At 29.9% G+C, this 479,567-nt stretch overlaps 33 protein-coding genes and 7 long non-coding RNA genes across 88 annotated transcripts in view; 14 read left to right on the top strand and 26 right to left on the bottom strand.

Moving 5' to 3' along the window:
• The first annotated feature begins 4,873 nt into the window (after positions 1-4,873).
• Positions 4,874-36,822, top strand: LOC126836667 (ATP-binding cassette sub-family D member). The gene is made up of 11 exons (XM_050570265.1): positions 4,874-5,812; positions 18,798-19,036; positions 30,243-30,415; positions 32,593-32,767; positions 32,864-32,979; positions 33,053-33,218; positions 33,431-33,674; positions 34,142-34,372; positions 34,579-34,704; positions 36,547-36,616; positions 36,705-36,822. Exons 1-11 carry the CDS (start codon positions 5,223-5,225, stop codon positions 36,771-36,773), a joined length of 2,199 nt encoding a protein of 732 aa, XP_050426222.1. The 5' UTR covers positions 4,874-5,222; the 3' UTR covers positions 36,774-36,822.
• Positions 36,823-39,637: 2,815 nt separating this feature from the next.
• Positions 39,638-48,612, top strand: LOC126836671 (ninjurin-A-like). 2 transcript variants are annotated; one of them, XM_050570283.1, is made up of 4 exons: positions 39,638-39,766; positions 44,943-45,250; positions 46,969-47,163; positions 48,087-48,612. In XM_050570283.1, the coding sequence occupies exons 2-4, from the start codon at positions 44,945-44,947 to the stop codon at positions 48,336-48,338; spliced, it is 753 nt and encodes a 250-aa protein (XP_050426240.1). In that variant the 5' UTR covers positions 39,638-39,766; positions 44,943-44,944; the 3' UTR covers positions 48,339-48,612. The 2 variants fall into 2 exon arrangements, with proteins under 2 accessions (XP_050426240.1, XP_050426233.1); XM_050570276.1 differs by lacking the exon at positions 39,638-39,766 and adding an exon at positions 39,812-40,118.
• A 1,676-nt stretch (positions 48,613-50,288) lies between these two features.
• On the top strand, positions 50,289-53,874 carry LOC126847563 (uncharacterized). Of its 2 annotated transcripts, XM_050587891.1 has the most exons (5): positions 50,290-50,467; positions 50,531-51,624; positions 52,453-52,733; positions 53,158-53,352; positions 53,571-53,874. In XM_050587891.1, exons 2-5 carry the CDS (start codon positions 51,021-51,023, stop codon positions 53,823-53,825), a joined length of 1,335 nt encoding a protein of 444 aa, XP_050443848.1. In that variant the 5' UTR covers positions 50,290-50,467; positions 50,531-51,020; the 3' UTR covers positions 53,826-53,874. The 2 variants fall into 2 exon arrangements, with proteins under 2 accessions (XP_050443857.1, XP_050443848.1); XM_050587900.1 differs by having other exon boundaries at positions 50,289-51,624; positions 52,453-52,598.
• Positions 53,875-56,322: 2,448 nt separating this feature from the next.
• LOC126835640 (uncharacterized) lies at positions 56,323-59,221 on the bottom strand. Its single transcript, XM_050568357.1, has 9 exons — positions 59,160-59,221; positions 58,804-58,833; positions 58,655-58,711; positions 58,169-58,225; positions 57,687-57,716; positions 57,399-57,449; positions 57,143-57,172; positions 56,740-56,829; positions 56,323-56,549 (listed from the first exon to the last, which is right to left on the bottom strand). The coding sequence occupies exons 1-9, from the start codon at positions 59,218-59,220 to the stop codon at positions 56,323-56,325; spliced, it is 633 nt and encodes a 210-aa protein (XP_050424314.1). The 5' UTR covers position 59,221.
• A 9,558-nt stretch (positions 59,222-68,779) lies between these two features.
• Positions 68,780-78,030, bottom strand: LOC126832928 (uncharacterized). The gene is made up of 10 exons (XM_050563980.1): positions 78,015-78,030; positions 77,923-77,952; positions 71,414-71,470; positions 70,947-71,003; positions 70,537-70,566; positions 70,422-70,448; positions 70,242-70,292; positions 69,942-69,968; positions 69,416-69,505; positions 68,780-69,147 (listed from the first exon to the last, which is right to left on the bottom strand). Coding segments are annotated over exons 1-10 (585 nt in total). The 5' UTR covers positions 78,016-78,030; the 3' UTR covers positions 68,780-68,932.
• A 4,852-nt stretch (positions 78,031-82,882) lies between these two features.
• LOC126834153 (uncharacterized) lies at positions 82,883-86,195 on the bottom strand. The gene is made up of 11 exons (XM_050565888.1): positions 86,072-86,195; positions 85,695-85,761; positions 85,601-85,630; positions 85,461-85,517; positions 84,975-85,031; positions 84,825-84,854; positions 84,713-84,739; positions 84,515-84,565; positions 84,206-84,235; positions 83,623-83,712; positions 82,883-83,270 (listed from the first exon to the last, which is right to left on the bottom strand). Exons 2-11 carry the CDS (start codon positions 85,753-85,755, stop codon positions 83,047-83,049), a joined length of 657 nt encoding a protein of 218 aa, XP_050421845.1. The 5' UTR covers positions 85,756-85,761; positions 86,072-86,195; the 3' UTR covers positions 82,883-83,046.
• A 1,949-nt stretch (positions 86,196-88,144) lies between these two features.
• On the bottom strand, positions 88,145-190,833 carry LOC126847441 (uncharacterized). Of its 21 annotated transcripts, none has more exons than XM_050587794.1 (13): positions 142,432-142,628; positions 142,313-142,346; positions 142,149-142,218; positions 142,035-142,064; positions 141,914-141,943; positions 141,534-141,584; positions 141,089-141,118; positions 140,975-141,013; positions 140,797-140,859; positions 89,560-89,592; positions 89,080-89,109; positions 88,662-88,739; positions 88,145-88,493 (listed from the first exon to the last, which is right to left on the bottom strand). In XM_050587794.1, the coding sequence occupies exons 3-13, from the start codon at positions 142,210-142,212 to the stop codon at positions 88,264-88,266; spliced, it is 678 nt and encodes a 225-aa protein (XP_050443751.1). In that variant the 5' UTR covers positions 142,213-142,218; positions 142,313-142,346; positions 142,432-142,628; the 3' UTR covers positions 88,145-88,263. The 21 variants fall into 21 exon arrangements, with proteins under 21 accessions (XP_050443751.1, XP_050443742.1, XP_050443760.1 ...); XM_050587775.1 differs by lacking the exons at positions 88,662-88,739; positions 89,080-89,109; positions 89,560-89,592; positions 142,432-142,628 and adding exons at positions 139,324-139,401; positions 139,724-139,753; positions 140,034-140,066; positions 153,412-153,549 and having other exon boundaries at positions 88,186-88,493; positions 142,290-142,353; XM_050587739.1 differs by lacking the exons at positions 88,662-88,739; positions 89,080-89,109; positions 89,560-89,592; positions 142,432-142,628 and adding exons at positions 139,324-139,401; positions 139,724-139,753; positions 140,034-140,066; positions 153,412-153,548 and having other exon boundaries at positions 88,186-88,493; positions 142,313-142,353.
• On the bottom strand, positions 106,512-109,754 carry LOC126847431 (uncharacterized). Its single transcript, XM_050587650.1, has 8 exons — positions 109,212-109,754; positions 108,014-108,194; positions 107,887-107,945; positions 107,398-107,548; positions 107,248-107,318; positions 106,977-107,136; positions 106,789-106,916; positions 106,512-106,605 (listed from the first exon to the last, which is right to left on the bottom strand). The coding sequence occupies exons 1-7, from the start codon at positions 109,266-109,268 to the stop codon at positions 106,804-106,806; spliced, it is 792 nt and encodes a 263-aa protein (XP_050443607.1). The 5' UTR covers positions 109,269-109,754; the 3' UTR covers positions 106,512-106,605; positions 106,789-106,803.
• Positions 164,920-165,432, bottom strand: LOC126847532 (uncharacterized). Its single transcript, XR_007687083.1, has 3 exons — positions 165,315-165,432; positions 165,173-165,243; positions 164,920-165,068 (listed from the first exon to the last, which is right to left on the bottom strand). It is a non-coding gene; the product is annotated as an uncharacterized LOC126847532 (long non-coding RNA).
• On the bottom strand, positions 186,538-187,416 carry LOC126847536 (uncharacterized). Its single transcript, XR_007687084.1, has 3 exons — positions 187,407-187,416; positions 187,007-187,084; positions 186,538-186,862 (listed from the first exon to the last, which is right to left on the bottom strand). It is a non-coding gene; the product is annotated as an uncharacterized LOC126847536 (long non-coding RNA).
• Positions 188,936-189,746, bottom strand: LOC126847542 (uncharacterized). The gene is made up of 3 exons (XR_007687085.1): positions 189,588-189,746; positions 189,071-189,100; positions 188,936-188,974 (listed from the first exon to the last, which is right to left on the bottom strand). It is a non-coding gene; the product is annotated as an uncharacterized LOC126847542 (long non-coding RNA).
• A 1,098-nt stretch (positions 190,834-191,931) lies between the features above and the next one.
• LOC126833523 (uncharacterized) lies at positions 191,932-195,931 on the bottom strand. 2 transcript variants are annotated; one of them, XM_050564923.1, is made up of 11 exons: positions 195,830-195,931; positions 195,036-195,102; positions 194,944-194,973; positions 194,804-194,860; positions 194,388-194,444; positions 194,224-194,253; positions 194,109-194,135; positions 193,915-193,965; positions 193,624-193,653; positions 192,525-192,614; positions 191,932-192,180 (listed from the first exon to the last, which is right to left on the bottom strand). In XM_050564923.1, the coding sequence occupies exons 2-11, from the start codon at positions 195,094-195,096 to the stop codon at positions 191,954-191,956; spliced, it is 660 nt and encodes a 219-aa protein (XP_050420880.1). In that variant the 5' UTR covers positions 195,097-195,102; positions 195,830-195,931; the 3' UTR covers positions 191,932-191,953. The 2 variants fall into 2 exon arrangements, with proteins under 2 accessions (XP_050420880.1, XP_050420889.1); XM_050564932.1 differs by lacking the exon at positions 194,224-194,253.
• A 5,886-nt stretch (positions 195,932-201,817) lies between these two features.
• On the bottom strand, positions 201,818-204,463 carry LOC126834855 (uncharacterized). The gene is made up of 11 exons (XM_050567057.1): positions 204,347-204,463; positions 204,073-204,139; positions 203,981-204,010; positions 203,841-203,897; positions 203,482-203,538; positions 203,206-203,235; positions 203,090-203,116; positions 202,935-202,985; positions 202,636-202,674; positions 202,297-202,386; positions 201,818-202,159 (listed from the first exon to the last, which is right to left on the bottom strand). The coding sequence occupies exons 2-11, from the start codon at positions 204,131-204,133 to the stop codon at positions 201,933-201,935; spliced, it is 669 nt and encodes a 222-aa protein (XP_050423014.1). The 5' UTR covers positions 204,134-204,139; positions 204,347-204,463; the 3' UTR covers positions 201,818-201,932.
• A 1,877-nt stretch (positions 204,464-206,340) lies between these two features.
• Positions 206,341-218,996, top strand: LOC126833534 (uncharacterized). 4 transcript variants are annotated; one of them, XM_050564961.1, is made up of 7 exons: positions 206,341-206,550; positions 216,751-216,954; positions 217,070-217,250; positions 217,319-217,377; positions 217,659-217,815; positions 217,898-217,968; positions 218,708-218,992. In XM_050564961.1, exons 1-7 carry the CDS (start codon positions 206,494-206,496, stop codon positions 218,969-218,971), a joined length of 993 nt encoding a protein of 330 aa, XP_050420918.1. In that variant the 5' UTR covers positions 206,341-206,493; the 3' UTR covers positions 218,972-218,992. The 4 variants fall into 4 exon arrangements, with proteins under 4 accessions (XP_050420918.1, XP_050420909.1, XP_050420901.1 ...); XM_050564952.1 differs by lacking the exons at positions 216,751-216,954; positions 217,070-217,250; positions 217,319-217,377; positions 217,659-217,815; positions 217,898-217,968 and adding exons at positions 207,329-207,532; positions 207,648-207,828; positions 207,897-207,955; positions 208,291-208,447; positions 208,528-208,598 and having other exon boundaries at positions 206,343-206,550; positions 218,708-218,986; XM_050564944.1 differs by lacking the exons at positions 216,751-216,954; positions 217,070-217,250; positions 217,319-217,377; ... (1 more) ...; positions 217,898-217,968; positions 218,708-218,992 and adding exons at positions 207,329-207,532; positions 207,648-207,828; positions 207,897-207,955; ... (1 more) ...; positions 208,528-208,598; positions 209,291-209,698 and having other exon boundaries at positions 206,348-206,550.
• A 6,713-nt stretch (positions 218,997-225,709) lies between these two features.
• On the bottom strand, positions 225,710-241,647 carry LOC126833456 (uncharacterized). Its single transcript, XM_050564808.1, has 13 exons — positions 241,624-241,647; positions 241,459-241,512; positions 241,218-241,277; positions 240,845-240,874; positions 240,728-240,754; positions 240,523-240,573; positions 240,203-240,232; positions 239,929-239,949; positions 239,545-239,565; positions 238,689-238,802; positions 238,063-238,302; positions 226,027-226,083; positions 225,710-225,917 (listed from the first exon to the last, which is right to left on the bottom strand). The coding sequence occupies exons 2-13, from the start codon at positions 241,484-241,486 to the stop codon at positions 225,868-225,870; spliced, it is 729 nt and encodes a 242-aa protein (XP_050420765.1). The 5' UTR covers positions 241,487-241,512; positions 241,624-241,647; the 3' UTR covers positions 225,710-225,867.
• A 6,221-nt stretch (positions 241,648-247,868) lies between these two features.
• On the bottom strand, positions 247,869-251,835 carry LOC126833363 (uncharacterized). The gene is made up of 11 exons (XM_050564660.1): positions 251,694-251,835; positions 250,968-251,037; positions 250,876-250,905; positions 250,726-250,776; positions 250,441-250,494; positions 249,900-249,929; positions 249,793-249,819; positions 249,631-249,681; positions 249,307-249,333; positions 248,788-248,871; positions 247,869-248,258 (listed from the first exon to the last, which is right to left on the bottom strand). Exons 2-11 carry the CDS (start codon positions 251,029-251,031, stop codon positions 248,008-248,010), a joined length of 669 nt encoding a protein of 222 aa, XP_050420617.1. The 5' UTR covers positions 251,032-251,037; positions 251,694-251,835; the 3' UTR covers positions 247,869-248,007.
• A 178-nt stretch (positions 251,836-252,013) lies between these two features.
• On the top strand, positions 252,014-253,485 carry LOC126833371 (uncharacterized). Its single transcript, XR_007684942.1, has 4 exons — positions 252,014-252,097; positions 253,126-253,192; positions 253,273-253,305; positions 253,371-253,485. It is a non-coding gene; the product is annotated as an uncharacterized LOC126833371 (long non-coding RNA).
• An 846-nt stretch (positions 253,486-254,331) lies between these two features.
• LOC126833007 (uncharacterized) lies at positions 254,332-259,703 on the bottom strand. Of its 2 annotated transcripts, none has more exons than XM_050564107.1 (10): positions 259,571-259,703; positions 258,534-258,600; positions 258,429-258,458; positions 258,283-258,333; positions 257,970-258,023; positions 257,426-257,452; positions 257,113-257,163; positions 256,761-256,787; positions 255,836-255,943; positions 254,332-254,773 (listed from the first exon to the last, which is right to left on the bottom strand). In XM_050564107.1, exons 2-9 carry the CDS (start codon positions 258,592-258,594, stop codon positions 255,879-255,881), a joined length of 366 nt encoding a protein of 121 aa, XP_050420064.1. In that variant the 5' UTR covers positions 258,595-258,600; positions 259,571-259,703; the 3' UTR covers positions 254,332-254,773; positions 255,836-255,878. The 2 variants fall into 2 exon arrangements, with proteins under 2 accessions (XP_050420064.1, XP_050420072.1); XM_050564115.1 differs by having other exon boundaries at positions 255,836-255,937.
• A 2,969-nt stretch (positions 259,704-262,672) lies between these two features.
• LOC126833441 (uncharacterized) lies at positions 262,673-266,922 on the bottom strand. Its single transcript, XM_050564779.1, has 3 exons — positions 266,695-266,922; positions 263,579-263,741; positions 262,673-263,023 (listed from the first exon to the last, which is right to left on the bottom strand). Exons 1-3 carry the CDS (start codon positions 266,839-266,841, stop codon positions 262,875-262,877), a joined length of 459 nt encoding a protein of 152 aa, XP_050420736.1. The 5' UTR covers positions 266,842-266,922; the 3' UTR covers positions 262,673-262,874.
• Positions 266,923-269,336: 2,414 nt separating this feature from the next.
• LOC126845700 (phospholipase ABHD3-like) lies at positions 269,337-322,480 on the top strand. 6 transcript variants are annotated; one of them, XM_050584912.1, is made up of 10 exons: positions 269,337-269,368; positions 269,517-269,590; positions 283,729-283,808; positions 284,188-284,357; positions 284,419-284,635; positions 285,086-285,198; positions 285,254-285,433; positions 285,513-285,570; positions 285,633-285,798; positions 286,630-287,466. In XM_050584912.1, the coding sequence occupies exons 4-10, from the start codon at positions 284,194-284,196 to the stop codon at positions 286,815-286,817; spliced, it is 1,086 nt and encodes a 361-aa protein (XP_050440869.1). In that variant the 5' UTR covers positions 269,337-269,368; positions 269,517-269,590; positions 283,729-283,808; positions 284,188-284,193; the 3' UTR covers positions 286,818-287,466. The 6 variants fall into 6 exon arrangements, with proteins under 6 accessions (XP_050440869.1, XP_050440959.1, XP_050440614.1 ...); XM_050585002.1 differs by lacking the exons at positions 269,337-269,368; positions 269,517-269,590 and adding an exon at positions 283,569-283,587; XM_050584657.1 differs by lacking the exons at positions 269,337-269,368; positions 269,517-269,590 and adding an exon at positions 288,267-288,354 and having other exon boundaries at positions 283,624-283,808; positions 286,630-286,860.
• LOC126835634 (uncharacterized) lies at positions 271,413-275,046 on the bottom strand. Its single transcript, XM_050568343.1, has 12 exons — positions 274,942-275,046; positions 274,829-274,858; positions 274,673-274,732; positions 274,193-274,249; positions 273,806-273,835; positions 273,577-273,606; positions 273,462-273,488; positions 273,323-273,373; positions 273,069-273,101; positions 272,670-272,759; positions 272,203-272,277; positions 271,413-271,669 (listed from the first exon to the last, which is right to left on the bottom strand). Exons 1-12 carry the CDS (start codon positions 275,003-275,005, stop codon positions 271,413-271,415), a joined length of 804 nt encoding a protein of 267 aa, XP_050424300.1. The 5' UTR covers positions 275,006-275,046.
• LOC126845990 (uncharacterized) lies at positions 277,106-281,787 on the bottom strand. 4 transcript variants are annotated; one of them, XM_050585258.1, is made up of 14 exons: positions 281,689-281,775; positions 281,497-281,566; positions 281,387-281,416; positions 281,252-281,308; positions 279,871-279,927; positions 279,462-279,491; positions 279,287-279,316; positions 279,181-279,207; positions 278,999-279,049; positions 278,648-278,680; positions 278,394-278,483; positions 278,074-278,157; positions 277,617-277,807; positions 277,106-277,311 (listed from the first exon to the last, which is right to left on the bottom strand). In XM_050585258.1, the coding sequence occupies exons 1-14, from the start codon at positions 281,692-281,694 to the stop codon at positions 277,309-277,311; spliced, it is 759 nt and encodes a 252-aa protein (XP_050441215.1). In that variant the 5' UTR covers positions 281,695-281,775; the 3' UTR covers positions 277,106-277,308. The 4 variants fall into 4 exon arrangements, 3 of the variants coding, with proteins under 3 accessions (XP_050441215.1, XP_050441130.1, XP_050441059.1); XM_050585173.1 differs by lacking the exon at positions 277,106-277,311 and having other exon boundaries at positions 277,324-277,807; positions 281,693-281,787; XM_050585102.1 differs by lacking the exon at positions 277,106-277,311 and having other exon boundaries at positions 277,325-277,807.
• Positions 322,032-323,574, bottom strand: LOC126846573 (uncharacterized). The gene is made up of 3 exons (XR_007686906.1): positions 323,476-323,574; positions 322,754-322,837; positions 322,032-322,278 (listed from the first exon to the last, which is right to left on the bottom strand). It is a non-coding gene; the product is annotated as an uncharacterized LOC126846573 (long non-coding RNA).
• Positions 323,575-324,880: 1,306 nt separating this feature from the next.
• Positions 324,881-326,608, bottom strand: LOC126846498 (uncharacterized). 2 transcript variants are annotated; one of them, XM_050586071.1, is made up of 9 exons: positions 326,557-326,608; positions 326,412-326,477; positions 326,320-326,349; positions 326,166-326,228; positions 325,664-325,717; positions 325,347-325,376; positions 325,232-325,258; positions 325,052-325,111; positions 324,881-324,934 (listed from the first exon to the last, which is right to left on the bottom strand). In XM_050586071.1, the coding sequence occupies exons 2-9, from the start codon at positions 326,470-326,472 to the stop codon at positions 324,924-324,926; spliced, it is 336 nt and encodes a 111-aa protein (XP_050442028.1). In that variant the 5' UTR covers positions 326,473-326,477; positions 326,557-326,608; the 3' UTR covers positions 324,881-324,923. The 2 variants fall into 2 exon arrangements, with proteins under 2 accessions (XP_050442028.1, XP_050441938.1); XM_050585981.1 differs by lacking the exon at positions 324,881-324,934 and having other exon boundaries at positions 324,952-325,111.
• Positions 326,609-329,578: 2,970 nt separating this feature from the next.
• LOC126845629 (phospholipase ABHD3-like) lies at positions 329,579-334,365 on the top strand. Its single transcript, XM_050584447.1, has 8 exons — positions 329,579-329,754; positions 330,388-330,557; positions 330,619-330,835; positions 331,295-331,407; positions 331,482-331,661; positions 331,743-331,800; positions 331,863-332,028; positions 333,043-334,365. The coding sequence occupies exons 1-8, from the start codon at positions 329,641-329,643 to the stop codon at positions 333,228-333,230; spliced, it is 1,206 nt and encodes a 401-aa protein (XP_050440404.1). The 5' UTR covers positions 329,579-329,640; the 3' UTR covers positions 333,231-334,365.
• LOC126846171 (uncharacterized) lies at positions 333,709-338,269 on the bottom strand. 6 transcript variants are annotated; one of them, XM_050585598.1, is made up of 13 exons: positions 337,895-338,269; positions 337,797-337,841; positions 337,271-337,298; positions 337,074-337,139; positions 336,982-337,011; positions 336,826-336,888; positions 336,401-336,454; positions 336,046-336,075; positions 335,930-335,956; positions 335,748-335,807; positions 335,506-335,541; positions 334,796-334,894; positions 333,709-334,043 (listed from the first exon to the last, which is right to left on the bottom strand). In XM_050585598.1, the coding sequence occupies exons 4-13, from the start codon at positions 337,132-337,134 to the stop codon at positions 333,811-333,813; spliced, it is 693 nt and encodes a 230-aa protein (XP_050441555.1). In that variant the 5' UTR covers positions 337,135-337,139; positions 337,271-337,298; positions 337,797-337,841; positions 337,895-338,269; the 3' UTR covers positions 333,709-333,810. The 6 variants fall into 6 exon arrangements, with proteins under 6 accessions (XP_050441555.1, XP_050441394.1, XP_050441476.1 ...); XM_050585437.1 differs by lacking the exon at positions 337,271-337,298; XM_050585519.1 differs by lacking the exon at positions 337,271-337,298 and having other exon boundaries at positions 337,797-337,830.
• A 1,779-nt stretch (positions 338,270-340,048) lies between these two features.
• Positions 340,049-344,277, bottom strand: LOC126833900 (uncharacterized). The gene is made up of 12 exons (XM_050565482.1): positions 344,271-344,277; positions 343,720-343,748; positions 343,450-343,513; positions 343,330-343,359; positions 343,244-343,267; positions 342,455-342,508; positions 342,056-342,085; positions 341,944-341,967; positions 341,775-341,825; positions 341,477-341,503; positions 340,582-340,677; positions 340,049-340,412 (listed from the first exon to the last, which is right to left on the bottom strand). Exons 3-12 carry the CDS (start codon positions 343,505-343,507, stop codon positions 340,180-340,182), a joined length of 627 nt encoding a protein of 208 aa, XP_050421439.1. The 5' UTR covers positions 343,508-343,513; positions 343,720-343,748; positions 344,271-344,277; the 3' UTR covers positions 340,049-340,179.
• A 3,197-nt stretch (positions 344,278-347,474) lies between these two features.
• On the top strand, positions 347,475-351,570 carry LOC126834420 (uncharacterized). 3 transcript variants are annotated; one of them, XM_050566338.1, is made up of 11 exons: positions 347,475-347,582; positions 348,458-348,527; positions 348,610-348,639; positions 348,710-348,733; positions 349,373-349,426; positions 349,619-349,648; positions 349,742-349,765; positions 349,886-349,936; positions 350,251-350,277; positions 350,933-351,028; positions 351,269-351,570. In XM_050566338.1, the coding sequence occupies exons 2-10, from the start codon at positions 348,488-348,490 to the stop codon at positions 350,980-350,982; spliced, it is 330 nt and encodes a 109-aa protein (XP_050422295.1). In that variant the 5' UTR covers positions 347,475-347,582; positions 348,458-348,487; the 3' UTR covers positions 350,983-351,028; positions 351,269-351,570. The 3 variants fall into 3 exon arrangements, with proteins under 3 accessions (XP_050422295.1, XP_050422286.1, XP_050422302.1); XM_050566329.1 differs by lacking the exons at positions 350,933-351,028; positions 351,269-351,570 and having other exon boundaries at positions 350,251-350,351; XM_050566345.1 differs by lacking the exons at positions 349,373-349,426; positions 350,933-351,028; positions 351,269-351,570 and having other exon boundaries at positions 350,251-350,351.
• Positions 351,571-371,447: 19,877 nt separating this feature from the next.
• Positions 371,448-375,702, bottom strand: LOC126834952 (uncharacterized). Its single transcript, XR_007685117.1, has 4 exons — positions 372,494-375,702; positions 372,265-372,403; positions 371,759-371,949; positions 371,448-371,666 (listed from the first exon to the last, which is right to left on the bottom strand). It is a non-coding gene; the product is annotated as an uncharacterized LOC126834952 (long non-coding RNA).
• LOC126834943 (uncharacterized) lies at positions 374,028-383,459 on the top strand. 2 transcript variants are annotated; one of them, XM_050567198.1, is made up of 8 exons: positions 374,028-374,451; positions 374,558-374,627; positions 380,748-380,940; positions 382,317-382,394; positions 382,463-382,558; positions 382,625-382,714; positions 382,778-382,954; positions 383,070-383,184. In XM_050567198.1, coding segments are annotated over exons 1-8 (741 nt in total). In that variant the 5' UTR covers positions 374,028-374,450; the 3' UTR covers positions 383,106-383,184. The 2 variants fall into 2 exon arrangements, with proteins under 2 accessions (XP_050423155.1, XP_050423146.1); XM_050567189.1 differs by having other exon boundaries at positions 374,029-374,451; positions 383,042-383,459.
• A 4,751-nt stretch (positions 383,460-388,210) lies between these two features.
• LOC126835625 (uncharacterized) lies at positions 388,211-407,184 on the top strand. Its single transcript, XM_050568332.1, has 11 exons — positions 388,211-388,537; positions 404,291-404,353; positions 404,432-404,467; positions 404,549-404,596; positions 404,746-404,802; positions 405,154-405,183; positions 405,280-405,315; positions 405,564-405,614; positions 405,904-405,936; positions 406,516-406,548; positions 407,129-407,184. Exons 1-11 carry the CDS (start codon positions 388,435-388,437, stop codon positions 407,182-407,184), a joined length of 546 nt encoding a protein of 181 aa, XP_050424289.1. The 5' UTR covers positions 388,211-388,434.
• LOC126833181 (uncharacterized) lies at positions 394,122-396,854 on the bottom strand. 3 transcript variants are annotated; one of them, XR_007684909.1, is made up of 7 exons: positions 396,699-396,854; positions 396,481-396,643; positions 395,896-396,022; positions 395,708-395,836; positions 394,963-395,145; positions 394,750-394,890; positions 394,122-394,533 (listed from the first exon to the last, which is right to left on the bottom strand). It is a non-coding gene; the product is annotated as an uncharacterized LOC126833181 (long non-coding RNA). The 3 variants fall into 3 exon arrangements; XR_007684911.1 differs by having other exon boundaries at positions 395,708-395,830; positions 396,481-396,854; XR_007684907.1 differs by having other exon boundaries at positions 394,125-394,533; positions 396,481-396,854.
• Positions 407,185-417,139: 9,955 nt separating the features above from the next.
• On the bottom strand, positions 417,140-421,458 carry LOC126835619 (uncharacterized). The gene is made up of 7 exons (XM_050568318.1): positions 421,347-421,458; positions 421,013-421,169; positions 420,145-420,224; positions 419,721-420,023; positions 419,111-419,227; positions 417,332-417,523; positions 417,140-417,199 (listed from the first exon to the last, which is right to left on the bottom strand). Exons 1-7 carry the CDS (start codon positions 421,401-421,403, stop codon positions 417,140-417,142), a joined length of 966 nt encoding a protein of 321 aa, XP_050424275.1. The 5' UTR covers positions 421,404-421,458.
• Positions 421,459-425,220: 3,762 nt separating this feature from the next.
• Positions 425,221-428,525, top strand: LOC126833694 (uncharacterized). The gene is made up of 8 exons (XM_050565179.1): positions 425,221-425,295; positions 425,470-425,611; positions 427,124-427,206; positions 427,332-427,634; positions 427,767-427,932; positions 428,021-428,079; positions 428,200-428,380; positions 428,458-428,525. The coding sequence occupies exons 1-8, from the start codon at positions 425,239-425,241 to the stop codon at positions 428,511-428,513; spliced, it is 1,047 nt and encodes a 348-aa protein (XP_050421136.1). The 5' UTR covers positions 425,221-425,238; the 3' UTR covers positions 428,514-428,525.
• Positions 428,526-434,204: 5,679 nt separating this feature from the next.
• LOC126833704 (uncharacterized) lies at positions 434,205-437,503 on the top strand. Its single transcript, XM_050565191.1, has 9 exons — positions 434,205-434,314; positions 434,453-434,609; positions 435,633-435,712; positions 435,832-436,015; positions 436,089-436,147; positions 436,706-436,871; positions 436,960-437,027; positions 437,151-437,331; positions 437,416-437,503. Exons 1-9 carry the CDS (start codon positions 434,258-434,260, stop codon positions 437,493-437,495), a joined length of 1,032 nt encoding a protein of 343 aa, XP_050421148.1. The 5' UTR covers positions 434,205-434,257; the 3' UTR covers positions 437,496-437,503.
• Positions 437,504-439,519: 2,016 nt separating this feature from the next.
• Positions 439,520-440,274, bottom strand: LOC126833716 (uncharacterized). Its single transcript, XM_050565218.1, has 4 exons — positions 440,121-440,274; positions 439,974-440,032; positions 439,692-439,872; positions 439,520-439,608 (listed from the first exon to the last, which is right to left on the bottom strand). Exons 1-4 carry the CDS (start codon positions 440,164-440,166, stop codon positions 439,541-439,543), a joined length of 354 nt encoding a protein of 117 aa, XP_050421175.1. The 5' UTR covers positions 440,167-440,274; the 3' UTR covers positions 439,520-439,540.
• A 204-nt stretch (positions 440,275-440,478) lies between these two features.
• Positions 440,479-442,462, bottom strand: LOC126835611 (uncharacterized). Its single transcript, XM_050568306.1, has 5 exons — positions 442,397-442,462; positions 442,085-442,241; positions 441,004-441,083; positions 440,585-440,887; positions 440,479-440,496 (listed from the first exon to the last, which is right to left on the bottom strand). Exons 1-5 carry the CDS (start codon positions 442,451-442,453, stop codon positions 440,479-440,481), a joined length of 615 nt encoding a protein of 204 aa, XP_050424263.1. The 5' UTR covers positions 442,454-442,462.
• Positions 442,463-450,731: 8,269 nt separating this feature from the next.
• On the top strand, positions 450,732-453,438 carry LOC126833709 (uncharacterized). Its single transcript, XM_050565205.1, has 9 exons — positions 450,732-450,842; positions 451,022-451,178; positions 451,601-451,662; positions 451,786-451,969; positions 452,043-452,101; positions 452,621-452,786; positions 452,875-452,933; positions 453,066-453,249; positions 453,332-453,438. The coding sequence occupies exons 1-9, from the start codon at positions 450,786-450,788 to the stop codon at positions 453,412-453,414; spliced, it is 1,011 nt and encodes a 336-aa protein (XP_050421162.1). The 5' UTR covers positions 450,732-450,785; the 3' UTR covers positions 453,415-453,438.
• Positions 453,439-464,775: 11,337 nt separating this feature from the next.
• Positions 464,776-467,783, top strand: LOC126834388 (uncharacterized). Its single transcript, XM_050566270.1, has 8 exons — positions 464,776-464,908; positions 465,064-465,205; positions 466,186-466,265; positions 466,388-466,690; positions 466,885-467,050; positions 467,142-467,200; positions 467,333-467,513; positions 467,597-467,783. Exons 1-8 carry the CDS (start codon positions 464,852-464,854, stop codon positions 467,650-467,652), a joined length of 1,044 nt encoding a protein of 347 aa, XP_050422227.1. The 5' UTR covers positions 464,776-464,851; the 3' UTR covers positions 467,653-467,783.
• Positions 467,784-478,967: 11,184 nt separating this feature from the next.
• LOC126834196 (uncharacterized) overlaps positions 478,968-479,567 on the bottom strand; it is a 5,193-nt gene continuing 4,593 nt past the window's right edge. For all 3 annotated transcript variants that reach the window (XM_050565972.1, XM_050565954.1, XM_050565963.1), the window contains 3 exons: positions 479,471-479,529; positions 479,189-479,369; positions 478,968-479,104 (listed from right to left, as the gene is read on the bottom strand). In XM_050565972.1, coding sequence (XP_050421929.1) covers positions 479,049-479,104; positions 479,189-479,369; positions 479,471-479,529 — 296 coding nt within the window. In that variant the 3' untranslated portion in view covers positions 478,968-479,048. The remainder of the gene's footprint in view (positions 479,105-479,188; positions 479,370-479,470; positions 479,530-479,567) is intronic.

Here is a 479,567-nt window from a genome sequence, read left to right as displayed (position 1 = left end):
CTAATTAATTATTTCAGTTTAGAAAATGTTAAAAATTGCAGTTTATTTACATTGAAATACCAATTTAATTAATTTAAATTATTTTTTAAAATTGTGCCACGATCGATGCCTTGAAAACGTTATGAAGAATTCAAATGTTTTTTTCAAAACTTAAATCCAAGTATTCTTAAGAACGTTTGAAGTAGAAACATGTTATTATGTTTTTGTACAAAAATAGATTCTACGTGCGTCATAAAAATTGAAAAAAAAAATTACATCAAAATAGATCCTTCCTGCATACAGTAATATATATATATACTTAAACATTTTAGCTCTTTGTTAAGTTTTACAATCTTAGTTTAATATGTTAAGTTTTAATGAAAAATTGCCTATACAATGCGCCTTAAAAAAATGTTAGTGTCCTCTTAAGAAAAAGTCAAGCGTTTCTAATAAAACATCATTTTAATTTTAATTGGGCACTTGTTCAAATTCCTTATTGTACAATAGTATGTATTTATTTATATATAGTATATTATGGTTAAAAAAAATTTACTTGAATACAATAACTGCAAAACTGCAAAAGCAAATGAAAATAAAATAAACTAGGCCTAACATAGATTCAAAATTAGATAATATTTTCTTGAAAAATTGTTTTGTTTTTTTAATTAATTTAACCGAAATAATTGTTTTGATATGCATATACATAACATTTTACTGTGAATTTAAAGTTCTATTTATCTACCCAAAAAAAAAAAAGGGAGATGGGGGGAACTTTTTGCCCTAATAGAGTACCTTTCTGACATGATTTTCTGATGCATACATTTTGCTACACAAAGAAATCGGTTCAGCTGTTTAGAAGATACCCGTCGTGATTCCAGACACAAAAATTAAATTAAAAATTAAAAAACAAAAAAACACTTAAATGTAAAAATAATAAGTACCTTGTCAGCTAAAAAACTGACGTTGGCTGTAACCTTGTTTACATACTGTGACGTATGTAAGTATAGATGTTTTTTTGATTTTTTAATTATACGGATTATGCTTTATTTATACGGCTTGACCGGGTACCTAAGTGTACAAAAATAAGTTATAATTTTCAAAAACAATAATAATCATTAATCACTTTTACCTTCACAAGTATACACACAAAGTTATAGGTTGGTACGCGTGACGCACAATAATTCAAGAACGCCAATCGAAAAATTCCATGACATATAAAAAAATAATAATATATAGAATAATAAATTCAATAACATTCGACTTTATCCAAAACAAACATTGGAAAATAAACAAACCAATTTTACTTGTTGTCAATAATTAATTTTAGTATTGTTTTTGTTTTGAAGAAAAAAACCAGTATATATTGGGGCGGGGAGGTTACGAATTTTGAAGTTTTTCATATTATTTTGGCTTGTCAATATATAAATACAAAAATATTGTTCCATACAGATTTAAAACTGAAAAATATTAATACAAAAAAACAAAACGACATGGCAAACGAACCACACATATGCCGTTTGAATAATATTGTAAGCCGCTGTTCTGACTTGAAAACAAGTTGTGGTATAAACCACAAAAAATAGAGAAAAAAATTCAGCCCATAAATAACCGTTTATGTTTCGATAACGTCGTCGAAAAACAAACAAAAAATGTTCATATTTTCAAACATTTAATACGGTTTTTTTGTTTTTTTAAATTGAAGAAAAAAAAATGTACATTATAATTGTGAAAAAGATACTTATACTTACAAAAAGTTTCAATGGAAATACCGAATTAACCAACAAGTCATAGAAAACTTGTTTTGAGAGCTACTTTTGATAGTTAAATATATTGTCAATTGTGAACTTGACAAAATAAAAACATGGTAAGAGTCAAAAAACGGTTTTTGTTTACCACTTATAAGTCAATATTATACTTTTTTAATAATTTTATCGTTATATTCTTTTACAAAAATAATTATTGTTTGAAGATTAATATAATAGGTACTTACTTACTGTTATAATAGGTAATAATACAATATTATTACTTTGCTACGCTTTCCAATACCGACTAATATTGTGAACACTACTAAAAGTTAATGAATAATAACTATTGTGTTATTTTTAATAATTATGAGTACCTACTCACTATTAAGAAAATTCAATTTTTAGATTAGATTAATAATTACACACTTAAAATATAATTTTGTGTTATCATAATATTATTATAAATGTTGTAATGTGTCACTTTATAGGTATTCTACAATATTATTAAATATTAAGATGTAAAGTGAATAAATAATATGAGAATTTTATGAACAATTAACCAATACAAATAGCAAAGGTGTTTACAGAAAACGTATAAGTCTTAATAGAACTAAATATTTTACTTAATAATTATTCTAATGGGTTTTTATACAAAAGAAGAAATGTTAATTAATAAAAACTTGGTGATTTTGTCAGTTAATTGTATACTTAAATTATCATAAAATCTGTTAAAACTGTAACGCAAAATTGTAGCTTACATTTTTTTTTTTATGTTGACTAATTATTTAAATAATATTTCATTGAAAGAACTATTCAAATTCTGACCAAAATAACGTTTCACTTGCTATTTTGCTGACTGATTCATAATGAATTATTTATATTGTACATTTTTAATGGAACGTTATGAACAATAATTGTTTTAATAAATATATCAAGTAAAAAATATATTTTACTGCAGAGAACATAATTATTGTAACTGATAATATTTAAAAAAAACATAATTGATACAGGGAACATGTTTTTAAACGTTATTCATTTTTTTATTAAAATATTATATTTCTAGTAAAATGTTCTGTATTTAAATATTGCCAAATAATTGGGAATGTATCAATAGCTGTCAATTTAACAGTATTTAGTGTAAATACATATTATTATTTTAAACATTGATTTTTGCGTAAATACTTTTGGATAATATGTTTGAACCTGTTTTGACAATATATATGTACATATATTTTTTATAACAATTTGCATTGTACCTGAAATGGTTAAAAGTTAATTAATTATTTTAATCGACCATATAAAAATTATAAAACGACGTTTTTTTTATTGGTTTACAATAATTATTAGTAGAATTTTATTCAGTAATTATCCAACGACGATTGTTCGGTAAAATGTGCAATTTAATTGAATAATCGTTATGACACTAGAAGCATATATTACATAATAAAAATGGTAGGCACATAGTTATGGCACATTAAAAATGATTATACTATTAAAAAACAGCTATAATATTGTCCTTCGAGGCTTCAATGCGATGCTAAAAATGGTGGAAAAACGACCGGTAAAATTACAATAGTAAATAATAATATAATATTACAAAATGGCATTTCCGAACGATAACAATTATTGTACTCTTTGAAATTTCATTGTAAAGAAGAAGCGATTTTCAACAATTATTATTACTATAACAATGTGCGGTTTAAGCGAAATTAAAATCTCATAAAATTGCTTATTACTTTTTTTTTAGCACACTAAGTATTATTAACACTTAAGTATAATAACAATAAAAACTGACTGACATTGTGTCAGAAATTGTGCACATATTATTATATACCATTGCAATGGCCTAAGCGCACGTGTGCATTGTGTAAATGCATTTTATCAAAAATATGTTCATTCGATGTCAATGTACTGTAGTTGAAAATAATTTATTGGCACGTCTGTTGTAAATTTGTATAAGAATTTAAGATTTACTTATACTATACATTAGCGATATCATTATAATTATTATCACCGCGTTATATGACATTTAGCCATTTAGGAATTTGTATTTGGTTTTAGTAAACAAAACATTAAAACAGCAACACATTCGCTGAGAAATTGCTAAAAAAAAAAAAAATAACAATAATTTGACCGTTGAAGGTTTGAAATAGGTATACAATAAGAAATTAAAAAATTTTATCTCCCAATTTACATAAAATGCTATAAGTAGTCAGTTAATTTCCAAGTTGGCTATGTAAAGTGTGTGTAAAGTTTTTCAGCCTTATGTGTACAATGATAAAATGGATGACACTATTGCTATGCTATTGCTAGAACTTGGCTTAGCTATGCCAAAGACCGTTTTCCTAGTCTGTCTGATCTTGAAATAAACTTAAAAATTATTTACGACTGTTATTTATACGTTTTTATTTTGTGTGTTTAATGTATTCGTTGTATTAGTTTTAAACTTATTTGTTAACAATATTGCAGGATGGATGATAGGCATACGCCGTTTTATTCCAAGTTTAATGTTGTTTACTAGTAATCGACTGAATAGCAGTAACAGTTGGGACGAATATCGTTAAATGAATTTAAAAAATAAGGATAAATAGTAAGTAATAAGTAGGTAGGTAGTTCATAGCTCTTGTTGAAGTCCCTTACATTTAGAGTAGTTTTGGCGTTAGTTGAATGGAATAGTCAACTAAACACACACTTAGACCATTATTGCTACTGTTTATTATTTTGATTTCTAACTGGTATAGTTGTATCTTAAACATATTATATTTGTTTTAATCCAATGTTTTGTCTGATTTTATCATTTTTACGTTGCCCTTGAAAGAGTGTAATAAATTAAATGAATAAATGCTAGAAACCATCTAGAAGCTGTGCCTGGAGGCGTTCAACGAATTTGCGCCTATGAATGTAACGAGAACAAAAGACTAGATGCGTCACCGGTGCGGCGAGGATGTGCGCCTCACCCGGCTTCCCCGTCCGGACGCGCCTAGCCGTCGGTGCGGCGTACCTACGCACACCCGGCCGCCGCAGCCGGTAACGGTGGCACGCCGGACAGAGGGCCCGCGGTAAACACAAAACATCTGACGCGGGTCAGCTGTTACCGACGCCGCCGCCGCCGCCGCCAGCGCACGTTTGGCGTTCCTATCGCTACGGTGGCCGTCGTCAGTCAGTAACGTTGGTTCAGCATATCGGTACGCGCAGTTCAACCGCAGTGCGCGCGCGCGTCCGTTTATCATTCCGGCAGTAACGTCGCTACTACCTATTTGTGTAATAATAATAATAATAGTAATTATTATCATTCGGGAGTAAACTGCGTCTCGCCTCCGTGATAAGCGGTATTGTTTCTGTGTGCGGATAGCGTGCGGTTTCAAATGTCTTGACTGGACGTCGTTTCGCGTTAAGAGACCCCTTTTGGGTTATCGGTTTAGAATATCATAACACAGTAGGTAGGTAGGTGTTGTAATTTTGTACAGGTATATTGTCGGAAAACAAGCGCACCGCAAAATGCCCACCGTCATATCGAAATTCCTGGACGGCCGCATCAAACGCGAACACTACAGCAAGGGCGTGCTGGCCGTGGCCGTGCTGCTGTACGGCTGCAAACTCGGCTATCCAATCGTACTGAAGGTATGCAACGGCGGCGCCAGTGGCGGCGCTAAGCCGTCGGCGGATCCCTGCGACAACAACAACACCAAGGGACTGCCGCAACAACCGGCGGACGTCACCGCGGCCACGACGACCGCGCCGGCGGCGGCCGTGGCCACCGGCAAGCGTAAAAAGCTCAGGGTGGCCGCCGGGCCCAGCATCAACCGCGAGTTTCTGATGCAGCTCAGGAAGCTCATCCGGCTGATGGTGCCCGGCTTTTGGACGCCCGAGGTGGGCCTGTTGGCCATGCACACGCTGGCGCTCGTCTGCCGGACGTTCATGTCCATTTTCGTGGCCACCATGGAGGGCAAAATGGTCAAGTACATCGTGCGCCGGGACGTGCACAACTTCGGGCTGATGCTGCTCAAGTGGCTGCTGTGCGCGCTGCCGGCCACCTTCCTCAACTCCATGATTCGTTACTTGGAGTGCAAACTGGCTTTGGCTTTCCGGTAAGTCGGGATTTTCCCGAACAGATTTCACACCATACTTGACTCTATAAATGTTTGATTTAAATTAAATTCAACTAAATTTGTAAAATATACAATGAATAGCGATTATATTATATTTAGATGGGTTGGCTAGAATAGTTTTAAAAAAAAGCTTTTTATAGTGAAAAGCAATCTTTTTCATTCCATGTGAACCATTTATCATCTATCCAACACTGAATGAAAACCGGTCTTGAAATTACCCAATCAGGCCCATTGAAAGCCAACTCTAGTTTCTGACAAAAATAAGTTTGATTGAAAAAGCAAAAGGGATTCGTTGCCAGTTTTTGAATTGTCTCGGTTTTTGGCGGGAAATATTATCACAAACCAAACCGTTTTGGATATCTTTCATAGGTCTGTTTTGTTAGAATAAATGATTATCACCGTTTAACTTGTCATTGCAATTGTGTTTGTTTTCTTATAAAAAAAAAAGTATCAGCTGTTATTTCGATTGGCAAGTAAACAAAACACAATTACACACAAAACCATGCGATAAATATGCAATATTTGTTTTTTTATTATCTTGTCACGGTTAAAACCACTTGTTGCCAAGCGAAACATTTAGATTAAAAAAAAACAACAAATGGAAAACCTAAAATTTAAATACCTCCAAAAAAAAAAAAAATGATTATAATTTAATTACAAGGTTCAAAATGCTTCAGAGCTATCAAAGGCCATCGCCTGACTGACCGGAAACGATTGAATCATTATTCTACATATTATTCAATTCACTGGAACACCTCGAAAACTGGTTTTTACACCACAGTATGTAACACCGGTGTTACTCTGTACAACAAGTAGTATTATAGTTACCCTTCAGTCTTGTGAAAAAAAAAATTGTTTTTTGGTTGTCTTTAAAATACAATTATTGTTATTGAAATCATCTGAGTCCACAAGCTATGCAGATTATTCTGTATAATAAAAAAAACTATGAAACCCAAGTCTTTCCGGATCGAGCAAAACAGGAAAAATTGAATTGTTTTGAAGGCTAAGTGCTGTGTTCTAGGAAATATGTATCATTAAGATCTTAAAAGTCATAAAACAGCAGCTTCAGAGAAAGCTGTATAAACGGATATTAATTTACTCTATTCGGAGGAGTTATAGCTCAGGGTAAGTTGGGTGGAAGTGGGTGGTTTTCCCTAATAGAACTAATAGAATTTTCCATATTCCAGTTTATCGAAGGTTCTAATCAATCATCGGCATAGGGTTAGGTGGGGGAAACAAGCAAGTTGTAAACGAGCAAGTAGGTTATTGAGCGGTTAAAAATTTCACGGATCCACGCACCCCAAAAAAGAACCACATCATTATAAATCACTCTCTAAACTCGGCGTTGAAGATAAATAATTTGCACAACCGACAGATACTTTTATATGATTTGAGGTTTCCAAAAAAAAAAATACCTTCTGTCAATTCGTTAAACTGTTGGAAAAGAGTTTTGTATGATTTTTCAAGGCGCAAGTCATTTTGATTAAAAGTCCAGATAGTGTGAGTGACTCTGCCGGTCCAAAAGTAACCTATATTTTAGTTGAAAAGTAATTAAAGACAATGATTTGCAATTGTCATGTTTGATGGCATAACCATCGCTTTAGATCAACCAGAGTGATTCGACGGTTTTCGAAATCCTCTTCTTTGCAAACATAAGCAAACTGTTAATTATTAAGAATTGGCGAACCAGACCAGAATGGCTATTGCTTCGATCTCGACAGATTTCAGTCTTCAATTGTCGCATCATGTGAACTATTGGTGCGTTTGGCGATTGCATTTTGACCGGACTTGGCTCTCTCCAAAACTAGATCTGATAAAGATCTGCACATGATCTGTATATGAAAACGTCTGCCGATGATGTCACAGCCCCGACACGATCCATTGAATCGATCACTTGTCAGTCAGACGGCCGAGTACTTGCTAGTAGCTTATGTAATAACAAATGATCATTCTGATGATGACGAGACGCTACCGTGTGTAGTTCTTATGAAAAATCACTGTTCGTTTAGTCGCTTTAAATCTCAGTCAAATCCATTCCCTTGCAATAAACATCTACGATGCCATACTGCAAACGACTTCGCATATTGGCAAATTGGACTCGTCATTTTGTCTCTCAAACGTCTTGGCAGTAGCTCCCAGACAATAACAACGATTAGCCGTGGAAATCTTGTACTCGACGGTCATCTATTTGTTGGCATCTGATCCAGTGCAGTAAATATGAACCATCCGGGTTTGTATGCGGTCGTCACTGATTTTGCGAGGTTCGCATATAAGAAGACCAAGAGAATTTTAGGAAAATTCCATTCCGTTCGTATGGCACATTTGGAATGAAACTTTCTATTGTGGTCTGGGCGTTGCGCAACACCTCGACTTAAAGGAAAACGACATGTCTACCGACATCATCAATTATTGTGGTTGTATTACAACAATAATGAGAATTGGTGAATATTTATCAAACGAAATTCAGCAACGCTGACAAGTGGCACAATCCAACCGTCCGAGGTTCGGGGTTAAGGAAATATAATAATAATTGCGATTATTGCATTCGTGTGTGGAATAAAACATGTGTACACTCTGGGCGAGAGCTGTGTTATTGCTCCTGGCCGTTAACATATAAACACACACACGGTATTTTAGAACGTCACGATAACGTGATCGACGACCGACGATCATCGTCAATGTATTAATTTATCGTGTACAAATCAATATGGATCCCCATCGAGCGTTTGGATTTTGATCGACCGTCATTTGAAATCACTGATTTCTGTTATGTGTGTGTGTGTGTTAACGACTGGACAAATTAAAATTTGTTCGCCGGCACGTTTATAAACGTGTAAACAACAATAATAATTAATATTAACCATAAGGATAATAACATTATTAGCCGTGTTGTTATTAGTCACGTAACCGATTAGAATCCGCGTTTGGCCTCTTCCTATATCTTTTTCTAACTTAAAGTGGTTTTCCTCTATTTCTCACCGACCCTCGCGAGTTCCAGTTATACATGATGTCACAGCTCTACATCAATTGTATTCCATGGCGTGTGCACGCAACTTGTGTGAAAACCATAACCCAAGACCGTGGTGACGGATTTGTTTGGCGGGCAGGCATGTACAAAATTTTGTAATTGCGGTGTATGTAGTTCGAAACCATACTTGTGTTATATGTTTGTTTACATATTATTGTCACACCGCTTTGCGGGTCAAACTACCAGTTTGTCCTGAAATTATTATCTGGATTCTGGATGAGTTATAGTTCTGGTTATACGGGTTATTTCCGTTAATACGGTCGAGCCGAAGATGTGTTTTCCTGTAATTGATAGCCAAGTGAGTCTTCGTTAATTTTCCGGTCTTAACGGTTGTTCGGTTTGTACCGCGTTTACGTGCTACATTCTAGATCTATCGATCCAAATCCCTTTTGTACTCTCTGGTAACTGGGGCGCCATTATTACTATGCAGTATCCTTCCTTTGTTCCCACGGTTCACTACGATTGAAAGTCCATCCCTTCACCTCAACAGTGGCGTAGACAGGAATTTTTTATGGGGGGGGGGGGGTTCACGGTTGGAAAAAAGAACTCATTAAATTTGTTTCACTTATAACAAAATTTGTATTTTTGTTGGCTTACTTGCTAATTCATCCAATACTTTTTCAGGCATTGCAAAAAAAAAAAACACTGAGTTTATTTCACTTTTTAACACTTATAAGTTATAACAAAATGTCTATTTTTCTTGGCTTTTTGGCAAATTCATCTCGATAATAGCTCAGAAGAACTAAGCCATTTAGACCGATCCTGTTTAAAATAAGTTAGATGATTAAAATACAATTAAAAATTGTATATGATTACATAGTATTTCTAAGGTATGTTTTTACTCTTTTTGAATAATTGTAAATTTGATATTGTTAACTGACATGTGATAACAACTAACGGTATTATAAAATTTAAGTATTAAGCTAAATCAAGTGTAAGTTGAACCCCCTAACCCCCCCCCCCCCCGTGTCTACGCCACTGCACCTCAACAAGAGTCCAAAGTGTTCGAACAAGAATTTGCACAACTCTATGAACAGTAAGCTTATGCTTGGCCGGACAGAGCCATTTTTAATGACCGTCTATAATTACCAAATGGTCTTAATAATAACTTGTTCGCTTATATAATAGAAAATAGGTATTTTGCGGTATAATACAATATTATTATAAAGACCCACGGCGTGATATAAACGATTATTATTTATTATTCATCCTTGACTTAAATATTTAGCTGCTGCACGCGATAGACTAGCGTTGCCATACATACATACATACATGCTATATAAAATCCCATTTTAAATGCGGTTGTATTTTAATTTTTTTTTTTTTTTAAATTAGTCCAATTTGACGGGCGCGTGTACACGGTATAGTAATATAATTTGTACTGCGTTGTTGTTATAATAAATTACAGGAGCAGAGCACAAAATTATCTGCGACATCAGCTCAAACAGAATATCATAACGTTTTAAATTATACTTGAAAAAAAAAAATTATATACAAAATACAACAAGGCGGTTACTTCGCAGTCACGTTGGCAATAAAATTAATAACATCACGTCGACATCGTTTTCTGTGTCGTACAGGTTGAATCATATTTTTTTTTTTTTTTTACTTTGGGCTGAAAAGAATAATTATCCTTAACAGTTACAACTACTCGTGCTGACCAGTTATTAATATTAACCTTCAGTGTATGCTATGATAACCGTGGCTATCGATAGCTTTAATCGCATACAAATCCAAAGCAAAAGCTCAACACTACTTAAAGATTGATAATTGTGGTATAAAAAACCAACGCCTTAGCTACTCAAGTGTCGCTGACTGTGCACCTTTTTACCTTATTGTTGTTGTGCCCTTGAACTTGTGTCTGAGCACACAACGCTTTATTTGCGTCCCAACCGAATCAGGAAACGATTAGATGTCGTTGAAATGAAAAAAAAAAGCAAAACAAATGTAAATATATGCCTACACGATAATAACGGGAAGACAGTGTGTTATGTGTTGTCATAGAACACACGAGGAGGTTTTTTTTTCTTTAAAAATATCATCACAACCCGTCGAAACCGATAACCGGGTAACTATTACAAAATCAATAATAACAGCGTTTGCATGGTCTGTGTTACATAACGGTAATCGTTTTTAATAAAATTCGATTTTAAGAAACCCATATTATCATAGTAGAGCCATGATAATAGGAAGGTAATCGAAAAACAACGCAATGTCTGTAAAATATTCTAAAAATAGCCAAAATGTACCTAAAGCTGTTTAAAAATTGCTTAAATACTAAGTACAAGTACGTTGATATGTATCCGGATGAAAAAAGCTATAAATTTTACTAATATACCTTCTACTAGTATTCTCAAGAGTAAAAATAATATTAGGATCTGTCTCTTTTGGGCCATCCGGAAATGGGAATTCCTATTGCTACAAAACAAACCAACGTCAAACGATTAGAATTATTTACCATAATAATATTATAATTATCTCGACGACATTTTGTTTATTTATTCAAAAAACATTTCCACCCAAATTGCAAAGCATCAAATTATTGTTAAAAAAAAAAACAATGTTTTTTTTTTAACCATAAGCATATTTACTTTATTTTACAAATATTTGTTTTTCTGCTGTATGGGTATATATATATAAAACAAGTCGTTATTATTTGTCCTATTTGTTCAAACAATTACTTACTCGCTTGACCTTAATGCATTTGGGCTGTTAACAATATGCCTATTTTATCGATTCTTTTGTTAAGAAATAAAAAGTGTTGGATATATTATATAAGTTTTTTTTTTTTTTATGAATCGGGTCAAGCTCACAAGACAGTATAAAATTTAAATCTCACAAAAATATTCAGAAAACGTTTAAAAAATATTTAAGTGTTGTAAAATGTTAATGTAATTCATTTGTTTTTGATTGCGAAAACCGAAACACATATTTTACTATGTTTTTGTTCATCATTTAAGTTTATAAATGATAAATAGTCTTTTAGATTTTATGAATTTTTTGATAAAAGTAAAAACTGAAGAATAGTAAAAATATTTGTTATTCGATCATTGTTTAAAAAGTTAAGAATCATCAGATTTTTCTAGCTCTACTACCTAGTTTAGTTTTTAAATCGCCTCTAATGTTGCAAAAAAAAAAAACAAACAGTTTTGGGTTTTATATTTCATTATATTTCAAATAAGGTTTTTATTCAATTTTCTTTGCTGAATTGGCCAATATAGAGGATTATAGACTCGTTATTGTTTATTATTTTATGTGTTATACATTAGTTTAGTTTTGTTTAAATTAGTTAAAAAAATTTTACTTTACTCTTTCGTGTTAATTATGTGCCCCCCACCAAGTTTTTTCACCAATATAATATGCCATATGAAATAAATAAAAATGAAACTTTGGAGGCAATTGATGTAGGAAAGCAACCAGAAAAATGCTATAAAATATATTCACCATTTTGGGGTTTGTTCCTGATCGAAATCGTATTATGCACTGTACTATTTACATATTATATTTTCGAAAAAGAAGCGAACATAATATATTAATTTTTGTTCGCTGAATCCGAATGAGGTTGTTTCGTCCGGAGCGATTGCACTGTGTAAACGACTCTGAATTTTCTTTTGTGTCTAAAAGACAAATTGCAATATAATATAATACATTCAGCCACGTGGTAATTTTTTTAATTTAAATACCACTAAAGCCCCCGGCAAAGGGCGTGGCCCTTTGAGTGATTCAGACATCAATCAAATCAACGGCCATTATGTGTGTATTTAGATTATTATTTAGTATCATTGCATCTCGGTATTGTAACCGTTGCCTATGTCGTGTGCTCGTCCGGACACCGTCGGTTCGTTTGTTCGAACAGTATTATCATTTATTGTTATTGTGATGTGATGTGATGTGTTGTAAAGGTCCATCGACCCAGCAAACCGACCAATTATATGTACTAGCCCGGAGCGGTAACTCTGCGGTTATACAGCGGAGATAGCGGTTTTTTTTTCTCGTTCGTTATATATTATCATTATTATTAGTATATTATTTAACAAATAGTGAAAGGGAGAGCCCGCCGATATTATATGCGCAGTGCATGCGTGCACTTTCGAATTGGAAACTGCGACAAAGTTAAATCATCATAAAAATACGCCATTAAAAATGTTCGAAAAATCAATTTTTTTCTCTAGGATCTCATTAGCATATGATTACTAGTGTAAGTAAAAAAATTTCAACTTAATAACATTTTTTGAACCGGAGTTATAGCCAAGTGAACTAAACACATATTGTTTTTTCTGTTATTTTGAAAACAAAAAATGCCGGTAATTAATTAATTTGTTTTGGCTATTAAAATATGTAAAATAAAATAAAATAAAATGCTTGATTGTTAAGTAACATATAAAGATTATAAAATCAGTAAATATAAAGTTATATTGTGAAATCGAGTATTTCATTTAATCAGACATTTTATGAAATATTAGTTTTGGTTTAAATGCTTATATTGATATCAGAAAATTAATTCTTCAGTGTAACATATTCGCCGTTGTTAATTATAATTAATGCAAGAACGTCATTAAAAAATTCCTCGGTTTTTTTCTTTGCAAATTTCTCAGCGATGATATATATGGATCAGATGAAACTAGTAATATATTAAAGTGATCTTAATTGGTGTGTTTCTACAGACTTTCCGTGTATTGTGTTCTCGAATATTTGTATAGCCCTTATTCCTGGCCTCTTGTGCTTCTTCAGATCTTATCTGTTTAAATGAAATACTTGATTTCCCAATATAACTTTATATTTACTGATTACCCCCTCAAACAATTCATTACGTCTAGTACTTGTAAATAACAGTGTTACATATTTTGTTATTGTATATTTATTTAGTTGTATTTAATTGTATACAGATACAATTAAATTTGTATTTCTATACAAATTTAAAATTAAAATTTTTTTTTTAAAAAACACCATTTTTTATGACAATATGATTTTTGTGCGTCGGGACGCAATAAAAAATTATATATTCTTATAGCTGAGAACTTCCTCTATAAAATGCATATATTGGGTTTAGGGTAAAATTGAGTAAATTTTAACTGAAGTCTTTGAAAAAAAAAAAACGTTCGATTTGTTTTATGATTCATAACCGGTTAGGGACTTAAAAAAAAATTATTTTTATTGTATAATCTTTATATGTTACTTAACAATCAAGCATTTTATTTTTTTTATTTTACATATTTCAATAGCCAAAAAAAATTAATTAAATATCGGCATTTTTATTTTCAAAATAACAGAAAAAACAATATGTGCTTAGTTCACTTGGCTATAACTCCAGTTCAAAAAATTTCATTAAGTTGAAATTTTATATTTACTCTAGCAATCATATACTAATAAGATCCTAGAAAAAAAAAATTGATTTTTTGAACATTTTTAATGGCCTATTTTTGCCACCTAAATTTAATTGTCAGACCACTGTGCGGCGGTGGCGCATTACGATTACGACAAAGATGACCAGAAAGAATATATGATGATGATGATGATAATAACAAACCATCAGACTTTTATCCTGTGTCGGCCATTGCGTGAGATATCAACGCGACTGTTTCCAGTTAGCGTGTGTTGAATTTTTGTAAGCGTTCAAAAAAATATGTTATCTCTTATCACTTATATTTTGTCCCTTGTCTCGGTCTTCTGTGCAACAGGTAGGTTTGCCAACGGGTGGGGTGTTCATCAGCTCGAGTGCAATACACACAACTATGATTTGGCAATTCTCAGGCATTTCACTTGTCATACTTGCGAGTGTCTCTAGCTCGAGCCACTTTGATGGAATAGGCAGGTACTGTAATCTTACCATAAAAACGACAGCTGGCGCCAATTACTGGGATTCTACTACAACATACGAATAGCGCATACGTCACCTTGAGATGTTTGTTAACAACGAAAAAAAAACGACGAACACCGGTGGGAAAATAAAAATAGTCGACCGGGCGACGGTTTTTATTTTTTTTTTTTAATTTATGTACAAAGCGTGTCTTGTGCCGATATTGTATTATATTGTACTCTCCTTGACTGGCGTATGGATCGTAAGACAATAGTTATGTTATAATATCATAGTATTAGCCGTCGTGGTAGGATTTGGCAATGAGCACTGTCGTACCTATATTATTATTATTATTGTTTTTAACCGGTAGAGAGAAACTACGGAAATCCTCCGCGGGCTAATACTCGTACTTGCACTGCACTTGTACAATGTACACCTAACTGACTTATTTTGACACGGACGCGACACACAAACCGAGAACAAGCACCGTATCATATATTATATTACCTAACCGAGACAATGATAACAATCTATCTGTGCCGGTACAAAATTCACAAGTAGATTTTTTTTTTTGGAGTTTTTTTGAGTACAAATAAAATTTAAAAAACGTGCAGATTGAAATCTCCAGAAGAGCCCGTCCCGAGAGATTTTAAACTGGATAACGTTATTATAATTGGCCACTGAAATTAGCGTGTTCGACTTGAAGATAAAGCTGGAATTTTCATTTTGTTGCATCCTATTGAGGCCACCTTAGTCAACGGGCGTATCGACATTGTTACTGACTTGTAGTGCACAAATAATAATTGTAATGAGAACGTTACAGTCCTACAACACATGGAGATCAACACTGATGGATTCTTAGTTCTTGCCGCGTTATATTTACTCATATTAAACACAAACAGTAGTGCTGCAGGAAGGCAACCCAAACGTGTTTCCATCAAGTGCCAAAACAAATAAAGTCAGTGTGTTTGCTATAAGTAAACGTTGACGCCGACGTGTGACCGTAATGATATATTATATATTTGTGAAATCCTTTTTTGTACTTCGCAAATCGGTGTGGTTGTAAAATGATAATAATAATTTTTCACTCGTAGTTTCATTTAGGTCATTTTTTTCTATTTAGATTTTATACCATTTTTTTTAAGTTTCTTCTGGTCAGGAGTAGTACGTACTACTCTGTATGTTGTACGTGATGTGTTTATACCGCGTGTGCATTTGTATTCTCAACAGGTAAACAAAATAATTAATCCTTATTGAACATAATACATAGGTTTAATTTCTTCGTACTTAGTAGTTAAGAATTATTCGCCGTGACGCCGTTTGTTACGTAGGTACCTTATTGTTGTAATTCTATTTTGCGTTTTCAAAAATTATTTTTAATCCAAACACACATCCACAAGTATTGCGCAAGGACTTAACAGCGATTTCATAACCTAATCTGATCTAATCTTAACTAACCTAAATTTAAGTTTTAGATGAAACATCAAGTTGACGAAAAAAAATATGGAATCCATAAGGCTTACGTAAAACCACGAAAAAACCAACAAGTGGCGTTTTTCACCATTTCTGAGATGCTTAGAACATATAATACCAACTTAGGAATTAACTTCTTTTTTTTTTACCTAACATTCATTCAACAAACAGTTCTGTGACCACAGCAGTGATAGCACTCACTTAGAAAAGAAACACCTAATTTTTGGATTCATTACTATTTGACCGACGATACCATATAATTATCTCAATCCGATCAGGCCGATCCTGGTCAGGAGCACTATTGGAAAGTGTATAGGTCATTTTTTAGTCACGGGCTAAACGGTGTGTTAAAAAACTCCATAACGAATTCTGTACACGTTGCCAAGGCGTTCACGTCTCCCACAATATAACGTACGCTCTTCACCTTTTTGACGTCAATGACAATGATCATGAAAACTACAAGCGTCCTTAATCATCCATCAATATAGCCAATATTCGCATAGGTTTTTTTTTATATGTAAGCACGACCACTTCCGGTAGATTTTAAGTGGCTTGCAACGCTGTAGAGACTAAAAAACAAACGAGCGCTGTATAAAGTTAGTGTATTGAGGCCGTCTGGCTGTCATAAGTGGCGGTAATCAATTTTAAAGTAGTTATGCAAAATACAAAAAAAAAAAATCATTTCCTAAGCGAAATCTGTACTTTGAATTATAATTTATAAAAGTTATTCGAAGGACATGCGCAGAACAGTTTGAAACACGTTGAAAATACCACCAAAAGGTATTTTTATTTTTACAATTTTTAAGGCTATTTAAAATAGAAAACATGAAATTGACTTTTGATCCTTCGCACCAGATTTTTTCGATGATGACGTGATGGTAGCTTTTTAGATTTGTTTTGGTTCTTATTCCGAAAAAACTCATTGCGTACATAGTGGGCATTGCAGTGATGATGATGTCACAATGTTAAGTAATGGGGCAAAAGTTATTATGTATCTAAAATGAAAACTAAATTCAAGTCTTATGCTGATTATGGCGTCAAACGGTTTTGTCGGTAGTGAACACAAGATTATAGTTTCCAGAGAAAATTTTTTTTAAAGCGATTGGGAGTAAAACCTTGTAATTTCTTGTGCAGACTCGAGCTGCGAAAAAAACATCATTGCAAAATCAATAGCTTCTCAGCTTCGCATTAACCTATTACTATCGTGTCTTATTCACAATCGATTGGATGCAACCGACAACTTCATGGTTATGTGGTCTGATGATTCGTGTGCTTGCGCAATCAATGCCTGGCCTAATTAAAAAAGTGTCTACTAGTGTAGCATCGCAGACCGAACAATTCAGTTGCTTTGTGTGGTCGTGCATCAACGAGTCCGGACATCAAAATCGGTCGCCGTTCTTTTGTGTATAGCACCGCTTATCTGTACAGTTTAGATTATTAATGTCTCCATATAGTAATCATCATCATTTGCCTTTCAACGGTTACATTAAGGAGGCGAACACAAATGTCAAATAATATATTGTACATCCATCCGTGTCGTCGTTGGAGAGAGAGAGAGAGAGAGAGATGTTAGAGAGCTGAGCAGTGGAAACAATGGTATTGCTCAATCCGATTGTGATACAATATGTTTGCGTACATTCGGTATTTATTATTATTTCTTTTTTTTTGTAATATAAGCTAACCGCAATCGACGATTTTTTAGTGACGCAAATCCTTCTCCGGTGTATCGTACGAATGGCTAGAGGTTAGCGAATAACCTTTAGATTAGAACGGAGATAATGTCTTATGTGCAAACTACAAAAAAAAAACACAGAATTTACTTGCAATTTTCTCTGCTAAAGTCTTCTTCTTGACTATCAATAGATAATGGATCACTTACAATTTTACCATCGTAGAAATATTAGAACTATTTCAACGTACTGAATCATACTGAATCGACGAATTTAGACCTTTTAAAACTCATATTTTTCGGTTAACACTAAATTTTGGCTCGGCTTAAACGTTTGATAACCCTTTTTTGGGTTTGGGTTTTTTTCTGACAACTCTGAAATTTGATAGTAGTTTTTTATTAAGGTTTTAATAAAGTTGGGATCGTTTAGGAGTACCTTATGTATATATCTATGAAGTGTATCATATGTTTTAGCCGTGTTCCAGTGGACTTGGTATAAACAATGCCAGTGAGCACAAAATAGCTGTTATTCAATTCACTCGGTACGAAATCGGTATAATTTTGCTGTCACCATAAATGCATATCAAGCACCGCGTTAAAGTATTTTTTTCTCTCATAAAACGATAACAAACTGCCAGGATCTGAGCAGAGTTGGTAAAGGAAACTTAATGGGGGTTTTTTTTTAATTTAAGACCAGCAAACTTCTTGTATTCTCTTACAGTACTGTAAGGAATGTCATTGGATTTATGTGTTATGATCAGCTGATGTTCTATGCCTTACTGGCTACGATTGTCTTGACAATAATCCAGATTTGATCGATTTCCTCTCATCGCCACCCCGTGGGCACACTACCCCGTCTATTCCTCTCTTTCGAGAGTTCGATAAAGGTGGCCGAGGCTGTCCTACACTCGTGTCAGCGTTGAACGCCACCACTTCTTGTGTCTTGCCACAATTGACCAAAATTCTACTATAACCGTGTTGGCTTTTTTGTTCACAGGTCACGGCTGGTGGACCACGCGTACGGCCTATACTTCAAAGACCAGACTTACTACAGGGTGAGCAACATGGACGGTCGCATCGAGAACGCAGACCACCGGCTCACCGACGACATCACGGCTTTCACGTCGTCCGTAGCCCACCTTTATTCGCACCTGACCAAGCCGCTGTTCGATTGCGCCCTGATAGCCCTGACGTTGGCTAGGAGTAACCGAAAAATGGGCGCCGCCGTCATACCCGGTAAGAGCTAAATTAAGAACAAAATAAGATATGCCAATGAGCATATTTTGCGAGCAGTAGGTTAAATGATAATTGTCTGGAAGATTGGTGTGTCGGGATGAGTTTGGCGAGCAATGGGTTTATGATAACATGTTGACAATTGGTTGGCCAAAAAAAATAATAGAAACTACAAACATTCTCTAGGCTACGATTCCGCTGGGGGTATTTCTGTTTTTTTTTTCTGTCGAGTCTGCAAGACCGTCAAAGGTTCCCCGTTGCGATGCTGCGCTCAGCGGAAACGTCTCAATAGAAACAACAAACGATTTCCAAATAGGTAACGCGTTCGTCACATCGTTTCCATTCCTCCCCGTGTGCTGTTGTCTGTTAATGATTTAAAAAATCAGCATCGCCCATTGTTATGTTAACGCGACCTCCAAAATCAGAGTCTTAGCTCTGTGTGGTGTCTTATGTCACGTGGCTGCCCTGGCACATCTCCCCCAATCGGCTAAAAACATCTCGCGATCAGACTACTCTGCCGCGCGAAACTATTAACACATTGTGTTTTGTTCCATTCGGTTTTTTTTTTATTAACCGACCTGTTTTACAGACGTTGAATGTACAGTTATTAGTGTATCTTAATTACAACAATGGTAGATAATGTAATATTATACACCGGGAAGTGAGCAATTATGAAAATTAGATAATTATCATTTTCGAACGCTTCACGTTATAAATTTCATATATTTCTATTTAAAAATTTAAATCCGACTCAACTGTTCACCTAAATGGGAATAATTAGAACAAAAACAATGTCCGTCTACTGGATTGGTTTATTTTAATTTGCCACCAGTATTTTTGTTTGTTTTTTCGACTCACTCTTGTAGAATATCTAACCACACTCTGATCACTCTCACGGACTCAATTGATCGAAATACGGCTCAGTTTGGTAGAGGACCTTGAAAAACTTGTCACAATCATAAATTACCATTCCAACCAAGTCAGTCGACCAGAGGTTAGAAATAATTCTGAATAATCCGGACCACGTTACGTCCGTTATTGGAAATTAATCAAAATTAGCATATTTTTGCAACACAAAAAAAAATGAAAAAATCTTTTTTTAATATAAATATTTTGATTTTGTTTAATGTGAAAATTATGACATTCCAAACGATTCTCAATAATAATCGTGCGCTTGAATTCTTCGTCAATTTTTTTATTCTAAATTAGTATAGAAATAGTAATTAATGTAAACTGTAACGTTACAAAGGAGTCTAACGAATGTTTGCACAATATTGTTAATTGGCACGTCCCGTAAGCGGAATTAACACAAAGTGAAATATCAAGTAATTTATTCCCACTATAGAATAATTAAATACACAAAATAAAACGAACCGACCACACGAATAATATTACAAAATTAAACAAAAACATCTATAATTAGCATGATGTCAATGTAAGTGTCCAATTCGATTAAATCCACATTCGATTTTATATAAATAAAACAATCCAAGTTCATTTTGTACGGTGTTATGTTACTTTACACATTTGTATTGTGCGAACAACATAAATAATATGATATGGTGTTAGTGATAAACCCGACAATTGCAAAAAAAATTATATATAAATCCCAATGTCAGACCTTCGGCAAGATCTTGTTCGCTGAATTTCCAGAAATCAAGGACTATTGCGTTTCATATAAAAGAGTATTATATAAAATGGCAAAAATCTATTTAGGGCTGGGTTCGGAATATACTGTAATAATGTTTTTAGCATTAGAACTTAATTAATCATTTATATTATAATAACGCCTTTGGTGTGTAGACAAAAAAGGAAACAACACATAGTTGTTAATTTATTTCTAATAAGTGGTAATCATACTATAATTAGTCAACGATATGCAGTTAACGAGGTTCACAATTTGTACTTCTGTTTGTTCTCTTTTTTTTTTTTTGGTTCAATAGAATTTCTACAGCTAATACTAATTACATGCCAGTTGTCGTAATGGCATAACATCATGGGAATACTATAGCAAGTTTATAATACGGATCTGGACTCTATTTGAGTAATTCGATTTGAATAATAAAATTATTATTTTCTTTCAATTATAACGTTATTCGATTTTGTTTTAAAAAATTAAAAAATAATTATTATTATCAATGTTTACATTTAATGTAGCTTTGCTCTAAAATCGTTACCACCAAGCTGTGATGGTGTAATTGTTTTCTGCTGCTAAAAAATATAAAATTAAATACGTTTTTTTTTCTGTACACATTGAATTAGATAATAAAATATTTTTCGTTAGAAAGTTGCACCGGTGAAAGGACAGTAATAAATTTCAAGATAAACTCAAACAACATAATAACGACCTGTCGGCTGCGTTCAATGTTAAATAACCGTCGTGTATTTAACACTTATAATTATATGTACTTTTTTTTTTGTCCGTTAACATTCAATTATTGGGCACTCGGGTGTACTTAGCGGAATTGCGGAACCGATTTGGGAAATTATATTGAATTTTGATTTGTCCGTGCGTTTGAATTCAAAAACACCTTAAGCGCACCATGTAAGATGCCGTAAGATGACTCGAGAAACCTTCAACTATTGAACGGTCATCCTTCGATTTGGACTGCTTATCGTGTGGATTTTTAAGTATTAGTTAGTTAATATAATAAGCATGTACATTATCCAATACAAATTACAACGGTAATAAGTAATTATTATTATCTATCTATATATATTGCTTTGGTTAATTGATTTCACACGACGATGAACCTGTCTAATGTCTTAAGTTAGGCATTGACTTGCATATTATTGTGTCTAATGTCTTGAGGGTTAAGATTATTTCACAGATCATCGATTCTTAAAACAGACTTGCGCCGCTGTACAAGCTGATATTACTTATAAGTCTCTTCAAACTTCAATTGTGCTGAGTCAACAATAACAGCTACAATCAATCACTCAGGCCATTGGTGTCGGTAATAGTATGTATACTGTACGGGACCAAGGTCTAAAGTGTAATTAATCGAATGAATTGGTGATAAAATGATTGTGTACCTATCTAAAATATTACTCATAAACATATTTTATATATTATATATATATATTGTTATTTTTCCCGCCATAACCATAGCGATAGCACTAGAAATTTGCACATCATTCGACATAATATTTCATTACCATATCGACTGTACTCAATGGTATTAGTTAGAAGAATTTTAGTTAAAAAAAAAACAGTAAAAAGGACCAGCAAGACAGTAGACCAACACTTACTAAAGCTGTTACATAAAAAAAACTAAAACTATTAATCTACAGTTATAAAATAAAACAAAAAAAACTTTATATAATTGTGCAGTGTTACTTCATAGTTTTAATTGCAAGTGTAGTCATTAATTTATAACTAAGGCTGTCAAATAATTATATTAACTTAGTCGAGAGTCACTTTATTAATATTATTGCCGTTGTCTCATATTGTTTTTTGGCTTCTCAATGTACTTTTGCCACTCTCGAGTTTAGCTTGTGATAATATTGTTCCTAATCTAAAAGTATAAGATGGTCGAAAACAGGAAGCGTTTTTGGCTTTTACCGTCGACGTTCGAGTAATAATAATAATAATATTAGTAGTGCAAGTAATATTGCAAGTGACACAGGATATTCATATCCTATGTCTATCGATCTTCAATTTTGTTTATTCTATTAATATTAGCTTTAATAAGATATTGTTATTACTTGGATTATCGCCGAAGATTTGTTCTAATAATAACAATGTAACAATTTATAATAAAATATTGTCCCTAAAAGAATATTCGTAGAAGAATAATCATTATTTTAAAATAACACATGGAATGAATATTCTATTATTATAACTATTATATTATAAATAATTTTTTATTAAATTTTTTTTATAGTAATAATATATTCATATATTGTTTTTTTTAATCATTTTTCAATATGTATTGACTATTATTATTATTAAGATCTAGTTTAAACATATACTCAGTTGAGAATATTGTATAAATAATGTTAAGTATTATGCCTTTGTAATGGATCAGATAAGTAATAATAGGACATCCATATATATTTTTTTTATTATTCATTTTTGAATACTTATTGAATGATCTAATTTGAATATTCAATTGAGAATGTTCTATGAATAATATTAAGTATCATATTTAATGAAAATTTGTCATTGTCATGTTTACTTATTTATTGGAACTATTTTATTTTTCTATTTCCCATAAATTTCGACTTATTTGTCTTCGATGATACTAAACAAATTATTTGACAGCTCTAATCTGTAATAATAATAACTTAAATTATTTCCAAAGACTCACACTGTGTAAATATATGTATCTCGAGTAGTGGTCGATTAGAGGTAGGTTTTAGGTTTCCCGTGTGATGGAATTGAATAGTATTTTATGAACGTCCGTGTGTTACTCGGTTAGGTATGAATAATTTAATATTATACTCGACGCGTTGTTTGATAACACTCGAGCCGCATAATATTATGTACCTATAATGTAATAATATGTTAAAAGTCCAAAACGAAATTCGTCATCGGTTTGTGGAGAAATAAAAAAATACTTATTTTATTAGTAAACTTGACACCAAGACACACGCATGACTTTCCTTTTTCAACAAGAGCCGGTTTTCGGTTCAAACGGATCGACTACATTTCTTTCTCGGTCAGTTCTGTACTCGACTTTCGTCCTTAGTAAACAGTAATCGTTCACATTTTTTTTTTTTTTAAGTATCTTAGGTACCTTCGATTCAAGGTCTCGTCTCTGTGTGTATTTAACGTTAGAAACATTTCATAAGCCGCGACATCATAAATGGAAACCGGGTAGGTTTATTACGGAACATTTACCTATAGTGGAGAAATCGACTTTGCAAAAAAAAAAAAAACAAAACTAGTTGCTATTGGATGAACCGGATATTATTAAATACAGCCCAAAACTGGTTACCGGTTGTGGTAGAACCGTCTTGCAACGCACAGTCGCGGAAGTAAATAGATAGCTGTTATTGTAATAACACCGTCGGACTTAGTATGCGAGAAGAGTCAATGTCACAATTTTGTTTTATGACAAATGTCCTAAAAAAAAAAAAAAAAAAAAACGCTTAAATAGATAACCACCGCGAGGAAGCACCGACGACTTGTGTCGAGGAAATAATTCGTTATTATTTTTCTTTTTCTTATAATCGTCACCGATTACTCAACACTAGTTTTGGGCAAGCACTGCAAGTGTATTGTCAAGTAGCTATATGTAATTGCGGATTGTTTGAGTTAAGTCGGTTCATGCAAAAAAACCGACAATCTACATTAATTAGAATTAATGTTGCTCAATCGTATCGACTAGAGTAATCAGCTATATTTGGCAATAGAATAAAATCCAATAAAAAAAGCCAATTACAACGAATATTATTTTATACCTATTTAACTTCGTTCGATAAAGTCAATACAGATCGTTAACTCGTCCAGCCTTGCCGAAAGTGACATTAGTCCTTCGGATTGCAACAGAGATTTGTTACTTTCACTCAAGGTGAATATTAAATTTTTATCTTTTGGTAATTGGTCATTTATTTTATTTAAACGCATATTTTTCCCAAACAATTACCGCAAACATATTAAAATATATATCCAGGGTTGTTGCGGCGTTGCGATATTTGAGCAACTAGCATTAAAATATTAATAATAATAATTATCAAACATAAAATTGTAATTAAAATAAAATTAAAAAAAAGTTTAAGGCGTGTAAGTTCCCCGTGAATCTACTAACCGGAATTACAACTATATTGTGATATTAATATCAATAAAAAAAAATTTAAAAAAAAATATATTGCCACCGACGAAAATAATTCAAAGTCGTCGACTATTGTAAGACTATTAAAATTAACAAACAAAAAAAAAATCGCTTAGATTAAATTAAACCGCTTGAGAGAGCATTTAACGCGATGCTCATAATCCGTTATTAAATCCGTTTAACCGGCTATAAGTAAATAATTGCACCAAAGAAACCCTTTTGAGAGTACGTTAGCGAACGAAGCCTTTTAAACACTACTTTGTTCACAACTTGCAATGTCCTGTCCGATCCGTTTACATTTTTGTCAAGTCGAATAAAAATATTCATATTGATCGAAGGCGAAAAATTGTAGCCAAGGAATACTTGCCTTAAAGTAGAGTATATATAAATAAAAAAGGCTCTCAAATGACGGATTTGAGGGAAGACTGGAAGAGATTCACCAAAGTTTGGATTTTACCATGCAGTGTTCTTCTAAGCAACCGCAGTTCCAATATAAGTAAATTACCCAATTTGCATATTATGGGGAGGGTTAACTTTACCCCCCCCCCCCATAACTGTGCTTAAAAGATTTAGTCTGGTCTAATATTTTAAACCCTTAGCAACTCCTTCGGCTTAAAAATGACATCATTAAATTGAAATAGACCTTGAGCTGAGTTAGAGCATAATTCATTCGAATAACGTTGTGTGGGATAATAATTGCAAGGGAATGGGAAAAATGTAAATGCAATAAAAAAAGGCCAATATTTATTTTTTATTCTATTAAATTAGGTATAAAGTACATATTAACCTTTTTCAATTAAAAAATAACGAGGTAAATTGAACACTGCTAATTACTTATGGCAAATTTAGTTGGAATAACTAAATAAATTAGTTAGGCCGATTGAACATTTTTTTAGCTAAACCTACTCGACTATACATTTAGTCGGGTTAAGTATTTCAAATTAAAATATTTGCTACTATCTTGATGGTTCAAGTGAGTAAGTAATAATAATTATTGCCGCTATTGTAACCGTATGACGTGCAACTCATTTTGTTGCCGGCATATTTTGTATTATAATATTTTAATTACCACAATTTTTAAGCATAAAAATCAAGTACCGCGACATTGTACCCACTGACCATAATTATTATTATTGTTGGCTGATATTGTGCATAAACGACAACGTGGTGTCGGCCTCCGGTTTTATTAATATTAGTACTTTATCAACGGGGGCCAGCTTAATAAATATTATGGTATTTTCGGGCAACTTAAAGTGTGTGTGTATCTTAACCGTCGGTCCATCGGCAAAAGATGCTACCCAAGCCAACAGAAACTATAATATTACCTTTTAAGGTTATGATTTGTTTTTTTAAGGATTTCTTTCTAATCACGTACCATAACAAACCTTGGATATATAGTAATATACCTATGTCAACTGTAGGTAGTTGAAAATGGGGTAAAAACCAATTAGATACAGGATAACAAATGGAAATATGGAAATCTCATATTTTATACCTAATAATATAAACGTGGATAATAATTCAATATAGCACACGACAAAACAAAGCTTGTTTTTTACGAGTAGGTACCATTTACTGGTATAACCAGTAACTCACTCACATAATCTCCTTGACCTACTGTCTCAGGGATTAAATGTTTATATTAAGAAAAAAAAAACAGGATGAATTATTATTATTATAAGTAATAGACACACAACGGTGGTTATCGTTAATTTCTGTTTTGTACACACACTCTACATAGTGCTATGATAGATAATCGACTTTTTAATGTTTTCAAACGCACTGTAATATTAATTCAAACATCATAAGAGTGATATTATTAATCATATAAAATATGTATGTCTATATATATATACATATACCGTTGGTTTATTGAAGTACATTAAAGGAACGCGTCGATTGCGGAAATCTTAATGGGATTTGCATTGAAATCCTTGAAAAGTCCTTGTCGTCAATGTAATGACATCCTCTATATATTCTATAATAATCCTCTAAAATATGAACGGGAAACCTATTGGATAGAGCATTGGTTTTTTCTCTCCAAATAGTGTGATTATAAAAATACACCGTGTGTCGGCCTAATGATACTGCGCACATACGGTTCATTTTCATAAAGGTCATGAGATAAGAATAATATACATATATATATATATAAGTGTATTACAATTGCACATAAGCTTTAATTATACATGATCTTGTAAAGTAGTGCGCAATGAAATATTATACCTATTATTGTTTTCATAATAACATTACAAGTGTAATTAATTATTATTATTTCCTCCCATTCTAAATAAATAGGCAATATTATATAATAATATAATGGCATCATATTATTAAAAATCTGAACAGTTGGAAATGAGTGGATAAAATTCAGTGACTTTTGTTGAAAAAAAAACCTGATGGCGATTAGTATGCATTGTGTCGTTATTTACATAAACGTTGACATTGAATTCATGTTATAATAATGTACTGTATATTTTTTTTTTATTCTAAATCGCAATAAAACATAACACCAGAAACACGTATGAAATAAATATCTACCTAGTTTATTTTTCCCATAATTAGTTCATTAAAAAATGTGACAACAATGGCCGGAGGTACTGCGATAAAAAAACAATTCTACAATGGGAAATATTATGGAATTTTCATTGGCTATTTTCTTTTCTAATTTTTTACATACTATTTTATGAAATGTAAATATATATATATATTTTTTTTTTTTTGAAACTCATTTTGTTGGTTTTTTATTTTGCATGGTTTCGTTGTGTGTGAAAATTACTCAGTCATTTTTGAAATAATATAATTTTATTTATGAATTATGATATACGGTAATAATATGCTATTATTATATTATATAATAGGCGTTTGTGGGTTTTGTCGTAGACCAAGTAAACGTTTACATTGCACACTGAACAATAAATTGCGTTGAAATAATATGTATTGGATGTACTTTATTTGTTAAGTACGGTCAACAAATTGATGTAGGTTTATATAATTTCTTTTTTACCGCTATTTTCTCAAAGTCAAGTATTACATCAAACAGTTGGGTCGACTTTTCCTTCGTCCGCCGTTGCGGTTCGGTTAATATAGTTTTCATTTTGCATTTGAAAAAAAAAAATATTTATATAATATTATCTCATAAACGTTAGCGATTATTATAATAATTTTGCTGTTTCACTAATAGACCGTTATTGAAAAATAAATTAAAAAACGCACGCAACCTATGGAAAAAGAACTAATTATTTTCGCTTGTGCTCTGTTGCATAAAGAAATAATTAGTTCAATTTCATGTACATAATATTATGACAATACGTTGGACATTAAAGTAAGCACGTGGCAAGACAGACGGTTTTTTCTGGTCGAGTATAATAATAATATGTCTTAGAATTGAATTGAACAACACTTACATGAATTCTATAAATAAATAATTTGTTAATATGTCTGTTATCAGTTTGAATTAAACGCATCCATTGTTTTTGTACTGCTAATCACTTTATAACAATTTATAATATAATGTGTCAACATTAATGACTGGCGTTTGTCCACATTTTTTAGCTAAAGTCCATTTCACTTGATGATCAACTCACATCACATATTATCTAATTTTCTCAGCTTTACAGAAAAGCAAAAAAAATAAACAGTTTTAATTATTACCATTCAAAAACAAAATAGCCGTGTTATACATTTTATTTGATAATACGTGGTATTGCATCTTGAGCGACGATTTGCCCATCTCAATATCTAATATTATTGTCTACCTTCATATAAATAATACCAGAACTAATATTAGTTATTATTATTTACTAACTCTCCGGTTGAACTCGTCGATTTCGTCCTGAGAATCTCGTTTTAACGAATTGTACATCAACTGTTGGTGGTTTTCTTCGACACCAGAAATAGTGTGTTGTCCATCATCTCGGTCTATTATTGCTGCATCACCGGTGCAAGTACTAGTTTTCAAATGAACGTCTACTTGTTTCTGGGATAGCATTCCACAGCTGTACACCGACGTTCGTGTGGCAAGAAGCTATAAAGAAAGAAGAAGAAAAAGACGAAAAAATAAATCATAATTATCCCTCAAAAAGAGAAAGTCGCCTCTGGTCAGACTTACGTTGTTGTCGTTGGTTTAACTGCGCTGTAAATAATAAAAAAAAAATCATTATTATTATGTATTGTTTTGGCACGAAGACAATTTTAGCAATGTATAAAAAGAAAACCGTAAAATAATAATATTTTGGCAATTCAACTCCCGTTTTTCTAAACCGAAAGTGTACAATCGTCGAATTTGGCGTAACGTTTTCTAATGGTAAGGTTTATACTTCAAGACTAGCAGGTATCAACAAAATCCAAGGGCTTGGTTAGGCTATATTTCCTCATTTCTAAAAATATACTAACAATAGTACGTTCCTATGCTTGAGCTGTGCAAAAGCTGTCTTGAAAGAGAAAATAAATACTAAAATTTATATGTTTTTTAAAAACTTAAAAACCATAATATGTTTTCTTAGAGTGCGTTTTCAGAGAAAGCTTAGAATTCTGTGTTTAATTTTTTGGAAAGACTGTTCTTGTTTGAAAATAAACACGCTGTATGCAAATTATTGAAGCTACAAACAAATGACTCGACTGTTAACTAAACTACTACCTAGTTTAGTTAACAGTATTATAATTAAATTAGCACTCAAGATAATATATTTTTAACCATCAGACCGACACTATTATGTAGCAAGTTTATATGAGAAAAAGTCCAAATACTTCCAAGTTTGTATGGACTATTTTTTAGGTATAGAATACTTATTGATAACTGGAATTCTCCTCGACAAAACATCTTACTATAATATGTGCCATCTGGTTTTATCCAATCTGTGATTCTTGCGTGAATAATTATAATATTATGCATTAGTATAATATGTATCGTTCGTTGTAAAAGTGAATTGATGCGCTCAGAAGCCAAACTGATAAACTCCATAAAATTACATTTTTCAGGACAGGCAGTTCAAGTTATTTGAAACAATGTACGTAAGTAAAATTGTCAATTTTCTTAGCGCATTCTATCGGTGAAAAATTCAATTATGGAGTTATTTATCTTGGCCACTGAAAATTATACAATTTTCTAATACAACCATACTATTATTCGCAATTTGAAAAAAAAAGTGGAGTTAATCGGTTTGGCATCCGAGCGCCTTCAATTATCTCCTTGTAATTGAATTGAACGAGATTCATGTAAATATTAATGTGTATGAAAAACCATACAAGTATTCATTCGGGGTTTTCAGTTGATGTTTATTTTTCAAAACGAAAGACATCATGACTAAACGTGACAATGTGCAAAATATGTATGTTTGTTAAAAATGTCGAGTTACACCACTTTTGCGACGAACGACCCATATCTTCAAACGGTTGTTACAATAATTGTATTTTTTTTGTTTTTTCAGGACCTCTGTTGGCCATCGTCGTCATAAGCATCACCGGGCAAATTTTGCGGATGTTATCGCCGAAATTCGGTTCGTTGGTGGCCGTAGAGGCTGATAGGAAAGCGTACCTCCGGCATATCCATTCCAGGGTCATCACAAACGCCGAGGAGATCGCGTTTTACGGCGGCCACAAGGTAAGACACAAGTTATAGACAGTCGTATAACGCCAATTTAATTACGCTTATTCATATCTATATATACATACAAATAAATATATATATATATATATATATATATATATATTTACTACAACATGCCGGTGTAGTGCGTAACAAATCGAACGGCAGTAGCTAACCCTGGACGTGTGCGACACGGAGATAAAGCGCGGGTTGACGACCCGCTTACACACGAGGGGGGAATAGTATATTAGGTATACAAGGTGATCCGTCTTGATGCAAGACACTAGTTTTCCCAGGAAAATACCAATATTTCCAAAGTTATTCACTTGTAGGTACATATTTTACTGTGTTTTTCAATACACCGAACGTTTTTACGCCTACCTTCGTCCCTTGTCTTTTCCCCAAATGGAAACATACGAAGGGCACGGGAGAAGTCCATTTTTTTTTTCAATTGCTAGATAACGACACCAATCAATGGGCTGCTATTAAATGTCGAAATCCGTTTGGTGAAATAGAGGTTATACTGGCATCAAATGAGTGTCGTACATCAGATGGATCACCCTGTACAGCAGCAGCAGTCGTACACTGTATTATTTTACTTTGCGATGGCTTGTGCACGTTTCTATAATTATTTGAACTAATGGTTTTATTTCTGAAAAAACAAAAAAACCGGGTTAAGGTCTTCCGATTTGGATGTGTTTTTTATATTTATTATTATGATATAATAATATTCGAATAATCATAATAATATATACATAAATACACGCTGTAATCATCGTGCTTGGCGTTGGTATATTGTGTGTACTTTTAAATTATCATAATTACTATCAGCCGCCAACATTGTAACAATAATATTATCATAGTAAATGTTAATACGATCGGTGTTGGCCGAATTAGTAAAAAAAAACGGCCGTGAAAAAACCTGGTCGAAGAAAACAAAAAAAAAATAATGAAAATTTAACCCAACAGACAAAAAGGTCAAGTTTTGAGTGCTGGCTCGTTAAAATAAAAATTTCAAAACGATCTTTTTTTTTTACTACTGATTTCTATACTTGTTTGATCTAAATTGCTATGAAACATTATTATTTTATGTCGACATTTTTTAAATATTTTTCATTTTGTTTGAATGTCTAATAGTGTATTAATAGCAAATTTCTATACTCATTACTGAAGTCAGAAATTTTTTCATATTTTTTTGCACGTCAAAAAAAATGAAGTGACAAGTCTGTACTTAAAAATTGTCTTTTCTAAAGGCTAAAAATGGAAAAGTCATAATCCCTCATTATTAAAAATCGAGTAAAACGTCTTAAAAATGAATACATATTTTTAATTTTTTAAATATTCCACTCGATAACTTTGGAGAAAATATCAAAAGTAATAGTTTTAAATTCGAGGTATTCTTTGGATAATACACTCTTGATCTACAATAAGAGTTTGAAAAAATTGTAAAAAAACACTACCAAAATAGGTTTGATATTTTATTAGTGTGTATTTAAGAATGGAATTTTCACAGACTATTTTTGTCCTGGGAATTTTTTTTGATTTCCACGTTGCTAGTAAAACAATGACATTGATTTAAAAATAGTTACAGTCTACTTAAAGCCTAACGGTTAAAATTAAAAAACACGGAACACACGCTTTAGTCTGCTGGCTCTTGAATAATGATTATTACATATCTATAATCTCCTTGCGATATCAACAAAAACTAATTGGCCACGACATTTTATGTACAAATATAATATTTATATTATATATAAAAGCAACCGCTAGATCGCGCCACTTTCGCGCTACTTTCGTGACGCTATTTTGTGTCGTTTCGAGCTGGGGTGTCAAGGCTAAAGCATGTTCCATGCTAAAAAAAATAAAATTACATATTATCTACTTTATGAAGAAACCAAAAATCATGGACATGTTTTTGGACCATCCCTGGTGTTCATGTTCATTTTCTCTCCCTCGTTTCCTTCTATCTCCTTCCCCGCCCTCCATTTGTCACCGTTTTCTTATCGTCTGTCTCTTATCAGGAGCCATTATCACAGATGTCTCTCATCACCAATTCTCTTTGTCAGTTGTTTCTTATCGCTGTCTGGAAAATTGACGGCACTAATAATTCCACTTAGGCCTCAGCTCTAAAACATGGCCACGTTGAGTACAAAATAAATACCTAAATAACCATGCCGAAATTATTTTTTCAGGTGGAAAAGATCCACTTGCAAAACGCTTACCAGTCCCTAGTCCTCCATATGAACTCGGTGTTCAGCCAGAGACTGTGGTACGTGGTCCTAGAACAGTTCCTGATGAAGTACGTCTGGAGCGGCACCGGAATGGTCGTGGTCTCGCTGCCCATAATCACCAGCTCGAGAGTTGCGGGTAAATGATTTTTTGCTAACAAAAACCCAACAACAAATGAAGCGAAACATGACATGTGTGTGATGACCCGTGCAATTTCTGACTTTTGTTTTGCAGAACTTAACGACTCGCCCGACGGCGGAGTGAGCGAAAGGACACAATACCTGACCACAGCCAGAAATCTGTTGGCATCCGGAGCCGACGCCATCGAGAGATTAATGACTTCTTACAAAGTAATTATCATTTGACATTATCCGTCGGTCGATTATTAACGGCAATGTTGTTGTTCGGCATTTTTCATTGTAGGAAATTGTCGAATTGGCCGGTTACACTTACAGGGTGGGCGCCATGTTGGACGTGTTCAACGACGTCAGCAAGTGCAAGTACCGCAGGAACGGCCTTAGCAGCACAAAGATACACAAAATGTTACCAAAACTCCATTACAACAAAGACGGACAACTCGTGATAAGAGGTAATATTCGCGAACAAACTGGTCTGGATAGTGTTATAATCTGTTTCGGATTAAAAGTAACTTGTGAGTTTTGAACAGACGTTACTGGCGTTTGCCTAAGTTTGTCAATGGATTTACTTTATTTGTTCGTGCACACTAGCTGCCGTGTTCACGCTTAATTACATGCACACAAACCAAACAGCGTTTAAGCAAATATTGATTCCGTTGTACAGGTATAATAAAAAATAGTCCGGACGGAAGCATATCGCTGTACGAAGTGCCAATTGTCACACCTAACGGCGACGTGGTCGTCCCCAGCCTGACACTGACGATGAAACCCGGCGAACATCTACTCATCACAGGACCCAACGGATGCGGCAAATCGTCGCTGTTCAGAGTCTTAAGCGGTCTGTGGCCCGTGTACGCCGGCACGCTGATAAGGCCTCCCAACTGTTGTATGTTTTACATACCCCAGAGGTGAGTAAAACCGACCCGAGTTCGTTAAATCATAGTCCAGAGTCATGTGTGTTGGGCTAGCCCAGGAGACGCGGATTGGCTAGGATCAGCAGAACTAGAAACTAGTGTAAAAGACAAGTTTAGAAGTTGCATCCATAGCAAAGGAAACGAGAGAGAGAGAGAGAGAGATGATAGATGGTAGAACAGAGAGAAATTTTTTAGAGACCTCAGTTTAACTAGGGGATGACTTGAGAGGGTTAACCCTCCAAAATTGGCAAGACAGAATGATGTACAAACTGAACCTTGTGTCAGAATGAGTGTTGCAGTGTTCACAACTGCCCGGTAATGGTTTTATAAACAAAACTGCGAAGTAAGGGTGTGATTTCCAATTGTTCGAGATCTGCTAATTTTTTGAGAGATCCTGCCAAGAGTCTAACGAGGACTTTGCTTGCTGGTTGCTGGTTTAACAACTTGTGTACTGTTTCTAGGCCGTACATGACAATAGGTACGCTGAAAGAACAAGTGATTTATCCGGACACGCTGTTGGACATGCAGGCCAAAGGCATCACGGAACAGGACTTGGAGGCTTGTTTAGCCAGAGTTCATCTGTACCATTTAATACAGCGGGAAGGAGGCTGGGACGCGACGGCCGACTGGAAAGACGTGTTGTCCGGCGGTGAAAAACAAAGAATGGCTTTCGCCAGAATATTTTATCACAAGTAAGAGTCCCAGACAAATGAAGAGGAAACAAAAGGGAATAGGGGAAACCGCGGGATCGGCCAGAGAGGGGTGGGGAGGGATAACCATGGCTCTACGTTTTTGTGTGTAGCAAATAAATGTGTTTCTCATTTCATCAGCTGTTCTTAATATGTAACTGTGACAACGTGGTTGTAATGGAAATAATATTAAATTATTATGTTTTCAGACCGTCGTTCGCGTTGCTAGACGAATGCACCAGTGCAGTTAGTATAGACGTGGAGAGCGACATGTACCAGTCGGCCAAAGACTCTGGAATCACGTTGCTTACCATCACGCATAGGCCTTCTCTGTGGTAAATATATTTTTTTAATTAAAGAAAACAAAATGCATTGTTATATCTACTACCTTTAAACAGAGCTTGTGTTGGTAGTAGAGAGTTACATGTTACAAACTTAAATTATATATTATATTACAGTAGCATATTGATTTTGAAACTAAATTAAACGTTATACGAAGAGGAAATACAAATAAGAATGGATTTCTTAAAATATACTTAGAATACAGTTATAAACTAAATGTAATATTGTAATTATTAACTATACGTCTATACATACATTATATTTAGTTAGAAGTCATTAAATTTCTTGTAGAAGCCAATTGGAGATGGTTATTTTGTGTATTAAATTTGAGATTTGATCTTATAGCTTTTTAATAGAGAAAGGTAATGCATTGATAAAAGTAGGTCCTAAGTAGTCAACGAATCTTTGTCCAGTATTTTTTTTAGTATAATTATTTCAGATGTCATATTATGTTCTATTACGTTTTGAATATATATTATTATTTATAGGAATATTTTTAACAATAAACATGATTGCAAATTTGTTGTAAAGTAAATTGATAGGTAGAACGCCAAAATATTTATAATTTAATTTAGTTGATTTAGTTTAATAGCAACAGTAATAAGAACGATACTTATCTCGGCGACTTCCAAGCACAACAAGTGTATGTGTTTGTAGAACAATGGACATTGCATGTAATAATTAGCCTTTAGATTCGTGGGAACTGTTTATACAAGACTTTAAATTGACCGAACAGTTACTAATATTATGACGCATAAGCGCAATGACGTCTTGGAATTGTATTTTTAATTCTTATCGAAATTCGCATCACATTTTCCTGTGAAAAATTCTATTAAATTAATAAGCGAATTAACGCAATATTACTCGTTTAACTTAACTACATAGTATAATGTTCTCGGACTCACAATTTCCACGCATATTTTTTATCCGAATAAATTTAATTTAAAATAAAAAAGGGCGATTTGAACGAGGAGGTACAATTTAAGGTAGAATTATAAGAAAAAAAAATGTGTAATCAAATAAAAAAACTGCTTATTATTGAAAAAACTGATGTCCGTTGAAAGGAAAAACGCTGAATGTTTGATTTTAGCTAAGTCTTAAAAACGCATCAATGTTCAGTTGAGAATGGGTTTAAAAAAAAACTGAATTAATTGAAAGAGAAGTTGTCCTCAAGACGGTTGAAATAATTAATTTAATTGGCGAATTTGTATGTATTTTAAAAAACACATATTAATCTAAACCAATTTATTTTATATTGGTCAGGAAAAAATTCGACTGTATTTTGATACGTTACTGTTCAAATAAGTCTTAAAAGATCAAAGTTGAACAAAAAAATGTATACAATATAACTGATTGCGATTAAAAAAAATCATAAATCAATCACATGATAAATACATTTTAATTTTTATTAACATAATATGTTATTAAACTATTTTTCTTGGCCAATAGGTTTTTTTTAAATTTACTTTGAGAATTGTAACGTTGATTGACAATTGAATCGTGACCAATATAATTAAAATTCATAAATTACCTTTTTAGTATATTTAAATTATTGTGTTATTCTATTTTACCTTTTTTTAAATAATAGATAATAACATTTAACTATTTGTTTAATTAATACACTTTTTAAAAAAAAACAGTAAAACGAAAAATAATTTGACTTTGAAAAGATATTTGGTAATAAGTTCAATGTTTTCCCAAGACATTTTTAATAGATAAAAAATGTAGAATAAAAAAAAATAGTGTTTTCGGCAAACTTATCGTTGTGAACTACTGATCTATGTAATTTATGCTCACATAAATCATATTATTAATGTATTTGTGATTTTTTATAGGAAATTCCATTCTCACATATTGCACTTTGATGGCGAAGGTGGATGGAAATTGACGCCTCTCGGAGATAAGGTAAAACGTTTTTCAATATTTAATGCCATTTGTAATAATAAGTTAATTAATAACAATGTTTTTAAAGTATGCAAATTTTTTTTCTCAGGAAAAAGATACTGGCGTCTTAGCGATTGAATCATCAAAAGAAACATTAGTAAATGGTGTTGCTTTGTGAAACAAAAAAAAAAAAAAATCAAAAGCAATGAAACATATCTTGCCGACCTTATATTAATTTAAAAGAAACTTGTGATTATTTATAATGTTTAAGACAAAATTATAATATAATTAATTTTAAGAACTCTTAAGTGATCTGTATGAATAATTGTGATTCTTTTCTTCAATTTTTAGATTTTATAATAATAATTGGAGTTTAGAAATAATTAGGTATTGAATTTTGTACATAAAAATAAGTATAAAGTTTTTTTAAAACGATTATAATATATTATTAACGGTCAATGTGCTTTACATTGAGTTATTGATTATTGAGTATTTATAAGTATAAATATATATATATTTATGAAATCATTTCTATACCATTATTTTACAATGTTTTGTTTATATATTTTATTATTTAAAAAATAAATTAAAATTATTTATTCGTAATATTTTGTAAAGTTTTTTTTTTATATCAGGTACTTTTTACTAATAATGTACATATATCCCAAAACTTTCTTGTGAAGGAGATTATTAGGAACTATTTTTTTAACTCTGCTAAACGTGAAATTTTAATTAGAATTCAAATAATCATAAACTTAACTTCATTTAATCAGGATAACTTAATAATTTACTTAATTTTTTTAATTAAAAAGTATATATTTAATTATCCTAATGTTTTTAACAAATTTGAGAAGCGAATGATTTGATAAAACTTTTTTTTTAAATGTAATTCTAGTTTAACTCAATTCACGAACTTGTCTAGCCTTCAACTGAATTATAAATTTTATTTTAAAAGTTCTGTACTATTTTGTTAAGGGGCAAAATACAATATATAAAAAATACAATAAATGTAGGTATTTGACATTATACCTACATTTATTGATATCAATATCAATCATATCAAATAAGTCAATAAATTAACAACAAAGTTAACTAAAATTAACTAACCAATATTATTTTTTAGAATTTTAATTGATAATGGAAACTATATATAAATAATATAATATAAATATAAAATATCAAACGCCCTAACATATATACAATTATACTCTATTTTCAGTACTTATTTGGGTGAATGAGAAAAGGTTGTCTGTCTATAAAAATGTGTTGAATTAATAGAAATATTTTTCTGATACCTGTTTATTTTTGATTAATTTACACAGAGCGACCTGGAAATTGTATACAGTCAAGTTTGATATAATTTTATAAGTTATAGCAAAATTCTAGATTTACCTTTAGTCAAATACTCAGACCCTTTTTATATACGGTTAAGTATGAATTATAATTTTCAAGACACTAATGTCCAGTACACCTACTGGTTATCGAATAAATGTTATCAGCAGTAGCAGAGTTAATATTGTTATCATACAGGGTCTAATCAATGATAAACTGATAACGCACATTTCCATTATCAACACTTTAACGCAAAAACATCGATAAGAAAATTTAACTATTCATACATTTTTACACAGCGATAAACGACCATGTAATTTACCTCTTGATAAAAGTACATTTTTAACAACAGATAAAATTTAAAACACGGTTTGTGCAACAGAATTTGTTTTAACTCCAGTTAAACGAGTTTATCTGTGTGTGTGTGTAAGCATTTGGTGCAACCCGGCATAAAAGAAACTGCCAAAGGTTTGGCTTCAACCACAAGGCATAGTATGGCTACAGAAGATTGGTTGCATACAAATTTAAGGAAAAAGTATATGCTCTAAGATTATTGTGATGGTTATTGGTTTTATATTTTTGTTCAATTAACTAAGCTATGATATCTGTACTCTTATGCCCGTTCGGGTTTTAAGCATCAGTTTTATTTAAGCAGTACTTCATAAAAAAGGGATTTTAATCAATTTCGGCCATATCAATTTGTTTTCAGGTTCATTTGTAATCTGTATACGCTTCATTGATTAATTTTTTATGTATACAAATTTTCCTACGACTTAAAGTCATTTTGGTAGTACATGAAACCAATTTAGACCTAAAGACCTGACATATAATTACGCCTACTTCGGATGATCGGATTTAAATTTTGTAAATTTTTGAATAACTATTTCATTTACTTAAAACGACAAGGTAGTGAATAATAACAATTTGAGAGATTTGAGAAATTAAAATAGGTTTTAAACATAATTTTTTTCAGAATTTCAATCGGACCATCCTAAGACGTTTCTACGAGGTGGCTAAAAGACTGATTTTTAATTAAGCTATTAGAAAAAAACTGTAAAAATACAAATGATTATAGTAAAATTTTAAAAACAAAAATCGGCCTTTTAGCCCACCCAGAGAAAATATTAAATTTTAATATAATAGAAAAAAAATGAAATCTGTTCGGTTAGACACTTGAGAAAATAAACTCGCGTTTTAGCCTTAAATTGAATAAAATTTGGCACTTTCCTAAAGCTCGATAATATTAAACATTTTAACTCAACAAAAAAAAAATTGATGAATTTTTTTTTTGCATTTTTGTGTTACTAAAATACAGTAAAAGGGTAAAATGTTGTTGTATTTACTATTATTTTCGGATTATGGAAAAATAACACTAATTTACAATAAGAATAACAATCTGCACGTTTACTGCGAATACATATTTTACTAATGAGTCATGAGATAAATTCTAATAATAATTTTTCATTAAGTTATTATTTTGTTGTTATTAGACGTATTTGTAAGTTATAGTTAAAAAAAGTTAAAGTTTGCATTATTTATTTATTTTTAGTACGGTAAGTCGAAAGACTGAACCGAAATTATTATAAGTAAAATACAATTTAAGCGCCCATATATGGGCTGAAGCGCCAACACGGTAATTTCACGATTACCGTGCAGATGAGTTGGCAACACTGTTAATATGATAATACAATTGTACTCGGCCGATCACAACCGCAATAATATTATGCCCTTCGTTGGACGAGCCGCTGGCATTTTGATTTCTCCCTCCAGACAGCTGCTGTTGCTGCGGTATTGATGAGAACGAGGCACACGAAGCGCTAGCTGTCAACCGAATCCGGTGTGAGTACACGCTCTATACACGGTTTTATACCGCTTTTTGTATTATTATATTATGTAAATATTATAAAATAAAAATTATCAGCCCGCAGCAGCAGCCAGCCACTGGCCAGTAGGCCGTGCGCGGTACGACCATGCCGGTAGTTGTTGTGCGGACTGATGTTAATATAATATTGTAATTTTTTCCCTACTATTGTCGTTGTCGAATATCATCTCATATTATAAAATACCGTAAAAAAAAAATAATAAACGTGCACAACGTGGTCGATCCGAGTGGTGATCTTCGTAGGAAATCAAAATATAATATTATACAAAACCGAAATGAGTTATCTGCCGGAAAACCGCAACAAACCGGGTAAGAACTTGCTTATAAAAAAAAAAAAATAGTAAAAAATATTTAGTTTTAATATTATACCACTACGGTTCTAAGGGTAGATTCGTTAAAATGTAATCTATTAAACCTTTTCCTAAAGTCCAGGCACATTATTTAAAATAATTACATTTTTTTAAAGATATCTACTAGCTGTAATCAACTTTCGAGTAACTATGAAAACGTCTGCGGTGATAGATCTATAAGTATGGCAACATTATTAATGTAATAATGCTGCCATACTAATATAGAAAAACTCCAAAAAATAAGTAGGCATATCATATTCATATAATAGGTCAACAGAACCAGCATTTTATTTTCGTTTTAATAGCACTAGTATTCACAGTTAAACACATTAATATTATAGTCTCATAAAATAATAATTGAACTAAGATTTTAAATATTCACGAATGACTCGTTAAGTTAATGTAAAAAAGGTCACTAACGTTTCAACATATTTAAACTGACATGGATAGGTAAAAATATAATGTAGACGTCTATTTCAGGTACAAAATCTTGTTATTTAGTAAATGGATTTTTTTATTTTGTTTCCTGTAGTGTATATATTTTGTATTAATACTACTAAGTTTTCCAAATCTCGCAAGTAGATGAATAACATAATACTGGCTAAATTCAGTATTTAAATTTAAGCTTTTTTGTTTTACTTTAAAATTATAAGTATCCAAAATATATTATTAACAACGATGGGTTTTGCATGATTACTATTATAGTTGTTGTTATATTTGAGTTTTATAACAATAATGTGTACTTTTAGTATTATAATATGTCTCTTATGCTAGTGGTTGTATGTTTTTGTAACCTATTTATACATATTATTGGTTAAAATGTAATAATTATGTGTATTGATGTATAAGTTGTGATTGAATTCAATTTCAATTAAGGAACCTCAAAACACAACATTATATATTTTGAACTTTTGAAGCTTTTACAGGGCACTTCATTAGGGTTGCAACTATTAAATTGCAATTTATCATCTCATACATTTTTAAACGTAATAACTTAAAAAGTAATCATCCAAAACTGGTCATTGACCAAGTCAGCATTTCCAGCAAATTGTTCTTAATTTAAAAAGGTAATTAATTAATATATTGGTTACCATTAAAGGTTTGATAGAGCTCTAGAAAAAAATTGAATATTGTCTAAAATTAATTATATAAAATAAACTAGTCTCTCGGAAAAGAAAAACTAAAAAATTGCAATTATTTTAAGAAAAAAAAAACGATCGTCTTAATCTTATGACGAATCATCACATGTATATAATTATGTCGTCGGCAATTATCGTTTTAATTAAAAAGCGTAAATAGCCTTTTTCAGTGAAAACAAATGGGTAGCATAATATATTATTCTGATAACGGCATCTTACTTATTTTGGTAATAATAATACTATTATCATTATTAGTAGTTCCTAGGTATTATTATTAATTAACGGCGCGTTATTTTGAAGAAAAAAAAACATCTTTGTCTATCGAATGCACTCCGTCTCGTGTCTGTGATTATCATTCATTTATTCTATTGCAATAACTGATTTGATATGACCAAGACAAAAACACCAACAAACAAGATTATATCAACACGTCATGGGCCATGGCAATGAATCGTCGGCTTCAGATATTTTTCCCCGTGTTAATTTTGTTTTAAACACAACATATTATTATTATTACACACTATTATGTTATCAAGCACACGATTCTCTTCACCGTGCACTTACACAATACTTCTGTACAGTTAACTTCAGATGATGGCTCGTTAACAAAAAAAAAAAAAAAAAAATGTACATACATTAATGTACTGTACTTAACAGATGTTAGAAAATTGAAATAGTAACAGTTCTGCGTCGGTAGTTTTTGTAATTGAGTAAGTTTCAGCTCTACTCCAATTATTATTCTCATAGGCTACTATCAACAATAGGGTATGTCTGTTATACTCGTAGATCATTTTAATTTATATAACGTTTTAGTAGGTTATTTATAAAAAAAAAAAAGGGTTAGTAAGTTAAGAGTGACAAAAATAGTTATCCAACACTAGTTATCGACCAGTCAGCATAATATTTAGTACATTATTCTCAATTTAAAAAGTTAATGAAATGTATGCGATATAAAATTGTGAACACTAGCTTAAAACAGTCTGAAAATGAAATTTCTTATTAAACCATTTAAAACATTTCTCATAGCTCAAGTCTCATAATATATTATCTAACTCAAGTCCATATAAGTATCTAAACCATCAACTTGCCTGACCTTGAAATATATTATGCGTCTCATGAATAAGTATGGATTTTTTAAAGGATGTTTAACTCATATTTTTGTGATTCGACACGAGAAATATTAATTATAAAAATAATACTTGTGGGATGTTTTCGATAACACAAAATTATTTTGTGCTGGCCAGAAAACGATGTTAATTGGGTCAATGTTGTGTATTAGTATTTTCAGAACAAATATATTATATATGTGATTTATTATAATAATCAATATATTATTATACTTCCATATTAATATTAAAATAAGCTTCCTCTGTTATTCCTCGTGAGTGGGTTATACTATTATGATTAGTATACCTACCTATTTATGAAATGAATGCTGAATATTTATAGTTTGTAGTATAAAATACGGTGCAAAGTACATCGACCAAGAAAATGAAACGTTAATTAACTTTTTTTTAAATAAATTTGTTTTTTCCGTTTTGTTTACGATACATTTTTTCACTGGGTTACACGAGAAAACATACTAAATCTGGTCCTTTCGTTTTAACATGAAGCGGTAATTTTAAAGTGCACTTTTCAACCACAGACTACCATTGGCCAAACACAAAAAAGTAAACATTTAAATAAAATATTGGCAACGGATCAATTTGTATTTTTAATTTTTTCATTACAGCATTGTGTTTATTAACTATGACTCTGGTATAAACCACGCTGGTTCTAAGAACCACTACTGTTTAACATTCTCATCTGTTAGGCAGTGGACATTTGTACTTTGTTAACAAATTATTGTAAGTATTAAGATTTTATCAAGAGAGCGTAGCTTCAAGGGTTATCCAACTCTGACGGATTTGTACTATTCATTTTTTGACATTTTCATGTCTTAGCTCTGGCACATAACCGAAAAAAGCATAACGAAAAAAGCGTTACGCTGTTATCTGATAAGAGATAAGAGATGTTGTACGTTCAACGTTAAAATTAGAACTAAATAATAAATTCAAAATAGTTTAACAGGTCGAATTGTTTCAAGCTAGATTTTACGAAAACACTAAAATATTAGCCAGAAACTTGATTGTACATAATTTTTTAATCTCCTTGGCTTATGCTGTAACTGGAAGCTCCATGTAATTTTTTTACCGCTCGTTAATATACTATATCATTATCTATAATTCCACCACTACTCTAAATTTATTCGGTACTTCAACGAGACATGAAAATGCTCTTTCGTGGTTGCAGACTCGGCTGAAAAACTTTTTTTTTCATGTTTTAACAGGAAGGCAAGACAGGCCATTTCATAGACTTAATATTGTTAGAGCGATTCGTTTTTGGTTTAATTCAAAAACAATCTACGTAACTATAGTATTTTTCCTCGACCTTTGAACCATAACATTTTTTCTTATCGATAACTTTTGATGTGTAAACCTAACATGATAATTAAAACAATATACTATTACTGTAGCTAAGACTGCAATCTGTTTTGACGCATTTCATTGTATTAAGACTAAAATTGTTTTTGTTTTCAATTATTCTAATACTCTTATAGTAAAACAAACAGCCATATAATTGAAAAATTATAGTATTCTTACAATACTTCCAAATGGTGATGAGTAAATATTTCAGCCACAACGTTTTAAAAGCTTTAGTTTTTCATGAAAACAATATATAATACCTAAAATAAACAATAATGACTATTATGAAAACGTTTTACCAGCGGGCGATTTAATTATTAATTTGTTTTATCATTTTCTTTACTATTAAGAATTAGTTCTACTTTCAAATTAAATTACTATATAATCATTCGCAATTTATTTCACATTCTATACAAAGTAGGTAGCAAAACATAGATAGGACATTTTTGTGGTTACCCACAGTATGTTCTATTTAATATATGATAATAGTTCGTATGTTACTATCAGAAACCGATTACACCAAACTACAAACTGCACATTGGACTTTAAATTAGAGAAATCAATAGTTTTCGTTTGACATTAATTTACCCAAGAGTTGGGACCACAAAAAAACTATTTTATTGCTAATTTTGTAGATTAAATTTTAGTTTCGAAGTGAACTTCAGCAGGTATCGTTTTTACAAATAATTGTAATACAAAAATGTTTTCAAAAAAAAAAAAATATCTAAAAAAGATTTACTACTTTTGCACAGATTAGTTTGTTAACGTTAATAATTTGATCGCCTGACGGATTTTTACCTTTTTTGTTCATCTATACAACGTCTAAAATCGTCTGGGTCTTTGACCATGGCCACCTCATATTACATTAAAACGTCTACAGTAGTAGTTGTTGTCTTATAAATGACCTCACAGGACATTGTAGATAGACGGAAGGGAAGAACGACGATTGTAGATTGATGAAGGAGAGAGGGGGGGGGGAAATGAAAATTAACACATACCTAAACATATGTACATCGGTGGCAATGGCCGCCAACACGATGACGTCATTATAGGACGCTGTCGGGCTAAAAGTGGATATGCCGGTTCACTGTCTAAAAACAAATCCACGAGTCAATGTTTCTTAGGGAAGCCCAAGGTATGGAAACTACCGTAAAACGTTTGATTTCTTTTCATTTGCAGGAATGTCTCCCGGCAGAACACCTTATGGCTACCCAACGCCGGCTAGTCGAAGTCCTTACAACAATAAACTGACCGCCGAAAGAGATGAGCCGGCGCCCACGCGCAACCGAAGGGATGTCAATCCCAATGGCACACAAGAGCTGGAAATGAGAGATACCAACCCCGGGCCTAACCCTGTTCCAGCACAGAATCCTGAATCTCAGGTCACACAGCCGACAGAACCTACACCCGCCCCCGATGACCAACTCCTGGACAGACCCAGAGCACCGCGAAAAGGTCAAGGTTTCGCAGGCGTTATGGACGAAAGCGTAATACCCTAGCTATAATTATACACTAACACACAAACGTTTTAACCTAAAACCGCAGATGTACATAATATATAACAAACTGGACAACCAATAGAGATAATCGGAGTTACCGTTTTCCGCCATCTTTGCGGGAAATAGAACCTTATCACTGCTTTATTGCAATTAGTAAGTTGAACCGATAGCACAGAACTACAATATTTAATACACACAAAAATGGCCTTAATCCCTGGGGATACAGAGCAATCGGGTGATAAGAGGAAATCTATAATCCTAACCTAACTAAGGGATACAATAATTAGCTGATCTAGTCTAGCGTTGTGCTATAGCTGAAGGGATTAGTTAACAATACATCATAGCACCGAGAATGTACATAATATATAACAAACTGGATAGCCAATAGAGATAATCGGAGTTACCGTTTTCCGCCATTTTTGCGGGAAATAGAACCTTATCACTACTTTATTGCAATTAGTAAGTTGAGCTGATAGCACAGAACCACAATATCATATATATATGTATATTATTTTTTACACACATAAATGGCCAACGTCGACTTCTATTTTTATCACTAGTTAGCAGTCTTGTTAGTTGTACACTGGGTGATTGGTTATCTAAGGACCAGTCGATAACTTAGAAGATATTAGACTTTTTTTGATTATTTTTTTGTTTATAATTTTACAGTTATTAGCTGGGAAAAATTTAATATATTTTTTGAAATTGTAACTCCGTCCCTTATGTATGTTAAAATCTTATAAACTTGAGTTTTTTTTAAATAGTAACGTATTTGATTAACTTTTTGAAAAAGGAATAATTTGCTGAATATGTTGACTGGCCGATAAGCAGTTTTGGATAATTAGTTTCAAAGTTATTAAAGCTTAAAATTTAGGACGGGAGGAAGGGTGAAGAGTAGAGATGTTTTTGTCTGCGCGCATTAATCTCAATCGCCCTTTCCCTTCGGTTATATCTTTTAAAAATGAATAACTTGAAAACTAATTATCCAAAACTGGTTATCGACCAGTCAAAATGTTCAGCAAATTTTTCTTAATTTAATAAGATAATAAAGTATTTACGTTTCCATTTAAAATTCTTAAGTTCATACGGTTTTAAAATATAATGGATGGGGTTATGTTTTTCAAAAATATATTAAATTTATCCCAATTCGTAACTTTGAAATTATAAAAAAAAAAAGTAATTTAAAAAAGTCTAATATCTTCTAAGTTAATGACTGGTCCATAGTTAACCAATCACCTAGTATATTATATATATATATATATATCTGTGCCTTGAACAGGTCATTCGGGAGGAAGTTTACCGGTTAAAAGTCGTGACGATCATATAACCAGATCTGGTAACTCCTTATACGAAATGTCTTTTTGTTCCATTATGGGGCCACGAAATTGCATTGATCAACCGTAGATCTCATCGCCGTATTGGAACGCAACGGCTACGCTATGAAAAGTATAGGGAATTACTAGACCTGGTTATAAGACCGTGCCCTAGACAATAGAGTCAGTATTATAAGAGACGATTGAAAAGAGAATCGGATGAAAATAGATAGGTGTTAAGAGGAAATCTATAATCCACTGACAAGGGCAGGAAATCAGCTGCAATCCAGTCAAGCATTGTGCTACACTTGAAGGGATTTATTTTTACTTATTATTATTCAAAAATAATATGAGGACATTTTTACTTAGATTTTATTATTTTATTTTATTTAGTTTGTAGAAGATACCGACGAAGACACACCCAAGGCGTTCAACTTGTACCGAAATAAAAAACTTTTGTCGCAAGGCATGATGGACATAGCTCTGTTTTCGGCCAACGCAAATCAGTTGAGATACGTGATCGAATCCGGCGGTGGCGTATTGAACTATATCTGCATCGGTCTTCTATTAGCCAGTATTATCCTTCAGGTTTGTACTGCTATAACGGCGCTAACTTTTAAAGGGTTACCCTGTACGGAGATATTAATCATTCACCCGAATGAGTAAATGATCCAATTGCACAAAACTTAGGCGTCCACCAAGTTACAGTCTAATTAAAGAATAACAGCTTAAATTATAAAACATGGAACATGCTTTAGCCTGCTGGCTCCTGAATAGTGATTATCTCCTTTTATCTCCTTGCGATTTATGGCGATAGTATAGTCTTAATCATGTGTTATAATTATCATATCATAAGTAGGTGCGCTACTTTCGTGACGCTTATTTTGTGTCGTTTTCGAGCTGGGAGGCCAAGGCTAAAGCATGTTTCATGCTCAAACTTAGTGTTGTTAAAATTGCCTTTAAAAGAGAATTCGTTACCTTCCTCTTTTCTATAAAATAAAAACAACACTAATCCAACCCCTCCATCAAAATTAAAATTAAAACAATTTTTTCCTTGTTTCTAAATAAAATTTAATTGTTCTTTTGCCGAATCCCCCCCCCCCCAAAAAAAAATAGAATAAAAATGTTGACACTTTTTTTTTGGTCTGCTTTGAATCGGAATAACTTTTTTTCCAAAATTACATTTTTATATAGTTCATATTGGCTACACTAACTAAAATTGACAAACAAATTATAAAAAAAACAGTTAGTCAATATATTTGTTAGTACAAAATATAAATTGCTAATTACTAATTACAATGCAAAAAATTGAAGAAAAAAAATCTAAATCAAACATTTTTTTGCCGGTCCTGTCCCAAAATTAAACAAAGCATATTGGGATCTAATCTTGGTGTAATTCAACCTAATCTAACCTTACCTAACCGTCCCTTGTACCGTGCAGACGATGACTCGATGATGTTATTTATCATGATATCTATTTTTGGTAACATAATATACTTTTTTCTTTTTAGATTTTGGTCGGTATAGCACTTCTTTTGAGCGTCAGATACAACGTAACGAACTGCGAACAGCGGAAATTAGCATTCAGATTTGGCAATTATGTCATTGTGGGCATATTTCTAATAACAGCCCTTAACGTTTTCATAACAGCATTTGGAGGACCTTCGCCGGCGGCACCTGTTGTGCCAATTATGGGCAGAATGGGCGATTCGTCGGATTCCGTTGGTGCGTCAACCGTTCAACCGGGTGAACTACTAAATTAAACGTGTAAACCAGATAGCTCGTCTTCAAAACCGTGTTTAATACATACTTAATACATTATGAGTTTTTTTAAAAAAAATTTTAATAATAAAGCGAACGGATAAGAGAAAAACAAAAGCCAGCTCAAAAGTACAAAATCCCTCGAAAATACATTTGTAACGGTATTTAAGTATGACATAATTTAATCTAAATTTAAAACGACTAAACCGAGAAGACTGCGCATGGTACAATTTAAATTATAATAATATTATTACTTAACATTTAATTGTTAGTTTTGTATTTTTAAATAAAACGAAATGTATGTCTTTAATATTTTCTCAAAGTTTTTTTTATAATTGTGCCGTTTTTATTTATTTATTTTTTAAATTTTATTATAATGTCATATTTGCTATACTGTATACTAATTATAACTTTTGTACTTACTTTTGTTCTTAATTTGTTACAGTTTTGTTAATGAAGTGCGGGTTACGGGAATCCGGCAGATTTGCATACATGTGTGTGTATACAAATCTGCCAGATTCCAGTGAATCGCACTGTATATATATATTACTTAACCTACTTATTTTTTTTCAAAGTTAATTGACACTGGCAATGTTTAACCCTGCCAAAAGTTTGTTTGTGTATTTTTATTTTGCTACAAACAGTATTTCGATTATAAATGTACCTAATAACGTTTTTGTGACTAACAAACCGAAGTTACTTGCAAATTAGACACATCGCAGGGAAATTCAATAACTATTAGCCAGTTTACATACAGTCCGTAAGTAACCTTGCTCATAGTCAATGAATAACCCTCTGTGTATAGGGTGTACCACGGTGGTTAGACAGAATTTCATATAAAATGCATGTAAATCCGTTAGATCATCGTGATACGTCCTATATAGTGCACTAGGCAGTGTAACTTTGTATTTTTTTTCCATAGAAATAATTGATAAATGTTATTTTAATCTGTGCCTAACATAATATATAGTTTGTGTCATTTACATTAACTTGTCTTGTTAAGTAAATAAAATTAATATTATTAAAGTAATAATTATAATCAAAAACTTATCTACCTGAGCAACGTTAATCAAAACGAATGGACTTTAAATTGTATACAGGTTGTTTCAAGTAACGTTGACATTTTTACATGAAAACCGTATGTTAAGTTGTGAAAACATCATAATATTATATAATATGTATTCTATGTAATATTAATTAAGTCTGTGCACAAGTGTTTGTCGAATGTTTTATGATTAAATATATATTTTACAGTAATGAGGTATGGAATTTTACTTATTAATAAATTTACTTAAATCTAAGTACCGCAGAAGCGCAATGTTAAATTGATATAATTAATAAGGAAACATAATTTTCAGATGACAAAATTATATTTAATTTTTAATTAAAAGAGAGTACAAAAGTGTTGGGAATCTCAAATAGCAGGAAAACAAGAGAAAATCGATTGACTTGGTCAGTTTGAGTAAGCTATTTGTCTAACAGAAAGACATACAAATATAAGTCGGGTAAGCAGATATTCATTGTGTTATGTCTTAAAAATATTCTACACAATTTTGGAACTTGGAATTTGACTTGATAATAAATTTACTTAAATCTACAGTACCGTAGAAGCGCAACGTTAAATATTAGTATTACTAATAAAGAAACAGAATTTTCAGATGACAAAATTATTTTTAATTTTTAGTCAAAAGAGAATGGATGACGTTTAACGTTTTTCACGGTGGAACATATTTCTTCCAAAGCTGAATCGATATCAGCAACTGGGTGTAAGTTTCTGATAACAACTGTTAATGGTGATTTATAAGATTGTAGTTGATAAGTGTGGAATTGGACTTCGATGCAGTCAAGAACGCCTTAAATAAATATTGGTGGAGGTAGAATAGCCTTTGGAGTATTGTTGGCAGTATCCGGTTGCTCCTTATTTGAATCATCAAACAGGGCGTCGTTTGCGTTGATAGGCTCTTCTGTTGATAGAGCGGAAAAGCCAAGGAGTAGAGGAGGAAGATGAGCCTAGTTTATTATCATTAGTTGCCGTTTTACTATTGTCGTTGTTGACAATTTAGTCGAGTACGAATTTAATTGGCGATACGGTATTGTCAGAGGTCTTTCGATTAGACGACATGTTGCCGCTGTGTGTGATCTATGGTGCAAAGATCACAGCACTACCGTTATTAATATAATTATAACATTTTAGATAAAGAGTGCTCTCCGTTGTCTTTCTCATATGATTGGTACACAGACTGTTGATCAAACAAAACACATCATCATTGTAATAATACCAGTATCATCTCGGCTAGACAGTATACATTAGTGCACTTTAAGAAGAATTTTTACGCTATTATTATTTAGCACGTCTGTTTTGCACCATACATTGAGTAAATATTTTATCAAAATTTGTAAATTTTATAAACACTTGTACGTTTCATAACCAACGCGCTAAGGTATGGAATATTTTTATATTCACTCTTGTTGTCCGGTTTTCTGGGTTTGTCTCTGAAATGTCAACTTATATTTTTACATAATTTTACTTGTGATAATAATCATGATAATTTGCAATAGAAAAAAAATTGTAAAATCGCTATCAAGTATAATGACTAACCAGTTTCGGTTTCGCCGTCATCGCGATCGCACGTGCGTAGCTGGTCAAGGTTAAATTAACATAGTGATTTTTTGTTAAAAATACAATGGAAAAAAAACTGGATGATCTCATAAAAACTGTCACAGCTGTCAAAAGATCAAATGGAAAAATCATTTCTTCGATAAATTCTCGTATGGAAAAATTCAACCGACTAGACAAGAGATTCGATGATTTGTTCAAAAACTTCTCTGTTGTAATGGAAGAAAATAGAAATCTTAAATTGAAAATTGTAAATATCGAAGAACGACTATTATCTGTGGAAAACAATAAACGTTCTTCATCCGAACACGATGCTATGGAAGAGCTGATGGACAGACAAGTAAGATCGAATAATATTATTTTATTTAATCTACCCGAAAATGATAATGAAAGTGACTTGGAAAATATTGAACATATTCTTACCGATTTGAACGAGAATATTGAACACTTTACATTTGCACGTCTTGGAAGAATAAAATCAACTGATAGACCACGACCCGTGAAAATTCGTCTTGCACACCAGTCGGATGTGTTCACTATTCTTCGAGCACAAAAACGCTTAAAGAAATCAACGAAATGGTCGAATATTCATTTTTCTTCGGACAAACCGACCAAGCGGCGTGGTGAAACGGCCAATCTCAGAAAAACACTGCAAGATCGCAGAGAAAAAGGTGAACAAAATTTAATTACCGTTAAATATGTCAAAGGTATCCCGAAAATTATTAACACTACAAAAAAAGTTGAAAAATACACCACCGACCAGCTTAAATTGTCCTATTGATAAATCTCAAATCCCCCGGGCATTACGTGATATATTTATTCATATTCACTAAAACCTGGTTTACATAATATAATGTCATGTCATCGGAATTGGTTTTTCATAATATTATGATATATACCTACGCATATGATAGAACACAACGCATGTGTGTGTACTTATCGCTGTGTTGGTAGTAATTTTCATTCAGGGCTTATCTTGATAATTGAAAATTAATAGTATAGAACAATTATCTTTCTTACTCATAAACATTTCTAATCTCACTATTATTATTATTATTGGCTCTGTATTTATTCCGAATAAATTGTTATTATACTTAAATTACTGGTAATATATACGTATTAATGTGTAAAATTAAAAATTAAATTTTGTAATTGGAATTTATTTCCCTGATAAAGAAATATTACTATTATTATTGCCGACATAATGGCCTTTATAAACTATAAAATTATACTATAATTATTTTTATTAAAACCCAGGCAGGTACTCCCTGTATAAATTGACAAGACATCTAAAAAAAATATTTACAATTTTTGTACAGACTAACGTTAATAAATTGACCACCTGTCGGATTTTTAAGTTTTTTTATTCTTCTACAAATCTGTAACCGTAAACCGGAGACTCGGGGGTCACCTCATATTTTATGTTCCTATAAAATAGCAGGTAATGTCTTAAAACCACAAAAAGTCGTATTTACCATTTGATTTATTTTAATTTGCAGGAATATCCTCTGGCAGGACACCTTGTGGCTACACAACGTCAACGATCCGAAGTCCTTACAACAATAAACTAACTGTCCAACGAGATCAGCTGGTGCCCACAAGCAACCGAAGGGATGTCAATCTGAATGACACACAACAGCTGCAAGTGAGAGATACCAACCCCGGTCCTAACCCTGCCACACAGCCGAAGGAACCGACACCAACTGCCCAAGACCAACTCCTGGACATACCCAAAGCACCGCAAAAAGGTCAAGGTTTCGGAGGCTTTATGGACGAAAGCGTAATACCCTAGCTCTATAATAACCTAACCTAACCTACAGATATAACAAACTAGATAGCCAATAGAGATAATCGAAGTAACCGTTTTCCGCCATGTTTGTGGGAAATACAACCTTATACCACTGCTTTATTGAAATTAGTAAGTTGAACCGATAACACAGAATCACAATATTTAAAACATACATAAATGGCCATAATCCCTAGGGGATACAGAGAATCGGGTGATAAGAGGAAATCTATAATCCTAACCTAACTATAAGGGATACAATAATTAGCTGATCTGGTCTAGCGTTGTGCTATAGCCGAAGGGATTTTTTAACATTACACGTAACGCTGAGAATGTTATATGACAATTTATTCTAAAATTAAAACAGGGGTCTGGGGTCTTTTAGTCTTAGATGATTCTGTTTTCTTTTGTTTTTTAGTTTGTAAAAGATACCGAAGAAGACACATCCAAGGCGGTGAACTTGTACCAGAATAAAAAACTTTTGTCGCAAGGCATGATGGACGTAGCTCTGTTTTCGGCCAACGCAAACCAATTGAGATACGTGATCGAATCCGGCGGCGGCGTGTTGAGCTGTATTTGCATAGGTCTTCTATTAGCCAGTATTTCCCTTCAGGTTTGTACGAGTAAACTATCTAATTGCACACAATATATTTACGTCAAGTCCTAGTTAGTGTTCCTAAAAAAAAAAAATTATAGTGTTGTTAAAGTTGCCTTTAAAAGAGAATTCGTTACCTTCCTCAATAGTAATCAGTCATTAACTGAACCTAACCTGGAATTGTTTAACATGATATTTATTTTTGGTAACATAATAGGATTTTTTTCTTTTTTTAGATTCTGGTCGGTATAGCACTTCATTTGAGCGTCAGATACAACGTAACGAACTGCGAACAGCGGAAATTAGCATTCAGATTTGGCAATTATGTCATTGTGGGCATATTTCTAATAACAGCCCTTAACGTTTTCATAACAGCATTTGGAGGACCTTCGCCGGCGGCACCCGTTGTGCCAATTATGGGCAGAATGGGCGATTCATTGGAAACCGTTGTCGCATCAACAACCGTTCAACCGGGCGAATTACCAAAATAAACGTGTAAACCAGTTTAATTCGTCTTTAAAATAGATTTTTTAAAATTAATTTCTGTTTATTTTAATAATGAATCGAATGGACAGGAGAAAAAAAGACCTCATCATGGCAGCGCAAAAAAACCAAGGGCAAAATAGACACATATGTAATTAATAATATTAGTTTGTGCCAATTACATTAACTTGTCTTGTAAAGGATATAAAAGTTATTGTTATTAACAGCTAATCTACCTGAGCAACGTTTACCAAAAATCAAAATAAATCGACTTTATTATGTGTACAGACTGTTTCAAGTAACGTTGACAGTTTCACATAAAAACCGTATGTAAAGTATTTGTGTAAATGTTATGTTGTGAAAACGGCTTGAAACGTTCTGTATAAAAGACCAACATAATATTATATATTATGTATTCTATGTAATATTAAATAAGCCAGTTGACAAGTGTTTGTCGAATTGTAACAATGTTTTAAGTATCATATTACACGTAATGAAGTATGAAATTTTACTTATTATTAAATTTACTTAAATCGTAAGTACCCCAGAAGCGCAATGTAAAATTAATAATTAAGAAGAAAGTAGAACTTTAGGAACTATGACTATATGAACATTTTTTTTTCCATATAATCTATGATGACAAATTGTGTTAAGAGAGAATCAAAAGAGTGGCATGTAGTCAAAACGAATTTAGTGTTGCCTTTATTTGTTTGGTGTTTCTTAATAAAAAAAGTTCGACTTGAAAAAAGGCATTTTTGAGAAATTTAAGATCTACCTTCGGTTTAATTTTCACATCTTAATCCTTATAACTTCACCTGAAAAACGAAATAAAGAAAAAGGGAAAGGTTTTGTGATATTTTTTTTTGGTTTGTCAACGTTTGTCAACGTTTATCAATAACTTTTTAATTTTTTTTTCCCATTAAAGTACCTTTTCCAAGTACTTTTACGGCGATTTTTTAGATTTGCTAGATTTCTATAATTAGCGTTTATATTTTTACTTTGTTTTCTAATTAATTAATTTTAATTTTTAAGAGCATCCACGCTACAAGCGGATACACAGGCACAATATGTATATGTCTTATTACAGAGTAAATGTCAATTTAATAATTTTTTGAAAAACATAGTAAGATAACTTTTTCGACTGATAATATATTGTATTATTGTTAGTTTAGGAAACCCTATTATATAAATATTGCGCTTAATAACGATTGACAACTTACTTAGCAACCGAAAAATCAGAATCGCCTGGACGATAAATAAACTACAATTAGCGTCGACCCAAACGATTTTTTTTTGCTTAATAAAGTTTAGTGATTTCTTTAATCATTTCTATATTATTATTATTTTTTTAATGTGACTTTTCAAATGAATAAAAGCGACCGAAATAGGATTACGTTTACTTAGACGAGACAGCATTTTCGCAAACGGTATGTTTATTAGTATTATTATTATTATTATCTCTCATATTTTATCAGATACAACTAGATAAACTCAATATTTTTGAACCTTAAAATAAGTCAGCACGTTTAACAGGGCTGATAGATCATTTTATGTCAAATTTTGCCTATCCTTTGCCCCTTACTAAATATCGTTTCCCGTTCCTCTTAATGTTGCAGCCACAACATTATTTGTTTATTATCTTTCTAATTATAAATCTAAAATCAATAAACACTGTTGTACATTTTTAGTATATTTTTACAGACAGTTTCTAATAAAAATGTATTAAAGGCGTACTCACAATGCTTGTTGTTGGTAGTGTTTTTTAATTATATTAATACAATTTTGGCATTTTGAAGATCAAATCGACTAACTTGTCAGACTGTTTTAAAGTGGTTTTCATAACACTTGTCGGTGCGCTTATATTATGTTGACCGAAACAGTAAAATCTAAACGTATCATATGCAGAGTTGCTTATATGTACAATTTTTTAAGTTTGAGCAGGGTGTATTTTTTTTATTATGACTACTTTTTGCATTACTCTGATGTGGTGTGTAAACTTCTGTTGTTTACATATTTTTCTTAAGCTAGTGCAAAGAGTACCTATTGTCACGACATGTAATTTCACAAAGTTTTATACCAAATTAAACCTAAAATATCTTCCAAAGGTATATTGCGTTTTTTTTAAAAATAATTTAACTCATATTGAGTGTACCCGCTAGTTGATAATATTGTCGTTACATTGTTATGCAGACAAAAGATAAATTCATGTTTTAAAAAATGTTTCAGTTCGATCTGTAAAACAATATGGTAAAAAAATATAAGCATGTGTTTCCACAAACGCATAAGCAACAAAAGTGTGATCATAATCGTGAGTAATGTTTTTTTATTATAAATTACATTAAATTGGAAATAATCAACAAGTTGAATGTTAGTGCATAATGTAAAAATTATTTAAACGAAACAACAACGGTACTGTAACATATTGAGAAGAGTTACATAATTCAAATTCTCGATGTAAATTGTCTAAACCGTCTTAATATATCATTAATAATTATTCTAAATATATCAATAAACAAACACACCATCGAGGCTCATAAAATTAATATTGCCGACAAATTGACGCCATTCGCCCCTAACTTTGCTGTATGTGTCGGTTGTAACCCCATTAAACGTTATGCAAGTATTGGGACCAGCCTGGATGTTTCTTATATATAAAATTGGGAATTTCGCACTCACGAACAATGCTATCATACGACATATCCATAATTCAGAGAACAGCCCTTCAAATCCAACTAAAAAAAAAATGTTAAATGTTATTTTTTAATTTGACAAACTTAGTAGCACGGTGTCAAATGCACTGGTGTCCTTATTTAGCAGTTTAGGAAGTATGTATTAGTACTGGCTGGATATTATAAAAGTACATTTATGTACTCTAGGTATCACTTATATAGTTATATATGATAAATCTGTTTCAATATTTACCTACAGAGTGTTTGTATATATTTATTAAAGCTTGTCTAGTATGTGTTCTCCTTCGACTACCAAGGTCGTACAATCCTAACGGTCTATAATCTAAAAAAAAAATACAATGACTGTGTTAATAAAAAATAATTATTATAATATTAATAATAGTAGTTATTACCTATTATTTTTAGTATAAATAAAATTATTTTTATATAATAATACTAAAAGAATAATAGTTATTCGAATAAGTTTTCTTAATTTTTTTACATATAAAATAATAAATTATCGCACTATTTTAGCATAATTTAATTATTTTTTGTTTATATCACTCTTGTCTTAAACATTCACTCAAGATGATCTATTTCAACTCTAAACAGTAGCCTTAAACGCTATTTGCGAAAATAGAAAACTTTATAATTACCTGATTCCAGAACTTGAAGTTGTCCAATACCTATAACAATAATTATATCAAATATTATATAACAATAACACTAAAACTGAAATTAACTAGACCAACAAATTAATGTAAAATATTACAATAGCATTAAATTATTTTTAATATAAACTTTTAAATTAACGGTTCAAATTACATTTCGAATGGTTAAATTAAATACTGATGCAATAAACATAAGGCAAAAATATGATTTTCGCTTAAAAATGTTAAATTTTATATTTACCTAATTCACTTTGTATTTTTTCTCGGAAAACTCTTTGATTTGTTGCACTTTCTGTAAAATACATACATTTTACTTTGTCAATATCTTATACTTGAAACCAATGATTATTCTACACATGTATATACATTAATTAGTGTAAAGTATTGTACAAATGTAATATAAATATTTTGTACCCCGAAAGTCGTTAAGGTGCGGATTATCTGAAATTAAAACAAAAACATTATGTACTTAGTGAATATCAAACGTTTGTGTGGAAATATTTCCAATATATTCATTGACAATGATTACCCGGTATAGCGATCATATTCAAAATAGCTCCTGAAATTAACAATGCATATATCAATGCTGAGGATTGATGTCTATTCTTCCTAAGGAATTCTAGGATAAAAAAATGGGTGTTAGTAACTTAGAATTCGATTCAGAATAATAAACACTTTGAAAATAAATATTAGATTTAAGAAAATTCTTAGATAGACTGACAGAGTAGATCATTTTTTTCATAAAACTGTTGTTCGTAACAGTAAATTCAGTAATCGTTACGAAGAAATAAACAATTATGAAAATAAAATATTTGAAAAAAACAAAATTATTAGACGAGGCTGACAGAGATAGCATAATTTTTTTTCATAAAAATTCCATGAAGATTCTAAAGAAAATTGTATAATTTATATCACTTATATACACTTGAATAAAGATGAATTTTAGTGGCAAATTTTATATTATTTTTATTAATATCTTTATTTTTTTTATCGTTATATAATTATAGCTACCTAAACTATAAGTATTATCGTCCCCAATAATGGTTTTAATTACTTGCTCCAGTCCATCTGTAATAAACAAATAAAGATATAAGCTACACAAAAAAAGTTTTTGAACAAAATCAAAATAAATATATAAATCATGTTGCAAGAAGGCAACAAAGCAACAAGGCTGGCACCTTGCTTTAAGTAATGACATTTAATCCACCACTACCTCCTCTATCAGGATGAATAGTCAACGCCTAAAGCCAATTGTATTAAATTATAGAAACATTATTTTAAATATAAATATAAATTATTTAATGTCTATACATTTAGTAAAACACACAGTGTTTAGATGATTGGTTCTATATGGCGGATGACGTGGTTCTATATACCACGTGCACTTTTCTGAACTGTTTATTGAAACTATTTATTTATTTTATAAATAAATTGTCTGACTCGACAGTCAAACAAATATAACATAACAATAATATATTGATTTTAAATATATCTTACTTTCCACAAAATTAGGTCCTAACACATTAAATTCGGAGGCTTGCTTAACGTATGCGTCTGTAACACACAATTAAAAAAAAATACAATAGTAGAAAACAGTTATAAAAAATTTTAAATCACTATTTTTATAAAATAAAAATGTTACTGACTTGTAATGGCCATATTTGTTTGATAATCCACTGTAAAAAAAAGTGAAATTATTACCTACCTCAAATAATATGTGAAGGGCACAGGGGAAAAACGGTAGTAGTCACATTATGAAAATTTTTTTTTTCAAATAGTTTTTTCAGTTTATGCCATTAATATTGTTTTTTATGTTAATATAATTGTTTAAATAAATACATTTTTTATTAGAATAGCATTCAATGTGATTTGGTTTGTTCATAAATAAAAGGAACAGGAATTCACTGACTTTGTTTTTGCTATACTCTAAAATGTTCATAATGTGACTACTACCGTTTTTCCCCTGTGCCCTTCATGTAAGCTTGTGAAGTAAAATACTTACTTGGTTCATCTGACGAAACGTTTACAATGATTAATGATGTCATAAAACAGAAAAGTTTCATATTTATCTGTAAATAATAACAATAAACATATGAAGGGTACAGGGAAAAAACCAGCAAAATCACTTTTTAAAAATGGCAATGGATTATAAACAAAAATATATAATATTTTTTAAAGTTTTAAGTATTTCTTTAACATTACAAAACATATTTTTGCATTACTTAAACGTGCTTTTCTTAGATTAGAAAAAAGTGACTTTGCTGGTTTTTTCCCTGCACCATTCATGTTAGCCATTTATATTAGTATTACAGTTGCCTGGCTACAAAGTTAAAAGGTGTGAGATTAAAGGCTGTTGGTTGTTTGATAAATATTATTGTAGATAAAGAGAGGAAAGGGCAGAGGTGGGAAGGGACATGAGTATAAGACACCATATGTGCAAAATGTCGGTATGCTCATTAAATGCCCAAAAACATAGCCATGGTTCAATTATATTCCGTTCGGTTAGGTAAGATAAGGTTAAAACTTCAAAAAAAAATTGCTGTTTTTTTAAAGACACAAATCGTACTCCAAAGCTATTTTACAGGACCAAATATTATGTGATTAGTCAATTCTAATAGAGATGCACAAAAAAGGTAGTTGGATTTATTTCTAAAGGAAATCTAAAAGAGGTCTCTGTTAACTGTTTAAAAACAATATTGTGTAAAAAAGTCAGATTACACTATTTATATATAAAAAAAAGCGATTTAATTAACGTTTTTTCAATTATTTTCATTGGATTTCGCTATTCGATAACGAAATAATTGGTAAAATAGTTATTGAAAAAAGTTAGTTTTCTGTTTAAAAAAACAGTGTTTAAAAGTATAAAATAGCTTAGACATGTTATTATGAAACAAAAAATTAAATACAATTTTGTGTCTAAAATAAGCATTTAAAATACATTTATTATAATCTTTTGCCTATATTATATGGTTACAAGCGTACATACCAGTTTTAAGAAAGCTTGATAGTGTTACTTACTTAAATTATTCAATTTATTTAACTTTTAAGAAAATTATCAGCTTGTTCAACTTAATTGATGCGACTAAACAGTAAAATCGCCATACACTTTGCAGCGTGCCTTTATGTTAGTTAACACAGCTGATATATTTTTTGCACAATATGACTACTTGTTATTTACATTACACTGTCGCGGAGTTCTAAATTGTTTTCTTTTAAGTGTTTCACAAAAAATAATTTTCACTAAATTATTTACTATTCAATTTTATCGGTACAAAAATCATAAATATTTTGGGATTGCTCGATTACCAAAATTTGACAAAAGCTATTTGAATGTTGTATACATTTGAGAACCATCTAAAAACTTTAAAAATAAAATAACATATTAGTTCGTCTAGGAGTTGCATCAGTTGTGGGGAAAATGAGAGAGAATAGGATGAACATCAAATCATTTTGCCGTTCATTTTATTTTCATGCTTTGGTTTGAAAACTTTTTTTTCAATACTATTATTTTTTTGTCACCCGGGTATTGTAAAACGCGTTGCCTCATTTTTTTTTTTGTAATTTTCATAAATCCACATAGCTGATACGAATGATGTTAAATTTTACAAAAGACAACGCGTACCGAACGTGAAAAGTACACATACAGTGATTTCCTATGTATTTCTTTTAAGAATAATCAAATGGAATAACTAACACACCTGTGACAATAATTCCTAAGCGAGTATGTCTGATTCGTGAACATTGCCTACTCACCATATAAATTGCTAGTGTCTTGTCCTCCGGAATATTGTTCTCTTTTAATTTTTTAATGTGTGCTTTTACACTAAAACCAAAATTAAGCGATTTATTTTCAGTCTGCTTCAACATATTGTAGAGATGAAAAATAATTTTTAAATCGCTTTCAAGAATACTATGATAGTCCAAAAAATAAATCGAGTACCGAAATAGAGTTCTAGTTATTGAACTAATAATTATACATCACAGTTCAACACAGATTTTGTAAAAAATTGCCTATACTATACTCCTTAAAAATGGGCGGTGCGACGCTCTCTCAAATAAACTTACAAAAATGGTGTTCAAGAATTACAATAAACATCCTTATATCTCTATCGCTAGATCACAACAGTTTAATGCGCTATTAAAGAGAGAAAGAGAATCGCCAAAAATAAGTATTCGGTTAGCTTATTTTTACATAAGAAACATTCCCAGTTCAAAAAACAATACTTTGTTTTATTCATATCTTGGATTTTCTAAATAAATTTGTTCCCTAGGTGGAAAGTACCTACTACTGATTTACAATTTATTTTTTATTATGCTGCTATTGTACTATTAATTATCATAAAAAAACTATACTAAAGGGAGCTCCATACAGACCATTTTTAAGGAGTTTTGTATAGGCAATATTTAAGAAAAAATTGGCTTAAATAAATTTCGACCATGTCAATAAATTAACCGGTTAATTTGCATAAGCTTCAAGGTATTATTTTTAATTTAAATCATTTTGTCTATGAGTAAAAGCCATTTTAGTCAATAGGAATAACATACATTTTTTGTTCCATCGCACAGGCTCAACCAGTGATCCGATAAGTAGTATAAAAACTGATTTGAATTTATCATGAAATTTACTTGAGATCGGTCGCAGTACTTTTTTGATATCTTATTCCTACTATGTATAAAACACGTTTGCACATGTTATACAATTTCAACATTTTAAAATAAAATTTAGAAAGTGGTAAAATTGAAAATTGAAAAAAGTACTTCGACCGATCCTAAGTAAACTTCATGACAAATTCAAATCTGTTTTTAGATTGCTTATCGGATCACTGATTAGGCCTGTGCGATGGAATGAAAATGATGTGTTTTGACTGAAAAAATGGTCTGTATGGAGCCCCCTTTAGTGAACACTACATAATACATATTAGTATTTTGAACTATTCAAAAACAAAGTCGTGCATCATTCGATTAAAACGTTATCTAAATAGTCATCATAACAACATATTATTATTTTTTAAGTAAGAGCTATTCGAATAATTTACAAATATATTATTTAACTATTTTTAAATAATTGACGTTGTCGAAATTTATTAAAATCTCATTTTTCTTAAATGTTGCCTATATAAAACGCCTATAATTTTTATACTTACGTGTTATTAATGTCGTTAGAAAAAAAAAATCTAACAAAAAAAAAAAAAAAGTTTTATTTGTAACAATGTTTACAAATTTAATTAATCTCAATAACCTATAGACAATAATGTTGTCAAGCAAAATGGAAGTTGTTTGGAAATAATACTTTAAGATTATTAAGAATAATTCTCAATTAGAGAGGTTTTTTTCCAATTTAAATAAATAGCAATTATTATAAAAAAAGACCCAAAAAAAAAACCATTGACCATACAGCATATGAGTAGATTGCAGACATTAACTTGGGCACCGTGAGTGTATTAGGCAGCAACGATTAGACCTCGAGAGGTAGATCGCATATAGATGGTATGTAATATCTATTTGCGTTTTATTTCATATAATTGTGTTCATATTGAATGTGCCTCGGAGTTTATATTATCGTTGTTAAAATATTATGCAGATAATGGATACATTTATACATTTTCTAAAATGCTTCAATTCTGTCTGTAAAATAATATGGTAAAAATATAAGCAGATATGTGTGTAAATCAACACAACAGCAACAAATGTGTTTATAATCGTTAGTAAAGTTGTTTATTATAATTTACAATAATTAGTGACATGACAAATTGTATATTAGTGCATAATGCTAATAGTATTGAAATAAAACAACAGTGGTACTAGATAGTAGTTACATAATTAAATGCTGATGTAAATTATCTAAATTAAACAAACACATCCTTAATGCTGGACAAATTAATATCGCCGACGAAATGACGCCACTCGCCCCCAACTTTTCTGTATGCATCGACTGCAACCCCATCATAGGTGAAACACACATTTGGGCCAGTCCGAATATCTCTTATGTATGCCATTGGGAATTTTGTACTCACGAACAACGCTGTCAAACGGCATAACCATAATGGAGATAATTGCGCTTCTAAAAAAAATTTAAAAATTTGATTTTTCATTATTTGTGTGTGCGAGTGTTGTCTAATTTTAACACAGTAAAACAGTATTAAATTTGGGCGTAAAAATGATAATATAATTTAATCTTAATACAAGATGTGGATGTCTATAAAGTACACATATTTTTGGAATAATAGTTAACATTTTGTGTAACCGGATATTGTGTATCTACAATAATACTGGAGTATTTCCTTATGATATTAAACTGTAGACAGTAAGGAAAATATATGTATACTGATATTCACCTTCGACCTGGGAGAATATATTCCTTAAAGCTTGTATGGTATATTTTCTCCTTCGTATTCCAAGCTCTTTCAAAGGTAATGGTGCAAGACCTGAAAAAAATAATAAATGACTCAGTAGAAAAAAAAAATAATATTATAATATTAATAATAATAGTTATTATTATTGTTATTATACATACAATTATTTTTATACAACACTTTAACAATATTCAAATAAGTTTTCTCATTAATTTTTTCATAAAAAATTATAAATAATCATACTATTTTAGCATAATTAATTTATTTTTTTATAAATATATACACAATGACTTTTTCTTCTTATCCTTCGCATCGATCACAGCTATTTTGAATCAGTCACCCTTGTCCTAAACCTTCACTCGAGAAGACTTCAGCAACATTTTCGCATGCTCCACAAGTCCTCATAACATTCTCAATAGCATCCAACCACAAAATTAAGCATATTTCAAGCCTTAAACGCTTTATACAAATGAAGAAAAATTGGTAATTACCCGATGGAACTGTAAGAAGTTGAATATCTGTAACAAATATATTAAATAACTCTCTATCACTCTAAACTGATATTATAGACCAAATAATTAATGCTAAATATTGTAAGCACATTAAATTATTACTAATAGCAACTTTTGATGGGACGGTTTAAGTTCGATTTCGAATGGTCTACAAATGCTTATGCAATAAATAGAAAGCGAAAATATTATAACATTTAATTTTAATAGTTTTTCTTAAACATTGGGGAATTAAATATTTAAACTATTTTCGTTTAAAAATGTTAATCTTTATATGTACCTAATTCACTTTGTATTTTTTCTCGTAAAGCTGTTTGGTTTCTTGCACTTTCTACAAATTACACAAAATACATTTTTATTTGTCAACATCTTATACTTGAAACCAATGATTATTCTACACATGTGTACATAATTAATTAGTGTAAAGTATTGTTTATAAGGTATAAAAATATGCGGTTACCTTCAATGTCTTCTTTGTATGGAGTATCTGAAATTAACACAAAAACATTATGTACTTAGTGATTATCATACGATTGTGTGGACATATTTCCAATATAGTTATTGAAAATTATTACCCGGTATAGCGATCATATTCAAAATAGCTCCTGAAATTAACAATGCATACATTAATGATGTTGGATTTAATTTTCTATTCTTCTATAAACTGTAAGAAGAATTATAGGATAGAAAAAAACATGGGTGTTAAAGTAAATTGGAAGAAATGGGCTCGGCTCGAATTTACTGAATAAATGAACAATTTTGAAAATAAAATATTAGAATCAAATAAAATTATTAGATGAGACTGACAGAGCTAGGATCATTTTTTTCTCATAAAAATTCTTTGTCGTTTCTAATAAGAATTGTATAATTTATATCACTTCTACATTGGCATAAAATTTATTTAATTTGCAAATTTTATATAAATTTTAAATATTTTTTTTTATTATTGTTTTTATAATTATATAATACTATAACTACCTAAACCATAAGTAATATCGTCCCCAATGATGTTTTTAATTACTTGCTCCAATCCACCTAGAATAACCAAAAAAAAGTTTAAGCTAGGTATACAACCAGTTTTTAACAAAATACATAAATCCTCAGAATAAACAACTTTTTGCAATCAACAAGGCTTGCACCTTGTTTTAATTAGTGACTATTTAACCCACCGCTTCTCCTCATATTAAGTTGTATAGTCATTGCCTACAGCCAAGTGTATTAAACTATAGAAATATTACACTATATATAAACATAAACTATTTGATATTTATAAATTTAACAAAATATATAGTTTTTAGATCATTGCTTCTAGGTATACCTCGTGCACTTTTCTGGACTGTTTATTTAATTTAAAAAAAAAGTTATCTGACTTGACAGTCAAACACATATAACATAACAATAATACAATATTGGTAAATTAATTTCAAATACATCTTACTTTCCACAAAATCAGATTCTACAATATTTAATTCGGAGGCTTGATGAACGTATGCATCTGTATTACACAATTAAAAGATGTATGTGAAAAACAGTAATACATTTCAAAAGGTTATTTTTATAAAACAAAAATGTTACTGACTTGTAATGGCAGTACTTAATTGATAATCCACTGTAAAAAAAAATAGTGAAATTGTTACCTACCTCAAATATGTTAGTATGAAAATAAAATAGTTACTTGAATCATCCGTCGAAACGCTTACAAAGATTAATGATATTAAAAAAAAGTAAAGTTTCATACCTGTAAATAATAACAAACATAAATGCAATTTATATTAAGTTGTGGGTATGCTCTCTTACGGCCAAAATACATATCCATGATTTAAATATTTTCCATTAATTTTTGTAAGGTAATGTTAAAGATAATAGCTGTTTGTACTCGAAGGCTACTTTTCAGGACCAAAATTGTGATTAGTGAATCCTAATAAATATCTGTTAACTGTTTAAAATTCTGTATGTAAAATAGTTGGATAACACTATTTAAAAGTAAAAAAAAGCGGTTTAACTAAATAATTATCGTTTTTTTATTTAATTTTATCGGATTTCACTTTTAATATCTTTTAGTATACCTAAGCGTCTAAACTTGACAAGTCATACTGCTTATTACTTCACCCGTTATAGATTTAAATTAAAATAATATATACTGTTAAATAATTAACAAAAGGACATAACAACCGAAAAATGTGTCACGCTGTTATTTGATAAGAGATATGTGATTAGTGATGAGGGATGGGGTTAGGGATGGAGATGGGAATGGGAATTATTTTACTCAGTCCTGGCAAACTAAATCCCGGGCAACGCCGGATTCGGACAGCTTGTACAGAAAAAAATCGCAAAAAAACTTTAAACGATAATGTGTTAAGCTTTGTTTTATACGATAAAGAATAATTTCTATATTAGATATAACCATAGTTTGCTCAAGTTTTTTTCTGGTTTTTTGTTTTATACATTGATTCTCCGTTGTTAATATATTTTATTGCGTTCTATTTACACCTAAAATTTGTACTGACGTGAAATACAATTTTAAATAAAAAAAACACTTAACAATATGGTCTATGTACCCAGATTTTTCATACTACGATAATGCCAGTATATAAAAGACCTTGAAGTACCGTGTGTAAATTACACACAACCATTCATCATTGTTTTTAGCAATTTATTTTGCTCGGCTTCGTATCGAAGTCAAATAACAAAATACGATTAAAAGCCCACACAAAAACCGGTCTCTAAATCAACACACAAGCGCACAAACAATTTTACAAATTCAGAATTTAGCACACACTAACGGTCTGAAAAATACTTTGAAAACAACAATAACTTTTCAATTTAAACTATGTGGGATTAATATTCGTACCCTGAACTGTTCTTATATAAATCTCATTTAAGCCAATCCACTTCCAATGTGCGGTTGGTCAGTCAGGTTTTTTTCCCACAACTCTCGCTCTCTGACTGTATACACCTTCCAGCGCGTACATATTCAAAATCCTAGATTCTTTTTATCTTAAACAGATCTTTCCGAGTAACAGTTGTAACAGATGTATCTAAAATCTTACCCCGTGAAAGCTGGAGTTCCCCTAGGGTCATCAGTCTTGGGTCCTACAACATTTAACCTATACTGTCATGACATCCCAATACAGACAAATTCGCAACTAGCTATGTTTGTCGATGACACAAGACAAATCTCTCGACTCAGCTATTCACCGCAACTTCAAAGCTCACTAAACGAAATCACTACATGGTTTAAGAAGTGCAAACTAAACTTAAATCCCAGCAAAACTGAAGCCAAAATATTTACACTAAAAAGCTACAACAATATCCAATCTGTATTGAAATAGACAACGAAACAATTAACTGGAACAAGAAGGATGATACCGTTGTCAAGCAACTAGGGGTTTTTCAAGGTGAAAAGCTCACCTGGAAAGCAGATATAAACAAAAAAACTAAATCAAGGCTACGCTACAATGAGAGCTCTTTACCCGTTGGTGAACTATAAGTCCATTCTTAGGCGCTAAGAAATATGCAAGGAGGGGGGGGGGGTCAAAATGAAGATGCTGACTTTAAAATTTTAATTGCTGACTAAAATATTTGTGCACCTTATATTAAATGTGTAATCATTTAATCATTGAAATGTGTCTTTATTGTATGATTACAAGCCTACATACAACTGTTAAAGATTAATTGCGTTACTTACTTAAATTATTAACTTGAAAAAAACTTTTAGGAAAAATACCAGCTTGTTCAACTGTATTGATGCGACTTTCTTATTCTTGTCTCTTGTCTACGGACTTATAACCAACGAAACAATAAATTCGGATTATACTTTGCTGTGTGCCTTTATGTTCGGTTACATAGCTGGTGTATTTTTTGCACAATATGACTACATATTTACATATTAAACTGTCGCGGATATCTGAGTTGTTTTTTTTTCAATGTTTTACATAAAAATGACTTTCACTAAATTATTTTCTATTTCATTTTATCGGTACAGAAAACATAAATATTTTGGGATTGCTCAAATATTACAAATTTTCATAAATACACATAGTTGATACCAATGAATAGTATATGAAAAGTACACATATAGTGATGTTCTGTATATTTTGCACGGGATTTATGAAAAGTTTAATACATTTTCTATTAAGAATAATTAAATGGAATTTAGTTAACACATCTGTGATTACAAAATATTCATTCTGGTACAGTGTCCACAGATACACAGCGAAACGTTTGTTTGAAAGTTGGTTAATTCACCGATAAGCATGCCGATGGGTTTCTTTCATTAGACTAACAAATAGTACTTCACACTACCCTTCCTTTAGGGTGGTCGCATGTGTGCAGTGTATCTAAGTGATTTGTTGTAGTTCAAAGTGTAGTATAGTCTATTCTAATATGTATAAAGCATTATAGTATTTATCAAAATAACAAAAATGTATAAACAGAGGGGAAAATTAAAATTAAATAATTTGAACGATTGATGATGATGAAAAAAAACTATTAAATTATGTACTGTACATGAACAGCACATGACGGAGACATTTCACTCCGACCTTCATCTCGGTTATCTTGCAATTTAATTATTTTCTCTGGCGGCTGTACACTGTCTCGTTCTAATGTTTCTTTTTTTATTACACTTCAATTTATTTAAAACGATTAAGAAAAATATAAATTAAGGTACCGCCAGTTAGTAATGTACATATTTTATGTTATCTTTTAAAAATATAAGTAGGTATGTGTTTGAATCGACACATAAGCAACAAATGTGATTATAATCGTGGGTAAAGTTGTTTATTAAAAACTGCAATCATTTGTGAATTAACAACTCGGATATTAGTGCATAATGTAAATATTATTTAAATAAAACAACAGTGGTACTAGATAGTAGTTACATAATTGAATGCTGATGTAAATTATCTAAATTAAACAAACACATCCTTAATGCTGGACAAATTAATATCGCCGACGAAATGACGCCACTCGCCCCCAATTTTTCTGTATGCATCGGCTGCAACCCCATCATAGGTGAAACACACATTGGGGCCAGTCTGAATATCTCTTATGTATGCCATTGGGAATTTTGTGCTCACGAACAACGCTGTCAAACGGCATAACCATAATGGAGATAATTGCGCTTCTAAAAAAAATTTAAAAATTTGATTTTTCATTATTTGTGTGTGCGAGTGTTGTCTAATTTTAACACAGTAAAACAGTATTAAATTTGGGCGTAAAAATGATAATATAAATTAATCTTAATACAAGATGCCTATAAATTACACATATTTTGGGAACAATTGTAAATATTTTGTGTAACCGGATATTGTGTATCTACAATAATACTGGAGTATTTCCTTAAGGTATAAAACTGTAGTGAGTAAGCAAAAGAAGTCTATACTGTTATTCACCTACGACCTGAGAGAATATATTCCTTAAAGCTTGTATGGTATATTTTCTCCTTCGTATTCCAAGCTCTTTCAAAGGTAATGGTGTAAGACCTGAAAAAAATATTAAATGACTCAGTAGAAAAAAAAAATAATATTATAATATTAATAATAATAGTTATTATTATTGTTATTATACATACAATTATTTTTATACAACACTTTAACAATATTCAAATAAGTTTTCTCATTAATTTTTTCATAAAAAATTATAAATAATCATACTATTTAAGCAGAATTTATTTATTTTTCATTTATATTTAAATGTATACACAATGATTTTTTCTTCTTATCCTTCGCATTGATCACAGCTATTTTGGATCAGTCACCCTTGTCCTAAACCTTCACTCGAGAGGCCTTCAACAACATTTTCGCATGCTTCACAAGTCCTCATAACATTCTCAATAGCATCCAACGACAAAATTAAGTACATTTCAGCTCTAAACAAGCCTTAAACGCTATTTACAAATAAAGAAAAATTGGTAATTACCTGATGGAACTGGAGGAAGTTGAATATCTGTAACAAATATATTAAATAACTCTCTATCACTCTAAAACTGATATTTATTAGACCAAATAATTAACGCTAAATATTGTAAGCACATTAAATTATTACTAATGGCAACTTTTGATGGAACTGTCTAAGTTTGATTTCGAATGGTCTACAAATGCTTATGCAATAAATATAAAGCGAAACTATTATTCATTTAATTTTAATCGTTTTTCTTAAAAATTGGGGAATTAAATTTTTTAACAATTTTCGTTTAAAAATGTTAAATTTCATATTCACCTAATTCACTTTGTATTTTTTCTCGTAAAGCTGTTTGGTTTCTTGCACTTTCTACAAATTACACAAAATACATTTTTATTTGTCAACATCTTATACTTGAAACCAATGATTATACTACACATGCGTATGTAAATAATTAGTGTTAAGTATTGTTTATAAGGTATAAAAATATGTGGTTACCCTCAAAGTCTTCTTTGTATGGAGTATCTGAAATTAACACAAAAATATTATGTACTTAGTGATTATCATACGATTGTGTGGACATATTTCCAATATATTTATTGAAAATTATTACCCGGTATAGCGATCATATTCAAAATAGCTCCTGAAATTAACAATGCATACATTAATGATGTTGGATTTAATTTTCTATTCTTCTATAAACCGTAAGAAGAATTATAGGATAGAAAAAAACAAGGGTGTATAGTAACTTGGAAGAAATGGGCTCGGCTCGAATTTACTGAATAAATAAACAATTTTGAAAATAAAATATTAGAATCAAATAAAATTATTAGATGAGACTGACAGAGCTTGGATAATTTTTTTCTCATAAAAATTCTTTGTCGTTTCTAATAAGAATAGTATAATTTATATCACTTCTACATTGGCATAAAATTTATTTAATTTGCAAATTTTATATAAATTTTAAATATTTTTTTCTATTATTATTTGTATTGTTTTATAATTATATAATACTATAACTACCTAAACCATAAGTAATATCGTCCCCAATGATGTTTTTAATTACTTGCTCCAGTCCACCTAGAATAACCAAAAAAAGGTTTAAGCTATATAAAAAGTTTTAAACAAAATCAAAATAAATACATAATTCATTTTGCAACAAGGCAATAAGGATTGCACCTTGTTAATGTAATGACTATTTTAACCCACTGCTACTCCTCCTACTAGGTTCAATGGTCACTGCTTAAAGCCAAGTGCATTAAATTATAGAAACATTATATTAAATATAATTATAAACTATTTGATATGTATAATTTTAGTAATATATATAGTTTTTAGATCATTGCTTCTAGATATACCTCGTGCACTTTTCTGAACTGTTTATAGAAACAGTTTATTTCATTTTAAAGTAAGTTGTGTGACTCGACAGGCAAACAAATATAACATAAAAATAATACAATATTGGTAAATTAATTTTAATAACATCTTACTTTCTGCAAAATCAGGTCCTACAATTTTTTTTTCGAATGCTTGATGAACGTATGCGTCTATAGTACACAATTAAAAATATATGTATAAAAACAGTAAAGTTTTAAATCGTTATTTTTATAAAACAAAATTGTTACTGACTTGTAATGGCAGTATTTGCTTGATAATCCACTGTAAAAAAAAATAGTGATTTTGTTACCTACCTCAAATATGTTATTGCGAAAATAAAATAGTTACTTTGATCATCCGTCGAAACGTTTACAAAGATTAAAGATGTCAAAAAACAGAAAAGTTTCATATCTGTAACAAATATAAAAGCAATTTATGTTAGTTGCCAGATTAAAAAGTTTTAGTACACAATGCAGTTTTTTTTTTATTAAACCCACGATACTTTCCAGACCCTTAAATTGATTATAACATGTATATAATATTTTGGGCTTGGACCATTCACTAATAATATTAGCGTCACTACGGTTCCAAATAGAGGAAAGTTATTGTAGATAGATGGCTGGGAGGGTAAACGTGGAAAGGGACATCAGCATAGGACACCAGCTGTGTTGCACACCAAGATGTGGATATGCTCTCTTACGGCCAAAAAACATATTCATGATTTAAATATTTTCCATTAATTTTGGTAAGGATTAAAGGATAATAGCTGTTTTTTTAGAGGCACAAATCGTACTTAAAGGCTACTTTAATGGACCAAAATTGTGGTTAGTAAATCCTAATATAGATATGTTAACTGTTTAAAATTCTGTATGTATAATAGTTGAATTACACTAGTAAAAAATTAAAAAAAACGATTTAACTAAATAATTATCGTTTTCTTAATTAATTTTATCGGATTTAACTTTTAATATATTTTAGTATACCTAAGCGTCTAAACTTGACAAGTCATACTGCTTATTACTTGACCCGTTATAGATTTAAACTAAAATAATATATACTGTTATAATCAACATAGGATAAGTTTTCAGAAAGTTATTCATATCTGTTTAAAAACAAAATCTTTAAACTAGAGGTATAAACTTTAACTATCACGAAAGCTATAATGAACTGTATAAATTTTAAATTATAGCTATGATTTGATAAAAAAATTATAAGAAAAACGTTGTTATTTTTACACTCTGAAAAATAACAAGAAAATTAATCTAAATAGGTGGTAAAATGTCTCGTAATTAACATTTATTTTTTCTAAAATTTTATTAATTTAAAAAACAATTTTTTACAAACCTATTTATAGGTTTATTTTTACTTAATTTTAATAATCAAAATATAAAATAGCTTGGACGTTATATTATGCTTTTAAGAAACAAAAAATAAAATACATTTTTGTATTTAAAATAAGCATTAATATTAAATGCGTTATAGAAATGTGTCTATATTATGTGATTACAAGCCTACATACAACTGTTAAAGATTAATTGCGTTACTTACTTAAATTATTGAATTGAAAAAACTTTTAAGAAAAAGACCAGCTTGTTCAACTGTATCGATGCGTCTTTCTTGTCTCTTGTCTATGGACTTATAACGAACGAAACAGTTGAATAGGATTATACTTTGCTGTGTGCCTTTATGTTAGTTTACATAGCTGGTTGCTTTTTGCACAATATGACTACTTATTTACACTACACTGTTGCGGATTTTTAAATTGTTTTTTTTTCAATGTTTTACATAGAATTATTTGCACTATATTTTGTATACATTTTGAATTGAGAACCATCGACTGAATATTTAAACCAGACAAATGAGAATTTTCTAGTATAATATGTAATATAAATTAAAAAAACTGTAATAAAATAAAATAATATATTAATAGAAATTAAACCACAAAGGGGAGTCTAATAGTAGCATGCATTTTGGGGAAAATAACAGAGAATAAGTTGAATATCAAATTTTGTGTTGCATTTAATTTTCATGCGTTCGTTTAAAGAATTTTTTTCCAATACGATTTTCTAAGCTATTAAAACAAGAACTCACACACACACACACACACACACACACACACACACACACAAACTAAACTCGAGTTAAATAATATTATAAGTAGAAAATGATTTAAAAGTAGTAACATAAAAAAACTAACAGTTATACAGGGTGATCCACTTATCGTGAACCACTCAATATCTCACAAATTTCAAGTTTAGGGCAGGAGGAAAGGTAGAGTGTAGTAATATTTTTATCTGCGCTCATTTCCCAACCGCACTTCCCCTCTCATCATGACTTTAAAACTATTATAACTTTAAATATAGTTATCCGAAACTGGTTATCGACCAGTCAACATTTTTAGTACATTATTCTCAATTTAAAAAGTTTATTAAAATATGTACGTTACCATTAAAGTTTTAGAAGTTGCTATCAAAAAAAACTAAGTTGAGAGGTGGGTAAAAACAAAATTGTGAAAAATTGAGATCACATTGTAAAAAATCAATATGAAAAAAAATGATTTTATTTTTTTATTAAACCCTATGAGATATTGAGTGGTTCGCGATAAATGGATCAGCCTGTATCGAGTTTTCGATTTGAAAAGGTATTAAAATTTCTTTTAAATACGTTGAAATATAGAAATTGTTGACGCCTACTGTTTTTTTTATTCTTTGTGATTTTAGAAATTTCATATTATGTAGCGTGTAAAAATTACAAATTTACAATTATATAAATCTTTACCTGTACATTTTACACATAGTCATTGTCTGTATAACATTGTACATAGGATTTTATTAAAAATGCAATTTTTCTTTTGTTTTGCAATTGTTTTTCCATATTCGACCAAGTTATAGAACAAGAAAGGTAATGCAGATTAATGATGACGAAATGTGTGAGATAGTAGTTGCAAGTACTTAGGATAAAATTGAACGGTAAATATCATAGGACGATAGTGTGCAGTTTTGGGCAGTAGACAGAAAACTGAACAGAGAACGAATGTAGCGGAGATGACATTGCTAAGATGGACGAGTGGAGTGACTAGAGGGGTTAGAATAAGAAATTTATATATAATAGAGACTTTAAGAGTTCCATAAATTACGGGGAAAATTTAAGTGACTAGGTTGAATCTCAATTTTTTTTGTTAAAAAAGAATATTTTATTTCAAAACGAAGTTGTACGTAGAAGTTTAAAAAAAACCATTAACACACTTGGCGAGATTTAAACGCATCCAAGATATAATGTTGGAATATTAAAAGATTACTGGCTGTAGGTCTACCGGATATAAAGCCATGTTGTTCAGCAACAATAATGTTTTTAAATAATGGAATTTATTATTATAGATACAATACTTTCGATTGTTTTTGGAATTATTGAAATAATTATTGAGATTGGACGATTGTTTGTTATTTTGTCTAATATTATTGCCCTTGGAAAATGATGATACATAGCTAACCTTTCATTGGTCTGGAAAGATCCCTGATGATAAATATATATTAATTAATAGGAGTAGTAAGAAGATAGCTAGGATAAATTTACATTTATTAAAAAATACAGTTGATATTTTATCTGGGGTTTGTTAATAATTTGTGCCCCGAGTTTTATTTTTATTACACTTCAATAATTGTAAAATTATTAAGAAATATATAGGTTAGGGTACCGCAAGCTAGTAATGTACATTGTTTATGTTAGCTTATGAAAATATTAGTAGGTATGTGTTTAAATCAACACAACAGCAACAAATGTGATTTATAATCGTGGGTAAAGTTGTTTATTAAAAACTGCAATCGTTTGTGAACTAACAACTCGGATAACAGTGCATTATGTAAATATTATTTAAACAAAACAACAGTGGTACTAGATAGTAGTTACATAATTGAAGGCTGATGTAAATCAGCTAAATGAAACAAACATATCTTTAATGCTGGAAAAATTAATATCGCCGACGAAATGACGCCACTCGCCCCCCACTTTTCTGTATGTATCGACTGCAACCCCATCATAGGTGAAACACACATTGGGGCCAGTCTGAATATCTCTTATGTATGCCATTGGGAATTTAGTACTCATGAACATTGCTATAAAACGGCATAGCCACAATGAAGATACTTGCGCTTCGGATCCAACTAGAAAAAAAATAAAAAATTTTTTTATTCAATTTGCCAAACTTAGCTTACCATAATAAATATATATGTATAGTCAAATCCCATTACAACTCTATACTATTATTCACCTATAACCCGGGAGGCAATATTCAATAAAGCTTGTAAAGTATGTTTTCTCCTTTCATCACCAAGGTCGTTCAAAGGTAATGGTGTATAATCTGAAAAAATATTATAATATCAATAATAATAGTTATTATTATTTTTAGTATACATAATTTTTTTTTATATAATACTTTAACAATAATAATTATTCAAATAAGTTTTTCTCGTTTTTTTTTTTTTTTACATAAAAAATATTAAATAATCATCTTGTTTTATCATAATAATTTATTATTTAAATTTAAATATACACAAAAATGTTTTCTTCTTATCCTTCTCATTGATCCCAGCTGTTTTGGATCAGTCACTCTTGTCCTAAACTCTCACTCAAGAAGACTTCAACGACATACAACCATCCCCCTTATTTCATTTTTCTTCCTCCTTTTATTCCTGCCAAGTTTATTATCATTACCATTTTTACTGTTTTCGATTCCTATCTCAATCCCGAGTATTTTAACCAAACCATCTATTTAATACATTTTTATTTGAATAATACACAGCTCTATAGACAATTTTCAATTTTTGTTAGTAATATTTAATCTATTAAGAAATATATATCCAAAGAACCGATCGTGATCGTAGATTATTTTCAAATAGACATACCTTAAATGGAAGAAATTAATATAAATAATTTTATTTTAAAACAAATTTGTTTCATTTTATCATGTTTTTGAGAACATATTCACAGTTTAATTAAGCAAAATTAAGCATATTTCAATTTTAAACAAGCCTTAAACGCTATTTAAGAATAAATAAGAATTGGTAATTACTTGATGGAACTGGAGGAACTTGAATATCTGTAACAATTATATAAAATAATAAATAACTATCAGTCTAAAACTGAGAACAAATAAACCAGATAATTAATGCAAATTGTTGTAAAAACATTAAATTATTTCTAATAGCAACTTTTGAATTAACGGTTTAAATCAGATTTCTAATGGTTAACAAAGGCTTATGCAATAAACATAAAGCGAAAATATTATTACATTTAGTTTTTAACGTTTTTCTTAAAAATTGGGGAATTAAATATTTAAACAATTTTCGCTTAAAAATGTTAAATTTTATACTTACCGTAATCATTTTTTATTATTTCTCGCAAAGCTATTTGATGGACTGCACTCTCTGTAAATTACACAAAATACATTGTAATTTGTCAATATCTTATTCTTGAAACCAATGTATACAAATTATTATTATTATTATTCACATGAGTGTAAAATTAATTAGTGTAAAGTATTGTAGACACGGAATACAAATATGTGGTTACCCTCGAAGTTTCCACGGTATGGAGTATCTGAAATAAATACAAACACATTGTGTACTTAGTGAATATCAAACGAAAGTGTGGAAATATTTCCAATATATTCATTGAAAATAATTACCCGGTATAGCGATCAGATTCAAAATAGCTCCTGAAATTATGATCGCATACATTTATGATATTGGATTTAATTTTGCTATTCTACTATGAACTTTAAGACGAATTATAGATAAACAATTATAAAAATAAAATATTAGAATAATATAAAATTATTGGATGAGACTGACAGAGCTAGGATCAATTTTTCTCTCATAAAAATCCCTTGTCGATTTTAACAAGCATTGTATAAATTATGTCACTTCTACATTAGCATAAAATTAGTTTGATTTGCCAATTTTACATACATTTTAAATATTTTTTTAAATTATTATTTTCACTGTTTTTATAATTATTTAATATTATAACTACCTAAACTAAACGTTTTATCGTCCATAATAATGTTTTTAATTACTTGCTCCAATCCATCTGGAAAAATCAAATAAAGGTTTAAGCTATACAACCAGTTTTAAGCAAAATCAAAATAAATATATAAATCATGTTGCAACAAAGCGACAAGGCTTGAACTTTATGAAAGAAATCACTATTTAACCCGTTTCTCCTCCTATTAGGTTGAATAGTCACTGCCTAAAGCAAAGTGTATTCAATTTTAGAAACAATTTTATTAAATATAAATAAAAATTATTTAATATTTTTAAATTTCGTAAAATACATAGTTTTTAGGTCATTGCTTCTAGGTATACCTCGTGCACTATTTATAGAAATAGTTTATTTAATTTAAAAATAAGTTGTCTTACACGACAGTCAAACAAATTTAACATTACAAAAATATATAGGTATATTCATTTGAAATATATCTTACTTTCCACAAAATCAGGTTCTACAATATTTAATTCAGAGGCTCGCTGAACGTATGCGTCTGTAATACACGGTTTAAAAATATATGTAAAAAACAGTAATACATTTTAAAAGGTTATTTTTATAAAACAAAAATGTTACTGACTTGTAATGGCAGTATTTAATTGATAATCCACTGCAAAAAAAGTGAAATTGTTACCTACCTCAAATATGTTAGTGCGAAAATAAAATAGTTACTTGGATCATCCGTCGAAACGTTTACAAAGATTAATGATGTCAAAAAACAGAAAAGTTTCATATTTATCTGTAAATAATAATAAACATTAAAGCAATTTATATTAGTCACAGTTGCCTGGCTACGAAATTAAACGATGTTGGTATTACAAAGCTGCTTGTTATTTGATCAATATTAAATTTTTTTTTTTGTTAAACCCACTATGTTTTCCAGACCTTTATATTGATTTTAATATGGATATAATATTTTGGGCTTGGACCATTCACTATACCTAATTTTTAAGTGTCTAAATTGGACTGTCATACTGGTCATACTGTTTATTACTCGACCCGTTATTTATTTAAATGAAAATCGTATATCATGTTATAATGAACATAAGATGACTTTTTAGACAGTAATTCATATCTGTTAAAAATAAAAATATTAAAATTAAAGGTATAAACTATAAGTACTACGAAATGTACAAAAACATATTTTCTAACAGTACATATTAAGCTAAACGTTATTAAATTAAAAATGTAATAATGCACGCTGTCCAAATGACATTGTTATGCGATTTTATAGAACTAATGTGGCTTTGAAGCTATAATGAAATGTATAAAACTTAAACTAAAGCTATGTTTTGGTAAAAAACATTTATAAGAAAACCCTCGTTAGTTAACACTCTGAAAAATAACGAGAAAATGAGGATCTAAATAGGTGGTAAAATGTCCCGCAATTAATATTAATTTTTAAAAAATTGTATTAATTTATAAACAATTTTTTACAATCCTATCTCTAATTTTATCTTTACTTAATTTGTTACTAAAAATATAAAAAAGCTTCGACGTAATACGTATTTGAGAAACAAAAACTAAAAGACAATTTTTTATCTAAAAAAAGCATTTAAAATACATTTATTATAACCTTTTGCCTATATTATATTATTACAAGCTTACATACAACTTGCAGAGCTTGATAGTGTTACTTACTTAAATTATTCAATTTATTTAACTTTTAAGAAAATTATCAGCTTGTTCAACTTTATTGATGCGACTAAACAGTAAAATCGCCATACACTTTGCAGTGTGCCTTTATGTTAGTTTACACAGCTGGTATATTTTATGCACAATTTCGCTACATATTTACATTACACTGTCGCGGAGTTCTAAATCGTTTTCTTTTAAGAGTTTTACATAAAATTATTTTCACTAAATTATTTTCTACTCAATTTTATCGGTACAAAAAGCATAAATATTTCGGGATTTCTCGATAAAAAAATTTGACAAAAGCTATTTGAATTTTGGGTACATTTTCAATTGAGAACCATCGACCAAAAAAACTCTAATAAAATATAATAATATATTAGTTGTTTAGGAGTTGCATCAGTTGTGGGGAAAATGAGAGAGAATAGGTTGAACATCAAATCATTTCGCCGTTCATTTTATTTTCATGCTTTGGTTTAGAAACTTTTTTTTCAATACTATTATTTTTTTGTCATGCGAGTATTCATTGTATGCGTTGTCGCAGTTTTTTTCTAATTTTCATAAATACACCTAGTTGATACGAATGATATTAAATTTTACAAAAGACAAAGTGTACCAAACATGAAAAGTACACATACAGTGATTTCCTATGAATTTCTTTTAAGAATAATCAAATGAAATAGTTAACACATCTGTGACTACAAAATATGCTAAAAAAGTATATCTGATTCCAGAACACTGTTGACTTATCATATAAACTGCTAGTATGACCTTTTGTTTTCTAAACAAGAACTCACACACACAAAAAAAACTAAATTCGAGCTAAATAATATTATAAGTTGTAAATGATTTAAAAGCAGTAATTTAAAAAAAGTAACAGATATGTATAAATGTTTTCGATTTGAATAGATAATACAATTCCTTTTAAATACGTTGAAATATAGAAATTGATGACGTCTGCTGTTTTCTTTATTGTTTTGTGTTTTTAGGAATTCCATATGTAGCGTGTAAAAATTACAAATTTATAATTATATAAATCTTTACCTGTACATTTTACACATAGTCATTGTCTGTATAACATTGTACACAGGATTTTATTAAAAATTCAGTTTATTTTGTTTTGCAACCGTGTTTGATTTTTGACTAAGTGTATAGGACAAGAAAGGTAATGCATATGGATGACTGATGAAATGTGTGAGATTAGTAGTTGCAAGTACTTAGGGTAACATTGAACGGTAAATATCACAGGACAATAGTGAGCAGTATTGGGCAGTTGTCAAGAAAAATGAACAGAGAATGAATGTAGCGGAGATGACATTGCTAAGATGGACGAGTGGAGTGACTAGGGAAGATAGAATTAAAAATGTATATATAAAGGATAGTCTAGGAGTTGCATCAATTGTGGGGAAAATTAAAGGGACTAGGTTGAATCTTAATTTTTTTGTAACATTTTATTTCAATGCGATTGTTTAGTAAAATAATACAACAATGCGTAGTTAAACATATTTCATAGGTACATATAGTTGTAAATAGAAGTGGAAAAATAACTATTAACACACCTGTAACAACAAATCCTAAAATAGTATATCTGATTCGATAACACTGTACACTTATGATGTATTACTAGTGTAACCTTCGATTTTCTAAGCTATTATAACAAAAACTCATACATTTGAACATGGATTTGTTTCAGGCGATAATGATGACGATTAGTCCCTGATAGGCTATTCTGAAGGCGACGGGGGGTTGATAGGGGATTTAAGTACAATCTAAGTTGTAATACATGAGCAGAAATATATTGTGCACTTGTATTGTTCAAACAATGACGGGTTTTCGTATTAAACTAAAAACACATGAGCGTTACCTTTGTGCGAATATACAAAAATATCTTTTCATTAGATAATGCACAGGTGTTAAAGGCTTCTGAATAATTTCAAGGTGGATTTTGTTCGGTTACTTTAAGTACAAAATAACAACCAAGTACTGTCTTTCCCTCGAATGAAAAACACTGGAACATGAATGGGTATTGTGGCCTTTCCCATCTCTAAACTAGGTTTTTATTTTTGCAAAAAATTATGTATAATTAGTATTATAATAGCCATTTCGTAGAGTTTCTCTTTTTCATAAATGAGGAGAAAATAATTTTTAAATTGGTGTGATAACCACAATATTAGAGCCATTTAAATTATGAGAAAATAGATTATCTATATTAACATGGCTATGTTTTAGAGCTCTGGGTTTATCTGGAATTAAAGCCATGACATGACATTCTCATTTTTAAAGTCCAGTTCATGAAATGGACACATTTTTGCCCATTCTGTGAATTGGGTAACTAACTTGTCCATTTCATGAAATGCAAATTTCACTTCTGGGGTGTAACAATAACATATTATTATTTAAATAAGAGCAATTCGAATAATATTGAAATAGTTTATGAGTGTATTTTATTTAAGTAATTATTTTCAATAATATTAAAACAATACATACCTAAAATATTTTACAAAATTTATAAAACCAGTATATATAATACATTTTTTTTTTTGCTATTCGAATGAAATGTAAAAAAATATGCACAAAAATTAAAATGTCTGAAATTTTTTTTTAAATATTTCAATTCTTCAAAAGATTTTTAATAATGTACTAAAGATCTATGAGTTTTTGTGCTCCCTGGGTAATTGTGAGTAGATGTAAAGCTAAATTCTTAATAGGCAATTTACCGGCTAGTTTGAACTAATTATTATTAATTTATAATACTTTTTATGGTACGGTTTTGGCGGAGAACGGCCATGCCAATTTTTTTTTTTTTTTTTTTTTATTGATCATTATTTTACAACCGGCATCTATGGCCATTAGTTACAGATGTGGTGGAAAAAAGTTATTTACAATGGGTATACATTAAGTTTGCGTATTCTAATAGTTAAGAGCCAAGAAAGAGAATGTGTAATTTTTAAATTAAGTTATATAAGTCGGTTGATTTTAGGAAGTCGATCATCTTGGCATTGTTCTCGGGTTCTGGTCCTAGTGACCAATTTTTATACCTACATTTAATTTAAGTTATTAGATAATAATATCGAACAAAAAAAAATTGTTTATTTGTAATAGTGTTTGTAAATTTAGTAATGTCAAAAACCTTTAGACAATAATGTAGTCAAGTATAAGGAAAGGGAATGTTTTTTAGAAAAATACTGTACATTAGTTTAAGCTTATTTTAAGAGAACTTCTTTTGTTTATATTTTAAAAAATAAACGCTTCGAAGCGAATCTGTGTATAATGAAATAGAATTCTTCTCAAAAATTAATTTCGATGGCCATATGCAGTGTGGTCAATGTTTACATTATTTTCCCAATATTTCACTGTGGTTGTTAGATATAAAGTTCATTTAGTATAAGATATATTACTATAAGGTGTATTAATTATAGCATAATTGCAATATTGATAAACATTGATCACGCTGCTTATGGCTGCCAAACTTGTATAAAAAAATTGAAGTCGGCTATCTAGTAGAATGTATTATATCAGTTATGACTTGAAAAACGTGGGAAAAATACAATATGAAGTAAACAGGCTGTTTTTCTTAAATACAAAATTATTAAGATATAAACTTGGGCACCGTAAGTGTATAAGGCAGCAACGATTAAACCTAACGAGGTAGATCTCACATAAGTAATGATATGTAATATCTATTTGCTTTTTATTTTATATAATTGTATTCGTATTGAATTTGTTTCAGAGTTTATATTATCGTTGTTAACTTTATGCAGATAATAGATAAATGTATATATTTAAAAAAAAAAAATGCTTAAATTCGATCTGTGAAATAATAAAGTAAAAAACATAAGCATGTGACTATTTCAACACACAAGTAACAAATGTGATTATATGAGTAAAGCTGTTTATTATAAATTACAATAAATAGTGACATAACAACTTGTATATTAGCGCATAATGTAAATATTATTTAAATAAAACTAAAATAGTACTATATCAGTGTAGAAGAGTTACATAGTTGAATTCCGGTGTAAATTATCTAAATTATTTTAATATATTAATAATTAGTTTAAATGTATCATTAAACAAACAATGCTTCAAGACTCGATACGTCCTTATTGTCGACGAAATAGCGCCATTCGCCTCCAACTTTTCTGTATGTTTCAATTACAAAACCATCAGATGTCGTACACTCATCGGTGTCAGTGTCAATATGTCTTATATATTTCGTTGGGAAGTTTGTACTCACGAACAACGCTGTTAAACGGCATATCCATAATTCAGTGAATAGCTCTTCGGATCCAACTTAAAAAGTTAAAAAATGTTATTTTTTAAATTGTCAAATAAAATAATAATAGGAAATACATGCGGTGTCCTTATTGAGCAGCTATTTTTATTATAAGGAAGTAGGTATGTGTGAGTACTGGCCAAATACTATAAAAGTACAGCTTTTTATGTAACCGGATATTGTGTACTAACAATAATAATACTGTAGTATTTCCTTATGATATAAAACTGTAGAGAATAGGAGTGTTAGTAGTTGTTTCAGTGATTGGAGACGAAAATAAGAACATTATATAACTATTAATATTCATTTTTTTTTATACATAAATATATATATGGTCAAAACTCGTTACAACTCTATACTAATATTTACCTACATCCATGTGGAATATATTTATTAAAGCTTGTCTAGTATGCGCTCTCCTTCGATCGCCAAGTTTGTTTAAAGTTAATCTTCTAAAATCTGCAAAATTCATTAGATTAATGTGTCGATAGTAAACAATAATAATTATTATTATTTTTAGCATATTATATGAAATTATTTTTACATAACACTAGAAGAAAAATAATTATTCAAATGAGTTTTTTTTTAATATTTTACATAAAAAATAATAAATAATTAAACTGTGTTTTTTTATATATACTTAAATATACACAACGATTATTTCTTCTTATCCTTCACTTTGATCTTCACTTTGGGATCAGTCACCCTTGTCCTGAACCTTCACTCAATCCTCATAACATTTTCAATAGCATCCAACCCCCCTGATTTCCCTGAATGTATTTACAAACAGGACTTTTAATATAGCACTGTAAATGTCTACGAAGTCTCTATCTCTAACTAAAAGTTCATTTTATTTAAATAATTGTTTGACATTAAATAATACAACAAAGCATATTTCAACTCTAAACAAGCCATGAACACTATTTACGAATAAAGAAAAATAAATAATTACGTGATTCTGGAACTTGAGGAACTTTAATATCTGTAACAATTAAATAAAATATATTAAATAACAATCACTCTAAAACTGAGATTAATTGAATCAAATAATTGATGCAAGATATTGTAATAATATTAATTTTTTTCAAAAAGTATTTTTTTAATAAATTAACGGGATAAACTACATTTCGAATGGTTAACAATGGCTTAAACATAAAACGAAAATAAACGATAACACTTAAATTGTATTGTTTTTCTTCAAAATTAAGGAATTAGAGGTTTAAACGATTTTTCGCTTAAAAATGTTAAATTATATTTTTACTGTATTCATTTTCTATTATTTCTCGCAAAACTGTTTGATTGGTTGCACTCTCTGTAAAATACAGAAAATATATTTTAATTTGTCAATATCTTTTTCTTTTGAAACCAATGTATACATATTATGATTATTCTCTACAATATGTAAATATAATGAATTAGTGTAAAATATTGTAGATATGTTATATAATTATGTGGTTACCCTCGAAGTTTCCAAGGTATGGAGTATCTAAAATTAAAAAAACTTCATGTACTTAGTAAATATCAAATGGCTGTAGGGAAATATTTCCAATATATTCATTAAAAATAATTACCCGGTATAGCGACCATATTCAAAATAGCTTCTGAAATTAACAATGCGTATATTAATGATGTGGGATTTCATTTTCTATTCTGCTATAAACCGTATGAAAAATGTATAAGATTATCATTTTTTTTGTTATAATTATATACTTTATAACTACCTAAACTATAAGTATTAACGTCTCCAATAATGTTTTTAATTACTTTCTCCAATACACCTGGAATAACAAAATAAAAGTTTGCGCTATACAAAAGTTTTAAACAAAATCCATATATAAACCATCACAATAAACACTTGCTTACACCTTTTAGGTTGAATAGTCACTTCCTAAAGCCAAGTGTATTAAATTAAAGAAACAATTGTTCCAAAATAAATGAAAGGGCACAGGGAGAATATAGATCAATGTCAATTTTTGTGTGAAAATGAGATTCTGTTTTATTTTTTAGTAAATTATTTTATGACTAAAATTATAGTAAAGCACACAGTGTTTAAATAATTCGTTCTATAAACCTAGTACACTTTTCTGAACTGTTTATAGAAACCATAATTTTTAATTAAAAATGAATTGTCTCACTCGATAGCCAAATAAATATAACATTACAATAGTATTATAATATTGGTAAATTAGTTGATAAATATATCTTACTTTCCACAGAACCAGGTTCTACAATATTTCTTCCAAAGGCTTGCTTAACGTATGCGTCTGTAATGTACAATTAAAAAATATATGTTTAAAAACAGTGAAATTTTAAAACTTTATTTTTATAAAATCAAAATGTCACCGACTTGTATTGGCAATATTTCTTTTATAATCCGCTGTAAAGAAAACAGTGAATTTGTTACCTATCTCAACTATGTAAGTTTGAACATAAAATGTTACCTGGTGCATCTGATGAAACGTTTACAAAGATTAATGATGTTAAAAAACAGAAAAGTTTCATATTTATCTGTAAATAATAATAAAAGCTATTTATATTAGTTTCAGTTGCCTGGCTACGAGATTAAACTATGTTGGTATTACAAGGCTGTTTGTTATTTGATGAATTTATTTTTACCTAATTTATTAATAAAAAAAAAATAAAATAGCTTGGACGTGGTATTGTGTATTTTAGAAACGAAGAATAAAATACAATTTTGTATCTAAAATACGCATTTAAAATAATTTTTTATTTTTATTTCATATTATTATAAAAAATTGCCTATATTTTATGATTACAAGCGTACATACGACTTTCAAAGCTCGACGGTGTTACTTACTTAAATTATTAAACTTTTAAGAAAATGATCAGCTTATTCAACTGTATTGATGCTATGTTCTTGTTTCTTGCCTACGGACTTCTAACGACCGAAACAGTAAAAGACTATATTTCACAGTGTGCATGTACGTTAGTTTACATAGCTGGTTTATTTTTTTCAATATGACTACATGTTTACGTTAAACTGTGGTGGAGTTCTGATAATTGATTAATGTTTCACATAAAACAATTTTTTAATTAAATAAAAAAATTATTTCCTATAGCACTTTATCGATACAAAAATCATATATAGGACGATTATTTCATCAGGAGTCACTCAACATCATATTGGGTTTGATTTCTATATTGTTTTTACGTTGTGTAAAAATCTCAATTTTTTACAATTGTTTTCGTTTTTTACTCCCCTCTTAACTAAGTTTTTTGGATAGCAACTTTTGAAACTTATCAAAAATAATATATTAATAGAAATTAAAAAACACAAAGGGGAGTTGTATCAATTGTGGGGAAAATGGAGAGAGAATATGTTGAATCTCAAATTTTGTGTTACATTTTATTTTCATGCTTTTGTTAAAAAATATTTTTTTTCAATACGATTTATTTTTTTGTTACTAGGGTAATACACATGCGTTTTCCCAAGTAATTAAAATGTTCATAAATACACATGGTTGATACGAAATATATTACATTTTACAAACGGCAACTTGTACACAACATGATAAGTGATTTTCTGTTTATTTCGCATGGGACTTATGGAAAGTTTAATATAATTTCTTTTACGAATAATCAAATGGAATTATTGAACTAACAGACGTGCGAGTACAAAATATAATCTAAAAAATTATATCTGATTAGATAGCACTGTCAACTTACCATGTGAAATGCTAGTATAACCATCGATTTTCTAAGCTATTAGGACAAGCACTCACACACACACACACAAAAAAAACTAAATTCGAGCTAAATTATATTATATGTTGAAAAAGATTTAAAAAGATTAATTTAAAAAAAGTAACAGACATGTATAAATGGTTTCAATTTGAAAAGATATTAAAATTTCTTTGTAAATACTTTGAAATATAGAAATGTATGATATGTGTATAAATCTTTACCAGTACATTTTACACATAGTAATTGTCTATATAATATTGTACACAAGGGTTTAATAGAAATTTAACCATTTTTGTTTTGTAGCTCGCGGTCTATCTAGAAATAATGCCATCAATTTATTTCATGTTCAAACATTTACTTTTATATATAATTTACATTTTTTTTTTTTTGTCATTATACGCCGCGAAGGCGTAACAATAATAATAAACATAGTACAAATTAGATTACCAAAACGTAAATGTTTTTATGTTATTATAATTTATGAACATACGGTTAACAGGTCCATAATAATTGTTATAATTTTGTGTGTGGCGTGAATTATAAAACAAACAATGGTTCCTAGAACTATAAGATGGCACACTGATAATAATATATCCACGAGACAATTTACTAATTTATAAATGTATATTAATAATAACTAATAAGTAATAAACAAAATTAATTCCATGGAAAAATGAAATATATAGAATTCTCGACAAAGATAGATAAAAAATATGTAACAAATATAAGACAAAACGTATAAACTTCTTGTGGAATCATCGTAGTAATTGTATATTACTTTTGATTAAGTTATGAATGAATCAAATGTGGATTCAAATACCTAACATTTTTATTACGGATTTAACCGTTTTTAGTTCAAACCTAACACTGACCAACAATCTTGAATGTAGCTTTGGCACTGTTTGCCGCCTTGTCGTCCGGTTGTATATCGCAGAACATCTTGGTCAAGAACTATATGTAAGTGTACTATTTACAAGTACAAAATTATTGGTAAAAATAAAGAATATTTTTTCGAATTCTTCTTGATTTTGTGTTTACTTTTATTTCTAATCAAAAGCCTACAACTACACACACAGCTCCAGAAGAAATACCACTTAACCCACTCATTTTTTCCAACATAAATCAACATACGTGTTCAAACCTTGAGTAAAACTTATTATTATCAAATACATTATATTGACTGATAATTTGGATGTAAGTGCAGTATACAACAATTATTATTCAAAATAATAACAACAGTATAGTGTAATTTTTAATTGTTTAATGATTGAACTTTAACACGTGGTCTAAACTATGATGACAATGCTAGATAAATTTCTCTAGTCTTATAGAACCACCGCGGAATACGACTTCATAAATTCCGTTCTCAGATTGTACATAATTGCTGACAATGTTCTTTTTAGAAGTTAGTTCACAAACACCATTTTCCACCACAGCCTTGACTGTGTATGAGTCACTTTCGAAATTTACCAAACTTCTGAACAATCCGACTAGGCGACACGTGTCGAGTGATTCAACGTTAAGTCCACCTTCACCTTAAAATATAAAACATTTTTTTTTTTTTTTTAAACGAATTGCAAACTTGTGCTTACTAGATACTAGTTTTCTTTAATACAACAAAAAAATATTCTCATAAATTATTTAAATTAGTATATTATGCGGTTAAGAAAGCAAAACAGTTTTAACTATGTAAGAATATTTACTTGTAATTTTTGTAATAGCTTCCATAATAAATCTTCTTCGTTCGTCTCCAAGCGTTGCTATTTTAACGTTTTTAACAGCTGTAAAAGTTCATAAATAACCAAAGTGAATAACAGAACTGTAATGTTAATATTTTGTTGTACAACTTGCTATTAGCATGGAAAATCGAAGAAACTAAATTCTCTATACTTAAAATTCAAAGAACTTGTAACGTTGTAGTCATCATTGACTGATCAGAAGTGAAATACTTCAGAGTGTCGCAAATTTTTGACCACACAGCTTATATTGAAGAAAGTTTTGTTTCATTATGGTATTTTTTTAAGTATTTATTATATTTATACTATCGAATAAAATATGTTCCTACTTGGTTATAGCATACGAATAATTAAAATAAAAAACGAATAAATGAGTTTTGATTACTTCTGTTTCCAATGATAGGAGTTACAACACCTGTTAGATGAAAACAAAATTGTACAGTTAGTAAAAATTATTTAAGCTGAAAAGATTTTTAAGAAAAACGACATACTGCTCTTAGTTTATGTTTGTCTTAAAAAAAGAATTAAAAAAAAAATTCCAGATTTTCATGAAAAAATAAATGTATTAAAAGACAGTATTTGAACAATTCCAATACAATAAATTGTTATCTAATTTTAGATTTTAAGTGAAACTGAGACTGTAATGAGTTTAATTTTTTTTTTTTGTGTGTTTGGGACCCACGACATTTTTTTTTAATGAATGATTTTTTTATGTAGAGAGTCCATTTATCAGATATCATTCATTAAGGGACGCATTTCTCTTTCATGATCGAGAAAAAAAAAACTATTAACTTTTATACATTATGATTGAAAATCTAAGTTTTAAGGAATATTTAAGCTGTTTATCGAATAAATGATTGGTTACCTTTTACTTCACGTTGCAAATGTGGATGGGGTTCTAGAAAAAAAAATTATTTATTTATTTTCTCTGCTCTACAGAAAAACATTGTACCATGGATATGTTATCTCTTATCTGACATCACCTCTCTCTAATATCTTATCATTTATCACTTAACACTTGTCTATTGTCGTAGTAGAGTGAAAGTGTAACGCGACAATGGTGACATAAAATATCTTGTACACAGCCTCAATAACATATCCATGTTAAAAGGAAATAATTGTACAGTTAATGAAAATTATTTTGGGAGAGAAGATTTTGTTTTTACAAAGGAGTGTTTTTATATTTTGCGTCAGAGCCAACAATAGCAACTAAATCGTTAACCGATTTCTTCAAATAGCAATATTTATTATTAAAAGTCTAGAGAACAAAATCTTTTCAATACAAATAATAAAATTTCATCAACGTTTTGCCGTTCCAGTGCATTTATTGATATTTAATATTTCTTCTATCTACTGATTCACTTCGAAGTCGTTATTTATTCTTTTTGCCCACTATGCCCAGAACCCACTGTGCTGGTTTTTTTATATTTGATCAAAAACATTCACACTAAAACTCAACATTACTCAGACCGATATGTTCAATGTAAAATATATATTGTCAAACTCCTGTTAAAAAAAAACATATAGCTTGAAGACTTTAAACTCGATTTAAATTTCTATCATATGTATACATATAGGTCTAGTAATTATCAATTTTGAATAAGAATGATAAGTTGTATATTTACGTATGCAATCGCTCATTAATCGTTCTAATTCTCTTCCAAGTTCTTCCTCTCGAAATATGCACACTGCAATCCAAATTAAATTGTAATGTAAACTTTTTATTAAGATGGAGATCAATATTATGTAAGTGTATACAGGACAATTATTTTATCGTGAACCACTCAAAATCTCATAGGGTCAAATAAGAAATTACATTTTTTATACAATGTAATCTCAATTGAAAATTTTGACTGGTCGGTAACCAGTGTGTTGGGGAAGTGCACGCAGATATATATAATACTTCACTCCGCCTTTCCTCCTACCTTAAGCCTCGAACCCCGGTAAATTCAAAAATAATAACTTAAAAAATAGTTTTACTAAAATTGGTTATCGACCATTCAAAATTGTTAGTACATTATTCTTAATTAAAAAAGTTGATGAAATGTATGCGTTACCATTTAAGTTTCAAACGTGACTATAAAGAAAAAAAAAACTAAGTTGGAAGGGAGTAAAAACAAAACAAATTGTGAATAATTATGACCACATTGTATAAAAACATTATGGGAAAATAATGAGATATTGAGTTGTTCACGATAAAATGATCATCCTGCATAAACTAATATATATATATATATAGTTAAATAGATATACATAAAGGTGTTTACTCGGTAAGTTACAAGTTATTTCATTAGTCTCTGTAAAGTCTGAAATTAAAATAAACATATTATAATTAATGATTATCAAAACATATTATGTGAAAATGTAATGTCTATAAAATGTAGGTAAAATAATTTACCTGGTACAGCCAACATAAGAGAAACATCCGCTGAAATTAAAGTCGCTTAAATTTAACGGGGAATTTACGTTGACGGGTTTTGTTTTCCATTTTATTACAAAATAGAAGACGGACATCAAAGTCGAAAAAGTATAGTACCTATTATTATTTCAAAAGCAATGTGCATAGGTCTATTATTTTAAACAGAGTGCGGACTAGGCTAAAGTATTGAAATTGCATTGATGCAAATGTACAGAGTAAAATAAAACATAATTATTCGATGAGGTAAAAAGTGTTGCTTGTCAAAAGGTTCCATTGAGATTTTAAAATATAATTTAAGACCACTTTTACACTATTTATAAATAAAAATAAATCATTTTTGTTGTAATTGTTATACAATTTAAAAAAAAAAATCTCTACCAGCAACCTTATTCATTATTTGTTTTACTATACAAATTATGTGTACCCATCGGTTTTGATCCACGTAAAATATTTTTGACTGCAGTATGTAATTTTCCTAGAATAAACAAACAATAGTCTTAGCTGTTTGACAAAATTCATATAATATCCTTACACGTATAAAAATCTCCTAATAAGAGTACAACATGATTGAGGGTGTGTCAATGTGACCTAACGCTTTTTTCGGTAAGTGTGTAAGTACATTTTAGAATTTTAGCTTTGAGTATGAATATAAATGATTTTATTTTTGTAAGCTGTTAATAATTTACACAATGTATGGAACATTGCAACTATACATCGGCTCATTCACTCTCAACATGAACTAAAAGTAGAAAATATAACTTTTAATTAGTTGGCAATCAGCCGAGACATAACAAGTTACACATCGGTATATTGACTTTAAATATGTCTTACCTGCCCTAAGAGTCTGACGGATATAATCGTCTGTAATAAATTATTTAAGAAAATTGTACAACGACAACACAATTTCTAAAATCATAAAATTGAAGTATGTAACAAGTAAAAATGTCACTCACTGTTTATCATAACCTGCTTTTGAAATTTATCTGTAAAAACAAGTTAAAAATATTAAACTTTTTTTATTACTTTTAACTATCTCGAGGGCCAGACACGTGTCGAAATAGCATAATTACAATTTATAGAATTGACAAACACCAAAAAAATCGAAAATAGTATTGTTATAAAGTAGAGTTTCATTTTTATCTGCAAACAATAAGAAATACGAAGCAATACGAATGTGTTAAATTATAATGAACTACTTTTTGTATGCTTTTTGTGAAATGCAAGTGGCTTAAATATCACTTGTCGATTCGCTTATATCGTGTTAACCATAACAGTAAAATCTTGACGTAGTATACAGAAAGGCCTGTGCACATTTGTTCAGTTCAAGCGGCGTTTTTTTTTTCATTATAACAATTTATTTACATTACATGTCTGACGTTGTCAGACGCGCCGGAGTTTAAACTTCTGTTGTTGTGCAAAGAGTACCTAGCCACAATACAGGGCGATCCACTTACCGCGAAGCACTCAATGTGTCATAACGTTTAATAAGAAATTCAAATTTTTTTTTAACACAATGTGATCTCAATTTTTCACAATTTTGGTTTTTTGTTTTTACCCGCTTTGCTGGGCTCTACTCGGTACCTACTTGCTACAAACTACCCGTGGGCACGGTGTATAACGTTTACGGTTAACCGGCATTGTGTTTGAAACGCGACAACGAAATGCGTTATTCTTGACATTTGTCTGAACTTAAATATTTATTTTATAAAAGCTATTCCTTTGGGCTTTTACCGAATCGTTATCGTCAGATCGTCGGTTACTGTGGTCACTAGACCGTGTCCCTTGTCCAAATGATCCATACCGAGTAATTTGGCAATCACACCGTGTAACCCTTTTTTTTAAAATGATTCTATTTTTTCACACCTAAAATGTTAAAAAAAAAATGTATCAAATTTTTTTTTTTCACTACAAAAACACTGTGTACCAGATGTGAGAAACGACCAGACGCTAAAAACTGTCGGTTGGTAACGTCGACCCGTGTTAGGTTAGGTTAGCACCCAATGGTCGGTATCATAATATTGTGTTTATTACATGATATCGCAGACTACTAAATCGTGTAACTGATTATAGTAGATACACGATTTATTGGGGAAAAAAAACAGATCCGTGTACTTATTAAGCCACTTAATGGTTCTGACACGACAAAAATAGTTATCCGAAACTGGTTATCGACCAGTCAAAAGTCTTAGTACATTATTCTCACAAAAGTTAACAAAATATATACGTTACCATTTAAGTTTCAAAAGTTGATATCAAAAAAACTAAGCTGGGAGAGTGGTAAAAACAAAAAAAATTGTGAAAAATTGAGATCACATTGTATAAAAACAATATGAAAAAAATATTGTGTAATTTCTTATTAAATCCTATAAGATATTGAGTGGCTCATGGTAAAAAAATCACCCTGTATTTTAATAATAATTAAAAGTCATGAATGATAATTCTTTATTTTATGACTAGATCAAATCCCGTGAACATTTAACTTTACGATACTGCTCCTATACTATTATTAAAAAAAAAAACAATTTTTAAAATGTCCATAAAAGTTTATTGTTAAATAACAGGCAACAGCCGACAGCTAGTGGCCATAAACGTTAGTAATATTTAAGTAATATATGTAGGTAAAATGTATTGTTTTCTCCATCACAGTACCAGTATTTGATTTCATTTAAATGTTAGAAACTCAATTTTTCTTTAGAAAATAACAAGAAATTAATATACAGGATGGGGCTGTAAAACGGGCGATTTTCCAATGTATTTAAATGGGAAAATCTCCGTTTTACTGCCCCACCCTTTACATTTTAAGGATCTATGAAAAGGTTTTTTTAGTTGCATTTTGTTTTGAACATTGTCAATCTAGTAAAATAGAAGTATAATAGAGTTTTGAAATAATATAATCTATAAGGTAAAAATATTTTGTGTGAGATTGATCTAATGGAAGTATATAATACATAAATATTAATTTTATTGAGAATAAGCGATTATAATTTAAACCATGGAGTACAAACGATTGAAACATGAATCGTCCACCATTCCAACAAAATATAACAAGACATTGTATTTGTGTTTTTTGGTCTACTACGTTTCTGCAACAAAAAAAAAATTAGTACAGTGGGGTCGGGACATAGTGGGGACGGGGAGGTCACAGGTTTACAGGAATTTTTAAATATCAAAGTGATAAAATCACTTTCGAAAAAATGCTTCGATGCAAATCGGTAGTTAGTATTTTCAAGCCAGTACAGTCCAAACCCCCACTATGCCCCGACCCCACTGACTTATGTCAGTAGTTAGAACTCATATGTGTCCATAACATATTAAACAGAAACACTTATGAAAAAAAGTAAAATTGTATATTGATTTGTCGAAAAATGGTCAAAGGTATAAAGCTATGAATATTTTGAATAACTAATGATAAACGAAATTAATGCATTTAACTAAAAATAAATTGCATAAAAATAATAACAGAATAGGCACGTAAAAAATAAAAAAATTAACTATACCATTCTAAAGGGGAAAAAACAAATGCTTCAAATGCTAAATGTAAGTCAGTTAATTTGTAAGAATAGTATTTTAAATTGTAAAATTCGACATCAAACTGAAAAAAAACATATTCCTTCTCTTATTTATACACATACGGTTGATTTTTTTATTTATTTTAAAATCAATCCCCGCGTGTCGACGAAACAAACATGTTCAAATTTCCAATCTCACCGTAACTGTTTTTTCCATGAAATATATTTCATGAAAAAAATTATCTCTGTACATTTCCGTGTAAAACGCATATTTCTAACGAATTTCTAATTATCGGTCGCTAAGATACTTATTGAGTACTTATTTTAATTTACCCATTCGATTACGGTAAAACTGTTTTATTTCGTTTGCCCCGAAAAGTTTGTCGAAAACGATTTGTGTTCTTTTATTAATTTTGTTTACAATCGCATACAGAAATTTAGAAGATCAATAGCACTCTGAGGCATGAGCATATTACCTTGATACAAACACGTTTTAATTCGAGTCAGTTACAATATAAAATATAAATATACTGTGGTTTTACAAATATTTTTTAACTTTAAATTTATCTTTAACATTATTTAGGTCCAGTGTTCACATACCTGTCGACGTTGTGGAAAACAAGCGGTCAACCTGTAGTGCAGATACAATTTTGGCGGATTCACTTACAATAAGGTTAGACTTTCTATTTAAAATACATCACTCAATACAATATTATTAGTTGGTAGTACAAACTTAGTACAATCCAGTTAGTATAATCTAGTAGTGGCAAACATGAGTGATTTTTTTCGCAATTTTACGATTTAAGAGTTTAAGTTACATTTTTAAGTTTCAAGTTTAAAAACAAGTTCGAAGCATCGAAGTTAAAAATCGAAATTGATTTGAATTTTTTTTTAAAAATGCTATAGAGAATATTAAATTACACTGACAACATCAGCTGGACTATAGTTACTCCTTTTAACTTACATCATCGCACAATAACGCATAGTTTGTCCATTACAAGTTATGCATTCGCCCTTACTGCTATTTAAAAATAATTTATTATATTTAAAATAAAATTGAAACAATTTTCTGCGCTTATATTTGACGTGACCAAACAATAACTTTCAACAGAATGTTAACGTTAACTGCTGTTTCATATACAAAAATTGCATTGTAATCTTAACAAATTCCGGCCAAACCTTATTTATTATATCAGTTAACTGATATAATAAATAGTAAGTTTTCTTTTCGTACAATCAAAAATAAAAATAATGATAATCAATTGTGTTTGGATCATATTATGCAAAATACATTTAAAACTAATAGATTTTTATAAAACTCATAGATGATCTAATCAATTTTAGGGAAAAAAGCTTTATCGACTTTTACAGGATTTTTACTTTGATTAATAATTTCAGGCCACCAATTTATCATATATTGTTGTACTTGCTAGGCGCCACGATTATACATTTACTTTATAACTTATATTTACCGAATAACAGAAAATTATACTATACAGTATCAGTATACTGAACAGTATGTTAAATAAAAATGTTTAGATATATATTTCTGTATAAAATAATATGATGTGTATTGTGTCATATATTTTTCTTGTAAAAAAGATGTGTTAAGCCGTAGGAGTGATGATTAAACCCAAAATTATTTTAACTCAATTAGGTACTTATTTCACAAAAGTCTGAGGAAATGATAACTTTTTTTTATATGGACCGAAGTACGCCAGGTTAGGTTAAGTTCCTTCTAATTCCTGTTATAGTACTGTGTGTATTGAACATAGGTGTTCAACTACAAATATGCATAAGCACGCTGAAGAAAAACTTTATTTTTATTATTTGCCTATTTTTTTTTTTTTTATTCGCATAGCGTCTCAAGGGGTTCGTTTTATTAATTAATAATAATTCAAAGAGTATACTTACTGGTGATATGAGTTTAGGAAAAACTATTCAAACTATGGGACTAATTATTACCTATCTTGGAGAAAATGAAAGTTACGTGCCTCTGTTTAGAAAAAAATATCTGATATATGTTTTAAATTTGGTTTAACGAGCAGTCTATATTGGACCGAGTAAAGTTCATACGAAATTGCATAGCCAATTTCTAATAAACTTTGCGTGTCTTGATGAATTATTTTAATTTATATATTTGATAAATCAATAATAATTTAAGTTTATAATTAGCAAAACGTCTTCACCAAAACATATTGTTTGCCCAATTTAGATTACTCGTTGGATTCTAACTTCTAATATTTTTGATTGACTGCAGACGAAATTATGTTGTAAAATATACAACATGTTTTTTATTTAATTAATAACAATTACTTTTACTTACTAAATCTTTTAATCATTATATTACTTATTACAGATCCCGTGACAAAAAAAAAAATCAAATTATTTTAATTTCTATTAAAGTGTAACATTTAAAATATTAAAATTAAATAATTTTGTGAATAATACATATAAATTAGCCTTAGGGGTGAAATATTTCTGCCGACGAACCTTTAGGCTATTGACAAAACAAAATAAAATAAATTAATTAATTAAAACATTTCAATATTTCAAATATAATTTTTATTACACTATAGTAATCTAAATCCGTTTTCGAAACTATTGTCCGATTACGCGTTACAGAATACAATTATAATATTATTAAAAACCAGTTTTCATTTGAAACACATATAATTATAAATAAAAACCTACCACACGATTTTTCAATTATATTATTTTGCATATCTTCAATAATTGTTCTAACGAGCAACTATCGTTTGGTGTTTGGTGCTTTTGGATAAGTAAGAACAATAAGTATTGGGCAACGTTTATATCTATACCTGAAAATCAGAATACCATTTTTTTTAGATAAAAAATATCAATAGTATTTTCACCAAATTACCATCAATTAAATTCATTGCTACGAAAAATTCTTCCACGAAATCTTTCGCTTCATCACCAGAAAGTATATCGTTTTTGTCCTTGTCAAGTCTTTTGAAGAATGATATCAATTGTCTGATCTCTTCTGAACTGAATACCATCTCATTCTAAAGGTAAAATTATTTACAGCGTTACTAACAATTAAATAATAGGGAAGTAATGCATGACAGCAAAGAAATTTAAAATTGATAAAAAATAAATTATATTACATTTGTGTGGGCTGTCTTAGAATGTTCTGCCGTAACAATCATTAACTCCATCAACTCTTCAGCAGCGGGTCCTATGCAAGTTATATATTATACAAGAAATTAAAATGTATCTAACGTGCATATACATTTATATATTATTCTTACGGTTAGATCGAAATAACTCTTTTTGTGGTTCTTCATCCACTTCAAACTCTATGAGGACTTTTTTTATTTTCTCAGGATCAATGCAACCGGTATTAGTTTTATTACGTTCATATAGTTCAATTAACTTTTCTAATTGTTTTTGGCTAAGACCATTGCCCTATAATGTAAGCCGAAAGGAGAAATATTAGATAGCCGTACAAAAATGTCAAACGACATGTTACATTTGTAGCATTTGTAACATTTTTAACAATTTACTAACTACTATTGTGTAATGATTTTTGAACTTTTGATTTGTTAACGCGGTTTTAGCCTATATATTTTTATTCGGAAAAATGTATATGAGAAATTTTCAAATATTACTTACAGGGTGATTCTTTTATCACGGACCAGTCAACATCTCACCGGGTTTAATTAATAATTTAATTTTTTTTTTTTATAATGTTTTTATAAAACGTGAACTCAATGTTTCAACATTTTCTTTTGTTTTACCCCCCTCCCAACTTAGTTTTTTTGATAGCAGCTTTTGAAACTAAAATGGTAACGTATACACTTTACTAACTTTTAAATTGAGAATAATGTACTAAAAATTTTGACTGGTCGATAACCAGTTTCGGATAACTATTTTTGAAGTTTTAAGTTTAGGGCAGGAGGAAAGGTGGAGTGTATTTTAATTTTTATCTGCACGCATTTCTCAACTGCACTTCCCCTCCCATCCTAACTTTTAAACTCTTACATAAAATCATGTACATTTTTCATGGCTTTTAGAGTTTTATATATTTATTCCTGATAAACTCTGTGAGAAAATCTTTATATATATGTATATATATATACCTATATATATATATATATATATATATATATATATATATATATATATATATATATTTATTTATTTATAAAAACATGTGTGGGGTTATACTTCCAGTGAAGTAGCCACATTCTTAATCTAATAATTAGACTATGTCGATGGGCTTCAGTCGTTAGAGTCGTCTGATGTCTTGCGAGTTGTCGAGGAGTTGTATGGCAGCTGTATTTGAGTGAAGCTTCAGTCTTTTTGCGTGTTTGCGGGAAATCGGGTAATTTCATCCTGCACCAATATTATTTTCAGACCGCGGTGGATGATCTCGTTCTTATCATACCCATATGCTGCAACAAAAGAGATGTTCTGTCAATAATGGGTGTTTTCGATATTAGACTTACTGGTGCAATCCCACAGTTGATTACCATAGATCCAAATCGACTTAACGATCTATACATACAGGAGACGTTTGCTGGTTAAGTCTAGCTCGGAATGTCGCCAACTAACCAAAACAGTTTGCGTATTTTTTTTTTGATTTGCAACTTTTTATTGCGTACATGATGTTTCCAGTTAAGTCACGCGTTTAGGTGCATTCCCAGATATTTTTCTGATCATTTTGTAGGATTTTCTGTTGATTTAGAGTCTCTGGGAGTAGTCATCGTGCACCGAATTGTCACTATTGATTTTTATTTTCCAACAATTTGACCAACCATAAATGTTGTTGATTGTCACTTGTAGGATCTCAGTCGCAGCTTATTGGTCCGTATTAGTTAATAGTATTACCGTGTCATCGGAAAACATAGCTATCATTGTGTCGTCATATGGAATATCAGCTGTATAGAGTAGATACAAAATAGGTCCAAGAACACTACCTTGAGGTACTCCAGCTGATATACTCTTCCAGTTAGTGATCTCTTCTTGGTATCTAACGCGAAATTGTCTTTCAGTCAGATATGATTTGAGAAGTGCGCACCACGTATGTGGGTGCTGCTCTTGCAGTTTTAGTAATAGCCATTTGTGCCAAAAGCTTGGGCCACATCAAGGAATACTCCACAGCAGTAATTTTTCTCTTCCAACGCCTTACTGGTCACGGTCGTTACGCGATGAACTTGGTCGATGGTCAAATGTTTACGACGGAATCCAAACTGGTGATCTGGTATGAGTTGTTTTGCTTCAATAAAAAGCCCAAGACGCTTTTCGAATAGTTTTCACATGCATGGTAGAAGCGATATCGGCCGATAAGAGGTGGCTTGTTCGGGAGGTTTTCCAGGCTCAAACCTGGGAGACCATGTTGCTCAAACGAGATTATTAACTCCGCTCTTTTCGATTGCTCTGGAACAAATTCCGTTCGCAAGATGGCGTTGAAGATGTGAGTAAGATCAAGATGATTGTCTTCTTAGGTAGCTCTTTAAGGATGCGTGGGCTGATCTCGTCGTATCTAAGTTCCTTTTTCATGTTGATTTTGGTGGTGTCGATTTCATGGGCTACTTCAAGTGGCGTAAAGTGCCGTATGGTTTCGGATAATGTGGTCGGACGTTAGCTCTATTAGTCCTTCATCTTCAACATAATTAGAGGAGATGCCTTTAATTACGAAGAAGTCAAGCAGGTCGGGGATTTTCTTAGAATCGGTTGGCCAGTAGGTTGGCTCTCTGGTAGAAATTATTTCTGCGTTTATAGTGTTGGCTACTTTTAGTGGAGCACGTCCTTTCGAAGTGATCAGTATTGATACCCATTGAGAGTACTTAGCGTTTTATTCACCACCAGTCATAAACCTATCTCCTAGCGTTCGGAGAAGTGCAGTCAATACCACTCGGGTGTAAAGTTGTATAAGTACTATAGTTTTTTTATTTTTAGAACAGTCCATGATGTGAAGTGTATTTTAGATACAAGAGCAATGTCAATATTTTCAGTGTTTAAGAAGTTTTCAAGTTCTTGTTTACGCTGTACTAGCCTATTCAGTGGTGTAAATTCAATCTTGCTCTGGGGAGGGGAATTGTAAAAAAATAATACTTTCCCTAACCAGATGTTTCAAAATGATAAACAATTATTTTCCAATATTGATTTGTTGGAATATTTTTCCGAAACAAATCTCGATAGTTCGATTTTAAGAAAAAACGAAATTTCTGGACTTATTGTTCCGAAGATATTTTAACTTTTGCTTAGATGGCCGCCATTCCCCTACCTTCCTCTAATTTAAAAGTACAAAATTGCCTTTCATATTTTTATCTTTAATAAAATTGTGAATTTCAAATTAAATACTAAAAAAATTAAATATTAAAAATGTTTTGAAAAAAACCTTTCTTTACATGAATAAAATTTCGGAAATTTCTTTACACGTTTTTACTCCCTGTTATAAAATGCAATTTTGCATTTGAAATGTATTTTGTTAACTGTTTTGCCCATCTCTGATAATATATTAATTAATAAAAATTGATAATTACAATAGTTATTATTGTGTTATCAATTATGCGAACATCTTCTTAAATAGTTTACAGTAAACTTTTATTAACTATTAAATGCTCAAACGCATACCTATTCTGATATTAAACATTCGAATTTACAATCGTTTTATATTTATTTTATTTTTTCTAGCTAAATAGCTATTTAATAGTTAACAAAAGACAAAACTGTACAAAACACTTAATAATTAAAATATATTTATTAGATTATTATTTATTATATTTATTTACTTCAGAGAAGTAACATTGTAACAATTATTCAATAAAAACCTATAATATATCACTTTTTCACGATTGTTTTCTTGGCTCTAGAGGGGGGGGGGTGAACCTGAAACCCCTCCACCTCTCCCGTAAGTACGCCACTGAGCTATTAGCGTTCCACGTTATGATTCGCAATGTACGGTTCATTTTTTTTTCTTTTGTTTTCTCCCAATTTTACGGGTTTTTTCGGTGGGATAGAACTAACACCTGAGCTAGAACCTGTTTTGTCATATAGCTCTGTATGACTAGAGTTTTTATTTTTATAAGTATTATTTATTTTACTCACTTGGAGGTCTAACAATTGGCTCTGCAATTGTGCGATATTCGCTTGTAGATCTAATACCAATTTTTTTTTCAAATTTTCATTTTGTGTTCCATCCAAAATTGCTTGGTCAATAACAATTTGATTTGGGGCCGTTTAAGCATTGCCTGACTGATTAGTAGAATCAATTGTAAAACGACGTACAAGCCACCGCTTGCGCGTGACCTAGATAATTTGTATTAAAACACACTTACATTTTTAGTGAAAACATTTTTCATGATACAATATTTATAAAACACAGCGTAAATTCGGCACTACAAAAAGACTGAAATATGACCTTTCTGAATGAGGCGTAAAACAGACTTGACCGCAATGTAGGTACCACTACTTTGATTGGTTGGCTTTTTCGAGAGGGCATCTGAACCGTTTTCTTTTTTTCTGAGTTCTCTTCTTCCCATCACCCACATAACTCCTAAGTGAGTATATTTGATAACGATGTTTCATGCTTAATTCAGACACTGGCCAAGTGTTAAGCAATACAAATAAAAGAGCAGTGTTGCTCATGAAAGTAGGAGTGAAGTGTGGTTATGAACTAAAGAAATAGTAGACTTGGCCACAATGTAGATATCACTACTTTGATAGGCTGACATTTTTGGGAGAGGATCTGGAACTTGGCTTTTTTTTACTGTTAGGTTTTTATTAGGAATATCATTCCTTTTTGCGGGCTTCAGTATCGTGGGCGAGGTTTTTTTGACATTTACATGTCTTTGCTCTGGCACATAACCGAAAAAATTATAACGAAAAAAGCGTTACGCTGTTATCTGATAAGAGATAAGAGATAGGGTAGAAGATATGGTGGAAGATAGGGGTGAGAGATAGGGGTAGGAGATAGGGTGGAAGATAGGGGTGAGAGATAGAAGTGGGAAATAGGGGGGGGGGGTGATATGGGGTAGGGAATAGGGGATAGGGGGAGTGATAGGGGTAGGATATAGGGGATTGGAGATAGTGGCTAGGGGATAGGGAAAGATATAGGAGATAAGAGATATGTTGTACGTTCAACGTTCAAATTAGAACTAAATAATAAATTCAAAACTGTTTAAGGGCCCAAATTCTCTATAAATTCTTTTAAGCCAAATATTAAACACTACAATATTAGCCAGAAACTTGATGTTTAATATACTAGCGCTTGTTACTGCTTCTTAATATACTATATCATTATTCATAATTCCGCCACTACTGTAAATTTATCTCGGTACTTCAACGAGACATGTAAATGCTCTTTTGTCAGACTCGGCTGAAAAACTTTTTTTTAAGAGGCATTGCATGTATATTTTACGTCGTAGATTTTCTCTTGTGTTTACGTGTTGTTATATCAACTACGTAGATATGTACAAAATGTATATGTATATATGTACATAAAACTACACTTTGTAGTGAAGCTACAATTTATACAAGTAGTCACTATGCATAATGATAAATAATTTATTAACATTGGCGCAACTAGAGGGGCGCTGAGGAAGCTCAAACGTTTTTAAAACTCTGGAAGCTCCCTCAAAATGTCATTAAAAATTATAAACCTTACTTGGGGGACGAACGTTTAGGTGTACAATTACACTATATAATAAAACCACGTGACAAACGTAACAAGCTACACTGCCATACATGTGAACACGAATTAACAAAGACACAAGCTACGGCCAAATGATGGCTGACTAGAGACATGGGAATCAACAGCGCTCTGCACCGGCTGTAGCGCGGCGAAGGTCATTAATCCCCACCTAACGCATTAATTTTGAGAAAATTGCAATTTTCAGATTTTTCCCTTTATTTACACTATAAGACCCACCTTTGTGCCAAATTTCACGTTTTTACCCATACTGGAAGTGTCTTATAATTTTGATGATGAGTCAGTCAGTCAGTCAATCAGTAACAAAAATTCAAATTTTGAAATCCTCCCATTTTGAAAGGGCTGAATATTAAGGGTTCATATTTTTACAATATCTTAAACTACATGAGTTTAATCTATATTTCAAATTTCAAAAGCTTATCTTAAGAAGTAGCAGAGATATGAGAGTTAGAAATACCGGGTGAATTGGTTCGTGTAAAGATACACTGGCACTGCTAGAACTTGGCGCGGCGCACTGCCGTGCGCTCAGATTTTATTTGACTTCTATTTAGCCCAGTGCTCTAAAATAAAGTATATTAATTATAATTTAATACTTAGTATTGAGCGATCCATTTAAAGTTGTACACTCATTTTCTGAGAAATTGATTACCATTTTATAGTTTTCCTTTTAAAAAAAATTATTTATATTTTACAATATGATAAAACTATCAAATATTTTAAAACTGATAAGTAATTACTCAATACTGATTATCGACCATTTAACATTTTTAGCCAATTTAATTTTTGTTAAATTAAAAAGTTTAAAACATATTCGTTACATTTAATAGCATATGACCATAAGATTTTAACGCATAAGTGATAGAACTATGTTATATAACTCACCTTATACAATAATTATATAACTATATTTATTTTAGGAAATATTTTTTAAAGAAATAAGTATCTTACCCATACAGATGTAAAGAAATACACCGCGCAGAGAACAACAGCAGTCTTAAAATGCATAATGTTAAGTTTTTTAGACAATTGGAATACAGTGAAGTACTATACATAGAACTACTAGTGGTACTGAAGTCAAAATAACGAAATAAAAGAAAGACAAGTATACTTTGTGATGGCTTTTAGAATTTTTTCTATTGACTCATGATAAACTTTGTGAGTGACAACATTTCATAAATCTTTGTGTTTGTTAGTTGAAAAGTATTCAATAGACATACATAATGGTATATTATATTTTATTGTATATTGTATTTTTTCCTTCTGTTTTTTGGTCATTGTTATATTTTTATTTAATCACAACTCTTAGCTAGAGCAGTATCTTCGGACTAGATAGTGCAGCTTATGAAATTGACTGATTAGCTAAATCTGCATATTATTTTTTTAAATTACCTGTAGTTATAGAAACCAAACAGTTATCCCTGGATCAATTACAAAAAAAAAACGTATTATTTAATAAGATAAAACAATTGTCGACTTCCAAGCTAAAATAGTTAATAAATTAGCTCTAAAATGATCCATGAATTTTCCATAATAGTATTAAAAATTACTCTTTTCACACGTTGCCTTTATCCCAAATCTCGACAAGCCCCCGCCCCCGGAGACCTGATATTTTTTAGTAGTTATTAACTAAAATATACTAAAGTATACATGTACATATATTTACCATTATTATTAATACTATCCCGAATACTAATACAAAAAAAATAACACAAACTAATCCTACAATATTCTCTTCGTATCAACAACTTGAAATTAAAAAATGAAATGAAATCATTGAAAAAATATTCATACATCCCTTCCAACTGTACAAATAAAATACCAAAAAAAACCACTCAAGGTGTAGCTAAAAACATCTTTAAGATTTTTATGAACAACTTATATTACAACAGAAAATGGATCATCGGTAAAATAAATTTACATGACTTTTGTGTAAACTTTAAGTTTCAATGTGAAACTCTTCGTACTTTAGCACGTCATATTTAATACATTTTTCACGTATACAAATGTCCAACAACCTATAACATTTTTAAATATAACGAGTGAAATTAAATTTTGTAAAAAAACTTTCAAAGTACTATAAATTTAATATGATAACAGGTATGCACTTAACAAATATTAAATTCCGAACCATACACTCGAGTATTAAACGGCATTCCTAAAAAATTGTCTTATAAAATTGTAATTTTCGGTTCTATAATTTACAATAAAGTTATGCTAAGTGTTTTGTTTCCATCATGAAGCATCTACAGTTTTTCATCAAAACGTTATTTTGAAAGTCATTTTATCGAGCTCAGTAATAATAATACTCTTTTAAAGACCCTATCCGTACCCATTATTCTCATCATATATATCTTTAGTAATTAAATTATTGTAAAATTGAATTTAAGCGAATTTATTTTATATTGGCGTCGTTTACTCATTAGATGATTATTTTATCTGATATCACTCTTTTTTTGAAAAATAAGTATGTTTTTATTTTTTTAATAATATATAATTATTATAACGTATAATACATAATTATAAAATTTTTATCAGTAGAGAAGTCGAAGGTCACAATTTGAGCACTTAAGTATAATAGTAAATAGTGTGCGTCTTTTTTAACCTAAAAATTTCTAGTTGCAGTTTGTTTTTCTGGTAAATGTTTCATACTGTAGGGAATTTGAAACTATATACGTGAAATGAGTTTAAGTTAGCTATGATCAATACTAACTAGTAACTACTACAAACAAAAATTATTTTTATTACATTACAAAAACTGATATTGCCAGATTGTTCGATTTACAAAACATATTTAGTAACAGAAAAAAATTGTATATTATATTTTATGTAATGATACCTTATTGTTCTTAAGAGGCTCAATTTGCTCAATTCTAAGAATTGTAGTACCTATTGGCATTTTTTCGCAAAATCTTTATGTAGACTTTGAACTATAGGGTGTACTTATTAACTAAAAATAACATTCTAAAATATATGGCCAAAAAACACAGTTGAATCATTGCGGAAAGAAAGTAATCTAAGTGACCTAGGAACTAAGATAAAATGCGCCGCCTGATCACTTTGCATGGAAAAATCGAATTTTTAATCTTTTTGATTGGTTGCAAACGAAAGAGTGTTGTAAAATTTACAATATGTTATTTATTTAATTAAAAACAATTACAGATACCGTGACAAAAAAAAAATTAAATTATTTTAATTCCTATTAAAGTGTAACATTTAAAATATTAAAATAAATTAATTATACGAAATAATAAATATAAATTAGCTTGAGGTGTGGAAAATTGCTGCCAACCAAACATTAGGCTGTTGACAAAAAAAAAAATATAATTAATTACTAAAACATTTAAACAAAATTGTTTAATACATTATAATAACTTATAGCCGTATTTTAAACTATTGTCAGATTTTGCTTTACAGAATACAATTAAAATATTGAAAAGAGCGAGTTTCCATTTAAAGCACACACAATTATAAATAAAAACCTACCGCATGATTTTGTATTTAAATTAATTCATATTTCCTTAATAAATTTTCTAACAAGCAGAAATGGTCTCGAACTTGGCGCAATTTTATTAGGTGGAATAATACGTAATGGGCAACGTTTATTTTTATATCTAAAAATCAAAATACCAAATTTTTAGATACAATTATTAATAGTAATTTTACCACATTACCATAAAAATTAATCGTCGTCGAATATTCAGGATCTTTAGTGAGAAAATCTTTCACAAACTCTATCGCTTCTTCACCAGAGAGTATACCGTTGTTGTTGTAGTCATTTTTTTTGAAATTAGATACCAATGTTCTGACCTTTGGTGTACTTAACACAATCTCCTGAAGAATTGTCAAGGTAACATTATGTATAGCGTAACAAATAATTAAAAGATAGGATAATAATGCGTGACAGTAAAGAATTTTAAACAGATAAAAAATAAATTATATTACATTTCTGTGAGCTGTCTTAGAACGTTCTGCCGTAACGATCAATAACTCCATCAACTCTTTAGCAGCGGGTCCTGTGCAATTTGTAATTATATATTATAAAGGAAGTCAAAATGTATCTAACGTGCATTTTTTTTTTTATATTATTCTTACGGTTAGATCGAAATAACTCTTTATGGGGCGTTCTAGTCATTTCAAACTCTTTGAAGATTTTTTGAATTATCTTAGGATCGATGGATCTGGTAGTAGTTTTATTATACAATTCAACGAACTTTTCTAATTGTTTTTGGCTAAGACCATTGCCCTGTAATGTAAGCCAAAAATAGTAGAATAGCTGTACTCTAATTTCAAAATACATTTTACATTTTAAGCGTTTGTAAAATGTTTAACAACTTATTAACTACTATTGTTATGATTCTTTAACTTTTTGTTTTTATATCACATTTTAGCATACATATTTTTATTCAGAAAAATGTATACGGTAAATTTTCAAATATTACAAATACGAGTAGCAGGATGTTGTGTTTTTTTTTAAATCCCGATATTAAAAATCCTATGCGGGTATTTCTAGTTATTATACAATGATTTTCCCCGTATTAATCCCTAGAGATACTATTTTTCGTAGCACAAATATTGGCTTACTTCAGGTAAAACGTCTAACATGATCAACAAGAATTCCGCTTGGTTAGCTATAGCGTGACCTAAAATTAAATAAATGAAGATTGTTAACTTGAATTAAACCGCTTTCTCGATCTAAATTTAATATTACCTTCTTCATCCTTAGGAATTAAGTTTTCGGCCTTTTCCAATTCTTCATTTTTTATGTTTAATTCTTTAAATAAACCTAATAGTTGTTTATGATGAAGAAATCCATTATTTTGATTATCTTTTAAGAGTGTGACGAACTTTTCGAGGTACAACTCTACTTCGACGGGCATCAGCGTAGGTTCCTAAGTTCAATAGTTATTATTATTTCGCCAAAAGGTTTTTACAATATTTTGATATTTGTTAATAGTTAATATTTTTCAATGTTAAACTAGTTATTTTAGTTCAATTACCTCGAAGTTGACAAATGTTTGATCATACGCTAAGGCCACAAATAACTCCTTATAATTTACATAATATTTCTTTGCTATACAAATTAAATAGTATTCAATTAGTTTTTACTAACAAATATAAGAGTTTTTAACAAAGCTCGGCAGGTTTAAGATTTATGTATTACAATCAGTTAACTTGTATACGCCTAACATATTATGTAATTATTTAGACTGCTTAAGTAGTTACATAATCATTTTAAGTGCATATTTAAATTTTAACCCAGCTTAATTATATTTTTAAAAAGTTATTCTACCTTCTACGTTTTATTTCATAATTTATTTTCAACCAAATTGATAGTTTAAAAAACATTACAATTTATTAAAATGGTTCAGTATTAATAAATATTATTTATTGACTAAATAGAATGTAATTAACCACGTATAAACCTATATTAATGCAATAACGTAGTGTTAAATATCTATAGTTGTAATGAATAAAATAGCTATTTGAATAATGTCTTACTTGGATCGAAATTAAAAAATTTTTCTGGATTTTTAATACCAAAATCCTTCTTTAAAATGTTTGGGATAGGAATCTCAGTTTCGTGTAATGTAATACATAATTTTATTTGACTCCTATTTAGCCCAGTGCTCTAAAATAAAGTATAATTGGTTATAATTTAACACTTAGTATTAGGCGATCCATTTTAAGTTGTACACTCATTTTCTGAGAAATTTATTACCATTGTATAGTTTTCCTTTTAAAAAAAAAATAATTTATTTTACAATATTATAAAATTATCAAATATTTAGTTTTTTTAATATTTTCCAAATTGAATTAATTGTTTTAACTCTAGTAGGAAGGTATGTATTTAGAAATTAAGTATATTTGATTTAAAAAAATATTATTTGAAGATATAAGTATCTTACCCATACAGATGTACAGAAATACACCACGCAGAGAATAACAGCACTCTTCAAGTGCATAATATTATAGATTTTTAGACGATTTGAATTCAATGAAGTACGTGTAGTAAAAGACTATTAGTGGCACTGAAGTTAAAATAACTATGTGCAATAATATTAAGCCAGCACGGTGGGGCCGGGGCATAATGGTACTTATTTGTATTTTGTAAACAACTATTTTACAGGCTACGAATATTCTCAGACATAGGTATACCAACAAAACAGTATTGTACAAGGTGAAAAATTCAATAAAATCCAATATTAGTGACGTCATTTATGAGGCTATTTGCGACCTACTGGCTACTGTGTGCATTAATCTGTATCCGTATCGACAGTCTTTTTTCGTTCACAATGTATCTTTGTTTTGGCGAAACCCATTATAGCGATATACGCCTGTATATCTTGGTGGAAGTTAGTATTTTAGTAGAAAATAAAACACAACAATAATATGTTTGAACACAATACTATTAAACATAAAAACACACACAGTATAGAGAATAATATATATACAACGTACGTTACAGTTATAACAGCAGCCGTAATAGAATGGTAAATCCAACACCTTAATACTATGTCTTATAAATGATATAATCTAGGTTACAGATGTAATTGGTCCTTGTATAAAACAACTTTTAAATATTACTTAATGATTTCTACAGTGTTCACATATAATATTTAAACAATATAATATTTAACACATATAAATATTTTTCAAGCTTTTTAAATTAAGGATATTTCCCTAAAAATGTTGACGGGTTGATAACCAGTTTTGGATAATTATTTTTAAAGCTATAAGAGTTTAAAAGTTAGGACGGGAGGAGAAGTGCGGCTGGGAAATGCGCGCAGATAAAAATAATACTACATTGCACCTTTCCTCCTACCCTAAACTTGAAACTTCAATGACTTCAAAAATAATTATCCAAAACTGGTTATCGATCAGCCAATATTTTTAGTAGAATATTCTTAATTTAAAAAGTTTAAAAAATATATACGTTACCATTTAGGTTTTAAAAGTTGCTATTAAAAAAACTAGTTTCGGAGGGAGGTAGAAGCGAAATAGTTTGTGGAAAATTGAGATCACATTAAAAACACTATGAAAATAAATAATTATATAAACTCAGTGAAATATTGACTGGCTCATGATAAAAAAATCACCCTGTATTGAGAGAGTGAGAGTCTTAGTGAAAAGTATTCTGACTAGACAACCCTGATGGTACAGTATTGGCGCTTAAATTCGATTTAAGAACAATATAAGGTACACAAATTAACCCTACATATTTTATATTGAAAACTATGATGGTTTCAAATTATTTTCGTGTGCAATGCTCAAAATTTGTAAAATTGTTTTTGGTAGTAAGTTGTGGTTGTATATTGATTTAGATATGTGTTTTTGTGTGGGCTCGTATGTTATTGACATCGGTACAAAACCCAGAAAAATATCACGCTACTAGTTTGACTAGTAATAAGACTATACTAGCGCAATTTATGCAGCAAAAATTCAGAGTAAAAAATAAAACCTAATACAACATCGGTTGGAAACCCAAATATCGGCCTCTGGTTAAAAAGTTCTGTACACGTTAGAAAAAAATCGTTCTCTTCGTCAAAAATGTTCCAGATGTAAAAAAAAATAACAATAATACTAACAATAATTGACTAAAACTGTTTTTAGGGATATTTTCCTTATAAGTAGTTTAGGAAGATTAAAAAATGATGGGTTAAACACAAGAAATATGAAAAATAATTAAAATACTATGTGTCGTGTTAAATTCAATGGAATATTTTAGAGCGTAAACTGAAATTGAGAAAAATAGGCTAATGTAAATTTAGCATTGTCTTTTAAAATGTCGAATAAAATATTAATTTTAAAACTACTGCTGTATAACAAACATTCAAGTTTTTTCATTAAGAATCAATCAAAGTAGTTTGTTTCTTATAATTTATTTTTTATTGACTGCGGAAAAACAAAGTGTTACACAAATTATAATTTAGGTAAATGAATTAATAAAAAACAATTACGTTTAGGTACTGATTCGTTTGTCATGATTGTATCACTTATTATTACATATTTCCCTCTTGTTTTAAAAAATGTGTTGTTGTACCTTTATTCAAATCTGGTGACCCTTCTAATTGCATTAATTATCGCCCAATAGCACTATCACTATCTATTTCTAAAATATTTGAGGAGTACATAAAAAGTAGGATATTACAATTCCTGAACAAAAATAATTTCTTATCAAAAAAGCAGTTTGCATTTTCATGCCAACGAATATTTCTGTAAATTACATTATTTTCTTCACAAAATATTGAAAAGTGCAACCAAGTGCGACATTTTCTATACAACAAATACATACAAACATTCTCACACTATTACTCATCTAATCTAACATGTTAAACTTTAATATCAATTTTTCTTTTACAAAATATTAAAAGTGCGACTGAGTGCGAAAAAAATCTATACAACAAACATTTACACTCATCAATTCACATAATAAGCTATCAAGCAACTCCAGTTACAGCTTTTTTCCCTTTTCTTTTGTTTTAAGATATATACAGTAACTTAATCATTTAATTACCATTACTTAACCATTATCAAAGCCCTTTTATACAATAAAGTAGTCATAATGACATTTATAACTGGTCTACGTTTGGCAGTCCGTTTTTAATATTAAAGTATAATGGTCAAACTTTATCTCAATTAGAATTTTTTCTCTTTTTTACCTGCCATTTATGGGACAGGAGACATTTGTCAAACTTCACTAAAATATACAAATTAATTGAGACTTTCGCTATGTCATTAACGTATATAAATTATGCCAACTTATTACCTGTCAGTTTATAAGCTATAAAAATTTTACACAGAAAATATACAGAAACATCTACTAAAAAGGAAACCAGTGTAAAGAATATTTATATGTCGATTGGAACAGAAACTATCGCTGAATACTTATTTTTTTATTTAAAAAATAATTTACATCCTGTAATCATACGCGCTCGTGCACTTTCATTATACTTATTGTCTCAGCCACCCATCAATTCCAAGAGAAGCCATAATACAAAATGAAATATTTACCAGCTCCCTTATACTAACTTCCTATAAAACCGATGACTTCGAAAATACTTCTTCTGTTTCTAGTGAAATAGGAAACATTTATTTACTTTCATCTACAAATCCCCCATACACTGTAGTATTTAATATAATTAAAGAAATACAAGTTATTATAAGCCAAATGGATTGGGAAAACTATGAACTAGTAATATTATACCGACTCTTCTTAACAAAATTTGGCATAAACTCTTGACCGGTCGATTATCAGTTTTGGCTAAATACTTTTTAATTTTAAAATTTAGGACGGTAGGAAGGGTGGAGTGAAGTGTTAGTTTTATTCGTGTAATGAAGTGGACCCGGATAGGACTTTTCAAATCAAAATTTTAAAATAAACATAAAACATCCTATTGCTTGTAGTTTTTTTTAAAATTAACTTTATACTTTTTTCGAATAAACCGCCGCCGATCAAATTCTACACCGTTTTTCTACGCTAACACGAATGCAAAGGACGCTTGCCAATGTAATATCGTTTTAATTTCAAGTCTACACCGACCGGTCCTTTAACATTTTCTGAGCTGCACTATGCTTTGAAACAGGCCGTTCTGTTGACTCAACAAAGATATTTTAACGAACTAAAAAGGCAATTAATAAATCATAGTGACGTTACACCTGCTTCCTTAACCCAGTTAGCACCATTCATTGATTCGGACGGACTTGCACGCTTTGGCGGTCGCCTTCGCAGCGCGTCGCTTGATGCCGACGCAAATCGTCCCATCTTACTACCAAAAACACGTCATATCTATCTGAATTAATGATCAAACATTACCATCATGTTTGCATGCCGGTCCAAAAGTAGTTATGTCAATGATGCGACAAGGCGTTTTATTTATACGTGTGTCTCGCGTGTACGTCATAAGGCCAAACACCCTAATCCGTTGATGGGCAATTCGCCATTAGCGCGCGTTCAATCCAACCGAGCTTTTATGAATGTCGGGATGGACTATGGAGGTCCTTATATGGTCAAGGAAAGTCGCCACCGCAATGCCCGTGCACACAAATGTTATTTGGCCTTATTTATTTGTATGTCCGCGAAGGTCATCCATTTAGAGATCGTGTCTAATCTACCAACGGATGCGTTTCTAGCCGCCTTGGGCCGTTTCGTCGCACGCCGTTGTAAACCAGTTAATATTTATTCAGATTGTGGTAGTAATTATATTGGAGCCGCACGTCAATTAAAAGAACTTTTCAATAATGTTAATACGCAATCGGCCGTTATGAATCGTATACCGTGTCAGTGGCATTTTAACCCATAGGCCGCGCCGCATATGGGAAAGCGTTATAAATAGTACAAAACATCACTTAAAACATGTTATTGGTCAGCAAGTTTTGACGTTTGAAGAATTGCATTCTTTATCATCGAATCCACATGACATATGTGCTTTAACACTCGGTCACTTTTTAGTCGGTCAACCGATCATGGCCTTACCCGAGAAGGATTTTACTAATGTCAGAACCAATCGTCTTCACCGCTGGGAGCTCTTAAAACAGCTACGTCAATCGTTGTGGGTTCGCTGGACAAAAGAATACTTGAGTACACTGTACATTGTACATAGTACCTTGTGGTCGTCTTGAATTGTACGGTACAACGCCAAATGTATCAACTAATGACCTGGTAATTGTTGAAGCTCCAAACCGTTCGCCTACCGATTGACAGTTAGTCCGCGTAATTAAAGTACACTGATTCTATCGTCCGTACCGTAACCGTGAAAACGTAATAGCTTTAAAGTAATAATTTTAAGTCAAAACTACTTTTAATGTCAACCAATTGGTCACGTGAAGATCTTGAGATTTTAAAATAAAGTCAGTTTTAACGACAGCTACTCCCGCAAGTATTATACCTATAACGCCTCAGCCGCAATACAGTACTTTTTTACCGAATTTCGATTTGCCTAAATTGGATGGAAATCTTGTACAGATGAAGTGTTGTTTATCGAATTCTCGCCTAAGCGTTTACACGAAAACATATTTTTTAGCACAATTTTCATACCTGTTTGATATGCAAATAATTTTAAATGAGAAAAAAAAAACGTTATAAACATTACTACTACTGCGTACTAGATGGTATAGTAACAAAAACGAGCAAACGTTTTCAAAATTTTACCCAAAAACGTATAGCTGTAATTACAATTGTATGACCAAAGTGTGAGTCTGATTTTAATGGTATTCTTATATTTTTCGATAAATATTATTTTAACACCACACGACTGACAATATTCTTCATCATTAACACGATGACTATGATTGGACTCCTTTTACTTAGATGGATATGTGATTTAATAAAATATACAACCAAAATTTGAATCATTTGTTGTCTTACTTTAATCAACAAAAAAAAAAAATTTAATCGAATTACAGTATTAAATAACAAAAAAGTATACGTCCTATTCATAAATACACTACACTGATGTGTTATGTTGTTTGTTAGACCTTGATCTTCAGACTAATTATCAGTTCCTAAATCTTAAAAATGCGCCAAAAACATCTCAACCTTTCTCGCAGAGGGGTGGGGGGGTTTTCAACATTTCGTTTTTTCCATGTGCGATTTTGTTTATAGCACATTTTATATTGAAAATGCTAAGGTTATAATAAATCGAAAATATTTTCAAAAAAACATAAAATTTCGGCACTTGTGCACACACGAGAAGGTCTAAGTACATTTTTTTTCCCCGTCGATAAATATTCCTACATTTTAGGCGATCTAACGACAAAAACAATGTATAAAATTGTCAATGTTTGAATTTCCAATTTTTTTTTTTTTCTTTTGCACATCTTAGTGTTTTTTTTTTTACACGTAGAAAATCCAAAGGTTGGAGCAAATCGTTGAAACTTGAAAACGTTATTGAATCGGACGCACTATGAACATACATACCATCTGCGCACATAGATATTTTATTATTGTACGACTACTGCCTGTAATAGTCCGTAAGACGAATAGTAACCTAACCTTAAGTATGGCTATCGACAGATATTCACAAGGGAAAAAGCCATTAAAATTGGGGTCGGGACTTAAGTTGGACCGAATTGACAGAATGTGATAAAATCGTTTTTAAAAAATGTCATTAAAACCTAAAACTTATGCTTGGGCACTTAAAATGTACTCGCGAAATTTTTTTATTCGTCTAACATGTTATGGATACATAACATTATGAGATCTGACCCCTGAAAAACGTTTTCAACTAATAGGTCTTATAAGTAATTAGCCGCAAGGCTTAAAACAGAAAAAACTTTGCACCCCTAAAAAAGTAGCAGTCTATACAGACAAAAAAAAAAACCTAAACCATAACCACTTAATACATTTAATTATTTCACAATACCTTTTACCGGTAGACCTCTCTATTTTATTGTAATTTTTATTAATACTTAACAAAAAGTGGATACACGTTTGTACGAGTAATTCATAAGCTTATGGTTTATTAGAAAAAGAAATATTTCAATTTTAATTTGCTTTGAAAATAGTACAACGAGTAAATTTTTGAAACTTTTTAGGGTTTATTTTTTTACTCATTATTAGGTGATTGTCCATTTGCCAATCCGACGTCGAATACATAATGTATAATGTATCTGTTACTTTATTTTAATTATTGCCTTTAAATAAACATTACCCTTATAACATTATTTCACCCGGGTATGTTTGTGTAAGTTCTTGTTATAATAGTTTAGAAAATCTAAGGATTTACTAGTAAATATCGTAAGTTGACATTATTTTCGAATCAGATATATTTTTTTAGGATTTGTATTAACAGATGTGTTACTATGTTTTTTTTTTCAACTGCTATATCGTTGGATTATTTATAAAAGAAAATGTATTTAACTTTTCACAAACCCCTTGTAAAATATACAGAAAATGATTATGTGTGCCTATGACAATTTTTTAACATCTGGGACTACGCTTAGTTATATTATTTTAACCGTGTGACAAAAAAAAAAAATCGCATTGAACAAAAAAAATCTTATTACGAAAGCAAGAAAACAATATCTAATACATAATTTGAAATTCGGTAATTTTTTTTAAAAGATCAGATTTGTTAATTTTTTGAAACTTTTGAAAATGTAAATCGTAATTAAATGATTTTCGTCATATAAAAAAGTTTTTAAACGGGATAAAAATTCGTATTTTCTGTTTTTGACCGCACTACTAACCTGCATAGTACATTTTATAAATATATTTTATAATTTGATAACCTTTTTAACACTATTTTAACGCTATTCGACATAACTACATGCAAATCATAACTACTAATGACTATCAACATTTTTAGGCAAACCTACTTTTTGGGTAAATTGTGCATTTGCCAATCTGACGTCTGACGTCAAATAAATATAATACTAATGCAACAGCTTAGGCAGTCGTAGGGTATACTAGTATTAAATCATAAGCTGACAATATTCTGGGATCAGACATAGTATTATATAGGATTTGTATACATAGATGTCCTAACATATACATATTTTTTCACATAACCAATTTGCTCGTTTTCTGAATTTTTGCAAAGATATTTTATATTCGTAATTTTCCATAAAATTGTTATTTAATTTTTTTTTCTTTTGAGAACCAAAGAAATAGGGGGAAATGTAATATATTTTATATATACTTACAAAGTCAAAGCAAATGAACGAAAAATGAAATCACTAAAATACTTTTAAAATGTTGGTCAACATATTTATATATTTATAAACATATGTTCTCATTAGTATTAAAAAATATTATAGTGAAATATGTATAGCTACAAGTGTACGGAAAATTAATTTTCAAACTTTTCATATTTTCCAAGAAAATGAGTGTCTTACATCGGAAGATCACTCTGTATAACCCTTTGATATATATATATATATATATTATATTTAATTTGGTTTAGTGAGAAGTCTTTTGGACAGAGTAAGTTTTCGAAGGAACTCAGATAAAAATGCGTGGTCTTAGAACACTTTGCATGAGAAAAACTAATTTTAATTTTTTTTTTTGAATGACTGTAGAAAAATAGAGTTATACAAATTATAATAGGTTATTTAATTAACTAGAAACAATTACATTTAGGTACTAAATAGTTTAATCAGCATAGTAATACTTATTGTTACATGTTCAGTACACCATCAATAACTCTGCAACGTTTATTTTTTTTTTAATTTGCTTAATGCTGCTAAACATTTGGATTTTGCTGAGAAATAATCTCCATAACGAATCGTTTTTGAATCTACTTTGAGTAATTCTTTAACGATTGTTTTTTTATGGGGTACAGTTAATATACACTGAAAGTTTCAGTAATGTGCTCTTATTGCATTCTAAGTGTAAACAACAAGCTTAATCATAAACTTGCCACTGAATCTGCGCAAATGAGAACAAGTACATCGACAACAACAACAACAGAAAACACAATTTCGTATTAAAAAGCAAACGAATAGCTTTTCAATTCAAACCTACCTATAAAATATACGTTTGACACAATTCTTAGCGTGACATAATATACCAACGGTATGACACATAGTATAGCTTATAAAATACATTTTAAATCGAAAAAATTGTATGGTAGTTTTTTATAAACTTCAAAATAGATTTAAAAAAAAAAGGTTTAACTTTTCAGTGGTTTTCGTGTGTAAAAAAAAAATTTACAATAATACAAAAAAAAAAAAATGTACCATTTTGTATGTCAGGCAAATACTCTTTCGTTTCCACTTTACTAGTAAATATGCTTCGTGTTTGCGATCAAATAGCAAACACATAGGGTTTATGATATTTTGTCACTCACAAAGTTTATCGTGAGTCAACGTTTAAAACTGTAAAGGACACGAAAAATATACTTATTTTACTGTTACTACGTTATTTTGACCTCAGCACTAATAGTCGTTCTATGCTACACGTACCACATTGACTTCAATTATTTTAAAAACTATTATGCTTTTTAAGAGTGCTGTTATTCTCTGCGCGGTGTATTTCTTTACAACTGTATGGGTAAGATGCTTATTTCCTAAAATACATATAATTATAGGCTTGTACAATATGATATAACTTATATATTATTTCCTAATCTATTTTGCGTTAAAACATAATGACCTTAAACTTTTAAAAAATAACGTAAATATTTCATTAAATTTTTAATTTTAAAATTTAGGGCGGTAGGAAGGGTAGAGTGAAGTGTTAGTTTTATCAGCGAGAGTTGCTCAACCAGAGCTAAAAGTTTTTATTTAATACGTCAATTAAATATTTACGTTCCCACATAAGTTATAAAATTTTATCCATTTTGAAAAATTTGTTAAATATTTGATAATTTTACAGTATCGCAATAATCATTTTTTTTTTTAGTAAAACTATATAATTTAAATCATTTTCTTAGAAAATAAATTTCTTACGATAAATGGATCATCCGAATGTTAAACTACAAGTCATTATACTTCATTTTAGAGCACTGGACTACATGAGAGTCAAATAAAAAAATGTATTGAATTATACGAAAATCGAGATGACAAAAATATTGCAAGTGTTATTGCACGTACTATGAGGAACGTATTTGGAATAGAACATCCTAATGAAGTTTTTAAATATGACTCAAGTAAAAAATTATTTAAATAACTATTTTATTCATTACATCTGTAGACAATTAACGTTGCGTTATTGTTTTAATTGGTTTAAAAGAGGTTATTTGTATTATATTACTAGTTCTTGGCTTCATCTAGTGGGGGACTATGCAATATATCAGTATGTCAAACAGTCCATACGTCAGCTGTGATATTTGCGCCATCCATTAGAATAAACTTTCACTAAAATTTTTCATTTTTAAATTTTCCGGGCAACGTTTCCAATATTTCTTTTCGCTAAAACCGTATTTGGACTATTACAAACATTAAAAAAAAAGTGAGCCAAATCAGTGCAGCCGTTCTCAAGTGATTAACTACCAACAGCATTTCATTTTAATTTATACAAATATTATATTCTATTATGTCAATAGATATTATTTATTATTACATAACAGATCAAGTTCTTCTTAATAACGGTATAAAAAATTGTTATATTGTTAATTGAGTTATCAATTTGGTTGAAAATTAATGATAAATTAAAGTGTAAAAGGTCGGGTTAATTTTTAAAAATATAATAAAGCTAGATTAAAAAGTAGGCATGCCTAAGTAATTGGTTCGATTAAGTAACTATTTCATTGTCTTTATAGTTACATATGTTTAGCATACATAATTTATTTGAATGTATTATATACATATTAAACATGCAAGCTTTGCAGAAAACTATTATCTTTGTAATTATAATATAATACTTACTGTTAGGTGGTGATTATCCTCCATACCTGAGTGCTATGTAATTTTTGTAATTTAGGTTTCACAATAAAAGTCAGTGAATATTTTTACTTATATAAATCTAATTATGTTTTAATTTCATACTTAATTATAACACTTATAATCATGATTATATTTTATTTTTAAAAGCTAATTGTGTACAATTTATTTTTTATAGAAGAGCCTTTTTATACACATTTTACGGACTTATTTTTGGAGCTAGCGTATAATGGAACAATTGACAGATTTGAGGTATTTGATCTAAATATCTACAAAAATAACACAAAAATATATCAACTATCAATAATTATCAAAATATTTTGAGAATATTATTGCGAAATTATTGTAAAATTTAGGAAGCAACGTTGATGCCCTTCGAAGTAGAGTTATACCTGAAAACGTTCAATAGGCACGCCGCGGCCGCACGTTGTCCACAACATGGATATCTTGATGGTAATCAACTATCAGATGTATTTAAAGACTTAAATATAAATGGAAAAGAAAAGAAAGAGGCCGAAAAATTAGTTCCTTGGTCTCAAGTTAGCGATAAAGGTAATATTAAATGTAGGTCAAGGAAGCGGTTAACTTCAAGTGAATAATCTTCATTTATATAATTTTAGGTGTAGGTTTGTGTTACGCAGCGGAATTATTGTTGATAATGTTGAAAATTCTACCGATAGTAAGTAAATATTTGTGCAACGAAAAATAGTATCTCTATGGACATTAAATGGAAACCGTATAGAAGAACGAACGAGCGAAAGTCATTGTATAATAAGTAGTGGAATAGGACAAACCCGGATAGGACTTTTCAAATCAAGATTTAAAAAAAACATAAAAGATCCTATAATTTGTAGTTTTTTTAAATTAACTTTATACTTTTTTCGAACAATTTTATGTTATGTCTGTCTTATAATTATTCTTTTCACTTACATTATAGGGCAACGGTCTTAACCAATCGCAAATAGAAGATTTAAATGAATTGTACAAAACTGATACCGCTTGCATTGATCGTTTAAAAATTCAAGAAATCCTCATAGAGTTTGGTATGGCTTCTGAGTCGAATAAAGACCTACTGCTATTTAAATCTAACCGTAAGAATGCAATATAAATATATATTTACGTTTGATACATTCTGATTTATTTTATATTATATAATTGAAACTTGCACAGGACCCGCTGCTATAGAATTGATGGAATTGATGATCATCACGGCAGAACGTTCCAAGACAGTTCACAAAAATGTAATATAATTTATTGTTTATCGATTTAAAATTCCTCTGCTGTCGTGCATTACTTCCTCGTTATTTAATTATACTTTGTTAAGCAACACATCATTTTATTTAGATGATTTTTTGGAAGGAGGTGGTGTTAAGTACAGATGAGGTCAGATTATTGATAGCTGGATTTAAAATACTTGACACGGACCACGACGGTATACTCTCCGGTAACGAAGCGAGAGATATCGTGAATAAGTTTAACACTAACAACCCGCATGTTCCAACGGCATTTAATTTGGATGGTAATTTCACCAATTTTACATTAATCAGCTAACGGACAAAACTATCTTCTGAAATCTGTCACTTTGTTTTTTAGATATAAACGTTGCCGAATACTTACTTATGAATATCGAGAAAAAAAAGGTTGAATAATCATAAAAATTATAATTAAAATATTGAAATGTTTAAATAATTTGTTATTTTTTTTGTTAACAGCGCAGCAACGGATGGTTGGCAACACTTTTGCCCTCCTCAAGCTAATTTATATTTATTAATTTACATAATTTATTAATTGTAATATTTTAAATGTTATGCTCTAATGTCTTTTATTCAAAATTAAAATAATTTGTTTTTTTCGGAATCAAACAAATGTTTAAAAATCATAAAAATAATATTAATTAAAATATGTAATGCTTAAATTTATTTTTTATTTATAATATTATAAATATTGCGCCTTAATGTCTAACCTACCAAAATAAAAATATTTTTTTTTTGTCACGGAATATAAAGTAGGTAATACAATAATGATATACAATTTGACACCTAAATATAATTGTTTTTAATTAATTAGATAGCTTACTATAATTTTGATATTTAAACACTTTTTTTTCTATATCAGTTTTTTCATGCAATGTGATCTAAAACAGCGTACTTTTATACTTTTATAAACTTATCTATCTAACAAAAAAAAAAGTTGAAAGCGTATTTTAGTGGTTTAATTAGTTATTATCTGTATACACGGGAAAATATTAAATGACAATATAAACTCAATACATATTACATATACAGGATATATTTTCATAATCGTGGTTAAAACTATTAATTTTAAAAGATATTGTGTTAAATTACAATTTTAACATAATGTCTTTAACAATTAAAACATTATAATTTTAAGAGAAAATGTAGTATCTTAACAAAGTCATAGAAAATGAACAACTAAATGAAAATTCAAAATTCAAACGCTAAAATATTTTTTTATTTTTTGTCTACAAATGTATGTAATTAAAAAATTATGTTGTCGTTTAAAAAAACTAAAATCCCCCTTTTTGGCCTTCAAGGATTGGTGATGAAAATTTTTTAAAGTATTGAAAAATATAGTACAATGTGTACCAATAAATCTTGGAATAAAATATTGTTCGAAATATTAATAAATTCCGAGAAAATCAGTGTCTTATCCTTAATGAACCACCCTGTATATGAATAATTTATTTGTGTCAAAAATACAACTTTTCAAACCTTATAAAGTAACATTTGTAATCTATTCTTTTGATTTTTAATTTATAATAACGATATTGGTTTTATTTGCATTGATTATGAATTTTTTTGGTTGAGCAAATGTGTGATAATACTTTTAGGTTAGGTTCGGTTATTAAATATATAAATATAGGTTCGGTTATTAAATATATTTCTATATTATTTACATTGGCTAGAAATAATTATAATGCTCCCGTAGTAATAGTAATATTTGTTCGTCATACACCAGTAATAAGTTGCTTAGCAACAGAGAATTCAAAATCGTCTCGACGATAAATAAACAATAATCATTACTTTTACATACTAAAAACAATTTTTTTCTTAATAAAGTTCAGTGATTTCTTGAAAAATACATGTACATTATTGGTTTGCCGTGACTTTTCCAATGGATAACAGTGTTCCAAAGGATTATGATGGCAGAATTTTTGCAAACGGCGGTTGCCTAAAAAGTCAGTTGTCGACCAATTTGAATGTACGTTTATCTGATAATTTATACAGTATTTATTATTTACAAAGTAAGAACATATTCAAACGGAAATACATACAATTATCTAATATGCTTTGATAATAATTTATAGCTATAATACCTAATCTTATACAAATGTGTAGTTTATTTCTTATGATAAACAATTTGTGCCTGACATTTTTGACTAACAATAAAAAGTATTTTTTTTTTAGTAGTTCTTTGTTTGTAGTTTGTAACTTATTATTATTATTATTATGTTATTTTCCTCGTCATTCCTCAAATAATCATATATTCCTCCTAGTAAACGATAACAATTTAAAATCGATGCGGATCAGTCAATGTTGACTACAACGTTATAAGTTCGTTGAGTTTCAAGTAAAGGAAATTTACTTCCTTCGATTTTCTATGCTATTAGCAAGTTGCACAACATAATTGTTTACATTACAGCTCTGTTATTCAGTTCGGTTATTTATTAACTTTTACAGCTGATATCAACGCTTGGATATGAACGAAGAACATTTATTATGGAAGCTATTATAAAAATAATAAGTAAATATTCTTGTATAGTTAAAACGGTTTTGCTTTCTTGACCGTATAATTTACTAATTAAAATAATTTATGAGAATAATTTTGATTTTATTAATAATTCTTTCGTAACAAGGAAAACTAGTATATAGTAAGTTTAAGTTTAAAATTTGTTTAAAAAAAAAAAGGTTTTATATTTTAAGGTGGACTTAACGTTGAATCTCTCCAGTTGGAATGTTCAAAAGTGAAACAGTATACGGTCAAGGCTGGAAAATGGTATTTATGAACTAACTACTAAAATAGACATTGTTAACCATCACGTAAAATTTGTGGACGGAATTTATGAAGTCCTAATTGGCGATGATTCAATAAGACTAGAGAGATTTAACTAGCAGTTGGCATCATAGTTTAAGCCATATGTTAAAGTTGAATTATTAATTGTATTTTATTACTATCCGTGTTCCTACAATTGGTCTTAAAACACCTAAAAATGTCTACATCCGGTCATGAATAATGTTACTATAATATTTTTATATTCAAAATTTAAAACCTTTATCATTACTTTTCTAAATAATTGTATATTCACTTTCTTAAACGGGAAAACGTATTAAAAACTCGTTTTAAGTCGTATTATTTATTTAAAATAAGAAGACTACTTGTTTCAATTTTTTGTTTTGTATGCTTGTTCAAACAGTTACAGTCATACACCTATGTCCTAAATAAGAAAATATTTGAAAACAAAACAACATCTTTTATCATCGACCTAGTTATGTTATTTGAAGTCTCCAACGTTCAAACGGTTTTGATTGTTATTATATTTTGGGTCCATGCATTTTTTACTTGAGTAGTTAAAATTGTAGGGCAGTTGTCAGTATTCCGAATTTAGTTTTATAAATGTATAAAAAAAAAATCATATTTTAATACTTACAGAATACATTCCATCTCTTATGGATAATATGAAATATAAATTATGAAATATTAGAAACTCAATTTTTCTTTAGAAAACAACAAGAAATTAATATACAGGGTGGCGCAGTAAAACGGACGATTTTCCATTATATTTAAACGGAAAAACCCGTTTCACTATCCCTTTACAATTTAAAGATCTATGAAAAAGTTTTTTTAGTTGCATTTTGTTTTGTACATTGTCAATTTAGTAAAATAGAAGTATAATAGAGCTTTGAAAAATATAATCTATGAAGTATAAATAGTTAGTGTGAGATTGCTCTAATGGAAGTATATAATACATAAATATTAATTTTATTGAGAATAAGCGATTATAATTTAAACTATGGAATACAAATGGTTGAAACAAGAATCGCCGACTATTCCAACTAAATTTAACAAGACATTGTATATGTGTTATTTGGTCCACTATGTTTTTGCAAAAAAAAAAAACCAGTACAGTGGGGTGGGGGCATAGTGGGGACGGGGAGGTCACAGGTTAACAAGAAATTTTATATTATATTAAATATTCAATTTAATCACTTTTATTTATAATAATTCCTGTAGACCTGTCACCTCGTTGCTTTGATCTCATTATGCCTATACTCTACTGTACTAGTCCTCTGGGATAAAATGACTTTCAAATTAACGCTTTGTGCTTATTTGTAAATACAGCAGCTCAATTTAATACTTTCTAACTTTGCTGGTTATACCGTGCTTGGTTTGGACTGTACTGGCTTAAAAATACTAACTACCGATTTCCATCGAAGAGTTTTTTCGAATGGGATTTTATCACTTTCAGAGTTAAAAATTCCTGTAAACCTGTAACCTCCCCGTCCTCACTATGCCCCGACCCCACTGTACTGGGTTTTTTTAATTTTTATATCATCAGATAATATTTAATATAATTATTAAATCTGTATTTAAAAACTTCTTAGTACGGACCACAATGTTATTTATTAAGAAATAATAATAAGTTTTAAAAATATACCCGAATAATAACATAAAGTAACTATAAATTAGTAGTTACCTACATGATTATTGACAATCTACAAATTTTTTACCGATTTAGTATGTTTTAACACATCATTTTAAATACTATTATGGTATTTACATATTAAACCAAATAGCGATAAGTGACTACGGATAATTGGCCTAACCGACCGAAAATTATAGGTACGTCATTCCAGTATTGTTGTGTATTGGGTATTATCAATGATAACTTTATTACGTGGGAGCTTATGACCGAATGCCCAGTGGGTGAAAAATGACTTCTACAAATTGTCTAACCGTTAATATTGTATTTCATAATAGTACCTACATAAGAGTCGATCAGCAGCGCGCCGAACGGTTCCTCCGGACCCCGCTGACCCATAATATTCAAATGTGTGTAGTTAAGTAACTACTCATCCAAAACGAAAAATTCAAGTATACATGTTTTAATATACAATAGCTCTTAATAATTTTAATAAAAAAAACAGGTGTTGCCATTTGAATATCAATAGTCGACATAAAAATAACTAGTTTGGCAGGGGGTTAGTAACTTCAAAATTTGTGGAAAATTGAGATCACATTATATAAAAACATTTTGAATAAAAAAATTCAATTATTAATTAAACCCAGTGAGATATTGAGTGGTTCACGATAAGTGTACATGCCCACGTTGGTTATCATTTGTAATGGTATAAATTAAGGCGTTGGGGGTAAACGGGGAAAGATTATGGAAGCTGAAGAAGCTAACCTACACTCCCCTAACCTCTTCAAAATTAAACCATTACGCTAAATATTATTGTGCTGTGTGTGAAAATGTTAGTGTGTACGTACCTCGTTTGTAGTGAAGCAACAATGTTGAAGCAGCAGCTTGTAGATTAAATTAATTTATTACTTATATTTAATAATGAAATACACTTGCGTCTAATTTAAATTAGTCACCTATTTTAGGAACTGATATGTTTTTCTAACGCGCGTACTTATAAATGATATATCTATAGCTCACTTAGCGTATGATAATTTTTTGCTTAGATGAAATTGTTGCTTTGTTTATACTTTTTATAGCTTTTTAACTTGGTGATCCTCTACCAATGCTACCTAATAACTAGTCGAAGGACTACACAAGTTCGTTCAGAAGTTCTGTCTAATCAGACTGTGGTATTAAGAAGTGGACAATCCAAAGATCGACGTATAAACTCACTTAATAGCCAATACTCTGATTGACTTCCCTTAGCTAATCACTAATTAATTTACTGTTTAACTACTTAAATTTTCCAATTGCTGGCGAGAACATCCAAATTCCAAGTGGATATGGTAATTCAATGAAATTGCATCCCTCGAGCTGTATGCAGCTAGAGGGATATTTTTTATAAAAATATTACTAAAAATAATATATAAATAATTGATAATTGTGTGCGATATTAGGATTTGTGCATACAATTAATTATAGAATATATAACTTATATAATGTAAAATGTCATTATTTAATTGTGTGCAAGTACGAGATTTAGTGCATGTAATTTGATTATAAAATGTATTACGCTGTATATATTAATCTTGAGAGGGAGCGAGAGTTGTAGATAAAAGTATGCTGCCTAGCCAACCTCGTTGATATTGAATTGCTTTAAATTCAATTAAGAACAATTTAGAGTACAAAATTTAATCCTACATATTATTTTAAATTGAAAACCAAGAAGATTCCAAATTATTTTTCAGTATATTGTTGCGTGCATCTTCAAATTTTGTAAAATTGTTTTCAAAAACGAGTTGTGGTCGTGTATTGATTTATAGAAGTGTTTTGTGTGGACTCATATTGTGTATTTGACATCGGTACGAAACCATGAAAAAAGATGCTTAAATCGATGAAAAATATTTTATATACAAAATACATCCAAGTCTTTAATACACTAACGCATTTAATAGTACGAAAACTCTGGGTTCATAGACTAGTGTAAGGTATTTTTTTATATGTTCTATTACTCATATGTCATCGATACGAATTTAAGGTAAATAAGACGCAAAAAAAAATCACCAACTATGTGTTGTATACATACCATATCGTTGCTATTATATTATACTAACGCATTTTTTGCAACGAAAAATCACAGTGAAAAATAAAACCTGATACAATATCAATTGGAAACCCAAATTTGGCCTCTAGTTAAAAAGTTCAGTACGCGTTAGAAAAAATCGTTCTACTCGAAAAAATTGATCCAGATTATAAAAAAAAAAATTATAATACAAAAACTAACACCACTTGACTAAACCATTTTTGAGCGATATTCTCCTTATAAGTATTGTAAAAGATGATGGTTTGCCAATTAAAACACACAAATCATATTAAAATAATCGCCTGCAATACTATTATAGTAAACTATACTATTATATTCAGAGGGTGAACGGGAAAAAAAATCATTTTTCAGCCGAGTCTGCAACCAAAAGCATTTTCATGTCTCGTGAAGCTAGTATCTAAGGTGCCTAGTATATCAAAACATATCAATTATCTGGCTAATATGTTATAGTTTTCATAATATCTGGCCTAAAACAATTCATAGAGAATTTGGCCCCTTAAATTATTGGATTTATTATTCAGTTCTATTTTGAACGTTGTGAATACAACATATATGCCCCATCCATCCCCCCCAACCACAATCCTCATCTCTAATCTTTTAGCTCTAATCTCCTATCTCTTACCCACTATCTCTTACTTTTAATACCTCCAACCCCAACTCAATTCCCACCCCCAACCACAAAAATTGAAAAATGCTGATTTTAAATAATATTTAACTTAATAATAAAGTAAAAATAATAACTTATCAACAAAAAAACAAATAAATTCTTCTCATAAATCCCATGTAAAATGTACAGAAAATAACTATGTGTCACCATGATAATTTGAAACACCTGGTATTGCGCTTGGTTATATTATTTTACCCGCGTGACAAATAAAATTCGTACTAAAAAAAAAGGCTTTAAACAAAAGCATGTAAATAAAATTTAATACAAAATTTGAGATTAGGTAATTTTTTTAAAATATTACAGATAGATTGTTTTGAATTAGAACTATTACCATTATAACATAGTCAACTCATAATATCATTTCGCAGGAATTTGTTTTTTTTTTAGTTTATGCGAGTGTTCGTTATAACAGCTTCGAAAATCGAAGGTTATATCTACTAGTATGAAGCATACACTAGACAATATTCTCGAATCAGATATAGTATTATAGAATTTGTATACATAGATGTCATAAAATATATATTTTTTTTCAGACTAATCAATCTGTTCGTTTTCTATAACTTTGCAGATATTTATTATTTCCGTACTTTTTTAGTTGTCTAAATAACCATAAAATTCATAATTATGTTCACATAGTCAAAAAGGCGATAACGGCAGTAAATTGACACAAATAAATGTGGTATTATAAAGTTATAAAAAATATGTTAAAACAAACTCAGATATTAGTACGCCGTCTAAGACCACTTTGCAAGAAAAAACAAATTTCGAAAAAAAAATACCTAGTGTTATAAAAATTATAATAGGTATTTAATAAGTTAAACACAATTGCATTTTGGTATAGAATTATTTAATCATCATTGCAATACTTATTCTTACATATTGTGTGACAAAAAAAATCATATAATTTTATAATTATTGTATAGGTATAAGACATTAAAGCGCAATATCTAAAATATTTTAATTAATAAATAAATTTAAACATTTCAAAATTTCGAACAACATGCTTATGATTATTCCACAATATTTTTATTTGTTATGTAGACAAATAAAAATTCCGCAATGTTTATTTTTTTAAAAATACCAAAAAATGATAGACATTGGGAGAAAATTCCGCAAAAATGAATCGTACTTGAAGCTAGCGGATGGTTTGGGAGTAGTTCTTCCAGGAACTCTTTTGCTTCGTCTTCGTAGAGCAGACCGTCCTTGTCCATGTCACGATTTTTGAAACCCGATATCAATGTTCTGACCTCTTGTGTACTTAACACAATCTCCTAAAAAAACAAGACAAAGTAAAACTATGTATAGCTTGTAACGAACAATTAAATAATAGGCACAGAAAAAATACATAGCATTACCGATCCGTATAACCGTAACGATTTTTTTTCAAGATGTACAATTAATATGTATTGCATATTTAAGTAAGATGCTTTTATAATTTGACCACGAAAAATTGTTAAGCTTGTCAGTCCTTGTACACTCCTCGTTAACTACTCGTCAAAAAACTAAGTAAAATTCTCACTTAAACAACAAGGAATGAAAAAAATGAAAGAATGAAAAAGTCGTAAGACCTAACGGTCACCACAACCATTGTCCCTTTCTTTATAAATAATATATTCACACTCTAACATTCTAACTTTGGCTTTTTTATATTATATAATTCTAAAAAATTGTAGTTTTTAATACGTTAAGCTTTACTGGCAGTGTGCGTCTCATATAATTACATTATCCGCTACATCAACGAAACAACGTATAGCAAACTTTGCATAGCACACTGGTAAAAATAATTTATATTACATTTTTGTGAACTGCCCTAGAACGTTCTGCCGTAACGATCATTAACTCCATCAACTCTTTTGCAGCGGGTCCTGTGCAAGTTTAAATTATAATGTAATATACATGAACTCAGGGTATATCTAACGTGAATATATTTATACTATATTCTTACGGTAAGAATCAAATTGCTCTTCTCGCGGCATAAACATACCCAACCCATTGAACATTTTTTTAACTTCCAAAGGATCAATGCTACCGGTCGCTTCAGTTATGTGTGATGCATACAAGTCCATGAACTCTTTTATTTGATTTTGGTTTAGACCATTGCCCTAAAATGTTAGCAAAAAAGATAAATATAAGTAAGCTGTAAAAAAAAAATGTCAACGAATTTCGTATTTTATACAATTGTATCATTTTTAGCGATTTATTAATAACTATTTAGTAATGATACTCTAACTGTTAAAACAACATTTTCAAATTCAATTTATCCAGAAAAACTTGTATGGTCAATTTTCAAAAATTACAAATAGTAGGATCTTGTATTTTTATTTTTGAAAATTCTGATTTTAAAAATCCTATCCGAGTTTTCCTAATTGTTATACAACGATTTTTCGTTTGTTCTTCTTTTATACGGTTTCCATTTGATGTTCCTAAAAATACTATTAATCGTTGCATGAATATTTGCTTACTTCCGGTAGAATATCTATCATGAACGACAAGAATTCCACTGCGGAATCAAAAGCCAAACCTAAAATTTAATAAATGTAGTTTGTTAACTTGATGTAAACGACTACCTCGACCTTAATTTAGTATTACCACTTTCAGTCCAAGGGGTTGATGATACGGCCTGATATAATTGTTCTCCTTCAAATTTTAAGTATGTATAAAAATTTACTATATCTTTACGAGTAAGCCATCCAGGTCGTTTTAAATTTTCGGTATATTTATTAAACATTTTGACGTAATAATCTACTTCAAAAGACGTCAGCATTTGATCCTAAGTATAATATTAAACATAATCAAATATTTCGCAATAATGTATCTGTGATATTTTGATATTTGTTAAAAGTTGAAATGTTTTAATGTTAAACTAGTTGTATAAGTTCAAATACCTCAAAGTTTTCAATTGTTCCTTTATACGCTAACCCCAAAAGTAAATTCTTAACATTTAAATGACGTGGCTGGTCAAATCGCCATTCAAAAACAATATTCGGATTTACAATTCCAAAATCCTCTTTCATACTGTGTGGGATATTAATCGGATGTTGGTATAGTAAAATACATTTTTCTATTTGCTTCTTATTTAGTCCGGTGCTCTAAGTTAAGTAAAATGGTTTATAGTTAAATAATAGTACCGGGTGATATATCAAATGTAAGACACTCATTTTCTGGTAAAATGATTTCAATATAGTTTTACTATATAGTTTTACTAATGTTTCCTAAGAATTACAATATTATAAAATTATTAAAAATGTATCTTTTTTAAAGATCTATGAGTTTTTAGGCAACTTAACTAGTTAATATAGAAACCAGATTTTTAATTGTTAACCTTTTTAATCAGAAAAAATTGAGCTTTAATATTGAAAAAAATACAAATTTAGTATATTTAGTTACAAGAATCAGCCAAAAAATGTGAATCTGTTAACACAATTAAGACTGGACCATTTTATGTAGTCAAAATTTTGTATGGATTTTAGGTGTAAAATAAACCAAAATGGCTTTTACTCATATAAGAAATTATTTAAACTGAAATGTTTAAATAAAATTCATTAATTAAACTAATTAAAGTTAATAAAATATAATATGCGTTACCTTTTAAAAGCCTAAGGCCATAATAGTTTAACGTATAAGTGGTAGGACTAAATTACATAAGTCATCTTGTTTACGTGTACAATTATCTTTATTTTAGGAAATATTATTATAGATTAATAAGTATCTTACCCATACTGATGTAAAGAAATACACCGCGCAGAAAATAACAACACTCTTGAAATGCATAATAGCTTTTAAAATTATTGAAATCCAATGAAGTATGTGTAGAATAGAACAACTATTGCCGCGAAAGTCAAAATAATGGACTAACAGAAAAACTTTGTGAGTGACGAAATTCTATAAACATTATGTATTCGCTATTTGATTGTTTACTTACGGTGTACACTCACTGGTAAGGTGGAAGTCGAAGAGACATACAAAAAAGTGCATTCGATTTTTTGTATTATTGTATTTTTTTATTTTGGTTTTCGGTTATTGTAATATTTTATTGAATCACAATTATTACCCAAAGCGGTATGTTGGTAGTAGATTATACATTTTAGGAAATTGATCATATTGTTTTAAACTTTATATTAAATTGTGACACGATATCTAACTGATCAGCTAAATCTATATATATATATATATTTTGTATAAATATTTTTTTTAAATAACCGATGTAGAAACTAAATAGTTATCACGAGATTAAATATGAAAAAAAAAATTACACTGTAAGAGGCATCAACTTTTAACTTTCAAGCTCAAATAGTAAAATAAAATAGCTTTTAAATTAATTGAGTTTTTTTTTTTAAATTCCACACACTGTAAATTTTCACTCGTGATTTTTCGGGTAGGTGAATGATTAAATCCTACATTGGTAACCGTCGATCGGTTACCACTAACCAGCAGCCCTAATTTTCTTTGTGGTTATTGAAAATACGATACATTTTTATATGAAGCCTTTGGGTGTTATGAGAGCTATTCCGGGGACTAGGGGTCTTAGGCATGGAGCATGGGCCCCTCAATTACTTTTATAGATTTGTATAGAAAATATTTGATGATGCATCTAACCTATATTTTAGGCTTTCGAGTATTTAAACCCAGGTTTGAACGCAATTTGGACTTGAGTTTCAGTAATATTCAAAACTGATTTTGAGTAGATTATGTATTGAACAATTTACCTACACGACGTTAACCGTTTGTCAATTGTGTTCCATAAGCCAACGGTATATTATTCCACACTAAGAAATGTGTCAAACAGATATTTTATCGACGCGTTGGTTTGAATTGAAAATCTAACCGTTTGCTGGTAAAACTAAAATTGTTTTGCGTTTTCTGCTGTTGTTGTCGATGGTGTTGTTCTTATTTGTACACATGTTTTGAATGCGAAAATATTTCACTGAAACACAAGTGTTTCTTGGTCTAAATAAGTCGGTCCCTACTATATGCATATTGTTGTTTTCATGTATTCGCAGTATTTTTTGTCATTGAAAATTATTTTTCTATTAGAATAAATATAAAATCAATCTAACATGTAGTATATTTTAACCATACAGTATACCTAATATACTTCTACTTAGAGTCTTATTTTAATTCCATACACTAACTACGGTTAAAAACATATAAAGACAAATTTTCCGCCACTTTTAGGAGAAAAGATTTATTAATTCCATTATTTTCCCAAAAAAACATGCTTAATTTTAAAGTTGATTTAGTTCAATGTACACCAGCACTAAAAAAAATTTGTAAGTAAAGTTATTTAAAAGTAGCAATATTAAATTTAAAAAAATAGATATTGCTTAACAGTGAATAAGTTAATATCTAGTTTTGACAATTATTTTGTCAATTAAATTAATTTTTGAACATTTAAATTTTACGGAATTGTATGTATATTATATTACTATATTTAAATTTGAATACAAATAATTAAAGATCAATAATTTATTCTTACTTATAGTGCTGTGATAATGTTGTTAAAAAAAATAAGTCGTTTACATTTAATGATGAAAATTATACATTGATGGCTTAAAAGAATATTTGCTGTAAGGCGTATGCGACAATTAGTATAAAACATATAAGATAGTTTTGATAAACATTGCAATAAATGTAGATAAATACAAAAATATAATAAAAAGTATGGAATATAAAAAAATAAAAATAAAAATCACACAGAATATAGATGTCTATGGAATATGTTTAAAGTATCCATCATTATTTCTAGACATATTGTTCTAAAGTCTTCTCTTTAAGGCATATGTGTTTTAAAGAAGTCCAATATTAATTTGGAGGCGGTGCCCATAGCACCAAACCATAGACCTTTTGCATCCCAGTCATCGACACCGTATTCATGCTGCAGGTATGGTATGGTAGGTTAATACATACTTTTTTTAAAATTCTAGTACTTTGGCCCGTTTGAGAACTATAAGTTTTCCCTTAACTATAGTTATCGTATAAAAGTAATGAGAATTTAATTAGTGGAGAAAATCTATTACTGATTGTATATTATGTGGGTTCGGGGAAATGTATACAACAGTCATGAGTATTTTTTGACCATTGAGTATAGTTTACACATACTGATAGGCCTTTTGGCGCTTTTCATATTCCTATTTTTGTTACGCGTATGTGTTAGGCATAGCTTAAATGTTACAAAAGGTTTTTTTTTGGGTGAATCGTAAATCGAAATCAAACTCCAATTTATTTATTTTACGTTACGGCCTAAACACATAAATATATCTATTTTTGTCTATAATAATTTATTATTTTTTTGAAATTTAAATATCAATTATAAGTAGTTGTAAATTATTTAAACTTAATCACACAACGAAATAACATGATAGAAATCTGAGAAAAAAAAAAAAGTTTTTAGTTTAAATAGTTTATAACTCTTGTCAATGAGCATCCTACAGTGCTGCGTTACGAACTTGTCCGTGCTTTTAAATTACTATTTAATACTTAAGTACAATACATCAATTATTTTCAACAAAAACGATTTTTATTTGTTTTGTTACGGCCTAAATGTTTTTTTTCTAACTTTGTAGTCTACTTATATATTCACATTTTATAAAAAAATCATTTATATTTTTTTATTAAACAATTACCTATTCAATTTTAGTTACGATCCATATAATGTGTAATATATTATAATAACTATAGTTCTTATTTTTTATTCTATTTACTCATTTTATTTAACCTTACTTGTATAAAAAAAAACTGTCTTGTATAATATAACCGTTATATTATAATTTTTACATTGTACCAATAATAAAGTTATTAAACAAAAAAAACTTTACACTTGACCCTTGTCACGTTGGGTGATAACAACATTAAAAAATTGTATTGACATAGATTTTAGCCCGTCTAATGACAATTGTTCGTGCCTTTTTTAATACAGAAGTATCGCCAAAACTGGCGTAAGCGTATTTTCCTAGTATATTTTACATTGTCGTTTCTTCACAAGCTGTCACAAATCAATCACATCTGTCACATCAGTATCTGTGTTGTTTTCGTCAAGGTAATATACAGATTATGAATTGTAAGTACTAGAGTAAGATGCGCGGATAGAAAGTTGTCACGTATGGTGAGGCATTGTCCGATGTGGTCACTTAACATTCACCCCCAGTACCATTGGAGGTATATCCGAAATGTATACTTCCGTTTACCGGTCAAATTCACATCGGTTAGTCCTACTTCCGTTACCTACTTCCGGCATTTGGAACGACAAGGGGGCGAACGGTGTTAGAGCTACAATCAACATTGTTGATCAGTGTTAAGTTTGAATTAAAAACGGAAGGTATACAGGGTGATTCATTTCGGGTAAGACACTCGATTTCTCAGAAGATATTAATATTTTGAACAACATTTTTTTCCAAGATTTTTCGGTACACATTGTACTACATTTTTCAATACTTTGAACATTTTTTTCACCAATCCTTAAAAGCCAAAAAGGGGGATTTTTGTTATTTTTTAATGGCAACATATGTTTTTAATTGCATAAATTTGTAGACAAAAAATTTAAAAAATATGTTGAATATTTTATTTTCATTTATCTGTTCATTAATCATTAGCCATGACTTTGTTAAGATACTAAATTTTCTCTTAATAATTATCATGTTTCTTCGGTTTACCAAAACCGGTAGCACATAAAATTCATATTTATGTTCGTATTGTCCATTTGGCGATAACACTTTAACAAAAAAAAAGTCACTGGTTTAAAAGACTTTGAAATAACGAAAGACAACTGACAAACGGTTCTTATCTACAGATTACATATTCCAACACAGGTTGGTTTTACAAACCCATTTAATCAGCTTCGAATGGCCAATTAATCGAAAACATTAATGACCGTGGTACAAGACGTAACCAAAAAAATAACTGCTTTGGTGATAATACATACATTTGTGTGCACAACCGTCGTGACGCGTGGCTATTATTTGTTAGTTATGTTAAATATATTTAATATATTATCGAAAAATGTAAATCTGTACTCAAATAATTTACACAAAATATAGAATTCGTGATTTATTTTGTTTAACTTTTTTTTTTGTATATAAACAACTTTATTAATAAAATAACACAATTAAACGGACTGCTCAAACGACAGAGTTGTTGCCTAAAGACTTTGGATATTTGTAAACTGCGTTATAAAGAATCTCCAAAAAAATTTATCATAGTTAAGTTTGGTAATCTTGTTAGTTACTATAAATACCAAAACGTTTAGTTATTATAAATTTAATTTAAGTCGATAGTTCCGCTGGTGATTCGTATAACTTTACGTTGTTTTCTGTTTTCCGATAAATGATGTTTCTGTAACGGTAAATTTTTCAAAAACGTTGGCATTTTATTTTTTTAAATTGTTATTTCTTACCATTGAGAGTCGGTTTTACGTTAATTTTAAATATATTTGCGTTTAATTCCATTGGAAAATGGTATTCTAAAACTAAAAAATGCTTATCTTTAAAGTTGTTTAAAAAGACATATTATTTATAAGACGATTTCGGCATTCGTTTCGTGAATCACATTTAAACTTTTCAAATTATTTCAAACTGTTATAAATATAACAATTTTTTTTTCTTTGTATTGGGCGAAGGCACCGATAATAATTAATCTTTTTCATACTCTTTCCGATACATCAATAAAATTATCCTGGAACATGTTATAATTGGTGACCAGTTATTTTGAAAGCGTTTGTTTGATCTATGATGCAGAATGATATGAATCTATACATAAAACCTACTCTTCAATATGAAAACTAAGATACTAAAAGGTAAAATAAAATAATGTATTAAACTACTTAAATTACAATGTTATAACCTTAATGCTAATAAATATTTTGTTTTTTGAAGTGTCAGAGGCACCTATCTAGTCAGTGTTGTCCGAAAAAAGTTGGAACGCAATCATTTATATTACTGTCAGAACGCTGAACGGACAACTGCAAACAATAAAAAATTGTATTTTTCCTTTAGAATAGTAATTTTAGAATTAGTAGACATACTTAAAATTGACTGTGCTGATTATTAGGTATACTTAAATATAATTACTATTAAATAATACTTATAATATAATTTTTTAGTAGATACATAAATAAATACAAAACGTTAGTTAAACACCTGTTACAAATTATAAGAGAGGATAGGTCTCGAATAGCTAAATCACTATTTCAATGTTATAAAAACAATTAAATTTAGTAGAACATTTCAAAGTCTCATAATTGTATGACTTCAAAAAATCTTATTACATCTATGCAGTACATACTTATTTACTTATTACTTCAATATTGAATATTTCAAATTTGGTTGGTGTGTTTTAGTAAGTTTACGATTACAAGGAGTTAGGTTCTTGGTTTTTAACATTAGCTTTAATCTTAACCCATATAATGCATATTTTTTGCACTACGAATATTTCGGTTAAACGGTGTTAAACTACTAAGACCTATACTTCTTCTTAATTCTAGATAACACTAAAGACACATTTTCTAATACAGTATTTAACGGGTATAAAATGAATGTTTTATTTTGAAATTTCTGAAAAAAAAAATTGCGTAAACTAGCTTAACTTGTATTTTAAAAATCATATTAAAAATAAATAAATTGTTAAAAAATATGATTTCATAAATGTAGAATGTAATTTTTTTTATGTACATTAAGACAAAGTAAAAGTATTTTACTATGTTCAATATTTTTTTAATAAAAATAAAGTATGTAAAATTTAATGTAAACAACATAATATTTTATAACGTTGTACCTAATACATTTGTTTTTGAACTATATATATATATATATATATATATATATATAAGATCGTCTCCTTGCCCTTTTCTGTGGAGAAGGTAATCTTATACCAGCCTATAATGTTCAAAATCTGACTCAATGTTCCATCATCATCGACACCCCTTTTAATAGCAAGTTGCCTGGAACTTATCGGCCCCTTGGAAGTACCAGATACTGTAGTATCCATTTCCTCTTCAGCAGTCATGGCGGTGGCGGGTAAAGCACTTACACTACTATGTATAGTTATTTTAAACCAGTACAGTCCAAACCAAACACAGTATAAACCAGCAAAGTAAGAACATAGGTATTTCAGCCAGGTACAGTGTCCACAGAAATGAACGGAAGCGTTTGTTTGAAAGTAGTTTTATACCCTGAAAAGCACGCCGATGGGTTACTTTCATTAGACTAAAAATAGTACTTTACTCTACCCTTCCTCTAGGGTTGTCGCATGTGTGCTGTGTATCTAAGTGATACGTTCTTCTAATACAATGTGTAGTGTAGTCTATTCCAATAAAAAAAAATAGTAGTACTAATTAAATTAATAAATGAAAAATATAGAGAGGAAAATTAAAAATTTATTTATTTAATTGAAACAAAAAATATATAATTGGTGATGATGAAAATTTAATAAAAAGGCTATTGTTTGATAAAAGCTTTACAAAAATATTAAGACTAGTTAATGTTTTACTAATTTTTTCTTATTTTACTCAATATAATATCCATTAAACTATACGAGTAAGTAAACTATTTATAAGTACAAAATTAGTGGTAAAAATAAAGAATATTTTTTTCGAATACTACTTGAATTTTTGATTACTTTTTATATTAATATTTCTACTAAAAAGCCTAACGTCCTCCAGCTCCAGAAGAAATACCACTTGGACCACGCTTACTCCGGACACGTATTTTTCCAGTATAAATTAACAAATTTCAACGATATTATCTTGAGAAAAACTTATTGACATTTTTATTATGATTTATGAAATACATAAAATTAACTGATAATTTTGACATTAGTGCAGTGTACAAAAATTATTTTAAATAATAATCATAGTATAAAATCATTTTTATGTATTTAATGATTAAACTTTAACATGTGGTCTTAACTATGTTGACAATGCTAGATAAATTTCTTTAGTCCTATAGAACCATCGAGTACGACTTCATAAATTCCGTCCGGATATTGTACGTAATCGATAACAATGTCTAGTTTAGTAGTTAATTTACAAATACCATGTTCCACCTCAGCCTTGACTGTATATGAGTCATGTATAAAATGTATGATGCTTCTAATCAATCCAACTAGGCGACACGTCCCGAGTGATTCAACGTTAAGTCCACCTTCACCTTGAAATATAAAACATTTTTTTTTTAAACAAATTGCAAACTTTGGCTACTTAATAAAATAAAAAATGTTCGCGTAAATAATTTTAACTAGTATATTTAAGGTTAAGAAGCGAACCAGTAACAACTATGTAAGAATGTTTACTTGTTATTTTTGTAATAGCTTCCATAATTAGTAATCTTCGTTCATCTCCGAGCGCTACTATATTAGCGCTTTCAGCATCTGTAAAAATTAATAAATAACAAAACTGAACAAGAGAACTGCACTAGCATTGAAATCGAAGCATCTAAGAGAGTAACACACTTTCCTATACTTGAAACACAAAGAATTTATAGCGTTAAAGTGTGCATTGACTGATCAGAAGCAAAATCTTTCAGGGCGTGTGCTAGTTTTTGATCACACAGCAGTTATTGTAAAAAGTGTTGTTTGTTTGTGGTAGTTTTATAAATTTTATTTTATTTATAATATTTATCGAATAAATGTTCCTACTTGGTTCCACCATACGAAAAAATAAAATCAAAACGAATAAATGAGTGTTGATTACCTCTGTCTTCAATGACGGGAGTTACAAGACCTGTTAGATAAAAATAAAATAATAATTTTACAGTTGAAAAAAATTATTTTAGAAAAAAAAGATTTGTATAAAAAATGTTATTCTGCTATTAGACTATATTAGTAATACATTATTTTTTTTTAAATCTCTAGATTATCATGACAAAATAATAATGTTAAAACATTCCGTTTGTTTATCGAGAAAAAACCCATAAAAAAATAATCAAATAATTAATTTTTATGACTGACAATATAAGCTTTATTGGCTAATTAAGCTGTTTATCGAATAAATAATAGTTTACCTTTTACTTCACGTTGTGAATGTGGATGGGGTTCTAGAAAAAAAATTATTTTTTTATTTTCTCCGCTCCACGGAAAAACATTGTATTATGGATATGTTATCTCTTATCTGACATCACTTATCTCTAATATCTTATCATTTATCACTTAACTCTTATGTATTACCATAGTAGAGTGAAAGTGTAACGCGACAATGGTACAATAAAATATCTTGTACCCAGCCTAATAACATATCCATGTTAAAAGGATATAATTATACAGTTAGAAAAAATCATTTTGGAAGAGATGATTTTGTTTTTACAAAGAAGTGTTTTTATATTTTGCGTCAGAGCCAACAATAGCAACCAAAACGCTAATCAATTTCTTCAAATAGCAATATATATTAATAAAAGTCCAGAGAACAAAATCTTTTCAATACAAATAACAAATTTCATCAACGTTATGCCGTTACAGTGCATTTATTGATATTTAATAATTCTACTATCTACTGGTTCACTTCGAAGTCATTATTTATTCTTTTTACCCACTATGCCCAGAACCCACTGTGCTGGTTTTTTTATATATGATCAAAAACAGTCACACTAAAGCTCAAAGCTACTTAGACTAATTTGTTCAATGTAATATATATATATATATATTGTAAAACTCCTATTAAAAAAACTTATAGCTTGACGACTTTAAACTTGATTTAAACTTCTATCATATGTATACATACAGGTTTAGTAATTATCAATTTTGAATAACAATGATAAGTTGTATACTTACGTATGCAATCGCTCATTAATCGTTCTAATATTGTTCCAAGTTCTTCTTCCCGAGATTTGCATTCTAAAATCCAATACAAAAGGAATTGTAATGTAGGCATTTTCTTATGACCGAGATCAGTATTATGTAAGTGTATATATACATATAGAGCTGAACAGATACACATAAAGATATTTACTCGTTAGTTTATGAATGTATTCACTTGTCACTGCAAAGTCTGAAATTAAAATGAACATATTTTAATAAGGGATTGTCGAAATATATTATGTGAAAATGTAATGTCTATATTTACCTGGTACAGCCAACATAAGAGACACATCCTCTGAAATTAAAATAACTTTAATTAAATTGGGAATTAATGTTGTTCGGTTTTATTTTCTTTTCTATTATGAAATAGAAGACGGATATCAAAGTAGAAAAAACAGAGAACCTATCATTATTTCAAAAGCAATGTGCATAGGTCTATTATTTTAAACAGAGTGGAAACTAGGCTAAAGTATTGGAGTTAAATTGAAGCAAATGAACAGAGTAAAATAAAATATAATTATTGGATGACGTAAAAGTTGTTGCCTTTCAAAAAGTTCCATTAAGATTTTAAAATATAATTTAAGACCACTATTATACTAGTTATAAATATAATAAATAATTTTTGTTGTAATTGTTATACAATTAAAAAAAAAAAAAATTCTACCAGCAACCTTATTCAATATTTGTTTTATTATACAAATTATGTGTACCCATCGGTTGCGATCCACGTAAAATATATTTGACGGCAGTATGTAATCTTCCTAGAATAAGCAAATAATAGTTTTAGCTATATGACAAAATTCATAAAATATCCTTACACATATAAAAATCTCAAAATAAGAGTACGACATTTTTCAGGGTGTGTCAATGTAACCTAACACTTCTTTCGATAAGTAAGTAAGTACATTTTAGAATTTTAGCTTTGAGTATGAATATAAATAATTTTATTTTTGTAAGCTGTTAATAATTTACATAGGTAATGTATCGTACATTGAAACTATACATAGACTCATTCACTGTCAATCTGAACGAGAATCTGCCGAGACATAACAAGTTACGTATCGGTATATTGATATTAAATATATCTTACCTGCCCGAAGAGTCTGATGGATATAATGATCTGTAATAAATTATTTAAGAAATTTGTACAATGACAATACAATTAAAAAACATAAAAATGTAGTATGTAACAAGTAAAAAATGCAACTCACTATTTATGATAACCAGCTTCTGAAATTTAGCTGTAAAAATAAAACGTTAAATATTAAATATATATTTTTACTTTTAACTACCCCGAGTACGAGGCACGTGTTGAAAGAGCATACTTTTTCCAGAATTCACAAACACGATAACAAACGAAAATAGTATTGTTATAAAGTAGAGTTTCATTTTTATCTGAAAAAATATAAAAGCCTTATTAATACAGTTGTCAGTATTAAAATGAAATAGGTACTGCACAATATCACTTATTTGAAAATATTCGTATTACATCCAAACTTGTGTGGGATAATTTTTTGATATACCTTTAACCTAAAATTATAAGAATCTATTAAATTATAATGAACTACTTTTTGTATGATTTTATGAAATTATTTCTGAAATAAATACTTGTAAGTCTATGAAGTTGGCCTAGCGATTAAATATTACCACTAGTCTATACACAAATGATTTCAAAGGCGTAATGATGTTGGTAATATTAATGCTTGATGTCAGTAGTATTATTTTCTTAAATGACAAAAATTGTTAACTAAATTGCTTTGAAGTGGTTTAATATCAGTAAAATCTAAATGTATTATAAAGGTCTATGTACATTTTTTCATTTCATTAGGCGTTATTTTTTTCATTGTTTACATTATTCTGGCGTTGTCAAAAACGTCGGAGTTTAAACTTCTGTTGCACCAGATGATTGCAAAATGTATTAAAACAAATATTGTAAGAAATGAAACGCAACGAACTAAACCCCGACATTAATACAATCTGGTTTTAAGAATTGTCTTTGTTAAATGATTCATGTTCGTCCACGAATACAATTGCGAAATTGATCTTAAACGATATCCTCTAAAAATATAGTAAAAATGTACTATAGTGTTTATAGATTTTATAATTATAATTAGAAAGATAATAAACACAATGTTATGACTGCAACATTAGATATAGTTTAGCAGTATCTAACAGCGCGGGTTACTATACACTATTGGCTAGCTCATTCAGTGCATCTTTGTAGAAATAATGTGAGATAGTTACTCGGTATTAAACCTTTATTACCGATGTTAAGCAGAACTGGGCCCACCCCCGCCATGCCCCGAACCCACTGTAGTGGCTTTTTGAATAATTATAGGTGTTATGTTTGAGTTTAAGACAGCTTTCGACATAGTTGTAATCGTTGAATATGTTTAACAATGTATTTTTAACAAGTTAGCTTTTTCATATTAGTCAATGTTTTACGGAGTTACCTTAAATAAACTACTGGGGCAACTCTTGTTTGAATTCTCCAAAGCCCTAAAATGTGTAACTATCTCCCTGTGAGTATATAATTGTCATCGTTGTGTCTTACAGCACTCATTTACCGTTCTAGAACATTTAGACTTCTAAAATAAGGTAAACATGTTTAGTTTTTCTATGTTTTATGAGCAGAGTGCAGATATTAACTTGGGTACCGTGAGTATATTAGGCAGCAACGATAAGTTCTTGAGTGGTAGGTCTCACATAAGTGGTAGGTATGTAATATCGATTTGCATGTTATTTTATATAATTGTAATCATACTGAATGGGCCTCGGAGTTTATATTATTGTTGTTACCTTTATGCAGAAAATAGATAAGACTATATTTTATAAAATGCATCAATTCGATCTGTAAAATCCGAGTTAATCATTTTGACATCTTATTGATTAAAAATAATGAACAGCTCTACTTTTTACATAGAATTGATGTTGTTCGATGTTGCTCGTACCGCGCTCTCCTGCAGACTGACCGATTCGCTTCGGTGGGCGTAGGTTATATACCATACCCCCACCGCATTCTCCGCTTCATCTTGCCGCTGCCAGTTGTTTTCTACGGCCACGCCCCTTCGCCTTCGCCGGCTACAGCCGGTCCCCTACGACTCGTGTATTTTGCGAGCGTATACTCGGCGAGTGTACTTGCCAAGTTTGTACGATGTACGATGTTTGTAATTATGTTGCTCCTACACGACTCGTGTGCTCGCCGATTATTCGTCAATCGTATATACTTTACTCGTCATCGCCAATGCTCCTACACGACTCGTAATCGCCAAATATTTATTCGAAATAATGAAATACGAAATTTGCCTCAGTCCAAAATGGAAAGTGACGACGAAAAGACTGTTTGTGCCGCATTTGCGGTAGTGTGTGCTGCTGCTGCTGCTGCACATGATTTAAAAATTAAGACCAAAAAGAAAATCAAAAGAAGATGGTGGACTTTATCTTTAAATAGAAGTCGAGATAAGTAAGTATTTTTTCTAGTAGTCTTGAAATTATTTTTAAAAATATCAATAATAAGTGTATATATTATGTTTTAAGATATAATGCTTCCAATATGTTGGAAGATATGAATCGAGAGCCATCGGGAAAATTCCATAATTTCTGTCGGATGTCGGCAACGGATTTCGAACACCTTCTCAGTAAAATAGGACCAATTATTATGAAAGAAGATACAAACATGAGAAAAGCAATACCCGTTCAAGAGAGATTGGCAATTACACTTAGATTTTTGGCATCTGGTGATAGTTTCACTAGTTTATCTTACCTATTCAAGTGTTCAAATCAAGTGATATCAAACATTGTACACGAAGTTTGTAATGCTTTGGTCCATGAGTTAAGAAATTACGTAAAGGTAACATGAGTTTGTTTATTAATTATGTTAAATTTATACATTTAAAATTAAAGTTATACTTGTATGTTTTGCATTAGAAATTAAATAGTTATAAAAAAATGTATTTTCTGTGACAACTTTTAAATAATAATAATAATAATAATAATAATAATATAATAATAATAATACTTTATGAATAATGATCATCTTCAGTTTAGGTTTTAAGGAACATTGTCTTGAGATTCGATAAAAGCGTTTAATATTTGATAGTTGGAAGTTGAATTTTGATCTGAAGATAGTTGAGATGAATATGAATTTTCTGATGAATTAGAATTAGAAGGTTCTGGTGGAGAATCTATAAAATGTGTTGATGTTTGAGGAATATTTGGATGAAGAGAATATGGTGGCATGGTATAGTTATGAGGAACAGAGGCCACAGGCGGATTTTGGTGATACAAACCAGGTGAATATGATTGTGTTCTGTTAAGTAATCCCCTTTTCGTACGGAAAATCAAGTTATCAATATCGTGCATAAGAATTTCACGGGTTTGTTCATCAAATTTTCTGAGTTTCCTAGCTAGTAGGTCAGCATAAACAAAACAATCATCTTTAAGTGGTTTTTCCGTTACACTTTGCATTATTTTGCAAGCATTTACCATGCAATTTTCAATTGCAGTTGATGTGTTTTTTCTTTTCTTTGATACTTTGGCTGCAGGGGGTTCAAAAACGAATTCTGAATTGAGAGATGGTGAACCTGATTCGTCTATAACTTCTTCATCTAGTGTAGAATTGTCGTCAGCTAAACTCATTGTATCATCTGGATCTGGTTCCTAATTAAATCATAAAATTGTATACATTTTTATTATATGTATAATGCAAGAGCGATATAAATTATATATTATATTATATTATAGTATAAATAGTTAAATAGGACACTATGTTTTAATCTGTTAATCTATTTTTAGTTTTATTTTTTTTATTAATTTTTTTTACAGTTGCCCACGACTTCACAAGATTGGCAGAATATTTCAAATGAATTCAGTTCTAAATGGAATTTTCCTAATTGTGTGGGTGCAATAGATGGCAAACACATAATTATTCAATCACCCATGAACAGTGGTTCAGAATTTATAAATTATAAGGGAACATTTAGTGTTGTTTTGATGGCTTTAGTGGATGCCGATTATTGCTTCACTTTTGCTGACGTGGGATGTCAGGGGAGGATAAGCGACGGCGGAGTTTTTCGTAACACTACATTTTTTAAAAAAATGGAAAATCATCAACTGGAACTTCCCTCCGATCACCCACTACCTGGAAAGGAATTGCCAACACCATACGTATTTTTAGCTGATGATGCTTTTGCTTTAAGTCGTCATATTTTGAAACCATATAAAGGTGTTTATGATAAAGGTAGTTCGGAACGAATTTTTAATTATCGTCTTTCTCGTGCGCGCAGAATTGTGGAAAACGTATTTGGAATAATGGCTTCTGTGTTTCGTATACTGAGAAAACCAATGTTGCTACAGCTAGAAAAAGTTTCGGTAATAGTAATGACTTGTGTATTACTTCACAATTTTTTACGAAAAAGTAAAACGTCATCATCAAAATATGCTTCTCGAGAGTCATTCGATAATGAAGATGAGGGTAGACTAATACACGGGTCATGGCGTCAGGACAATAACATGACATCTATGTTACCTATCAGAAAAATACCAAGACGTTCATCAATTGAGGCCCAAGATATTAGAAAGACATTTATGGAGTATTTTATGACTAATGGAAAAGTTCCATGGCAAGAAAATTACTGTTAATTTATTATTTTAAAATATATTTATTTGAATATTATAAAAATTAAATAAATTAAAACAGCTTACATACCTCTGTATTTATTGTTGTTTTTGGTTGATAAACTCCATGTAAAAATTTTGCCATTGGTTCATAAAAGATCCAATTCGGTTTGTGTATATCATCTCTTCCGGACCCAGTTTTAGTGCTGTTTTTCACCTTTTGAGCTAATGGCCGAAAAGTCGCCATAAGCGAATCCTTCTTCTTTTTTAAATCCACAATTGCAATGTCTTTGCTGAAGTTGTCTTTAATCCTTTTCCAGGCATCACTAACAAGATTTCTATTTTTATGCAATGGGTCCTTTGGATTCCAAATTAATGACTCCTTTTCAAACAACGACAAAAATTCCAATGTGTTTTCATTGGACCACTCCATTTCGATGAAACTTTAGTAATACAATTCACAAGTAGGTATGTACATTTAAATAGTTAGAACAATTTTTTTTAAAAATTAAATAATAATAAAAGATTGTTTAAATATTGACGCCGATTGCCAAGTGCACGATTCGTGTGGGAATGACGTGCGACTACTAGTATAAAATAATGATATTAACAATAAATAATAGTCTATTTTGGGGGAAAATCCAAGATTAAATTTCTTATCAGCACGAGTCACTCGTGTTGTATCCGACACCGACGGGAAACCGCGAGTGACTCGGCGAGTAAAAATAATCGTCGTGCTTTACGATTAAATACCTCACACACGACTCGCAAAGTAGTACGATTGACGAATATTCGCCGATTACACGAGTCGTGTGGGACCGGCTTACGGCCACGCCCCTTCGCCTTCGCCGGCTACAGCCGGTCCCACACCATAACTGAACCACGCATAACTGATTTTCGTTTCCGTTATCAGTTTCTTGCTGTATTTCCGGCTTTCTTCGTCCCGTTTGGTCTCCGGTTTCCTTTGGTCCAGTTTTTAATTGATGTATCACCGGTTTCCACTTTTGTTCAATTTCCAAACGTTTTCTCGGTTGAAGTTTGTTGTGCATTTTTTGATTTCTATGGCTTCCCTCACCATGCGTTTCGAGTAATGGGATTCTCGGGACAGAACGTGTTCCGAATCGTCGGCGAACTAGTCAAGACATCCAAGTAGGAGTAACCTCAAGTCATGTAAATAGTGAAAATTAAATTTCTTATTAACCCTATGTATTATGAGATATTGAGTGGCTTTAGATAAATGGATGACCTTGTATATTTAGAATTTTTATGTGAGTATAACATAGATGTGTGTTAAAATGAATGAAATAATATTCGATCTATAATTATAATTTTGTAATAAGTACCTATAGTAATTTTACCACTAAAAGCGCTAGTATCACATAATTTTTTCCGGATCCTTACGTTCCGCATATTTATTTTCCGGGAGAATACGGTTCTGAGAATACGGATTCTGGAATTTTACATTCCGTACAATTACTGTCTGGTCGATTTTATTTTCTGGATTTTTACGGTCCGTGAGATTACGGGTTTTTTCCCGTATTATTACGTTCCGTAAAATTATTTTCCAGGGTTTTATGGCACCCCGATTTCGACCTATTAGATTTTCGAGAGACACAACGGTTTCTATATTTTTAAATTTATTTTTCCTACTTCTTCTTCTCTCCGGGCCTTTACGGACTGTACCGTGTCCATCGGCTGATCGTTGACTGGAGTGACAGTTTGAGTATATTCTAGGAGTGCCACTTTGAGTTTTAGTGTCTCAATCTCTATTTGTTTATCGCAAATAGCCTTTGAAAAATCGTTCACGAGTATCCTATAATTAAATTCCGGGCTGCCAGTAGATGCCTCGGCCGTTTTTTTGGACGAACATCTATGGCGTAGCTCGTTAGTTTTGGCTTCCAGGGCATTGTTCTCGGTGAGACCGACTTCTTGCTTTTTTCTGGGGAGAAGGTAATCCTATACCAGCCTATAATGTTCAAAATTTAATTCAATGTTCCATCATCATCGGCACCCCTTTTAATAGCAAGTTGTCTGGAACTTATTGCCCCCTTGGAAGTACCAGATCCTGTAGTACCCATTTCCTCTTCAGCAGCCATGGCGGTGGCGGGTAAAGCACTTACACTACTATGAATAGTTATTTCAAACCAGTACAGTCCAAACCAAACACAGTATAAACCAGCAAAGTAAGAACATAGGTATTTCAGCCAGGTACAGTGTCCACAGAAATGCATGGAAGCGTTCGATTGAAAGTTGTTTTATACCCTAAGAAGCACGCCGATGGGTTACTTTCATTAGACTAAAAATAGTACCTTACTCTACCCTTCCTCTAAGGTAGACGCATGTGTGCTGTGTATCTAAGTGATACGTTCTTCTAATACAAAGTGTAGTTTTGTCTATTCCATATAACAAAATAGTAGTACTAATTAAATAAATAAATGAAAAATATAGAGAGGAAAATTAAAAATTAATTAATTTGATTGAAACAAAAAATGTATGATTGGTGATGATGAAAATTTGATAAAAAGGCTATTGTATTGATTAAAGCTATACAAAAATATTTATTTAGACTATTTAGTGTTTTCCTAATTTTTTCTTATTTTAGTCAATTTAATATCCATTAAACTATACGAGTAAGTAAACTATTTATAAGTACAAAATTAGTGGTAAAAATAAAGAATATTTTTTTCGAATACTATTTGAATTTTTGATTACTTTTTATATTAAAATTTCTACTAAAAAGCCTAATGTCCTCCAGCTCCAGAAGAAATACTACTTGAACCACGCTTACTCGTGACACGTATTTTTCCAATATAAATTAACAAATTTCAACAATATAAATTTTATAACAATATAATCTTGAGAAAAACTTGGTGACATTTTTATTATGATTTTTGAAATACATATAATTAACTGATAATTTTGATATTAGTGCAGTGTACAAAAATGTTTTAAAATAATAATCGTAGTATTATATAATTTTTTATATTTAATGATTAAACTTTAACAAGTGGTCTTAACTATGATGATATTATACTAGTTAAATTTCTCTAATTTGATAGTACTACCGTCGCGTACCAATTCATAAATTCCGTCCGGATATTGTACGTATTTGAAACCAATGTCCAGTTTAGTAGTTAGTTTACAAACACCAAGTTCCACCTTAGCCTCGACCATATATGATTGACTTTCGAAATATATCATACTTCTGAACAACCCAACTAGGCGACACGTCCAGAGTGATTCAACGTTAAGTCCACCTTCACCTTGAAATATAAAACATTTTTTTTTTTTAACAAATTGCAAACTTTGGCTTATTTAATAATATAAAAAATGTTCCCGTAAATAATTTTAACTAGTATATTTAAGGTTAAGAAGCGAAACCGTAATAACTATGTAGGAATGTTTACTTGCTATTTTTGTAATAGCTTCCATAATTAGAACTCTTCGTTCATTTGCGAGCGCTACTATATTAGCCCTTTCAGCATCTGTAAAAATTGATAAATAACAAAACTGAATAACAGAACTACACTAGCATTGAAATCGATGCATCTAAGAAAGTAACACACTTTCCTATACTTGAAACTCTAAGAATTTATAATGTTGTAGTGTACATTGACTGATCAGAAGCAAACATTTTCAGGGCGTGTGCCATTTTTTGATCACACAGCAGTTATTGTAGAAAGTTTTATTTGTTTGTGGTAGTTTTATAAATTTTATTTTATTTATAATATTTATCGAATAAATGTTCCTACTTGGTTGCACCATTCGAATAAATAAAATAAAAACGAATAAATGAGTGTTGATTACCTCTGTCTCCAACAACAGGAGTTACAATACCTGTTAGATAAAAATAAAATGATAAGTTTACAGTTGAAAAAAATTATTTTAGAAAAAAAAGATTTTTATAAAAAATTTTATTCTGCTATTAGACTATATTAGTAATACATTATTTTTTTTTAAATCTCTAGATTATCATGACAAAATAATAATATTAAAACATTCCGTTTGTTTATCGAGAAAAAACCCATAAAAAAATAATCAAATAATTAATTTTTATGACTGACAATATAAGCTTTATTGGCTAATTAAGCTGTTTATCGAATAAATAATAGTTTACCTTTTACTTCACGTTGTGAATGTGGATGGGGTTCTAGAAAAAAAATTATTTTTTTATTTTCTCCGCTCCACGGAAAAACATTGTATTATGGATATGTTATCTCTTATCTGACATCACTTATCTCTAATATCTTATCATTTATCACTTAACACTTATCTATTTTCATAGTAGAGTGAACGTGTAACTCGACAATGGTGACATAAAATATCTTGTACCCAACCTAATTACATATCCATGTTAAAAGGAAATAATTATACAGTTAGTAAAAATAGGTTTGGAAGAGATGATTTTTTTTTTACAAAGAAGTGTTTTTATATTTTGCGTCAGAGCCAACAATAGCAACCAAAACGCTAACCAATTTCTTCAAATAGCAATATATATTAATAAAAGTCCAGAGAACAAAATCTTTTTAACACAAATAACAAATTTCATCAACGTTATGCCGTTACAGTGCATTTATTGATATTTAATAATTCTACTATCTACTGGTTCACTTCGAAGTCATTATTTATTATTTTTGCCCACTATGCCCAGAACCCACTGTGCTGGTTTTTTATATTTGATCAAAAACAGTCACACTAAAATTCAAAAATACTTAGACCAATTTGTTTAATGTAAAATATATACTGTAAAACACCTATTAAAAAAACTTATAGCTTGACGACTTTAAACTCGATTTAAATTTCTATTATATGTATACAGGGTGATTCATTTTGCGCAAGACACTAATTTTCTCGGAAACTATGAACATTAAAAAAAAAAAATTTCCTATACTTAAAGGTAAACATTGTGCTACATTTTACAATACTGCGAAAATCTGTATCTCCAACCCTTATACAAAAGAAAGGGTAGGACATCCCTTTTTCAAATGGTAACAGATGTTTTAAACTCCATAAGTATATAGACAAAAGTTAAAAAAAAAAATGTTAGTGTTTGAATTTTTAATTTTTATCCAATTGTTCGCTTGTTATGACTTTGTAAAGATTTGTATTTTTAACTATATTTCTTAATACTTTCATTCGGTTCAACAAAAACAAGTAGTTTTATTACACCAGTCATTACATAAAATAATAATTTAGTATATAAGATCAACCATTATTGGTCACCCTTTATAGGTCTAATAATTATTAATTCGGAATAGGAATGATAAGTTGTATATTTACGTATGCAATCGCTCATTAACTGTTTTAATATTTTTCCAAGATCTTCCTCACGAGACGTGCTTACTAAAATCCAATACAAAATTAATTGTAATGTAGACATTTTCTTATGATCGAGATCAATATTGTGTAAATGTATATATACATATAGAGCTGAATAGATACACATGAATATACTTACTCGTTAACTTACGAACGTTTGCACTTGTCACTGCAAAGTCTGAAATTAAAATGAACGTATTTTAATAAGGAATTATCAAAATAGGTATATTATGTGAAAATGTAATGTCTATAAAATGTAGGTATTATAATTTACCTGGTACAGCCAACATAAGAGAAACATCCGCTGAAATTTAAGTGAATTACATTTAATAGGGAATTTATGTTCACGGGTTTAATTTTCCATTCTATTATACAATAGAAGGCGGACATCAAGGTCGAAAAAACATGGTACCTATTGCTATATCAAAATAAATGTGCATTAAACAAAAAATATGCACATTTATTATTAGGTCTATTATTTTAAACAGAGTGGAGACTTAGGCTAACACATTGAATGTGAATTGATGCAAATGTACAGAGTAAAAAAAAATATAATTGTTCGATGACGAAAAAAGTGTTGCCAGTCAAAAGGTTTCAGACTAAAAGATTAAAATATTTTAAAATATAATTTAAGATCACTTTTATACTACTTATAAATATAATAAATCAGTTTTGTTGTAACTGTTATAACTTATACAGTTTAAAAAAATAGTCTACCAGCAACCTTAATCATTATTTGTTTTATTATACAATTATGATTACCCATCGGTTCTGATCCACTTAAAATATTTTTGACTGCAGTATGTAATTTTTCTAGAATAAGCAAATATAAGTTTTAACTATATGACAAAATTCATAATAATATAGTACAACATTTTTCAGGGTGTGTCAATGTAACCTAACACTTCTTTCGATATGCTTTTTCTAAGTAAATTTTAAAAACTTAGTATTGAGTATGAATATAAATAATTTTTAATTTTGTAAGCTGTTAATAATTTATACAATGTATAACTATAACTAAGCTCATTCATTGACAATCTGAACGGAATGTAGAAACTATAATTTTTTATTAGTTGGTGAACAGCCGAGACATAACAAGTTACATATCGGTATATTGACTTTAAATATATCTTACCTGCCCGAAGAGTCTGACGGATATAATCATCTGTAATAATTATTTAAGAACATTTTTATAATGACAATACAATTAAAAAACATAAAAATGTAATATGTTACAAGTAAAAAATGCAACTTACTATTTATGATAACCTGCTTCATAAATTTAACTGTAAAAATAAAACGTTAAATATTAAATACATTTTTTTACTTTTAACTACCCCGAGTACGAGGCACGTGATGAAAGAGCATACTTTTTTCAGAATTCACAAACACGATAACAAACGAAAATAGTATTGTTATAAAGTAGAGTTTCATTTTTATCTGAAAAAATATAAAAGCCTTATTAATACAGTTGTCAATATTAAAATGAAATAGGTACTGCACAATATCACTTATTGGAAAATATTAAAATTACATCCAAACTTGTGTGGGATCATTTTTTGATAAACCTTTAACCTTAAATTATAAGAATCTATTAAATTATAATGAACTACTTTTTGTATGATTTTATGAAATTATTTCTGAAATAAATACTTGTAAGTCTATGAAGTTGGCCTAGCGATTAAATATTACCACTAGTCTGTACACAAATGATTTCAAAGGCGTAATGATGTTGGTAATATTAATGCTTGATGTCAGTAGTTTTATTTTCTTAAATGACAAAAATGTTTAACTAAATTGCATTAAAGTGGTTTTAATATCAGTAAAATCTAAATGTATTATGCAGAAAGGTCTATGTACATTTTTTTCACTTCAAGCGGCGTTATTTTTTTTATTGTTTACTTTATTGTGGCGTTTTCAAAAACGTCGGATTTTAAACTTCTGTTGTCGTGCAAAGAGTACCTAACCACAAAATATAATTGCAAAATTTATCAAAACAAATATTGTAAGAAATGAAACGCAACGAACTAAACCTCGACGTTATACAATCTGGTTTAAAGTAATATCAAAAATATAGTAAAATGTACTATGGTGTTCATAGATTTTATATGCGCGAGTACAATATTATAATAGCAACAATATGGTGTGTAAACAACACATAGTTGGTGATTTTTTTTGCGTCTTATTTACCTTTAATAGTATTTAAAATTATGTGTTAAAACGTACTAAATCGGTAAAAATATGGTAGATTGTCAATAATTATGTAGGTCACTACTAATTTATAGTTACACATAGTACTTTATGTTATTATTCGGGTATTTTTTTTAACTTATTTACCTTTAATAGTATTTAAAATTATGTGTTAAAACGTACTAAATCGGTAAAAATATGGTAGATTGTCAATAATTATGTAGGTAACTACTAATTTATAGTTACACATAGTACTTTATGTTATTATTCGGGTATTTTTTTTAACTTATTATTATTTATTAATAAATAACTTTGTGGTCTGTAATAAGAAGTTTTGAAGTACAGATTTAATAATTATATTAAATATTATGTAATGATATAAAAATAATAAAACCAGTGTAATAGTACATTAGAGTATAGGCATAATGGAATCAAAGCAACGGGGGGACGGAGAGGTCACAGATCTACAGGAATTATTCTTAATAAAAGTGATAAAATTAAATAAAATCACTTTGATACAATGGATTTTTGCAAATATTATAATATTTATAAAAGTATTTTTTTGTTTTACCGTTGGTGTTAACACCTTTTGTCGTCTAAACTTGGCTTAACCAAATATACCTAAAACACATGTGATATGCTACGGTAGTTTGACTATTGCATCTCGATGAAACCAACAAAAAAAACAGCCGATAAATATATAAAAAAATGGAATAATGTTTTGGACAAATTAGTTTTCAAGAATAATATACCATACCCTGATCTTTTATTTATTGAATAAAAATAAAAATTAGAGCTAGTAAACGTTGAAACCTAATTTCAAATCGATCCGACTCAGTACCAAGTAGATACATTTTGTGATTTGTAGAGTTGCCATTCAAAAGAATTGGTCCAGTAGTGTTGTTTATGGAATTCTCGCTTAAGCGTTTACACGAAAACACAACTTTTTTAGCACTATTTTCATACCTGTTTGATATACAAGCAATTTTAAATGAGAAAAAAAACGTTACAAACATTACTACTACAAAACAGATGGTATTATAACAAAAACGAGTAAACGTTTTCAAAATTTTACCCAAAAACGTATAGCTGTAATTACAATTCTATGACCAAAGTGTGAGTCTGAGTTTACTGTTTTTCTTATATTTTTCGATAAATATTATTTTGACACCATACGACTGACAATATTCTTTATCATCAACACGATGACTATGATTGGACCCCTCTTACTTAAGATGGATGTGTGATTTAATAAAATATGTAACCGAAATTTGTATCATTCGTTGTCCTACCTTGATTTACAAAAAAAAAAAAACTTTAAATCGAATTACTGAATTAAAAAACAAAAAACTAAACGTCCTATTCATAAATACACTACACTGATGTTTTATGTTGTTTGTTTGACCTATCTTCAGACTAATTATCAATTCTTAAATCTTAAAAATATGTCAACCTTTCTCGCAGGGGGTGTTCAAAATTTCGGTTTTTCAATGTGCGATTTTGTTGAAAGCACATTTTATATTGAAAATGCTAAAATTACATTTTTTTCCTGACAATAAATATTCCTACATTTTAGGCAGAAAAAAACGTTGATCTAACGACAAAAACAAGGTATAAAATTGTCAAAGTTTGAATTTCCAATTTTTTTTTTGTTTTCTTTTGCACACCTTAGTGTTATTTTTTACACGTTGAAAATCCAAAGATCATAGCAAACCGTCGAAACTTGAAAATGTAATCGAATCGGATACACTATCAACATACTATTTAAGCACATAGATATTTTATTAGTGTACGACTACTGCCTGTAATAGTCCGTAAAACAAATAGTAACCTAACCTTAATCATACCTTCATAGAGTAAATTAAGAGTACCGCGGTGTTAAAAGTTGATACAGTTTTCAAATAAAATCACAAAATCTATTTTAGTAGTGTTGAATAACATTTTGATTACAGATTTAAAAATTAATTAAATCGACTTTCCGATAAAAACACGTTGTAAGTACTTGTAAATCGTAATTGTTGAAAGTTAAAACTATTACTAAATAGTAAATAGGTACAGATTACAGTATACACTAGTCGCTAAAGTAAGCAGACATTATTGAGTTTTTCAACTTTTAAGGTTAACAACCGTTAACGACAATGCATGTATTATCATAATATTATGTACAGTGAATAAAATAGTAGAACGTTTGCTAATCAGTAATCATTGTAATATGTGAGACAAGAGAGGTACAGCTACATAACGTACAATTCACCTAATCTCCTATTTTCAGAAGTCTAGCTGTATGTCGAGTGCCGACTACCTGTACGAAATATATGATAACTAAAAAAGTGAGCCTCGTCGTCGCTGGTAACGAGAATTAATGTACTGAGGCACAATAATAAAAACCTTTATGTACTAATAACTTACCAATGCGTTAAGCTAATTAAAATTATTTTAGACCGGATATTTTATTTTTTAGTTTTGCACCATAATTTTTTATAAAAAACCTATTATCCCATTTGAAAATCAAAAGTTTCTATCGAAAAACTAATTTGAGAGGGGGTAAAACCAAAAAAACTGAAAAATTGAGATCACATTATATGAAAATACTTTGAAAAAAAAAAATTAAATAATTACTTAAGCCCGGTGAGATATTGAGTGTTTCCCGATAATTGGATCACCCCGTATCACATTAAATAGGAAAACAATTTGATATTCGAATGGATTGTAAAACAGTTATGCACGAACATTCAAATGTCTTTAAAAATATTTATTGAATATTTTTCAATTCTTCAAAAATATTTTAATAATATATTCAACGATTCATTTTTGAATCGTTGTGCTCTCTGGGTAGTTATGAGTTAAATTCTCAGAAACAAACCAACATTTTAGAACCGTGGTTGTTTGCAGAACCGTAAAGCTAAAATCAATTTGTTCAAAATTATTAAACATGTGCGACGGTGGCGGAGCACGAAACTTTATCTATGTAAAGTTTGCTATACATTGTTCAGTAGCTGTAGCGGATGATAATTTTATATGAGCCGCATACTGTAAGAATAGCTATTACTTAACCTCACAAGAACTACATTTTTTTAGAATAATATAATATAAAAAGGCCAAACACACCGCACTAGAATAGTATTTTATTAAGAAAATGTACTAGGGTCCTATGCATAAAATGTGTAAATATATTATTTATTAAGAAAAAGAATCACTAAGGACGACCGCTGCTGGTGTTTCTATCCAACTGTCCTACGAGGGCAGCCTGATCAGTATTCCGCAGGCCGAGCCCGAAATCGAGGACTAACAATCACAACTGAAAACCGACCTTAGCCTGACAGGCCGCCAACAGACGTACTACCTGATCAACTCGTCGGCGGACTCAGGCAACGATTTCTAGGCGCTAGTCCGGCGGTACCAAATTGTGCCGGCCAAACACCTCGGCCACTTCGTCCAGGCGCGAGCTCTTGTTCCGCGCAAACGGTACAAGCACGAGTCCAACAACACCAGGCGGTTGCACGTGCTGTCGTCCACGGACGTCGTCGAGTCATATTCGCCCACGTTTTTATTGCGCAAGGGCACGCCGTTTTGGCACCGGATCGGCGTCATCATTTCGCGCCTGTCCTAGACGGGCATTTTACTGCACTGGGACCGGGACAACGACGCGACGTCCCGCGGAGTGATCGCGCCCGGCCAAGTGTTCTCCGAAACGACCGTGTTGACCACGTCGTAAGTGTACAGGCCGATTAGATAAGTGGATGATCCTATATAACTATTAGATGAGACTGACAGAGCTAGCATCATATTTTTGATGTGTAAACATCTTCACGCGCGGTACGATATTTTGGATAGGAGCAAATTTGTGCAAATACCGGAAGGAGGTAACGGAAGTAGAGCTGGTGGATGTGAATTTGACTGGTAAACGGAAGTAAACATTTCGGATATATGTCCAAAGGTACCAGGGGTATATGTTAAATGTCCACATCGGACAATGCCGCACCATACGCGTGGCTGTACAACGAACTCTTTACCGACAACATTTGATAGCTAGACTAGGCAAGACTAGGCTAAGCTAGCTTTTTTGACAACTACGAGCCACGCTGCGCCGCCCGTGGTTGATCGCTGTATATTATAAATATTCTATCCGCGCATCTTACCCTATTACCAACAATTTACAATCTGTATATTGCCCTGACGGAAACAACGCTGATATTGATGACAAATAATCAACGTGCCAGTAGAAGTAAATACAACGTTCAACCGGCTGCATCGTAAGCTGGATGACGATTATAGTATCACTTTTCACTTAAAAGTTAAGGTTTTAATTAATGATTTGCACAAAATACTTCGCTTTTAAATGGTCATTTCAATATTTTTGAAGTATATAAAAATCATATTTATGTTGTTAGTGTTTTTATTTATATTAAAATATTAATAATTTGAGGTCTATAAAAAGATAAGATATTAAGAAAAAACAAAATGGAATCATATAATTGTTAACTTAAAAGTATAAAATATATGAAATCGAGTATGGTATAGTTTTAAAAATAGTTGTCAGGAATTGAAATCTACTATAAAAATTCAAATTCGGCTTGTGGATGAAACTCGTTTGAAGTGAATTGAGATTGAAATTCCAAGGGACAGAGGCCTCTCAGTCAAAGCACAATTTGGTATAAGTTGTTATACATAAACAGACAAATATTGTCCACGTGTATTGTTCAAATAGTAACAAGCTTTCATATTGAACTAAAAAAATATGAAAGGGGCCTATATACGCCTTTAGAAAATTTTGTTTTCAATAGAAAATACACAGGTGTGGAGGCCTTTGAATGTTGTCAAGGTGGATTTTGTTCGGTTACTTTAAACACGGTTTATGTATTAACTCTGATTGCATAAAAACTCGAAGTAAATTTTAAATGGACTTTAAAAATACAACACGAAAAAAACAAGTGTCATCATTCCTTTGAAGAAAACACATTGGAACATGAATATTTCTTGTGGCCTTAGCCTTTCCAAAACTGAACAATCTGGACACAATCGCCCAAACTGTTTGTTTAGTTATTCGTACAGGTTATTATTATTCCCAAAACGTTCTTTATACACATAACAATTTATAGCCATTTCGTAGAGCTTCTTATTTTCATAAATGAAGAGAACATAATTTTTAAAAATGGCACAACATTCACAAAATTAGAGCCAATTAAATTATGAAAAAATATATTATCTGTATAAACATATATATATTTTGGAGCTTGGGGTTTATCTGAAATTAGCTAACTATTGAAACTTGCACAGGGCCCGCTGCCATAGAGTTGATGGAGTTGATGATCGTTACTGCAGAACGTTCTACGACAGTTCACGAAAATGTAATATAATTTATTTTTAACATGTATATAATTTTAGACTGGGTACATTTCTAAATTTAAAAATTCCTTCGCTGTCATGCATTACTTCCCTACAGGAAAATATAAATAGTTGACCCAACTAAAAAATACGTTGGCCCGACTTTTTTTTTAGTTATACCAGCTAGAAATGTATTGTGGGGTTATGTACAGTGGGGTCGTGGCATAGTGGAAACGGAGCAAGTTGGGTCGGGGCATAGTGGGGACGGGGAGGTCACAGGTTTACAGGAATTTTTATATCTGAAAGTGATAAAATCACTTTCGAATATACGCTTTGATGCAAATCGGTAGTTAGTATTTTCAAGCCAGTACAGTCTAAACCAAGCACAGTATAAACCAGCACAGTTAGAAAGTTTTAAATGAAGGTTCTGTATTTATAAATGAGCATCAAAGCGTTTATTTGAAAGCGATTTTATTCAATTTTGTCACTTTTATTTATAATAATTCTTGTAGACCTGTGACCTCTCCGTTTCCTCATTGCTTTGATTACATTATGCCAATACTCTACTGTACTAGTCCTCTCGGATAAAATCACTTTCAAATTAACGCTTTGATGCTCATTTGTAAATACAAAACCTTCATTTAAAACTTTCTAACTTTGCTGGTTTATACTGTGCTTGGTTTGGACTGTACTGGCTTGAAAATACTAACTACCGATTTGCATCAAAGCGTTTATTCGAAAGTGATTTTATCACTTTCAGATTTAAAAATTCCTGTAAACCTGTGACCTCCCCGTCCCCAATATGCCCCGACCCAACTATGCTCCGTCCCCATTATGCACCGACCCCACTGTACTGGTTTTTTTAGGGATGGGGTTGGTGAGGCGTCTCCTTCGATCCACGCCTGGTGTCTGGCTAGTACGTGCTTATAGGGTTTCGTTCATTACTTATACACACAAATAATAGCCATTTCATAGAAACGATATTAAACTATAAAACCTACAAACAATTATTCGGTTCGGTAGACACTTCAGAAAGTGACTCCGCGTTTTAGTATTTATTTGTAAGCAATTTACGATTTCCAAGAATGTAACTTAATAGTATTAATTTGTAATATTGCGAAAAATGTATTTTTTCAACAACAAAAAAAAATAATTGCTGGAAACATATTTTCGTTTCCAAATGTGTATTTAGGCACAACATATAAGGTCGCATGTTCGTTTTGATAGCCAAAAAAATAAAAATTTAGGTCACGACGGTGCTGTTTATGCGAATTTTTTGTTTTTTTACCAAAAATGATTTTTTTACCTACAGTAAACTGAATTTTGTGTATAAAAACATTATCAGTTAATGACACATTAACAGCATTACAACATTAGGAATCTATAAAATTCATTAATCATTGATCGTTTATTTTTTTCAAGTTCCTATCCGATAATTATCATAAAAGAGATTGCATGTCCACTTATTAAATTTAAAAATTGAAGCTGAAGCCCCCTCCATTGAATTATGTTGTCAGACTTATAAACTAAAATTAAAGTGGTTTCATAAAAATGACTTATAATTTTTTTTGTTTTTAATTAGTCATCACTAGAAATAGAAATAATGAAAAACAGTGGAAGTTAGGTTGTTATGCGAATTATGCTCTTAGTGGAATCTAAATGCGTGAACGCATTTTTAAAGAAATGTAAATTGGAATCAAAGATATCCAGTAATAAACAAAATACATTTATATTATAACTAGACACAGTCAATAGTTACTTATAGTTAGTAGTTTTATGTGTTTGTATTAACTACTGCAATCTTGTCAAATACTACAAGTTACAACAATAAAATATTTAAATATAATTATATCGCTATTTTGGGAAGTTGAATTAAAAGTCACTATACTAATTCATAAACATATACATGCAAAACCCTTATATGTCTAATCATTAATATTTTATTTTTTAAACTTGCATTTCAATTTTAGTTGAAATCATTGATTGCTAATATTATTTATAATCAGTAAATCTCTTTCTTACACATAACGAATCAATACGTTTTTTTTTTTAATTTTATAAAATTTTTTTCCACAATTTTTGTAAAGCTTTATTATTTTATTCTATGACCCAAAAATTGCAAATACCATACGATATTACATTATGGTTTGTCGTTTACCGAAAATAAGTTGTTTTACTTAAACAAATTTTGTCTAGTCGTTTGTTTATTCAAATGTGTGAACTATGTTACATTAACAATGACGAATAACTATTTTGTACTTTAAGATACATAATTATTGTTCAAATTGTTCCAATGTAAACATTTATAGTTAATACATTTTATTTGATTGTAAAGAACATGTACCTATAGTGATTCCATTTTTTTTAATTGAATCAAATTAAATAATGAAGATGAATTAAAATATTATATTCAGAGATCGGAAAATATGAACACAATAATAAAAAAAGGGAATTATCTAGAATATAAGACATACGTAGGTGAATGTTTTATAAGTATTGATATTGGTGGTTATACAAAATCATTTTTTGCTACAATATCTGTAACAATATGGTATATTGCCATGCAATAAAATTCAAATGTTCAAACAAGAAAATACGAAAAATGTAGAAATTAAATAAATGTAGTATGTTTCTTTTTAGACCTTTGTTTACAACAAAGTTACAACAATAAAATAATTAAATATAATTATATTACTATTTTGGGAAGTTGAATTAAAAGTCACTATACTAATTCATATACATATACATGCAAACCCCTTTTATGTCTAATCATTAGTATTTTATATTTAGCTTCGATGCACAGTGGCAAAGGTTTGGTTTTACTCTGATCTGTGTTTTTTTTTAATCTGTATACACTGTAACTTTTTTAAAACTGGACCAATTCCTTCGAGTAGCAACTCTATAAATCACAAATTTCATCTAGTTGGTGCTTTGGATAGGGTGGGTAAATGTTAAAAAAGTTTACTCCTTTACGGTCGAAATTTGACTTTTTAATTTAAATTTAAATGTTAGCAACTCAATTTTTCTTTAGAACACAACAAGAAATTAAAATACAGGGTGGGTCAGCAAAACGGGTGATTTTCCAATTAATTTAAATGGAAAAATCGCCCGTTTCACTGCCCTACCATTTACAATTTAAGGATCTATGAAAAGGTTTTTTTAGTTACATTTTGTTTTGTACATTGTCAATCTAGTAAAATAGAAGTATGATAGAGCTTTGAAAGAATGTAATCTATGAAGTATAAATAGTTAGTGTGAGATTGCTCCAATGGAAGTATATAATACATAAATGTTAATTTTATTGAAAATAAGCGATTATAATTTAAACTATGGAGTACAAACGATTGAAACATGAATTGCCGAACATTCCATCTAAATTTAACAAGACATAGTATATGTAGTAATTGGTCCACTATGTTTTTGCAAAAAAAAAAAAAAACCAGTACAGTGGGGTCGTGGCATAGTGGAAACTGAGCTAGTTGGGTCGGGGCATAGTGGGGACGGGGAGGTCACAGGTTTACAGGAATTTTTATATCTGAAAGTGATAAAATCACTTTCAACAAAACGCTTGTAAATACAGCACCTCAATTTAATACTTTCTAACTTTGCTGGTTTATACTGTGCTTGGTTTGGACTGTACTGGCTTGAAAATACTAACTACCGATTTGCATCGAAGCGTTTTTTCGAAAGTGATTTTATCACTTTCAGATTTGAAAATTCCCGTAAACCTGTGACATCCCCGCACCCACTGTGCCCCGATCCAACTTTGCTCCATCCCCACTTTGCCCCGACCCCACTTTACTGTTTTTTTTAACGTTAAATTTATCTTTAACATTATTTAGGTCCAGTGTTCACATACATATCGAAGATGTGGAAAACAAGCGGTCAACCTAGTGCAGATACAATTTTGGCGGATTCACTTACAAGTTACAATAAGGTAAGATTTTCTATTTGAAACACACCACTCAATACAATATTATTAGTTAGTAGTACTAACTTAGTACAATCCAGTTAGTATAATCTAGTAGTGGCAAACATGAGAGAATTCGTGCCAACAAATATTTCTCTGTATATTAAGATGGTTTTTTTATGGCGACTTTACTAAATTCCTTTAAAAGCCAACCATTTTTGTGAACGTAGTGATAGTGTTAATTTTTGGATGTAGTTTCTATTGGAATTCTCACACCCCTGAGCCTCACTCCTCTGTATTTGGTCTTATGGACTCGCCGGATAAATGACCAGCAGAACGTGTATGTGACAATCTTTTTTGGTCAAAAGTCAAACGTTTGATTAAAACTTAAATAATTTTTTTTTTATCACGGTATCGCCCAGACTGAGAGGGCGACGCTTTCGCTTTGCTTCCCTCCCAGCCTGACATCATTTATTTTTAAAATAAACTAATTAATTACAACTAAACGTCCCCACTATGCCCCGACCCCACTGTACTGGTTTTTGTTGTTTTGATTTTGGGTTGGTATGTGTAGGTTGGTACGCATGAAGTGGTGTTCTGGCAGGGGCCTCGTGGGGGGGGGGGATGGATTGGAAGATTTTTTCGCAATTTTACGACTTAAGAGCTAAAAATGTGTCTAACATACTATACCTAATGGCAAATGAAAATTCAGGACAATTTGGAAGTAAAATAATATTAATTTAAAAAAAATATTTTTAAGTATAAATAACAATTACAATAATGTAGAATACTTTCTGCACACTCTCTTATAAAACCACCGAAATCTGGCAGCTGTACTATATTTGAAGGTTTATTAAAATGATTAATTAATTTAATTAAATTTAGATCAATTTTATTATACATATGTTTAATTCGGTTTAACAGCAGTCCGACTAAGTTCATCCGAATTTGCATAGCCAATTTCTACTAAATTTGACGGTTGTCTTAATGAATTATTTTAATTTACATATTTCTTAAATTTCACTTTATACTCTTATACAATGGGACAAAGATAATTATAAGCCGAACATGGGGCTCGTATTTTTGGCGTTGGAAAAGAGATTCCATAGGTATTAAGTTTATAAATCGCAAAACGTCTTCAACAAATTATATTGTTTGCCCAAATTAGATTACTCGTCTGACTCTGCACATTTTTATAACTTAATTACAGTTAATTCGAAATATCGTTTTTGAACATTCCGGTTATTTATAGAAAATGAGAATAAAATAAAACCAAATTGATATGTTATAATATGTTATTTATTTAATTAAAAACAATTACATTTATTGACTGAACCGTTGAATCATTAAAAATCCATTATATTACTTATTATTAAATATCTCTCGACAAGAAAAATAAATTATTTTAATTTTGTATAATATTAGACATAAAAGCGTTGTATTTTAAATATTATAATTAATAAATTGAGCAATCTGAGGGTGGACACCAGCCTTCGGGCTATTAACAAAAAAAAAATAAATAAATAAATAAACATTTCAGTATTTCAAATATTATTTTTATGATTATCAAACCTCTTTTTGCTCGACTTTGAACAACAAGTATTCGGCAACGTTTATTCTTGTTTCTAAAAAACAAAATGACAATTTTTTAGGAGATATTTTAGGTCAGTAAACTTGCAGGTTAGCTAGTTAATGTATAAGTGGTGAACTTACCATAGAAATTAAATGTCATTGGAACTTCCGGATTTGAAGTGTTAAATTCATTAACGAAATTTTCCGCTTCGTTGCCGGAGAGTAAACCGTCACCGTCCCTGTCAAGTTTTTTGAATTTAGATATCATTGATCTGACCTCTGGTGTACTTAACACCTTTTCTTTGCAAATGATCTAAGTAAAATTATGTACAGCGTAAAAAAATGAATTAAATAATTGGGAAATAACGCATGACAGCAAAAAACAAATTTAAATTGATAAAAAATAAATTATATTACATTTCTTGGAGCTGTCTTAGAACGTTCTGCCGTGATGATCATTAACTCCATCAACTGTATAGCAGCGGGTCCTATGCAAGTTATATATTATACAAGAAATCACAATGTATCTAACGTGAATGTATTTATATTTTATTCTTACGGTTATATCTAAATAGTAGTATGTCATGATACGGCGCAGTAACCATTTTTAACTCTATGATGATTCTTTTGATCTCCAAAGGATCGATAGAACCGGATTCAACTTGATGATGTCTATGCAATCTAACGAACTCTTCTATTTGTGCTTTGTTTAGACCAACGCCCTATAATGTATGAAAGAAAAAGGATACATATTAGATAGCTGAACAAAAATGTCAACGCATTTTACATTTAATGCAAATGTATAATTTTCAGCGATTTATCAACTACTCTTTTGTCTCATGAATACTTCGAGGAACAACTCTACTTCAAAAGGCATCAGGGTTGCAACCTAAGTACATACACGAATATTTCGCAATAATGTTTTAACAATATTTTAATATTTTTTAATAGTTGATATGTTTTACTGTTAAACTAGTTTTTTTAGATCAAATACCTCGAAGTTGTCAATTGTTCCTTTATATGCTAGCACCAAATATAAGTTCATAAAATATATATAATAAGGCTCATCTATATAAGTTAAATAGTACATAATTAGTTTTTAGTAACAAACATAATATTTTTCAACAAAGCTTGGCAATTTTAAGATGTATATTGTATATATTACATTCAATTAAATTATGTGCACTTAACATATGTAATTATTTAGACTGATAAAGTACCTAGTTACTTAATATAGTCAAGTCACTACCTAATAATAGTATACACATAATACTAGGAGACCTAAATGCGAAAATTGAAAAAGAGAGTGTTCAAACCAACAATCGGTTCACAAAGTCTACATAAAATGACAAATGATAATGGCCTTAGACTTATTGACCTATCAACTGGGAAAGGTTTTTTAATACAAAGTACGATGTTCACCCATAAAAACATCCATAAAGGAACTTGGAGGTCACGCGATGGAAGATTTATGAATCAAATAGATCAATTGTTAATAAATTCGATATATACAACGTTGATACGCCCAGTGGTGTTATACGGTTCAGAAACTTGGCCTCTCAGGAAAACAGAAGAAATAGAATTGGAGGTTTTCGAAAGAAAAATTCTGAGAAGGAATTTTGGACCATGTAAGGATGATCAAACCGGGGCATGGAGGAAACGACATTATCAAAAACTCCAGGGCCTTTTTCAACGCTCCAACATTACAAAAAAATAATCTCAGACAGAATAAGCAGCGTAGGGCAGAGGTAGTTGATGGAATGTATACTTGGAGGGCTGGTCTTAAAGACCCATTAAAAAAAAAATAATAATAATGACAACATCTTACTTGAGGAGATATTAAAGACAGTTCTAGGATTTTCAATTCCAAATTCGTACTGGATAAGATGTCTGATAACTAAATTACTGTCTGGCTTATTGCGATCACCGTATAATTTAATACATTCTTCTATTTGACTCCTATTTAGCCCAGTGCTCTAAAATATAGTATAATTAATTATAATTTAACACTTAGTATCAGGCGATCCATTTAAAGTTGTACGCTCATTTTCTGGAAAAATTATACCATTTTATAGTTTTCCTTTTGAAAAAAATGTTTATATTTTATAATATTATAAAATTCTCAAATATTTTAAAACTGATAAGTAATTACTCAATACTGATTATCGACCATTTAACATTTTTAGCCAATTTAATTTTCGTTAAATTAAAAAGTTTAAAACATATACGTTACCTTTTAATAGCATTTGACCATAAGGTTTTAACGCATAAGTGATAGAACTATGTTATATAACTCACCTTATATAAGAAGTATATAACTATATTTATTTTAGGAAATATTATTTAAAGAAATAAGTATCTTACCCATACAAATGTAAAGAAATACACTGCGCAGAGAATAACAGCAGTCTTTAAATTCATATAGTATAGTTCTTTATATTTTAACACTGAAGTCAAAATAACGAAATAACAGAAAGACAAGTATACTTGTCATGGCTTTTAGAATTTTTTATATTGACTCATGATAAACTTTGTGAGTGACAAAATTTCATAAATATTCGTGTTTGTTAGTTGAAGAGTATTTACTAGGCACACATAATGGTGTACTTTATTTTTTTGTATTACTTTATTTGTTTTCTTCTCTGTTTTTCGGTCATTGTAATGTTTTATTTAACCACAATTCTTAGCTAGAGCAGTATCTCCGGACTAGATAGTACATCTTATGAAATTGACTGATTAGCTAAATCTACATATTATTTTTTTAAATTACCAGTAGTTATAGAAACCAAAGAGTTATCACTGGATTAATTACCAAACAAAAAACGTATTATTTAATAAGATAAAACAATTGTCGACTTCCAAGCTAATATAGTATAATAAATTAGCTCTAAAATGGTCTATGAATTTTCTATAATAATACTAAAAATTACTCTTTTCACACGTTGCCTTTATCCCAAAACTCGACAAGTCCCCGCCCCCCGGAGACCTGATATTGTTTAGTAGTTATTAACTAAAATATACTAAAGTATACATGTACATATATTTACCATTATTAATAATATTATCCCGAATACTAATACAAAAAAAATAACACAAACTAATCTTAAAATATTCTCTTCGTATCAACAACTTAGTCGTTATAAATTATAATCTGTATATTCAACATTTTTCGTTAAATTTAAAAGTTAATAAAGCATAAACGTTACCTTTTATAGCATAAGGCCATACGATTTTAAGTTTAAATGCATAATTGATAGAACTATGTTATATAAGTCACCTTCTATAATAAGCATATAACTATATTTATTTTAGAGAAACAAGTATCTTACCCACACAGGTGTAAAGAAATACACCGCGCAGAGAATAACAGCACTCTTAAAATACATAATGTTTAGTTTTTAAGATAATTGAAATTTAATGAAGTACGTGAGAATGGAAAGACTGTTGGCGCTGAAGTCAAAATATCGAATTAAATCAAAACAAGTATAATAAGAATTGTCGTGTCTTTTATAGTCTTATATATTGGCTTATGATAAACTTTGTGAGTGACAAAATTTAATAAATCTTATGTGTTTGCTAATTAATTTCGCACACGATGTACATTCGCTTCTAAGGTGGAAGGTGAAGAATATTTACACAATGGTGTGTATTATATTTTCTCGTATTACTGTAATTTTTTGAGCTTTTTAAAAAGAACAACATCTGGCCCTTTACTCGTTTCAATTTAAAATCTCAAAAAATACATCTTACAATACTTTTTTATGCACACGATGCCTACATGCGAAGTATGAAATATCGTGGTCAAGTTTTTGTTCTAAAATATGACATCTTCTATTTAACCGACCTGTATTACTAGCAGCCCTGTCAAATACAAACGCCTAGATTTTTTCTAATAAATACCATTTCTCTAGAGTTTCATATATAATATCAGAAGTCATTTCATATCCGTGTCCAAGTCAATCTTTGGAGTCCCATCAACTGTTGTGTATTAGAATAGGGCTGTAACCATAATCAAGAGTAGACTAACTTCTGATTTTCCCTTGTTAGCTGGCTATAATTTAGAATCCCAGTTATTTAAATTGCCAAATTTACACTTACAATATATTAGATTCCAAATAACTTACCCTATTCTTAATTAAATAAGTTAATTTTTGTTTTTTTCAAAAGGATCTTTTAAAAATATTACTTAAAGAACTCCCTGTTGGGATATAGGCTGCAATGTTGCATATATAGGTTCTTGGACGATCAGTTCTCAAGTATTCTTTTTAACTTTTTTTTGAAGGGGGGTGGGTGTTCGCTAACTTTCCTCTGCATTGTTTGGATTTTTGTCTTTCTCCTTATTTGTACTCACGCCTTTACATCTATAAGTGTTTATGCATAAACACATAAATTTGCATGACGACTTATTGTGTCAAATTGCTCAAACCATAAAACGTTAAATGTAATAATGCCGAGGTGTATTTTGTAATAAATTGATTACATTGCTATAGGCATCGTGTAATATGCTGTATTTGGTGTTAAAAAACCCACGATTGTGGAAATACTTAAATTTCTTTAAAATATGATAAAATGACAAATTTAGATATTCTAGTCGTCGGGTGTCTTCATTATTCCTTTGTCTATTAAGAAACTTAACAATCAATTTCGATATATTCTATCATATTTTAAAGGAATTTAAGTGATTTAAACAATTTGAAATTTTTTTCCATATGGTTTTTTTAAGTTAATTAAAATTTGTATTTTAAAAGTTGATATTTTTAACCTTTATTACCCATTATTCACAAAGAAACGTTTACTGTCTACGTCTTAATATGGCATATGGCATACTTGTGTCAGTAACTATTAATATCAATTTTGCATATTATTGTGCGCACGTGTATTAATCAGAGAATTTTATTAACATCGCAAATACTAGTAAAGCCTAAAACTATGTACCGATTGCTTCTTTCTGTACTCAAAATTGTATTGTAATAAAACAATTTCCAGGATTCAACTAATCCCAAAACCCTGGGTGATGAGGAGTTGCTAAAGCGCTGATGTAGCTGATGAAATCATTAACGTTATGGCACCTTTAAGTTACATTTTTAAGTTTCAAGTTTAAAAACAAGCATCGAAGCTAAAAATCGAAATTGATTTGAATTTTTTTAAAAAATGGCATAGAGAATATTAAATTACACTGACAATATCAGCTGGACTATGGTTTCTCTTTTTAAACTTACATCATCGCACAATGACATACAGTTTGTCCATTACAAGTTATGCATTCGTCCTTTATGCTATTTGAAAATAATTTATTATATTAAAAATAAAACTGAAACAATGTTTTGCGCTTATAATTGACATGACCAAACAAAAAATTCCAACAGAATGTTAACGTTAACTGCTGTTTCATATAAAACAATTTCAATGTAATCTTTACAAATTCCGGTTAAACCTTATTGATTTATTTGTACTATAGCATGACTAAAATGTACTATGTTAAAAGTTGTCAAATGTACCTAATATTATTTTAAACAGATTATAATTGAAATTGATAAAACGAGAACCAGTAGAAGATAATAGTTTTGCTTTGATCTTGAAAAATATTACGAACACATTTGTATGGCTTTAGTTAATTTCTGTTTAAATATATTCAATTGTATAAATGACATAGCTAGGCGTGGAGTGAGACATTGCTTACTCGACGGTAAGCAACACCGGACACTTGACTTTAAACCGTTTTGGACATTTTTTTTTAAGTATAAACAAATTGTATTCGAATCGTTAAGCAAGCAGTGCCGGACACTCGCTATTTTTGGTAGGTTGATCGTTTCCGATCTGACAGATAACTAGACTCCCACTACAGTTATGAGTACTTAGCTTAGAACATATTTTTTCTCAAGTACATTTGTTTTATGAATTCTGATCACTAGCTATATGTGTTATGTACTATAATGGCATTACACACCAAAAAGTTTGAAAATCGCACAATATACTCAGGCACAGTGTACTCAGGTGTTTCCCATGATGCCAAATGTTACTTGGCTAAAGTTACCTAGCAGTGTTTTGTTTCTTTAACCGAATACATTGCAATGAATTTCTAATATATTTTTTTTTATAATGTTCAATAGTTTATAGATGTGTCTACAATTATTATTTTTTGTATTATATTAAAATCAGGGTTGGGGAGGGTAAGGGATACTTAAAACCTTTAAACTTAAAGGTAGTGTGTTAAAAATACCTAAATTTCTACGGTTTTTTAGCGAGAGATTCGAATTTGAGCTTACAGTATACACTATATACCTATAGCTCCTATATCTCCTCCTCCGCTTTAGTTGGAATTTAAAAATTATAAGTTTCCTGTCGTCAAAATAAAATATTAATTGGTCCGTTTTTTGTGTTGTGCACCTTCGTTTATTTATTTAAATTCGTAATATATGCATTTAATGATATACACATTTTTTCTTTTACAATTTGCATCCTAAATAACAATTTCTTTTTTTTGTGTATATTGTACGGTGTAGATTTGGAACGACAACGTCCATTTTACCAAAAACACCTTATAACTCTACATCATTCCTTATAATATTATTTCTACCGTCACTCAATAATATGATAGTATATGGATCAATCTCTGATAGAAATATTTTTTCGAGGCATTTATACCGATAAAAATTACCAAATCTTAATCAGCGTTCTATATTATTTAAGTAGACTTTTTAGTTACAAACAACTAAAGTTATTACAAACCAAAACGTTCATGACAAACATTTGCAAATTTTATACTCAATGTATTTATAATGTTGTATTAAATATTATGTTATATTTTTCTAATTAAACGTTAGGATATGTTACGGATAATTTTGCATGTATAATGTGGATCGGTTTCGTTATTAATCTAGGCCTGTGTTCCACGCGCCAGGCAAACATATGTGCAGATGTGGCTTATAAATAATATGAATGTCGTGTACGATGGTAATAGTTTTGTTCTGGGGAATAAAATTAGAGTTTTTGTCAAGCAAACATTAAGCGATCAGACCATGATTGTTTTTTTAATTAATAACTATTAAATTAAATAATTTTTGTGTAACTAAACCTTTTATTAATACTTACTCAACATTGTTAACACTTATAAGGTTTACTATGTTGTAATAAGAGTGTTTATAAGGACTTTAAAATAAAATATGTTGAATTAAAAAAATTTAAATCAGTAAGTTGATTAAGAACAGCTGAATCCATTTATTTTTATTTCATAATCAGTATTATCTTACATTTAATATCTGGAAAATCAATAACGTAATAGATTCTAAAATAATAAGACTAATCTTATTGAAGAAAAACATTTTTGAATGTTACAAATTGAAGTATTGACCATACTACTAGACTATTTTAACGGGCACGTTTTACTAAGGTTATTTAAAAGTAGCAATACTAAATTTAAAAAAATAGATATTGCTTAACAGTGAATAAGTTAATATCTAACTTTGACAATTATTTTGTAATTAAACTCATTTTTGAACATTCAAATTTTACGGAATTTTCAAGCGTCAAGTTTGTATGATTTTATACACATACATATAATATATGTATATTATATTACTATATTTAAATTTAAATACAAATAATTAAAGATCAATAATTTATACTTACTTATAGTGCTGTGATAATGTTGTTAAAAAAAATAAGTTGTTTACATTTAATGATGAAAATTATACATTGATGGTTTAAAAGAATATTTGCTGTAAGGCGTATGCGACAATTAGTATAAAACATATAAGATAGTTTTGATAAACATTGCAATAAATGTAGATAAATACAAAAATATAATAAAAAGTATGGAATATAAAAAAATAAAAATAAAAATCACACAGATTATAGATGTCTATGGAATATGTTTAAAGTTTCCTTACATTATTTCTTGACATATTGTTCTTAAGTCTTCTCTTTAATGCATATGTGTTTTAAAGAAGTCCAATATTAATTTGGAGGCGGTGCCCATAGCACCAAACCATAGACCTTTTGCATCCCAGTCATCGACACCGTATTCATGCTGCAGGTATGGTATGGTAGGTAAATACATACTTCTTTTTAAATTCTAGTACTTTGGCCCGTTTGAGAACTATAAGTTTTCCCTTAACTATAATTTTCGTATAAAAGTAATGAGAATTTAATTAGTGGAGAAAATCTATTGCTGTTTGTATATTATGTGGGTTCGGGGAAATGTATACAACAGTCATGAGTATTTTTTGACCATTGAGTATAGTTTACACATACTGATAGGCCTTATGGCGCTCTTCATATTCCTATTGTTGTTACGCGTATGTGTTAGGCATAGCTTAAATGTTTTTTTTTTGGGTGAATCGGAAATCGGAATCAAACTCCAATTTATTTATTTTACGTTACGGCCTAAACACATAAATATATCTATTTTTGTCTATAATAATTTATTATTTTTTTGAAATTTAAATATCAATTATAAGTAGTTGTAAATTATTTAAACTTAATCACACAACGAAATAACATGATAGAAATGTGAGAAAAAAAAACAAAAAAGTTTTTAGATTAAATAGTTTATAACTTTGGTCAATGTGCATCCTACAGTGCTGCGTTACGAACTTGTCCATGCTTTTAATTTACAATTTAATACTTATGTACAATACATCAATTATATTCAACAAAAGCGATTTTTATTTGTTTTGTTACGGCCTAAATGTTTTTTTTCTAACTTTGTAGTCTATTTCAATATTCACATTTTATAAAAAAATCATTTATATTTTTTTATTAAACAATTACCTATTCAATTTTAGTTACGATCCATATAATGTGTAATATATTATAATAAGTATAGTTCTAATTTATTATTCTATTTACTCATTTTATTTAACCTTACTTGTATAAAAAAACTTGTCTTGTATAATATAACCGTTATATTATAATTTTTACATTGTACTAATCATAAATTATTAAATAAAAAAAACTTTACACTTGACCCTTGTCACGTTGGGTGATAACAACATTACAAAATTGTATTGACATAGATTTTAGCCCGTCTAATGACAATTGTTCGTGCCTTTTTTAATACAGAAGTATCGCCAAAACTGGCGTAAGCGTATTTTCCTAGTATATTTTACATTGTCGTTTCTTCACAAGCTGTCACAAATCAATCACATCTGTCACATCAGTATCTGTGTTGTTTTCGTCAAGGTAATATACAGATTATGAATTGTAAGTACTAGAGTAAGATGCGCGGATAGAAAGTTATCACGTATGGTGAGGCATTGTCCGATGTGGTCACTTAACATACACCCCCAGTACCGTTGGAGATATACCCGAAATGTATACTTCCGTTTACCGGTCAAATTCACATCGGTTAGTCCTACTTCCGTTACCTACTTCCGGCATTTGGAACGACAAGGGGGCGAACAGTGTCAGAGCTACAATCAACATTGTTGGTCAGTGTTAAGTTTGAATTAAAAACGGAAGGTATACAGGGTGATTCATTTTGGGTAAGACACTCATTTTCTCAGAAGATATAAATATTTTGAACAACATTTTTTTCCAAGATTTTTTGGTACACATTGTACTACATTTTTCAATACTTTGAACATTTTTTTCACCAATCCTTATAAGCCAAAAAGGGGGATTTTTGTTCTTTTTTAATGGCAACATATGTTTTTAATTGCATAAATTTGTAGACAAAAAATTTAAAAAATATGTTGAATATTTTATTTTCATTTATCAATTCATTAGCCATGACTTTGTTAAGATACTACATTTTCTCTTAATAATTATCATGTTTCTTCGGTTTACCAAAACCGGTAGCACATAAAATTCATATTTATGTTCGTATTGTCCATTTGGCGATAACACTTTAACAAAAAAAAAGTCACTGGCTTAAAAGACTTTGAAATAACGAAAGACAACTGACAAACGGTTCTGATCTACAGATTACATATTGCAACACATGTTGGTTTTACAAACCCATTTAATCAGCTTCGAATGGCCAATTAATCGAAAACATTAATGACCGTGGTACAAGACGTAACCAAAAAAATAACTGCTTTGGTGATAATACATACATTTGTGTGCACAACCGTCGTGACGCGTGGCTATTATTTTTTAGTTATGTTAAATATATTTAATATATTATCAAGAAATGTAAATCTGTACTCAAATAATTTACACAAAATATAGAATTTTTGATTTATTTTATTTAATATTTTTTTTTTTGTATATAAACAACTTTGTTAATAAAATAACACAATAAAACGGACTGCTCAAACGACAGAGTTGTTGCCTAAAGACTTTGGATATTTGTAAACTGCGTTATAAAGAATCTCCAAAAAAATGAATCATAGTTAAGTTTGGTAATCTTGTTAGTTACTATAAATACCAAAACGTTTAGTTATTATAAATTTAATTTAAGTCGATAGTTCCGATGGTGATTCGTATAACTTTACGTTGTTTTCTGTTTTCCGATAAATGATGTTTCTGTAACGGTAAATTTTTCAAAAACGTTGGCATTTTATTTTTTTAAATTGTTATTTCTTACCATTGAGAGTCGGTTTTACGTTAATTTTAAATATATTTGCGTTTAATTCCATTGGAAAATGGTATTCTAAAACTAAAAAATGCTTATCTTTAAAGTTGTTTAAAAAGACATATTATTTATAAGACAATTTCGGCATTCGTTTCGTGAATCACATTTAAACTTTTCAAATTATTTCAAACTGTTATAAATATAACAATTTTTTTTTCTTTGTATTGGGCGAAGGCACCGATAATAATTAATCTTTTTCATACTCTTTCCGATACATCAATAAAATTATCCTGGAACATGTTATAATTGGTGACCAGTTATTTTGAAAGCGTTTGTTTGATCTATGATGCAGAATGATATGAATCTATACATAAACCTACTTCAATATGAAAACTAAGAAACTAATAGGTAAAATAAAATAATGTATTAAACTACTTAAATTACAATGGTATAACCTTAATGCTAATAAATATTTTGTTTTTTGAAGTGTCAGAGGCACCTATTCTAGTCAGTGTTGTCCGAAAAAAGTTGGAACGCAATCCTTTATATTACTGTAAGAACGCTGAACGGACAACTTCAAACAATACAAATTTTTATTTTTCCTTTAGAATAGTAATTTTAGAATTAGTAGACATACTTAAAATTGACTGTGCTGATTATTAGGTATACTTAAATATAATTACTATTAAATAATACTTATAATATAATTTTTTAGTAGATACATAAATAAATACAAAACGTTAGTTAAACACCTGTTACAAATTATAAGAGAGGATAGGTCTCGGATAGCTAAATCACTATTTCAATGTTATAAAAAAAATTAAATTTAGTAGAACATTTCAAAGTCTCATAATTGTATGACTTAAAAAAATGTTATTACATCTATGCAGTACATACTTATTTACTTATTAGTTCAATATTGAATATTTTAAATTTGGTTGGTGTGTTTTAGTAAGATTAGGATTACAAGGAGTTAGGTTCTTGGTTTTAGCTTCGATGCAAAGCGAGAAGGTATTAATTTACTCTGATATGGGCTTTTTTTTTAGCTGTACACACTGTAACTTTTTTAATACTAGACCATTTCCTTCGAATAGCAACTCTATAAATCACAAATTTTATCTAGTTGGTACTTTGGGGAGGGGGGGGGAGGGGGGTAAAAGTTGAAAAAGTTTAAGTCTTCACAGACGAAAGTTGAAAAAACAAAAAAAAAACCGTACGAGTTTTTAAGTTAGAACTCTTACTGGCTATAATTTCGAGAAAAAGAGTCGGATCGAGTTGAAATGTATAAGAAATAATTATTTGGTATGCCCGCACACGTCAGTTGTGTCAAATTTAAACTATGCCCATTTCCCACCCCCCTAGGGGGGGTACAAGTTTTTTTGTTTTTCGGGGTTTTTAGCCGTAATTTTAAAACTTTTGGGTTGAAAATTTGCCAGTAGTTGGAACTCATATGTATCCATAACATATTAAACGGGAAAAAAATTCGGCACTACAGTTTTTTTTAATTGCCGGGAAACTGTTTTCGCAGATTTCGTATATTTTAACAAAAACATCTAAAATCTTTAAAAAAAATTGATCAAATCATTAAAACAATTTTATGTATATCTATGCAGAATGATACAATTAAGTTTTGTGCTCAAGTACCATTTTTGACTTTAAGTTTACACAAATTCAATTTTTTTTTTTTTTTTACTTAAAACCCGGTCTACCAGATGTGAAAAACGAACAGACACTAAAAATTATCAGTTGGTAACGTCTATCCGTGTTAGGTTAGGTTAGGGCTTTTTGGTCGTTATCATAATATTTTGTTTATTACATGATATCACAGACGACTAAATCGCGTATCTGATTATAGTAGACACACGATTTATTGGGAAAAGAACCTATCCGTGTACTTATTAAGACACTTAATGATTCTGATACAACAAAACCACTGTCGTTATCTCGTTATTTTATCGCCTGCGTTGTATTACCTTACCGAAGGTCAACTATGAGTGTATAAGGTCCAACTACCTGCAAATTATGAAGAGGACTGTTGTTTTTTGGATTAAGATTAACTGTTGGTTTTTATGCAGTATACCGCCTTAAAAATGTATTTTTTATTACACAATTTTTTTAAAGGAAACCTAATGTTTTGCATATTGTTATACTGTTATTCATTTAAAGAGATTCACGCTTGATTGTTTAAATTGTCTAATACTAGATAATCTACTTCGTGCTAATTTTAATTTTTTAGTTTATCAACTTGTAGCTCTAATTTTGTATAAAATATTTCATTATTTTATTACTATGTACAGATTAAGATAAATTTTAATAATAATTAAGTCATAAATGGAAATACTTTATTTTATGACTAGATCAAATCTCGTGAACATTTAACATCATGATACTGCTCCTATGCTATTATTAAAAAAACAAAATTTTTAAAATCTCCATAAAAGGTCATTGTTAAATAACAGGCAACAGCCGACCGCTAGTGGCTATACACGTTTGTAATATTTAACTAATTAGTAATATATGTAGGCTAAATTTATTGTTTTCTCCATCACAGTACCAGTATACGATTTATTTTAATTTAAATGTAAGAAAACCGATTTCTCTTTAGAAAATAACAAGAAATTATGATACAGGATGATGCAGTAAAATGGCGATTTTCTAATGTATTTAAATGGGACCCGTTTAGGGAACCTACCCATTTCACTATCCCACCATTTACATTTTAAGGATCTATGAAAAGGTTTTTTTAGTTGCATTTTATTTTGTACATTGTCAATCTAGTAGAATAGAAGTATAATATAGCTTCGAATTAATATAGTCTATGAAGTATAAATAGTTTGTGTGAGATTGCTCTAATGAAAGTATATAATACATAAATATTAATTTTATTGAGAATAAGCGATTATAATTTAAACTATGGAGTACAAACGATTGAAACATGAATCGTCGACCATTCCAACAAAATATAACAAGACATTGTATAAGTGTTAGTTGGTCCACTACGTTTTTGCAAAAAAAAAAAAAAACCAGTACAGTGGGGTCGGGGCATAGTGGGGACGGAGCAAGGGGCGGGGCAGTTGGGGACGGGGAGGTCACAGGCTTACAGGAATTTTTAAATCTGAAAGTGATAAAATCACTTTCGAAAAAACGCTTCGATGCAAATCGGTAGTTAGTATTTTCAAGCCAATACAGTCCAAACGAAGCACAGTATAAACCAGCAAAGTTAGAAAGTTTTAAATTAAGGTTCTGTATTTACAAATGAGCATCAAAACGTTAATTTGAAAGTGATTCTATCAATTTGATCACTTTTATTTATAATAATTTCTGTAGACCTGTGACCTCTCCGTTTCCTCATTGCTTTGATTACATTATGCCTATACTCTACTGTACTAGTCCTCTCGGATAAAATCACTTTCAAATTAACGCTTTGATGCTCATTTGTAAATACAGAACCTTAATTAAAAACTTTCTAACTTTGCTGGTTTATACTGTGCTTGGTTTGGACTGTACTGGCTTGAAAATACTAACTACCGATTTGCATCGAAGCGTTTTTTCGAAAGTGACTTTATCACTTTCAGATTTAAAAATTCCTGTAAACCTGTGACCTCCCTGTCACCACTATGCCCCGACCCAACTATGCTCCGTCCCCACTATGCCCCGACCCCACTGTACTGGTTTTTTAACATTAACTTTAATCTTAACCCATATAATGCATATTTTATGCACTACAGATATTTCGGTTAAATGGTATTAAACTACTAAGATCTATACTTCTTCTTAATTCTAGATAACACTTGTAACGCTTACGCCCCGCAATCTCGCGGCTACCAAAACATTAAAAAGACGGACGACGACTCGCCTGTAGGACGGATCAATTATAGGTGCCGATAGAGAGCGCGCAGCCCATCGCTGTACTCAAAGCGATACACTAATAAGGGGATAAATACCGAATAGGGTAGCGTAGAGCTAAATAAATTAATAAAATACGTAAGAAGTGTGTCGACCATATTGAAACGCCCATTGCACTAGCCACAAGTCGACACACAATTAACAGTCTTATGTAAAGTGGCTAACATTGACTATATGGGCGGGCTATGGGCATGATTAAATATATACGAGCGGACGACACAGTGGTAAGCATCCATCGGTTTAGCCAACCACATAGTGGTAATAGTTAGCCGATTACACCCCCCGGTCTTCCGAGCCATACGCCGCCAGGAGGAGGAGGAAGACGAGGGAGCCGCACCTAGCTGCCAACTCCCACCGCAACTACGCTAGTCGCCGTCGCCGTCGCCGTTGCCGTCAATCCCACCGTCGTGGTACTGCCTGCCGCCCACCTCCCCGTTAGCCGCATCGTCTACAAATTGAGTACAGCTGCCAACTCACACCGTTCCAACTCGTCGTCGTCGCCCCGTTCCGTCGTTGGAAAGTTTACCGCATGCCGTCCACCTCCCCACTAGCCACACCGTATAGCGTAGGTAAACCCTCTACCTCACACTGTGTCGCCCTCGCCAGCAATAGAGTATAGGTAATATTATTCCCCAACTCCTTAGCCTTAAGCTAATCTACTTTTTCAACCACGATCTAGACACCGGTCCGATCGTGATTGCATCCCCGCTCCATACCTTCATCCTACATTTCTACCTCATCATCATTATCATTATTATTATTATTATTATTATTATTATTATTATTATTATTATTATTATTATTCTATAGGAAGCAACTTACATTACCAATCAATAAAATCAATTATTACCTTACCAAGTTCTTTTGCATTTATAATTTATTTAATTAGCATTATAAACCCTTTCCCCTTCAGAGTGAAGGAAGGTAAACTCTTGAGCCCAACCGAGGGTCAAGCGTTACAATTGGCGCCCGGACAGTTTAAAAATAAAAAAAAATAAAAAAATAAAAACTATTCATTAACACAACATTTTATTTAAATTTATTTAAATTTAAACAAAACAATTTTTTTTTTTTTTTTTGATAGAAAAAACAAAACAAATTTTCCATAAAGCAATCTATAATTTAAAAGTACTCTAAATAAACCATAAGTAGTCTAGTTTATGGGAGAAAGACCAAAAAGGCAGCCCAAAGATAATAGAGACCCAAATTTTATATATACCCCACTAGCCAGAGAAGCAAGGACAATGGCTGTAACGAAAGAAGATCTAGAAAAGATATTTGAAAAATTTAATAAAAAAATAGATGATAGGTGTCAGACACTTGGGGAGACCATTAAAACAGTAGGGCAAGAACATACTAAGCTAGTCCAACGACAGGAGGCATTAGAAGATAAGTGGTCAGTCGAGTTGAGAAACTATAAAACATTCGTCGAGAAAGAATATGAGGAAATAAGAAAGAGTAATGAAAACAATATGCCGGTGATAGAGGAAAAAATCAAACAGGCAATAGATAAAGTAAAAAAAGAAATGAGTGAATTACCCTTATCTAATAACGGGAGTGGGAACAACCCCCGATAGAAAATATTGATATAACAATGCCCCGTTTTTATGGAAATAATCGGGATATACACCCTAGGGAATTTTTAGTTAACTTAGGGGATTATTTTAAAATTAAGAAGAGGGGATATTGTGATAGAATGTTATATGTAAAGGAGAGTCTACACGGCCAGGCTGCCAACTGGTTTAGTATGATGAGACATAGTATTAGGACATATGAGGAATTTGAACAAATGTTTTTAGAGGAGTATTGGTCTAGAGAACTTCAGTTTTCGATATGGGGACAATTTATGGCCGCCGATAGGGTACGCGATATTAAGTCTTATACCGAATATTTTTGTAATTGGTACCAAAAACTACAATACTTAGAGGTACCGAGTCTCACGTGTAATGAAATTATCACTAGTATAGCTAAACATTACCCAGGTCACGTACAGGCTATGCTCGTTAGCATGCCTCAGAAAACGTATAAAGACGCGGTAAACTTATTAAAAATGGAGGACAATAGGACAATATATAAACAATTTGCGAACGATCAACGTAATCCATTTTACCGCAACGATCGCGATAACATAAATAACGATAGGCGATCTGACAACCGTCGAGGTTTTGAAGGTAGATATGAAAGGAACGGTGGCCCTGAGAAGAAAGAAGGTTTTAATAATCGAAACCAGCCAAGGGGCGATCACCGCAACATACAAGTTCGCCAAATGGGGGTTAATCAGGACTCGGGGTATATCGTCGAAGACGAAGACGATAGGTCTAGGGAAGACTACTATGAGGGTCCAAAAAACGAGGGAGAGGGTTGTTAGGTGAAACGGGAGTCACACAACATCACATGCCCCAAGTTCCCCACAATGTAAATAAAAATCAATTAGCATATTTTCATAAGGTCCCCATCCCTGACGATTTTTTGAACGATAGTAACTACGAAAAACCAATAACTCATACCACAGGGGGATGCCCTTATATCACGATTACCATAGAAGGCGTACTGTTCAAAGCACTAGTAGATAGCGGGTCAGAAATATCGTGTTTTTCTCAGGAGGTTTGGGACAAATTGAAGTCAATGGGAAAAAAAATCGCTGTATTACCTGTGGTAGGTACATGTGTATACAATGCTGTAGGAAAAAAACTCACAAAAATCCAACAACAAGTTTTTACCACCGTATCCATAAATACCAACACTATGGAACAGGTCTTTTTAGTGGTACCTCATTTAAATGAAAAAGTCATTTTGGGGGCCGACTTCTTAGAAATGAATCAAATGTTGCTGGACTTCGAGTCCAACCAACTTACATGGAGGATACGAGGTTGCCTATGCTCTACGCCGTTTGTTGGAAAAACGATAAGCGTTGGCGCAACCGTGAAGATAACCGGCATAGGATGCGATGAGACGGAGGGGATCGGTTCAAATGATCCTAAAACATTAAAACATCAATTAACTGAAACAGAGGGGATGGAGTATAATAATATAATTAAATCTTATCCGTTAGTATTCAGGGATGAACCCGGACTAATCAAAGGTTTCACCGCCCATATTCCAATCCGCCGTGAGAACCCCGTGGTTCAAAGACCATATTTGGTACCGATATCCAAAGTACCAGCCGTAAATACCGAAATAAGGCGTATGTTGGAACACGATATCATCGAACCGTCGTCATCACCATGGAGCATACCGATTATACCTGTATTTAAGAAGGATGGTAGTGTTCGGTTATGTCTTGACGCGCGCAAATTAAACGAACACATCATACCCGACCGTGAATGTCCCATGCCCATAAATGACATCCTCGCCACTTTCAATGGTGTAAATTATATTAGCACAGTAGATTTGCGTAGTGGTTATTGGCAGGTATTATTAGATAAGGCGTCCCGCCAATATGTATCATTCTTATGGCAAGGCCGAAACTATTGCTTTAAACGGTTACCATTTGGGCTAAATATATCATCCTCAGGTTTTATAAAAGCCTTACATCACGTGCTTAAGGATTTAGTTAGTCAGGGGTTCCTAATAATATATGTCGATGACATTTTTATTTCATCACGTAACTTCCGGGACCATTGCCGACATTTAAAATTATTATTTCAACGCTTTACCGATTTTAATGTTACCGTTAATCTTGCAAAGTCAAAATTTTTTCTCAAAGAGGTGACATTTTTAGGGCATATAATAAGTTCCGAAGGGATTCGTATGGACCCTGAGAAGATAAGGGCAGTGCAGAATTTCTTTCCGCCGCGTAACAAACGTGAATGCCAACAATATCTGGGATTTTTAAACTTTTACAACCGGTTCATACCGAGTTATTCGGATACCCTCAAACCTATAACCGATTTAACCCGTAATGAAAACGTGTTTAAATGGGGTGCAAATGAACAACAGGCTTTGAAAAATCAAAAAAACAATTCTTGAGGGATATCACTCTGCGCTACCCCGATTTTTCACTGCCTTTCTACATATCCACCGACGCCTCGGGAAAAGCGATCGCGGCCGAGCTATATCAGAGCACTAGTGAACGACCACACGGAACGTTAGTTTTTGCCAGTCGAGTATTGAAACCTGCCGAAACAAGATATTGCACAACTGAATTAGAAGCACTCGCGTTAGTGTTTGCTTGTCAAAAATTTCGCAATTATATCTTGGGTCACCAGACAATTGCACTGACCGATCACCAGTCGTTGACGTTTTTGAGACGAAGTAAGCTGTTAAACGGTCGCTTAACCAGATGGTAACTGGTATTGCAGGAGTACGAATTAGACATACAGCATGTCGCTGAGAAAAATAACGTTGGGGTGGATGTGATAGGTGTACAATGAAAATACATTTAAATATTAATTTATATAGTTAAGTATTTGTTAAATTAACTTGTCGACATCCAAATCCATTTATTTATTTTTTATTTTTACCTCTCCAAATTTATTTCTTCTCCTTTGAAAACCAGATAATAATTTTCTTTTAGAATGTATTAAAGCGATATAAATATTGTCGAGGTAAAGAGGGGATGCTGTAACGCTTACGCCCCGCAATCTCGCGGCTACCAAAACATTAAAAAGACGGACGACGACTCGCCTGTAGGACGGATCAATTATAGGTGCCGATAGAGAGCGCGCAGCCCATCGCTGTACTCAAAGCGATACACTAATAAGGGCATAAATACCGAATAGGGTAGCGTAGAGCTAAATAAATTAATAAAATACGTAAGAAGTGTGTCGACCATATTGAAACGCCCATTGCACTAGCCACAAGTCGACACACAATTAACAGTCTTATGTAAAGTGGCTAACATTGACTATATGGGCGGGCTATGGGCATGATTAAATATATACGAGCGGACGACACAGTGGTAAGCATCCATCGGTTTAGCCAACCACATAGTGGTAATAGTTAGCCGATTACACCCCCCGGTCTTCCGAGCCATACGCCGCCAGGAGGAGGAGGAAGACGAGGGAGCCGCACCTAGCTGCCAACTCCCACCGCAACTACGCTAGTCGCCGTCGCCGTCGCCGTTGCCGTCAATCCCACCGTCGTGGTACTGCCTGCCGCCCACCTCCCCGTTAGCCGCATCGTCTACAAATTGAGTACAGCTGCCAACTCACACCGTTCCAACTCGTCGTCGTCGCCCCGTTCCGTCGTTGGAAAGTTCACCGCATGCCGTCCACCTCCCCACTAGCCACACCGTATAGCGTAGGTAAACCCTCTACCGCACACTGTGTCGCCCTCGCCAGCAATAGAGTATAGGTAATATTATTCCCCAACTCCTTAGCCTTAAGCTAATCTACTTTTTCAATCACGATCTAGACACCGGTCCGATCGTGATTGCATCCCCGCTCCATACCTTCATCCTACATTTCTACCTCATCATCATTATCATTATTATTATTATTATTATTATTATTATTATTATTATTATTATTATTATTATTATTATTATTATTATTATTATTATTATTATTATTATTATTATTATTATTATTATTATTATTATTATTATTATTATTATTATTATTATTATTATTATTATTATTATTATTATTATTATTATTATTATTATTATTATTATTATTATTATTATTATTATTATTATTATTATTATTATTATTATTATTATTATTATTATTATTATTATTATTATTATTATTATTATTATTATTATTATTATTATTATTATTATTATTATTATTATTATTATTATTATTATTATTATTATTATTATTATTATTATTATTATTATTATTATTATTATTATTATTATTATTATTATTATTATTATTATTATTATTATTATTATTATTATTATTATTATTATTATTATTATTATTATTATTATTATTATTATTATTATCATTATTATTATTCTATAGGAAGCAACCTACATTACCAATCAATAAAATCAATTATTACCTTACCAAGTTCTTTTGCATTTATAATTTATTTAATTAGCATTATAAACCCTTTCCCCTTCAGAGTGAAGGAAGGTAAACTCTTGAGCCCAACCGAGGGTCAAGCGTTACACACTAAAGACACATTTTCTAATACAGTATTTAACGGGTATAAAATGAATGTTTTATTTTGAAATTTCTGAAAAAAAAAATTGCGTAAACTAGCTTAACTTGTATTTTAAAAATCATATTAAAAATAAATAAATTGTTAAAAAATATGATTTCATAAATGTAGAATGTATTTTTTTTTTAAGTACATTAAGACAAAGTAATAGTATTTTACTATGTTCAATATTTTTTTAATAAAAATAAAGTATGTAAAATTTAATGTCAACAACATAATATTTTATAACGTTGTACCTAATACATTTGTTTTTGAACTATATATATATATATATATATATAAGATCGTCTTCTTGCCCTTTTCTGCGGAGAAGGTAATCTTATACCAGCCTATAATGTTCAAAATCTGACTCAATGATCCATCATCATCGACCCCCCTTATCGGCCCCTTGAAGGTACCAGATCCGGTAGTATCCATTTCCGCTTCAGCAGTCATGGCTGTAAACTACTATAATTAGTTCAAACCAGTACAGTCCAAACCAAACAAAAGAATATAGGTATTTCAATCAGGTACAGTGTCCACAGAAATGCACAAAAGCGTTTGTTTGAAAGTAGTTTTATACCCTGAAAAGCACGCCGATGGGTTACTTTCATTAGACTACAAATAGTACTTTACTCTACCCTTCCTCTAGGGTTGTCGCATGTGTGCTGTGTATCTAAGTGATACGTTCTTCTAATACAAAGTGTAGTGTAGTCTATTCCAATAAAAAAAAATAGTAGTATTAATTAAATTAATAAATGAAAATATAGATAGGAAAATTAAAAATTAATTTATTTGATTGAAACAAAAAATGTATGATTGGTGATGATGAAAATTTGATAAAAAGGCTATTGTATTGATAAAAGCTATACAAAAATATTTATTTAGACTATTTAGTGTTTTACTAATTTTTTCTTATTTTACACAATATAATATCCATTAAACTATACGAGTAAGTAAACTATTTATAAGTACAAAATTAGTGGTAAAAATAAAGAATATTTTTTTAGAATACTACTTGAATTTTTGATTACTTTTTCTATTAATATTTCTACTAAAAAGCCTAATGTCCTCCAGCTCCAGAAGAAATACCACTTGAACCACGCTTACTCGTGACACGTATTTTTCCAATATAAATTAACAAATTTCAACAATAAAAATTTTATAACAATATAATCTTGAGAAAAACTTGGTGACATTTTTATTATGATTTTTGAAATACATATAATTAACTGATAATTTTGATATTAGTGCAGTGTACAAAAATGTTGTAAAATAATAATCGTAGTATTATATAATTTTTTATATTTAATGATTAAACTTTAACATGTGGTCTTAACTATGATGATATTACTAGTTAAATTTCTCTAATTTGATAGTACCACCGCCGAGTACGACTTCATGAATTCCGTCCGGACATTGTATGTAATTGCTTACCATGTCCAGTTTAGTAGTTAGTTTACAAACACCTTTTTTCACCTTAGCCTTGACTATATATGAGTCACTTTCGAAATTTATCATACTTCTGAACAACCCAACTAGGCGACACGTGTCAAGTGATTCAACATTCAGTCCACCTTCACCTTAAAATATAAAACGTTTTTTTTTTTTAACAAATTGCAAACTTTGGCTTACTTAATAAAATAAAAAATGTTCCCGTAAATAATTTTAACTAGTATATTTAAGGTTAAGAAGCGAAACCGTAATAACTATGTAGGAATGTTTACTTGCTATTTTTGTAATAGCTTCCATAATTAGAAATCTTCGTTCATCTCCGAGCGCTACTATATTAGCGCTTTCAGCATCTGTAAAAATTTATAAATAACAAAACTGAATAACAGAACTACACTAGCATTGAAATCGATGCATCTAAGAAAGTAACACACTTTCCTATACTTGAAACCCTAAGAACTTATAATTTTGTAGTGTACATTGACTGATCAGAAGCAAACATTTTCAGGGCGTGTGCCATTTTTTGATCACACAGCAGTTATTGTAGAAAGTTTTATTTGTTTGTGGTAGTTTTATACATTTTATTTTATTTATACTATTTATCGAATAAATGTTCCTACTTGGTTCCACCATTCGAATAAATAAAATAAAAACGAATAAATGAGTGTTGATTACCTCTGTCTCCAACAACAGGAGTTACAATACCTGTTAGATAAAAATAAAATGATAATTATACAGTTAAAAAAAATTATTTAAAAAAAAAAGAGATTTGTATGAAAAATGATATTCTGCTATTATAAGCTGACTGATAATATAAGCTGTAATGGCTAATTAAGCTATTTATCGAATAAATGATTGGTTACCTTTTACTTCACGTTGTGAATGTGGATGTGGTTCTAGAAAAAAAAATTATTTATTTATTTTCTCCACTCTACAGAAAAACATTGTACCATGGATATGTTATCTCTTATCTCACATCACTTATCTCTAATATCTTATCATTTATCACTTAACACTTATCTGCTATCATACTAGAGTGTAACGCGACAATGGCAACACAAAATATCTTGTACCCAACCTAATCACATATCCATGTTAAAAGGAAATAATTATACAGCTAGTAAAAATAGGTTTGGATGAGATGATTTTGTTTTTACAATGAAGTATTTTTATATTTTGCGTCAGAGCCAACAATAGCAACCAAATCGCTATCCGATTTCTTCAAATAGCAATATATATTAATAAAAGTCTAGAGAACAAAATCTTTTCAATATAAATAACACAATTTCATTAAATTTTATCCGTTCCAGTGCATTCATTGATATTTAATATTTCTACTATCTACTGATTCACTTCGAAGTCATTATTTATTCTTTTTGCCCACTATGCCCAGAATCCACTATGCTGGCTTTTTAAATTTGATCAAAAACAGTCACACTAAAGCTCAAAATTACTTAGACCAATTTGTGCAATGTATTATATATATATTGTAAGACTCCTATTAAAAAAACTTATAGCTTGACGACTTTAAACTCGATTTAAATTTCTATTATATGTATACAGGGTGATTCATTTTGGGCAAGACACTAGTTTTCTCGGAAATTATAAACATTAAAAAAAAATAATTTTCTATACTTTAAGGTAAACATTGTACTACATTTTACAATACTGCGAAAATTTGTATCTCCAACCCTTATAAAAAAAAAAAGGGTAGGACATCCCTTTTTCAAATGGCAACATTTGTTTTAAACTCCATAAGTATATAGACAAAAGTTTAAAAAAAAAAATGTTAGTGTTTGAATTTTTAATTTTTATCCAATTGTTCACTTGTTATGACTTTGTAAAGATTTGTATTTTTAACTATATTTCTTAATACTTTCATTCGGTTCAACAAAAACAAGTAGTTTTATTACACCAGTCATCACATAAAATAATAATTTAGTATATAAGATCAACCATTATTGGTCACCCTGTATAGGTCTAGTAATTATCAATTTTGAATAGGAATGATAAGTTGTATATTTACGTATGCAATCGCTCATTAACAGTTTAAATATTGTTCCAAGTTCTTCCTCACGAGACGTACTTACTAAAATCCAATACAAAATTAATTGTAATGTAGACATTTTCTTATGATCGAGATCAATATTATGTAAGTGTATATATACATATAGAGCTGAATAGATACACATGAAGATATTTACTCGTTAAGTTACGAATGTTTTCACTTGTCACTGCTAAGTCTGAAATTAAAATGAACGTATTTTAATAAGGAATTATCGAAATAGGTATATTATGTGAAAATGTAATGTCTATAAAATGTAGGTATTATAATTTACCTGGTACAGCCAACATAAGAGAAACATCCGCTGAAATTTAAGTGAATTTTATTTAATAGGGAATTTATGTTCACGGGTTTAATTTTCCATTCTATTATACAATAGAAGGCGGACATCAAGGTCGAAAAAACATGGTACCTATTGCTATATCAAAATAAACGTGCATTAAACAAAAAATATGCACATTTAATATTAGGTCTATTGTTTAAAGAGAGTGGAGACTATGGCTAACACATTGAAATTGAATTGATGCAAATGTACAGAGTAAAATAATTTATAATTATTCGATGACGTAAAAAGTGTTGCCAGTCAAAAGGTTTCAGACTAAAAGATTAAAATATTTTAAATATTTATAATTAATATTTAAGATCACTTAATATAATTTAAGATCACTTTTATACTACTTATAAATATAATAAATCAGTTTTGTTGTAACTGTTATAACTTATACAGTTTAAAAAAAATAGTCTACCAGCAACCTTAATCATTATTTGTTTTATTATACAATTATGATTACCCATCGGTTTTGATCCACCTAAAATATTTTTGACTGCAGTATGTAATTTTTCTAGAATAAGCAAATATTAGTTTTAACTATATGACAAAATTCATAATAATATAGTACAACATTTTTCAGGGTGTGTCAATGTAACCTAACACTTCTTTCGATATACTTTTTCTAAGTAAATTTTAAAAACTTAGTATTGAGTATGAATATAAATAATTTTTAATTTTGTAAGCTGTTTATAATGTATACAATGTATAACTATAACTAAGCTCATTCATTGACAATCTGAACGGAATGTAGAAACTATAATTTTTTATTAGTTGGTGAACAGCCGAGACATAACAAGTTACACGTCGGTATATTGACTGATTATTTTACCTGCCCTAAGAGTCTGACGGATATAATCATCTGTAATAATTATTTAAGAACATTTTTATAATGACAATACAATTAAAAAACATAAAAATGTAGTATGTAACAAGTAAAAAATGCAACTTACTATTTATGATAACCTGTTTCATAAATTTAGCTGTAAAAATAAAACGTTAAATATTAAATAATTTTTTTTAATTTTAACTACCTCGAGTACGAGGCACGTGTTGAAAAAAGCATAATTACTTTTTCCTGAATTCACAAACACGATAACAAACGAAAATAGTATTGTTATAAAGTAGAGTTTCATTTTTATCTGAAAAAATATAAAAGCCTTATTAATACAGTTGTCAGTTTTAAAATGAAATAAGTACTGCACAATATCACTTATTTGAAAATATTCGAATTACATCCAAACTTGTGTGGGATAATTTTTTGATATACCTTTAACCTAAAATTATAAGAATCTATTAAATTATAATGAACTACTTTTTGTATGATTTTATGAAATTATTTCTGAAATAAATACTTGTAAGTCTATGAAGTTGGCCTAGCGATTAAATATTACCACTAGTCTATACACAAATGATTTCAAAGGCGTAATGATGTTGGTAATATTAATGCTTGATGTCAGTAGTATTATTTTCTTAAATGACAAAAATTGTTAACTAAATTGCATTAAAGTGGTTTTAATATCAGTAAAATCTAAATGTATTATGCAGAAAGGTCTATGTACATTTTTTTCACTTCAAGCGGCGTTATTTTTTTTATTGTTTACTTTATTGTGGCGTTTTCAAAAACGTCGGATTTTAAACTTCTGTTGTCGTGCAAAGAGTACCTAACCACAAAATATGATTGCAAAATGTATTAAAACAAATATTGTAAGAAATGAAACGCAACGAACTAAACCCCAACGTTATACAATCTGGTTTAAAGTTATATCAAAAATATAGTAAAATATACTATAGTGTTTATAGATTTTATATTTATAACTAGAAAGATAATAAACATAATGTTATGACTGCAACATTAGATATAGTTTAGTAGTATCTAACATCGCGGGTTACTATACACTATTGGCTAGCTCATTCAGTGCATCTCTGTACAAATAATGTGAGATAGTTACTCGGTATTAAACCTTATTACCGATGTCAAAGAGAACTGGGCCCACCCCCGCCATGCCCCAAACCCACTGTAGTGGATTTTTGAATAATTATAGGTGTTATGTTTGAGTTTAAGACAGTTTTCGACATAGTTGTAATCGTTGAATATGTTTTACAATGTATTTTTAACAAATTGAACAAACTATTGGGGCAACTCTTGTTTCGAACAAGTTGACACTGGCATTGTTGGGGATAGTCTGTAATTTCCGAAGTCCTAAATTGTGTAACTATTTCCCGGTGAGTATATCATCGTCTTCGTTGTGTCTTACAGCACTCATTTGCCGTTCTAGAAAATATAGACTTAAAATACAAGGCAAACATGATAACGTAAAAGAAAGAAAAAATGACATATTCATAAAAATTGCATAGTAAATAAGACGTATATCGGTTTTTAGTGAAACCTGATAAGATCATGAGTGGTAAATCTCACATAGCCCATATTTGTTATGTAGTATCTATTTGCGTTTTATTTTATATAATTGTAATCATATTGAATATGTCACGGAGTTTATATTATTGTTGTTAACTTTATGCAGAAAATAGATAAATTTATATTTAAAAAAATGCATCAATTGGATCTGTAAAATAATATGGTAAAAATGTAAGTATGTGCCTAAATCAACACACAAGTAACAAATGTGATTATGATGGTGAATAAATTTGTTTATTATAAATTACAATACATTTTGAATTAACAACTTGTATATTGGTGCATAATGTAAATATTATTTAAAAAAAAAAACGATATAAGTACTATAGCAATGTAGACGAGTTACATAATAGAATTCTGGTGCAAATTATCTATATTATATTAATATATTAATAATTAGTTTATGTATATCATAAAACAAACACTGATTCAAGACTCGAAAAATTCACATTGTCGAAGACATGACGCCATTCGCCCATAACTCTTTTGTATGTTTCAGTTGAAAAACCATCAAATGTCATACACTCATCAGTGTCAGTTTCAATATCTCTTATATATGACATTGGAAATTTTGCACTCACGAACAATGCTATCAAACGGCATACCCATAATTCAGAGAATTCCTCTTGAGATCCAACTAAAAAATTTGCTAAACTTAGTTTACTTTTTACTAATTTTCCGTAACAAGACACAAACTACGGCTCGTAACCGGATATTGTTTACCTACAATAATATTGTAGTATTTCTTTATGATACAAAAATGTAGAGAGTAAAAAAAGGAGGTGCAATAAAACCTCTGCTATGTTGTTCTCTAGAATATTACAATATATAAAACACAAAAAACGACTTGTAAATCGCTTGTAAATAGTTTTGGAGATTGGGGGATGAAAATAAGGGTATTTTATAACTACTAATATTTATTTGATTTTTATATATATATATGGTCAAACCCCATGGTTACAACTCTATACTAATATTTACCTACATCCATGTGGAATATATTTTTTAAAGCTCGTTTAGTATACGCTCTCCTCCGATCTCCAAGGTCTTTCAGAGTTAACCTTCGATAATCTGCAAAAAATGATTAAACGAATGTGTTTATAGAAAATTATGATTATTTTTAGCACATATGAAATGATTTACATATAATAGTATTATTTCATTGAGTTTTTTAAAAAAAAATGTAATAACCATACTGTTTAGCATAATTAAACTGTTTTTCGTTTATAATTAAATACAAACAAATTACTTTTTCTTTTTATCCTTCACCTTCATTCCAACTATTTGGGATTTGGGATCAGGCCCCATTTTCCTAAACCTACACTCAACACGGCCACCACAGCGTGTTCGCATGTTTCGGAAGTCCTCGTAACATTCTCAATTGCATCCCACCACTTTTTATCCGTTTGCCCCCCTCTCTTTTATCCTACGTTTATTTCCATTAACATTTTTACTGTTTTCGATTCCTATCTCCTACCTAAGCATTGTCATCTCTACTACACTGATTCTGTATTAAATTTTCCTGTCAACCGCCCAACACACCGAAGCACACAACGTAGCCATTTTCAACACACTCTTGTAAGACCTATCATTAAGTTTCATTGAAATTCTTTTGTTACATGAACAGCTCTACTTTCTACGTGGAATTAAAAATTTTTATTAAATGTTTTATTATTAAGATATACATTTTGATAAAACTGTTGGCATTCTCAATTTGTGTTAGTGACATTTAACTTATTGAAAAATATACATTGTATACAAAGTGCCTATTGTGTTAGTAGTTAGTTTGCTAATGCATTAATGCAAAATACCTTAATTCCTTAATAAAAAAAAACGTATACATTTTATTTTTATATAAAAAAAATAGTTTCCATCATCAGGCTCGGAGAACAAAATCGTAGTTTCAATAAATATTTTTAGAAAAATCAGGAATGGGTTAAGTCCCATTTTCTCCCTCTTACTAAAAGTTCATTTTCATAAAATTATTGCGTGACTGTAAATATTACAACAAATTTAATTATATTTAAACACTAAACAAGCCTTAAACGATTTTTACGAATAATGAAAAATTTGTAATTACCTGATTCTGGAACTTCAGGAACTTCAATTTCTGTAACAGTTATATCAGATATTAAATAACAATCACTTTAAAACTGAAATTAGTTAGATCAAATAAATAATGCAAATTATTGTAATAATATTAATTTAATTCTAATAGCAACCTTTGAATTAACGGTGTAAATTACATATCGAATGGTTTAAACATAAAGCGAGAATATTTTTAGATTTAATTTTTATCGTTTTATCTCTAAAACTAAGGAATTAAATATTTTAACAATTTTCGCTTAAAAATGTTAAATTTTATATTTACCATGTTCATTTTCTATTATTTCTCGCAAAACTGTTTGATGGATTGCACTCTCTGTAACTTACACAAAATACATTTTAATTTGTCAAAATCGTATACTTAAAACCAATGTACATATTATAATTATTCTCCACAATATATAAATATAATAAATTAGTGTAAAGTATTGTAAATATGGAATATAAGTATGAGGTTACCCTCAAAGTCATTCTCGAGTGGAGTATCTGAAATTAAAAGGAAAACATTATGTACTTAATGAAAATCAAACGATTGTGTGAAAATATTTCCAATATATTCATTGAAATATATTACCCGGTATAGCTATCATATTCAAAATAGCTCCTGAAATTAACATTGCATATATTAATGGTTTTGGATTTATTTTTCTATTCTGTTGAAAATTGTATAATTCATCACTTATACATTTGATTTGATTTTGTATTATTATATTTATATTTATAAAATATTATAACTACCTAAACTATAAGTAGTATTGTCTTCAATAATGCTTTTAATCACTTGTTCCAATACACCTGGAATAAACAAATAAAGGTTTCAGCCTTTCAAAAAACTAAAAAAAAAATCAAAATAAATATAAAAATCATCAGAATAAGCACTTGTTTACACCTTATCAGATTGAATAGTCGCTTCCTAAAGCCAAGTGTATTATATTATAGAAACAATTGTTCTAATATAAACACACATTTTTTTATGTCTATTTTAGTAAAGCACACAGTGTTTAGATCATTGGTTGTATACACCTCGTACACTTTTCTGAAAACTTTGTAGAGACCATATTTTTTAACTAAAAAATAAATTGTCTGATACGACAGTCAGACAAATATAACAAAACATTATTATATTGGTAAATTAATACAAAAAAATATCATACTTTCTATAAAATTAGGTCCTACAATATTTGTTCCAAAGGCTCTCCGAATATGTGCGTCTGTAATACACAATTAAAAAAAAATACATAAAAAACAGTAACATTTTAAAACGCTATTTTTATAAAACAAAAACGTTACTGACTTGTGATGGCAATATTTGTTTGATAATCCACTGTAAAAAATGTGAAATTGTTACCTACCTCAAATATGTTTATTTGAAAATAAAATAGTTACTTGGATCATCTGATGAAACGTTTACAAAGATTAACGATGTTAAAAAGCAAAAAAGTTTCATATTTATCTGTAAACAATAATAAACATAAAAGCAATTTATAATAGTCATTGTTGCCTGGCTACGAGTTGAAATTGTTGTATTTTTTTTAAATTTTGAAAATAAACAATACAAATAAAGTATATATATACAATGTGTAATTAGAAAAATATAATTATATAAACGTAAAATAACAAAGTTTGTTAGACAGACCGGTTAGGTCTGTCTAACAAAATTTAGAAATAGGAGGAACGAATTAGAGGGAAGAAGGTTGTTGCCTAATCTAAAATGTAATTAATGTATGCTCCCCAATTATCATGGTCATGCGATTTTATAGAGCAAATATTGGACTATGTAAAACTTAAACTAAAGGTGTTTTGGTAAAAAAAAAATATATATAAAAGAAAAACGTCGTTAATTGATACTCACAAATAACAAGAATATATATCTATTGAATAATGGCTTAGACTTATTACACAGTAACTTAGCTTTTGGGTAGGACTGAGTAATTGCTTATACCGCACTCTTAACTAAATAGATTAAGATAATAACTCAAAAATTTAACTTTATTTGAAAATCTGTTCTAAATACCTATCTATTTTATTTTATTTTTACCTAATATAGTACTAAAAATATAAAATAGCTTTGACAATTTTGTATCTAAAATACGCGTTTAAAATTAATTTATTTTTAAATTTGCCTGTCTTATATGATTACAAGTGTATTATAATTTATAAAGCTTGATAGTGTTACTTACTTAAGTTATTAAATTTAATAAACTTTTAAGAAATTAATCAGCTTGTTCAATTGTATTGATGCGACTGAACAGTAAAATATTTTGCAGTGTTTCTTATGTCAGTTTACACAGCTGTTTTATTTTTTTAATGTGACAACATATTATTTACATTACACTGTCGTGGAGTGTTCTGATTGGTTTCTTTTAATGTTTCTTATAAATGAACTTTCAGTAAATTAATTGATACAAAAATCAAATTATGTTTTTGGCAGTCCTCGAGGAATAAATTTGACCAAAGATAATTGAATTTTCTATACATTTAAGTTGAGAACCATCGACTGAATATATAGACTAGACAAATGAGAATTGTATAATATAATAATATAATAATATGTAATAAACTTAAAAAAACTCAAAATATAATTTAATACAATTTCTTTTAAATATGTTGAAATATACAATTTGATGTCGTCTGCTGCTATCTGTATTATTTGTGTTCTTAGAAATGTTATATGTAGTGTGTAAAAAAATACAGATTTATAATATATGTCCTGAGCCGACGTTGCCCGTGTATTAGAATAGAAACAAAATCAGCTGATCGGATCACTGTATCCCGGTGGTATGAAAAATCATAGAGATGTATTGATAACTATTGATGCTATTGATAATCATAATTAATCATTTTAATTAATTAAAAAATAAAACCATGTTCTATCGGATCAAATTGTGAATCTAAACCTTTCTTGAATCAACTTAATCGCGCACACAAAATTTCATAAATATCTGTCCAGCCGCTTAGGATGAGTTTGCATGCTTACAAACGGTCAGAAGAAATTTAAATATAAAGCTATATAAATCTTAACCTGGACATTATACACAAACTCGTTGTATGTATGTGAGTTTGTTTTATTTTACAACCTTGTTTGGTTTTCGACTAAGTCATAGGACAAGAAAGGTAATGCAGATAGTTGCTTATGAAATCAGTATTTGCAAGTACTTAGGTTAAAATTTAAAGGTAAATTTCATAGGACGATAGTGAGCCCAGCAATGTTATATGGGTCAGAATTTTGGGCAGTAGACAAGAAAACTGTTTTATTTTGCATATCATAATCCAATGATATAGCGCCGTTGAAAAAAAAAATATACATAGAGACATATAAAAAATTATTGAAACTTGAGTGGGGTATTATATTTACCATATATTATGTAGAGACATATATTTATACAAATCATACAATACTGTATACGTTAAACGTGTCAAACCCAATAATTGTGTAACCCTAATTGTGAAATCGCTCTACTAAGTATTATGTAACGTCATACGATAAACCAGTATCTGTTTCAAACATATTGTCAGTTTATGCTTTACTATTAGCAGGTATAACTTTCGATTATCTAAGCTGTTAAACAAGCACTCGCACAAACACAAAAAAACCCAAATTCGAGCGAGATGATGTTATAAGTTGAAAATATTATAGTGATAATAATTTCAAAAAAATATAAAACAATATGAGCATTACTTGTTTGACTTCAGAAAATCTTAAGTGTGGAAGTTTGCGAGAAGGTTATAGAAAAGATATTAAGGAGTGAGACTACAGTGTCACAGAATCGGTTTGGGTTGATGTCGAGAAATCAACTATAGAACTATTATTTTGTATATGAGCCAGATTGTGGGGAAACACAGGAAAAAGAAAAAAAACTGAATATGATGTTTATAGATTAAAAAAAGGCACATTACAGAGTTCCCAGAGAGTATTTGAGGTGCACGTCGAGGGGAAAAGGAGTGCTGGGGGTGTATGTGAAAGTTATAGAGGAAACGTATGAAGTAGTAAGTAAAAGAGTGAAGAGTGTGTGTATGTGAAGAAACTGAAGATGCAGATGGATGATGATTAAATGTGTGAGATTGGTAGTTTCAAGTACTTAGTATCGGTAATACAAAAAAATGGTGAATATTAGAGGACATGAAAAATATAATGAATTGTGGACGGATGAAGTGGAGGAGAGCCTCAGGTGTTTTGTATGACAGGAGTATGCTTATAAGATTCAAGGGTAAATTTCATAGGACGTTAGTGAGGCCAGCAATAGTGTACATGGGTTGTAATGTTTGGCAGTAGACAAGAAAACTGAACAGAGAATGAGTGTAGCGGAGATGATAATGCCAAGACGGACGAGTGGAGTGACTCGGAAGGAGATAATAAGAAATTAATATACATATGACACTCTAGGAGTTGCATCAATTTTGGGGAAAATGCAAAAGAATAGATTGAATCTCAAATTTTGTGTTACATTTTATTCTCATGCTTTCGTTAAAAAACTTTTTTTTCAATATGAATTTTTTTTTGTCACGCCGGTATTATAATATGCGAAGTCCCAAATGTTTCAAATTTTCATAGGTACACGTAGTTGATACGGCAAAGATAGTAAATTTTATAAAAGACCACTTGTATAAAACATGAAAAGTAGATGTAGTCGCGTTTTCTGTATATTTTGTACGGGATTTATGAAAAGTTTAATAAATTGTCTTTTAACAATCGAATGGTATAGCAGTAGAAAAAAAAATACATTAAAACATCTGTGCCTACAATTTCTAAAATAATTGTCTGTTTCGATAATGCTGTCAAGCTATAATATATTACTAGTATAACTTCCAATTTTCTAAGTTATTATAACAAGAGCTCACACGAAAAAAAAACCAAATTCAAACGAAATAATATTATAAGTAGAAAATTATTTAAAAAAAGTAACAGAATGTATACAGTATGTCGATTTGGCAAATATGCAATAATTTGATAATAAGTAAAAAAACCCTAAAAAGATGGGTTTTAATTATTTTAATAATTCGCACAGAACTGATTGGTTATGGACACACAATAAGTTCTGCCTACTGACAAAATGTCAACAAAAAAGTCCTAAAATTATCTCAGCTCCGCATCGAAGCTAAAGTATTAAGATTAACTCATGTACAAATTTATCGATTAAAAAAAAAAACAAAGAATATTTTATTGCTTTCACATATCAGAAAACCCATTCCAAAAGACAGATGCCCCTTAGTTTAAGTACAATCTAAGTTGTAATACACGAGCAGAAGGTTTTTGCTTTTCCCATAAAATTATCTATAAATATTATAATAGCCTTAAACGGCTAAAATTATAAAACATGAAACATGCTTTAGCCGGCTGGCTCCTGAATAGTAAATATTTCTGATCTATAATCTGCTTGCGATTTATGATGATAGTATAGTCTTAATTATATGTTCTGGCCATATGTTTTCATGACTCATTATTATTTCAATGGCATCTTATGTGTTATTATACGTTGAAAGTAGGCACGCTACTTTAGTATCAACATTTAATGTCGTTTTCGGGCTGTGGGGCCACTGCTAAAGCATGGTCCATGCTGTAATAATAACAATTAATCATAGTACAAATTAACTATGAATTAGATTATCGAAAAAAAAAATGTATTTAGATTATTACAATTCATTAGTATACGGTTAATAGGTCAATAATAGCTATAAATTTCGTGAATGGCGTAAAATGTAAAACAAAGAATGGTTCCTTGAATTATAAGATGGCATTCTGGTTGATATCTCTCTAAACAGTCGATGTTAGTAAATGGTATTTTTACTAATTTATCAATAAATATTAAACAAAACTAATTACATAATAACATGAAATATATATAGATATCTTAACAAATAAAGATAAACAAAATATAACGAATATAAGACAACATTTATAAAATTCTTGTTGAATCTCCTATTTACCTATAAAATAATAATAAAAATGGATCTACATACATATTTTTTTAATGACTATTTTTATTAGAATAGCATATATATTTTTTATTATTTATTCTAATAAATTGTAAATACATTATTCGAATACATTTTTTTTTAATTTCAAATTTTTAACGATGGATTTAACCTTTCATTTTTAATTCAAACCTAACTCTGACCAACAATCATGTGTGTAGCTCTGACACTGTTCGCCGCCTTGTCGTCCCGATGAATATCGCGGAACATCTTGTTCAAGAACACTTTTGCCTCAAGCGTAACTGTTCAATGTCGTTCGCTCGGTCCACCAACATCGACGTGTACGTGGGATCCCGGTCAGCGGTGCCGTTCGTCGACAAGATGGCACACAGCAAATTGGGCCAGTATCTCTTGGCCGGTCCGGCACACCCCAGGCTGTTGGTGTCGCACGACAACTTATCGCTGGCCAACGGCCTGTTGGTGTACCTGCAGGATGACGGGCGGCAAGTGCACTACGCGCCGGTGTTGAGCAAGCTGCCGCTCAGCGACCACTCCTCGACCCGGTGCAACGGCCGGTTGAACCTGCACCATGTCCAAGTGATATTCAAATGTTTCTGGTAGTATCAGCTCATGGACGTGGCCATCGTGGTGCCATCGCAGACAGGTATCGTGCAGGTGTACGCGTTTAATCCGTACTCGGAGTCCAGGTGTCACCAAGCCGATCGACCGATCATGATCAACTCGTGGCACGCCGGTCTCAACATGTTCATTAGGAAAACCCCGGTGTTCGGGATCCACAACCAACTCATAGACTTGCACGGGTACGCATCACTATGAGTAGGTGCCTAGACAATCTCAATAGTGTCCCGAAAGATGCCCATGCTTCTCGCAGCACAGTTGAGAATCTGTGTAATTCCAGAAGACACCCAGCTGTGTTGGATTAAGAGATTTGGCGCCTTAAGGCTCTGTATAATAGGCTTAATTTAAAATAAGAAAAAACTGCTCGCTTTTTTAAGAATAATAAATTGTTTTATCGATATTTTAGATGTTTTAAACAAATGTGTTCCCTTGGTGGAAAGCACCTACTTCTGATCTATAATTTATTTTTTATTATGCTGCTATTTGTCAACTTATAATTCATATTGAGAATTCTAATTACATTATTAATACTGTTATACAAAAACTATAGTTTAGTGAAAATTTCTAGTTTTAAACGGACCCAATCACTAGTATTATGAGCTAGTCAAAAACAGAATTGTGCATCATTCGAATGTAATATCATGCTCTAGAATGTTATTTTATTAAGAAAAAGTACTAGGGTCCTATGCGTAAAATGTGTAAATATTTTCCTTATAAAGAAAAGGATTACTAAAGACGACCACTGCAGGTGCTAGGGCAGCTTGATCACCATTGCGCAACACATCTCGAGAGATTCAACGTTAAGTACAAAAGAATTATTAGGAAAAAAAATTAAGTTAAGAAAGCAAACCACTACGCATCTATTTCCACTCCAAACTATTCTCCATTTAAATATTTTCTTATTCGCTTGCGCTTTTGTTGCCAACAGGAGTGCTCAAGTCCGAACAGGTACAAAGCTTTTATAGATATTTGCATTTCTACCATTACAGATTCACATCGAAGCGTTTATTTGAAAATGATTTCATCATTTTCAGTTGTAAAAATGCATACAGACCTGGGCCCTCTTCACAGTGCCCCCACCCCACTGTAACGGCTTTTTGAATAATTATAGGTGTTATGTTTGAGTGGTATTCAGTTTTGGACATGTTTGTAACTGTTGGAAATATTTATATTTTTAAGAAATTAGCTCTTTCATATTAGCCTATGTTTTACGGGGTTACCATAAATAAGCTACTAGAGAAGCTCTTGTTTGTCATTGTTAGGAACAGTCTCTAATTTCCGAAGTCCTAGAATGTGTAACTATCTCCCTATGATTATATCATCGTCATCGTTGTGTCTTACAACACTCATTTACTGTTCTAGAAAATTTTGACTTAAAAAATTAGGCAAACATGATTCGATATGTCACGGAGATAATATTATTGTTGTTAACTTTATGCAGAAAATAGATAAATTTATATTTTAAAAATTCCTCCAAGTCAATCTGTAAAATAATATGGTAAAAACATAAATATGTGCCTAAATCAACACACAAGTAACAAATGTGATTATAATCGTAAGTAAAAGTGTTTATTATAAATTACAATAAATTATGAATTAACAACTTGGATATTAGTGCATAATGTAAATATTATTTAAATAAAACAATATCTGTACCATAGCATTTTAGACGAGTTACACTATTAATTTTTGGTCAAAATAATCTCAATATGTTATCGTTAGTCTAAATTATTAATAAACAAACTCTTTCTCAAGTTTCAGCCAATTAACATTGCCGGTGAATATCCACCATTCGTCTTCAATTTTTTTGTATGTTTTGTATATAACCCCATCATATATGATACAAGTATCAGGGTCAAACTGAATATCTCTTACATATGACAGTGGGAACTTTGTACTCATGAACAGTGCTATCAAACGGCATATCCATAATGAAGAGAATTGCTCTTCTGATCCAACTAAAAAATTAAAATTAATTTTTTTTTCAATTTGCTAAACTTAGCACAACTACGCAGCTATTCTTATTATAAGGAAGTGTATGATAGTAGCGACTAGGTATTACTAACTTACAAATCAGTATTCTAGTAATATTTACCTACATCCTGGTTCCATATATTTATTATAGCTTCTTTAGTAAGATCTCTTCTTTTACTTCCAAGATTTATCAAAGTCAATCTTCTAAAATCTGCAAAAATCTTTGAATGAATGTGTTGATAGAAAATAATAATTATTATTACTTTTTGCGAATATGAAATTCTTTTTAAATAATATTATAATAAAAATAATTATTCAAATGAGATTTTTTCTAATTTTTTTTCATATAAAAAATAATAAATAATCATACTACATTTGAATATTAATGCAAAATATAGCTAATTTCAACTCTAAACAAGCTTTAAACGCTGTTGAGGATTGTAGAAAAATTCGTAATTACCTGATTCCAAAACCACAGAAACCTTAGGAACAGGAATATCTGGAACAAATATTAAATGACAACCAATCTAAAACTGAGATCAATTAGACTAAATAATTAATGCCAATTATTGTAAAAATATTCATTTGTTTCTTTTAGAAACTTTTTAATTGAGGGTTTAAATTACATTTCAAATGGTTATGCAATAAACAAAAAATCAAAATATGATTAAATTTAATTGTTATCGTTTTTCTTTGGAATTAAGGAACAGTTAATGAGTTTGAAAATTGTCTCTAAATAATGATACATTTTATATTTACCTAATTCTTTTTCTATTTTTTCTCTCAAAATTGATTGATGTCTTGCACTTTCTGTGAATTACACAAAATACATACTATGATTAGTCTCCATATGTATATATATATAATGAGTTAGTGTAAAGTATTGTAAATATGGAATATAAAAATGTGATTACCCTGGAAGTCATTAAGGTGTGGAGTTTCTGAAATTAAACCAAAAACAATTTTGTACTTAATGAATACAAAACGATCGAGTGGAAATTTTTCCATTATATTCATTGAAAATTATTACCCGGTACAGCGATTATATTATTCATAACTCCTGAAATATTAACATAGCACATATAATAATAATGTTATTATACTAAATATATAAAAAAATATAATTGCTGAATTAAACCAGATGTGGCGATAAGAATACAATTGAATAATTAGATGAGATTGACAGAAAATTCATATCACTTATACATTTGCATAAAATGAATTTGAGTTGCAAATTTTATATAATTTATAAATATTTTTTCCTAATATTATTTCTTTTTTTTTATCATTATATAATTATAACTACCTAAACTATAACTTGTATCGTCTTCAATAATGTTTTTAATTACTTGCTCCAATCCACCTGGAATAAACAAATAAAGGATTGAGCTATGCAAAAAATTGTAAACAAAATCAAAATAAATATATTAATCAACACAATAAGCAATTCCTTACACCTCATTAGGTTGAATAGTCACTTATTAAAGCCTATTAATTTAGTAAAACACACAGTGTTTAGATAATTGGTTCCATGTTATACCTCGTGTACTTTTTTAAACTGTTTATAGAAACCATAATTTTTAATTTAAAAATAAATTTTCTGAACAGTCAGACAAACATAAAAAACAGTAATATACTGGAAAATTAATTTTAAATAAATCTTACTTTCCACAAAACCATCACCTACAATAATCTTTTCAGAGGCAAGCTTAATGTGTGCGTCTGTAATACACAATTCAAATAAATATGTATTAAAACAGTAAAATTTTAAGACGTTGTTTTTATAAAACAAAAATTTTACTGACTTGTAATGGCAATATTTGTTTGATAATCCACTGTAAAAAAAATGAAATTGTTACCTACCTCAAATATGTTAGTTTGATAATAAAATAATTACTTAGATCATCCGTCGAAACGTTTACAAAGATTAATGATGTCAAAAAACAGAAAAGTTTCATATTTATCTGTAAACAATAATAAACATAAAAACAATTTATATTAGTCACAGTTGCCTGATATTTATTTTGATCTTTATATCCATCTTTCAAAAAAAAAAAATAGGGGTGGGGTGGTTCATTTTTTTTATTTTAGTATAAGTTCCTTAACACAATTCTAAATAATTGTCTCTTCCTTCGGTTGGAAAGAGCGATAAGAGTGATTATTTTACTTACAATGTAGATTTGGGGGTGGGTACCAAACTTAATGGAAATATTTACTTTGTGAAGTTTAGAAAAAGGCAGAGTGTGTGAAGCTTTTGTTTGAAAAAATTTTATTTCAATACGACTGCTTTTCGTTAGGTGGGTAAAATAATATAAATCAAGTTATATTATTCTCAAAGTCAAAAATATTTCAGAGGTGCACAGAGTTGTACATGTCAGTCGAAAAAAACATATTAACACACCTGTGACTACAAATCCTAAAATAGTATACCTGTTTCGAGAACGCTGTAAACTTATGATGTATTACTAGCACAACTTTCGATTTTCTAAGCTATTATAACAAGAACTCACGCAAAAAAACACCATATTCAAACGAAATAATATCACAAGTTAAAAATTATTTAAAACCGCTAATTTAAAAAAAGGAATAGAATTTAGGTATAGTAAACATTATGTCGATTTGATGTCGGATTGGCAATTGTACAATCACCTATAATAATAATAAGTAAATAAACCCTAATAAGTTGGGTTTTAATTAATGATTTGCACAAAAAAACTTCTCTTTTAAATGGTCATTTCAATATTTTTAAAGTTTATAAAAATCATATTTATTTTGTTTGTGTTTTTATTTATATTAAAATATTAATAATTTGAGGTCTATAACAAGATAAGATATTAAGAAAAAACCAAATGGAATAATATAATTGTTAACAAAAGTTATGTGCTATTGTTTCCAATTATATATTATTTCTTAAAAAATTAAAATTGGAATTTTAGCATGGATGTTTTGGGTGATAATGATCACGATTAGGCTTCGATAGGGTATTGATAGGGTCTGTCGATTTTTGTCACCATAGGCTGGCTGGGGAGGAAACAGGAAGGAGAAAGGGGAGTGAAGAGGAGATATAGAATAAATGGAAAAGACTTACTGAAAACGCATGTTCAAGGCAAAAACCCGTAGTCCTGAGCAATATCTATTTTTTTAAATTTAATATTGCTACTTTTAAATAACTTTAGTAAAACGTACCCGTTAAAATAGTCTAATAGTATGGTCAATACTTCAATTTGTATCGTTAAACAATGTTTTTCTTCTATAAGATCAGTCTTATTATTTTAGAATTTATTACGTTATTGATTTTCCAGATATTAAATGTAAGATAATACTGATTATGAAATAAAAATAAATGGATTCAGCTGTTCTTAACCAACTTTCTGATTTAAAATTTTTCAATTCAACATATTTTTTTTTAAAGTCCTTATAAACACTCTTATTATAACATAATATACCTTATAAGTTTTAAAATAGTGAGTGAGTACCAATAAAAGGTTTAGTTATGCAAAAATGATTTAATTTAATAGTTATTAATTAAAAAAACAACCATGGTCTGATCTTTGCGTGACACAAACTCTCATTTTATTCCCCAGAACAAAACGCAAGTGAGTTTTGTTATCAATTTAAGGTGTAATGTAATTGAGCCACAAATTATTGCTCCATATTTTTATGAACGGAATCTCAATGATAAGAAATAACTATTTTAAAAAAATAAAATGCCAACGTTTGTTTATAAAGTGCTGGCGTACATTGAACTAAATCAACTTTAAAATTAAGCATGTTTTTTGGAAAAATTATGGAATTAATAAATTGTTTTTCCTAAAAGTTGCAGAAAATTTGACTTTATATGTTTTTAACCATAGTGTTTGGAATTAAAATTAGACTCAAAGTAGAAGTATATTAAGTATACTGTATAGTTAAAATATACTAATTGTTAGATTGGTTTTATATTTATTATAATATAAAAATATTTTCAATGACAAAAAATACTGCGAATACATGAAAACAACATTATGCATATAGTTGGGACCGACAAAACATTTGTATAAATAAGAACAATCAGTAAAATATTACAATGACCGAAAACCAGAATAAAAAAATACAATAATTAAAAAAAAATATAATATACCATTTTGTATGTCTCTACGACATCCACCTTACCAGTGACTGTACACCGTGTGTAAATAATCAAGCAGCAAACACATAACGTTTATAGAATTTCGTCACTCACAAAGTATTTCTGTTAGTTCGTTATTTTGACATCAGCGGCAATAGTTGTTCTATTCTACACGTACTTCATTGGATTTCAATTATTTTAAAAACTATTATGCATTTTAAAAGTGTTGTTATTTTCTACGCGGTGTATTTCTTTACATCAGTATGGGTAAGATACTTATTAATCTAAAATAATATTTCCTTGAATAAAGATAATTATGTACTTGAACAAGGTGACTTATGTAATTTAGTCCTATAACTTATACGTTAAACTATTATGGCCTTAAGCTTTTAAAAGGTAACGCATAATATATTTTATTAACTTAAAAAAAAAAAAATGCTAAAAATGTTGACTGGTACGTGGTCTGATTTTAAGGAGTTTTGTAGAGGTAATATTTAAGAAAAAAGAGGTTTTATTAAATTTCGACCATGTCGATTAAATTATCAGTTAGTTTGTATATGACTCAAGGTATTATTTTTAGTTTAAACAATTTTTTCTATGAGTAAAAGCCATTTTGGTTTATTTTAGACCAAAATTCCATAAAAAAATTCGACTACATAGAACGGTCCAATCTTAATTGTGTTAAGAGATTTACATTTTTTGGCTGTTTTACTATGTTTTATAAGAAGTAGATTTTTATTTAAAAATTTCTGTTTCTTGTAATTAAATAAATAAATATGTACTTTTTTCAATATTAAAACCCAATTTTTTTACAAAAAAAAGGTTAACAATTAAAAATCGGGTTTCTATGTTAATTATTTAGGTTGCCTGAGAACTTCTTAGATCTTAAAAAAGATACATTTTTGATAAATTTATAATATTGTAATTCTTAGTAAACATTAGTAAAACTATAATATTGAAATCGTTTTACCATAAAATGAGTGTCTTACATTTGATATATCACCCGGTACTATTATTTAACTATAAACCATTTTACTTAACTTAGAGCACCGGACTAAATAAGGAGCAAATAGAAAAATGTATTTTACTATACAAATACCCGTTTAATATCCCACACAGTAAGAAGGAGGATTTTGGAATTAAATATCCGAATATTGATTTTGAATGGAAATTTAACCAGCCACGTCATTTCAATATTAAGAATTTAGTTTTGTCATTAGCGTATGAAGGAACAAAAGACAACTTTGAGGTATTTGATCTTATAGAACTAGTTTAACATTAAAACATTTCAACTATTAACAAATATCAAAATATCACAAATACATTATTGCGAAATATTCGTGTATGTTTATAATTTTACTTAGAATCCAATGCTGACGTCCTTTGAAGTAGATTATTACGTCAAAAAGTTTTATGAATATACCATAAACTTAAAACACCCTGGATGGCTTCCTTTTGCAAAAATAGAAGATTTTTTAAGATCCATAAACATAGAAGAAGAACAATTAGATAAGGCCATGGGAATTATCCCTTGGTCTGAAAGAGGTATTATTAAATTAAGGTCGAGGTAATGGTTTACATCAAACTAACGAACTACATTTATTAAATTTTAGGTTTGGGTTTTGAATCCGCAGTGGAATTCTTGTCGGTCATGATAGATATTCTACCGGAAGTAAGCAAATATTCATGCAACGAATAATAGTATTTTTAGGAACATCAAATGGAAACCGTATAAAATAAAAATCATTGTATAACAATTAGGAAAACTCGGGTAGGATTTAAAAAAAAAATAAAAAAACAAGGTCCTACTATTTGCAATTTTTGAAAATTGACCATATAAATTTTTATGGATAAATTGAATTTGAAAATGTTGTTTTAACAGTTAGAGAATCATTACTAAATTGCGATTATTAAATCGCTAAAAATTATACAGCCGCATACAATTTTACATGGGTAGACATTTTTTTTACAGCTTACTTATATTTATCCTTTTTGGTTACTTTTTAGGGCAATGGTCTAAGCCAAAGTCAAATAGAAGAGTTCATGGATTTGTATACATCACATATAATTGAAGAAACCGGTAGCATTGATCCTTTGGAAGTTAAAAAAATTTTCAATGGGTTTGGTATGTTTATGCCGCGAGAAGAGCAATTTGATTTTTACCGTAAGAATAAAGAATAAACATACTCACGTTAGATATACTTAGAGTTCTTATATAATATATTATAATTGAAACTTGCACAGGGCCCGCTGCAATAGAGTTGATGGAGTTGATGATCGTTACTGCAGAACGTTCTAGGACAGTTCACAAAAATGTAATATAAATTATTTTTACCAGGGTGCTATGCAAAGTTTGCTGTACATTGTTTAGTTGATATAGCGGATAATATAATTATATGGGACGCATTCTACCAGCAAAGCTTAACATATTAAAAACTAATTTTTTTGAGAATAATATAATATAAAAAAGCCAAAGTTATCCAAACACAGCGCGATAGACTGTTATTTTATTTAGGAAAAGTACTAGGATCCTATGCGTCAAAAGTGTAAGTATATTATTTATAAAGATAGGGTAGGCCGTTAAGGTCTTACGACTTTTTCGTTCTTTCATTTTTTTGTGTACACTTGTTGTTTTAGTGTGAATTTTACTTAGTTATTTAACGAGTAGTTAACGAGTAGTGTACAAGGAGACAAGCTTAACAATTTTTCGTGGTCAAATTATAAAAGCATCTTGCTTAAATATGCAATACTTATTAATTGTACGGTTATACGGATCGGTAATGCTAAAGCATATCCATTTAAAATTCCTTTGCTGTCAAGCATTACTCCTCACGGGAAAAATAAATAGTCGATCCAACTAATTTTTTAGTTACCTATACCAACTAGAAACTTATTGTGTCGCTTTTTAACCATCCTTTTTTATTGGACCAACTATGTATTTTTTCTGTGCCTATTATTTAATTGTTCGTTACACGCTATACATAGTTTTACTTTGTCTTTTTTTTAGGAGATTGTGTTGAGTACACAAGAGGTCAGATTATTGGTAGCTGGTTTTAAAAGATATGACACGGACCATGACGGTCTGCTCTATGAGAGCCAAGCAAAAAGGTTTCTGGAAGATTTACTCACTAACAATCCGCAATCTTCAAGAACAAACTATTGTGGAGAAATTTGCGAGAAACTTCGATCAATGGTTGATTTTTTTTCAAAAAAAATGAACATTGCGGAAATCTTATTTTTCTACATAACAAATAATACAACTGTTGAATAATCATTAACATATTATTCGAATTATTGAAATGTTTAAATGTATTTATTAATTATAATATTTGAAATATTTTAATGTCTTATACCTCTACAATAATAATATAATTATATGATTTTTTTTTTGTCACAATATGCAAGAATAAGTATTACGATGATGATTAAATAGTTCAGTACCAAAATACTTTTGTTTTTATTTTATTAAATACCTATTATAATTTTTATGAACAATTTTTTTTTTTCGAAATTAGTTTTTTTCACGCAAAGTGGTCTTAGACGGCGTACTATTATCAGAGTTCCTTAAGCACTTAGTTAACTTTCTTCCGGAACATTACAACTGTGTTTTTTTTAACATATTTTTTTATAAATTTATAATACCAAATTTATTGAAACCGCTTATGACGATTTTGAATTTTTTTGTATTTTTCCATAATTTTGAATTTTTTACTTATTTCCTTTACTTTTTTTTTATGTATTAAATTACAATAAAGAGAGCTTTTTAATGATTTACTGTTACAACTTTTAGTAAGTTATATAAAAAAAAATGTAGGTACTACATTTCACAATTTGCCTATAATATATATTTTGTCCCAAGAGGTATACATTTGTATTTGTGTATCGTCAGCCGTAGCAGCTGAATCACAAAAAAAAAATACTCGCATCATAATATACTTTAACAACTATCAACTAAGGCCACCGTTTGTTCGACTGTTTATGACAAATTTCAATATTTTACATATTTATCGTTACTTTCAGTAGTTAGCATAAAAAACAATCAAAATATCAATTGCTAAAGATTGCTCGTTATTTTCGGAAAAATATTCTTAATTTAAAAAGAAAATCAAGCGTATAAGTTTACATTTAAGTTTTACAAAAGTCCACCTTTTTTAGACCCCCAGAAAAAGTACTAAACGTTTTCAGCCGTTATTTGGCTGCATTCGTTTGCTTTGACAAACTTTTGCTCATCAATAATGAAAACAAAATAATATATCGTTGTAAAACACACACCTTACAATAATATACAAGTACCTTCAAACTTGCTACTAAAACCTGTAGTTTTTGTAGTTTTGTTAATTGGAGACACTTCAGTTTGTGTAAAAAAATGTTTTCAGAAAAAATAAGCGTATAATTATTAATGTATCACCCTGTATATATATATATATATATATTTATATATATAAAACAGGCTTTTGCGAGATTCCGTTGATCAGTGGACTTATTGGTTCGTCTTGACCTAAAATGAGACCCCTAATTTTTTTAACATGGATATGTCATTGAGCTGGGGGTCAATTGGAAAATCTGTGCGAACGCTGAACGTTACCGACTATATATATATATGTATAAGATTATGTATATAGATATCGCGTTTTCAATTGTGATTTTGTGTTAATTTAGTTCAGCTAACGTGTGGGAACAACTGACGGTGGATTTTTATTCAAATAATTGGTGATCAATTGCATTTCACTGAATTCTTGCCTAAGCGTTTACTCGAAAACATAACTATTTTACTTTAGAAAAACACTTGTGTGATTCGTTGTGCGTTTAAATTTTGCACTGTTTACATAAATGAAATACAGTGCTCGTTTGTGTTAAAAATATTATACAAAGCCAAAAGACAGTGTCTATTTTTTAGATACCCATGTTTAACTTGCATTTTGATAACGGTGTCCGACAAATACTCATGGTCTTTAGAATTTCAAGGCCAACATGACTTGTTGACGATTTTTTTAAAGTTATGAGAAAACCACCTATGTGAATCATTTTTTTTTTACCATACAATAATATTTCAAGGTCATTGTGATTTTTCCGACCTTGGGTAACAGGATTTAGGGAGGGGTGATTTTGGAATCTCTTATAGCAACCTGTATATTAATTTAGTTATGCTTGTTAAGCTATTTTTTTGGTAAAAGAGAATTTGACTGAACTTGAGTAGTAACAAAAAGGGGCTTTACCACCCATTTTATACAAATTTTAGTATAACCTTATATATTGTTTTAATATAGAAATTTCTTTAACAACATTGAGTGTTTTACTAATTAAGAAGTGGGAAAATAAATTATGTATTTATTTAAAAACATGTTTCAATTAAACTATAGTCGTTTTAATACAATAAATTGTAGGACAATTTAAACAGTATAATAATGGACGATTATAATAACAAATATTACAAAAATAGTGTCCTAGTTATTGAACTAATAATTACACATCACAGTTTAACCTTTAAATTAAGATTTCGTAAAAAATTGCCTATTCTTTACTCCTTAAAAATGGGCGGTGCGACGCCCTTTTAATATTAGCGGGCCGGGGCCATCTGGAGGTAATGCCAATTTGGTTGCAGATACAGGAACATCAAGGAGCACGAAACCAAAAGTGACATTCCTCGGTTGTGGAAAAACATGTATTTCTCTAAATGGAAATTTGGCTAAAGCCTCTGGAGCGTGTGCTCAAAGAAGAGTTCAAAGAATTATAGATGGCTTACCTATAGGCACTCAAGATAATACCCAACGTCAGACAATGAGTACAACCCTGGTAAATAATGTATTAAACTCTGTTGATAATGATATCTCCATTAATCAAATAATCCAAGAGGCGACAAATTTTGAGACGGAATTTATTAGATTCATTCAACTACCACCTCAGATCGAGACAGTAGAATTTGTCGACTCTTTAGTCTCAAAATTTGTTTGCTTTCTGTTTGAGGCCAATAGTCATCTCCCCGGCCCTGTACATCCGGCTGTAGCGTACTACAGGAAAAGGAAAAAAGGATTAGCTGCTAGCAACGACCGGGGATATAAAAATACGACAAATTCACAGAGATTGTCAAAACGGAGGAAAAAAGTGATCAGCAATCAACATAAATACGATTTGGCACAATGGCAATACGCAAATCAACGGCGTAAAGTAGCACAGCACGTGTTGAACTCCACTAAAACAGCTACGAAAACACCAAATCATAAAACTCTAGATGTATATCAACAGCAGTGAGTTAGAAGACTTTGACATCAAGCTATGCGATGTAGAGTTAGCAATCAAGAAGATATCCATCGATACATCTCCAGGGCCTGATGGAGTTGTACTCAAAACCATCCGAAAGGCTAAATGTGCACCTGCAAATTTGGCCATTGCTAAGATAATGTTAGCATGGGACTTTGTCCCATCAAAGTTGCGAACTGGCCGAACCATATTAATTTTTAAAGGTAAAGGCACAGAAACTGACTTAAAAAACTGAAGACCAATTAATATGTTCAGCGTCATTCGTCGCATAATTGAACGATGTCTTGACCAGGCAATAAGAGAAACGATCCACTTCAGCCAACTACAAAGAGGATTTATTAATGGAATATCCGGTGTTCACATAAACGCATCGATTGTGGACGGATGTTTTCGTTCAGCCATAGAAAAAAAGAGTGACATACGCATTGTAATGCTTGTTTTATCAAAAGCGTTTGATAGGGTTGGTCATGATCACATAAGAAATACATTTAACTCTCTGCCACTACCTACGAATTTAACCAAACTGGTGACATCATTGGCCACGACAAATTCAACAAAGTTGGAAATATATAAAATGAGGTCCAACCAAATTAAATCACATTGTTGTGTCGCACAAGGGTCCCAACTATCATCGACTATTTTCAACGCATGTCGAGACTATGCGGTCAAACAAATATCAGATACCGACATATCAAACACCTATGGCCAGTACAGTAACACCTACACCAGTATATTATACCGGACGAAAGCTAAGAGGCCTTGGTATCCTTACAGTGCAATGGCAAGCTTCACTTCAACATTAAAACATTTGACAAACGCTCAGTCGTATTAACGATGCTCACTTAAAGTCGGCGAGAGATATCGATGAAGAAATTAACAAACAATTGGGTCTCAAACAATGTAGGATTAACCAGTAGTGAACGGACTAACTCAAAAAAAAATGTCCATGAACATTAGCCAATAGGGCAACGGGTGGACGAAGTCCAGGGAATAGCCACTGCAGAAATCCAATCTGCGGTGAGAAGCAACTAATGGAAACACTCCCTCACATTCGTGGATCCTGTCCCAGGTCTGAACTGTTACGCAACTCGGCTCACCACAAAGTTCGAACAATGATCGCGGATCTGTTTAGAAAACGCCACCCGGAAGTGTACGAAGAGATTCATTGTGTAGCGGAATCAGAAGCAGGAAACCAAAACAGAGTAAGTACTAACAAAAGGTTTAGTAATATGAAAATTATTTAATTAAATAGTTATTAATTAAATACAACATTCATGGTCTGATCTTTTAATGTTTGCGTGACACAAACTCTCGTTTTATTTCCCAGAACAAAACGAAAGTGAGTTTTGTTATCAATTTAAGATGTAATGTAACTGAGTCACAAACTATTAGTCCATATGTTTATGAACGGAATCTCAATGATAAGAAATAACTATTTAAAACAAATAAAATGCCAACGTTGTTGAAAAATTTACCGTTACAGAAATATCATGAGTGGGAAACCAGAAAACAAAAATAAGTTCTACGAATCGCCTGTCGGAACTACCGGCTTAAATTAAGCTGATAATTACTAAACGTTTACTAAAAATAAATAATAAGATTACTAAACTTAACTGTGATGAATGTTTTTGGAGATTCTTTATAACGCAGCTTACAAATATCTAAAGTCTTTAGGAAACAACTCCGTCAATTGAGCAGTCAATTTTATTGTATTGTTTTATTAATAAAGTAGTTTATATAAAAAAAATATTAAACAAATTACATGTACAGATCAACATTTTTTTATGTATTGAATATATTGAACATAACAAAGTGACATACTAGCTCATTAAACAAATATATACATTTTTTCATAAATTTAATTTTGTTTATAAAGTGCTGGCGTACATTCAACTAAATCAACTTTAAAATTAAGCATGTTTTTTGGAAAAATTATGGAATTAATAAATCTTTTTTCCTAAAAGTTGCAGAAAATTTGACTTTATATGTTTTAACCGTAGTGATTGGAACTAAAATTAGACTCAAAGTAGAAGTATACAAAGTTCACTGTATAGTTAAAATATACTACATGTTAGATTGGTTTTATATTTATTCTAATATTAAAATAATTTTCAATGACAAAAAATACTGCGAATACAAGAAAACAACAATTTTCATATAATTATATGCATATAGTAGAAATCGACTTAATTAGACCAAAAAACACTCGTGTTTCAGTGAATCATTTTCGCATTCAAAACATATGAACAAATAAGAACAATCCCATCGACAACAACAGCAGGCAACGCAAACACAATTTAGTTTTACCAGTAAGCGAATAGGTTTTCAATTCAAACTTACGTGTCGATAAAATATCTGTTTGACACATTTTTGAGCGTGGAATAATATACCGTTGGTTTATAAATCACATTTTAAAAACGGTTAACGTCGTGTAGGTAAATTATTCAATATATAATCTGCTCAAAATAAGTTTTGAAAACTATTACTGAACCTCAAGTCTATATTGCGTACAAAAATGGGTTTAAGTACTCGAAAGCCTAAAATATAGGTTAGATGCATCATCAAATATTTTCTATACAAATCTATAAAAATAACTAGGGGGCCCATACTCCATGCTTAAGACCCCCAGTCTCTAGAATGGCTTTCATAAAACCCAAAGGCTTCATATAAAAATGTACCGTATTTTCAATAACCAGAAAGAAAATAGGGGTTGCTGGTTAGTGTTAACCGATCGACGGTTACCAATGTAGGATTTAATCATTCACCTAAACGGAAAATCATGAGTAAAAATTTACAGTGTGTGGAATTAAAATAAAAAAACTTATTTAATTTAAAAGCTATTTTATTATACTATTTTAGCTTGAGAGTTGATAGTTATTTTCTCTTACAATATAATACTTTTTTATTATATTTAATCCCGTGATAACTATTTAGTTTCTAAATCGCTTATTTAAAAAAAACATATTTATATACAATATATATATAGATTTAGCTGATCAATCAGATATCGTACCACAATTTAATATAAAGTTTAAAACGATATGATCAATTTCCTAAAATGTATTATCTACTCCCAACATACTGTTTTGGCTACCTACTAATTGTTATTCAGTAAAATATTACAATAACCGAAAACCAGAATAAAAAAATACAATAATACACAAACTATACAATATACAATTTTGTGTAAACAATCAAATAGCAAACACATAAGTTTATAGAATTTCGTCACTAACAAAGTTTTTCTGTTAGTTCGTTATTTTAACTTCAGCGGCAATAGTCGTTCTATTCTACACGTACTTCATTGGAATTCAATTATTTTAAAAACTGTTATGCATTTTAAAAGTGTTGTTATTTTCTACGCGGTGTATTTCTTTACATCAGTATGGGTAAGATACTAATTACTCTAAAATAATATTTCCTAAAATAAATATAATTATATACTTGAACAAGGTGACTTATGTAATTTAGTCCTAAAACTTATACGTTAAACTATTATGACCTTAAACATTTAAAAGGTAACGCATATTATATTTTATCCTTTTTTTTTTTTAAAAAAATTACTACAAATATTGACTGGTCGAAAACTAGTTTTGAAAAATTAGTTCTTAAAGGGATTCCATGCGGTCTGCTTTTAAGGAGTTTTGTAGGTAATATTTAAGAAAAAAGAGGTTTTATTAAATTTCGACCATGTCGATTAATATATCAGTTAGTTTGTATATGACTCAAGGTATTATTTTTAGTTTAAACAATTTTTTCTATGAGTAAAAGCCATTTTGGTTTATTTTAGACCAAAATTCCATAAAAAAATTCGACTACATAGAACGGTCCAATCTTAATTGTGTTAAGAGATTTACATTTTTTGGCTGTTTTACTATGTTATATAAGAAGTAGATTTTTATTTAAAAATTTCTGTTTCTTGTAATTAATAAAATTAAATATGTACTTTTTTCAATATTAAAACCCAATTTTTTTACATAAAAAAGGTTAACAATTAAAAATCGGGTTTCTATATTAATTATTTAGGTTGCCTGAGAACTTCTTAGATCTTAAAAAAGATACATTTTTGATAAATTTATAATATTGTAATTCTTCGTAAACATTAGTAAAACTATAATATTGAAATCGTTTTACCATAAAATGAGTGTCTTACATTTGATATATCACCCGGTACTAGTATTTAACTATAAACCATTTTACTTAACTTAGAGCACCGGACTAAATAAGGAGCAAATAGAAAAATGTATTTTACTATACCAATATCCGATTAATATCCCACACAGTATGAAGGAGGATTTTGGAATTAAATACCCGAATATTGATTTTGAATGGAAATTTAACCAGCCACGTCATTTCAATATTAAGAATTTAGTTTTGGCGTTAGCGTATGAAGGAACAAAAGACAACTTTGAGGTATTTGATCTTATAGAACTAGTTTAACATTAAAACATTTCAACTATTAACAAATATAAAAATATCACAGATACATGTTTGCGAAATATTCGTGTATGTTTAATATTTTACTTAGAATCGAATGCTGACGTCCTTTGAAGTAGATTATTACGTCAAAAAGTTCACTAAACGCTCCGAAGATTTAAAACAACTTGGATGGATTCTTTCTAAAGATATAAGAGATTTTTTTATATCCATAAACATCGAAGGAGAACAATATAAACAGGCCATGAGATTAATCCCTTGGACTGAAATTGGTAATATTAAATTAAGGTCGAGGTAGTGGTTTACATCAATAAAACAAACTACTTTTATTAAATTTTAGGTCCGGGTTTTGAATCCGCAGTGGAATTCTTGTCGGTCATGATAGATATTCTACCTGAAGTAAGCAAATATTCATGCAACGAATATTATCATTTTTAGGAACATCAAATGGAAACCGTATAAAAGAAGATTAAACGAAAAATCATTGTATAACGATTAGGAAAACTCGGATAGGATTTAAAAAAAAAATAAAAGAACAAGATCTTACTATTTGTAATTTTTGAAAATTGCTAAATAGTAATTATTAAAACGCTAAAAATTATACAATTGCATATAATAGAACACGCGTAGACATTTTTTTTACAGCTTACTTATATTTATCCTTTTTGCTTATTTTTTAGGGCAATGGTCTAAACGAAAATCAAATAAAAGAGTTCATGGACTTGTATACATCACATATAGCTGAAGCAACCGGTAGCATTGATCCTTTGGAAGTTAAAAAAATTTTTAATGGGTTTGGTATGTTTATGCCACAAAATGAGCAATTTGATTCTTACCGTAAGAATAAAGTATAAATATAATCACGTTAGATATACTCTGAGGTCATATATATATTATATTATAAATTAAACTTGCACAGGACCCGCTGCAAAAGAGTTGATGGAGTTAATGATCGTTACGGCAGAACGTTCTACTATAGTTCACGAAAATGTAATATAAATTATTTTTACCAGGGTGCTATGTAAAGTTTGGTGTACATTGTTTAGTTGATGTAGTGAATAATACAATTATATGAGACGCATATTGCCAGTAAAGCTTAACATATTAAAAGCTACATTTTTTTAGAATATTATAATATAAAAAAGCCAAAGTTGTTCAACCACACCGCGCTAGAATGTTATTTTATATAGGAAAGATACTAGGATCCTATACGTAAAAAGTGTAAATATATTATTTATAAAGAAAGAGACAATGGTCGCGGTGGCCGTTAAGGTCTTATTACTTTTTCATTCTTTCATTTCTTTCATTCCTTGTGTAAACTCGTTGTTTAAGTGTGAATTTTACTTAGTTGTTTTACGAGTAGTTAACGAGGGGTGTACAAGGATCGACAAGCTTAAGAATTTTTACAAGTTTTGTGGTCAAAATATAAAAGCATCTTACTTAAATATGCAATACATAATAATTGTACCTCTTAAAAAAATAATCGTAACGGTTATACGGATCAGTAATGCTAAAGCATATCCATTTAAAATCCATTTGCTGTCATGCATTACTCCCCTGGGGAAAAATAAAAAATTGGTCCAACTTTTTTTTTAGTTATACCAACTAGAAATTTATTGTGTCGCTATTTAACAATTTTTTTAGTTGAACTAATTATATATTTTTTCAATGCCTATTATTTAATTGTTCGTTACACGCTTTACATAGTTTTACTTTGTCTTTTTTTTAGGAGATTGTGTTGAGTACACAAGAGGTCAGATTATTGGTAGCTGGTTTTAAAAGATATGACACGGACCATGACGGTCTGCTTTATGAGAGCCAAGCAAAAAGGTTTCTGGAAGATTCACTCACTAACAATCCGCAATCTTCAAGAACGATTGATTGTGGAAAAATTTTGGAGACATTCCTATCATTATTTGATTTTTCTTCAAAAAAAATGAACATTGCAGAATTCTTATTTTTCTACATATCAAATAAAACAACTGTTGAATAAGCATTAACATATTATTCGAATTATTGAAATGTTTAAATTTATTTATTAATTATAATATTTGAAATATTGCGTTTTAATGTCTTATAACCCTACAATACAAATAAAATTATATGATTTTTTTTTTGTCTCAGAATATGTAAGAATAAGTATTACAATGATAATTAAACAATTCAGTACCTAAATGTAATTGTTTTAATTTATTAAATACCTAATATAAGTTTTATAACACTATTTTTTTTCGAAATTTCGTTTTTTTCACGCAAAGTGGTCTTAGACGGCGTACTAATATCTGAGTTTGTTTTAACATATTTTTTTTTAATTTATAATACCACATCTACTTGTGTCAATTTACTGCTGTTGACTACTAGCTTGACGAGACATGAAAATGCTTTTTCGTGGTTGCAGACTCGGCTGAAAAATGATTTTTTTTTCCGTTCACCCTCTGAATATAACATAATAACATAATAGTATAGTTTACTGTAATAGTGTTATAGGCCATTATTTTAATATGGTTTGTGTGTTTTAATTGGCAAACCATCATCTTTTACAATAATTATAAGGAGAATATCGCTCAAAACAGTTTTAGTCAAATGGTGTTTGTTTTTGTAATATTATTTTTTTTATATATCTGGAACAATCTAATCGAGTAGAACGATTTTTTCTAACGCGTACTGAAATTTTTTGTTAGAGGCCCAAATTTGGGTTTCCAACTGATATTGTATCATGCCTTATTTTTTACTTTTATTTTACGTTGGAAAAAATGCGTAAGTATAATATTATAATAGCAACAATATGGCGTGTAAACAACACATAGTTGGTGATATTTTTTGAGTTTTATTTACCTTAAATTCGTATCGATGACATATGAGTAATAGAACGCATGAAAAAAAACTTTACACTAGTCTATGTACCCAGAGTTTTCGTGCTATTAAATGCAATAATATATTAAAGTCTTAGATGTATTTTGTATAAAAATTTTTTTTCATCGATTTAAGCATCATTTTTCATGGTTTCGTACCGATGTCACATACACAATATGAGTCCACACATAACACTTCTATAAATCAATACACAATCACAACTCGTTATTAAAAACGATTTTACAAAATTTGAATATGCACGTAGTAACTGAAATATAATTTAGAATCATCTTGGTTTTTAATTAAAAATAATATAAAGGGTTAATTATTGTACTCTAAATTGTTTTAAATTGAATTTAAGATAATTCAATACCAACGGGGTTGTCTAGGCAGAATACTTTTATCCAAAACTCTCGCTTCCTCTCAAGATTCATATATATACAGGGTGGTCCACTTACCGTTAACCACTTAATATCTCACTAGGTTTAATTAATAATTTAATTTTTTTTTTCCAAAATGTTTTAATATAATGTGATTTTAATTTTCCACAAATTTTGAAGTTCCTACCCTCCTTTCAAATCAGTTATTTTTTTATCAACTTTTGATTTTCAGATGGCAACACCGTTATTTTTTTTATTAAAATTATTGAGGGCTATTGTATATTTAAACATGTATACTTGAATTTTTCGTTTTGGATGAGTAGTTAATTAACTACATACATTTTAATATTATGGGTCAGCGGTGTCCGTGGTAACCGTTTGGCGCGCAGCTGATCGACTCTTGTGTAGGTACTATTATGAGTTACAATGTTGACTGTTAGAAAATTTGTAGAAGTAATTTTTTATCCACTGGGCATTCCGTCATAAGTTCTCACGTAATAAAGTTATCATTGATAATAACCAATACCCAACAATACTGGAATGACGTACCTATAATTTTCGGTTGGTTAGGCCAATTATCCGTTGTCACTTATCGCTAATTGGTTTAATATGTAAGTATCATAAAAGTATTTAAAATTATGTGTTCAAATATACTGAATCGGTAAAAATATTGTAGATTGTCAATAATTATGTAGGTAACGACTAATTTATAGTTACACATAGTACTTTATGTTATTATTCGGGTATTTTTTTTAAACTTATTATTATTTCTTAATAAATAACTTTGTGGTCTGTAATAAGAAGTTTTGAAGTACAGATTTAATAATTATATTAAATATTATCTTATGATATAAAATAATAAAACCAGTATAGTAGGGTCGGAACATAATGGAGACGGAGAGGTCACAGGCTTATAAGAATTTTTAAATCTATCGAATTAACGCTTCGAAAGAAATCAGTAGTTATTTTTTTCAAGCCAGTCTAGTCCAAACCAAGCACAGTATAAATCAGCAAAGTTAGAAATTATTAAATTGAGGTGCAGTATTTATAAATAGGCATCAAAGCGATAATTTGAAAGTGAATTTATCCGAGAAGAATAGTACAGTAGAGTATAGGCATAATGGAATCAAAGCAACGAATTCACAGATCTACAGGAATTATTATTAATAAAAGTGATAAAATTAAATAAAATCACTTTGATACAATGGATTTTTGCAAATATTATAATATTTGAAGTATTTTTTTGTAAAACATTTTTTTACACAGGTTTACTATCCACTATATTTTTTTTTACCGTTGGTGTTAACACCTTTTGTCGTCTAACCTTGGCTTAATCAAATATACCTAAAACACATGCGATATGCTACCGTAGTTTGACTTTTGCATCTCGATGTAACCAAAAAAAAAAAAAACAGCCGATAAATATATAAAAAAATGCAATAATGTTTTGGACAAATTAGTTTTCAAGAATAATATACCATACCCTGATCTTTTATTTATTAAATAAAAATAAAAATTAGAGCCAGTAAACGTTGAAACTTTAATTTCAAATCGATCCGACTCAATACCAAGTAGATACATTTTGTGATTTGTAGAGTTGCCATTCAAAAGAATTGGTCCAGTATTAAAAAAGTTACCTCACATCATTGCATATACCAATAGCATCGCTGCTCTACAGCGAAGTTATAAAATATATCTATCAAATTTAAAAACGCTCATTGCTTTGTTTTCTACTCATTTTAAAAATATTTATTATTGTGGTGACACCAAAAGTTCGTGGTAAATTTTTAACAAATCAGTGGTTTCATTTTAGGCCAATGCGATTTATAAATTATTTCAATTTATTGTTAGAAAAGTTTTTGTATATTTTCGCAAATCATGCTCAAGTAGCCACCCAGCCAATTACAAAGGTTGCTCAGTATACAGAGAAATTCAAAAACGGAAAAAATCTACACATAAAAGTAACTTTTTATATGACAATCTTAATATTAAGAATTTTAATGTACAACAAGACAACCACTCATTAAAGGATTTCCCTAATATTAACCACACATCTCCAAAACAGACATATGCTCAAACGACTTCCAATAATACTAATAATCAAATTCCTTCACCTTCTTTAGATATAAATAAAGTCATGTCATCTTTCCTTGAAGACCTTAAGTCTCTAATTAATCCCCTTATAGCTCTCCTAACAAAAGTTATCGCCAGTTTGCTCGATAAGAAAAATGACTAGTCATTCTTTTACAAACAATTCATTACTAATCCTCAAGTTTAATGCTAATGGCTTAAAAAACCACATTAATGAACTACAAACTGTCCTTCATACTAAACGCATAGACATTGCACTTATAACAGAAACTCATTTTACGGAATACTCAAATTTTTTCATCCCTGGTTATACATTATTAAAATGCAACCATCCAGACAATACTGCTCATGGAGGAGTAGCTATTTTTATTAAATCTTCTATTCCATTCCTACCTCTTCCTAATTACTCCCAAGACTATATACAATCCTGTTCCATATCCTTAAAACTTAAAAATACATCATATACTTTTGCTGCATTATACTCTCCTCCCAAACATAAGGTCACGAACATGTTATTCAACGACTATTTTAACACTTTCAAAGATAATTTTACTGTCGGTGGCGACTTCAATGCCAAACACCAAATTTGGGGCTGTCGCTCAAATAACCCCCGTGGTCTTGTTCTACATGATTTTGTATCATTAAAAAAATTAAATATTCTTGCTCCTCCTGGTCCAACATATTGGCCTTCGTCCCTTCGTAAAAATCCAGACATACTTGACATTTTTGTAGCAAAACTACCGAACAAGTTAAATTACACTATAGACAATATCCTCGAGCTCAACTCTGATCATTCATCAGTCTTACTTACCATTAATTCAACTCCTCAAACTCATCAAAGTCATCCCAAGTTATTTCAAGTAAACACAGATCGATATATGTTTCATAATCTAGTTAATCAGAAAATTAAACTAAGCACAAAACTTAAAACTACTGAGGACATAGATAAGGCTGTAAATAATCTCACTAATATCATTCAAATAGCTGCCTGGACGGCTACTGATGATATAACACTATCCCAAAACAAAACAATCGTTTTACCAGAGCAAATAAGAATATTAATATCTGACAAACGTAGAGCTAGATCTTTATTCCAACGCACTAGACTTCCGTCACATAAACATTTATATAATAAGTTAGCAAATAATCTTAAAAAAATGCTTGCTCAACACAAAACCAATTCCTATAAAAATTACTTATCTAACTTAACGGCTAAGGATGGTAGCCTATGGAGAGCTACCAAACAAGCTCTTAGATATAAAACAGCTAATCTCCCAATTAAAAAAACTGACGGCAGTCTAGCTATCACTGACTTGGAAAAAGCAGAGTTATTCAAAGAACATCTAGCTGATACTTTTAAACCTCATCCGAATATACACTCACCTGAAACGACTAGTTCTGTAATGGCATACCTAGACGCACCATTACCACTATATCTTCCAGTCAAATGCTTCACACCAAATGATGTAAAATTCACAATTGCTAGATATCCTTTCAACAAATCCCCTGGTTTTGACCTAATAACGGCTGAGGTTGCAAAATGCCTTCCAAAAAAAGCTATTATCCACTTAACCCATATATTTAATGCAGTCATTAGACTTTCGTATTTCCCTCTATTATGGAAATTCTCGACTATTATATTAGTTCCTAAGCCCAACAAACCCCCTGATCTGCCAACATCCTTCAGACCAATCAGTCTTTTACCGTTCTTTGCAAAAATTTTTGAAAAATTATTAATTAAAAGAATACTTCCCTGTCTCTCTGTCAATGAAATACTGCCTAATTCCCAATTTGGTTTTAGAGCTTCTCACTCCACTATACATCAAGTCCATAGAGTAGTAGACGCAATATCGTACTCGCTCGAAAAAAAATTATACTGCACAAGTGTGTTTCTTGATATTTCGCAGGCCTTTGATAGGGTATGGTATGACGGCCTCCTTTATAAATTAAAAAAAAATTTGCATCCCACTTATTACTTGTTTTTCAAATCTTACTTAACAGATCGTTTTTTCCAAATCCGTCATGGTTCTTCAGTAACTGATATAGCCTCTATAAAAGCGGGAGTTTCACAAGGAGGTATTCTATCTCCAGTCCTATTCAATATCTATACCTCAGACCAACCCACAACTCCTAACACAGTTGTTGCAGATTATGCTGATGACAAAGCCATTTTGTCCTGTAACTCTGACCCACAGATTGCATCCGTCAATTTGCAAAATCATTTTCATTTAATGGAAGACTGGTATACAAAATGGCGTTTTAAAATTAATCAATCAAAATCAGTTCACACTACCTTTACTCTAAGACTTCTCCCTTGTCCTGGTGTCTCCCTATACGGAGTACAAATCCCCTCCTCTTCCTCTGTCAAGTATCTCGGTCTCACACTAGATAAACGACTCACATGGGCTCAGCACATTAAAATTAAACGTTTGTCTCTAAATAGCCGTCTGCGGTTACTCAAATCATTAATCGTAAACAATAAATTTACAGATATTAATACAAAAAACTTCTTATTTATAAAACTCTTTTAAAACCCATATGGACTTACGGCCTTCAGCTATGGGGCAATGCTAAAAAATCCAATACCAATAAAATTCAATGCTTTCAAAATATTGTCTTAAGAAAATTAATAAATGCACCTCCTTATATCTCTAATTACACACTCCATAACGACCTTAACTTAAAAACAGTCCATGAAGAAGCTATCTCCTACTATAAAAGATTCCACATTAAACTACTCTCCCACTCTAATCCCCTTATAAAAAACCTCTCAACCTTGTCCATACCTGGAGACCCACCCAGACGTTTAAAACGTAAGTGGTGCCGTGATCTTCTATCTAATAATATCAATTAATATTAATACATAATTAGATCAATGTAAATATAAGTTTAAAATAAAAAAATAAAAAAATCATTGGAAGTGTCACTAATGAGTGGTTTCTTCCATCAAAATGTATTCAATTTATCTCTACTTTTATCATATATACTTATTGTGCCCATTGTACAGATTGTATATTTCTTTTGTAAAATAAAAAAAAATAAAAAAAAATATTGATGACAAATAATCAACGAGCCAGTAGAAGTAAATACAATGGTCAACCGGCTGCATCGTGAGCTGGATGATGATTATAGTATCAACGTTCACATCAAGAAAAAGAAAATTCACCGTTCAAGTTACATAATAGGGTTTGTCCGGAAACGCGTAGTAAAAGATTGGCTCAGCCATCTAATTGACACTCCACTATATAAATATTATGGCATTAACGTTAATGAATCTTTCTTTTTTGCAGAGGCGCCACAAATTGTATTGAGTGACCGAGACGAGTTTAGCGAAGAGATAGATTATAGATATTCAGTTATAGTACATTGTTGTTCAGCGAAAATTGAACAACTTACAGTCTCGTGTTTATGTATCGTATTATAGTTATCATAAACCGATAATATCAAGTATATAAAATAATATTAATCGTATGTCAATAAAGTTCATGCACATGATAAGTTCTGCTCCTTTTAAATTTTATTTCAGTAGAACCCGTTATAAGATGTTTACAGATAACTATTGTGATTAATTTCTACGGCTCACTCGGTTTTTTTCCATAAAATTCCATTTTGATTCTAAAGAAAAATGTATAATTTATATCACTTACATATACATTTGCATAAAATAAATTTGAGTTGCAAATTTTATATAATTTATAAACATTATTTATACAATTCTAACTACCTAAACTATAAGTTTTATTTTTCACAATAATATTTTTCATTACTTTCTCCAATCCACCTGGAATAAACAAATAAAGGTTTGAGCTATGCAAAAAGTATTAAACAAAATCAAAATAAATATATAAATCAACACAATAAGCACTTCCTTAAACCTTATTATACCATAACGCATAGTATATTTGATAAACTATTAAGTTTAAAAAAAAATATACTAGTTTTAAATAATTACTTCTTAAGGGCATTACATGAGGTCTGCATTAGGGAGTTTTGTAAAGGCAATATTTAAGTATTAAGAGCTTTCAATAAATGTCGACCATGTCAATTATTTTATCAGTTAATTTGTATATGATTCAAGGTCTTATTTTTAGTTTAAATAATTTTTTCTATGAGTAAAAGCCATTTTGGTTTATTTTAGACCACAAATCCGGACAAAATTTCGACTACATAGAATGGTCCAATGTCAATTTTGTAAAGAGACTCAATTTTTTTGGCTGTTTTTCTATGTTATGTAAGAAGCCGATTTTTATTTTAAAATGTCTGTGTCTTGTAATTAAATAAATTAAAATTTACATAAAAAAAGCTATTAATAATAAAGCAATTAACAATTAAAAAGCTGTTTCCTATATAAACTAGTAAAGTTGCCTAAGAACTCTTAGATCATTAAAAAAATAAAAATTGTATAATTCAATAAATACGCTACTTACTAAAACAACGACACCGAACATCAAAAGTAAGAAAAAAATTCGTCCACAGCGCCATGTATTACTACCGACTGTTTATTTATTCATATCACGTACATAACAAATAAGATTATATTCAAGTGTTACCAACATGACTATACTGAACAATTGTTAATCTATAAATCATTTAACTTATTTTAGAGCACCGGACTATAAGGGAGCAAATAGAAAGATGTATTATATTATACAAAAATCCGATTCAAATCCCAAACGCTATGAAGAAAGAATTGAAAATTGAAAATCCGGAATATGTTTTTGAATACGATCATAGCATTAATTCTCATATAAATGTTAAGAAGTTACTTTTGGTGTTAGCGTATAAAGGAACATATGGCGACTTTGAGGTATTTGATCTTATATAACTACACTTATAACTACTAACACATCAACTATTAACAAATATCAAAATATTACAAAATCGTGATTGCGAAATATTCCTGTATGATTAATATTAAACTTAGGATCGAATGCTGACGTCTTTTGAAGTATATTATTAAGTCAAAAAGTTCACTTAACGCTCCGAAGATTTAAAACAACTTGGATGGCTTACTCGTAAAGATATAATAGGTTTTTATGAATACTTAAACATTAAAGGAGAACAATTGTCAATGGCCATGGAATTAATCCCTTGGTCTAAAGGAGGTAATATTAATTTTAGGTCGAAATAGCGGTTTACATCAAGTTAACAAACTTAATTTATTAAATTTTAGGTAGCGGTTTTGCTACCGCAGCGGAGTTCTTGTTGACCATGATAGATATTCTACCGGAAGTAAGCAAATACTCATACAACCAATAATATATTATACTTACGAACATCAAATGGAAACCATATTAAAGAACGAACGAATAATCCCAGTATAATAAATAGGAATACTCGGATAGAATTTTTAAAAACAGAATTTTCAAAAATAAAAAAACAAGATCCTACTATATGTAATTTTTGAAAATTGACCATATACATTAAAAACTGAATTTTTTTCCAAAAATACCCAACCAATATGGCTCTACTGTGGCTTAAAAGATTCACAAATGTTTCAGCTTGCCTTTTAACCTATACATATGTGTTGATTGTACATATATTTTTCTATAGGAAGAAAAACCTAGGTTTACCCAAGGTATGAACAACACAAAAACACACTAAAACCTACATAAATTCTACATTTCTGCACCAAATTCGCTCAAACCTAGACCAAACTCAAGAGAATTTTGTCAGCAATCAGAATATATGGTCAAATTGCCGATTTGTGTGATAACCTAACCTAACCTAACCTAGAATACAAAACTGAAAAATACAGAATGAACTAGAACACAATAAAGGCTATAATAAACAAAACAAATAAATAGAACGAAGGCATCTAGTGATTCTATATTACATATTATTTTGTATGACCGCAAACTTGTTTTACATGTGTTGATAAATCGACAGTTGACAGGTACATTTGACAAAATAAATTTTCATTAAACTGTTGTTTGTTGTATTGCCGTTGAAGAGGCAGGCGAACCACCCCTATATCGTATATCCCCAAAAAAGTCAAAAACATTTATTGATATGAACATTAAGTACTAGAAAGTAAGAGTAAATATTAGAAAAAACATCTGTCAGCGCTACAACAGAGTGCACAGCGTCTTTATTTTTTTGAATAGTAACAAATTGTATTGATACATTCCAATTTATACTATTAAGTTTGAAGTAAGCAGTATATAAGTATAAAAACAATAAATAAACAACATACGTGTCTTTAAATAGAGAGGAAAACTGTTTATTTATTATATACTTTCAAAATTATTTAACAATATGTGCGAGTTATGTAAAACATGAGTTAAATATATTTATAACAGTACCATACAATTTATGTATTAAATATTAAAAACAAACTGGTGTGAGAAATCTAATATGATATTTATTTAAATACTTTAATAAAGATATTAACTTAAAACATTAACCGTTAATTGTCGTAATATTTCTGTATCTAGTAACTGACTATAAAGGTGTCCGAATTTACCTTGTATTAATACATGAGGTTGACCACGGGTTACTTCTCGAAATTCGTAGTCTCGAACTATGTACTTTCTTTCGCCGCCCGTTATACCTATAACGGCGCAAATAGGACCAGTTTCATGCGCAGTGTCAGTACTTCGATCTTCATCAACACGCACAGCTCGTGCAAAATTGTAGTTTATACAACTCGATGCCAATCCTACTATAAGACATCTCTCATCATCAGTATAACGATGATCTTGGTCTAAAAAAATATGAAAAAAATTAATTGTCAAATGTAGCTGCAAGATACAAATAATACAAGTGTACAATAAAAAATATAGGAAAAAAATAAAACTCTAGACATTTTAAAAAAAAAACATTATCATTGAAATCATTTAAGTTATGATGATAACTGTTATGATGACTATAGTCATCATATTATGTACACGATAATATAATGCAGTACCAGTGTCGTTATCTGAATACCCTAATAAAGTTGACCCACACACACTCACGATCATCTGACTTTTTTCCGTAGTATTTTTATACAACGTGAACTCAATTTTTCATTCTGTATAGTATACTACACAGTAATATGGTATATACTATGGTTAAAAGAGCAATTAAATTATAACAATATAATACTTACGCTGCTCAGGTAAAAAAACATCCTCCATGAGGAGACTCCACAAAGCTTTTCTAGTTTTTTTCCTTAGGACATTTGCCACCTTTACTATTTCTCCAAGTTGTGGAATAGGATCTTCTGTAATACACAATACAATTGCCAGTACAGTGAGTTCTAAGCATAGCGGGAACGTACCAAATTGGAATAGGAGAGGTTACAGTTCTATTTTCAGATATGTAAAAAATTATTGTCAATAACTTATTTATTCATTCATTTTTTATAAACGGCCAAAAACTCTTGAAATGTAATATAAAATCAAACAGCCAGCAAAAAAGAATATGAAAACAGAACTATGACAAAGTACAACAACATATTATAGTACATAACATAAATTAAATTAATTCTGAGGTGGCACGAAGGAGAATCAAAATATTATTCTTGAACTTAGAGCGTAAAGTAAAAAGAAATAAACTTACAGAGTCAACTAAAGTTCACGTCACTTCTATTTAGAAAATTATGCATTTTAAACATTTTTTGATAATTATTTTTATAATAATAATTTTATGTAAATAAATCAGAAGAAAAATAAATACCTAAATCTCTAATAAAGACACAGATCATAATAAAATTCGGAGTAAAACACAATAAAGCACTTCAAGTTTTGGTAGCATTTTATAACGGTAAGAAGTTAAACAGTTAACCTACAAATAATGACACCACTTTTTTATATAATAGATTATATTAATGATTGTTTACTGCTAGCTTTCATTCCTGCCATTAACGAGGCGTGAACTGCTTCTTTTTAATTCAAGAAATTTCAACTGATAATTTAAGTCTAAAGAGCTATTTATGACTAACTAATAAAATAACTAATGCATGCTTACCTGGTGAAGGCAGATTAATAGCTGCAACAAAAATATAACATCTCAATATAATCGGAAAAAGTCTCAGATGAAGACACTATGTAACTGATAGTTAAAAATATAGTAAAGAAGACCGGTAAAGCGTTTAAATTTGTTTATTTAGTATTAAGGCGGCAACGACTAGGGTTGGTTGTTTGACAATATGACCCTTCATTGTCATAATTGCCATATTTTCTAAATCTTAACACTAACATCCAACTACGTTCAACTCAAAAAATAAATCTGGCTGGTAAAAAATAACTTAATTGAGTCAATGTAGTCATTAAATTTAATAGTTGTAATATCAGTTGCAATATTTCGGTATTGATTTTTAATGGTAAATACTAATAAAATATGCATGCATACCTGTCCGAGGCGGTTCCTTAGCTGTAACAACAATATATCACAATTAATATAATTGGAAGAAGTCGGAGAGAAAATCGAAAGAAAGATAAATATCCAAGTCTCTGACAAAAACACTCTATGTAACTGATAATTAATTATAAAGCGCTTAAACTTGTATTTTGTAAACTTTAGATTTCAATGCTGCCGAAATTGAGAAGTAGACTGCTTCTTTTAAATTCGAGTAATTTCTAGTAAATTAGATTGATAATCTAAGTGTAAAGAGTTATTTACTTACTTATCGAATTTAGCGGTACCGGTTCAAGACCTGTTACGAAAATATAAAATGTCAAAATAAAACAATACACGAATAAAAACCATTTTAAACATTTTTAATTAGAATTCACAATAAAAATGATTTTAGTAGGAAGTCCCGTTTGAATTAACGATGTACATAGATTTACGAACAATCATTTTACGTTAGGCAAGAAACATATCGCCTTATGAATTTGAAACAAATAATCTAATGTTTATCTTTTTTTATTTTTTTAACTTATCGATCATTTTTAATTTACCTGTAACACTGGTTAATTCCTGTTGCAAATCGTAATTGGAATTCCACGTATCCTAAAAGTGAAAAAAAGTTAAATTTTAATGTACACCTTAATTCAAAATTGAAATCCTCATAGAAGTACATAATTGTTCTCGATCTATATTAGTTATGTACGTATGGTAGTAGAAAGCCTTTTAAGTTTGGAAAGTTATAAAAGTAATTATTACTGTTTAGATTTTCACGTTCCGCACGGTCTGAAATTAAAACAAAAACACGTTTATACCTAATGAAAAATCAAATAACTGTATTGAAATATAACCACAAAAAGCTAAGCAAACTAATACCTGGTATTGCCACCATAAACTTCATTTTATCTGAAATTAAGGCAACACAAATTGATTACATGTTCAATTATATTGGAATTAATTTTATTATTAAGACAAAAATCAAGATACAAAATAAATGTTTTTAAATTATTCGGTAAAAATATGATTTTATTTTATTTTATTAAGTGCAGTGAAAATGTCATCATTATAAATTAGTAATATAAAGCAGACGTAGGGTAGAATAAAATATAAAGATTATCTAATGTTGAAAGAACTAACACTGTTGTTGTATATCAGGAAGATTATTTAGATTTAAGAGTGAAATTAAAATTTATATCACGATTCAAATCAGGTTCTTAAATCGTGTATAGAATCCAGCCAGAGCTGCAATTATGTGATGTATAAAAGATAATATAAAATATCGATTTCTTATTAAATTTCTGGCACGAGCACAAAAATCTAACTTAATACTTTCATCTGGTTATATTTATGTTTTTATTATAAAATAGTTTATAACTACCAAAGGCGAAATCAGTATGACCTGATATAACCATTCTTTTTATGGTATACTCGAATGCATCTAGAATAATCAAATAATAGTTAAAAATATAAAATCATAATTTAAGTATAAATTCTCAAAATAAAAGTATAAAATAATTAAGTGGTGACTATTTAACTTATTGCTAGTTACTCACTCTGTATGTTAAATAACCACACAGCCATTATATTATATCAGTGTATTATTTTAAGTTTTCCTTACTTAATTTTTCATGACGAAATGACTTCATGCGAACAGCACGGTCAATAAGTCCATCTAAATTTATTACATTTAAATTACTAAATTATTTAAATAATTTACTTTCAATTTTTTTTTCAAAAACAAAAAACTTAAAAGCAATTATGTATGAAAAAGAAGGTTACTGACTTGTACTGTAAACCGCTTTATAATAATCCCCTGTGAAAAAAATTAGGTTTAGTTTTTTTCTTTTTTAACCTACTCGAATACGTAAAATAAATAATTACTCATATTATAGGCCAAGACATTCAAAAAGGCACATGACATTAAAACATAATAAAGTTGCATTTTTACCTGCAAATAATAAAAAAACATTATATTAATCGCCATAAATACACCTAATCATTTTCATTAGAAAAGGTGCAAATATTTTTTTAATTGCACTCTTTTAGAATAGTCAACCCTTTATATATTTTTTTTAAGAAAAGCAAAAAATAAAATTAATTTAATGTCGTGGTCAAGTTATGGTTGTTACGGAACATTAATACTGGAACGGCTACTTCTAGGTGTTCAGTAAATTAATACAAATGAAAGTGATAAAATTATTTTCAGAAAAGAACCTTATGTGCAAAACTGTTGATAGTCATTAACAGTTAGTGTAACTTATTATATTCACAGTAAATGGGGAAAGAAATAGGTCTTTAAGTTTAACTTTACCATAAATACATTGGGAAATTCGAATACAAAAAAGACCATAATTAAAAAGTTGTTTACGATTTATTAAGTTTTAAATCGTTTTTCTTTTCTTTTATTTTTCCGACAGTAGAAAAATATAAAAAAAAAACTTTTAAATTAAAAACTGTAAAAATGCTTTAGAATATATTTATTGAAACTAGCAGGGCGGTTAAAAAATTATCGCAAGCCTAATACACAAAAAAAGGTAAAACTAAATAAACCTATGAAAAAATTCAATTATAAAACTAATGCTATTATTTCAAAAAAATATTTCATACGTTAATGTTACGAAAAAGTTTGAGGAAAAAATATGAAATATTAGAAAAAAATGATATAAAATGCGTACTTACCAACTTTGAAGACTAAGTCTGTTACTTGCTAATATTATAATTTTAACGATCAAGTATTTTAGTAAATTTAGGACAGTTTGTTAAAATGTCTTAAAGTGATTTTCTTGCGATATGTAGATGGGTTTATATAACGACGGAAAAAAGTAAAACCATAATATATTTTGCAGGGTTCCTTTGTTTAATTATTTACATAGCCGGGTTTTTTTTTACAATACGATTGCATATTTACATTATTCTGACGCAGTCTTAAAGCTGTTTTTCTTATTTATTGGTTTTCAAATCGATATTCAAACCAATGTTTGTATTGAAATTTGTATTCGTATATTGCTTTTTGTTCTATTCCATCGACTAAAAATTGCACATAGCTTTTTATTTTATAGTTCTTCGCTATATTTCTTCGTATGATGAAAAGAAATTAGAAGTAGATATTTAATAATATTTCATTTTCAATGCGACAGCTGCAAAGGTATCGGTTTTGTATTAATGTGTTTTTTTTTTTTGTCTGTACTCACAGTAACTTCGAGGATTATACCGAACCATCAAAAGTTGACAATTTCACAAAATGTACTATTTACATAAGATTTGCGCACATAGATATTTTATTATTTTACAGCTACTGCCTTTAACAATCCGTGAAACGAAAAGTAATTTGAATAAAAAAAAAAACCTTGCGCGAACGATTACAGACAACGACTACGTGTGTAAAGTATGGCTTTCGGCCGATATACATAAAGCATAAAGCCAGTACAATTGGGACGGGAATTGAGTTGGACCCAGCTGACTGAATGTGATAAAATCACATATAAATAAACGTTTCTAAGTGAATCTATAGAGAGATACAACTATCGTTACTAATAGTATTGTAACGACATGTATTTTAACTATTAGGTTGGTTACGATTAGGGTTGGTCGTTTTTCTGTTAAAATACGTTGCCGTTGTTACCCATATATGGTAACCAAAGATAAAATGCAAATATATTGCAGATGCCTATTGACTGTTAATCCAATCTCACTAATTGCAACTTACAAATGACAGTTATCGAAGTTTAATTTTTCCCTTTAGCTGGGTTGCAGATTTTTTAGAAAATTGTATATTCTAGAAAAATCATTGGAATGCTGAAAAAATGAATTTGTTTTAATACAAGTCAAAACGTAACTAGAACTATAATCAGTCCATAAGGTCTTTTCATAAGCTTTTAAACGCCAGTAGAATATAGACCCAGGTGTATTAAAAATGTACATAGTTAAGCATAGTTAAAAAAAAAAACATAGTATGCCTTGGTGTTGTTTAAATGGAAAATGGATAATACCTTTGCGACTAGCTTGATATTTTAATTGTAAGTTACTTAGTTAAATTTTAGCTAGACACCAGAATTTGGTGTTATGGCTATTTAGAAATGGAGTTTTAAAAAACCAAACTGCACACATTTGGTTTTTGTATGTCATTATGAGAAATGTGGCGCTTGTGTTTTTTTTTGTTAAATAAATTTATCGCTGTAACATAAAATGTGGCGGTTTATTATTTTTTCTTGTCTTGATTTATGATGCTTAACCATAAAAAAACATCCAACTACACAGTAACTAAAAATGTAGCAGTATTATATTTGTATAACCGCAAGACTAAAAAAAATCAATTTAATGTATTATTGTTGCGTTGGTTGGGTTACGACTTGTGGCGGTAGACCATTTTGTTGATAACAAATGTAGTAATTGACCTGTAACCTTAATTAAAACGAAAAACTCGTCGCCTTTAATAGAAGCTAAAAACCCTGCGAAGCTAAAAGCACATGCAATCTATTTGACGGCTGTTTATGTTGAGACTTATGAGTCTTAATTAACTTCTATTTCTAAGTTCAATCTCGGGTAAAAACATAAAATATTGAATAACACAACAAGGTATTGCCACTTATTTTTATTTACTTATTGTGATTATTGTAGATATTTATTATTCTTTTCGTGTATACAAATTGTCTCGCAAGCAATACAATTTTAAAATGAATAACTTAAATTTATATTTGTAAAAAACTTACATACTACATATTATACAATAAATTATATTAAACATGCATGTAGTTTGTAGCTATTAGTATAGAAATACGAAATCTAAACTCAATTCATACCGAATTGTCTTCCAACATGTTTTATTTAAAAATATATTGTAGATAGCTAGAGAAAGGAAGGAATGCAGAGAAAATCGGAGAAGGATGTAAGATAACATAATCAGGGAAGACTAGTATCGGCAATGGTGTAGGAGTGATAGTAGATGAGTAGATGAAAGCAAACGTGATAGAAGTTGTTAGTAAAAGCGATAGAGTAATAATAGTAAAACTAATTCTAAGGAATAAGGTAGTTGAATGTTAATGGTCTTAGATTTCTAGTGTGAAGGAAACAAAGTGAACAAGAGGAAAGGTACAGATAAATAAAGTGCCGAAAATTAGGCCGTGAAAGTAAACTGGTGAAAAAAGCTTGCATACGAATCCCCAACACCATGGGATACATTTTTATGTTGAAATATTTTTCGTTGCTAACCCAAAATAAATACTTGGTTTGTAACAATGGGAACCACGGTACTCGAAAGGTAGGTGATGATTCATTTTATGTTGTGGCCAAAAGTTTTTAAGTAGTTTTTTAATAATTGGCCTTAATTGATTTATTGGCAAAACATTCACTTGCCTAGTTATTTTGAATCAATTTAACCATTCATTAAAGTTTGTTAGTTGTGAAAACAACATATAATTTTAAAAATGTGAATATAACATATATGCCCCTCCCCCATTCCCACCCACAACCCCATTCCCAACCCCATCCCTCATCTCTGAATCTCCTATCTCTTACCCCTATCTCCTATATCCTATCACATTAATGTAATATTTTCATTTCCATTCCACACCCAGTCCAGCCTCATACCCGCCCCATCCCCATTTCCATCTCCATTCCCACCCTCATAAGAAGGACATATAAGGATATAGTTTCTATATACTTCTATATTATAGAAGGATATGTATAAGGATAAATTTTCGATGTCGGTGTCGATTTTTCCGGTTGTGTTCCAAAGTAAAAATCATATCTCTTATCTTTTATCTCTCTTATGTTATCAGATAAATCAGCTGATTTTTTTCGTTATGATAACCGGTGTCGTTAATTGGTGTAGATTTTTCGTGTGTTGTGTGTGCCAAAGGAAAGACATAAAAATGTCAACAAAAGTTATTTGTGAGGAAAATGAAGGAAGAAGATTTGTGGTTTTATGGAGCATGGAGAGAAAAGTAGATGACATTTGGAATAGGTTAGTAAATGGTATAAAGACGGTAGCAGTGGATGTTGTAGGTGAGAGTAAAGGTAGTATGACACAGAAAAAGAGAGGATGGAAAAAGACTCAGTTTTTTAAATAGCAAAAAGATAGAAGGAGAGAGGATTGGTTAGAGTACAAACGATTAAATAAAAAAGCAAAAAAGGTAGTGAAGGAAGCAAAAAGTATGATAGTTTGTACGAGAGATTAGGAACAAAGGAGAAGGAAAAACGTATGTATAAATTGCCCAAGATTTAAAAAAAAAGTCCAGATATTTTTAGAATGTGTGGTGTATGAAAGGGTAAAATAAATAAGTTCTGACGTGTCATGAGGATGTGAAAAAGAGATGGCAAGAGTACTATGAAAGGCTATTGAATGAGGATTGTTCAAGGAGGAAAGAGAGCAGGTATCATTTAATTTAAGTATGGTGAACTTAACTAGGAGGAAGCAGTGTGGAATGCGGTTAAAAAGATGAAAATGAAGAAAGCGATAAGACCGGTTGGAGTACCAGTGGAGGTATGGCAGGTGTTAGACAACTTCAGTAAAGGGTGGTTGACAGATTTCCTTATCACGGTGTTATAGACGAGAAAATACCGGAATTGTAGAGGAAAAGTATTCTGGTACCAATATTTAAGGGCAAGGGAGAAGTCTGAAGTTGTACTTGCGTACATGAGTGTGTATGGAAAAACGGAAGATTCTATTCTAAGAGTAGGTGTGCATGAAGGTCCAGCGTTGAGTACTTTCTTTTTCTCTTTAGTAATGGATGAGATTACGAAAGATATACAGGGGAGGTGCTATAGTGTATAGTGTTTGCGGATGACGTAAGGTTAGTGGGGAAAGTCCGAAGACATGGTTGAGAGACTTGAAGATAAATAAATCGACAGTTGACAGGTACATTTGACAAAATAAATTTTCATTAAACTGTTGTTTGTTGTATTGCCGTTGAAGAGGCAGGCGAACCACCCCTATATCGTATGTCCCCAAAAAAGTCAAAAACATTTATTGATATGAACATTAAGTACTAGAAAGTAAGAGTAAATATTAGAAAAAACATCTGTCAGCGCTACAACAGAGTGCACAGCGTCTTTATTTTTTTGAATAGTAACAAATTGTATTGATACATTCCAATTTATACTATTAAGTTTGAAGTAAGCAGTATATAAGTATAAAAACAATAAATAAACAACATACGTGTCTTTAAATAGAGAGGAAAACTGTTTATTTATTATATACTTTCAAAATTATTTAACAATATGTGCGAGTTATGTAAAACATGAGTTAAATATATTTATAACAGTACCATACAATTTATGTATTAAATATTAAAAACAAACTGGTGTGAGAAATCTAATATGATATTTATTTAAATACTTTAATATAGATATTAACTTAAAACATTAACCGTTAATTGTCGTAATATTTCTGTATCTAGTAACTGACTATAAAGGTGTCCGAATTTACCTTGTATTAATACATGAGGTTGACCACGGGTTACTTCTCGAAATTCGTAGTCTCGAACTATGTACTTTCTTTCGCCGCCCGTTATATCTATAATGGCGCAAATAGGACCAGTTGCAAGCGCAGTGTCAGTACTTCGATCTTCATCAACACGCACAGCTCGTGCAAAATTGTAGTTTATACAACTCGATGCCAATCCTACTATAAGACATCTCTCATCATCAGTATAACGATGATCTTGGTCTAAAAAAATATGAAAAAAATTAATTGTCAAATGTAGCTGCAAGATACAAATAATACAAGTGTACAATAAAAAATATAGGAAAAAAATAAAACTCTAAACATTTTAAAAAAAAAACATTATCATTGAAATCATTTAAGTTATGATGATAACTGTTATGATGACTATAGTCATCATATTATGTACACGATAATATAATGAAGTACCAGTGTCGTTATCTGAATACCCTAATAAAGTTGACCCACACACACTCACGATCATCTGATTTTTTCCGTAGTATTTTTATACAACGTGAACTAAATTTTTCATTCTGTATAGTATACTACACAGTAATATGGTATATACTATGGTTAAAAGACCAATTAAATTATAACATTATAATACTTACGCTGCTCAGGTATAAAAACATCCTCCATGAGGAGACCCCACAAAGCTTTTCTAGTTTTTTTCCTTAGGACATTTGCCACCTTTACTATTTCTTCAAGTTGTGGAATAGGATCTTCTGTAATACACAATACAATTGCCAGTACAGTGAGTTCTAAGCATAGCGGGAACGTACCAAATTGGAATAAGAGAGGTTACAGTTCTATTTTCAGATATGTAAAAAATTATTATCAATAACTTATTTATTCATTCATTTTTTATAAACGGCCAAAAACTCTTGAAATGTAATATAAAATCAAACAGCCAGCAAAAAATAATATGAAAAAGAACTATGACAGTCAACAACATGTTATAGTAAATAACATAAATTAAATTAATTATGAGGTTGCACAAAGGAGAAACAAAATATTATTCTTGAATTTAGAGCGTAAAGTAAAAAAAAATAAACTTACTGAGTCAACTAAAGTTCAGGTCACTTCTATTTATAAAATTTTGCATTTTAAACGTTTTTTGATAATTTTTTTTATAATAATAATTTTATGTAAATAAATCAGAAGAAAAATAAATACCTAAATCTCTAATAAAGACAAAGATCATAATAAAATTCGGAGTAAAACACAATAAAGCACTTCAAGTTTTGGTAGCATTTTATAACGGTAAGAAGTTATACAGTTAACCTACAAATAATGACACCTCTTTTTTATATAATACATTATATTAATGATTGTTTACTGCTAGGTTTCATTCCTGCCAAAAACGAGGCGTGAACTGCTTCTTTTTAATTCAAGAAATTTCAATTGATAATTTAAGTCTAAAGAGCTATTTATGAATAACTAATAAAATAACTAATGCATGCTTACCTGGTGAAGGCAGTTTAATAGCTGCAACAAAAATATAACATCTCAATATAATCGGAAAAAGTCTCAGATGAAGACACTATGTAACTGATAGTTAAAAATATAGTAAAGAAGACCGGTAAAGCGTTTAAATTTGTTTATTTAGTATTAAGGCGGCAACGACTAGGGTTGGTTGTTTGACAATATGACCCTTCATTGTCATAATTGCCATATTTTCTAAATCTTAACACTAACATCCAACTACGTTCAACTCAAAAAATAAATCTGGCTGGTAAAAAATAACTTAATGGAGTCAATGTAGTCATTAAGTTTAATAGTTGTAATATCAGTTGCAATATTTCGGTATTGATTTTTAATGGTAAATACTAATAAAATATGCATGCATACCTGTCCGAGGCGGTTCCTTAGCTGTAACAACAATATAACACAATTAATATAATTGGAAGAAGTCGGAGAGAAAATCGAAAGAAAGATATTTATCCAAGTCTCTGACAAAGACACTCTATGTAACTGATAATTAATTATAAAGCGCTTAAACTTGTATTTTGTAAACTTTAGATTTCAATGCTGCCGAAATTGAGAAGTAGACTGCTTCTTTTAAATTCGAGTAATTTCGAGTAAATTAGATTGATAATCTAAGTGTAAAGAGTTATTTACTTACTTATTGAATTTAGCGGTACCGGTTCAAGACCTGTTACGAAAATATAAAATGTCAAAATATAACAATACACGAATAAAAACCATTTTAAACATTTTTTATTTATAGAGTTCACAATAAAACTGATAAAACTAAATCTATATTAATGTAAAATATGTTGTATACATAAAAATGATTTTAGTAGGAAGTCCCGTTTAAATTAACGATTTACATAATTTTACGAACAATCATTATAACGTTAGGCGAGAAACATATCGCCTTATGAATTTGAAATAAATGATCTAATGGTTATTTTTTTAACTTATCGATCATTTTTAATTTACTTGTAACTCTGGTTAGTTCCTGTTGCAAACGTAACTGGAATCCCACGTATCCTATAATTGAAAAACAAATTCAACTTTAATGTACACCCTAACTCTAAATTGAAATCCCCATGGAAGTACATAATTGTTCTCGATCTATATTAGTTATGTACGTATGGTAGTATAAAGCATTTTAAGTTTGGAAAGTTATAAAAGTAATTATTACTGTCTAGATTTTCACGTTCTGCACGTTCTGAAATTAAAACAAAAACACGTTTATACCTAATGAAAAATCAAATAACTGTATTGAAATATAACCACAAAAAGCTAAGCAAACTAATACCTGGTATTGCCACCATAAACTTCATTTTATCTGAAATTAAGGCAACACAAATTGATTACATGTTCAACTGTATTGGAATTAATTATATTATATTATATTTGAAGACAGAAATCAAGGTACAAAACAAATGTTTATTAATTATTCGGTAAAAATATAATTTTTAAAATTTTATTAAATGCAGTGAAATGGGCTGCAATCATAATATGAAGTATAAAGGATAATTTGAAATATAGAGCTCTGATTGGATTTTTGGCTCGAGCACATAAATTCAACTTAATACTTTCTTGAAATTCCCATGAAACGGTTATGGATTAGTTTTGGGAGTTGCATCTAGTTATATTTATGTTTTTATTATAAAATAGTTTATAACTACCAAAGGCGAAATCAGTATCATCTGATAAAACCATTCCCCTTATGGTATACTCGAATGCATCTAGAATAATCAAATAATAGTTAAAACTATAAAATCATAATTTAAGTATAAATTCTCAAAATAAAAGTATAAAATAATTAAATGGTGACTATTTAACTTAACACTAGTTACTCACACTGTTATGTTAAATAACCCCACAGCCATTATATTATATCAGTGTATTATTTTAAGTTTTCCTTACTTAATTTTTCATGACGAAATGACTTCATGCGAACAGCACGGTCGATAAGTCCGTCTAAATTTATTACATTTAAATTACTAAATTATTTAAATAATTTACTTTCAATTTTTTTTTCAAAAACAAAAAACTTAAAAGCAATTATGTATGAAAAAGGAGGTTACTGACTTGTACTGTAAACCGCTTTAAAATAATCCCCTGTGAAAAAAATTAGGTTTAGTTTTTTCTTTTTTAACTTACTCGATTACGTAAAATAAATAATTACTCATATTATAGGCCAAGACATTCAAAAAGGCACATGACATTAAAACATAATAAAGTTGCATTTTTACCTGCAAATAATAAAAAAAACATTATATTAATCGCCATAAATACACCTAACCATTTTCATTAGAAAAGGTGCAAATATTTTTTTAATTGCACTAAATTAGAATAGTCAACCCTTTATATATTTTTTTTAAGAAAAGCAAAAAAAAGAATTAAATTAAATGTCGTGGTCAAGTTATGGTTGTTACGGAACATTAATACTGGGACGGCTACTTCTAGGTGTTCGGGAATTAATACAAATGAAAGTGATAAAATAATTTTCTGGAAAAAACCTTATGTGCAAAACTGCTGATAGTAATTAACAATTAGTGTAACTTATTATACTTACAGTAAATGGTGAGGCACCTATTCTTGTTAAGGTTTAATTTTACCATAAGAAAAAACATAAATACAAAAGAAAATTCGAATACAAAAAAAAAAATCACATTATTTCCAAATTTTTAAATATAAAAATAATAAGCCAATAACAGCAGATTACTATTAAATTGTATACAAATTATCAAGTTTTAAACCGTGTTTGATGTTTTTCTTTTGTATTTACCGACAGTAGAAAAATATAAAAAAAAAACTTTTAAATTCTACCCAAACACTGTGTTGTTGTTACGGTGTTTAATGTATTGAAATGTAATCATTCGATACAATAGGATGTTTATTACAATATTTGATCGCGTATTATGTATAGATCACGCCTGCAAAAAACACTTGCTTATATTCTGGTTGTATTACAGAGTAAAATCATTGATTAAACATATTATAGATTTACAATAAAACAGCCAGTATAGTGGGGTCGGGCATAGTAGGGACGAAGCATAGTTTGGTCGGGGCACAGTGGCGGTGGGGAGGTCACAGGTTTACAGGAATTAAAACAACTGAAAGTGATTTTACCTGAGCAAGTCAGTACAGTGGGGCCTATGCACAATGGGATCAAAGCATAGTGGGGACGGATAGTTCACTGGGTTACAGGAGTTGTCATAAATAAAAGTGATCACTTAATAATAAGCTCTTTGATGCTAATTTGAATGCCTGGTTTGTATTTAATGGTTTAAAACGATAGTATTACTTAATTATGGACTTGATGTAAAAGGACTGTCGGATAAAATGTTTTCGAAGGTCTAAATGAGGAAAAAAAATTTTAAATTAGAAAAAAAACGAATAAAAACATATTATTGAACGTGTATAGTTTTACCATTTATGAAGTTTGATAAAATTACTTACTTGAACAATTGTATTGAAAATGTATAGCAGTTTAATAGACTGATTCGATGGTTTTCTTATGAACTGGCGAATGGCTTGTGTTATGTCGATTGAAACAACAAAATTTAGATATGTTTTGCAGAATTGTTTGTGCGAATTTATTAACATAAGCAATATTAGTCATTTTTCGTTATGACTAACATATTTACATTATTCTGAAACAGAGTATAACACATTTACTAACCTGTTATTTACTCTACAAAAACCATAAGTTATTATCTTTAAAATGTTCAAATTTAAAACAAAAGCCAGCGCAGAGGCACTGGGACGTATTGGGCACGGGGAGTATTAGGTATTTATCATACAAATGAATACATTTTTTTAAAAATATGTTATTAAATTTTATAGGTTTCTCCGTAACAAAACAATACTACAGATTTGTATATGATACAAATTGTTCAACGGATAACTTATGGCAATAAAATTGAACTTTATTGTTTGTTGAATCACATTGATACAAATATTTTTTTTGATATTAGTTGATTGATTTTTAAAAGGATATACTATTTTTAAGACCACCTCACGTTGGCAACGGTTCTTTTCGGTCAAAATTTAAAAATAATAGATGTAAATTGCAACAACTTTTGCAGTGTTGTCATTAAGAACCAAAAATAATAGTAAACAACCAAAAAACGGCACAGCAGAGAGTAAGAAATTAGCGCCGTTAGGTCAAATCAATTATTGTTAAATCCCAAAGAAAATTTAATCAAATTCATATTGTGAATATGTGAATAGTAAAAAGTAGTAATAACCAGCATAGCGATTTTGTTTTCAACAAAATATACTGACAGTAATGTAAAACAGAATAACTGTTTTTGAACACGAAAGCTAACCTTGCATCAACATAGTTCTTTTTTGTGGATAGAAATTTCAAACCAGTATAGTCCAAAACCATGCACAGTATAAACCAGCAAACTATGAAAGTATTAAAGAGGTGTCTTATAAAGTAATTTTATCACGTTCACATATAATAATTCCTGTAGACCTGTCTACTGCCCGTTCCCACTATGCTCCAACCCCACTATACTGGATTACTCTGATAAAATCACTTTTAACAAAACCGTTTGTTGCTGCTTTGTAGATGCACCTCACATAAATACTTCCTTACTGTGTTGGTTCATACTGTGCTTGGATTGAATATACTATCCACAGAATAGCACCATTATTTAATAGTGATTTAACACTCAACTGTACTATAATCATTATTTGATATAATATTATTCTTTGCAACCGATTATGTAAGTATTATTTAAAAAAATATATTTCGGATAAATATCATCAATATATTTTATTATTTAACCATTTAATTAGTTTCTAATAAAATGCTAATACCTATAGCAGATATTTGGGTAAAAAACAAAGTTTAAGAACGCAAAATGAAACAACAAAAGAGGAAAAAGTTAATGAGTACCGACAATGAGTTTTATCCAATTAAAAACTGCTAAATGTAGAACTGGAGTAAATTCTACAGCAACAAAATTCTAAAAAGAGTAAAAAGTAATAGCTTTTTAATTAAAATAATATCATCCCAATTGTTCAACACAATAAACTTACCAAACAAATCATGAACCGGGGCTACACCTAAAACGATAACAATTGCCCGAATAAACTAATTTTAATCGTTTAATGAGTGACGTATTAATCGTAGATTAAAAAAATTTCGGTATGTCGCGTCGGCGACTGACCGCCAATACAGAAAACGTGTTTATTACTTTAGCTTTGTTAATTTACTTTAGCATTACGGTTCCGCGAAACTACCACAGCTCTAATGTATAATGTATTTAAGTCCCTAATACTTTTTTCTAATAAATTGACATTTTAGTGGGGTGTGTTCAAGGCAAGTTTTAGCATTGTTATATTATATTATTCTAAAAATGTCCCACGCAAATTTCGGAATGACTCCCAGCCCAAAAACATACTCATGTTAAAATACAACATTTTTATGTGTTCGATATCTAAACATATTTTAATTAAAACATAAATCTAAGACTACGCCTGGAAGAGAAGCTGAAAACAATATCATATATAACGTATGTATACAAATAAACAAGTGCTAAAAGTCGTGCACTAAATGTTATAAAACACTTCACGACGAAGCTAAATACGTTAAGAAATATCATAACGTTTTCACACACACCACTTGTATTAGGCGAGCAACAACAAGTATTTAAAAATAATTATAATATGTGGATGATTATTTACAATGTGTGCGGTATGGATGAAAACATTTAACATAAATAAAGCAGCAAGAAACTACGAACAATTTTTGTTTTGTAAATACCGACTACGTTCAGTTCAGAGGAAACGCAATAAGAAACTGAATAAATTAATAAAGCCTAAGTATTGCCACTTGTCCATATTTAATTATTATTGTGCAATGTGTATACTGATGATATTACATTTGTTTTATACATCAAAGTTGTCTCACCACCGATTGCTCTTTTAAATAAAAAAATCAACTACAATTCAAATTTAAACAACAACCGTTGTTATACTTAAAAATGATATTATAATATGTATCCCGTATGCATAGTACATACAGTATAATCACATAACAAAACGCTGGAGTTCTAAATGGTCTTTAAGCCGATGTAAATGGTTTGAAATATATATTTTTAGTGTTAAGTAAAAACATGTTTATTCGTTATGATCCTATCAAGAAGCGTTATTTTGTATAGTATATTAAATCAGATAATTTGGTATCGCTTATAATGTGCACTGGTAATACATAATATATTCTGTTGGTTTTTTGTTTTTCTAAACCCATAAATTCGTACATGGGTTACCTCCTTATATTTATTGCTATATTTTTAATTTCATGTTCCAATGTGTTTCCTTCGAGGGAAAGCTGGTACCCGTTTTTTTGTTTTATACTCTTAAAGATTATTTTTAATTAACTACGAGTGCTTAAGCTATCACAACTAATACATGGCCTTGTTTGAAGTAACCGAACAAAATCCACCTTGACATCATTAACAGGCCTCTACACCTGTATATTGAAAACCACATTTTGTAAATTCCTAGCAAGGCAGTTTTTTTTAGTTTAGTATAAAACATGACGTTATTATTTGCACAATACACGTGCACAAGTCGATACTGAAATTTGTTCAATAACATATGCAAACAGGGATGTTAGCAAGAACCGATACTTTGATGAAAAAATTGTTGAAACTCACGATAATGGTACCTACTCAATTTCAGTCACTTACATTTCAATTGACTCATAAGGAAAACTTATTTTACTGTTCTAGTTTTATTTTTATACGTTTATGAATAATTTTTGTAAACATTCAAATATCAAAATGATCAATACATTAAATGTATTTAAAAATAAACCGTTTTAACCGAGCTTATAAAAAACACTCGTTGCATACGGATAGTAAAAATGGCACGAACAATTCCCATAATTAGGGTAGAACCGTATTGAAACCGTAAAGAATGCAATAAGATGTCGGTATTCTGAGAAAAACCCACTTTACTACACTTTCGATACATTTTGAAAAATGTCTGGTATCGTGGCTAGTCCAAATAGTGCTCACTAAAATCTGTAACAGCCAAACGGACTACTGAATGTACAACAATTAGTAAATTCCTCATCCAACTTTATTTGATAAAAACCATCTTTTAAATCAAATACACGAAATAAAAATAGGTCTACTGACCGTCGGAATACCACGGGCTGTAAATATATATATCCAGGATGATTAACAAATGATAAGACCTTGTGAGGTTTTTGTATAGTTTTGCACATCGGTGCATGTTTTTCAAAAGTGACACCGAGTTCAAAAGTAAACCAAACAATTTAATAATATGGTTTTTTATTCAAATACGGTTTTGTCGAATTCTTGCCTAAGCGTTGGCTCGAAAACAACATTTTTTTCTTTAGTACTTTCCTTAGTCTTTTTCCACTTGTGTAGTTTGATGTGCGTTTCCATTTTCACTCTATACATACCTAAATAAACAAATGTAATCGCTTACATTAAATTTTTTTGCACTTTCATAAGACTGTAAACATTATTTGGATGTCCATATTGAGCTTGCGTTATACCTTATAACGTGCAAGTAACGTCGACCTAGTATGCAGGATTTTTAGAATTTCATGACCCACCTAACTAACTGACGATTTTCAAAAATTATAAAAACCGACCAGTGTGAATTATTTTTGGTTTTATAATTATTAGTGTATACCTTGGAAAACCCAAGTCCGATTATATTTTCTCTCCTCTAAAACATCTATTTTCTTTTTCATTTTATAACCGTAGTTTGGCAATAGGCAACAATATTTCAACCCTAGGTATCTTGAAAGTTGTACCACCCTCGTGTGTTTTCATTGTCTTGGAAGCATCTGCAGCCTTGCGCATAAATACCTTGGCAGCTATTACAGCCTTGAACATCATTGCTCAACCGTAATAAGGTACGTGAAAATATTATACCACAATACTCCTAGAGTAATAATATAGTCAGAAGACGTTAGGACATTTTAATAACGAACCCATATACACCTTATATCAGATACACAAACTTTACCCTCCATCCTAACTACCCCTTTATTTATTTTCTATTATTGCATTTTTTTTCATTAGAACAATATTATTTAGAAATTTAAATCAATTTCCAATGCCATTAATATAAAGATTATTGGCGTTGTTGATCTCAAAACTCAATCATTGTTGTCACCAGTTAGCTGACAAATGGATAGATCGGAAAATTATCAAAACACTTTTCCCCTATGTATCAAAACTAAAATTAGAAGAAAAAAAACATTTTTCCAAAAAATGTCAGATCCCTGAAGTGGTGTTAATAAGTAACAATACAATAACAAGAAATGTGGCTAAAATCGCAAGCAAAATTGTTTATTGTGAAATATATTAAATTGTTTGACAATGATGATGTTGACAATTCTTTAAACGTAATGTAGAACGTACTATGTAATTTATGAATTAATTATTAAAAGAAAACTATGCTTATGCTTCATGGTGCAATTATAAATTTTAACTGATCAAGAAGTGTTCCTATTCTTAAATTGGTTTGAGTCCAGTGTACTTGCCAAAATTGGTTCCCAATCTCTTTGTATTTTCTACCGCAGCCGTGTGTATCCATTATGACACAAAAACCATTTTTCATTTCAGCACTTACTGTATAACCGGATACATAATTTGATTGTATTGCTATTCCGATTAAATAACATTTCTGATCATCTGTATAATTTGAATCGTCTCCATCTATAAAATAATTTTAGTTTTAAGCAAATTGTCAAGTTTAGCTTCTAGTTACTAGTTTTCTTTATTGTGCAACACACTACTCTAATCTATGGGAGATCTTAAATGGGGAATAACTCTTAGACAAATCAACAATTCTAATCGTATCCACTTAAATACTGAAATTAAAGTTTTAAGCATATTTTTGCTATACCTATAAGTTATCTTGTAAAAGGATTGGCGTAAAAAAGGATCGCATAAGCGATAGAACGAATGCTTCCATCGTTATGTAAAGAACAAAATTCAATTTAAAAATATTAAGTACTATGTATATTACCAAGTAAGCGTAAGCGTGTGATAGATAAAGTGTCAAATATATATGTATGGATGACTTCTTTAATTTTATCAATTTACCAAAAAACAATTTGTAAGTTACTGTGTTATGAATAATTATTGAAAAAGTAATGATTTCATAGATACGATATTTTTATTAATATTTGTAAATATTAAGGCTAAAATAAAACTACTATAACCGTATAATATGAATACTTACGGAACAAATCAATGTCGAACAGACGTCTTATAGTTTCCTTAGTCCATGTTCTTCTGAAATTTCCAAGACTTGTAATATCTTGACCTTGGAAATATAATAAGTAACCGCATTTTTAACAAATAACAAATATTGTTCTTAGTTTCTTCGCATAGCTGAAAAAATACTGTTTACACAATCATGGGTTTTGTTTTTTTTTTTATTCTGAGACCACGATAACCTTAGCCCGCTAACCAGATTACTTTATGTAGCAAGTCCATAAATACAAAATCCTGAAAGATACCATATGGACCAAAAAAAGAAAGTTGAATCCTTCCCTTTTAATGTGGAAAAATTTACCATCCTATTCTTTAAACTATAGCTCGCTATAACTTTTTTTGAAATTTTTAAAACACTTAATTAATTTCCAGCTCTATGAATAAGTCTTGTTAGTAAAATCAATCAAAGCAATATTGGTTCACTTTGCGGTTGACTATTCGAGACTAAAGGACTGTTTAAGACATCAGATAAAGGCGTAGTTACCTCCATTTGCCGGAACATGCCTGAGACCTACAACAAAAATAAAAAATACCATATTATAACAATATTGTTAATAAAAACCAGTTTTTGTATCTTAATTATAACAGTCACGCTCTAATTGAGATTTCTTAAGCCAATTAATCGATAAAAAAATTATGTAAACTTAAAACTATTTCTAGAAGCCACGTTTGAATTAACGACATAAATAATAGGTGACTTTATAACTGACATTGAACTAGAATGGAATCGCTAACCGTTTCTTTTTACAACTAATTAATAATTTATTTTGAAAATTGTTTGCAAAAATACATTTACTTTTAAACTTACCTGTGGCATTGATTATTTCGGTCTGCATTCTTGTCTGGTATCCTTTGAAAGCTAACATTAAAAACAAATTAAATTTTGACGTACACAATTTCTCGTGATATAAATTATATGTATATATATATATAAAATAAATATAAAATACATAAAAGTGCATTCGGTTACCTTCAAGATTAGTATAATCTGCGTAATCTAAAGTTAAAACCAAAACTTAATGAATATCATACAACCGTGGGAAAATCTATGAACGTAAAATGCTAAAAAATAGTTACCTGGTATTGCCAACATATAGTTCATTTCATCTGAAATTAAGATTTCATAAATTGGTTATTGACATGGCGTGTAGGACAAATATAATTATTATTAGATGAGATTCAGAGAGCTAATATAAATGTTGCTCGTTAGCACCGGAGGATCCACAGAAGTTTCCTAGGAACTCATATCTGACTCCGTAAAATCTTCCCCTCCCCCTTTTTTTACATAATCTTCCAACTAAAAAATTCCAAATTTGTTTTGTTTTTAGGACCAAGTATAAGAAGCCGAAATGAACATTTATAGTTAGAAGTTCTGATTTGAGTTCTGAAAATGTAACTTAGTATTTCCTTGGGAGTCCCGTGGAACGATAGTTTGATCACTTTTAGCAGTTCAATTTGGAAGTTTAGTGAAAGGCACCTACTAAACTCTCCGAACTCGAATTGTTCTAGGGTAAAGATAAATAATTGTTGATCGGATTTTTTTGTCATTTTAAATTATAATTTTCTACTATCAAGCTTCTATTTTGTTTTATTATTATTATTGTATAGTAACGACTACCGAACGTATATTGATTTCCACGAACAATGGTCTTAATTGCAATGCCGAATCCACCTAGAACAAACATTAAACATACAACTGTTTGAGCTATAGAATTACAAAGTAAAACCAACACCGAAAGAAAAGACACTCAATTTTTCTTAAAATAATTGCAATTTTATAGTTTCCCTTTTCCGCGTAACCAAAAATATGTAAATACAATACCCTATTCAAGTTCCAATAATTTCCAATAATTTCATAATTTGACAATTATAAATCAGTGTGTTAATTTTATGTATATCTTACTATGAAATTTATTAGGAAAAAACGTGTAGCAAGCACATTCGATGAGTTCGTCTGTAATAAATTATGAACATTAATTAAATTCATTTTTTTTTAAAACAATAATAGTGGAAACTTAAAATTGATTTTTTAGGCAAAAAAAAATATACTGACTTGTCATGTCAACCAGATCAGTATACTCCACTGTAAAAAAATGTTAGGTTAGCTTTATATGAACTACACGTATATGTAAATGAAATAATTACACAAATTAACATGTGCCATAACGTCCACATAAGCATATGATATTAAAACCCAGTAGAATATCATTTTTATCTGCAAATAATAAAAAATATAAAGTTTCTTTTATAGAACACAGACGACAATTAATTATTTCAATTATTTTTTAAATCCAAAAAAATATCAAAAAAAGTTGTTATATTTGTTTGTACTGGTGTAAATTGATTTGTTCGGTTTACTCGATAGAAATAGTTTGACCAGTATTTTTCTAAATTTCCAAAATTAAACAGTCACGTACCTAATTTATTTCATTGGCTTAGAAAATAAGAACTAAATGAAGATTTGACTGGTCAATTGAAAACTTTTTATTTTTGAAACAAAAACTTTTTTAAGAAAAGATAAACTACAATTTTTATATCAGAAATAAGTACTATAACATCAAGTTGTATAAAATTTGAATGTTAAATCTAATCAAAAAATTTAAATTTTATAAAAAAAAAAATCAAATGTTAACAAAAAAAGGCGAGTCAACAACAATACCAACAAGTCAATAGCAACAGTACTTGTATTAAACTTTAAACAAATTATAATTATATTTTTAAAATAGTTATTTTTTGGCTATCCCTTACTAAAAAATAATGTTTAATAACAGACTTGCTTTTAAATAGAATTGGCTAAAAAAATTATCGCCAGATAAACACAAAAACAAATAACTATAAATAATAACACAAATATATTGAATGTGTACTTACAATCTCAAGAAGTTTTTTGGATCACTCGATTTAATTATTGAATTGGTAGATCTTATAAGCAGAAGACCAATTTGATCAGCTTGCTAAAAGTGGTTATCTTGCGACTTGTTGATGAGCTTATATGTTAAGCGAAAAAGTAAAATCTGAATATATTTTGCAGTGTTATAGTGTTAATTTATTTACTAAGCTGGCTTACTTTTTTTTTTTAACTATGATTTATAATATATTTACATTTTTTGAACACTAAGTTTAGACGCTATTATTTACATTAGTCATTCTAACCACATTTTATATTCTACAGTATCGGTCGAAATTAAAAACTTACTTATATCATAAATAATTCTCAATCAACATTTACTAAATTCTATCGTTTCACTAACTAATACTAATCAGTATCTAAGATTGTAAGTACATTATTTATATACTTTTTTTAAGTTTTAATAATTATTTAATTTTTAAATTTTCATATTTGCTTGCGATAACTTTTGAACCGCTAAGTCAATTTTAATTAAATCACAAAACTAGTTACAGAAATTGTACAAATAATACTCGCATAAACTACAATCGGTATTGCATAGGCCGAAAGTAAAAGCATGTTAAAAATCAAAATCAAGAAAACGTGTGTTTTATACATACTTAAATGTACATACATGCTTAAATGTTACAAAATGTTTTTTTTTTTTTGGTGAAACAGCTAAATATAATATTATACCTACATTTTTATTCTATTATTATTATTATTATTATTGACATATCAACTAAATGTAGTTGAAAATGATTTAAATTTAATCACAGTATGAAATACCATGAAATCAATGAACGGGTTACTTACTTGTCCATGCTTCTAATTTAATGAAATACGATAAAAATGTATTCATGCCGCCATTTTCGCGTTACACTTTCACTTTCACGTGATAAGTGACAAAATACAAGTGATGAGAGATAATAATAAGATATTAGAGACAAGAGATAAGGTAAGTGATGAGATATAAGTCAAATGAGATCAGTCTAGTGGTTGTTTTATGAATGAAACAGCTGAGATAAAAGATAAAAGAAAAGAGATAAGAGATAACAGAAAGATATAAGGGATAAGAGATTAGAGGTAAGTAATAGGAGATATAAATTCCATGATTTATTGTTTTTTTTCGTGGAGCGAAGAAAATAACTAGATTCTTTTTTTTTTTTTTTTGTACTATGGCTTAGTCTAGCCTAGCTATGAAAAGTTTTTGGGTAAATACTTGGTTGAAAGGTAACTTTTCGTTGGATCCTGGTATGGAATGTTTACTTTCGATTTCCTGTAAAATTCACTTCCATCAGTTCTACTTCCGTCACCGACATCCGGTATTTACAACGCATATACTTCTACCCAAAACATCGTAACGCAAGTTAATATGTTTACACATGAATAATTAATGATTATTATTGTTTGCAGATTAAAATGAAACTTATATGTATTTTTATATCATTTACTTTGGTAAATCAATTGGTAGCTGAAGTTGGTGATTATTTTATTTTTACACATTCCTATACCAGTTTAAATTTATAAAAAAAAAACCTTAATTTTGAACTTTTTATACAGATGAAGATTATCATGCGACGGTATTGAATATAAGTCAGTATACATGTTTTTTATGTAATAATATTATGTTTTATTAAAATTATACAAAATATTTACAGACGCAGGTATCGAGGATGCAAAAAGTAACATAAACTTAATATAAAAATACTTAAATAAAATTGTTTTCATATGTTTGTCTGAATATAAAATCCTATTTAAATTAAAAATTATATAGTCCCTGTAATAAGCTAATATTAAAAATTAATAAAGATTAAGGTACCAGTGTCTTAAATACAATAATTCAAATTGATTTATGTAAATCAAATAATTTATACTTATATTCAAAAAAAACAATTTCTATAATTTAATTACAATTCGTTTAGTCACAAGTATTGACTATTTATCGTAACTATTTATCTTGTTTTATACAATACAATCGAATTTAAGCTTAATTTAGAAACCTTTACAAAACATACTTTAATTGGTTGTAGTGTAGTTTTTTAGTAAATAGTACTACCGTTTTTTGAAATGTATTATTTCAAATGAAAATTGCCAAAATCGGAACAATGTATTAATATAACTGGGTCTACAGTTTTTGTTCTTTTATATTGAAATTCGACATCGAAATTTGATTACTATGTCATTATTTTTAGAAGTATAATAATAAATAAGTATCCTGCCACTCCACCCTTAAAAGTAATAACTAATTAAATCTAACAAATGATTTCTTTCGTCAGCTATCTAATATGAGAATCACTATAAATAGTAAAACATTTATAAGTGTGCAGTACCAATCCGTTTTTTTATTCTACTTGCAGGTACACATTATACTATATTTTTTATCTTTATTGCTTATGAGTATTAGAAGTATGGACCTCGTTTTTTTTTCAAATGAGAACATACTTTTTAAATTCAAAGGGGAAAGGATATATTTGGAATAATGAAAATCAGAAAAATAATTGAGACATAAGTGATAAAATAGTGTGGACGAGTAACACACCACATACATGCGCAAGACTAAGCTGGTTTATATGAAGTATAAAACAATAAATTAAAAAATAACTTGTTTAAAACTGTGAGGATACCTTTTTAATCATAAGATACATACAATTATTTGACAACAAAGATATGAGTGCATATGTAAAATATGATTTTATACAACCAAAATTGTAAAATATAGTTTGTGTATTAAATTGATTTATTTATTTATTTATAGTTTGCTTTTAAAAAATATTTAATTTTAAAGGGATTCGTTAATTTTCTGATTCAACTTCTACCTGATCAAAAAGTCTTCCTATATATTTTTTTTTGCCATCGTCGTATCTTACTTCCCAAAATTCATTCTGCGACTCTTCGTATTTTCTAGTGTTGTTTTTTATATCCTTTATGGTACAAGTGAGCACAGTAGTAGTAGTATGTGTAAACGACACTTTTACAGTACGCTTTAAAGGGCTTATACAACTCAGTACCAATCCTATAACTTGACATTTCTGTGTATCAGTATATTCTTTAGCTTGGTTTTCTGGAAAAATAAAAAGTTTTCATTTTTCAATATTTTAGTTGACATTTTATTGTGCCAGTCACAACTAATACAAGTGTACAAAAACATTTTTCATTGGAAATTTAAGTTCGACGTATTTAATATAACTTATAAATCTGCAGTGGCACAGCTATTGAACAAAATTTTCTTTGTCCCACTAAAAATTGTACGTGCGCTGTAAATACTATACACTCATTGTAACCATATTGAAATTAACCGATTGTCTGCTCAGTGATAAGTCTTATTGCTGCTAACCTCAAACAGATGTTTGCAGGTAATGATTGTTGGAGGTTTTGTCAGAGGAAGTCACGTTCTAAGTTTTGATTTTTACAATTACAAAGAAAAAGAAAATACACTATAACTAAAACGTCTACCAATGTAGTCTTGGCAGACATAGTAAAATCTTAGCGTCAATGCTGAACTGAGAAGATCATTTATTTTTTGCAAACTTAACCAACATAATTTGTGTGTTACCGAGGTAGAAATGAATCTGTGACAATATGATTCACGCGTGAATCACGGCATTCGAACCCTGGCCAAAATATTACTGGTCCCTTGTTTCGAAAACTGAGCATCTGGGCAGCCATACTTCAATAATAATTTTAATGCCATTTAAAATAATTGATAAAAACTGTGATCATTTTTACCGAGAGCCACGTCCAGCATGATATTTTTCTTATCATAAGCCGATAGTATTTCTTAAATCTCAACTATAATATTGTGCTGGCAATGTGGTGTACTATATTCTATCTACTATACCAGTTTGTAAAACGTATTTTATATTATTAATAAAGCTACCTGCCTACAAAATGTAATTATTAAATTAACAGGTAGCTTTGTTAATAATATAAAACTTCGGTAGTATCATAACTATTCAGGTAAAAAAAAAAACAAATATATATAAATTTCACTTCATTCGCTTGTTTCATGACACACAGTTTAATTAACCCGGGACAATATGTGTCTTACGTTAAATTGATCATCTTGTGTATAAATATTATTATGGTTAAATTAGTAAATATATTATAGCTTTATGATACTTACTAGAGTCATACTTGGGTAACATAATATCGTCAAACATAAGATTTCATAATGCTTGTCTAGTATTTTTTCTTATTTTATCTCCAAGATCCTCCAAAGTTAAACCTGTAACTAATAATAAAAAAGCCAATACAATGATGACCATTAAAAAAGACGCAATTTTCAGTTCTTGATTACATATAACGATAAGGGTTTAATTTGAAAATCCTAGAGCATCTGTTTCAGATTCTAATACCTATAAATAATGTTAGAATTTTAAATATTCTTTCATATTTTACCATTTAAAAAGTCTCAACTAGCCAGTGGTAGAAAACCACAATAATGCCATCATAAAAAGTGATACATCTTCTCCTTAACATTCATCCTCACTATTTGGTATCAAACGCCTTTGTCCTAAACCCCCACTGACTTATCGTCATTACTCGTCTTAGATCGTCAAACTCTTGTTCTATTCCTCCAACGCATAAATTCTATTTTAATTCTACAAACTAAAAATACACTAGTACGTAAAACACTTAATTACACTAACTCAAAAGAATAAAGCAACAAAAATATGTAATATTTCAATAAACCCTTAACTACAAAAATAATCATCTAAACTCCTCAGTCTGTTGTGTGCGCTAAATACGCTATGCGCTTTACAGTATTATTTTTGTGGTTGGGGGTTTATTTAAGTATTTTATAACTTTAAATTATTTAAATAGTAATTATTTCAGTGGAAATTTCGGTATCATTCTATTATGGTAAGAAGTGTGCACTACCCATCTACAAGAATTGGCGTGACATTCATTATAATAAAACAAATTAAAGATTTTTTTCAAAATCTTTGGAGAAATCCAACAAAATATTATCGATTAATCTAAAAAAATTCGTATGGTAATCCAAGTCTGAATGGCTATTTACAACAATTTAATAAAAGCTTGCTTACCTTCAGTTGGCGAAGGTTTAGCAAGACCTGCAACGGAAATATAAAATATCAAAGTGTAGTAATACATGAATACAATATAGTTTTTATATTTTATTAAAACGGTTATATTAAAACTAAAATAACTTGAGCCAATTATTCATAGTAAATTATTCAATTAAATTTAAACTATTTCTTGTAGTCCCATTCAAATTAAAGATATGAAAAATATCGTTTATCTAATCAGGGGATTATTTTGTTATGCATTTGAATTAAATCTAATGGTTTTCGGTTTCATTAAAAATTAACTGTGATAATTTAAATCAATTTTGATTATAACTATTGTTCGCATAAATAAATGCAGTTTTAAATTTACCTGTAACACTGGATATTTCGTCTTGCAGTTTTTTATAGAAGCTCATGTATCCTAAAATTAAAATAAATTAAAGTTAAACGTATATCAAATCCCATAGTTACAATCATCATTTAACTATATGATTGATCATGATACATATTAATTATGTTTAAATTAGACATTAGAAAGTCTATTTATTACGCTTCAGTTCTTTAGGCACTTGTTGATCTACAAGGTATGAAATTAAAAACAAAAATCATTTTTATACCTTATGAAAAATCTAACTATAGTATGGATATACTGTATGGCCGTCAAATATTAAGCAAATTATTACCTGGTTCTGCTAATAAAAGAACTTTCTCTGAAAATAAAATAACATAGACTGATTACATATTATTCAATTGTATTGGATTTTTTTATACATTACATCAGAAGACTGGAGATTTGTAAATTTGTTTTATACAACACAAACTTATAAAATGAATAATTCGATAAACATGTATTTAGTATAATTTTATTAAAGTGAGTATAAATTTTATATAAAATCTAGGAAAGATAGTAAAATATTTTTTAAGATTAGGTTGAAAGAGCTAAAATCATTGTTTTTTTGTCAGAATGATTCCATTTAGATTTAAGAGTAAAATTTCAAATTTAGATCACTGATCTAAATCAAGATCGAAGGACCAAGTATAAAATCCTGTTTGGAATGCAATTATACAACGCCGAAGATAAATTAAATTATCAGCTATGATTGGACTTCTGGAACGACCACAAAAATCTAATCTAATACTTTCTTGAGTCTCGCGTGGAACGGTGATGGGATCACGTTTGGGAGTTCAAGCATAATTTTTATGTTTTTATTATGATGTTATAACTACCGAACGAATATTTTTTTCCACGAACAATGCTCCTAAGGGTACATTCGAATCCATCTAGAATAAATAAATAACGGTAAGAACTATAAAAACAATTTCAAATAAAATCATAAGCGAAATAAAAGTTTCCAAAATAAAAGTACACAATGTTTAAGCACTGATCAATCGGTTAGGTTAAAATGCTCACTGACTATAGCCAAATGGGCTTTAGGTTAGTTATAGAATCTTCTACTTTAAAAATATATTTCTATAAATTATTTGATAAGCGAGTAAAAAAATTATAAATCAATGTATTATTATAGTAAGAATGGCTTACTCAAAGTTTCATTCTCAATTTTCTTGTTAATTGCAGCCTCGATATGTCCACCTGCATTAATTAAATTTAGTTACAAATTTTAAAATTTTAAATAAATACAATTTGAAAACATAAAAGTTATTATGTAGGAAAAAAAGATCACTGACTTGTAATGTCAACCATTGTAGTATATTCATCTATGAAAAAAGTTAAGTTCAGTTTTGTCTTAACTAACTGGAATAGGTAAGTGTAAATTAAATAATTATTTTTACCTATATTAACGGCCAAGACATTCACAAAAGCATACGGTATTAAAACACAGAAAAGTATCATTTTTATCTGCAAATAGTATCAAACATAAAGTTGTTATTAAAAAACACTGACGCAAATTAACTATTGCAATTATTGTTTATTTCAAATCAATTAAATCCCGTTTTATCTTTTTCTATTGGAAGAGGTGCAAACATTTGTATGTTGTACATGTTTTGGAACTGTCAAAACTTTTTTTTTTAATGAAAAGCCAAGAAAATTAAAAAATACCATGTTTGGGTTAAGATATGATTGTTACGCACCTTTAAAACTTGGACGGTCAAGTCTAGATTTTCAAGAATTAACGAAAATGAAGCTAATAAAGTAATTTTCAAATAAAATGTTCTATGCAGAACTGCAGATAGTAAGAAAAAAGTAGTAATACTTATTTTATTGACAGTAAATTTGATTTTTTTAGTTTTTTCAAGTAGAAATAGTTTGACTACAATTATTGCTTTTAGTTTTTAAAGTGAGATGGTAACCTATCTATTTTATTACCTTTGTTAAGTGGATAGAAATTAACAAAACATTAAGGTTGTATAAGTTTTAGTAAGACAACAAAAAATATATATATTGTAAAAATACTGTTATTTCCAAATAAAAAACGTTACATTGAGCACATTTAAAATTTAAAAAACTTGAATAAAAAAAAACATAAGTTAATAACAACAGGTATTAACAAATGTATACAAATTATCAATTATCGTTTTAAAATAAAGGAAATGATGGAAGAAATGGAAGAAATGACGGTAGGGAAACGAGAATAAATTAAGAAGAAGTTGGATATCCGGACAAATGTAACCCATGGAAGACAGAAGAGAAAAAAGTAATTTACGACTGGGAAGGAGAGAGGCACAGTTGAAAAGGATGTGTGAAATGTCACTATTCATCTGAGATGAAATACGAATTGTGAAAAATGGACAAAGAGGGTAAGAATTGAGCAAGAGACGATAGGATTGGGGACATACATGTTATACAATTTTATTAAATGCGTACTTACAAATTTTAATGGTGAAAAGAGCTGTTTACTTATATTATATTATTATTTAAAAGATTAAATTGTTAAGACAAAGTAAATTTCAAACCGTTTGATAAAATGTTTTACTATGGTTTTTTTACCAACTGTCGATGGGTTTATATGTCGACCGAAATAGTTAAATCTTAATATATTTTGTGGCTATGTTTAATTATTTACATAGCTGGTTATTTTTTTAATGATTGCATACTTACATTGTTATGACGAATACCTTGAAACTAATGTTTGCATATGAATTTCATAATCTATTCAATGTTAATACTTATGTTCTTCTTCTTCTTCGGGCAAACGGCCGCTAGGACCATCCCGTCAAACACCCCTCCCTAGTCCGAGGCTTGGTGTTTGAGTCCTGAACGTTAGTTTTTTTTACAAGGCAGGGTCGTTAGCTCTGCGCTTAACCCCCAATTTGGAGGGCCAGTCTACTCCAACCAATTAAGGTCAGAGTAGAGAGAAATGGACCAGCTAATTAAAGCAAGTCCAGTTCATAGCTCGGGGCCCCGGGTTCGCCATACCCGTCACGCTAGATTAGCGTTCCCCTGAGGGATAATACTTATGTTACTTGTTGTAAATATGTATAGAGTTTAATCTTGATAGAGTTCTTCAAGTATACGCGTCGCAACTTGTTATAGACCAGCACAAAACAAACCTGTCAAGACCTGTTAATGGCCATCTAGGTGTGGGGTGTAGTTTTTGAGCTTTCGGGTGTGGGTTGTGGAACTTTCGGGTGCGGGTGAGTCATTTACAAATTTGGATATATTACCCCTGACCAAGGCCCCCACGGATTCTGTACCCAAGAATGACGGAGTGCAAAAAGAGCCACCAAAAGATACCGAGTAACCGAGAGTAGCGGGAGCTCTGACGACCGGAAAGATGCGCCTGCATAGCCTCTGGAAGACCCGCAGAAGATCTCCGCCACCGACCGGGAAACAGACGACAAGGCCGAGAAGAACCCTAAGAAGAAGAGAAGGAAAAACTACTATGTAAAATACAAATTTTTATTAACCTAAGAAAACACTTGCTGAAAAAAACATTTTTAATCAGTTAAACTCTAAATATCGAAATTTTAATTTGCTGTTACTAAAAATAACAATAAATAATGTGATGGAATCGGACGACTAGAACATCTTATTTTATCATTCTATTAAATTTTAAAAGAGTTTTAGTATTTTAAAGTGTATTTTTTTAAGTATTTTTACAGTCGTAGTTTTTTTAAGTTAGCTAATTAAAAAAAGTGTTAACGTTCAACACATCAAGTTGGAACAAATATTTCTCGGCATGACTACATTAGGTACTATTTCTTGGACAATTGTTTCGGTCTAATGTGATAATCAAACGGGATATTTAATGATTTTTAAAATATAATACAAAATCGCATGAAGCGAATACGTACGTTACAGAGAAATTATTCAAGTTCTAATTTAGTATTAAAAACGTTTAATACCATGATTCGGTATAAATACCGTTAAGAACAAGTCGCTTTTATATTTGTTCAATACATCTGTGCATACGGGTGTCGGGTTTACATATTGATATGTTTTACCGTACTATTGCAGTATTTTGCAAATTTTTAATTTCAGTTGCTACATATTTTAATATCATAGGTTTGCGAGAAACGTATATACATGAAAAAATAAAATGTTAAAAATCAATTGATTTTCATCATATCATTTAGTTTTTGACTGTGTTGACCAAGTGTAAACATACAATTTCTTTTTATGCAATAAACCTGAGACTTGTTTCATTTTTGATATTCGAATGAAATACCACAACCCTTTAAAAATATCGTTATACTTGATACAAGAGGTCGTCATGCATGTATGATACAGTACACTACACGTATAATAGTTATATTATAATATTATATTGGAATGTAATACAACGAACAATATATTTTTCAGTTTAATATTTCGAAGGTCACACAAAAGTTAACTATAACAATTTTTTACCAAACCAAAATATTATGTTCCATTTTATTACATTTTAGTATAACAAAATAGCTGTTCATAACGCCTGTAGCAATGTAAACAACATAAAAACAGATATCAGCTGTTGGGTATGCTACAAACTATTAATATAATAAGAATTTATTATTTACACAAAAATGTTTTCCACGATCCTGCACTGCAATAGGTACTTCTTTATGACTTATGTGTCTACGCAGAAAACACAAAAATACCAAATTTTATTATTATACAAGGTGCTTCACAATGATACGACAAATGAAATAACTTTTTTCCAAGTATTATTCTTAAGATTTTTTTTTTTTATTCATGATAGCTATTTTATTAGAAATAATAATCTTCTGAGACTGGTCGATAACCAGATATACATATTGTCATTTTTAGCACCGATGTAAAATCATTGTATTTGTTCAGCTGTTAGGTTTTACAATTTTTTTTTTTACACATTAAAACTATTTTGTTTAATTCTTATAATCTATACTGCAATAATACTCTGCGAATAATTTTCGTGCACCAGTACAAGGCAAAATATATGTATTTGCCTCTAACTCAGTCACAATAACTGGAATTTAGGGCCACTCAATATTACTGGATCTAACTATGAACTATAGTTCATACAAATGAATATAACTAACTATGGATAAAACTATGTACGCATTGCATAAAAAAATATTTTAAAAAAAACACTTGTTACTTGATAGCATTTTTTACTTAATCGCACTAATATTAAAACTATAACAATCGAACAACAAATACTTTCTCGAATGAATTAATAAAATAGAAAATGTTTCAAACATCTTTATAAAATATGTATACAATTTTAAGAACAAGACTACATTTTTACCTGAAGATAATAACGAATGAGATAAAAATTCATATGTAATATTACCTACCAAATTTTCAGTGTATCTAGCAACAAAAAAAACTAACAAAAATGGTTTCAGTGAAATTGTGGACAGTTATGCTTTCACATACCTTCCTATCAATTTCAGACTGACCGACTGACCGTATAATATGTTATTATTGTTCATTTATACATATTACACAAGTAACACCATGTACTATACACATTATCCTCATTGGTCTTTATACTAAAATAAATGAGTTAATTTCAACAATTTTATATTAAACATATTTTCATTGTATATTGATAAAACTTAACATTTTACAATTTCGCACACTGTAGAATTGTTTGTATTATTTTGTAAAATTTTTGACAAAATTTAAATACTAGTAGTATATTTAATGTATGAACCATACTGAACTCAAAAGAACGGGTTGGTTTTAACATAAATAGGATATTATGATTAGATAACAATATTTTCTGTAGTATTCTCTTGTTCCCGAGAACCATCGATTTCTGCCCATCTGGTAGTAATGAATGTAATTACATCGGTGTGATTTGCACTGCAAACTTCTTTTACAAGGTTTTTAAAAAGAACATAGTTTATGGTATCTAAAAGAAAATAAATACAACATTATTAATATAATATTTTTATTAAAAATGTACAAAGAATATTAGGGCGGAAGAGGTCACAGGTCTATATGAATTATTACAAATGCATATGATACAATCTTTGTACTTAATGATAATAAAGTGCTTCAAAGTGTATTTTCAGTATTAGGGTACATACGATTAGGGTATGGATTTGGGATTGTCTATCTATATTCATTTATAGTAACCCATTTAGTGTAATTGGATGATATAAAGAAAATATTTTCTATTTCTGGTTGATTGTTGATTCAATCACACATAGCGACCTAGAAATTTAATGCAATCTAAGTGTGGTTCTCCATTTTTTTTTGGGGGGGGGAGGGTTCTTTTTGGTAAGAAAAAAAAAGTTGATGATAGATTTTCAAGAACTCTGTATATGTTATAACTCAATTTTAGATCAACCTTCGGTCTAGTTTTCAGATATTAAGCTCTAAAACTTTACATTAAAATTTGAAGTTTCATTGAAGCTAAAAAAAAACATTGCTTAATGACAAAAGAAGTTTAATAAATGGTTACTTTCTTCTTCACGATTAGCGTTTGATGTCCGAAAGAAAGCAGCAACAGCTTCTGTATTGACATCGTTGTCACCCACAAACGCAATAAATTGTTTTTTTGTCAAAGTGCGGTGTTCCTCTAATCCATACATGGTTTGACAATCTCCGTAAGCTAATTGAAGAATCTGTAATTTGTTTTTTTTTTATTATTATCATTCAGCGAACAAAATAAAAAAATCCTTATTCGAATGAGTTGTGATATTAAAGGGTTTGAGTGAGTCTGTAATTTGGAATGCAATTTTTTGTAGTATTTTGTGGCTAATTGCACAACCTCAAGTTTAGATAGCATAGGCCCAAATAGGTCTTAATAGGGATTTGTATACAATGATATTAGTATGAAAAGCAAGATTTTATTTAAGAATTGGGCGTAGTAACTAGTAAATAGAGTCTGCTGATAAGGACTTTCCTTTTTGATTTGATGTAAGGATCCCAAGTTAATCGTTTGTCGAAATTGACATTTAGATATTTGACTTCCGAAGATATCGGGATGGGATACCGGGGATAGGTATACCTTGGAATTGGGGAGTGGGTGGATTGGATTTTTTTAGTGTGAAAGGAACGTGTACTGATTTTTCAGGATTCATTTTAATTCTCCATTTTGATGACAAGTTATCAATTAGATTTAAGTGTGTTTGGAGAAAATTGAAACTTAATTTTTGGGGGAAAGTATTTCAGTGTCATCTACATAAATGGCCATTATAGTATTTGGTGTTTTTGGAATGTCAGCCGTTAAAACATTGAATACAACAGGGGAGAGGTCACTTAGGCCTTGGGGCACACTTGCTTTAATTTGGCGATACGATGATACGGAATTACCATATCTGATTCTATAAGTCCGATTTTCTAAATAAGAACGAATTATCAAGAGGTCAGCTATAATACCGAAGGAATATCTGACCCCTATCTAAGACGTTTATTTTAATAGCTATTTTGAGTTTATTAACTTGAAATTTACAGGATATGGTTTAAATGTGAGTGTAATATTAGTATACTAAATTTAAAAAAAATCTATACAGTCTATATGAATTATTACAACTGAAAGTTGTGAAATCACTCTGAAAAAAACGTTTCGACATGAAGTTCTAATGGTAGAAATACAAATATCGATAAAAGCTTTGAACCTAATGACAATTATGTGCTTGAAAATGTACAATCAGTATTAGTGTGGATACGGCTAATGTTAATCGTCCGTCTGTAAAAATTGATTGCCATAGTAACCCATGTATCGTAATTAACAATATAATGAGAATATTTTCATAATACTGGTTGACTGTTGATTCACTCGCACGTAGCAACCTAGAATTTGAATTTAGTCAAAGTGTAATTTTTCATTTTGTTTTTCTTTAAAAAAAAAAAAAGTTTTAAGAAAATTGTATGTTATGCTTTAGCCCCACTCTAGATCGGAAGGATCGGAAACGTTTTCTTTATTTAATTTTTTCCAGTGTAGTTTTTTAACCACACGAGGTCTGAAAATTAAGACTGGCGGTAAGTAAATCTAATGAACTAACTACTATGCCACGGTGCTGCGTTTTCAAACTCAATTTGTATTATTAGTACATTTTTATCTAAGAGCAAAATAAAAAAAGGTGATTTTTTCTTTGTTTATTAAAAAATTGTCGATATCAGATGAATTCTTGTCTACACGTTTCTACGTGTGTCGACAAAAAAAAAAAAAAGAAGTCATATGTAGACGGCAAAAACCATAGCATCGCTGTGTAAATTCTAATTGTATTAAATTTTCGTTAGAGAATTCGGTACAAATGCCGTTTGAAAATCTAGCGATTTTTTTTTTTTTTATTATTTGCGTTTCATACACTGTTCATACAATACTTGTGAGTACTAAGAGCGTTTTATTCCCCTCACTATTCTATTTAAGTTGTCTTATATTTTCAAAAAAGGTTATAGACCGTGGAACACTTGTCTACCTACACGAAAAAATATATGAAATATCAAAAACAACGATACCTTGAGTTTCCAATGAGTTATTGGAAATAATCTGTATGCGTTTTCGCAATACTGCTAATGAATAATATTTTGAAATATTCTTTAAGACCGTACTTAATGGACGGTACTGGTGAATAAGCGATGACCAAACAATAAACACTGAAATGCGCTAAATTCATAGTACGTTAATTCGATAAAATAAAATGTTCATTTAAAATATTTGGATTTATCGGTTTCGAATTGATATTAACTTATATTTAAACAAATAACACATCGTTGTAAAAACCAACACCTTTTCGGCCCCACATCTACGCTGAAATATTTTTAAAAATTTTTTTGATATAAAAGACTATTAAACTATGTATTTTCGGGGTCACTGATTTCGAGTTTTATATCAGTTTTTAATTTTACCATATACTTGAGGCGTGGGGAAAAGGGGTGTTGTCAATTTTATGCCTTTAAATAAAAAGGTTCGAATTTTTTTAAATGTTGTAAGCTTAAACAAAAATACACGCAAAATACAATGTACAATAAATTTCAAGTAAAGAAACCTAAAATAGCTTTCGAAATCCATACTTTTGAGATTTTGAATTTGTTTATAAATGTTATATAATATATATATATTTATATGTTAGACCTATCTTCATTCAAATTTTTCAATTTTTAAATCTTACAATTAGGCTTAAAATTAAAAAAAAAAATAAGTAAAAATTTGAGACCCTGGGAGGGGGGGTTGCAGGGTTATTGAAATTTCTATTTGAAGCCATTTGTGGATAGAGGCAGTTCTAATAAGTATTCAGCTCCGCTTCGAAACTTAAATACTTTAAAAATAGCTTGTCCCATTAATATCATATTTTATAAAAATCAAAATTTTACTTTAATATTTGATTTATAGATAATTTTACTAATGGGAAATATATAGTATTTAACTTTGAGTATTTATTTTTCTATATCACTTGGCCAATTGAGCTATACTACCGATATACCAGTAAAACTTATAAGACAACAATCTGCCAATCTATGAAACAAAAACGCATTAAAGCCGTGACTGAAGTAAATCTTTGACCAATACTTATTATAATAGAACTATACGCTTAAGTATTTATTGTCTATGATAATTACACAAAAAATTACCTCTTCCTCGGTGTATGCACCCATGCCCAGCACAGAGTTAGCAACAAATAAAAAATGCGAAATTAACAAAACGGTTATCTTCAAGTCCATTTTATTTATCACAGTTGAGGTTGTGCTCGGGAACAGAATGAACAAGTTGTTCTCCATACAATTCTCGGTTGGATCGTTAATAAATGGGAAAAAAATTAATATATATATTGTTGGAAAACGTTGCTAAAAAATTGTATACCGTGGTGTTTTTGTAAATTTTACTATTTATAAAAGAGTGGCAGTTTGATTAGGGTTTGATGTAGACGAACAGAGGTTGTTTTAACAGGTGTTTTTTTAGTATTCTGGTTTTTTTATTTTATTTTATTGCATTTTGTCGGAGACATTTAAGCACAATATTATACAGGGTATGAAAATAGTATTTACAGTTATTATTCATATGTATTCAAATAACAAAGCCAGCGTTTAAGAAGTAGTATTCTGTTTGTTCGACTAGAGTATGTAACACTCGACAACTCAAAGATTATTGGGGTATTATTCTTTCACTGTAAAACTACTGGTACAAAGTATTAGCATTGAGTATATACAATATATTATACTCAATGGTATTAGTTATTATTCTCACACTTTCCTTACATGGTAAACTGAAGGAAATGATTTCTTAATAAAAATCACAAGACAATCACAATGTCTAATGTGCCACAATAAGAATTTTTTTTTCCAATATTATACTATTAGTCAGTTAATATTCTGTCAGCTTATATCTTTTTTTTACTTAATGAGACTACATAGGCTCAAGATAGTTTTGTAAACGCTGAACCAATATATTTGTCAGTTTTTTTTCTCCAAAATTATATGTTATACTTGTAAGTTATATTAGATGTTCAAAAATGCATATAAAATGTCGATTTATATTTGCATTCAGTGATGGCAAACTTATTGAAAATGAACACGTTGTATATTAAGGTTTATTTGATTAAATCGTTGACAAAAATACAATTTCGAGTTGCCCTTGTTGTAAGCGCAAATATAACTCTCAACATTTTCCCATACTTAAAATAACCAATGGCAAAATATACTAGACAAAACAATTTTTTTACCAACTCTTGTCTAAATACGAGTTCGACGAAATATTGTGTATTGCATATTATACAGGGTAGGCATTTTAACGTGATCCACTCAATATCTCATCGGATTTAATTAATATAATACACTTATATAAACCACTTGTTATACTTTATAAATTCCTCTAAGATTTACGCAAGTTATTTAATTATAAAAAGGGTACTCCTTATGGTTTTGTTTTAGATAATTACTTGTCAAAGTTGTGATGTTTTTCAATTGCTTACCAAAAAACCTATTAATTTAATTAACTCTTGCTGTATGATTACCATTCCACAATTGTACTTTAATACATATAACAAAGACTGCAAAAATTACTAAAAAGTACAATACAATTGGTATAAAAATTAAAAAAAAAAAAAATGGTATTTACTTAAACGTAAGGTAATGAATTGTATGTATATCTACTGTGTATGTACAGATAATTGTTAGCTAGTAAATTGGAATTGTAAAAAATAAATTCACAAACTATAAAAAAAAGGTTTTACAAAATGTATATTTGTAATTTGCGTATATTAGTGCATATTTGTAAAAGTGTGTGCTTTTATTTGTAAGGGACCATTTACATTTTTTAAAAATTTAAACAATAAAAAAGCCAGTACAGTGGGGTCAGGGCATAGTGAGAACAGAGCATAGTGGGATTGGGCGCAGTATTTTCAAACCAAGCACAGTATAAACTCACACAGTGAAGTGCAGTGTTTGCAAATTAGGATCAAAGCATTTATTTTTAAATAATTTTATTCGAGTATGCCAGTACATTGGGTTCGAGGCATAATGGGATCAAAGCATAGTGGGACGGAGAAGTCACAAGGCTACAGAAATTATTATAAATAAAATCACTTTAAAACGAATGCCAAAAATCTTTGTTAATTCTAATTCCATTTCAATGATTTTTCTATCCATTCAATTTAGTTTAATTTTCAAGATTTTAATGTAATTTATAATTTTAATTTGTCATAAAATTAATATTAAATAATAAGAAAATCGATTTTAGTTAATTTATATAAAATTCATAAGTAAGGAAAATGATAAATAAACCTAATCCTAAAAAAATGTCTAGTTAAAAAAAATTGTCTCTACTACTGTTCCGTTTACTACATAAAACAATTTTGGCGAAACACAATATCTGTCAAAAGTTGAAATGTTCCAAAAGAAATCCTTGGAAAAGATTCAAAGAAACTGTAGGAAAAGTGTCAACACAAAAAAAAAAATCAAACAAGAAATCCTATTTTCCTTAAAGAATACACACATAAATATTTAAAAAAAACTTTTCGTTAAAAAGAAAAACACTAAAAAAATTGGCACACCTCTAAAGCGACTGAAAAATTGGGTGGTCGTAGAGAAACAAGTTGGGTGCCAATTGACGACCAAATCTGACTTCATCGGCGTAAAAAGCACACATTTTGATAAAAAAAAAATTAAAAAATACCCGTGAGCATTAAATTAGATTATTCCCATATCGCGTTATAACAACAAAAAAGTGTTAATACTGTTGTGTACATTTTAGAACAAACGCGGTGAGGTTGATAAACCCCAAATGGAATATGATGGAAATCCAAATGAGGTTAGTACAAAAGGCTAGCATTTAGCTGGTAGTTTAATACTAAACAAGTTAATACTAATTAAGTAATAGTACTTAAAATTCTTATCAATGAGTGACTAATTAATACGAACTAATTAGTGTAACATTAACATTATTGTGTGCATTTCAGATTTCAGATAACGTGTTAACAGACAGCACGAAATATCAACAGATAACCTCCAGTTGGATACATTTAAAGATTTGGTAAGTACAAAAGGCTAGCAATAGCTGGTAGTTTTATATTTTTCTACAGTATCATAATACTATACAAGTAATTCTAATTAAGTAATATCAATAATTAAGTAATGCTATTATAATACTGTTGTGTGCATTTCGGAATGATACATTCCGCTTAAGACAATAAGAAATGTGAAATAAAAAAAAAAAGTTGGAAGTTAGTAAAAATCTTTAAATAACTACATAATTAATATTATAAAGCAATCACCCGAACGCTATGTTGTCGCACTCTCTTATCTGCTCCAAAATGAAATCAATTCATACAATGGATGGTATATTGTTTCACATATTATTTTTAAATCTCATATGCAAAATCGGTTGTTTTTATTCCGGTTTTTACTTGTATTACAGAGTAGAACATTTATGACCTAGTTTGATGATTACATTATCAATTTGTATGAACCGATAAAAACTAATTTGTCAACATTACATAGTTAGCTGAATATAGAGTCTATTAAGTCACAGTTGATACAAAGTAAATGGTCCTCTACAAATAAAAGCAAAAAAAAAAAAATATAGTTAAAAAAAACTAAAAAACACGCTTAAATAGTAAAACAAACTAAAAAGTAGAAAATAATTTTCAATATAGAAATCAATTAATAAAAAATAAATAGTATTATTGTGAAAAAAGTGTGGGGCGCTTTTCAAGAACTGATATATGTAACACCCCACGCTTTTTTCACAATAATACTATTTATTTTTTATTTATTGATTTCTATATTGAAAATTATTTTCTACTTTTTAGTTTATTTTACTATTTAAACGTTTTTTTTAGTTTTTTTAAACTATATTTTTTTTATTTTCCACTTTTTAGTTCGATGTGCTTTAAAACCGTGTTTTTTTAATTCTAGTACATACGTGTCTCTATTACTTGAAAACTTCAGGTAAACAACAATGAATACACGCATGTACGTTCGGTTGCCTATCTCTTTTAGTTACATTGTTACATACAAACATACATACATACATACATACATACAAGTGAAGCTAATATAAGCGTGTTAAAAAAAAAAATCGCAGAAACCTAATAAAAAATTAAGAGTTTTACAACACTTATAAAATATGTATTAATAAATTTCATATTATTTACTTCTTAATATCTAAAACCATTCTCTACAACAATAACGTTAAAAAATTTACTTCAATTTGAGTTATAAGTATACAAAACATAAAATTATATTAATTTTATTATATTTAATATATAACAAAATAAGGTGAGGTCTGAGTCTTCTTGCCTCTTCTTATGAAACATCTACTTGTATTTTTATTGGTTAAGCATATTGAGTATTCTTAATACTATTATCAGGATTTATGTGTGGACAAACGGAATAAATTCCATATTTTTTATTTTAAACCACCGAATACCGTGTGCGGTGTGCACATGAAAAGGAGCGTTATCTATTGTTATCAATTAGTGTTTTAGGTTAGTTTATTTTTGAGTAAAAAATATTAACTAATAAATAAATCAGTAAATAGCCCTGACAGTGGATCAACGGTGACTGCTTCTCTGTAGATTGCTGCCTGCAATGGGTAAGACTCAGAAATGTTGAGCAACACTCTCAATAGTAATCAAACACAAAAAAAAAATAGTAAAGCTAGAATATCCAAGGTACCTCTTTAACCTAGGAAAGTACAGCAATGGCAACCGACAATCCACCTGAAACTCAGAAAGTCATCGGGAAACTCATTATTGTGAAATACATTAAATTAAATGACAACTCGTTTATTAGCGCAATATGAACATTTTATTTAAGCAAATTGTCAATAATATTATATAATTTTAGAACAATCATACAATTGATCTCTGATCTAAATCTAACACTTCCTTCAGTAATTTTACATTATTATTTATGTTATTGACGTTGACTTGCCACCATGTGCTCTCAATTTCTCTGTATATATATTTTGTAGTTCCATCCCATAGGGTACACGTACTTATAAAGTCAGTCTTATATTCTATAATACATGATCTTGGGAATTTTGTACTCATTAACAATGCTATCAAACGGCACATCCCCGATAAAGAGACACGATGTTTATATCTATCTAAAAAATGAAAACAACATTTTTTTTTTTTAGTATGCCAACATTATTTTACTAGCTACTACATTTCGTTATAGTTCTAGACACAATTACATTATTTGTAAAAAAAAAGTCTTAAAACAATAATAGAATATGCATGGTGTAACTAGATATCATAAAAATACAAATTTATGTTGTAAAAATTACTTACTTGGTTTTTTCTTAAAAATAAAAATTAGCTGTATACTCATTATATTTTAGTGTTTTTTTCCTATTAAATACCTTGTAAAAGAATATATAGATATGTGTGTTGTGTAAGTTTTGTAATTTTAAACTAGTAAAAAAACTAAATGTGCGTTTTACAGTAATAAAAAGTAGTCTGTATAAATTGGATATTTATGTCTACTATAGAACGTTTTAAGCATTATTATTATTGTTTTTGAAACAGAAATATTTTTTTTAAATCAATAATTTTCACCGGCTTGTATATATATATACAATATATTTATATGTATGTGTATACATAAATACCACGACGACTTTATATTAACACATACCTGCGATTTTAATTTTTAAAGTTTGTGTAGGATTAATCCTTCTTTCTTCAACAAAATTGGCCAAATTTTCAAAGTCTACAAATTTAATAAATAATTATGTAAATAAAAATAAAATAATAATTAGTTGCTCCTGATAGGTAAATGTTTGCATTGCATTTTGAAGAACTGTGATAATACTCATTTTGTGTACATCTTGCGATTAGTATTAAAGCATTATTAAATATAATAACTACGAATAGCTGTTATTAAGTCTCACTCTAAGTGTCCATAACAAAGTTAACTTTATTTTAATTATTGTGCTTATTACTATCAAATAAATACAATTGATCAGGAGCATTAAGCAGAGGAATAAATGACTGAGTGAAGTCTGTAACTTTGATACAGTAGAAATAAACTAAATCTGCGTGATATACGATGAGATATATATATATATATATATATATATATATATACATATCAATATTTACCTATAGCACGTCTGATTATATTTTTTAAGGCTATCCCAGTAAGACTTCTTCTCTCTTCTGCAAGTTGTTTCAAATCTAAGTCTTCAAACTCTACGAAAATCATTAAATGACCGTGTTGACAACGAAAAATACAAGTAAAAAATAAATTGCTCGTGATACATAGAATTGTGTTACACTTCTAATAGCTGTGATAAAAAAATGTTTAGTAGAATCAGCCAGTTTTTAGTACTTAAACTCAAAGAATATATTCATTATATAATTTACACTCAAAAAACTTGTTAGACATTATTACTGTAATAACTTTAATACGATGACGATCGAAATGAATAAAAAAAAGTTTTTACTCTAAACAAGATTAAAAGGCTTTAAGTTTAAGAATTTCAAACAATTTTTAATTACTTTGCTCTTCGTCAATTGTAGGACCATCGATATCTGTAATAAATTCATTACCGTTCAAATCATTATGCAGTTAAAAAACTAGGTTTCCATATATTTTTATTAATAAAAATCACTGTAAAACTGAGATTAATTAGACCAGACAACTGATGCATATAAGATACAGCTGTAATCCAATGATCCTAATCCAATTTGTATAGTTTATCTTTAGAACTACAATTAAACAATAATCATTTTTTTTTTAATTTTTTATTTACCTAATAACGTTTTTATTCTTTTTGTTAGTATGGCCTGGTAATATGTGAAATCTAAAATGTAGACAAAATATATTTTAAAGTATAAACGTTTTAAGATTGAAAGTGATATAAAATATATGAAAAATAGAATAGTCATTACTTTCCATGACTTCGCGGTTTTCATAATCTAAAATTAAAACGAAAACCTTGTGTGCATAAGAATAACAAATAACTTTGTGGAAATACTTCCATAATATGCAATGATTAAGTATTACCCGGTAAGCCGTACCCAATATTGATTTTTTCTGAAATTAACAATACATATTTTTATGATATTGCAATTAATTGTCTAGTCTATTATAAACAAGAAGCTTGACTCAATGTGCATTAGTAACTGTGGTGAAATAATATGCTCGAATATCCAACATAATTGGAATCTCATTGGAAACCTCAACGAGAAAGAGATATTGTAAATATTTTCATAAGACTCAATAAAAAAAATACCTGGTACAGCGATCATTAAGTTCATCGTGCCTGAAATGGACATTACATAAATTAATGATACTGTGTTTAATTTGCTATTATAAAGTTTTAATTATATTATTACAATGCCCAGACGACGGTCATGGTAGAAAAAACTTTATTAAGTAGATTAGAATTTCTTTGAAAATATTATGGCTGAATTGAAACAGATGTGGCATTTAGAATAAAATACAAAAGTTAAACCAGGTTGTCAGCGCAAGTATAAGTATTTTTCATAAAGATTCACTTTAGAATTTAATACTTATACAACGTTTTGTGAATTCCGTCAAGGTGAATTTGAGTTGTAATTTTCATACAATTATTTTCAAATACTTATTCTACTTTTATTTAATTTATAATTATAACTACCTAAATTATATCTATGTTCATTATCAACGATCATTTTAATTACTTGCTCCAATCCATCTAGAATAAAAAAAATAAAATAAAGATTTTATTTTAATAAAAGATAGAAATAAATTGAAATTTGGTATGAAAATCTTTAGAACAAGATTAAACAGTGCGTTGAGCAGTGGCGTTATAACTTAACACTTCTCCCACTATTAGGTTAAGTAGTCGTTGCCTAATACGAAATTTCCTCATGTAAATCATAGAAAACGCTACTTTAAAGTTAAAATATAACAATAAGAGTAAGTAAATGATTTAATTTTTACAACGTTAGTATTTCCACAGTGTTCAATACACTGGCTCTTCATATCGCGTCTACTTTACTTAAATATTCATAGAAAGTAGAAACTATAGATTTTAATTTACAAATGGCTGGACAATTATTGGGTGTACATAGCAAAACATTTATGTGTTAGCATATTATATGTAAATGTATCTTACTTGATTCAATATTATCTCCTATAGTAATCCGTTTATTATAAGCAAGGTTGATGGTTGCGTCTGTAACTCATTGTAAAATAAAATAAAAATAAATAAAATCAGTAAACTTAATAAACTTAAAAAAACTATTTTCTATTAAACAAAAATGTTACTGACTTGCAATTGCCACCAACTTCTTATAAAACGCTGTAAAAAAGTAGTATATTACATTTTATTATTTCAAATTTTTAACTTTCATGAGTAACTAATTATAAATATAAAATAATTACTTAGATCATGAAATGCCGAAACAGTTGCAAAGACAACTAGTAACGAAGAACACATAAGTTGCATTTTTATCTGCAAATAATAACAAACATAAAATTAAAATATGTTATTCAAAGTGGCCTCCTTTGCATAGTTGAGTAGGCCTTGGTTTCTTTATGATAGATATAACATATGTTTTTATTTTACCAGCCCACGACAATTTTAAGACCGCTAAGTTGATTTTTTTTTAAGTAGCAAAATCAATATCGAAATTGAAAGGTAATAAATTATGCCGAAATTTCAGTTGGCTCATCATAATGAGTAAAGCCAAAATCAATACTTGTAGTCTGTTAAATATTTGTATTGCTTTTTGTAAAATAATTCAAAAAACAAAATAAAAAAGGTAATTGACAAAAATATTTAACGTTTTATAAAATATTGTTATTAAAATTAGCTTTTAGGTATACTTTGTGCTCTTAATAATTTTCAAGCTTCAAGTTTTTTTAAACAACAGTTTTGATCTTTTTAGTAGGTTTGTATATTAGTTATTACAGGACATTAGTAATAAGTTATGATAGACCTAATAATAATTTTACTACTTTTGGAGATTGATAGTAATGCTTACTTAAAATTTTGTACTGAATTTCTCAAACAATCACCAACTTGATCAGCTTTTCAATGTTAATGTTTTAAAATAATCTTCTTGTGATTTAAAGACGTGCTCACATTTCGTTGAAAAAATAGAAACTAAATAAGTTTTTGCAGTGCACCTATGTTCAATTTTTTGCACACAGCTGGTTCATTAATTTGAATATGATTTATGGTGAAAATATTGTAGTTGGAGCGAGGAAAAATGGTATTATTATGAAACTAAGCAATACATCTAGGCCTAATGGCAAACGGTTAATGTTTATACAGCGAAAATTATATTTATTTCTATTATTTAAAGCCGCACTCATTGTTATGTCGGGGGCACTCTTTTGGGCTTAGCCCGAAGAATGATCACTCTCTCGTATATAAGCGCTTATACGTGGGGTGTTTGTTTCTGTTTGTGTACTTTTAACTTTGTTTGAATGCAAATTATATTTTGTTTGTGTGTAAATCATTTAAAGTTATTATTATTTTACATTTAAAAAGAGTTACCTTTTTCATTTTAATTTAATCATTACAAAGATGTAATTTAAAACAATAGTCACTGAGTTAATTTATGATAGGTTTCTTTATTATAAATTTGTCTCTAAACTCAATAAAGAACGTACGGATCAGTCATTGGCTCAACTAAGTTTTCATACTTAGCTCTAGGTCAAGGTGTGCCGATGGTATATTATATTTATACTTTGGAGTAAGTAAATAAATAATATTCAGGTTAGACCTAAAATACAAGCGTTATTCGAGTGTGTTTTTCGTGTATTGAACCAAGTTTGTATACGACACAATCACTCATATATCTAATATTTATATTAGAGAATTACAATTTAAATTTAATTTGTACGACCCAACTATTGGCAATGACAACATTTTGGAACAAACAGTACTTTAATAAATAAATAAAAACTAATTTTTTTATGAAAGTACCGAATATGGTTTTTTTTTTTTAATTTAATATGGTCTTACTAAAATGTTTCAACCGTTTTAAATATATTGATTTTTGAAACTACTTTAACGATAATTATTGAAATACTATGATTTGAACAACGTTCGTTATATGTATAGTTACAAGTGCAGTGTTTACAAATTAGCACCAAAGCATTTATTTCAAAATGATTTGATCACTTTTATTTTAAATAATTATTCTTGTAGACATCTCGTCCCCACTATGTTTTGTTCCCACTGTACTGGCTTACTCGGATAAAATCACTTTACCGGCCCCACTGTACGTTTATTTCTGGATTATGGTCTTTAATCTCTGATATTCAACAATCTGGTATAACCACTAGCCCATCTTTAATTATAATTAGATTAATCCGACTGACAATCGAATTAGGAGTAACTGGCTAATAATACTTTCTATATGTAATATAATAACGTGTATCATATGAGTTTTTATACACTTAATATAATCATCATTTCTCGGTGTTCAAGAATTACTCCAAAAATGTGCAACTTTTGTCCTAAATTGTACCATCGCCATCGTTGTAACAAAGTAGAAACATTTGTTCGTGCTTCTACATTTGTATTAGATCTTATATAAGTGGTATGCAATATGTTTCCAAGTGCGTTTTATTACATATCGTTTTATTTATATTGAATATGCTCACGTGGTCAATGTTAATTTTAATTCTGAAGAACGCTTTAACATATAATACTGTACTGTTTGGTTTGTTTAAGTCGTTCGGTTAAATGTAAGCCGGTATACAATTTAGCCTATATAGTGTGGAATGATCTGAAAATTACTAAAAATAGAAAATGAAAAAAAAATGGCGTCAGAAGGGGATAAACGCCGAAGATAATCAGTTTTTAATTTTTAAAAATGCTTCCAAACGAATCTGTCGGTAAAATATAGTAAAAAGCATAAATTATCTGTTTGAATCAATAAATGTTATAATAATGCTAAGTAAAGCCATTTATTATGTAATTTAAATGAAATATTAATAAAATTATACAATATTAGAAGAATTAAACCATTGATTTTTGGTCTAAACTATTCTAACTGTTCCTTAAGTAATTGTTCTTTATTGTTTATGTCATTGACGCTCACTTGCCACCATTTGCCATCAACTTTTCTGTATGTTTTGTGTGTATTTCCATCCCATATGGTACAAGTTCTATTTGAGCCAGTCTCAAGATTTTGTATGTATGATGTTGGGAATTTTGTACTCATGAACAATGCTATCAAACGACACATCCGTAATACAGTGCACTGGTAACAAACACCATGTGCATAGCTATCTAAAAAATTTAAGAAAAAAGTGTACTTTGAAAAGTTCTGCCCATATCCCTCTTAATCGTTTTTTCTAATATAAAAATAATTTTAAATATATATATATATATTTGGTCTATCCCTAGCAAATGTTTTTTTAAGATTTAAGATTTTAAGTTTTATCTTTATTATTATTATTATTGAATCAAAAATGTTTTTATAAATCAATTATTTTCATTGGTATGTTTGTATATGGTATATATATACTATATGTATACCATGACAACTCATTTACCTGATGCACTAGTGATTCGATTCCTTACAGTTCCTGTAGGATTAACCCTTCTCTCTTCAATAAGATTGATTAAATATTCAAAATCTGCAAAAAATCATAAATAACCGTGATGATGACCAATAATAAATAAAAAAAGGAAATGTGTTGCTTGTGACACATCATTGCATTATATTTCAAACAACTGTAGTTATAGTAATTTGATCAGAACTGTTTTTATAAATTACCTATTTCAGTAGGCCAACGATATAAAATGTTTTAAAAAATATAAATGTAATATTAATAGTTTAAATCCTTTATAACTCTACACGATTACTCCTTACCTAGAGCACGCCTGATTATATTTTTTAATGCTGTTCCAGTAAGACGTCTTCTCTCTTCCGCAAGTTCTGTCAAATCTAAGTCTCCAAAATCTGCGAAAATTTTTAACTAACCGTATTTATAAAAAATAATAAAAATTAAAAATGAATTGCTCGAATAAAAAGTTTATTTTAATTTCAATTACTGTTAAATATAAAACAGTAAAAAAAATTGAACTCTTAAACAAGCTTAAATCCATCGAAAAATTTGTAATTACTTTGGTTTTCAATAATTTGAGGAACTGGAATATCTGTAACAAATACATATATTATGAAATCACTGAACAGTTAATAAAACCCGGATTTTTTTATTTTAGCAATGACAACTACTCTAAAACTGATATTAAGTACATAAAAAAAATAATTAAAAATATTGTATAAGCATTAGACTCTATATTATCTAAAGGTTGGAATAAACGACTTAAACATTGTATTTTGAGTGATAATTATAAGCTTAAACTTGAAACGTATAGCTACTATACAACGTTCAGCTTAAATCAGTTGTCCATAGAAGTTTTTCTCTAGAACTACAAATAAGTAATTATCAGTTTTTTAAATTTTATATTTACTTAACACGTGTTCTATTTCTAGTGACATCCTACATTGGTAATATGTGGATTCTAAAATTATTTAAACAAATTTTATTTTAATTTTGTACATATTTTTTTTTTTTTAATATAGAAACTTATAATATAAATAATGCATAATATGGGTAAAGTATTGTAAATATAAAATATTAAAATGTGATTACTTTCTTTAATATTGAGGGGTTTTAATCCTATAAAATAAAAACGAACATTTTGAATGCATAAAGAATTTGTGAACAAATTTCCAAAATATGCAATGCAAATTTTTACCCGGTATAGTGCTCGCAATATGTATGTGCTCTGAAATAAACACTGCATTTATTTTCTATTCTATTATTAACTGGAAGGCATGTGAATTAGTAAACTGAGGAGAAACGTTCTCGAATGTATATTCAAGACAATGTGAATCCCGTTGGAAACTTCAATTTAAATGAAAAAAAATTACCCGGCACAGCGATCATTAAATTCATTTTGCCTAAAATAAACATTATACAAATTAATGATATTGGATTTAATTTGCTACTCCAAATTATATTATACAATTATAAATTAGAAGACTGAGGCCAAGGTAGAAACGATATTAATTAGAGTAGAATGTTTATGAAAATATAATGGCTGAATTGAAGCAGATGTGGCGATTAGAATAAATTATAATAATTAGACAAGGTCGACAGAGCTAACATCAGTATTTTTCAAAAAACATTCCATTAAGGTATTGAAACAATTTTTAACATTTATATCACATATGAACTGCATAAAGATGAATTTGAGTTGTAATTTTCGTATAAATTTGAAATACCTTTTCCACTTTTATATTTATTTATTTGTATTATTATTATGACGATTATGACTACCTAAACAATATTTATCTTCATTGTCAACGATCGTTTGAATTACTTGCTCCAATCCATCTAAAATAAACATAAGTATATAATAAAAAAATTAAATCAAATCAGTTATCAATAACTTTAGGATAAGATTAAACCGTGCCGCAAGAAGTTGCCATTTGACATAACGCTACTCTTTCTAATAGGTTGTATGCGACACATATTATAGTCCCTCTTCATTCAATAAAGGAATAAAGATGCTTAAAAGTCCCAGTTTTTGTACATTTATGATTTTCAATGGAATTAAATCAAATCAGACAATGCTTTTTTACCGAAATGTTATTAACGAAATAGAATAATATACAAAAATACTTAAGCTTTTTGGTCTAAATTCGTTTCTTATACCACCAAAATGGCTTTAACTTACAAACAAAATTGTATACTTTAAAAATAACCTGAAAAAAATTCAATTATGCAAACCGCTTTTTTCTTAAATATTGCCCATATGAAACATTTAAAAAACCACAAACCCTTTAACAGCAATTTAAAATGTTTAATTAAAATAAATAAGAATTAAAAAAAAACTATTTTGTTTATATTTAATTTCATAATTAGTTTGTATACTAGATGAATAAATAAATAATATACATGAATAGTTTATTTATGAAATAATATTTAACGTATTATGTTTAAACCTTCTTGAGTAACATATTTTGTTGCCTATTCGTTTGATTTTTATTTATAAAAGCGTTATTTATTTGATTTGAGTCATTATGTATTAAAATAAGATATGTGTTGTTGTTGGTTATTAAATAATACAGCTATTGCGCTTTATTATTTGTATTGGCTCAAAATAGTTATAATGTACCTACCCGAAGATATAACAATATATTTTTTTCGTCATACACGATTAATAAGTTAATTAGAAACTGTTTAATAATTACTATAATCATTACTATAAAACTTATTGGTTTAATCGTTTGCTACAAATGCGCCTAGCCATTGCTTTGTGCTGAACATAACATCTTCGAACAACCAAAATTAAAAATGAAATATCGCCATTTAAAATCACTTCTTTTTAGGCGGGTTTGGTAATTGAAAACAGTTTTTTTTTGTGTTTGAAATAAGAACTTCCTGTTATATGGCTTCTATTATAAAAATTCAAATCATATCGAAAATATAGTACATTATAAATGGGTCACTGCTTATTACCAAGTGTATTTTGTGTAAATTAAAGAAAACACTACTTTAAGTATAAATATAAAACTGAAAGATTTAATAATTACAACATTAGTATTTTCACAATGTTTAGTACATTGGTTTTACAAATGACTTGACAATTAAGCAGACGTAACACAACTTATATATATATATATATTAGCATATTGTTTTTAAATATTTTTCTTACTTGTTTCAACATCTCCTATAGTATTATTCATATTATAAGCAAGCTCGATGGTTTTGTCTGTAATACATAAGTGTAAAATAAAAAAAATTGTATAAAAGTAGTAAATTTTAAAAGCTTAAAAACGATATTACTGACTTGTAACTAAAACCTTCCTTTTATAACACGCTGTAAAAAAGTGAAAGATTGAATTTAATTTCAATTTCTTAACTTTCTTAAAAAGGTAATCGGGAAAATAAAATAATTACTGAGATCATAAAATGCCGAGATATTTGCAAAGACAAATGATATCAAAAAACAATAAAGTTTCATTTTTATCTGTAAATAATAATGTATGCTAATATATTTTACTGTAGTACACATTAAGTAAAATACTATTGAATACATTTAAATCTATTATAGAATTCTTTTGAAATTGCCAGTTTGATGGAAATACTTACATACATTTTTCAACTGATAGAATTTCCAAGGCAACAATCGACTTGAACAGCTTTTCAAATGAAATAACTATCATACAATGGTCTTTTGGCGACTCATAGTTCAAGGTCTTATATTTTTATAAGAATATTTAAATCCAAAAAAGTTTTCGCCGCATGTTAATTTATTTACACAGCTTGATGATTTTTTTTTTTAATATCAAGACAACATCACCGTCGGGGATTTTCGACATGTGAATTTGGCCCTTCCAAATTGAACTTGCAAATTGCAAAGCCACTACATGGGCGTTGCTAAAGTACTATAAAATCGAATTGTCATATTCTTATGATTACCGAGTGGGTTTCAGAATTTCCACATCCAGTAACTGCGTTTAAAATCATTATTTAATATACTGTACACAATTATTTAATTTGCAAGCCTACTTAGGTGATGTGTATGAAAATCATCAAAAAATGCATTCAAACAAAAAGGACTCGGAAATTAAATAATTATGTACAATATATTTTATGATAACGTTGAAGACATTTAGTGGACCTCCAAACTTAAAAACACAACTTGCAAAATAAACAGTGATGTATAGTATTTTAGTATATTGTATTTTAAGATAGATTTGAACACATTTAGTGGACTCAAAAATAAAATTATAGGAATGTGTTAACTACATTTTAAAGTGGTCCAGGAGTTATTTAGTAGACTTGCAAATTCTAAAACTAAACATGTAATTATTTTTTAAAAAATAAATAACACAACAAAATGCAAAACGAAAATAAGTCGTATAGAAAAATACATAATATGAACATTGTTAATGGTAGTTCTTAGTTAGATAATAAGCCCAGCATCAAGGATGAAGGAGTTAGGTGACCATAATTTGATAAATTATTTTTTGGGAAATGAGTCTAAAAAACACTTATTACAACATTTTAGAACATTATAAAAACAGTATAAATGTAATAAATTGCTTATCATTATTTAGTTTGTTTATTGATGGAATTGTTTAATAGAAAATGTTTTAAAAACGATACTGGAACTTGTCATTAAATGTATTAAATTATATTGTATTTAATTATTTTCATACAAAATTGAATAATTTCATATGCACGTTAAAAACAAATTCTATTGAAACTGTTATTTTGTTAGCCATGGTCTTACAGTATTTAAAAAAAATACTATAACACATATACAACTTCATAATGTATTGATATACCGTACGCTACCTTCTTAAACGAGTAAACTAAAATGGAAAAAAAACAAAATGTGTTTCAATGATTCATGCAATCAGCATACAATATGAAAAAAAAATTAGATGCCGACTTATATCATATACTAAGTAAGATACATCTTACGTAGTTTACAAACAGTGCAGTTCAATAATAATATTATAATATAAAGTAGATACTTTATACATTAAACTTAAGTCGTTTTTCTTTAATCTACGTTTTTGGTTCAACTGCAATTAATGGATTTACATATTATTATTTGATATCATTATTAAAGAATTAAAGCATTTTTTTTCTCATACTTAAATCATTTTTTCTACGAAAACTAATTATGCAAGCAACTTATATAAATTATTTATTGTTTCATTGTTTCACACAAGAAAAAATGCAATTGTAATAAAAAAATGAGTTATTCAAGTTAAATAAATAAAAACAAATGAAATGCAACTGACCTCTAAAACAAGTTAAAAATAATGCTAAAAATATTAAACTACATTTATTGTTATTCATCATGTACTTTTCCATTGAAATTTCTATTGTGTTTCACATGCCAAAATTTAATTATAATAGACCTAAATGTTAATTAATAGCAAAAAAAATGCATCGCATCTGACCTCCAAACTAGTATAAAACCGCAAAGTTTAAATTAACTAAATAAGACATATCTTGTGTAGTTTTCAAACAGTGCGTTTCAATAATAATTATATATATAGATAGATAACAATTCTGCATACTTTATTTCCTTTACTCTTGTTAAGATTTTAACCAATTGTAAAACTGTTATTCATACAATGGATTTTTTTGTTAATCAAATATTCAATTTAGGTGGTTTTTCTTTGCTCGGTGTTTTCGGATCAACTGCAGTTATTGGATTCACATATTATTATTTGACATCTGTAGTCCAAGTAAGTAGTTATAAATATATTTTAGAGTTAGGTATTCGACAATTTTTAAAAAACTAAAAGCTTAAACATAAAGATAAAACAACAAGAGTATAATATAGACTCTAGAATTCCGGAAAGACAATAGGGTAGAATAGGTTTTCTTAAGACAACAATTGTTTTAAGTATAAGACTAATGTAGGATACAACCTTTATCGTACGACTGGAAATCACTTTTGAGATATCATTTTAACTTTTTAGTCTCATTATAATATGTACTTAAGCAATAAACATTTTGTCTGGTCGATAACCAGTTTTAATAACGATTTATGAACATTAGTGTTATCGCTAACATTTTAAATAATGTGTACAATTATAATATACAAACAAATTGTTCACTTAGGAACCTATGTTACACTGCAAAGAAGGCAATTTCAAGAGATTTCTTTACCAAAATGTGCCCCTTACAAAAGCAAAAATGTGGCCGTTGGTATTGGGTTTTGAACCTCATGTGAATACTCTGATAGCAGCTTTTATGCGACATCTATTTGTGCCATCCGTAAAATATGACAGGTACACCTCAATAATGTCGATGTTATTGTATGGCGTAATTTATTAAGCTAATTTTTTCTAGAGAATTACTGGATCTCAAAGATGGCGGTCAAGTAGCATTAGATTTTTTAGAACCAAATGAAAATTCAAAAAATGGAGATGTCACGATTTTGATATTACCTGGGCTTGGCCATAGTTCTAGAACTGGGTATGTGAGAGCTGCATCATTAGCCCTACAAAAATCTGGATTTCGAGTAGTTGTTTTTAATTATAGAGGATTGGCTGGAATCAAATTAAAGGTTAGTGATAATATTATAAATATTTATATTAATTGAGAAAGCTCCTTTTAATAACCAATTTAGTCTAGAGTAGATTATTTACTGAGTGTAAATAAATTTGATGGATGAATAAATAAAATAAAAGATAAATACAATATATTTTTCGTTTTAACTTGTTTGTAATGGATATTGTTCTTTCATTATATGATAACATTATAGTGGTATCTTATAATTTTAGTTTTTTATCCAAAACCTCAATCAATATCTACTATGTCGTTTTTAAACAAATCTATTATAAACGCATCCGATTCTAAGCCAGTTTACTAAAATATAACGCCCATCGAGTAGGCGAAAAAACGGAAAAGTCCTTACTTAAATTATTGCACTATTAATTTTTTCGTTTAAGTCGTTTTAAGTTTTGTCAATGTTTTTATCCAATTTCAAATAAAAAAGATTATTTTTTATATTTAGACGCCAAGAAGTTATTCCGGAAGCAATATAGAAGATCTTACAGAGGTTATTCATCATGTAAAACAAAAGTACCCCAAAACTGTTTTAGGTGGTTTAGGAATATCGATGGGTAGGTAAGTAACCGTAACTGTTATAATTGTTTATATATTAAACATTTTTGTTTTATAGTTCGTTGTTAGGAATTTATATGTATTCTAACGATCAATATACTCATAAACATTTGAGTGCTGCAATGTTTGTATCAGTGGCTTGGAATATAAAGTCTTCCGCATCATCTATGTCAACAAGTACCATGAACCGTATGATTGATTCGTATTTTACACGTTGCCTTATACATTTTGTGAAGAAGTTTGTTATTTTATATTCCGCCACAAAAGTATGTTTTTTTATGTATAACTTATATATCACATTTAATATTTCCATTTAGGAATAGGAAAGTCCTTGACTGTCCAAACCAAAAGTGGAATTACAATGAAGTAATTAAGGTATGAAGACGTGTAACGGTTTTGTCTAAAATATAATTTACTCAATTTTTTTTTGATTTCAGAGTAAAACTGGAGACGAGTTTTGTAGAAATTTCACAATTAAAATGTTCGACTACGACACGATTGATGATTACTATGATTCTTTTTCAATACATGACAAAATAAACCGCTTTAATATACCATGTTTGTGTTTGAGTGCTGCTGATGATCCTATATCTTTAAAACCCGGTAAAATCATGTTAAAATATTGTTACCAAGATAGAACTACATCTTGCATACATTATTATTTTTTATTTTTATTATAAAACTTAAGTTAGGAAATGTTTTTCATTTACCTATGTTTCATTTACCTAGTTACAATGTGATCTTAATTTTTCCCATTTTTATTTGTTTTTACCCCCCTCCTAACTCAGTTTTTTGGATAGCAACTTTTGAAACTTAAATGTTAACGTATATATTTTTTAACTTTTTAGGTTGAGAATATTGTACTACAAATTTTGACTTGTCGATAACGAGTTTCGGTTATTTATTTTTAAAGTTATTGAAGTTTCATGTTTAGGGCAGGAGGAAAGGTGAGGTGTAGTATTATTTTTATCTGCGCGCATTTCCCAACCGCACTTCCTCTCCCATCATAACTTCAAAACACTTATAAATTGAAAAATGATCATCCGAAACTGGTTACCGACCAGTCAACATTTTTAGTAAATTATGATCAATTTAAAAAGATAATAAAATATATATATGTTACCATTTAAGCTTCAAAAGTTGCTATCAAAACAACTAAGTAGGAAGGGGGTAAAAATAAATACTGAAAAATTGAGATCACATTGTATAATAACAATATGAAAAAAAATTCTATTTTATTTCTTATTAAACCCTACGAGATATTGAGTGGTTAATGATAAAAAAAATCACCCTTTATATCTGTTTAGTTTATACATTAAATAAATACATATTTTTAAACACCGGGCCGATTTTTTAAATGTAGAATTTTCGGAGAACTTAAATTGTACACAATAAGTACTTTCAGACATTAATTATTGTCAATTTTAATTTTAGATGTACCTATAGAACTAGCTTCCACTACAGAAAATGTTGCTATTTTGTTAACTGCAAGAGGAGGACATATTGGATTTTTCGACAATTTTAGACCGTTTTCAGGAAAGGATGAATTCATGATACGACTTATATTGCAATATTTCGAAGCAATGTTTGAAAACGATAACTACAAAAAATTTACAAATTGACTGATCGAACTTGACTCATATTTTTGTTGGTCATACAGATTGAGTTAAGAACAAATATATGATAATATTTTATACATAATTATATTTTATGAAAATGATTAGATAAAAAGTTGAAGATCTGGGGTATAACTCATTTATTTGAAAAATGTATTTAAGTGCTGGTTTGAAGTGTACTGGTTTAGACTGTGAATTATGCATCGAATAAGTATTAGAAATGCACTTAAGTTTTCGTAAATATTACCAGATTACGCGTTACATAGTACGGTTAAATTTTAAGACAATTGTTTTCGATCGAATATACACATGTGTAGAGGTCCCAAAATTATATCGAGCTGGATTTTTTTGGGTTAATGTAGATATGGTTGAAGCGATCCTCCGGTTGTTGCCGTTGAACCTTACTTCTTTTGTTCTACGAATGACTCTACTCGGTCTTTTAGAACAACAATATATTTCCTTTTTTTCTCGATTACATAAAACACAATTTACAAATATTTACATATGGTGTTAGGGTTCGGGGATCGTGTTGGGTCTTACATTTGTGGGGTTGGTGGGTCACCTAATTCACCCGTGGTCAGCCCTACTATGCAACCCTCACTACTAGAGCGACTCAATTAAGCCCTCTAATCCAGCCTAACACCCTTAAGATCACTTTTTTGAACCTTAAACTGAAAATTTAAATTCCTATTTGGAAGTAGTGTTAATGGACGCTTCCTTCTTTCACGTCGTCTTGTCTAGTTTCTATTTCAGCTCATTTACCTATTGTTTTATTGTATAGATTGTAAATATTGTCTTTATTTTAATAAAAAAAATAAAAAAAACTTTTTAAATTTGGAATATTATAATAAACATTTGGATGATAACCAGTTTTGGATAATTATTTTTAAAGTTAAAAGTTAAAAGTAGGACAGGAGCGGATGTGCGGTCGGAAAGTGATAAAAATATTACTACACTCAACCTTTCCTCCTGCCCTAAACTAGAAACTTTAATAACTTCAAAATTATTATCCAAAACTAGTTACTGACCAGTAAAAAATGTTAGTGAAATATTCTTAATTTAAAAAGTTTAAAAAAAATATACATTACCATTTAAGAGTCAAAAAATTGTATCAAAAAAACTAAGTTTCGAGGGAGATAAAAGCACTATGAGAAAAAAATTAAACTATTAATTAAACACATTGTGATAATGAGTGGCCCATGATAAAATATGAATCACCTGGTTTTCTTTATTTATTTTATTGAATATTTACATCTATACAATTATGCACAACAGTAAATTATTAGTAAACAATAATAAGTGAATAACAAAACATGAAGTAGGGGGGCAACCAATGGAGCCACCTACTTTGATTTATGAGTGGAAAACAAAACATATGGCAGTTATTAATATCTTAACATCCAATAAATTGTCTGATAGGATTAAACTTTTACGGGAATTTTATGACGGTTATAGATATAAAGTGAAAATGGACTACGATCAAAAAATATCATTGGATAAAGGTGGACTTGAAAAAGATCTCAAGGACTCTGAAAACAATGTCAAAGATGGAACTGACGCTACTAAAACCATAATACATACTGAAATTGTCGAAAACAATATTCAGGATACTATTGAGTGTGCTGAATGTACTGAAGCTACTAAGACCACATCGAATAAGAAAGAAATAAAACCAAAGATTTTGAATACTATTAAATGTGTGAAAAGTTGGTCAATTATTTAAAACAAATTTTAGATGGTGTGGATTTTTCTGCTATTAAAAATTTTATTTATCAGACTTTTCCTTAAGATTTAATATAATTTTTCATAATTACATTAAATATCTAAACATATGATTTGTTAAATTTTTTTAAAAAAATTATTCTCCTTTAACTTCGTTAATTAACTTGTTTTAGTCCAAAAATAAAAACTATTTATTTCTTTAAACGTATAATATAATAGATTGTGTTATTTTATGTATCACTATTCATTATAAAAGAATAATATTTCTTACGTCTGTATTATATTAGATTTATTAATTTCAATACTTTAAGTTTTTCTCTGATTTTTAAAAAAATTGCAAAAAAATAAGTCCGCCCTTATTGTAGTTAAATCCTATTGAATTTATTATCTATTATATTATCGACTATATTCATATTATTTTGTGTTATCTTAATAATGATTATCTATAATGTATGTAAAAATTATGATTTTAGTACATTAAACATAAGAAGGAGATATTACAATCGTATCAAATAATACAATATAAAATTTGTTATGCATTATGTAACGTGAAATATTTTATAGTGTTAAAGCCAATACCCATTTTGTAGTGCTATCACAAATATCAACGTAACGAATATAGTTGAAATTATTCTGCAACTGTAGACATTTATAATGTTTATTACAAAAAAAAATATTAATAAGAGGAAATAAATACAATTAAAGTTTTAAAACCAATTAAGAAAAACAAAACATTCACACGATGCAGCATCCAAATTTATAATAGAAAAATAAAAATCTATGTTTTCTGATAGTTTTTTTTTATTATAATAATTTTATCACGGATTTAGGGCTGAGGAATATAAAAATTATGTTACTTCTAGCATCTCCATTCATATTCCAACCTGAATCGGTGATAAATATTATTATAATAAAAAAAAACTATGAGGAAACATAAACGTTTACCGAGAGGTCGGTAAACGTTTAAAGAAATAAATAGTTTTTATTTTTGGGCTAAAACAAGTTAATTAACGAAGTTAAAGGAGAATAATTTTTTTAAAAAAATTTAACAAATCATATGTTTAGATATTTAATGTAATTATGAAAAATTATATTAAATCTTAAGGAAAAGTCTGATAAATAAAATTTTTAATAGCAGAAAAATCCACACCATCTAAAATTTGTTTTAAATAATTGACCAACTTTTCACACATTTAATAGTATTCAAAATCTTTGGTTTTATTTCTTTCTTATTCGATGTGGTCTTAGTAGCTTCAGTACATTCAGCACACTCAATAGTATCCTGAATATTATTTTCGACAATTTCAGTATGTATTATGGTTTTAGTAGCGTCAGTTCCATCTTTGACATTGTTTTCAGAGTCCTTGAGATCTTTTTTAAGTCCACCTTTATCCAATGATATTTTTTGATCGTAGTCCATTTTCACTTTATATCTATAACCGTCATAAAATTCCCGTAAAAGTTTGATCCTATCAGACAATTTATTGGATGTTAAGATATTAATAACTGCCATATGTTTTGTTTTCCTTTCATCTAACTCGTAAATTACTATTTGAAAATCATCCTGGATGCCTTATTTCAAGATCATCGCGAATTCCTTCAATATATCGGTAAATGATCCTAAATATGTTTTTGGCTGAAACATTTTTAGCGATTCCAAGTGGTTCACAAATGCCTGAACAACGCGTAACATTATTGTTTTTAACAATACAATAAAATATTTGTGAACACATTGCAGCGAGTTAACAATTATATATAACGATGACATTGGATTTTTAACCGATTTCATCTTAGTAGACAGCACATCTATAATTTCGTCACTATTTTTTAAGCCTCCAAAACTTTTAGTAAGATTATCCATTATCTTTTTGTCCTCAATTACGTTGTTTAAATATAGCCGGTCAAAATCAACACCTTGAACATTACTCTTTAAACTTCGCTGCCGTTTACATTTATTTGTAAGCTTACGCGGCACAGACTTTAAGTTCACTATGCCAACAGCACTGATGTGTTCAGTAAAACGGAGCCTACTGTATTTTTAATAAAAAAAATATTTGGGATTATGCGTTCATGGAACGTTTTGCATGAATTGTTCAATTAAAAATACTTGCAAATGTAAAGCCCCTTAATTACTGTGTTCCGGATCTATAAGATCGCAATTCTAATTTATTCGGTGTGTTTCAGTCTTTTGTTGTATTAAGTTTGTACAAAAAAAATCGTGATGGTTATGCGAACCCGTATAACTGAGACAATAACATGGTTTTATTTAACGATGGTGAAGTGTTTTTTATTCTATATTGCTTTGCTGCTTCGCGTTGTCTTATTTTAAAACACAATATATGCGTTAATTTAGTATTGTTGAACCAGTTTTAAGAATCATTCTGTATTTTTTTGGAAGTTCAAAGTTAATGATGAAACACTGTGTGCGTTTGAGTAATGAGCAAATGTATACTTCTGTTAATAGTTACTTCTGTTCAAGGTTTTCAATTTTTATAAGCAAAGCCTGGAAGAAATAATAAGTCTACTTCGCGTTACCCAAAATGTACAAATAATATGACATAATATTACATGGTTTATTTTTGCTATCGAAAACAAGTTATTTTATCAAATGTATTCGGTTCGGTTGTTTGTGTTCTTTTAATGTATACTTAGTGTACACCTCTTAGGCAATCAGCTTTTAAGTCGTTTTCAAACTGTTCCATAAAAACCATTTACACCGAATACCCATATATTTATATTATTACTGTTTGGTTAATAAATGCCTACATGAGCATAATAATTTACTGTTGTGCATAATTGTATATATGTAAATATTCAATAAAATAAATAAAGAAAACCGGGTGATTCATATTTTATCATGGGCCACTCATTATCACAATGTGTTTAATTAATAGTTTAATTGTTTTTTCATAGTGTTTTTACCTCCCTTGAAACTTAGTTTCTTTGATAGATGAAGAAACTTAAATGGTAACGTATATTTTTTTTTAACTTTTTAAATTAAGAATATTTCACTAACATTTTTGACTGGTCGATAACTTGTTTTGGATAATCATTTTTGAAGTTATTAAAGTTTCTAGTTCAGGGCAGGAGGAAAGGTGGAGTGTAGTAATATTTTTATCACTTTCCGACCGCACATCCTCCCTTGTCCTAACTTTTAAACTATTTTAACTTTAAAAATAATTATCCAAAACTGTTTATCAACCAAATGTTTATTATAATATTCCTAATTTAAAAAGTTAAACAAATTTTTCCTTTCTTATTAAGTTTCAAAAGTTGCTATCAAAAAAACTAGTTTTCGAGGGGGTAAAAACATAATGATTTGTGAAAAAATGATATCACGTTATAATATATGATATATGATATTGGACACAATGGCAAGACATATTGTAAACCAACCATCAACCGTAAACATATCGAAGTACAAAAAATACTATTTATGCTTATTACTGTTTTCTAAGGAGTTTTTTTTAGGACGCTTTTGCCACTATTAGTTATTCAAACAATTATTTATAAAAACTGCGGACTTCCCGAACCAAAGGATATATATATACATTTATATATTATACATTTGTATAATATATATAAATTTACATATTGTATTATTATAGCATTATAAATTTATTTATTATATCAATATTTCAGGGCTACAAATTTACTACAACAAACTATCGTCATATTCAGACTATTTAATGTATTTATTTTATGGCTTTTTAAAATTCTGCTAGCTTATTTTTTTAATTTTGTGTAGTAATTCTTATAATTCTAAAAGGTGAGTGTGTGTGGGTTTATTTTGTTTTTGTCAAATACTGTAACATTTGTGCGATTTGTAAATGTAATATTTAAATATTAAAACCTTATACAAATGTTAAATAACTCGTTCTCTGCTTATTAAGAATATAAATTAACCTTAGCTGCCACGTCTTTGTTGCTGATAGTAAAAAAAATACAGTCAACAGGTATTCGAAAAATACTTTTAATACAACATACTTTTTTATTTATTTCTTTTACAAAAAATGGTACATTTGATGTTTTTGACAAAGCAAAACAAAATAGGAAATTGTGTTTTCCCTAATTGTATCCACCTTACACTAAAAATACAAGTTTAAGCAAATTATTGACAGTGATTTTATATGTATCTACAGATACGCTTCGAAGTGTTTATCTGAAAGTGATTTTATCTATACATATTACATATATAAGCATACTAATAGTTTTAATTTAGGTTTTGAATGTATTCAACTAACATTTTTAATTTTAAATAAAACTTGTGTTATATGCGTTTTGATAATATAGACAAAAGACAAATAGCTGTTAGTGTTCTACATTTTTTTTAATTTTTACGTAAAGGACAAGGATGGGTTTTACAAATACAATTTACTATTTTTTTTTTATGAAAAACAAGTGTTTTTTTTGTTCTACCTAGATTTATTATTTTGAATCGTGTGTGAGCAGCCGTCGTGTGTGTACGCGTTTCTGGCCGCTCCGCGATAAAGTGAGTGCATTAGAAAATTGCAGTGCCCGTTTTTTGTGCTTTACGGGTCAAAAATTTAGGCTCGGCCCAACGGTTCTAACGCGGGGTCTCGCTGGTCGCTGAGCCCAAAATCGAACTTCCTACGCGTGTTTAAAGTTTGTTCAAATTGTATAATAGCGTGTGTGTAATGATAGTGTTATAATATATTACCACGGGCGTTAATGCAAGAGTTGTCGACACGTACGGTGGACGGGCCCAAAGTCAAACTCTAATAACTCGGCCCTGGGTGGTCGCAGAACCGCGATTCGAAGAAGCACTGACAAAGTTCCTTCCAGGGAACACGAAAAGCCAAGTCGGTAAACCGTAAGTGCTATGGCTTTTGTTTAACTGGGCTTTTTAATTTAGTGCTGAGCCGGCACGCGCCGTCGCGGCGTCGAATTACATATTTGACTGTAGGCCGCGGAATTTCAACGGCGCGCGGAAAGTAGGCCGTGGAACTAGGCCGTGTTTACAACGCGTGTCATATGCGTTAGGAATTAATTTCCTTGCTATTTTTGTTTTTTTTTATTATTTAATTAAAAATTTCATTTTTGGAGAAAGAGTGAAATAAAATAAAACATAATAATAAAATACAAATAACAGTAAACGATGCCGTGGCCGTTTAGCTCAAAGCATATTAGCGCTTCGAGCACACCAAGGGGTTCGAGAAAGGGCCTTTTGGACTCGACGCTCAACATAACGACCTCTTCTTTTCCGTCGTTTTTGGACACGACGGAGGAGACATTTGTCAAAAATTCGTTGAGTACTAGCCGTGCCTCAACATCCAAGCTAGGCCGAAATCCTTCCCCCGCCGTTTCCCGTAAAAAAAGCAGCTACGGAGGGGAAAAGTGGGAGAAGAACACCAGGGGGGAAAGCGAGAAGGAGGGAAACAAGAAAGGTGCGGGATGGGCATCGACAGGAGCAGCCGCGGCCGCCGGAGGGATCGGACTGCTTGGGGGGTTTGCAAGTAAAAACTCCTCCTTCAATGCCTCGTTGTTTGGACCCAAAGTAAATGGGACGGTGATCAACAACGGCGGCCGGGACATCCCAAGCTGGAAGAGCCACCAGTGGGCGCTAGCAGAGAAAGCGGCGTCGTGGGTAGGCCTGCGGCGACAACGGCTGCTACCGCATCGACTGTAGTTGGCGGGAAAAAAGTGTTGGACCATGCACTGCAAGCCACTGGCGATAATAGGGACCGCATGAAGGAGGGGGAGATTAGCACGCTGGCACCCACTCAAATATGCGACAGGGCAAAAGGCGGATTTGCGGTACCACCCGTTCACAAGATTGAACGGGATGGTGACGCATCGCCGGAAATAGGGGGGATGGAGCAACCCCCCACTGCAGCAGCTGCCAAGGAAGAACAGGACAGGGCACCGGTCTCTCCCGTTCATCTAAATGAACGAGATAGTGATTCGGGGGCCCTGCAAGGAGAAAAAGGGCGCGAGAACAAGGTGGTACCCACGTCCCCAAGTGACTCAGGATTTGTAGACGACAAGGTGTCCGACTTTATATCGAGCATCATCCACGACCGTGGGACGATATACTCGCCTGGCTTGTACGAATATTGCTTGGAAAAGATGGCGAGCACCGGGGAACAGACTGGAAACGGAACAAGGAAAATTGGAGATGGATTCGAAATTGGAAAAAATACAGAAACCGCGGAATCAACGACCGGAAATAGGACCCCTGCGGTGAGGAGGTTGAACCCACCACAGCTGTATGGCCTTCAACAAAAAATCAATCGAGAAAATATGGAATTACAAGGCAAAGAGCAAACCGTTACTGCGACAGGGGCTTCGGACACCCAGTCGCCGGTGGTGGAGAGTCATATCGCGAGCTCTCCGGCACCGTCGTCAAGCGATCGTGACCTACCGGGAGGGGCGTCGAGTCAGGCCCCAGGCGGTGGCATCAATGCCATCGAAACTACTGATTGTGTGCGTGAAGAGCAGGCGTACACGGGTGGACAAACCTCAATGTCCATCGACACTACTGCAGCAACAGGAAACGGAGAACGACCCAAAAAGACCTTTGGGCGTAGGACTACAAAGAGAGCCAAGCCGGAGACTTCCTTTGGGGAGGAGGATCTCCTTAACGTGGATGGGTCGCCAAAGGAAAACCCCGAGCAAGTAGAGGGAATCTTGACGGCCGGAATGGAAAGAGCAGCAGCCCAAGCTGAAGCCCTTCATATGGCAATGGCAAACGTTGAGTTGCCTGAAACTGTGAAGGAGGCGGCTGACAAATTTATATTATTTGTGCGCGGCTTAGATTGTCTCCTGGCAATCAGAGAGAACCCACAACAGCAGCCGACAAATGCGTGCCTGGCAGAAAGCGACCAGGACATGAGAACGCTCAAAGAGAACGTCGAAGCTATCGAAGCCGCGGTCAGTGCAAGAAACGGAAGGGGTATTAGTCGCGGCTAAGAATCTGACCGGGCTGATCGAAGGGATCGGTAAAAGGAAAAGGCCACTGAGGGTCGACGGGGTGACACACACCAGCCCACCGAAAGCAGAGACGGCGAAAGGAGGCCCCTCATCCCCCAAAAACGGATGCAAAATGAAACCTAAAAAGGGCAACACCCAGGTTAGACAGGACTTCCCTCCGCTAGGAGAAAGCAGCGGGGTGAGTGAGTCGGAGCGAACCCAGGCCGAGCAGTCCACCAAGACGAGTATGTCCCCTGCCCAAAGCGCACAAGCCAAGCCGAAGTGAATAGAAGTTGTCAGCAAGGGCAAAAAGGCAGGTGTGAGCGGCCCCCCCCTAGGAAAGAGCCTTCAGCAGAAGACCTGAATAGGAGGGCATCAAGGACGGAGGCCATCAGAAGCATCGTTAAGGACGGCCCAGTGGCAGCCCACTGGAACGACGTGCGCCTTCCGGTGGTTTCGAGGGGCAAAGACGGGACCAAAGGAGTAGCCCGCTTATTGGCCCCGCTAAAGGTAGCCGCACAATTGGTCGAAGCCAAGAAACTAAGTGTCAAATGGACAACTTGTCACGTCAGGGTCATGGATGACAAGGGTCCACGATGCTTCAGATGTTTGGAGCGGGGCCACACGTCCACCCGCTGCAACGGACCAGACCGGTCGGGACGGTGCTTCCGGTGCCATAAAGAGGGGCACGCAGCGAAGGACTGCCAAGAAAAAACCGAAGTCAATGCTACCACTAACCCACCGCAAGAGAAGAGAAAGAGGAAGAGGAGGAACAGGACCATAACCAACACCTCCAGGCTGCCAGAAGGTGCAAGCAAGGAAAAACCATCGATCAAGGAGAAACCTGAAGGCGACCGAACAACGCGACGTTGTTTCAGGTGCCTGGGAGTTGGACATCTAATGAAAGGTTGCACTGGCCCAGATAGGAAGGGTGGTTGCTTTAGATGCGGGTCGAAAGACCACAAGATCATCGAATGCAAGGCGTCCAGGGAGGACCGCAAGTCGTTCGACGAGCTAACGAAACAACCACCCCAGCATAAAAAGAAGATCTTGGTGGTTATAGAGGATATCGACGCCGAGGATGAGGTGTCCTTTATGGAGATGGACCCAATGCAGGGTCCTTCTACCGGCCAGCCTGGTGTATGAGGCTCCTCCAAACGAACCTCAACCATTGTAGGCTGGCCCAGGACGCCCTGGCCCAGACGATCGCTGAGGAAGCGATCGACGTGGTCATAGCCTCGGACCCGTACAGGCAGGCACACGGAGTCGGTGGCTGGCTAACTAGCACCGACACTGGTCGAGCGGCCCTGGGAGTGTTCGGGACAGGAGTGACGGTGGGATCCGTCGAGAGGGATGTAGAGTACGTGGCAGCAAGGATAGGTGGCACACACGTCTATAGCTGTTACGTCTCGCCAAACATCCCGCCAGCCCGTTTTGTCTCCTTTTTGGAAAGGTTGGAGACCAGCGTGCGGTCCCTTGGGCCAGCCAGTAAGGTCATCATTGCGGGCGACTTCAACGCGCGTTCGGCTGCCTGGGGAAACTGGGTAACCGACGCGCGCGGAGATGGCTTGGTCTCAGTTGCTGACACACTGGGCATGATCATCGTTAACGAGGGGACGGAACCTACCTTTGTGGGTAGGGGTGCTGGCTCCATCGTAGACGTTACGATGGCCTCCGAACCCGCTGCACGCATGTTAAGGGGATGGAGGGTGCGGTCAGAGGTGGACAACCAATCTGACCATCACGCCATCGAGTTCGAGGTGACCGCGGGCACCACCCCAGCAAGCCCGCCAACCCACCTCCAGGTACGAGGATGGAATACTGCCAAGGGGATCGACCTAGAGGCTTTCCGAACCGGATAGAACCTTGCAAAATGGGGCCGGGTGGAGGAAGAGCCTCCCGAAGACTCGACTGAACGCTCGGAGTGGTGGGCAGCCGAGTTCGAGAGGAGAGTTACAATCGCCTGTGACTCTTCTCTCCCGGCTAGGAGAGGACATCCGCGGTCCAAACCGCCTGCCCACTGGTGGACAGAGGAGATAGCTGGCCTGCGTGCAGATTGCACAAGGGCTAGAAGAGCCGTCAATCGTGCTTCCACACGCGAAGCGGCCAGAAGAACTGGGGGCAAAACGGATGCCAGCGACATCTTCGCAGCAGCCCTTTCGGCCCTCAAGGACGCCAGGAAAAATTTAAAGAGAGCCGTTCAACGCAGCAAGAGAAACTGTTGGAGCGAGCTGGTACAGTCGGTGGACCGCGATCCTTGGGGCAATCCATACAGGCTCGTGATGAGAAAGCTTAAGGGGGCCCCAGATACGGACCGCATGGAAGCCGCCACGTTGGAGAAGGTGACGAGAGGCCTGTTCCCGGACAACAGGGCAGTGACACTCGACCCTGTCTTATCGCCACTAGCACCGGAGGCTCCGGAATTCTCACGGGGAGAAATAGGAGCAGCGGTGGCACGCGTAAAGGGCAAAAGGAAGGCCCCGGGACCAGACTGTATCAGCAATGCGATCCTGGCATCGGTCTACAAGGCAGACCCCGACTTTGTAGCCGACACGCTCAACGCCTGCCTCAAAGCAGGAAGCTTCCCCACCCGTTGGAAGCAGGCCCGAGTGGTACTGCTTCGTAAAGGCCAAAAGCCGGCCGGTGAGCCATCATCGTACCGCCCTTTGTGTCTCCTGAACGACGTGGGGAAGTTGATGGAGCTCTTACTAGTTCGTCGACTGGAGAAACACCTCGAGGAGAGAGGTGAACTCTCCGACCGGCAGTTCGGCTTTCGGAAGAGAAGATTGATGGATGACGCAGTGCGTTTGCTCCGGGATGAGGCCCAGACAGCGATAAACGCACGCAAAGTATGTGTGGCTGTCAGCTTGGACGTGAAGAACGCGTTTAATTCGATCGGCTGGCGCCACATCATGCGGGCCCTACAGGAATGGGAAGTGCCGCTGTACCTGCAGCGCATCTTCCGGTCCTATTTCTCGGAGCGAGCAGCCAGGGTCGCATGCCCAACAGCTGACGGTGGAGAAGTCACCATCGGGGTAACCTGCGGCGTTCCACAAGGTTCGGTGGTCGGTCCGACCTTGTGGAACCTTACGTATGACGCGGTGCTGCGAGCCGATCTACCGGACCAGGCGACGGTCATCGGTTTCGCGGACGACACGTTGATCATCGCCTCCCGCAAGACGGTCGAGGAGGTGGAAGATAGGACAAACCGAGCTCTGTGTGCGGTGGCAGCAAAGTTCCGGGAGCTGCATCTCCAACTCGCCGTCGAGAAGACGGAAGCGGTGATGATCAGGTACAAGGTTAGCGATCCGCGTATCTTCCTGAACGGGGTAGAAGTTAAACTGGGAGAGACGATCAACTATCTTGGAATGCTAGTCGACCGCAAGCTTAACTTCAAGCAGCACGCCAAAGCCGCGGCGGTCAAAGCGCAGGGTGCGCTCACGTCGTTGACTAGGCTTATGCCTAACATCGGCGGCCCCCGTGAGCCAAGGCGGAGGCTACTCGTCAGTGTCGTCCACTCCATTCTCCTCTACGGAGCACCGGTTTGGGCCAGCGGGCTAAACCAAGCCAGAGTAGGGGAATTGAGGAAGGTGCAGCGCAGAGCTGTACTCCGCAGTGTCTGCGCGTACCGCACCGTGTCGTACGATGCAGCCAACGTGCTGGCTGCGATACCGCCGATCGACCTGCTGGCGAGGGAGCGAGAAGAGGCGTTCCGCCTCCGCCGGCAAGCAGAAGAAGGATCCGGACAACGGGCCCCCTCAGGACTGCTACCCTCGGCAAGTGGGAGGACAGACTTCGGACAGCAACAGGAGGTGAGTGGACGAGAACGCTCGTCACTGACCTCCGGAAATGGGTTGGACGGAAGCACGGGATGATGGGCTACCGCCTAACCCAGTTGCTGTCTGGGCATGGGTGCTTCAACGAATTCATCCACAGGATCTGCAAAGCATCCAGTCCAGCATGCTCACACTGTGAAGGCATGGTGGACAGTGCCTATCACACGCTAGTGGAGTGTTCGGCCTGGGAGTCCCAAAGGCGGGACCTCCAGGACGTCGTCGGCGAAGTTGTCCCGGAGACACTGGTCGCCAACATGATTGCAAGTTCTGATGCGTGGAACGCGGTCGCCCGCTTTGCCGAGTCGGTCCTCAAAGAGAAGGAGGAAGCAGAGAGGGCTAGACAGCGGCCGGCCAATTGAGAGCCCCGGCGTGCAAGGGTGGCGTGTGCGCGAGTCACTGGTCCGGAAACATTCCACCGACTGTACATAAGCCTGTATAGACTAATAAACTTGTATAAAAATTTCGTTGTGGCCTAATGTGAATATTGTTATTAGGCTACCACCCGAAGTGGGTGTGTTAGTTTTTAAGTTTATGATTGTATTTATTGTTTAGTATACCCAATAAATGGCATCGGAGACTGGGGGGAAGTAATTTCTCACAGGGCTGTCAGTATTCTATGGGTGCATGTGAAAAAAAAAAAAAAAAAGATTTATTATTTGTATATTTGATCGTTTGAATTTGCGTGCATTATAATATCATATTGTTACAATTAATATTACAGCGAATACAATTTTTTTTATAAAAACCAATAATAATACTTAATAACAAAATATAATTCTGTATTTTAATAGACAAAATAGTTCTTCGCTATATTTATTGAAGCATCAGTGTTCTATGGTCGTGAAAGAACATAGTTCAAATATTTGAATAGGTAACCACACAAACAACTTAACAAAATACTCAAAATTAACACATGTTTATGCGATAAGCAACGAGTCGTAAAATTGTGTATGGTATTATTTGTAAATTTAACTATATGCTCAGACATATTATTATGTACGCAAAGTTTAATAAAACATAGACATTTGAAAATATTTTACAATACACGAGTGTTAAATCCCTTTTATGCTTCTGTGCAACTGTCAATTTTTGGTTTTTCTTTATAACAAACATTTTAACAGGTTTTTTTTTAATTTGCCATCATGTAATAGGTGTATGTTTGATCTATTTCAGGCTAGTTTTGAGCCATTAAATTGTAAAATTTCGCAAAAAAAACCTTGTATCCCCTTTATGCTTTTGTGCAACTGACAATATTGGTTTATTCGTTATAAAAAGTTTTTTTAATACGTTGTGTATTATATCGTTGTTTTCCAAAAACCCTCGAGCCATTGTTTTTCGAACAACGTTTATTCAACACGTTCTTTTTGTTGTGCGTTTTATTTTACAGTTGACTTAAGTTTTTTTTTTTTTTTCATTGTGGGCCATTAATAATATGAATCTTTGTGTAACGTACATTGTATACATAGTACATACTGTTAGCTTAGATGTAGAGGTGTAATAACATATGTGACTAACATCTTACTGCACCGAACTGTTTTGAAATGTCGCAAAATTACCCTGAAGGGTCTAAAAAACAATATTCCGAATTCTGTAATGATTTATATATTTTTGTAAGAATCAATAAGTGCATAATAATACCGACATTTTATAGTTAGTTAAGCGGATTGGTTTTAATTATTTCGAATAACTTCAAGATGAGGAGAATAAGGTTTTAGAATATATTTAGAATTAAACACTAGTAAGAAGTAAACGTTGCTTACATAAACAAAACAAATATACGATAGTTTATATCAGAGTATAGGTACTTAGACCGATAGATTAAACGATGCTAAATGACAGTTTAAATCAGAGTTTACTTACTTTTATCTGAAATATATCTAGAAAATCGCTAAAAGAGCGTAAATATCTTTATATAGTAATATTAATACTATGAAATGTATGTTATTTAAAATACGTCCATAACTAGAAAAAGAAATTATTTAAATGCTATAATAATTTATATATTTTCGTATGAACCTAATAGTGCAAGAAAATATCGACATTTGAAAGTCAAATAAGTGGATTGATTTTAATTATTTCGATTAACATAAGATGCGGTGAATTTATGGATAATAAAGTTTTAAAATAAAATTAAAAATTAATACAATACAATATCAAACATTGCTTACACAAAAAAAAAACAAACCACAGTTTTTGTAAGAATTCAATAACTTGTTCCTCCCAAAAAATCATCTGAAAAATTGTTAAACGACTGAATGACATCAAAATCTATTTCACCCTCCGTTTCAAAATATTGGTGGGCCGTCATGTAATAAAACATATAAATGCTCAAATTACTTTTATAAATACTGTATCTTTTTAGATTATCATTGGAAGGCATTAAGTTTATCATACGATAAATTTCGACTGTTTTGTAAATAATCGTAGGTAGATCTATTATGTATTGCGTGGTGATGAGTTCGGAGGACCTTGCAAGTTTTGTTTTACAACCGAATACTTGTGAATAAATGTCATCCATATATCCGAAGAGGCGTTCTTTTGCTACTTTATTAAACTGGTCATTAGTAAAGAAGTTTACTGGCATTGTAAACAGATACTTGAGGAATATCAATATTAAATCGTCTTTTAAGTTAAAAAACCTATAATTGCTTCAATATGAATTGCTATCGCCTTACGCTCTTGATTGTTCCACGGCAGCGATAGTTGGAGTGGTTTTTCTTTGTCTTCAGATAGAGGCACAGACAAATTAAACAATGTAAGGTAATTCCACACGTTCTTCAACAATATGAATTTTACTAAATTCATAAACAGACTTTGTAATTTTGCCATGGTTTTGATCAAATCCTGAAGCGAGTCATAATGTTCTTTATGAATAACATTTCGTATACGAGAGTACATGGTTTCCCATTCAGGTATCTCTGCAAAGTCTACAAGCAAACGTCTCGTCATTTCCTTAAAATACCAAACGGAACCCATATTCAAGTGATCGACACTAAAGTAAAAACGACATGAACCGTCTATATCTATATGTTCTTTAACCTGTCGGTATCTATTATCAAATGATTTTCCTAGGATTTTTATAAGGTCAAGTATATTATGTGGTCGATTCAAACTGAGCGATTCAAAAAGATGGTAAGACTGTGAATTGCCATATTGGGCATTATAAGCCTCATTCTGCGTTTTGCATTTTCCCTTGTTGAGTATGTGCGCAAGTCGCTGATGAACAGTATGGTGTTCATTTAGAATACTTTCCCGTCTACCTAGTATTTCATTCTTCTTGATCGATCTTAAATATTCCACAAACATATAAACCATCCATATCGGACCTATATCGTCCAACCTACCGAAATTATACAGAACATTCATCATATTTTTGATATTATCGCTTAGAAAAACAACTTTGTGCTGTTCGAGTGTTATTAGTTTAACCAACTCGTGTTTACCGTTTTTTGAAAAAAGCTTCCCTAGTAAATCCATATAAGAAAGTATGCCGGACATGTAACAACAGAATAGTTGATGGTATAATTCGTCTATCGCGCGCCGAACTTTTCCCGGGTATTCGTAAGCCTCCTCTTGTGAGACTATTGCACATTTAAATTTGTTCTATACATAAAAAAAAAAGACTTGGTGAAAATTTGAGATAAAAAAAAAAATTTTTTCTGGTCGCTCAACGCGTTTTAAGTAAATTGACCAAAAATTCTCAAAAAACCCAAAAATGACTTAAATTATAACATTTTTGGTCAAAAATCATCATTAGCACATCTAAATTGTAATATTTTTTGCGTTGAGTACAACTGTTTGAGTTTCAAAATCCTAAGTTAAAAATTAATTACGTAATTAACAAAAATTCGTAATGAAAAGGTCAATTTTCAGTTAAGCTTAAAGCAAATAAAAACAATTTTTTTTTTTATTTTTAATACTTTATTTTGTTGAACGTTATGTATGTTTCTAGTGAATATAATTTTTTTCACTAATGTTAAAAACTTATACATTTTTTAGTCATTTTTTCGTGCACCAAAATGAACGTTTTACTGAAAAATGTGTATTATGTGTCAAATAATAAAATACTTATATTTATGAATTTTAGCTATTATATTTTATTACAATTTATTTAATTTATATATTTTTAATTATATATAACATAATATAAAAAATTATTTATTGCTTAAAATTGTATATGTTTCAAAAACATTTTAAATTGACAGCTCCTGAATTGAAAGGTATTCAGCAGTTCAATTTGTTTATTTTAAGAGTTTATATTAAATATTGGTTTACTAGTTCGTGTGCTAATAAAGCACCTAAAAATGATCTAAATCTATTAATACAATTAAGACAATACAGCGATAATAAAAGTGTATAAGCGCCGAGGCGGTTAAAGCGTTTTCTGCTCATTTATGGTATCTAAGTGAAACGCTCATCGGACTACCATTTTTTGATGACGGACTATCAAATAAAGACAAAATTAAAACGGTTGAAGCTTTAAATAAAAAAGGTGAAATAATACCAAAAAAAACGATTTTCAGTTGAAACAATAAACGAAAATTATAGTTTCCAGCAATTTGTAACTAAAAATACAAAACTATTGTTTGCGGCGCTCAATATTAGTGACGATTTTTTGAATGACGATCCCAGTACTTGGTCTAAAAATAAAAATTATATGTCAGCATATAATAAAGTGCAATCATTATTTGTTGTGAATGATCCAGTCAAAAGAGGAATTGCTTTAATGACACAATTTAACAATTCTTTAAAGACAGACGAGGAACAAAAACAATATATTTTACAAGGAGTAGAAAAACATAGAAATGAGTTTCCTGATTGCAACAAATCAGTTTTAATAAACATTTAGAAAAAGTTGTTTCTGAACTTTTATATTATAATAATAAAGTATTTTATTAATATTGTGTTATATATAATTAAAAATATATAAATTAAATAAATTGTAATCAAATATAATAGCTAAAATTCATAAACATAAGTATTTTATTATTTGACACATAATACACATTTTTCAGTAAAACGTTCATTTTGGTGCACGAAAAAATGACAAAAAAAAGGTATAAATTTTTAACATTAGTGAAAAAAATTGTATTCACTAGAAACATACAAAACGTTCAACAAAATAAAGTATTAAAAATTAAAAAAAAAAATGTTTTTATTTACTTTAAGCTTAATTGAAAATTGACCTTTTAATTACGAATTGTTGTTAATTACGTAATTAATTTTTAACTTAGGATTTTGAAACTCAAACAGTTGTACTCAACGCAAAAAATACTACAATTTAGATGTGCTAATGATGATTTTTGACCAAAAATGTTATAATTTAAGTCATTTTTGGGTTTTTTGAGAATTTTTGGTCAATTTACTTAAAACGCGTTGAGCGACCAGAAAAATTTTTTTTTTTTATCTCAAATTTTCACCAAGTCTTTTTTTTTTTGTATATAATTTAAATGTTAGCCCATTAACATTTCGAAGATCGATTTTTTTTGCGCCACCCTAATACAAACTGTATTACAGTCTGTAGATAACAAGTATATTACTATTACTACTGTCAAAACTCGAAGCCCCCCAAAAAATACTTTATCATTGAAGCACAGTAACATTTAGATTATTTTCACCTAAATTAAAACAACTCATTTAGCCAGGATTTTGTTTTAGGAGATGGCCAATTTTCAATTTGGCATTGTAATATTAGTCTGTATGTGTATATGTGTGAAAATAGAATATTTGTAAGGGGTTAGCTCAGGTACCACTTTTCTGATCAACATGCTGTGTTTTTCAACTTTTAAAGCACAGCGCGGAGTAGGTTTTAAGCAAGTAACAGAACTTATAAAAAAAGTAAAATACCAACAGCTCAGGTAAGATTAGAACTCTGTCCCGCGAGCCTCACTCTACTGGTTTTTTTATAATAGTTCTTATTATTTTAATGTGGGGTGTAGATAATTCCAACAAATAACAAGGAATTTTACCAAAAAAAAACTGTTTTCTAGACTAAACAATTTTTTCTATTGTAACGATGGCTTGTGACATGACATATTATTAACAATAATAATATTGTTCACGGCTAATAGATATCGTTATTTCCGAGTCTGATGCCATTATAGAGTGCTTATTAGCTGACAGTACCATGGCCTTGCAATATTAATAATAATAATAACACCAATAGTGTAATAATTTTTGTAGAGGAAGTGATAGCACCAAAATCTGCATAGGTAATTTCAATTTGATATTTAAAAAAATAAACTAAGTAAGTAATTAGCATAATATTGTATACAGTTGTAGGAAGATTATTTTGGTAAATTACATAAATTGTTCAAGGATGATTAAAAAAAATAAAAAGTTTAAAATGTTGGTGGAAATGTAACGCTTACAAAAGTAGTGAACATCTAGGTACGGACAGTTATTATATTGTAATAGGTTGACTTCAAAGTATGCTGCCATAGTACTTTTTGGTAATACTTGCAGTCTTTGTTATATTAAAATACACTTGTGGAATGGTAAACATACACTGAGAGTTAATTAAATTAAATCATTTACTATTGTGTACGGGTCCTCTGGGAGTCTTTCAAATAACAAAATATAAATACATCATTACAGTTTTGATATTTTGAGTGCGATACGGAGCTCATTGTGATATGTTAACTGTAAAATATATTCGTTGAAACTCCATATTGTGTGGTTTGATTTTCTTTAAACTATTTTTGTAAGCAAATGATAAATATCACAACTTCGATAAGTATTTATCTAAAACAAAACATATCAAACAATGATTGATAAATCATTACAGAATTCGGAATATTGTTTTTTAGACCCTTCAGAGTATTTTTGCGACATTTCAAAACAGTTCGGTGCAGTAAGATGTTAGTCACATATGTTATTACACCTCCACATCTAAGCTAACAGTATGTACTATGTATACAATGTACGTTACACAAAGATTCATATTATTAATGGCACACAATGAAAAAAAAATAAAAACTTAAGTCAACTGTAAAATAAAACGCATAACCAAAAGAACGTGTTGAATAAACGTTGTTCGAAAAACAATGGCTCGAGGTTTTTTGGAAAACAATGATATAATACACAACGTATTAAAAAAAACTTTTTATAACGAATAAACCAATATTGTCAGTTGCACAGAAGCATAAAGGGGATACAAGGTTTTTTAAAATTGAAATTAACATTAAACAACTATTATTAAAGTTCATAGCTCTAAAGATATGCTAACAGAATGCATATACTAATAGATTACTACTAACACCTTATGTTAAGCCAACTGAAAAAAAAACACGTAGGTATAACAAAATAGAATACAGCAAAAATATTATTCGAAAATATTGCTTTGAGCGTTCTCGTTAACCGACAAAATATTATGATTAACACTAGTTTAAAACAAATTCTATAATACATAATAGGAGGTCATTTTAGGAGGTCTTTAATACAAGTTAGCTTGTATAATTTATTTTTCTCTTTTAACTACATAATTATTTTTAAACCTAGTATATTACAATTTTTTTTTAAAGAAATTTCAAAATAAAACATTCGTTTTGTACCTGTTAAATACTGAATTAGGGCAATATGTGCCTTTAGTGTTGTCTAGAATTAAAAAAAAGTATAGATCTTAATAGTTTAACACAGTTTAACCAAAATATCCGTATTGCATAAATGCATTTTATGGGTTAAGATTAAAGCAAATGTTAAAAAATTAAGAACTTACCTCCTGTATTCCTAAACTTATTAAAAAACACCAAATTTAAAATAATAAGTAAATAAATAAACCTGTCCTCTCTTATGATTTGTAACAGGTGTTAAACTGGCGTATTGTAGATTTTTATATACCTACTATTTGTATATAGTATTATAATTAGTATAATTTAATAGAAAATAAATTTAAGTATACCGAATTATTAGCACGGGCCATTTTAAGTAGGTATGTCTACTAATTCTAAAATAACCATTCAAAAGGAAAAATAAAAATTGATATTGTTTGCATTTGTCCGTTCAGCGTTCTGACAATATAAAAGGGATTGCGTTCCAATTTATTCTGATAATACTGACTTAAAATTTATTTTGTACACAATTGTTCAATATTTTTTCTCGTCCGAAGTTAAATAATCAATTGACAAACTTTATAACTACAATGAGTTTTCAATGGTTTTAATCATTTCTATTTTGTTTATTACCTGATATTTTCGTTTTGTGTGGTATTGCCGTTTTTGGTCTATCAAGATATGGAAATTCGGTTAACAATGTCGGAGAATTAATTAGTTGGTTTAATTCATCAAAGTTTATTCCATTTGGATTTTTATAAGATATGAATAATGCTCTTACCGTTATCTATTGTTTTTAGAATAAAAACTACACATTAAAATGTTTTCAAAAAGAGTGACAATAAAATGTCTATTTTTAGCTTCGATGCAAAGCGAGAAGGTATTGGTTTTACTCTGATGTGGGCTTTTTTTTTCGCTGTATACACTGTAACTTTTTTAATACTAGACCAATTCCTTTGAATAGCAACTCTATAAATCACAAATTTTGTCTAGTTTGTACTTTGGGGGGGGGGGGGGGGGGTAAAAGTTGAAAAAGTTTAAGTCTTCACAGACGAAAGTTGAAAAAACAAAAAGAAAACCGTACGAGTTTTTAAGTTAGAACTTTTACTGGCTATAGTATCGAGAAAAAGAGTCGGATTGAGTTGAAATGTATAAGAAATATTTATTTGGTATGCCCGCGCACGTCAGTTTTGTCAAATTCAAAATATACCCATTTCCCAAAAATTCGGCACTACAGTTTTTTTTTAATTGCCGGAAAACCGTGTTTTCGCACATTGCGTATATTTTAACAAAAACACCTAAAATCTTTAAAAAAAATTGATCAAATCATTAAAACAATTTTATTTATATCTATGCAGAATGATACTATTAGGTTTTGTGCTCAAGTACCACTTTTGACTTAAAGTTTACACAAAATCAACTTTTTTTTTTTTTTTAACTAAAAACCCAGTGTACCAGATGTGAGAAACGAACAGACACTAAAAACTATCAGTTGGTAACGTCTATCCGTGTTAGATTAGTTTAGGGCCCAATGATCGGTATCATAATATTTTGTTTATTACATGATATCACAGGCGACTAAATCGTGTAACTGATTATAGTAGACACTCGATTTATTGGGAAAAAAACCTGTCCGTGTACTTATTAAGACACTTAATGATTCTGATACGACAAAACCACCGTCGTTATCTCGTTATTTTATAGCCTGCGTTATATAACCTTACCGAAGGTTAACTATGAGTATTTAATGTCCAACTACCTGCAAATAATGAAGAGGACTGTTGTTTTTTGGATTCAAATTAAGTGTTGGTTTTTATGCAGTATACCGACTCAAAATGTTTTTTTTATTACACAATTTTTTTAAAGGAAAACTAATGATTTGTATATTGTTATACTGTTATTCATTTAAAGAGATTCACGCTTGATTGTTTAAATTGTCTAATATTAGATAATCTGCTTCGTGCTAATTTTATTTTTTTAGTTTATCAACTTGTAGCTCTAATTTTGTAAAAAATATTTCATTATTTTATTACTATGTACTATTACTATTAAGATAAATTTTAATAATAATTAAGTCATAAATGATAATACTTTCTTTTATGACTAGATCAAATCTCGTGAACATTTAACATCATGATACTGCTCCTATGCTATTATTGAAAAAACACAATTTTTAAAATCTCCATTAAAGGTTATTGCAGTGCGACTGCTAGTGGCTATACACGTTAGTAATATTTAACTAATAAGTAATAAATGTAGGTAAAATTTATTGTTTTCTCCATCACAGTACCAGTATACGATTTATTTTAATTTAAATGTAAGAAAATCGATTTTTCTTTAGAAAATAACAAGAAATTAATATACAGGATGAGGCAGTAAAACGGCGATTTTCTAATGTATTTAAATGGTAAAACCCGTTTCACTAACCCACCCTTTACATTTTAAGGATCTATGAAAAGGTTTTTTTAGTTGCATTTTATTTTGTACATTGACAATCTAGTAAAATAGAAGTATAATATAGCTTTGAAATAATATAATCTATGAAGTATAAATAGTTTGTGTGAGATTGCTATAATGGAAGTATATAATACATAAATATTAATTTTATTGAGAATAAGCGATTATAATTTAAACTATGGAGTACAAACGATTGAAACATGAATCGTCGACCATTCCAACAAAATATAACAAGACATTGTATTTGTGTTATTTGGTCCACTAAGTTTTTGCAAAAAAAAAAAAAACCAGTACAGTGGGGTCGGTGCATAGTGGGGACGGAGCATAGTTGGGTCGGGGCATAGTGGTGACGGGGAGGTCACAGGTTTACAGGAATTTTTAAATCTGAAAGTGATAAAATCACTTTCGAAAAAACGCTTCGATGCAAATCGGTAGTTAGTATTTTCAAGCCAGTACAGTCCAAACCAAGCACAGTATAAACCAGCAAAGTTAGAAAGTTTTAAATGAAGATTCTGTATTTACAAATGAGCATCAAAGCGTTTATTTGAAAGCGATTTTATTCAATTTTATCACTTTTATTTATAATAATTCTTGTAGACCTGTGACCTCTCCGTTTCCTCATTGCTTTGATTACATTATGCCAATACTCTACTGTACTAGTCCTCTCGGATAAAATCGCTTTCAAATAAACGCTTTGATGCTCATTTGTAAATACAGAATCTTCATTTAAAACTTTCTAACTTTGCTGGTTTATACTGTGCTTGGTTTGGACTGTACTGGCTTGAAAATACTAACTACCGATTTGCATCGAAGCGTTTTTTCAAAAGTGATTTTATCACTTTCAGATTTAAAAATTCCTGTAAACCTGTGACCTCCCCGTCACCACTATGCCCCGACCCAACTATGCTCCGTCCCCACTATGCACCGACCCCACTGTACTGGTTTTTTTTAACTGTCAGAACTGGATTTTCATGTTTTTTTTTTGTCAATTACTTATCCGAGTAGACATTTTTGTAGCCCCATATGTATGTATGTATATAAACTGCTGATACGTAACAATAAGAAAAAATTAAAGTGAGGTCAGTGTTTACAAATTAGCATCAAAGCGTCATTTGAATGGGATTTTATCCAAGAGGACTAGTGCAGTAAAGTATAGGCATAATGGAATCAAAGCAACGAGAGGACAGAGAGTTCACAGGTCTACAGAAATTATTATAAATAATAGTAATAAAATCAAACTTTAAAACTTGTATGTTTTTTCAAATTTTAGCTGTGAAGAAGTATTCATTTTCAACCCCCAGTAACAACTAGATGAAATTTGTGATACACAGAGTTGTTACTTAAAGGAATTGGTTCAGTATTAAAAAGTTAGTGTACACAGACACAAAAACAGCCCACATCATTGTAAAACCAATAGCTCTGCATTGAAGCTAAAAAAAAACTGAAACTTAAAAAAATAATCATGCATAATAATAATTCTCTAAATAATTTACATTTTGTACAAATCATCAAGAAGCTTACAAGAATAGTTTCAACCTAATTTATATAGAATAATTGCAACATAGAATATTTCGTGTGCCCCAGCATATACAACTTAATTAGTATTTTATCTGTAAAATAGGTTTTTATTCATCCTTATTCCAGTGTTATTTAATGAACTTGATTGTATGCTTTCGTTCAAGTATTTATTAATTTGTCTCAATCTGGATGTATAGTCTCAAATTGAAGAAAATTAAATAATTACACATTTTTTAAAAAACGAAATTGAGACAATATTACCTCGAAGGAATTGAAAATAATAATTTATTTGAACATTATAACAATAATAATATGATACTAAATTATACAGTTTTATCAAAATGTATACATTACAATGTGTACATTTTTTGTGTATTGTGTATTACATGATAACATCTCTTTCAATTCTTCAACACTGTAAGGTACTTTGGGTTTGTTGATTCGGTCTGCTACTTCTATAATGCCATCTTTTACACCTTTAAAGGTTAAGGCCAGATCGCCATTCTCTGGCTTGCATATGCCATCAGGCTTTTTATATTTCATGACTATGTTACCAATATATTTCTATTGTTTTCAAAATAAGAATTAGACGTTAAAATGTATATTTTAATTTGCACATAAAAATCACAATGTCAAACTACCAGAAATATGCCGTTTTTTAGCTTCATAACATTGATTTCGTATTAGTTAATGAATTTTTTCTTATTGTTATACTGTATTATACCAGAATCCAAAGAACTATTTAAGAAATAACGCAGAAGGTGCAAATAAGTTATACAGAGAGAAAAAAGGAAGTATCTGTATTCTGAATGACTTACTACGAAACGCATAGCAAGATCACGCACAAGGCAGAGTCCTGTTTTTACTTTGTAGGAACTAATTTGTAACTAATAGCTAACTTTGTAACTAATAGGTACTATAAGTATAACTAACTAGGAAAACCTTTTGATGTTATTTGATTTTTTACTACCTAAATCTAAAAACTACACTTATATAGAAATAAAACTATGTAAATCACTGATAGACTATTTCTTGATGATAAATGTTTGGTTTATAAATCCTTACTCTTTTGACCCCATTCAAATTATAAAGCAATTCAAATGGTATTGAGAAAATTATAGTGTGTAATATATTTATGCTAATAGCTGTGTAAGTTTTGTACAAGACTGAACTATTTGAGTTGTATTTTCCTGTAGAACATGTTTTAATGTATGGATTGAAATATAATGACATGTAAGAAAAAAAGTTATCGGGGGTTAATACACAAATAAAAAAAATAATATGCATCAAAGCTAAAACAATATAGGAGTTATATAAAATACATAATTTATAAATATGAAATATCATACGATATAACTATTATAATAAAAAATGAATTATAGTAAAATAGGTTGAAATAAAAATATTTTATCAAATATTAAAAAGCAGTCAACCTACAGGTGTAGGTACAAGTTTTTTAAATAAAATGTAACATAATAAATTATCAAGGTTGATAGTATGTATAAGCTACACATGTTTTCTGTTTTTGTATTGTTTATTACAAAAGAAGATCAACTTATGTTGAGCCAACTGTAAAATAACACGTATCAAATAATACGCATAGAATCTAGAAAACAATATTATTCGATAAAAATTAAATTGAGTATTTTTTAATACCAACAAAATATTATATACCAACTACACGTTAGTGAAAATTGAATGTAAAACGTATTGTGAAGTGCGTCGTCTCCTGGTCAAGTGAAAATACTAAACGTTTAATAAGATTGCACCATAAAGCTAACAAGCCGCTTTTATAGTAGAAATGTATTTGGGTCCAGTATGGCTGATCTTAACGATTGCGATGTTTCTGATTCAAAAAGTGTGTTTCTCGTTTGTATGTAGACGTCAAATGTATGCTCATAATGATTCGTTCGTGCATTATGATATGTTGATGAAATTAGATACGGGATACACTATCGAAGAAAAACCAATAGTCTCACAAGAGGAGGCTTACGAATACCCGGGAAAAGTTCGGCGCGCGATAGACGAATTATACCATCAACTATTCTGTTGTTACATGTCCGGCATACTTTCTTATATGGATTTACTAGGGAAGCTTTTTTCAAAAAACGGTAAACACGAGTTGGTTAAACTAATAACACTCGAACAGCACAAAGTTGTTTTTCTAAGCGATAATATCAAAAATATGATGAATGTTCTGTATAATTTCGGTAGGTTGGACGATATAGGTCCGATATGGATGGTTTATATGTTTGTGGAATATTTAAGATCGATCAAGAAGAATGAAATACTAGGTAGACGGGAAAATATTCTAAATGAACACCATACTGTTCATCAGCGACTTGCGCACATACTCAACAAGAGAAAATGCAAAACGCAGAATGAGGCTTATAATGCCCAATATGGCAATTCACAGTCTTACCATCTTTTTGAATGGCTCAATTTGAATCGACCACATATACTGGACCTTATAAAAATCCTAGGAAAATCATTTGATAATAGATACCGACAGGTTAAAGAACATATAGATATAGACGGTTCATGTCGTTTTTACTTTAGTGTCGATCACTTGAATATGGGTTCCGTTTGGTATTTTAAGGAAATGACGAGACGTTTGCTTGTAGACTTTGCAGAGATACCTGAATGGGAAACCATGTACTCTCGTATACGAAATGTTATTCATAAAGAACATTATGACTCGCTTCAGGATTTGATCAAAACCATGGCAAAATTACAAAGTCTGTTTATGAATTTAGTAAAATTCATATTGTTGAAGAACGTGTGGAATTACCTTACATTGTTTAATTTGTCTGTGCCTCTATCTGAATACAAAGAAAAACCACTCCAACTGTCGCTGTCATGGAACAATCAAGAGCATAAGGCGATAGCAATTCATATTGAAGCAATTATTGGTTTTTTTAATTTAAAAGACGATTTAGTATTGATATTCCTCAAGTATCTGTTTACAATGCCAGTAAACTTCTTTACTAATGTCCAGTTTAATAAAGTAGCAAAAGAACGCCTCTTCGGATATATGGATGACATTTATTCACAAGTATTCGGTTGTAAAACAAAACTTGCAAGGTCCTCCGAACTCATCACCACGCAATACATAATAGATCTACCTACGATTATTTACAAAACAGACGAAATTTATCGTATGATAAACTTAATGCCTTCCAATGATAATCTAAAAAGATACAGTATTTATAAAAGTAATTTGAGCATTTATATGTTTTATTACATGACGGCCCACCAATATTTTGAAACGCAGGGTGACATAGATGTTGATGTCATTCAGTCGTTTAACAATTTTTCAGATGATTTTTTGGGAGGAACAAGTTATTGAATTCTTACAAAAATTGTGGTTTTTTTTTTTTTGTGTAAGCAATGTTTGATATTGTATTGTATTAATTTTTAATTTTATTTTAAAACTTTATCATCCATAAATTCACCGCATCTTATGTTAATCGAAATAATTAAAATTAATCCACTTATTTGACTTTGAAATGTCGATATTTTCTTGGACTATTAGGTTCATACGAAAATATATTATAAATTATTACAGCATTTAAATTAGTTATTTTTCTAGTTAAAGACGTATTATTAAATAATATATATTTCATAGTATTATTATTACTATACACAAATATTTACGCTCTTTTAGCGATTTTCCAGATATATTTCAGATACAAGTTAGTAACCTCTGATGTAAACTGTCATTTAGCATCGTTTAATCTTGCAAAGTGTTAAAATGTTAAATTTTAAATTTATTTCAAAATGTATTGATTGTATAAATTCAACGTATTTTATAGTTCAATGTAACAACTAAAAATATGTTAAATAAGTGTCTATGAAATATAAAAACAATTATGCATTTTTAGTTTCGAACTATTTGCCAATATCCTTGCTTTATCTGCCTATCTGCCACATTTATTATGTATTCTACTGGAGCGTATCTACTATCGAAAAAGTAGTCTGACGAATAGCAAGTTATTCAGACCAAATTAACAAATATATATAGTTAGGTTACAATTGGCAAATGTAGCCATGTTGTTACAAATGTAATAACATGGCAGTTGGTACAATCTTGCACTGAATTAAAAAAAAAAACAACAATAATAAATCAACACATCATGGCGAACAAAACAACTTGTTTTCCATAAAAAAAGTTAAACTATAAAAATTGAATTGGTAAAATATTTAATAAAATATGTAATGCTAACAATTATTTGTCGTTTGTCTACATTATCAAACGATACAAAAAGTATCGTCCGTAAACATATAAAAAATACAAGTATCGTAAAATGTTTTCAAATATCATTGTTTTATAAAATTTTCTTTACATTATATTATGTCTGTACACATTACAAATAATACCATACACAATTTTTCGGCTCGTTGTTTATCAAAAAATAAGTGTTTTATTTGATTATTTCGTTTTGTAGTTTGTGTGGGTACCTATTCAAATATTTCAACTATGTTCTTTCATGACCATAGAACACTGATGTTCCAATAAAGATAGCGAATAACTATTATGTATATTAAAATACATTATTATTTTTTATTAATTAATAAAGTAAAAAAGTAGTTTATTAAGGTTTTTATCAAAAAACTGTATTTCCTATAATATTGGTACTATAATGCACGCAAATTCAAACGTTCAAAAACACAAATAATACATCGAGGTAAAACGAAAAAAACACATGTTTTTCATAAAAAAAAAAGTAAAGCTATAAAACATAAAATGTAAAATAGTAAAACTATAAAAATTGTATTTGTAAAACCCATCCTTGTCCTTTACGTAAAAATCTAAAAAATGTACAACGCTAACAGCTGTTTGTCTTTTGTTTATATTTCGAAACACTTATACACAAGTTTTAATCAAAATTAAAAATGTTAGTAGTGTAGCGGTCACGATGACGCGTGAGCGCTAACGCGAATAAATGAGCTCAATTAATATTAAAAGAATAGATAATAACAAAAAGATTTATTTTGATTAACAAAAAAATGTAGTAAGCAGAAAAGCGCAGAAAGTTCTCGGACGTCTACACTCGGTGGCGTCGTTGAGAGAAGAGGTCGATGGCCGGAGGACGGTCCCGTTGCACGCTGTCGATGGTAGTGGGCGCTTGAGCGGTGTGACCAACCGTCTTCACGGGGCCTGCCGCCACCGGGGAGAAATTATGTGGTGGTGCGCCGCCACATTACTCCCCCCCCCCCCGGCAAAGAAGAAAAAACAGACCCGTTTGTTTTTGATGTCGGAAGGTGATTGATCGATCGCATCGCATAAGAGTGGTCGATGAGTGGATCGTCGCGTAAGATGAAAGCCGGCTTAAGTCGGTCCACGGAGATCCAGGACGTCCGGTTGCCGAGCTGCAGCTTGAAATCCTTGGGACGACGTTCGAGCACGGCGTACGGCCCTTCGTAACGGGGTTGAAGTGGCGCGCGGTGTGCGTCGATCCGGACAAAAACGTGGCTGACGTTGTCGAGCTGAGTGGGCACGAAGATGCGCTTGCCCGAGTCATGATCAGTTCCCTGTATAGGTCGAAGTCGGGCCATTGAATCTCTTACCGCGGCGACGAGGTCATGCGCCGTCGGTTCGGGCGGCGCCGAGTGAAACAGTTCACCGGGCAGCCGGAGGGATGTCCCGTAAACCAACTCCGCCGGAGCCACGCCGATGTCCTGCTTGACGGTGTTCCGCAGCGCGAGGAGAACGATCGGCAGGTGTCGTGTCCAATGCGGTGACTCGTATGCGGTGAGTGCCGCCTTGAGCGTCCGGTGTAGACGTTCCACCAAGCCGTTGGCTTGCGGGTGGTATGGGGACGTGCGGACGTGCTGAATGCCGAACGTGGTGTTGAGTGGTCTCATAAGCTCGGACTCGAACTGCCGTCCCTGATCTGTCGTGACGACATCCGGGACCCCGAAGCGAGCGATCCAGTTTGACACGAGAGTGGAGGCGACGGTTTGTGCGCACATACTATCGACGGGCCACGCCTCCGGCCAGCGCGTGTAACGATCGATACAGGTGAGCAGATATTTGGCGTTGTTGGACGCGGGCAGTGGACCTACAAGGTCGAGATGTATGTGCCCGAACCGGCGGTCTGGGGCCGCAAACGGTGCTAGCGGTGATGTAGTGTGCTTGTGAACTTTGGCCCTCTGACATTGTTCACACGTTCGGACCCATCGGCGTATTTCCCGATCCATACCGGGCCAGACGAAACGTGCCTTAACGATTCGGCTGGTGGCTGCGCGACCGCCATGAGCCTGCCCGTGGAGCGTTATGAAAACTGCGCGTCGGTGGCACTGCGGGACGAGCAGTCTCGTCCGGTTATACGCTACGTCGAAGTAGACGGGCCCGTTCGCTGTCTGGCGCGCTTCGAGGTCTAGTGAGGTTTTTGTGACGCCGGAAATGATGTCCCTGAGTTCTCTGTCGTTCGCTTGGTCGACTGCCCACTGATTGAGGTCCGGCAGGCCGTCTTCGAGAGTTGCCAACTCGAGGCGTGAAAGGGCGTCGGGCACCACGTTACTCTCGCCGCTGACGTGTTCGATGTCGTGGATAAACTGAGACAGGAAAGCGACATGTCGCGCCTGACGATCGATAAGTTTTTCCGCTTTTTGTGTGAACATAAACAGTAACGGTCGGTGATCAGTCCTGAGAGTAGTGAACCTGCCCTCGATCGAGTGAACAAAATGTCGAACCGCTAGGTAGGCAGCGAGGAGTTCGCGATCGTAGGTGCTGTACCGTGTCTGCGCGCCGGTGAGTTTGCGCGAGAAAAACCCGAGTGGTTGCCAGTCGTCTCCGGAGCGCTGTTCGAGTGTTGCACCCACAGCGATGTTCGACGCGTCGGTACACAGGCGCAACGGTGCTTCGTGATGTGGATGCACGAGTCGTGCTGTAGCGGCGAGAGCTTCCTTGCAAGCTTGAAACGCTTCGCGCGCTGTGTTTGTCCACGAGAGTGGGCCGTCGCGTTTCGGAACCAGAGCGGTGATGTCATAGAGCGGTGCTTGAAGTCTAGCCGCGTTCGGGATAAACCGATGGTAAAAATTCAGCGACCCGAGAAAACGCTGCAGCTCCTTTTTGGTGTTCGGCTGCGGCCACTGACGGATGGCACTGACGCTATCCGGGTTCGGGCGTAAGCCCTGCGCATCGACGACGTGTCCGAGAAACGTGAGCGTACGGGCGGCGAAAACGCACTTGGCCGGATTAATTGCAATGCCGAACTTCTCGAACCGACCGAGGACGGTGCGAACGTGTTCGACGTGCTGCTCCGCACTTGCAGACGCGATGAGGACGTCGTCGACATAGGCGAAAACGTAATCGAGCCCAGCGAGAATTGAATTCACTAACCTCTGAAACGTTTGTGCGGCGTTGCGGAGTCCAAAACACATTACCGGAAACTCGAAGAGGCCAAACGGTGTTGTGACGGCGGTCTTGTGGACGTCGCTGGCAGCGATGGGCACCTGGCGGTAGGCACGGACCAGGTCGAGTTTGGAAAAAACTGTTTTGTCTGCCAAGTTCGCCGTGAAATCGTGGAGGTACGGCAGCGGGTACCGGTCCGGAACGGTGACGTGGTTAAGCCGACGGTAGTCTCCACAGGGTCGGTATGATCCGTCTTTCTTTGGAACCAAGAGAAGCGGGCTCGCCCAGGAACTGGCCGAAGGGCGGCAGATACCCTGCTTCTGCATGAGTTCAAAATCGCGTCGTGCGATGATGAGTCTGTCCGGCGGTAATCGTCGCGGGTGGGCGAAAAGCGGCGGACCTGTCGTTTGGAGCACGTGCTCGACTCCGTGAAGAAATGTTTCCGGGACGGGCGACTCGCGTGTTACACTCGGAAACTCTCGGAGTAATTCGTTCCAATCGTGGGTGCGCGTGACGGTGAACAGCGGGGCGCTCGTGGAAACCGCGGAAGTCACTGCACAGGTGACTGTTCGTTTGTCGGTCGGGTCGACAAGGCGATGTCGCCGCACGTCGACAAGGAGGCCGAAATAATGAAGAAAATCGGCCCCGATGATGGCGCGCGAAACGTCGGCCATCTCGAACGTCCAGGTGAACGTTCGTGAGAGCCCGAGGTCGAGGTTGAGCGTCTTGGGCCCAAAGGTTTTTATATGCGTTCCGTTGGCAGCTGTGAGGCGGACGTCGGATGGTTGTCGTGAGCTGCGGTCGTGGGGCATGACCGAAATCTCGGCGCCCGTGTCAATAAGAAACAACCTGCCGGAGCGGAGGTCGTTCACGTGTACCCGCGTATTTTTACTCACGGCATGCAGGGCGGGAGTCCTGTCCGTGACGCCTAGTTTTCCGCCGGCGCGGAGGTAACGTGGTCCTGCGCCTTTGGCTTGAAATTACACGGCGGGCGGCAATTGCGAGCGCCGTTGCCGTATTTCTCGTGGTAGTAGCACGCCTGTGTTGGTTGCTGTGCGGCCCACTGCGTCGATGAGTGTTGTCGCTGCCGCGGGGCGTCCTTCGACGAGTTGACAATCTTTGTCAGCGACTGGACTTGCTGAGACAGCGCTGACACCGCACTAGCCAAATCTGCCATTTGGTCCTTGGAGAGGGCGTCGACGGACTGGGGGCTCGACGCTTCCATTACTCTGTCCGCGCGGGAAGCTAAGGAGTCCAGAGGGGCGTCGAGGCTGGCGATGATGGCAATGACGTTGGACGGCAGCTTCTGTAACCAGAACTCTTTCAGGGCTTCCTCGCCGATACCGGCGGGCATGACGCTGCGCATGTCGCGGAGCAGTTGTGACGGCCTACGGTCGCCCATGCCCCCGGGTTTGACGATCTCTCGGAAGCGAACGGACTTGGGTAGACTGTAAGCGTCGATCAAACGTGTGCGAATTGCATCATACGACGCGGTTGGCCCGAGGAGATCACCGATGGTGCGGACGCCATCTTCGTCCAAAGTCGTTTTAAATTTTGTCAATGTTTTTATCCAATTTCAAATAAAAAAAATTATTTTTTATATTTAGACGCCAAGAAGTTCTCCCGGAAGCAATATAGAAGATCTTACAGAGGTAATTCATCATGTAAAACAAAAGTACCCCAAAACTGTTTTAGGTGGTTTAGGAATATCGATGGGTTGGTAAGTAACTGTAACTGTTATAATTGTTTATATATTAAACATTTTTGTTTTATAGTTCGTTGTTAGGAATTTATATGTGTTCTAACGATCAATATACTCATAAACATTTGAGTGCTGCAATGTTTGTATCAGTGGCTTGGAATATAAAGTCTTCCGCATCATCTATGTCAACAAGTACCATGAACCGTATGATTGATTCGTATTTTACACGTTGCCTAATACGATTTGTGAAGAAGTTTGTCATTTTATATTCCGCCATTATAGTATTTTTTTTTATGTATAACTTATACATCACATTTAATATTTCCATTTAGGAATAGGAAAGTCCTTGACTGTCCAAACCAAAAGTGGAATTACAATGAAGTAGTTAAGGTATGAAGACGTGTAACGGTTTTGTCTAAAATATAATTTACTCAATTTTTTTTTGATTTCAGAGTAAAACTGGAGACGAGTTTTGTAGAAATTTCACAATTAAAATGTTCGACTACGATACGATTGATGATTACTATGATTCTTTTTCAATACATGACAAAATAAACCGCTTTCATATACCATGTTTGTGTTTGAGTGCTGCTGATGACCCTATATCTTTAAAACCCGGTAAAATTATGTTGAAATATTGTTACCATGATAGAACTACATCTTGCATACATTATTATTTTTTATTTTTATTATAAAACTTAAGTTAGGAAATGTTTTTCATTTACCTAGTTACAATGTGATCTTAATTTTTCCCATTTTTTTTTTGTTTTTACCCCCCTTTTGAAACTTAAATGTTAACGTATATATTTTTTATCTTTTTAAGTTGAGAATATTGTATTACAAATGTTGACTTGTCGATAACGAGTTTCGGTTATTTATTTTTAAAGTTATTAAAGTTTCATGTTTAGAGCAGGAGGAAAGGTGGGGTGTAGTATTATTTTTATCTGCGCGCATTTCCCAACCGCACTTCCTCTCCCATCATAACTTTAAAACTCTTATAAATTGAAAAATGATCATCCGAAACTGGTTACCGACCAGTCAACATTTTTAGTAAATTATGCTCAATTTAAAAAGATAATAAAATATATATATGTTACCATTTAAGTTTCAAAAGTTGCTATCAAAACAACTAAGTCGGAAGGGGGTAAAAAAAAATACTGAAAAATTGAGACCACATTGTATAATAACAATATGAAAAAAAATTCTATTTTATTTCTTATTAAACACTATGAAATATTGAGTGGTTCATGTTAAAAAAAATCACCCTTTATATCTGTTTAGTTTATGCACTAAATAAATACATATTTTTAAACTCCGGGCCGATTTTTTAAATGTAGAATTTTCGGAGAACTTAAATTGTACACAATAAGTACTTTCAGACATTAATTATTGTCAATTTTAATTTTAGATGTACCTATAGAACTAGCTTCCACTACAGAAAATGTTGCTATTTTGTTAACTGCAAGAGGAGGACATATTGGATTTTTCGACAATTTTAGACCGTTTTCAGGAAAGGATGAATTCATGATACGACTTATATTGCAATATTTCGAAGCAATGTTTGAAAACGATAACTACAAAAAATTTACAAATTGACTGATCGAACTTGACTCATATTTTTGTTGGTCATACAGATTGAGTTAAGAACAAATATATGATAATATTTTATACATAATTATAATTTATGAATATGATTAGATAAAAAGTTGAAGATCTGGGGTACAACTCATTTATTTGAAAAATGTATTTAAGTGCTGGTTTGAAGTGTACTGGTTTAGACTGTACTATCTTTTTTTTTTTTGTGTATTTTTATTATTATTGTATTATTTATTAGTGCACGACAGGTTTTTTTTTTATTTTGTTTTATGGGCTGAGAGCTAGACTTTAACACTAAATCACTAAATTCAGAAATTTTTAATTTTTTAAACGGTCTGAAACCTAACAGTCTAATTTTGTAAAAATTATTAAGTATCTGTTTAAATCCACAAATAAGCTACAAACTTGATTTCAATGGTTAATAAATCTGTTTATTGTAAAATACATTAAAGTAAATGACAACTCGTAATTAGAGCATTATGAAATTTGTGTTTAACCGAAATACAAATAATGTTATATAATTTTAGTATAATTATTTCATTGATTTCTGATCCAAATTATTATAACTGTGTCTTAAGTAATTGTACTCTATTGTTTATGTCATTGAAGCTTACTTGCCACCATGTGCCCTCAATTTCTCTGTATACTTTGGCTGATGATCCATCCCATACGGTACAAGTACCATTAGAGCCAGTCTTAAAATCTTTTTTATTAGATGATGGGAATTTTGTACACATTAACAATGCTATCAAACGACACATGCCCAATAAAGAGAGACCATGTTCATATCTATCTAAAAAAGTAAAAACATTTTTTGTTTTTAATTTACTAAAATATTCTTACTAGTTAATATATTTCCTTATGGCGCTAGATACCGTGCCTTACCTTGTAATGTAAATAGTGTCAATATTATAGAGTCATGATATTTGTCTTGTGATAAAGTATGTGTTTGTAGTAACTAGATATCGTTTTACCGACGACACATTTATATTGAAAACATCCCTAATTTGGTTTATGTTAAAAATATAAGTTAGCTATATCCTTGTTATATTGTAGGGAAATATTCCTATAAATCACCTTGTAAAAGAATATATATATATGTAAATAATATATTTGTAATGCGTGAGTTCTGTAATTATAAAACAGTTAAAATGATTTGAGTTACAGTGATATGAATATTTTTAAGTCTTTATCTCATTTTAAGAAATATTTCTATATATTATTAATTTTTACCGTTAGGTTAGGCTAAGTTAATTTATAACACATACCTGATGCACGGGTGATTCTAGTTGTCAAATTTTCTGAAGTATGAATCCTCCTTTCTTCAATAAGATAGGTCATATTCTCAAAATCTACAAAATTATTAAATAAATAAATAAATTGTTGGTCCCGATTGGTACATAATTGTAATGTATTTCTAAGAACTGTGATAGTATTCATTTTTTTGTACTATCCACTATTAGTATTAAAGCACGAAGAAAATAATTCTTTTTCATTTGAATTACACTACAAGTGGTCTGATCGAATAAATTCGTATTTTAATAATAAAAAAGTATCCAACAAAAGCGTGGATTTTGACAGTTATTTAATGCTATGGGCTTTCTGTTATAATACCAAACAACAAAAACCTGCATTGTAGTAACAAGTGTTTGTTTATCAACATGTTGTGTGACGTTCGTAGTTACGATTATTTTTTAATTAGAGATAAAATTGATTTAGGTCGTTAAAAATAGTATGGTAAATTGAAATGTCACACTCAAATTCCCCAAATAAAAGTTTACTTTATTGTAATTATTGTGTCAAAACAAGAAGCAAATGAACTCAGAAAGATACAGAATGAATCATCGATATTTATGTCTATACAATATAAAGCATTATTTATTATTCTTGAAACGGATATATTTTTAAAAATCTCATATTTGAATGGGTCTATATAATATATGAATTTATTAATTGTTTGAAAACTATATAACTCTATAAAAATGCATACATATAGCACGTCTGATTATTTTTTTTATGGCTGTTCCAGTAAGACGTCTTCTCTCCTCTGCAAGTTGTTTTAAATAACGTCTATCTAAGACTGCAAAATCTGCGAAAATTATTAATTGACCATTTTCAAACCAAATTTAGAAGTATTTTTTTAATATTTTATCAATTACTATGTATAGGCTTTACAATAGTTTTATCGAAATTCAACGTGTATACTGTCTACAGATTTACTAATCTGTTTTTAATGTATTATTGTTATTATATTATCTGTCACCATTTATTAGTGGTCAGTTTCTATTGAATATTTTGAATTTTTTACACTTTGTCATATTTGTAGTATCTTGTTTTGTTTTAGTGTTAGTTTATATCTACAATAATGTGTGTTGTTATTTTTAAACCAGTATAGTCTAAACCAAGCATTGTAGAAATTAGCACAGTATGAAATTATTAAAGTGAGGTGCAGTGTCTAGTGTGAACATATTAGAATCAAGGCGTTTATTTGAAATAGATTTTATCCGATTAAGTCAGTACAGTGAGGTCGGGGCATAATGGGGCCGCAATAATAAAACCGCTTTCAAATAAACACTTTGCTGCTAATATGTGGACACTGCCTGCGCCTTACATTTATACTATTTTACTATGCTTGGTTTAAACTGTACTAACCACAGATTTGCATCTAAGCGTTTATTTAAAAGCAATTACACGACTTTCAGATTTAATAATTATGTAAACCTATGTCCCCACTATAACCCGACCCCCTACTGTACTTTGTTTTTTTTTAAGTTCGTCCATAGTACACCAGATTGTTTATCACTTTCGAAACTACTAAAATCAGTACAGTAAGAAATAGGTGATTAAGATTTTTTTTTTAATATTGCGAAGTGGTAAATTGTATTGTACATTAGCTGTTGTTAATAGCTGATATTTAGTCATACCCTCTTTACCAAGCTAAAACATTTATTTACTGAAATTGTCGCGTTAAAAAAGTTATTTATAAAGCAAATGCCATCTTTATAATAAGCCAGGTATATTTACTACTATTCAATAAATTTGTATGTACTATATTTTCTTGTAGTGGCATTAGCCACAGGAATCACTGTAACAAAAATCATAAAATATTTATAATAATGAAAACTTGTTTTATACTTTATCCTTGAGAAACACTCTCAAATTAATTAATACAAAAAATAGCACAGTTTTGAGTGTTCTTGAAATATGACCTCTAATTATTTAAAACAAACATTGAAATAGACAAAAAGAACGACTTTCTTCGAGTATATGTTAAACGGTTGCCCATCTACTTAAATTTTTTTCCATTTAAACAGATGCTAAAAATAATTGATCGACCATGTTATTAGTCAGCTTAGGTGAGGTTGCAATTTTAACCCCCCTACCCTCCTTTTGCAGTTGCTATCCACGTCTGCTAATCATCACTTCTTGTTCAGGGCATTAAATTCTATCTTTAACGGAGGAAACGAACGTTAACCGTATATTAGACAATAATGACACCATCTGGATTTCGGTGGTTTTTAAATTAGGAAGTCATTTGCTTGAAAAATATTAAAATTGATATTTACTTAGATCATGGCTTATTTCTGTTCCTATTTGTCTTTGATGGCCTATAGCATCTATAATTTCTAGAAAAAAGTTGTAATATACATATTATTATGATTGAAACCAATATGTGATTATTGATTATTTAAAATATATTTTAATTATGAATCTGTGTAAAGAATTTCAAATATAAATGTAGTTACCTCGTTCGCTGTTAAGTGGTGCAAAGTCTAAAATTAATACCAACAAATTGTATACTTAATGAATATCAAACAACTGTGTTGTAATATTCCCATAAAATTCTATAGTGAAGCTTACCCGGTACAGCGATCATATAATTCATTTGGTCTGAAATTGACATTATTATATAAAATAGATATTTATTAGATTAAAATTGAATAAGAGGACGATGGTCTAGGTAGTTAAATTTTAAAGAAAGCGCTCGATTAAATTATTGCTGAAGTAAAGCTAGCGAAGATGGTTTTTCAAAGATGTCCCAATTAGATTTAGGAGAAAAAAAAGATTTTTATCAATAATGAATATGAATAAAGATTAATTTTTGTTGTAATTTTTAAATTCAAATATTTTTTTCTACTGGCAAGTCTTTTTTTTTATTATAATATAATTATAACTACCAAGCGTAAAAAAATTTTCACAGGCCATTGATTTAATTACATATTCTAATCCATCTGGAATAAACAAAATAAGTTTCATAACAAAATTATAATAGATATATAAAAATCATCAAATAGAATTACACCATTCTTTAAGCGACGACCTTTTAACTTAATGCTACTCATCGCATGTTGGGTTAAATAATCATTGCCGTGGATCAAGTTTCATTATGTATATTTAAAAAAACTGCTTCGTTAAAAATAAGATTAAATGTTTTTATTTTCCTAACATAATAAATTATTTACTCAGTAGTTGGTACACTGGTACATTACATATACCTCGCGTTTTCTTAACAAGAACATTATGTAAACAATATTTTTTTTATTTATAAATTGTTTTTCAAGCAGGCAAACAAAACTGTTTTATATTAGTAATTTAGTTTTACATATTTTTTCCTAATAAACTATGTGTATGATTATACATAATATGATTATACTCGTATTAATTTTAAGTACAACTTACTTTCTACATTCTTACTTCTTACTAAATCATTGTGAATTCCTGAAGCTAGATGTATGAGTCTGTCTGTAATGCATTTTTTTTCTCAATATGTATAAAATCAGACAAATTTAAAATCTCAAAAATTTAGACAGAATGATAAAGAAATGTTACCGACTTGCAAGGGAAACCGCTCTTATATACTCCACTGTAAAGAAAAGTTAAATAATATTTTTACTACCTCGGTAAGTACGGAAATATTATAATTACTTAAATCAGCCGAAACATTTACGAAGACACATGTCAATGTTAAAAGGGTTAAATGTTTCATTTTATCTGCAAACAGTAATTAACATAAAATCGATTCATTTAGGCTATACACTGACATTCAAGGAATTGCAGACGTGGTAATGACCTTTGTTTTTAAGATTATGACTTGTTTTGTACAGGCTTATAATATGTGTGCAACAAGAAATAAGTCAATTTGATTATTGTGTTATGGCAGGTCTAGAAAATTAGAAAAACTTAATAAAACCATTTGAAAGCGTAAAATATCACAACTTTTTTAAGTTTGATAGTAATACTTGCTTAAACCATTGCAATGATAGTTAAATATGGTTTTCTTACGACGGAAACAATGACATCTTGGATAAATTGTGCAGAATTGTTTTTTCGAATTTTATAATGTTCTAATCGTGTTAGAGTTAAAATATAAACCGAAGACTGCGCCTGAAAGAGGAGCTAAAAAATATACATCATAATGTATAGTATATGTGTCAGTACACATATACTAAAACATATACACATATGCTGCAAAACAAGTGCAACAGTACAATGCTAAAAAAAAATCACATAGAAGCCAAATACATTAAAACATGGTATGTTGATTATACACCACTTGTGTTAGCCCAACAACATTAAGTAGTATAGAAAAATAGGTTGATGTTTATTTGTATGAGTATGTGCGGTGTGGTTGAATACGTTTATCATAAACAAGGCCACAAGAACAAAACAAAACTGAATTATTCGTTAAAAAAAAACAAAATATTGCCACTTAAAAACCAACTGCTTCTCAAAGTCGTTTTCAAAATGTAGCGTTACTGTTGGGAAAGATAATTTCGGTACCTACTACTTATGTTTAGCATGTATGTCAGTTGAGAATGCATTTTGGAGATTGGAAGGTCAATGGAGATACTTGCAATTGTGAATGTAATTTATAAAGTCAAAATTATAACAATTATTTCACACTAATTTTATAATTGTTTGTTTTTTCAATGTATAATCTACTTGTGGTCAAAGTAAAGCCATACGCAATAATAATAATAATAATAATACACAAGCAACTAAAGTGTTATTATGCAATACATTCAATTATTTGACAATAAGGACAATTAGTAAAATATGCAAAAAATATTTAAATATAAAATAAAAATTAACTATATAATTTTAGAAGTATTATAGTTAGTCTTTTTTGTCTATGCTATCTAACGGTTCCTTGAGTGATATTATTTTATCGTAGGTTTCATTATCGGCTACCTGCTAATAAATGCCATAAAATTATCTGTATTTTATTATCTCACCGTGTCTATCGGTTAAAACACAATCACTGTTATAGTCAGTATCAGTTGTTTTTGTATAATATGCTGGAGTTGTTGTGCTTATCCACAATCCTAAGAAGTTACACATCTGGCTTGAATTGATACCTGGTTCGTTTGTAGCTAAAATTTTAAAAAACATTTTATTTTAAAAGTATTGCCATATTATGTATTTTACTGGCTACTACTTTTCTTCAAAAAAACAAAAAGAAAACCCTTAGTTAAATAATTAGCGTTAAACGCAACACATAAGCGATGGACAAAAACAGTTAATCGACAATTAAAGAACAATACCTAGACTATTGAAAGGTAAAATAATTTTAATTATAATGTTGTCATATATTGTATGTTAGGAAATGAATCTAGCCAAAAGTATGTATATGAGTTGTGTTAGTTCTATAACTGTGTTATATTTTAAGAACTACATGTATGTGTTACTGTTATAAAAATGAATCGTTAGTATTTATGACTGTAAAGTATTCAGCATTTATATTATAATTATTATTTAAAAAAATATATATACTATTGAAAAAAATTATTTGTATAAATGATCTTTTTTTATTCTACATTTATATTTACCTAAAACCCTTTTAATTTTATTTTTAAAACTTTTTCAGTAAGAAGTCTTCTTGCTTGTCCAAGATGGGTCAAATTTGATTTTCCATAATGTGCAATAATTCATAAATAACCGTGTTGTCAACGAATGATAACACTACTTGGTGAGTTGCTAGTTAGTAGCTATTAGTTGAGGTTTCAACTCTAGATTTGGTTTTGAGTTATTTCCGCAGTTAGTCAAATAATTACTTATAAAACTCATAGACATGATATTAGTGTTGATTTGAACGAAATTTTTAGGAATAGTTTAGGTAACATTCGGCAATAATCAATTGGAAGTTGGCAAACAGTTTATATACAATCATTTTTTCAACAATGCAATGATATTTTGATTTCAAAAGTTTTTAGATCAGAAATGGTACTTGACAGACACATCTAAGACTAAATGAAAAAAAAATGATGTCTTGCAAATCAAAATCGAGAGGTGTTTCTCTTAGCATTTTACGGCCTATTTAATTTTTTGAAAAATAGTCGAAACACTTGCAAACTTGCGTAGGAAGTTTCTTACAAATACTATGCCAGATATAAAAATCTTAATAAATATCATTACCAAATTAGGAATCGAGCATTTACTTTTTTCGGATTTTTAATTGAAAAATTACATTTAGTGTAGATCTATCACACACACCGTTTACTAATTTCACACAAATCTAGAATAAAAAAAAAAAAAAAAAAAATACCATACAAGTAATGAATTTAATTTTAAGGTTGCTTATCAGCTTTATAATAAGCTGCAATTAATGAATTTAGATATTATTGTTTGACATCATTATTTAAGAATTAAAATCGATTTTTTTCTCACACTAAAATCAATTTTTTTACGAAAACTAATTATGCAACCAATTTATTAACTATGTAAATTATATGCTAAATTATGTATCGTTTCATTGTTTTACACAAGAAAAAATTGTAATAAAAAAATGAGTTAACTGAGTCAAATAAATTAAAACAAATGAAATGCAACCGACCTCTAAAAAAAGTTCAAAATAATGCTAAAATATACTATTATGCTACATTTATTGTTATTCATTATGCACTTTTCCATTGAAATTTCTATTGAGTTTCACAAGACAAAATTTAATTATATCTATTGTTAATTAATATGCATCTGACCTCTAAACTAGTGTAAAACCGCAAAGTTAAAATGAACTAAATAAGACATATCTTGTGTAGTTTTCAAACAGTGCGTTTTAATAATAATTATATATAACGTAGATAATAATTCTGCATACTTTATTTCCTTTACTTTTGTTAAGATTTTAATCAATTGTATAGCTGTTATTCATACAATGGATTTTTTTGTTAATCAAATATTCAATTTAAGTGGTTTTTCTTTGCTCGGTGTTTTCGGATCAACTGCAATTATTGGATTCACATATTATTATTTGACATCTGTAGTCCAAGTAAGTAGTTATACATATATTTTAGAGATTTGACAATTTTTAAAATCTTAAAGTTTAAACATAAAGATAAAACAACAAGAGTGTAATATAGACTCTCTAGTTCCGGAAAGACAATAGGGTAGAATAGGTTTTCTTTTAAAAACCTTAAGACCACAATTGTTTTAAGTATAAGACTAATGTAAGATACAACCTTTATCGTACGACTGCAAATCACTTTTGAGATATCATTTTAACTTTTTAGTCTCATTATAATATGTACTTGAGTAATAAACACTGTTTCAAATTTAAAAATGTTTATTTTATCTGTTCTTCATTTTTCCAAATGAAACTGTGCATCGCCGTCGTTCCAACTATCCACAACCCACGGCTATAAAACTTAGAGCTGGACTTCAAAAACGGTTGTTAGTTTAAGATCATGACAAAAAAGCCTAATAACATTTTAAATATTCACACAAAAAGTACCAAAATACATCTCCTTTATAATATTTTACTTGTTAAGTTCAAATATACTGAAAATTTTGACCGGTCAATAACCAGTTTTATAACTATTTATTAACAATAGTGTAACTATGTTATCGCTAACATTTTAAATAATGTGTACAATTATAATATACAAACAAATTGTTCACTTAGGAACCTAAATTACACTGCAAAGAAGGCAATTTCAAGAGGTTTCTTTACCAACATGTGCCTCTAACAAAAGCAAAAATGTGGCCGTTGGTATTGGGTTTTGAACCTCATGTGAATTCTCTGATAGCAGCTTTTATGCGACATTTATTTGTGCCATCCATAAAATATGACAGGTACATCTCAATCATGTTGATGTTATTGTATGGCATATTTTATTATGCTAATTTTTTCTAGAGAATTACTGGATCTCAAAGATGGCGGTCAAGTAGCATTAGATTTTTTGGAACCAAATGAAAATTCAAAAAATGGAGATGTCACGATTTTGATATTACCTGGGGCTAACAATAATTCTAGAAGTGGGTATGTAAGAGCTGCATCATTAGCCCTGCAAAAATCTGGATTTCGAGCAGTTGTTTTTAATTATAGAGGATTGGGAGGAGTCAAATTAAAGGTTAGTGATAATATTACAAATATTTATACTGATTGAGAAAGTTACATTTCATAACCAATGTAGTTTAGAGTAGTTTATTTACTGAGTGTAAATAAATTTGATGGATGAATAACTAAAATAAAAGATAAATAACATCAATTTTTCGTTTCAATCAGTTTGCAATAATTATTGTACTTTCAATGTATGATAACATTATATTGGTCTTTTAATTTTAGTTTTTTATCCAAAACCTCAATCAATATCTACTATGTCGTTTTTAAACCAAACTATTAAAAAAACGCTATAAAAATGCATCAGATTCTAAGCCAGCTTACTAAAATACAACTCCCATCGAGTAGGCAAAAAAACGAAAAAGTCCTTACTTAAATTATTACACTTATAATTTCTTCGTATAAGTCGTTTTAAATGTTATCAATTTTTTTATCGAATTTAAAAAAAAAAATTATTTTTTATACTTAGACGCCAAAATGTTATTCCGGAAGCAACATAGAAGATCTTACAGAGGTAATTCATCATGTAAAACAAAAGTACCCTAAAACTGTTTTAGGGGGTTTAGGAATATCGATGGGTTGGTAAGTAACTGTAACTGTTATAATTGTTTATATATTAAACATCGATCTACAGCATGATAACTTTTGTTTTATAGTTCGTTGTTAGGAATTTATATGTATTCTAACGATCAATATACTCATAAACATTTGAGTGCTGCAATGCTTGTATCAGTGGTTTGGAATACAAAGTCTACCACATCATCTATGTCAACAAGTACCATGAACCGTATGATTGATTTGTTTTTTACACGTTGCCTTATAAATTCTGTGAAGAAGTTTGTTATTTTATATTCCGCCATAATAGTATTTTTTTTTTTATGCATAACTTATACATCACATTTAATATTTCCATTTAGGAATAGAAAAGTCTATGACCGTCCAAACCAAAAGTGGAATTACAATGAAGTAATTAAGGTATGAAGACGTGTAACGGTTTTGTCTAAAATATAATTTACTCAATTTTTTTTCGATTTCAGAGTAAAACTGGAGACGAGTTTTGTAGAAATTTCACAATTAAAGTGCTCGACTACGATACGATTGATGATTACTATGATTCTTTTTCAATGCATGACAAAATAAACCGCTTTAATATACCATGTTTGTGTTTGAGTGCTGCTGATGATTATTTATCTTTAAAACCCGGTAAAATCATGTTGAAATATTGTTACAATGATAGAACTACATCTTGTACATATTTTAATTTTTTTTAACTATAAGACTTAACTTAGGTAAAAACATTGAAATGATTTTCGCCCATACTCAACTACTTGTTTTTACATGCTTTTCTTTAGCTCGCTAACACGTACGTACGTTTGTACGGGTATATTTCAAATCTTGCAAAATTAATTAAACCCACTTCCCGATGTCGTAGAGTGCTGAAACTTGGCACAGACACTCATCTCGGATGACAATACAATATCCTGTAATCATATTAGGATTCGGGCAATCAGGTCGCCCTACACAGGATCAAATGTTGGGGTCATTTCACTAAAATTTCATGTTTTTTCAAATCTTCTAAATTTAATTTAATCCACCTCCTGATATCATAGAAGGCTTAAATTTAACCCAGACACTCATTTTGGATGACAATACAGTGTTCCGTCAATATATTGGGACCCAGACATCCAGGTTGCAAATGCCGTGGGGTCAAATATGGGGGTCATTTCACTAAAATGTCATTTTTTCTTTTTCAAATCTTCTAAAATGAATTTAGTAATTTATTCACCGATTATTAAGTATCTTTAATAGGTCTTAAAATAAAATAAATAAATAAACAAATTTTAAAAACTAGTTTTTCTAAAAAATAGTAAAAAGTGATCTAAAAAAGTGAAAAATAATGTTATTACAAGAACAATTTACCAATCAATTGTAGCACGTTTAATTTAAAATATCAATTACTTTGAAAACAACCGAAAATTAACTACAATTTTAAATAATGTTAAACATCTTTCATTTTTGACAAAAGAGAAAAGTGTGGACCCTATTAAACAAAGTCCCAATTTATAGAGTTAAGTATTATAAAAATGTATGTGTCACACACTAATATTAAATCTAATTTAAATTACAAAAAAACTTACAATGTAAAATATTTTATGATACAATTTATTAGGGACTTTGTTGAATAGGGCCATTAATTATTGTCAATTTTAATTTTAGATGTACCTATAGAACTAGCTTCCACTACAGAAAATGTTGCGATTTTATTAACTGCAAGAGGAGGACATATTGGATTTTTCGACAATTTTAGACCGTTTTCAGGAAAGGATGAGTTCATGATACGACTTATATTGCAATATTTCGAAGCAATGTTCAAAAATGATAACTACAAAAAATTTACAAATTGACTGATCGAACTTGACTCATATTTTTGTTGGTCATACAGATTAAGTTAAGATCAAATATATGATAATATTTTATATATAATTATATTTTATAAATATAAATAGATAAAAATTTAGATAAGAATACAGTAAAACATTCGTCTAGTTGAAGATCTGGGTATAACTTATTTATTTGAAAAATGTATTTTAAGTGCTGGTTTGGACTGTACTGGTTTAGACTGTACCATCTTTTTTTGTTTTGGTGTATTTTTGTTGTTATTGTATTATTTATTAGTGCACGACCGGTTTTTTTTTATTTTGTTTTATGGGCTGGGAGCTAGACTTAAACACTAAATCACTAAAGTCAGAAATTTTTAACTTTTTAAATGGTCTGAAACCAAACTGTCTAATTCCGTAAAAAGAATTAAGTATCTGTTTAAATCAACAAATAAGGAACAAACTTGATGTTAATCGTAAATAAATCTGTTTATTGTGAAATACATTAAAGTAAATGACAACTCGTATATTAGAGCATTATGAAATTTGTATTTAATCGAAATATAAATAATGTTATATAATTTTATTCCGTTGATTTCTGACTGTTTTATAACTGTGTCTTAAGTAATTGTACTCTATTATTTATGTCATTGAAGCTTACTTGCCACCATGTGCCCTCAATTTCTCTGTATACTTCGGCTGTTGATCCATCCCATACGGTACAAGTACCATTAGAGCCAGTCTTAAAATCTTTTTTATTAGACGATGGGAGTTTTGTACTCATTAACAGTGCTATCAAACGACACAACCCTAATAAAGAGACACCATGTTCATATCTATCTAAAAAAATAAAAACATTTTTTGTTTTTAATTTACTAAAATATTCTTACTAGTTAATATATTTCCTCGCGGTTCTACACACAACTACCTTTCTTGTAAAAAAAGTTGCTTCTGATAGTTACATAATTATATTAAATTTCTACCTGTGATAGTATTCATTTTTTTTGTACAGCCTACTATTAGTATTAATGCTCGATGAAAGTATTCATGTTTTACTTATTTTATTACCACTTAAAAAAGTAGACAGCAAAAACGTGCGGTTTAACGGTTAAATAATGAAATGATTCGATGGGATTTTGTGATAAGTACCAAACGACAAGAATCTTCATTGTAAAATATTGTTATCTGTTTTGTATATTTGTAATTATTATACTTTTTTTGCATAAGAAGTAAACATTTACTTACAGGTCGTTTAAAATTTTGCGGTAAACATAATAGCCGTCACACTCTTATTCACCATAAATAGTTATACTTCATTATAATTATTGTGTCGAAACAAAAAAAAGCAAATTTAATTTTTAAGACTTTTTGGCATGCTATTAAATACATATTTTATTTGTCCAGGGGACTTAGACAGAGGAATAAATAACTGTGTAAGGTCTGTAATTTTGTTACAGTAGAAATAAACTAAATGTCCATAGTGCATAATGAATTTTAGATAATGGTGTCTATAAAATATTATGCATTAATATTATTCTTTGAACAGAAATATTTTTTTAAATCAATTATTGGAATTCTACAATAATTTTTACCTATAACACGTCTGATTATATTTTTTAAAGCTGGTCCAGTAAGACGTCTTCTCTCTTCTGCAAGTTCTTTCAAATAATGTCTATCCAAGACATCAAAATCTGCGGAAGTTATTAATTGATCGTTTTGAAATCAGAATTATTATTATATTATTTTGTCTACTGATTTATGTATTGTTTATTAACGTATTTTATCTGTCATTGGTCAGTTAATATTGTACATTTTGAGTTTGATATAGGTACTTTGTTATATTTGTAGTATTTTGTTTTGTTTTAATATTAGGTTATCGTTTTGTTTCGTTGTTCTTAATTTCCCATTTGTTGTTAACTTTATTACATGTACATTCTATAATACCGAAAGCCGATTAGGGTTAGTTATATAAATAAATAAATTTGAATGTGGTATGTTCCGTTCTAAAATTATTTAATCGCTTTAATGCTAATGTGTGCACCTCACTTACTATCTTACTGTGCTTGGTTTGGACTGTACTGGTTTGAAAAAAAAAACCATAGATGCACATATAAAGAACAAAAAACAAATATTTGTAAAATGGTAAAAATTAAATACAATAGTAGTTGAATAGTTATATAGTCACGCCATCTTTACCAAGCTAAAAGTTCAATTTATTGTAATTGTTATGTCAAAAAAATTATATGTAAGGTGAATGTCATCTTTATAATAAGCCAGGTATATTTAATAAATTTGTAATTACTATATTTTCTTTTAGTGGCCTCAGCCACAGGAATCTCTGTAACAAAAAACAAGGGACACTCTAAACCAAGTTTAATTAGGTAATTATATCTCTAACTATGTGAAATTGCTTATACCCTGCTCAATAATATATCCATGCTAATAAATTATCAACCATTTATCTACTCGGGTTAGGTTAGGTAGATCTCAGTAGTTATTAATTAAAAAAATTGTTTACTTAAAAATATTTAAATTGATATTTACTTAAATCATGGCTTATTTCTATTCCCATAACACCTTGGTGGCCTATAGCATCTATAATTTCTAAGAAAATAATTAATTTACATATTGTTATAATAGTTGAAACCAATATGAGGTTATTGATTATTTTTAATATATTTTAACTAAGAATATGTGTAAATAATTGTAAATGTAAATGTAGTTACCTCGTTCACTGTTAAGTGGTGCAAAGTCTGCAATTAATACGAATAAATGTTATGCTTAATGGATATCAAAAAACTGTGTTGTAATAATTCTTTAAAATTCTATAAAAAAAGATTACCCGGTACAGCGATCATATAATTCATTCTGTCTGAAATTGACATTATATAAAATAGATATTTATTAGATTAAAAATAACTAAGAAGACTATGGTCAAGCTAGAACAAGTTTAAAGCATGTGCTCGATTATATGATTTCTGAATTGTAGCTAGTGAAGATGGTTTTTCAGAAGAATTCTGAAGCAAGTGCTTTGCTCGATTATATCAAATAGAGTGGAGACGTTATGATTATACGATTGAAGCTGGCGAGGATGGTTTTTCAAAGAGATCCCATATATATTTGAGAGAAAAATTTGAATAAAGATTAATTTTTGTTGTAATGCGTATATTATTTAATATTAATATAATGATAACTACCCAGCGTATGAAAATTTTCACAGACAATTGATTTAATTACATATTCTAACCCATCTAAAATAAACAAAAAAGGGTTAAGCTTTAACAAAACTTCATACAAAATTACAACAGATACAAAAATCAAAAGACTACACCATGCTTTAAGAGACGACAATATTTAACTTAATGCTACTTTTCCCGTTGGGTTAAAATATAATCACTGCCTAAAGTCAAGTGTTATATTTGATTTTCATATCTTGAGTATGTACTCAGTGTTTGGTACACTAATACATCACGTATTTTCAATATAAACATTATGTATACAAAAATGTTTTATGTATAAGCTGTTTGACAAGCAGGCGAACAAAACAATTTTATATTGGCAAAATAGTTTTAAATATTTTTTTCCAAATAAACCACTCGTATTAATTTTAAACACAACTTACTTTCTACATTCTTACTTCTCACCACATCGTTCTCAATTCCCGATGCTAGCTTCATGAGTCTGTCTGTTGTACATTTTTCAAAAATATGTATAAAATCAGAAAAATTTTAAAAACTCAAAAAATGTGGTCAATACGATAAAAAAAAATGTTACTGACTCGCAAGAGAAACCGCTCTTATATACTCCACTGTAAAGAAAAGTTCAATAGTATTTCTACCAACTCAGTAAGTACGAAAACAGTTTAATTACTTAAATCGGCCGAAACATTTACAAAGACACAAGTCAATAATAAAACGGTGAAATGATTCATATTACCTGCAAACAATAATAAAAATAAAATCGATTCATATACTAGCACTAAAGGAATGGCAGTCACAGTCATAGGAATAATGTATCCAAGGGAAGTAGGATAATGGTGCAGAGATTATCTTTGTTTTTGAGATTACCTGGTTTTCTTTGGCAACAGTAAGGTGGCTAATTTTTTCCATAGTAATATACGGTTACACACAAATTTACAGTCAATAAAGTTATAATTTCTAATAAATTATGTATTAATATATAATATATCAATTATTAAATTAATTATTTATTATATTAACTACCTATATTAATTTATTTATTAAGATATGTGAACAATTGACCAGTTGTGCATAAGCTGTCACGATTTTCGACCGTAGGTAAAGGAACCGCTTCTCCAGATATTATAAAAAAAAAAATAATGAGTGTTATCATTATCTGGCTATCGGTTTTATCGACGGACGACGGGGTCGATAATATTATTTAATAGCAAGTACTACATGCTACCTGTGTTGAAATCCCAAATGAATATGTATCAACATTTCAAATTTTTACAATGTAATAAGTAGGGAGCCAATTTATGAAAATTACAATTTCAAGCGTTAAATGTTTTTAAAAAATGTTGTCAACTGATTTATGATATTAAAAATAATTTTAAATTATAATTATACTTACTTAAATTATTGTTGAACTGAAGAAATCTCTGATACTATATTCACACTTCGAAAAAAATGTAGATTAGCGTATGACAAACTTATAAAATGCGTACTTACGTCTTTACGAAGTTAAAGAGTAACTTTTAAGGCGAGTTCAACTCGATCGGCAAAACTATTTAAATTTCGTTAAGTATCGTAGGCTAGATACAAAAATTGTAAATATTAGAAAAACTTTTGGAATGTGTATAAAATAGTACTAATATTTAATACTCTTGAAAGTTTAATAATAATTTTTAAGTGGATTTCTTTGTTGTTAAACTTGAAATTGGAACTTGTCGATGAGCTCATAAGTCGATGGAAATAGCAAATTCTAAATATATTTTGCAAGGTGCCTATAACAAATTATTTACATAGCTGGTTATTTTGGTCAAAACATTACATATTGAAATTATTAGTAATCCCTTTATTTTTAATTCCAATCTTTTGTAATTCATTGTTGCATACAGACGTACGTACAATTTTATTTATTATTTTATTTTTAATATAATAATAATATGTACTTTAAAGTTATATAAAATATGGTATACGTGCCTATATTAATTTATTTACATAGCTGGTTGTTTTGTTCAATATATCATAATATATTTACATTATTCTGATATAGAAATTAGAACATTTTCTCCTTTAAAATAATTCGCTAAACTGATAAAAATCGTAACTTTCTTATATGTTATTCAATATATATATTTTAAAATAAATTAAAAATAACATTTAACTAAGTTTTCCTTTACTTTAGAGCCTAAATCAAAAATAAAGTATTTCATGTACATTTAGAATGATCATTAGGAGCTTAGGCGAAAAACATGTAGTTCTATGACTTCAAAACTTAAATCTAATTTAAACATTTTTTTTTAGAACTTAAAGTAGCTGTAAATTTTTAAAGAATTTTAATTTTATACTTACACAATTTTATTATTATTTGTGTTTTGCTGATCAGCTTTGAAATTCCTAGTCTTTTAAAACAGAACGTGTATTACGCCTTTAATGATTATTGGCGATGGCAAAAATTGTATCCTATGCGTATGTGTAGAAGAGTTTCAAGACCCTTGACTTTGTATTTTATCATCGTTTTCAATAGTAAAGCTGGACTTTGTATCGGCAAAGACAAAGTAGCAGTTTGGAGAATTTTACAATTTTAGTTTCATACAAAATTAATAGTAGCAAACAAGAATACCTAAATTTAATTAAAAAGTTAATGAACAACGAAAGTTTTGACAAAATACAGAATATTAACAGATAAGAGTAGCTAGTAAATGCGGCATCCTAGTCCCCCAACAGCACACTTGGAGCAGAAAAGTAAACTATTTTGGCTTCGACTGACATGTGTTATCACCAAACCTTACCTAACTGATACGATATAACAGTGTTTAACTAAACTATAAAAAAAAATAATTGTATTTGTTATTGTTATTGATTTATTTTTTCTTATTCTTATTGTTTTACGCCGTTAACCGAATGCCACATGGAAATTATTAAACTGTCTGGTTCTAATATTAGGGAAAAAAAATCTGATTTTATTAATTAATTTAGGACAATCAATAAATCCGTTCAGCAGTTTAAAACCAAAAACAATGCAAGTTTTTTCTTTTGATTTTAAGGTTCTAGTCTTAAGAAGTCTAGTAAAGGTTGGTACGACCAATGAGGTCGATGTGGAACATTACCAACATCTTGTTGAAATTAATCGTAAAAAGTGATTTTGTAAACATTCTAGGACTAGTGCCGGACCATCTGTGTATGGTGACCATAGCACAGAAATACATTTAAGTATTAAACGAACATAAAAACAGTATAACATTTTGAGAGCAGACGGATTATTAAAATCTTTAAAATTACGATTAATAAAACCTAACATAGAAGAAGTTTTGTTTTGAGTGTACCTAGTTATAATGCTCGAAAAATGATAAAGTTGAATTAAAAAGTAATGCTCAAATATTTATAGTAGTTAACTCCATTTAGTTGTATACCATTTAAATGATAAATATTGAAGAATGGAAAGTGTTTAAGTCACTTTTTGAGTGTTTTCACATTTTTTTCGGTTTTTTGATTCTCTGTGCCACTGAGGTTACTGAAATTTCAATTATTTTTTTGGTTCTACCTCAATTATAGGACTATTAGTACTTTAAGAAAATTAAAAACTATCTTTATATGCGAAAAAGTGTTAAAAAACAAAATAAATACAGTAGATAAGTAACAAATGTTTTTATCATCGTGATTAAAATGGTTAATAATTGGTTACATTAAATTTATTGACGTTTTGGATATATGTGCTGTATGTAAAATTCATTTAAATATAACAAGAACAATACTATAAAATAAGTTATTCAAATAATTGGTCCAAATTATTAAAACTGATCAGCTATTGGCTCTTTTGGAGATTTATTTTCGCCCATTTGCCAAATTATGCCACCAAATGATTTGTATACGGTTTTGGTCATATTTATAGTTTCTATACAACAGTTTTCATCCGTATCGACATTAACAGACGTCACATATGAATCTGGAAATTTTGCGCTTCTGAATAATGCTATTAAATAACACGTGTGGGAAAAGTTTTTAAATTCTGCAATCTCTCCTCCTTAAAAAAAAAAAAAATACAATAATTACCGAATTTACCAAACACTGCTGAACATCATAAACCCATTATTTATTTATCTTAGTTATCTAAAATAACTTAGAAACTTGAAGCTTTTTTATATAAAAAAAAAAATGGTAATAAACTAATAAAAGACTTAATGGATATTTACTTTGTTGGCCCCGAATTAAATGTTTTATAGCTCTTAATGTAATTTCTCTTCTTTTATTTCCATAAAATGACAGATCAACGCTCCAATCAAAATTGTCTTCATAACAAATAATAAACAAAAAAATAATAATAAAATAGTTTCTCGTGATAGCATTGAATTTACATTTTAAAGGAATGTAATGTTGCCAATGTTACAACTTGACATTAATATACAATATGTACTTTATGGAGCCTTTATTCTAATCTAATAAATTTAACATGACATGGTACTATACATTTGTAATCACTCCCCCTGAATGTATCTTAGAGAAATATTAAAAAGGCATTGTTTTCACAATAATATGTTTTTAGATTATTTTTTTTTAGTGTCTAGCCAAAGATATTTTTTTAATTTCTTACAGACTTATTCGCGTAGAAACTTTTTTGATCAGAAATCTTACCCGAAAAATATTTTATTGGAGCAAAAAGAGGTTAAACGTTCACTCCTTTCTTTAAATTTTATAAAATCTCAACCAACAAATGTAAATATTTTTCATTATAAAAGTGCTTCATTTAAAATAATTGCATACCATGGCATGTCCCTACCAGACGTGTTACAGACCTAAAAATCAACAGCTAATAACCTAAGTTGCCGAAGGTAAAAAAAAAGTAGTTAAATAGTTCCAAATTTGCATGGAATATTCATTTTTTTCAATACGATTAACCAGTAGAATAGCCAAAGAACTGCCACACAAACGGTTAGGAAAGCCGGACTGCTAATTACAATTATTAGATCTAAGCATTAGTTAGATTAATCAGCATCCTACTGCAAGGTACAGTTTTTGCAGACCTTTTTTGAACTTGTACATTAGTAATCAAGCCGTACCTCCGAAAAATGAATGTATAATTGTGATTACCTTTATTTATTAAAGGTGCTCTGATGCCTATAACCAATATATAAAATATCAATTTATTATACAACTATAAAAATCATTTTTATTAATTTGTATCTATAATAGTCATCCTATAGTTGAGAATATTTAGACAAATCAGTTAGTTTGAAATAATGTAAACATTTTGAAAACCATGTTTATGCCCAAAATTTATAAAAACCATTTTGTACACAGTTTTTTTAAGTTTCTTAGCAAGAGTTCTATATTGATTCAATAATTTAATAATTATTCTTCGTGTAGTAAAGTTACATTTTATACATACCTACTAGACCTTTTATTTCTGTTCTCATATCAATCTGGCAATTTATATCTCCTAAATGAAAAACAAATACAATTTACTATACATAATTTATTTTGATAGATTTCAATATAAATCTAAACCAAGGACTCTGTGTAATTAATATAAATAAAAAATATATAAAGGTTATTACTCAATGAGTTTCTGACTGCAAGCTCTAAAAGTATAATGGTAAAATTGTATACTTAATAAATATCGAATAACTATGTAGACATATTTCCATAAAATGTTAAGAATATTCTTACCGGGTACAGTCAACATAATGACCATTTCCTCTGAAATTAACATAAGCTAAATGTATTATTTTGTAACGTTTGTATATTTTAAATTCTAATATAAATTAGAAGGTGGTCCAACAAAAGGTCATTTGTCTTCTCAATTTGGAAATATTTGCTTGCACATATTATAATAAGTTAAGTGGAGACTATCGTAATAAAATGACTGAATTGTAGTAGATGTGAGCAAAATAAAATATAACGAATAGATATGAATGAGAGAAAGATCTTTGTCAGAAAGATTCCATTTAGATTTTATTGTAAAATATAAGAACTACATAAATTTGCATAATGATAAATTTTTACAGTTTTTATATCAATTATTTAATTTAAAAATATTTCTATTTAATTTTTCAATTATATGATTACCGAAAGTATATCTTCCAAGGCAAATTAAGAATCTTATTACTACCCACAGTTGCACTGGAATAAACAAACAACGGTTTAAGCAATGAAAAAAAAACAAGAATTAACTTGAACATTAATTGTGGTTATGTATACAAAATTAAAAATTATTACAAATTAGTAGTTAAGAAATTAATAGTATTTGAAAAACCCCTTAACCGCCAAAAATAATACACCTCAACAGGCTGATTCAATAAGCATAATATTTGCTCATTTGCTCTTAAAATAATTCCAACATTGTAGTTTTTTAATTTCGAAAATTAGATTTCATAAGTTGGAAGAACTCTGCGAAATACTAAAAAAAGGTAAATTAGTAATTTATTAACTTTATAAATTGTAATTTACAAAAAATCTAAAGAACTACGTTTATTATCTATTTTAAGAGAAAACGAGTGTCCTACACTTAATGAATCACCTAGGCAGTGTCAGACCAGAATTAATACCTCATCGTCAACATGTAATAATACAATTCTTAGGAAAATGTTTGTTAATGAAATAAACTGTCAAACAGATATTTCGATAAAAAGCAATTAGTCTGTTTTGAGTCCAGATGACAAAAGCATTGCTTCTGAAATACCCGTATACCCTCAGTGTAGGTATTCTTTTTCTTGTAAAGGGTTTTTAAGTTATTTTATTTTTGTATAACAAACTATAAACAAAGTTTCCAAAAAAATATTTGATGAATTAATAATCGGACAAACATATGTGTCAAAAACACTATATTTTAGCGTCTGAATTATAAATACTTTTTACCTCCTACGATCTTGATGTGTTCGTCTGTAACAGATTATATGGAAATATTAAATTATTTTACATGAAAAAAAATTATGTTTACTGACTTGTTTTAACGACCTCCTGATAATATCTATCTGTAAAACAGTGAAGTATTATGATTTTTTTTTTTAAATAATATATTTCTACTACCTCGTGTAAGTTCGTGAGGATAACGGTATAATCACCTGCTACTAGAACGTTTACCAAGGCAATTGACATTGTTATAACGTATAAAAATTTCATATTTGTCTGCAAATAATAACAATTATTAAATTGCTACGAACTTAGTAGATTTATTATTATCAACTTCAATACGGAGCTATAATAATGTATTTTATATCACATATTTTGTATTTTTACTTTTGTAACTCGATCTACGATATCTTCAGAACCACCAAATTTATTTCATCTCATAGGAAAAATTCTGTACATCAGAAATCATACCAAAAACTTACATAACCATCAGCTAGTCGCGCCCCTCGATCTATCAAATTTTCAAAAACCCATAAGACAACTTAAATGTGTATTTACAATTTAAAATGAATTAAATTAAAGTCAACGCGATTTAAAATAAAATAAAATCATTTTTAAAACTAATGACTTTGATGAGCGCTATAAATAAACTGTAAATAAACATAATAAACTATTGTTTTGGTAACTGACAGATTTATCATAGTATTTCCAACTCATTAAGTTTGACTTGTGTCACTTAAGAATAACGTAATCATATTTTTAAATTAAAAATGTCATGTTAAATTAAAAAATGTTTTTTTTTTTTATTTTTTACCGAAAGGTTTAGAGTGAATTTTTTTAATTTTGTCCATATGAAAAAGCATATTGTACAATAATTAAACATTATAATATATAGTTAGAAATTACAATTTAACGGAATTGGCCTAGCGGTTAAATAACTATCGCAGGCAATTACAAAAAAGGAAATTATAAAAAAAAAATGTAAAAAACATACTTACATTGTTTGAAGTTTCGTACAATATAATGAACTTACTTAAATACTGAATATGAAAATAAGATTAATTTGATTGGCTTATTAAACGAACAATTTTAATGTGATTTCCTTTTGACTTGTAAAGGGGCTTTTCTGTCGACTGAAATAGTATACTCGAAGTATATTTTGCAGGGCGACTATGTTGATTTATTTACACATCTGTTATTTAATTACATTTTCTTCAACTGCTGGCACGTGTCGGTAAGGTTTTAATTTTAAACTTAAAAAAAACACTGTAATACACGTGGACGATAATGTGCTGCATTTGTCAATATTCGAAGGTTATTGGTAAATTGCAAGTAGACAATATTCACTAAATAGAAATTGTACGTATTGCCCAAAAAGCTGTTACATTTTTTTTTATAGAACTAATATTAAAATTTAAAAAAAACTTGTATGAACTATCATGAAAATTTTTGCATGTACTAAAATGATTAAAGTACCAATGTTTTGTACAACTAGAGAGAAACCTAACTAAATAAAACATATTATTCTGTTTTTATTTTTTAGTCGGCAGGACATCTCTCTTATGAATAGCCAAAAACAAATACTTAAATCAACCATTAATTTTTTATTACTCTGGTATTGTGTTCTAGAATTGTTTCGTTCAAATTATAAATGAAATCATTTCCACTCCGATACCACACTAACAACTATGCGTGTAATAAACTTTTTAATAACATGAGAATATATATTTTCTTCTTAAGCCCAATTATTTTTAACGGCATGTAATTTTTTAACAATTCAGCGACTATATTTTAGTTTTTTAGTCGTAATTTTAGGACCTTTAAGTTGAAAACTTGTCTCCAGTCGCTAAAAAACGTAAAGTCAACGCAAGACGTTCGGTTACACTTATTGCAGTTCTCCAATTAGTGTTTTTCTTTGCAATTGCTGGACCGACGAGGCATATCAAATTTTCAAAATCTCCAATTGACATTCTCAAAAATGTTTTAAAACTAGACCGCAATTCTCCGTTCGAACCAGTGTCATCGTCCCGTAAATCTTTTAAAAGTTCATTAACACCATATACATTCCTTTTTTCTAACGTTGGTCTTACCCAAAAACGTCTTTTATTTTGAAGATTTAAACAAAGACATCCAGCACTCAACATTAGTAAATCTTTCTCATCTTCGATATTTCTTTTAAGTTTCCACGTTGTTATTTTAATTTTTTAAACAATTTTATTATAAAAATAAAAAACGAACGAACTAAGAACCGAATCGATCGCATTTCGAAGGCAGACTAAACTAGTATAAAATTATGAACACAATTTTAAAACGATCTTTTCAGTATGGATAGATGAAAACAAAAACAAAACACAAACATAGTGTTTGAATTTTGTTCATGATTTGTTGAGGTTGTTTGGCAATTCAGTCTGGACAAATGTTTTTTACAGTTTTGTTTTTTACGAACAGAAAAAAGTTGTGTTTTTGTTTTGTTTTGTTTTTTAAACCTCTGTGTGGACCTGGCATTAGGTTTTATTAATTGTAATTTTAAAGATTTTAATAAACCATCTTCTCTCAAAACTTTATACTGTTTTTATGTTCGTTCAATACTTGACTGTAATTCTGTATTATGGTCACCATACACAGGTGGTCCGTCACTAGTCCTAGAATGTTTACAAAATCACTTTTTACGATTAATTTCAACAAGATGTTGGTAATGTTCCACATCGACCTCATTGGTCGTACCGACCTTTACTAGACTTCCTAAGACTAAAACCTTAAAATGTTTAAGTAAAATTATGACCAGCTCGACAAAACGGATAAAGACGAACAATGCGAGTTTCTTGCGACACGGAAATGACCTTATGTGTTATGTCGACCGAAATAGTAAAACCTAAATATAAATTTTGCATGGTTTACATATGGGTACCAGGGTTTTAGAACACACACACACATGTTTCACACAAGTCTCGCTAATATTGATAAGGATATTCTTACTTATTTTATCATACCTAATACTTATCTATCATCTTATCTCATTTCATAGTGTTTTTTTTTTTTTATTTTGATGCAAAAACACCAGCATAGTCACATTTTCTGGTGAAAGTGAGGCTCGTTTTTTAGTAACTAGATTACCTGCCGACAAAGAGCAGCGTACAGAGCCTACTAACTTGTCAGGAGTTGTAAAATAATCTTTAGCTAGACTGGCTAGTGCAGGATACCTCAGGGAGCGGGACTTTTACCATTCTAAAGGATCCAGAGTAAACCGCTACTGTGGTTCTGCTATATAATTTTGAAATTGTTTCACCTGTGTTTGAACTCTAGTTTGGAGCTCGGGTTACAGCTACAGGATTCTTAAGAACGGCCAAGTTCCAGACCCTCTCCCAAAAAAGTCAGCCAATCAAAGTGATAATATCTACATTGCGGTCAAGTCTGTTTTACGCCTCAGTCAGAAAGGTCATGTTTCATTCAGAAACTGGCCAAGTGTTACAAGTGCTACTGGCTTGCAAGTGTTGCTCGTGCAATTAGGAGTAAAGTGACGTTATGAACTAGACAAATAGCAGGCTTGGCCACAATGTAGTTATCACTACTTTGATAGGCTGACTTTTTTAGGAGAAGGTCTGGAACTTAGCCCGTTTTCACTGTAAGGTTTTTGTTGAAGATACACTATACTAAAAAATATAATAGTAAATCATAATATTAAAATTACATAAGGCGTTCGATTCAATGCAATCTAATAATTATTGTTTCTACAAGAATATTAAATAGTAAAACAGAGGTTTAAGAACATTGTTTTTCCTAGAACGTAATAATTGTGAGTGATTAACCGTAATTTGTTCGTACACATTTCAAAGAAAATAATTATTATTTTTCTCCCCTTATTCGCCTTATGCGTCACGCCAATGAAGACCCATCGTTCACCTTTTAATAAAAATATATACATTTTTTTTTTTTTGCCACTTTATACTTGCTATATTTTTCTCTTCTTCGTCTTGTAATTTTGAATTATTTTGTTTTATTTATTATCACTATTATCACGCACTCACGTGTAAATAAATCTGGGCTAAGCCCGTACATTATAAAATAAATAAATATTAAAACAAAACACTAAGTAGCAAAAAGTCCGGACTGTGCGTCAGAACAATTTAAATGTGTAATAAAAAAATAATAATAATAACAGCTATGTAAATAAATCAACATATTCATTCTGCAAAATATATTTAGATTTTACAATTTTGATATGCTTAAAAACCCACATACAGGTCACAATAAAATCACTAAAAAATTGTTCGTTTAACAAGCCAATTAAATTGAACTTTTTCAAGTCGATCATTCAAATACGATATTGTATAAGACTTCAAACATTGTAAGTATGTTTTTGAAAGTTTCTCTAAGTATTTATTTTTGTATCTGTCCACGATAACTATTTGACTGCTAAGCCAATTTCACTAAATCGAAATTCCTTTACTGCATAAAATAATGAATAATTACTGTACACGCTACTTCATAAGGACGAAAGTAAAAATGACATTTTTTTAATTTTAAAATTATTAAATTTGATTACTAAAAAATGCAAATTGTTTTATTGTGTCTCTTTGGAATTACTTGTTTGAAATAGGCTATTTTGGTCAAACGCTTTGAATGTTTTTTTTTTAAATACTTATGAAATAAATGGGGTTTTCCGACAGGTGCATGATTTTCGAATTTTTGGCTCCACAGTCTTGCGTCTATTCTCCTCTTATCCATTGCTATACTTGTTAGTACACTCCAGCGAAGTTCATCAGGCGCGATACAGGCCTCATCACCCCACAGGTGCAGCCCGACCACTTTATCAAATGTGACCAAGTTCATCGAATATGAGATTTTTATTACAAAGTTTATCAGTTTCATTATGTTATATCCTACTTTAACTCATGATTTACAATACACCACAATGTTTGGAAATTTGTTTTAAGGGATAAAAATGAGTGAACACCTCACATGTGCATAGCGACTATAGATGATAGAACGAGGGGCGCGACTAGCGGAGGGTTATGTTAGTTTTTGGTATAATTTTTGATGAACAGAATTATTTCTGTAAGATAAATTAAATGTGGCGGTTATGAAGATAAGTGAAAATACAAAATATGTGAAATAAAATACATTATTATTGTATGAGCTCCACAGCTCCTTATTGAGGCTGATAATAAATAATCGACTAAGTTTAATATAAAGCAATTAATTAATTGTTATTATTTGCAGATAAATATGAAATTTTTATAAGTTATAACAATGTCATTTGCTTTGGTGAACGTTTTGGTAGCTCATATAGGTGATTATTCCATTTTTACACGAACTTACACAAGGTAGTAGAAATATATACAAACAAACCAAAATATTTAACTATTTTACAGATAGCTATTATCGAGAGGTGGTTGATACAAGTCAGTAAACATTATTTTTTTTATGCAGAATAATTTATAAATATTGATATTTCAATTAAATTGATTATAGACGCAGACATCAAGTGTGCAGGAGGTAAAATATATTTAGATGCTAAGATATAATTTTTTTGATATGTTTGTCCAGTTATCAAATGGTTTTGTAATTACTAAAACTTCTAGTTTATATTATCGGTTCGGATTAAGAATGAATGAGAGGTGTAAAGCTTTAGTGTTATTAACACAGTGATGCAAATTAATTTATGTAAATTAAATAATTTATATTTATACTCAAAGTAACAATTATGTTTGTAATTTAGTTAATACTACACTTAGCTTTGGTAGTAACTATTTAACACAACAAGGTGTGTAGTGTAAAGTAAAATGTCGATGCTATAAGCACGGTTTACTCTTATTCTGAAGATATTCATATGTTTTATGATTTTATTTGAAACTTTGTTTATAATTCTATTTGAAATACAATTATAACATAATTAAAAAAAAAAACCTTTCCAAAAAAAAAAATAATACACTTGAGGTATTGGTTTTTTTAACTTCTAGGAATATTTGCTAATCCGTAAATATTGAAATTCATTGCTAACAATATTTAAAACAATTAAATTTAATATTCATATTTAATCCTTTATTTCTTAACTACAACTATTTGTAATAATAATTAATTTTGTATACATAACCACAATTATTGTTTAAGTTTATTCATTCTTGTTTATTCTAGACTTTATGTGGGAAGCAATAAGATTCATCATTTCCCTTAATAAATATTCGATGGGTAATCATTATAAGTTTATGTATCTGCTTCAATTCACTCATTTTATTACAGTAGTGTCCCCTTTTTATAATAATTTATATCCAAGCATATGATTTTTTCTATTTGTCTTTCGTCTTCTTATTATATTAGATATTAATAAATAGAAATCATACTTTGGGAAATAATAATACAGTTGTGTTGTGTTCATTTCAGAGGAACTGGCATTTATGTTGGCAGTACCTGGTAAACATTGTGTTAATATTTTACGGAAATATTCCAACATAGCTATTTGATATATTTTATTAAGTATAAAAAATTGTATCATTATAATTTTAGAGCTAGCAGACAGGCACTCACCGAGTAATAAACCATTATATATTCTATATTTATTTGACTTACACAGAGTCTTTTGATTAGATAGATATTTATTTCTATCATAATAAATTATGTATAGTACATTTTATTTGTCTTTCATGTAAGGAAATAAAAATTGCCAGATTGAAGTGCGAGAACATATATTGAGTGCAGTAGGTAAATATTAAATTTTACTTTACTACACGAGAAATTATTTAATTATTTTATCAATATAGAACTCAAAATAATAATCATAAATATTCGATTGGAGTTTAAAATAATAATACAACATGTTTTTGCTGAAAAACTGCATACAACATGGTTCATATCAATTTTGAGCATAAAAAGGGGTTTTAGTTCCGGCTACGAAGTGTCTAAAATGTGTACATTATTTAAAATTAACTGATTTGTCTAAATATTCTTAACTATAAACTGTTGTAGATAAAAAATGAAAAAATAATTTTTATAGTATTTGTATATTAATGTTATAGGTATCAGCGCATGTGTAATGTTTAAAGGTAATCATAATCATACATTCATTTTTTGGAGGTATGGCTTGGTACACTACTAATGTACAAGTTGAACAAAAGGCCAAAAAAACTGTACCTTGCAGTAGGCTGTTGATTTATTATCACTGTTTAACTCTCATGAATGTTATTAGCTGTTGGTTGATTTTTAGGTCAGTAACACGTCTGGTAGGGACATGTCATGATATGCAACTATTTTTAATAAAGCACTTTTAAAATGAAAAATATTTACATTTGTGGGTTGAGATTTTAAAAAATTTAAAGAAAGGAGTGAACGTTTAACCTCTTTTTGCTCCAATAAAATATTTTTCGGGTAAGATTTCTGATCAAAAAAATGTCTACGCGAATAAGTCTGAGAGAAACTAAAAAAATATCTTTGGCTAGACACGAAAAAATTAATCTAAAAACACATTATTGTGAAAACAATGCCTTTTTATTATTTCTCTAAAATACATTTTAATGGAGTGATTACAAATGTATAGTACCATGTCATGTTAAATTTATTAGATTAGGATAAAGGCTCCATATTGTATATTAATGTCAGATTGTAACATTGGTAACATTACATTCCTTTAAAATGTAAATCCAATGCTATCACGAGCAACTATTTAATTATTATTTGTTTTGTTTATTATTTGTTATTAAGACGATTTGGATTGTAACGTTGATCTGTCATTTTATGGAAATAAAAGATGAGAAATGATTTTAAAGGCTATCAAAAAATTAATTCAATCTCAACAAAGTAAGTATTCACAAAAATTTTAATTAGTTCATAACCATTTTATATAGATGTAAGTAGTATGGGGCTCCTTTTTAATTTTTTTCTTCTTAACAAAAACCTAATAATTTTTAACTAGGATTGAAATTTATACACATAGAAAATCTAGGTATAACTAACAAAAACATTTAATAATACACAATTATGATGTTCAGTAGTGTTTGGTAAAATTTGGTAATTATATATATACTTTTTTTTTTTAAGGAGGAGACATACAAGAATTCGAAAATTTTTCAAACACGTGTTGTTTAATAGGATTGTTCAGAAGCGTAAAATTTCCAGATTCATATGTAAGGTATGCTAATGTCGAAATGATGGAAATTGTTCTCTAGAAACTATAAATGGGACGACCACCGTATACAAATCCTTTGGTGGCATAATTTGGCAAATAAACGAAAATAAATCTCCAAAACAGCCAATAGTTGATCAGTTTCAATAATTTGGACCTATTATTTGGATAACTTTTTTTATAGTATTGTTGTTGTTATATTTAAATACATTTTACACACAGCACTCATATCCAAATTATCAATACATTTAGTGTAACCAATTATAAACCATTTTAATCACGATGATAAAAACATATTTTGTTGTTCGTGTATTGTATTTATATTGTTTTTTGATACTTTTTCGCATACAGATAAATAGTTTTATATTTTGTTAAAATACGAATATTTCCATAATTGTGGTAGAACCTCATTAAAGCCTTACAAAAAAATAATTGGCATTTCAGTGTTCTCAGTGGCTTAGAGCAGAGGTTCCCAACCTTTTTTTTTTGAATCACGGGGCACCCTAAGTAAAATTCTAAAAATCTGGAGGCACCCTATGCCACAAAAATATGTATCATTGCTACATATTTTAAATAATTTCAGGGCACCCTGGTTGGGCACCTCTGGCTTAGAGAGCCAAAAGTAGAAAAAAGCCAACTCCTTCATCCTAGAAAATTCCAGTATATTTTACTCTAGTAACACGATTGAATTAACCACTTGGCTTGGTATCTAAGTAGTTTTTGAGTAAACTAGTGAAGGGCGTTAAAAGAATCACCCTGTATAAGAATAAAACTTTTTTTTTGGAAATATTTTCATACATGTCGTACACGACAATTTTGAAAATAAATTAGTAGAAGTTTGTATAGTGTTTGTTTGATATATATTTACACGGTTTACGGTTACAACACAAAAACTACACTTAACTTACCCAAATCAAACATAATAAAAATACACTGTAGCACCAAGCAACGCAAATATCCCAGGCTATTTAAGCGCCTCAGGTACGACTAATAAAAAAAAATCCCGCCACCGTTACATTAGCACATAGTTCATTAACCTCTAGACTCCAAACAACTGAACACACACTGTTGGTAAAATTTTAGAAAATATTGTTCGAATCCGCATTGGTGGCATAGCTCATGAGAATCGCACAGACGAGCACATACACACACCCAATGAGTATACAAACGGACAGAATGGTCGCATCCTCACCCCGAGATTAGAGAAAATGTTTTAAGAAACCGAATCTTCCTTAAAGACGAAGCAAAATTGTTTACCATAATATTGTAACGTAGCACGAATCAACATTTTTCAAAAAGAAAACTAAAAAAATGTCAATAATTTCAAGAGAAAACCTGTTAGGTTAGGTTAGGTTGTTACAGGTTTAGGTTTAATCCAAATTAATTACTAAGATCATATATCATAATGCATTTTTTAAGTATACCTTTTTTTTCCCCTAAGTAATCGCCAACCTGACTGTTTGCACACTACTTTCTCCTGGGCACCATCATTTGTTAGCCATACACTACAATTGAGAATGGAATTAAAATCCCGTTTCCCTATTCGCGAGGCAGGCTAGTAATCTTTACTACTTTTTACAATATATACATAATAAATAATTTATCAGTATACTTAAATGTTGTTCTATTGAATAACATTGTATATGCCTGCGTTCATTTGTGATATAATAATAATTCCTTTATTATGTTATTGTGCAACATAATTAATGTTGGTCTAGTGCAATGACGTTTTGCTATTTATTTACAACAGTGACCACAATGTCCACGTTATCGACCGGAAGCGTTGATAATTATTAAATAACAGTTAAGATTATTGTTGATCTTTAAGAATTTCTCAAGTCTGCAATTTTAAAAACTTCATGCATTGTTGTACAGTATTTATGAATACTTTTAAAAATATGTTACACGGTGATCGCTTCAAAATTCCTAGTCTCAAAAAAAAAAACACTTGCATATGAGTGGAGACAATAACGTTCTGGCTCTGTGAATATTCTAAGGTCATTAGCACGAGTTGATCATTTTTTCGGAACAGGCGTACAATTTTAGGTATTGTGCACATAGATATATTTTTATTTTCTTACAACTGCTGTCTACACGGTGAACAATATTTAACGTAAGACGCTTATTTTCTACGAGAATAGTTGCAATTTTAAAAGTTTTTTCCTCGTGTTTTTTTACGATATTATAGCGTTAATATATGTTTACATATTTTAGTAAAAAATTTTAGATAATGATCGCCTCACATTAAATTGACCACAGTATATGTCATATGTATTATAAAACACATATTGAACTCAAATAAAACGACTTGTGTAAACGATTATAGACTACGTGTATTACAATTATGAGACTGACTATTTTCTGATTTTGGTCAAAAATCTAGTTATAATACATTTTTGAAACACTTCTGGAATTTGTGGTCTACACAAGGTTTCTAAACGTATTTAAAAAAAAAACATTTTTCAGCCTAGTCTGCAACCACGAAAGAGCATTTTCATGTCTCGTTAAAGTACCGAATAAATTTAGATTAGTGGTGGAATTATAGATAATGTACTATAGCATAATTAACAAGCAGTAACATGCTAGTATCTAAGGTGGCTAGTATATTAAAACATAATATCAAGTTTCTGGCTAATATTTTAGTGTTTAATATCTGGCTTTAAAGAATTCATAAAAATATGACCTCTTAAATTCATTTTAGTTCAGTTCTGGTTTGAACGTTGTGAATTTCAACCTAGTATATTATACTTATATTACTTATTTTTAGCTTCAATGCAAAGCTGAGAAGGTATTGATATTGCAATGGTGTGTTTTTAGCATTTCTATATATCCCAAATTGCTGGTTAAACTGTACTGGTTTATACTGTGTTGGATTCTCATTTATATTTGACGGTACATTTTGAATTCCAATATTTCTTACAGCGAAAAAACGAACTGAATAAAATTGAAGGGCACAGGGGAAGAAGAGTAGTATCCATTTATAAAAAAAAAAATTTCAAATAGTTTTTTTCGATATATGCCATTATTTATGTCAATAGATTGTTTAAATCAATACATTTTTTAGTAGAATAGCACTCAGTGTACTTTTTGTTTTGTTTTTATGTTAGAGGGAGAGGAATTCACGAACTTTGTTATACTATAAAATCTTCATACATGAACTACAACCCTTCTTCCCCTGTGCCCAATAATTGTAAATACCGATTTTGGTATTTAATGTCAGAATAACATGAGATAATGTATTTTATTGTTGAGCTCAATTGTGTGTAATGTCATGTAAAATTATAAACTATCGAAATGATAATATTTCTAATTTACAAAAATTTAATAACATTATGAATGTTATTATTTGATTAATTACACAATTAACCGTTTGGTATTCTGAAGCCTGGCAGAGTTTAACTTCTAAACAAATATTATAGTAAATAAATAATTAGCCATAAAGACGTTAAGATGTGCCTTTTGGAGCGAACAATTTGTATCTGGATTCTGAAAATGTATTGAGAAAAGGATTTCCATTACGGAAACGGAAAAAAATAGGCTTGAGTTCCACAAGAGTTTGGTGAGACCGACCATGCTGTATAGGACAATACAACCTAGAACATGCTTGGTAGATATAAGAACTCTTAGACGGAGGAGTTAACATAGTATTAAGTGTGGCTTTAAAAAGCTAATGTTTTTTTTTTTAAATTAAACGTTGTAGAATAAAGGCCAAGAGGAAGGCCAACTGCTGATGTATGCAAAGACAATGTAGGAGATCGTGCCGAGTCGAAGTTTAGACCAAAAATGGCTTACCCTAAGGAATTGGAAAGAAGGCAATAATTGAGAAGAGGAAGACATTATGAAAATGATTGGTAAATAAAATAAAAAGTGTAGTAACAATGTGGAATATTTAAGTTCAATGTCTTTAATGCAAACATTTAGAAGGAAATAGTGTGTCCCCAGCTATGTAAATAAATAAACGTAGACCCCCTTTGGAATATATTTAGAGTTCATTGTTTCGGTGGAGATATTATAAATCAATTGACAAGTCGCGCAAGTAATTCACTTAAAACAGTTCTTTGATAAAGGTGAGCGAATTGATCGATTTCCTAAAAGTTTTCTCATTTTCGTCGTTTAAGCAAGTAATACTATCAAGCTTCAAAAGTTGTAAGTACGCTTTTAATCAGATATGTGCAAGTCTTAAAATTAATGTATTTAAATAGGTATTTAAGATACGACATTTTTTTTCCTTTCTTGTGTCCTAAACCACATTTTGAGTTATTTTATATAGTTTTTATTAGATTTAGTAGTATTTAATAAACATGTTATATTTATTTAAATTAGATTATTATTAAAGACAAATTATTTAAAAATGAATAGTATTAATATTATACCACCTATTTAGTTAAAATTCGGTATAAACAATTTCTCAGCCTAATAAAAAGCTAAAAACTAAGATGTAAAAAAAATAAACATTAGTTAAGTATTTTTAATGCTAGCTTCTTACAAGCCATCACTTTGTCCATTTTTCATCCGTTTTTAATCAGAAGTATTTTTTTATCAACAAATATTACTTCTTAATGATGTATAATAACTAGTAATCTATTTAAAATATATACTCTATACAAACAAAAACATTTTTTGATTAGAATAGAGTTTTTATATATTTTTATTGATATTTCCTAAATACAAAATTATTTAAGAACAGGATTTAAAAAAATTATTTATGATATAGGGTCGCACTAAATATTATTCCTGTCTTATTTTTAAACCAGAAAAACCAAAAATTATAGTTAATAACAATTTCCACTCCTTCTAGAGGAAAAGATTTATAATATTTTCTAGGATTTTTACAGTGTGTTGTATTAATTCACAATTAAAATATTTTATACCATTTATAATAACTCTGAAAAATACATCACTTAACTTTCGAAGTAACTCGACTATTTTTTTAAAAAGTTATAGCTGGCCTTATTTTCTGACATGCTTCATGGATGAATCAATTTAGTTATCTAGTAGTTATAGTGGTCCTATCAATTTTTTACTAAACATAATAACTAGAATAATACAAAGATAATAATATATTTATTGATAATTGATAACAAGCATGTGTGTGCATAGTACATGAATACAACAAAATGATACTAATAAAATAACAAATCTAGTTAAATAATTATAATAAATCATTATTATTTGCAGATAAAAATGAAACTTGTCTGTGTTTTTATATCATTTGTCTTTGTAAATGTTATAGCAGATATAAGTAATTATTTTATTTTCATACTTACCTTAACAAGAGGTACTTAAAAAAAAATCTAAAGAAAAAATGTATAACCCATTTTTACAGGGGACTATATGATGACGGTTTTCATTACAAGTCAGTAACACTTTTTATCACGTGTAGACTAACTTTATAAGTTTTTAAAAATTTTATAGTATTTTACAAATTATTAAAACAATTCATTACAGACAAACAAATCAAGCGAGCTGCTGAACTCAATAATAATATAGTTGGAAGTAAGATATAATCAAAAATAATAAAAATTGTATAATACACTCAGTACTTCACTCTAGAAAATTACTTTTTAACCAAAAGGGAGAGTAATTTAAGGTTAATGTTAATTAGTGGTCACGGTCGAAATCATGATGTAATATGATCATTGAACCTGATATGATTTTATTTGAATTTTTCTTTATAGTTTAACTCATTATTTGTTTTTTCTAGATGGATTGGAATATGTGATTAAAACGATTGTTTACGAAAATATATATTATATGGGTAGCTATTTTTATACGATAATACAAATAAAGCTTGTTACTAGAAAAATATATTTTACATTTGTATAGAAATTGCAACAAAAAGTCATCTTATTGAAAATTCATCAGTGATATAAACTTTAAAATCGTTTTTTTAAATCTGAATGGAAACTTAATATTAAAAAAAAACCACACTAGTGATATCTCTGTCAACCACACAATTTAGCCATTAGAATATAATTTATTTTGTCATAAAGTTTCCCCTCTATTTAATGGAGACATATACATTTCTTCCCATATTATTATAGACTAATTTTTTCTAAATTTACCTTGTTAATTTATAACAGAATAGAAAGTTAAATACCATATAAATAATTTATTTAATTTTAATCTTAGGAGAAATGAACGTTATGATCACTGTACCAGGTAATAATATCCATTGCGTTTTATGAAAATATGTTCACCCAATTGTTTGATAATCACAAAGTAATCAATGCTTTTGTTTCAATTTCAGAATTTACAAACCTTAACAACTTACCGCGTAACAATATTTATTTAACAATAATTTACTAAAATATTATTTTGCTTATAAGAAACATGCACATTAAAATGAATTTTGTTGTACATTTCAGAATCCACAAATATCCAAACGTTTATGCAAACAGAAATAGCATTAAAACTATGTAAATATAAAAAGAAAACATTTTCAAATTGTTATAAATTACTAATTACTTAGTTACAAAGAGAGACTATAAATATAAGGTTGAAACTCAAAGTCCAATCGTTACACGTTATTTGTCTAAGCTTTTAATAATCTTTTGAAATATATTTTAATCGTTACTATTGGTAATAATTTAATGTTGAAACAACATTTTACGTGTTTAACTAATTGGTCCAATTAATCTCAGATTTAGAGTGATTATTTATTACCCATGGATAAAATATAAAATCGGTTCAATTAACTTTACAAATATTTCATATATTTTTTTGTCTTTGTTGCAGTTATTCCGGTGCAGTTTGTTCCAAACCAAAGTATTAACGAGTATATTAACCTAACCTTACGGCTTGTTTAATTGTGAAATTTACTTTATAATTTTGGTAAAAAATGTATACACACACTTTAAACTGGGCAGGTTGTGTACACACATTAGTTATACAGTTAAACTCGTTCATTTTTTGTTTGTATTATTAGTTGTACAACACTGGTATATTTTATCAATTTTCGCAGATTTTGGAAACTTAAATTTAACACAACTCGGAGAAGAGAGAAGACTTTACACTGGAAGAGCTTTGAAAAACATAATCATCGCGGTTTTAGGTAAATGTGTCGTTCATTGTAAAAGTGAATTATCTCCTTGTAATTGAATTTTGAAACAAACGAGCTATTTTTAAATTAATGTACAGGAAAACAAACACAAATATTCATTCAGTGTTTTCTACTTTTGCATTTATGGGAGTTGCTATAAAAACAAAAAAAAAAAAACAACTGCTAATATCCTAAGTTGCTGAAACTTAGACAAAAATTATTTAATTTCAATAAAAATAATGAATATACAGGATATTTTACAAATATCTTTGGGGTTTTAAGAAAAATACTAATAAAGTCTTAATGGTGTTTTTTTTTTAAACTAAAATGTAGATTTTTTTTAATGATTCGCATAAGGGGATTGCATGCGGTCTGTTTAATTTATTTAAATACAAAAAAACTGAACTTTTTAAATGATAAACTGTTTCATACATAACTTAGTAAAGCAGTCAAAGAACTCTAATCACTTTACAAAAGTTAAATTTGATCATGCTAAGTAGGCGCAAATTATTCAAGCTTTTAGGTCTAAAATAAACCAAAAAAAGTTTTACAGAAAATAGTCTTAAATAACCATGGTTTTTTGTTATTTTTTAGACGGATACGAACCAGGATTAACAGCAATGTGTCGTTTCATAGCATTGTGGACGAGTACACAAGTCCCAAATTTATTTATAGAAGCTATTGATGTCGAACCTCATAATGTTTGTATCTTACGAGATGAAGCCGGTCATGTTTTAAAATACAGATCCTTCGCGGGCGTATACTGGCAAGTAGACGTCAATAACATTGATTTTAAAATAATAAAACTCAAGAACCAAGTGATGAGTAGCAACAATGGTAATTAACATCAAGAATTAAAAGTATAACTCTTCTAAAAGATATATAACATGTATTATATTATAGTACTATTGTGATTATATTTAAATAGTTGTTAACAATGTACATCATAATAAACAGCGTTGCTAACGATTATAATATACTTGTGTTGCTTATGCATTATTGTCATTATTGAGTATGGCTTTATTTTGACCGGGATAAGGTCAAGTTTGGTCATTCAAATTCTCTGCTATAGCCACCACTCCTTCTGTTACTCTTCCAGTCCATTCGACTGCTTCTCGGATCAATTTTTATTTGTCCTTCATAGATAACTAAGTCCTTTACTTAACTTATTTTTCTGGGTTTTATTGCTTGATATTCGTCGGCCACCTAGACCGACAGACTTTGCACCGTGTCACTTCCTTTTGTGAGGGCATTTAAAAAGTAAAGTCTATGTACAGAAACCTTTGAGATGAGACTTTGGAAATGATACGCCGTGTAGTGGAAAACACATACGAAGGATATCATTCATCATTAGGTATGGCAGTGCCATTAATTTATATGTCCAACACTCTGATAGGTTTCCTTTTATTTAAGTGAAGAGGCATCGTTGAAGACAAGAGGCTTATAGGTTGTCAAGGACTTAGTACGCTCTCTGATATGGCTACGGAAACACACTAACAATATATAAATCTAAAACTAGTGTGGGCATTTTTTACTGGACTACTTTTTTGTATTCCTCCTGTCAAAATCAAATTGATCTGATAAAAAAGTACCGTCGGTCGAGATGGCTTATGTTCGTGTAAATCAACGACTTATGCTAATGCCAATGACGTTAAGTTATAAAGCGGGAACCGTTTTCAAAATAGGGCAGACAAACAACGTTAAAGATACAGGTAGTAATTTTTTTTAAAAAAATGGTTTAACAAAAAAAAAAAACACTATAATATGTATTACAGTCATGCGAATACACCGAGCTGTGCGCGACAAATGTAAACAAAATACCAATAGTTGCTATTTAAACAACTGAAACGTATTTGCGATGCAAATTTTGCACGGATATTCGTTCTAAAAAGGTCGGGGTATGAATTTTATTTGGTCGTAGGCAGAATAGTAGGTGTATGCCTAGTTCGGTGTGTAAAATCTGCCGCCGATAACAGTTGAATATTATTATCGTTAATAGTCGTATCATGAGTACAACTACGGGATTTTTGGTTTCCGCGCTCGTGTCGTTTGCAATTTGCCAACCGGATAACATCCAAACGATTGTCGGTCAGCTGAACACGCTGTTGGATCAACCGGGATGGCAGTACATGGACGTTTGTGTAAGAAAAGAAACGCGTTCGGACGAAACGGCCGCCGGCGACCAATACGCGTTTGTCCCTGCGCCCGACCTACTCGAGATGAACCGGCGGCCGGGCGATCACGCCATAACGCCGGTCAATGTGTTCGACAGGTATAGGGACGTACTGACCGTGCTCCAGTGCAAGTACGCTGAAGTGACGACGGTTTACGGGCTGCTCGTTAAAAATCTGGTCGACACTTGCCGGCTGCACATGTACGCGGACGCGTACGATTTCCGCGCTTGTTACGACGTTGTGCTGAACAAGCTCGGCTCCATTTCCGTGACGTTCAGGTACATGAGAGACGCGCTAGACTTTTTCGAAACGTTATCTCCGGCGTGGCAGAGCAAACAGCGCATGGTGCTGACGTCTCTGTCGACCATAGAAGCGTTTACGCGCGACATAACCGCAGAATCGGAAGCGAAATTACGGGGGAAAAGGCAAACGAAACAAACTGTCAAACAAGAACTTTACCGGCTCCACGATCGCTTTATCGCGCTGTCCAAACAAACTCCGTTTTTTCTGACCAGTTTTTGCTTAACGCCGCATCAAGTGTTCGCTCCCGAATACCTCGCAGGCGACTACGTGGACAAAACCAAGAACCAACAGCTGTCGTGGGCGGTGAAAAAATCATTGTTGGATTTTTTAGCGCATAAAGTCGACTCGTATTCCGGTCACATTATTAAAAAATGGTTCTACAGATTGGGATTCCGATACGGTGCCACACAAGATGCAGAAAATGCTGTTGTTTTCAACCGAGATATTTTATCATAGACATTACAGCTGTTATAAGACGTGTTCAACACACATTCTGTATAAACGGCCGCATTAACGGTTTGCACAATAATGTATTCATCAAATAAAAAATTGACATTAACAGGGTATTATTGTTTTTGATATTTTTTGAATAGCCTCATTTTTTACCCACGTATGTATAACACTTATATCGTACAAAATCATAGAAAAAAAAACCGAATGAAAATCCGGTGACATCGAAAAAGTCACAGTTCTTACCGAATTGTACATTTTGGCGGTACAGCTAAATTATAAACGTTATAGACAATTTTTCAACAAAAAAAATCAGTTAAAAAACGTTATTACTAAAAGTATTGTGTGAATTGATTTGAACAACGCCCAATTAGGATTACTTATTGCTGGTTGAATTTGTGTATCAGACTGTTGTTAGAGCCATTGACAAAGTTATTTTACTATTTTTTTCCACCTAAACATAGCATCGTAAAACTTAGCAAATTCTAAACCAAGCACAATCCGGACCAATCCAAATAAAATTACCTTACCTAGCCTTTCTAATACTTTACAAACTAACTAAGCACGTTGTCTATTAAATTTTTTATAAAACTGTCTTTTTTTTGTGGGTCATCTGTGTAAATTTAATGTGTAAATACAATTTTAAATAACTTGATGACGTATTCAAGGTGAAATGAGAAGTTGCTAATATACATATAATATTATAATATGAGCAACCTTAATAGATTTCTTAAACATCAATTAAACTCACCCTTTACTTTCAAACATTTGTAATATTTATAAAAAAAAAAAATTTAATTTTGAGTTATTTTGTTTTAAAAAAATCTATTTTAAAAATCTATAAAAACGACATCTTCGCTGTACAAAAGTGTCATTTGAATTTGAAATGTTAAAAAAGCGGCCAACACTGTAAATATCTAAAACGGTAGAAAACATATGTTTAGTTTAAATAAATAGCAAATTAATTACTAAACCCTGTATTATACTCACAGTCAACAATTTATTAAATGACAACTCAAAAATATCACACGGCTTGAGTTTGAAGTCTGTATGCAATATGTATAGCGAAGCATATTCAACCTAATAAAAAAAAGATAGATTTCATACCATTATATAGTAAGAAGAACTTTTTTTAAATAGCTCACCGCTTTTAAATCCGAAATGCTACTTGTTTTTACATCGTTTAGAACCATTATAGTTTTTGTTATCTGCAAAATATGTAATACACAAATTAATCATAATTATACTGATTCATTAATGTATGAAAACCAATAACTATTTGTACGTTTTTAGCAGGTATTGTTTGCAAGAAAACAAATCAGTTATATTAATAAATAAACGTTTTTTTATTAGTATTAATATTACAATGTTCTAACTATTATGATGATTGATTGAAAGTCAATTTTCAACAATAATTATCTTTATGTATGCACACCACTCCACTCGCGGCAAACATACTATTATTACATAATATATATATACTACTAAGTCTAATATTATCCTACCCCCCTTATCGAAAGTAGCCTATTCAATTAAAAAATCTCTAAAATTGCAGATCCCTTCACTTTAAGTACTTTTACATGTTTTTTTTTTTTGCATTTGAATAATATGGAAAACTTCAATTCTTCATTTTCAAATTTTATCTTGAAAACTAATCAAAATGTTTACAATTCAAATAAAGTTCCTAAATCTGAAATAATATTACACTCAAAATCACTCTCATAATATTGTAAAATCATGATTATGTTCTACATTACCAAAAGCCGAATGGCGTTAATTGTATTAATAAATCAATTTTACCACACAAATTGTTATCGTCAAGTTACGCTGTCAACTTTATCTCAAATACGAAAAGAAGGATTTCCAGGTGTCACATTTCATCCGTAAGAATTATTTTACAAATTAAATAAATGTCAATCAAATACGAGACAATACTTAGAAGGTACAATCGTTGGGAAGTACCTTGAGACGAGGTAGGGATTCGCAATTTTAGAGGGCTTTCTCATTTAAATAGGATAATAACATACAGGGTGTCCCAAAAAGAATGGTGGGGTTTCAAACGGCTGTAGGTTGTGAAGTATTGGACCTACAGCGCTCTGGTAGGGCTTGAATGAAAGAGGGAGTTGTCAAGTTTCGAATGACTGCCGCCAGATGTTTCACAGTCGTTCAGCCGTTTGAAACCCCACCGTTCTTTTTGGTACTGCCCGGTTAGGTTAAGCAAGTAGGTAGGTGGTATATGAAATATTACCTCTTTTTTGCAGCTGTTGCATGTGCAAAAAAGTGACACGACGAATCCTAATCGACTAACGGACGTGGCCATGAAGACGCACGAACGGAAAACCATGTTGGCCTTGACCGACTGATGACATACCCAAAAGTAAAATAGCGCATCGCCGACGGACGTCCACATGAACAGTATTATGACCACGCCGAAAACGGATTCGGTCAGGTACTCGGCCGTGTTCTTCAGTCGTTTCCACCTGAGCCGGCGCGATTTCCATTCACTCACCGTCGTCACGTCTCCGTTTATGTCCCGCACGCCGTGGCGGATCAGCGAAATCGCGACCGCGTACTGGGCGATCGGTATCGAGTGCCAAGTGTTGTGCAAGAAGGCGACAACGACGTTGGCGACGGAATACGTTTGGAAATCGTCGTTCGACACCGACACGGCAATCAGGTTCGCATAGTTCACTATGACGCTCAACAGTATCCATCGGTAAAAGTGCCAGGCGTACGGTGCCAGCGACGTGTGTTCGGCGAACGGCAAGAGGTCGTCCAAAGACAGTATCGCCCTGCGTACGGCGTTCCTGTTGAGACACATCGAAATCATGGAAAACAGCGGCGCCGAAATCCTCACCAAGAAATTCACTATGGTTATGACGACCATCGGTTCCAGTTTTATCTGATGGGATCGGGACAGAGCGTTCAGCGTGGTAAACGAAGTCATCGCAACGTTCGCCACTAACAACAGCCAGTATTGCAACGACGCTTTCTTCGTGTCCGCGTATGGCAATCCCAATCCGAATGCGGTGCACAGCACGATAGTCGGCCTGAACCGTTCCAGCAATGTTGTCATGCTTGCGCTTGTATGCGCACGAATAACACCCATATCTGTCGTATAATTTTATTTTGGTTTATTTTTTTTTTTTTTGAATCCGGTCAAGTACATCACTACACACCGCCCATTGTCGGAACTGTCAATCGGAAACATCCACAACGAGCTGCCCAATAGTAATAACAATCAGAACACAATGTAATAATAATAATACGTTCCACGCTAACGACTTTGGATTAAACGTCGAGCACTCGCTATTTGCTCACGACCAAAATAATAAAACTTGTTTGTTTAGTTAAGCCGGACACGTCTACTTTGTCGTCTTTCTAAATCAAATTAAAAAAAAATAATTGAATGTAAAAAATCTCTAAACCAGAATAATTATTGGTTAATACACTTAAATTGGAAATATGTTAAAATATTTAAAATATATTATTCCTCCATTTGCGGTGCACCAGATTAGCAAAACCAAAAGCCGAAAACGAGATTAGCAATGCTGTAACAATAATAATACTAATAATTACTATAACTTAATTAGTATAAACCTATTTAGTATTATAATACTGTAGAAAAATATAAAACTACCAGCTACTTGCTAGCCTTTTGTACTTACCGAATCTTTAAATGTATAATCCAACTGGGGGTAATCTATTGATATTTCGTGCTGCCCGTTAACATTATCTGAAACCTGAAATGCACACAATAATATTAATATTACTCATCAATAAGAATTATTAAGTACTATTTCTTAATTAGTCGTTTGTACTAACCTCATTCAGATTTCCACCATATTCCATTTAGGGTTTATCAACCTCATCTGTACAGTGTGCTATTACTATTTCTATTCTCAATAAAAATTTTAATTACATTAAACTAATGCAATTTTTTAAAACTAGTTTGAAGGTAGATCTAGAATGGAACTGTAACATATACAATTTTCTCAAAAATCTATAGTCAAACATTTTTTTTTTTTTTTTGTAATAAGGAAAACCTCCCAAAAAAGGGGAAAATTACACTTTGACATATAAATAACTTACTACTAAATAACGGTACGGCCAACATTATACACATTTCCACTGAAATTAACAAAAAATAAATGTATTATTAACGACATAAAATTTAATATTTGTTAATAAAAATGTTTGAATTTATAAATGGAAATAAAATGGCCAATTTAAAGCAGATGTGGCGAGTAGATTAAAATATAATGATTAGGTAAGGTTAAAAGAAATAAAATCAGTGATGAATACCAGAAAAATTCCAATAAGATTTTAGAGTGTAATTTAAGATTTAAATCGCAGATAAATTTCAATTTAATATATTTTTATCTACTATCATGCTTTATCATCATTATTGTTTAATTTACTAGAGGTATGATTATGGCTACCAATCGTATATTCTCCAAGAACAATTTTTGCAATGACTACCAGCAAATATTCTAGGATAAACAAATAATGGGCTTAGGTATAAAAAAAAAAAGCTAGACAATAGTTTAGTAATACTTTAGGTTGTATACAAACCTTTCAATTTAAGAAATAAAAAAATTAAATGTTAAAAAAAAACCACGGGATTAATTTCGAGTTAAACAAATGTTTTTATTTTTTTAATTTCTTTGAAAATAGAAATATTATAAATTAGTACCTATATTAATTTTAAATATATTTTACCTCCTGCACTCTGGATGTATTGGTCTGGAATAAATTATATACATTTATAAAATAAACAATTATTTACTTGTTTTGCACCTTTTCCCTCCTGATAAAAATTTTCAATTTTAGATGTACTTTTGGTCCAATTTTCAGACCGTAAACACTAAAAGTTCATCTTAAAAAATAAACGAAATAAAGAAAAAAGTTTACACCCCTTCTAGAGAAAATGGTTTATGATATTTTTTCGGTTTGTCATCGTTTATCAGTAGCGCTATGTCATACAAAATATTGGAACTACCAATTCAATTATTTTTTAAAAACATGTATAGTTTTGGTAATTTTGAGTAGGAAAATATACAAAATGTTGTGGTTGCTTTTCTCGATCAAAATAGGGAAGGGGGTGAACTTTTAACATTTTTGACTTTATAAAATGCCTTTCATGTACTTCTTCTTCCTCGCCTTACACTCCCAACTACAAGGGGTCGGTCACCCTAGTCCTACATCTCGTTTAATCACCCCAGCTATCATCATGTCACTCTCTATTATTCCGTCTACCCATCTTTTTTCGGTCTTGCTCTTCCAGATGTATCAAAAATGGACAATCAGTTTATGTTTTACTGATTGTTCAAAATATGCAACAAATGTACTGTCTTGGCAGTTTGTAAATAGGCATACAATGAGTAATATATTTAATTAAACCATTGATATACTAGGACTTAGAAGCGAAATATCAATTTTTCGGTTTGTTAAACGATTTTTGAAAGTGATTCTCTTGCGTTTTATTGCCGGGCTATTGTGTCGACCGAAACGGTGAAATATATTTAGCACATTCCTATACAAATTTAATGCCAAACATTTCATTTTTATTTTTTATGTGATTGCATATTTACATTACTTTGACTCGTGTTCAGACTATACTCTTTTTGGTTATTGGATTTATCTAGTTGTAACACTGTAATGAGAACTATTGTGTTTGTAAGCGCATCTCAGTCCAATTTTTGAACCTCGACGATGAAAACTATGCCTAAAAAATAAAAATAAAAGTAAAGTTTTCACCCCTTTTTAGGAGAAATGGATAATTGTATTTTCCTAGTTTTTCATTAAAATAATTTCTATTTTCAATCGGTAGTACAACATCTAGAGAATATGATTGTCATGGATTGAGCATTCTGTTGGAAATAAAGAAAACAAAATATTAAATGAAGTAGTTGGCACTAGTGAAGACAGATGTAGGTGATTGGTTTAAATAAACTAATGTGTGGAATCAATAGAACAATGTTGGTGGATACATAAATGTGAATGGACTGGTTTAAAGTGGCGGACTTCTTTTGGGATAAGGCAAGAAAGAAAAATGAACGCTGTAGCATTTATTTTAAATCGAATTAATTCAGAAATAGCTTACAATTAAGTCAATGGGGGTTGAACTTTTGAAAGGCTTACAATCTCCAATTTGGACAGAAAAATGATTTGAAATTCGATATAATATCTATATTTAATACTTATTTTTAAATAAATTTAACGTATTGACAATTTTGATATTAGGAGGTGTGCAAAAATGATTTATATATATATATATATATAAAAAAGTATAATAATAACAATAGTCCCATAAAATAAGTTATCCTTATACTTCAAATTATTCTACTTGATGAATAAGGGGCTTGATTGGATTTTCGTCTTTGTTAGCCTCATAAATACTTCCATCAAAGTCTCTGTACGTGAAGTATATGTTGTTTGTAGCTATTAAATAACAATTATCACCATCGACCGCAACAGATTCTATAATTAAATCTGGGTTTTCAATTGTTCTGAACAACCCTATTAAACGACACAGATTGAGAAAGTTTGCATATTCTGGAATGTTGTCACCTTGAAAATACAAAAATTATCAAATTTAGCTCGTCCGATACGACTTTTCTTTAAATGCAAGACACAACTTATACACGTGTATAGTGTATAAAAAACCATAGAAAAATAATCTTGTATAACATGACCTATTTTACATAAAAAAAATGGGGGAAAAAACCATAGTTTGTTAAATTGTTCATTTATTAAAAACTTGGCATTGTAATGAAATGTTTACCTTTTTCCTTATAACTTTTTATCTGAATGTGTATTTTAAGAAAATTGTTTGTAAGCCACAATTTATATATCACGTAAAAACTTAAACATTATTCATAACGTATTACACTATTGTTAAGAAATAAAATCGATTAATAAGAGAATGGAAATAAAAGAGTCTATACACAGACAATGAAAAATCATTAAATCAAACATTTAATTTGGCCACTTAGAAAATGAAAACCTTAGGATTAGATATATACGATAGGTATAACTACTACGATACTTAATTTCACTCTCTAATCGTAATTAAATTATTATTTCCAAATTAAATTAAGGTAGGTACTTAAGAGTTCGTCAGTTATCTTAATTTATTTTCTCTGCTGCTCTTTTAAATACATAATACAGTTTCTATTTATAATACGTTTATCACATTGTAATAGTTGATATAATTATTTGCTGTTGAGTTTAAGCCAGTGAAAGGCTGATTTTTTTTAGTAAAACGTTTTTCCTAAATAGTCTTAAGAGCTCATACCGTACCATAAGAACAACTATTGAAGGTACTTTCGTCGCACTCACTTGGTCTACAGCGAATGGCGTTTGTAGTTAACTCTGCCATAACATTTTAATGGGATGCGCACGTCGTCATGGTCATGGTTGACTATAATTTGTGCACTTTAATCATGATATGATTATATTATTATGAGTTTCAGCTGCATGTGAAATATGAATCGGATAATTAAAAATCCTGAAAACACTGATACTCATATATAGGTACACAGGTTCCTGAGGATATAATCATTATTAATTTAGTTGATAATACATTTTGTCTGTTAAAATGATATTCACTTGAATGCATCCCTAATAATGTCGTTAACAGATGTTAGAGTATTGTAGTTTTTTAGTTGTTTAGGTTGCCATTTATTAAAAATTATAATCCTGGAAATTACAAGTCAGATTAGGCACACCGGGACTTACTTTTACAAACCTGTACGTTTTGACCATAGATTGAGAACAGCGGTTGTGTTCCCGTGAAATCTGTACGAATAGCAAGCCTAATTAGTGTACAACTAGAATCAAAAACGCTGAGTTGATAAATATACTTATTGCAACAAATTATAAATGGTTTCTGAAATCTAAATCCAATTTAGATATACACCTAATTATTTTTTTAAAAGTTACAGTCATTTAAAAAAAATGTTAAAATAGTTGTTATTTCTAAACTATGTACCGGGTGATTGGTTAACTATGGACCACTCAATATCTTAGAAGATATTAAACTTTTTTAATTATTTTTTTTTTGTACTATTATAGTTATTAGGTGGAACAAATTTAATGTATTTTTCAAAATTTTAACACCATCCCTTTGCGTTAAAACCATATCAACTTTAGATTTTTAAACGGTAACCCCCAATTTTTTTTTGATGATCGTGTTTATTTTTTTTAAATTTAATTATAAGCGTAAAAATTAGCTAAATCAGACAAGTACTTTTAAAGTTATAGCTTAGTACTATAATATTATAATATTAGCTTGTATGAGATGCTTTTATAAGTTTTACAGCTGAAGAAAAAAATCGTTTATCGCCGGATCTCACGTTTCACAAAATAAGATTGATTAACGATAGGGTTGTAGATTAAAGTTAATAGTTGACGGTCGTCGGTCACAATGAAAACGAATTAATAATAAATCTATAATAATATTATATGGGTAATGTCTTCTTATCTGTTTTTTCTGTAGTGTTCCTAGCGGTGCAATGTACCTGTACGTATTGAATATTAGGCATTAGCTGCTGTTAACAAACAATATTTTGAGCCCTAGTAAATAGTTTTTTTTTCAATTTCAACCATAGGTTACCGTGGTCTAATCACGGTCTTATATAGAGTATATACCGTGGTTCTACCAAAACGATTCGTTACTAGTGTAGATTAATATCAACACAGAACAAATTATTATAAAAATACGACTACTTGAAAACTAATCAAAAAGTTCATTAATCTAATTTTTCAATTATAATGGTTATTTAGCGTCTTGGTCTTAATAAGTGTTACTTGTACTGGTGTCTTAACTAGTCAAATTATTAATTCTGTTAGTGAAAATATTTTTAAAAAAACTTTAATAAATAACATTCAATTTTTTGTTTTTTTAGTATAATATTGTATTACATACAGTTAATAGATAATATGTACAGAATATATACAGAAATAAACAAAAACTAAACTTAATATGTACAGAAACTATTTTAGCATTTGTTCGAACTGGTTTATGATAGGTACATAAGATGTCAAACAACATCTTTATAAGGCATCTATTGTGTTTATTAAAATGTTTAGATAACAAAGGATTCCATAAGTCATACGTTCATCTAATACTTGTGCGCTAAAATAAATTTTCATTTTTATAATTTAAAGTTCTAACGCGTCAATTTTAACTATTTCTAGTTCAGTATTTTTAATTATTAAAAGCTGTATTTATTTATTAACTCTTTATTATATTACCACCTTAATCCTATACTGTATATATTTCATAGTATTGACTATTCTTACTTATTTTAATGTGTTTATATGAACAGTAAAAGTATGTTTTTTATTTAATAAATGATTGTTTTTTTTGTTGTACGAGGTATAAACAAAAATTTATAAAGTGACAATGAAAAAGTACAATTTTTTTTTGTTTTTGTAAGGCTTTTTAAACAGTCATAAGCTTAAAATTCAATAATAATATTACTAACAAACATTTTTATACTATATTATGTTATGTTTATTATGATACTAGTAAAATAAAAAAACAAATAACAAGATAAATAATACGCTTATAAGATACGAATAAACATTTTTATTTGCTAAATCATATTGAAAAACTAAGACTAAATAAAATTAACATATCTATAATTAACTTGTAAATAATAGAGGTACAACATATTGCTGTATACAGTGATGTATTTATAGGAAGTTACCTAGGACGGTAAAGTTTGTTTGATGATTTCCCACTAGAAGAAATCCATCTCCATTTACATATTTAAGTTAAAAAATATTTATAAGTATATTCATTCAATTTACTTTTTTACACTTAATCCAATAGTTAACATTTTTTTCTTCTTCTATTTTGTGTTTTATAATTTTATTTACTTTATTACTTAAAAAAACTTAATCGTAAACCACTAGAAAGTTGTCAATAAATTCTGTAATAGCTAATGCCAAAACTATGCCATCATGAAAATAATTTCAAGATTTGGATTAAGACAATAACATATTTTAGAAATATTAACATTCTCAGCAGCATTTTAGATTAAATTAATATTAAATAAAGAATTCATCATTAATAATTAATAAATAATGTATAATAATTATAGATATGTTAAGTATATGTGTGTTTAAATACTTAGAGTTTACATAAAAACTTTATGTAACTTTTAAAATGATCAAGTACTTTTAAATTATTTTATTGAATTACATTTTTAGCTGAATAACTAAATATATATAGTTGTCTAATATTTGATTTGAACTTGTGAATCCATCTTATTCTTCTTCTTCTTACTGACTTAATGGAAAACCGTTATCTGCAATAGTGTGCCACAGTAACTAAAAAATAATAATAATAATAATAAATTGTTAGAGATGAATTCATAGAAATTAACTAAATTATTGCAAACTGATGATCTTATATATTTTACCTTAAAATAAAACACCTATAAATTTACTGAAAATTGAATACCACAACATTCGACAATGTATTGATGGAATTGGTTTAGACTGATTGACTGCAATAATATAATTCACCAAATTTGACGTTGGTAGTAGTGTAGTTGTAGACAATAACAAATATCAATTTAAGTTGAGATAGTCTATATTAATATTGAACATACTGAAACATATAATTTAAAAAATTAAATAAGTTTCTTAGATACTTAAATAATTATATGGTTAAGCAACAAATATCAGTATACACATATATTTTTTATAATTATACAAGTATGATAATTTTTAAGTTAAACGTTAATTTTTAAGTAACGCATTTTAATTAAACATATTAAGTATGATGAACATAAGTAATCCAAAAAAACTTATTATGTAAAAACATTTTATATGTTCATGAATAATAAAAAACGATTAATTATATTTTTTTAATAAAAAAATGTACTTATACAATACACCTATATTAATATATACATTATCTTACCTATTATCGATTCAGTAAATGATGATTGAAGATTCAATTTTTTCATAAAAATTTTTATATTTTTTCTTTGTATTCAGATACCAATATGTTAAAACACAAAACTACACATTTATAAGTTTCTCAGAACAAAGACATAATACTGTAAAAATAAAAGTTTTAATTAAAATATCATCAAGCATAATACAAATTACTCTATTTATTTTAAATAACATATTATTATTATAAGTACCTTTAATTTTGATATTTGATGTGCATACATTTTATAAGTAAGGTTTTAGGTTTTATAGACTTGTCACTTGAGCAAAACTCCATCTTGGTATTCACATTGATTATGGATATTTAATACCAATGTTATTATTTAAAACACAATAAATGTTGACAAGTTCATAGAACTAGTAAGTTATGATACTATATTATTATAATATACTATGAAATTAAGACGTACAAATCGCATGAATAAACAAAATGTGTCAATTAACCAAAACAAATAATTGCTAAATGCTGGAAAAATATACACAAGGTATTGATAACAAATTAAACATACCTACTATTTTACAAAATAAATGTAAAAGTGTGTAGTGGTGGTATATTTGTCAGTCGATATAGCGGTTATCATTATTATTTACTATCGGTGAATTATTTACCTAAAGTAAATAGTGTTTGGTACGGTTATGATTTTTAAACGCTACTATGGATATTGTCAAAGTTAATTGCCAATAAATAATAACAGAGAGCAGTCAAGTGTCATCTTAATATGTTAGCGTCTCCAAGATATTTAATTTATTTTTTACACTCCCTTTAATTTTAAAACTCTGTAGCTCGTTAACTACTCAATCGATTTACCTAGTTTTTACACCTAAAATTAAATTTAAAAAAAATAAAGACGATCATCAAAAAAAAATTGGGGGTTACCATTTAAAAATCTAAAGTTGATATGGTTTTAACGCATAAGGGATGGTGTTAAAATTTTGAAAAATACATTAAATTTGTCCCACCTAATAACTATAATAGTACAAAAAAAAAATAATTAAAAAAGTCTAATATCTTCTAAGATTTTGAGTGGTCCATAGTTAAGCAATCACCCGGTATTGAGCGTTATACTTGGAATAATGAAAAAAACGCACCGTCTTGTCCTCCGGAATATTGTTTTCTTTTAATTTAATAATCGGTGCATTTACTCTAAAACCAAAATTAAGCGAGTTATTTTCAGTCTGCTTAAACATGTAGAGATGAAAAATCATTTTTAAATCGCTTTTAAGGATGCTGTGATAGTCCAAAAAATAAATTAACTACCAAAATAGAGTCCTAGTTATTGAACTAATAATTACACATCACAGTTTAACCTTTAAATTAAGATTTTGTAAAAAATTGCCTATACTTTACTCTTTAAAAATAGGCGGTGCGACGCCCTCTTACATGATTGTACATAGTGTAAATAATTTCATAATGTTGTATGCAAGTATCTCGAAGTGAGACTAGATACAACCAGTGGGGGCATAAATAACTAAAAAGAAGAATTTCGGCAAAAATATGCTTTGGAATGCTGAGACCACTCTTCAAGACAAAACCTTATTTAAAAAAATCAAAAATAACAATGTATAATGTTCTTATTAGACCAATTGCATTATATGCTTTTTTTGAGACGTGGTCGTCTGGCGCGCAGAAGGGAATTGTCAAATAAAATAACTTCATGTATATAGGAGTAGAGATGACAAGAGACAAAAAACGATAGAGAAACGTGGTAGTTACAGCTAGGGGCCTACATAGCCTATATTAAGCAAAACAAAAAATAAATATTGTATGCATTGTTGCTGTTTGATTGTAGACAATATGTTTGCACTGTGATCGAAGCCGCTGAAACTAAGTAATGACTAATCGACTTTTTCTAGTAAAACCCGTTTAAAATAAGCTGTGAGTGTTAGTTTTAGCTATGGCGTCCTCCGGTAGAGCGCATTTAAACACTGCGAGCACTTGGTCAACATTTATTGATTTATCAAACCCACGCCCACGCGCAAGTCATTTATATGAGCCAAGTCGACACTGCATCCGTGCGAGTACCAACCCAGGCCGCCCTGCCCTCGGTTCACTGTTAAACCCGCCTAAGTTAAAACTTCTATTTGTCATCTAGGAAAATATACATTCACCGTTGTACTGGTAATTATTTTACAATCGACCACCGTGTGCAAAGTAAGTGAATTTAAATATTGTTCTAGCACAATTCAACTCGGCTGCTTAATTAATTGAAATTTAAATATATTATTTTGCTCGATTTTAATCGCTTTACGACTTGCAGTGGTCCTTTGTTATATCTGTGGAAGACCCGAGAACGACGAGAGCAGAAAAGAAAACATCTCATTTCATAGGTAAACCCATCTAATAATTCAATTATTATATTTTGGTTATACTAATAAAAGAGTAAATTAGGTGTTTCCGTTCAATGAGCGAAACAAATAGACTCGTTTTTAATTGTTTAATATTCAGGAGAATTGGTTATGATTGATAAATCTGTTGTACTTGCTATAAATACATCGTACACTTATATTATAAAAATATATAACTACTAGAGCTCGGCGCCGTCGCTTCGCTCCGCCAACTAAAAATATCGTAGGTTTGTAGGCTACAGTCTATGAGGAGGTAACAGGTTTAAAATTAAGTTTAAATTAAAATTTTAAAAAGTTAAAGAGACTTGATAAGAAGCTGGCCATTGGGAAAAAGTGTATAATGGAAATTGTCTTTGGTAAAAGTAGTTATATTATAGACCACGTCATCAATATAGGCCGGTGTCGTCCCGCTTAACTTTATGAGTTGAAAACAGATAAAAATGTCTAGAGGACAGTCAGCTAAATGTCTGTTAAGGTTTGCCTTTGTGAAACAAAATTTGTTTAAACGTAGTATGTTATATGTCTGTACACAGCGGTTCCGAGGGGTGTGCCCGGCTACGCCGGCCACGGTGTCGAGTCAGCTCACTACGTTTTAAAGTATACCGTTATAATTCATCGTACCTTTATCCAGTAATCATAGTTCATACTTAGTTTCGAAAAAGTGTTTTGCAAGCTAAGTACCGGTTAACTGTAGTGCAAGTCTAGCTATCTGTCAGATCAGAAATGTCCTACTACTAAAGCGAGTGTGCTACTTGCTTAAAGTACAATTATTTTTTTTTTTTATTTGAATTGTTTGAGGTGTTGTTTACTTCACGGGCTTGGTAATAGCTATGGTTAAAAATAGAAAGAAATGTTTAGAGGTCAGTCTGTATATGTCTGATATGGTGTTCCTATGTGCAACAAAACTTTTTCAAACGTATACGTTATATGTCTAGATATCGGTTGAATTAAAATCCTTATTTGTTCAGAAATCACCGTCTATGCCATTATTCGGTAATGACGTACTGTACATTTAGAATGTAACCAACAGCATAATGCATTAAATATGTATATTAAAGGTCTGGTGGTTTAACAGAAGTTCATAAGTGTTTAAGACATCATGAGTAAATCACATGAATGAAATGTCTAGTTGATATTAAAACTTAAAAGGGAAAGAAGTGAAGAGTGATAAATACATTATTATTGATCGACTATTTGGCAGAGCTTATAAAAATGTCCAAAGAGAGGTTAAATGAAATGTCTCGATGCAAATCTTTTAGTTTTTGGATCTGGACCTTTAATGCTAAAGGTACTTTGATACTTAAGGTCTGACGTTTGTTGGTTATTAGAAGTTTAAAAGTGTGGAAGAATGATATGTTTGTGTGACGGTTACTTGGGAACTCAAGAGTACAAAACATGAATGAAATGTCTGAAATAATTTGTAGCAAATATTTTTGATTATTCGAGTGTCCGGCGGTGATTATAAAAACGGTCAGAGTACAAAATGATAATAATAATATTCAGTGCATAAAATACCTAAATTATTTGATACTTATCCAGACATATTTTATACATAATAGATAAATTGATATATACATTAATACTTTTTTAAGTAAACCATGAAAGGTATAAATCCATATGTTGATATATTTTTAGATGGCTAACCAACAATTCATCCTACTAAATGATAATAATAAAAAATTTTTAAATAATTTTATTTTTCATTATGTAGTATCAATTTAAAAAAATATAGCAAAATCTATAGATTTACTATACTTTTTTAGGGTGGAGCGAATACTTATATTATACTTCTATAAATAATAAAATAGTAAATTAAATGTCGATTTTCAATATAAATTTTAACCCTTTGAAGCACAGCATTTTTATCTCCGATTTTCTCTGAACATGATTATGAAGGTGGTAATAAATATATACCACTGTGCGAGAGTAGGCTATTTTTTGAAAAAGTGGTATATTACTTATACCACCATGCTTCAAAATGTTAAAATGCAATAAAATATTTGAAATTAATATTTTATTTTTATGTTTTAATAATGCCCTATGTCTGAAATCACACCACCAAAAAACCAAAATATCAATATTAATAAGTATCTAATTTAGTTCAAGCTATATCAACAGCAGCTCAAAAAAAAATATATATATACATACATATAATATAAAAAATTAACATTAAATAGTTAGTAAAAATAAATGTTCAGACAATTTTTTTGATTTTTGATTACTACTCATAAAAACGGTCTAAGAACACAAAATGTTGAACGCTAAAATAATCTAGAGACAACTGTTTTAAGAATTTAAAAAGATGATATAGGGACTTCTGCTGATGCTTTTAAAAAACATACCTATAATTTTTTATTATAAGACTGTGTAAAAATGCATTTATTCGTTGGTTGAATAAGTATTATAAAGCCAGGGAGTAAAAACTGGAATGATTAGAGCATATGAATAGCATAAGATGTTGCTATGTATGTTGCTATGTATAATGTGATTAAAATAAATTAGATCATATAATATAGTTATTTCTTATTAGAGCGGAATGAACACATAGATATTTTATGTCAATAATGTATATAAATTTAAGCACACAAAAGTAGCCCCAGGTGTAAAAAACTAAAAATTGATTGTTTTTAGATCCGAACAATTTTTATTCAGTGCATCGAATATACTATTATTATTATTTAAAAAAATATTTTTCATTATATATATATATATTATTATTTTAACAACAGTAAACTTTTTTTTAATTAATCCATGTATTATGTTATTTTTAGATAGGTATATAAATGTTTTTCTACTAAATAATTTACAATAATACTTCCTAAAAAAAAATTTATCTGGAAAGTGAAATCAGATACATGATTTAAAAAAGTAAAGTTATATGTTTGTCAATTTCAAAGAATACAAACTATATTTTCAACTTTAATGACAATTATTAGATTTTTTTAGCTTGAATTGTTGATTTCCACATAGCTTACCTACGATGTCTGAATTTTCCAAAGTTAAAATATTAAAACCACAAATTAAGTCAAAAAACAATTTTAAAAACCCTAAACGGTTAGTGATAGTACTCGATAGTGATCATACATATTTATATAGGTAAATCATCCTACTAAATGAAATAATTAAAATGTATTCAAATAATGCCAATTTAACGTGAAATAATATATCATTAAAAAAAAATATATAAAAAAACTAAAATAATTTGTATTCTATGTAGTGATCATAATTGTACAGCTTTAACAAAAAAATGTGAAATAATTAATGTTTTAATTATTTGTACATCAGTATCGTATGTGTGTGCACGTTTAGAAACTAAAGCGTTAAGAGAAGTCGGTTAAGACACTGTATAATGAAAAAAAAACTGTCAATTTAAATTAGGGTTGAGTATAGAGATTAGATAGGCACTAATTATTAAAAAATACTTCATAAATAACAAAAAATCAACTTCTGCGGTGTAAGTTCTCTGTTGGCCGCAGGCAAATTAATCGGTGACGGCATAGGATAACAGTCTGTAACCGATGGTAACAATAATAACTACTTATTGTATTAGTTAAAGACAGAGTAGATAGAAGTAGCAATCAATCTTCTAAACGGACACGCGTCGGTTATGATTTCACTATAGTATTGGCCTAAAACAAATAATTTACATATTTATAAAATAAGTCAGTAAGTTATTTAATTGAAAATAAATAGTAGATATATATGTCAACAAATTTTTCCACAAAAAATATGAAATGTATCGTTATCACCACGCACAGCGGTTTGAAAAAGATAAGAATTTTGTACATCTAATTAATTTGATAATTTGGTTTAAGCAAAATGTAATATACTACTATACTATATATTATTATATATATTCTAAATCTAAAAAACGTACCGACATCCAACGACGCATATTAATAATAGGTAATGTTTGCACACCGGGAAACACGTCGATTTCTCTTGAACGAAAACCGTGAGCGAATTACGGACAAATATGTAATTGATAATAACTATTATACGTTTAATATATAATTGTATATATATATAATATAACAAACTACAAAGACAAAAATTCACCAAAAAAAAACAACACACGCCGTCACCGTTATTATTTGATACGATAACGTTGTGACATGATAAAAACGCGCGCCAACGCCACGCGCTGCCTAAGCCGCCTCAGGGGGTCTATTCTTGAAAATTTTCTACTACCATTTCGTATACGAAATGTGACTTTCTACTGGTTTTTTAAAACTGTATTCTTGAAATTGCGTTTTCTATTACTCTTTCTATTCTACTACGCATTCGTATACGAATTACATTATATTACCTGAATTATTATATAATCTAGTCTAAAATCTTGTCAAATATTTAAATATACAATTGGTTTACTATTTATATTATTTCTAAATATTTATGATTACTCTAAATAGTAAAATTAAATTTAGTTAAATGTATACTTCATAAAATATAGTCTATATATTTAGTAGGTGGTATTTAGTACAAAATGCACTTTATCAACATTCTATAGTACACTAATGTAATGTTTAAATTTTAATAAATCATTTATTTGGTTGGTTGGTTCTGATTTATGTTCATTATATTGTATTGAAAATATTTTTTAGTTGATAATTAATTACAATATATAATAATAATACAAAATTATAATTATCTAAGACTTTATTACTATTATGAAAATTATTGGTAGGAAGAACTAACTTAGAAAGTTGTACTTACTAAATATTAGTATTTATAGATTAGAAATTTTCGAATTAATTTGTATTTTTTTATTCTTCTCCAAACAGTCTTGCTAGCTAATAATTATGGGTATGTAGTAATGACAGCAAATTGTTAAAATATATATATAGACATATTTTATTTTAGTAATATAATAACTATTTTAATAGTAACATAAAATATTAAATCTGTGTACTTACATTCAAAAGGATCAATAGGCTCATAAGTTACTTCTCCGTCAAGTTCTCTTTGTTCCAACTCTTCGATAGCAAATAATTGCATTATTAAATCATTATCATCATCCATTTTAAAAAAAAGTTATGCAGTAATGACAATACTTAGCTTTTTTAAAACCTATAGTTAGACAAGGCAGACCTTACTTATCTCGTGGGTTTTCGGTCTTTAGTAATAATCTTGCCGAAATGTCAGACACGGCAGTAATCACAAACGATAAATGGATATCGACAACGTAGTCAACAATAGAGGTGACACATATTTTACGGTAATTCAGAAACACATTACACAGTCGACACTGTTGACTATACAATACAAATTGACAACTATTGGTAAATACCATTAACCCTAACCATGCATTTGTTGCATCCAATTATTATTTTTTGGCGTACTACATATGCCCGCGGACTATATATTCTATTAAATATGTTTTGATACCATATTTAATAACTAATAAATATGTAACAAATATAAATATAATATTAGATATGTAAGTAATATAACGATGAATTGAGTTTTTATTATCATAACGTGAAACTATTGTTTGATTTTTATAATTATTATCATTTTAAAGATAATAATTTGTCATTATTAAATATAAGTATTTCACGTCATATTGATACTAAACATTTATGTTAATCTATAATAATAATATAGCATAGTAAATTTCATTTATACTCTAAATATATATTTTATGTAGTACACATATTATTTACTATAAATAATATAGATTAAATTATTATTATTGTTATTATGGATTAAAGTAATCGTATAAATATAAGTAATCGTTATTCGTACGCGAATCATAGATTCTACTGCCTATACCCCAGTAGTTGCAACGTATACGAATTGGACCCGTAATAGAATGTTATTCGAGTGCTTTGAGTGACCGCAGTAGAAAATTATTCGTGTACGAATAGTCATATAACAATGCTTTAAATGGTATTCTTGACATTCGCATACGAATCGGTCGTATACGAATAATTTTCGAATGGTTTCAAGAATAGACCCCCAGATGCTTGTGTTATGAGCGAGATATATTATACGAATCCCATGGAAGAGGCGATTAGGCGACTGGCGGGACGTCGGCTATTTGAATTGACATTTTATATATTAGATAAATTAAACAATTATATTTTATGTATGTTCAAGGTTTCCCGCCAATAAGCTTATTTTCAAAAAGTGGTTGGAATTTGTAATTGAACACTCGTTGGATGCAAGTAAAGTGACAAAAACCGACACTCTTTGTTCAGCACACTTTAATAAAGAATACATTTTTTCCTATCGTCGACAAAGATTTTTATGCAAAGCCGCTGTTCCTACAATGTCTATACCACATTACAGTGTAAGTTTTTAATCATTTATTATATCAATGGGTAACAATAAGATTTTTTCGTTGGGCGGTCATAACGGTTTATGTCCTATTACATTTTGGCTAAAATTTAATTTGACATACCTACTTGACTATTCACTATATTATAATCATATGATGGGGTGTATCATAAAAGTCAGCTCCGTGTTATTGAGATCTTGTAGAGTAAGGACAGTAAACATTTTTGAAACATTTTTTTGCGATTATTTTTAATCCCTAAACTTTAGGTGTTTACATAATTAGATACTCGTTAAATAATTATCAAAACAAAAAAAAACCATACCAAACATTTCTTGTAAAATTCTCATATTATTTTTAACTCTTGAAATTTAGAAGTTTACACAATTCCTCATTAAATTAACTATCAAAATTAAAAAAAAACATACCACAAGATTTCTTGAAATATTCTTATTAAAATTAAAGAGTCATGTAATTTTTACAACAATTATACCATTAGGTGAATAATGGTGATAACTGTCATAATAATAATTTAATTTAATACAGTCAATGCATAATAATAAATAATTATTTTCCCACTTTTTTTTTTTTGATGTTTTATTAATAAAAAAATAAGTTTGACTTTAAATATTTAAGATAATTTTAGATGTTAGGTACACTCCCGCACTAGATCTGTACTCGGTCTAATTTGTTGACTTAAGTAATAAGTAAGAACAATACACATTTTCTTTAGTACGACTTTTGATCTTTAGACTTGCTATATGAAGAAATCGACTTAACGATTTCTAATTCGCCGGGAAGTTCTTACACTATGAAGTAATATGTTACATAATTTTTACCAGTTATCACCATGTGACTTCAATCTGAATGAGAATATTGCAATAAATTTCATTGCACTACACAACGGAATTTAAAAAATTCAAGTTCTTTCAGCTCCTAGTAAAAATAAGTCTCAATTACCAAACTTTTACCAGATGTTCTATATACATATAAGTAAGTGCTGTACAAATTTAGTTCAAGCCCTAAAAAGTTATAGGCTTTTAAAAATAGCACTTTTTAGTAAAACTCAAAACTTTGAAGTTACATAATATATATTATAAAAAAAAATTGTCTAAAATAAATTATGAATCAAAAGAGTATAGTTTGAAGAGTCTTGAACTTCAGGTGTACAACAAATTTACGATAACAATTTCTTTAATTTTTCGATTTTATGGAACTATCTGCATACTGCATAAGATATGGGATCGAGGCATTAAATAAATTTACTCGCACACACATCAGGTGATTTGGCATAGAGTGACCTATAGATTTAAAAAAATGACTAACGTGTATGATAAATACAGTTTTGAATTATTATCAATACATACCTAATATGTTATAATGTTTTACAGACCATAATTAAATACACAAGTGAAGAATCAACAGATTTATCTCTATCTGGCGATTACAATACTTCTCAAAACAATAAAGTATTGTTTACCCTTGCATACACTACCTTCACGTTAGTCTTAAATTGGTCTTTTTAAAATCATTACAGGCGATGTCTGTTGTACAGCCAAATTATATACATACTCGTGCCAAACCCCAAAATACCATTACCAATGTGTATCCGGCTACTCCTCGTATCGAAACAGTAATTATTATTATTAAATTTTAGCTTTGTTTTGCGTGTACCTTACACCGTGTTTCTTTGATACAGGTGACACTTGAAGATTCAGAGTCGGATGATAAAGTCGAGCACGAAGAAATGTCTAACTCTTCTCAACCGATTACTACTGAATCTGACACAGTAATTTTTTTTTGTATTTAGTTTATTGCGCATAGTTTAATCAGAATTTGATTTGGTATACAGGTCATAATTATAGATTCAGACTCTGAAGATGATTCTAGACTCCAAGTGAACAATAGTTATTCGCATCCCCTAGTAACTGAAAGTACTTCTGAAGTGGTATCTTCACTAAATACTGGACATTCTTTCAATAGCACTTCGTCTCGGACTTCCACATCGTTCAACGCAACCGATAATGATGTAATTTTTACGAATTAATTAATTAATTAATTACTTTTGTTTGTTTAAAATGTAATTTTAAAATTTGTGTTTTTTTTTTGGTCAAAGCCCAAGAAAGAAGTATTTGTTTTTTCAGCTATACCTATGCCTGGCGATACACCTAATGAAATAATTTTTAAAAAAAGTATTTCGAGTATGACTAATGAATTATTAGATAAAAGAAAACGGTTAAGAAACGCTCAGCAAACCATTAGAAAGCAACGGAAGAGAATTAAATTATTGCAATCGATTATCGATACGTTGAAACGTCCAAATTCAATTGGCGAATCAGATAATGAAGCAGAAAACTTTTTTACTGAATTTCAAAATTAACCTATATATATACATACCCATAAAATTAACCTATGTATACATATATACATGTATTTTTGATGTAGCATTTAAAATATTTAAAATTAGTTTGTCAAACCAATTTACATACTTTGCATATGACTTAACTTTTATGGTGCCGTGTAAAATACTTTAATTTTAACTTATTGATAGTGTTTAGCTCGTTTTTCGATAGCGATTCATATATTGTAGTAGATTTTGTATGTATTTAGTTTTTAAAAATATGTTTAAACTTGAGAACATATACATTCTAATACAACAATTTTTTATAGTAAAATTATTAATTGCTATTAGAATATATTATCTTTTCTTAGTCCTTTAGAGCTAGTTAGACTTTAGACTTTGTACACCAACAAGTTGTAGTTAAACTAAATAAATCATATATTACAATTTAAAGCCTTGAATTTTATTTTATGTTTTAGTTAGGTTTGTTTAATGGAAAATATGGGAGTTATTTTATGGTAAAGTAAAAAATTTTTATGGATGATTGGAGAATAAATATAGGTAAAAATCATGACTTTATTATTAATACTATGCTAGCTAATGATTGTTAAACAAATTGTGCTAATAATATTGGTATGTAATAGGTATACAAAAAACTTGAGTGCATTATTCAAATTATAAAATAAAATAATTATAAATAAACAACATACATAAAAAATTATTTTACTTAGCTCTTTTATAGTTGTAATCAAAACCATATCGAAAAAACTTACTTAAGATGGTTAAATGTATGATAATATATGCGATAAAATAAAAACTAATTCTATCTAAAATATGATTTTACACGCTAAATAAAAATGTATTTTAAATAATTCATCAGGCATTGGCTAATTAATAATTTGTGTATATTGTAGTTAGTACTAAACTTCTACATGAAAGTCGTTTGGCATTCGCATTACCAAATCCAAAAGTAGAGAGAAAATTGTATTTTTTTGGTCCGGTATGTTTAACTATATAGAACAGTACAGTTTACATATTATCATAAACTAGAATTCGAGAAACTTTTAGGAGCGTGAATTATAAAAAAATAACATACCTCACAAAATAACTGCTTTTCAAAAAACTTGCTGCTGATATTTCAAACCGAGTATTTTAAAATATGAACACACATAAATTGAAGTAGCTTTATATATTGATTGTAAGTAGGTGTCCACCATTTACTTGCCAGGGAGTTACAACTTGCGAAATGCTGATGAGAAGATTCTTAAAAAAAAAATTACCTGTATGAATGTATCAGATAATTACAGAATAAACTAAAATCAGAGTTACACAATGAGAGTAAAAAACAGGAGAGAATAGAACATTAGGTTAAGGTTTATTAGGATACATGTATACATTTTGTGCTCCTTCAGTGGTGCTTATGTCATGGTTAGGTTTGTTTGCTGTAGCGGGCGAGGCGCATTCGGCCTATTCAAACGGAGGATTGATGACAGGTGGTTATTTCTCTTAAACCGTACATATATTTTACTCACGGTATAATTATACTTAATGACGAAACATATTTCACAAAATAATTATATACACTGGACTGTTGTGTATTAACATTGAGATGACGTTGACGGTAAACACAGGAAGCATAATGTGGGTATATTATTTTCAAATACTGTATATTATAACACATTAGTACCATAATGTATACTAGATAGATATTTTATTTCTACCGTCACGCAAACTACCTAATCTAATTGGTGATCAATTAAAAAAAAAATTAGGGTTTATTGAATAAAATTACCTGAACTGTACAAATATGATTAAGAGTTATAATTTTCTTAAATTAACTTCCCCTACGGAATCCGAACATCCGGCAGGACAATATTATATTATATCCAGTTGGGATTATATTTTTAACATTTTAAAACTGTTTTTTGAATTTTGTTTGAAAATACTAACCCCTCCCCTTTCATAAGTTCAAACTAATATAATTTAAATAGTAAATTTAATCAAATAAATTATGGCTATTTTAAATATGTCGTTTAGCATTTTATACACTTCTCACTTGAACGCATTTCTTAAACAGTGTCCATGTCTTTGGTGTTGTAATTTCTTTCTTTTTCTCTTAGGGTCTTTGGTGAATAAGTGGAGATATAAGTATCAATACAAATTTGATTACAATCCAGAGTTGGAAAGTAATTGTCAGCTTTCAGAATCTTTTTTTAAATTTTTTTTTTTTTTTTTTTTATTAATAAAAATATATTTACAATCTGTAATATTAGTTACAATAATAAATTTGAAAAAAAAATATGATACAATGACAGGACAACGTGAAAGAAGAGGGTGTCCAGTAACACTACTTCAACTAGATTTAATTACATAATTATAATTGTTTTGAATTCCTTAAAAAAATTTGTTGATTTTTTTTTTTTTAGTTATTGAGAAGGTCGCGAGACCAATTTCGTTTTAATCGACGAGGAGGATTGTTTGGAAGAGTAAGAGAAGAAATATTGGATATCAGTGGATTCGGGTGATTTATAGTGGTAGAGTTTGATGTGAGTAGCCCAGGTTAATCGCTTGTCAAGATGAATGCCTAAGTATTTAACAGAGTTTTCTATTGGGATTATATTATTGTTAAGAGTTAATGGAGGACTAACTTTGAGTCCTGAAGTGAATGTAATATGTGATGATTTATTTTCATTTACTTTAATTTTCCACTGGTTAAACCAGGTTTCTAGCTCGTTAAGATGTATTTGCAGTTTATTAATGGCTGAATTAATATCTGGGTCGGAAGAAGTTATGCAGGTGTCATCTGCAAAAGTGGCTAAGTTAGTGATGTTTGAATGAGGTATGTCGGCGGTAAATAGATTATAAAGGGTAGGCGCGAGAATGCTACCTTGTGGAACACCAGCTTTTATAGGAAAAGTATTTGAAAGCTCATCATCGCATCGCACTTGGAAAGTACGGTGTGAGAGGAAAGATTTTAAGGTAAGATATAGAGGAGTGGGAAGGAAACGAATTTTGTAGAGCAGGCCTTTGTGCCATACGCGATCAAACGCCTGTGCTACGTCAAGGAATACGGCTGAACAAAAATGTTTTTTTTCTAGAGAAGAGGCAATGTTGTCTACAATTCTGTGTACTTGGTGAAGGGCTGAATGATTATTTCTAAAACCAAATTGGGTATCTGGAATAATTTTTTTTTCGGTTATAATTGGATAGATTCTTTTGATTATGACTTTTTCTAGGATTTTAGAGAACGAGGGGAGTAGGCTAATTGGTCTATACGACGAAGGGAGATGCGAGGGTTTCCCAGGCTTATGAATTAGAATAATGACCGAGTGTTTCCAAGAAGAGGGGATGTATGATAAACGGAGGATAGAGTTAAAGATGTGTGAGAGGTGAATAATAGCTTTTTTTGGTAATTTTTTAATGATTTGATTTGTTATTAGATCATGGCCGGGGGCTTTGTTGTTGGGAAGATTCTTAATGATATAATGGACTTCGGATGGAGAGGTATGTTTGGTTGGTAATGACATAGGGAGAATTTGGGAAAGAGTGGATTCTACGTGACTAACGTGATCATTGTCAGGCATGTCAGGATGAGGAGTGAATCTCATTTCTAGATCGGTTGCAAATAAGTTTGCCTTATCTAGATTAGATGTGGCTAAGGAGTGGTCAGGATGGCGTAAAGGAGGGATTTTATTTTTTTGTTTAAGGATATTTTTAGTAGCTTTCCATAATGAATTATTGGATAAGTTGAGTGAGTTTATATAATGTTGATATTTTTCTGAATTGTGTTTGCGCAGAATATTTTTTAAGGAAGATGTAAGCATATTGTAGTTTCTTTTATCACTGGGCAAGTGTGACCTCTGCCATCTAGAGCGGGCTCGTCTTTTTTCAATTATTAGTTGAGAAATATGATGGGGTAGGTGATAACTAGAGTTTTGAGTAGAATTATAGGAATGGAAGAGTCGAGTACTGCTTTTTGAATAATGGAAGTAAGAGATAGGACTGCAGAGTCAATGTGTGAGGGAGTTTTTAAAGGAATGTTAAGGAGAATTTGATTTTCAATAATACTGTGGAATTTTGGCCATATGGTTTTACCAGGCGTAATTGTAGGGTAAGATTTAGTTGTGTAGGAGAGATCATTTAAAGTTAATAAGACAGGTGTGTGATCGGAAGAGAGGTCTGAAGAATTAGTTATATTGTAAGAAATGTGATTTGGAAGAGTAGTTATAAAAAATTCAAGAATGTCAGGTTGTCTGTTTATGTGCGTGGGCCAGTAGGTGGGATTGGGAGGGGCAATTATTTTTAGATTTTTTGTTGTTGTAAAATTAATTAATGAGCGCCCTCTGGTGTTGTCGATTCTAGAGCCCCAAGCGTGGTGTTTAGAATTAAAGTCACCACCAGCAATATAATTGTTACCTAGAGAAAGAAAGTACTGTTCAAAATCAGATGTTTTTATGTTAGGACGGTTTCTCTTTGGGGGTGGACAGTAAACTGAGGAAATGGTAGTAGGAATGTTATTTAGAATTAAGGTAATATTCGTGGCTTGGATGATATTGCTTTGGTAGGGAGGAAGAGTTGAATGTTTAATATTTGATTTAATTAGTTGTAGTAACATAAATCATATGTTTAAGTTTTAACTATATTTATTAAACTATCATTTTGTAATAACATGTTATACATTCAAATTTATACTATATGTGACATTTTTATATAACTATCATGTTATTATTATTCAATGTACAACGCGCGTAGTGTGATATAGAACCTCTTTGAATAATTTCAATAAACTTTAAATACTCTAATAGATAGCGTACATACTCATGAGAGGCGTAACATTTACATAACAATAAGTTCATTAAACACGAAAAAACACTGTTGTTTTTTCGTTCATTATATATACATATACCTATACCTAATTACTTCCCTCTTAAAAGTATCGTTAAAGGACATTAATTCTAGCGGTCGAACAATCCTATTACACCCGTGTGACTATTTTTGGTCAGCAAGGAATGTAATCGGCTTATAATAACTCAGTAGACGTTGTTATTTCTGACAAGCGCATTGATTATTATAAAACCATTGGTAGACCGTGTACTGAATTACACTTTAACGAGAAACAGATGGTCGTAAGATAACGTTAAAACACCAGTGTCTGAAATATTTTATGAATGAAAACATTCGCGTTAAAACAACGTTCATCTCGACATATCAAGATCACATACTCAAGGAATATCGACAAGGTCATAGAGCTTCGAGTAACTCCACGACAAGGTATGTACTATATACAATATTATAACACTGTGTAATAGTAAGTCTAGAGGCAGGAAGTGAGCCCTTGTAGTAAATATACACACATGCACACCCCGATTAAAAGACTTTACATATATATTTAAAATATCCATTCACCGCCGCTTCCCCGTGCTTTTCTTCTATTACATAGTAGCGCAGAGCCCGCGTGAGCTGTGCCATCAGGATGGTCGCAATGGTAAGTTATATAACCGGGAATTTTAAAGAAGGAATTTGATGTCAAGTGGGCTTCGCTTACTAATAGGACATCTATAGGAGTATTTATAAGAAAAGCTTGTAATTCGGTTTTTTGATTTATAAGACCATTAGAGTTCCAAAGAAGGATTTTTATTGGCTGATGATTATTAGTGTTACTATTTATCATTGTTGGAAATAAGAACCGTATTGATGACGGTTGTTAGGAGGGAAATTAAGGGATTAATTAGGGATTTAAAATCGTCGAGAAAGGAGGAGAGTTTTAATGTCAATGGGTCTGAGTCAACGGCGAAAGGAATATTAGTTTGATTAAATTGGCTGTTGGAATTTTTATCAACGGCATGAGAATATGATTTAGAGAGGGGGATAATTTGATTTGAAGTAGTGCTTACAGTGTTGGGCTTTACATTATTATTTGGGTGGACATTGTTAATACGACCTTGGTAGTATTTTTTGAGGTGTTGATTGGATTGGTGTTCTTTATGGATTGGACAACCTCTGTAGTTTGCAGGATGATCACCTCCACAAAGGGCACATTTGGCAGGGAGGCTTGAAGATTTTTGGCAGGTCGATGAAAGATGGTTGTCTCCGCAACGAACACATTTAGGAGGGTGATTACAATAGGATTTGGTATGACCAAAACCTTGGCAGCGAAGACATTGAATTGTTTGATGGTTTAAGCGTGGCTCTTCGATTTTTATTTTTGTGTAGTGTAAAAACTCAATTTTAAAGATATCTTTATTATTGAGGGCAGGCTCCAAATCGACAAAGAAAAGTGGAAGTGGAAGCTTTGTAGACCGTTGAATAACATTTGTTATGTTTCCTGGAGTATGACCAAGGGACAATGATTCTTTTTTAATTTCTTCGGGTGATGTTGTGTGATGGAGGTTTCTGATTACCACTCTGAACGGTCTATCTTTTTCTAGCTGGTAAGTATGGAAATCGGCTTTATTTGATAGAAGAAATTTAATAACCGAACGGTAGGAATCAGCTGAGCTGGTAGAAAGTTTCAAACCATTGGTTGTGCTTTTACAAGAGAACTGTTCACCTTTGGTGACTTCTTTAATTTCTGAGCAAAATGAATTGAAGTCATTGACAACACGGATACAAATTGGAGGAGGAGGTTTGGTTTCAATGATGGGAGACTCAGTGTGCTCTGCAACAATATCCATATTGTCGGCTTGAAGTACAGGTTCCTCGGTATCGTTTGCGGCAAAAAGTGAGAAACGATTTTGTGAAACGTACGTTGTATGTTTTTTGTGTTGTGTATTATTTGGTGAGTGGGCTGGAGAAGGGAGTCGTTTAGAACTTTTTGGTGTGGTAAAGCCGTCATTGGGGGAAAAATTAGCTGGAGAGATTAATGGTTGATTTGGCACGCTCTGTATGCGTGACTTTTGTATTATTAGTGGTGAGACAGTTTTTGATTTATCGGTATTACAATTATTACCAAAATGCAGATGGAGTAGCTCTGGATCCTCAGAGAGATATGGTGAATAGCTCAATGGATAACTGGTACTTTTTGATACCAGGACGCGTTTTTGAAATAAAAAAAATAGTATAGAACTTAATTTTATACTTGAGAAAACGCAATGTAATCGTATATTACGATGTTTCATTGTCGACACTACATGCGCGACTTGACTTACACTTAAAACTATTTGTAACAAATAAAATTAACAATATACCTAGCTGTAAAACAATTTTATTTATCATATACATATATTCTTTAGGTATACAAACAAAATTAACATTACATTTATAAAAAAAAACAATATATAGAGTAAAATGTCCTTTGGATAAAAACTTTAACAGAAAGAATAAAATATTCCTGATTTGGTGACTAACAGTGAAAATCATAAAAACAATTTCTATCTTTAGTCAAACATAAATGGAGGTTATATTTTTTACACATAATATGTGTTCTCATTTTACACCCTTCATGTTTGCATAATGTTGCATCTTTTCGATTATCAATAAAAGCAAAGTGATTAATTTTATCTTTAATAATTTCTAATGAGGTATTTTTTGAATCTATTTTGCGGTTTTTGTTTGGGAGTTTAGGAACATCCGGAAAAATGCGGTTTTTATTATCTCTGTTGTTTGATAACAAAAATCGTTTACCAAAGTAAAATTAGTTGATTAGCAACACTTGACGCCCAATTGCCATTGTAATGACATACTATTGGAGGTACAATAAAATGATAACGGTAAAAGATAATCTCGATATTAAATCATAATATGCATACAATATAAATTGAGAAGCAAAAAAAAAAAGTATGGGATTTTTAGTGTTTATTTTTTTGTTGAAAATTGAAGATAATGTGAAAAAAAAAAAATATTTTTTAGCCAACTTTTTTTTTTTTGATAACCTTTCATTATCTTTTCATATTTCGTCCATATTGCATTCTTATCAATTTTAAAGTATTCTACACATGTTTTTACGTGTATATATATGTATTACACAAAGATATTATTTGAATTGAATTTTATAACTGCTTTTATTTTGTTGTGCCATTATAATGGCACGCGGGTCTGAAAGGGTTAAATGTGTATTACTATTAAGAGTGGCTGTTTTACATAAATTTGTTATTTTTATTAAACATATTTCAGTATTTAGCGAGATTGTTTTCAAAATGAAAATTAAACATTTTATTGCTACCTATAATATATCTTTCAGGAATAAAATGTTTTCTAATTTGAATTCATTACCCCTCAAAAGAAATCATATGCAATTGTAATTGAACATAGTATTTTGATACTTTTTTGTTACATCAATTTGTAGAGAGAATTTTTGTGGGCTTTCACACATTTATTGGCTTTATGTAGCTCTACACGGTGATGAATAATTTGGACAATTTATGAACCAGATAATTTGTTGGAAAATAATTATTTTGCGTATTAGAGCATGATCATTTAAAGATTAGAAATTAGTTGCCTCTTTAGAAGAAAATAATTGCTTTGCTCTCCCCGTTTAGAGTATTGTGAATGGGAGTATTGTGAAGTTATTTAAATAAAATGTGTTATAAAAAATGTGAAAAGCAAAAGCTTATACTAAACGCCAGAATATTTTTTGTATAAAAAAAAAATGATCCAAGTTTTAATAGGATTATAAATGCTTATGATGATTGTGTTTTTTAAATATTTGTACAGTGCATCTGTACATTTGTTAACTGCTAAAAATATTAATATTTTTACTTACTGTGACAGAATTAAACAAATAACATTTTAAGTTGTTATACTTTATATATTATTATTATATTATAAAAATTGTTTTTTTTTACAAGTGTTGTAATTAATACTTGATGGTTTAGTCTTAGCGAAATATCATTTATCATTATTACTGTAATACAAGCTGTATTGTTTGTACGCTGTACTTATTGTTTTGTCTGCGTCCACAAACCTCAATACTTAATAACAACTAACAAGTTATTTATTTTTATTGCCCAAATATAAACATACAATTACTTTTATTTTATGCAATTCACCCAAGACTTGTGTAATTTTTGGTAGTTGAGTTAAAAAAAATTCACAAGTTTTCGGTTAAAAAAAAAAATCAAATAACATCATTCTACAAAATAAAAATCTAGATATTATTATAATAATCAATGTTTTTTGTCTAATATATATATATATATATATATATATATATATATATATATATATATATATATATTCATAGTTAATAAATCGTTGGTACCTACTTAAAGAGTTTTTAGGGATAAATTACATTATTTTTTATTTTCTCTTTTAAAGCTTAGTGTAATGTAGTCAGAACATTAAAATGTATACTATTCAATTATTATAATTTTGATATATTCAGTGCAGTAATAGAAAAATATAATTTTCAATCAAATATTTTGCTCCAATTCAATAATATTACCAAAAATTTAATAATAGATGGGTACTCATAAGAAACAAAAAAAAAAAAATGTTAATACAAAGTTAGTTTTAGTGTATTTATATAATATAAATAACATTTATATACTATATAGATATATATTTTGTATTTGATACTTTGATTTATAAATATATGTGTAAACATATTTTAATTAATCAATCATTGTAGAACTATATCCAAGTACAATTTAGTATATAACCAGCTATCTTATAAGTTTAATATTTAAACAAATTAAGTATCGCAAATATACTTTAGAGAAGCCAGTACAGTGGGGTTGGGGCCCATTATTATATATTAAACAGTCATCAGTTGATGGAACATTAGTATAGAGCTTGAGGGGTCAGCAAAAAGTTGATGATTAGAAAATCTAAAACAAGCGCTTAAATCAAAAGCAAAAATGCCAAAAATAAAGAAGATAAGTGTCCTCCTTGTGAAACATCCGAAAGAAAAGGAAAAGGATCGGACAAAAAAACCATTAACTTTCACTTGTTGAAATCCATCAGTTAAACAAGAACCTAACCAAAGACAATAAAAAAATTTGATGTACCATATAAGTGTAATTTGCCTAAAATAATAAAGTGGTTAGCTGAATCAATCGCCTTGTTGAATTCAGTGTACCTAAATGACGTCAGTTGGTTTGCCGGCTTCCATAGAATTTATTAATTTAACATAGAAACAAAGTAAGTTTCTTTCACACACATATTCAACCGTTTCTAAATCTTTATTGGTTAGTATTTACACCAGTTAATTAAAAGAAAATGTTAGAGAAGGCTTTATTTATTTATTGTTCTAATAGTTTAGGTAGAGTGGATAGTTTAGTTAAAGGTCTACAGTAAGGATATTATTTAGAGTTTAATTTCCAGGGTATTATGTTTTACCAATGCTATATGTTTTACTAGTATTGTAAAAAAAAGAAGGCTTTTATCGGTAGTTGATTTGTACGAACAGACGATCTTATGTCTTGTTATCAAGATGACTGTAATAATCCCAACGGACTTTTAGGCTAACGTGAAGAGAAGTTAGTATTTTTGTTTTATATTCTATGCTAGTTACTAACTCTCTTGAATTACCAAAAAGTAATTTACCATTAGTTTTGTAATTGATCCAACAGTACAGACTATTACATAACATGGCTTGTTACAAAACACGGTAAATTGTTCTGTACTTATTTTGTGACTAAACAAAACACTATTCTGTTTTGATTGGAACACCTTTGTCTCTATTTTGATAATTTTTACTCAAATCGGTCACAATAAATGAAGCTGTGATAAAAATTGTTTTTAATAACGTACGTAATACCAAAGCGGGAAAAGATCATAAAATAGAATTAAAATCAATGTGTATTTTTGTCACAATTCACAATTAGTTTGAAAAAATAACAATGTGTTTAAACCAAAAAGTGTTTAATATGATGGCAAAAATATATATCAAAATAAAATATGTTGTTTAGTTTTAAATAGCAATAAAATAATAACAGTTTATTGAACGTTACCTGGACACAAGTGATAATTAGTGTTACAACACAAGTATAGCGAATTATGGAAGAATACAATTCTGTATCTTATTAGATGGCAAAACATTAAAATAAATTATTGTAGTCTTTAACGTGTAACTTATTTTAATACCTTACTATTATTGTAATAAATTATTCAAACTTTAATCAGACTAGTCTAAGTCATTTAAGCACACAACAGATAAAGCTACTTATTGTCAAAATACGTAAATCATGGCCACTTGGTGGTAAAATTCAGGTTAGGTGAATTTCAAAGTATTTCTTGTGGCCGATGCTGTTAATATTCTAATTGACAGTAATACTTTGAACAGTACATCATCCAATTGCGCCACTAAATCACCAAAATTTGCTTTCCTAAAAGAAATAAAAAACAAATGCAATTACCAAAACTACGTGTAGATTCTTTGCGATATTGTCAATAACATTTTTGGTTCAATTTACACATAACAAAATGACACAATTTGCATACATTAGTTATTATTAGACAAAGAACGAAGACACTCATTTCGAACGCTTCAAATGAAATAATTTGTTTCACGTCGTTAAAAAAAGAAAACACTGGCAACTTACTTCATTCTACTAGTCTGCCTTTGTTCTTCGACTTCTGGTGGTATGTTGTCTTCGTTTAGGTCAACTAAATATTTAAACTAGCTAGCGCTTAAATAACATCGCCTTTGTCTTTCGTCAAACAGATTATAGTGACAGAAACACCTGAAACGGGTTAAAATGAAATTAAGAAATACTAAATCCGAAGCTACAGCTAAGAAGAGCAGAAACACATACTTGTTGCCACAGATGCTTTAATTATGTCATCTTGTCTGGTAGCCATAAAAACTATCGGTAAATGGTCTACACGGTAAATTTGTTCCTTATCAATGAATTTTTGCATTGATAAATATCACACAAATTACGTTTGAATAGTAGGCAAAAGTAATTGATCGACACAAAAACAACCAAACGTAAAATCTGGAATTAACAACAAATTATTATTTAAATACAATTATTTTTATTAAGCGGATTGGAAGTGGGCGGTTTTTAAGAAGTTTTTAAAGGGAATATTTAAGAAAAATTGGTTTCAAACGAAGTCAATTTATATTATTTTTTCTATGAGTAAAGCCATTTTTGGTTTATTTTAGACCTAAAAGCTTGACAAATTTGCGTCTACTTAGAATGACCAAATTTAACTTTTGTAAAGAGATTCGAGTTCTTTGACTACTTAACAAAGTTATGTAGGAAACCGATTATCATTTAGAAAGTTCAGTTATTTGTATTTAAATCAATTCAATTTTGAATAGTGTTCAATATTAAAAAAAAAACAATTTTTTTACATTAAATAAACAAAAAAATCAAAAATAAACATACTTGCATAACAACTAACTTAGAAAAGTAATCATAAAACCCACATCTCTTTACAGAATTCAAATTGGACCATCAGGAATAGTCGACATTTTGTTAGGCTATAAAAGCATTTTGTTTGGTCTAAACGTCAAATACAGACCGCTTAATGAAATTTAAAAAATGAGTATACCAGGCAGCTCATGAAGCGAAGTGTACATGTCGAGGAGTACTTGGAATTTTTGTATGTTTTAAACAGCACACAAATTCGGTCAACGTCGTCACTTACAACTTGGTCGTTGTGTTCTCAAAAAATCTGAAACTTAAATATTGGTGTTTTATAAGCATAAATTTCACAACAGTTCAAACGCAACTACTGACCGATCTATGTATTGGGTTTGAACACAAACTACTTGTGCGGCATATTCTTGGTTTAGTCCTTTGTTGATGTCGAAATTGGATTCGGTAATTTCCATAAATAAACGATAGAAAACTGTAGACAGCCAAGCTGAAATGACAAACAAAGTGTTTACTATTAATTATACCTAGTTTTCAATTCAATTTAATACAAATTCAGGATAAGAGTTTTATTGAATAATGTTTTATTGATATATGTTGGTAACAAATTATTAGTAAAGACAGACAATCATACTTAATCGTATCGGCCGTAATACTACAAAATATATAAATTTTAAACACATTTTTGTCTTTACAAAGCTTTTATCAATATTTAACATTCCTACAATTGTCTACAGATTTGCATCCAAGCTCTTTATTCATTCAAAATAATTCCATAGTTCAGTTATAATAACTTTGTTGACAAAGTGACACAACAACCTTATTATGCTCCGTTCCCACTATGCCCCAACTATACTGTACTGTCTGTCATTACTAACTGGCTTCATTATCATTGGTATTGTCTGTTTGGATCATCTAATTAGAAATTAGGTACTCTGTAGTACTCACGTTACATAGTCGAGGTCAACGTATTCCAAGTCTACAGACGATTCCTTTGGCGACGGTGACGTAGTTGGAGGTGCTACGTCGTTCGACATTATTTTGTCGATTTGATTAATCGCGTTCGTGTGGATTTTGTTCGTTTCGTTATTATATTGTAGTTTATTGCAAGCTATAAAACAATTTTTATAAAGGTGGACAGTGTAATATGTTGACGTATAACCTACCCACGTGTTAAACGAATAAAATACACAGTTTTGACGTTTAGTTAATCCGTGGTTCTTATATAATATAACATGATGTTAAATTTAATATTTTTATCTGCCACATGAAATATGAATGGCACAAGGGAATATACCTAACTCATGAAAATGGTTTTCTTATTATTGTTCTGATATCTAGTGTTGTTGTGTTGCTTGATAACGTTTCGGATTAATTGATAAGACTGGCCAGAGTCTCGGTCTTATATTATATGACCGTGGTCGCGGTATCGTCAAATCAGGATTAAAGATAGATAATGTTATCACAGAACAGATACATAATTTTATACTCTATCCGTGGTCACACTGATTTCACGTTGCCATGCGACGTCTTGGTTTTTGCTTACATGCCAACGGAGTTATCTGTTGACCGTTTTCACTTTTAAATTTGCATATAGTCAGTTACGCTTTGTCTAAAAAGTTTAAGAGGACGTCGCAGGTAAAGTGTTACGTATACAACTCCCGAGAGATGGCGTTATTCTCCGTCTCGGCGCGGCGGCGGCGGTTTATAGTCACGCCCATACGAGTGCTGCGGCGGCGCGTTGTAGTATTATCAGAGCGGCACATTATTCTATCACCGACTGCCGATCTAGTAAAAACTAATATTATGCTGGAAACGTATGATTCGTCGCGGTAAACATTCGCTACTTCACGAGCTCGCGCGCGTGTTACAATCTCGAGTAAATCTTTTTTATAGCTACTGTTCATTAACATTTATATAACAATGGACAGAGTAGAAAATACAATACCCATCATAGTTTGAATCATTCTGATAACTTAATTACTTATTTTTAGCGTATAAATAATTTTCTCAGATATCAGAATAAACTTGGTACCTCGTATAGCGTACTTACTTATTAACATTTATATTGGAGCATACTTATTTTGCATGTCTAATACAATAAAATACGTGTTTCCAAATTTGCTTAGCCTATATTGTCCATGGTCGTAATGAATATTTTAGTTTATTTTCTCTTTTACTGTTTTTTTTTTATAGTATTATAGGTCACCAAACAAAATCATTAAAAATCAGTATTTTATGTAAAACATTTCAGCTTTCTGATAATTCATTTATAAATCCAAAATTAATAATTGAAAACATGTTTATAAAAATTCATCAATAGAATAATAATTGTATAATGGTACGAGTATCCGTTATAAACTTTAAGTGCTGGACGGGTCATATATAATATTCTATGATTTATTTCATTAAATAATAATTATATATATCATTTATATATTATTATATAAATCTAATACTATTTCATAAAAAAACAATGTGTACATATGTAAATTTTGTATTATAATTTTTATCTTTAAAACACACAACACAATAGGAAAAATAAAAATGTGGCTTCTCTGTACAACAAAAATACAGTATTTCCCAAGTAAAGTCATATTTCTACAATATTTACAAATAATATAGGTAATTAGATAAGCTTAGATTATCTGTTGTTATCCCGAAAATTATGGTGGTCACCGCCGACATTATTGCGGAATTTAGCTTTGTTATAAAAAAAAAAAAAATAGAATACGAAATCATAATTGAAATATATTGTGAGTAATACTCTTTAATTTATAAATTGTAATTATATAGAAAAATAAATTATAGTATAAATGAAGAGTTAATTTGTCAAACGTTCCAAGTGCTAAAGTATAAAAATTGAACTTTATATTTGATTTTTTTTATTTTACTAGCGGAAACATAACATATTTTTGAGTTTTAAATATGATTGTTTTTTTTAATAAATATCTATTCCTTACTTGAAATTTACAAAATTCTTTCCGGTGTAGTATGCCTGTTAAATGCTTAGTTCAATTTGATTTTATTAGGTAGTGGTTTATAATGTTGTTTATTCCCAGCCGTCACCGGTGGAGACTAGGTAAACGCAATTTTTGTTATTAGTTATTAGACTTAGGTATTAAACGTTATAATGCTTCATCTATTTGTGCGAGACTGTTGGCCTTTAGTGTAGTAAATCGGTGCGTGTAATATTATTTCGATGTGTTTTCATTTGCTTATACTATATTATTATTCTTGTAATTCATCGAATCAATGTTAATAATCATTAATATTTCAAATATTATTTCGTTACTTCTCACCAGTATTCCAAAACTGTTTGTTCAATATCTTTAATTTTTTGTTTCTCTATTTGAGATTGTTTTATTGTAAGACCTTATCAGTTCATTCAGACTAATTAAAACTACCTATATTACAATTGTAATATATAAAATTATATAAATATCTGTAATTAAGTTATAATTTTTATTAATACTTTAAGCTTTCGGGCGTTTATGAATAAACAAATAAATAGACTTATCTTTTCAAATGTATTATCACAAATTTAATTTTAACTGTATTATTAAAAATTATATTATTATTATTTTAATAAACGTTAAACACACACACTGATTTTTGTGTTCATGTTGGAAAACGAAGATGAAAATATATCAACCTAGTACTTGGGCCACTGGGTGATGCAAAAAATCTAGTTTTGAATGGTGCACGAGATTTCAAAAGGTAGACAACTCGTGTAAATCGTTAATCAAATACACAGTTTGTTCGAATAAACTATTATTATCATCGCAGGTGTGAACCAAAAACAAAACAAAATCAGATTAAAAATCATTGTAAATCGTGCATTATAACTGTGTAAGTAAAATAAAAAATAACAATTTGTTTTAATGACTATTTATAGTCAGGCCCGGCTCAAGCGTTTAAACATGCCCAGACAAACTCAAGTTTTGCCGCCCCTAACTTGCTTATAAACGAAATATGCTTCATATCTAATATTCGTTTACTCAAAAAACCAAAATAAACGAATTCTGTGTACAAAATACATTATAACTATTTATAAATAGTCTACAAGGGGTTAGATATTTAGTATCTATAAATACATGTATAGACTCTAGTATACCTCACTAGGTACTGTGTATGCGTCAAAACACAATTTTAAAATAGTTGTAATAAAAACAAAACGATAAAAAAACACAATATTAAAAATTAACTTTTGTAGATGCAAAATCAGATACAACTTCATCCAGGTCTAAATAATATCTATTAATTCCTTCTCGGTTGTATTTATTGCAAGACCCACTAAACGATCTAACGAGCATATATATTCTAAAACAAATTGCGTGGGTTTGTTTCTATAGCACTGAGTATACTCTGTAAAGCTATTATTTCATCGTGTAATCCCACAGAATTAATGTCAGAAATTAAAACATCTTTGGATGTATGTGAAAGTGAGATCTTTATAATTATAAATGTTTTAAAGATATAACAAGTTTGCACACTCAGAAAGGTATTCAAATCGTTCGTTTATCGATTCTATAGCTCCATTTAAAACTGTATTTAAAAAGTTAGGTCTGTAAAGTTTATGATCATCGCGAGACTCATATTTGATTTGTGTACTTGTACGTTTAATTCTATGTAGATTTATTTATGGAAATGAATCTTCAGATCCAAGAGCATTTGCCAGTAATTTGGCTGATTTAAAAGTTTCAAAAAAATAAGTTAAAATTGTGTATGTATGTTTAGCCCCGTTCTAGATATACCTGTGGTCTAATGTTCAGACCATTAACCCTAAAACTCCAACTAAAAGATCGAAATAAGATTCAAAATTTCAAAAAAAATTAAAAAAAATAATTTTTTTAAGGGGTTATATATTATATCCCATCTTTAGATGGAATAATAATCACGGAAGCCCGAATACTACATTTTATGCTGAGAGTGCTTGAAATTCGAATTTTATACACTTATGTGAACCTAACCAACGCCATACCATCGTATCGAATCAATTATTTAAGTTTAATAAGCTATAGGTCTGAATATTGTTAAACCCTTAAGGAAATCGCTGGAGGATACAAAAAGACTAGTCCATCATATCACATGCCTTTAAAAAAAAATACTCTTCAAAAGAATGGAAAAATAAGTTATAACATAACAGTAGACCAATTTGGATTAAAGAAAAATTGCCAGAACAACCAGAACGCTGCATGCATACAACCAGAAAGTTAGCCAACATAGAAAATCAAATCAGTGTTTAACGTTATTTTTAACTGTTAAAAATAATATTTTAGTAAAACCTTGATTGCATATTGCAGATGAAACTCTTAATCGCTTTGGGATAGAACATTTATAATATTTTGTAAATTGTAATATGAACATAAATAATATATCATCTTTAAATTGATGTTGAATATGAGAATATTCAACATTTTTGTTAATAGCTATAAATGTATTAGATTTTGTCCATTTCAAAAACTCAAACGGGTTTCTTATAAATTTTGGCCGTTGTAAAATTCAATTTTGTTTTGCAATGTATATACTAGATACCTATGTAACCGTATTGCAAAAATAATCCACCTTTGTAAATAAACAACAACGGTACTCTGCACAATATATGTCTATATTGTTGTTGTCGCTGAAAATTTAAGGCCACAGACCAAGACACATGAATGTCACTACAAAACGTTGCGTTTCAAAAGTCGGTCGAGTCAATCACTGTGCTAAAAATCTGTAAGTATGCTTTTAATCAAATAGGTACGGACAAATCTCAACAAAACCCTTGAATAGATACGTTTTTAATTCGAGCTATTATATTAGTCTATACTCGGCCCTGTTAAAGAACTAAAACCTATTGGGTACGATCTTTGAATAGTATTTAAAATTGTTTTATGGCTAGTTATTATTTTTTTTTTTCAATGTGCATAATATGTTTTAAAATAGTTATGTTCTTGTACTGAACAGTGGCGCAAATCATTTGGAATTAAGTGGGGGCAAAACATAAGTATATACTTCACTTTGCCCTTCGACACGTTGACTTTTTAAAAAATGCCTAACTTTACAAAACGGTGTGACTTACACCGCCATGGTTTTAACCCCCTCAATTTGCAGTTACCCATTAAAAACAGAGTCAGTAAAAAGAGTAATAAAATCACTTTAAAATGAAAATTTCGATGTTCAAAGCAGTACAGTATAAACAAGCACAGTAAGATAGTATTAAAGTTAGGTAAGTTAGGTAGTCACTTTCAGTAATAGTAATTCTTAAAGACCTCTCCGTCCCTATTATGCCCCGATTCCACTGTACTGACTTTTTTTATATTTTAGGTGTGAATCATAAAACCCCTTGTTGTTTTATTATCGCTTGGTTTAGAAGGTGTATACGTTTTAAAATAAAATACTGAGTCCTCTTTTGTTTGTTATTCTTTTTTTTTTTACGATACATAGGCACTAGCTGCTCGAAATATTGTTTACGATTTCTGAACAACATGTTATTGTAATGTGGACATAGCAGGTGTTTTTACTTCTTTAAGTGTATATTTTTTAGACTTTAGTCGTGTACGACACCAGTACATTTTTTAAAGAATTTTTACTGGGCGACAAAAAAATGTTTGGGGGGATAGGGGGGGGGGGATAACTAAGGTACTATATCGTAACGATTTGCAAAAAAAAAAGTCGTCGCCTGTTTTTAACCGCCTGTCCTGTCCGTCTCCACTCATGGAAAAACGTTTTTCAGCCGAGTCTGCAACCACGAAAGAGCATTTTCATGTCTCGTTGAAGTACCGAATAAATTTAGAGTAGTGGTGGAATTATAGATAATGAAATGGTATATTAACAAGCTAGTATCTAAGGTGGCTAGTAAACATATCAAGTTTCTGACTTATAAGTGATTTTATAATATCTGGCCTTAAAAAATTCATAGGAAATATGACCTGTTAAATTACATTAAATTTATTTTTCAGTTATAATTTGATCGTTGTGAATACAACATATCTCTCACCCCAATCTATCAACCCTATCTTTCACCCCCTATCACTCACCCTCTGTCTCCTACCCCTATCTCCCACCCCTAACTCCTACGCTATCTCCCACCCTCAACCCCATCTCCGTGTGGTAACGCTTTTTTTCGGTTATGTACCGGCTAATTCTCACCCTCTGTCTCCTACCCCCTATTTCCACCCCTAACCTCATCTCCGTGTGGTAACGCTTTTATGGTAACCCTTTTTTCGTTACGCCTTTTTGGTAACGCTATTTTCGGGTGAGAATTAGCCGGTACATAACCGAAAAAAAGTGTTACCAAAAAAAGCGTTACGCTGTTAAGCGCCGCAAGGTACCAAAAATCATTCGTCAATTCAAAGACAATTATCGGAAAGACCATTTCGGATCCATTTCGAATGTTAATCTGTTACGCTGTTATCTGATATGAGATAAGAGATGTCGTACGTTCAACGTTCATATTAGAACTAAATAATAAATTCAATGTAATTTAAGAGGTCGAATTGTTCAAGCCAGATTTTATGAAAACACTAAAATATTAGCCAGAAACTTGATTGTACATAATTTTTTTTTGACATTTTCATGTCTTAGCTTTGGCACTTAACCGAAAAAAGCGTTATTTACTCAGCGTTATTAAAAAAGCGTTACCAAAAAATCGTTACCACACGGAGATGGGGTTGGGGGGGAGATAGCGTAGGAGTTAGGGGTGGAGAGAGGGGTAGGAGACAGAGGGTGAGTGATAGGGGGTGAAAGATAGGGTTGATAGATTGGGGTGAGAGATATGTTGTATTCACAACGATCAAATTATAACTGAAAAATAAATTTAATGTAATTTAACAGGTCATATTTCCTATGAATTTTTTAAGGCCAGATATTATAAAATCACTTATAAGTCAGAAACTTGATATGTTTACTAGCCACCTTAGATACTAGCTTGTTAATATACCATTTCATTATCTATAATTCCACCACTACTCTAAATTTATTCGGTACTTCAACGAGACATGAAAATGCTCTTTCGTGGTTGCAGACTCGGCTGAAAAACTTTTTTCTTTTGATTTGGCTGACTATAAGGGAGTAGGCTACCCCCCTTTAGTTTCACCCTTAATGAGAAGTATTTCAGACTCGCCCCTCATAATTATTATTAAAAATAAATCGTAATGCTAGTAGTAAATAGTAAAAATAAATAAATAAAAGAGATAATTTATTTAACAGAAGATTTTTTTTAAGATTTATTTTTCAAAAAACTTTTTGATGAATGAATGATTTTTGTAAGTTTCTTGGTCTGTAACGTCGTTCTTTCCATATTAAAAACTCAGCCACTGCTGGTCTGGGATCAAAATTTGCTGTTCCAGTACTGTTTAGAGCAATATACATTCTACTATTATTATCACATAACGGTACCATTGCCTTTTGACCATCCTTAACGGTTATCGTCATAAATGTATAACAATAGTATTATTATAACTTATTTTCTCATATTCTACAATAATAAATGCATTTTGTATTTAATATCGAATAGGTATCGATAATATAAGACAATATGTAGCCATTTATCCATCATCCATTACCTAATTGGTTTTCTACATAATTAAAAAATTCTTCTCTTGAAAGTTGTGTGTTGCCCAGTCTTTAACAATATAATCAACTAGGCGACAAATTATTTTCACTGGGCGACATTCGTGTCACCTAGTTTAATAGTTTAAAAAATGCACTGTACGACACGCAAAAGACTGCGACCAGTATGAATTGCTTTTATGTTAATTATTATTTGCAGGTAAAATGAAGCTCTTCTGTGTGTTATTACCATTTTTCTTCTTAAACGTTTTGGCAGAAAGTTGTAATTATTTAATTTTTCATACTTACCTACTCGATATACTTATTAAAAATAAAAGTAATATTTCACGTTTCTTTACAGCTGACTCCTCGTATACAAGTACGGTGTCCATTACAAGTCAGTAATATTTTTTATCACTATTAGACTAACTTTATACACACTGATATTATACTTATTTTTTTAAATGATTTACTATAGACAAACACATCCACATAGCTTCTAACTATAAGGATGCTTTAGGAAAAAGTAAGATACATATAAGAAATCAATATACTAATAGGTATATAATATATAATTTTAACACCGGAAGTCGCTTAAAGCGTGGTGTAATTATTGTATTATGATTATTTTTTTAAACTTGTTTTATAACTCGAATCTTTATTTGTTTATTCTAGATGGATTGGAGTGTGTAATTGAACAAATCGTTAAAGACAACATGTTTTCAGTGAACAGTAATACGCATACATAATAATAATAATAATAATAAATAAGGTTTAGAATATTTGATTATTTTATTAAAACAACAACAAAGTTCGTATTTATGCAAATATATCGGTGGTGTAAATCTTAGTTCTTAAGTCATAAATCTTATTCTACTCGCTACATCTGTTTGAATTCAGCCGTTATATTTATTTTTATACGTTATAATAAAGTTTCAGCTCTATTAAATTAATCTAGCCAAGCACTAACTTCCGGATTACTAATACCCTTATACTTACTACTTTAATATTTCTCTTAAAGTGTATTGCTATAGAATAGAAAATTAAATCCAATATAATTTATTTATTTTGTGTTCATTTCAGATGACCTGATTATTTTGATCGCTGTACCGGGTAATAATCGTTATTACTTTTTATGGAAATATTTATACGCAGTTGTTTGATAGGTATTCATTGAGTAAACACATTTTTTTTTTGCTTTTATTCCAGAATATGCGCTCACTGACAGCGAAGAGAATCTAAATGGTAGTCAATAATCAGCTATACATATTATAATGCTCTACACAGCAGTGGCGCAACAACTAACGCCAGAAACCCCTATTCCATCACTTTTTTTTCAAGTAAAACTTGAATAGGACATGACGGAGACCCCCTCCCCCCTTGGCCGAATTCTGGTTGTGCCACTGATACACAGAATCATATGTACAATAATGGTTTCTATTAGGTGTAAAAAAATTATATACGATATCAAGTTATTTTATTGTAAATTTTAGCATCCATAAAACGAGATAAATCTATACAAGAAAAAATAAGCAAAAAAATAGGTAAATATTAAATTTTGCAAGCGAATAATTTTGAAAATTGATAATTATTAAGTTGCTCAGAAAAACTAGAATATCCGATTTAAGCTGAAAATCAAAGTTTTTAATGATGAAAGTATAATTCAAATCATTTATTCGAATGTTGATTGAAAGTTTATTTTTATGCTAATACAATGTTTTGAATTCATTAATTATTTGGTCAAATTAATCTCAGTTTTAGATGTTTGGGATAAAATATAAAAATCGTCTTTAACTAACCTAATGATTATTTTACATTCTTTATTTGTTACAGCTAAAACACCTGTGCCTAAAGATTCAGACGAAAGTAATTACAAATTTATTCGATAGTAGTAAATAGAGCTTATAGTTTTTTTTAAGGGCATTGAATGTTGTCAATTTATTTTTGACGTTTTGAAACAATAAGACTGTCAAAATTTCGTTTACTTAATGTGGTCCGATTTCAATCCTGTAATGACATAAGAGTTCCTTGGCAACTTTACTAGGCTATGCAGGAAACAGATTTCTGAGTAGGAAACATGGTAAAGTAGCCAAAGAACTCTAATCTCTTTGCAGATTTGAAATTGGACTATCCTATGTAGACGAAACTTTGTCTGGCTTTTTGGGCAGCTAAAATAAACCAAAATGGCTTTTACTTATAGAAAAAAATATTTAAATTAAAAATAACACCATAAAGCTTTTACAAATCAATCGGTACATTAATTGACACGGTCGACATTTATTAAAACCTCAGTTTTCTTAAATATTGCCTATACAAAACTCCTTGAAAGACAGCGTGCAATCTCATTAATTATGAAATTAATCTCAGTTTTAGATCTTTGTGATAAAATATAAATATCGTCTTTAACTAACCTAATGATTATTTTACATTCTTTATTTGTTACAGCTAAAACACCTGTGCCTGAAGATTCAAACGAAAGTAATTACAAATGTATTCAATAGTAGTAAATAGAGCTTATAGTTTTTTTTAAGGGCATTGAATGTTGTCAATTTATTTTTGACGTTTTGAAACAATAAGACTGGCAAAATTTCGTGTACTTAATGTGGTCCGATTTCAATCCTGTAAAGACATAAGAGTTCTTTGGCAACTTTACTAGGCTATGCAGGAAACAGATTTCTGAGTAGGAAACATGGTGAAGTAGCCAAAGAACTCTAATCTCTTTGCAGATTTGAAATTGGACTATCCTATGTAGACGAAACTTTGTCTGGCTTTTTGGGCAGCTAAAATAAACCAAAATGGCCTTTACTTATAGAAAAAAATATTTAAATTAAAAATAACACCATAAAGCTTTTACAAATCAATCGGTAAATTAATTGACACGGTCGACATTTATTAAAACCTCCGTTTTCTTAAATATTGCCTATACATAACTCCTTGAAAGACAGCGTGCAATCTCATTAATTATGAAATTAATCTCAGTTTTAGATCTTTGTGATAAAATATAAATATCATCTTTAACTAACCGTATGTTTTTTTTTACATTCTTTATTTGTTTCAGTTAAAATTCCTGTGCCTGAAGATTCAGACGAAAGTAATTACAAATTTATTCAATAGTAGTAAATAGAGCTTATAGTTTTTTTTAAGGGCATTGAATGTTGTCAATTTATTTTTGACGTTTTGAAACAATAAGACTGTCAAAATTTCGTTTACTTAATGTGGTCCGATTTCAATCCTGTAAAGACATAAGAGTTCTTTGGCAACTTTACTAGGCTATGCAGGAAACAGATTTCTGAGTAGGAAACATGGTAAAGTAGCCAAAGAACTCTAATCTCTTTGCAAAATTGAAATTGGACTATCCAATGTAGACGAAACTTTGTCTGGCTTTTTGGGCAGCTAAAATAAACCAAAATGGCTTTTACTTATAGAAAAAATCAATCGGTAAATTAATTGACACGGTCGACATTTATTAAAACCTCCGTTTTCTTAAATATTGCCTATACAAAACTGCTTGAAAACAGACAGCGTGCAATCTCCTTAATTATGAAATTTGCCTTACCTATATTTTTCGTTCACATGATAATATTACAACATAGTAAACTTTTAATTGGGGAGAGAGAGTGAGACCTAATTGCTGTTTAACAGCTAACCTACGGTATCATATTGAACGACGTATGTCAATATTTAACACTTTGCAACAAAATGAAAGTGAAAAAAAGATAAAAAAAAACCAAGAACAAATGTTGTTATTGAATGTTTGTAACAAGTCTCTGCACCGTTGGAGAGCGAGGAGTTGAGCCGGATTGCCAGGACCGGTTGGGATACAATTGGGATAAACAGTATAGCCGTTTTATTGGCCGCATTGCCTTTAAGGTATTTGTGGAGTTGACTATTAATCATACACCAAGAAGCTTTTGTAATGATGCGAAGAACAATGATCTAGAATGCCTGGAGTGTCTTAGAGAATTCGGCAGACCCGCCATAAGACCGAATGGGCTGAAGAAGTGGTTTGTATGCAGCAAGGGTGGAAACAAGTGCAAACGGATATTAAGTTGCTTAGGTTTTGATTTTATGTGTGGGCTTCTTGTAAGTCTGCGATTAAATAAGAGACTTCTGTGGTTAATTTCATTTTTGTGTGTACCGATTTCAGTGTTGAATGTCAAGTTTGAACAGTCTCTTCAAATAAGTAATTCTACTTAGGTTTTTTTTGGAGTGCGATGAAATTGTATATCGCAAGCAACTAATTTATTTTTATTTTTCAAAAATGTTAACACAAATTTACCATTTGAATAGTAAATAATAATAAATTTATAATACTTAAATATGTATGTATGAATAAAAATATGTATCATGTACAATATTTTATTTTTTAATTCTTGCAGGTTTAAAAGGCTTAGATATTTTGATCCGCCTCGGAGAAGAGAGAAGATCTCTTACCGGAATAGCGTTGAAAAATATAATTGCCCGTGAATTAGCCGAATTATCAAGTAAATATAGAGTTTTAATGGTACTACTTTTTTAACCATTATTATGTTTTTGCTTATAAATATTTTATTTCAACAAAAACGACAAATATGAATGAACTTTTGTAGAACCCCTTGGTCAGAACTTGTCGATACTTATCGTGCATGTCTGTAACAATAAAAGGGATGTTCCCAAATATTTTTTTTCCGCTTATTTTGGCTACGATGAGATTTTTTATTTTACCGTTCTTTTTTACTAGTATTAGCAACACGTTGAGTTTATTAAAAAGCTGATCTTCCTGTTGCCTAGAACAAGTAAAATTTTTGAACTATTTTTTTTTTTCAGAAAGCTTGAGAAATATTTAAATATAATATGAAATTTACACTTTTTATTTTGAATTGGGTTTTTCGTATAAACGTTTGGAATTAAACAATTGGTGTAAATTCGTAGAAAACCTATATTATTTTATTTATCTAACTACATTCTTTCTAGATACGAGATTTTTTTTTTGTATAAAAACTGATTTTCATTGATGTATTTGATGGCCGAAAATACTATAAATAAGAGTAAACAATAACAAAAAAAATGTAGAAAAAAAAACTAAAAATATCCTACACAAACAAAGCCATTTGGAAAAATCCAAAAAAAAATTAGGAACATTTCTTTTATCGTAACAGAAATACAGGACGAGTATTAAAAAAACATTGAAATAACAAGCACAAGAAAAAATTAAATTTAACAGCTTACTTACGAGTCCGCAACACAACAGGATACATTTTTATGTATCTAAGGTAATGATGGGGAAAATCCGGATTTACCGAAGTTCGAAATCCGAAATCTAAAAATTTTAATTTAATGTTTCTTAATGCTGATTTCGGTTGTTTAGAACATTAATTAATTTTTAACTTAAAATGTATTTGTATTATTGATAAACCAGTATAGCTGTATCCGATATCGGTAATTAACTTTACTAACTTTAGAAACTCAAATTGTAACATAAATATTTAATACATTTTATAAATTAAGAATAATTTACTGAAACTTTTGACTGGTCGATAAACAGTTTTTGATAATTACTTTTAGTTGTTAAAGTTTAAAATTATCGATAGGGGAACGAGTATTATTGAAGGATTATTTTTATCTGTGCACTCATCTCCATTGCACTTCATCTCCCATTCTAAGTTATACACTTTAATAACTTTAAAAGTGTACATCCAGAAACAGTTACCAACCAGTTAATATATTCAGCAAATTATTCGTAATTAAAAAAAAAAAATTAAATATATATTATGTTTCCATTTGGATTTCTAAAGTTGGCAGAGCTCTGGGAATTACTATAAAAGATAAACTTTTGAGTGTTTTCTAATAATCTGATTTTGAAATTCGAAATTTCGATTTTCGGATTTTGAAATCCAGAATTCGGATTTTCGAAGAATCCGGATTTATGTCACATCACTAATCTAAGGTGGCTAGTAAACATATAAAGTTTCTGGCTAATATTTTAGTGTTTTCATAATATCTGGCCCAAAACAATTCATAGAGAATTTGGCCCCTTAAATTATTGAATTTATTATTCATTTCTATTTTGAACGTTGTGAATACAACATATATGCCCCCCTCATTCCCACCCCAACCCCAACCCTCATCTCTTACTCCCTAACTCTCACCCTATCTATCACCCCCTATCTCTCACCTCCTTACTCTTACCCTCTAACTCTTACCCCTACCTTTCACCCCCTATCTCTTATCTCTCTTACCAGATAAATCAGCTGTTATTTTCGTTATGATAACCGGTGTCGGTGTCGGTTTTTTCGTTATGATAAGCGGTGTTGGTTTTTTCGTTATTATGAGCGGTGTCGATTTTCCGTGTGTGTTCCATAGCAAAGACATAAAAATGTCAAAAAAAAACCAGTATAGTGGTGTCAAGGCATAGTGGGTACGCGGGAGATCACTGGTCTAAAGGAATTATGGCAAAAAAAAATCTATACCACTATGCTACCCATGTTTTAATTTGTTGTATTGTAGTTTATTTAAAAATGATATTTCTTTATATATACTAGATAAGAAATTTTAAGTACACTACGCTAGCATTTTAATTCATTACAGAGCCGTTTAACGTTTTATCGCAAGTTTTTCTCACACAACGCGGTGGCAAGATGCCGTCTGAGTAGATTGTGACAGTGATACCAACCGAAAATTAGTGTTTTCGTTATTCAGATCTGGTGCACTCAAAGTTGACTTGAAAAAAAAATAATCATAAAATAGGAACCCTTCAATGTACCGACTAGATACGATCTGTGATTCATTAAGGATAAGACACTCATTTCCTCGGAATATATTATATTATATATTATATAATATATATTTTTCAAAATTTTGAACATTTTTATCACCAAATCTTGAAGGCCAAAAAGGATTTTAGTTTTTTTTAATTGGCAACATATGTTTTTAATAACATACATTTGTAGACAAAAAATAAAAAAATATTTTAGCGTTTAAATTTTGAATTTTCATTTATTTGTTCATTTGTTATGACTTTAAAAAGATTTGATTTTTTGACTGTAGTTCTTAATATTTTCAATCGTACTACAAAAACGAGTAGTTTTATTACACGCATAAAAATAATTTGATTAAGTGGGTTTGTAAAACCAACCTGTGTACCTGTGTTGGAATAGGTAATCTGTAGATAAGATCCGTTTGTCTATCATTGTTTCAAAGTCTTTTATACCAGTGACTTTTTTTTTGTAAGAGTGTTATCGCCAAATGGACAATGCGGACATAAATATGAACCTTATGTGCTATCGGTTTTGGAAAACCGAAGAAATATGATAATTATTAAGAAAAAATGTAGTATCTTAACAAAGTCATAGCCAATGAACAAATAAATGAAAATTCAAACGCTAAAATATTTTTTTAATTTTTGTCTACAAATGTATGTAATTAAAAACATATGTTGCCATTTAAAAAAAACCAGTACAGTGGGGTCGGTGCATAGTGGGGACGGAGCATAGTTGGGTCGGGGAATAGTGGTGACGGGGAGGTCACAGGTTTACAGGAATTTTTAAATCTGAAAGTGATAAAATCACTTTCGAAAAAACGCTTCGATGCAAATCGGTAGTTAGTATTTTCAAGCCAGTACAGTCCAAACCAAGCACAGTATAAACCAGCAAAGTTAGAAAGTTTTAAATGAAGGTTCTGTATTTACAAATGAGCATCAAAGCGTTAATTTGAAAGTGATTTTATCCGAGAGGACTAGTACAGTAGAGTATTGGCATAATGTAATCAAAGCAATGAGGAAACGGAGAGGTCACAGGTCTACAAGAATTATTATAAATAAAAGTGATAAAATTGAATAAAATCGCTTTCAAATAAACGCTTTGATGCTCATTTGTAAATACAGAACCTTCATTTAAAACTTTCTAACTTTGCTGGTTTATACTGTGCTTGGTTTGGACTGTACTGGCTTGAAAATACTAACTACCGATTTGCATCGAAGCGTTTTTTCGAAAGTGATTTTATCACTTTCAGATTTAAAAATTCCTGTAAACCTGTGACCTCCCCGTCACCACTATTCCCCGACCCAACTATGCTCCGTCCCCACTATGCACCGACCCCACTGTACTGGTTTTTTTTTTTTTTGCAAAAACTTAGTGGACCAAATAACACATATACAATGTCTTGTTATATTTTGTTGGAATGGTCGACGATTCATGTTTCAATCGTTTGTACTCCATAGTTTAAATTATAATCGCTTATTCTCAATAAAATTAATATTTATGTATTATATACTTCCATTAAAGCAATCTCACACAAACTATTTATACTTCACAGATTATATTATTTCAAAGCTATATTATACTTCTATTTTACTAGATTGACAATGTACAAAATAAAATGCAACTAAAAAAACCTTTTCATAGATCCTTAAAATGTAAAGGGTGGGATAGTGAAACGGGTTTTACCATTTAAATACATTAGAAAATCGCCGTTTTACTGCCTCATCCTGTATATTAATTTCTTGTTATTTTCTAAAGAAAAATCGATTTTCTTACATTTAAATTAAAATAAATCGTATACTGGTACTGTGATGGAGAAAACAATAAATTTTACCTACATTTATTACTTATTAGTTAAATATTACTAACGTGTATAGCCACTAGCAGTCGGCTGTTGCCTGTTATTTAACAATAACCTTTTATGGAGATTTTAAAAATTGTGTTTTTTTAATAATAGCATAGGAGCAGTATCATGATGTTAAATGTTCACGAGATTTGATCTAGTCATAAAATAAAGTATTATCATTTATGACTTAATTATTATTAAAATTTATCTTAATAGTAATAGTACATAGTAATAAAATAATGAAATATTTTTTACAAAATTAGAGCTACAAGTTGATAAACTAAAAAAATAAAATTAGCACGAAGCAGATTATCTAATATTAGACAATTTAAACAATCAAGCGTGAATCTCTTTAAATGAATAACAGTATAACAATATACAAAACATTAGTTTTCCTTTAAAAAAATTGTGTAATAAAAAAAACATTTTGAGGCGGTATACTGCATAACAACCAACACTTAATCTGAATCCAAAAAACAACAGTCCTCTTCATTATTTGCAGGTAGTTGGACATTAAATACTCATAGTTAACCTTCGGTAAGGTTATATAACGCAGGCTATAAAATAACGAGATAACGACAGTGGTTTTGTCGTATCAGAATCATTAAGTGTCTTAATAAGTACACGGACAGGTTTTTTTCCCAATAAATCGAGTGTCTACTATAATCAGTCACACGATTTAGTCGCCTGTGATATCATGTAATAAACACAATATTATGATACCGATCATTGGGCCCTAACCTAATCTAACACGGATCGACGTTACCAACTGATAGTTTTTAGTGTCTGTTCGTTTCTCACATCTGGTACACTGGGTTTTTAGTTAAAAAAAAAAAAAAAAGTTGAATTTGTGTAAACTTTAAGTCAAAAGTGGTACTTGAGCACAAAACCTAATAGTATCATTCTGCATAGATATAAATAAAATTGTTTTAATGATTTGATCAATTTTTTTTAAAGACTAGGTGTTTTTGTTAAAATATACGCAATGTGCGAAAACACGGTTTTCCGGCAATTAAAAAAAAACTGTAGTGCCGAATTTTTCACCCGCTTAATATGTTATGGATACATATGAGTTCCAACTACTGGCAAATTTTCAACCCAAAAGTTTTAAAATTACGGCTAAAAACCCCGAAAAACAAAAAAACTTGTACCCCCCCTAGGGGGGCGGGAAATGGGTATATTTTGAATTTGACAAAACTGACGTGCGCGGGCATACCAAATAAACATTTCTTATACATTTCAACTCGATCCGACTCTTTTTCTCGATACTATAGCCAGTAAAAGTTCTAACTTAAAAACTCGTACGGTTTTTTTTTTGTTTTTTCAACTTTCGCCTGTGAAGGCTTAAACTTTTTCAACTTTTACCCCCCCAAAGTACAAACTAGACAAAATTTGTGATTTATAGAGTTGCTATTCGAAGGAATTGGTCTAGTATTAAAAAAGTTACAGTGTATACAGCGAAAAAAAAAGCCCACATCAGAGTAAAACCAATACCTTCTCGCTTTGCATCGAAGCTAAAATAAAAATTCCCCTTTTTGGCCTTCAAGGATTAGTGATAAAAAATTTAAAAAATATAGTACAATGTGTACCAAAAAATCTTGGAAAAAAAATATTGTTCAAAATATTTATATATTTCGAGAAAATTAGTGTAAAACCCTTAATGAATCAAAGTTGCCTAACCCTTATTCCAGTAACACACAAATTTAGTTTTTTAATTATAATGTACGAATATTATAAAGTTCACACAACACATATTTGATAGGTTTGTCTAATCTAACGTTTATATAATTGTATTATTTTTTTTATGCACTACAGCAGTTTTGTATTGCACAATAAAGAAAGTAAAGTATTGGTTACTAAGCTAATAAATATATCTTTTTTTTTTAGATCCGAAATACCCAGATATTACAGACTCGTTAGCCATGTACTATGTTTTAAAATATATGTGTTGTTACATAAAAGCGTGGAAGAGTACAAAAACTGCTGTATTATTGACCGCTAATCTTGAAAATCGCATTTGTATCTTAAGATATGGAAACGGCCAATTTGAAAAATACAGATACATTAATAAAATATTTTATCAAGTAGACAACATTGAGACAGACAATCTAGTAGCAAAACTAGAGTTACTACTATGATACGTTAGACAAAGAACCAAAAGTATTCTAAATAAATTTATAATACTTTTTTTTATTAAATTCAAATATTTTTTTTTTAAAGCACTACTAATATCTTCATCGACTAATAGGTATTCATATTTATTTTATTCGTCATATTATACTTTATAATAATTAAAATGATAGTAATAATATAATAATAAATGTAATATGCCTTTTAATTTTTAATTAGACACTGCATTCTATTTAATAAAAGTAAAAATGCATCAAATTTATGTTTGCCATGGTTTTTTTTTTTTTTTTTTTATAAGAGCGGTCATTCATGATCTAATTTAAAAGAAAATATACTGGTTCTTGAGAGGACGCTATTCCGTCAAATTTAACAAATTTAAACACTACAGGCAAACTATTTGTAATTGTTTTATGTAAATAGTAACTTGGTTTTACATGGTTATGTCACCGTATTTACAAGCTACCTGACTTGCATATTTAATGTTATATTGATAACTAGGTATAGGATGTGGTTAAGGTTATAAAATAACGACATGGCTATTGGATTATGTAATTATTATTACACTAATGCACTAATCGGTGCAGTATGATTTCCCCTAGACAGAAAATGCATCTAACAACTACATTGGTTTATTAAACATGATTTTTTTCGGGACGACAACAAATCATTGGAGTAGTCGTCAAACGATGACTTTTCAACTTTTATGGTAATTTATACTGAAAGAAGGATAATTACTGAACAAATTATTATACATAAATACCACAGACTTGGGTTTTTTTATTTATCTTACTCCTAGTGCTGTTTGATTGAAAAAAACAAATATATATATTATATAATATACAGACTTTAGTTAGGTATCATAAACCTATAATTTATATGATAGAATGCGAGATTTTGAAATATAACAGGTATAATGATATACATATGATAAAAAGCTTTTTGTATCAATTCCACTATGAACCTAAAAGATTTTTTGTGAATCTTCCCAAATAATTGAGAAAATGTATTTATTTTTTGATTAGGCTTAGGCTTTAACAACAACTCTATACCATACGTACGTTGTACATGTTAAGTTATATATTAGCATGTACAGCCCCACACATATTTAATAACTGTATTATTTTATCTACATTGTATTTTAGTTTAATCTTTTGCGAATCTCTCTACGTCGTCATTGGTTAACTGATGTTTCGAACCCGTTGCAGGATCCATATTCAGAGTAATTGTCACCGTTCCACTGTCATAATTATACAACGAAATACAGACATTTTATAATAAAGTATACAAATTTTATAAAATACAGAAGTTTTATAATAAAATATAGAAATTTTAAAATATACAGAAATTTTGTAATAAAATAAAGACATTTTATATTAAAATACAGACATTTTATATGAAAAAAAAAAATTTATAAAATAAAGAAATTTGATCAAATACAGAAATTTTATAAAATATAGAAGTTTTATAATTAAGTATAGAAATTTTATTAAACACAGACATTTTATAATAAAATATAGACTTTTTATGAAGTATAAAAGTTTTATTAAACACAGAAATTTTATAATAAAATATAAACATTTTATAAAATACAGAAATTTTAAAAAATATAGAAATATAATAAACAGAAATTTTATAATAAAATATAGACATTTTGTAAAATATAGAAATTTTGTAAAATATAGAAGTTTTCTAATAAAATATAGAAAATTATCCAAGAAAGTCCACATAATTCGCAACATAAACAGTTTGAATATATCAATAGCTGTGTGATAGATCTTCGCAGAATCTCTTGCGGGATCCATTTCTTTACCTTGAACAATGTATTCTTTATTTATATGTGATGTAAATAATGTACTAATTTCTGTTCACGTGTTTTTCCAAACATATGTGTTGCACAGTCTTTCTAAATTGTCAGTTACTTTAAAGTCAGAATAGAATACATGATAATGTATTCATTATTCGTATTATAGTCTTTGCATTGCTTACAAGCAAATATGCCACACGTAGTTGTTTTAGAATCATTTTTGATAATACAGTTTCGCAAAATGATTAACTTGGACTGAATACATTTAAATAGTCCGATGAAAACGAATACAAAAACATAAAGGAACTCACAGCGTTATACCATATTGTGTAAAACATTTGCTACAGAAATAATTAAACCAATATTATAATATATAACTATATATTTCATGTCAAAAAAAAAAAAATTCTAATTACATTAATTTTCTATATTAGACATAAAGGAGCGGTACTTTAAAATTTTAATTAATAAATAAATGTAAATATGTTGAAATTTAAAATAATACTATTACGAATATTGTGCATGCAGAAGATAAAATTAATATATAATTGTTTAGGCTTGTTTGTCATCATCAGATTCAATGGTTTGCTCAATTTCCTCTTGTTTTTTAGTCTTTTCATAGTAGCAAAAAGTTATTTTCAAGAAATTCGCAAAGTTTGTTTTATCTCCTAAAAAAAAAAAAAATTATATTTGTATGAGCAATGGTCAATACGAATTATGATTGATTCGTTAATGTATTTTTGCAGATCTACCGTCGAAATTTTGAGGATGACCGCCTTTTGGCTTATCAAACATATCACGTCTTGCGAGTTCCACCCAAGAAGAAAACTCTTCATGTGTGAGGAAACCATCACTGTCTTTGTCGTAACTAACGAAATCTCTTAAGAATCCCTGGACTATAAATGTATCCATAATCCCTTGTTCATCCATGTGTTCCTGAACCGTTTTCAATGTAAAAAATAAAAAACCAGTACAGTGGGGTCGGTGCATAGTGGGGACGGAGCATAGTTGGGTCGGGGCATAGTGGTGACGGGGAGGTCACAGGTTTACAGGAATTTTTAAATCTGAAAGTGATAAAATCACTTTCGAAAAAACGCTTCGATGCAAATCGGTAGTTAGTATTTTCAAGCCAGTACAGTCCAAACCAAGCACAGTATAAACCAGCAAAGTTAGAAAGTTTTAAATGAAGGTTCTGTATTTACAAATGAGCATCGAAGCGTTAATTTGAAAGTGATTTTATCCGAGTGGACTAGTACAGTAGAGTATTGGCATAATGTAATCAAAGCAATGAGGAAACGGAGAGGTCACAGGTCTACAAGAATTATCATAAATAAAAGTGATAAAATTGAATAAAATCGCTTTCAAATAAGAGTAAAACCAATACCTTCTCGCTTTGCATCGAAGCTAAAACATTTTTCTGGATTTTTGTGTAAAAGACATCAAAAGTGGTCAAATTATATGTTTTTTTGGGTCGGTGATTACGAATTTAATATCAGTTCTCAATTTTAATCATCCGGAAAGAACTTAAGTAAAAAAAAAAAAAAAATTGAATTTGTGTAAACTTTAAGTCAAAAGTGGTACTTGATCGCAAAACCTAATAGTATCATTCTGCATAGATATAAATAAAATTGTTTTAATGATTTGATCAATTTTTTTTAAAGATTTTAGGTGTTTTTGTTAAAATATACGCAATGTGCGAAAACACGGTTTTCCGGCAATTAAAAAAAAACTGTAGTGCCGAATTTTTCACCCGCTTAATATGTTATGGATACATATGAGTTCCAACTACTGGCAAATTTTGAACCCAAAAGTTTTAAAATTACGGCTTAAAACCCCGAAAAACAAAAAAACTTGTACCCCCCCTAGGGGGGCGGGAAATGGGTATATTTTGAATTTGACAAAACTGACGTGCGCGGGCATACCAAATAAATATTTCTTATACATTTCAACTCGATCCGACTCTTTTTCTCGATACTATAGCCAGTAAAAGTTCTAACTTAAAAACTTGTACGGGTTTTTTTTTTGTTTTTTCAACTTTCGTCTGTGAAGACTTAAACTTTTTCAACTTTTACCCCCCCAAAGTACAAACTAGACAAAATTTGTGATTTATAGAGTTGCTATTCAAAGGAATTGGTCTAGTATTAAAAAAGTTACAGTGTATACAGCGAAAAAAAAAGCCCACATCAGAGTAAAACCAATACCTTCTCGCTTTGCATCGAAGCTAAAATATCGTTTAGACAATCAAAAAGTTAATTAGCAGGTAATGTAATAATACAGCGAAGACATTTTATGTTTATAAAAAAAATTAATAATTTTTATTTTGTGTACCGTCCTACAGCGTTCTGCCGTAACCAGCATCAACTCCAACAACTCATGTGCGGCGGATCCTGTGCAGGTTTCAATAAGTATTATTTCAAATATTATGTATTATAGCTGAACGTATGAAACGTGAAAACTTTAACATTATATTCTTACGGTTGGATTTGAACAGCATTTTCGAATCATGTTTCGGGTCAGCCATACCAAACTCTTTGAAGATTTTTTGAATTTCCAGAGGATCAATACTACCGGAATCCGTTTTGGACAATTATTATACAAATCAACGAACTTTTCTATTTGCTGTAGGTCTAAACCATAACCCTATAATGTAAGCATTCATATAAGAAAGCAATACTTAAGATGAACATTTTAATGGTATTAATCAGACTGATAATGTTATTATCGTAAAATTCGTATGATTAGAAAACAATGAATTTAGTTTTTTGGATGTATATTCAAATAAAATAACAATTAATATTCGTTTGATACTTTATGTTTTAAAAATGGCAAAACTGAAAAAAATGATTAATAAAATTTCAAAAATCAAATAATTCAATTTGTTTTATTGTGTTTTAAAAACATGTTTTATTTGCATTGTTCGTTTTTACATAATACAGATTTAATTTAATATATATTTTTAAGAATTTAAAATAGTACTATATTTTTATTGAAAATTCGAACTTTCAAAGTCTCAACAGACCATTGCTATTTAATATACAACGATAAAAAGTTCGTTGTTTTATAAAGCTTTTATTTAATAATCCGCTAGAGATTATATTTTTCCACTTTTTGCACATAATATAAAATTGCTTACTTCTGGTTTTATTTCCAACATTATCAACAAGAAATCCGCTTCATTAATAACAAATTGAGCTTTAATTGAATTCAAATTTAAAAATTTCGACATTGTGTAACCAGCCTTTGAAAAGATCCTTTTTTTTTTATCAACTTTAAGTTTTTTGACTACTTTATCGATCTCCGTATCGTCTAATTTAAAATCTTCTAATACACCTGGTAGCTGTTGAAGACTAAGACGTCCATCTTGGTTGGAACTGTTTGCGTGTTCGGTAAACACACTGAGGAAAAACTCCACTTCAAAAGGTGTAAGCATTTGAGTCTATGTCCAATGTATACACACAAAAAACCAATGCGTTATTCATTTAGAGTATTACGATATTTGATTACGGTTGATGTAATTTTTTTGTTTTTAGTTTTAAAAAGTAATTTTAGACCAATACCTGGAAGCAGTCGTGTGTTTTCTTATCTTTATACGCCAATGTCAACAGTAACATCTTTAAATCTACAGCATTGTTTCCGTCTATACGAATTGATTAGTACACAATTACTTTTAAGTCGTTCATTTATTTACAGTATAGAATGATTAATTTTTGGTAATCGTGAAATTTGTCAATAAAAATGTAACTTTAAAGAGATCAAAAAAAGTGTCAGAATTTTGTTTTTCATTAAATGGTTAAAAACGTGAACATTTAAATTTGAATTATATAAGTAGCTAATTAATAGCAATAGCCAAATACATCTGTATCGTATTTTTTTGAATTTATTACATATATTTCTGATTTTCTGTTGTATAATTATTGTGAACGAAGATTTAGATATAAACCACAGACTTTAAAATTAGATGACGTGTAGGTGTTATTATAAACAAATGTTTATTATTTCCGTTTTCTACCACGGTAATAACGGTTGTTTTTACTTACTAAAGTTTGAATTCTGATAACACATATTGGTGATATACTGACACGTACACAGATATACATAATAAACTAGATTGCTAACTAGTGATAAGAATTTTGAATTCGACGTGGGCCATTTTTGTGGGATAAGTGTACAAAAATAAAATAATATATATATGGGATGGGAGGTGAAGTACGGTAGATAGTTATTTCTATCTGCACGCATCACTCTACCGCAATCCACTTCCCATCCTACACTGTAAACTTAAATACATTTAAAAGTAATTCCAAAATTTGTTGTGAACCAGTCGATTAATATATAATATGATTCACATATCACAATGCATCTTAGTGCTACACTCTAATTGCCTGTATGTATCATAATGAATGGAAAATTAAAACAATATTTTACTTGAATCGCGATCAAAAAGTTTTTTAGACTCTTGAATTCCAAAAAAATTTTCCATAAGCTGTGTGATTTTTTCTTCGGCAATTCGGCCAGCAGACATTTTGTGATTTTCGTACAGATCAATAATTTCACATAGCTGTGTACTGTTCAGTCCAATGCTCTAAAATAAAATATCATCAGTTACAGTTACACTAAATGTGTATTGCCATGACGTGGCAGATCAACACTTATTTTATACACCGTTCTGTCAAACGAATGTTATATAATCTACACACATATATTAATTATTTTTAGACATTGTTTTATCTGAGATAAAGTAATATCTAAATACCCTTACCCGTGCAGACGTTAAGAGATACAACGCGCAAAGAATAACAGCAGTTTTAAAATGCATTGTACCTTTTTAAAGAATTAAAATGCAAACGAAAAAAAATTCAAACCTGTGTAAAAAAAAACGACTACGGGGACCGAAGTAATATAACGAATAAACAGTCGAACAAGTATTTTTTACTTGTTTTTCGTATTGGCGCAAGTGTAAAAACTATGTTTGCCGGCCAAATTTTATTAGACGTATTTGGTCGATGGCAAGGTGGAAGATGAAGGGTTTTACACACAACTGTAGATTTTTGTACCATTTTTTTGCAGCAATATTATTTACAAAAACACGTATTTTTTTTTTACCTTGGATGTGGAGATGTGTTAGTTTTTTTTGTATACAATAAAAGTGTTTTTATTTTGTGTTGTTTAGCTGTTGATAAGAGCCGACGAATGTATATAAAAAAACCCATTTATTATATTGCTTATTACACGGATAACAAAGAGAACAAATGATTAAGAAAACCCATGAAATAAACACAATTTTAATAATTCTACTGTCTTTACAATGCTCAATACTGGACCAATTCCTTCGAGTAGCGACTTTATAAATTACAAATTCCATCTAGTTGGTACTTTGAAGGGAAGTGTAAAATTTAAAAAGTTTACTGCTTCACAGTTAAAATAAATAACATATTAATCGAAGAAAAAATTGGGAACTTCAGTTTTTCTTTAATTGCCGGAAAACTGTTTTTCGCAGATTTTGTATATTTTAACATAAACATTTTAAAACTTAAAAATGTGTTACCAAATCATTACAATATTATTATGGGCATCTATTCAGAATGATACTATTAAGTTTTGATACTTTAGTACCAGTTATAATTACAATTTTTGTTTTACTGAAGTTTTTTTTGGCTGAATGCGTTTTAAAATAAAATAAATCTTCGGCGTTTTGGATCGTGGCACAATTTTAAAATAATTTTTAGTCTGCATTTTCCTTTTATGCCCTTTCGCCATTAATATATAGTTTAGAGTCCAGGGTATTTTTCTTTTTTTTTTCATCCTCATAATGTGATTTTTTTGTACGCTGATGACGACGGCAAAGTAATATTTGGTCGGTCGGTGGTTACTTTTGAAATTATAACATTTATACAAATATTTGTAAAAAGTATAGTTTTTGTTTATAACTTCTAATGTAAGTTCGACCGACCAAATCTGACTTCACCATCGCCGTCAGCGTAAAGTACCATACATTTTGAAGAATAAACAATCGCCAAATATGCGTGGGCGCTAAACTGGATTAGTTCCATAACGCGTTATAATAACAAAAAAGTGTTGACACTGTTGTGTGCATTTCAGAATTATGACAAACGAAAATTAGAGATAAAGCAAATGAAGCAAATTTTAAAAGTTAGTACAATAGGCAGTTGCAAGTTGCTGGTAGTTATATATTTTCTACAATATTTTTCATAGTTCCTTAATTATGTTGCATTTAAAAAAACATTTTTGGTTTTTCCAATTTAAAACTATTTTAATTAATATACAAATCTTCACATAAGCATATCTTTTATTACACAATTTGTACTACACCGAGTTCAGTAATTCATATTATTACAATACAAACCTAATATTCTATCAGGTAAGTATCTCTGAAAGAAGTTTCACTTCATCCGCGCGTACTCGTAACACGCACTGGTTTTTTAAAACAAATTATGGTTCAAAACAAAATATTTGATCTAAAAAAATGTTAATTAGCTTAACGCTGTTAACATTGAGCCGCTTCAGTACATTAATTCTCGTTACTTCGTTTGAAAACTAGCCAAAGCCACTCCCTGTCAATACGCCATATGCATATTTTTTTTTTTTATTTGAAAACTGTTACAATTTTTAACACTCTTAATTTATCCTATTAGTCGTTGACCGATTCCAAGTAAGATTTATACAATAAGATTTAACACAGTTGGGTGTTAAACCATAAAATGGGTACTCAATCAAATTGTTTGTTATGTTTAACACAACTACTGGAAATTGTGAAATACTTTATTTGCTTACCAAGATACAGTTCAAATAAAACTGCACAATATGGAATTTCCAAAAAAATATTTAGTATTTACAGTGAACTCATGAAAATGATCTGTGCATCTTACTAATTCTGTGTTCATGTATTTATGTTTTATTATTTGAGAGACATCTAAAGTGAACCCATACACAATGGTAAATCATTTAATTTATTATACTCTTGCGGCATGATTACCGTTCCCTTTTTGTACTTTAATATAATCTAAAGATTGAAAATATTACCAAAAAAAAAAAAAATTATAGCAATCTATTCTGTAATATTTGGTAATTGTATTCAAAATATGTACGCGGTGTATTGTACGAGACCTGCAAGAAAATGAAAATTTGCACAGATTTTTGTTTATGACCTAGTTTAAAGTGTGTACAAATGTTTTTTTTATAAAATTGATTCTGATATTCGTGATCAATCGTGCTAATAAAGTAAAAAAAAATAATTAAAATTATAACTACCAACCCGTTGCGAAGCCGTCAACATTTTTAGTATTTTATTATGTTCACGAAATCTTCAATCAAAACGTTGTTATTTTTAATAAAGATTACATTCTCCTCTTCACTTTTTCTCTAAAACAAATTTAAGAAGCGCATTTTGTTCAGTAATGACTGTTTTTGGTAAGGCATAGATGCAGCATATTTTTATACCGCACGTTTCATTAATTATAGTACACAATAATTTTGCGATTTTTTCTTTATGAGACATATTAGTTATTTTTTTTTTTTACAATTTTAGTCTACACTCAAATCTATACTCTTCCTGGTAATTTGTCAATTGTTGAAACTTTAATGTTGACATACATAACTAGTTAACATTTTTAATTGCAAATAATTTGCTTAAAAATTGTTCTGATCTATAATGCGTTTTGGATAGACAAGGTCTATGAGATTGAGATGAATTCGACTGAACATAAAAAACTAAGAAAATTCTAGAGCACTAAATATGAATCAACCTTAAAAACAGAGAACAAATTGTGCCACGATCCAAAACACCGAAGATTTATTTTATTTTAAAACGCATTCAGCCAAAAAAAACTTCAGTAAAACAAAAACTGTAAGTATAACTGGTACTAGAGTATCAAAACTTAATAGTATCATTCTGAATAGATGCCCATAATAATATTGTAATGATTTGGTAACACATTTTTAAGTTTTAAAATGTTTATGTTAAAATATACAAAATCTGCGAAAAACACAGTTTTCTGGCAATTAAAGAAAAACTGAAGTTCCCAATTTTTTCTTCGATTAATATGTTATTTATTTTAACTGTGAAGCAGTAAACTTTTTTAAATTTTACACTCCCCTTCAAAGTACCAACTAGATGGAATTTGTAATTTATAAAGTCGCTACTCGAAGGAATTGGTCCAGTATTGAGCATTGTAAAGACAGTAGAATTATTAAAATTGTATTTATTTCATGGGTTTTCTTAATCATTTGTTCTCTTTGTTATCCGTGTAATAAGCAATATAATAAATAGGTTTTTTCATATACATTCGTTGATTCTTATCAATAGCTAAACAACACAAAATAAAAACACATTTATTGTATACAAAAAAACCATCACATCTCCACATCCAAGGTAAAAAAAAAATACGTGTTTTTGTAAATAATATTGGTGCAAAAAAATGGTACAAAAATCTACAGTTGTGTGTAAAACCCTTCATCTTCCGCCTTGCCAACGACCAAATACGTTTGGCCGACAGAAATAGTCGTTTACATTTGCGTCAATACGAAAAACCAGTAAAAAATACTTCTTTGGCTGTTCGTTATATGAATTTGGTGCCCGTAGTAGTTTTGTTTTACATGTACTCGTTTGAACTTTAATTCATAAAAAAGGTACTATGCATTTTAAAAGTTCTGTTATTCTTTGCGCGTTGTATCTCTTAACGTCAGCATGGGTAAGAGTATATAGATATTAATTTATCTAAGATAAAATGTCTAAAAATAACTAATATGTGTGTGTAGATCATACAACGTTGGCTTGACAGAACAGTATACAAAATATGTGTAAATCTGCCACGTCATCGCAATACACGTTTAATGTAACGGTAACTGATATTATTTTATTTTAGAGCATTGGACTGAACAGTAAACAACTATGGGTAATTACTAAGCTGTACAAAAATCACAAAGTTACCGAAAAAAATATCACACAGCTTATGAAAGAATTTTTTGGAATTCAAGAACCTAAAACACCTTTTGATTGCGATTCAAGTAAAATATTGTTTTAATTTTCCATTCATTGTGATATCTACGGGCAATTAAAGTAGAGCACTAAGATGCGTTGTGATATGTGAATCATAATATATAAACTTGAGTTTATTACACTTTACAATTAACATTTGACTGCTAAGTATTGTTAGAAAACTTTATATAAGGTGATTCATCTTGGGTAAGACACTCATTTTTCAGGAAAATATGAACGTTTTGACAAATATTTATTCTATATACAGGGTGTACCACAAATATAGACAAATGAAATAACTAAGATTTTTGTTCATACTCATTGGCGCTATAGGCGCCACGTTTTTTATTGCACCTAACTATTTAAAACAATTTTTTTGTAACACTTATTTTTAAAATTTCAAGACATCCATTTTATTAAAAATAATTTGGTGCAAATTTTGACCGGTCGACAACTAGTTTTGGATAATTACTTTATTCAAGTGTACAGTGTGGGATGGGAGATGGATTGCGGTAGAGTAATGCGTGCAGATAAAAATAACTATCTACCGTACTCCACCTACCATCCCATATATATTATTTTTTATGCACACGTATCCCACAAAAATGGCCCACGTCGAATTCAAAATTCTTATCACTAGTTAGCAATCTAGTTTATTATGTATATCTGTGTACTTGTCAGTATATCACCAATATGTGTTATCAGAGTTCAAACTTTAGTAAGTAAAAACCACCGTTATTACCGTGGTGGAAAACGGAAATAATAAACGATTCTTTATAATAATACCTACACGTCATCTAAATTTAAAGTCTGTGGTTAATATCTATATCTCTGCTGTACTGCACCGAGAGATTTAAGCAGCACACTTATAAGACTTAGAAGATATGTGAAAGGTAATTCAGACAGAGAATAAACAAGTTTTATAGTAATGTTTAATTAACACTTTTAAACACAATAATAATCCAAGACAATACTTATAATAGTGACAAAGAGTCTCAATTAGATCACTGAGTATACTAATTAAGTACTGAGGTGTCTAGCTTAATAACTAATGCCCTTTTATATTAAACTAAACAATGGTTAGTCCTACTACTACTCAATAATAATAACAATAGTCAATAACGATAACGCGTGATTGGGCTATTGGCCAACACGCGTGGCTACAAACAAGTAAAAGTATTACAACATCTATATGGCAATAATAATAAGACTAATAATAACAAACAGTAGTATTGGGATTATTACACTGCTCACAATAATTATATAACAGAAATTCAGAAATATATGTAATAAATTCAAAACAATACGATACAGATGTTTTGGCTATTGCTATTAATTTGCTATTTATATAATTTAAATAATTTTAAATTAAAATTATTTAGACCATTTTTGGTCATTCGAAGAACAACAAAATTCTAATATATTTTTTTATCACTTAAAAAGTTACATTTTTTCACGATTCCTCAAAATTAATCACTCTGTACTTAAAAAAAAAAAATGAATGACTAAAAAACTATTTGTATGCTAATCAATTTATATAGATGAAGCCAATTCTGTAGATTTGAAGAAGCTACTATTGGCATTGGCGTATAAAGATAAGAAAACGCACAACCGCTATTACGAGGTATTTGGTCAGAAATAACTTTCTAAAACTAAAAACAAAAAAAAATGTATTTTAACTGTAATCAAATATCATTATATTCTAAATTAATAACCCATTGATTTTGTGTGTGTATATATTGAACTTAGAATCAAACACTTACACCGTTTGAAGTGGAGTTTTTCCTCAGTGTGTTCACCGAACACGCAAACAGTTCTGACCAAGATGGATATCTTAGTCTTCAACAGCTACCAGGTGTTTTAAAAGATTTAAAATTATACGATAAGGAGATCGAAAAAGTAGTCGCAAAGCTTAAAGTTAAACAAAAAAAAAGGAACTTTTCAAAGGATGCTTACATGAAGTCGAAATTATTAAATTTTAATTCAATTACAGCCCAATTTATTATTACTGAAGCGGATTTCTTATTAATAATGTTGGAAACAAAACCAGAAGTAAGCAATTACATTATGTGCAAATATTATTTAAAACATAATTTGAACACATATAAAGATATTTATATTTATATAGAAATATAACAGTCTAATAATTAACACCAGTGAAATGTTCATCATGTTACATTATAGGGTTACGGTCTAGACCGACAGCAAATAGAAAAGTTCGTTGATTTCTTTAATAATTGTCGCAAAACTGATTCCGGCAGTATTGAACCTATGGTAATTCAAAAAATCTTCATCGATTTTGGTATGGCTGACTCAAAACACTATTCGAAAATGCTTTTCAAATCCAACCGTAAGAATATAGTCTTAAAATATTTAAGTTTCATACGTTTAGCTATAATACATAATATTTGGAATAATACTATTTGAAACGTGCACAGGATCCGCCGCGAATGAGTTGATGGAGTTGATGTTGGTTACGGCAGAACGCAGTAGGACGGTACACACAGTTAAAATTATTATTATAAAATTCCTTTGCTGTGTTATTATTTATTACATTTCCTACTTAATAACTATTCTGAAAGTCTAATCAATAATTTTTACTGTGAAAATTGTACAGGAACACACAAAAAGAGGGGTTTTGGATACATATATAGTCAAGTTTTTCTTAGACGAATTCGTTAGTCACGACAAAGACAGTGATGGTTTCCTTTCGCATGAAGAGTTCGTTTCTTGGGTGCAACTCGCAAGACGTGAGATGTTTGATGAGCCAAAAGGCGGACATCCTAAAAATAAAGATGGTAGATTCTCCAATCAAACGAATTAATTATAATCATTATTGACCATCGCTCTTAAAAATGTGATTTTTTTTTGTCAGGAAGTAAAACACACTTTGCGAAATTCCTGAAAATGATGATTGCCTACTATGAATAATAATATGAAATTTACATTTATGTTTATAGCATAATAATTATATCTATTCTGTTATCAGCTTTAAATAAAAGTGAATATAATATATTAAGCAATACAAATTGATTTTGCGTGTTAAGTAATACTTTAGTAACAGAAAATAAAATATGGCCTACGTTGACAAATTTTAGTTGATATTAATAATAATAGTATTTTATTTATTATTAAATGTTCAACGGATCAATCTCAAATTACAATTATAATTTTATTTCATCATCATCCAAGGTAAAACAACAAGTTGTATTTTATAATTTACGAGAAACACAGTTGGTTTGTTTTGATTTAAGAGACGCTAAACAGCAAGTTAAGATCAAATTATAAAATACATTAATAAGTACACTTTCGAAAATTAAGTATCTTCTTAGCTATTGTATTGTTATTATTAGTAATTGTTATTTCCTTTTATTTGCTATATTACCAATAGATTATAAATAACTTTCTTGTAAGGTATTTTATTACCAACATTTAAATAAAATTTGTATCTTATGGAATACTATTTAATTATAGATATTTTTCCTTTTTTTTTAAACCAGTAAGACAATCAGTCTGAATTGATAATCTCACCAACATGTAAGCAAATATGCATCGAATTACGTTATGTATTTAAATGACGTTTATACGGTTATAAACAGTAATTTTATATTATGTCATATTCTTTGTTCTTTACCTATTATTCCATTCCAAAAGGACCGTCCAACGAATTATTTTCTCTTCACAATTTTTTATCCGGCAAAAAGTTCTCTTTGGACTATACACTTATAATGTATATATTGATTTGTGTGGAAACTTGAAAATGTTTCATTCTACTTACTTATGTAATTTAAACTACACATGTCATATGTTCCGTTTTCCTTGCTCTTATACATCTTTTTGTTACTAAAACTTGATAATAATATAACTCCTACCTATAATATTTTTTAACTATAGAAAAGGTATGATATATGTTGTAAGATGTGGTAAAACTAATTCATACTCGACAACGAAACTCTGAAATCGTCAACTAATTTAGGTAACAAGTAGAAATGATGTTTTATTTAAATAGTAATAATTTGTGGGAGTTCTTTAGCTCACCCGACTTTAAGTTGTTCAATTATACTTTCATAATATACGGAAAAAATTGTCTGTACTTGGAGTTTCACAAGTAAATATTCTACACAACGTTGATTTATAACCATATGTGATAATATAGTTTCGCAAAATGATAACCTCACACTCATGTCTGAGACATCTGACTTATCTTGTGCAGTCTTATATTTAAAATCTTAACCTTACTATGAAAAAAGATGTGTAAAAAATGTATAACGAGTTTGTGATTAAAATAATAAAACCTTTGCTACAGAGATATTTCAATCAATATTATAATATATTACCACATATTTACAAGAGAAGATTTCTGAAGCGGTACTTTAAATACCTACCTAATTACAAAGTAAATGTAAATATTTTGAAATTTCAAATAGTATAATTACGAATATTGTGCATGCATAATATAAAATTAATATAATAATTTTAAAGCTCGCTTGTCATCATCACGTACAATAGCTAGCTTAATTTCCTCTATATAGTAACTGAACATAATTTTTAAGAATTTCGCAACGTTTGTTTTACCTTCTAAAAAACTAAAATAACATTTTTATGAGCGGTGGTCAGACATAATTAAGACTAAGTCGTTATTATATTTTTGGAGAAACTACCATCGTTATTTCGAGGTATATCCAAGTCTGGCATAGAAAACCAACAACAATTCATGGCCTTCATCTTAGTAGACAACTCTTCCTCAGAAAGGAAGTTATACGAATTCATCTAAGAAAAACTTGACTATATAAATATCCAATAAACCATTGTTTGTCCATGTGTACAATTTTCAAGGTAAAAATATTATTTAGACCATCAAATAGTTATTATTCTTATCTTTATGTTATGTCTATTTTCTATATTTGTTATCCTTTGTTTAAATGTACTTTAATTTAAAATAAATAAATTAAGTAGGTAATGTAATACATATTAATACAGCAAAGAAATTTGAACCTTATAAACAAATTATATAGTTTTACTTTTGTGTACCTTCCTACCACGTTCTGCCGTAACTAGCATCAACCCCATCAACTCTTTCTCAGCGGGTGCTGTGCATGTTTCAATTAGTCGTATATCAAATATCATGTATAATAGCCTAACGTATGAAACGTGAATATTTTAACAATATACCTTACACATTAGGTATACACACACAAAACCAATGCGTTATTCATTTAGAATATTATGATATTTGATTACGTTTGATGTACATTTTTTTGGGTTTTAGTTTTAAAAAGAATTTTTTAATCCAAATACCTTGAAGCAGTCGTGTGTTATATTATCTTTATACGCTAACGTCAACAGTAACTTCTTCAAATCTACAGCTATGGCCCCAGCTATATAAATTATTAAGTACACAATTAGTTTTAATTGGTCCATTTTTTACAGTACAGAGTGATTCGTTTTGGGTAATCGTAAAATTTAAAAAAAAAAAAAAAAAATTAGAATTTTGTTGGAAATCAAATAGGCAAGATTTTGAACGTTAAATTGTGTATATTATACAAATATAAATAGCTAATTAATAGCAATAGCCAATAACATCTGTATCGTATTGTTTTGTACTTATTATTTGTACTTCAGAATTCTGAAATATATAGACAATAATATACTCAGTGCAGATTTTAGTTTTATATGTGTAGGTTAGGTACTGATAACACCTATTGGTGATATAGTGTCACGTTTTTATGGAATTTGTGTGCATAAAAAATGTTATATATATATATATAAAATCTGTGCTAACAAAACATATGTTCAACAAACATATTGTTAATAAAAAGAACGATGTTCAGTTGCAGCTGTATGTTAATTTTACAGTGTAGTACACTCAATTTTATGGAACGAGTAAAAAATGTAAAACAATATATTACTTGAATCACAATCAAAAAATTCCTCGGGCTCTTGGATTTCAAAAAATTTTTTCATAAGTTGTGTGATATCATCTTCGGTAATTTCACTAGCAGACGTTTTGTGAGTATCGTACAGCCTAACAATTTCACTCAGCTGTTTACTGTTCAGTCCAATGCTCTAAAAAAAAGTATAATTAGTTGAAGTTATACTTAATGTGTATTTTGATGACGTGGCGGATTTCCACATATTTTATATTCTGTTCTCTCAAACCAACGTTAATTTATTTTAGACATTTTATCTGAGATAAATTGTTATCTAATTAATACTCTTACTCATGCTTACGTTAAGAGTTACAATGCGCAAAGTATAACAGCACTTTTAAAATGCATAGTCGTTTTTTAATGAATAAAAATTCAAATGAGTACGTGTAAATTAAAACGACCGCGGGCACCAAAGTCAAACAACGGATAAACAGTCGAAAAAGGTTTTTTTTACATGTTTTTCGTATTTTGGCGCAAATGTAAATAAAATGTTTGCTGGCCCAAATGTTATTGGACGTATTTGGTCGATGGCAAGGAGGAAGATGAAGGGTTTTGCTAGATACACGCAACTATAGATTTTTGTACTATTTTTTGCCACATTATTATTCACAATAAATTGTATTTTTTTTACATTTTTAAGGATATGAGTTTGTTTACAATAAATGTGTTTTTATTTTGTGTTGTTTAGCTGTAAAAAATAGTCAACGCATGTATCAAAAAAACACTTTTATTATATTGTTTATTACACGGATAACAACGAGAACAAATTATTAAGAAAATCCATCAATTCAATAGAAATTTAATAACTTTTATTGCCTTTACAATGATCAATCTTCAGACTAAATGGCTGATAGAGTGCATACATATGAAACAAAACTTTTCCAAATGTAGTATAATATATGTCTAGATATCGTTAAATTAGAATCCTAATCTGTCCAGTAATCAACGAATATGTAAATAACTGTATTATGTAATAATGTATTATGTGGCTGCTTTAATTAATTTTTCAAAAGTTTACTTCTTCGCAGTTAAAATTAAAAAAACCATATGAGCTTAAAAGTTTGAACTTTTACTGGCTAAAATTTCGAAAATAACTGTCGGATCAAGTCTCACACGTCAATAGTCTCAAATTTAAAATATACTCATCCCCCTAGGGGGAGTACATTTTTTTGTTTCTTGGATTTTTTAGCCGAAAGTTTAGGACCTTTAATTTAAATTTGTCAAGAGTTAGACGTTTGTCAGCGTGTAACAATAATTTGATGCTTATTTGTAAATACAGCACCTCAATTAAAATACTTTCTAACTTTGCTGGTTTATAATGTGCTTGGTTTGGACTGTACTGGCTTGAAAATACTAACTACCGATTTGCATTGAAACGTTTTTTCGAAAGTCATTTTATCACTTTCAGTTTTACTGAACTCCTGTAAACCCTAACCTAACCGCCCCATTCCCACTATGCCCCGACCCCACTGTACTAGTTTTTTTATCTCGGGTGATGATAAAATAAAACTATAATATAGTTATTCGAGATTGACCCGTTGAACATTTAATAATACAGAAAATACTATTATAATTAATATCAACTAAAGTTTGTCAACGTAGGCCTTATTTTTTTTTGTCGTAAAGTATTACTCAATACGCAAAATACATTTTTATTGCTCAATATATATTCACTCTAATTTAAAGCTGATAACAGAATAGATATAAATATGCTATAAACATATTATTGTAATAAAACTGTTTAAGCCAATAAGTTTTGATGGACTTCAACATAGTAGACAACACATCAGAAAGCAAACTATCACTATTCTTTGTCGTATTCTACGAAATCGCTTAAGATAGACCGCACTATAGTTGTATAAACGAACCCTCTTTTTGTGAGTTTCTGGACAATTTTCAAAGTAAAAACTATTATTTAGACCATCAAATAGTTAATTATTAGGTAGTATTAAAACCTAAAACCGAAACTAGAGTATCAAAACTTAATAGTACCATTCTGAATACATGTCCATAATAATGTTGTTATGGTTTGGTAACACACTTTTTAGTTTTAAAGTGTTTATGTTAAAATTTACAAAATCTGCGAAAAACACAGTTTCCGACAATTAAAAAAAAACTGTAGTGTCGAATTATTCGTTTCATATGTTATTTATTTTAACTGTGAAGAAGTAAACTTTTTCAAACTTTACCTTCCCCTTCAAAGTACCAACTAAAGTGAAATTTGTAATTTATAAAGTCGCTATTCGAAGGAATTGGCCCAGTATTGAGCATTGTAAAGGCAATAGAATTATTGAAATGGTATTTATTTTATGGGTTTTCTTAATCATTGGTTCTCATTGTTATCCACGTAATAAGCAATATAATAAAAGGGATTTTTAGATACAAGCGTTGACTTTTATCAACAGCTTAACAACACAAAATAAAAACACATTTACTGTAAACAAACAAACCACTCATTTCTACATCCGAGGTAAAAAAAAATACGAGTTATTGTAAATAATAATGCTGAAAAAAATGGTACAGAAATCTACAGTTGTGTGTAAAACCCTTCATCTTCCACCTTGCCATAGACCAAGTACGTCTAATAACGTTTGGCCCGCCATACATAGTTTTTTACACTTGCGCCAATACAAAAAACAAGTAAAAAATACTTTTTCGACTGTTTATTCGTTATTTGACATTGGTTCCCAGAGTCGTTTTATTGTACAAGTACTCGTTTGAATTTTATTTTTTTTAAAAGTTATTATGCATTTTAAAAGTGCTGTTATAGTGTGCGCGTTGTATCTTTTAACGTCAGCATGGGTAAGAGTATTTAGATATTAATTTATCTCAGATAAAACAATGATCTAAGAAAATAATTAATATATGTGTGTAGATTATATAACGTTCGTTTGATAGAATACATTTGATGTAACTGTAACTGATAATATTTTGTTTTAGAGCATTGGACTGAACAGTACACAACTAAGTGAAATTATTAATCTGTACGAAAGTCACAAAATGTCTGCTAGCCCAATTACCAGCCAGAATATTACAAAACTTTTGAAAGAATCTTTTGGAATTCAAAAGCCTGAGGAACTTTTCGATTGCGATTCAAGTAACATATTGTATTAAATTTTGTATTCATTATGTTATCCACAGGCAATTAAAGTAGAGCACTGAGATATGTCAATCATAGTCAATAATATTAAGTATATTACACTGTACAAGTAACATTCAACGGCTAAGTATTGTTGGATATTTTTATACAGAGTGATTCATTTTTGGTAAGACACTCATTACCTAGGAAAATATGACCATTTTGAAAAAATATTTTTTCTCTTTTACCGGGTGTCCCACAAAGATAAGACGAATGAAAAACTTTTGTTCTAAGAAATATTTTTTATTTTGCAATTAATTTATACGCTATAAGCATAACGTATTGTATTGCACTTGCCTATTTTAATTTATTAATTTTTTATGCTACATTAATTTTTAAAATTTCAAGATAACCATTTTATTAAAAATAATTTTCTGGAAATTTCGACTGATTACTTGAGTTCACAGTGTTGGATGGGAGGTGGATTGTGGTAAAGTAATGCGTCCAGATAAAAATAACTATCTACCGCACTCAACCTTCCATCCTAAATATATTGTTTCATATGCACACGAATCCCACAAAATGGCCGTCATCGACTTCAATTCTTATCACTAGATAGCAATGTAGTTTGTCATATATATCTGTGTACGTGTTAGTATTTTAACAATATGTGTTATAAGTATTCAAACTTCATTAAATAAAAACCACCGTTATTGCCGTAGTAGAAAACGCAAATAATAAACAATTCTTTATAATAACACCTACAACGTCATGTAATTTTAAAATCTGTGGTTATTATCTATAACTTTGTTTACAATAATTATATAACAGAATTCAGAAATATTAGTTATTCATTTAAAACAATACGGTACATAAGTTATTTCAAATTTAAATGTTTACATTTTTGGCCATTTGATGAGAAACAAAATTCTAATATTTTTTTTTATATCATTAAAAGTTGAATTTTTTTGTCAAATATCACTCTGTTCTGTAAAAAAATGAACGACTTAAAACTAATTGAGTACTAATCAAACCATGTAGATGGGGTCTATTATGTAGATTTGAAGGAGTTACTACTGACGTTGGCGTATGAAGATAAGAAAAAACACGACAGCTTCGAGGTATTCGGTCTGAAATATCTTTTTAAAACTAAAAATCAAAAAAATGTACATCAAATGTACATCAAATAGCATAATATTCTAAATTAATAACGCATTGGTTTTTTGTGTGTATACAATAGACTAAAATGCTTACGTCTTTTGAAGTGGAGTTTTTCCTCAGCCTGTTTATTGAACACGTGAACATTACTGACCAAAATGGATATTCTGGTCCTGAACAGCTACCAAGTGTATTAAAAGATTTAAAATTGAACAATACGGAGATCGAAAATATAATCGAAAAACTTAAAGATAAAAAAAAAACAGGTAATAAATTTATGCCGGTACTTTAAGGCCGTTTACTTTATGTCGATAATTTTAAATTTTAATTCAATTTTAGTCCAATTTGTTATCAATGAAGCGGATTTCTTGTTGACAATGTTGGAAACTAAACCAGAAGTAAGCAATTGTAATATGTTATGTGCAAAAAATTGAAAAATATAATCTCTAGCGAATTATTAAATAAAAATATTATAAAACAACGAACAAAATATTGTATGTTAAATATCAATGGACTGTTAAGACTTTTAAAGTTTGAATATTCAAAAAAAAATAGAGTGCTATTTTTAATTCTTAAAAATATATTAAATAACATTTTTATTAAGTAAAAACGAACAATGCAAATAAAACATGTTTTCAAAACACAACAAAACTAATTAAAAGCGTTAAAAGTAGTAAAAATTGTATTTTTTGTTTTTTTAAATTTCATTTATCATTTTTTTCAGTTTTATCTTTTTTAAACATAAAATATCAAACGAATATTCATTATTATTTCATTTGAATACATATAAAGATATAATGATATATATATATATATATATATATATATATATATATATATATATATATATTTATGTCCGAAAAAGTCAATTCCTTCTTTTCTACATATACGAAGTACCATAGTAACATTAACATTCTAAATAATATCATTGAAATATTCATCTTATTACATTATAGGGTTATGGTCTAGTCCGACAGCAAATAGAAAAGTTCATTGATTTGTTTAATAATTGTCCCAAAACTGTTTACGGTGGTATTGATCCGCTAGAAATTCAAAAAATCTTCATAGAGTTTGGTATGGCTGACCCGAAACATGATTCGAAATTCCTTTTCAAATCCAGCCGTAAGAATATAATCTTAAAATATTTAAGTTTCACACGTTTGTCTATAATACATAATATTTGAAATAATACTATTTGAAACGTGCACAGGATCCGCTGCGAAAGAGATAATGGAATTGATGTTGGTTACGGCAGAACGCAGTAGGACGATACACACAGTTAAAATTATTATTTGTTTTATAAACTTTAAATTTCATTGCTGTATTTTTTTGTATTACATTAACTGCTAATTAACTGTTTGATAGTCTAAACAATATGCTTTACTTTTGGAAATTGTACAGGAACACACAGCAAGAGGGGTGTTGGATACAGATATAGTCCAGATGTTCTTAAGCAATTTCGTTAAATTCGATGTAGATAGTGATGGTATCCTTTCGCATGAAGAGTTCGTTTCTTGGGTGCAACTTGCCAGACGTGAGATGTTTGATGAGCCAAAATGCGGACATCCTCGAAATAACGATAGTAGATTCTTCAACAATATATTAACGAATTAATCATAGTTATTGTAGACCATCGCTCATAAAATATAATGTTTTTTTTTTTTAGGAAGTGTAACAAACTTTGCGAAATTCTTGAAAATGATGCTTCCTTACTATGAACTTGACGAAGAATCATATTTTTATTAATTTTAATATTTAAAGAACCACTCCTTTATGTCTAATATAGAAAATTAATATAATCACATATTTTTATTTTTGACATTTAGTAATATATTACAATAATGATTGAAATATTTTTGTAGTAAATGTTTTATTATTTCAATCACAATCCCATCATACACTTTGTTACAGTTCTCTTTTCGCAGTATGGTTAATATTTTTTTAATATTAGACTGCATCTTCTAAGCAATTTTACTGGTAATACACTTATGAATCATACATTGAACGCTACTGAAGACATAAGGCGATTATATTAACAAAATTGAATTACAGTCTGTACAGTTTTTTAGACAGCCAGGTGTCTCAAGACATAACTATTAATTTTTAAAGTCATTTTTTTTTTTGTTTGTAGAATTAATTGTCGGATTAACCGGTAGAGTTATTCGGTCATATCGTTGGAGTAAAGTGCAGCTGCTGTTCGCTTAGTGCCTGCGATACAGCTTTGCGCATTTACTGCCTAATCCACACCTAGATTTGATGTAAACAGTTTTATCACAATAATATGTTTATAGCATATTTATATCTATTCTGTTATCAGCTTTAAATTAGAGTGAATATATATTGAGCAATAAAAATTTACTTTGCGTATTGAGTAATACTTTACGACAAAAAAAAATATGGCCTACGTTGACAAACTTTAGTTGATATTAATTATAATAGTATTTTCTGTATTTTTAAATGTTCAACGGGTCAATCTCAAATAACTATGTTATAGTTTTATTTTATCATCGCCCAAGATAAAAGATTAGTTGTATTTTATATTATTAACGATAAACCCAATTGATTTGTTTTTATTTAAGAAAAACTAAGCAATAAACTAAGATAAAATTATAAAATACATTTATTATTACACTTTCGAAAATTAAATATCTTCTTAGTTGTTGTACATATTAAATTGTAAAAAACTTTCAGTCTTGCAAGGTATTTTATTACCGACATTTCAATAAAATGTTTATGTTTCGGAATACTATTTAATTATAGATAGTTTCCCTTTTTTTTAATTCAGTAAGACAATCAGTCTGATTTGATAATCTCACCAACATGTAAGCAAGTAGGCATCGAATTACGCTATGTATTTCTATGGCGTTTATACGATTATAGAGAGAAATTTTATATTATGTCATATTCTTATTTCTTTATTTTATTGTCCCATAAAATACGGGTTGTCAAACAAATTATTTTCTCTTCACAACTCTTTTTCCGGCTATAGGTTCACTTCGGACTATATACTTATTATGTATAATTGATTTGTGTGGAAACTTGAAAATTAAATATGTGTTTCATTCTAGTTATTTATGTAATTTAAACTACAAGTGCCATATGTTTCGTTTTCCTTGCTCTAAATATATCTTTATATATTTAATATTATATCTTTTAGGTACCAAATTTTGTTAATAATATATCTCCAACCTACAATATTCTGTAACTATAGAAGATGTATAAACTATGTAAGATGTGGTAAAACTTATTCATACTCCACAACCAAATTCTGAAATCGACAACTAATTTAGGTAACAAGTAGAAATTATGGTTTATTTAAATACTAATATAAATAATTCGTGGGAGTTCTTTAGTTAACCCGACTTTTAGTTGTTCAATACAACTTTCATAATATAAGGAAAAAATTGTCTGTACTTGGAGTTTCACAAGTAAATATTCTACACAACGTTGATTTATAACCATATGTGATAATATAGTTTCGCAAAATGATAACCTCACACTCATGTCTGAGACATCTAACTTATCTTGTGCAACTTAATATTAAAAATCTTGACCTTACTGCGAAAAAAGATGTGTAAAAAATGTATAACGGGTTTGTGATGAAAATAATGAAACCTTTGCTACAGAGATATTTCAATCATTATTATAATGTATTACTACATGTTTACATGAGAATATTTCTAAAGCGGTACTCTAAATATTATTATTACAAAGTAAATGTAAATATGCATAATGTAAAATTAATATAATAATATTTTTTAAGCTCGCTTGTCATCATCGCGTACAATGGCTCACTCAATTTCCTCTATATAGTAGCTGAACATAATTTTGAAGAATTTCGCAATGTTTGTTTTACCTCCTAAAAATCGAAAATAACATTTTTATGTGCGATGGTCAAAAATAACTAAGATTAATTCGTTATTATATAATTGAAGAAACTACTATCGTCATTTCGAGGATTATCCAAGTCTGGCATAGAAAACCAATAAAAATTCATGGTCTTCATCTTAGTTGACAACTCTTCCTCAGAAAGAAAACCATCACTATCTTTGTCGTATTCTACGAAATCGCTTAAGATAGACCAGACCATACACGTATGCATGAACCCTTTTTTTGTGTGTTTCTGGACAATTTTCAAAGTAAACAATATTTTGTAGACCATCAAATAGTTAATTAGTAGGTAATGTAATACATAATAACAAAGCAAAGAAGTATGAGTTTTACCTTCCTACCACGTTCTGCCGTAACCAACAACAACTCCATCAACTCTTTCTCAGCGGATCCTGTGCATGTTTCAATTAGTATTATTTCATATATTTTGTGTAATAGCTAAACGTATGAAACGTGAATATTTTAACATTATATTCTTACTGTTTGGTGTGAACAGCATTTTCGAATTATGTCTTGAGTCAGCCATACCAAACTCTATGAAGATTTTTTGAATCTCTGTAGGTTCAATACTACCGGAATCCGTTTTGGGACAATTATTATACAAATCAACGAACTTTTCTATTTGCTGCAAGTCTAAACCATAACCCTATAATGTAAACATTCATATAAGAAAGCAATACTTAAAATGAACATTTCATTGGTATTAATTAGACTATTAATGTTATTATGGTTATTGTCTATAAAGAAAACAAGGAATTACTTTGTTTTATGTATAAATATTCAAATGAAATAAAATTGTATTCAATAAATTTCAAAAATTTAAAACAGTAGTATATTTTTATTGAAAATTTGAATTCTAAAAGTCATCACCAACCATTGTCATTCAATATAACATAATGATTTATGAATAATACATTTTTTGCACATAATATAATATTGCTTACTTCCGGTTTCATTAACAACATTATCAACAAGAAATCCGCTTCATGGATAACAAATAGGGATTTAATTGAATTCAAATTTAAAAATTTCGACATCATGTAAACAGCCTTTAAAAAGTTATTATTTTTTTGTTTAACTTTAAGATTTTCGACTACTTTTTGGATCTCCGTATCGTCTACCTTTAAATACTTTAATACACCCGGTAGCTGTTGAAGACTAATATATCCATCTTGGTCAGGACTGATGGCGTGTTCGGTGAAAACCCTGAGAAAAAACTCCACTTCAAAAGACGTAAGCATTTGAGTCTATATCCAATGTAAACACACACAAAATCAATGCGTTATTAATTTAGAATATAATGATATTTGATTACATTTGATGTACATTTTTTTGTTTGAAAAAGTAATTTTTAACCATTTACCTTGAAGCAGTCATGTGTTATTTTATCGTTATACGCTAACGTCAACAGTAACTTATTCAAATCTACATCAATGCCCCCATCTATAAAAAATATTAAGTACACAATTAGTTTTAATTGGTTTATTTTTTTTTACAGCACTGAATAGGTAAAAAATATTAGAATTTTGTTAGAAATCAAATGTGCAAAATTTTAACATTAATTTGCATATATTATATACTCATATAATAATATACTCACCGCATACTTTAATATTATATGTGTAGGTTAAGTACTTATAATACATATTGTATGTATAGTGACATGTTTTTGTGGGATTCATGAGCATACAAAATATTAAATATAATATAAATCTGGTTTAACAAAACCATATGTTCAACAAACATATTGTTAAAAAAAAAAAAAGAAGTTCATACTAATAAAACGTGTAAGAGATGGGACAAAAAATGATTTAAATACTGATAAACATAGTAAAACACGTATATGCATATACAGGGTGTCCCACAAAGATAAGACAAATGAAATAACTTTTGTTCTAGTGAATATTTTTAAGATTTATTTTTTTAATTAATTTATACTCATTGACGTTTTTTTATTGCACTTAACTATTTTACTTTTTTAACTTTGGTTTGGTACATTTGTTTTTTTTAATTTAAGCTAGTCATTTTATTGCCAATAATTTGCACCGTATTTTCCCTGGTCCATAAACAAGTTTTGGATTATTACTTTTTAGGTCATTAAAGGTTAATGATTAGGATGGGAGTTAAATAGTTATTTTTATCTGCACTTAAAACTATATCTTACACTTTAAAATTAAAAAACGTTAAAAGTAAATGTGACACGTTTTCGTGGGATTCGTGTGCATATAAAATATGATATATATAAATCTGTGCTTACAAAAACATATGTTCAACAAACATATTGTAAAAAAAAAAATCTGTTTAGTTGCAGTTGTATGTTAATTTTACAGTGTAATACGCTCAATTTTATGGAATATGATTGGCATATTGTAAAGTATCTTAGTGCTCTATTTTAAATGCCTGTAGATATTTTAACGAATGGAAAATTAAAAACATTATGTTACTTGAATCGCAATCAAATAGTTCCTCGGGCTCTTGAATTTCAAAAAATTCTTTCATAAGTTGTGTGATGTTATTTTTGGTAATTTTACTAGCAGACATTGTGTGATTATCGTACAGCCTAATAATTTCAATTAGTTGTTTACTGTTCAGTCCAATGCTCTAAAAAAAAGTTCAATCAGTTACAGTTATACTTAATGTGTATTGCGATGACGTTGCAGATTTACACATATTTTATATTTTGTTATCTCAAACCAACGTTAATTAGTTTTAGACATTTTATCTGAGATTAATTGTTATCTAATTAATACTCTTACCCATGCTGACGTTAAGAGATACAACGCGCAAAGTATAACAGCACTTTTAAAATGCATAGTACTTTTTTAAAGAATTAAAATTTAAATGATAAGAAAACGACTACGGGCACCAAAGTCAAACAACAAATAAACAGTCGAAAAAGTATTTTTTTACTTGTTTGTTGTATTTTGTTGCAAGTGTAAATAAAATGTTTGCTGGGCCAAATGTTATTAGACGTATTTGGTCAACGGCAAGGAGGAAGATGAAGGGTTTTGCTAGATACACACAAGTATAGATTATCGTACTATTTTTTTGCCACATTATTATTTACAATAAATTGTGTTTTTTTTTTAATTTTTATATGGAAATAAGTTGGTTTTTTTATTACAATAAATGTGTGAACAAATCGGATCAATGATAAATATTCAGGATACTTTTTGTGGTATTTAAACTTTAAGTTTATTGTAAAAACTTGTTTATCGCTAAGTAAATGGCGATATTATATGAATAAGTACAAAGATTAATAAAATATAAGCAATGCGATCTTCTATCAGATATGGACATTTTTAAATTTAGTGGTAAGAATTAAAGTTGACGTCAGCTGATTTTGTTGGATTTGTATGCATATAAAATAATATATATATATAGGATGGGAGGGCGGTGGAGTACGGTAGATAGTTATTTCTATTTGCACGCTTTACTCAACCGCAATCCACTTCCTATCCTTCACTGTAAAGTAAATTAATTTAAAAGTAATTATCCAAAACTTGTTGTCGATCAAAATTTCAACAAATTATTTTTAATAAAATGGATATCTTGAAATTTTAAAAATAAATGTAATAAAAAAAAAATGTAAAAAGTATAATACAAGTAGTATAAAAGTAGTTAAGTACAATAAAAAACGTTGTGCTTATAGCGCAAATAAGTATAAAAAAAAATCGTAGTTATTTCATTTGTCTATCTTTGTGGGACACCATGTATAGAGAATAAATATTTGTCAAAATGATCATATTTTTTCAGAAAATGAGTGTCTTACCCACGATGAATCCACCTTATAGAAAGTATTCTAACAATACAAAAACACATGTTCAACAAACATATTGTTAAAAAAAAAAATCTGTTTAGTTGCAGTTGTATGTTAAATTTACAGTGCAATACACTCAATTTTATGGAATATAATTGACATATTTTTATGTATCTTAGAGCTCTACTTTAATTGCCGGTAGATTACATATTGATTGGAAAATGTAAACAATATTTTACTTGAATCGCAATCAAAACGTTCCTTAGGCTCTCGAATTCCGAAAAATTCTTTCATAAGCTGTGTGATATTTTTTTCGGTAGTTTTGTGATTTTCGTACAGCTTAATAATTACACATAGTTGTTTACTGTTCAGTCCAACGCTCTAAAATAAAATAATATCAGTTACATTTACATTAAATGTGTATTGCGATGACGTGGCAGATTTACACATATATTTTGTATGCTGTTCTGTCGAGCCAACGTTGTATAATCTACACACATTTCATCTGAGATAAATTGATATCTAAATAATCTTACCCATGCTGACGTTAAGAAATACAACGCGCACAGTATAACAGCACTTTAAAAATGCATATTACCTTTTTAAAGAATTAAAATACATATGAATACGCGTACAATAAAACTACTACGAGCACCAAAGTCAAAAAACGAACAACCAGTCGAAGAAGTATTTTTTACTTGTTTTTCGTATTCTGGTGCAAGTGTGATACACACAACTGTAGATTTTTGTACCAATTTGTTGCAGCATTATTATTTACAACAATTCGTATTTTTTTTTTTACCTGGGATGCAGAGATGAGTTATTTTTTTTTGTTTACAATAAAATATGTGTTTTTATTTTTTGTTGTTTAGTTGTTGATAAGAGTCAACGCATGTATCTGAAAAAAACTTTTATTATATGGTTTACAAGCTGTCCGGAACCGGCGTGGCCCGGAATTTAGTTTGCCAGGACAGAGCAAAATAATTACAAATTATATAAAAAAAACTCAGTACTCCAGCTTGTATATTGTAGAGCTTTAGTATACACCGTCTCGGCTTCTTTTTACATCTACACACGTACATAACATTATATTGATAATGTCCCCCTCTTACTCGATGGTCCCATTCCCTGTCCCAGATGCAGTTCCAATGTTAATAGCGTCCCCTATTCCGTTATGTTAAAAAAAACTACTAAAATAACTTTTGGCCATAACATAGAATTAATCATTAGTCATTACATATCATTCACGCTTGAGGCAACCCTTAGGGGTGCAATATTGGAAGAGTACTATGCCAGTTACCTTCGCGGGAGTGTACTCAACAACTTCCCAAAGTTTCATGGCGATCGGAAGAATGGTGTACTAATGCATAAAGGACATACATTTATATATATATAAATTATACGGATAACAACGAAAACAAATTATTCAGAAAACCCATTAAGTAAATAAAATTTCAATAAATTTATTGGCTTTTCTATGCTCAATCTTAATTATTCTACCGTCTATAGCATTGGGTTAAAGCATTTGAAAATCTCAATTTGTAGAATGTGTTAAATGTTAGCAAGGTTAAATTTAATTACATAGTTAACTACATTATAATTAAATTTAAAGAGGTAAAAACAAAAAAATTAAAATTGGAAGCGCCACTTTTATTCATATCAGTTTTAATAAAATTTGAAAATAATTGTCAGTTGTATCACACGTTTTGGTTTATAATTTTTAAGTGATAACTGTGTTACCAATATTTTGTGGTAAAAATGAGTTTACTCCACTAGTACTTTCGTAAAGGAAATATAGAATACTTGACTAAAATATTTTAAACTGGGTAGATGTCACATAATCAATAACAAGCTACAAATTAATAAACAAAACCCAATAAATCAATTTTTTAGGTAAAACAAATGACTCAGCAACTTAACTCTTGATGGCATTATATATTTTAGTAACTTAAGAGACGATAAATTCGCAATAAATTAAGTAAAATAACTTGTATTGTAAAAAATTGTTTCACACAAGAAATGTAAGTATAATAAACAGTTCTTTATTTCAATAGTACATTATATGTCACAATCACAAAGGAAGTCGGCTCTTTCATTCATCACTGCGAATTTGAAGTACCCGGTATTGTTATTTCCTTTTATTTGCTATACTACCAATACAACTACCAACAGAATAAATAAATAACTTTCTTGCAAGGTATTTTATTACAGACGTTTAAATAAAATTTGTATGTCATGGAATACTATTCAATTATAGATAGTTTTCCTTTTTTTTAAATCAGTAAGACAATCAGTCTGAATTGATAATCTCACCAACATGTAAGCAAATATGCATCGAATAACGTTTTGTATTTATATGACGTTTATACGATTATAGACAGTAATTTTATAATATGTCATATTCTTTATTCTTTACCTATTATCCCACGCAAAAAGGACTGTCCAACGAATTATTTTCTCTCCACAATTTTTTATCCGGCAAAAAGTTCTCTTTGGACTATATACTTATAATGCATATATTGATTTGTGTGGAAACTTGAAAATTAAATATGTTTTTCATTCTAGTTATTTATGTAATTTAAACTACAAGTGTCATATTATGTTCCGTTTTCCTTGCTCTAAATATATCTTTATATATTTAATATTATATCTTTTAGGTACCAAATTTGTTAATAATATATATCTCCTACCTATAATATTCTTAAACTTTAGAAGATGTATGAACTATATTGTAAGATGTGATAAAACTAATTCATACTTGACAACCAAACTCTGAAATCGTGAACTAATTTAGGTAACAAGTAGAAATGATATTTTATTTAAATAGTAATACAAATAATTTGTGGGAGTTTTGTAGTTAACCCGACTTTTAGTTGTTCAATAAAACTTCCATGATATAAGGAAAAATTATTCTGTACTTTATTTTATATTGTGCATGCAATGGCTAGCTCAATTTCCTCTATATAGTAGCTGAACATAATTTTTAAGAATTTCGCAATGTTTGTTTTACCTCCTAAAAAACGAAAATAACATTTTTATGAGCAATGGTCAAAAATAATTAAGATTAAATCAATTATATATATACTATTGGAGAAACTACCTTCGTTGTTTCGAGGATTATCCAAGTCTGGCATAGAAAACCAATAAAAATTCATTGTCTTCATCTTAGTTGACAACTCTTCCTCAGAAAGAAAACCATCACTATCTTCGTCGTATTCTGCGAAATCGCTTAAGATAGACCGCACTATACATGTATGCATGAACCCTCTTTTTATGTGTTTCTGGACAATTTTCAAAGTAAAAAATATTTTGTAGACCATCAAATAGTTACTTAGTAGGTAATGTAATACACAATAACAAAGCAATGAAGTATGAGTTTTACCTTCCTGCTACGTTCTGCCGTAACCAACACCAACTCCATCAACTCTTTCGCAGGGGATCCTGTGCGGGTTTCAATTAGTATTATTTCAGATATTATGCATAATAGCTAAACGTATGAAACGTGAACGCTTTAACAACATATTCTTACGGTTGCATTTGAACAGCATTTTCGAATAATGTTTTGAGTGAGCCATATCAAACTCTATGAAGAGTTCTTGAACTTCCTCAGGGTCAATTTTCCCGTTATCAAGTACGCCACCATATAGATACAGACTAACGAGCATTTGTATTTGCAGTAGGTCTAGGCCATAACCCTATAATGTAAGTATTCATAATAGAAATTAATACTTAAGAGGAACATTTCACTGCTATTTGTATACGAATATAATATTGGAAATTCGTATATGTAGAAAACAAGGAATTTGGTTTATTTATGTATATATTTATATATTCAAAGAAATAACAATGTGTACTTGTTTACAACTTTATGTTTTAAAATATACAAAACTGGAAAATTTTTTTAGAAATTTCAGAAATAAAATGATTAAATTTGTATTAAACTTTTATCGGTTTTATTTTTGTTGTCTTATGAAAATATGATTTTTTTTTTTGCTTTGTTCGTTTAAACTTTTTGTAATTTTCAAGAATTGAAAATCGTAACATATATTTCTGGAATATTCGAATTCCTAAATTGTTAACCGATTATTGCTATTTATTAAATAATGATATTATTAAGTTCGATGTTTTGTAAAGTTTTTATTTGATAATCTTTAGATAATAGTATTAATAATATTGCTTACTTCTGGTTTGATTTCCAACATTATCAACAAGAAATCCGCTTCATTGATAACAAATTTGACTAAAATTGAATTTTAAATTTTAAATTATCGACATAAAGTAAACGGCCTTAAAATACCGGCATAAATTTCTACCTGTTTTTTTTACCTTTAAGTTTTTCAACTATATTTTCGATCTCCGTATTTTTTAATTTTAAATCTTTTAATACACCTGGTAGCTGTTGAAGACCAAGACATCCATTATGGTCAGAATACTTTGCCTCTTCGGTGAACACGCTGAGGAAAAACTCCACTTCGAAAGGCGTAAGCATTTGAGTCTAAGTCCAATGTACAAGATTACATTTGATGTACATTTGTTTGGCTTTTAGTATTAAAAAGTTATTTTAGACCGAATACCTTGAAGCTGTCGTATGTTTTCTTATCTTCATACGCTAACGTCAACAGTAACGTCTCTAAATCTACTGCAGTTATTTTGGGTAATCGTAGAATTATACCAAAAAATGTAACTTCTAAAAAGTTTAAAAAAATGTTAGAATTTTGTTGGAAATCAAATAGGCAAAATTGTTGAACATTAAGTCGCATATATTATACAAATATAAATAGTCAATTAATAGCAATAGCCAATAAAACATCTGTATGGTATTGTTTTAAATTTAATACTTATACTTCAGAATTCTGAAAGATATAGATAATAATATACTCACCACATACTTTAATATTATATGTGTAGGTGAAGTATTGATAACACATATTATTTATATAGTGACATGTTTTTGTGGGATTCGTGAGCATACAAAATATTAAATATAACGAAAAAAATAATTGTTTTTTTTAAAGTAAAATAGTTAAGTGCATTAAAAAACGTATTGCTTATAGCGCAAATGAGCTTTAAAAAATATCACACAAACATTCACTAAAACTAGAGTTATTTCAATTGTCTATCTTTGGCGGACACCCTGTATAGAGAATAAATATTTGTCAAAATGTTCATGTTTCTAGAATTTACACAATATGATACACCCTGTATAAAAGTTTACATCAGTACTTAGCAGTTGAATTATAATTTTACAGTGTAATAAGCTCAATTTTATGCAATATGATTGACAAATTATAAAGTATCTTAGTGCTCTACTTTAAATGCATGTAGATAACATGATGAATGGAAAATTTAAAACAATATGTTACTTGAATCGCAATCAAAAAGTTTTTCAGGCTCTTGAATTCCAAAAAATTCTATCACTAATTTCGTGATATTTTCTTCGGTAATTTCACTAGAAGACATTTTGTGATTTTCGTACAGCCTAATAATTTCAGTCAGTTGTTTACTGTTTAGTCCAATGCTCTAAAAAAAATATTATCAGCTAAAGTTATATTAATTGTGTATTGCGATGAAGTGGCAGATTTACACATATTTTATATTCGGTTCTCTCAGACCAACGTTAATTAATTTTAGTCATTTTATCTGAGATTAATACTCTTACCCACGCTGACGTTAAGAGATACAACGCGCAAAGTATAACAGCACTTTTAAAATGCATAGTCGTTTTTCAAAGAATTAAAATTCAAATGATAAGAAAACGACTACGGGCACCAAAGTCAAACAACGAATAAACAGTCGAAAAAGTATTTTTTACTTGTTTTTCGTATTTTAGCGCAAGTGTTAATAAAATGTTTGCCGGGCCAAATGTTATTGCACGTAATTGGTCGATGGCAAGGAGGAAGATGAGGGGTTTTGCTTGATGCACACAACTATAGAGTTTTGTACTATTTTTTTGCCGCATTATTATTTACAATAAATCGTATTTTTTTTTACATTTTATGTGAAGAATAGTTGGTTTTTTGTTTACAATAAATGTGTGTTTATTTTGTGTTGTTTAGCTGTTGATAAGAATCAACGCTAAATGTATCGAAAAAACACTTTTTATTTTATTGTTTATTACACGGAAAACAATGAGAGGGTCATTCCATGGCAAATCACCATGTTTGCATCTTATGCAAATAGTTCCATTAAACCAAAAAATCCGTATTTTTCGATTTTTTTTTTTATGTGTGTCCTTTACGCTGATGGCAATGGTAAAGTCAAATTTGGTAGGCCGAACTTACATTAGAAGTTATAACTTTAACTAAATTAATTCGTTTTTAAGAGTGCAATAACTTCGAAATTGTTTTTTCCAAATTTGTATTTTTTGAAATATTTGTACAAGTGTTATAATTTCAAAAGTAACCACCGACCGACCAAATCTAACTTCGCCATAGTTATCTGAGTACAAGTACTTACATTTTGAAGAAAAAAAATCTACAAATTCCCCCGTGGGTGCTAAATTATATTTATGCCGAAAGGGCATAGAAGGAAAATACTGACTAAAAATAATTTTAAAATTTTGCCACGATCTAAAAAATCAAAGATTTATTTTATTTTCAACGCATTCAGTCAAAAAAACATAAATAAAAATAAAATTTAATTAAAACCTAAAACCGGTACTAGAGTATCAGAACTTAATAGTATCATTCTGAATAGATGTCCATAACAATATTATAACGATTTGGTAACACATTTTTAAGTTTTAAATTGTTTATGTTAAAAGATACGAAATCTGCGAAAAAACACAGATTTACGGCAATTAAAGAAAAACTGAAGTTACCAATTTTTTCTTCGCTTATTATGTTATTTATTTTAACTGTGAAGAAGTAAACTTTTTCAACCTTTTCCTTCCTCTTCAAAGTACCAATAATGTGAAATTTGTAATTTATAAAGTCGCTACTCGAAGGAATTGGTCCAGTATTGAGCATTGTAAAGACAATACAATTATTGAAAGTGTATATAATTTATGGGTTTTCTTAATCATTTGTTCTCATTGTTATACGTGTAATAAACCATATGATAAAAGGATTTTTTTCAGATACAGTTGACTCCTATCAACAGCTAGACAACACAAAAAAAAATTAAATTTATGTAAACAAACAAACCACTCATCTAAATAATAATGCTGCAAAAAAAGGGTACAGAACTACAGTTGTGTGTATCTTCTATCGACGAAATACGTCTAATAACATTTGGCCGACAAACATAGTTTTTTACACTTGCGCCAATACGAAAAACAAGTAAAAAATACTTTTTCGCCAGTCTAAGCGTTGTTTGACTTTTGTGCCCGTAGTCGTTTTATTTTACATGTACTCTTTTGTATTTTAATTCTTTAAAAAGGTAATATGCATGTTAAAAGTGCTGTTATATTGTGCGCGTTTTATTTCTTAACGTCAGCCTGGGTAAGATTATTTAGATATCAATTTGTCTCACATAAAATGTTTAAAAATAATTAATTTATATATGTGTAGATTATACAACGTTGGCTTGACAGAACGGCGTATAAAATATATATGTTAATCTGCCACATCATCGCAATACACAATAAATATAACTGTAACTGATATTATTATTTTTTTAGAGCATTGGACTGAACAGTTCACAACTAAAACAAATTATTAATCTATACGAAAGTCACAAAATGCCTGCTAGCCGAATTACCAGCCAGAATATTACAAAACTTCTGAAAGAATCTTTTGGAATTCAAAAGCCTGAGGAACTTTTCGATTGCGATTCGAGTAACATATTTTTTTTTATTTTCCATTCGTTATGTTATCTACAAGCATTTTAGATGTAGAGCACTAATATACTTTAAATATATGCCAATCGTATTCCATAAAATTAAGTGTATTACACTGTAAAATTAACACACAACTACACCTGAACATGGTTATTTTTCACAAAGATAAGATAAATGAAAAACTTTTGTTCTAAGGAATATGTTTTATTTAGTAATTAATTTATACGCTAAAAGCATAACGTATTGTATTGCACTTGTATTGTATGCACAATTTATTAATTTTTTTTGGCTAATTTGACTAGTTTTATATCATTAAAAGTTATATTTTTTTGTCAAATATCACTCTGTGCTGTAAAAATATGAACGACTTAAAACTAATTGAGTACTATTTAAACCATGTAAATGGGGTCTATTATGTAGATTTGAAGGAGTTACTACTGACGTTGGCGTATGAAGATAAGAAAAAACACGACAGCTTCGAGGTATTCGGTCTGAAAAATCCTTTTAAAACAAAAAAACGAAAAATTTACATCAACTGTAATCAAATATCATTATCTTCTAAATTAATAACGCATTGATTTTGTGTGTGTATACAATGGACTTAGACTCAAATGCTTACGCCTTTCGAAGTGGAATTTTTCCTCAGCGTGTTTGTTGAACACGTGAACATTACTGACCAAGATGGATGTCTTGGTCCTGAACAGTTACCAGGTGTACTAAAAGATTTAAAACTAGAAAATACGGAGATCGAAAATATAGTCGAAAAACTTAAGGATAAAAAAGAAACCGGTAATAAATTTATGCCGGAACTTTAAGACTGTTTACTTTATGTCGATAATTTTAAATTTAAATTCAATTCCAGTCCAATTTGTTATCAATGAAGCGGATTTCTTGTTGACAATGTTGAAAATCAAACCAGTTGTAAGGAATTACAATCTATTATGTGCAAAAAATTGAAAAATATAATCTCTAGTGGATTATTAAATAAAAACTTTATAAAACAACGAACTCAGTATCATTGTACATTAAACATCAATGGTCTGTTAAGACTTTTAAAGTTTGAATTTTCAATAAAATAAGAGTACTATTTTAAAGTCTTTAAAATATATTAAATAAAATTTGTACTAAGTAAAAACGAACAAAGCAAATAAAACATTTTTTCAAAACACAACAAAACAAATTAAAAGCATTTATAGTAATAGAAATTTAATTTTTTTTTTTTTGAAATTTCATTTATCATTTTTTTCAGTTTTACGTTTTTAAAACAGAAAATATCAAACGAATATTCATTATTATTTCATTCGAATACATATAAAGATATTTATATATATATAAATCTAAAAAATGAAATTCCTTGTTTACTACATACATGAATTACCATAATAATATTAACAGTCTAATAATTAACACCAATGAAATGTTCATCTAATTACATTATAGGGTTATGGTCTAAACGTACAACAAATAGAAAAGTTCATTGATTTGTTTAATAATTGTCCCAAAACTGTTTCCGGCGGTGTTGATCCTTTGGAAATTCAAAAAATCTTCATAGAGTTTGGTATGGCTGACCCAAAACATGATTCGAAAATGCTTTTCAAATCCAACCGTAAGAATATAGTCTTAAAATATTTATGTTTTACACGTTTAGCTATAATACATAATATTTGAAATAATACTATTTGAAACGTGCACAGGATCCGCTGCGAAAGAGATAATGGAATTGATGTTGGTTACGGCAGAACGTAGTAGGGCGGTACACACGATTCAAATTATTAATTTGTTTTATAAACTTTAAATTTCTTTGCTGTGTTTTTATGTATTACATTAACTGCTAATTAACTATTTGATAGTCTAAGCAAATCGCTTTACTTTGGAAATTCTACAGGAACCCGTGGATGCACAAGGGTTTATGGATACATATGAAGTCCAGTTTGTCTTAGACGAATTCGTTAGTTACGACAAAGATAGTGATGGTTTCCTTACGCATGAAGAGCTATCCACTTGGTTGGAACTCGCAAGACGTGATATGTATGCTGAGCCAAAAAGCGGACATCCTCAACATAACGATGGTAGATTCTCCAATACTACTATTAACGAATTAATCATAATCGTCATTGATCATCGCTCATGAAAATGTAATTTTTTTCTTAGGAAGTGAAACGAACTTTGCGAAATTATTGAAAATGATGATTCCTTACTATGTACATAATCACGATGAATCATTTTTTTATTAATTATAATTTATAAAGTACCGCTCCTTTATGTCTAATATAGAAAATTATTATGTTTACATTTTTTGTTTTTTGACATGTAGTAATATATTGTAATAATGATTGAAATATTTCTGTAGTAAATGTTTTATTATTTTAATCACAAACCCGTCGTACATTTTTTACAGTTCTCTTTTTGCAGTATGGTTAACATTATTAATATTAGGCTGCACAAAATAAGTCAGATGTCTCAGACATGACTGTGTAAGTTTTTCTAAGCAATTTTACTCGTAATATTACATATGAATCATACATTGAACGCTATTGGAGACATTATATTAACAAAATTGATTTACAGCCTGTACAGTTTTTTTTGGCCAGGTGTCCCAAGACACGGTTTATTAATTTTAAAAGGTATTGGGCAACGACTTTTTTTAGGCTGTTTTTAATATATGTAGGCTTATTAATACTTGTGAGTGGTCACTGTTGTACTTGCGGATTAATAAAACGATTCTGATGTCTTACAGAAAAACCCAATGTATAGTAGTAGTTATTATTTTCAAACCAAGTGCTTAAATTTCAACTTGTTCCGAATCATTTTCTCGAAGTTATAGCCAGTAAAAGTTCTAACATTATAATTCGTATATTTTTTTTCAAATTTTAACAGTGAAGAAGTAAATTTGTTCAACTCTTACCCCTCTCAACTAGATGAAATATTCGTTTTATAGAGTTGCTAGTTGCTACTCGAAGGAATTGGTTCAGTATTGAAAAAATTACAGTGTATGCAGACAAAAAAAAATCCCTCATCATTGTAAAACTAATAACATGTGCTCCGCATATATATACACAACATATTTATAGATTTGTATGAGATATGGCTGGTCTACGATTTGCTTTTTAAAATGCAAAGCACTTTACACCCGGACGTGGACACTTTGAAAAGTTTTTTACAATCAGTGCTTATAGAAACGATTATACAAATGCAGAACTTTGTAATAAAAGAGCTGGACAAATATTTCGAATTAAATTGCGACAGTAGACATTTTTTTGACATCAAATCTGATTCTTGTAAGCACTACAAAATATATAATACAAGTATTAAAACATTTCAGCCGACACTCACAAAACCATAGAGTTTTTACAAATTAATAATTTTTTTTTTTGAACAATCTATTTGATGTTAATTTTAATAAATCTAAAAATTTGATAACATCACTGAGTGAGGTAATTAATAAACTATTTAGATTAAACACGCGATAACTATATTTTACATGTTTAACTGCAAAAGGAAAAATTGAATTAAAAATTTTAAATATCAATTTTACTGTTTTACTTTTAGTGTAAACTACAGATTAGGATTCTAATTCAACGATATCTAGACATATATTATAACTACATTTGAAAAAGTTTTGTTTCATATAGATACACCATATCAGCCATTTAGTCTGAAGATTGAGCATTGTAAAAGTAATAGATGTTATTTAAATTGTATTTAATTAACGGGTTTTCTTAATAATTTGTTCTTGTTTCATATCTGTGTAATATGCAATATAATAAAAGTGTTTTTTTAATACATGCGTTGACTATTATCAACAGTTAAACAACACAAAATAAAAACACATTTATTGTAATAAAAACAAAAATCATGTCCACATAAAAGTAAAAAAAATAAAATTTATTGTAAATACTAATGTGGCAAACATATAGTACAAAAAATGTATAAATGTGTGTATCTAGCAAAACCCTTCATCTTCCACTTTGCCATCGACAAAGTATGTCCAATAACATTTGGCCCGGCAAACATTTTATTAACATTTGCGCTAAAATACGAAAAACAAGTAAAACATATTTATTCGACTGTTTATTCGTTATATTACTTCGGTGCCCGTAGTCTTTTTATTATACACGTACTCATTTGTATTTTAACTCTTTAAAAAGGTAATATGCATTTTGAAAGTGCTGTTATACTTTGCGCGTTGTACCTCGTAACGTCAGCATGGGTAAGAGTATTAATTATATAACAATTCATCTCAGATAAAATGACTAAAATTAATTAACGTTGGTTTGAGAGAACAGAAATAGTAAATATGTGTAAATCCGCCACGTCATCGCAATACACATTAAATATAACTTTAACTGATAATATTTTTTTTTAGAGCATTGGACTGAACAGTAAACAACTGACTGAAATTATTAGGCTGTACGATAATCACAAAATGTCTGCTAGTGAAATTACCGAAGATGACATCACACAATTTATGAAAGAATTTTTTGAAATTCAAGAACCCGAAGTACTTTTTGATTGCGATTCAAGTAAAATATTGTATTACATTTTCTAATTATTATGTTATCTACAAGCATTTAAAGTAAAACACTAATATACTTTATAATATGCCAATCATATTCCATAATTTTGAGTGTATTACACTGTAAAATTAACATACAACTGCAACTAAACATCATTTTTTTATTAGCAATATGTTTGTTGAATTTTTTTTTTTGTTAGCACAGATTTATATGTAATATAGTATTTTTTATGCACATGAATCACACAAATACGTATCAGTATATCACCAATATTTGTTATCAGTACCTAACCTACACATATAATATTAAAGTCTGCACTGAGTATATTATTATCTATATATTTCAGAATTCTGAAATATAAATAATAAGCTCAAAACAACACGATACAGATGTTATCGGCTTTTGTTATTAATTGGCTATTATATTTGTAAAAAATATCATATTTAATGTTAAAAATTTTGCACATTTGTTTTCTAACAAAATTCTAATAATTTTTATTTATTTAGAAGTTACATTTTTTTGTAAAGTTTCACGATTACCCAAAATGAATCACTCTGTACTGTACTGTATTAAAATTAATTGTGTACTTAATAATTTATATAGCTGGGGCCATTGCTGTTGATTTAAAGAAGTTACTGTTGACGTTAGCGAATAAGGATAAGATAATACACGACTGCTTCAAGGTATTTGGTTAAAAATTACACTTTAAAACTAAAAACCAAAAAAATGTACATCAAACGTAATCAAATATCATAATACTCTAAATGAATAACGCATTGGTATTGTGTGTGTATACATGTTAGACTCAAATGCTTACGTCTTTTGAAGTGGAGTTTTTCCTCAGCGTGTTCACCAAAGAGGCAAAGTACTCTTACCATAATGGATGTCTTGGTCTTGAACAGCTACCAGGTGTATTAAAAGATTTCAAAGTAGACAAAATCGAGATTGAAAATATAGTCGAAAAACTTAAATTTAAAAAAAAAACAGGTAGAATATTATGCCGGTAATTTAGGGCCGTTTACTTTATGTCGATCATTATAAATTAAAATTCAATTTCAGTCCAATTTGTTGTCCATGAAGCGGAATTCTTGTTGATAATGTTGGAAATCAAACCTGAAGTAAGCAATTATAAATTATGTGCGAAAACTGGAAAAATATTATTATTATTATTATTATTATTACTTGTGAAGATTATAAAATAAAATCTTTACAAAATAACGTATTTAATATCATTGTATTATATTAAATAGCAATGGTCGGTTAAGACTTTTAGAATTTGAATTTCCAATAAAAATATAGTACTATTTTAAATTCTTGAAATTATATTAAGTACAATTTTTATTTCATTTAAATATTTATACATAAAAAAAAAAATGAATTCCTTGTTTTCTACATACACAAAAAACCATAATAACATTAATAGTCTAATTAATACCAGTGAAATGTTCATTTTAAGTATTGTATTCTTATATGAATGCTTATATTATAGGGTTATGGTCTAGATCTACAGCAAATAGTGAAGTTCATTAATTTGTATAATACTTGTCCCAAATGGACAATTGTTCCCCGTGGTATTGATATTTTGGAAATTCAAAAAATCTTCATAGATTTTGGTATGGCTGACTCAAAACATTATTCGAAAATGCTTTTCAAATCCAACCGTAAGAATATAATCTTGAAATATTTAAGTTTCATACGTTTTGCTATAATACATAATATTTGAAATAATACTATTTGAAACGTGCACAGGATCCGCTGCGAAACAGTTGATGGAGTTGATGTTGGTTACGGCAGAACGTGGTAGGAAGGTACACAAAAATGAAATAAAATACATTTTTTTATAAAACTCAAATTTCTTCACTGTGTTATCTTGCACTACATTACCTGCTGATTAACTATTTGACGGTTTTTAACAATATTTTTTACCTCGACAATTGTACAGAGACACATGGATAAACAAGGGTTCTTGGATACATCTATAGTCAGGTTTTTCTTAGATGAATTCGTAGAATACGACGAAGATAGTGATGGTTTCCTTTCTGCGGAAGAGTTGTCTACTAAGTTGAAGACCATGAATTGTTGTTGGTTTTCTATGCCAGACTTGAATAATCCTCGAAATAACGATGGTAGTTTCTCCAATTATATAATAACGAATTAATCTTAACTATTTTTTACCGTCGCTCATAAAAATGTTATTTTCGTTTTTTAGAAGGTAAAACAAACGTTGCGAATTTCTTAAAAATTATGTTCAGCTACTATATAGAGGAAATTGAGCTAGCCATTAAACGTAATGATAAAAAGCGAGCTTCAAAAATATTATATTAGTTTTATACTATGCGTGCACATTATTTGTAATTATACTATTTAAAATTCCAAAATATTTACATTTACTTTGTAATTATAATATTTAAAGTACCGCTTCAGAAATCTTCTCATGTAAATATATTGTAATACGTTATAATTATGATTGACTGTAACAAAGGTTTTATTATTTTAATCACAAACCCGTTATATATTTTTTACACATCTTTTTTCGCAGTAAGGTTAAGATTTTTAATATTAGACTGCACAAGATAAGTCAAATGTCTCATACATGAGTAAGAGTTAATCATTTTGCGAAACTATATTATTACATATGGTTATAAATCAACGTTGTGTAAAATATTGTGAAACTCCAAGTACAGAATATTTTTTCCGTATATTATGAAAGTTGTATTGAACAACTAAAAGTCGGGTTAACTAAAGAACTCCCACGAATTATTTATATTACTACTTAAATAAAACATCATTTTTACTTGTTACCTAAATTAGTTGACGATTTCAGAGTTCGTTGTCGAGTATAAATTAGTTTTACCACATCTTACAACATATATCATACCTTTTCTATAGTTAAAAAATATTATAGGTAGGAGTTATATTATTATCAAATTTTAGTAACAAAAAGATATATAAGAGCAAGGAAAACGGAACATATGACATGTGTAGTTTAAATTACATAAGTAAGTAGAATGAAACATTTTCAAGTTTCCACACAAATCAATATATACATTATAAGTATATAGTCCAAAGAGAACTTTTTGCCGGATAAAAAATTGTGAAGAGAATAAATAATGAATATGTCATAATATAAAATTACTGTCTATACTCGTATATACGTCATGTAAATACAATTCGATGCATACTTGCTTACATGTTGGTGAGATTATTAAATCAGACTGATTGTCTTACTGAATTAAAAAAAAGGAAAACTATATATAATTAAATAGTATTCCGGAACATACAAATTTTATTTAAATGACGGTAATAAAATACCTTGCAAGACTGAAAGTTATTTATAATCTATTGTTAGTATAGCAAATAAAAGGAAATAACAATAACTAATAATAATGATAATAATACAATAACTAAGAAGATATTTAATTTTCAAAAGTGTAATAATTAATGTATTTTATCTTAACTTATTGTTTAGTGTCTCTTAAAAAAAAAAAAAAATACAACTTGTTTTTTATCTTGGGTGATGATAAAATACAACTATAATATAGTAATTTGAGATTGACCCGTTGAACATGTAATAATAAATAAAATACTATTATTATTATTATCAACTAAAATTTGTCAACGTAGGCCATATTTTATTTTCTGTCGCTAAAGTATTAACCAATTCGTTAAATCAATTTTTATTGCTTAATATATATTCACTCTAATTAAAAGCTTATTACAGAATAGACATAATCGTGCTATAAACATAATATTGTAATAAAATTGTTTACATCAAATCTTGGTGTGGATTAGGCAGTAAATGCGCATAGCCTGGCCTAGTTTCGGAAGCCTTCACTAACAACCAAGACGCTATCTTATTTATTTAAATATAACAGCTCGTGTATTTATACTATACTTGTTTGGTTCATATCTTTTTTTTTAACATTTTTTTTTTTTTGTATAGGTAATCTTAAAGTTTGGAATTTTACTAAAAATTTATATATCTAAGAGTCTATAACTTTTTATCACGTGAACCAAAATTTCTGAAAATTGTACAGCAATTTTATATATGTATGTAGAACATATATAAATAGAATATATGTATGTAGTTCTGTACCCTTTTTTTGCAGCATTATTATTTAGATGAGTGGTTTGTTTGTTTATATAAATGTAATTTTATTTTGTGTTGTTTAGTTGTTGATAGGAGTCAACTGTATCTGAAAAAAATCCTTTTATCATATGGTTTATTACACGTATAACAATGAGAACAAATGATTAAGAAAACCCATAAATTATATACACTTTCAATAATTGTATTGTCTTTACAATGCTCAATACTTCCAGTTCCTTCGAGTAGCAAATTTATAAATTACAAATTTCACATTATTGGTACATTGAAGAGGAAGGAAAAGGTTGAAAAAGTTTACTTCTTCACAGTTAAAATAAATAACATAATAAGCGAAGAAAAAATTGGGAACTTCAGTTTTTCTTTAATTGCCGGAAATCTGTGTTTTTTCGCAGATTTCGTATATTTTAACATAAACACTTTAAAACTTAAAAATGTGTAACCAAATCATTGCAACATTATTATGGACAGAGTGATACTATTAATTTTTGATACTCTACTACCGGGTTTAGGTTTAAATTAAAATTTTTTTTTGGCTGAATGCGTTGTAAAATAAAATAAATTTTCGGTTTTTTAAATCGTGGCACAATTCTAAATTTTTTTTAGTCAGTATTTTCCTTTTATGCCCTTTCAGCATAAATATAGTTTAGAGCGTTTTTCTTCAAATTGTGAGTTTTTTTACGCTGATGACGATGACGATAAGATTTGGTCGGTTGGTTGTTACTTTTGAAATAATAACACCTATACAAATATTTGTAAAAAGTATAGTTTTTGTTTGTAACTTCTAATGTAAGTTCGACCGACCAAATCTGACTTCACCAACGCCATCAGCGTAAAGTACCATACATTTTGAAGAATAAAAAAACGCAAACATGCGTGGGCGCTAAACTAGATTAGTTCCATATCGCGTTATATCAACAAAGAAGTATTGACACTGTTGTGTGCATTTCAGAATTATGATAAACGAAAATTGGAGGTAAACCAAATGAAGCAAATTTTAAAAGTTAGTACAACAGGCAGCAGCAAGTTGCTGGTAAACAAATATAGCAACCTATTTTGTAATCTTACGTTTACCTATTTGGTAATTGTTATTCAGAATAGGTACGCGGTGTATGGGTACGAGACCTGCAAGAAAATGAAAATTTGCACAGATTTTTGTTTATGACCTAGTTTAAAGTGTGTACAACTGTTTGCTTTATAAAATTGCTTATGATATTAAAGTTGAATTAAAGTAATTTTTTCAGGTAAATTATAAAGTCATAATTGTTGTATGGATTTAATATTAGGTTTGATTATAATCTTTTTAAGTTGCTAACATAATATAGAGCTATAAGGTAAAGGATAGGACTAATTAGTATCCATCAAAGTAAAATGGAATAATTAAAAAATACATAAACAAATATTCCATTACACGAATTATATTTAGTAAATCTTTAGCAATTTTACAAATTAATTAAATAATCTATTGATTATTTACAACCGTTTAATATCTCTATTGAAATGTATGTATATACTGTATTTATATAAGAATGTATGATACGTAATATTCTAGCGCATAGAGTGTTCTTTAATATAATGTTTTAAGAAATTTATTGTGATGTCTGAAAAAAATTTAAATATGTTTTTGGTTTGCAAAAAACAAAAAAAAAACAAAAATACTAAAACCTTAACAAATCAATGGCGTCTATAAACAAATGTGATTTACACTATTGATTCGATAGTGGAGCTTAAATAAGAAAGAACCAGGCATTTCTCTGAACAGCTTATGTTTACGTGCATATTTGAGAAGACTAAAACCAGTGATCATCTGGAAAAATGTAAATGTTATTCAATAAAAATGACCACTACAATGGTGTTCTTATACTTACATTTATCTCTACCGCTACAGAATACATAATCCCGGTATATATCTGCCATCTAGAAATTTTAACAAACACGTTATTCTATTATATGTTATAACACAAAATGCTTAATTATTGTTCGATGAACATGTTCAAATAATATTTTTAATGAATATTATTGCTAAATTTTCGAGGCGAAATTTGAATATCATCTTTCTACCTGGTGTTGTGATCAATCGTGCTAATAAAGTAAAAATAATATGAGAATTATAACTACCAACCCGCTGCAAAGCCGGTAACATTTTTAGTACTTCGTGGTACTCTGTCGATTCAATTGGTAGTTTTTCTATAAACAGTTTGTAGCTAATTAAAAAACAAAGTTCAAAAAATAGTTAAGTTTTTCGCTACCGTCATGGCCGACAATTTTGATTACTTCTAAAACTTCTTTCTAGTCGAAGAACAGTCATACATTTCAGAAGCGCTTTTTGTTTAATAATGACTTTTTTTGGTAAGGCATAGATGCAACAAATGTTTTATTAATTATTGTACACAATCATTTTATAGCATTTCCTGGTAATTTATCAATTGTTGAAACTTAAATGTTGACATACATAACTAGTTAACATTTTTAATTGGGAATAATTTGCTTACACATTTTTCTTATCTATAATGAGTTCTGTAAAGACATTTTAAAAAAAGTGTTAAAAAAAATTACGACTCGTTTAACTTATAAATTGGTTTGACTTTCTATAGTGCTTATTTGAAGTATTTGTATGGTTTATGGTACACATGAGTGACACATACAGTTAGATATTTTAACGTTCAGCCACAACAAAACAAAATATTAAGGTCTATAAGATTGAGGTAAATTTGGCTGAACACTAAAAACTAAGAAAATTCTAGAGTGCTAAGTATGAATCAACATTTTAAGCTTTTTACTCCCATCATAAAATGTTATAAACATGTTTTAATCATCATTAAAATTTCTAAAGTTGGTAGATCTTCTGGAAAATTTTAATACTTAGGTATTTTATAATATTACACAGTAATATAATAACCGCAAAAACTGCAAAATTTAATAAATAGAACGGTCTCTACAAAAACAAAAAAAAAACACAAAAAACCTGTGACAAAACAAATATTATCAGTTTAATTTTTTTCAACTGCTTCCATCCTATTGTACGGTCTGAAAATAATAAAGGTATTTGTAAAATGATTTTTTTGTATAACATTGGTTTTTTTTTTATATTACTCATATGATTATTAATTGAATATGTATATGCCTCTGCATTGCGAATGGTGAGAAATACTTTGAACTCATCGTATAATAATTTCTGTAATTCTGCTGCGGAGATTGAACCATTATTCTCGCTGTCATATTTGTTAAATATCTTATTCCATTCCTTAGGTGTCAAGTTATTTAGATTAGTATTAAAATTTTCCAGGAGATCTATCAACTCAAATTTTAAAGATAATATTAAAATATGTTTATAACGTTTAATAGTGGAAGTAATTAGCTTAAAATGTTGATTCATACCTAGCACTCTAGAATTTTCTTAGTTTTTAGTGTGCAGTTGAATTTACCTCAATCCCATAGACCTTAATATTTGTTTTTGTTGTGACTGAACGTTAAAATATCTAACTGTATGTGTGGCTCATGTGTACCATAAACGATATAAATATTTCAAAAAGCCCTATAAAAATTCAAACCAATTTATAAGTTAAACGAATCGTAATTTTTTTTTAACACAGTTTTTTAAAAATGTCTATTTAAAAATCTCCTATCTCTTACCCCTTACCCACTATCTCATGTATTTTACCCCTATCTCCTATCTCTTACCTCCTATCTCATATATCTTTCCCCTATCCCAACTCTATTCCCACCCCCAACCCCATCTTCATCCCCCTCCTATCCTCATTCCCACCCCCAACCCCAAACAATCGCTTCTTTCATTCATCACTATGAATTTGACGTTTAATTTAACGAACGGTTGAACAGTTTGTAAATAGGAATGGTTAAAGCGTATAAGCAAGACTTTAGTAGAATATTGGGGAGGCCATCTGGACCAGGAGAAGGATCTGAATTTAAATGTTCAAGACTATTAAAAATATCCGTAACAGAGTGCGTAATAGTGGATAAATCTACTAGATTATTTGTACTCAGTGAAGCTGACCTATCATCGAATTTGTTGTCTGAATAACATGAACTGAAAATATCCTTGAATAGATTAGCAACCATTGGACCACCTGAACAAAATGTATCATTGTAATACATTTCATTAGGGATATCTTTATCAGTTTTGAGATTTTTTACGTAACTCCAGAACGACTTTGGATTATACAATATAATGTAATGTATGTAGATTATAAAAAAGCCGAGACGGTTTATGCTGAAGCTCTACAATATACAACCTGGAGTACTGAGTTTTTTTTTATATAAATTGTAATTATTTTGCTCTGTCCTGGCAAACTAAATCCCAGGCCACGCCGGTCCCGGACAGCTTGTAAACAATATAATAAAAGTGTTTTTCAGATACATGCGTTGATTCTTATCAACAGCTAAACAACACAAAATGAAAACACATATTTTATTGTAAACAAAAAAACAACTCATCTCTACATCCCAGGTAAAAAAAAAATAGGAATTATTGTGAATAATAATGCTGCAACAAAACGGTACAAAAATCTACAGTTGTGTGTATCTAGCAAAACTGCTTAGTGCCTGCGATACAGCTTTGCGCATTTACTGCCTAATCCACACCCAGATTTATTAACACTTGCGCTAAAATACGAACAACAAGTAAAAAATACTTTTTCGTGTTTATGTGTTTTTCAGATACACGCGTTGACTCTTGTCAACAGCTTAACAACAAAAAATAAAAAACACATTTATTGTAAACAAAAAAACCAACTCATCTCCACATCCGAGGTAAGAAAAAATACAAGTTATTCTAAATAATAATACTGCAAAATAATAGTATACAAATCTACAGTTGTGTGTATTTAGCAAACCCCTTCATCTTCCTCCTTGCCATCGATTAAATACGTCCAATAATATTTGGCCCGGTATACATAGTTTTTTACCAGAATACGAAAAACAAGTAAAAAATACTTCCTCGACTGGTTGTTCGTTATTCGACTTTGGTGCCCGTAGTAGTTATTTGTTAACGTACTCATTTGTAGTTTTTTAATTCATTAAAAAGGTAATATGCATTTTAAAAGTGCTGTTATACTGTGCGCGTTGTATTTCATAACGTCAGCATGGGTAAGATTATTTAGATATCAATTTATCTCAGATGAAATGTGTGTAGATTATACAACGTTGGCTCGACAGAACAGCATACAAAATATATGTGTAAATCTGCCACGTCATCGCAATACACATTTAATGAAACTGTAAATGATATTATTTTATTTCAGAGCATTGGACTGAACAGTGAACAACTATGTGTAATTATTAAGCTGTACGAAAATCACAATATTACCGAAAAAAATATCACACAGCTTACGAAAGAATTTTTTGGAATTCGAGAGCCTAAGGAACTTTTTGATTGCGATTCAAGTAAAATATTGTTTACATTTTCCAATCATTATGTAATCTACGGGCAATTAAAGTAGAGCACTAAGATACAAAATAATATGTCAATCATATTCCATAAAATTGAGTGTATTACACTGTACAATTAACATTCAACAGCTTAGTAGTGTTGGAATTTTTTTATCCAGGGTGATTAATTTTGTGTAAGACACTGATTTTTTAGGAAAATATGAATATTTTGAGAAATAATTTTTTCTTTATACAGGTGTGCCACAAAGATAAGACAACTGAAATAACTAAGATTTTTTTCTTTATACTCATATTATGCGCTATATGCACAACGTTTTTTATTGTACTTAACTGCTTTTATACTATTTTGTATTTTTTTTGTTAAACTTATTTTTAAAATTTCAAGATATCCATTTTATTAGAAATAATTTGTTGAAATTTTTATCGACAACTGGTTGACAACAAGTTTTGGATAGTTACTTTTAAATTTATTTGAGTTTACAGCGAAGGAGGATAGGAGGTGGATTGCGGTGGAGCAATGCGTGCAAATAGAAATAACTATAAATAACTATCTACCGTACTCCACCTCCCCCCATCTTATATATATATATATATATATTATTTTGTATGCATACGAATCCAACAAAATCAGCTGACGTCAACTTAAATTCTTACCACTAGTTAGCAATCTAGTTTATTATGTATGTCTGTGTACGTGTCAGTATACCACCAATATAAATTTAGTGTTATCAGTATTCAAACTTTAGTAAGTTAACATCACCGTTATTACCGTGGTAGAAAACGGAAATAATAAACAATTCATTATAATAATACCATTCGGCCATTTGACGAAAAACGAACTTATAATATTTTTTTACCTCTTCAGAAGTTACATTTTTTTTACAAATTTCACGATTCACCAAAAATTAATCAATCTGTACTTTAAAAAAATTAAACGACCTGAAAACTAATTGAGTACTAATCAATTCATTTAGATGGGACCAATTCTGTGGATTTGAAGAAGTGGCTGTTGAAGTTGGCGTATAAAGATAAGAAAACAAACGACAGCTTCGAGGTATTCGGTCTGAAATATCTTTTTAAAACTAAAAACGAAAAATGTACATCAACTGTGATCAAATATCATTATGTTCTAAATTAATAACGCATTGATTTTGTGTGTGTTTACATTGGACATAGACTCAAATGCTTACGCCTTTCGAAGTGGAGTTCTTCCTCAGCGTGTTCACCGAACACGCCAACGGTTCAAACCAAGATGGATGTCTTAGTCTTCAACAGCTACCAAGTGTATTAAAAGATTTAAAATTAGACGATACGGAGATCGAAAAAGTAGTCGAAAAGCTTAAAGTTAAACACAAAAAAAGGAACTTTTTAAAGTTAAATTACATGACGTCGAAATTTTTTAATTTGAATTCAATTAAAGCCCAATTTGTTATTACTGAAGCGGATTTCTTGTTGATAATGTTGGAAATAAAACCAGAAGTAAGCAATTATATTATGTGTAAAAATTGGAGTATAAAATCTCTAGCGGTTATTAAATAAAAACTTTATAAACAATGAACTTATATCATTGTATTTAAAATAGCAAAAAAAACAGTTTTAAACACAATAAAACAAATTAAAGTTAATATCTAACAGTCGAAATAATATCATTGATATTATTTATTACATTACAGGGTTATGGTCTAGTCCGACAGCAAATAGAAAAGTTCATTGATTGGTTTGATAATTGTCCCAAAACTGTTTCCGGTAGTATTGAACCTACGGAAATTCAAAAAATCTTCATCGAGTTTGGTATGGCTGACCCGAAACATGATTCGAAATTCCTTTTCAAATCCAACCGTAAGAATACAATCTTAAAATAATTAAGTTTCATACGTTTGGCTATAATACATATTATTTGTAACGATACTAATAATTGTAACATGCACAGGATCCGCTGAGAAAGAGTTGATGGAGTTGATGATGGTTACAGCAGAACGTAGTAGGACGGTACACATAAAAAAAATTATTAATTTTTTTTATAAATTTTACATTTTTTCGCTGTGTTCTTATGTATTACATTACCTACTAATTAGCTATTCGACAGTCTAAACCATTTTTTTTACTTTGAAATTTGTACAGGAACACATAGAAGAAAAATGTACGTACACAGATATAGTCCAGATGTTCTTAAACGATTTCGCTAAATACGATGTAGATAGTGATGGTTTCTTCACTGAGGAAGAGTTTTCTACTTATTTGGAACTCGCAAGACGTGAAATGTATGATCCGCCAAAAGGCGGACATCCTCAAAATGACTATGGTAAATTCTCCAATAATATATTAACGAATTAATCATAATTATTATTGACCACCGCTCATAAAAATGTAATTTTTTTTTTTTAGTTGGTAACATAAACTTTGCGAAATTCTTGAAAATAATGAATCGCTACTACGAATAAGTTACAAGAGGAAATTGATTATCATTTATTTATTGTGAATAGTACTTGGATATTTATCAATTATCTAACTAAAACCGTATAATCTTAAAATAATATAATAATATTACAATATTATAATATACCCAGTTTATATGTACCTATATGTTTTAATTTAATACTATTTGTTAGAAAATAATAATTAATATATTAAAATTTCCACAAATTCTTAATTATATTATCATTTAAATAAAACATTATATTTACTTGTTATCTAAATTAGTTGACGATTTTAGAACTAGGCTGTCAAGTATAAATTAGTTTTACCGCATCTTACATAGTTCATACATCTTTTGTAAATATAGTATACAGTAGGATTTTGTTGAGCGTTGTCTTCAATCTTGTCTTTTGGAAGATATATTATTAACAAAATTTGGTACCTAAAAGTTTTATTAGAGCAAGGGAAAGACGTGACACTTGTAGTTTAAATTAAATAAATAACTAGAACGAAACAAATATTTAATTTTCAAGTTTACCCTCAAATCAATATATAGATTTTAAGTATACAGTCCAAAGTGAATCTATTGCCGGATAAAGACTTGTGCAAAGAAAACAATTCGTTGGACGGCCCTTTTTGTATGGGATAATAGGTAAAAAAATAAGATCATAATATAATATAAAATTACTGTAAAATCGATTAAACAATTCTGTTATAATAATAAAAATGATCAAACTAGGCTTCTATAATCGTATAAACGTCATAAAATACATAACGTAATTCGATGCATTTAAATAATGGAAAACAAATGATTAAAAACAGTATTCAATACCAAATAATGTATTTTAATGACGGTATTAAAATACCTTGCAAGACTGAATGTAATTTATTATCTATTGGTAGTTTTTTTTAATAATTACTATTCACTCAGCATCACTTAAATGATTAAAATATATGATCAAATTTTTGGTCAATATAAATTTGCAAATTAATATTTATCTCTTAAATTAAAAAATGTCCATATCTGATAGAAGATTGCATAGCTTATATTTTATTAATCTATGTACTTATTCATATAATATCGCCATTTACTTAGCGATAACCAAGTCTCTACAATGAACTCATAGTTTAAATACCACCGTCCAGCCATCTTTTCTTTAGTCTTCCTCTTCCTCTTTTTCCCTCTATATTCGTCTTCATAACACCTCTCACTGCTTCTGCCTTATCTCTTCTCATAACATCACCGAACCATCTCAACATATTCTCTCTCATTTTCTCCACAATTGATGCAACTCCTAGACTGCCCCTTTTGTATTCATTTCTTATTCAATCTTCCCTAGTCATTCCACTCATCCATCTTAACATTCTCATCTCCACTAAACTCATTCTCTGCCAAAAAAAAAAATGCTCGCCTTTAATCACACTTTATAATTACATAAAAAATACAGTAAAACAAAAGTATACACATTTCGAGCGATTACTTATTTTTACTACGACTGATAGATCTTGAATTCAACATAAACATTTTACGAAAAATGGTTGAGTAATACATATTAAGTGTGAAATAGTGGTTAATTTAATTGTTGGCCATTAGCCGACGTTCGCTGTGTTAACAGTACCCTATTCTTAAAACTTAGAATAGGTTAATTGGCTGTATAGTTTTCTCTTGTCTTGATTGTTCTTATGAAATAATTTTACGTGAAAATCTTTACTTCACATTACTACTAGCAGCATCTAAGAAAATACCAAATCGAGAATTTATATGATGTTAAGATTATAATATTAACAACCGAATTGTTACAATTATTTCATGATGATAAAATAAAAATAGATAATTTCCCATATCAAATGTGTTACATAACATTGAAAATTTGTTAAATACTATGCTATCCTTATTTGCCTTTTGTCTTTTGCTCAAAATTCTACGTTCCGTACAACCTTTTATGGTGCAAGAAGCTTGTTCACCTGAGAACATACATAATTAAAAATTAATAAAATATATATTTTAGTTATAACTACTAATATTGCTTTTGAAATTAAAAACACTCATACGAATGTTTGTAAAAACACATATTTAGAAAAAAACAATTTCAAAGTTTATTACCAAACAAAAAAATTAAATTACAGTTTTGCTTATACCGTCAAAATTAAGTCCGACCGGCCAAATCTGACTTCACTGCCGCCATCAGCGTAAAAAACCACAAATTTTTAATAATAAAAAAACGCAAAATATGCGTGGGTGCTAAACTAGATTAGTTCCATATCGCGTTATAACAACAAAAAAGTATTGATACTGTTGTGTGCATTTCAGAATTATGATAAACGAAAATTGGAGAAAAAATAAATGAGTCAATTTTTAAAAGTTAGTACAAAAGGCAGCAGCAAGTAGCTGGTAGTTTTATAACTGGTAGTATTATGTCTTAACTTGCTGTTTAGTGTATCTTAAATAAAAACAAAATCAATTGTGCATACCGTAAATTATAAGGTACAACTTGTTTTTTTATCTTGGGTGACGATGAAATAAAACTATAATATAGTAATTTGCAATTTGATTAACACATTCTCATTTGTGCAAAGGAACTAGGCGACCGGCAGCTGCACTTGACTCCAACGATACGACCGAATAACTCTATCGGTTAATCCGACAATTAGTTCTACCAAACTATCACCGTCGACTTCTCCCAGTAAAATTTCCTATCAAACAGATACAGATTATATAGTTCATACTATTACCACCGATTCTGACATGCACAATTTCAACCATAAATAAATGTGCCGCCATCCATTACTAGTAATTCATATCTCATATCTATAATATTCTTTAACTATCGAAGATGTATGAACTATATTGTAAAATGTGGGAAAACTAATTCATACTCGACAACCAAATTCTGAAATCGTCAACTAATTTAGGTAACAAGTAGAAATGATGTTTCATTTAAATAGTAATATAAATAATTTGTGGGAGTTTTGTAGTTAACCCGACTTTTAGTTGTTCAATAAAACTTCCATGATATAAGGAAAAAATATTCTGTAATGGGAGTTTCACAAGTAAATATTGTACACAACGTTGATTTATAACCATATGTGATACATCTAACTTATCTTGTGCGATCTAATATTAAAAATACTAACCTTACTGCGAAAAAATATGTGTAAAAAATGTATAACGGGTTTGTGATTAAAATAATAAAACCTTTATTACAGAGATATTTCAAATCATAATTATAATGTATTACAACATATTTACATGAGAAGATTTCTGAAGCGGTACTTTAAATATTATAATTACAAAGTATATATAAGCATTTTAAAATTTCAAATAGTATAATTACGAATATTGTGCGTGCATAATATAAAATTAATATAATATTTTTGAAGCTCACTTGTCATCATCACGTACAATGGCTCACTCAATGTCCTCTATATAGTAGCTGAACATAATTTTTATGAATTTCGCAATGTTTGTTTTACCTCCTAAAAAACGAAAATAACATTTTTATGTGCGATGGTCAAAAATAACTAAGACTAATTCGTTATTATATAATTGAAGAAACTACTATCGTCATTTCGAGGATTATCCAAGTCTGGCATAGAAAACCAATAAGAATTCATGGACTTCATCACAGTAGACAACTCTTTCTTAGAAAGAATACCATCACTATCTTTGTCGTTTTCTACAAAATCGCTTAAGATAGACCGCACCAAACAAGTATGCATGGACCTTTTTTTTGTGAGTTTCTGGAAAATATTTAAATTAAAAAATATTATTTCGACCAACTAATAGGTATTTAGTAGGTAATGCAATACATAACAACACAGCAAAGAAATTTAAACCTTATAAAAAAATAGTAAAATTTTATTTTTGTGTACCTTCCTACCACGTTCTGCCGTAACCAACATCAACTCCATCAACTCTTTCTCAGCGGATCCTGTGCATGTTTCAATTAGTATTATTTCCAATATTATGTATAATAGCTAAACGTATGAAACTTGAATATTTTAACATTACATTCTTACTGTTGGGTGTGAACAGCATTTTCGAATTATGTTTCGGGTCAGCCATACCAAACTCTTTGAAGATTTTTTGAATTTCCAGAGGATCAATACCACCGGAAACCACCAATTTGGGACAAGTATCATACAAATCAATGAACTTTTCTATTTGTTGTAGGTTTAGACCATAACCCTATAATGTAATAAGATGAGCATTTCATTGGTAATAATTATTAGACTGTTAATATTATTATGGAAATTCATGTATGTAGTAGACAAGGAAAGCTTTCATATAGAAATACAATACTTAAAATGAACATTTCACTGGTATTAATTAGACTATTAATGTTATTATGGTTATTTGTGTATAAAGAAAACAAAGAATTACATTTTTTTTATGTATAAATATTCAAATGAAATAATAGTTTTATCTAATATAATTTCAAAAATTTTAAATAGTTACATACTTTTATTGAAAAAACGAATACTAAAACTCTTAACCGACCATTGCTATTTATTATAATATAATGCTATTAAGTACGTTGTTTTGTAAAGCTTTTATTTTATAATCGTTACAAATAATAGTAATAATAATAATATTTTCCATTTTTTGCACATAATATATAATTGCTCACTTCAGGTTTTACTTTCAACATTATCAACAAGAAGTCCGCTTCATTAATAAGAAATTGAGCTTCAATTGGATCAAAATTTAAAAATTTCCTTTTTTTATTTGTAACTTTAAGTTCTTGGACTACTTTTTCGATCTCCGTATCGACTAATTTTAAATCTTTTAATACACTTGGTAGCTGTTGAAGACTAAGACATCCATCTTGGTGAGAACTGTTTGCGTATTCTGTGAACACGCTGAGGAAAAACTCCACTTCAAAAGACGTAAGCATTTGAGTCTAAGTCCATTGTATACACACACAAAACCAATGCGTTATTCATTTAGAATATTATAATATTTAATTACATTTTTTTTGGTTTTTAGTTTCAAAAAGTAATTTTTAACCAAATACCTTGAAGCAATCGTGTGTTATCTTGTCTTCATACGCTAATGTCAACAGTAACTTCTTCAAATCTACACCATTGGCCTCATCTACATAAGTTGATCAGTACACAATTCGTTTTAAGTCGTTCATTTTTTTTTTTTACAGTACAGAGTGATTTTTTTGGGGTAATGTGAAATTTTACCAAAAAATCTAACTTCTAAATAGGTAAACATTTTTTTAGAATTTTGTTGGAATTTAATTGTATATGACACGGTCGGGTATTGTTATATTTTAATAAACAGTATATTTGAACTCTGGTGTTAATATTTCAATTTAGTTAAAATTATACCTGTACAAGTATTGTCTTCGGTCACGACAATTGGCTCAGTTGGTAGTTTTTGACCTAAAGTCGAAGGGAATAAAGAAAAAAAACTGTAAGTACTACTGTATTTTTTTTTATAGTACAGAGTAGTGGTGGGACTATTCGCATATTCGAATACTTTATTCGCACGAATACTCGTTATTCGAATAACGAATATTCGAATATTTTATCATTTTGTTTGCAGGATTAATTAGATTAAAAAAAAATAATAATTAAGAGACAACTAAGGTGTCCTTGATCAATTTTTAATAATTTTTTTAACATAATAAATATAATGATAACGAATTATTCTTTTGACAAAATAAATATTATTACTTATTACAACAAATAAGATTTTAACCATTTATATAGATGTATAATTAGAAAAAAACATAAATTTGACAAAATATTCGAAAATTCTAGTACTCGAATTATTTGATTACTATTCGAATTATTCGATTACTATTCGAATATTCGAATTATTTTCAAACGAATAGTATTATTCGAATATTTCGAATAATAGAAAAATTCGATTCGAGGTCTCAGGTCTAGTACAGAGTGATTTATTTTGGGTAATGTGAAATTTTACCAAAAAATGTAACTTCTAAATAGGTAAACATTTTTTTAGAATTTTGTTGGAAATCAAATGGGCATAATTGTTGAACATTTAATTGTATATGACACGGTCGGGTATTGTTATATTTTAATAAACAGTTTATTTGAACTCTGGTGTTATTATTTAAATTTAGTTAAAATTATACCTGTACAAGTATCGTCTTCGGTCACGACAATTGGCCCAGTTGGTAGTTTTGGACCTAAAGTCAAAGGGAATAAGGAAAAAAAACTGTAAGTACAACATTTTATTTAAAATGACCGAAAGCAGTAGCCCACAACGGACGTGTTGCCGGGCCATGATTTCCTGGTGGAACAAAGTGCTTCGTGGGACTACAGCGCTGGTACTGTTCGTCTGGGCAACGACCGAGAGGGAAGACTATCAGTTGGCGACGGCCCCAGAAGACGGAAGAAATGGCGCCTAGCCCGGAAGACCTGACAGAGGTAGAACTACCGGAAAGCTATATTGGTGAACAACCGAGGAATGTGTTAACACAGTACCCTACAGTATACAGTGGACAAGTTGGTCGAACAGGGATAGTGGAGCACGAAGTACTGTTGAACGACCCAAAACCCGTGGCACTAAACCCGTACCCAAACACCAAGGACAAGAGGGCAAAGATCAACGACACCTAAAGTCAGATGACCAAGCGAGACGCCGGAGAACAACAATTTCGATTGGAAAAAAACTTGGTGTACCGGATAACTCCACGAGATAAGGGCGATGATATCATAGCCGTAGTAATATCCGCCAACAAACAAGAACGGATGCCACGATCATGAAATTGCCTCGCATCCGGGCTGGAAAGAAACCTGGAGGGCCATACAAAACCGCTTCTACTGGAAAGGGATGCGGGAGATGGTATTGCAGTACGTCCGGGAAAAGTCGAGTATGTGCTTGCGCAAAACCACTCAACAGGAAACCGGAAGATGCGATATCAACACGAGTACCACGGCCGCGATAGGAAGTCCTGAGGAAGTACTGATAACACATATTGTTTATATAGTGACATGTTTTTGCGGGATTCATGAGCATACAAAATATTTAATATAATATAAATCTGGTATAACAAAACCATATATTCAACAAACATATTTTAAAAAAAAATTCATACTAATAATACGTATAAGAGATGGGACAAAATTTGTTTTAAATACTTAAAAATATAGTAAAACACGTATCTGCATATACAGGGTGTCTCACAAAGATAATTCAAATGAAATAACTTTTGTTCTAGTGAATATATTTAAGATTTCATTTTTTAAATAATTTATGCTCATTGACGCTATAAGCATCGCGCTTTTTTATTGCATTTAACTATTTTACTTTTTTAAATTTGGTTTTTTACATTTTTTTTTTTAAATTCAACATTAACAATACATTTTTCCTGGTCCATATACAGGTTTTAGATTATTACTTTTAAGGCCTTTAAAGGTTGATGGATAGGGTGGGAGGTAGTTATTTTTATCTGCATGCAATACTATAATATCGCACTCCACCTTCCATCCTACACTTTAAACTTAAAAAGCATTAAGATTAATTATCCGAAGCTAGCTCAATTTCCAGCAAGTAATTCCTAATAAAATGGATATCTTAATTTTTTTCAAATAAATATAACAAAAAAAATTAAAAAATTTTAAAAGTAAAATAGTTAAGTGCATTTAAAAACGTAGTGCTTCGTGCGCAAATGAGTTTAAAATTTTTTTTACTAGAACTAGAGTTATTTCAACTGTCTATCTTTGGCGGACATCCTGTATAGAGAATTAATATTTGTCAAAATATTCATGTTTCTAGAATTTACCCAATATGAAACACCCTGTATAAAAGTTTCCAACAATATTTAGCAGCTGAATGTTAATTTTACAGTGTAATACGCTCAATTGTATGCAATATGAGTTATAATATGTCTTAGTGCTCTACTTTAAATGCTTGTAGATAACATGATGAATGGAAAATTTAAAACAATATCTTACTCGAATCGCAAGGAATAATTTTCTCAGGCTCTTGTATTCCAAAAAATTCTTTCTTAAATTTCGTGATATTTTCTTCGATATTTTCACTAGAAGACATTTTGTGATTTTCGTACAGCCTAATAATTTCAGTCAGTTGTTTACTGTTCAGTCCAAAGCTCTAAAAAAAATATTTTTAATTAACGTTGTATTTAATGTGTATTGCGATGACGTGGCTGATTTACACATATTTTATATTCTGTTCTCTCAAACCAACGTTAATTAATTTTAGACATTTTATCTGAGATAAATCGTTATCTAATTAATACTCTTACCCACGCTGATGTTATGAGATACAACGCGCAAAGTATAACAGCACTTTTGAAATGCATAGTACTTTTTTAAAGAATTAAAATTCAAACGAATACGTGTAAAGACTACGGGCACCAAAGTAATATAACAAATAAACAGTCGAATATGTATTTTTTTACTTGTTTTTGGTATTCTGGCACAAGTTGAAAAAACAATGTTGGCCGGGCCAAATGTTAGTCGGTGTAGTTGGTCGATGGCAAGGGGGAAGATGAAGGGGTTTGCTAAATACACACAACTGTAGATTTGTATACTATTATTTTGCAGTATTATTATTAAGAATAACTCGTATTTTTTCTTACCTCGGATGTGGAGATGAGTTGTTTTTTTGTTTACAATAAATGTGTTTTTTATTTTGTGTTGTTTAGTTGTTGATAAGAATCAATGCATGTATCGAAAAAACACTTTTTATTATGTTGCTTATTACACGGAGAACAATGAGAGGGTCATTCTATGGCAAATCGACTAATGTGTGTGTGAGTGGATTTTTGAAATGCCTCGAAATTACATATCTTATGCAAACAGTTCCATAAAATCAAAAAAATGAAGAAAAATTTATTTGAATATAGCATAGCCTAAGTCCAAAAAAATTTAAAAAAAAAGTTTTTCTTCATTTTTTTCGCTTTATGGATTTATTTGCATAAGATATGCAAGTGTGAGGCATTTTAATAATCCACTCGCACACACATTAGGTGATTTGGCATGGAATGACCCGAGAACAATTTTTTAAGAAAACCCATTAAATAAATACAATTGCAATAACTTTATTGTTTTTACAATGTTTAACGTTAATTATTCTACCATCTACAGTATCGCGTTGAAGCATTTCCAGTTGAAATCAATCAGGTGGCAGCTGGCAAAAAAAATATCAGAATTGTTTAGTAAAATTAATATAAGGAAATGACCAACTAAAAAAAAAAAAGAGTATTTGCGGTGTTACTTGTTTATAAAATCAGAGTACAATTAGTTTAAATTAAAACTTAAAGGAAAAGACTTAGATATCGTTGAATTAGAATCCTAATCTGATAGTAGAAAGTTAGTACAAAAGGCGGCAGCAAGTAGCTGGTAGTTTTATATTTTCCTACAATATTATACATAGTTCCTCAATTTATTATTATGATGAATTCTTAACATTACAGGACCACGAAGAAGTGGTGCTCTCCCCCATAAAAGTAAATAACAATAACTGATAATAATACAATAACTAAGAAGTTATTTGATTTTCGAAAGTATAATTAATTTATTTTATAATTTTATCTAAACTTGTTGTTTAACGTCTCTTAAATAAAATCAAAACAAATCAATTGTGTTTATCGTAAATTATAAAATACAATCTGTTTTTTATTTTGGGTGATGATGAAATAAAACTATAATATAGTAATTCGAGATTGACCCGTTGAACATTTAAAAATGAATGAAATAATATTATAATTAATATCAACTAAAATTTGTCAACGTAGGCCATATTTTATTTTCTGTCGCTAAAGTATTACTCAATACGCAAAATCAATTTGTATTGCCAAATATATTATATTCACTCTTATTTAAAGCTAATTACGGAATAGATATAATTATGCTATAAACATAATAGTGTTATAAAATTGTTTACATCAAATCTGGGTGTGGATTAGGCAGTAAATGCGCAAAGCTGTATCGCAGGCACTAAGCACTAGGCGGCCAGCAGCTGCACTTGACTCCAACGATACGACCATATAACTCTATCGGCTAATCCGACAAGTAGTTCTACCAAACCATCGCCGTCGACGTCTCCCTGTGATACTTCCTATGAAACAGATTCGGATAATAAAGCTAATACATACAAAACATATGTGCATTTTCAAAACATAAAATCTTAAAGAGTTAACTTTAGTGTTGGCCATGATACGTTGGACGTGCACTGAATCAAGCTTAATGATAGATTCGTCCACCGATTCTGACTGGCACAATTTCAAGCATAAATAAATGTGGCACCATCCATCAACCTGAAATTCATCTCGCAGCTCATCATATCTCCAATGGCTATGGCAGTGATAATTCCCAGTCCGTATATTTTCTGGATTTGTCTTAGGGCTTTAAAAAAGTAACAAATCTCCGTCCACGGTACTCTATGTTAGGTACTTGGCTAAATATATGTTGTAAAAAAAATGTAAATTCAATAACCTTACTTTGTACAATCCCGAAAGAGAGTTAGAAGAAGATGACGCTAATGATGATGATGATGATGATGATGATAATAATAATAATGATAATAATGTATCAATAGAGAGATTATTTTTAAATTATTAAAATTATTTTGTTAAATATATTAAATTAAGATGTACTAAAACACACGGGGTCATTTGGTAGATTTCGAGAAAATCAATCTCAAAGTTTACATCCACATGGCGTTTTCGTTTGGGGATTATGTGATTTACCACAAAATTGCAGCACATTATGAATATTTCGCTTATCAATCTTTACCACCATATCAAATGATCACTTTGTAGTTTAGCTGTGAACTTAAATTCAGATGTTGGAAAAACGCCACTTATACCCATTGTGTCCTGGGCGCCTCAATTGCAATATTAAAACAAATATCAATATTCTACTTGATATATTTTAAAGAACCTACACCGATTTATGTCTGTTCGTTGTTGGGAACAACAATAACAGGGTTTTCCTATATGAAAAACACTATCTACTAGTCTTAATGTCGCCTGTGCATTACAATGGCAGTACTGGTAATCTTCCACTATGTATTTAAAATAACGCCAAAGCGTCGGGTCATGTATGGACTATGTAAGATATGGTAAAACTTATTTATACTTAATAGCGAAAATAGATGTGTAAAAATGTAAAATGGGTTTTTGATTAAAATAATGAAACCTTTTCCCACAGGAATACTTCAATCATTATTATAATATATAACTACACGTTTCACCTCAAAAAAAAAAAATTATATTATTATATTATTTTTCTATATTAGACATAGAGAAGCGGTACTTTAAATATTATAATTAAAAAGTAAATGTAAACGTTTTGAAATTTCAAATAGAAATATTTCGAATAACGCGCTGGCACAAGATAAAATCAATATATTATTTTTGAAGATTGCTTGTCGCCATCACGTACAATGGCTAGCTCAATTTTCTCTTGTAATTTACATATAGTAGCTGAACATAATTTTCAAGAATTTTGCAATGTATGTTTTTGAACCTAAAAAAGAAAATTACATTTTTATGAGCGATGGTCAATTATAATTATGATTAAAGCGTTTATAGATATTATTGGAGAAACTACCTTCGTTATTTCGAGGACAACTCAAGTCTGGAATTACAAACCAATGCGTTTTGATGGACTTCATCATAGTAGCCAACTCTTTTTTAGAAAGCAGACAATCACCGTTCTTGTCGTGTTCTACGAAATCGCTTAAGATAGACCGCACTATGGTTGTATGAATGAACCCTTTTCTTGTGTATTTCTGGACAATTTTCAAAGTAAAAAATATCATTTAGACCATCAAATAGTTACTTAGTAGGTAATGTAATACACAATAACAAAGCAATGAAGTATGAGTTTTACCTTCCTGCTACGTTCTGCCGTAACCAACACCAACTCCATCAACTCTTTCGCAGGGGATCCTGTGCGGTTTTCAATTAATATTATTTCAAAATATCAT

The sequence above is a fragment of the Adelges cooleyi genome, unplaced genomic scaffold, assembly GCF_023614345.1.
Source record: "Adelges cooleyi isolate 19-005CV unplaced genomic scaffold, UGA_ACOO_1.1 ACOO_flye_CR_arks_rails_tigmint_CR_PRNA_1, whole genome shotgun sequence".
Classification (NCBI taxonomy): domain Eukaryota; kingdom Metazoa; phylum Arthropoda; class Insecta; order Hemiptera; family Adelgidae; genus Adelges; species Adelges cooleyi.
The sequence above is the reverse complement of the archived record's forward strand: the minus strand, read 5'-3'. Positions and strand labels throughout refer to the sequence as shown.

What these genes read in the sequence shown, in the direction of transcription:
- LOC126836667 (XM_050570265.1), top strand. Translation starts at nt 5,223, where the DNA reads ATGCCCACCGTCATATCGAAATTCCTGGACGGCCGCATCAAACGCGAA. An exon ending in ATGTTTTACATACCCCAGAG is followed by an intron (nt 33,675 to 34,141) that starts GTGAGTAAAACC and finishes TACTGTTTCTAG; the next exon opens with GCCGTACATGACAATAGGTA. An exon ending in GCCAGAATATTTTATCACAA is followed by an intron (nt 34,373 to 34,578) that starts GTAAGAGTCCCA and finishes TTATGTTTTCAG; the next exon opens with ACCGTCGTTCGCGTTGCTAG.
- LOC126836671 (XM_050570276.1), top strand. Translation starts at nt 40,085, where the DNA reads ATGAGTTATCTGCCGGAAAACCGCAACAAACCGG. An exon ending in GGAAAACCGCAACAAACCGG is followed by an intron (nt 40,119 to 44,942) that starts GTAAGAACTTGC and finishes TTTCATTTGCAG; the next exon opens with GAATGTCTCCCGGCAGAACA. An exon ending in TAGCCAGTATTATCCTTCAG is followed by an intron (nt 47,164 to 48,086) that starts GTTTGTACTGCT and finishes TTTTCTTTTTAG; the next exon opens with ATTTTGGTCGGTATAGCACT.
- LOC126847563 (XM_050587891.1), top strand. Translation starts at nt 51,021, where the DNA reads ATGGAAAAAAAACTGGATGATCTCATAAAAACTGTCACAGCTGTCAAA. An exon ending in GCAAGATCGCAGAGAAAAAG is followed by an intron (nt 51,625 to 52,452) that starts GTGAACAAAATT and finishes TTTAATTTGCAG; the next exon opens with GAATATCCTCTGGCAGGACA. An exon ending in TAGCCAGTATTTCCCTTCAG is followed by an intron (nt 53,353 to 53,570) that starts GTTTGTACGAGT and finishes TTCTTTTTTTAG; the next exon opens with ATTCTGGTCGGTATAGCACT.
- LOC126835640 (XM_050568357.1), bottom strand. Translation starts at nt 59,220, where the DNA reads ATGAAACTTTTCTGTTTTATGACATCATTAATCATTGTAAACGTTTCG. An exon ending in AGGACCTAATTTTGTGGAAA is followed by an intron (nt 58,226 to 58,654) that starts GTAAGATATATT and finishes TGTTTATTACAG; the next exon opens with ATGGACTGGAGCAAGTAATT. An exon ending in CGATAATACTTATAGTTTAG is followed by an intron (nt 57,717 to 58,168) that starts GTAGCTATAATT and finishes TGTTAATTTCAG; the next exon opens with GAGCTATTTTGAATATGATC.
- LOC126832928 (XM_050563980.1), bottom strand. An exon ending in AAAAATACAAAGTGAATTAG is followed by an intron (nt 69,969 to 70,241) that starts GTGAATATGAAA and finishes TATTTGTTACAG; the next exon opens with ATATTCAACTTCCTCCAGTT. An exon ending in ACTTCCTCCAGTTCCATCAG is followed by an intron (nt 69,506 to 69,941) that starts GTAATTACCAAT and finishes TATTTTTTTCAG; the next exon opens with GTCTTACACCATTACCTTTG.
- LOC126834153 (XM_050565888.1), bottom strand. Translation starts at nt 85,755, where the DNA reads ATGAAACTTTTCTGTTTTTTAACATCATTAATCTTTGTAAACGTTTCA. An exon ending in GAATATGGTCGCTATACCGG is followed by an intron (nt 84,740 to 84,824) that starts GTAATTATTTTT and finishes TTTTAATTTTAG; the next exon opens with ATACTCCATACCTTGGAAAC. An exon ending in TATATTCCACATGGATGTAG is followed by an intron (nt 83,271 to 83,622) that starts GTAAATATTAGT and finishes TAACTTTTTAAG; the next exon opens with TTGGATCCGAAGAGCTATTC.
- LOC126847431 (XM_050587650.1), bottom strand. Translation starts at nt 109,268, where the DNA reads ATGCACTTGAAGAGTGCTGTTATTCTCTGCGTGGTGTATTTCTGTACA. An exon ending in AGAGTTATTTCGATCTAACC is followed by an intron (nt 107,319 to 107,397) that starts GTAAGAATAATA and finishes CAAATTGCACAG; the next exon opens with GACCCGCTGCTAAAGAGTTG. An exon ending in CTAAGACAGCTCACAGAAAT is followed by an intron (nt 107,137 to 107,247) that starts GTAATATAATTT and finishes ACAATTCTTCAG; the next exon opens with GAGATTGTGTTAAGTACACC.
- LOC126847441 (XM_050587670.1), bottom strand. Translation starts at nt 153,192, where the DNA reads ATGAAACTCTACTTTATAACAATACTATTTTCGTTTGTTATCGTGTTT. An exon ending in GAAGCAGGTTATCATAAATA is followed by an intron (nt 152,924 to 153,014) that starts GTAAGTTGCATT and finishes TAATTATTACAG; the next exon opens with ATGATTATATCCGTCAGACT. An exon ending in GTTAATGAGCGATTGCATAC is followed by an intron (nt 150,590 to 151,719) that starts GTAAATATACAA and finishes TTTTTTTTCTAG; the next exon opens with AACCCCATCCACATTCACAA.
- LOC126833523 (XM_050564923.1), bottom strand. Translation starts at nt 195,096, where the DNA reads ATGAAACTTTTTTGCTTTTTAACATCGTTAATCTTTGTAAACGTTTCA. An exon ending in CAATACTACTTATAGTTTAG is followed by an intron (nt 194,254 to 194,387) that starts GTAGTTATAATA and finishes TGTTAATTTCAG; the next exon opens with GAGCTATTTTGAATATGATA. An exon ending in ACTCGAGAATGACTTTGAGG is followed by an intron (nt 193,966 to 194,108) that starts GTAACCTCATAC and finishes TGTAAGTTACAG; the next exon opens with AGAGTGCAATCCATCAAACA.
- LOC126834855 (XM_050567057.1), bottom strand. Translation starts at nt 204,133, where the DNA reads ATGAAACTTTTCTGTTTTTTGACATCATTAATCTTTGTAAACGTTTCG. An exon ending in AGGTGATGGTTTTGTGGAAA is followed by an intron (nt 203,539 to 203,840) that starts GTAAGATTTATT and finishes TGTTTATTCCAG; the next exon opens with GTGGATTGGAGCAAGTAATT. An exon ending in ACACCTTAATGACTTCCAGG is followed by an intron (nt 202,986 to 203,089) that starts GTAATCACATTT and finishes TGTAATTCACAG; the next exon opens with AAAGTGCAAGACATCAATCA.
- LOC126833534 (XM_050564969.1), top strand. Translation starts at nt 215,874, where the DNA reads ATGCATTTTAAAAGTGTTGTTATTTTCTACGCGGTGTATTTCTTTACA. An exon ending in TGATAGATATTCTACCTGAA is followed by an intron (nt 217,378 to 217,658) that starts GTAAGCAAATAT and finishes CTTATTTTTTAG; the next exon opens with GGCAATGGTCTAAACGAAAA. An exon ending in CTACTATAGTTCACGAAAAT is followed by an intron (nt 217,969 to 218,707) that starts GTAATATAAATT and finishes TCTTTTTTTTAG; the next exon opens with GAGATTGTGTTGAGTACACA.
- LOC126833456 (XM_050564808.1), bottom strand. Translation starts at nt 241,486, where the DNA reads ATGAAGTCATTTCGTCATGAAAAATTAA. An exon ending in AGAACGTGAAAATCTAGACA is followed by an intron (nt 240,574 to 240,727) that starts GTAATAATTACT and finishes TTTCAATTATAG; the next exon opens with GATACGTGGGATTCCAGTTA. An exon ending in GGAACTAACCAGAGTTACAA is followed by an intron (nt 240,233 to 240,522) that starts GTAAATTAAAAA and finishes TTTTCGTAACAG; the next exon opens with GTCTTGAACCGGTACCGCTA.
- LOC126833363 (XM_050564660.1), bottom strand. Translation starts at nt 251,031, where the DNA reads ATGATATTCTACTGGGTTTTAATATCATATGCTTATGTGGACGTTATG. An exon ending in TGGAAATCAATATACGTTCG is followed by an intron (nt 249,930 to 250,440) that starts GTAGTCGTTACT and finishes TCTTAATTTCAG; the next exon opens with ATGAAATGAACTATATGTTG. An exon ending in CGAAATAATCAATGCCACAG is followed by an intron (nt 249,334 to 249,630) that starts GTAAGTTTAAAA and finishes TTTTTGTTGTAG; the next exon opens with GTCTCAGGCATGTTCCGGCA.
- LOC126833007 (XM_050564107.1), bottom strand. Translation starts at nt 258,594, where the DNA reads ATGATACTTTTCTGTGTTTTAATACCGTATGCTTTTGTGAATGTCTTG. An exon ending in TGGAAAAAAATATTCGTTCG is followed by an intron (nt 257,453 to 257,969) that starts GTAGTTATAACA and finishes TTTTATTTTCAG; the next exon opens with AGAAAGTTCTTTTATTAGCA. An exon ending in TCTTTTATTAGCAGAACCAG is followed by an intron (nt 257,164 to 257,425) that starts GTAATAATTTGC and finishes TTTTAATTTTAG; the next exon opens with GATACATGAGCTTCTATAAA.
- LOC126833441 (XM_050564779.1), bottom strand. Translation starts at nt 266,841, where the DNA reads ATGGAGAACAACTTGTTCATTCTGTTCCCGAGCACAACCTCAACTGTG. An exon ending in GTGCATACACCGAGGAAGAG is followed by an intron (nt 263,742 to 266,694) that starts GTAATTTTTTGT and finishes AACAAATTACAG; the next exon opens with ATTCTTCAATTAGCTTACGG. An exon ending in CGCTAATCGTGAAGAAGAAA is followed by an intron (nt 263,024 to 263,578) that starts GTAACCATTTAT and finishes ATTTTCTTTTAG; the next exon opens with ATACCATAAACTATGTTCTT.
- LOC126835634 (XM_050568343.1), bottom strand. Translation starts at nt 275,005, where the DNA reads ATGCAACTTATGTGTTCTTCGTTACTAGTTGTCTTTGCAACTGTTTCG. An exon ending in AAACCGCGAAGTCATGGAAA is followed by an intron (nt 273,374 to 273,461) that starts GTAATGACTATT and finishes TCTACATTTTAG; the next exon opens with ATTTCACATATTACCAGGCC. An exon ending in TACAATTGACGAAGAGCAAA is followed by an intron (nt 272,760 to 273,068) that starts GTAATTAAAAAT and finishes TGATTTTCGTAG; the next exon opens with AGTTTGAAGACTTAGATTTG.
- LOC126845990 (XM_050585102.1), bottom strand. An exon ending in TATTGCGAGCACTATACCGG is followed by an intron (nt 279,208 to 279,286) that starts GTAAAAATTTGC and finishes TTTATTTTATAG; the next exon opens with GATTAAAACCCCTCAATATT. An exon ending in ACCCCTCAATATTAAAGAAA is followed by an intron (nt 279,050 to 279,180) that starts GTAATCACATTT and finishes AAATAATTTTAG; the next exon opens with AATCCACATATTACCAATGT.
- LOC126845700 (XM_050584836.1), top strand. Translation starts at nt 283,695, where the DNA reads ATGGATTTTTTTGTTAATCAAATATTCAATTTAGGTGGTTTTTCTTTG. An exon ending in ATTTGACATCTGTAGTCCAA is followed by an intron (nt 283,809 to 284,187) that starts GTAAGTAGTTAT and finishes TTGTTCACTTAG; the next exon opens with GAACCTATGTTACACTGCAA. An exon ending in ATTACAATGAAGTAATTAAG is followed by an intron (nt 285,571 to 320,341) that starts GTATGAAGACGT and finishes TTTTGATTTCAG; the next exon opens with AGTAAAACTGGAGACGAGTT.
- LOC126846498 (XM_050585981.1), bottom strand. Translation starts at nt 326,472, where the DNA reads ATGAAACATTTAACCCTTTTAACATTGACATGTGTCTTCGTAAATGTT. An exon ending in AAGAGCGGTTTCCCTTGCAA is followed by an intron (nt 326,229 to 326,319) that starts GTCGGTAACATT and finishes AATGCATTACAG; the next exon opens with ACAGACTCATACATCTAGCT. An exon ending in TGAAAATTTTTTTACGCTTG is followed by an intron (nt 325,377 to 325,663) that starts GTAGTTATAATT and finishes TGTCAATTTCAG; the next exon opens with ACCAAATGAATTATATGATC.
- LOC126845629 (XM_050584447.1), top strand. Translation starts at nt 329,641, where the DNA reads ATGGATTTTTTTGTTAATCAAATATTCAATTTAAGTGGTTTTTCTTTG. An exon ending in TGGGAGGAGTCAAATTAAAG is followed by an intron (nt 330,836 to 331,294) that starts GTTAGTGATAAT and finishes TTTTATACTTAG; the next exon opens with ACGCCAAAATGTTATTCCGG. An exon ending in TTATTTATCTTTAAAACCCG is followed by an intron (nt 332,029 to 333,042) that starts GTAAAATCATGT and finishes TTTTAATTTTAG; the next exon opens with ATGTACCTATAGAACTAGCT.
- LOC126846171 (XM_050585598.1), bottom strand. Translation starts at nt 337,134, where the DNA reads ATGAATCATTTCACCGTTTTATTATTGACTTGTGTCTTTGTAAATGTT. An exon ending in GAGAAGTAAGAATGTAGAAA is followed by an intron (nt 336,455 to 336,825) that starts GTAAGTTGTGTT and finishes TGTTTATTTTAG; the next exon opens with ATGGGTTAGAATATGTAATT. An exon ending in AGAAATAAGCCATGATTTAA is followed by an intron (nt 335,542 to 335,747) that starts GTAAATATCAAT and finishes TTTTTGTTACAG; the next exon opens with AGATTCCTGTGGCTGAGGCC.
- LOC126833900 (XM_050565482.1), bottom strand. Translation starts at nt 343,507, where the DNA reads ATGAAATTTTTATACGTTATAACAATGTCAATTGCCTTGGTAAACGTT. An exon ending in ACACATCAAGATCGTAGGAG is followed by an intron (nt 342,509 to 343,243) that starts GTAAAAAGTATT and finishes TGTTTATTCCAG; the next exon opens with TGCAACTGTGGGTAGTAATA. An exon ending in CATTATGTTGACTGTACCCG is followed by an intron (nt 341,968 to 342,055) that starts GTAAGAATATTC and finishes TTATACTTTTAG; the next exon opens with AGCTTGCAGTCAGAAACTCA.
- LOC126834420 (XM_050566329.1), top strand. Translation starts at nt 348,488, where the DNA reads ATGTCATTTGCTTTGGTGAACGTTTTGGTAGCTCATATAG. An exon ending in CGTTTTGGTAGCTCATATAG is followed by an intron (nt 348,528 to 348,609) that starts GTGATTATTCCA and finishes ACTATTTTACAG; the next exon opens with ATAGCTATTATCGAGAGGTG. An exon ending in ACATATATTGAGTGCAGTAG is followed by an intron (nt 349,937 to 350,250) that starts GTAAATATTAAA and finishes TTAATGTTATAG; the next exon opens with GTATCAGCGCATGTGTAATG.
- LOC126834943 (XM_050567189.1), top strand. An exon ending in TGTCTATACCACATTACAGT is followed by an intron (nt 380,941 to 382,316) that starts GTAAGTTTTTAA and finishes AATGTTTTACAG; the next exon opens with ACCATAATTAAATACACAAG. An exon ending in TTACTACTGAATCTGACACA is followed by an intron (nt 382,715 to 382,777) that starts GTAATTTTTTTT and finishes TTTGGTATACAG; the next exon opens with GTCATAATTATAGATTCAGA.
- LOC126835625 (XM_050568332.1), top strand. Translation starts at nt 388,435, where the DNA reads ATGAAAACATTCGCGTTAAAACAACGTTCATCTCGACATATCAAGATC. An exon ending in AAACGTTTTGGCAGAAAGTT is followed by an intron (nt 404,354 to 404,431) that starts GTAATTATTTAA and finishes GTTTCTTTACAG; the next exon opens with CTGACTCCTCGTATACAAGT. An exon ending in GCCTAAAGATTCAGACGAAA is followed by an intron (nt 405,937 to 406,515) that starts GTAATTACAAAT and finishes TATTTGTTACAG; the next exon opens with CTAAAACACCTGTGCCTGAA.
- LOC126835619 (XM_050568318.1), bottom strand. Translation starts at nt 421,403, where the DNA reads ATGCATTTTAAAACTGCTGTTATTCTTTGCGCGTTGTATCTCTTAACG. An exon ending in ATCTCTTAACGTCTGCACGG is followed by an intron (nt 421,170 to 421,346) that starts GTAAGGGTATTT and finishes ATTTTATTTTAG; the next exon opens with AGCATTGGACTGAACAGTAC. An exon ending in TGTTGGAAATAAAACCAGAA is followed by an intron (nt 419,228 to 419,720) that starts GTAAGCAATTTT and finishes CTTACATTATAG; the next exon opens with GGTTATGGTTTAGACCTACA.
- LOC126833694 (XM_050565179.1), top strand. Translation starts at nt 425,239, where the DNA reads ATGCATTTTAAAAGTTCTGTTATTCTTTGCGCGTTGTATCTCTTAACG. An exon ending in ATCTCTTAACGTCAGCATGG is followed by an intron (nt 425,296 to 425,469) that starts GTAAGAGTATAT and finishes ATTTTATTTTAG; the next exon opens with AGCATTGGACTGAACAGTAA. An exon ending in AATGCTTTTCAAATCCAACC is followed by an intron (nt 427,933 to 428,020) that starts GTAAGAATATAG and finishes AAACGTGCACAG; the next exon opens with GATCCGCCGCGAATGAGTTG.
- LOC126833704 (XM_050565191.1), top strand. Translation starts at nt 434,258, where the DNA reads ATGCATTTTAAAAGTGCTGTTATAGTGTGCGCGTTGTATCTTTTAACG. An exon ending in AAAAACACGACAGCTTCGAG is followed by an intron (nt 435,713 to 435,831) that starts GTATTCGGTCTG and finishes TGTATACAATAG; the next exon opens with ACTAAAATGCTTACGTCTTT. An exon ending in GCAGTAGGACGATACACACA is followed by an intron (nt 437,028 to 437,150) that starts GTTAAAATTATT and finishes GAAATTGTACAG; the next exon opens with GAACACACAGCAAGAGGGGT.
- LOC126833716 (XM_050565218.1), bottom strand. Translation starts at nt 440,166, where the DNA reads ATGGCTGACTCAAGACATAATTCGAAAATGCTGTTCACACCAAACA. An exon ending in AATGCTGTTCACACCAAACA is followed by an intron (nt 440,033 to 440,120) that starts GTAAGAATATAA and finishes AAACATGCACAG; the next exon opens with GATCCGCTGAGAAAGAGTTG. An exon ending in CGGCAGAACGTGGTAGGAAG is followed by an intron (nt 439,873 to 439,973) that starts GTAAAACTCATA and finishes AAAATTGTCCAG; the next exon opens with AAACACACAAAAAAAGGGTT.
- LOC126835611 (XM_050568306.1), bottom strand. Translation starts at nt 442,453, where the DNA reads ATGCATTTTAAAAGTGCTGTTATACTTTGCGCGTTGTATCTCTTAACG. An exon ending in ACTATTTGATTGCGATTCAA is followed by an intron (nt 441,084 to 442,084) that starts GTAACATAATGT and finishes TATTTTTTATAG; the next exon opens with ATGGGGGCATTGATGTAGAT. An exon ending in TAACACATGACTGCTTCAAG is followed by an intron (nt 440,888 to 441,003) that starts GTAAATGGTTAA and finishes CATTGGATATAG; the next exon opens with ACTCAAATGCTTACGTCTTT.
- LOC126833709 (XM_050565205.1), top strand. Translation starts at nt 450,786, where the DNA reads ATGCATGTTAAAAGTGCTGTTATATTGTGCGCGTTTTATTTCTTAACG. An exon ending in TAAGGATAAAAAAGAAACCG is followed by an intron (nt 451,970 to 452,042) that starts GTAATAAATTTA and finishes ATTCAATTCCAG; the next exon opens with TCCAATTTGTTATCAATGAA. An exon ending in AATGCTTTTCAAATCCAACC is followed by an intron (nt 452,787 to 452,874) that starts GTAAGAATATAG and finishes AAACGTGCACAG; the next exon opens with GATCCGCTGCGAAAGAGATA.
- LOC126834388 (XM_050566270.1), top strand. Translation starts at nt 464,852, where the DNA reads ATGCATTTTAAAAGTGCTGTTATACTGTGCGCGTTGTATTTCATAACG. An exon ending in ACTTTTTGATTGCGATTCAA is followed by an intron (nt 465,206 to 466,185) that starts GTAAAATATTGT and finishes CAATTCATTTAG; the next exon opens with ATGGGACCAATTCTGTGGAT. An exon ending in CAGCAGAACGTAGTAGGACG is followed by an intron (nt 467,201 to 467,332) that starts GTACACATAAAA and finishes AAATTTGTACAG; the next exon opens with GAACACATAGAAGAAAAATG.